This window comes from Mustela lutreola, chromosome 3 (genome assembly GCF_030435805.1).
Source record: "Mustela lutreola isolate mMusLut2 chromosome 3, mMusLut2.pri, whole genome shotgun sequence".
Lineage (NCBI taxonomy): Eukaryota > Metazoa > Chordata > Mammalia > Carnivora > Mustelidae > Mustela > Mustela lutreola.
In genome coordinates this window covers 112,819,017-113,295,648 of record NC_081292.1, presented here as the reverse complement: position 1 = coordinate 113,295,648, position 476,632 = coordinate 112,819,017, and the positions used below count along the sequence as shown (strand labels likewise).

Sequence of the window (476,632 nt, the reverse complement as noted above, 5' to 3'; positions counted from 1 at the left end):
AGGGTGAAGAGAGGCAAAGCTTATGAAGCTATATCCACAGAGGGATTCTCTCCAGGGAATGAGGGGACAGGGTTGGCGACGTGCGGGATCCAGGACGGGGGCGCAGAGGCTCCCGCACCACCGGCTGCAAGGCTTGGCTCCAAGGAAGGCGAACTTAGCACCCTGGCGTCCCGGGAGAACTGGAGGTGGGTCGCTTGACTGAGAGGGGGGGAATGGGGCGGGAGCTTAAAAGCGGGGTCCGGGACAGCCTGAGGCTTAGTCCTGGGCTGTGAAGGCGCGGTACAGGGGAGGACACGGGAGTATGTATTAATAAGCCGTGACTTTAAGGCGAGCAGGATGAAGATGCCCGAGCTTTTGGAGAAAAGGGATAGAAGAGAGCAATTCCCTTCTTCACCCCGACTTGCTTTCCGGTGGGAACTCGCGACAGTTGTCCCCGGGGACCAACCTGTCCTAAGCTAGGTTACCCTTCGCGGTGTCACTACACCCTCCAGCTGTGCGCTCAGGCAGCGGAAGGAAGGCTGCCTCGGGCGGGCGAACGCACGGGTCGGGGCAGGGTCTTCACCACACCCCGCCCACCCTGCAGCAGCTGAAGCCAAGCCCGGACATGAATGAGGGGCCTCTCCGAGGGAAAAATAAAAAGGGCGCAGCTGCATCGGCTATCCCAGGGAGCCTGCAGGTGTGCAACTTTGCCAGGCGCACGGGAGCACGTCCCCCTCCAGCCAGCCGCCCCCGGCACCCGGCTCCCACTGCCAGCGTCGCTGCAACCCCAACGGAGTGGACAGCCCCGGGGGGCGCAGGGCCCAGTCGAGCACGCAGTCTTTCGACCCCGCCTCGCAGGTCCCGCAGTCAGCGCCCGGCCAGTCCCCGCGGCACCTGCTGCGCCCTCCTCACGTTTTCCCAATCCCCAGCCTCCCAACCTTGAGAAACTACACTCTCCCTCTCCCGCTGGCGTCCCAGTCCTGGGGACGTGCGGAGGCGGGAGAGGAGGGCGATAGGAAGGGGGTGGGGACATGAAAAGACGGTCCCAGCCTTCCTCGCCCGCCACCCCCACCGCAACTCGGCAGCCGTCACGTGGTGCCTGGAGTGGGAGGTGGGGAGAAGAGACGAGACTTTTTTGGGTGCTCCGGCTCGCCAGTAGTTCCTCCAGTCTCAACCGCCAACTCCGGAGACGCCGCGCTCTGCCCCGGAGCGCCAGCGGGAGGAGCGGCGACCCGCAGCCGGGAGCCCCGGCCCGGGCAATGCTGGCGCCGCCGGCGGCACCTGCGGCTCCTCTTGGCGGCGGCGGTGGCCTCGGAGGCAGGAGCGCGGGCCCCAGCAGCCTCGGCAGCCACAGCCGCTGCGGCCCCGACAGCCTCCGCCGCGGTCGCCGCCTCTGATGCGCCTGCCCTCTCCCGGCTACGCGGCGCCGGGAGGATGTGGGTGCTCGGCATCGCAGCAACTTTTTGCGGATTGTTCTTGTTTCAAGGTAAGAAAACGAAAAGGCCAGCAGCCCCGCCAGGCGCTCACACCCCATCTACCTGCCCGCCCCTTCGCCCCCCGGGCACCCACCTCCGGGCCCGAGCTGCGCAGGGGTTGCCCAGCAGGAGTTTGGCGGCGGCGGCGGCTGGCGCTGGTGCCGGTGTCCAGAGACGCTAGATGGGAAAGTCTCCAGGTCCCGCGCTGCAGGAGGAGAGGCGGTAGAGGCGGATTTGCGGGAATCGAGCTGCAGATGCTCGGGCTGGATGGTCGGGAGAGGAAGCAGATCTGGGAAGGAGGAAGGGTCTGAGTGGTGCCAGGGATTTGCCGAGGGAGAAGGGGCGATGAAGCCCTCTGACCCGGCCAAGTTACCAGGCGCCTCCCGCAACCCGCGGGAGTGGCGCCGCCGACAGGTGAGCTGCGCGCTGGGCAGCCTGTGGCCGGGGCGCTCCGGAGCTGGGTTGCTGCGCTTAGAGCGCAACCGACGTGGAGATGGGAAGAAGCGCGGGGTCCGGCGCTTGTCTGTCGGAGCAGGGGGAGACTGGAGCTCCTAGATCGGAGCAGAGCAGACAGGGGCGATGAGGGGTGCGAAAACGTCTCACTCCTCCCAGTTAAGCCAAGCTCCCGAACGAGAGCCGCAGAGCTGGGACTCCAACCGGGGACCCTAGCCAAACGGTTGCCCTGAGAGCCAGAAAGACATGGTGGTTGTGTCGCGGGTCGGGGTGCGCGCGCGCGCGCGCGCGCGCGCGCACACACACACACACACACACACACACACACACGACAGACACAGACACACACGCCCCTTGTACACGCTGTGGTCCCCCCCCCCCCAGCTGCTGCGGGGACTGTCCCGAAGAAAGGCCGGGAACTCGCGGCGCAGCCCCACTTGGCGTCCAGCACTGCCTCCGGGGTTCCTGGGTGGTCGCGTAGCCACACCGAGGGAGCCTCGGAGCCACAGCACAGGAACGCTGACGACAAAAATTAAACCTGAAAAGGCGTCTGCGAATACAGTCGCAAATGGTGCCAAAATAGTAATTAAGTAATTTGTAACCAATTAACAATTACGCAAATCCTTTGCTGTAGATTGGAGCTGAAGCATGTCTCTGGAGCTACTTCACTCTCGGCTTGTGTACCCGTCCTTTCAGCTTCTGGGGGTGGGGGAGCCCAGGTGTGGGGTAGGACGGGCTCTTTGTTTCGGGAACATTGGTCCAGGGGTCGCAGCCAGAATTCAGCTGTATCCTGCGGGACCCTCGGTATCCGCGCCGCCCCCTGCCGGCGTCAGCCCCAGCCGCCTTACGTGGAGACCAAGCGCCCCAGGGATCGGGCTGGCTGGGGCAGAGGAGGATCGCGGTTTCCGGTATAGTCTAGGGGGCGGGGTGGGGGGGTGGGGGGTGCTGGTTGTGAACCCACTGCGTCTGTCCCCACAGGCTTTGCGCTGCAAATCCAGTGTTATCAGTGTGAAGAATTCCAGCTGAACAACGACTGCTCCTCCCCCGAGTTCATCGTGAATTGCACGGTGAATGTTCAAGACATGTGTCAGAAAGAAGTGATGGAGCAAAGCGCGGGTAAGAAGCCGGTAGCCTCCACCCCTCGCCAGCCTCGGCCAGGCGAAAGGAGTTGGGGGATGGGGGGCCACTGCATTACAGGAAAAGGGACTGACTTTGATTTAATGCACATACACTGGTTATCACAAATTTACTTTTACAGAGCCGGCAACATGAAGAGTTCCAAGTTACTTTAATCTCATTAGAGTTAATTACCAGGGTTTCTCCCCAAGGGACTCAGGAGGGGAAGTGCATTTAAATTAGTGTCTCTCCTCTTTTTATTTACTCCCCTCACCTCCCTCTGCTAAAAGCTGATCAGGAGGTGGAAAATATATGGATAACCATCTCTGCTTGGGCAACTAGACAGTAGCCTGTGAGCAATGTCAGCCTGAAATATGAAGCTAGTTGAAGTTCCCAGAGGTCAGAGCTTGAAAAATGTGTTTTGTCATAGAGCCACACCATATTTCTTAGAAGAACACTACAGGATCTTTATTTAATTTTAGAGCTACTGCATCAAATTCCAGGCACAAATTGCTAAGATTGTTCAAAGGAATATAGTTTCCAGCCCCACAAGTTTAGCTGCTTGCTGGCTGACGAGTGGTGCTGGGCTTCGTGGTGCAGAGAAGAGGGTCTTGGGAGAGCGGACCTCACTTAACTCCTGCTGGCCAGGGTCTTCCTGACCTCGACTTCCCCCAGCCCCTTCTAGTAGTGTTACAAGAAATCAGAGTACATCTGAAACTTGGGGGAAATGGGTGGAACTGGAACTTCGTTCCAAGGTCAAACCCATCAACAGAGACCTTGCCATTTTCAAGATAATAAAAATAGGGGAAATAGCGTCATGTGCTGACTAATGCAAATTGAACCAAAGGGCTGCTCGCCTTTACCTTGCTGAACTACGGAGCCCACAGAGCATTTGGTTGAAGGAATTAAATCTGTGGTTTTCTTAATCCACTAGCAAAAGAATGTCAGGGCTCCAGCTTTCAAGGCAGCACCTTGGAAAAGTAGTTGCTTCTCCGAGAAGGGCCTGGAAATGCCCTGTTGCCAAGTACAGGGATGCTGGAGGAGCAGAGAGCGAGTTCGTCACTGTGCCATGATGCGCTGTGCGTTCGTGGTTTTATTTTTTTTTTATTTTTTTTTTTAAAGATTTTATTTATTTATTTGACAGAGAGAAATTACAAGTACACTGAGAGGCAGGCAGAGAGAGAGAGAGAGAAGGAAGCAGGCTCCCTGCTAAGCAGAGAGCCCGATGCGGGACTCGATCCCAGGACCCTGAGATCATGACCTGAGCCGAAGGCAGTGGCTTAACCCACTGAGCCACCCAGGCGCCCGCGTTCGTGGTTTTAAAAGCTGTTCTTTATAGGTCATTAGGTGTGGTTTCTTTCCACCAAAATTGCCCTTTCGGGAAGTCTGAAACCCACCTGCTCTCAGGAATAACTTGACCCAAGAAGAGCAGCACGCATTGATTGTTTTGTCGTTTGTCCTGCGATTCGGGCTATGACAAAAGCAAAACAAAATTTAGTGATGATTCTGTAGCTAGGGTTGATAGCTGGTGATTTTTTGCTTGGGTTTCATGCCTGAGCATTTAACCTGAGCAAAATGTGCCCTCCTACTAGAGGAACTGCGGGGCTTTCAGCCAGAATTACTCTCAACACTTTCATGGTTTGTTTTGGTTTGTTTTTTTTTGTTTTTGTTTTTGTTTTTTTGTTTTTTTTCAAGGATTTCTTTCTTAAGATTTCTTAAAGGCAGTAGTTGAGAGCCAGGAAAAAATAGGGCTAAGCCCTGGACACATTAGGAAATTCCTTGGGCTCCTCTAGGCCACTGCTTATCCGGATATCATGTTTATCAGCTGGGATATTGTTGATCCAAAGAAAAAAGATAGGAACCAAACTACAGCCAAATGAGGCGTCCTTTTCTCTGAGAGCTATTTCTTCCTCTCTAGAAGTACATGTGCGATAATACCACACACTCCATTTTCAAAGTGCCATTTTTCCTCTTGCTTTATTCTCTCCTCCAGATAGCTTTGCGTAAAGAAAAAAAAAAAAGGCAGAGCAGATACTGTAATGCCGACCTTATCTATGGGAACCCTTAGCACCCTATCTTTATGTGCTAGAAGTCTAAAGTTGCTCTTCAATGATCAAGGTGGGCACCTTCTCTCCAAACTAAGCTTCTCCAGCCATGTGTCAGAGTCCAGAGGGTGGACCAAGAGTGAAATACTGAAGCAACACCAATAGTGAAGTCTGAAAAATGGAAAGAGTTGAGGAACTCCAAGGAAAATCCTGTTAGAAGGGGAGGGATGCACATTCTAAGACTGAATTCAGTAGAAGTCAGTCAAATGCTAGTTCCTCCATCAAAAGAGCAATGTGGAGGGAGGGGGGAGTGATACTTCCAAGGCTCTCCCATTTTCATCTCCATGCAGTGGTGAGACTAGTCAATGTAAGTGACACTTAACCTTGCTGCGGCGCTGGCGGGGATGCAGAGCCAAACTAGGATCCGACTGTGTGGGGACCACAGGTGGTGCAGTCATCGCATTCCTGCGCAGCAGGTCCTTTCCTGGGTGCTCTGTGGAGAGCAGGTCAGGAAATCCCGTCGTCCTCTTTTCAGCCCCTGGTCCCCCAGGCCCCAACCCACCAGCATTTAATTCTGCAGGTTCATTTTGCCACTCTGGGGAAAGAAAGTCACGCCTGTTACATGCGACTCTTAAAAACCAAAGTCAGAATTATGCTCATTGGATTCTGAGAACCGAGAATGGTTCTGAGAACCCTAGTGCATTAGAGCTGAAAGGGCCCCGTAACTCAGAGTTAAGGGTGCAGATCAGAATCGTCCTGGAAGTTTTGTTGAGATCCACTTGCCTCCCCTCACCCTTGAAGAAGCAAGCCAGTTCCCTAAGACTGTCAAATACCCAGGCGTGGGTCCCTTTAAAGTTCCTCAAGTGACTCTAGGATGCCCTAAGTCTGGACCAACTTTTTTGGGTTCTAGAGGATGGAAACCAGGGCCCCAAAATTTACACACCTGGTCCACCAGCTAACTATTATCAAAAGGCACCCGCTTTCCTGAGCCAGCACCTTATATAGGAAAACCTGCCACCAAAGTTGGCCTGAGAAGAGAATTCAGGCAAAGTGCTAAAGGTTTAGATGGTGTTCATGTCCATATGTTCCTACAGGCTTAGTGAATGGGTTAACTGGACAGGCAATGCATATTAAATGAATATGAGAACGAACCAGTAGGATTTTTAAAGCCTCGCACTATATGGACTGGCATTTTTCATAGGTCTAGGAAAAGCACGGTTTCAACAGATGAAGAGATTTTAATGAACCAACCAAATTTGACATTAAGCAGTGATGAAAGGCATTCTCTTTCCCAAAAAAAATACCAGCGATGCAATACATTCGGGCCTTTAGTTAGTCCTTTCTGGATTAAGTGTGCAAACTCAGCTCTTATGAATTTTGAGGCAGGTACATTTGATTTTCAGTCGGGAAGTACATTTAACATTAACCTTTACCTATCCCCCAGGGTGGCATTCCTATTAGGTGCAGAGATTATTTCCCACTGCTCTTTTTCCCTCTGGTCATTTCTAGAGTAATAAGGCACCGGGGCTGTGGAAAAGGAAAGCCTTCTTTCATTGTCCTTACTAATTGATATTTAAATGTTTGCATAAGGAATGACTTGTTCTCCCAAGTTCTGCTCTTAATGAGTTAGCGTCTGCTTACCAGCATCCGTGATAATGACATTCCTTTTACTCTTGCTTATCACCGCACTCCGAAAAAATATTTCAAATATTGATTCTCATTTCAGAATAGAAGCTCCCCCCGTATGAATTTTTAAACCAGGATATAAAGAATGTGAATTTGCATTTGTTTGACAGTGCAATCTTGTAATTAGAGTTTTTCCTCTTGACTAGATACAGTGAAAGGGGCATAATTTAATTTTTATAGACTAGCCAATTTCTGCCCTTAGTAAAATATAGCTCTGTCAGTGAGCAAAATGTTACAGGTTCTCCTAAACCTTATTTAAAAGTTAAATGCAGTATACTGAGAGAAAGTTCATGGTCTGAATCAGTAACCTAATCGATCTCTTCACCCATCCTTTGCAACATGCATTAATCTATTTGTCTGTTTTGCGATACAAGAGTTACTGATTTATATGCCATGTTGCATCTACATTATGGCTGTATAAGTAATGGCTGTGTTCCTTTTGGATTAGTTAGTTGCCCATGAAGTTGGGCAAGGATGGTTCCATGCCTCGGATGGGTTACTTTTATGCTTTCTTTCCTCATGAGCTAAATAAAGGCTAACAAGTGAGGATCCGATGCCCCCAGAACAGTCAGTCATCTGCTGTGAGGCTGTATGGCTAGCTTCCCATTTCCACCATCTTTTCTTGTGTCTTTGCACTGCTTAATTTCCCCATAATTTAAAATAATAGGCTCGAGTTTGTCCTTGGGGTAGACTTGGCAGGAAGAAGGGTTCATGCTGCTAATCAATAATATTATATCACAGTTCCTTTATACGTGGAATTATTTACTTAAAGTACACATACGCATCACACACAATGGCATATCCACATATGTGATTTCTTTCTTTACATTTTCCCTATATAGATTTGCATCCACACCTGTATAATTTGTATCAGAAAAATAGAAGTACTAAGTCTTCCTCCTTTGCAGACATTCAGATCATAAATTACCTAATCTATCTTATAATGTAGGCACAAAGACCTTTTCTAACCTTTTTTTCCCCCAGAACAATCTTGCTAAGAGCATCAGTAGTGTGTGATGATCTCCCAACGTCGCCTGTCGACCCCATATCTTTTCTTCTCCTACCTCTTCTCTCCTGTGATCTAGGACCTGGGTCCCACCTGCAGCCCTTTCTTTTTCACCCTCCAATCCATTTGGAATCAGTCACGTGCTACGGACTGTCCACTAAGAATGAAGTGAAGAAACAAGTCCAGAGCCAACCCTAACTTAATCTTGTGAAGGAAATTCCAACAGGTTGTAAATCTTTAACATAAAAAAAAGATTCAGATGCCAAGAAAGTTCTCCTCAAATGTTAACACGGCCCTGCTCTAAAGGTTTCTGTGTCAAACTCGATCAAGCCATGAATTACACAGGAGAAGCTTCTGTGCAGTGCATGTCAATACACTGCCTCCTTTCCAGCAGGCCACTAAAAGAACACCTCTCTCTTCAGGGTGAGACATTTTGCCAGTCAGTTTGTTCAGTTAGTCCTCAAGAAGCATCCATCTTTTTCAGGTGGCAGGCAGAGCTGGCTGCTGAGGAAGTATTCAGAGAGTAACTATCAAGTGTAACATTAGTCCCTTGGACTGTGCAGTAAGTGAAGCATTTGTTTACGTTAACTCTCCAGCTGAACAAGCGGCCAAGGGGGACCTCCCGTCTCCATAGATAAAATGCTTGAAGATGGATCCAACTCCCCGTAACACTAATTCCTCCTGCTACAATTTCATGAAAGCTTCCATCATTGATGGTTTTCCTAATAAGTTTAAACACAGAGGCTTCAAAGCTGGGGGGGTTTTCCCAAGTGAAAGGTGGAGCGGAGCATGAAAATAAAACACACCATTTCCTTTGAACTTTGGAAAGGAAATCTGCTTCCCTTGTATATTCCCGAAACAAAAAAGATCTGGCTCCGCAGCCTGCCTCCTCCCTTTCTCCCTCGTTCACCACCCTTGCTTTCTTCTTTCCTTCCTGCCCGCCTCCTGCTCCTTTTCTCTATCTCCTTGTCCTCTGTCCCTCCCTCTCATCCTCCCCCGCCCCCCAACTTCTTTTTTTTTCTTTCAAGCTTTTAGAATGATTGAATGACTCAGGTTCTAATGCCCAATTCTGGCCAAGGTTTATCAGCACACCATGCAGAAGGAGTCAAGCCCCCACCTCCTGTTTTTAGTACTGGAGAGGGAAGGACACTCGGCTCCACTGGAAGAGAGAACATCCCTGTTCCCAGGTCCCCATGCTTGGTAACTTTAAAGACGTTACTTAGTGTCCCATTCCCACGGGCTAAGCTTCCTCCCCTGCAAAATGTAGAAACAAGCTACCTGTTTTCTTGTGAGACGCAAGACGGGGGAAAATGCTGTCCATATAACCACCTTTAAAAGTCAATCCTAAAAGGAGAAACCTGCCAGAATGCCCATCAGAACTTGCCTCATCTATAATCTGTATCTGCCTCTGAAGACCAGCCTAGGTATGTTAGTCCAGGTTACTCTGCACACAACTTCCTCTGTCCTCAGGTTGAGAGAGTTCCTGAATGTAACCTTGAATTCCTTATAGTAGGATTCTCATAATTAGCCTAAAATGTTCACAGTGAGATACCATCCTAATTTGATAGTTGGTAAATCTGAGTTGTGGAGAGGTTGAGCAATTTGCTTAAGACCACAGAGCCAATGAGACTGAAATTCAAGTCCTTTCTCTTCCCTAGAATTCTTCCCATCATTATAATGGCCTTTTTTTTTTTTTTTTGCATTCTGTAATAAAAATTTTGAGATATAATCTAGGTTCCATAAAATTCACCCTTTTAAAATATACAGTGGTTTTTAGGATATTCAGAGTCATAAGTATTGTCTAATTCCAGATATTTAGTTCCAGAACATTTTCATCACCCCCAAAAGAAACCCCATGCTTGTGGCAACCATGAATCTGGCCACCACTAATCTACTTTCTATCTCTACGGATTTGCCTATTCTGGACATTTCATATAAATGGAACCATGCAGTATATGGGCTTTTGTGACCGGCTTCTTTTGCTTAGGGCAGTATTTTTTGTTTTAATTCATCCTTTTCACATCTCATTTTGAGATGTTTTCCCTCCTGCTTATACAGGGACAAAAGGGAAAACTCGGGTCTGGGAAATGCCTGAATTACAGAGGGGATGTGAATGGGGGTGGGGTGAGATGTGCTTGTGAACTTAAAACTCCATGGACTGATTGGCCGATTTGCTGAGCTGAATAAAAACCTATACCAAGAGCAAGTCAGTCCATCGAGCGGTCGGGCGAAGGAATGCCTGTTCATTAAGCATCGATGTGCCAAGCACTGGGCTTTCCATCCACTGCCATCTACTAAAGACTTAATCTGCATCTGCACGAAGGGATCTTGAATCGGTTGATGTTAACCACAAGAGTCCTCAGGCACTTGATGGGCTATTTCTGCTGCCCAAAGCTCTTACTGGGATCTCCCCTGCCCGTCCCAACACCTGGCATCACTGACTGGCCAGGAGTCTCAGGAATCCTGCGCCTTAGAGGCTAGAAGAGGTCTTAATTTATAATTTTACAGATGAGAAGAAAATTTTCTTTCCTGAGGCCTTAAATGTCTTGAGCGGTCCATTTCTCTTTCTTCCCTTGAGAAGGCTTGAGGATAGAGCCGGTGGAGACTTATTCTGGGGACGCATTTTGATGAAGGAGATGGGATTCTGGTATGATTAGGTCATCCACAACCAATACTCAGGGAACAGGGGTAAGTCTGGCCTTTTTCCCTGACTACCAAATCACTCGTTAACAGCCTTCCTGGAGGCAGAAATACGTACTCCTTTAAAAGTGGGAAATTTCTTTTTTCTGTTATTCCCTCAAAAACTAAGCCGCATTCTTCCCTACCCACAGTTTCCATTGTAGTAGAAGTGAGGGCATTTTAGGGGAGAGGAGACTTGCGCATTCTACGAAAGACTTTGTCTATAATTTAGGAGCTTAAACCAAATCTGTGATGAATGGGCCTGCAAGTAAGCCAAAAAATGACTGCAGATGCCATGAATTCTTGGGTTGTGGCCACATTGTGATTCAGGAGCTGTTTTCACAGGCCAGAGCCCCAGGGCATGTTCTCTTATTAATACTTTGCTCCCAATATTCCGATCACCTCCAATGGTACAAAGCAAAGCAGGAGATGAACTGAATTGAGTGCTTCAGATAAGGTGAAATCATCGAGAGCTTCTAATAAATTGCTTTTTTAAAGGAATGCATTTAAATAGAACAAAGCAGCACTGGTTCACCACGCTGATCTCCAGCTTTATGACTTTGCAAACCATGAGCGGGATCCAGATGCAAAAGTGATGAAGTGTTGTATTATTTTAAGGAAGTTGTGATACTTGGTCCAGTGCATTTCATTTCTCACCGGACACGGACAATAGCTTTTTATGTTTTTCTATTTCTTGGACTTGTTGGCGGGAGTGGAGGCACGACCGGAGACAGTGCCAGAGGCGAGCGGCGCCAGGCGAGCGGCTCTGGGCCCGGCTGTGGTCCGTGCGTGCCGCGCTGGGCATCAATATGAATGTGCAAGCAGTTTCCAGTGCCCTCCACTGAGGATCCTTCAGAAAGCATGTACAGGAGCAGGTGTATTAAGTGATGCCGGGCAGTGGGTTTTATGCACTGTTTTATTGCTTATGCAAAAATCTAGCAAACCACTTGGGTCTCCGGGAACTTCAGAGAATCTGTTCAGAAATAACAAGAGGCTGGGCAGGTTGACTACTTTTCCACCCAGTGAAGACATCCAGAGTGGGAGTGCAAAGAAACGGGGCTTCAAAGCCGAGTCAGGTTCTTGGGAGAATTTCCAGGCCTTCCAAGGGAAAGGCAGCGGGTGGGCGGAGCTGCACCTGGAGAGTGAAGAGTTAGCTAACTTTCTCTGAAAGGTCAACCTGTTTTCCACTCAGCCTGTCACTTGCTGTTGGAAGGGAGGGAAGAATAAAGCAAGGCAGAAGCAGATGTTTTATGTAAGTGGATTAAGATCTAGAGAGACTGAACCAAGCTGTGTAAAAACTGGCTCTGTGGAGACAGGCTGGCTAGGGCTTTCCGGCTTCCCTGTGGAGAAGCATTGGAGACTTGACCTTCCTGGGGTAGGTGGAGACAGGAGATGACACAAGGATGTTTTGGCAATTTTGTCTTCGTTCAGGGTTCTCCAGCCAGCAGTGTGCCTGGTGCCAGAAACCTTCTGGGTTTTAGAGTTATCTTTTCCTAATCCAACTGAACTATAGCTTTATGCAGTAGAGCTCATTCATGGTTTCCTTTTCTGGATACAGGCTCCAGAAGAGATGCTGTGCTCATCCCCCTCGCTTACTTCCCCCCCCTCCCTCCTCTTCCTCCTCCTCCTCCTCCTCCTCCTCCTGTCTCCGCTCCCCCAACACACACACACACACACACACACACACACACACGTACTTAGACTCACTCACGGGTTTGCAGATACCCAAGACATATTTGCTGAATAGATATACTTGAAGAAAACAAGTTTCAAGTAAAACCAGATAGGTTGATTGGCATTTAAACATTTTTAGACCAGAAATGAGGGAGCTTAAATCTCCAGTGTAAGAAGAAAAGTAGACCAAGTTAGGCTTAATATATGGTTCGCTTTTCAGATAAGCTAGAGAAAGCTGACTGGTGCCTGTTTGTCACCGTTGTCATTTAAGGGACAACTCTGAAGTATAATACATCCCAGTTTTTCTAGTTTTTTTTTTTTTTTAAAGATTTTATTTATTTATTTGACAGAGAGAAATCACAAGTAGATGGGAGAGGCAGGCAGAGAGAGAGAGAGAGGGAAGCAGGCTCCCTGCTGAGCAGAGAGCCCGATGCGGGACTCGATCCCAAGACCCTGAGATCATGACCCGAGCCGAAGGCAGCGGCTTAACCCACTGAGCCACCCAGGCGCCCCCCAGTTTTTCTAGTTTGTCAGCTTGCTTTCAAGGCCCACTTAGCTGTGCCCTGCATAGGAGTGTTTTCTGGAAACACACACACACACCTCCCTCCAGCTAGCTTGGTAGTCAAGCCAGCAGGGGACAAGTCAGCCCTTGGCCAATCCCATCAGCTGGAGGTTTATGTTATTTGGAACTCTGGTGCACCACAGAGATCTGTCTCGGTTGTGAACTTCCTAAGGGAGAAAGTACTCTCCTCCCCCACATTTAGTCACATGCTTTTACTCCCCTAGCAGACCTCTGTCCCCCACCCATGGGCCTCTCCCACATAGGTGATGCCAGCTTGAAATGTAAGTGGGTATGCTCCCCCAGAGAGAAGCCATCCAGACTTAGAGCCAGGGGACATACTTCTAAACCAGTTAGTTTGGAAAAACACTGTGCCAGAGAGGGAAGCGGGGACATGGAAAAAGGACCATGTTTTTGCTTTCTTGCTGTCTGTCGCAGGCAGTGTTTCACTGAGCTCTGAGAGCCACTTAATTGTTTGTACTGTTGCCCCATTTATTGAACATCATTAATACCAGTGTGAAACCCGAGTGTCCTTCTCCAAGAAGCTCTGGCTGGAACAGCTTCCAGGCCTCGAAAAGCACTGTGTTCCCCCCACCCTCCATCCCTTGTTAGTCTATGGTGCACAGCTCCAGAAGGGAATAAACCAGCCATTTCTGCTGGTAGATTTGCATGTCCTCTTGCTTGCTCTCCAGACTTCACCTTCTGGATCCCTTAACAATGCATTTGGTGGCAAGTGACAGGGACTGAAGCCATATAGACATTTGTTGTTTACCTAAGAAGACAGCCCAGTCGAGGTGGTCCGAGCTCAGCAATGCCATCAAAAGCCAGCTTCTCTCTATCTGCCTTCTCACTTTTTAAGCATGCTGGCTTTCTGTTCTAAGACTTCTTGCCCCTTGGTCACAAGGTGGCTGCTGTGTCCAAGTTAAAGGGAAAATAGAACATCAGGAGATTTGATCTCCAGCATTTCCTTTTAATAAGAAAAAGATAACTCTCCCAAAGGTCTCCAAGAGAATTCTTCTTGCTCTCCATGGTCAGTCAGAACCTGGTCTTGTGGCCACTCCTTGCTGTAAGGAGGACAGTGTCTACCAAATCACCTTTTGAGAAATCCATGTACAACATCAGAAAGTTCAAGCACAGTGCTTCTAGGAGCCCCTGGAGACAGAACAGGGATAATCCCCTGTCCTCAGCGTCACCTTCTCTTCAGTGAGCACTGAAATGCATTGTCAAAGGACCTTCATCCTAAATCACTGTACGTCTTAGAAAGGAAAAGGAGCAGATACACGAGGGAGTGAGGTCTTGAAGTTGAATTCAGGATGTCTGTGACATTTCAGAATGTGGGTTCACTGAAGGCTGAGATGTGAATACAACTCCATTTTAGTGTGAGGTTATTTTCCACAGAACAGAATGCCTTGTTCTGGCAATACATACAAGGGCGGTTTGGGTTAAAGACTTAGATGATCTGGGCTCATCCCATCTGGAGCCATTATGCCACCAGCGACTCTGTTTTTCCTTCCTGGGGTGAATTTTTGTGCGAGAAACTGGCGATTCAAGTTGGAGCCCCTCTATGTTAATCTTACCCTTTCAGACAATAATCGGAAGGACTTTAAGGTTAAAAATGCAGGAGCACGATTTCATAAATTATTGAAGGGCACTGTTAATACTGAGATAATAAGTCATGAATATCTATTCCCTCAATCCCCCATGGCAAACGGGGGAACAAAGACACCAGCTGAGGAAAAGCAAGTGACTGTGCAGAAACCTTCCTGGCTCAGAAAGTTATAAATGAGCAGGCAAATCCAAATCTAACATGGAACTCAAGTAAAACTAACAATCGGCCCCATAAATTACAGGGTGCTTGCTTGCTTGCTATAATTAAGTTGGCATCCATGCTTAACAGCCTTGAAAATTAAACTCAACAAAAAATTTTTTTGAAAAGGATAATCAAAGGCTTCTGAATAATGAAGTTAACACATCCCTGTTCTAAGGTAAAAGAACGTTCTTGCAGCATCTTGTTTCATGTCTGTTTTGTGGTGGTGCTCGTGGTTTCAAGAGACACGTTGATTTTTTACCTTTGGGGTCCCCGCAGCTCCTTCCATAAACTGTCAGTATCCGTCCTACCAGCACGGTGACATCCGTCTGCTTGTGCAGTGTAGAACTTGGCAATTGCCTTGTTTTTGTTTTTTGGGTTTTTTTTGTTTTGTTTTGTTTTTTTGGCCCTTTGAAATGAGTTGTTTAGCATGCTTGTTTGGTTTCTGTGGCCATCTGTAGCTCAAATGGAAGGGCTTCTTTGGCTTTTAAAATATTCACATCCATGGCACAAGGGAAAGTACTTAAGAGCCAGACCACAAAGTGGTCCAGAAAAGAACTACATTCTGGGTTTCCTCCTTTCTTTATGCCTGAGAAACGGTGCCCATCATGGCAGTAACAAGGCACAAATATAGATAAGCCTCTTCTTCCTGAGACGCTCCCGTTAGAATGCAGACACTTGTCAAAATTCCTTACAGGGTGTTCTTTAAGAGAAAAAAATATATACTTGGAAACAGATCGAAGATCTTTTTTTCTCCCAGTTTCTTTCAAAGCTCAGTGAAAATGCATATAGTTCATTCCAATTACCCGTTTCCAAGCATTTTTCTTTGAGGAGTTGTTCCTAGTTCTGCATAGAATATTTATTGTGATGTAATCACAATTCTGTTATGCAGTAACTGTTGGTTATTTTTCGAGTAGAGGAAGATTAGTCTCACTCCCAGACGGGCACTCCTACAAGTAGCAGTTTGTCGTAGAGGTTGACTTTAAAACTAAATTGTATCATTTATTCTTCTCCTACCCACTTAAGCCCCCATGTTGCATCACCACTTCCTCATATCAGGGAGATGAGTGCTGTGAAGTGTGTAAACCTGGTGATTCACAGACCTGTACCCCTGGGGATAAAAATATATGTTTATAAAAAATAAAAAAATTAAAACTAAATTTTACAACGTGGGGTGAAAGCAATGGACTATTAAAGGCTCTATTTAGAAACTCCCATCTTTGTACCAGCGAAGAGAGCAGATGCAAAGGAAAAGATAAATGCATGATGGTCCGTAAAGACGAGGGAGCTTTATGCCTCCAGTGAATTGCTGTTGGGGCAGAGGGTAAATGAGAAAAGTAGGAAAATTGCTTGTTTTAAAAATAGACTTAGAGCCAGTAGGTCAACAGAAGTAGAGCCCCGTACTCTTTGGGACGACTCACATTCACCTGTGTATCAGTGTGTGTGTGTTTGGAGGTGGACTGGAGTATTGTCCTCTAGATCCTCATTTTGTCCCAGTCCAGCTCAACTCATCCAACAAAAGCTATGTTAAATGGTTATTGTTTATGATGGTCAAAGTCCAGACACTATGTGGAATAGAGATGCATTGGAAAATGCCTCCAACTCAGGAGAGATTCATGGCTGTAGAGTTCAGTTCTAGGACACCACGCAGACTGGGGCCCATGGAACCTGGTGGAGTCTAGAGTGCGCCCACTGGTTAGCAGCCTTTCTTCTTACCCAGGTTCTGAGCAAATTGAGAACTAAAACAAAGAACAGGGCAAAAATACACCATAGGAACTGAGAAAGATGAGATGAAGGGGATGTCTTTGGGGTGAGTGTCAAATGGGCTTCCAAATGAGCTGGTCTGCCCAGTCTGTAAGGGCCACAGAGGGGAAGATTCTTGTCCTGAGGAGCACGGCAGAACACCTATTTGCTTCGACCTACTCACTCCCAAGAAGGAAAGAAAGCAGATGGACAGGGTATGTCTGCTTTATTCTTCCCACGTTTACCCATCGAGTATGTCAGTCCCTTTAAAATGAGGGAATACAGGTCGAGAGAGGCCAGGAGTTAACTCTGACTTCTCTTTGTATGGAAGGAAACAGATTGGCAAAAACATTTCCCTAGTACGCTTTCTTCAAGCCACTCCTGCCCAAAAAAAGGAAAAAAAAAAAAAAAAGTCATTTCTGGATTCTCCAAGGTCTTTGAGGCAAGAGTGGGGTTGTTTGGCGCTGCATCTGTCACATACATGTTGGTCATCAGCATGGGCTATAGCCAGGTGTGTTTCACTGAAACATGTGTTTGGATAGTACATAAAAAAAAAAAAAAAAAAAAAAAAAAAAAAAAAAAAAAGATACAGACTTGTCCCTCAGTCATACTAACGTCTTTTATTAAAACTTCTTATTTTGAAATAGAGACTTATAGAAAAGCTGCAAAATGGTGCAGACTTTCTGTATACCCTTCCCATGGCTTTCGCTCATGTTAGTAACTTGCATAACTGTAATACAGTGACCAAAACTAAGACATGAACATTCGTGTAATACTCTAAACAATGGTTTGTATGTGGATTTCACCATTTTTTTATTTTTTTTATTTTCTGTTCCAGGGTCCTGTCTGGAATCACACATTGCCTTTTATTATCATACCTCATTAGCCCCTACTCATCCTCACAGTTCCTCACACTTTCTCTCTCTTTTGGGATACTGACACTTTTAAAGAGGGCTGGTCAGCTTTTTGCACACTCTCCCTCAGTTTGGGCTGGTCACATGTGTTCTCATGGTCAGGTGGTCATTACAAGAATATTCAGAAGTGATTTGCTATCACTTTTCAGTGAATTATATCAAGAGATGCATGATGTCAGCATGTCTTACTACTAGTGATGTTAACGTTGATCCCTTAATTAAGATGGTGCCCACTGGGCTTCTCCACAGTACATTGACTTTTTTTTCCTTTGTAATTAATAGATTACTTGAAGATAATTCTCTGAAATAATACCAATATCCTGTTTCTCCTCAAACCATGTTCGATAATTCCAGCACCTATCAGTGTATCTCTCCCACACCAATCATCACTGTGGTGTTCTGATCTTAAGTTCTTTTTCTCTCATTCCTTTTGCATTTATTACTTGGAATCCTTCTGGTAATTACCTTCTGGTAAGGTAGAGCTGTCCCTTTGCCCCCAAATATTTATTTCTTCATTTACTTTGTTGTATATAGGTGACCTGATGGATATTTATTTCATTCTATGTGTTCTAATCTGGTACCGTTTATTTTGTCATGCAGATTGTTCTACCTGTCTCCTGGGAGGTTGACCTCTATGTCCTTTGAACATGCCCCATCCTTTTTTGAACACTTCCGCTATTTGGCACCACAAGTTAAGGCACTCCAACTCATCTTGGGTTTTCCCCTCCCTCAGCCCTGTTTATCACTCCTGTGTAGTAGTTGCATTTTTTAAATTAAAAACAAACACCTCAAGTCAAGGACATTGATGTCTCTTAGGCACACATCATGGATCGGCACAGGCCTAGATGCTGTGTAGACATCGTCTTCTTGAACTTCACATTTAGTCCATTGGATGGGTATACCTTTCTCCCTCTTCAAAAGTATAAACAGGCTTCGAAACGCAGTGTGTGACCATCAGTGGTAATTGTAGTCTGGGTCTGTTGGACTCCAGGGTCAATGCTTTTTCCACTGTGTAGAGAATTATTCAGAAGCAAAAGGGAAGATGAATATTACTGACTTCAGCTTTCTCCACGTGGTCTGCAAATGAGAAGCTTGAGACTTCATCAAGTTTTAATCATCTTCATCAACTTAATGGAAGAAACCAGTGGTAGCCCTTTATCTTGCACTAAGGCTAGTATTTCTTTTTCTTGTTTTTTTAAAGATGTTATTTATTTATTAGAACAAAAGAGAGAGAGAGAGAGAGCGCACGAGCGGGTGAAGATGCAGAGGGAAGGAGGAGAAGCAGACGCACCTCTAAACAGAGCGCCCCACACGGGGCTCGATCCCAGGACCCTGGGATCATGACCTGAGCCAAAAGCAGATATTTAACCAACGAAGCCACCCAGGCACCCCCAAGGCTAGTATTTCTTTATATCTAATGCTGTGAGTAATTGTTCTCTGGTAATTTTCATTGGTAAAATGACTCACAATTCGAGTTCATTATTGAAACTTCCTTTCCTTGCTTAATGATGAAATACAGTTTCCCATTGGGGAAAAAGAATAAAAAATAAAATAAATATAATTTCCCATTGGGTTTACCAGCAACTGTGATTTCCCGTTCATTTTTTAGCCCAAGTGATCCTTTTGGACAGGTCAAGAAATTACACATCAAAAAACAAAATGGCAACAGCAATAAAAACTGTGACCAGGAGTCCCTCATACTACTGAATGCCTTCTGGATAAGTAGCGTTGCCACTTTAACTGCCAAATGATCTCTTCGGCAATATAAATTCACTGGAAAATGGTGTGTTCTGAAAGAAACAAAATCATTAATTTTTTTTTCTTTCCAAGTATGATGTTTTTAAGAAGACTTAGAAAATCATTAAATTCCTGAAAGTACATCTAGGAAAGCATAATTAAGCTCAGAGGGGAAACAAGTTACCGCATCAATATTTATACTACGCCTTATGAGGCGCTATTGCTTCTTCCAAGAAGAAAATGAGGGGGAACAACGGAGCCCAAGTGATATACCATGGCTAAATTAAGGGGATCACAGAACCCAAGACCGGCTACAATGGACTAGGCTTCTCACACAGCTGAAGCAGTTTCTGGCTCTATCACAGACACTGCAGAAAACACCCAGGAACTGGCGACAGAGCAAGTTAGAGGGAGCTGGCTTCTAGAGACAGTTGCACAGGCATACAGTGTCCAGGCGGTGTTTGCTCTGCTTTATCTGCTTTTAAATATAACAGATCTGTAAGGCACTTAAATGCCAATTTCTTTTCTTAAGATTTCTTTTTTTTAAGATTTTATTTATTTGTTTGACAGAGATCACAAGTAAGCAGAGAGGCAGGCAGAGAGAGAGAGGAGGAAGTAGGCTCCCTGCTGAGCAGAGAGCCCGATGCAGGGCTTGATCCCAGGACTCCGAGATCATGACCTGAGCCAAAGGCAGAGGCTTAACCCACTGAGCCACCCAGGTGCCCCCTAAATGCCATTTCTAATCAATGTGCCTCCTGCCATCTTGGAGACAGCATTCTTGTCATAGCTCTAACTGTGCCCTCTCTCCCTCTTTCTTGCCTTCAGGCTGTGCCTGTCTTCTGTTAGAAGGTAGCTCCTAATCACCACTTCCACCGCAGGCTTTATATATGCTCTGAGGAACAGACTTTCTACAGAGACCGTTTGGTGAAACAACATTTTTAAAATATGGGCGTGAGAGTCTACAAGTAGTCTAATACTAGCAAAGGCTTTTGGTAGAGGAGCCTTGGCACACCCAGGCCGAGAGAGAACCTTTCTGGCATGCTTCAGAAAGCCAGTGTTCGAAACTGTGGGTAGCATCTCGGTTATAACTGGAGAGGAAAGGCTGGATGGGAAGGGTAGGTTTCATGACGTGAAGGTGATGGGATTTTGATAGGATAGAACAGAGGTGAGCAGACTGTGACCACTGGGCCAGATCTGTCCTAGTACCCATGTTATGAACTGAACTGTGCCCAACCCCGCCAAATTTATATATTGAAACCCTGACCCTCAAAGTGATTATAGTTGGAGGTGGGGCCTTTGAGAACAATTGGGGTTAGACTAGGACTGAGAGTAAGACTTCCAATGGATTGGCCTCCTCATGGGAAAAGGAGAGGTACCAGAGTCCTCTCTACACATGCGGGAAGGTCCCCTAGTAGGACACAGCTGTCTATAAGCCAAGAAGGTGATCTTCCCAGAAGCTTAATTTGCCATACCTTCATCGTAGCCTTCCAGCCTCCAAAGCTGTGAGGAGATCTCTGTTGTGTGGGCCATGCAATCAGGAGTGTTGCATTGTGACAGCCTAAATGGACTAACCTGGCCTATTTCTGTAAAGGAAATTTTGTGGGTAGGAACACAACCACACCCATATGTCATGTATTGTCTCTGACAGCCTCTGGAATCAGATACCAAAATCGAGTAGCTGTGATGGAGGCTCAAAGATCAAACTGTGTACTATCTAGCCTGTCACAGGAGATGTAAGCCAACTCCTACGTAGAAATTTACCATATACCCTGTAGGTTTTGAACAGAAAAACCCACTCCAGTGGACTAGGATAAGGCCAAAGCGAGGAAGCCCCTCTAGAGTGCAGTGCTCAAATGAGGACTGGCCTGATGCCCTCCAGGAGTCTTGTTCTCCTAGGATGGTCGTGCATGTCTGAGCTAAGTGGTTGACATTGAACTTTCCCACCATCAGTAGTTGAAGTCCTTGGAGGGCAGGCATACGGGGAAGACCTGTCTTCTAACGAGGCTGATAGGACAGATCAGTCATGACAGGGAGATAGAAACGGATGAAAGGTGGTCAAGGAGAAGTGTGGAAAGTGGTGAAGAAGTTGGCTCTGCTCTCCCTCATCCGTGGCTGTGGATTATCCGGGGTGTCACAGCCTTTGCTGTGCAGGGTAGAGTGGGAACCAGGTTAGAAAGCTGAATGGAGTCTTTGCAGGTAGTGCAAGCCCTCACCCTAAATAAACTGTGCATTTAGAGCCTAAATGTGCCCTCTCCAAGCCCAAAGTGGTGGTTTGGAAGTTGAGACCACCTGTGTCAAAATCCTCTACACACTGACCTGTGAGAACCACTGTTTGAGCAGTTTCCACCTCCTGGAGGTAGAGGATTTTGACTATTCCCCTCGGGGGAGTGCGTGCATGTTAACAACAGGCCCTTTAGTGAAGAGTGCAGGAAAGACCCTTGATGGAGAGGTGGGGCCAAAGGGGTAGTAGCCACACCAGTGATTCGGTGCATGGAAATGGCCTTGTACCTATGGGGCACCCGGCAGGTCAGCCTAGAGACTTCTGGGTCAGAATGCCAGCCTGAGAGCCATGTTGTAATATCCAGGGTTGTTGTGTTCCACAGCCCAGACCACTTCTGGGCTGTGGTCAAGCCAGGTTGTTCCAGGTGCCTTCTATTCTGTCTGCTCAAGCTGTGGCGATCCAGCTGCGTTCGGGGCAGGAGAAGGAGCTGGACTCACGCAAAGAGAAAACACTATCTTTCTTCTTCCCCTCGTGTAATCAATAATTCAACCCTGTAAAGCAAGCCCGATGCCTGATGGAGTGCTTGCTGCAGAGAAGACGACAGGGGCCATCCAGCATCCACACCAACTTCTAACACTTTCTTTCTTTCTCTCTCCCTCCTGCCCCAGCTCCTGGTCTGCCTTTGTTTTTTCTGCATCTAAATGCAAACTGAGCGTGTTGGCTAAAATGTGACCCCTATACAGTCCAAGAGGAATGGAGACAGACTGGGAAAAGCTGTGGAGGGAAGGGAGGGAAGGAGCCGGTCATTTTAAATGTCGGAGCAGATCAGTAGTGACTGAAGTCACCGTCCCCTCTGAGTGCTGTACCAGGGCGTGCGTAAATTCGTTAAGTGGCCACTTCTGTGAATTAAGGGTATGAGTTAGAAAATGCCCCATGGACAGATAACAACAGTCAAAATAATAGCAACAGCAAACTTAGAGAGCACCTACATTGTGCCGGGCCCTCTTTCCAAGTGCCCTAACTTGGAAAGATTGTTTCTAGTGTCTGTTGAACAGGGAGGACCCGTGATGACACTGAAATGTTTTCATGCTATTGGACACATTTCAGTCCCACTCTACATTTAATTCCAGTGTGCAGGGCATAGATGATTGCATTCCTTTTTCCGTGTTTTCACGTTCTGTGTCTTCAGCATGACTCTCGCAAGCACAGTTCCCTTCAAAGTCTAATTTCACTGGTCCCAGGGAGTAGGTACAGTTCTACACTGGCCTGAATTCCCCTGGAAGTAACCTCAGTATTTTTATCTTACCTGCCCTTCATTCCTCTGCATGCCTATCACTCACATCCTAAATCAGGTGGATTAATATGAATGACTTCCTCTGGGAAAACAATTTGTGATATTTTTAAAGCCGACATAGCCACCCATCTAAATCCAAGAGTCCCCCAAGAGGCCACTCCTCCCCTACTCTAAAGACTTAAAGAGGATTAAAGTGTTAAATGCTGGGCATCGTGATTAATTTGGTGATAGTGGGTGGCGTGTTCCGCAAGAACACCCGTGGTCCACGGCGGAGAGCCGTGAGAAACGACTGGGCATCAGCAGCACAGGTCTCCTGCAGGGTATGGAATGGCTGGGAGCTGGCCCAAGCTGGGGTTAGCCCAGCCTTGTGTGATGGACAGCACTTCCTCACCCTGCTGAGCCTGCCAGCCCTGGGTCTGAATCCCCATCCCAGCCCTGCCTGTTTGAATCAAGGCCTGCAGGTTCCTGTAACCTCTGTTTCCCAGGCCCCAGCAGCCTAGGAATAAACTTTTGGTGGCTGCTAGTCAGAAGAACACCCGCTACCATGGGACCTCCAGGCCCCCTTTAAGTGATTCTTTCTTCTTCTGTGTTCTTCCTTCCCACTCTTCATTTTCTTATTCATTCATTCAGTATTTTTTGAGCCTTTCTGTGCCAGACACTGCTCTAATTGCTGGAGCTATGGTCTATTAATAAAGATATAACAGTAAAAATATGTCAGGTGTTGGGAGTGATTAAAAGAAAAGTCGTGTAGGGAAGGGGCATCCCTCACCTATTTGGGGAAGTTTCCAGAAGGTGTCTCCCTGCTGCTCTTAGACACGGGCTTCTCTGGCACGGGGTGGCTGCAGAGGGCTTTAGGGCAGCCACAAAGGTAGAGGGAAAGCGCACCCTGCCCTCTGTGCTGCCAAAGCCACACAGGGCCGTGGCCCCATTGGCTGCACCTGCCTGAATTTCCAGGGAAGCCCCAAGGCCGGGAAGGCTGTCTGGAGGCTGCGGTGAGGTGGACCTTCACCTGCCCCCCCCACCCCCCTGCCAGGTGCCACGTGCTGCTGTGTGCTTCAAGTCTCAGGTTAGCCAAGCAGCTTATGCAGTTTATACTTTCCATGTCTATTAATTTGTCCTGACAGATGCAATCCACAAAACTATTCCCACTGTACGATATTCAAATATTGCAAATAAATCACTCATGCTTCCTGACTGGGGCCCATTCCTAAAGGGACAACCACTGCTCAGTGGTGGCCTTCTGGACCTCTCTCTCCTGCTCTTAAACATAAATTCACACACTCAGTTTTGTATGCACACACCTACAGACACAGTGCAAGAGCACATATTGTATTGCTTTGTGGCTTTTTTCTTAAACAAAGGGTCTATGTATAAAATTTGGAAATTCATTTTCATACTTAGAACCACATCAGCATATGGAGTGAGTCAATCAGTATATTGAGCCAGCTGAATACAGAGCTCTGCACGTCTGTTTCTTTCTTTCTTTTTTAAAAGATTTTATTTATTTGTCAGCACAAGCAGGGGGAGCAGCAGGCAGATGGAGAAGCAGGCCCCCCGCTGAGCAGGTTGCCCATGGGACTGGACCCCAGAACCCTGGAACCATGACCTGAGCCAAAGGCAGATGCTTAACCAACTGAGCCACCCAGGGATCCCGTGAATGTGCCTTTTAACTGCTGTTTCACTTCCCATAGTATAAGTACACCCTTCTCCTATTAAGGGTGAGAGAGTGTGTTTTGTTTAGAAGGGTAGACGCAGGGGCCTGGATGACTCAGTTGGTTAAGCGACTACCTTCAGCTCAGATCACGATTCTGGAGTCCTGGGATCAAGTCCCACATCGGGCTCCCTGTTCAGCTGGTAGCCTGCTTCTCCCTTTCCTCCCTGCTCCTGCCCTCTCTCACTATCTCTGTTTCTCTCTCTCCAATAAATAAATAAATCTTAAAAAAAAAAAAAAAAAAAGTAGACGCTGAGAAGTGGAACTGGGAACTGTTGGATTTGTACATTTCAAATTAGTAAAGATCCTTCCACTTGGTCCTTCTGCCAATTTCTACTCCTCCAGCAGCCACAAGAGGGCAGGTTCCAGTTTGCTTGCCACCTCTCCTCTCATGAGCCCAGATCCAAGCTCCTGGGGACTGGGTTCAAGGGAAAATGAAAAGAAGGATAGACATGAGTAACCCTGTCCAGTGACCCCAAGATTGGGGTTCCCCGCCAAGTCTTCAGAATGTTTTTCTTGAGGGTGTGTTTATTCTCAGGAGCCCTCTGGTGGATGCAGCCAGGAAGGGACGTGTGCCAGACTCTGAAAGAGAAGGCATCTACTAAAATGACTCTTTGGGGACATTGTTTACTTTAGGTTTAAAAAAATATATATATATATGCTTCGTTTGCAATGTTTTGATTTCAAATGATAAAAACCAGCTTTACGGGGCATTTTTTCATCCCTGTCCTATGGCCACCCAGTACCCCTCCCCAGAGACAGCAGTATTAGTATAGGTGCTGCCAAAGCAAACACCAGAGACAATCAGTGTTGTCTCTTTCTTGTGTTCTTCCAGAAAAATTTCATGAGTATGTATGCAAAATATATATATGTATGTGTAATTTTTGTCATTTGTGTCCCCTGGTAAGCCATGTTACACAGTGCGTAAGAGCTGAGATCTAAAGGCAGGCTTCCTGAGTTCTAATCCCAGCTCTACCTTCTAATGCCCTGCATGGCCCCCAAGCCAATTATTTAACCTTTCCTGTCTCAGTTTCCCCATCTGCAAAGTGAGGATTATTGCTAGAGTTATAACAAAGATTAAATGACGTATTATCTGTAGAGCCCTTAAAACTCTATCTGGAACATCATAAGAACCATGGACTCATTTGTTAGTTTAAAAAAAAAAAAAGAATGAAAGAAAAGAAAAAAAGGAACTGTCTGCCTATGCTGTGTTTCCTTTCTTGATATTTGCATATATTTTGAAATGATCATCACAATGCCTAGTTAACATCCGTCATCATACTGTTACAATGATTTCCTTGTGATGAAGAATTTTAAAATCTACTCCCTTAGCAACTTTCAAATATGCAATATAGTATTATTATAGTCCCCATGCTGTACATTACAGCCCCAGGACTTAATTAGTTTATAAGTGGAAGTTTGCAGCTTTTGACTCCCTTCACTCAGTCTACCCACACCCCACCTCTGGCAACCACCAATCTGTTCTCTGTATCTGTGAGCTTGGCTTGTTGCTGTTTTAAAATTCCACATATAAATAAGATCATATGTTATCTGTCTTTTTCTGACTTATTTCATTTAGCATCATCACCTCAAGGTCCATCTATGTTGTTACAAATGGCAAGATTTCATTCTTTTTATGGGGGAATAGCATTCTAGTGTATGTGCCACACCTTCCTTAGTCACGCATCAGTAGACACTTGGGTTCTTCTCATGTCTTGTCTGTTGTAAGTAGTACTGCAGTAAACAAGGAGATGCATATATCTTTTCAAATTAATGCTTTCATTATCTTTGGTTAAATACCCAGATGTAGAATTGCTGGATTATATGGTAGTTCTATTTTTAATTTTTTGAGGACCCTCCATGCTGTTTTCCATGGTGGCGGCACCGGTTTGCATTCCCACCCACAGTGCACAAGGGTTCCCTTTTCTCCACATCCTCACCAACAACTGTTATCTCTTGTCTTTTTAGTAGTAACTGTCCTAACAGGTATGAGGGGGTACCTCATTGTGGTTTTGCTTTGCATTTCCCTGATGATGATCAGTGATATTGAACATCTTTCCATGTACCTGTTGGCCATCTGTGTATCTTTGGGAGACTATTGAGGTCATCTGCCCTTTTTTAATAGAATTGGTTTTGTTTTTTGTTTTTTTGTTTTGCCTTCAAGTTATATGAGTTCTTTATATATTTTGGATATTAATCCCTTATCATATATATGATTTGTCAGTATTTTCTCCCATTCTTTAGGTTTCCTTGTCATGTTGCTGATGGTTTCCCTTGCTATACAGAAGTTTCTAGTTTGATGTGATCCCACCTGTCTGGTTTCGCATTAACTCTGTTTGCTTTGGGAGTCAGAGCTAAAAAAAATCCTTACCAAGAGTGATGTCAAGGAGCTTACTGACTGTGTTTTCTTCTAGGAATTTTGTTGTTTGAGTGTAACATTTAGGTCTTTCGATACATTTGAGTTAGTATTTCTGGATGATATAAAATAGTATTCCAGTTTTACTCTTTTGCCTGTGGCTGTCCAGTTCTCTCAACACCATTTACTGAAGAGACTATCCTTTCCATGGTCATTTTTGGTTCCTTTGTCAGAAATTAATTGACCATATAGATACATCGGTTTATTTCTGGGCTGTCTACTCTGTTCTGTTGATCTGTGTGTCTGGGATTTTTAAAGATTTTATGTATTTGGCAGAGACAGAGATCAAAAGTAGACAGAGAGACAGGCAGAGAGAGAGGGGGAAGCAGGCTCCCTGCTGAGCAGAAAGCCCGATTCAGGGTTCCATCCCAGGACCCCAGGATCATAACCTGAGCCAAAGGCAGAGGCTTAACCCACTGAGCCACCCAGGTGCCCCGTGTGTCTGTTTTTATGCCAATATCATACAGTTTTGATTCCTACATTCCTTTGTAATATAATTTGAATTTGGAAGTCTTTTGCTTCTAGCTTTGTTCTTTCTCCAGATTCTTTTGGCCTTTTCAGACTCTTCTGTGACTCCATACAGATTTTAGGGTTGTTTGTTCTATTGCTGTGATCAATGCCACAAGAATTTTGATAGGGATTACATTGAATCCGTACATTGCTTTAAATTGTATGGACATCGACTATATTTTTCTAATCTATGAGCATGAAATATCTATCCATTTGTTCAATTTCTTTCAGTATCTTAAAGTTTTCAGAGCACAGATCTTCTACCTTTTTGTTAAACTTATTCCTAGCTATCTGTATTTGTAAATGGGATTGATTTCTTAATTTCTCTTTCTGCTAGTTTCTTATTAGTATACAGAAATGCAACCGATTTTTGTATAATGATTTTGTATCCTGCAGCTTTTCTGAACTCATTTATTAGTCCCAATAGATTTTTGGTACAGTCTTTGGGTTTGCTGTATATAATATCATGTCATCAGGAAATAGAGATGGGTTTTTTCCCAATTTAGTTGCCTTTTATTTCTTTTTCTTGCCTGATTACTCTGGTTAGAGTTTTCAAAACTGTGTTGCATTTGATCTTAGCTGACAAGCCAAGAAGCAATTCAATGCTTAAATAAAATTTATATAAAAATTTAAATAAAATGGTGAGAGTGGGCATCTTTTTCTTTTCCTGATTCTAGAGGAAAACCTTTTAGCTCTTCACCATTGAGTATGGTGTGAGCTGTGAGCTTGTTGTATATAGCTTTTGTTATGTTGGGGTATGTTCCCTCTATACCCACTTTATTGAGAGATTCTATCATAAATGGATATTGAATCTTGCAAAAGATTTTTCTGCATCTATTAAGATGATCGTATGATTTTTATCCTTCATTTCATTCCTGTGGTGTATCACATTGATTGATTTGTGGATGTTGATCTATCCTTGCATCCCTGGATGCTCTTCTACTTGATCCTTTTAATGTAATGTATTGAATTTGGTTTGCCAATATTTTGTTGATGATTACCTTTTCATTATTGAGATATGATTGACATTAACCTTATATTAGTTTCAGGTGTACAGCCCGATTCGTTATGTGTACGTATTACAAAATGTCAGCACAGTAAGTCTAATTAACATCCATCACCACATATACTTACGATTATTTGTGTGATGAGAACTTTTAATATTTACTCTTTTATCATGTTTTTGTTTCATTTTTTTAAAACAAAATCCCTTGATGCTTATTCCCCCTTGTTTTACAGCTGCAAAGCATTCCATTGTGTGGATGGGTCACTGGGTGTTTACCAGTCCCCCTGGTGGTAGGTAGTGTGATTGTCCATTTTTTGCTGCTGCAAACCACTCTGAGATTATGGACCTTGTATATAATCATTTTGCATGGGTGTGAATACATATGTAACTTAAATTCATAAAAGTGAAATTGCTGGGTTGAACTTCATAGTACTGATCGATGCTGCAACATCACCTTCGTAGAATTTATACCTATTTTTACCCTCTTCCGTTTTTTTTAAAGATTTTATTTACTTATTTCAAAGAGAGAGACACAGAGGGAACACAAACAGGGAAAGTGGGGGAGAGAGAAGCAGACTCCCCGCTGAGCAGGGATCCTGATGTGGAGCTCGATCCCCAGACCCCAGGATCAGGACCTGAGCCAAAGGCAGATGCTCCAAGTGCCCCCCTGTTCACACTCTTAACTGACAATGTGGGGAAGGACCTGTTTCCCACATACAGTGGGAATTCCAAATACAGTATTCTAACAAATACAGTGCTAATTAACTCTTGATCCTTGCCCAGGTGATAAATAATAATGGTATTTCAATACAGCTAATTAATTTGTATTTCTTTGTATGGAACCAGAGTGAATCTCTTTTCATTGTTTCAAAATTCATTTTACTTCCTTTCCTATAAACTGTTGATTTACTTCTCACATTGGTCTTATGGGTTATTATTTATTCCTTACTGATTCCTGGGACCTTTTTACAAATTCAGGAAATTTGCTCTTTCCGATTTGAGTTACAATTATTTCCCTGATACTTCACTTGTCTTTTTATGTAGTAATTTTATTAGAAAGATTTTTTTTTTTCCAAAGCAAGAGTTTTATTTTCCCTGTTCTGTATTGATAGCACTCTTTTGGATACAAGCATTCTATTTATAGACAGAAATAAAAATAATGACAAAGAAACAACTTACATAACTGTATATTTTAAGAGACAAATGAAATGTCTTATGGACTTCCTAGAATGTGAAATAGCACTTTAAATCATGTTCTTTGTAAAATGGTGTAATGGTAAATGTGCCTGTGAGAACAAATTTTCCTGTAGTTTACCTCTGTTGCTATCAGTTTATCTTTGTTATACATACCTTCGTTGTAGATTTATTGATGACAGAAATCTGTTATCTTTGTTATCATGGATTTCAGATTATTTCAAGGGCTTTGCTCACTGATGCTATTTTCTTCTTTTAATCTTTTTAATGATTTGTTTTTTATTTTTTGTATTTTTAAAATTTTTAAGTTTTTATTTAAATTTTAGTTAGCATATAGTGTAATACTAGTTTGGGGTGTATAATATAGTGATTTAGCACTTTCATAAAACACCCAGTGCTCATCACACTCATCATTTAACCCACTCGCACACCTACCTCCACTCAAACCACCAGTTTGTCCTCTATAGCTAAAAGTCTATTTCTTGGTTTGCCTTCCTCTCTTTTTTCCCATTTCCTCATTTGTTTTGTTCCTTAACTTCCACATGTGTGAAATCATATGGCATTTGTCTTTAATCTGACTTATTTCATTTAGCATAATACTCTCTAGCTCCAACCACGTCATTGCAAATGGCAAGATTTCATCTTCTTTTTTATGGCTGAGTAATATTCTATTTTGAATATATGTGTGTGTCTCTGTGTGTTTGTATATATGCATGTATGTAAACATGTGTATCTGAACACACACACACCACATCTGTTTTATCCATTCATTAGTCGGACGTTTATGCTGTTTCCATAATTTTAGCTATTATTGATAATGTTGCTATAAATATCAGGATTCATGTATCACTTTGATTTTTGTCACTTTTGATTTTTGTCATGTATTTTTGTATCCTTTGGGTAAATACCCGTTGTACAGTTGCTGGATCAAAAGGTAGCTCTGTTTTCAACTTTTTGAGGAACCTGCATACTGTTTTCAGAGTGGCTGCATCAGTTTCCATTCCCATCAACAGTATAAGTGGGTTCCCCTTCCTCTACATCCTCACCAGCACAGGATATTTATGGCATTGTTAGTTTCAGCCATTCTGACAGGTGGGAGGTTATATCTCATTGTGACTTTGATTTGCATTTCTTGATGATTAGTGATGTGTCTATCAGCCATCTGGATGTCTTCTTTGGAAAAATGTCTGTTCGTGTCTTCTGCCCACTTTTTAATTGGATTATTTGGCTTTTGGGTGTTGATTTTTATAAGTTCTTTATATATTTTAAATACTAATCCTTTATCAGATATTTCATTTGCAAGTATCTTCTCCCATTCTATAGGTTGCCTTTGAGTTTTGTTGATTATTTCCTTCACTGTGCAGGTTTTTTGTTTATTTGTTTGTTTGTTTAAGATTTTATTTATTTGCAAGAAAGAGAAAGGACATGAGAGGGGGGAGGGACAAGCAGACTCCCCACTGAGTAGGGAGCCCAACCCAAGGCTCAATCCCAGGACCTTGTGTTCCTGACCTGAGTTGCAGTCAGATGCTTAACCAACTGAGCCACCCAGGCACCCCACTGGGCAAAAGCTTTTGATTTTGATGAAGTCCCCATAGTTTATTTTTGTTTTTGTTTTCCTTGGCTTTAGAGACATATAGAAAGAAGGTGTTTTGGCAAAAGTCAAGGAGGTTACTGCCTGTGTTTTCTTCTAGAATTTTTATGGATTCTGGTCTCACATTTAGGTCTTTCATCCATTTTGAATTCATTTTTGTATATGGTATAAAAAAGTGGTCCAGTTCCATTCTTTTGCATGTGGCTGTCCAGTTTTCCCACCACCATTTACTGAAGAGACTATCTTTTTCCCACTGGATGTTCCTTCCTGCTTTATCAAAGATTAATTGACGATATAGTTGTGGGTTCATTTCTGGGTTTTCTCTTCTGTTCCATTGATCTTTATGTCTATTTTTGTGCCAGTACTATACTGTTTTGAGCACTATGGTTTTGTAATACAACTTGAAGTCTGGAATTGTGATGCTTCCAGTTTTGCTTTTCTTTTTCAAGGTTACTTTGGCTATCTGGGGGTCTTTTGTGGCTCCATATGAATTTTTTTTGGCTCCATATGCATTTAAAAGTGCTTGTTCTAACTCTGTAAATTCTTTAAAATGTTAGTATAGTCTAATTTATTCGTCTTCTCTTTAATGGCTTCTGAGTGTGCATCATAGAAGAGCCTTCACTATTTTTTTTTTTTTTTTAGATTTTATTTATTTATCAGAGAGAGAGGAGGGGAGAGAGCGAACACAGGCAGACAGAATGGCAGGCAGAGGCAGAGGGATAAGAAGGCTCCCTGCTGAGCAAGGAGCCTGATGTGGGACTCGATCCCAGGACGCTGGGATCATGACCTGAGCCGAAGGCAGCTGCTTAACCAACTGAGCCACCCAGGCGTTCCGCCTTCACTATTCTTAAATGATAAATCTCCCAGGTCCCACAGTGTTTTTAGTACTTTCATGATTTTTTTTTCAACATTTAAATCTTAGATCCATTTGAAATTTATCCAGATAGGCTGTGAGGGATGGAACTGGTAAATAGTTCTGAGCTATGATCTGGTCCTTCATACTTAGCAACCTACCTATTGCCTTTCATCCCGAGTCTTATTCTATGTGTGTCCACTCCTTGCTTCTTCAGAATTTCCCCTGTGGTTTTCTTAACCAGTTCTTCCATCACATACCACCGTGACTTTCTCATGTCTAAACTCAGGGACATTTTCTTAAAACCTTATGGGTGCCTGTGTGGTGTTCAGTCACATGCTCCTTGTAGGGCAATTCTCATCATTCTCTACAAACACTTCCTGTTTGTCCCTGGCCCCCCTCTCCATTCCCATTCTCCCTGCTGCAGAGTCTAGAATGGAGCTGGAAGCCTCTTTCTCTGAGGCTCTGAGGTTTATTTTCACTTCTTTGCAGATTAGAAACCATAAACTTTCTGTCCCAGCCTCAACCTCAGCCTTATCCCCTGGCTCTCAAAGGCAGTTTTACCAGGACATTTCTACCACTTTGATTTCAAACATATGAGAAAAAATGCTCTTCTGTTTTCTTAGAGTCCTTTTTAATCCTGACTTTGCTGGTTCCCACTAGTAAAACACCTGCATTCTTCTCTACCTCCGCCAACAGTTGAATGTTAGAGCATTTTTTCTTTGTTCTTTTTGAATATCTCCAAACCCCGGGGCCTTAATACCACAACACCAGCTGGTTGCCCATCACTACTTTTGATATCTGTTAGGTCCAAATGTCCTTTCATCTGATTAGACATCTTTTTGATCACCTCTGATCTCTTCCACAGTATCTGTAGCTCTGGTCTCCAGGACTTAGACTTCCCCTTGGGAGGTTCACAGTGGTGGACGAACAGGACAGCTGCTTAGAGCCTCATGGCTCATGCAGGGACCATTCTGGTGGGCTCATTACTCCTGGACCTCCCCATGGTGCCCTGGCCCCGAGTAGCCAATCAGTGGACACGTCTCTGTCGCATCAGACCCGTTCTCTCCCCCCCCCCCCCCAACCCCTTAGTACAGTGAATATCCTTTTTGTAGGGATGGAGTTTATAACTTTTACCTTCATAGAGTCTTTTTTGTGGTGTCTATTCTTGAACCCTTTCTTAAGGGCTAAGGACTTCCACCTGACCACAGATCTGCCCCCCCAACTACACACACACACACACACACACACACACACACACACACAAACACTCACACACCCCTTACAAAGATAGATTGTTTCTGATTAAATATACCTGTTGACCATCTATATGTCTTTGGAAAAATGTCCATTCAGATCCTTTGTGTATTTTTTAGTTGTAATGATTGTTTTTTGTTAATGAGTTGTAATAGTTCTTTACATATTTTGGATAGTAACCCACTACCAGATACATGATTCACAAAATTTTCCCCATTCAGTAAGTTGCTTTTACATTTTGCTGATGGTTTCTTTTGTTTTGCAGAAGCTTTTCAATTTAAGTTCCTTACACTTATTAATTATTGTTATTGGAGCTTTTGCTTTTAGTATCAAATACCAAAAATCATCATGAAGACCAGTATCAAGTTGCCTATTCCTCATGTTTTTTTCTAGGAGTTTTATGATTTCAGGTCTTACATTCAAGTCTTTAATCCATTTTGGGTTAATGTTTGTCTTTGGTGTTAGGCACTCATCCAGTTTTCCCAGCACCGTTTATTGAAGAGACTGTTTTCCCCCCTGTTGTATATTTTGGGCTCTTTTTTGGCTTGTAATCCATTCACAGTGGTCTCATGATCCTTTGTGTTTCTGTGGTATTATAATAGCCCCTCTTCCATTTCTTGTTTTATTTATTTGAATCCTCTCATTTTTCTTAGTCTTTCTAGCTACAAGCTTGCCAATTTTATCTTTTCAAAAAACCAACTCCTAGTTTGGTTATTCTTTCTTATTATTTTTCTGTCTTCTACATCATTTACTTCTGCTTTGACCATTATTTCCTTCCTTCTGCTAACTTTGAACTCCGTTCTTTTTCTGGTTCCTTGAGGTGTAAAGCTAGGTAGTTTGAGACTTTTATTTCTTGAGGTAGGTACTTATCACTATGAACTTCCTTCTTAGAATTGCTTTAGCTGCATTCCTAAGTTTTGTTATGATGCATTTCCATTATCATTTGTCTTAAGGTATTTTTTAATTTATCTTGATTTCTTTGTTGACCCACTGGTGGTTTAGTAGCTTGTTGTTTAATCTCCACGTATCTGTGAAGTTCCAGTTTTATTCTTCTAAATAATCTCTAATTTCATACCACTGAAAAGATGCTTGATATATTTTCACTTTTCTCAAATTTGTTAAGACTTGTTTCGTGACTAAACATATGATCCATTCTAAAGAATGTTCCATGTGCACTTGAGAAGACTGTATATTCCGTTGCTTTCCCCTGCTCACATTATTACAGTATTTCTGATGATGTTCTCTGTGCTGTTCTTTTTCATTTCTGTGACTTATTTTACAACTGGAAGTTTGTGACTCTTAGCCCTCTTCATCTGTTTTGCCTATCTCCCACCCACTGCTTCTCTAGCAGCCACAAGTTTGTTCTCTGTGTTTAAGCATGTTTGGTTTCATTTTGCTTTTATTGTTTAGAGGAAGAGAGAGAGTGAGAGTGTGAGTGGGGGGTAGAGAGGCAGAAAGAGAGGGAGAAGCTTAAACACACTCTGTGACCAACATAGAGCCCAAAGCAGGGCTTGATCTTATGACACTGAGATCATGACCTGCACTAAAACCGAGTCAGGCACTTAACCGACTGAGCCATGCAGGCACCCTTGTTTTGTGTTTTAGATTTCACAATATAAGTGAGTTCATTTAGTATATTTCACATAGCATAATACTCTCCAGGTCCATCCATGTTGTCAAAATGACAATATTTCATTCTTTTTTATTGCTGAGTAATATTCCATTGTACATTTTTATCATATATGGACAGTTAGGTTCTTTCCATACCTTAGCTATTGTACATAATGTTTCAATAAACATAAGGTTGCTTATATCTTTTTTTTTTTAAAGATTTTGTTTATTTATTTAACAGAGAGAGAGATCACAAGTAGGCAGAGAGGCAGGTAGAGAGAGAAGGGGAAGCAGGCTCACTGCCGAGCAGAGAGCCTGATGCAGGGCTCAATCCCAGCACCCTGAGATCGTGACCTGAGCCAAAGGTAGAGGTTTAACCCATTCAGCCACCCAGGTGCCCCTATCTTTTTAACTTAGTGTTTTGTTTTATTGGGATAAATACTCAGTAGTAGAATTACAGGATCATATTAGTATTCCTATTTTTTTTTAATTTTTTGAGGGAACTTCATACGTTTTCCACAATAGTTATACCAATTTACATTCCTACTGATAGTACATGAAGGTTAAATCCCTGCCAAAATTCACTATTTCTTGCATTTTTGATACCAGCCACTCTGACTGGTGTGAGGTCATATCTCACCATGGTTTTGATTCACATTGCTCTGATGATGAGTGATGTTGAATCTTTTCTCACGTGTCTGTTGGCCATCTGTATGTCTTCTTTGAAACAATGTCTCTTCAGGTTCTCTGTCCATTTTTAATTGACTATTATTATTTTTTGGTGTTCAGTTGTGTAAGTTCATTTTATATTTTGGGTATTAACACTTACCAGATATATAACTTGAAAATATCTTCTATTCAGTGGGCTGTCTTTTTTGTTTTATTCATGTTTTTCTTTGCCATGCAAAAACTTCTTTAATTTTGTTATAGTCCCAGTAGTTTACTTTTGCTTTCGTTTTCCCTGCCTGAGGAGATACAACCATATGTGTGTTGTTAAGACTAATGCCCAAGAGAATATTGCCTCTATTTTCTTTGAGGAGTTTTATGGTTTCAGGTCTTATATTTTGGTCTTTAATCCATTTTGAGTTTACTTTTGTGTATGGTATACGAAGTGGTAAAGTTTTATTCTTTTCTATTTCTTGTCCAATTTTACCTATACCATTTATTGAAAAGACTGTCATTTCTGGGGTGCCTGAGTGACTCAGTCATTAAGAGTCTGCCTTCAGCTCAGGTCATGATCCCAAGGTCATGGGATCGAGCCCCACATCAGGCCCCCTGCTCATCCGGAAGCCTGCTTCTCCCTCTCCCATGCCCCCTGCTTGTATTCCCTGTCTCACTGTCTCTGTCAAATAAATAAAATCTTAAAAAAAAAAAAAAAAGGCTGACATTTTCCAATTGACTGTTCTTACCTCCTTTGTCATGGCTTATTTGACAAGGGTGGGTTTATTTCTGGGTTCCCTATCCTATTCTTTGTATCTATATTTTTATGCCAGTACCATACCATTTTGATTATTATAGTTTTGTAGTATATCTTGAAATCTGGGATTGAATGTGATACCTCCAGTTTTGTTCTACTTTCTGAAGATTGCTTTGGCTGTTCAAGAGCTTTTGTGGTTCCATACAAATGTTAGGATATCTGTTCTAATTCTATGAAAAATGCTATTGGTATTTTGATGCGGACAGCACTAAATCTGTAGATTGCTTTGGGTAGTATGGGCATTTTAACAATAGCCTTCCAATCCACGATCATGGAGTATCTTTCCATTTGTTTGTATCATCACTTTCTTTCATCAGTGCGTTTTAGTTTTCAGAGTATAGCCTTTCACCTCCTTCATTCAATTTATTCCTAGGAATTTTTTATTTTTGTGCAGTTGTAAATGGGACTGCACAAAAATAGTTTCTCTTTCTGCTACTTTGTTAGTAGTGTACAAAAATGCCACCGATTAACTTTGAACCTTGCAGCTTTATGGAATTCATCTATTCATTAAGGCTTTCTATATGAGGAGTCATGTATCCTGTAAATAGTCAGTTTCACTTCTTATCAATTCAGATTCCTTTTCTTTCTTTCTTGATTGCTATCACCAGGCCATCCATTATTATGTTTAATAAAAATGGCGAGAGTGGACATCCTTGTTGGTTTCCTGATCTTAGAAGAAAAGCTTTCAGTATTTCACTACTGAGTGTGATGTTAGGTGTGGGTTTTTCACATATGGCTTTTATTATGTTGAGGTATGTTCTCCCTAAACTCACTTTGCTGAGAGTTTTTTTTAAGTCATGAACATTGTTGTATTTTGTCAAATGCTTTTTCTGATACCCACTGAGATGGCCATATGGTTTTTATCCTTCCTCTTGTTAGTGCGATATATTGATTTGTGAGTATGGAACCAACCTTGCATTTCTGGAATAAATCCAAATTGATTATGGTGAAGGACTTAATGTATTTTTTAGTTTGCTTTGCTAATGTTTATGTTCCTGGGGGATATTGGCCTTGTAGTTGTCTTGCTGCTGCTGTTGTTTTGTTTGTTTGTTTTTTGGTAGTGTTTTTTCTGGTTTTGGCCTCATGGTAATGTGGGCCTCAAAGAATGAACTTAAAAGCCCCCCCCCTTCTATTTTTTGGGAATAGTTTAAGAAGAAGAATAGATATATATATATTTTTTAATTCTTGGTAGAATTCACCTGTGCCGCCATCTGGTCTTGAACTTCAAAAAGGTCCTGGACCTTTTTGATTACTGATTCACTTTTATTACTAGCATCTTGTCTGTTCAAATTTTCTATTTCTTCCAGATTCAGTTTTGGAAGGCTGTATTTTTCTAGGAATTTATCTAGGTTGTTTAATTTATTGGCATATAACTTTTCATAGTTTCTCTTACAATCTGTGATAGCATTTGCTTTTCATTTCTGATTTTGAGTGCTCTTTTTCTCTTGAGGAGTCTGACTAAACGTTTATCAATTTGGTTTATCTTTTCAAAGAATGAACTCTTGATTTTATTGACCTTTTCTACTTTTTTTGTCTGTATTTAGTATTTTTCGGACCTAATCTTTATTATTTCCTTTCTTCTAACTGGGCTTTGTTCTTCTCTTTCTAGTTCCTTTAGGTATAAAGTTAGATTAAGATTTTTCTTGTTTCTTGAGTTATTCCTATATGAATGTAAACTTCCCTCTTAGAACTGCTTTTACTGTGTCTCAAAGATTTTTGTGTTTTCACTTTAATTTGTCTCCATGTATTTTTTAATTTCCTCTTTGATTTGTGATCCATTTGTTGTTGAGTAGAATATGTTTGCTTTTGTTTTTGTTTTTCATTTTTTTCCCCCTGGTAATTGATTTCTAGTTTCATGTTGCTATGGTTGGGAAAGGTAACATATCAAGTATAGCCTAGTAACAATACTTACCTGGGATTACTTCAGTTTTCTTAAATTTATTGAGATCTGGTTTGTGGCCTAACATATCTGTCTTGGAGAGTTTCTGTGTGTACTTGAAAAGAATGTATAGTCTGTTGTTTGGGTGTGGAATGTTAGTTCCATCTGGCTTAACATGTCACCAAAAGCCACTGTTTCTTTGTTGATTTTCTGTCTAGATGAGCCATTGATTTGAGGGGGGTGTTAAAATTCCCTAGTCTTACTGCATTACTGTCAATTTCTTCCTTTGAGTCTCTTCATATTTGCTTTATGTATTTAGGTTCTCCTATGATGGATGCATATTTATAATTGGTGTATCTTCTTGTTTAATTAAGCCTTTTATCATTATATAATGCCCTCCTTCTTCTTTCACTCTGTTCTTTGTTTTAAAATCTATTTTGTTTGATAAAAATTGCTACGCTGGCTTCTCCCCACCCCTTCCATCTGCTTAGAGTACCTTTATCCATCCCTTCACCTGTGTCTTTAGGTCTGAAGTTCGTATCCTGTAGGCAGCAGATAGATGGGTGTTGGTTTTTATCCATCTGGTCACCTTCTTTTGATGATAGCATTTAGTCCATTTACATTTAAAGCAATTATTGATAGGTATGTATTTATTGCCATTTTAATTGTTTTCCAGTTCTAGTAGTTCTACTCTGTTTCTTCTTCTCTGCTCTCTTTTGTGGTTTAATGGTTTTCTTTAGTGTTATGCTTGGTTTTATTTTTTGTGTATCTTTTATAGTTTTTCGGTTTGTGGTTACCATTGGCTTCATATGTAACATCCTACGTGCATAGCAGTCTATATTAAGTTGATGTTCACTTAAGTTCAAACACACTGTAAAAGCCTCACATCTTTATTCCCCTTTGATATTTCACATACATGCTATATCTTACATATTTTTATCTTGTGTATTCTTTGACTAATTTTTATAGATGTAAATAAATTTAACAACTTTTGTATTTTAGTCTCTATATGGGCTTTATAAGTGATTAACCCAGTATCTTTACTATATGCTTGCTTTCACTCATGTAATTTTTTCCTTTCATAATTTTCCTCTAGTTATGATTTGTATACATTTAAAGGATTCCTTTCAGCATTTCCTTCTAGACCAGTGTTGTGCCAATGAACACTTTTAACTTTTATTTGGGAAACTCTTTCTCCTTCTACTCTGAATGATAGCTTTACTGGACAGAGTAGATTCTTGGTTCTGAGTTTGCTTGTTTTTTTCCTTTTAGCACTTTGAATACATCATGAAACTCCCTTGCACCCTGCAATGTTTCTGTTAAAAAATCAGCTGATGGGGCACCTGGGTGGCTCAGTGGGTTAAGCCTCTGCCTTTGGCTCAGGTCATGATCTCGGAGTCTAGGGATCCAGCCCCACATAGAGCTCTCTGCCTGCTTCTCTGCCTACTTGTGATCTCTCTCTCTCTCTCTCTCTCTCTGTCAAATACATAAATAAAATCTTAAAAGAAAGAAAGAAAGAAAGAAAAATTAGCTGATAGCTTTGTTGTGGTTTCCCTTGCATATAACTTTTCTTTCTTCTTGCTGCTTTTAAGATTCTCTTTTTGTCACCACTTTCTGCCCTTTTAATTACTACGTATCTTGGTGTGCACCTTTGATTCACCATCTTAGGGGCCCTCTGTGCCTCCTAGATCTGGATGTCTGTTGTCTTCCCCAGATTAGCCAAGTTTTCAGTTATTCCTTCAAATATGTATTTGCCCCTTCTCTCTCCTTCTCCTGGGATTCCTATAATACAAATCTTTTAATGCTTCATGATGTTGCAGAGTTTCCTTAACTTGTTCTCATTTTTCATTCCCTTTTTCTTTTTGCTGTGAGCTTGGTGCTTTCCATTACCCTCTCTTCCAGGTTGATGATACCTTCTTTTGCATCCTCTAATCTGCTGTTAGTTCCTTCCAGTGTATCTTTTCAGTTGTTGGATTCTTTAGCTCTGACTGGTGCTTTTTAGATCTCTCATCTCTTGTTGAAGTTCTGAGTTGATCCATTCTCTCCAGCGTATCTCAGCTTTACTTTTTTTTTTTTTTTTTTTTTTTTTAAAGATTTTATTTATTTATTTGACAGACAGAGATCACAAGTAGGGAGAGAGGCACGTAGAGAGAGAGGGAAGCAGGCTCCCTGCTGAGCAGAGAGCCCGATGTGGGACTCGATCCCAGGACCCTGAGATCATGACCTGAGCCGAAGGCAGCGGCTTAATCCACTGAGCCACCCAGGCGCCCCTCAGCTTTACTTTTTTATTGTGATTCTATCTTGTTCTTTCATTTAAGACATATTCTTCTGTCTCATCCTCTCTAGTACTCTGTGTGTGTTTCTGTCTATTAGGTGGCCTTGTATAGAAGAGGTCCTATGATGCTCTATAGTGCATCAACAGAACCAGGCCCTCCCATTGTGGCTGAACCACATTTGCTCTGGACATGGTGGGGTAGAGTTGGCCTCAGCCAAGCTGGCTGCAGTAAGCCACTTTGTTGCTATGGGCACTCCGGGCAGGGTTTGTTTCACCTGCTGTTGAGAAACCCAGCTTTAGCCACTGTGAGCTTGCTGGTAGATTGGGGCCAGGCGGCAGCCCTCATCCTAACTGTCTGCAATTAGTCTCTGCCCTACCCTCCCTGTACCAAAGGGCAGGGCTTGCTTCTTCCAGTTAAGACTCCTAGAAGCAGGCTCATCTCCTCCCTTTTTCAGAGCTGGAGTCCTTTGGATACTAGCAAAGTAGATACTAGCAAAGTACTAGAACTGGCTCCAGCAAGTGATGGCTGTCTAGGCTGGGGGAGGATGAGAAAAATGGTACCCAGCAGTTTGTACCCAGAGAAATCTCCTGAAGATCCCTGCCCCTCCGGCACACATTCTAAGATTAGTCAATACATGTCCATTACACATACCCCAGGTGCTTTGCAAAGTACTGTTTCTATGCTGTGTCTCAGGCCAATTTATTTGACATGCTGTCTCTTTAACCGTGGGGACTTGAGTCCCCACGTTGTGTCTCATATTTGTTCTAGGGGTTCACTTCTCAACTGCATCTCTAACCCTCCTAGCCTCATCTGTGTGGTGGTTTCTCTGTGGAGTTGTAGAATATCTGGTCTTCCAATTTTCAAGTCATTTTCAGTTAGTGGCCTAGATATGGTTATTGCCTGGGCATGGCTGTGGAACGAGGTGAGCTCAGGATCCTCCTCCTGTGCCATCTTCTCTCTCTGCCCTGTGGCTTTTTGATGGGCTTAACATATACAGAACATTCTACCTCAAGTTCAGTGTTACCGAAGGTGTAAGTTTCCTTGTTGATTTTCTGTCTGGATGGTCTGTTAACATAAATGGGGTATTAAGGTTCCCCAGGTATTGCATTTCTATTTCTCCCTTAGGTCTATTAATATTTGTTTTATAGATTTAGGTGCTTCTATGTTGGTGCATAAATATTTACAAATGTTCTATCTTGCTGGATTGACCCCTTTGTGTAATGCCCTACTTTGTCTCTTATTACAGTCCTTTAGAGCCAGTTTTGTTCAAGTGAGCTCTCCCAGCTTTCTTTTGGTTTCCATTTGCATGTAGTTTCTGCAGTTAATTTGTAGGCACTGTAGAGATGGGTCTTGTTTTGATGGTGGTGGTGGTATTTTAGTCCAGCCACTCGACATCTTTTTTTTTTTTTTAAGATTTTATTTATTTATTTGATAGACAGAGATCACAAGTAGGCAGAGAGGCAGGCAGAGGTGGGGAGAAGCAGGCTCCCTGCCAAGCAGAGAGCCTGATTCGGGGCTTGATCCCAGAGCTCTGGGATCATGACCTGAGCCGAAGGCAGAAGCTTTAACCCACTGAGCCACCCAGGCACCCCTGTGGTATTTCTAGGGGGCATCTTCACCTTATCTCATTGTTTTTTTGTTTTTTTTTACAGTGAAAAATACATTAAGTATTCTTAATTTTTAAAGTTCACTTCAAGAAAGTTTATTGACATTGAACTAGCAAATGACAGCAAAAGCTCCTAAAATGGCAATGGATAGAAAAATGTAGGGACTCTGAGAATAAAATGGGCAATGCCCAGCAGCAGGTTTCCTGCAAATCAGACAGTGACTCACTCACTCACACACACACACACACACACATACCCCACCACCACCACCACCGCCGCCCCCCTCCCCCCCCCCCCGGTCTGAGATATCTTACCTGATAAATCTTACCAGAGCAGCTACAGTCTATTGTGTTTTAAAGTATTTATTTACCTCCCACTTGGAAGTTTTAGGTTGCTCAATTCTTTACTATTTCTCCATAACCCAAAACCACGATTCAGAAGGGGGAGGAAGGTGCAAACAGAAGCACTGCCTGCAAACACCCATCTCCACAGGGAGTCCGAAGGTGAGGTGGGCTGGAGCCCTCAGCTGTGCAGGGAAGCACACAAGCCAGAGCCACTCATGTCCAGGTCCAGCTTCAGTAGGAGATATTGTTGTCCTCTCACCACCCACCCCCCGAAGAAAAATATTTTTGTGGTTTACTGGCTGGCAACTTTAGTATATATACTAGTCAGGATGTGACAGAATGGAGCCAGAATTTAGGTTCAAATCCCAGCTCCTCTATTTCTCAGGAGTGTGACCTTGGGTAAGTTCCTAAATTTCTCTTGCCCTTCAGGCTCCCCATCTGTGAAATGGGGATCTCTCTTGTAGGGTTGAACCAGTACACAGTAGTCCACTGTAAACTGCATGGCCTACAGGTAAGCACGCAAATGAAGTTAGCTATTATTTGATTTGAATAAGGTTCCAGCTTAAAGAACTTGAGTATTCAAGATAACCTTCTCTGAGGACTGTGCTGTCAGTTGGACAGGTTTTAAGTGCTCCTTCACATAACTACATAGTATGTTACTAAAAGGAGGTGGTGTGATGCTACATAGGCAGATGGTCATATATTCTGAGGGCAAAGTTGTTTCCTAGAATAAGGCTCTTCTGGGTACATTGTCAACATTGGGCCACGCCCTCTCTACAATCTAGGGAACCTTGAAACCTCAGAAAAACCAGGGCCCCTTCAGTAGAGATCTTATTCTCATGGGGGTTAGTTCTTTGGAGAATTTTGATTTGATTACATCCATAGGTGATACAGTATCATTCTCCATGGCATGAGATAGCTACAGCAATTTTAAGAAAAGGTAAATAATTTTTGTACCATTTTTAAAAGCGAACTTTGGTTTAATAGCTCTTTGTTCCAAACAGCTAGTGGAGATACTGCAATTTGTCAAAAGTAAAGGAACTATATGGGGAAGAAGTCCTCTTCCTTATAGGTCGTGGTGGGGGAGGGGTGGGTGCTCAAGGAAACAACCCAAACCACCTTCGTCACCCCTCCAGGTGCATGGGCTGTGGGAGGAGGAAGGATGAGCTCCCCTTTGGGCACCGGCATTAACCCAAGTCCTTGGGTCTGTGTTGCAGGCGTCATGTACCGGAAGTCGTGTGCGTCTTCAGCGGCCTGCCTCATCGCCTCCGCCGGGTACCAGTCCTTCTGCTCCCCTGGGAAACTGAACTCAGTGTGCATCAGCTGCTGCAACACCCCTCTTTGCAACGGGCCCCGGCCCAAGAAACGGAGCAGTTCCGCCTTGGCCCTCCGGCCCGGGCTCCCCACCACCGTCCTGCTCCTCCACTTGGCCCTCCTCTTGGCTCACTGCTGAAGCTGAAGGAGATGCTCGCCCCTCCTGCTTTGTTCTTCGGGCCCTCCGCTCCCTCTGCTCCCCAAGCTTCTCCTGGGTGTCCTGTTATTCTGGGTGGGGAGGGGAGTGTGTGCTCTTTCGTTCAGTTCCTTCGTCACTGAAAGAGCGCAGTGTAAAACATTTTTTGTAAGCTCTGAATAAATTCAGTCTGAATTTTCAGCGTGTATTTAAAGAAAGGGAAGGCGTAAGCAAAAGTCTGCCCTGTCTCTCCCGAGTCAAGGTCCAGCTGGCAGAATCCGCCCTTAGAAGGCACTTAGGTGGGCATCCATTTTCCCCCAAGGCCCCTAGCTCCCACTGCTGTCCCTCCTAAGGGCACAGTTCGTCACCGCTGTGTCAGGATAATGTTGCTTTCGTTGGGGGAGTTAGAAGGCCGGTTAGCCTTCAAGGCTTCCATACCTGACATTCACACTTCATGCTCCTGCAAACCATTCCCCGTGGCAGGAGTGGGGGGTTTCGTTGCCGAGTTGGGCTCTAGTGACTCGAGACTCAATTGCTGGGGCTCAGACTGGGGCTTGGCCTCGCTCTGGAAAGTGCTCAAGAAAACCTTGTTGGTTCTTGCAGAGGAGTTGGACCACGAAGCCCTGAAGATCAGGGGGCGGCGTGCTGAGCGGGTGCTGGCGGCGGTGCAGGCGCCGTGGGCGCGCAGGTGCTTGCTGTGGTTGGCGTGGGGCAGCGTCAGGTGGCAGCGCAGCACCTGGCCGAACACCCTGCGGAACTGCTGCGAGGACACGTTGTACAGGAGCGGGTTGATGATGGAGCTCAGGTAGAAGAAGGTGTCGGAGAAGGGGAGGAGGATCATGTACGCCCGGAAGTAGGTCTTGGTCCAGTCGTGCTTGGGTTTGGCCGCTGCCATAATCCTCCGCACCTGGTTAGGCATCCAGCAGACCGCCAAGGTCACGACAATCAGCCCTGAGCAGGCGAGAGGCAAGACAGAAACAGCATGAGAACAATAATGCAAGAAACAAAATAGTGAGCTCCCCAGATCTGCGCTTACGTAGGTCAGGAAATGGTACCGATTTTTCAGTGTTGTGCTTGACAGCTTCTCTTGCTGCTAGCAAAAAGGAATTTCACAGTGTTTCAAGCCCGGGGGGCGTGGACTGTGTTAGACAGTTAAATGCTTTAGACAATTGTTTGTACCTGTTGACAGCTCTTAATTTAAAAAAAAAAAAAAAAGTTTTCATTGTTGGGTATCCAGAAAGCATATTATGTAGTCTAGCAATCCAGTTCTGTCTTTTTCAGGAAATAGATGTATACACTCTGCAAAATCAGGTGAAACAATATTTGTACTTTGAAGAATGTCCACATAAAGACCCAGTGATATTTTCAAGACAAATGGAAATGGTGTCCCTTGTCACAAAGAAGCATGTTTAGTCACACTGATTGTGCATTCAATTTCAAGGGACACAAAATCGGGAAGAGCCTGTCCCTGAGAATGTTTCTTGGACATGTATTTACTAGGGGTGTACACCTGTAATTCTAATTCTCGTTCCTGCAACAGTACTTCTGTTCCTTTTTAAATATATTTCGTTGTGTCATCTCTTCCATCCTCGTGGGGGAAAAAGACAATTATCCTCAAGTAATGGAAAATACAAAACATCTTTCAAGTTTAGCCAATAGCATGCTCATGGCCTTTGTGGCTCTGAGCTACATCAGCCTCCAAAAGGATCAGGCCCTCAAGGGACACCGCTCTGACCTGTAAGCAGATCACAGGATGATTGTAGGGACCTATTTGCATGCCCCTTTATTTACATCTCAACTCAACACACTCATCTCTGTTTCTATGACCTCTAACAGAGAAAAGGAACATTTATCTACAGTGACCAAAAAAACAAAAACAACCACCACCAAAAAACACATCCCCAAAAAGGAAGACCAGTAATCTACAGAGCATTTGCTCTCTTCACTCCAGAGCCCAGGCACCAGAATGTAAGTTCCTGTGTGGAGAGCTGGTATCTTAAAGCTGTGTACAGAATTTTTAGAAATGCCCCCTCCCTCTCCTAAATCTGCTTATCATAGTAAGGAAGATCCATTCACATTTTGAACCTTTGTATATTCTAGGAAACCACAGGGAAGCGATGGTTGGCAATAATCTCTGACTGCCCCTGATCCATGGAAAACATTTTGTTCACAAATGCTCCCAGAAAACCAGCCCTGTTCATGCCTCCAGGGTTGGCCCTCTCACACGCACTCCCCTTGGCATGCCTTCCTTACCTGGTGGCTGAGTGGCCCTGGGTATGTTCTCTACCCTGGTAATAACCCAGTTCCCTCAACAAATCCTCCACAAAATCCTGTCTGCAAAAAAGGCCCAGGAAGCTCCACTCCCCCTGATAATTTCCAAGGGTTTCTCTTGTCAAACCTCAGCCCAAGCTTAAAACACAAACCAGTTTGCTTATTTCATTGAGTTTGCTTCCCTGAGAATACTCAGTGAATCAAAAAAGCCAAAAAAATAAAAAAAGAAAGAAAGAAAAATCACCCAAGGAGTATCATCTGAATCACCTAGTTAAAGCTGGTGGATGGGAAGAATCATTTCTCTGTGTTTAAACAACAACAAAAATACTTGCATAGGCAATTGGGAGCCTTTTTTCCACTGCTTCAAAAAGCATGGACATGGACACATTCTAGCCGCGTGTGCTGTTCCAAGTGGGTCCGTAAGTGATTTCTCCTTGTTTATATTGGAAGCAGTTCTGACTGAAAGGTTCATCTCATTAACTGAAAGAGCTAGGAAGCTTCTCATACCTAGGGAAGCTACATGTCTTCATTGAGGCTTAAGTTCTTTTCTATTCTTTGCCACTGCAGACAAGTACAGCCAGCTTCATCTGAAGACTTAGTTCCCAGAACATGGACATCGAGCACAGGGTTTCGGATGTGTGTTCTGCTCCACTGTGGGAGGCGCCACTTCAGGCAGCAAGAATCTAGAAGGCGAAGAGAACCTACTTGTCCTTACTTGAACACAGCATGGCTTTTCAAGCCCCTCGAAGGAAAACAGAAAAAGGGCCAGGTTTGGGGACAAGTTACAAAGTTGTTCTGGCCTTGGCCTGGTTCTCCTGAGCAACGGGTTACATCAACTTTCTTGTTACCTTCACCCTCTTTGGTGGCATCAGTTGGTCTTGACTGACCTTCTCATGAAAAGAAGCAGGGCAGTCAAAGGCAAGACCAGGTATCTTGGGGATGAGGCAAGGGGCACGAGCAGTCAAAGTGCTGTGTCCTGATTGGCAGTTTTAGCCAGGAGAAAATTTTTGCTCTGAAATCCAAGTGAGCTAAAGTCAGTAAGTGTGAGGTGCCTTATTCTGAACAAGTTGCCAAAAATAGGGAACCAGACCCAAGCTTCTGCAGGGATAAGGTGAAACCTTGGCTGTCTGGTATACAGCAGAAGGCAGGATGGCCAAAGGAACTTGGAGAACAAGAGAGACAAGGAGCGGAGTTAGAAAGCCACAGGGATTAAGTAAAGATGAGCCATTAGAGGGGCGCCTGGGTGGCTCCTACAGCATCTGCCTGCAGCTCAGGTCATAATGTCAGGGTCCTGGGATCGAGCCCCATATTGGGCTCCCCGTTCAGAGAGGAGTGTTCTTCTCCCTCTCCCTCTGCTCCTACCCCTGCTCATAGCACTCGCTCTCTCTGAATCTTAAACAAAAATGATAAGGCATCAGAAAAATCTTGACGTATAACCAAGAATAACGAAGCATTGATTGTTCACGATGTCAGGTTCTGAGCTGAGTGCTCTGTGCTGCTTTGCTCTGCATTTGTCACTTCTGACAAAAACCTGGTGAGATCAAAGCTCTTACTATGTACATTTTATAGAAGAGGAAGTTGAGTCTCAGGTGAGTTGCCCACATCCTACAACTAGGACATGTGCTTGCCAGACTCTCAGACTCTCCCTTATACATTTATTTTTTCTGAAAGACTCCAGATTACGATTGTTTCTCATTTTCTTCTGCTTAAAAAATACAGGAAACATGTGAACATGAGCCATAATTCCACCCTGTGAAATGGATATAAAGTAGCACTGATCACTAGAAATATAGGTGGTGGTAGGTGGCTTTTAAATTAAGATTTTGAATAGTCACATCCAAAAAGTAGAAAAAGGGGGTGTCAATTTTAACATTTCCTAACCAAATCTACGGTAAATATTATTTCACATGCAATGTCAACATGCAATCAACCTAAAATTGAGAGTTTTAACATTATATTTTTTTTTCATACTTTGAGACCCAACGTGGCTTTTGTTCTTACACTGTTCCGTTGGTTACTAGCCGTACCTGGCTAGTGTCTGTGGCACAGGGTCAAGTACCCGTCCCCACAGAAGGACTCCTTAGTGTCTCCTCCCATTTTCCTACCTGCCCCTTCCCAGCCACATACCCAGGGAGTCCTGTCCAACCAAGGAATCCTAAGATTCCTAATACTCTTCCTAAGATTCGGATGTGATTATCGTATGGTTTCATTCATATGTGGAATATAAGGAATAGTGCGGAAAACCACAGAGGAAGGGAGGGAAAACTGAGCAGAAAGAAATCAGAGAGGGAGACAAACCATGAGAGACTCAGGACTCCAGGAAACAAATCGAGGGTTACGGCGGCGGTGGGGGGGCTGGGGTAGTCTAGTGATGGGCATTAAGGAGGGCATGTGACATGATGAGCACTGGGTGTTAGACACAACGAATGAATCACTGAACATCAAAAACTAATGATGTACTCTATGTTGGCTAACTGAACATAATGAAAAAAATAAAATTAATTTAAAAAAAAAAAAGATTCTGAGGCAGCTGAGTGGACCCAAATCCCATATCCCAGCCTTGGGTAGAGCAGGTCCAGCCAATCTTTACATATGAAAAGCCTTCCATAGGAGGGGACTGTCAGTTAGTGATGGCCTAAATAATTCTCAAAGCACAAAATGGTATTTTGTATTTCTCATTCTAAACCCTGCCTCAGCATTTGTGGAATAGCAGATTGTGCCAGATACTTGGTTGGGCTGTTGGAATATTCTTCTCCCACTGCAAGCAGAGGTGGGCAGAAGTGGTGGTGTCTTTGCTCCTATGCTTTGGAAGATAGTTTTGTTCTAGGAAAATGGAGCATTAGGCATATAAGCACTCACCATTGTCGGATCTGAAGTGTGCCTCTGTGGGCCATGGAATAGAGGTCAGCCTCTGGGGACAAGTTGGGGGGAACCAAACCAGCCCCCTTGTAAAATCTGTCATTTCACAATGACAAGTAATTGCTCACTTTTACATTTGAAAAAAGAAAAATGGTACATTATTTTAGATGGCAGTGAGAATAAATACCATGTCCAAAGGTAACTTTTTATTGGGATATTTGCAACTGGTCCAGCTCTCATCAAAGCTTGAAAATCTTATTCGGGCCTTAATAGAGTATATTAAAGACTTGACTAAATTTATGTTTGGCTGCCATCAGTTTGGACTCACATTTGGAAAAATCTATAATGCTTTGGTCTGTATGGTGCAATGTGTAGCCCGCAGATAAGTAACTTTTACTAGGAACTTGAACGAAGATCAGTGAACTGAACCTAGTCATGTTAAGAAAGTAAACTGTTTTAACTGCATTATTGATAGATTTGTATTATATTCCAGACAGCCTTGTGCTCTGGGTTAAGAAATACCTTTATAGCTTAGCTGTTTTTCCACATAAAGTACTTCCATTTTCCCTCCCTGATCACTACAACTAAAATGACAGGTGCCATTAGACGATGACACAGATTTATTCTCAGTGGAGTAATGTTGTTTAAAAACAGAAGTAATACCGATGTCCAACAGCATCTCACACGAAAGCCTGACATTTCAACAGCGTCTGAGTCAGCCTGCCTGGTTTTATCTGTGGGAGACGTGACACTGTGCCACCTGGGATGGGGTGACGTTCGTGCTGCTGACTCTGGGCTCTCTTTTCTCCTCTCTCGACTTTTAAGTGAAGGTAGCTCTTCATGTGCTCCCCAGAATTCATCTCAGAGTCCTCAGAGGATAGCCAAGTGGGTCTCCCTCTAGAGACCAGGCACAGAACCCCTTTGTTTTACAAATGATGGAACTGAGGCTACGTGATTCACTCAAGACCCCCAAGGGCCGGGTGACAGCTCTCCCTCTGCCTTGACTTACTGCTCAGAACATGGGATTGTACCTGAGATTGACAAGGGAGTCTCTCATTCTAGTTAAGTGTAGTTTCCTATGCTCCAGTTTTAGACTCAAATGCTGACCATCCACAGCCTGGAATGCCATGCAAGGTGAGGCGGATGAGTCTCAGATCTCAGTTAAAGGCAGCACATCTGTTCTGCACACTGTCTGAATTCAGTTTTAGCACCAGGCTCCTCAAGAAATAAGCACATAATAAGGCTCTCGGGCACATGCTTTCCCCACAAAGAAGGTCCAATGCAGCCACGGGGAGCTGGAGCGTGTTTGGAAAACAAGACATGAATCCAGATCCTAACCTGGTGACCCAGCTGAAAAGGGCTCCATCTATCTGTCAGGCTGCCCACTTTACATAACTACCTGCTAGAAAAGAATACTTTGTCTGTGCTAAGCCGGAAAGATCTGGAAATTCCCTCTCTCTCCAGCAAATGTAGTTTGCGGGATTTAAAGGAATCCCAAAGATTTGCTTTTCTACCTGGTGTTGGGAATCCCATTTTATGGAATTCACTGAAGCCTCAGAGTACAGGGGGATGTTGAGAATGCTTTAGGTTTTCTGCGCTTAGCATAGCTTTTCTCTCTCCTTTCTGCCCCGAGAGTCAAGTTCTCTCTAACCTAACCGCAGTGAGTAGGTGTTAGATATCTCCCCGATCACTTCCCCCAACCAATTTATGTTCTCTGGACTCTCTGCACCCATCTCCTGATTAGCTGAGGTCTATGCCAGACTCTGGCCTAGGCATTAGTGATAAAAAGCTGAGGAGGTCAAGGCAGCCACAGCTGGGTGACTGCTAGCAAAGGGCCATGAGAGCCATCTGGCTACAGTTTCATGGTGGCCCAGTCTGGTTGACCCTCCCACTGGGGGTGAATGCCCAGAAAATCAAAGGAGAGCGCGGATTAGCCTGGACAAGGGCACCCAGGCAAAGACACAGCATGAAGAGAGGTTGGGGAGTCCAATAGCAGCACATTCTGAGAGCTGCCAGCCAGGGCCAGAACCAGAACAACGAAGGGGTGGGTGGAGAAAGTGAGAAAGGAGGCCCATTAGAGAACACTCCATAAGGTTTTGTGGACAATAAATTAACCAGCGTAAAGTATGGTAAGGAAAGGCTGCTTGTCAAGTGACATTTAAATAGCAATTGTCAGAGGAAAGTAAGCATATGGTTAGTTGAATGAAAAGCCAGGAAAAGACAAATACATCCAACAAAAGGTTTTAGTGCTTTCCCAATTTATATCTCTGCATTTGACAGACTGCTCCTGCCAGCTAGTTGAGACCTTGATCTCGCTGACTTTGTCCTAGCCAAGGAGCCCAAACCAGCATGAACCCTGCTCTGGTCTCTAATCTCTGAGACAGTAGTTCTCTAAACAGGAACAGTGGCATCAGCCCCTCCGGGGAACATCTTAGCAATACCCATCTTCCATCCCAACCCGACCTGCTGAGTCAGAGACGCTGGAAGCAGAGCCCAGCAGTCTGGAAGCACCAAGCCCACCTGTTGGATCTGATGCTAACCCACATCTGAGAATGAGTCTAAGACAAGCACGAGCCGAGAGGAAGCCTGCCTCATCAGGCATTTGTGGCCCTGTCACGGTCACACTGGTCACATTTTGAAGTGCCATCTTCCCCGAAGGCCTGCGGACTGAGTGGACAGTAACTGAGAACCCTTCCCTCATTTCTGTGCACACCCTTGCCGGGGTCCTGTCTCCTCCCTTTCTTCTCTCTCTCTGGCCTTTCTCCTTTCTCCCCTCCGTCTCTTCCCAAGGTCACCATAGCCAGGCTGCAGCCAGCTCTTGCTCAGGCTGTCCCCCCACACACCTTTTCCCTTTGCAAGACCTTCTTGGCTGCCTTGGAGGAGGTGACTGCATCAGGAGCAGGCAAACCCCTCAGCCTAATGGGTGGCTTCCTGGAAGTGGTGCGTGGTGAGCACCCAAGGTTTGCCCAAGGAAAGCAGAAAGGCGTCGGAAGCAATGCAGATGGGATGTGAGGGACCCAGGTGTTGGCCAAGCACTGGACACCCCCCACCCACGAGATCCCACTCTGCGTCCCGTGTTCTCTCACCCTGCCGGGGCACGCCTGGATTCCTTAAGGTCACTTTCCCAGGGACCTGCGGGCAGAGTGACTTCGGTATAAATCCATCTGCCTTCTTGCCCTCTTTCCTATTGAGAAATGTTGTTAAGGAGAAGACAGAAGAGCGGGGAGAATTTGTTTTCAGAGAAGGGCACAGGCCACAATTTTAAAATGATCTAAAGGCCACACATGGCCGCTTCTGTCCACAAAGACGGATGGTTTGATGTTCCCGTCTTTGCCCCACTATGTGATGGAGCCTAGGAAAGGACTCAGCCCTGCGTGTGGCTCCATCCACCAGGTTGAGGCCAGAGACCCAGATTCCAAAATGGTCTGTGATTTGCTAAGCATCACATCCATCTCCTCTGCTCTACAAGCTTCAGGATAAGACGACCAACTATAAATCGCTACAAGTGCAAATATGTATTTCTAAAACAAGCCCTCCTGTCTGGGAGCTATAGGACAGTCACGTGTGCTCAAAGCAAGCAGCATTTAGGGTCAGCGTTACGCTTTAGTGCCTCTGTTCCTTTACGAATGCACGCTCCACGATCATCTGCAATCTACTGTATACATACTTTTCTATGTGGATCTCAACTGTATGCAGCGGTGTAGCTTTCTTTGCAAAAGTCGGTCCTGAGTCTGCGGACAGTTAGGTCTGATGTGTGGTGCAGCCACAAAAGCCCGAGGCTGCTCCTCAACAAGATGTGCTTCCTTGGGGCACCTGGGTGGCTCAGTGCGTTAAAGCCTCTGCCTTCAGCTCAGCTAGGGTCATGATCTCAGGGTCCTGGGATTGAGCCCCACATCAGGCTTTCTGCTCAGCAGGGAGCCTGCTTCCCTCTCTTTCTCTGCCTGCCTCTCTGCCTACTTGTGATCTCTTTATCAAATAAAAAATTAAAAAAAAAAAAAAAGAAAGAAAGAAACGCTTCCTTTTTTGAAACACCCAGCACGGAGTGGGTGTTGGTAACGAGGGCCACGAATGAGGGCGGAAGCTGCCGACTGTGGGATGGCCAGGCCCCCCTCCAGGGGACCAACTCATCCCACCCCCCCCCCCACCACATACAAACCCTCATCAGCTTTTATGGCTGAAAGCAGTTTGAATGGAATTTAGGTACTTGCAAATGGTAGATAATCAAAGCCTCAGGACATCAGCTCTGAAAAAAACAAAACAAAACAAAAAACAGAAGAGTGGAGTCTACTGGTAAACCAGGAGAATCCTGAGGGAAGTGGGGTGAAGAGCCTAAATTCACACAGCCCAGGAGTCCAAACACAGGGAATCCCAGTCTGGTGGTGTCTGTACTGGCCGTGAGCTCCCCTCGAAATCCAGGGAAACCACACTATCCTCGAGTAAAGCCACACTCCGCCGGTGCTCAGCAGAGGCATCAGAGCATTCTGGGAACGTGGAGACAAGTGGATGTGTCTGCAGATCTCCCCCTGCCTCGCTAGTTCCATGGTCCTTGCTTATGCCCCCTCTGTGCAGCAAGACAGAGACCCTGAGAGAACCGATGCTGAGTGCCTATGACTGAGGCAGGCCAGGCCCAGGTGGGGTGAACACCCCTCAGTCTGTCCTCCCGAGACTCCCAAGACTCTGCACATGCCCAGACCCAGACCACATCTTTCTCCCTTCTGCTCTTCCTTCCCTTCGGTCCCTTCATCCCACCCCTCTCCTCCTGACTGTCCAGACTTTGTTCAGCTCTTATTCAATAAGTTTCTGCTGTCACTGCCTCCAGGAAGCCTTCCTGACTCCACAAGGCTGTACTTCAAGTTTCCTACTACAAGATCACTAGCACCTTTTACTCCTGTCCCTGTCATCCTAACACCACAGCATCAACTAGACCATAAACTCCATGGGAACAAGATGTCCCATATTCACTCCTGTATCCTCGGCACAGGACAGAAAACCATTATGTACTGATTGCTCTGTCAACATTTGTGGGAGGTGCAGAGGGTACTGGAGGTTCCAGGTGAGGGCTGAGCAAGAGGGCATTTAAAACTTGAATTCATCTAGGGCATCTGGGTGGCTCAGTGAGTTAAGTGTCTGCCTTCAGCCCAGGTCATGATCTCAGATCGAGCTCCACGGTGGGTTCTCTGCTTAGCAGGAAGCCTGCTTCCCCTCTCCTCTGCGGGCTGCCCCCCCCTGATTGTGTGTGCTCATGCTCTCTGTCAAATAAATTTTAAAATTTTCAAACTTGAATGCATCTAATATATACAGAGTCAATCTGAAGCTAGCTTCCCATCCAGAGGGTGTCATACTAACCCTCCTGACACGGAGGCTAGCACCTGCATGACTGCCATCCCCCATCTTGAGGGGAACGGAAGGAGACAGTGGGACCTTCCAGAAAGAATTGGCCACTCATTCAAGCAAGACAAAAACCCCTGAGCCCAACAAAGAGGTCTAGACAGGGGTTGAAAGGTCTTGATTCTGTCGAGTGCCTTCGGGGGACGACAGTTCTAGCATCCCACCCCACTGTGCGACTGGCCAATCCCTGGATTGTCTACACAAAAAACGTGTTTCTTATCCAGTTTCTCCGCAAGATGGCCTGATGGGTATAAGCAGCATACAGTGAGGGTCAGCAGGTAAAACAGTATATGTAAGAACCACATTTACCAGAGACAAGTTGGAGGACAGTCATTTGTCTCCCAATAATGTGATAAATCATGGCCCCCGTGAAGATGCCACAATTCTTTATTAGAGAAGCTGCAGGCCAAGACTCAAAGCATAAGGGTTGAGGTCAGCAGCCGAATTGATGATTTAGAGATGAAGAGGAAACATCTAGAAGAAAATTTGGTGATGGGGGTGGTGGGGGGCGGGGAAAGACTATTTCGAGGTTATCTTACAGGTGGCCCCAGCAGAATGCAGTCCTGCAATTAGAATCCTCAGTTTCCATCGGGGCATAGCTTGGTCATAGAGGCTGAGGATGTGGTAAGAAAACACGAGGAAGGCTGGTTTACCCACCCTCCTGCTCTGTGCTTATCACAGATGTTCCAGTGGTATATTTCCTGGCCCCTCTGGCTTTGCCTCCATCTGGCAACTCCACCCACCAAGGGACGTTCAGCTTTACTCATCCAAGCTTATCTATAAAACGGACCAAACAAGAGCTGCTGGGAAGATGAAACGTGGTAATAAAATGCTCAATAGCGTGCCTGCTGCCAGCCAAGGGCCCTTCGTAGGGATGACCATTAGTACCTTCATCATCACCTCTACCCCACCCCCTCTTTGCTGCTACATCTCCATCACCTCTTCTACCGTCATCACCATCACCCATACCCCATCACCCTCTCTGTCACCAGTTCCACCATCACACCGTCTCCATCACCTCCTCTACCACCTCCTCCTCCATCATGATATTATCATTCCCAACATCAGCCTCTCCATCACCTCCTCTACCGTCATCACCATCACCCTCACCCCATCACCCTCTCTGTCACCACTTCCACCACCATCATCATCGTCCATCACCTCCTCTATCACCACACATTCTCACTGCCACCAACAAACTCCCAGAGGTCAGAGATCCAGGGGAAGGCCGACTAGAACCACCAGGTATCAGACACTTCTACTCCTCACCTCACAAACAAAGCCCAGAACAATTCCATGACTTTAGCAGGGTTATCCTGCTCACAATTAGCAGAGAAATGACCAGGACTTTGGTCCCCTCATTTCCAGGTCAGAGTTCTTTCACTGCCCAGGTTTAGAACTTCTGCCACTCCGCTCAAAGGCTCTAAACTCTTTATCCCTCCCCCAATACATGCATACAGGTACTTGGGGTTTCCGGAAGAGAGGCAAGGAGGAGAGCCTGTAATAAAATAAACAACTGATGGAAGGCAAGATGGCAAGAAGAAAGACAAATTCCGAATCCCAGGAAGACAGGAGCCCTGAGCCCCTCCCCAGCTCACCGCCCCCATACGATTCCTCTCCAGGAAGAATGACAAGGGGCAAGGAGTCTCCAAGACTGTCTGATCACCTGGTCACAGGCTAGGAATCTTCACTTCCTTCCGCCATCCCCTACTCCACTCTCCAGCACACATTCCCCCCCACACCCAATGCCCCATGGCCACGTGACAGGCTGCACTCCAGTACAGCGGAGGGAGGGAGCACTGGGATTTGTTGTCAGACGGACCTGGGTTGAAACTCCAGCCCTGAAATGGCTAAAATAATAGTATCCGCTTCATGGAGTGACTGTAAGAAAAGCTCAGGGACATATGCACACGTGGAGGACTGAGCACAGCAGCAGGGCTTGAATGGCCGCTCATACTACTTACTACGGGATCCCATCAGCTGCTCCAGCATGGGGATAATACCAGCTCCAGGTAATATAATGCCTGTGTATTTCATGCACTCTTCTGAACACCTCACCTAGACTTGCTTATTTACACCTTACAATAAGCACCACAAGACGGCCATGACTTGACTTTGCAGCTATTATAAAGATAAGCAAGCTGAGGTATGGACAGGTTAGATTTCAGACTCACACAGCTGGCCGGGACAGGCCAGAAGTTAGACCCAGGCATCCTGGTCCAGGGCTGGTGCTCTGGACCACATGGCCCCTGCTGGCTACCCTCAGCTTCGAAGCCCCTGGAGTGGGGTGTGGGGGGAATCAAAGATCAAATGCTTTCCAAGTCTCAGACTCAAATGAAGCTCTTTCAATTCAAATGGCCGCAAGTTCAGAAATAGATTTGTTTCTATAGGTGTCTCAGAAAAGTAAACACCTACCCCAGCCCATCTCCCTGGTAAGGCAGAGTATCATCTTTAAAGGGCCTTTTTACCTTTAAGGTGAGCACAATAAAGTTTCCTGTTATGAAGAGAAAAGCTGGGTGGAATTCAAAGAAACCAACTAGCTTTGAATAGGAGTCTGGCAGGCTAGACTAGGGAAGGTCAGCTTTTGATTGCATTTATGTTTTGGAAATCAAGCACTTCTACCACATCCCCACTCATATCCACACTGAGAGTTCTCGAGAAAGATGCTTTCCTATAAAAATTCATTTATATTCAGAGTTAAAGACTATTCTCACCCATCATAGCCTGGCTCTTCCTCTCCTCATACATGTAATCTAAAATTTGGTTTCAAAGTAAATTAGAAAATAAGTTCAGCTCTCCATTATCTGCTCTTATCGTGTAAGGTAGCAATGAAATTCTGGTAACAATCTACAGCAAAATGCCAGGACAGGAGGCAAAAAAAAAAAAAAAAAAAAGGAATCAGCTGATAGATACCAAAAGAGGTTCAGGAAGGAGCCAGGTTCATACCACGTTTTATTTAGAGCTAAGAGTTCTCAACTGAAATCAGTAAAGCTCTTGGGGAAGTTGAGGAGATGGTATCAGGCCTCTAAGATAGGGTTTTGTATCAAAAATGATCAGATAAGGATGCCTTCCTGTTAATGATTTGAAAATGAAATTACTGTTGCATGACAGGATAAGAACAAATCCCCTCTGGTAGATTTTTTTGTTTCTTTTCATAGGGCCAGAAAAACTTCGAGGAAATAGCCTTGCAGATTTGCAAGCATGAAGCGTGAGCTCTCTCATACGATGTAGCAGTATCTGCCAAAGATGCACATTATTATACACCCTAAGTTCACAGCAGCCCAACAATAACAACATCCTGCTTTCATGTTTAAAGCTAGTCCTCATCTGTTATCTCACTTGTCTCCTCCCCCTGACCACCAAATGGCAGAGCACCACCAGGCCCTGTCCCCAGCTCTCTTCTACCTTTCTAGCCTCTTACTCCCTCTCCCTGGGCATCTCCTCTGTGCCTCTGCTCTGAAATGCCATCTCTAGGGATATGCAATCACAAGCAAATGTTGTCAGCATTGGGAGACATCCAAAGCCAGATCCCTCCAGCCAAATGCCTACTCAACACCATGGCTTGGAGATCTCACCTACACCTATAATGGGACACGTCCAAACTGACTTACGGCCATCCATCCATCCAAACCTGCCCTCCCTCCACTGCTCCCAACCTCAATCAACTCTAGTACCACTCACTGAGTTTGTCCAGCTGGAAGCATGCAAGTCACCCTGTTCCACTTCCTCCTCCTCATTCCCATACTCAATAAATTCCTAAGTCTGTCAGTTATAACTCCAAAATCTGTCCCCTTCTCCCCATTCCACTGTAAGACCCTGAACAGGGGCTGCCATTTTCTCATGCCTGGACTAGCTCCCCAATGGGTCTCATTCAAAATAACTCCTGTCCAAAATACTCTCCACACAAGCCACTCTTGCCAATCAGACTGTGATCCTCTGGCATGCCCTGAAGGCTTATTAAAAAGCTAGAAATTGGGGCGCCTGGGTGGCTCAGTGGGTTAAAGCCTCTGCCTTCTGCTTGGGTCATGATCCCGGGGTCCTGGGATCGAGCCCCACATCGGGCTCTCTTCTCAGCAGGGAGCCTGCTTCCCCTTCTCTTTCTTTGCCTGCCTCTGCCTACTTCTGATCTCTGTCAAATAAATAAATAAAATCTTTTTTTTAACGGTTTTCTTTTTTAAGATTTTATTTATTTATTTGAGAGAGAGACAGTGAGAGAGAGCATGAGTGAGGAGAAGGTTAGAGGGAGAAGCAGACTCCCCATGGAGCTGGGAGCCTGATGCGGGACTCGATGCCGGGACTCCAGGATCATGACCTGAGCTAAAGGCAATTGTCCAACCAACTGAGCCACCCAGGCACCCCAACAAATAAAATCTTAAAAAAAAAAAGCCATGGGAGGCCTGGGTGGCTCAGTTGGTTAAGTAGCTGCCTTCAGCTCAGGTCATGATCCCGGCGTCCTGGGATCGAGTCCCACATCGGGCTCCTTGCTTGGCAAGGAGCCTTCTTCTTCCTCTGCCTCTGCCTGCCATTCTGTCTGCCTGTGCTCGCTCTCTCCCCCGCCCTCTCTCTCTGATAAATAAATAAAATCTTTAAAAAAAAAAAAAAAAAGCCAGAAATTTGGGGCCCAGCACACACCTGCTGATCAGAATCTGCATCCTAATGAAACACCAAGGTGACATGTGGCCTGTGCTCTAGGGTGCAAGCTTCCTAGCATCACTTAACATCCCAGTCTCTCCCCCACTTTCCAAATGCTGCCTGACCTCTGAGCCTTTTTACCACTCCCCTGCTGAGCCCCAGACCCTTCCAAATTTCCAAGACATATCAGGTCTTTGCTTAAGATGGACTCCAGAAAATTCCCACCTGCCCAAGTAATACCTCCTCCGGGAAGGGCTCCCTGTTCATTCAAAGAAAAGGAATCACTACCAACCTTGAACTTGCTTCCTTGTCAGTGTGGCCACACTATTTTAATGATAAAATTCCATGCCTGGCCTACTGTGATCGCCTGGAGAGCAAAGGCCACACACATCCCCACTATCGACTCGTGCCTAACATAGCACAGTAAGCCCTTAATCCATGTTTATTGAAAGTAGGGAAGAATTTAATACCATTAAAATAGGTGCCAAGGTCCTATCCTGAATTTCTGACTAAACTGGGACCCTACTGCACTGATTTCACACACACACACACACACACACACACACACACACACACACACACACTTTATTGCTTAGGGTCATAGTACTTAGAAAAATTATTCTGGAGTTACATGAGAAAAATCAGATGTCATTTTTCCCAACCCCACAAGACTTACTTAGAATAGACTGGCTTCAGTTTGCTCTAGAACCTGGAGAGACCAGGTAGAAAGGCAGTGAGACAGCCCCATTCTTCCCCAGAAAGACCAGCTCCTGGTGCTGGGTGGGTGCAGAACAAGACTCATTCCTTTCTCTTGCCAGTACCCTGCTCAGGGCCATGTTAGATTGTGGGGGTCTCTCAGGCTTTAAGGGGAAATGGGTCTTTGGGCATTCTGAGCTGAGTCTGGGAGAGGAGGAAGAAAGATGCAGGAGAGCACACCCAGACCCTCAAGCCCACCAGCCCAGCCCGGAAAGGCAGGCTGGAATGCAGGAGGTCCCCGAGGCTCTGGGTGTCAGCTCTGGAACTCCTCTAAGAACAAATAAGTGCTTCCCAGGGCAATGCCCTACTTGAAAGTGTCCACTGGCAGGAGCAAGGTCCAGATGTGTGTGGCGGGGAGAGCACATGCCACGAGATACACCTGAGGTGGGGAAAAATGCACCAGGGGAAGACTGGTGAGTGTGGGACACCGGCATAGCCTGGTGCATGCTGGGACTGAGCATGGTCAGAAGCCCAAAGTGTAACTCCAAAGCCTCCTGAGGATGTGTCAGCCTAGGCCAGAGCCAGCACAGTCAGGCCTTCCTCTTCAACCTCGTCAAGACCGGTCACACTGGGCTTTGTAGCACCTTACAGATTTGTCCGACCCCACCCAACTAAAGATGAGGACAGGGAGGTCCAGAGCAAGCAACAGACTCAACCCAGGTCACTGGGCTGGCCAGCTATTGGGAAAGGAACGGGCCCTAAGCCAGACTCTTGCTCCTTTCTCACAGCTGGGAACTCTGGTATTTAGGACCTTTGCATCTCTAGGCACTAAAGCCCCCATCACCTGGGCTTCTGACCAATGGGCTATAGATCTGAGATTCCAATGATCCCCACTTTGGGTTTAATTAATTTGTGAGGGCAGCTCACCAAAATCAGAGAAACATCTCACTTACTGATTTACCAGCTGTCTATAAAGAGATGTAACTCCGGAATGGCCAAATGGAAGAGATGCAGAGGGCAAGGTGTGGCAAAAGGACATGGAGCCTCCATGCTTTCTCTGGGGCACCGCTCTCCCTGCATTTCCACATGCTCACCAGCTAGGAGGTCCTCTGAACCCCACCCAGTTGGGGTTTTATGCAGGCTTCATTACATAGGCATGAATGATGAAATTATTGACCACTGGTGATTGATTCTATCTGAAGAACCCCCTTCCCCCTTCCCAGGAGTGACGGTGGGACTGCAAGTTCCAACCCTCTAATCACAAAGTTGGTTCTGCTGGCAGCCAGCCCTCATCCAGAAGAGGCCCCAAAAGTCACCACATAAACAGGACCCAAGATACCTCGATTGCTCTCCTCTCTTGATAAATTCCAAAGGCCACCTATATTTCTTGCAAATCATAGTATCACAGATGGTAAAGTAGATATTAGTTTTTGTGTCTGCCTAGAATTAATCTTCCCTCCTTCCAGTAAGAGAACCCTGATAGTCCTTTGGGAGAACAACCATTCCTGACTCCATCCCTGAAGTTCAGGTCGGGAGCAGACTCTACTCTTCATCTCCAAAGGTAGAAAGATAAGGAAGGAGTGGACAATCAGCATTACAGTAGCTGGTTCGATGATGAGCTGGGGACCCAGATCAGACCCTCCAGAGACTGCCTTAGGACATCTGCTGGAACCCCTAGGCAAGAAATACTCTGCCAGAGTTGCTAAGCCTGGAACACTGCAAGCCTGGAAGCATGTGCCATGGCTGCCCCAACATGGGAGAGTCTTACCAGAAATGGATGTCAATGCAAAGCAAAGTAAAGATACAGCAAGAGAGAGAGAGAGGCATTGGTTTCTGACATTATGAGAGCCTGGATTCTGTCAGGCCTGAAGTAAGAATCTACCCAAGGACTTTGCAGTTACATAAGTTCATCAAAATTTTATACACACACTTTTTGCTTAAGCCACTTTAAATATGGTCATCTCTTATTTCCAACCATAGCAATCCCAATTACATGAATGCCTCTAATTTAGTGAACTATGGAGGGATTCTTCAGCCTCCTAAGGAAACATCACTCAGTGTCTCAGGTAATAACCAAAGCCCTTCCCTCCTATAAACAAACATTTTCTTTTGCCCATTTGAAGGAAAAGGGGAAGTGAAAGACAGCTCTGGCTGCTCTCCACCACTCATACCACTGGGACTTTATCTACTTGCAGCTTGATTTCTCTCTTTTCTCTTTATTGACTAAAGCAACCTAATCCTTTCCTTTCAAAGGTAATCTATACTTATTTACTTGCTTCCTGTTGTAAAAACTTTGTGTTGAATATCGCCTTTTCTTCCCTCATGCAATGTATTTTTAGATACAGACTTGGGAGTTGCAAGTTTTCTCATAGCTCATTCCAGTACAGCTGTATTTGGTCCCCAAGAAAAGAGAGGGTGAATGGTAAACCTGACAAAGGCTGAGTCTCTGACTTCTGGGTCTGTGCCCTCCCTTCACCCCTTAATATTTCAACAGATGTCAACTCCTTGCAATGACCTTGCACAAAAAGGTATTTATGGGCTGATTTAAATATCGAGACTTAATCAAAATGCCCTTGAAGAAAGAGCACTGCAACCTTGTGTTCTAGTCCCAGCGCTGTAACTAACCAGCCATATGACCTTGGGAATGTCATTTAATCACTCAAGATTTGTTTCTTCATTAATAAAATCAGAGGCTGGACTAAAAGGATCATAAAATGTCACAAGTTTAATGACCCTAAAGCAGACTGTGGAGAGAGAGAAAGCTGAGTGCTGAATCAGCATCACATAGGAATAAAAACTCATTCCAATACTGGATTCTGAAGGCAAGCACCTTCAGGAAGATGCAGGAGAAGAGAGAATCGAGAGCCCTGAACAACCATGTATTACAAACATGACTTTTTTTTTTTTTTTCCTTATGTGAAGCCCTTGGTGCCTTTCTATATGCCTTTTAAAATCTTTCTAAAACTCAAACACATTGGGTTGATCATTGGAGTCTGCTCAATTTGTCTAGCATGATCCTGACTTAAAATACTTGTTGTATCTAGTTATCATTAGCTCCCTGCTTTAACTCTCACAATTGTCCCCAGATCAGTAGGGGACACAGAAAGAATGTATAAAGCATTCCTATAAAATAAGAAAAAAGCAGATCCGTAGGATAAGAAAAAGGGCAAAAGACTTGTATAGGCACTTCACCAATAGAAACATCCAAATGGCCAATAAACAAATGCAAAGGGATTCCACATTATGAATCATCAGAGAAATGCCAATTAAACTGACAGTGTGATATTACCACACAGTCAACAGAATGGCTAAATTGAAACAACACAGAATTAAAAAAACACACACACACACAAAAAACACGTATAGGCAAGGCTATGGAGCAACTGTAATACTCCTACACAGCTGGTAGGACTAGAACTTGAAACGACCATGGAAAGCTACTTCACAGTGTCTCCTAAGGTTGCATGTATGCATTCCCTCTGACCTAGGGACTCCACCCGTAGATATACAGCAAGAGAAATGCAGGATATACCAACACCTGAAGACATGTACAAGAATGTTCACAGCGATTTGTCCACGATGGCCCCCAACTGGAAACCACACAACAGACAGCACTGAGGAGCAGCAGAACACAAACACCCCCTATGATATGGATGACTCTAACAATTCTGAGTGAAAAAGACAGACACAAAAGATTACATAATATAGGATTTTGTATAAGTACAAAGTACAAAAATGGGAAAAGCTAACCTATGGTATTAGAAGTCAGGATAATGGTTACCCATGGAGGAATAAGGCAAGGGGACAAGGGGAGGTTTAGGGTATTGGTAATGCTTTATTTCTAAATCTAGTTATGTCAATATGTTTAAGCTTATAATATGTTAATATAATATATAGTAATATATTATTATATTAATTATATTGTAGTATATATTCTATTTATATATAAAATATATTTAGATTATAACCATAATATATTAATATTATATAAATTATATATTATAATTATAGTGATTAATATAGCACTATATTAAACTTATAATATATGTACCTTTTGGTACACATGTTATACTTTGATGGAAAACTCAAAACTTTTTTTTAAGTACATCAGAATGAGCAATAAATGTCACAGATACTGTTATAGGCTGAACTGTGTCCCCCTCACAAATTCCCATATTGAAGTCCTACCCGCTCCACTACCACCCCCACCCCCGGTACCTCAGAATAGGACTGCATTTGGAGACAGAATCTTTAAAGAAGTAATTAAGTTAAAATGGGGCCATCACAGTGGGCCCTCATCCCCTATGACCAGGTATCCTCATAGGACACAGACAACACAGAGGGACAACCATGTGAGGACACAGTGAGATGGTGGCTGTCTGCAAGCCAAGGAGAGAGGCTTCTGGAGAAACCAACCCTGGTGACCTCTAGCCATGATCCTGGACTTCTAACCTCTAGTAATAAGGAAAATAAATTTCTATTGTTTAAGCCACCCTAGGCTGTGGTAGTTTGTTACGGCCACCAGAGCTAACTGGGACAGTCACCCTGGTTATTTGTGGCCTTCTCTTATACACAGGATACTGAGATACAAGCACTTCTGCAGGAGATAAAAAAGCCCACTTCCATGGGCTCCACAGGTGGAAGGGAAGTGCTAGATAATGCTAGATCCAGGGCTAACTCTGGTTCCCCCACTCTGATGTCCAGGCCAGCGTTTAGGCACTAAATCATTTTGCGTTCCTGTCTTTGGAGGAGAGGTTGGTCAGGAGGTAGGGAAGGAAGGGCTTAGTGTCTTTCCTATGCTTTAACTTCGTCCTTGCCTTCTACAGCTGCACCTACATAAGCTTTTGATCCTCATGCCCCACCCTAATCTCCCTTCTCCCACGATCCCCTCTTCACTCTTCCCTCAGCCCCCTTCGTGATTTCCTGGAACGTCTGAAATCTAGAGTCCAGGGTTCTGGGCTCTTCAGGCACATCACTGAAACTCTGAAATTCTTCATCTGACCAAAGGGCACCTACTGTCCTCTGAGTGGCTGGGCCAATCTCTCCAAAAACTCTTCCCAACCAGGAGCACCCCCCTTTCCCCACGAAGGACAAGGGGGTCAATGAGCATGAACAGAAGTGGGTAGAGTGGCCCTTCGGATGTAAATCCCTTTCACCTCCAGCCTGAGCTCTGTGATGGTGCTTCTCCAACACTGGCACCACAGAAGGGGCTGGAAACAGACAAGCAGTTTAGGATGAGTGACCTAGAAGGCCAGGATGGATGGATTTGTCCAAGACCCAGCTTAGGGGCTTTATAAGCTCAATCATCACAATAACCTTGGAAACTGGACCTCATTCAACCCACTTGATAGACAACAGCGACTTGTCCAAAAACACCAGCTAGAGAGGCTGGGACCAGGGTTTACTCCTGCCTCCACCATACTCACCCAATCTCCTGTACCCCAACTACCCTGATCCCTGATTGGCACCTCAAAATGGCAAGTTGGCAAGGATTAGTATAGATGAGCCATGTGCCTCGGACTACAGGTGGTAAAAGATCTTACAAGCACTGCTTGTCCCACAAAGATCTGGCAGCGGGGATGACAAAACAGCTCCTTTAGATGTATCAATTGGAAAACAAAGCAGTACTTATCACAGATCAGGACATGATGCTCACCAGCTCCCCCATCCTGCTCAGACCTTGGGCCCTGGCAGCTCTGGATACTGGCACAGGGAGCTGTAAGCTCTAAGTCACGGACATCTGCGGCAAGCCAATGACACTCTTCTCTCCCTGTTAATGTGCTCTTTGAGAGACACTTCGGTAATGAGCTAAGGGAATTCACCTGAGCTCAGGGACTAGCTTTCAGCTGGCCAGCTCTGGACATGAAGCAGGAACTTGGAAATCTTCCAGTGACAGCTCGGAGAGGGGCTCTCAGGGCTGGAGCTGAGGCCAGGTAACAGCTATGGCCAAAGGAAAACCACTGAAGCAGAAGAGATGCATAGTAGGCTTTTCCAGATTTCTCAGGAGAGTGGACATGTCAAAAATGAGAAGGCTGTGGTTTGATGGGTTAAATAGGGCCCACTGGTGACAGAGAAAGAGGCCACAATGGGAAGATGACAAGTGTCTTGACACAAGCAAAGAATGCAAAATTGTCTCCAAGAGACCCTGGAGGGTGGGCGGGGGAGGCTTGCTACAGAAGCAGGTGTCCCCCTTCTAGATCTTTTATTTCTGATGTAGAGTAACTGATCCTGTCCTGGGGGAAGAGGAGGGGGAAAAGTGGTGAGGCTCGGTGCTATGGGGCGTTGTTTGCAGTGAGCCTGGGGACAGCAGCATGGTCTCTAAGCTCCCTGGTCCCAGAAAACTCATGCAGAAAGGGGTATGGGGACAGAGGGAGGAGATGTTTGAATGAGCTGTTGGAGGCCCTCCCCCCATTCCCCCCTACCCAGGGTGTCCCCTGAATGACTGTGTCAGAGGCTAAATGGTGTTGAGAATCCCCAGCACAGGATATCCTGGGAAAACCACCCTGGCAAACAGCTCACTCATCTGAGGCCCCAGGCTGGCATCTTGGGACCAAGTGTATGGGGAGCAGGGGGACTCCCATGTCGGGTGGACCTGTGTTGGGAGGGGCTGGGTACAGCATGGGGCTTATGCCCTGCATCTTGAGCAATGTTCAGCTTAGCTGGACAGCTGGCTCCCTGGGCACCAAGTGCTCAAGCATTTCGAAGGACCCAGAACAAAGTTGTGGCTGACTCAGGAGAGTAGGCCCCCAGACTCTGATATCCTCTCCAAGCTAACAGCTGTACTTAAATGGCAGACTCTGGGATGAGCAGAGTTTGTCCCTGCCCTAAAAGGATGTGTGAACTCAAGCAGACAGAAGGACACAGTCAGCAGTTGAAAGGGCAAAGCTCCATCAAACCTGAACAAAGGCTGAGATGACGGGGTGTGTTCCCATCATGCATCCATCCAAGACATATCAGTGCCAGGCACTGCTCTCCCTGCCCCTGCCCCTGCCCCGCCCCACCCAAGGCCATGAGACTGAACCTATGTAGAGGTCAGGGAGGGAAAAGGGCATGGTGTGATGACAAGGAAGTCCTAGTGGGGAGAGGGGTTTGCCCCTTCCCTCCCCGACCACGAGGAAAAACATAGGATGCATGGGGGTTTCTCAGGAGCTCCTCGTCTCACATGGGCAAGGGATAGAGACTGAAGGCTGCTGGGGTCTGCAGCAAGAAGTCGTGGAGTACCCAGGACTCCTAAAGCAATGGATGTCTGGGGCCCACAACGAGCTCTTCTCCCTCTGGCCTGCTTCCTTGTCCTCTTTGTACCTCAGCTGTAAAACAGGGCTACTCTTGTTTCCCATAAGGGTTGGATTCTTTGAGGCTGAGGGCAAGGAAGTTAGTTCCCCTTCCTGCTGGACCTGTGTCATTGCCATGGCCTGGAGACCTGTTCTACTTCACTCCAGTCGAGAGCATAAGAAGTGACAGGGACATTACTCACACCTGTCAGAACTTCCCCTGACTTCCCTGGTCATCCTGCCCTGGGCCCAAGTTGCTGCCCACACTGTTGGCTGGCCAAGGACACAGGTGTCCCAATGCCACTATAAAGGAGACCTGGGAGCCTTACACACAAGATGGTCCCTGTGTGCCCAGCAGTGACCCCCCATGCCAGGCCACGTTGACCTCAAGTCCAGAAGAAACTGTGCTGGGCAGCGGGACCTGCATCAGGAACCCGGCACCCTGGAAAAGCGCTTGGTAGCCCCAGCAGCCTGCACCTCCTAGGACAGAAGCCACAGACTGGCCTGAGCGGCTGGGAGCCCACACCCCAGGCCAGCCCTTCGAAGTTGCGGTCGCCGCCTGTAGGGGGCGCTCCAGCCAGCGGACAGAGGCTGCGCCTGCCGTGTTCCTGGGACAGACAACTGTCTACAAGACCCCCAGACTCCCACAGAGCACCACAGGTCTGGGCAGGTGTCTGCCCCAAACCAAAGACACACGCAAAGGCAGGGCGCCCTTCCCACCTTCTGAAGACCCCTGGTTCCATGGGGACCTCGGCAGCCATGGGCCATCAGGTTGACATTAAGTGAAACTGGCCACTGAAGGCACTGCAAGTTTGGGAGGGGTGATGCTGAAGATAAAGCTAGAGGAGCACTGGAGTGGGGTATGGTGGGAGATGAAGAGGAAAGCCCAGTCTGTGCCCTGACGCCCCATGGCCCACTCAGTATGCTTCTCAGGTAGGGAGGGGGTTCTGTGTGCCCCCTGCTCCAGGATGGTCCCTGCTGCTCCCAGACGCCCCAGCCTGGGTGCCCCAACCCCGGCCAGCCCCCATTGTCCAGCGGCCTTGATTCCCCTGGTTCCTTGGCACCCACACAAGCAGATGCTGTGTACTTAACACTTCTTTACTCTCCATCCCCATTTAGTCATAATAGAAGCTGTGTTCTCAATCTATTGTCACATTTATGATCCAGAAAGCCCTCATTTCCTGCAATAATCTTAAGTGACAATTCAAGGCTAAATGTACTTTAATGCTTCTAAAGCAACATCTCGAAATTACAATACAACCCCTGAAATTACTAGTCTGAATGAAAGAGGGGATGAACAACCCGAAAACGAAATGAAAATCCAGCAAATTGATCTGAGGCTGAAATGATGAGGTTCACTGAGTTCCAGCGATGTCAGTGTGAGAATGCTGGGGTGACCTCTGCCAGGTGGCCAGATGGCCTGGCTGGTGGAGCAGACATTTAACTTAAGGAAGGTGGAAAAAGAAGGCAATCATGTGCTATTATTAATCAGGGAGGAGACAGCCAGAATCTTCTAACATGGCTTTTCTCAGGGTGGGGAAAAGGAGGGGCACATCTAGGGGGTGGGGAGGACCCCCTAAACCACGGAGCAGAGTTTTAAAGAACCACAGCAGTGGAGTAAAGAGAAGGGAGGCAGCGCTGAGCCAGAGAGAGCCTACTTCCGATGTCTATAGGTGGTTCTCCATGAATTCCATTCATTTCAGTCAATGCTTACTCTACACCTTGTTTCCAGCATGACTCCTACGTAACAGAGGAGGATCCTGAGGCTCAGAGAGGTTAAAAGATTTGTGCAAGTCCACAGAGAAAGCTGTGTGGCCTGTCTTTGAACTCTGATCAGAGTTCAAAGCTTATGCTCTTCTTTTACCATAAAGAAAATATGACTCTTAAAGAAGTATTTAAGTATAAAGAGACTTTCATTAAAAATAGTAAAAACCCAGAAAACAAATTAAAAGGTAAACTGGGGGAAATATTCCTTATACAAATGGCAAACAAATGCCTCATTTGCCCAATATAAAAAGAGCTCTTAGAAATCAATAGGGACAGAGGAATAGTCCAAAAGAAAAATAGGCAAAGGCTGTGACTAAGTAATATCAACAGCAATAAACATATCAAAATAATTAACTTTACCAATATATGAAAGAAATGTAAATCAAAGCAGCAATTGAGTCTCATTTGCACCTTTCACAAAGGTTTTAAAGATTGGTAACATCTTTAATATTGTTTAGCTTCAGGTAGTAAAGTTGGGAGGGGACATGTCCATTCACTGTTTAAAAGAGAAAATCTGCTTAGGCCCCTCAGAAGCAAGTTTGTAGCATCCTTCAAAATCCAAAGGCATTTACTAGTTTCCCCATTAATTCATCTCTAAGACTCCAAGCCATAAAAATACTCAAATGTGCAAGTGTCTTAGTATGAGGAAGTTCACTGCCAGAAAATATTACAACCCAGGGGCCCCTCAGTGGCTCAATGGGTTAAAGCCTCTGCCTTCGGCTCAGGTCATGATCCCAGGGTCCTGGGATCACGCCCTGCATAAAGTCTTCTGCTCAGCGGGGAGCCTGCTTCCCCCTACCCCTCTGCCTGCCTCTCTGCCTACTTGTGATCTCTGTCAAATAAACAAATAAAATCCTTAAAAAAAAAAATTACAACCCAAATATCCAGCAATAGAGGATCCTTAATAATTATGGTCCATCTACATATAGTTGTCAAACCAATTCTGTATGCATGAAAATGGACCAAGACCACATCACACTGTTAAGTAGAAAAAAATGAATCCATGAAGCATATGCATTACTTGCACTATTGGAAAAAATCAGAGAAATCTGTCTACAAGTAGATGTATGTCTGTGCATTTGTGTTTGTATAAGGAAACTTCCGGAAGAAGGGGCATCAGTTCCCACAGCAGACACCGTAGAATCCAAAGAGGAAAAAGGAGTTTCAATTTCCACTTTATATACTTTAGTGCGCTTTGATTCTTTAAAACCACTTTATTGAAACAAACAGAACATTCTCTGGGAAGGTGGTGAAAAACCACCCAAAGTTTATGCATAGTACCGCCGGGACACAGCAGAGAAACACTGAAGCAAGCCCTATTGCTTCAAGGAGCTCATGGGGCATCAGAAGCAGACATATATTCAGAGACAAACCACTCTATGACAGGAGAGCCCACAAAACAAGAAGAAGACCCAGGATAAGAGAGAACCACTGCATTCCATAGAAGGTAAGGGGAAAAGTGAAAAGTTGAAGAGAGTTTCTTAGACAGGTGATGCTCACAGGGCCTTGCAGAAGTAGGATTTTGCTGGTTGAAAAGGAAGAAAAAGGTATCCAGAGCGGAGGACACAAGCAAGGCACTGAGAGAATGTCAAGTGACATTTCATTGAGCAAAGCCAATGGGACTGCTCATTCTTTGTTCTAGGCCTGGGCTAAGAATATTCGAGTTTAGCCAGCCCTAATGAGGACAGGCCTGCTCCCAGGCAGAAGGGAGGTACAGACAGGTGGGCTGAGCAAAGAGGAGTCACCCCCTTACCAAAGGAATCCATGGAGGCTCTGCTGGGCTCACCATCACCTGCTATGGCCCACGCTTAAAGCCTGCTGGGAACATCTGAAGTTGCAGAGTGGGGCTACTCCCACATTCCCTTTGCATTACTCCAGAATCTCCTCTCTGCACTCCTTCTTGGGCCCCTTGCCTCCCCCAATACTCAAATCCTTGCCACCGAAAAACTCAGTGGCTCTACCTCGTGTGGTCAGAGATTCCATCTTAAGCATGAATGCTAGGGTGTCCAACAAACTTGGGCCAAATTCTGACTCCTCTTCTTCTTACTTGGGCAAAGAACTACCTTTTCTAGCTCACTTTCTCATCCAGAAAACTGGGTACCACCACCAACCTCACAGGGTTGTGGGGGGAAACATAAATAATCATCCAGAGAGGGCATGCCCAGAACCCAACATATACCAAACTCAACAAATAGCTCTCATCTGCAGCGGGGAAGCAGAGCAGAAAAGGACTCAGGAAATTTCCCAGGGTTCAGGAAAAAGGTCACAGGGAAGGTTTTCTGCATTCTTGTCAGCCTCACCACAATTACTTAATCTGTATTGAAGGAACACCTGCTTAAAACATTTGGGTCCAAACCAGGGCTAGAAATGTGGTGAGGGAAGAATGGTGCCTAGGGTTAAAAATGTAAGGAGGTGAGCTCACTCTCAGGGCAGTTCAAGCGCAGAGTCAGCACTTGGGAGTGAGTATTCCCTTAAATTTTCCTTCCTAGGTGCCTTGCTTGACTTACCCTAGTCCTGATCCACGTCAAAACAGTGGTTTCTGAATGAACTTCTAAAAAAGCCGGGCTTGAGTTAAATAAATAGTGAGACTGCTTCAGGGAGAAGCAAGCAATGGCTGGCCCTGCCTGGATAGACATGCTTATGTAAGGGTGAGAGGGGAGGTGGGTGAGTATGGTTATAATTAGTGGCTTAGCAAGCCTGGAGCAAGAGTTATGTATCTCTAAGGCCCCAATCTCCGGCTAATTGGCCCCATCCCCTTCTCCACAATTCTCTAGTCAGCTTGTATTAAAGCATCCCAGGCCTTCCTCTCTCCAAAGCAGCACAGGCTGCTGTCAGGAGCTATCCTGCTGCTTGGCTCATCTCGGAGGGGGTGGAACTGAGTTTTTAGATGAGAAGGCAATGTGCAATGATGTCTTCTAGAAAGGCATGCAAGTTGAAAGTAACACCAAAGAAGGGGCAGGGCTCCAGGTGAGACTGAAGGAAGGAAAGTCTCCTGCCCCGTAGGAGATGAAGTATTCTGGAGAAGCACCCTGCAGAGCTTCATTCTGTTTTTCAAAAGGGTTCAGTGGAGGTCTCCAGGTTGGGAGCTCATGGTTCAGTTACCGCAGTTCTTGATGACAGATCAGGAAAAAGAGGTTTTTCCCAAGCTCTTTCCAGGTCCCTGCAGATACAATTAAATCCATGGCATCTGAAGACCTAAGAAATCATCTCTCAGGGGAAAAAAAAAAGAATTCACCTCTCAGATTTTTAAACAGCAAAGCAACAAGACTAGGGTCAAGAGAGGGGCAGACAAGGAGAACCAGGAAGGGAAGAGATGCGTGGGTCCAGGGAAAGGTCCCAAAATAGAAAGCAAACTTTAATTCTGAGGAGCAAAGAATGCCAAAGGTTTCTTAAAATTAAAACAAGTAGTATTGATTCCTGGAATATGAAAATTATCTACCCTGAGTGTTCTGGAGTTCCTGTTGTTTAATATGAGGATTTACGGGACCCATGGGTGGCTCAGTGGATTAAGCGTCTGTCTTTGACTTGGGTCATGATCCAGGGTCCTGGGACTGAGGTCTTCATCAGGCTCCCTGCTCTTCAGGACCTGCTTCTCCCTCTCCCTCTGCCTGCCACTCCACCTGCTTTTGCGCGCTCTCACTCTCAAATAGTGTCAAATAAATCAATCTTTTTAAAAAATGAAGATTTAAGAAAGCCACCCGGAACACTACAATTCTGGATGGGTGGAGAGAAATGTGAGAAGAATTAACACCAAGAGGGGCTTCTGGGCAAAGGAAAATTCACACTGAACTAATCAGCTCAGGCTTTAGGTTCCTAATTCTGCAATACAAGTAACCATAAATTGCTACCTAAGTCATCTGTCTGGACTTCAGTTTCATATAGCAAGGGCCGCTCCTCCACCAATTCATTCATTTACTCACTCACTTCCTCACACCTCGGTTAGGTGTCTAAAAAGAGGTAGACACTGTGTGAAACACTGAGGACACAAGCATAAAAGATTTTTGTCCTAAGGACATCATAGTCTGATGGAGAAGAAGAATAACTCAACAATTTCCATAGATCCTGATACTGATGAGGGCCAGGCTTCAACATCCAGGAGCAGGAGGAAGACAAGGATTAGGATAAGGACAAGGGTGATGATAAGCTAATATATATGCAATGCTTATGATATGCCACACAGTGTGCTAAGTGATGGTGATATAGCAATCAACAGTGTAGAGTCTCTGCCCTTGAAGGGCGTATAGTTCAGCAGAGGAGACAAACTCACAAACAGGCAAATTCAGCCTAGTCTCCTAAGGGCTGTGTTCTATCACCTCAGGAGATGAGCAATTCCCACTCCCTACATCCAGTCTCATAAGGACCAATGAAGTCTTCTTGGAGAAGGAAGAATTTGAGCTGAGACCTGAAGGGTACATAAGTTTCACCTAAGAAAATAAAAATAGGGAGGGTTTTCTGGGTGGATGTAACAGCATTTAGTTAATCTTGTACAAGAGAGAACTTAAAAGTTTTATAGACATGTTTGTTACTCTTGCACAAGTATCTATGTGGAGCATGACAAAGCAAGAACAGGTAGCCAAAGCAACAAGAAATAAAAATAATTGAAGAGGAAGAAATAAAATTCTCATTATTCACAGACTATATGACCATATACAGAAAATCCAAAAGCTTCTATGGAGTAACTGTTCAGATTAATAAATTAATTTCATAAAGTCCCTGCATACAAAGTTGATTTTAAAATGGTACAATTGCATTTCAAAAAAATTAGATATGCAGAAATTTTTTTTTTTAATATTGGTAAGACCTCTACACTGAAAACTTTAAAATATTAAGATAAAGGTAAATATTAAGATAAGACAAATAAAAGAAATTAAAGAAGGCCTGGAAAAAATGTGTGTACTCCATGTTCATGGATTGGGAAACAATGTTCTAAAGATATAAATTCTTTCCAAATCAATTTGAGATCATTCAAAATCCCATCAGGTATTTTGTAGCTATTTACCAGCTGATTCTAAAATATATATAGAAACGCAAGAAGCTAAGAATAGCCAATGTAATCTTGAAGATGAGGAAGATAAAGGACTTATACTACCAGATATGAAGTGTTAATACTTAAAACTGCTTCATATTAGTACATGCATAGAGAAGCGAACCAAGAGAATAGAAAAAAAAATCCAGAAATACACTTACACATATATGGTCACCTGATTCATGACAAAATAACATTTCAGAGCAATAGATAAAGAATGGACTTTTTTAAATACATGAGGCTTGATCTATTAGATCTCCAAATAGCAAAGGCAAATCTTGCGCTTACCCTGAAACCATACACAAAAATCAATTCTGGGACAATTGCTGATCCAAGTGAAAGATGGTTTTAGAAGGAAGCATAGAATTACATCAAGCCCTGGAGCAAACAAAGATTTCTTTGCACAAACTGAATGAAAGAGCATCTGATTAAAACCATGGGGTCTGATAATTAAAAATGTACCTCTTGTGTCAGCCAGTAACAAACCAACCAAGACTCATTGGGAGTCAGATGAGCAGGAACAAGGGAGGAAAGAGACGCATGGGTCTAGGAGACGTTCCTGAGATGAAGAGAAAACTCTTTCATTTCTATTAAGGAAAGAGCTCAGGAATGTGAAAAAGATGTTTAAGTCTGGTCTCTTAAAGCAAAAAAAAAAAAAAAGTGATCTGGCCTGAGCTACTGCAGTTTATCATGGTGACTTGGGGAGGTCAATGCAGAACATTACAACACTGGATAGATACAAAGAGGCACTCGAGCAACCATGAGCAGGACGAGCTGCTGGGCAAAGGAAATGCACACTGAACTCATGTATCTGCTTGCCTTTAGGCTGATAATTCTGCAACATAAGAGTGCATGTAGATGAAAAGTCCCATTTTGGTCATAAGGACATTCAATTGATTCAGCATCATAAAAGCTAATGCCTCGAATTAAACACTTCACTAATTGCCCCTGAGGGAAGGAAACAGAAGATGTTGACCACATGTAGATACCCACAAAAGTAAATGACTTTAAAACAAAAGTCAAATTCAACAACTGATACTGTATAATTTGGGTCCCACGTGCTGAGGGCACAAGGAGAGCGTTCTGAGGATAGAGTGACATTGTCAGATCAGATTTCTTAGAGGAAGGGTGCTCTCAGCCATGTCTTGGAAAAAGTTCCTGTTTTGCAAATCATTATATTAGGTCTTCGAGCAGCCTTCAGAGCAGCTTCCCAGAAGAAAAATTAGTCCTAACAAACCAAAAGAGATGAATGGAGAAACTTCACGGATAAAAGCTGAGACATGCAAATGACTTCATCTTTCCCCATTGTTCTGAGGCTATTAATTTATCACCTAAATTTGATCCTACTCTGCTACTTGAAATAAGAACTGAATTAAGTGATAGACCACTTATAGAAGACAGCAAAGGGGAAAGAGTGAGTTACTCTCAACTTGCCAACTTGGCCATCCATCTTCACCACCTGGCATGGGGTGGGAAATCTTTGACGGCCAAGTAAAAGAGGACTAATAAATCTAGAAGCCAGTCCTTCTATGGCTCTTCAGGTTGCCAGAAGAGAAAAATCGCAGGATGCAGCCACCAGTGAAGCAAGCTGGAAGTGACAGATTTTCCTGCACCATGTTCTCCCATAAGGAATTAAGAAGAGACACTTGGCCCTGACTTAGGACACAATAAGTTGGTGCTTCAAAATCTTGCAGACTGTACTCTGATGAAGTAAATGGGATGGCAGAAAACTTCTAACTGGCCCTCAAGGAGCTACAGTTCTCAGCCTCCCTAGAGGTCAGACAGGGCCAGGTGATCTAGCCAATGAAATGAAACCAGAGATCATTGCACCCGCTCCATCCTGCCCCTGGAAGATTCCCTCACTTTGTATTCCACACTCTTTCCCCTTCTGTCATCCTCATTCAGTCGAGCTCAATGACTTTGGGAGCCATGTGTTGACTATGGCAGACTCCCAAGCAAGAAGGATCATCACTTGGGGAGCCTGCTAACAGTCAGGAACAACCGCTTTGGGTTTTCCATGAGGGAGAAATAAACTTCAATCCAGCCATGATACATTTTGGAGTTGTTTGTTATAGCAGTTAATGTTTTCTTAATTGATACAGAATGTTCCTGCATGATGTCTATGTCTAGAACATTTGGGTGATTTGAAAGCTTTGGTATGGAAGCCAAGTCCATTCTGGATCGCTAGCATGGAACCAAAGAAAAGAATAAACCACAAGGAGCACAGAAGCCTTTAGAGTCTCTGGACCTGAAGGGGGGATGCAAGGAGGGGAGGTTTGTGACCAAAAGAGTGAGCTTCTCCTGTTCATTCAACAGTCCAGTGAATGAGGGAGAGAGGTAACCAGGTCGTTAACCAGGTCGTTAACATGTGCACTCAGAGTCACAGTAGATTCAACTCATAGTCTTGCAAAATCAGGAAAGGCTTTCCAAGCAAGACATGTTTGAAATTAGTCTTGAAGAAAGAAAAGCAGAAACCAGGCAGAGATGAGAGAGGAACAGGGGAAGGGATGAGCTGTAATACAAGGAAACAGAACCCAACAGAGTTGTTTTGAAGACTTCTCTGGCAGAGTGAGGACAGAGGGTGCATTAGCAGAGAGTAGCAGCAGGGCCCCAGCGAGGAGGGGGCTGCGGAGATTCTGACCAGGGATGTGGGGTACAAGTAAAATCACTCAAAGGAGCCCAGAGCCATCTCACAGCCAATGCCTCAGGAGCGCCTCCTGCTGGACGGAGACTGCCAGAGGCAGGCTGGGCCACCCTGACAAACCATCTAAAATAGTGATTAAGGGGTACCTGGGTGGCTCAGTGGGTTAAAGCCTCTGCCTTCAGCTCAGGTCATGGTCTCAGGGTCCAGGGATCGAGCCCCACATCGGGCTCTCTGCTCAGCAGGGAGCCTGCTTCCCTTACTCTCAGCCTGCCTCTTCTTCCTATTTGTGATCTCTGTCTGTCAAATAAATAAAATAAAATCTTTAAAAAAAATAAAATAGTGATTAAGAATACTGACTTAGCTGTTAAACTAGACCCAAGTTCCAAATCCAGTTGCATCCCTTGGTGTCTACCCATAGGACTTTATACAAATGACTTCACCTCTCAAAGCTCTTTTCCCGTCTCTAACAACCAGGCGACAACCGTCGTTCTCTAAGCTTTCCATGAACTAACATCCATGAACCCATAGCACAGCGCTTGGGACATAGCAAGTGCTCAGAGAAGAGCGGCTCTTTGTATCCTGACCAGAGAAAGTGCTTGGCCTGACAAACGTGGAGGGATGCAGCGAACAATGAGGAAAAAGGAACCAATCCCGCCCCCTGCACCCCCATTCTGATCATCTGGGAAGAAGAGTACAGCACATCTGACCGTACGGATCCTGTAACTTGATTACCTCAAATCCATTATCTGCTGCTCTGTGCCTTCTCACAGGCAAATTTCAAATAAGGTCTCCCAGCCACCTTTGTATCATGTGGCACACTGAAAGAAAAAAAAATAAAATCCTCTCTCTGTTCCCCAGACAGAACCCCCTACTCTGGCTCATTTGTCTCTCCACCTGTTTATTTGTTGTGAAGGCCTCTGGTCCCTTGATGCTGTCGGGCCTCCTGAAATACTGCTGAGAGATCAATCATGAAAACCCAGGTCTGCACCATGGTGCTCAGGAATGAGCTACCCCATTCGGGGAAAACACCACCTCAGGTGCCCATCGTTTCCACCCACTCCCCTCTGACACCACCCCAGCTTCACAGCTGGGGGGCCTAATGACTGCCTGAAGGAGAGCTGACTCCGAAGGCTTCCGCGCCCTAGCAGGGGTCTCGGGGGCAGCCTAGTGGCTCTGAAGTGGATAAATGTGCTGCCCGTGGTCCCGCTGCCCAGAAGTGGGGCGGGTTTTCCGGCTGGCAGCGTTCAGAGGAGCGATGGTCATTTGGACCTGCTTAGCAGTGGCCCGCGAGCTTGACTGGCAGCCGGAGACAGGACCGCTGGGCAGGCTGGCGTGTGAACTGTAAGCAGCCCTTTGACACATGACAGGGTCTTCTAGAGCAGCCTCAAAAAGGTAACAGGGGGACTGAGCCATACCCAGAGGAGATCCTGACAGCAAGGTGCTGATAAAATTGGGCCTAGAAATGGTAGAAACCTGGAGATCCGGTGTCCAGAAGGCAAGCACAGGGACTCCCTTGGTGCCAGGCAAGACATGTGTGGCTCACACAGTAAATTTGTGCAACTATTTAACGGGTCTCACTGGAGCCCCCCACACACGCCAACTCTGCTGCCCATTTGCAGAGATTGATCTCAAGGAAGGGTTTCGTTGTGGTCCTTGTTAGTTTTATTTTCAGCAGATGATTATACTTAAACACAATGGCCTCCTTGTCAGCAAGTGACTTTTACTTCTTTTTAAGGGATGGGCATTATTTTTCTCTTTAAATTGCTGATCTTCCAGTGGGGGTAAAAGGGAAAGATTTAATTGTATGGAACTGTATATCATATTTCTTCTCTCTGGAGATTTCATTAAAGGCCTGAAACCAGAGAATTGCTCTGCCACCTCTTGCCTTCTCTTCCAGCTATTTCTGGGTTTTAATAATTATTCATTAATTGCACACTATGATAAGATCCTCACTGTTTTGAAACATTCTCCCTCTGGCCTCCATACTATTAAAGACCCTGATTGCCTGCCAAGAGCGTAAAATTAAAAATCAAAGCAGTACCTCTGAAAGGTTTAATACATGCCATATTGAAAGAGTTTTTGCAGCTTACAGCCATTTTATTCCATCAGCAGCTCGAGGGAAAGTGCAACTCCATGTTGAAATTGTTCTCCTTTGAAACATAAGTCAACAGGACCAGCATTGGGGGAATTTTTCTCACAGCTGTTATCTCCTTCGGATGAGCGGCTTGTTTCCCCAGATAAAATTTGCCTCTTGCTGATGTCAAACCTCAAGGATAACTTTAGACTGCAGGAGAGAACCTCCCTCAGGGTTCTCTAAATTATAGACAAGGATCATTTTAAAAGGGCAAATTCCACTCGGATTGGCCCCGGAGGCAATTAGAAATGGAATTGCAGACATTTTCCTGCAAAGCCTAAAGCCACCCTGCCCACTCCTCTCTCACTCTGACTCTGTGTTTCTTACTCCTTCAGGGCTGAGCAAAAGATTGACTTTCTGGTCAACCCAATAAATTTTACACAAGAGTTCATTCAACATAGGATGAATGAATGAAGAATGAATGAATGAATATGGAAACAGCAAAGGACAGGAAAAGGACAAGCCAGAATTTCTAAACAAAACAAAACAACATCTTGCAAATTTTGCAATTACTGTCACCTACTAAAATCTACAGCCCAGAGCAAACTAATACTTGAGATATGAAATAAGACCCAAATCACTTTTGCTTGCATACACCCTCTGCTTCTTTTTCACGCTCATCATGGAAGCTCTCATCTGTATTGCCCCCAGCCTTTCAATAACTGGATAAAGATAAGGAGCTGGTAGAGAAAATTACACAGGCAGATCAGAACAAGATCCCACTGAATTCTTTGTCCCTGATGGTGGCAAACCACTGCCTTGGGAAGGGAGTGGTGGCACCTTCTGTTCATTGGCCCCACCCCTGTATTCACCACACGAAAGGACATTTGGAGATTTCAGAAGGAAAGCTGGGCTCCAAGATCCCAAGAATGACTTCATGGCTCAACAGGATTATTTTGGCTGATCAAAGAGGACAGACAGGAGGACAGAGGGAATAGTCTAGATTGTAAGAAGTTGGGCATCCCCCAAATACTTTTTATTAAAATTTAAACTGTTCCAACTTCCCATTGCTTCCTCTACCAATAGAAAACACTCAAACGTCTACCACTTGAGACCTCTAAGATTAACACCACAGAAACTCTCTACTGGCCAAAACAGTCTTCTACTCCAAAGAACTTATTGAACTCCGAACAAGCATGGTCTAGACTCAAGAATTTGCTCATAGGTCTTCTACTGTAAATATCTTCCCTTCTTGCCTCAGCCACTCCATTTTGCCCTTCCTCCAAATGGGACTCAAGTCTTCTCTCCTCTAAGAGGCTTTCCCGGTCAAAACCAGGGTATATCCTAGCTGCCAACAGTCTGTTTCTTCCAGAAAAGGCAATGTATCCAATTCTTAGGAGTTCCAGGCACTCAGCACATTGAACAGCATGCAGCTGGGCTTCAAGAGTAGCTGCCAACCAACAGTCCACTGTGAACTTTGTCATCGGGTCTTCGTTATGGAAATCTTGAGTGGTAGCCACACCTGCTGGCTCATGTAGGATGTCAGACACTTGTGAACTTGGGAGAGCAAATGGGTGATGCGCCCTTTGGGACTCAACTTAGGTTCTATACATAAAACTAAAAAGGTTCTGTTGCAGCTTCCTTTTGCTGCATGACCACTCCAAAATTTGGTGATTTAAAATGAAAACCATGTTAACATATCCCACAATTCTCTGAATGGACTGGGATTGGCCAGGTGGTTCTTCTGTTTCACATGATAGAAGATGGGGCTACACTCATCTGGGAGCTAGAACAAGCTAGAATATTCCATACAGCTATCTCTCGCATCTTAGGGGAAGGGCTGAAAGACTGAGTTCAGCTAGGGCCGCGGAGTGGTAGGATGCTCTCTATATCCATGTAGTTCCATGACCTCCCTCTCTCAAGAAAGCCTATCCACACAGACTCTCCCAGTGGTCTCTTCTGTAGGGGAGCCAGATGTTTTATGTGATTTCTTAGGGCTCCCTCAAAGCATACAAACTGTCAGGCTATCTTCAGGCAAAGTCCTAAATGACAAGCTGTCATTTCCACTACATTTACAGTTGGAGAAAGCGTGTGACCAACCCAGCCCTTATTTGTGAGGAAGGGACCCCTCAAGGGTATGGCAACAGTAACTGGAAATGCCTATGACTTCTACTGATGACAGACTGGCAGATACTGGTACTATGACTGTGGTGTGTTACCTAGATTGTAAGTGAGGGAACACAAGTAAGGGCTATGGCTCCATTAGAAATTGATGAAATTAAAGAGATGATATTCTTCTATTCTATCCAAGATCATGAATCACCAAAATTCTGTCTCATGAGCCATTCTGGCTCTGAGGACCCCAGAAGAAGGACCCAGAAATTAAAAGTTGAGGGTGTTTTTAGTTAAGCATAGAGTATTTGCATAGCCAAGCACCAAGGAACCTCAGAGATCACCTGGCCAGGCCAGTCTGGGGTCACAAAGTCATGTGCCTTGTGATACCAAACTCCAGGGCACTAGGATGAGTTTCTGCCTGAGGATAAATGCCTGGCCCCTTGAGAGAGAGGGTGCCCTGGTCACCCGAGGGAGGCCCTTTGCTGGGCTCCTGCATTTTAAAAGAACAAAGGCCCACCCAGTGAGCAGAAGGTACTTGTCCAAGATCATAAGATGAGAGTCTAGAGGCCCCCAGCCTTGGGTTATCTTGGCCATGGCTCTGGAACAAGTCCCGGGTTCTCACCTCTGCCAGCTGCCTTTTTCACTTTGACATCGGTCATATCATCTCCTACGCACCAGCTCCATTAACAGACACACTCAGAAGATAAAGAAGCACTTACCGCTAACGAGGACAGCTAGGAAGCCTTGCTGCCACCTTCTCCCACCCCCACTCCCCAGACCCTCCCTACACTCAACCTATGAGTCTTCCCTGAAGAGCTTTCCTCAAGGCCTACAACCAGTATCTTTAGTTCAAACTCTCAACACCTTCTACGAAAACCTTGTAAACCTGCAAAGGGGGCTCCCAGCAGCCTTTGTTCTCACCTTCCTACCCTGGCAACCACCTCTGATGCTACTACCCAGGCCTCTGTCTCCACCAAATTATAACCTTTGTCTCATTTGCCCATCTGCACAGACCTCTCCCATCCAACCTAACTCCTGTCCCCACCATAGTATACTGTACTGTGCACTTCCCACCTCCTTATTGGAACTGACCCACGGCTCTCTCCTGAGCAGATATGACTTTATATAGACACTCAAAAAGGCAATGTCTCAGGATGAGGAATGCATTGCAAAGGATGAAATTTCCAAAATGGTGCCAGGCAGGTCTCAGGAAATACAAGTAAGTGCCTTCCTACTTAACATGCACAGAGAACTCGTTTAGCATACATGTCTTAAGTTACCTTTATTAAACACTTACTCCTGGCTGGGCACTGAACTAAGCCCTTCCTGTGTTTTAGTTCAGTTGACCATCTCCATGGGTCTAAGATCGATACTATTTTCAGGCTCATTTTATAAGGGAGGAAGTAGAGGGAAGGAGGGGTTCAGTAATTCACCTATGTCCAAGGGGCTATTCGCCCCTTGTCTGTGCAACCAGAATGCTTATTCTCCACTGTCATGTTGTAATTTTGATTTTGCAGTTCCTTGGCCAGGTGGTGGGGGTAGCCAGGAGGGGAAGCAGCAGTTGCAGAGGAGACCTGCTCTGGGGCTTGTCCCTCCTAATGTAATCCCCACGCCACCCAGGCTCCCAGCTCCTCAGGGGTGAGGCTTTGCATTCCCAGGGCGGGGAGGCCATCGCCAGGCCAGCCTGCCAGAGCTCAGATGACAAGCTTGCTAAATGAAAGTGACAGCCAAACCCATGGATGTGTTTATAAAAAGACAACTCAGCATCTCAATTTAACTCCAAGAAAATTCAATTTCACCTGGGGAGCAATCTCCCTTTGGCCTCTGCTACCCTGTTCTGATGTCTCTCTTATTTAAATGTGTGCTGCTGGAACCTTCCACAGCTCAGCAGGCTGAATACTCCTCAGAGATTCATAATGGGGAGCAAGGCACTGGATTCATTAAATCCCACTGCCGAAGAGCACCAGCCCTTACCCAGAAGACACATTTTTGAAACCATACAGAATGGAGTGGAAGACTGGCCTCCAGGTTTCCAGTAGGCCTCCATCTTCCTTTGTATGCCAAGAACTTCCTGGGCCAGTCCGAAGTGAAGGACCAGAGACAGAGTTTCTTGAACCTTTCTAGAGAGCAGAGATGCTCCAGGGACTTCCAATGACATGTTCATTTGGTCTGTGCCAAGAACAACTGAGCCACTGCCCAGACCAAAGGGTCATGCCAGTGTCCCACCAACATACTCATTCCTACACCTCTGTCTTTGATCACAACACTCTTCCTTGCCTGGGAGGTCCCCCTGCCTCCTCTTACCCCACCCTTACATACCTCCTCTTCACTTACCCCATTCTGATGCCTTCTTCTCCCTGAAGCCATGTCTCCCTAACCCTATCCATCAAGAACACTCAGGACTTTGAGAATATTTACAAGCTAACAGCAGAGTGGTGAGGGCACAAGGCCTGGCTTCAGACTGCCTGGAATCAGATCCCAGTTCCACCACTTACAAATCATGTGACCTTGGGAACGTTTCTTTCCTAAGTCCTCATTTTACCATACCTCAACTTCTCTGAAAGTAAAATGAGTCCAACAGTACCCACATCATATGCTTTAAAGATTAAGTGAATAACATGTAAAGTGCTTACTGTAATACCCAATACATGGTAAACACTCAGTAAATATTATCTAATTTCCTCTCTTGCCCTCTGTCCCATACCCAGCCACATAATCACCAGCTTCAGCTACATTAAGCTCCTCGCTTTGCAAACACCATTCATTTCTACAGGTCCGGTCTTCTTCTAATTCTCTTTGCCTGAAGTTCTCTACTGCTGCTTTTCTGCCTCGCAAACTTCTAGAAATCCTGTGAAGTCCAATGCACAAGGTCCTATTCTGAGAGGCCTTCCTTAAGCAGTCCAAACAGACTTGGTTCCTTCTTTATGTGTTCACAAAGCTTTGTCCATAACCTTATACGTAAGAGGCACTTACCCTTCTGCTTCATGGTTAGTTCTTCAGAAGTCTCTATCTGCCATCAAACTGAAGATCTCAAGAGATGAGTTACTTCATCTTTATGTCTGCAGCACCAAGCCTGGAGCTGTATGCTGGGTTTAATTGGATCCCTCTGTGTGTAAGTCGTGTTCGCTCCCCAGGACTGTTGGCTCAGCTTTTTAAAGGCAATGCTCGGGCGCCTGGGTGGCTCAGTGGGTTAAGCCGCTGCCTTCAGCTCAGGTCATGATCTCAGGGTCCTGGGATCGAGTCCCGCATCGGGCTCTCTGCTCAGCAGGGAGCCTGCTTCCCTCTCTCTCTCTGCCTGCCTCTCTGTCTACTTGTGATCTCTCTCTGTCAAATAAATAAATAAAATCTTTAAAAAAAAAAAAAAAAAAGCCAGTGCTCATTTAGGTCTTTATAGCTCAGAACTCAAAAGGTTTTTGTTGGTAATAGTGAATGCCCTCAACAACCATAGCCACTGATAGGCAGTTCTTAGAGTTATCGTAGTTGAAATGACGCTTCCTTTTTTGTTTGTTTGTTTGTTTATTCAAAATCATTCTGGAAAGAGTTAATGATCTACTTATCATGTGCCCAGATATGGGCTGCCTGCCATGGAAGGGAGAAGGAATGAGTGCACCCAATATTAAGGGTACTTGCCTGGTCAAGGAATGTATAGAACTCACAGCCAGTGAGCTCAAGGTCAGAGCCTTGACCCAACTATTCTCACTTGTGATAGGTTATTTCACATATACAAGGAATAGCTTGAGACCAGACTAAAGGCAAAATCATACAGGCTATGAAATTCACACAGTAGGCAAAGGAAGGATACAAACTCAATATGTATTGGTTAGGAAAGAGGCTCTAGAAGGTGGAGAGTCCTCGACTGAATTCTGAAGTTTATTCAAACTGACACACTCACCACAAACACACACACTTACACACATGGCCATGCTCACAAGTGTGCCAATCTCTGCATGAGTCTCTCCTTTCCCACACCCAATGCTTTTCCATCATTGTAATGCATCTTCAAACAGCAGGCCTAAATACCAGTGTTTTCCTGGTCCTGAACATGAATCAGTGGCCTTCACTGCTTGGAAGGTTGTAGGCATAAAAGGAATTGGTTGTAAAGAATGCCAGCATTCCCAGCTTTTGATGAATAGCTCTCTATATTAGTGGATTTCAATAACCCAGTTCACACACATGCAAATGCACACCCTTTGTAACTACCTTTGCATAGGACTTCTGCTTAGCCAAGAGAGTAGGAGTCTCCAAAATGTAGACAGGTATGAACAGTGCCTTGTTTGGGGAGACTCAGCAGTGAAACCGGGAGCCAGTAGTGGACAGACAACATTCCTGGACAGACATGCCCAGTATCAAGAAGGATCCTTTTACCCATACTTTGTGCAGGGATAGATATATAGTGTTATTAAGAGCAAACTTAAGGGCGCCTGGGTGGCTCAGTGATTAAGCCTCTGCCTTCAGCTCAGGTCATGATCCCAAGGTCCTGCGATCGAGCCCTGCATCAGGCTCTCTGCTCAGTGGGGAACCTGCTTCCTTCTCTCTCTACCTGCCTCTTGCCTACTTGTGATCTCTGTCTGTCAAATAAATAAATAAAATCTTTAAAAAAAAAAAAAAAAGAGTAAACTTAAATATCACCTCCTTGGGGAATTTGCCCAGCTTGGCAAGGGGAGCTGTAACTAGATTCTGACATAACCCCATCCCTTGACTGGGTCCGTTCGTAGGGCCCAACCTGCACAATCATACACGATGGCCCTACAATCCTGAACCCACTAAAAATCCAGAGGACAGGCAACTCGCCAATTCCCCCACGACAATACTTTGCTTTCATGTTTAATCCCATTATAGAGCAGTCTCTAGGTTTCATCCCTTAGAAGTAATTAGTTCATTTATTTCTGAGTACCGATCAGAGGTAGAAGGGACCTCAGGGACCACCTAAAATAGCTCCCTCATTTTCTCCAGATGTGGACACTGAGACCTCCAAGGCTGAAGTGATTTGCCAACAACCTCCCTAGTTTAGCCTGTGATGCTGTGACTGGAAGGCAAACCGTCCAGAAACAGCTTTCATCCCAACAGAGAGAAAGTCTCTTCCCAGCCACAGAGAGCACCTCCAGGTTTCATCCACTACCTCACCGAAAACTGTAGCAGAGGTACACTGGGGAGAGGAAAGAATGGAAAAACAGCTTAGCCATTCTTTTTCCTGAAAAAAATAAGTAGATGTCAAAACAAATGTTTCACCATGTTCTTCTAATAATGGGTCAGCAGAAACATCTTGACATATAGAGGAAACACAGACCTTTTCCTCTACTTTTTAAAAAACTTTTTTAAAAAAATATTTTACTTATTTACGTGACTCAGAGAGATAAGAGCACAAGCAGGGGCAGCAGCAGGCAGAGGGAGAGGGAAAAGTAGCCTTCCCACTGAGCAGGGAGCCTGATACGGGACTTGATCCCAGGATCCTGGGATCATGACCCAAGCTGAACGCAGCTGCTTAAGCCACTGAGCCACCCAGGATCTCCTAAAAATGTATTATTTCTAAGGTCCCATGGAGGAAAAAACCCATAAGGTCTTTTGAAAGCCTATTAAAAACAGTCTTCTCAAGACTATCCTACCCCTCTCGGTGGGAGCCTCTTCCTCTGCTCCTGTTACAACTTAGATCCTTAAGAGTTCTCCATGAAAATGGGGAACTCATTGTCTTCCAATAAACCATCTCATGTAGACTTGTACATGGTGTACACATTACCCCTAAGCTTTCCTGCCTCCTTATTAACCAACTTTAATGGTTTTCCATCTTAGACACACATCTTTTTCTAGCTCTCTCCATGCTCTTTCCCTTGCTCTCTCCATGCCCACATGTTCTCCATGTACCCAACCTGTGTCAACCACGTCCTAGTGCTGAGTGCCAGGACTTGCTAGATGTCTGGGTCCCCAAACAAGCAAGGTGCTGCTTTTTGAAATCACAGGTCCTAGAGTTCCTAGCCTGGAGGGACCTCTGAGCCTGCCTGTCCAGTGGCCCAACATCACCCATGGAGCATCCCCTCCCCTTCTCCACCCCACCAAAAGGCAACTTGAGACTTCCTGGAGTTTTACATCCTTCCCAGGCTCCCCAGTGAATTCTGATGTCAACTGACATTTTCTATCTAGCCCACCCCCCCCCCTCTTTACAGAGGAGTCCGATGCTTCCATAGTCCCTCTTCTATGAGCAGCAAACCTGAACTCTAGAGCCCTTTGTCCTGGACCCCACATGTGCTTTCCACCTTACCAGTGTCCTCATCCCGGATTCACAGTAGAACTGGGGGTTTTTTAAAAACCACCACCACCACCACCAATTTCTTTGAAAGAAGACACCCACCCCAGACAATGAAATCAGAAATATGGGGAACAGATCCTGGGCATCATATTTAAAAAAAAAAAAAAAAAAAAAAAAAAAGTAGCAGGAAGGAAAAACAAAAACACCTTGCTAATTTTCCAGTTCAGCTAGAGTTGAGAACCATTAGGCTTCGCCATGCAATCCTCACACAGAACTAGCTCAATGAATACATCGAAATAAATGCCTCAAGTCATATAAGCCTAAAAAGACCTGTATCTATCAACCAGTACTTCCTAAATATTCACTGAAGATAAGGTCAAATTCAGCAAGGAAAGTAAATTCTCAGCCCCACAAGGGACTGCCAGCAACTCCTCCTGCTGCCTTTGAACCGGAGGCCAGCTGGTGGCAAAGCAGGCTACCCAGCCCTCGGAAAGCCTGCCCTGCGCCTGCGCCGTCTGCTGCCCCAGCTTCCTGCTGCGCAGTCTCAGGCACTAACTGCTGGGGGCGCATGCGCTGAGCTCAGCGGGACTGTGCTGGTTCAGCACCCTCACCATAGAACAACCAAGTCAAAGGAGCTAGAGCTGTTCACTGTGCCCTCTTCTGAGCTCTGAGTTGGGGGACATACAGCCTAGTTGGTCCATAGTATTTGAATCCCCGTATTCCATCCCTGGTAGCCTGGTCGAGCAAGTTCCATAATCATTTTCTTAGTACATTTTGACTACCAGATACTTTTCAACTGATTTATATAAATTGTCAACGAACACACATCCAGTGGGGGGAAACTACACACCGAGCGTGTGTCCCCTTAGAGCATTTAGCAAGATCCACACACTCAGCCTGGTAAAATCCCCACAGTATCAGTCCACTACACAGTGTTTTCAAGATATTTTCTGGATCTGCTGCTTCCTTCTCTGCCTGACAAAGGGCTAGTGATTTTTTTTTTTTAAAGATTTTATTTATTTATTTGACAGAGAGAAATCACAAGTAGATGGAGAGGCAGGCAGAGAGAGAGGGAAGCAGGCTCCCTGCTGAGCAGAGATCCCGATGTGGGACTCGATCCCAGGACCCCGAGATCATGACCTGAGCCAAAGGCAGCAGCTTAACCCACTGAGCCACCCAGGCGCCCAGGGCTAGTGATTTGAGTGCACTAAGCAAATGCTTGGTTTTCTTCTGGAGTGTCATCTAAATAAAACAAATGCCTTTATTCTGTTACTGGAAGAGCCTACTAGTAAGGACATGCTCCCTGAATCCCACAGGGTAGCTGACACTCCAGAAGGGCATTGATCTCCCATCCAAGTACTAACCAGGCCCGGTCCTGCTTAGCTTCTGAGATCAGACAAGATCAGGAGTGTTCAGGGTGGTCTGTCTGTAAACCAGAAGGGCATTTATCTCATTTGATGCAGTCTGACCCTAACCCAAGCCAATTTTCCACTCAAGTGTCTAAGATGAGGTTCCAGTCCATATTTATACCTTCACGGTCTCTGTGCATTTAGGCCAACATTAAATAAGGCCAAGAATACAGAATTCCTCGAGCCCCACCCTGAGCCCCTCTGCTACTCCAGTACTGACCAAAGCCCAGTCTCGTCTCTCCCTCATTTCTGACCTGAGCTCTTTAGGACCTTGAAAGAAGGGCAAAGACCACAGGATGCAACACTGGAAACTAGCACCAGAGGAAATGCCTTTCACCAAATGCAAGACTGAAGCTGACCAAGTAAACCAACCACCTGGAGACATCCTTAATAATCCACAGCAGCATAAAACTGGCTTTGCACGACAAACGTGTTCCAACCAAAAACACAGCAATGCTTCTCGGCCTGGGCTACGCATGGGAGTCAACTGGGGAGCTTTTCAAGTATACTGATGCCTGACTTTCACTCTCATAAACTCTGATTTAATTGGTCTAGAGTTCAGCCTGGTCATTATGATTTCTTTTTTTCTTAACAAAGCTTCTCCAGTGATTGTAATGTTCCAAGCTAAGGTTAAGAAGCATTGAGGCAAAGGGACACTGAAAACACAGAGGTAGAGACCACAAGGAAGGTAAAAAGGAGAAAAGTAGAGAGATAGGGGGTGGGGGTGGAGATTCAGACTTGGATTAAAGGAAAAGAAGGGGGACAGAGAAAGAAGAAGTGATACCCAGGGCAGGAAGGAGAGGACAGGGGAAAGGGGCCAGACTGATAGAGACCACACAGATGGCTGAGGAAGGCAAGAGAAAGAGAAAACAAACAGGCCCAGAATAAAACCGGATGGCAAGAAGCACACTAAGGGTATTGGAGAGCCTACTGTGTGCCGGTCCCACTTAGCCAGGGGCCTTGCCAGAAGGGGGACAGAGCGATAGAGAGAGGGCCAAGAGAAAGAATGAATAAGGAGACAAGGGCAACAAAGCGAAGAGAGTAAGGAAGGGAATTTTCACATCAAGAATGAAGAAAATTGAGCAAACATGTGTGACCTGTCCCCCCAAAACCCAGTCAGTAGTAGTACTTTGTGACCCATTTCAATAAACTCTCAGTGAGGGCAACAACCCCAGGGTTTTCATTAAGCACAACATGGTCTTTTTCCTTCCCGCATGCAGTCAGTTTCTAGCATCCTGAAGATGTTCTTCCTTGCGCTGTGTTGGGAGCAGGCCCGCTGGGAGGAAGCAGGGCTCCCAGGACCTGGAAGGAATTGCTTCTTCACAGGGGGTGGGCCATTTGGCTGCTCTGCAAAGCCCCAAGTTCACGGAGACCCCTGAAAATGAACTCTCAACAGCAGCTCCGTTTTTTGCCTTTTCAGAAAACAATCAAAAAGAAGAGGCTGCCAAGGGAGCCCAAGAGCACAGTTATAATTAAAGTTTCCTCGGCATTTTCATTAGAAACCTGTTTTAGTGGTTTATACCTCCTCAGTAAAACCAGAGCTGCTGGGTGGCTTCTCATGGCCCAGAGTCTCAGCAGGAGCAGAAATTTGCTTTGATCACAACAAAAAAATTGCACATTGTGATAAGTGGGCCATAATGAGGGGTAAATGCTTCTGATACTAGACTGGCTTCCCACTTGCCTCTCACATCAAGGAGTGTTTTCTAAAAATGAAAGGAGCCACCATTTGTACCCAGTGAGATGCTCTTCGAGCAAATTCTGGTAGGAGTGCTGTTCATCCACATGTACACATCTTCACCTGTGGTCAGTCACCTGGCGATCCAGACCGGGACCTGCCGGCTGCCACTCTGAAGATACAGAGAAGGAACTCACTGCCCACTTAAAAAACAAAAAACAAAAAACAAAAAAACAAAAACAAAAACAAAAAACAACACAAATTTAGGCTCTTAGGAATTTGAGCTTGGGGCACTAACTACACGAGCTCTGTGCCACAGGTGTTACTGCCCATCTGGCAAGTCCTGACTCTGTTTGGACCAAAAAGAAAGTCAGCTCACCACAGACCTACTACAACGACCACCACTCACACTGCCTTCACTGTGTGCCATGAGCTATTCCCAGTTTCCTGGGTACTTTACAAGTACTAACTTGTGGAATCCTCAAATCAATCCTATAAGGTAAGTCTTGTTATTAGATTCATTTTACAGATGAGGAAATCAGAGCCCAGAGTGGTGAAAGTCATTCCCTGAAAGAGTTAGCAATGGTAAATTTGGGATCAAACCCAGCCAGACACTGACTCTTGCCATTCTAGCTTGCATTTAAAAGTTTCCCTCTGGAGTGCCTGGGTGGCTCACTGGGTTAAGCCTCTCTGCCTTAGGCTGGGGTCATGATCTCAGGGTCCTGGGATCCAGCCCTGCATCAGGCTCTCTGCTCAGCAGGGAGCCTGCTTCCTCCTTCCCACAACTCCCCCCCTCTGCCTACTTGTGATCTCTCTCTCTGTCACATAAAATAAATAAAATCACGAGAGACTATGGACTCTGAAAAACAATCTGAGGGTTTGAAGTGGCGGGGGGTGGTGGTGGGAGGTTGGGGTACCAGGTGGTGGATATTATAGAGGGCACGGATTGCATGGAGCACTGGATGTGGTGAAAAAATAATGAATACTGTTTTTCTGAAAATAAATAAATTGAAAAAAATTTTTAAAAATAAATAAATAAAATCTTTTTAAATTTTTAAAAAAATAAAAGTCTCCCTCCTTATCTGCCTTCTTTCCCTCCCTTTGTGTGTTTGTATATGTGTCCGTATAAAATATTTTGAACCTGGAGCCCAAAGTGTTTGGTCTGGTTTGGATGGGAGGCATGGGAGAAATTTAAATTAAGTTTCAATTCACTACCACTAAATATTTACTGGGCATTTACTATGTGCCACTTATATGCCTAGAGAGATAGAAGAGACATACTAGATGGGATCCAGCAAAGTCAGGTATATTTTGCTCTAGGATCTCTTAACATCCCTACCATAAAAACATGACCACCTACTTGGGAGGCAAGCACACAGGTGCAGGCACACTTACCCAGATATACATATAACCAGCAGCAAAGCACAAGATCGTTTTGGCTAAAAGAAACCTGGGAGATCATCAAATTCAATGTTCCTGTTTTCTAAGTTGTGTCCAACAGCCCTATGGGCTCATGGGCTGCAGTGACATGAGAAGTTCACCTGATCCACTGCCTCTCATCAGAGGCAGTTTGAAGGCAGCATGTGGTGTGAAATATTTGCTGGTCATATGGCAGGAAATGGCAGAAGTCATTCCCTGATGGCTAAACCAGTATGAGTCTCCCATGCTAGCTGCAATCTGCCTTTCCTGTGAGAAAACCCAGAGGTTACCCAAAAAGATGAGACTGGGGAGTTTTGGGACACTCAGACAAATCTCGAATCAAGGGGACCTAGATGAAGAGTTTGAGAGATAAGATGGGAGGGATGACTTTATAGGCCACGGGTCTTGGCTGGAGAACAGAAATGAATTGCCCAAAGAGCCAGAAAAAGAGTGTCCATCCTCCAATGCTACAAGACTGTAGGATTCAGTCTCAAGAATAGCTCTACTGTAGATCCATATGCTTCCTTTGATTCACATTCTCCAACCACCTCAGTTAAAGGCAACCCCCTACTCCTCCTTGTTCAGGTCAAAAATCTTAGACATTATCTTGAATTAAAATATCCCCAACCCCTGGGACTTAACCTATAAAGCTTAGGAATTTCTGGAGCAAAAGCATTATCTTTGTGATTAACTCAGAATGGGCTGATCACAACAGAAAGACTAAGCATGTGATTGGAAGGTTAGGACTTTGAGTTATGTGAGATCAGCCTGACCTCCAGGAGGAGAGGGGGGAAGCCAGGAGTGGATCCTGTGGGCAGTGATTTCATCAACCCTGTGTAATGAAATCCCAATGTACACTCTGGACACTGAGCTTAGGTAATCTTCCCCGGTCAGCAGTACTCTTAAGTCCTGGCATATGTGGATGTTCAGGGGGAATGTATCCTGATGGTGAAAGCTCTACATTTAGAACCCATGCAGTCTTTACCCCATGCAGTTATTTTAAATTCTAATGTGTTACCTTTTGCTATTATAAAACCAGAATCCTAAGTATGGAGTTTCTGGTTAGTTCTAGGAGTCTTTTCAGTGAATTATTGAACCCAAGAGTGGTCACGGGAACCCACAAATTTCTAGCCAGCTAAACGAGAGTAAGGGGATCCCTGAGGACCCCTGAATTTTCAGCTAGTATCTGAAGCAAGACCAGTCTTGCGGAGGACTGTGCGCTCCATCTGTGAAATCTGGCTTCATTCCAGGTACCATCATACCTCTATCTCTCTTAAAGCTCCCACTCTCTCTGCCAAGAATTCCCATTGGTTCCAATTTCAAAGTGTCTCCAGAATCTGGTCACTTGCCACAGTCTCCACTGCTTCCACACTGGCCTAAACCACAGGTCTCCCATTATGGATTACTGCAGTAGCTTTCCAAATCATCTTCCTTGCTTCTACTCTAGCCCCTGCATCTTAGCTCTTCTCAACACAGCATCCAGAGTGAGCCTGTTAAAACCTGAGTCAGGTCAGGTCACTCCTCAGCTCATTCTCTCCAATGGCTCAACATCCAACCCCAAGAAAAATGCCAAGTCTCTACCATGTTCCCCCAGTAGCTGGTCCCCTCACCACTACCTCATTTCCTGTACCCCTTCTTCCCTGACTCTGCTCAAGCACATTAGTCACTGAACATCCCAGGAGCACTCCCATTCTAGGGCTTTTGCAGCCTTGTGCCCTCTACCTGGAATGTTCTTTCCCTAGATACCCATGTGGTTCACTCATTCTCTCACCTCCTTTGGGTCTCTACTCAAATGACTTTCTCAACACACTCTTGATGACTGACCACGCTATTTCAAAGACAATGACCATGTTTTGGTTTTCTCTTTAGCACTAATCACCTTTTGGTATGCCATATACCTAATATTTGTAGTATTTTAAAATTTCATCAATTTAAATTGATCAATTGAATCAATTAATTTAAAATCAATTTAATCAATCAATCAATCAATCAATTTAAACTCATTAATTTAAATAAAGCCTCCATTAGGCCATAAACTAAAATGAAAAATTTGTCTATTTTATGCTCAGTCTCTAGCATACCCACTGGCATTTAGTGAACCCTCGACAAATATAAATATATATTTCACAATGAATCCCTGTTCAGCAAGAAAATTTAGGTTCTCATCACTTGGGTGAAAAGGCAAAAACCGGTACAGCCACATTAAAAGACAGTTTGGCTGTAAACCAATCACACACTGGCATACACCTACCATACCACCCAGCACTCCCATGCCTATTTACCCATGAGCTAAAAAGCTATATTCAGGGGCGCCTGGGTGGCTCAGTGGGTTAAGCCTCTGCCTTCGGCTCAGGTCATGATCCCGGAGTCCTGGGATCAAGCCCTACATCGGGCTCTCTGCTCAGCAGGGAGCCTGCTTCCTCCTCTCTCTCTCTGCCTGCCTCTCTGCCTACTTGTGATCTCTGTCTGTCAAATAAATAAAATGTTTAAAAAAAAAAAAGCTATATTCACACAAAAACTTGTATGAGAATATTTATGGCAGTCTTATTCATAAATGCCCCCAAACTGGAACCAACCAAGGTGTCCTTCAACAGGTGAATGAGTGAGTACAATTTAGCTTTTTCTGCAGCATGCTTATCTATCAGGAATATGTTGATCTGTAGATATAAACACTGGCATCTAAACAGATGTGTATTTTTAGTCTACATTTCTATTTTAAACAATCATATTGGTCTTTGAGGTGTTTTGCCTTTTTTTTTTTTTTTTTTTTTTTAACACCAATCTCCCCAGGTGATTGGTGTGAGTCCACCCCTAAGAGATGAACTCACTCTCTCACCATGCTGGCAGCAAGGGTGGGGCCAATGCCTGGAATTCGGTGAGGTCGTCAAATCAAGTTTCACTTTGCTACAATCTCTGGACTCCTGGGGAGTTCCTAACTCAGTGTCTGCCCTTGCGGTATCCATGGAACACCCAGTCCCCAAGGCTCTGAATCCAAGATGGGTAGACACCAATGGGCCAGCTGCCCCGAGTCCTGCTGCACTCCTAATTCTGCCCATGTAGGAAGAGGTGCTATGTGCTTGTCAAACGTCACACCGCTAACCAGTTGTGGTCTGGACTAGAACCCAGGGCTGGTCCTCTGAGGGCCAGACCATCAGTCAATGCTGTTATGCGTATCCATCTATGTAAGTAGGTATATCTTCAATCTTACTAATTCTGTTGTCTCCTCTGCCTAAATCTTTCCTTTTCATTCCTATTCCTTAGATTTCTCTTCTTGATCTGATAAGCAATAAATTTGCTAAATAGGTATCGCTAGCAATGAAAACAAAGGTCAGTGTGTGCTTTGTTAAAGCATTACCTTCTTGTGTTTTGCATTTGACCTTCTATTCCTCCACAGCTTCAAATTTTGGCTTGAACTCAGTACCATGTAAAGAATAAGTGAGAAACACAGTTTGTAAGTTAGCTCTACTGTATGAAAAAAAAATGGGAATAGCTTAATTTTTACAAAGACATACTTCTGCTTCATATGAATTTTCACAAGAGTTGGCACACACATAAGGATTACAGAGAAATGACAGGACATCAGCCCTTTGCCCTATGTATTAAATTACAAGGCCTTTGCCACCTTCTTTTCCTTAATAAAACAAAGGCCCAAAGCCATCATTGAGATAAAACTGCCCCTTTTCCTACAGAAGCAGGGAGGAAAGGAAGAACTCCTTCAAGTTGAATGTAACTTTAATCTTTATGAGTCTGACACTTAAAGCAACAGGGCACCTATTATTTGGGCAATCATTGATGTCTTTATCTGAAAAATGGTAAAACCAGTGGAGTTCTTAGTAATACTCTTCAATTAAAAAAAAAAAACACACACACACACACACACACAGAGAAAAGAAGAAGGCCAGGACCCACAAACTAGTTCCATCAGTAACAGAGCCCACTTCTCCTAGTGACTTCTACGTGTGCAGTTCAAATGCTCTTTGATGTGATACAGTACGCAGGAGATCTCTGCTCTGGATGAGAGATCCAGGCTGAAACTCAAAGGGGAGCATGGTGCCTATTAGTTCAAATAAATTAGCTTGGAAGGATATGAAAATCTTATCAGATAAGCAGAATTAATTGAAATTACAACTCTGCCTAGAAGATATGCACACAGAAAAAAAGACCAGATACTATGTGACAATTAAAATCTCATTATGCATCTTGTCCCCAGTGATCCATGGGAGATTCGAGAGCTGGAAGAGGAAGGCTGAGCCTCTTGGCTCTGCACCTGATGTGGTGGAAACCTGGTTGCCAGGTAACCCATTAGTAACCAAGGAGGCAGAAGGGGTGGGGAGAACACTTACTAGAAAGGCATCTCTTGGCTTTTGTTGCACATGCAGCCTGTGATTCCCTACTCAGACGTACCTAATACAACACAGTCACTGAAAAGCGGAAAAGCAGTCTGTCCATTTTTCTTTGGCTTACACAACCCATCATGACCAGTGTGATGGGCTTTTTAAAAAATTGATCAACTTAACCCATCAACAACCATCAGTTGTTTGGCATCGAACAAACAGACCTTACAGTTAGAGGGGCTCTAAGGTGAGGTGGGAGAAAGAGCATAGCAGATTTGCCCTTGACTCTCTTCTGCTTGGTTCCTCCATCTTCTTACCTGCGGCTGATTGTATTTTCCAAAGTCACCAACACTATCTCCCATACTACATGCTCTTCTGCAATGTGTCCTCCTCATGAGGTGGAGTCCAGTCCTACCTGTGACTACCTATATTTTCCAAAGGTCACTAGCACAGTATCTCTCATGCCAACATGCTTTTCTGCAATGTGTCCCCATCAAGAGGTAGAGTCCAATTCTACTCTCCACGGGCACACGTTGGGACTACTTCTACCAATGATGCATGGTGACACCCTGTGTGACCTCCAAGGCCATACATAAAACATGGAGTTTCACGGGCACCTTGATGGCTCAGTTGGCTAAGCATCTGCTTTGCCTCAGGTTATGATCCCAGGGTCCTGGGTTTGAGCCCTACATCAGGCTCTCTGCTCAGCAGGGAGCTTGCTTCTCCTTTTCCCTCTGCCTGCCTCTCTGCCTATTTGTACCTTATCAAATAAAAAATACCTTACAACAAAACACAACACAACAGAACAAAACATGAAGTTTCTGCCTTGTTCACTGGAATATTTGAGCTTGAAGCCCTGAACCTCAATGTAAGAAGACTTAAGTCTGAATCCCTAGAGGCCACTATGCTATGAAGAAGCCAAGTGACAAGTCATCATCTCACCGGTTCCAGCAAACTGGTCTCACAGAAGTGAGTGTAGCAGCCTCCAGATAATTCTGGCCCCCAACCATCTAGTCAGTCCCCAACCTCTATGTTTTCCTACCGAGCTCCCAGACATTCTGACTGGGCCCTGTCCTGATCCAGAGAAACCATGAGCACAATATATTTGTTGCTGGTTTAAGTCACTAAATTTTGAGGTAGTTTATCTCACAGCAATAGCAAACCAAAATAAGATCCTTAACCACAATGATAATGTGGTATAGTAAGAAATACATATTTTGTCCTATGGTTCCTCACACAGAGCTTCTAAAGCCCTCAGAATTTCCTGAGTGAGAAGGATGAGAAGAATGTTCTGTCATTCACAAAGCTCCTTTCAGCCATAGCTATGTTTATGCTCTTGGAGGATGAGGATGGTTGCCAGAGGAACCAACCAGGTGACCAAAAGGTTGCAACTTTGAGCCCCCTCCCTACCTCCAGCCTCTGGAAAGGTTAGACGGCCTGGCAATTCAGTTATCACCAATGGTCAGTGAGTTAATCAATAATGCGTATGCGATATAATCTCCATAAAAACCTTCAGCAAAGGGGACCAAAGAGCTTCTCAGTTGCTAAACACATCCACATGCCACGAGGGTGACACACAGTGTGTGGAGTGACACACACTCCACAGGGACAGAAGCTCATTGGCTCTGAACTCTTCCACACCTTGCCCTAGGACAACTTCATCTGGCTGTCCATTTTTATCTTTTATAACATCCTTTATAATAAGCTAGTAAAGGTAAATAAAGTGTTTCCCAGAGTTCTGTGAACTGTTAGCACAAATGATCAAAACTAAGGATGGGGTCAGGGAACCCCTGATTTGTAGCCAGAAGTGTGGGTAATGTGGGAACCCATTACTTGTGACTGGCCTCTGCAGTAGCGGGCAGGCTTTTGGAACTTGACCCTTGAACCTGCGGGGTTGGTCCTAACTCTGGTTAGTGTCAGAATTGAATCCTAAACTGTAGGACAACTCGTTATGTCCACCGAGAAATGGAGAATTGCTTGGTGTGGGGAACCCACACGTTTCATGTCAGAAGCATTAGGAATAGAGAAAAAGTCTTTCTTTAGCCACTCTTCTCTCCCACCAGAGGACAGAGTTTAGAACACTTGCTGATGAGGGAGAAGGAGTAGGTGGGAGCCTCCCTGATAACAGGGAGCCAGACCAGTCCCCAAAGACCTGTGATCCCAAGACTGCCAGCCACTCTGAGCCTTAATGAACTCCACCATTATTCCCCTCACAGTCAGCACTGCCTCTTCCCTCCTCCCCTACTGCCCAGCTTCCCAGCCACCCAGTCCACTGTCATAGCTCACCCTTGCAGTCTCCAGTCAGATGCAGAGACCCACACTGTACGAGCTGCTCACAGTGAAAGCTCTGAGCAGTAAGCATCAAACTCACGAACCTTAAGAAAGCTGGTTTTCGTTCACTACTTTTGTCACAACTCATTATGTACATCATAAATTACCCTCTAGGGGCGCCTGGGTGGCTCAGTCAGTTAAGTGTCTGCCTTCGGCTCAGATCATGATCCCAAAGCCCTGGGGTCCAGTTCCAAGTCTGGCTCCCTGCTCAGCAAAGAGCTTGCTTCTCCCTCTCTCTCTGCCTGCGGCTCCCCTTGCTGGTGTGTTCTCTCTCTCTCCCTCTCTCTCAATAAATAAAATCTTTAAAAAAATAAAAAATAAACTGCCTTCTCTTTTCCATCATAGTCAGGGGAAAATAACTTACTTTAATATTTGTTCAGGACAAACCTAAACCAGGCAGCAAACGTGTTCTCAGTTTTCTTCCTAAGTATTTTATCATGGCTCAAGGCCAAATGACACAAGATAAATGTATACTTGGATGAAGGACCTTACCCTAACACTGGCCCCAGTGATGAGAGAAAGCTATTGTATAATAGTATCCTCGTTCTTGGGCTAGTATGCGGAGAGTTAGCTGAAAGTAACTGAAGAAACAGCCAAAGAGCCACGAATCTCCTCATGTGCTATAGAATCTTGCTTTCTATGCTTTTGTCTGGAAACACTAAAAAACAAAAACAAAAAACAAAACAACAACAAAAAACCACACACACACACACACACACACACACACACACAAGAAAGAAAGAAAAGATAAAAGAAAAACAACCTAGTACAACTTCATTGACACACTACCAACAGGCACAGCGCTGATGACATGGCACAGTGACCAACCTGGATTAGAATCACCTTAGACCACTTTTATCCCTCCTGAACCAAAGCTTTGAAATGCAGTCCCCACTGGAAGGCTGGAAAAATCGTTTTCACCGTGGGAACAGATCTTCCATCTTTTTATGCTGCCAACCGGAAAACCAGATGCAATGTACAAAACGTGCTCTTACGCCAACTGGAGAGCTTCCCCAATTTTTAAATTCCACTCTCCACTGCAGCCAGTTCATTAAGTCAGAGAATTTTCCTGCCCCCCCCCCCCCCAGCAGTAACTGGAAGTCTAAAGAACCAAACTGGTTTCCTAAAGAAACCAGAAATTTTGCCGGAAGTCATTTTAAGCCCGGTGGAAGAACCAACTGGAGAGTCCCATACAGTGAGCACAGATCGACAATTTCAGCCAGCACCCTGTGAATCCCAAGACCCAGGATTCTGTGCTCTGTGCAGTAATGTCCCTAGAATATTTCTAATTATAAGCTCGAAGGCTATCACCTGTGGTGTAAATATGGAACATGATGCTTGTCAGGCCACTTCCAGCAGTTTTGCTACAGAAACAACCTGACTGTTGTCTCTCCAAGAAGGCTGTAGTTGAAGTTGCTTAATAGTGTGATGCCACATAGGATCTCCGGGGAACCTCCAAAGGGAGCCTCAACCCCGTAAATTCTCAGGGTTGCCATCAAACACATCTGACAGCAGATGGCACAACATGACCCTTCTAAGGAGGAGAGGACAGGACAGAAGCAACTCTCCTGTAAGCCAGCATGCTCTTCCTAACGCAGATGTTGGCCTCTGCCTCCACACCAGAGGGTTCTGCAGTGGGGTCAATGAGTAATGCAGGCAGCCCGGTCTGTGTGCAAGGGGGTGGGGGCGGGGGGGGTATCAGAATCCCCATCACACTGCTCTGGGTCATAAATACTGCCTAGGAGTATGGCAAGTGGACGGCTTTATTTTGTTGTTGTTGCATCCTTTTTTAAAAAGTATTGGCGAGGACAGCACAAATATTTTACTTTGGAATACCAAACGCTACACATCCCTGTGATTAACACATGCATTTGCTGAAGCAGAAGTGGACTTGCCCTCCCAGCAGGCTCTGATTTCCTGCCAGAGGCAGCAGCCTTGAATCAGAGAGCACTAATGGGTGTGTTAATGAAGTTTCACCCTGGAATTGGTCGCTGAGACCAGCATTCAAAAACCTGTGTAGGAGCCCTATTGTTGGGACTTGGTTCCTCTGTCTTTCACCCACTCTTCCACCCCAAAATCAAAGCAACTAAGGGTCAACCCAAGAGACCCTGCCTTGTGGGGCGCAGGAGTGCAGAGGGGCAGCGGCTGGCTCATGTCCGGCAATGCGTTTCCAGATCCAGAAGGTCGGGTTCTAGTTAATTGGAAAGCATCCTGTTGGCCCGGCCTCCTGGACCCCCCTTTCGAAGAGCACAGGATCAGTCCTACCTGTCCTGGCATTCTGCTCCAGCCCCGGTCACGCGCCCCTGCACCAGGGCCCCAGACACCGCATCCCACACTGGGTTCCAGTCCAGGAGAGCAGGGGTCCTCCCATGAACAAGTGCAACAACCAAGGGTGGGGGATGGTGCTGCAGGACGCAGCTGCCGCTGGGTCCTCAAGACCTGGACTGCGGATCCGAGCAGAGAAAGCTGCCTTGGGGCAAGTTTGGAAATGGGTGCAAGGGCAACCCCTTTCAATCACCCCAAAGCATGGAGGGAAATAAATCCCTGCGCTTTGATTAATGTGGCCAGCGGGTTCTGCCTCAGCCACACAGGGGCTGCCTGGAGCAGGGCCAGGGCCCCTGGGAGCCAGCAGGCACTCTCTCCAACGGTCCAGGAAAAAGGCAGGGGGGTGGTCATTAGAGGAAGGCCCAGGAACTAGGAACCCGCAAGCCCAGGGGTTATGTGGTTTCTGAGGGCCCAGGAGAACACAGAAGTACCTGGGGGAAGTAATAGGGGAGGCATTAACCCAAATCAGTACAACATCTCTCACGGGTGGAAAGACTTATTACTATTTACACAGGAGCTCCTGGTATAGTAAGAAGAATGCTAAGATACCAAAGCAGTGCCAAAATATTGGTGCATTTTTGTGTGGACTCCTCTCAGGGGTCTATGAATGGCCTTTCTGGCCCACTACTCTGCCCTGATTGGAGGGGAGGCGGGGGACAACAGAATAACCTGCCCAGGTCATGGGCATCTCCTCTGCCACATTCAGATTATTGACAAGGCTTTTGAGATCTGTGGAAATCAGTCACCTGGGAATTCTCTCTGCAATTATTCCACATCCATAAACATGATTCCACAGATTATCCAAATGAATGCTGCCAGATTAAGAGGATTATTCAAGTTTGGGAGAGCAAGCACTGTTTGGTAATCCTGTAAAAGGTAGCCCATTTCCTACCAAATTGCCTCTGAAAACCTCATTTGATGGAGCCCGTCTGCTTTTCAAAACAGGGTGTTCTTTCTTAGAAGACTATGCAAGTGGGTAAAATCCCCCAATCCTTTTATCTTCCCTTTTGAAATGAAACAGTATTTTCCTTCAGAAAGAACTAGACACTTAGCCAGACCTTCCCGCCCCCAGAAAGACAACCTGACCTGGCTTTCTGAGAAGGGGGCCTAGAATCCCAGGCCCGCCACCCAGGGAACCTCTCTCAGCCTTTCTGGCAACGGAGTAAAAACCCCAAGTATCCAAGTATCATCTCCACCACCTCTTGCTTCAACATCTCCCTGTTCCTATAGAATATTAAGTTGCTCAAATGCGGGGTGACCTGCCGCTGGCTGTTCTTCCCTGGTTTGTCTATTAATTAGCTGAACGCTTTCTGACAGTCTGTTTGCCTTAGTGAGTAATGCTCAGGCCTTTCGGGGATGCCTCCACCTAACATTTAAAAAATAAATGGTCTGATCACAGTTCTCCAGTCGCAAGGCCTCTGTTATTAGCCACCACCCCCCCCTTCCCCTTCCGTACAGAGGTCATGTGCCTTTTGGCCAGTCCTTCTACTTTCAAGTACAGCTTTTCTTTTAAAAGCCACCCAACTCTTTCTCCCTCCCAATAAGGAAAAGCTTGACTCTCCGTGACAATTTTAAACCTTCTCACAAATTCTTCGCGACTCCCTCCCTGAAAATGAGTGGTGTATGTCTCTTCCGGCCGTGACCTGCTTGTAACTATGTGAATGCAACAGAACTGGCCTGTGAAGCTGGGTCAGAAAGGAGGGCCACGTAATTTCGACCTGTTTCTCCTGGATACCTGCCCAGAGCCGGGGACTGCTCTGTAAGGAGGCTGAGGAAGCCTGGAGTACACGCAGAGCCCATGAGAGGGCCCTGGCTAACAGCCTCAGCGGAGGTCCTGCTCCACGTATGAGGGAAGACACCTCCAGGTGAGTCCAGCCCCTGGGGGTCAGATCACTTCCTGCCAAGAATATGTCCTGCCTGAGGCCTGCGACAAGAAAGAGCAAAGTTATCCCTGTCTTAATTCTCAGTACATGTAATTCATTAGAATAAAATTGACCTGTACTAATTAGGCACCAGGTTTTTATTTTGTTTTTTAAGATTTTTTTTTTTGAGAGAGAGAGAGAACAGTGGGGAGGGGGAGAGGGATAGAGAGAATCCCAAACCAGCTCCCCGCTGAGCACAGAGCGCAACACAGGGCTTGATCCTAGGACCATGAGATCACGACCTCAGCCAAAAAAAAAATCAAGAGTCAGATGCTTAACCAACTGAGCCACCCAGGTGCCCCTAGGCACTTAAGTTTTGGAGGGCTTTGCTTTGTAACAATAACAAGTGGAATGTCCCCCAAACCTTCTCTCCCCCTTTAAGTTCAGTTCCTATGAATTCACAGGGCACCACAGAACATTAACATTAATGGACAGATTCTTAGGATAGTCCTTTCAAGACAGATGAAATGTGCCCAACTTCGGGAGGCCGGCCACCATTCTTTATAAACGGGACGTGTGTATACTAGGGGAGAGAATCTCAGGCTAAAAGAAGGCATTGCTAGCAAAAAGTCCAATAGCTTGGGAACCTGTGACCCATGCTAAGAGACACATTTTACATTGTTATGCAGTAGACAGACACAGTGTAGCTGGAACACACTTCAGGAAAGCCCATGTACTACTTGTGAACAGTTCTGATCCTCTGTTCGCCTTTTCCCAACGGTTGTTGTAAACCACTAAATCATCTTCACAACTCACTGATGGGTGCCAACCCCTAGTTGGGAAAGTTCTGCTTTGAGTAGTGAGTCCCAAAGAGGTGGGACAACCTGGCACAGCTCGGAGGGGCCCATGTCTGCCAGCTATGGGGTCCCAGGCCTCACAGATCCTCAGCCAACTTGACCTTGCTGCCGCAAATAATGCCTCCGGCTCTGTGAGGATCTAAGGGCAGGACTCGACCAGGCACAGGGTCCGTACTGTTCTTTCCCAGCTCTACCACATCTGGAGAAGAGAGCCAGCGAACACGCATCTGGCCCCCAGGAGCAGCTCTCAGACCAGGTTTCATGCAGAACTGAAATAAAGCCTCCCTGAGAGGTGAGTTATAAATCATGTAACAATTATATTGTGACACTTCTTCCTCACAGAATCCTGAATTGAAATAATGTAGCTCATGAGGATCTTTAAGAATCAAGTCTCCCTCACTCAGGCAGGGATCTGGTTCTATTCTGTATCTAAAGCACAGCCTCCTCCCGCACAGCCCCTCCCTCCAAGGGAGGCAATGGCATGCAGGGAGGCAGACCTCCTCTTCACTCATCAGCTGTAGCTTTGACTCACACCCTGTCATGGCCACCTGCCATGGTGTGCAATAGGCCCCAGAGGACAGCTGGCTGGCCCTGTCCCCCGAATACCTGTCACTTAATCACCTGCTCAGATGGTTGCCAGGTGACCCCAGCAGCTGCAGACCAAGACAATCAGTATTTGTCTCCTAGCCACTGGACCTTCCACCTTAGCTGATTTGAATCCACTTGTGGGTTTTGTTTTGTTTCTGTTGTTTTGTTTTTTAGACATTTGCAGTCTGCATCTGCAGACTGACCACAGTCAGTTAAGAACTCAGTAAAACTAGAGTTCACACACACATTCTTATCTGGATAACTAGTTGAAAGGAAAGGAAAGAAGGAAAGGAAGAAAGAAAAGAAAAAGAAAGGGAGAAAAGAAAAAGGAAAGAAAGGAAAAGGAAAGAAAAAGAAAAGGAACGTAGAAAAGAAAGAAAAGAAGGAAAGAGAACTACTCACTCCTATGGGAAGATGGGCCCTGGGAGCATCATACTTCATTAGCCACTTAATAAAAGCTTCTCAATGGTGATAATTCCTTCCCTGAAGAGAGTGACTATGAAAACCACTTTAATTTCTTTAAATATTTTTGCTTCTTCCAATGAGTTCTGGAGACCAACTATTTTGCTTATAAACCTCAGGGCTTTACCCCTTCCTGATCTAAACTGCATTTTCCCATGAATATTCAGAGTCAAGCCCTGGGATCTGTGGGGTCCGTGTCTGCCTGAAATCTCTGATTCTAGTTTCTTGATCTTCGATATGGAGGACACTAGAATGACACAGAAGAAGGAGCATGAGAAAAGATAATGAGATCACTAGCCAAAGGACATGTTTTTGTCCCCAAAGTATTATTTTAAAACCTCTATAAGGCCTTCCAAAGCCATCACATAGGTTCTGGAACCCCTGCACCCCTATTTGGTGTTTTTCTAGATTTAACCAAGGTCCTTCTTCCCCTTAAAAAAAAAAAAGAAAAAGAAAAAAAGAAAAGAAAAGAAAGTCACTGCTTTCCAATAACCCTGTGAAGACCCCCAACTGAGCATTGTGTCAAGTGGAAACAAATACCTAATGGAGGATTTGAAGGTTTCCTGCCAACTGGCTGCTCTTACTCTAGTCTCCTGGTCTCCTGTTAAATCAAAATGATTTAACAAAATGAAACCCATAGAGAGAAAGTCACTGCAAAACTAAGATACTCCGTCTTCATAAAACCTGCTCTGCTCCAAAGGTTTCCCCGACCACTGCCACATTTTTTTTGTTCCTCTAATTCAAACACAATTTTTTTTTTCCATCTTTAGACTTCTTCAAATATGTCAGTTATACAGTTCCTGTGTGATCAGAAGGAATAATTACAGAGCAGGATTTGGATAGCACACACTGTATTTGGTTCTAATACCTGACTTGGGACATGGCCAAACTTCCCTAAGACTAAGGGGTACCCAGTGAAATATGCAGATGTAGTTTCTGTATCACAGCCAATAGTGATTGAGTCTACAACGAAACATACCCCGCTTTCTAAGGATGTGGCTTCTGACCCATGATCAGTTACATGGATTGGCGAAATTGACAGACTACTTTCTAGCCATCTATACCTTCCAGCTCAAGTTTCCCATGATGGGCAAAATGATGCTCTGCCAAGTGAAAGGAAACCGGTCCTACAATTGGCAAACCTTTCAGGACTGTAAGTAAAGCCAATTCCAAACTCATTAATGTGGTCCCTTTTTCCAACCGAGGCAACACAAATATTAATGAAGTGCTAGGCACTAGTTTACTTGCTGGATTTTTTTTTTTTTAAGATTTTATTTATTTGAGAGAGTGAGCATTAGTAAGGGGAAGAGGCGGGGGGGGGGCACAGATTTCCCACTGAGTGGGGAGTCTTTCAAGGGGCTCAATCCCAGGACCCTGAGATCATAACCTTCACCAAAGGCAGACAGACGCTTACCCTAGAGCAAACCAGGCACCCCTTGGGGGATTCTTAACACAATCCTAAAAGGCTTCCATTCCCATTTCACCAAGAAGGAAACTATTAGAGACTTTACCTGTGGAACCAGGACTCAAAGCCCAAGATTTGCCTCCCTAGCCCCTATTTTTAATCATTTTGCTAAAACAGCCTTTTGTAACACAATTTCCAAAAGCTCTGGATTAACAGCAATAGGTAGGTTAACTTTTTCTAACCTAAGAGAAATGAAGACAACATTTCAGCAGCAGACTGAAACTTCAAGTATTTTACAACCAATTATCCCAATATCACATAACCCTTAGGTCTTGTCAGAGAGGCTTCAACTGCTTCATTCTCCTCTTGGAACTTGGAATGTTAACATTTAAGAACAACAAATATAATGTGCTCCATGCTGGAGAAGACTTTATTTTAGGATAAATCAGAGGACACAAATTACATACTTTCTTAACAGATTCGAAAAAGATGTTTGCTCAGAAATCCAACAATGACAGCTCAATTTTTCATCAACTCACTCCAGTAGCCTATCTCTTAATTGAAATGTCGACCGAAAACCAGGCACTAAGAGCAAAATATGTGAAGCAAAACCTGGGAAAACTGGAAGGAGAAATCTACAAATTCTGAATCCCCCCCACCAACAACAGAGCTAAAGAGAAAATCATCTTGGAAAAAGAACTCAGCACCACCATCCCTATCAGCAGAACCAAATCGAAATTTATACACTACTCCACCCAAATACAGCAGAATCTGACCAAAAAAAAAAAAAAAAAAAATTCCAAGTTCCTACAAAACATATACCAAAAATAACCCATATCCTGGCTCAAAAGAAAAACCCCCAAACCTCAACAAATTTAAAAGAACTGCAATTCTATAGAGTTGGCTGGCTGTAATGAAATCAAACTAGAAATCAGTAACAGACAAATAACAGAAAATTCTCCATGCACTTGGACACTTAACAACATACTTCTAGAAATCCATGGACTAAAAAAAATGTCTCAGGAGGAATAAAAAAATTCATTGATTTGAACTGACTGAAAATGAAAATGCCACCTATCTGTGAGACACAGATAAGATAGTGCTGAGAGACTATTTTAAAGCACCATACATTAGGAAAGAGGAAAAGCCTCTAATTAATAATCTAAGCTTCTACCTCAAGAATTCAAAAAAAAAAAAAGAGCAAAATAAACCTGAAGCAAGCAGAAGGAAATAAAGTGCATAAATTCATGAAACTGAAAACATAATAGAGAAAATAAATTAAAGGGCTAGCTCTGTGAAAACAATAACATTTAAGAACCTCTACCAAGAGGAAGAAAAAAAAAAGACACAAATTATCAATATAAGTAATGAAACAGGAAATATAAAGAAATATTAAGAGAATACTATAAAATTCTACACGCTACATTTAATAACTTAGATGAATAGATTAATTCCTCACGAAACCCTACCACAACTCAGATGGCACGAACCTGGGACTTTTTTTTTTTTTTTTAAAGATTTTATTTATTTATTTGACAGAGAGAAATTACAAGTACACTGAGAGGCAGGCAGAGAGAGAGAGAAGGAAGCAGGCTCCCTGCTGAGCAGAGAGCCCGATGCGGGACTCGATCCCAGGACCCTGAGATCATGACCTGAGCCGAAGGCAGCGGCTTAACCCACTGAGCCACCCAGGCGCCCCGAACCTGGGACTTTTAAGGAAATTGAAATTAAAAAAAAAAAATCACCACAAAAGAAATCCACAAGTCCAGCTGGTTTCACTGAAGAATTTTACCAAATGTTTAAAGGATGCAGAGCAAAGAGGAAGGGACACTTTGCAGTTCATTTTGTTCATTTTGTCAGGCTAGTATCATCCTGATATCAAAATCAAAGATAGAACAAGAATAATAGAAAAAACTAAAGAACAATATGTTATGTATATAGATGAAAAGATCATTTTAAAAATATTAGAAAATAGAATTCAGGAATATATTCATTCAAAGTATGCACTATAACCAGTAAGATTTATTCCAGAGGTGCAAGCCTTATTCATTATTTGAAAAATCAATGTAGTCCCCTGTATCAACCAGCTAAAGAAGAAAATTCACATATCATTTGATGCAGATGAAACATTTTACAATATCCAGTATCCATTCATGATAAAAACTTTGAAAAATAGATAGAGGGGATTTTAACTTGGAAAACAGAATCTACCAAAAAACCTACAGCTGACATTATACTTAAGGTAGGGAAAAAAAAAAAAAAAAAAACAAGGCAAGGATGTCTGTTCTCACCACTCTTACTCAACATAGTGCTGGAAATTCTAGCCAGAATCACACAAATTAGAAATAAAGAAAAACTGAAAAAAATTTTAAAAAGAAAGAAAAACTGTTCATATTTGCAGATGACATGATTGCTTATATAGGAAATCCTAACTATCTAATCTCTCCCCTGCCAAATCTGCAACTAACAAGAGAATTCAGGAAGCTCACAGGATATGAGAGTAACACACAACTATCAATTATACTTCTACACACTAATAACAAAAACCAACATTTAGAAGACAATACCACTTAAAATCATTGGAAGAAATTACTTATATATAAATATAAAAAAACATGTCTAAGACTTACATGCTGCCAACTACACCATGTGCAGATGAAAGACATCAAAGATCTAAACAGAGAGACATAGTGTGTTCATGGATTAGAAGACTCAACATAGTACAGAGACTGGTTCTCTTCAAGCTGACAGATTTCTTACAGTTCTTTCCAGAATCTCCACAAAGGTTTTCCTTTGATACAGACAAGATTATTCTAATATGTATATGGAGAGGCATAAGAACGAGAATACATCTACCAGATTTCAAAGCTTATAGTGCTACAATGATCAAGAGTGTGTAGTATTGGCAGAGGTATTAGTCACACAGATCAATGGAACAAAATTGAGGGACAAAATAGACCCATTCAAATATGCCTGACTGATTTTTGGCAAAGGTGCAAAACCAATTCAAGGGAGAAAGACAGGCTTTTCAACAAACGGTGCTGGAGCATTTGGTTATAATAGGCCAAATTCTGTCCTAAACTTCACACTGTATATAAAATTGGATCATAGGGGACACCTGGCTGGCTCAGTAGAGCATGCCACTCTTAATTTTAGGGTTGTGAGATCAAGGCTCATGTTGGATATGTAGCCCACTTTTTTACAATTTTATTTATTTATTTATTTATTTGTCAGAAAGAGCGAGTGAGCGCACAAGCAGGGGAAGAAGCAGGCAGAGGGAGAAGCAGGCTCCCCACTGAGCAAGAAGGCCAGTGCAGGGCTTGATCCCAAGACCCTAGGATCATAACCTGAGCTGAAGACCAAATGAGCCACCCAGGTTTCCCTCCATATGGATCCTATTTTAAAAAATAAAATAAAATAAAATAAAATAGGATCATAGACTTAAACGTAAAATGTAAAATGGCATAGCTTTAAGGAAAAAAAATTCAAGATTTAGAGCCAGGCTTATTCTTGACCCCAAAAGCACAGTCCATAAAAGGAAAAAATGATAAATGGCACTTCGTCAAAAGTTTTAAAATTTTGCTGTCAAAGACCCTGTTACCAAAGTGAAAAAGCAAGCCCCAGACTGGGAGAAATTATTTTCAAACTACATATCCAAAAAAGGAATAGTACGTAGAATATATAAAGAACTCCTAAAACTCAGCAGTAAAAAAATAAAAAAAAAAATTAGAAAAATGTCTGAAAGACATGAAGAGGAGATACAGATGGCAAATCAACACATGAAAGAGGTCCAATATTATCAACCAGTGGAGAAATGCAAATTAAAGCCATATTGAGATATTAGTGTATAACTATCAGTATGTCCAAAACAAAATATAGCAACAACAGCAAATGCCAGTGGGGATATAGGAAACTGAATTGTTATGCATTGCTGGTTAGAATGTAAAAGAGTAGAACCACTCTGGAAAACAATTTCAGTTTTTAAAAAGTAGATCGGCAACTACAATACAACACAGTGATTGTACTCTTGGGCATTTATCTCAGAGAAACAAAAACCTATGTCTATACAAAAACCTCTATGTAAACATTTTTAGCAGCTTTCAAAAATCTTTAGCAGCTTTATTCAAAATAGCCAAAAATTGGAAATAACTCATATGTCTTTCAATCAGTAAATGGTTACCCAAACATGGCACGTCCATACCCTGAAATACTGTTCAGGAATAAAGAGGAACTTGCTACTGATACACAACAATCTGGATAAATCTCCAAAGAACCATGAGTGAAAACGCCAATCCCATAAGGTCACATACTGAAGGATTCCATTCATGCAACAACTCTTAAAATGACAACACTCCAGAAATGGAGAACAGATTAGAGATTGCCAGAGATGAAGGAGAGCAAGAGTGGGACAGAAGTGGGCGTGGCTATCAACACAGGGGATTCTTGAGGCAGCAGAAAGGCTCTGCCTTAACTGTATTAGTATCAATATCCTAGTTGTGGTATTTTATTATAGTTGTACAAGATGTTACCATTCAAAGAGACTAGGTAAAGAGTACAAGGAATCTCTCCGTATTACCTCTTACAACTGCATGGGTATCTATCTACATTTAACTTAAGAGTGCCTGTGTGGCTCAGTGGGTTAGAGCCTTTGTCTTCAGCTCAGATCACGATCCTGGGATCAAGCCCCGAGTTGGGCTCCCTGCTCAACGGGGAGCCTGCTTCCCCCCTCTCTCTATCTCTCTGCCTGCCTCTCTGCCTACTTGTGATCTCTGTCTGTCAAATAAATAAATAAAATCTTAAAAAATAATAAAAAATAAAAATAAAAATAAAATAAAACCACACAGGAAGAAAACAGATAAGTGTCTAAAGGATCACAGGGTTGAACAAAAATTTCAAGCATAAAACATCAAGAGACCCAATTATAAATAAAAAGATACCAATAGGATCATACAACCCTTAAAAATGGTTATAGGTCAAATACCTACCCTAAGTCATTCAGCAGAATCCAGTGTTGCCATACAAAGAACAAGGAAGTGCTTTATGTAATGACAGAAAATGAACTCCAAAACTCTACGGGAAAAGCAAATGTAGCACAGGTCAAATTCTACATTATCATGTGTAGAAAAAGGAAAAAGGAATATAGAAACTTGTGAATGTATAATACATAAAAGTACGTACACATGAAATTGGTAACAACTGATTTCAGGAAGGGAACTAAGTGACAGCTAGGCAAGTCTAGGGAGACCACACTTCACTGACTACTCATTCGCACCATGTGAATGTATTATTCTTCCAAAAATATTAAGTATCAGAAAAATACACCATTTTTTACATCAAAAATTTGCATCATCAAAAATCAAACACATCAAAAATTTTATCATTTACACAAGTTTTAAATATAAAGAACAAAATGTTAGTAAGAAATGTAATAAAAGACAGCATAAGATCCTTCTCTTAAATATGTTCAATTGATACTAATATATAACTATCTTGTTAACATCACAAAAAAATATGCCAAGAACAGAAAGAGGATTTTCAGATGTCAGAATCCAAACGACTAATAAACATGCAAAACAATACCCTGATTAGTAATCAAAGATATGTGTCAAAAGAGAAGTTATTTTATCTATCCAATGGTCCAAAGATTTATTGAGAGACTTTGGAAATAACATTCAGTGCTGGCAGAAACCAGTCCACACAGCTCTACACTTCTGTAGGAGCGGAAGCTGAAAGAGCTTGTCATCAGACATCAGAAATACTCAAAATCACCAAAGAGACAGAAATGTTGAATTGCAATACAGCACATTCTTATCCTAGAATGTTATATAGCCATTTATGATGACTTTGAAAAATGGCGCTGGTTCACAATATCCGTGATGTAATAAACACATCAGCATGTAAACCTGAATATATAAAATTATGCCAATTAAGATCTTATGGCTCTCTGGCCCTTGATTTCTTGATTGCAGAAAAGCAATAAATACTTAAAATCATTAAAACCTTGTATTTAATTGACTTTTGCTGGGGCTCCAAAGAGGTCAAATTGAGGTTCAAGAGGCTTTTCTTACCATTTGTTTTTTCTCTCAGCCCTTGAAAGCTCCCTTGCTAAAGGTCGTTCTTTTCTTCCCCTCTTCCCTGTATCAGTGGTAGCTGACATTCGCATTCAATTAGTTTCAGAGAATCTCCTTAACGCAGCTCAGATTCTTGGATGTGGAATCCTCTGAGCCCATTGAGCTTGTCAATCAATCCATCAGATGGGAGGGACCCAGGGGGATGGATCTTGAAGTTCAAAGGAAGAGCAAAAACCAATTTATCATCCACGCATTGCTCCCACTTTGGTTCCCATGTCTGCCTCAATGGAAAGTGGCAAGTGGTTCTGATTACCTTTCTGTCACTCTGCCTACCAGCAGGGTCCCAACAGCCAACCTTGCTAAAAGCTTGGCACTCTGTCCTTGTACAAATGTTCTGCTTGAAAATGCCTGGGCCACTCTCATTTCTGCTCTCTCCACCTCACACAGAAACCTTCCTGATTGCATTTCTTTTTTGGGAATCCAAAGTGTCGCTCTACAAAATGAGAAACAACCAGTGAACTGGGTAATCACGACAGCTTCCCTGGTCAAGGTGGAGAAAAAGGAAGGAGGAGGAAATGAAAGCTTATAAGGATTTTCCAAAAAATCTTTGAAAATAATCGTTTTCACATTTTCCAATATCCTCTATCTCTGTGCTTTACCCAGACTGGGCTTCCAATCTGGAAACCTCAGGCCTGCCTTTGAGCAGTTCTGAGGGAGGGTAAGAGGTAAGAGTTGGTGAGGCAGCCTTACATCTGAGCAGTAAGGGAGCCATAACTAGACATTATAGCTGCTGGCCATCAGGAGAGAGGACCACATTGTCACTTCTCTACTTGACACCACTTTGGGCCTGACCAGCACTCTTTCTTCTGGAAACAAACCCGCATCTCCCATTTACATTCCTACCTCATCGTGAGTCTACCTCCACTGGCCTGTGACCCAGTCCTGGTCAATGGTGGATTCTCATTTCCTTGGCCAACATGATTCAGGGTTGGGTCGATGATCCAAGGCAGACAAATGACAAACAATTCAACGATTTCTCTCTTAGGACTGTGGGGAAGACAACTGTTTAGGGCAGGATGTCTAGCTGGCAGAGTGGAAGCCTGTTGCTACTGCTGGTCATTCTTCCTACCATTTGGGAAAAGGGCTCAAGAGACCTATGCCTAAGAGAGCCCAACAACTTCCTAGAGACATCTGGGATCACCTGCATCTCAGACATACATAAACACCTATAGTTTTTCAAGATTCAATAAATACACTCCCCTTTTCAAAATCTGGCTGATGATGAGGTTTTCATCTCTTCCAACCCAAAGAGTTCTGACTAATAGAATCTCTCAGGAGAAACAGCTCATCTACAGACACCATACATAATGGTGGATCTGGATAGTTAGGCTCAGGAGTCAGAAGAAAAGGAAGAAGACATCAAGCAGCCAGTGGGGACCGTCCATGATACTTCCAGTCCCTCACGGGCTTGTCCTAGAGTCCTACAGAGAAGGGACTTTTAATCGCCAGGGGGTTAAAAGAGAGAGCGATGCTGAATGGGTAGCTAGCATGGCTTGGGAAGCTGGAGGAAGGGCGGAAAGGTTAGTATGAGCTTGGCCTGGCTTGGAAAACCTGAGAAGGTCACCAAAGCAGCCTTCAGCTGCCACCATGGAAGGCAGGTCAGGAGAGGAAGATAGCCCAGGGCAGCTGAACAGGTTGAAGCAGCCCACATCAGCACCCCAGGAGCATTCGTGGCTGGAGTTCTGGCCAGGGAAAGGCCACGGATGTACAACCTATTTAATCCCTTCACTGGGAGGGACCCGCCACACACTCACTGTTTATGACTCCAAGATACCTGCCCGCCACCCCTCACTTCTCGACTTGTCCCGCCCTGAGTCACAGGAGCCTAGCCCATTCCTCAAGACTCAGCTGGAATCCTTCATGCCCACTAGGAATTTGTAGGTTATTCCGAGACCTGTGGATCTTCTTACCCAGTTCTTGCTAGCCTTTAGCACCTATGCCATGATTTAGCACTTAATTATACTGTCTCACATCAAACACTCTGCTTTTTATGGGGTTAGTTTAATCTTCTCTAAAGTTGTGTGAGGACTAGGCCTCTGCTCCCACTGCTTAGGTGCTACCCAGACCCCCCACCTCCTCCCAGATGCTACACTGAGTCGGCCTCAGCAACCCCTACCACCTACTGATTCAGACCCCACTCCCTACTTCCCAGCCAGCATTTACAATCACTCCCAAGGACAAGGGTCATGAAATTTCAATTAAAACACCCAACTGTTTAACTGCCCATTTGGTCCACGTGCTTATCTTTATAGAGTAGTTTTCCTTCCCATGCAAAGAACATTCTAGAACCCTGGGATAGATTTCTCCAACTCCTAGTCTTCTGGGTTCACAAATTGCAGGGAAGGACTTGGTTCCAGAATTTAAAACATTTCTTACTTGATCCAATCTTCACTGCTGAGTGGTATTAATTTAACCATCCTGAAATTAAATACCAAATCAAGGTGTGACTCTCCTATAAGAAGACCAACATTCCAAAGGCACCTCTCCTGTTCCCCTCATAGCATAGACTCAAGCTGGCCACCCCAGATGCCAGTTCTGAAGATAGTTCAAATTTGGCCACAAGGAAGACTGTCTTCGTTTAAGGATTTCTTGATCAGAAAATAAACCAGGGACCCAGTGAACAGAACAGAGAAAATGTTAGAACTGTATGTGGACCAATGGAAGTGTATGGAAGTGGGAACATGAAAGATCCAATTAAGACTATTTGGGCAAAATTCACTCATTCATCCAGTAAAAGTTTTCGAGCTCCCACTGAGGAAAGCACACAGTATTCACAGAGTCAAAGACCAGCCAGGGTACTTCCTGTACATGTTCACCATTATTATTATTAGCCCCTGGGGAGACAATAGCCCATCTTCAAGAAGGTTCAAGTCCACTGAAAGAATTAAGGAATTTAGCAGAAGTCAAACCCAGCCTAAGCGGTGGCTCTGGATTCTAAAGAGGCTGATGGTCCAGAGCCAAAGACATTCCCCTATGCTGCACTGCCGCTGGAAAATTCTGGATTTGAAGAGATCCCTGTGTCCTTGGGGAGACAGTTCCAAAAATCTTGAGAGGAGCTAGCACACTCCAGAGCAATGGAGAGAAGGGGAAGAGGAGACAGTGAGTCTGGACAAGTCTTTTGATGAAAAAAGGAGAGGTCCAGCTCCAGTGGGAAAGGGAACACTATGCAGGGAGAGCGTCTGCTGTTCTTTTTTGGTTTGGTTTTGTTTTTTAAAGATAGGAGAAACCCGAACATATTTAAAATTGGATGAAAATGCGTACGTAGCGAGAAAGAAATAGCAAGTTTTGGAGAGAAAGGATGGTTGATCAAGTATTACAGAAAGATCCCCAGAAAGGTGAAAGGAGAAAATGTTAGAACTGTATGTGGACCAGAGGTAGAGACATTAGCAAGAATTTAAGAATAAAACGACCATGAAGAAAACACACAAATGAACAAGGTAGTGTTGCTGGAGGAGGGGAGAACATACCCAGGGAGAAACCACACTGGAGCAGAGATCAAGTCCAAATGGAGAACATTAAGTAGACTGCAGGGGAGGGGGGTGTAGGGGTATTTTTAGATTCACAAGAAGCAAGGTGCTCATGGAAGTACCAGAAATAGGTTTCCTGGAAAGGATAGAAGCCCAAGGAGGCAGAAGTGATAGAAGGGAGATGGAATAGGAAAGTCAGAGCCTGCAAGAATTCTGGAGGCAAAGAGAGGCTATCCCAGAGCCAAGCTGAGCTGGGGCAAAGCCCAGAGAAGGGAAAAGAACACACACACCCACCAGAGACATGGAGGAAGAAAGAAAAGGCTGGGTGGGGAGGGCACATGGGCAGTGAGACTTCTGGAGAGTCTCAGGGAAGCCCTTACAAGCAGCTGGAGACAAGGGTTCGATACCCACCCCCCCAGTCCTGATTCCAGGCGTGAGTGGGCGTGGAGAGCCAGCCCTGAGCAAGAGTGGCTGCCCATTGTGGCCAGCATTCTGAAGCTAGGCGACACCCAATTCTAGACGACCCAACTTGGACAGGCTACCCCGCCTCCGCTCTCCATCACAGCTCCTGTCCACAATGGGGTGCAGCATCAGGGAAGGTGGGACCCCACACCACTGCCTTCGCATCACCAGCAGCAGGTGGTTATGTGCTCCACGCATCAGTCAAGCCCATGCGCAGCTGTGCTGGAAACAGCTCTCAGGGACACCTGACCCGGCATCTGGGCTGGCTAGCAAATCATGTGCACATTATGTTGACAGATTCCAGGCAGAGAGGCCTACAGGAAAAACTTATTCAGGCTTTCTGAACTGTTAAAGCTGTAGGCAAACCTATGAAAAGCAACCAGTTCTCTTCTCATTCTTTTCTAGGACTCTACCTCTTGCTCAAGGCAGCATAGAGTTAATAGGTCGAAACTAGCTGACACTCCACCTAACAGGAAAGACCTACAAAGTGCCAGGTACGGCGCTCCATCTGTCAAATGAACGAGAGCAACAGCCCTTTGAGGCTGCGGTTAACCCCTCTACAGCTGGTAGAACTGAGGCACTGACTCAATTCGCACCACCAGTAACCAGAATTCAAGCCCGAATCAGCCAAACTCTATCAGGACTTCCACTGGGTGCCTGGCGGGGGGTGGGGGAGGGGCTCACTCCTTAAGGGTATGCCTTCGGCTTGGGTCATGATCCCAGGGTCCTGGGGTCAAGCCCCACATCAGGCTCCTTGCTCGGTGGGGAGCCTGCTTTCCCTCTCCCACTCCCCCTGCTTATGCTCCCTCTCTTGCCGTCTTTCTCTCCATCAAATAAATAAAGAAATAAACTCTTTAAAAAAAAAAAAATCCACTGCCTTCATTCAGGGCATAAAGCACTCAGCAGCAGACATCTCTGCCCACCCTTCCCCAGAAAGCGTGCCCAGCAAAGCCGCTGGTTGCTGGAGGCCCCTCTGTGGTGGGTGGGCAGTTTCATCAGAGTTAGAGGACCTCACACTCAGCAGAGGTGCTGGGCATGTCTAGCAGCGCATGCTCACAAACGCCTCTCTGAAAACCTTGAACCTGGGATCATGACCTGCTTCTGGCCAGGCCTGCTGGGAGGCTTGGAAGGACAGGTGGCCTGGCGAAGCAGGAAGCCTGGAAGATGGGGGCTTCCCAATTTCCTAAGGTTCTTCTTACCACTGCACTCTGCAATTCTCAGCATAAAAATGTATGCCCTCTGCCAGGGATACTCACAGTCAAAGGACAGCAGTGGTGGCTCCAGGGAGGAAGCATCTCCTCCTTCCCCAACAACTCCTAAAACTACGCAGGAAGAAAAAGGACTATCCCTTCCACAGGCTGAGGCAAGTTTACTCTAAATCTTCCCTCCTCACTGCATCCTTGTGTTTCATTGGCCAAAATGGCGTCACTGCCCAATCCCGAAATGACCACTTGTGTGAGGAACTGAAGTACCACAGCTGGCATAAACCGGTGATTCTCAAGCCTGCCTGCCTAATGTTAATCACCCAGGAACTCTAAGTACCTATGGAGACCAATTAAATCAGGGTTTCTGGGAGTGGGGCCCAAGTACCATGGCTTCAAGAACTCCTCAGGTGTTCTTAATATGCAACCATTATGGGAAACCATTGTTTGGATGAAGCAAGTTTTACCACTTACTGCTGGGCTGGAGGCTGGAGGCAATTCTGGGTTCTAAGGGCCAGAAAATGATGGATGTAGATGGGCACTGGGTAGGTCATCGACGATGGCCGTCACAGCCAGTCCCATCAGTGGGACTCAGGAGATAGGATACACAGGATAGGAAAGCATTTATGGAAAGAAAAAAGGATTGGAGGGGAAGCTGACAGAAAGAAAAACCATAGCTATGACCAAGGAGTGTCTACCAGGGAGGGCAGCATTGTGGGGTGGGGGGTGCTCAGCATTTATCCCGAGCTCCTTCACCATCTCACACTTCACACAGCTTCCCACTCCTCCCTGGCTCATCCTCAGCAGGACACTAGTTTTTCCTCCTGCATCTGTGGTACTCCAGCAACACTGCACAAAAGTTGATGGGCCATGGGGGAGGGAGGGGACAGCAAAAGCCACGGGACAGCAGTCCTAGGTGAACACTCACGGGAGGATGAAAGGCCACTGAAAAGAAACACTCCGGGTTGAGATTTTTCTGTGGCAAATCTTGCCTCTGGTATCCTAGGAAACTGTCCAACCACCTGTGCTCATAAAGAATCTAATGGGATAAATGCCTCTGTTGGTTTATACAGACAGTCCTTAGAAAGAGTGAGACTTGAGAGATTCTCTGTGAGCGTCCTTCTGCCTGTCTTTTCTTAGTCTCTTATTCACAAATATCAGTGAAATCACCTGGGAAGCCCTAAAAAAATCCCGTTGCCCCTGCCAATCCCCACACTAGTCAATCAGCATCTCTAGGGGGCAGTCATAAGCATCAGTAGTTGTTAAAGCTCCCCAGGTAATCCTAGTATCTAGCCAAAGATGAAAACCCCTATCCTGCATTCAACATCCAAGGAAACCAATGAGTATCTTCACTTAAAAAAAAAAAAAAAAAAAGGTTTGCTATTGTGAACATTGCTGCTATGAACATTGGGGTGCATGTGCCCCTTTTTTTCCACTATATCTGTCTCTTTGGGGTAAATACCCAGTACTGCAATTGCAGGGTTGTAGGGTAACTCTATTCTTAACATCTTGAGGAACTTCCATATCGTTTCCCAGAGTGGCTGTACCAACTTGGATTCCCACAAACTGTGTAAGAGGGCTCCCCTTTCTCCACATCCTTGCCAAAATTTGTTATTTACTATTTTGTTAATTTTTGCCATTCTAATTGGTATAAGGTGGTATCTCATTATGCTTTTGATTTATATTTCCTGATGGCTAGTGATGTTGAACATTTTTCATGTGTCCAGTAGCCATTTGTATGTATTTTTTAGAGAAGTATCTGTTCATGACTTCTGCCCATTTGTTGGCTAGGTTATTAGTATTTTGAGTGTTGAGTTTGAGAAGTTCTTTATGGATCTTGAATACCTTTATCTGCAATGTCATTTGCAAATATCTTCTCCCATTCCAGGGGTTGCCTCTTAGTTTTGTTGACTCTTTGCTTTGCTGTGCAGAAGCTTTTTGTCTTGATGAAATCCTGAAAGTTCATTTTTGCTTTTGTTTCATTTGTCTTTGGAAACGTGTCATGAAAGAAGTTACTTTGGCTGATGTTGAAGAGGTAACTACATATTTTCTCTCTAGGATTTTGATGGATTCCTGCCTCATATTGAGGTCTTTCAGCCATTTTGAGTTTATTTTTGGGTATGGTAAAAGGGAATGGACCAGTTGCATTCTTCTATATGTAGCTGTCCAATTTTCCCAGCACCCCTTATTGAATAGACAGTCCTTTTTCCATTAGCCAAACTAGAAGGAGCTTTAAACAGATGAATGGATAAAGAAGATGTGGTCCATATACACAGTGGAATATTACACAGTCATCAGAAAGGATGAACACCAACCATTTGCATCGACATGGATGGAACTGGAGGGGATCATGTTAAGTAAAGTAAGTCAAACAGAGAAAGACAATTATCATTTGATTTCAGTCATATGTGGAACATAAACAATAGCACAGAGGACCATAGGGGAAGGGGAAGAAATCAGAGAGGGGGATGAACCATGAGAGACCAAACAATCTTGGAGTTTCAGAGAAGAGGAGGTGGAGGGGAGGGAGTAACAGGGTGATGGTTATTGAAGAGGGCACCTACTATGATGAGCCCTGGGTGTTATACTTAACTACTGACTCACTGAACACAGCGGCAAGGACTAATTATGTGCTATACAGTGGCTAACCGAACGTAACAACAAAAAAAATTTTTAAAGTTTTATATGAGAATTCTCATCACTGACTCAATGTAGTTGTTGGGAGAGGATAGTCCCAGAGTGCTAAATTTCTAAGATTAGATGGAGAGTGTTACCATCTGACCCTTTTTTGGACAACAGAGGATGCCATTCTTCAAGATAGTGGGGATATCTACCATATCAACACAAAGCACAAAGAAGAGATGAGGTGGAAAGGGGCAGTCCGTAGCCTCTCTACCCAAGACAGGGCACTGACTCAGGTTTAACATAACTATAAGGAGAATTATTTTGAACACAGGATGGAAGGAGAAGGGAGGAAAATGCCATTAGCAATGACCCAGAAATTTACAATAATTGAGTCCATTAGTAGTATCTGTTTATTATTTGTAATGCCACTCTGCATGTTTCCAGGGAGGGATGGCTACCTGTCAAGGTAATGGAGGTCACTCTGACAGCCGGGGCACTCGGAGATGTTCAGTCAGTGGGACAAGCAGCTGAGCCCATGGTGTCAATGAACTTAATCCATAAACTAACTCTGCTACTCTCCCTCCAGCATAGATAATAACCTATTTTTCTGGAGGGAACTCCCACCTCGATCACTTGAGGTCAGCCAGGAGGATAAGTATGTCCTGGCAGGTTGGGTTTCTCATGTTCTCATGACAATGGATTCTTTTTATCCAGGTAAATGGGCTCTGTTAGGAACCGTGGGAGGATGAGCTGTAGTCGGGAGTTCTTGCCAGAGAACTTGCACAAATCTGATGTGGATGGCTGCCTCCCACAGCAGTCACAAGAGTAAGAGATGCTACTGCACACCCTGCATCCCCAGGCATTGACGTATGTGTTAAAACCCCTTAGGTGATTCCAGTGTTTGAGAACCAGTAAGCTAGAGATAAGATCTTCCAACCCCCAGGCGAGCCATTAGGATCCTTCAGGAACTTTTAAAGTTATCAATGCTCGTGTCCCACTCCCAGAGATACTTATCTAATTGGCCTGGGGGTAAGACCTGCATGTTGGGGTTCTTCAAAGTCCCCCAGTTAGGATATTAATATACAACGAGTGTTAAAAAGCACTAAGCTGGAGAGTGACAGCTGATCCCAGCCTGAGGGTGGTCCCCCTCACCATAACCTTGGCAGGGATCAGAATTTGCCAGGGAAGTCAGGAAGTAGGTCCAGACCCTGTCCGTCCTTGGGAAGCCTGGGCCTCTGCCTGCTTTATTTCTCGTGCTTTTTTTCTCAGACCCATTCTCAGAAGGCAGAGGAGGCATTGTCCAGGAGGATCTCTTTTGTGAGGCATGTGGCCCTGAGCATTTTCACATGCCCTGCACTTCTGTACGCCAGGCCAGATGCTAATTTCAAGTGCTCAAGAGAAGCATCCGTTGGAAAGGGCACTGCGGCAGACACTGTGGCAGACAGATCTTCCGTACAATGAAGAATCCGTTTGCAAATATCATCACCCCCCTCCACATTTGGTCTGTTTTCAAACTGTGTTCTCGACCAGTGAAATTTCATTGCATTTGTGTTTGTATTCCTATTTAAAAGGAGCTCCGTCCTAACCTCACCTCCGGAATCAGAGTGAACATTGCTCTCAATGTAGCAGGACCTATTCCATAACAGGGGTGTCTGAGGGGAGGACCACTTTCTCTGCGCCAGCAGACGTACCTGCCCTAGGCCTGTTTGGACAATGCTGCCGCTTTAAGGGGGAGTGTTTTCACTTGGATTCAGTTCACATTTGTGTAAGGATAAGAAACGTCCTTAGAGCCTGAGCTTTGGATTTAAGTCACTCCTGCAACAACTCAGTGAGCTTTCAACTCTTTCTCTTTTGGCTACATGAGCCTGTTAGGAGATTAGAGATGTGGAAAGAGATGGATGGATAAATTCGCTGGACACAAACTGAGTACTTTCTGTGTATATAAGAGATAGTCCCTACCATCAGGTGTCTATGCTAATGGTAGAAATAGAAAAATGTGCTCTAGCAGAAGGCTAGCTGCTAAAAAGCTCAGAGAAGGAACAATTAAACTAATCTGAGGGGGGCCCAGAAGGCTTTTTTCCTAAGTGATGACACCTAAACAGGATATTAAAGTACGAAGAGAGTTGGCCAGGCATTCCAGACAGAGGACTGAGTCTGTGCACGTGCACAGAGCCTTGAGAAAGCCCGGGGAGGTGGGTCACAATGGCCAGAGTAAGGTGCCTTTGATGGACCCACAGGAGGTAGGCCTGGGGAATTAGGGAGGGACAATCATGAAAGGTCTCCTATAACAAGCAAAAAAAGGCTTGTATAACACACTGAAGAATTTTTCCAAAGGCAACAGAAAGTCATTGATGGATTTTTGAACAGGGAACCAAACATAATCCAATTTGAGTTTTAAGAAGAACACTTCAGTACCAGTGTGGAGGACGGATTCGAGGGAGAAGACACCAAGCCAAGACTCAACCTTGGCTACACATGGGAATCATTGGGGCCCCACCTCTGAACATTCTAAAGTAATTGGTTTAGGGTGTGACTCGGCATGATGATTGTTAAACATTCTCCAAGTGATTCAGCATGGCTGGGGTCAGAAGCCATGGGTATTTGCAGAAAGCTCACGTAGAGACCAAGCCAGTAATCTGGGTAATGGATTAAAGCTATTTCCTGTGCAGAGACAGCAGTTGAAGGGGAGCAGAGAACAAGACCATTGCTGCTGGCAGATGAGATAAAGGGAGGAGTCAAGCATAACTCCCAACTTTGGGGTTTGTGACAAAGGGAGAGTAGGTGGGGGTATGTGCAAGGCACATTCACATATGTGACCAACAGAGAGAGAGGTCAGGACCCAAAAGCTAGATTCCTGTGAACAGCAGAGACGGAGTGTTGGGTGTGAGTGATGTGCCCAAGGGAGAGTGTTTGAGGTTGAAAGAAAACAAAGCTGACACCAGAAATCTGGGAAAGGTTAACTGTTAAAGACTGGGCACAGAAAGAGGAACCAGGAAGTGAGTCTGAAAAGCACCAAAAAGAAATCAGGATCTTTCATTTAAAACACAACAACCACAAACAAAAACAGTAAATTTAACCAATGAGGAGAGGAAATGTTTGTATACTGAAAACTACAAGACATTCATGAAAGAACTGAAGAACACACAAACAGGGGTGCCTGCGTGGCTCAGCTGGTGAAGGGACTGTGTTCGGCTCAGGTCATGATCTTGGGGTCCTGGGATGGAGCCCTTCATTTAGCTCCCTGCTCAGCTTCTCCCTCTTCCTCTGCTGGTCCCCCTGTTAGGGCTCTCCCTCTCTCTCCTCGATCTCTCTCCCTCTGTGTCAAAAACATAAAATCTTTAAAAAAAAAAAAAAAAAGACACAAATAAATGGAAAGATATTCCGTGTTCATGGACTAGAAGAATTCATATTGTTAAAAAGTCCATACTGCCTAAAGCTGTCTCCGGATTCAGTGCACCCACTATCAAAATTCCAGGGGCATTTTTCATAGAAATAGAATAATCCTAAGATGTGTATAGAACCATAAAAGACCCCAAATAGGCAAAGCAATCTTAAAAAGAAGTTAGAGACATTATGCCCCCTGATTTCAAAGTATACAAGAAAGCTATCATAATCAAAACAGGATGGTACTGACATAAAAACGGTCATATAGATCAATGGAACAGAGCCCAGAAACAGATCCATGCATAGATGATCAATTGATTTATGACAAAGATGGTAAGAATATACAAAGAAAGCAAGAAGGATAGTCTCTTTAATAAATGATATTGGGAAAACAGGACAGTTACCTTCACAAAGGTGAAAGTGGACCACTTTCTTACACCATAAATAAACTTACACAAAAATAAACTCAAAATGGATTACCGACTTGAATTTGAGACCTGAATCCATAAGACTCCTAGAAAAAAAATATGTGGTAAGCTTCTTGACATAGGTCCTAGCAATGATTTTTTCCAGTCTGACATCAAAAGCAACAAAAGCAAAAATGAACAAGTGGGACTACATCAAATGACAAAGCTTCTGCCCAGCGAAGGAAACCATCAGCCAAATGAAAAGGTAACCTACTGAATGGGAGAAAACATTTACAACCATATATATGATAAGGGGATAATATTCAAAATATATAAAGAACACACATAATTCAATAGCAAAAATAAACAAACTCACAATCCAATTTTAAAGGGGCAGAGGACATGAACAGATATTTTTCCAAAGAAAATATAGAGATGGCCAACAGGTACAGGAAAGGTGCCCAACATCACCGAATATCAGGGAAATGCAAATCAAAACCACACCTGTCAGAATGGTTGTTAGTAAAAAGACAAGAAATAACAAATGTTGGCAAGCTATACGGGAAATGGGAGCCCTTGTGCACTGTTAGTGGGAATGTATAGTGGTAAGCCACTACGACAAACAGTGTGGAGTTTCCTCAGAAAAATTAAAAACAGAAGTACCATATGATCCAACAATTCCACTTGTGGGTACTTTTTGGAAGAAAACAAAAACACTAATTTGAAAAGATATATGCACATTATTATTTCTACTGCAGCATTACTGACAATAACCAAGACATGGAAACAACCTAAGCGTCCACTGACGGATGAATGGAGAACTGTGGCATGTATATCCAATGGAATACTATTCTGTCATGGAAAAGAAAGGAATCTTGCCATTTGCGAAACATGGATGAACCTCGAAGACGTTATGCTTAGTGAATTAAGTCAGAGGAAGACAAATATCCTATTATCTCTCTTATGTGTGGAATCTAAGAAGAAAACTAAGCTCATAGATACAGAGGACAGATTCAGACTGGTGGCTGCCAGAGGCAGGAGGTGTGAGGTGAGAGATGGGTGAACTGATTTTGTTTTCCATTGAAATATTTTTTTAAAAAAAGCAAACAAAAAACCCAAGAGACAGGATCTAGAGAGGCATGGGAGACAAGGCACCAGTAACCAACACTGGAAAGATAACGGAAAAATAGGTCCCACTGGAAGGGCACAGTACACTTTGGACAAGTCATGTCAGGGAAGCGAAGAAGGCAGAAATCAGATGACAGTAGTTTGCTGAGAACAGATGAGGAGAAGCAAGTGCAGACTTGCTCTGAAGAAATCGGGCTGTGGGAGGAGGCTGAGAGCTCGGACGGCTGCTAGAGGGGGATCAGGATCAAGGCCATTTTCTCAGTTGGGGCAGGAGCAAGAAAGGAGAGCCCTGAGCACATCTATAGCAGAAGAAAGAGTTGGGAGAGAAGGGGGGGGGCACACATGAAAAAAGAGATGATGGATGAACGGAGGCTCACAGGAAGCCAGAGGAAGAGGAGACACCTTCTAGAATGCAGCAGGGCCTTCAGCCTTAGGCAGAGGGCAGGACAGGAATAAAGGGGAGGAAGAAAAATAGGAAAGACACAGGTGTTTCTGTGTAGGGAGAATGGCATACCTTAAGAAAACTCCATCTGATGATCTCTCTTTTCTCTATCAGTTAAAAGGCAGACTCTTTAATGAGGCCATGATCATAGGTGGTGGCCGGAGATTAGAGGAAAATGGTAAAAATCCAGCATCGCAGCTCTTGGGAGTGAGAATGGGCACTGGCTGAGGGTCGCACTAGAGGCCCTGGAAGGATGGGTATGGCCTAGATACTATCATCACTATGAAGGTGGGGATAGCTAAAACATGCCAGGGGGAGCAGTCAGCCCAAGGTGACAGGTCATTGCCCTCATCATTCACCCCTTCCTCCATCCAGCCCCATTTTCACTCCTACACACCAGCCTCCACTACTGCCCTACCAACCTGAGCATCAGCCAGGGACTTATTAGAATTACACTATCTCAGGTATCACCCCAGACCTCCTATAACAAGATCCCCAGGAATGTACATTACACTTGGGAACCACTTCTCCTTCGATAGCTCTTCTTGCCTTCCAAGTACGCCATGAAATGTGTGTGCCACTGTTCAGTCTGCTTGGAACACTGGTCCCTTATTCATTCTAGCCAATTCCACTCCTCCTTTAAGACTCTGTCTATGTCAATCTTGCTTTCTCTCTGACTCTTCCCAAGATCCTGCGGGAAGAACTACTTGCTACCTAAAATGTGTTTCCACAGACTTCATCTAAGTGACACCATGTTGCTTTCATTTATCCTGAGCACCCAACAGGTGGCCTAGTATAAAGCCAGTGCTCTGTAAAGTGCCCATATGTTCTCAGAATGAAACCCAGATCCCCGACTCCCACTCCTGCATCCTAACCCATACAATGTGACCATTTTGTGCACATAGAGAGTCATGTCATGCCTATTAAAAAAATAATAAGCAGATAATATTATAAATTAAGCCCCACGTTTCTCACCATGCATTTGCCTGATAGTACCCAAAAACTAGGGAAAGCATTGAGTTTTTCATTTTCTATAGAAATTCAAAAAGCCATATCTCACTCTTTCAGATTTCTTTGCATGCCACGAAAAGCTCAGGCCTCAGGTCCCAAATTTCTACATGGTGATAAAGAAATGCAGTATTTCAAAACATCAGAAGTTTACCATTACTTAATTTTCCAAGCATGAAAACACCCTCTCTTTGTTTCTGGATAGGAAACCTGTTTTCTAATATAGCAAGAAAGATGAGCTAAGTAAAAACATGTATAGTCTTTCAATTGACCTTGTAAGACCTTGGTATGAAAATCAGGCCCGTTGTCTTTTTTTCTATCCCTTCTGAGGCTGGCACAGAGTTGGTGTTTAATGTGTTTCTGATCAAGTAGAGAGCAACTATTTCCCCACTTTTCCATTCAGAGCTACATTGGACCAAGAGGCATATATTAATGGTGGGGCCATATGCCAAGCGCCCTACTAAGTGTGTCTTTTCCTGCTTCCTGATCTGCCCTGATCTTTCAGACATGTGCTTTCCAGACCTGGGATTTGTGGCTCATCACTCCTGCTTTAACGCCTGCCATACCATTAAAATAACCTGGAAACCCAGTAGCCTCGGAAAGCAGAAAGCAGAGACATCCATTCTACAGAATCTCAAGCCTATCATCTTATTAATCAGGTTAGGCCCTGAAGAAATGGCTTCTTTCCTCCCCACCTAAACATCTCCAGAGATGCTAAGACTCAAGATGTTTCCCTCCCCCACCCCTTCTCACCCCCAGCTCATTAGCCCTGCCAGTCACTGTGTAGAAGAGGACCTTTATCCTTGTGTCACTAATGTTGCCTTAATTACAAAACAAATAAACAAACAAAACCTTAGAAATTCACAGCAAAAACAAGCATGTACCATCAAAAAATGAGAATCTGTCAGGCGAGTCAGTCCTGGCTGACTCTGGAACTGGCTGTATCCAGAACACCTGTGTGGTGGGATTCCTTCAAATAATGATGGGGGTGGGGGGCTTAACATGAGTCGGCTCCCCACAAGACTCCATTCCAGTACTTTCCACACATTATTTCATTCCATCTTCACAAAAGACCTGCAAAGTGGTTATTATCAGTCTCATTCTAGAGACCAGGTAACTGAGGCTCAGAGAGGCTAAGAAAATTACCCAGAGTAGGAGAGCTCCTAAGGCTATTAAGGATGAGTTCCCATAGGGGTCATGTTCCGCCTTACTTTGAGAGCTATGCTTTTTTTTTTTTTATTGCACTAAATTGTCATGAGTCCCATTTTCTAAGACTATGTGTTTTACATGACAAAAAAAAAAAAAAAAAAAAAAAGAAGTATTATGGAATACTATGTAAGGACTTCCTCCCAAAAAATCTTGTTCCTCTTATTTCTCATGGTAATTGAAGTTCCCAAATTATTCACTCTTTGGTATTAAGGCGCCCAAAGCTCTCTGGTAGGATGACAATGTTTTCTGTAATAAGGAGAATTCCAAACTAGAACTCATTAAATATTTATAAGGGTTTATTTTACCCAAGGCCCCATGGTAGATACTATGGGGAACACACACACACACATACACAAAACCCCTGTACCCACAAGAAGCTTACAAGTTAAATAGCCACTTCAGACTTAAAGAACAGTGAACAGTTCACGGTGTTCCCCTACAAGGTGAATTGCCACGTGAAATTTCTACACAATTTCTATAGGCTTTCAGACATCCCTTCATGGGTATCCAGGCCGCTCAGAATATGAACTCACTAAAGTAGCTCCTGTCACCCACCCTGAGGAAATGAGCCTTGAGAGAGGGGAGTTTTCAAAGGGAGGGAAAGCCAGAGAGGGTTTTCCTGAGGCGTCTCTAGGCGGCTGAGCCTGATTAGAACAGAAGGCCTGGAGCAGTCATTAGAATGGACTGTGCCAGGTCGGGGTGGCTCGAGCTAGGGGGAATGTAAGGAATCCCATTTGGCATTTACCTATGCCATGTCGAGTTGTCTGCATGGTTATATCCTGTCGCTGGAGCTGCCTCAGAAAGTCTCACTATGTATGGTCAGGAAGAAAATAGTCTCATGCTTAACAGCCTCAGTGGGCAGAGGGCTTGCTATTAGAATCACCTGCCCATGCCCAGGTCAGCAGGGCTACAGCTTTTCGGGATCACACATGATAAGGAAAGAACTTGTTCAGAACTAGTGATGCGTTGCAGCTGGGGTATATCCGAGACAGAGTGTCAGCAGTGAAACACTGGGGACTCCGTTCATCACTAGCCATGGTGGGAACATCTACACTTTAGAAATTGGCACCAGTTACAAGCCAAGCTTTTTCTTTCTTTTCTTTTCCTTTCTTTCCTTTTCTTTTTTTTTTTTTCTTTCTTTTTTCTGTTTGTTTGTTTTTGAGAATTTGCTTGCACACCATTGCTTAGAGCTGTCCATATCCTGTCCTTTCCCATTGACTCTGTATCATTCAGCACACCTCAAGTTTAAGATAATATGCATCATGAGTTTAACCATATTTAGTTGGTATTTAGTTGGTTTTATTGGTATTTAGTTCTAAGAGACCAAGGAGGTGTGTGCTTTGAAGCAGGTATTCTTAAAGAGCCACCAGCATCTCTATACTGATTAGAGCCACGTGCGGCCCTGGATAAGGAGGAGCACTACAGTCACCTGTGAACTTGTGAGACCACAGACTCCCCCTCAGCCTAGAGCTACTCAGCTGGGAGCTTTAGGGGTGGAATCCAGCCATCTGTGCTTTTCTAAGCCCTCCGTGTGGCTGCAATGCACACTCAAGTTTGAGACACTGAACTAGAGGACTCTGTCCCAAAAAAGCAAAACGAACTTTTGGCTTTTACCATTTATATATTGTGTGCACATTGTACACAATCATTCCACATACTTTGGAAATTATCATGTCCTCTCTAAGCACTATTGTCTGCTGTAACATCTGTGCTCTACTCAGCCTTGGAGAGAGCCTCCAGGGCACCTGCTGGTATTCATGTCCCTTCCCATACTGCATCACCCGTGGTCTGAATGACCGAGAGGCTGGTCAGAAATGCTGACGTGACACTTCTGACACTAGATCATGGAAGGCATGTAGCTTGCATCTTGGTGTCTTGGGCTACTCACTCTGGGGGGACCCAGCTGGCATCCTACGAGGATAGTCAAGTAGACTTATGGAGAAGCCCATGAGAATAGAACGGAGATGCCACTAGCCGGCACCAACTCACCAGCCATGGGAGTGAGCCCTCTTGGAAGTGGGTTGTCCAGCCTCAGCCAAGCCTTCAGATGCCACAGTCCCAGCTGGTATAGGACTGCAATCTCCTGAGAGACCGGGGGCCAGAATCACCCAACCAAGCCCCTACTGAATTTTTAACCCTTAGAAAACCCTTAGGGAAAAAAGTGAGAATGAAGTCACTAAGTTTTGGGTAATTGCTACCCAGCAATAGATAACCAGCAGCAGATAACACATGCCATATTGAAAGCACTTGAAGGCAGCTACACGTGAGGGGTTTGGATGGTATGAAGTTTCATGAAACAAGGTCTTTTCCAAAAAAGAAGCTTACTGCTTATGTGGAAGAGAAGATACATACGCACTAAATGTAAAAATTTTTGAAGTGTTATTTATTAAGAGATCACAAGTCTAGGGGAAAAATGACACCGCAAATTCCTTGAAAAATAAGTTATGCCACCAAGTCAAGTTTTCCAGAACCCCACACCCCTGAAGAGCACTTTAATCCACCCCCTTTCTAAATGTACTATATCCTTCCTGAGCTCTTTAAGCAGAAGGAATAGAAAATCACTGCTGTTGATGAAGTAAGGTGATTGTGGTGAAAACCAGTTATAGAGGGCATGCAGATGTCATCTCAGCTGTCAGGGCAGATGACTGAGGACAGGGCTGCATGACAGTGGCTGTCTGCTGTACACCTAGGAGGTTGATGGACAAGACCAAATGCTGGTTTCTGGAGCATTCATCAACTCCTTCATTCACTCTTCACACAAACTCGTGGTCGTCCCATTTTCCTGGTGAGAAAGCTGCAGCCTGGAGTGGAGAAGTGAGGTCACCCAGCTAGTAAGTGGGGGAGCTGTGAATAGTCTGACTCAGAGTCCAAGCCACTGGTGATCTTACACGGGGCCTTCAAGAAGCTCTCACTGGCTTCAGAAAAGTCTTTGGTGTTGGCTTGCATAACATAATACTTGAAGGTAATACATGTTCATGGCACAAAATCCAAAAGGCATGAAAGTCAGCATCCCCAGCAGCCACCAGGTCTCTTCCCTTGAGACCACCACTGCTACTAGTTTCTCATGCGTCCACCTAGAGGTGTTCTCTCAGGCTTAACCATTGGCCTTTCTTTCTTTCTTTTTAAAAAGATTTTATTTATTTATTTGAGAGAGAGCGAGAGAGAATGCGCGCATAGCAAGGGTAAGGGTAGAGGGAGAGGGACAAGCAGACTCTCTGCCAAGCAGGGAGCCAGATGTGGGGCTCCATCCCAGGACCCCAGATCATGACCTGAGCCAAAATCAGATGCTTAACTGACCGAGCCAGCCCGGTGCCCCTCCCCGCTTTTTTGGATCATGAGTTTTTATCCGCAGGGCTGAATGAGGGAAGCAGAGCAGAAGCAGCCTCATCTCCGGACGTTTCCTCACACTCCAGAATGTTATGCTCCTTTCTGTGGCCATGAGCAGTACCACAGTACCAGCATCCTATGTGCCAGTGTACCACCAGCCGCGAGGACCCCAGGCTCCTTATGTTACCCATGGCTAATTCTCCTCTACCCCCAGTATTGCTTTCCGCCATGCAGAGTAAAGGACTCACCTTCCCTGGGGGTTTCAGAGTGAGTTTATGCCAACACCTGCCAGGTCTTCTTTACTGGAAAGTGATGCAGGAAGAAAAGCCAGGTGGCCTGGGTTCAGGTTCTAGGTCTGTGAACTTGAGCTGAATCAGTCCAGTCCTCTAGACCTCACACTGAACCTACCCTAGAGGGATAACGGAGGCAGAGAGGACACTTGTGCCTGTCCCCACATCCCTGCGTGCCCTGTGCTCCTCAGAGACACACACCCCATGCAGGACCACGAGGGTCTTCTCACTTGTTCGTCTCAAGGATGAAGCATCCTGGACTGGACTGTTTTACTCCCCACTTCTCCCTCTTTTGCAGAGCACTTGGCAAGTGGTAAATACGCCTTAAAGACTTTTTGAAAATCTTTCTACATACATTCAAGCATTCTTTCTAAGGGCATGACTCCCTTATTTTATATTTTTTTACATTTTTTAATGTTTCAAGTTTTTATTTAAATTTTACTTAGTTAACATACAGTGTAGTATTGGTTTCAGGAGTAGGACTGAGTGATTTGTCACTTACATATACAACACCCAGTGTTCATCACAACAAGTGCCCTCCTTAATGCCCAGCACCCACTCAGCCTGTCCCCCACCCACCTTCCTCCACTGACCCTCAGTTTGTTCTCTGTCATTAAGAGTCTCTTACGGTTTGCTTCTCTCTCTCCTTTTTTTCTTTTCCTCCTTCCCATATAATCATCTGTTTTCTTTCTTAAATTACACACATGAGTGAGATCAGATGGTATTTGTCTTTCTCTGACTGATTTATTTCACTGAGCAGAATACATTCTAGCTCCACTGGAGTGATTGCAAATAGCGAGGTTCATTCTTTTTGATGGCTGCATAATATTTCATTGTGTATATATACCACATCTTCTTTATCCATTTAACAGCTGATGATATGTGGGTTCTCTCCATAGTTTAGCTATTGTTGATAATGCTGCTGTGAACATTGGGGTGCATATACCCCTTCAAATCAGTATTTTTGTATCCTTTGGGTAAATACCTAGCAGTGCAATAAATGGGTTACAGGGTAATTCTATTTTTAACTTTTGAGGAACGTTCATACTGCTTTCTAGAGTGGCTATACCAGTTTACATTCCCACTAACAGTGCTAAAGAGTTCCCCCTTCTCTCCATCCTCGCCAACACCTGTTATTTCTTGTGTTGTTAATTTTAGCCATTCTGACACGTATGAGATGGTATCTCATTGTGGTTTTAACTTGCATTTCCCCGATGATGACTGATGTTGAGTATCTTTTCATGTGTCTGTTATCCAGATGTCTTCTTTGGAAAAGAGAATGACTCCCTTATTTTAAATTATAAGTTACCTTGCTCTGTTCCTTACAACAAGTAAGGTATTACAAACCTTACTTATTTATTATGCTTATTGTCTGGTTCCCTCTAAGCTAACACACCAAGTTAAAGTTAAACTTGGTCAAAGATCAGTCTCCACAGTGCTCTGAAGGGATTTTTAAAATGAGATTGAGGGCACCTGGGTGGCTCAGTGGGTTAAGCCGCTGCCTTCGGCTCAGGTCATGATCTCAAGGTCCTGGGATCGAGTCCCGCATCGGGCTCTCTGCTCAGCAGGGAGCCTGCTTCCCTCTCTCTCTCTCTCTCTGCCTGCCTCTTCATCTACTTGTGATTTCTCTCTGTCAAACAAATAAATAAAATCTTTAAAAAAAAAAAAAAAAAAGAAGAAGATAAAATGAGATTGACATTTAAATCAGTAAACTCTGAGTAAAACAGATACCCCTCTGCCATGTGGGTGGGCCTCATGCAATAAGTTGAAGACTTTAAGAGCAAATAGTCAGAAGTCCTTCAGTCTGAGAGGGAATTCTGCCTCCAGATGGCCTTTGGCCTACACTACACTAACTCAGAACTGTCAGGTCACCAGCCTGCCAGCCTACCCTGCAGATATCAGACTTGTCAAACCCCACAATCATGTGGGCCAATTCCTTAAAATAAACTGGGGGGGGGGTGCATGCAGGCACATGCACATGTTTATACACTCTGGTTCTGTTTCTCTGGAGAGCCATAGCTAATTCAGTCCCCAAGACCTGTACCCCACATATAAACTCCACAAGGGCTAAACTTTGCTTTTTCTTTTAAAACTTTATTTCATCATGGGAGGAATACTTACCTTGAGATCTCCCTCCTGTTGCTGACTAGGGTATGACGTTGCACAGCAAGTCTCTAGAATTTAGTTGTCTTGCTTCACTGAAACTTTATGCCCATTGATTAGAACCTCCCCGTCTCCCCTTACTCCAGCCCCCTGTAACCATCATTCTACTTTTAGATTCAATGAATTCGATCATTTTAGATGGCTCATATAATTAGAAGCAAGTGTATTCATCTTTCTGTGACTGTCTCTTTTCATTTAGCATAACATCCTCATGGTTCATCCAAGATACATAGATATTACAGAATGTCTCTCTTTTTAAGGGCAGAACAGTATTCCACTGTATATATACCACAATTTCTCTATCCACTCATCTTCCCAGAATCTTTTTTTTTTACTATTTGTTCACTGATTTATCCCTTATAGGTGCCTACAAGAGAGCCTGGCACATACATTCAGATATCTGTTGAATGAGTTCTGAAAACTGTCACTTGTCATTGATATGCAACGGATAGGCTATTTGACCTAACGGAACTCTAGCCACATTAAAAAATTGGGTCTTTTATATTATGAGATATAAAGACCTGTCTGGCATTTACTCTTAGTGAACTTGTCATAAAATATCTCTTTTAGCCTAGGTTTAAGAGTTGAACTACAGTGCAGGCAAAAAATATTCCCAAGACGTATTGTTTGCTTAAGCACTATAAATGTCTGGCAATGGAATTGCTTTGTTATCCCCAGATAAGCCTTTGTTACTGGAATAATCTTCCACTAAAGGCATAAGGAGATTACAGAATCAGACACTTAAAAAAAAAAAAAAAACTTCACTGTCCATCTTTGCTTGTACTCTGAAAATATATCGTATACATATGAAGGACCTTGACATTTTTAAGGTGATATGGGATACCCATAGCTATTTCCTCTTCTTCCTTGGCAATATAAAAATATTCTGGATGGAAGTACAACTTGGTATAATGGAAGCTGGGTGTGTGTCCAGCTTCAGGGAATGGATCAAGACTGGTTTAAGCCAATCAAGGGCATCCTGTTCCCCATTTTCCCAATTTCTTTGCTTCATGACCCAATTCTGGCCATGAGATCCTAGCAGAAGACTTGGGCATTTATGGGAAAGTGTTTTCTCTCCTAGTAACAAGGGAGCTGCACCTGACTCCATCCCTTCCTCTTTCTTTCTGCATCAAACCTAGACATGATGGCTGGACCTGCAGCCATCACCTTGTGACCATGAGGGAAAAGCCAAGAAAATAGGCATTAGTCCTGACATCATTAAGCTGCTGAACCAAATCCAAAGTCTCCTACATCTATACTTCTTGTCATGTCAGAAAAATGAATACATATTCATTCAAGCAATTGTGGTCAAGTTATCTGTTTCAGGAAACCCAAAGCATTCCTAAATAACACTGATGACAGTATTTTACAACCACCAAGCTTATTGCAACAGAAAATGCAGTCAGTGCTCTTTCTCCACTTAAGCCAGGGAAAATGCCACAGCAGAAACTGCTACAAAGCCACCTTTGTAAAATTAACCTTGGCAATATCTAGGATGTGTTGGCAAAATTCACTAAAATAATCCAGCTTAATCAGCAATATAAAAATATTCTGGATGGAAGTACAACTTGGTATAATGGAACAATCACTGATATATACATCAAGAACCATATATTCAAGCTCTAGCTGCTACTAATATTGCTATCCCAGGCAAGTCACCGTTCTTCTCTGGGCCTCATTTCTCATTTCTACAGTCAAGGAGTTAAACTGGGTAACTCTGGGATCCCCTACTGGTTTGACATTTTATGTAAATTCTATATAAACTACAAACTGAAATAAAAACTCCTAAAATTTTTTCCGTGGCTTCCAGATTTGCTTTCCAGACTCTAGAGCTGACATTCTCATACCCTGTGTGAGTTTGCAAGGACAGACCCACTCGCATTTGCTCATAAATGTGACCTATCTTTTCAAAGTGTATTGGGACAAGGACAAGCCCTAGTGGCAGCTTCATACTCTGCAAACTACAGATGCAATGCAGAGTCCAAACATGTTTTCTGGAAGGAAGGTATCTCCCAGAGTAAGTGCTGTTGCTCAGTCTCCAAAGACTTAGGTCCGCCATCTTCCAGAATTGCCAAGCCACGAAGGACTGATTCAACATTTCCCTGTAGTCACCCTGTCCATGTAAGCTAGTTATCCATTTCCTCCCTTTCAAATTAGCACAATCACTTTGTGCTTTTGTCCTTGATCTTTCACTAAAGGAAGATTAAATGACAGTAGAACGCTCCCAATACTTCACTATGTTATGCTGCTTGCATATTCATTATTGTCCATGCTACACGGTCTTGTTATTCTATGATTTAACTTGTTTTGTGCTGTGTGGTGAATTCTAAACTAGACAACTGGGCTGAATAATGTGGTGAGCTTTCAGGAGGATACCCTCCTGTCTTGCTTTTCTCTCCCTGACCAGTGCCACACACCTGCACGAAGTCTGTCAAAGCCACCGTGCACAGCTGCAGGCATCAGGCCAGGCATACTGCGGTGCTGGGCAATCAGAGATCCAAGAGCACTGGCTGACCTCAGTTGCCTATGGTCAAGTAGAAGACACAGATATTACAGGGTAGCACAGAAGTATGGAGATGGCATCATGAGCCCAGAGAGGGCTCCTTACCTGAATTGGGGGAAGGGGGGGGGAGAAAGGAGGTGAGGGCAGCCCTCCTCCCCCCATTATTCGGAGATCTTGAATAGTGCCGGCTGGCATGTTCCAGTGCGTTCACAAAGGGATGGCTGCTAATGTTTCCTCTCCACTCTCCAGCCCCGCCCACCATCTCTCTTCTCTGTGTTCTTTCCATTTTCCCATCTGCTCTCATTTCCCTTGCTTGTGTGGGGAGAGCTAGCGCTCTGTAGACGCCACCACCCAACCATCTGCCCTTCTCCTGCCAGGCCATCTGACCCTATATTTGGGACCCACCTTGGTTCTCCTCCCAGGTCCTCTTTGAGGGGGGCTAGTGTTTGTGTTTAAAAATTAGACTGTTTCTAGTAAAACATCCTGTGGGTGTTTCTAGAGAACAATCTAGTAGTTTCTGGAACTGCAGGAACCAAACAACAGAGGCTTTGCACTGCATGGGCACATTCCAAATGAGCAGAGTGGAGGCGAGTGCTTGCGACTTCTAGCAGGTCTGTAAAGGTCTGTAGTCAGGAAAGGACAAGTCCAAGGCTGTGGCCAGAAGGTGTGGGGCTGGTGAGAGCCCACCCAGGAACTTATACCTTGTTCTCAACACTGGCAGCCCCCACACCTCTGGAAGGACAAGGAAAGCAGGGGGCCACATAGAAGAACCTTCCTGATCATCCCTGATGATTAAAAGAATAAACCCCAGAGAGGAGGGAGAAAAAAGAAGAAGAGAAGCCAAGAGCCACATGGGTAATGTCAGTCTTTCAGGATGTGAAGGGTTATTGTAAAGAGGCTCTTCTTCTCTTCATTGCTGACAGTATAAGAGAGAGGAACCCTGGTATCTCAGGAAGACTTCCCTGACAGCAAATGCTGTTACTTGTGGCTTACTGGGCAGGTAACATATTCCTTTTTTTTTTTTTTTTTGGAAGGCTTTCCAAGGAACATCTATTGTCCATCACCACTCAGATGGTATACAGTGGTCCAGCTTAGAGGAAAGGCTGGTAAATAGATGTCCAGGTTCCTTCAAGACTTCTGATACTCTGTTTCTACTAAGAAATCAGTTATGTAATCCCCAGGTTCCACCATAAAACCAAGGCTACGTTAAATAAACATGTTATTGTAAAAACCCAACCATTCTCCTGATAATAATGTCTACCTCACCTCCCTGTTATACTCAGAAACCAGAATCCTAATTTATTAAAAACAGATTAGATATAAATCAGGCAAGATAACTCCCTTTGGTTGTTTTATAAAAGACACTCTCTCTTAGGAAGTAAACTGACCATCTCACTTCATTTTTTAAGCTACAAAAAGCATTTCTTATTATAAACATTTTGAAACATAATGAAAAATAGAATAGCACAACACACTTCCATTATATTCATCAGCTTGACATAAAACAAATATGTGGAGGGGCACCTGATTGGCTCATTTAGAAAAGCATGTGTCTTTTGATCTCGGGGTAGTGAGTTCAAGCCCTACATTGGGTGTAAACATTACTTACATAAATAAATACCAAAAAAATAAAAATAAATATGTCAAAACAAAGTTAGCAGTAAGTCCAAATGTTCCCAGCTGTCTAGTTCACAACTGGCTTGCTCAAATCAGGATCCAGACAAGGACCCATGTTACTTACACTCAGTCTCATTTAGTTGTTATGTCTCTCATAACATAAAGCCTTATGCCTTTGCTACAGTGACATCTGTAGAATTATCTACATTCTAAATTTGTCAGCTTGCTTCTCTGCGGTGTCATTTGATTTGTTCCTCTGTTTCCTGTCTCCTTATTAAATGGAATTCAGCTTTGCAGCTTGATTAAATCTAGGCTCAATTTTATTTTGCCAAGAATACTTCCTAGATGGGGCCAACTGGTCTGTGTTTCAAGAGGCAGTTGATTTGCGGTTCTTCTCTCAGGGACCCTATCAGGAATGAGTGGGCTCAGAAGGTGCCAGCTGGACTTCTCCCCATGTGATGTTCCCCTCAAGTTTAACTAATGGATTCATCCACTGATGATGATTGCCTGAATCAATGATCTCACCAGAAACTACAACATGGGGATTTTCCTAATGCTATCATTGCTTCCACATTTACTGCCACCGTCCCTCTTTACTCATATATTTTAGCTTCAAAGCAGAAGAAATAATATGAAAATACGCACATATAGGGGCACCCGGGTGGCACGGTCGGTCAAATATCCAACTCTTGGTTTCAGCTCAGGTCATGATCTCAGGGTCGTGAGACTGAGCCCAATGTGTCAGGCTCTGTGTTTAGAGCGAAGTCTGCTAAAGACTCTCTCTCCATTTCTCTCTGCCTCTCCCCCTAGTGTGTGCTCACTCTCAAATAAATAAATAAATAAATTTTTTTAAAAAATGCACACATAGAAGTGATTCCTAATTCAGCAATCAAGGAGAATCTCTGAGCTGAAACCACAAGTCTTCATTTGGGAAGACACTGATAGGTAGACATGGAGACCAAAAGAGTCTGAGATCGGGAAACAGGGTGAGGGCTCTTGTCTCCACACTCTGGGTGATCCGAATGCTGGCTATAAGTAAGCCCAGAGAAACATCTGGCCTTCTGGGAAGAAAAAAATAAAGCCAAGAATGGAGAAAAGAGGGAAAGAAAGAAGAACATCCAGGATGTGAAAAGTATCTTAGTGAAGTTTGGAGACACCAGGGCGTCACCCAGGAGGATGGTAATGGAATGCAAATCCACGTGTTTCTGATAGAACCACTGGGGGACAGGCCCAGCTGAGATTCCGGTAAATGGAAGACTGACTGATGTCACTGATTTTACTCCCTGGAGGCAGTGATTGGCCACTGTTGGCATGGAAACCAGCACAACCCCCAACTGCCATCTGAGTCCATGGGGAAGGGCCAGGGGGCTCCAAGTGCTTGGAAAGCAAAGCCCCTATGGCCTCTATTATGGCCATCCCTCCCTCCCCGACTGTTCCTGAACACTGCCTTCTTTGTTTCTCCTTGCAGGGAAACACGACCATCCCCATTTATTCTCCGGCCCCCCACACCAGCCCCCCTGGCGAAAAAATTAACACCATGTATGCTTACACAATCACCGCCCTCTTAGCAGCTGTGCTTGGAGGACAGGAGGACTATGGAGAGAAGTTGCTCCTGCTGCCACTACGTGCCACTACGTCCTGCTTCCATGGAATTCTTACCACACTACCACTCTTTTTTTTTTTTTTTAATCATACTATACTTTAATTCTCAGAGAAGATTCCTATTTTCGAAAGGAGATTAGATTGTTTGATCTTAAATCTTTAAGAGTTTTAAGCTGTAGTTCAGATCTATAGCTCAACAATAATAAAAGGAAAAATTCAAACTATGTCTTGGCCATTTCCTGGATCCACTTGCCAATAATCGAGATGTTTTCTCCTAAATAGAAGAACAAAAAAAATTTTTTTTAAGATTTTATTTATTTATTTGACAGACAAAGATCACAAGTAGGTAGAGAGGCAGGCAGAGAGAGAGGAAGGGAAGCAGGTTCCCTGCCGAGCAGAGAACCCGATGCGGGACTCGATCCCAGGACCCTGAGATCATGACCTGAGCTGAAGGCAGAGGCTTTAACCCACTGAGCCACCCAGGTGCCCCTAGAAGAACAAAATTAAGGTCTGCTTCTGGCCATTGTCGAAAACATGCCATCACTCAAGAATTTTATTTTGAAAAGTCATTTAGAGGAATAATACCCTAGAGTTGAATGAACTGACTACAAAAGAGTCCAAATTAGTATCTCCCTTTTGAAAATCACACTACCACTCTTGAGTCAGGAAGAAAGAAAAGCAGGAGAGGGGCAACCTCTAAAGGAAGAAAGCAAGCTACGCAGGGTCCTCTCTGTTCAACTGGGGTGTTTAAAAGTCAAGGACAAAAGATAGAGAGAGACATGCAGGTCAGGATGAATTTTTTAAATACGTCAAGTTCTTATAAGAATCCTATGCAGACAAAAGCCCAAGAGGTATGAAAGCTTATGAGAAGTTAAGACAATGAGAAAAGATTTTTAAATATTTGGCGCAAATAGAGCAAAGGGGCAGACTGACTGCTGAAAAGCAACATTAATAGGTAACACAAAACAAAGTGTTAGAATTCCAACCAGGCTATTCTGTTCCCTGACACTGAGAAGAATCTACAAATTGGACAGGGTAGAGCCAGGGTCCTAGAAAACAACCCAAGTCCTCACCAAGCCAGGAGGTAGTAAGAAATTGTCAAGCTACGGCAGTGTGATAGGTGTCAGATTAGCAAAATTACATTTGGAGTATGGAGGAATATTCAAGAAATACTTCAGAAAATCTGTTAGTGGTTCCCATGGAGTCCTGGAGAAGCCAGGAGAGAGTAAGTAGTTGAGCAGATGCTCCAGTTCCAGAAAGAAGGAAAAGCCGATTCCAGAATGTGTAGGCAGTTCATCCTGACCTAAGCTCTCCTTAAAAATGCAACATGGATTATTAAACAGGTTGTTTGTGAAAATCACAATAAGACACACTCATCTCCTGGCATTCATGTAAGTTAACTAAAAAGAAGTCGTGTTCTGGGCCATTTGTTACATGGGATTCTTAGGGCAAGTACATTAGAATGTCATTCTGAAGTCCTTAATTAAGGAAATCATCCACAGTCAAAGAGAGATGATGTGGGGATTTGGTCTTGCTGCCTTTCAGTTATGTTAAATAGTAGAACAGACCCTTAAGAGGAAACCTACTTCCACGTAAGGAGGAGCACAGCTTGGTAAACACACAGCCTTAATCAACAGAGCAACCCCACAGAACGCCCACCATGTATAGGCTCCAGGTATGACATGTTCTGGGCACCAAATATGAAAAAGAGCAGCTCAATCATTAAGCGTCTGCCTTCGGATCAGGTCATGATCCCAGCATCCTGGGATCGAGCACTGTGTCGGGCTCCTGGCTCAATGGGAAGCCTGCTTCTCCCTCTCCTTCTGCCCCTGCTTGTGTTCCCTCTCTTGCTCTCTGTCTCTGTCAAATAAATAAATAAAATCTTTTTTAAAAAGAAAAGAAAAGACCTTTCCCAGAAGCAAAGATTTCACTGTCTGATAGTCCCACAGGTAGACACTGAAGCCATCTGAGTGTCCAGATCTGTGTGAGGTCATCAAGGCTCCACTAAAAGGGAGAGCCCTCATCCCTGCCTGTAAGAGTTCCTAGCCTCGCTTGGACTCTGAAGGTACATTTAACATGAATATTTAGGAGAAAAGAAGAGGAGGTACATGTACGACAGTGATTCACAGGGAGACTACCCTAGACTGGAGAGTTAGAGAAGGCTTCCTCAAGAAATATGTATTGTGGATGCCTGGGTGGCTCAGGTGCTTAAGTGGCTGACTCTTGATTTCGGCTCAGGTCATGATCCCAGGGCCTGGGATCCAGCCCCCTCCCCTCTCATCTGGTTTCCCACTCAAGAGGGAGTCTGCTTGAGGATTTCTCTTCTTCTCCAGCTGCCCCTCCCCCTGTGCATGCACACATTCTCTCTCTCTCTCTCTCTCTCTCTCTCACACACATAAATAAATAAAATTTTTTTTTTAAAAGTGTATCACTGAGAAATGAAAATGTACAGGCAGGTGGGGACTTGGATAAAAATCTCATTCAAGCACAGGATTTAGACCACATAATGATAGGAGCAGTAGTGACAACAATAATGAAAAGAGGAAAAAGTCACTGCTGTGTCTTATAGACTTGCTGTATGTTCTGCTGAACACTGTACGCCTCCATTTGATCCTCACAGCAAATCTATAGAGAAGATCTTGCTTTCCTTACTTTGCAGTGGAGGAAACTGAGACTCAGCAAGGTTGAATAATACATGCAAGGTCACAGAACTGGTAAATTGAGCTGACATATGGCAAGATAGTGTAAGAAATGAGAAAAATTACATTTGCTGGCTTAGCAGAGTTAAATTCCTTTCACTTGACTGTTTTCTAAATGGTGCACTTACAAATACATATTTATTCACTAAGTCTATCCATTAAACGTCTAATACAGAGCACTACTCTGAGCTCAGAGAAGATGGTCTAACTCTGAAGGCAGATGGACCTTTAGCTAAATTTATAGCCAATTAGTGCTGGGAGCCAATAGCATTTCCTCCTATGGAATGCTGGGTTAGTTTTCCATCAAAATATTATTTAATGGCAAGACCCCAAGTGGAATGTTCCAGAAGACCTTTAGCAATTGTGTACTGTATGTTATTTAAACTAAAAACAATGCTGTGAAAAATTGCACTTCAGCACAAGCTGCAGAGAACACACCAAATGGAATTGGCCGGCTGAAAAGGAGACATGATGATTGAAATATTTTCCAGACTATTACATCCTTGAAGGGTTTAAACAGTGAGGAGGAAGACAGGGAAGGGGAGGAGGATGATTTAGGGTGTTTCATTTAAGAACAACAGGATTAAATTAACCTTGGGGGGGGGGATAATGGTAAAGGAGGGTGGGGAGAAATAATATGCAAGATGTGAGAAGCTTCCCAAAGGAAAAGTGTGCTGGGCTGCAGAATTTTCCAGCCCCACAAAGCAGGCAAAGCCATCTATCATTAAAGTCATTTACAAGCAAACTTGACAAATTGCTCAGAAAATATATTATGGGCCACGTATCCTAGTCTTTGGAACGGACAAACTAATAGGTCTTTTCTATCCCTAAATCGGGGAAAACTGACTGTTCTTTGAGATTTGTTCTCTTGCATCTCATTGCTCTCATTTCTGTAACGTTTAAATGGATATCAACAAATAACTTACCCAACTTGGTGTGTGGGTGTCATATCAATTAGAGTGCTAATAAAATTTCAACCCGGGAAAGGAGATGGATGGCATGACAATTCTGAAATGTCTATTAACTGAACTATCATATTAATAAAGCCGACTTCTTAATCCTAGTTTACTTATAATTTTCAGTCAGGCTGCAGAAACTCTAAATTACACAAAGCAGCCAAAAGATTAAAAGAAAACTTCTAGAATTAAAACCCAGCAGACCTAAACATTCATTGACTTCCCAGGATATTGAGAAAAATCAAAGATGTGCTTGTCAAGGCGGGAGGGGGAAGGGTGGGCGTGACAGGCCCAGCTTTGCCTGTCCTGGAGATGTTCTCTGAGAGGTCTCGGGCCCACTGCATTGCTCGTTCACAGATAACAATCTTGGAGCTCCGATCCACATAACCGGGACTAACGTTTGTGCATTGCTGCCCCCTGCTGGACGTATGGAACCCATCGGGTCCAGGGCACCAAGAAAAGCCCTTTGCAAGTTCCAATTCCCTTTCAATTCCCTTCCCTTCCATCCCCCACCTGAAAGAGCACCACCCTCCCCAAAGGATTCTGTTAGGAGACAATTCCATCTGAGCTAAAGGGCAAACATCCCTTATAATGTAATTAGCGGAATTCCTCAGACTGTAACCTTGGTGACCCTCCATCAGCGTGGCTTGCCAGAGGCGGAAAAAAATGAAACACATGGCCTTGCTGCTCCAAGGACCACTTCATGAAACTATTCCATTGAGTTAATATTCACTCAAGCATGAACGGTTTTACTTCTCAGAAGTCCAGCAACAGCCAAAATGTCAGCGAGTCCCTCCCTCCCACCAATCCCTTGGTATTTGTAAATGATGTCTCTCCCTTCCCAATGAGGCTGCTGCATCTCCAATGCGTCTAAGGAGGGAGGCTCTGCCCAGCTCTAGAACCCCCTGACCTGTCAACCAATCCCCACTGTGCCAATGTCCACTGAGGCCTGGTGAGACTGGACCAGACTGGAGGGAAGGAGGAAGAGTAATTTTGGTTGGGATGATCATGACTTTGCCATGCTGAGTGGTAAGAATATGCGGCTGGAGAAAATGCACTGCTCTAACACAGTTTACCACTCAACAGCCCGTCCTCTGCGTCTTGTCCACACCAACTGTCCTGGGCCAAGTCTTATCAAAACCACCGCCAGCGGTTCCTCACAACGTATTTGCCTGAGTTTCTCTCCCCCCCCCCTTGATATGCCCATTAATCAACCCCACCACAGCATGCTATCCCTGCTCCTGGCCTGCAGGGAACGGCCAAGGGGAGCTCTTTCTATAAACCAGCGGTTCTCAAAACTTCACTGGGACTGGTCACAAATGCAATTCCCTGGACCCCAGCCCAGGTCCACTGAATCAGAAACTCGGGGGTGGGGCCCAGCAATCGGGTTGCGGGAGCCGCTGGAGATTCCGACGGACCCTCCGGTTTCAGAACCATTGCTATAAACGTCTAACAATTTTCTCCACACACCAGCTCCCAACAGAAAAGACTCTTGGCTGTGTCTCATTAATGCAGATTGGGGGAGAAAAACGTAAGGAGTATGAAAAGCTGTTCTGCATGCTGATCCAATTACTGATGCTGATGGCCTATTCATGTCTAGGGGAGGGCTGGATGCATGTGAAACTTCCTGGGACACCTGCCCCAATCCTTCAGCTGCTGGCTGGGAAAACCCCCTCCCACTCTACCACATGAGCCTTCTGCACTGGGTGACCATAGTTATCACAGTCCCTTGTCACACTGAGTGCGGTCCTAGGCCAGGTTATCTGCATCCCCCCAGAGCTTGTTAGGATTCTAGCCCCGCCCAGACCTGCTGATCTGACCTTGCATTTAGCAAGGTTTCCACTGGACTCAGACACACACTGAAGGTGGAGAACTGGCATAGCTGGGTGCCATATGCACACTCGCATACACGCGCGTGCACACGCATGATGGATGTAAGGCAGTTTTAGGGCAGTCTGAGCTTTATTCAATGCTGTGTCTCTGGTATCTATGATTGGACCAGATAGACCCAGTTTCAGCATGAAGACGGGTCTGGTGAATGAATGGTCACCGTGAGTGAAGGACTTTTTTTTTTTTTTGAAGGACGGCATTATGAAGCCTGGGATGACTGGATCCAAGAATAAACTCCAATCATGTGTTTTCAAGCCCCACGGTGCCAGCAGAATCCAAGGGAGTTTATGGATGGGGACACTTCAATCACATCACACGGCTGGTCACAAATGACCTGCTCTGCAGAGGCTGTAAAGAGCTGCCTCGCATGCATTGCCTGGGTGATTTCCCAAACTCTCTGGGAGAGAACGGGAAGGACTGCCAGCATAAAGTGATGGACCTGGAATCATTTAGAGGGATCCAAAGTTAGAAGGTCAGGCAATGTTGGTCAGAGAGGTGAGGCCTTACCAAGTCACAGATGAAAAGTGAAATGGACACCAGCCTAGCCCCCAACCCAGACTTCTAGGGCTGCCAGAGCAGAGGCTAGAACCCAGCCTTCAGACTGGGCTATGTTTTAAATACTGTCACTGTCTCAAAAACCAGCACAAATCCCTTTTTCCCACTGTCTACCCACCCCCACAGCATCCCTGGATTAATATTTATTTGGCTGCTAAGACCTAACCTAAGACCAAGTAACAAGGACTTAAAACAGAAGGTTTTCTATTAATCTGATGAAAAAGTCTAAGAAGTCAGGTGACCCAGGGGTCACCTGTTCCACCCCGCTGGGAGCCCAGCCAATGAAAGGTAGAATGGTATGGAAGAAGGCAAGCAATTTCCTCTTGAGGATGGGGCCCTTCACTGCGCACATCACTTCTGCCCACATCCTCTTGGCTAGGACACAGTCACTCGCCTCATCGAGTGGGGAAGGCTGGGAAATGCAAACTCTACCTGAGGGGCCTATGACCAACTCAATCAAAGGGGATCGTATTAATAAGAGAAGGAGGAAAAACAGATGTTGAGGGACACTGTCTACCCACAGCCCATACTTCTCTATTAGATGAGGCCAGCTGGGAGCTTGGTGTTTGATGCTTTAATGGAGAAAGAAGGTTGAACAGGAGACAGAGACAGTGGAACAGGGTTGAAGAGGGGACATCAGACAACCCTGCATATATAATTCATTACTCCTTTGTTTTCTCTGTGCCCAAAAGCCTTATACACACATAACCCTCAGAATATGCAGATTTATGTATCTTCTCCACACTTGGGGTTCAGTTTTCCTATCTGGGTGGAAAGACAGCTGAGCTGGAAGAATGTAGGCTCCTGCAGCTATGAAGTTCCTTCTGCATCTCCCATACGGGCCCTGTCCAAGCTAAGCTAAGCATCAGTGACCTCTCTGACTGAAGGGTTTCAATTCTAGCCTCCTTCTCCTTGGACTCTGAAGGTCTAGCATTCCCATCAACTTTTGCCAGAGGGGCTATCTCTCAGTCTAGCTGCAGGGTCTCAGAAGTATAACTTGCAAGAGTAATAAATGCATCAGTTTATTCCTTCAGGATGTCAGAGGAAGAACTGGACTCCACCGAAGCATTTGGTGCTCAACAAGGGGAAGATAAGCTGACCCAATGAATCAAGGTCATTTCAAAAGCATCTCAGAACAACTTCACAGAGTCTTATGACAGCTATTAGTCAAGGACATTTCCCAGGCAGCCATCCTGTCCTCCATACCCCAATACACATACCCTGCTAAAAATGCAACCAGCCCTGTCCACTCCTGCATAAGGCCACATAACCTCAGACCATTCATGAAGAACTCCAGAAGTGGCACAGATGCTTCTGGAATCCCATGCCTATCCCTGTTTTTCACATTTCCCCTCTCATTCCACCCTCATTTCTTCCTCCCCCTTCCAGGTCTATTATGAGAACTCTACTTGATCTTGAATTCTTCATAGAAGGTTGATAATACTCTAACTGGAGGGGCTTAGAAACCAACTATTCCAATCTTCTTCTCTTGCAGGAAGGGAAAATGAGGCTCAAAAAGGTTAAAGAATTTGCCAAAGTCACATGATTTGGGATTAGAACCTGTAGGGGTCTAAGGCAAGATGCCCCAAGATATGCCACTTTGGCATGCAGATTATGTCAAGCTGAAAACAATCAAGGCCCAAAAGACTCAGGAAGAACCTTGACCTTCTCTCTAACTGCCTAGGAAAATTTAGGTAGAGGGCCAGCTCCAGGAAGCGAGCTATCACTACAGATAACTACATTATAATGTAAACTAGGGATAGTAGACAGGGAGGAATTTATCAAAGTTGGTTTATTAAAATTCTTTTCTGTGACCCACTGTTTCTATATGGTCCAGAAATATTTGTTTACCAAACATTTACTTTTTTTTTTTTTTCATTTTCTTGTGAATTGGCTTTCTTCCCTTTGAAGTTCCAGACACCTACCTCCTTCTTCTTAATGCAGGATGACACATACACCTTCTTCTGCCTAACTGTCTTTGGTATCTCATGTTTGTCTGGATTTCCCATATTTACATAATTTAATTTAATTTTCTCCAGTGAATCTGTCTTATGTCAACTTAATTCTTAGAACAGCTAGAAGAATCTTGAATTATAGAGGAAAATTTTTCCTCCCCAACAGAGCCAAGGCTGTTTATGTGCTTCTGACACAGTGGACTTTTCTACCACGCTCCTCTGTCATTTCTTTGTGCCTCCATTTATTCTTCTATCAAATAGTAATAGTAGCGGTGACAGTAAACCTTTATTATTTCCTTTGTTCCAGGCATTATTCTTAGCATTTTGCACATATTACCTCACTGAATTTTCCAATCTTCCCTATTAAGAAAGATATTCCTATTATCTCCATTTTGCCTTTGAGAGCACCAAAGCCCAGACTGGAAAAATAAACTTGTTAAACTGCCTCTTTCTCCTTCACAAATGGTGTGACAACTGACGAGCTAAAAAATCTAAGCCCTCTGCCTACCCTCCACACCAAATCACCTGGCCTGCCCCTGCCCACTTTCCTTCTGGGCTTTCCTACACTCCTGCTTTTTTCCTGCCCCCTGAGTTTTCTGCCCACAGAACTGGCCTGTCACATCATTTTCCTTAGCTTTTCAGTGATGAGAATGTTGTCAATGATGAAGGAACGGGTTAGTGGTGTGGATAATAGAAAACCACAGAATATCGAAAATATGCTTCTTTTAGGGATAGGATTTTAATGTTCCAGAGGGTCCATTATCCCAAACTGAGCAGCGGGGCTGCCAGGGCAGAACTGTCACCCTTAGAGATGCCACCAAGCAGATAATCCATGGTGAGGTCTGGGAGTTGCCTGCCAGTGTGGGAGCATCATCAGTCAGCCTGATCCCCTGGTTTTAAAGCAATTCTTTTCCTTTCAAAGGAGGCTCATCTGGAGGAAAGAATTCCATCCCAACTCAATTTCTATTTCACACCACACTCTGGAGTGAAAGGATATGGGAGCCCCAGTCACCGGTCAGCCAGGAAACTGGCGGCTCTCAGCTGGCATTTCACAGCAGTTGGCGGCGAGATTGCCTTTAATAGCACACTTGCTGTGATGGGCAGCAGCGGAGATAAAATTACAACCCACTCCCCACACATAAGCCCAGGTGGCCAGATGAGGATTATTTTAACACTCTAGAATAAAAGTGCTCCTTGGTGGTTTCTCTCCTGCCTGTCAGTCTAGCCAAATCTCTGAAACATGCTGCTCTAGCCTCCAGCCCACAAACACCTACAATCCTGAGGCCCACATGGCACATGGTGGCGGGGGTGGGGTGGGGTGGTGGCTCCCTTGAAGAAGCCAGGTGATGATACTGTGCCGAGAAGAGGAGATGCTGAGGAACTGGCAGGACTGGCCGGCACCAGGTCCCACAGTACCTCCTTGGTGCCCCGGTGAGATGGGGCCAGCTGGGTCTTCTCCTTCCTGACTGCTTCCCTCTGACAGGAATGTCTCCTCCTTTCCTTATTTCTCCAGGGCTTTGGGGCTCATGCTGCCTTCCAGTTCTCACAATTGACTCTCCAGGGAGCCTTTGCTATCAGCTTTAGCAGGCCTTAATCCTGAATCGTAACTTTAGTATTTCATAGTGTTAACTTTTATATTCTGATTTCTATATTCTGCATGTGTTAGAGGTGTTTTCAGCACCTTGTGGATGGGGAATGAGAAGTGGGGGAGGGTGGCAGCATGTAGGTGACAAGGAGGCATGTGGAATTTCTTGATCCTGCTAACACCAACAACCTTCTTTTCTGACCATAGATATGTAAGGAACAACAATATCGGTTGGGCTTCTTTGCATCACAAGTTGCCTCCATCATAATTCTTTGGACTTGAATCACAGATTGCTGACATGGGCATCTGATCAGCAAAGCCCCCTTTGCTGACTGTATTTTCCAAAAACAGTAGTATATTACCCATCTCATGTACTCTGGCCATGCAATCCTGCTGTGCCCATCAGAAGGTAGGCTCTATTTTCCTCCCCAGCCCCTCCTCAAAGGGCTCACAGGGCCAGGTTCAGGGTCAGGCCCTGTGAGCACTCTGACAAACAGAACAGGGTGGGAGTACATGCTCCAGCCACCCCCACCCCGCTAAGTTCATGTCGTTCAGAGAGAAACCAAGTGCCAAGTGCCCCCCAAATTCTTTGAATTTATTCTGTGGATATCTTGTGAAGGGACCATTTTGACTGGAAGCATGAACCAGTCAAAGCTGTCCATTGGGACAGCGATTCTGAGAGCATCCTATAGCACCAGATTTAAGCAGTGTAGACGGGGACACTAGCGACAACATCTGGCTAAAAGCTTCATCCAGTGGAAATGAAAAACAACAAAGTCAGGGTGTAGCTTGCCTTGACCCCTGGCATATGGAAGTCAGAGACAGCTGGATAGGAGGAGGGGCCCCCACTCTGCAGAGCACTGTGTCTTGCAAGACTAGAAGGTGGCTACTGGTGTTCTGAGCTTTGCCATGAGGAAATTAACGGAGACAGCCAGGCAGGTAATCCATGATTAACATGCCTGGGCAAAGCCTCATTCCAGGTGGGATGGATGGGTGAAGAAAGTGCAGTCTGAGGTGGATAATTATCAGGAATACCAGCACATTCTCAGTGTTCCCCTTCACGGTGCTCTGGGAGACCTGTCTGAGCCCAAATACCAGCACAGCAACTGCCACCATTACAAAGATGACCGTGTTCTCTACAGCGGTGGCTGTCACACTTGGGCACACATCAGAATCATGGGGAGGACTGTTTAAAATACAGATCACTGGGCTCCACCTCCACAGTTTCTGATACAGAGTTCTCCAGTGGGGCCCAACAATCTGAGTTTTGAGAAAGTCCCCAGGTGATACTGATACTTCCTGCTGGGGACCACCGTTCAAGAACCACTGCTCTAAGAACTCTAAGCATGTTCTGAATCCCTCCCATGTAATGGATCTCCAACATGAACTTCATCTGAGCTTCACAGAGCTCCTGGAAAGCAGGCCCCCATTCACAGAGGAGAAAATTGCAAATCAGATGTGCTACATAAATTGCCTGAGGTCACACAAGTAGTGGGCAGCAGGGATCCCCTTTTTTTCTACATTACTTGTTGCCAGAAGCCAGCCTTCAGTGAGGGCTGCTAGAATTTTCATAGGTCCAAGTTGAATTGCATGAAATAAAAACAGTGCAAGGTTTTCATTACATTAACCATCTGAACTCAGTTTAATGAATTGTTCCTTTTTCTCTAAGAGAAGCTCACTCATATTTTAGGGCATTAAAATGCTTTTATTAAATTATGGTGGCAAGAGATCTTTTTCTTTTCCCCTTTCTAATGTTACTTGGCAAAATAAATAGGTAAAGACCTAATTTCAGTCCCTTCACTTTTTAAAAAAATTCTGGTCTGTGAAATTCCTAGCAACAGCCCTCTGCCTCGCTGCCTCCCAGCACCTAAGTTTCATAGAGTGGCTAGGCGTGACTTGTCACCTGCATAGATGGCGGCAGAGGCACACACACTCTAGGCCAGTCCTCTCCCCATTAGCCCTACCACAAGTTCTTTAGAGGGCCCTGTCCCATATGGATGTGATCCTCCTTTTCCCAGGGCTGCTGGTAGCCACAGATAGGCCTAGGAGAAGTGTGATGGGCGTCATCTAGAAGGCACTCTTTCAGGCACTAAGGAAGGTCCGTTATCAGTTCAGCTTCCTGGATCAGCACTAATTTCTATTCTCAGATAGCTGTTGAGTCAAGGTGTCCCCTTGGGTCTCAGTATCCGCCATAGAGGCCCCTGAATCAGAGGAAAGCACTGCTTCCCAGCCCTAAGGCCATATACGTAAGTGGTGGCTTCAACTAACAACAGAAGACCGTTGCAGGGCAATGTGGAGGCAGGTGGGCTCTGGGGTCAGGGAGCTAAGGCCAAATCCTGCTCTTCTCTCTAGCAGCCATGTAATCTTAGGCCAGCTAGCTACTCAACGGCTCTCTCTGGTTCAGCTCCCTCATCCATTAAATCAAAGGCAATAGTACCTGCTTGATAGGGTAATTGTAAAAATTAAATGCATTAATATATTTAAAGCAACTAAGAACAGTACTTGTCATACAGAATACATTTGGATGTTGGTTTTTATTATTATTCAGTTCTTCACACTCATTTATTGATGCCTAACAAATCTTCGGGGGGCTCTAGGGAGACAGAGATGGCTAGGATATAGTCCCTCCCCACCAAAACCTCCACTGGACAAATAAATGAGTGATCTCATTATAAAGGAAGAACTACATTTGCGGAAGCACAGAATAACATGGAGCCAGGAGGCTGGGCACGGCGAGGGACTTCAGAGAGGTAGAGACCGTTTGCATCACAGTACAGAGCTGACCGACAGGCTAAGGAGGACCTCTAATAATATAAGGACTCAAACCTCTAGCATGTAGGGCTCCAGGAAATGTTCTAGAAGTATCAAAATGCCACTCTACATTTTGAGCCACATTTACACAAGTGACTATTACCTCTGCACAAAGGGAAGGAGAGAAGGGGCCATCGATATTCTCAGCTCAAATTATAAAATGACTGAATAATCTGAGTAACTGGTCAGTGTTCATAACTATTTGAGGGGGAAGAATGCTTTGTTCCATAAAGGACATCTTCAGAAGAGGAAATCTCTCATATGAATAAAGACACAACACGTTAAAAATGTAAATTAAGAATTAAAGAGCAAAACAATGGATTTCTGCCAATTTTTTTAAAAACAGCTGTACAAACTGCTAATCAGTATCCAGTGTGTCACGCTTGGCTAATTCGTTCAGTAAGAAAAACAACAACAAAAAAAGAAAAAGGTCCCGGAGATGGATATGAAGCAATCAGTCTGGAGAGATTAACTGTGTGAAAAACATCAGAAGGGCCCCGACCCTTTGGGAGGAGCTTCCAAATATCCCACTGGGAAATCAAGTGAAGGATTTATATTCTGGATCTGGAGAAATGGAGTTCGGGAGACCACCCTCCCCCTCCTCTACAGTGTGAGAGGCAAAATAAGCAGGACCCAACAGAGCATATACTCTAGGGGTGGACACAGCTAACTGGTAAATAAATACACAAGGTTATTTTAGAGAGTACTAAATGCTATAGGGGAGATAAAATGACCTCACAGGAAGGTGCTGGAAAATCAGTGTTAAGGCAAGTTGCCCACCTAATATTAATTCTTTCTTTCTTGATTAACGGAATCCCAATTTGGAGGGAGCAGAGCAACATTAACTGGGCTCCTTTATAGCTAGCTAGCAATGCCCATGGAATTATGTACATGTGACAGAAACTAGACAATCAGGTGCCACCAGAGGTCACCGGGAGGCCACCCAGAAAAGAGACTTGGCAGCTTTTCTCTTTGCCCTTTGAACTTAATCTTCCCCTCCTTGTTCTGCTTCCAAGAGGAAGCCATCCTATAAGCTTGAGAACAAAGCTCACTGTGCTCAGAAGAGCAGAGGACAGACACTGATAATACTAGCGTCCCTGCACCAGCCCTGAATGGCCCATTTCCAGGCTTCAAGTCACATGAGAGAAATGAAACCCGTGCCTCACAGAACCGGCCCAACCCATCAGCAGACACCCGCAGAGCACCTGCATCAGGCGCTGAACCTGGGACAAGGAACTCCAAATACGAGCAAGGCGAAGTGGTATTCAGAGGACGCACAATGCGCGAACAGCCATTAGTATCAATGTGTGTATAGTTTGCTAAGACTATTATAGCCTTGAATATCGCACAGGCATGTAACCTCCTTGGAGTGGAGTGGGGGAGGCTTAGACATGGCTTTCCAGAGGAGGTGGAACCTGGAGGATTATAAAGGAAGTGGACGGGGCGCCTGGGTGGCTCAGTGGGTTAAGCCGCTGCCTTCGGCTCAGGTCATGATCTCAGGGTCCTGGGATCGAGGCCCGCATCGGTCTCTCTGCTCAGCGGGGAGCCTGCTTCCCTCTCTCTCTCTCTCTGTCTGCCTCTCTGTCTACTTGTGATCTCTCTCTGTCAAATAAATAATAAAATAAAATCTAAAAAAAAAATAAAAATAAAAATAAAGGAAGTGGACGAAGACGCTCGGTGAGGAAGAAGCCTGAGGAGGGCAATGGGAGACGCATGCGGTTATAGCAACTCGGAGCTGCAGAGATGTAGAGCGTAACTTAAATGTCAGAGGAAAGCAAGCAGGGAGGGAGAGAGAGAGGAAGACAAGTTAGCAGGAGCCAGATCTCAGGGCAGCCTATGATCACTGTCAAGAAATTCATAGTCTCTGACCCAAGGGCAACGGGGAGCCTCTGGAATATGCTTAGTAGTGAAGGATGGGCTCTCATTTGCAATTTAAATATTTATCTATTTACTTGAGAAAGCAAGAGTGCACACTTGAGCATGGCAGGGAGGATCAGAGGCAGGAGAGAGAAACTCGTGCAGACTCCACACTGAGCACAGAGCCCGATGTGGGACTCAATCTCACGACTCTGAGATCATAACATGAGCCGAAACCAAGAGCTGGACGCTTAGGCGACTGGGCCACCCGGGTGCCCTGCATTTGCCCTTTAGAAAGATCTCTCTGGAGGCCGTAGGGAGGGTGAATTGGAGGAGGATATCAGGTAAACAGAGAGACTGGTCAGGAATGTAGCACCGACGCCGCTGAAAGGAAGGAGGGTAGGAAGAACTGTGGTGAAACCGTGCCAGGTGCAAGCCTGTCCGGGAAGCATCAGAGGGCCTCCTGCTCGGGTGAACAGCAGCCTCATTGGAGGCGGTAAACATCCACTGGAGCAGCGGTCCAGGTGGCTTCTCTCCCTCCCCTGCCTCCCCCCGCAGCCTATTTCATCAGAGCGTGAGGGTCTCCAAGTGATGGAAATGCCAGGTTTGCAGTAATCAAGTTCAGTGACAAATGGTGTCCTTGCATTACGCCTCAGAATGCCTATTAAACTTTTATAATATTAAACAATTAAAATACTCTCCTAGATTTAAGCCTGTGCTTTTCTTCAGGAACACGGCCAGGGAAATAAAATACTCGGCAGCTCCGTAGTCCCCAAACATATATCTGCCCATATGCTTCATGCTCTGTTTGATATCAAAGCAAAAGCACCAGAGTCAGCCTTCAAAAACATAATACGCATTTTTCATGGCAACAAATAATAATAATATTTTTTAAACCTTCTTTTTCATGACACCACAATTGGTGAAGCCAAGCTCTGATAATGAGGAAACAGGATGTTTATGAGGATCTATTCTGCCTTTATTAGTGTAGAAGGTAGATGGTGACAGGAGCTATAAGCCAATTCATAGAGACTGTAAATTTGCCAATGACTTGCGAGACTCACAGTAAAAATGAAAATACAGTATCTTCTCCGACTTGTATATTTTGTGTGTGCTTTATTGCCATCGAACACCCAAAGCACTACCCCCCTCCAGCAAACCCTAATGACCTTGTTACAAGTGAAGAAATGTAGTCACACCTCCCTGTCCAGCCACACGTGCAGCCACACGTGTCTCTCTCTCTCACTTGAACTGAGGCCAGGCTGAACTGAGAAATACTGCAAATGTGAAGTATGCATCATCTACTTGAAGACCTGGTACCAAAAAAAAATAATAATATGAAGTAGCTCGTGACTAGTTCTATATTTTTCTACATTAAAATAATATTTTGGATCTGCTGGATTACATAAAATATATCAAAATTAACTTCACCTGTTCTTCTAAACTTTTTCAAATGGCTACCAGGAAACTTGAAGTTACACACGTGGCCTGAATTCTATTTACATTGGACAACAGCCTAGACCACAGAATTCACTCAACAGGCAGCCGTGAAGGGGGAGTTGGCAAGAGCAGCCCATCCCTGTGGACCTCTAACAACTCATTAGATGTTGGTCCATGAGGGGACAGAGCTGTCATGAAGCCCAGGGACAGAGCAGGTGACACAGTCCCAGAGCCCGTCACCCCCAGACCTCAAGCCAACATTATTTCCCAGCGCACTGAGGTATATCAAGTCGAAGGAAATAAAATTCAATAACAATTTTTATAGTGAGCTGATTTTGCTGTTGCTCATTAGTAGCTGAGAGCTAAATTAATTTGAGCTTGATTGTCCCTTAATTGGAGAGGGACATAAATTCAGCTGAATGTGCTATTATGGACGACACCTTGATCCCGCACAATTGCGTGCTTCTGCATTCACAATCTCTGCACAAGAGGGGAGACCAGCTCTCAATAATTACAATAAAAATTATGACTATTGACCAAGAACACTGTAATAGATGGAAATGTGCTAGGTCATAACATATTTTTTCAGTGAAGACATTGATCAAATCTTCACTGAGTTAATATGTTAAAGCCTGATTATAATGACTCAGGAAATTACCCATTGTCACTAAGGAATATAAGCCACTTATTATGCCAATATATTTATGTCATAATAAGTTACCACTCCTCCCAAAAACATAGCAAAAAACAAAAACAAAAAGCTCCTAAGGACATATCAATGAGAATTTCTGCACACCCACACCTGCATCTGACTTTATCTAAAGCTGCACCCATAAAAGATGTCGGAAAGATAGTTGTTCAAAGAAAAGATCGAGACGTGAAGGAATGAGAGACAGAAAATGTATTGAAATGGAGACTAGTTTCTGATTTGGCATCTTTGCAGAAAATGTGACAAGTGATATCCACAGGTTTACCAATTTTTTCAACAGTGAAAAACGTTTACTTGTAAAATCAAATGTCTCTGAAGGTTACAAACTGCCCACGAGTTTGAAGATCAATAATATAGTTCACCCCAACTGAGAAATGAAAAGATGGATCGGTAACTAAGCATCGCCCTCAAGCCAGGCCATGTGCTCTTTCCTCTCTCCTAAGTGAAAGGAAACAATTCCGATGAGGTAGATTTGGCTACAATAAGAAGGATCACATTCTATCAGGAAATCAATCTTGCCATGATCCAGGGGCCCCTCTAGTCACCCACTACGCTCGGTATTGGATAAAGACAATTCAACTTGAATGGGCTCCCACCTTGAGGGCCTTAAAGACATTTTTTGAAGGAGTAATACACTTTCCAAGTGCACACATTTTAAAAGGCACAAAATGTATGTGTGATGAAAAGTTTCCTTTCCTGTCTCTTCTCCTTCCCCCACCAGGCTCCCTATACTCTGTAAAGGAATTATTTTTATTAGGCCTTATGTAGCTTTTCAGAGTTTCTTTTGCTTAAATGACTCATGTAAACATACAGGTCTTATTTTTCTGTCCCACCTAACATTTCTTTTTTTCACAAAAGTAGTTGAGTACATACGCACATGTGTGCATGCACACGCATGCACACAAACACACACACACAGACACTAGAGTGACTTTGTTTTTTACACTAAGCATCTGGAAATTTCTCCGTATCAGTAGAGAATGTCCACATTTTTTTTTTTTTTAAACAACCGCATCATGGGGCTCCTGGGTGGCTCAGTGGGTTAAGGCCTCTGCCTTTGGCTCAGGTCATGATCTCAGGGTCCTGGGATCCAGCCCCGCATCGGACTCCCTGCTCAGCGGGGAGCCTGCTTCCCGCCTCCCCTGCCTGCCTTTCTGTCTGTCAAATAAATAAATTAAATCTTTAAAAAAAGATTAAAAAATAAACAACTGCATCCTATGGCATTATGCAGTTAATTAACCAGGCCCCCAAGATGGGCACTTGGATTCCTTTACATCTTTTGCGATTATAAAAATGTAGGGCCTTCCAAACTAGCCCTGACACCATCCACATGAAACCATTTGCCTTTCCTGCCTCTTGCCTTCACTACTGGTCACTCACCCATTCACTCTGTGAACACTCACTGTGTGTCCACCTGTGCCAGGTGCTGCACTAAGATGCCCCAGTAGAGGGTGAAGGTTATGTCACATTGGCCCATCACCACCCAATGACGATAGGAGGACAGACTTACACGTGGGACACAGAGCAAATCACCCACAATCCACACTGGATTTCTTCTAGGAAGCCTTTGTAGATACTGACAGGAGAACACCCAGCTTGGAGGTTATCAGAGTAGTGATCAGCTAAAAAATTTGGAGAACTTCTGACCTACTTTTCTGTGGACAAGCCTCCAGCATCGACCTTCTGTGTCCTGTGCTTGTGGTGGGAGAATATTCAGAATAGGAACTATCAGTCATCTATACTGACCCACATCCCCCGAAACACTCTCTTATCATTTTCAGGTAGTTTCCTGCCCCATATTGGACACCCAGGGCCTCCTCCTGAGGCCAACCAGCAGCCTGAGGTACTACCTTATATTCTCAACCATTCTAGGTATCCTCCTGATACCAAAGTCTGAGCAGAGCCCACTGCTCAGTCCTCAGAAATGAGCCATCTGCTGATAAGTGGAGTTAGCCAGAAAATGGGCCACCTGCCTTGGGGGCTGTCACCTCCACTCACATGTCTCTAAGGAGGCCTGCAAAGAATAGCCAATGGCAAGGACACTGAGAATTTCACTCCCCTCGAAAGCGTGGTGAGTAAGAAGGGGACAGCAGTAAGCCTCTCAGGGCTGGCCTAGTCCCAGGAAGTGGAAACAAAGGTACACATGAGACAGATGAGGGAGGACCACCGGGAGGAGTCAACTCTTGCTCAATATTTGACATCTCCCTAGTGTATACTATGTGCCAAGCACTGTGTTAGCTGCTGGGGATATAGCAGTGACAGTCCTAACCATTGGGAGGTTACATTCTAGTTGGAAAGATGGTCACTCAGTAAGTAAATAAGAGTTCTGCTAAGTGGCAGCTGACCAAGCGGCTCTCATCCACGTATACACTGAGAGGTGCTAGCTGCCACCAACAAGTGAGTGAATGATCTCGGAGGGAGACCCTACCATGCTACTTGAGGAAAAATTAATCACCACCCACGCCCTGCCTAGAACACTGGTCTGGATGCTCAATCCACAAGCTTGTCGGAAGAGTTCCAGACCCTTCCTTCAGCGTTTCATGCTCTGACTCATGAATCCTGCCTGTAGCAATATATAAACTTAACCAACTGCCTTCAGAATCTTAGAAGCCATTTTGTTATTTTTGTTTAGAATATCATACAGAACTGATGTTAAGTCTAAAGTATCTCATTCAGATCAATAGTGTTCAGGAATGCATTGCAATTTTACTTTTAATCATATTTAATAATATTCATAATATATAGTCAGATTTCTACATATTTGCATTTTTCCAAGTGATGCACAAAGTTTAATTTACTCTGGATTAATTATGTAAGAAAAACGTGATTTGTTGACAATAAATGCCAAAGTGTTGTAATATATCAGGGTTGATTTGGGGACTGATTATATATTAAAATTCATTGCCACATTTGAACGAAACCCAATTCACGATGTGACGTAGAGAATTCTTGCAATGTGCACTTCACAAGTAAACTCATTAATTTTTATAATTCTTGTATTTTCCTTTTAGATAATGAGATAAAGGAGGCTTATTTTTTTAGAGTTTCTTTTTAAGCACATCTACCAGAAACATATTTTGCATAAAGATACGCTTTATTCTGAATAAATGACAAGCCAAGTTGGATATAATCAGTGCTCCACTTTCTCCTCTTGACAATGGTTATTGGGGTTAGAGAGCCACCCGGATGCACCCAGTGTGCATGACATTCCAAAGAATGCCACGTGCAGTCAGATAAGGACTGTCTTGAGGCACATCTGAAGCATTGTCATCATGTTCATGCTCCTCATTCGTTCCACGTATTTCATCATCAATGTGCCTTATCCATTTTACCAGCTCTACTGTGGTAGTAAACTAAGAACAAAAAGAATTTAATTCTGCAGAGCAGCCTAAATCACCATCGCGGCTAATTTGCAAGGAGTGAAAATTCCAGTCATCTGTCAAGGTTGCTTGATCGTGTGTACTAGGACTGTGTGTATGAACTTCATGACCAACTGACTTGACCGTGAGCCCATTCATTTGATCCACATCACAGATGCAACAAAGTCTCTGAGTCACAGTTGGGAGATACACAGATTTTTAAAATACTAAGGTTACTGGTTGGGAAGACTGAGGTTACTGAGGTTACTGGTTGGGAAATACTTCTCTGGGTGACCCTCCTTGCACCCATGGCCAACAACCTCCTGAGAGCCTCTCCCTGGGCTGTGTGTGTGACATTTTCCATCCAGGTGGTTCAGGACCTGGGCAGGTGTCTTCAGACAGGTGAGCCAAACCGAGGCTGGGATAAACTGTAGGGGCCAGTGGGGACAGAATCAGAGAGGGAACCGAGGATGATGAACGAATGGCGGCCTGTCACCTGCTGCGTCACCTACACCTCGCCAGCATCTCCTCACCTTCCATCTCGTTAAGACCTCCTATCATCTGGTCTGTGAGGTGGGGGATCCCTATGCCCCAAATGAAAAACCTGAGGGTCAGAGCAGTGAAGAGATTCGCGCAAGGTCACAACTCTCCAAAACTTTGTTTTCAAAGAATTAGGAGGAATACAAACATAGTTACAATATAATGTAAGTAAAATTCTTCAAATAGGACTAGAAGCATGTCTCCATTTCTGCATGTAATTGATTCCCAAGTTCAGACAATGAGTAATCAGAAAGGAGGAGATACGTGTGAGCGTGTGTGGATGTGAGCACACAAGGATGAACACATATGGAAGGGTGTGTGCAGGTATGAATACAAGTGTGCATCAGTGTGTGCACACGTACATGGGTGTGTGTGTGAGTATGTACGTGTGCATGCATTAGTGTGTAAGCAAGCATGGGTATGCATGTTCACACATGTGTGGTTGTGTGAGCCTATGTGTACATGTGTGAGTGTGTGGTATTTGGGGTTAGGTTGGCATTGGTTTTAAATGGGGAAATACCAAATTTATCAAATGGTTCTCTTTGAGGTATAGAATAGGCAGCATTTAAGGATTTTTTTTTCTGCTCTGCATACCTTTCTATTTTCTCTGAAAATATGTGAACATATACGGTTTAACATACATGAACATATATCAACATTAGTTTACATATTATTTTAAAAATAAGAAAGGTTTTTGTTTTTGTTTTGTTTTGTTTTTGCATATCCAGGCAATACATATTAAGCTGCTCATTCCCCACTCCCCATCATAGCATGGGTGAGAGTCTGCCTGCCTCTGGGCTGTCAGGCAGAAGCCTAAAGGTGAGAGGGGATAAATCATACTGGGGAGAAGATAGGGTGATCAGGGAAGATTCTGGGAATGTTCCCTCTGGTTTCTCATCTTCTGACACTCCCCAGCAGTTTCTGATTCCTGCCTCCTTCCTGCACTGTCCAGTCACTCTGGATTTCTAGGAAGCCCTCCCTTTCTATCTGCCTTCCTGAATACACAAACTCTCTTTACACCTTAAAGAACTGCAGAATCAACAACAAATTAAGCCAACCCCACACAGGAGAAGGGAAATAATTAAGATTAGAGCAGAGATCAATAAGTTAGAAACCAGAGATACAGTAGAACACGACAATGAAACTAGAAGCTGGTTCTTTGAAAGAATTAATAAGATCAATAAACCACTGGCCAGACTAATTCAAAAGTAAAGAGAGAGGATCCAAATTAATAAAATTATGAATGAAAGGGGAGAGAACACGACTAACACCAAGGAAATAGAAATAATTACCAGAAATTACTATCAACAGTCATATGCCAATATATCTAGCAACCTAGACAAAGTGGATGCATTCCTGGAAGCCTATAAACTACCAGGACTGAAACAGGAAGAAATTGACAACCTGAATAGATCGATATCTAGTAACAAGATTGAAGCAGTGATCAAAACCCTCCCAAAACACAAGAGCCCAGGACCTGATGGATTCCTGGGGAATTCTACCAAACATTCAAGGAAGAAATAATACCTATTCTCCTGAAGCTGTTTCAGAAAATATAAACAGAAGGAAAACTTCCAGACTCTTTCTATGAAGCCAGCATTAATTTGATCCCCAAACCAGGCAAAGACACCACCAAAAAGGAGCATTTCAGACCATATCCCTGATGAATATGGATGCCAAGATTCTCAACAAGATCCTAGCTAATAGGATTCAACAGTACATTAAAAAGATGATCCACCATGTCCAGGTGGGATTTATCCATGGGGTGCAAGGGTGGTTTAACATTCACAAATCAATTAATGTGATAGAACAAATCAATCAATAAGAGAAGAGAGAAGAACCACATGGTCCTCTCAATTGATGCATCTTCTCATTAGAAAACTTGATAGGACCCAGGAGTACCTGGGTGGCTCAGTTGGTTGGGTGTCTGCCTTCAGCTTGGGTCATGATCCTGGGGTCTTGGGGTTGAGTACCATATCAGACTCCCTGTTCCTCAGAGAAGCCTGCTTCTTCTGTCTCCCTCTTTCATTCTGCCTGCTTGTGTTCTCTCTCTCTGTCAAATAAATAAGTAAAATCTTAGAGGAAAAAAAAAAGAAAGAAGGAAGGAAGGATAGGAGGACAGAAGGAAAGAAGGAAGGAAGGACGGGAGGGAGGAAAGAAAGAAGAAAATTTTATAGGACCCAGGGGCCCCTGGGTGGTGCAGTCAGTTAAGCATCCTACTTTGGGTTTTGGCTCAGGCTTCGATCTCAGCGTCATGATCTTAGGGTCCCACCTTGGGGCTCCAGCTCAGGATGGAGTCTGCTTAAGATTTGTTCTCTTCCTCTCCCTCTGCCCCTCCACCTACTCATGCTCTGGCACTCTCTCCCTCTCTCTCTCTTTCTCTCAAATAAATAAATCTTGAGAAGAGAAGAGAAGAGAAGAGAAGAGAAGAGAAGAGAAGAGAAGAGAAGAGAAGAGAAGAGAAGAGACAAAAAGAAAACTTTATAAGACTTTGAGAAGTCAGCCTTCAGTTCTCAGAAGGTAACCCTCCTATTCACCCACCTGGCCAGGGTTCAGGTGAGACCTTAGAAACAGAAGAGTCTACGTTCAGCCAGGGAGGCACCCTGCAGAGGCTTGATGCAGGGCCCAGGGATCAAACGGCGCTGAGACCCTTCAATAGTGTGGGACTGCCTCTGCCACAGACTGTATTGTATAACAAAGAACTTAGGTGCCCTTTGTCTCTGGCCCTGGGGAGACAATACCTAAACACTTGGAATTCCCCTAAGTAACAGGAGTGTACTTGTTATTCAAGGTGGGTACCTCAGACCACACATGAGGGACCTCATAAACTCAGACCACATGAGTTTATGCTAATGAGGTGGCTCTGGGAGGGCCCCTGGATAGTTTCAGGAGGGGGACTGGCTGTGCCAAAGACCAAGCATGTGGTTGGAGGGTTGGGGCTTAGAGCCAAGTGATATGACCTTACCCCTAACCCTCACTGGGAAGAAGTAAGGGGGTGGGGCAGAGATTGAATTCAATCATGTGTCCTATGATTCAACCAACTCTCTGCATAAGGGAACCTTAATAAGAACTCTGAACCCCAAGCTCAGTGGAGACTCCCAGTTATTATGCCAAGAGGGTGACCCATTCTGAGTATACAGAAGGTGTGTTTTTGCCGCCCTCCCAGACCTCACCCTATGTGCAACTCTTTTGTCTGGTACTGATTTGTATCCTTTATCATAAAACTATAAGTATAGTATAGGGATTTCCTGAGTTCTAAGAATTATTCTTGTGAATTATCAAACCTGAGGGAGTCCGTGGAACACCAGAATTTATAGCTAATTAGTCAGAGATATGAGTGACCCGGGAGCCTGCAAGGTGTGTCTACAGTAAGAGCAGACTTGCTGGGACTGTGTCTTTAACCTGTGAAACTTGACCTCACTCCTGATAGATAATGTCAGGATTATACTGCAGACTGCTGGGGTTCAAACCTTGACCCTGGCACTTTCTAGCTGTGCCATTTATGGGGCAAGTTTTTATCTTTTCCAATGCTCAGCCCCTACATCAAAATCACTTCAGGGAGAAAACATGTAAAATGCTCAGAGGAGCCCTAATAATCCTTAAGCACTCATAAAAGTTACCCATCCTTACTGAGACCTACATCTTGCCAAGCTCCGTGACTGAGACTTCTGTCCTTATCTTCCCTTATCTTTAAACTCCCAGATGCTAAAGACCTCACAGTCTCTCTCTCTCTCTCTCATTGCCATTTTAATTAAACATTTTTATTAAACTTTTTATTTTGAGATAATTGGGGATTCACATACAAATTTTAAGAAAAAAATACAGAGGTGCTGTGTATCTTTTACCTAGTTCACCCGATGGTAACATCTTGTAAAACTCTAACACAGTATTCCAACCTGGATATTAATACTGAGACATACTCAAGACACAGGAAAATTCCATCAGGTCAAGGTTCAGTCTTGTTGACCTTTTTGAAGGCATCTACTACCCTCTCGCCACTGCCTCCTGAACCCCTGGCAACCACTAATCTCTCCCGTTCTATAATTCTGTCATTCCAAGAATGTGCTATAAATAGAATCATACAGGATGGAACATTCTGGGATTGGATTCTCTCACTGGAGCTGCATTCGTTCAGATTATTGTGTATACCACTAGTGTCTTCTCTTTTTGTTTTTTAAGTGTACAAGTCAATGGTTTTCAGTATATTCACAGCATCGTGCCACCACCAACACAATAAATTTTACAAGTTCCGTCACCCCAAGTACAAACCTACCCTCTTTAGCCATCACCCCCTGTGATATAAGAGAAAATATATTTGGTCTTGGGTCCTAGGCCCTGGATCCTAGCAAAAAGCTCCCAACACCCTTGGAATTTTCTGAGTGATAGGAGTGTTTTTCGCCTTAAGAAGACCTTTTCATCACACCTGAGTTTATATTAATGAGGTGTTTTTTGGAATGCCCTTAAGTACCCCAAGGGTGGGGGCTAGTTGCCAGGGAACCAACCATGATTAATGCGTTGGAATTCTCAAGGTCCAACCCAATATAGAATATTCTGGGCTGCCCCACTCCTTTTTAAATTTGCTGAGCACTGCATATAATAATTCTAGTTATTAATTTGTATCTCATATCTACATATAAATAAAATCATGTCCTTTCTTACATATCTACTGATTAGCATATAACAGAGAAAAAGATGGACAATATCTCAGCAAATCTGGTGAGGTATGTTGAGGTGATGTCACCATAAATCCAGGCTAAGCAATATACAAAAAGTTCACTTGTGGGAACCTGTGAAGTACTTCAATTGTTTTTTTTTTTCTTTTATACCAAAAAAACATTATTTTAAACAGTTTAAAAAAATGAGGTCAATAATTAAATATGTATTTTTTATTGTGCTAGAATTTTATGGGTGTGACAGAGAGTTACCAAATGTCTATTAATCCTTTTAAGTGATGGCTTTAATTCTAGTTAGTATGGAAACACAGGGAAAATATGCCACACAAAATGCTATTATAACATCTAATTGAAAAGGATGAGAGTCCTAAAGTCATCTGAGGGGAAAGGAAACTTGTGTAAGGGCCTGTCAGGAAAGGCAGGCTCTTCTAAGAGTGAGTAGGGGACCTGTGCAGGAAGAGCATAGTGAAAGCCAGTAGAGATAGATGGTCTCTCTTGAGGACTGCAAGCCCAAGGAGCATTCAGTATCCAAAAAATAGGCCATCACCAGAGTTTCTGGAACCAGAACCCAAACTAGAATCAATTGACACCAGCTGGAAGTGGCTTGCTCTTTCTTTCTTTTTTTTTTTTTAAGATTTTATTTATTTGACACAGAGAAAGAGATCACAAGTAGGCGGGGGGGGGGGGAGGAGGCTCCCCACTGAGCAGAGAGCCTAACACGGGGCTCGATCCCAGGACCCCGAGACCATGACCTGAGCTTAAGGCAGAGGCCCAACCCACTGAACCACCCAGGCACCCTCATGGCTTGCTCTTTCTTAGTTATTGGAAACCAAAGTTCCACTGAGGGACGTTTTGTTGCCAATCAAGAGGCACATGAAATGCATATTTAGATGCTGAGCAAAAGGACATGAATGATGGTTTTAGACTCTTCATAGCTAAAGACTCGTGCACCAAGTTAATGTTAAAAATTGGACACAATTGTCACCTGTAATTGAAGACTGAGCCTCAGTGATGCGGCTCTAGTAATGGCAGGTGGGAGTCTATTTCAGGGACCCAGGATGCAGATCCATTTCCAGCTAACAGCTACGCAATTCAACAGGGCACGGACTAGAGAAACCTTTATTAACATATGCCCCCGGAGTCTGCTGGGCACTTCAAACCACTCACTTCTGTTTCCGACATTTGCAGAGATGATCTGTTTCTGAAGAACCATTAGTAAGTCATTAGGGCACACACTCCAAATGCGGGGGCTAAGGTATGTTTGAGCTATTTCTTACTGGGACAGCTCCAGAGTGAGGAACAACAGGAATTTATTAATGTGCATTCCAGACATAGCATACTAACTAGAGTGTAAGAAAGAGCTCGGTTTCAAAGTGGGAAATAATTATGACTCTTCCTTAGTTATGAAAATTACCTCAAAGTCCTCAAGGAGTCCAACATTCATCTTTTCACCATTTGCACAGATCACAGATCCCACAAAGGATCCTCTGCTCCCTAGCAGGGCTGGTTTATGAAGATCTATGTGTGAAAGTGGTGGGAGTACACAGAATTCTCCACTAGTTCCCGGAACCTTTTCTTCTGGCCTCCCCCATCAAACCAGAACTCACTCTTCTTCTCACCTTCAGCCTACAAAGAACGGACAACCGAGGTGAGTGAAGAGGGAGGGAAAGACCTCAGAGAAAGGAGAGGAGCATGACACATGAGGACCCCCCCCAGAAAATGGAGAAACACTTCCAGCTGCTCATGGATGTCCCTTTTAGGAGCCACAGGCTGGCTATTTGAAACTCATACGCAAATGAGATGTCAACTCTGTGAGGACGGCACATTAAGAAATGTCTATCAATACACACTCTCTGCCTCCAGCCTCATGGACATGAGGTTGCCTGCCTCTGGACCCCCTCAGCAGCCATCACTGGCTCGGAAGAGCAGCTCCAAAAGCAACATATGAATAAGGATGCCATCAAATCATTGTTCCTGTTGGAACAGCGAATTTCCACCACGGCTACGCAGACATGAAAATAAGACTCAGAAACCAAATGGATATTTTTAAAAAATCAGTGAAAGTCGGCTCCTCTTCCACACCCTCAGAGCCCTGGGGATTACTCACCGAGCCCCTTAATCCTATTCATCAAGGCTGCTAATGGCTCCTGGCAAGGGGCGTGCGGGCCATATTGCCGTGATTCCGGGAGGCCAGCCGCCCAACGCAGCACAAGCAGCCCAGCCACACCGGGCAAAGTGGAGCTGACAAGAACTCACATCGAATTTGCATATATTTGCACAGCATGTCAGAAGTACTTCTAATCTGGAACAGACGCGGAGCCAGGGACAAGCAGAGAGAAAGCAAAAAGGGTTTGGTGGAGGGCTTGACCGAGCTTGGGGAAGGCCTGAAATCTCTGTCCTAGATGATATCTACATTTCTGTTGTGATGGTCTTGTTGGCGATCCCTGTTACAATGACCACCAGATTGTTTTTCAGGCTTCTGCCTTCGGGTTCAGGTAACGGGCGGTTTTGGCCCGCGTGCTTCCGGCAGCAGCAAAGGGAATTCTGATGAACACATTTTCCTGCTGGAGGCTAACATGTGTCTTCATCGGTCTGGGTAAATGAGTAATTATAGGGTCCATATAGGAAATTTACGATGCTGGATTCAGATATTAACCTGTCCAGCAGGAAAGACTGGTAAATACCCTGAGCCAGGCCTTACCCTTGTTTTCTGAAATGAAGGGGCATAAACCAAAATGTTTCGGTGAGGGAAAAAGGCAAGGTAAACAGCATCAGGCCTCCACACACCATCTGCACTTTCATAGAGCACTAATGGGGAATAATTATATCACTCCTGTGGCCCAGGAGCCGCAAGTGTCTGGCAGCGAGACTGGTTTCGTGGGCCTTCCCAGCGGCTGCTGTCTGGCAGGGGTGAAAATTGCAAGTCCGATGCCGAAATGGCTCATTAAAAGAACCTAGAAAAAAGAGGGTTGCTTTTTGAATCTTAAAGATGGTAATGAGTAACTCAGCCGGCTGTGCAGAGAAAGCCTTCCCTTGTCTCCTAAATTAATTCTCAGTGACTAGGGACCCAAAAGGAGCAGAGTCTTTAAAGGTAAAAGGGACAAAGGGAGGGAAGGGGAGGGAAGGAGAGTAGCGGGGTGGGGAGGCATGGTGGAAGCGGGAGGAGAGAGGGAAAGCTCGTTCTGTAGCTAGATGCTGATAAAACTTCTCCAAGACCGCTTCTCCGGAGGAACACTCACCAGCTGCTCCTGGCACGAAATTTAAAACCATCAAGAAGTTCCATTTATTGCTGACTGATGAGTCGGCAAGGAAGGTGCCGACTGAAGTAGAGTTTCAAGCCAGCCTGCCCTCTCTACCGACACCGAGGTCAGCAAACAAAGCAGATCAGAATGGGCAGGAAGGGGCATGCTTATCCAAAAACCTTGGCCAGGAAAGGCAGGTCAAGCAGCCAAACAAGGGAGAAGAGGTCGTGTCATGTTCTGACCTTGGCAGGGACCCCCCACACAGGACATCCAAATGGAGGTCCACAAGTTGACCCCTAGAGGTCACAGTCTTATTTCCAGCTGGTGCCTCCTTCCCAACATGGGTTGATCCAGATGCCCAGCCACCTGGCACAGTGACTGATGCCATTCTCAATTCTTTCACAATGAACATAAGGTTCATGTACGTTGTTTAGATCCCATTTCTTCTTCAAGGCTGAAGACTTCTCCCAAGTCTCCCATGAAGCCTTCTAGAACATGCTAATCCATGAAGATGACCTCTCCTTTCTGATACCCCCATATATCTACTCACTGGAACCATTTCTGGTGACATACTCTTACATGGCCTTGTTGTATTATTATTCTCTTCCTAGTGTCTCTGCTTTGTATCCAACAAGACTGAAATCCCTTGGAAAACCAACAGAGCTGTGGATCGCATCCCTTCTCATTACCTGTGATCTCAGCCTCTTCCCCATTTCCCTTCAGTCTCAAAAATGAATTCCTCACAGCTTCTTCTGGTGATCATGCTATCTTTCCCATCAACGATGTATAAACTCACTTTGTTTCAGAAAGTATTTGAAGAAACTTGGAAAAATGCATTCAGGGTAAGAAAATAAATATTAGGAAATGAGGGAACCAGGGAAATGAAAAATAAAGTGAGGAAAAACAAAGCCGAAGCTAGGGAGGGGTTGAACATATTCACACCACAACATAGGCCTGAATGTTCTATCATCTGCTAAAATAGGATGCAAATTTGACTCGGTTCCTCCAAGAGAGGAGCATAATCAGAGGAAAACATGAAACGAGGCACAGCATCCATGTGATGGAAACAATCCCACTGCTCAGGCAAAATCATGCCTGGAATAAAGGCCTGAGCAATATTTCTATCCCGGATCCCACAATGGGATCCCTGAGTTAGAGCGAGTAATAGGAATGAAAGCCAACATAATGCCAGGCATTACTTAGTGAGAGGGAAACAGAAGGGAACAGACGGGAAAGATGTCTGCTTTTTCCTTTTACTAGAAAAAAGAGACAATATACATGTTCCTGCCATATTGGTTCAACAGCGATTGGGAGAGGGGTGGGTCTACCCGAGAGGGAGACACAAAGCCATCAGTTCAGGTAAAGATTTGGACCGCTTCTATAATGACCCCTGGTTTGGCCAGAAAATCCAAACCCTGCTTCAGGGAAAGTGACTCTGCGAGGGCCTGTATCTTGCCCCCTTCCTCTTTATGACCAAGATTCTTGAAAGAGTTGCCTACCCATGCTCTCTCCGCCCCTCTCCTCCCAGCTGCTCCTCAGCCCCTTGGAGTCTGCTTACTCTGTCCAGAGAAACCAGACTCGAGGGAGCCGATGAAGCCATGTCACCCCTGGCACTGTGTTTGTAACTGGTGATCACGCTCTACTTGGAATTACCTCCTTGGGCTTCTGTGACTCCTGTTTGTTCCTAGTTCTCTTTCCTGCCTCTTCAGGGGCTCTCTTAACTTCTGATTTATAGGCTTGTCTTTTTTAATTTGTTTCTGAAATATCAACCTGCGTCTAAGTGTAGTCTTCTCACTCTGCATCCCCTCTGGTGAATTCAGCGTAGGCAGGGGCTCTGCAAATGCCTCCCATGTCTGTATCTAGCTAGAGCCTCTACTGTTCTGCTCTAACTCAGACCTATCAGGTCAAGGCACTTCCCACCTAACACGTTCAAATGTCACCCTTTCAAACTGGTTCCTTTCCCAAACTCCCTACACTCATGTGGCTCACATCTACTCAATGGCCTAAATCAGAAACGTGACGTGTCCTTAACTCCTCCTCACTCTTCCCCATATACGATTCTACTGATTCTACGATCTCCATACAGTTCCTGCTCATTACTTTTTCTCCATGCCACTAATGAAAATGACCTGAGTGCCTAGCTGACACTAGGCACGATTTTTAAGAGGTCCACACTTTACACATAATGTTCACGTAAGACACACTCGAATGATGGAGCGAACAGGGTTAGCCTCCACCTTGCACAGGGGAGGGGGACTGAGGCATGGAGAAGTTGTCCGACTCCCGCCCCTTCCCACATGGTGGTCCCACAGGGTCATCTTTCCAGAAACTCACATCTGAGCCTACTACCCGCTGTTTAAAGCCCTCGCCTGGCTTCCTCTGTCTTCCAAAACAAATTACAAGCTCTTGGTGGATTCATGCCACCAGCCCGCCCCACCTCCCCGACCAACCACATCCACACCCACACACCCATTCTGCACCAGAACTGTGCTAAAATCTCTGGGCAATACAAAATGGGGCTCTTACTGTCAAGATTATGGTGAAAAGGCAGGCAAGCAACATGTACAAATGAAAAGTTAAAGGTAAGAACTAAGCCCAGGATTACAATTTCAAAGAGGTCACAAGGCAGTGGTGAGGGGGACACACTCTCCAGCCAGACATTTAATACACACAGAATTGTCTCTCCAAAAAAAGAGATTTTTTTCCATCTCAAGCCGGGCACTTGTGAATGATTTGTTCAATTCTGGGTTAGTTTGAAAGATACTTTAATATTCCCATATTGTTCCAGTTCAGTACTTTTAGAAAATGAATAGGCTTGGTTCTGGTTCAGACTGGCTTACTAGGTGTTGCTGTTTTGAAAAATCCTTGGTCGAATGCTCAGCTCAGTGGGGAAAAAAAGATTAATTTGGGGCTCAGCTTGGTTCAAGGTTCGCAAATGATAGCAGTTCCTTTGGCCGTGGTTCACACTTGAGCTGGCACCCAGTTATGGATTCGGCTCGAGGGCCTGTTTTTCCTGGTTGTGCCCTGCCCCCAGGCCCCAACTTCACAAGTGCCTCATCTCTCTCCCCCCGGGGGGGGGGGGGGGGGATATGTTTGGGAACTCTCCAGCTCAGCAGCGCCTCCTGCAGTTGCTGCCCTCTCTCCTAACCCCCCATCTCCCCCGTCAGGGTAGAGTCTCCACACTGAGGAAGGCTGCCCACCACCTTGGGACCAGCCCTCCCCACCTCTTGCAGGGCACTGCTCCTGTCACCTTGCTTCCGGGGCTTTCCCTGAACATCCTGAAAAGAGCCCCCTTCACTCCCCAGACCCTCCTCTCTCTCCCGATTTTTTCCTCTCTGCAGCCTTCACCAGGCCCCCAGGCGCTACTGGCTCGTGCTCTGGCTCCCCCACTAGGCTGTCAGCTGGGCGAGGTCAGGATGTTTGTCTATTTTTTTCACTATGATCCCCCCTCCCCGCCGCACTCTCTAGACTAGTGCCTGGAATATTGTAGAAGCCCATTAAATATATGATAAATATGACTAAGTCCCCTTGGTCTAAATACAGAGTTTATGATGAGAGATTTCTGAGGAGAAGCAGGATTTGGCCTGAACACTGCACTTCTTTACATGATGAAGAATATCTCGGTCTTAGTAGGTTTTTCTTTGGAATATCCTCTTCCCCTCCTTCCTTTCCAGCTTCTGGCTGTCTCCAAGGCCAGGGTGAAGCAGAGTCTTCGGGCTGTACCTCCCAGCCTTCAATCTCTCTCTCTCTCTCTCTCACTCTCTCTCTCCTTTCTTAGAAAGAGCAGGAGTTCTTTCAGCTCTTCTCAGCGGAAAGGAAGGTCTTTGCCCAACCCTACCCTCCCTCAAAGAGCTGGGCTTCAGCAGAACTGTGTGGCTTGCTGACTAGGCAGGAGGGGAAGCAAGAGAGAGTCCAAACAGGCAGCTACAAGCCAGGTGCCCAGAGGGCTCCCTGCTGAGACACACAGCTCCCCTCAGACTCTCACGGAGATCTCACCAGAGCTAACCAGCTCCCAGCTCCTGGGTAGGTGTCCCAAGAAACTGGGGTCTGAGCCTCTTCTACCCTCTGAAGTGGCTTTTCAGCTTCCAGTTACAGATTAGGTTTACAATGTGTTAAAAATGGACAAAATACATAGCACTCCTCTAGCACAGCAAAATTTCTTACGTTGTAGCACACATATACCAGAAGAGGATAGGAAAAGAATTAGAACAAAGATTGGATCCACCCAGTAATAACACTCTTATTCATTGACTTTTGATCAAATAAAGATGTCCCACTCCCTCCTTCCTGTCCACCAACCCCTTTTTCCCCAGGCCACCCTCTCACACACGGGACTGTTCCCTCATCCAGGACATGCAAGTGACTTCCATAAGCCAAAGTGTAGTCCACAGAGCTCTGCAGAATGTTCACTGGAAGTTCCTCTGGTATAATTAAGACTATAATGACACAATCAATGAAGTCCAGAAGAGGAGAGTAATTTGCCTATTTACCATTCAGTTTCCCTCCTGGCCAATATGGACAGCAAATAGGACCTAGAAATGGGCTGATTTTTAGAAAGTTATGTACATTTTTTCCCTAGATACTTTAATTACATTTGTCTCTGATATTACATTGGTCCTGGGGTACATCTAGGCATGGGTGTTTTAATTTGATCTTCTCATGATATAATAGGTTTCCCAAATCTGTTCAATTTCATCAGTTTTGGAAAAATCTTAGCCATTATCTCTTTCAATATTGTCTCTTTCCAGTATTGTCTTTTCTCCTTCTGCTATTCCAGCTCTATCCTTCATGATTGCTAATTCTCATGTTCCCATCTCCTTGCCTCTCTGGACTGCATTAATAAATAATTTCTTTAAATGTATTCCAGATGACTAATCTTCTTTTCAGCTACATCTAATCAGTTATTAAATCTGTTAAATAGAATTCTTAAATAAATTTTAACTATTATGATTTTCACCTTGAAATTTTGTATTTGGTTCTTTGTCAAATCAGCATGATTATTTAAAATCTCATGTTCCTTTCTCATTTTTTAAGTCACTTGGTTTATCATCTTAACCTTATTATCTTACAATTTGTGTCTCTAGTGCCAATGTCTGAAACCACTATGGATATGCTTCAGCTATCTTGGATATTTAGGCTCTCACTCTTGGTGCTTTGATTCCATATGTGGTTTTGTAAGTTTCTTCTCATAGTATTAGCTCATTTTCCCCCCAGAATGTTATCTGTGAGAATTCCTTGAAGCCTGGGTTATAGGTGAGTTCCTCCAAAGAAGATTTGTTTCTGGGACACCTGGATGGCTCAACTGATTAAATGTCTACCTTCCACTCAGGTCATGATCTCAGGGTCCACGTCCAGGGATTGAGTCCCTGGTCAGCAATCCAGCTCCCTGCTCAGCAGGGAGTCTGTTTCTTCTTCTGCTCTCCCCAACCCCGCACCCCGCTCATGCTCTCTATCTCGCTCTCTCTCTGTCTGAATTAAATAAATAAAATCTTAAAAAAACAGTAACAATAAAAGATTTGTTTCCTTCTGCCAGGTAGGTGCCTGAGGTACAACCAACATGGACTTCAATGGAATATTACCCAGCCAACAGAAAACATGAATACCCAACTTTTACATCAACATGGACAGGACTGGAGGATATTATGCTGAATGAGAGAAGTCAAGCAGAGAAAGTCAATTATTATATGGTTTCACATATTTTGGAGCATAAGAAATAACATGGAAGACATTAGGAGAAGGAAAGGAAAAGTGAATTGGGAGAAATCAGAGGGGGAGATGAACCATGAGAGACTATGGACTCTGAGAAACAAACTGGGGGTTTTAGAGGGGAGGGGGGGGGATGGATTAGCCCCTTGATGGGTATTAAGGAAGGCACGTATTGCATGGAGCACTGGGTGTTATATGTAAACAATGAATCCTGGAACACTACATCAAAAACTAATGATGTACTGTATGGTGACTAACATAACACATTAAAACAAAAACAAAAACCCCTCAATTTTCTACCTGAGGTTTTTCAAACCACCTATACAGTGTGAATTCGGGCTACAAGCCTATGTGAGGACATTCAGGTATACCAACACTTGTGGGAGAATATATCCCTTCTGTTCAGAATCAAGAGTTGAGACAAGGTTTCATACTGTCCTCTGGGGTTCATTCATCCTTACTCTGAGGTTATGGCTGTTTGGGGTCCTGACTTAATGTACATTAGAATAGTCAGTCTCCAGTTGGACTTTCCACTTTGGACAGACCAAGTGGACTTCCCATTTGGGGGTTTGGGGGAGGTCTCCCAAGCCTATACAAACCAATGGTCAAGTTCATCTAATCTGTGGTCTAATACCTGCTTTCCTTCAGTCTGTGGCCTCTACATGTCTTTGCTTTTTGCCAGCTCACCAGTGCATTTTGAAATATTTTCAATGCTTTAGCAAGCAGTATTTACTTCTTCTAAGCAGGGAGTTTGTTGTCAAGGTTTCTAATCAGCTAAGCAGCTGGATAAGGAAGGCATAATATTCCTTACCATGCAGCCCTAGGGATATATTAATATCCTGCAATCGGCCATAGCCATGTTCACTGAATATTGGCCTCTGGAGCTAGCCACAAGCCTGTAGCTAGTGCAACACACCAGTGATCATGAGTGAAGGTGAAACTGCACTAAAAGTACACTTTTAGCTTTACAGAGTTGCCTAAGGGACTGAAGATGGGTCATTAATCCAAACAGGATCCAGGGCCTGCATTATGTAGTCAATTCCTTGGGGTTACGTGTATGAGGCTGAGTGGAGCCTTTCTCTACAAGGTCAAGAGAAACTCCCACATCTGATCCCCCCACTAACAAGAGGGCAACATAATAAGATATACCATTGGGATTCCCAGGACAGCATATTTCCAGCCATCTCCAATGTGAAAATTTTATAGTAACCTCTGTCCAAAGGACTCAGGAAGGTTGTTATTCCTGCTCCAAGACGCAGCTCTCTAAACACCAAAAGGCTTTCCTGGGCTTGTGCCATAAGCCTTGGAAGAGAATGCAGAGCTAGAATTCTTAGTGGTAAATTTGGATGCAGTTTAGAGCCTTTGTGATCTCCAGGGCAGCGGGGTGTGGAGGGACAGGTGGTGACTAAAGGAGTCAAACAATGCCCACGGTGGCTGAGGGTTAGGTATCTTTTTGAGAGACGTGTACTATGCAGTACTCTGCTCTGGTGTAACACCAAAAAACTGGCATCAGTCATATAACCATGAGACAAGAAGTGTGAATTGCAGCCTGAGCAACAGACATGGACTTCTTTAAAAAACGTGGAAGGACTATAGCAGCTCTCCAGCATCATGTGGATGTGAAACCAACATAAAGCGCTGCCCAGACTCCTGATATTGGTACCATGCACCCACCAGTGAGATGGATGGAGCAAAAGGGATGGAACACAGGTGAGGGCTACAATCCATGGGAGTCTACCGATGGATGAGAGCTGACCTTGTACCTTGGCTGTTCCAATTATCCCACACACATCTAGCTCTAAAGGTCCAGTCCTGGTCAGTAACAACAGTTGACATATCCTATATATTACTCATAAGGCTACTACTGCTCTGACCACTTTTAATCTTTATAAACAACATCATATGCTAATATTATTATTTCCTTTATTTTATAAAGAAATGGAGTCATGAAAAGCATAAGAAAATTACTCAAGGTGATGCAGTTCATATATGACAAAGTTCCTATTCAAACTCGGGCAATCTGTTTCCTGCATCCTTGTTTTCAATTGCAACACTACAACACCATACACGATGTAAGAATATTCTTGCAGAACTAAATGCTGTACGTAAAACAACTCTGTAGATTAGTTGCAATAGTCACTAAGCACTTACGCTGCAAGTATTTCTTTTTAGAGGACATGTGGATGGGTTTCAATTCTGTTAAAGCAAGATATAGCACGGTGGGAGAAATTGGCATTGCTATAATTAGACTTCATCTGATTTGCAAATTACTATTAATAGGGAATCTCTGCAGATGATATCTGAAGCCTTGAAAATACCGGTTCACTGGCACCCAAGGTGTTAACAGCTGAGTATCAAAATATTGGTGCTTCCAAAGAAATCAACAGACGGTGTTGTCTCCAAAGATTGCCACAATTCCTCATCCTTAGGGAGTCTCCCATCCGGACATGGAGCCTATCTTCCCTCCCCTTGAATCTGACCTGGTCTTTGACTTGGCTTGACTAACATAATGTGCTAAAAGTGATGCTGTCCCAGTTCCAGGCATAAGCCTGAAGAAGGACTGGCAATTTCTACTTCTGTGCTCTTGGAAGCTGGCCATCCTCTAAGAAACCCAGCGATACTGAGACCACCATGCTATGTGAAAGGCCAAGCCAGTCACATGAATGAGACATATGGAGGAGGCCTGAGACACCAGACAAATGAGTGAAACCTTCTTGGGCCTTCACCTTAGCCCAGCTGCTAGCTAACTGCAGCTAAGTGGCACCACGATGGGGGAGAGACATTGCCAGCCAAACCCTGCCCAAGTTGTAGAATCATGAGAAATAACAAATCACGGTTGTTTAAAGGTATTAATTTTTAAGGGGATTTATTACACAGCAATAGATAACCAAGATACATAGATTAATGTGATAATATATAATACAATTTGTCAAATCTGCTGTAAGGATGCTGTACATGAATAATAGGAGAAAGTTGACAGCTCAAATAAAAGTAGGAGAATAAAAATTGATATGCTCTTGGTTGAGATCTAGACAGGTAACTTAGCAAACTAATCATTACATAAAAAGCATAGAAATACATGAACACCATGCATAAAAGATCCTGCCCAATTCTGGGACTAAGCGCTGCCATCACTGGAGCCAGCTGCATGCCCTCAATAGCCACTGTGTAACTGTGCATCCCCAGGCCTGGGTTCCAATCTCTCTCTCACCCAAGGAAAACCAGTGACTTCTTAAGAAAGGACTGATCCATCATTCTGAATCTTGGCGAAGGAAAGACATGATAGGGACATCTTGTTAAGTTTTGGGACACCAATCAAAGATACTTCGGGGGTAAAGACCTGTAAATATTGGGACAATTCAGCGAACAAAATATCCATGAATCCATAAGGCTAAGAGGGAGAAGAGGACATAGGTCAAATAGTAAGGTCTGGGCTTAATCAGTTCATTGTGAGGATGCAAACAGAGACATATATGAACAGGAGAAGGGTCTGAGTACTGATTCCCACTTGTGACAGTGGCCAAGATCAATGTAGATCCATCAAATAAGGAAAATCAACAATACCGAGAGAAGGATCTACAAGTCATTGTCCAGTCTATAGAGATGTTCAGCTTCCTTTTGCTGTGTCAGTTAGAGGGTTTTAAATGAGACAGTCTCCCTTGGCCCAGATTCTATAATTACAGATTTAATGTGGAGAAGTACTTCTGACAAGGTCATGAGGAGGGCCCGGGAGGGCAGCCGTGGCTGGGACGTTGCTCTGAGTGTCATATTCTTATCTAGGCTTGAGCAGCAGCGTGAAGGCCATTTGACTAGGAACTATCCAAAGATAACCTGACTTTCATTTTAGAGTTTCCCTTCAACTCTCCCATTTCAGGGTCCCATTTCAACCATTTTCTATACATCATAACTCAGTGGATCCTTTTTAATACAATATCTAACTTGATAATGACTATAAATGGAGGATAATTTTCCATAGGAGATAGTCCATCAAAATGCAATGAAATAAGTCAAAGTTATATTACTCTGCAGCTACCCATTTCTATTGCCTAATTGATGCTCTGCTTCAAAATCTTCAACCTATTGCTAAGTGTGAGTCTAGCAAACACTTGGTTATGATTGTCAAGGACATATCTGATTTTTTTTTTCTAGATTTTATTTTTTATTTTTTTGATGCAGAGAGAGAGAGAGAGGGCACAAGCAGGAGTAGTGGGGCAGGAGAAGCAGGCTCCCCACTGTGTCGGAGTCCCAATACAGAGTTTGATCTCGGGATCCTGGGATCACGACCTTTAACTGACTAAGCCATGCAAAGGGTCCCTGGTTTTTTTTTTTTTTTTTTTTTTTTTTAACTTAAATGACATCTGGTTTGTCTATGCTACATTCTTTTCTTTTGTTTTGTTTTTTTAAGATTTTATTTACTTATTTGACAGACAGAGATCACAAGTAGGCAGAGAAGCAGGCAGAGAGAGAGGAGGAAGCAGGCTCCCTGCTGAGCAGAGAGCCCGATGCGCAGCTCGATCCCAGAACCCTGGGATCATGACCTGAGCCGAAGGCAGATGCTTTAACCCACTGAGCCACCCAGGCACCCCAATTTTCTAATATTCTTATTCTTAAAGGAACAGAGAATCTTAATTTGTCCTCTAACAGGTGAAAAACTCAACTTTAATGAAGACAACCAATGACCTCAGCACTTTCTCTCCCCATGATCTTGCTTGCCTCTTTGTGGCACAAGTGAAGAATTAACAAGAGAGCTGTTCTATATGAGCAATCCATGCGGAAATTCAGGTAGCTGTTCAAGTGAGGTGGGTTTCCTTAGTTTGCCCAGAGAGAACTGTGGGCAGCAACTTTTTAGCACAGGGAGTTTGGACAGTGGCTCCCTATATCAACCTCTCTCCTTGTCGACCTTTAATATCTGATGCCAAAAAAGGGAGAAATCCAGAAGATAAGGTGATCAGAGAACCAAGGAAGCATGGTCAAACAGAAAGAAACTGGGTGTTGGAAATGGACGCAGTGGGTTCAGACTCCAGTTCCGAAGCTTAAATGCATATGCTCATTCAACATCTCTATACCTCCATTCTCTCTTCAGAAACATAACATTTATTTGTACACTGGCTTTAAAAAGTAAATACTTTGTTGCTGGTATTCAGCCCTCCTTAAACAGAGCTGCCATTATTATAATAATGATGACTGACATCATCATTATCACCAAGTAGCTGCAGCATTACAACTGTGCCACTGTCCAATTACCTCCAACATATTCTAAACTATCTTCTTGCACCATCCACTCCCTAACACCAGCTACTGTACAATACCTATGCTTATTTTCCTACTAGTTAAAGATCAAAATGACTTTGAACTAAGTCAACACAAGTACATATTTAGAATACATATATATTTAGCAGGCTGATTAGTACTGGCCAAAGTTACAGGCTTCTTATAACATTTCTAAAGGGCAATTTCTTGATATGAATCAAATGCCTTTAAAAGCATATGCCATTTACCATAGACATTCTATTTTTAAGAGGTTTATGCTAAGGACATATTAATAGACATGCACAAAAATTAAATTACATCAGTTTCCAACATTTTTCTTAATGATTAGGGTAGCCATATTCTTTGCTTCCCTAACTGGGACACTTCTGAGATAAAAAGGAAATGCTACTAATCAATAAGCTATGGTATAACAGGTGTAAACCAAAGAGTGCAACATACAGGCAATCTAAATGTCCAAAAAGGAGAATTTGTAAAATAAAAACTATGTAACCTTGGAAATCAATCAGAGGTCTTGGAGATGAAAGCTACACATCTACAAAGCAAAAAAACAACCTGCAGAAGCTTCTCATAACAAGTAGAACAAAGCACACTTAGGATCTAGCTTCCTATATATATTTTATTTCACCTCATATTATTTTTAATTTTTTTCTCTTTTCATTTTTTAAATTTGTATTTTCTATTTTTTATACTTATTTCTTTTTTCTCTTTTCTCTTTCTTTTTCTTCCTCTCCAAAATGACAAAATAGAGGAATTCATCCCAAAAGAATAAACAGGAAAAAATGACAGCCAGAGATTTAATCAATACAGATGTAAGTAAAATGTTTGAACTAGAATTTAAAACAACAATGATAAGGACACCAGCTGAGCTTGAAAAAAGCATAGAAGACTCGTAAGAATCCCTTACTAAAGAGATAAAAGAACTAAAATCTTGTCAAGCCAAAATTAAAAATGCTATAACTGAGATGCCATAAAGAGGAGACCATAAAAATGAGAATGAATGAAGCAGAAGAGTGAATCAGTGATATAGAAGATAAAATTATGTAAAATAATGAAGTTGAAAAGAAGGGGGAAAGACAACTACTGGATCATGAAGGTAGACTTAGGGAACTGAGCAATTCCGTAAACAAAATAATACCTACATTATCGAAATCTCTAGAAGAAGAGTAGGAAAAGGAGGTAGAAGGTTTATTTGAACAAATTATAGCCCCAAACTTCCCTAATCTGGGGAAGGAAAGAAGCATTCATGTTCAAGAGGTACAGAGAATTTCCCTCATAATCAATAAAAATAGATCAACACCATGATATATTATAGTCAAACTTTCAAATTATGAAGATAATTAGAAAATTCTGGAAGCAGCTCAGGACACGAGGTCCTTAACCTTCAAGGGTAGACACATAAAGGTTGCAGCAGACCTGTCCACAGAGACCTGAAAGGACTGCATGTCAGAAAAGGCTGACATAATATATTCACCATGCTAAAAGGGGAAAATATGCAGCCAAGAATACTTTATCCAGTAAGGTTGTCATTCAGAATAGAAAGAGAGATAAAGAGTTTCCAAGACAAACAGAAACTAAAGGAATTCAGGGACACTAAACTAGTCCTGCAAGAAATATTAAAGGAGACCCTCTGAGTGGAAAGAGAACCCAAAAGTAACAAAGACCAGCAAGGAACAGACAATCTACAAGAACAGTGACTTTATGGATAATACAATGGCACTAAATTCATCTTTCAATAACTATTCTGAATGTAAATGGACTAAATGTTCTAGTCAAAAAACACAGTATCAGAATGGATAAAAAAAAAAAAAAGACCCACTGATATGGTGCATATAAGAGATTAATTTTAGATCCAAAGACACCTCCAGATTAAAAGTAAGGGGTTGGAGAACAATTTATCATGCTAATGAACATTAAAGTAAAGTTGAAGTAGCAATCCATATATCAGACAAACTAGATTTTAAACCAAAGAATGTAGTAAAAGAGATGAAAAAGGACACTATATCATAATAAAAGGGTCTATCCAACAAGAAGATCTAACAATTGTAAATACTAATGCCCCTAACTTGGGAGCAACCAAATATATAAATCAATTAGTAATTAACTTAAAGAAACTCACTGATAATAATAGTAATAGTAGAGGACTTTAACACCGCACTCACAGCAACAGACAGATCATCTAAGCAGAAGATCAACAAGGAAAGAAGAGCTTTGAATGACACACAGGATCAGGTGGACTTCATAGATATATGCAGAGCATTTCATTCTAAAGCAACAGAATACACATTCTTTTCAAGTACACATACTGCATCAAAAATCAGGACTCAACTGGTACAAAAAGATTGAGATCATACCATTTTCAGACTACAATACTATGAAACTTGAAGTCAAACACAAGAAAAAATTTAGAAAGACCACAAATACATGGGGGTTAAAGAACATACACCAAAGGATGAATGAGTCAACCAGGAAATTAAAAGAAGGATTAAAAATTGCATGGAAGCAAGTGACAATGGAAATGCAAGAGTTTAGAAACTCTTGGGATGCAGCAAAGGCAGTCCTAAGAAGGAAGTATATAGCAATACAGGCCTTCCTCAAGAAGTAAAAAAAAAAAAAAAAAAAACTGCAAATACACAACCTAACCTTACACTCAAAGGAGCTAGAAAAAGAACAGCAAGTAAAGTCTAAATCTAGTAGATGAAGAGAAATAATAAGGATTAAAGCAGAAATCAAAGATATAGAAGTTAAGAAAAAAAAAAAAACAGTAGAACAGGCTAATGAAACTAGGAGCTGTTTCTTTGAAAGAATTAATAAGGTCAATAGACTCTTAGCCAGACCTATCAAGAAAGAGAAAGTACCTAAGTGAATAAAATCATGAATGAAAGAGGAGTGATCACAACCAAGACTAAGAAAATACAAAAAACTGTAAGAGAATATATGAGAAATTATATCAACAAGTTAGGCAATCAGGAAGAAATGGATGCATTCCTAGAAACCTATAAACTAGTAAAACTGAAACAAAGAGAACTAGAAACCTGAACAGACCCATAACCAGCAAAGAAATTGACTCAGTAATCAAAAATCTCCCAAAAACCCAGAGTTCAGGGCTAAATGCCTCTCAGCAGAATTCTACCATTTAAGAAGAATTAATACTTATTCTTCTGAAATTGTTCCCAAAAAATTAAAATGGCAGGAAAACTTCCAAAACCATTCTATGAGGCCAGCATTACCTTGATCCCAAAACCAGACAAAGATCCCAACAAAAACAAGAATTAGAGACCAATATCCCTGATGAACACAGAGGCCAAAATTCACAAGATACTAGCCAATAGGATCCTACAGTACATTGAAAGGATTATTCACCATGACCAAGTGGGATTTATTCCTGGGAGGCAGGGGTGGTTCAACATCTGCAAATCAATCAACATGATATACCACATTAATAAAAGAGAAGGTAAGAACTATATGATCCTCTCAATAGATGCAGAAAATGCATTTGACAAAATACAGCATCCTTTTTTTTTTTATAAAAACTCTCCACAATGTAGGGATTGAGGGAACATACCTCAACATCATAAATGTCATTTATGAAAGACCCACAGCAAATACCATCCTCAAAAAACTAAGAGTTTTTCCCCTTAGGTCAAGAACATAAGGACGTCCACTCTCACCACTGTTGTTCAACATGGTAATGGAAGTTCTAGCCTCAGCAATCAGACCACGAAAAGAAATAAAAGGCATCCAAATCAGCAAAGAAGTCCAGTTTTCACTCTTCACAGACAACATGATAGTTTTTGTAGAAACCCCAAAAGACACCACCAAAAAATTGTTAGAACTGATATAGGAATTCAGCAAATTTGCAGGATATAAAGTCAACACACACAAGTTTTTTTCATTTCTGTATACACTAATAATGAAGCAGCAAAAAGAGAAATCAAGGAATCGATCCCGTTTACAATTGCACCAAAAGCCATAAGAAACTTATGAATCAACCTAGACAAAGAGGCAAAACATATGGACTCTGAGAACTATAGAACACTTATGAAAGAAACTGAAGAAGACACAAAGAAATGGAAAAACATTCCATGCTTATGGACTAGAAGGAAAAAAAAATGTTGTTAAAATGTTTATGCTACCCAAAGCGATATACACATTTAATGAAATCCCTATCAAAATACCACCAGCATTATACACAGTGCTGAAAAAAACGATTCTAAAGTTTGTATGGAACCAGCAAAGACCTCGAACAGCCAAAGTAATGTTGAAAAAGAAAATCAAAACTGGAGGCATTGCAATTCCAGACTTCAAGCTGTATAACAAAACTGTAATCATGAAGACAATATGGTACAGGCAGAAAAACAGATACACAGATCAATGGAATAGAATAGAGAACCCAGAAATAGCCCCTCAACTCTATAGCCCCTCAAATAATCTTCGACAAAGGAGGAAAAAATATATAATGGAAAGAAAGACAGTCTCTTCAACAAGAAGTGTTGGGAATATGGGACAGCCACATGCAGAAGAATGAAACTGGACCATCTCCTTACACCACACACAAAAATAGATTCAAAATGGATAAAAAACCTAAATGTGAGACAGGAATCCATCAAAATCCTTGAGGAACACAGAGGCAGCAACCTCTTTGACCTCAGCTACAGCAACTTCTTACTAAACGCATCTCCAGAAGCAAGGGGAAACTAAAGCAAAAATGAGCTATTGGGACTTCATCAGGATAAAAAGCTTTTGGACAGCAAAGGAAACAGTCAACAAAACCAAAAGACAACCAACAGAATGGGAGAAGATATTTGCAAATGACAGTATCAGATAAAGGGCTAGTATCCAATATCTTAAAAAAACGTATTAAACTCAACACCCAAAAAAACAAAAAATCCAGCCAATGGGCAGAAGACATGAATAGACAATTCTCCAAAGAAGACATCCAGATCACTAACACACACATGAAAATATGCTCAACATCACTTGGAACCAGGGAAATACTAATCAAAACCACAAGGAGATACCACCTCACACCTGTCAGAATGGCTAAAATTAACAACACAGGAAACAAGAAGTGTTAGTGAGGACGTGGAGAAAGGGGAATCCTCTTACACTGTTGGTGGGAATGCAAACTGGGGCAGCCACTTTGGAAAACCATAGGGATGTTCCTCAAAAAGTTAAAAAATAGAAGTATCCAATAACCCAATAATTGCACTACTAGGTATTTATCCAAATACAAAATATTTATCCAAATACAAAAATACTGATTTGAAGGGGCAAGTGCACCCCAGTGTTTATAGCAGCAATGTCCACAATAGCCAAAATATGGAAGGAGCCCACATGTCCATCGACAGATGAATGGATAAATAAGAAATGGTATATATATATATACATATATATATATATTTGGTTATATATGTATATATATACATATATATATAGATGGCTGAGTAGTATTCCATTATATATATATATATATAATATATAATATATATTGGAATATATAATATATGTATAATATATTCCAATATATATTATATATTATATATATATATATATATAATGGAATACTACTCAGTCATCAAAAAGAATGAAATCTTGCCTTTTGCAATGATGTGAATGTAACTAGAGGGTATTATGCTAAGCAAAATAAGTCAGGGAAAGACAAATTCCATATGATTTCACTCATGTGCAATTTAAGAAACAAAATCAATGAACATAGGGGAAAGAAAAATAAAATACAATAAAAACAGAGAGGGAAACAAACCATAAGAGACTCTTAACTATAGGAAACAAACTAAGGGTTGCTGGAGGGAGCTGGGCAGGAAGTATGGGATAACTGGGTGATGGGCATTAAGGAGGGCACGTGACATCATGAGCACTGGGTGTTATATGCAATTGATGAATCACTAAATTCTCCCCTGGAAACTCATAATACACTATATGTTAACTAAATTGAATGTAAATAAGAAAATTTTTTAAACTAAGTAAACTTTACAAAATACATTAAAAAAGAAAACTCAAATCATATGGGAAGATGTGCCTGATATATTAACAGAAATAATCAGATTGTAAACTAATATGCACAATATGGTCACACTCAAAATACACATACACTCACATGCATAGACACACCTCCATAATACCATGACATATGACATGAGGCTAACAGGAGACATTGCTGGGTGGTGGCAATTTCAGTCATTTGTATTCATCTACATTTTCTAAAAATTCTATAGCAGACATTTGCAATTAACAAAATAAAAGTTATTTTCAAATCCTTACAGTCAGATATGGTTATTAAAACCCTTGTCTTAGCATATAATCTGTTCCCCAAAGCCTGAGGCAAATTTTCTAAGAATTCTAATATCCCAGAGCTGAAATATTTATGTTAACGCATTAAACAAAGCTCAGCCTCACTTCAGCATTTGTAACCTGTGTCCACAAATATCAGGAATAAAAATTCTTATTGACATAGGCGACACAATGATGCCCATCGAAGTGCATTCCATTGTAATCCTAGTTTCTGGCCTCTGAAAACATCCCAAGTGTTTCCTTCACCTCCCGGTCTCACAAGCATTAAGAAGATAATTTGCAGGACTCTCAAGGTGACTGTCTCTGCAGAACAATCCACATGGGCTGAACCAGGCTTTCTCAGGCTCTCCTTTCCCATTCTCAACATAGTCCTCATGGCTGCGAACACACAGATTTGGAATTACACATCTGCTCCCACCACCGCTCCGGGAATCTGGAGGTGATGACCTCCTAACACACAACATGAAACCTCTGTACACTTCTGGTCACTGGAAAATGCTTTCAGCAAATAAATAAATAAATAAATAAATAAATAAATAAATAAATAAAGTTCACACTTCTGAGGCAGCTTCCAGCTTAGATGAATGAGACACCACAGAAAAAAATAAGTTAAGGAAGCGTACTGTGTCCATTCTATCAGCCTGGAAATAAAGTTTCGAATGAAAGAGATGGGGAGAAAAACTTCTTCAGGGAAAAAAATAAAGAGCCTTTTTCAGTAAAGGAGGTCTCGCAGTTTTTACAACTCCTACAGAGCATTTGACCTCGCATGGATGGATCGAGTGAAAGAATTTATCGGAGATCCAGATTCTGCTATAAGCAACCCACTCTTAACCTGAAGAGTGAGAAATAAACCACAGAGCAAGGCCAACTATGAAGCTGAAGGTCAAACACATGGAAAAATGAGAGAAAATGTAAAATGAAAAAGAGTTTCAACAGCTCTTAAAATGCAGTGTAATCAGACCAGCTTCCGCACAGCCAACCACAGGCTGCAGTCGGAATTCATCCCTAAGCAAATTCCTTATCTCCCCCACATAAGTCACTATTTCTGAAAGACTCCATCATGCTCTCATTAGCTCAGGTTGGGAACCTCCAAGGCACTTCTGACTCCTGCGCTCTCATTCCAGCATCCAGGAGGAGCCAACTCTCACTAACTCTACTTTGATAACTCCACTCCCCTCTGCTATTCTGCCTTAGTTACTTCTCAGTAAGGTAACTAGGGAAAGACAATGACTGACTTCCCATTTCCTCTCCCTTCCAAATCTGACTCACTCCTCACTGCTGCATCTGTATTCTCTCTTTACTGGGGTAAAGATTACACAATATAATATTCACCACCTTCACCATTCGTAAGTGTACAGTTCAGTAGTGTTATGTATGTTCACATTATTGTGAAATATATTTCCACAATTTTTTCATCTTGCAAGTCTGAAACACTACCCATTAAACAACAACCCCCTTCTATCCTCCCCTACAACCCCGGCTACCCCCATTCTGTTTCTATGAATGTGATTACTTTAGATATGTCCTACAAGTGGAATCAGACAGTGTTTGTCTTTTTGTGACTGACTTATTTTGCTTAGTATAATGTCTTCAAGGTTCATCCATACAAACATGTGATAGGATTTCCTTCCCTTTTAAGGCTGAAAAATATTCCGTTGTATGTTTATAACAGTTTGCTTACCCATTCATCCATCAGTGGACAATCTGCGTTGCTTCTATTTAGCGACTATTGTGAATCATGATGCCATGAACATGGGTCTGCATGTATCTGTTCGGGGCCGGCTTTCAATTCTTTTGGCTATGTACCCAGAAGTGGGATCGCTGGACTGTATGATGATTCTGTTTTTAATTTCCTGAGGAAGCTCCATAGTGTCTTCCTTTGTGACTGCACTATTTTACATTCCCACTAACAGTACAAGGATTCCAAAAATCTCCTTGCCAGCATCCTTGCCAACACTTGTTCTTTTTGGTTTTTCTGACAATAGCCACCCTAATGGGTGTAAGGTGGTATCTACTGTGGTTTTAAGCTGCATTTCTTGGACAATGAATGCTATCAAGCATTACTTCTATATTTTTGTTCCCTCTCTCTGGTCAAACGCCTTCTCTTCATACAGGCTGCCTAATGAATGAGGTACAAATCCATTCAAGGCCTTGCATAATCGCAGCACATCTGTCTTACTTCATAATACCTCATTCCACAAATCTTCCACATCAGCCCCACAAAATGCCTCATCATAGTCCAAACAGGTCCCCTGTTTTCTTTCCCTCCTGCAAATATTTACAGCTCAGATCGCATCTCCCCTAAGAGGAGTCCTGCGTTTGCTCCATGAAAACACTACATTCTTTCAGTGCTCAGTGCTCAGTCTTACCCTACGTGTCACGTTCACCTCTTCCACACCCATTTATTCCTGGGTCTCCTCTCACTTACTGAACAGAAAGTTCATGAAGGCCCTAGACAGGAACCTGTTCAATCATCTGTCTCCCAAGTGCCTGGAACACTGTAGGCCCTCAGTAAATAGTTACTAAATAAATAAAGGACTAGAAAGAAAGAAAGAAAGAAAGAACTCAACATTTTAATGCGCAATGGGCTGGCTGAACCCATCAAAACAGCTACAATTTCAGATCAACAGTGGTGTTCCCTCTTTGCATGTTGGGACATGGGCATCCTAATTCTCCTGCCCACATTATTTAGCTTCCGATGTAAAAACAGACAAACAAGGGCGCCTGGGTGGCTCAGTGGGTTAAGCCTCTGCCTTCAGCTCAGGTCATGATCTCAGGGTCCTGGGATCAGAGAACCCAGCGTCAGGCTCTCTGCTCAGCAGGGAGCCTGCTTCCCTTCCTCTCTCTCTGCCTTCCTCTCTGCCTACTTGTGATCTCTGTCTGTCAAATAAATAAATAAAATCTTAAAAAAAATAATACAATAAAACAGACAAACAAACAAACAAAAACCCAACTTTTTTAATGCCAAGCAGACCCCACCTCTAGTAATTGGACAGCCGGCTATTTCATTTACCCTCCTAGTGGCTGACATTTCAACACTCCTTCCTCCTTTCCAAATATTAACCACATGCAGCTGGTCATCTGGGTTCCGAAACGTGTGATGGAGCATATTTCAAATAACATTCTGGAAAAATATTCAATTGCCTCATTTTCATTTTACTCACTAAATAGGAGCTTCCCTCTCAAGTTCAATTAAACTCACTTGAAATCAGAATTTGCAAGAATGTGTTTCATTTAGATTTACTGGAAGATGTCAGGCACTAGTTAATTGGCCTTCAAGCAGCACAGCCACAAGGTCCCACTCAATTGAGCTCTCCATCTTTGCCACATAGCTGTTCTTGTTAGATAGCATGGATTGGGTAGCTCATCTAGTATTGGGGGCCAACCAATGGTGATACAAAACTCTGACAAATTAATTAGATGTAGATTTTAAATTACTTATGTGCACTCTACAGAGAGCTTCAGCCTGGGTCTAGCAACAGTCTATGTTCTGTGGCCTGAAAATTCTCATTTGAATGAATGGAGAATTTTGCCAGATAATTCAACCGAACATTTACTAAGAACTGTGCCAGGCACTGTTCCAGACACTTCATTTATTCATCAAGCCTCTACGAAATTCCTTCTCTTTGCCAGGCATTTTGCCAGGCACTGGAGATTCCAAGTCACATAAGAGATGATTCCTCCCCTCAAGGTATCCAGGAAATGTTTCAGACTTGTGCTTGTTGGCTGTGGAAGCATAGTCTTTGTATTCCATAGTTTATAGTTTTTAAGATGCATTATAAAGCTGAGCCCCAATTAATCCAGATTTCCTAGAATAGTCTGATTTCAAGTAGTTGGCCCTATATCCAATTAACAAATGAGATCACAATGCCTCATTATTAATATGGTTAGTGCAAAAGGGATCATTTATTCTATCTGCCTCCCATTCTTTGCAGGCTGTGGTCGTAATGCTAAATTTGTAAACACGTTAGGATTAACTCTTCATTTGGTAAAAATCATGGTACCTAAAGTTCCTAAAAAGAAAAATCATGGTTCCTAAGAGCAAAAACTTTGAGTTGCTATTTATTAAGTATTTATTAAAGAAGAAAGGTAAAAGGAGAATGGCAATTCAAATTTATTAATTACCTACACAGTATTACACTTGGTATTTTCTTTTATGTCAGCAGTTTATAAAGGGCCAGAGGGTAAATATTTTAAGATTTATGGGCCATATGATTCCTGTCCCCACTACTTAATTCTGTCATCGTACTATAAAAACAGCCAAAGATGAATAACAAATTGGTATGGCTATATTCCAGTAAAATTTTATTACAAAAAGATATGGAGAGCCAGATTTTGCCCTTGGGCCCTGTTTGCCTCTTCTTATACTCTCTCCATCTCTGTCCCTTGCTTCTGCTAAATGCTTTTTCTGAGAAGCCCTCATCTAGGTACCTTCAACCCACGTTCCCAAGCCCTGTTCAAGTCTTCCCTCTTCCTCTTCTGATTTAAATTTGAGAAATCTTTGGATGGTAACTAGCTTTTTTACAGTACTTATACTTTTCCAGATTTTTTTTCTTTCCTACAACAATCTTTCAAAAGAAGCAATGTAGGTATTCTTATTCCTACTAAATGAAGAACCAGAGCAGTATGTCTTAAAAATCAGAGGCAGATGAACAGGAGGAGAAGGGACCACAGAGGCTGTGGTTCTTCATGCCAATCCCAGAATCAGATGTGGGGCATTGAATCTCACTTGCTCTGTCGCTGCCCAAGGGGCAGGCAACAGCAACAGGGAAGAATAGGATAGAGAGTGCCCCATGGAAAGGAATCAGCAGGTTCAACCTCCCTTCCTGCCCACAAATAACTGTTCTAGTACAGCCTGTCCTACACAATGGGAAAAATGACTGCTTCACATTTGTCAGTGTTTGTTTGTGATATTGTGGCCAACATGGTAAAGCAGCATCTGCTTGCCCTCCATTCCTACCTCACTTCCCTTCACTCTACATTCTCAGTGCCCTAAGGATTATATTCCTCATTAAAACATGAAGGTATAAACCTGATCTCAGGTTTTTCTTCCAGGGACACTGAGCTAGAAAACTTCAGAATGGGGGACCCTCAGTCTAAGACTTTGGAGCTGGAATGTCCACTGCTGGGAGACAACTCTCCATGAGTCTCTGTTACAGAAAATATGGCCCTGCCGGGCCAAACATCAAGGATTTTGTCTTCTGCTGGTATAGTTGCTGGCTTCCAACTGAATCCAGTCGTATTCGTCAGTTTCTCACACCCACCTGTCTGAAAAAAGAAGGACCCCATCACTGGTGACAACAGGATGGTAGTAATAATCCCTGGCATACAGTGACATCACAATCAGTAAAGCTTTCACCTGCAGTTAGTTGATTGAGATAAGGTTCGGGTAAAGTGTCACCCTGAAAGGTCAAATGGCTGTACCACTTGACAGATGGGGATAACAATAACTGAAAAGATGGGAGTGTGAAATAGTTATGTTGAAGGCTCTTATGGCTTTGCAAAAAAGAAAATTAAATAATTAAATTTGGTATCTAATTGCCAACTTAAGGCCTGTTTTAAAAGTGTTAAGATTCTACACCATTTTAAAAGAGACTGCAAGTGCAGGGAAGAATGTACTGAAACCCGGGCCCAGGCTATGAACTCTACACGAGGCAGATTTACAAAGCAGAGTAAATGCGCAGTCTCAGTGTATCCCTTATGTTGACATCAGGGACCCCGTGGATGAGAGTGGGACGGTGAAACCTGGGATGAGGAAATCTTTGTGTTTGAGCCTGAGAATCTTGGCCCCTCTGGGCCAGTAGAAGAAGCCTCTAGCCACTGCCAGAGGGAAAAAGCTCCCTCTCCTCCTTCTCCTACCAGCCTTCCCAGAGCCTTTTGCATTGCCAGACCATGATGCATGGCAAAATGGCATTTATTCTTCTCTAGATCTGTCCCCCTACTACCACTCATGACCTCTAGGTCAATAACCAATGCCAGGACTTACCACAGTATAAGAAGGGATTCCCTACCCTAGGAAATAACAACAGACTCTACATACATGTACAGAAGTGAATCTTGAGCTTGACAGACCATAGACAGGACAGAGTATAAGGAAGATAAGGGATGGTGATTAACACGAGGGCATGCGTCTCAAACTGGGGATTCAATGAGATAACAAGGATATGGGGAGCCATTCCTAACACCATGCTGGGATGACTCCTAGAAACACAGGCATCCTGGTGGCCTATAGAAGGAGAGGTGAAGACACTGGACCTTCCTTGGCATAGCTCTGAAGAGGGGTCAGAAGGCTCAGAGAATGTTAGAATGGATTTGCTACATAAAACCTGAGACTCCACCATGTGATTAAGTTCTTTGGGAGAGCTCAAAAAGCATTTCCTTCAATCAGGCAGTAGGAAATGTACCAACGAAAAAGCCCAAGAGTCGTTGAGATGTTTTATGGTGGTGCCACCTGTAGGCAGGAGTTGCCATGAATATGCTGCCATGGAAACAAGATCTCTGATATAAAGGCAATTTTAGGATCCCAGAATGGCAAAGGCCAGAAAGCAGAACTTTAAAAGGAGAGGCAATTTTGATGTAATTACCATAATGTGCAGCAAGTCCAGATTAACATTTAGTTGCCTTGACCAACAGCGATCTATGGTGATAGGTAGTAGATCATGGTGTTCCAAGGGGCAAGCTAGACAGCTTGACTAGGGTATTGTTTTATTTAATTTTTTAAAAAATACACACACACACACACACACAGAGAGAGAGAGAGAGAGAGAGAGAAGATCTGGTGAACAGCAGAAGGCTGACATCAACCACAATGAAGGCTTAGAAACAGTCCTCTGGTTTATTTTCCAGATTTAAGTCAGTCCACAGACCCAAAGCTCCATACCCAAAGTGTATATTAGCCAAGCCTTAGGATCCCTTTGCTGTATAGTCTATTACTTCCTAGAGCAGGGCCTGGTCAGCCTTACTGACACTGTAGTAGGTCCTGGCAATGGCTGTTGGTTTGGCAGACATGTGGGGTAATGGAGGCAGATGGAAAAGGAAGCTAGCTCTCCCTGGGGAAGAACTCTACAATATCAGCATAAGTGTATGCAGAGAATATACCTTTCCTTCCTCCCTGAAAGAGCCTTGTGACCATGTGCCTAGGTAACTTAGCCTTTGAGAAAGGGGAACACCCAGAAATTTCAAGAACTGTTAACTATAGGTCTGAGCTGACACTAATACTGAAGGACCCAAACAATCCACCATAGTCTTTCGGTTTGAGTGAGGACTTGCTGAAGCCATGTTTTATACTTATAAGTACAGTTTCAGCCTGAGTCACAGTGGAGCTGATGAGTCCAGTGACTCACACTGTGGTTCCCGTTACTGAATGTGTAATTGAGTTAGATATACTTAGTAGCTAGCAGGACCCTCACATTTGCTCGCTGACTTGTGGAATAGGAGCCATTGTGGTAATAAGGGCCAAATGTATCTACCAGAATTGCCTCTTTTTCTACCAAGACAATAAACTGGAAGCCATATTACATTCCTGAAAGAATGGAAGAGATTAATGCCACAACCAACGACTTGAAAGAGGCAAGGACAGGGGTCCACATCATATCTCCTAATATACCTGACTGGCCTCTGCAGGATCCAGATGTATCATGTTAGATGACCAGAGGCTACAGTAAAATTAACCAAGCAGTAGCCCCAATACCAACTGGCGGGTTAGATGTAATAGCATCTCTAAAACTGGTCAATATGGACTCTGGTACTTTGTACATTGCTACTGAGTTGATGAATGCCTTTTTCCTTTCAATACCCGATAGAGACAAAATCACAAGTAATTTGGACCTCTGGTACCTCTTCGCCATAATAGCTTTAGGGCTTATTAATCCTTTTGTCATAATCTAGTCTTCAGGGAACTTGACATTCTATAGAACAACACATTGGTCCATTATTTTGATGACTGTCACACTAATTGCACTGGGGAGCAGGAAATAGCAATATCTTACTTTTTTAAGAGGATACTGTAACACATGTTGGAAGATGAAACATAAACCCCATAAATACTTGGGGACTGCCAAATCAATGATATTTCAAGAGCTTTCAGTGGCTTGGGGCATTCCTGGAGATGGCTCTAAAGTAAAGCAGAAATTGGTACCCCTTGTACAACTACTACTACAAAAGCAGCACAGTACTTGTTGGAATTTTTTGCATTTTAATGCAGCACTTAGCACACTGGGACAAACTCAGGTTTATTTATCTGGCAACTTAGAAGGCTGCCAGAGGAAGAGAAGCCCCCATAGCAGATTTATTTTTATTTTTATTTTTTAAAGATTTTATTTATTTATTTGACAGAGAGAAATCACAAGTAGATGGAGAGGCAGGCAGAGAGAGAGAGAGAGAAGCAGGCTCCCTGCTGAGCAGAGAGCCGGATGCGGGACTCGATCCCAGGACCCTGAGATCATGACCTGAGCCGAAGGCAGCGGCTTAACCCACTGAGCCACCCAGGCGCCCCCCCCCCCCATAGCAGATTTAGACTGTGGTACAAGTTGCCCTGCCACCTGAACCATATGTCAGAGCAAACTGGAAGTGCAGAAGGGATCCACAGTAGATTAGGATGCTGGGCTGTCCAATATAATATCAGCAGTGCAGACCTCTAGAGTTCTTAAGCAAGACCATGTCCTCTGCAGCAAGGAACTACTTTTGGTTTTTTTGTTGTTGTTGATGTTTATTTGTTTTAAAGATTTTATTTATTTACTTGAGAAAGAGACAGAGAATCAGCAGTGGGGAGGGGCAGAGGGAGACAGAGAGGCAGACTCCCCACTGAGCAGGGAGCCTGACAGGAAGCTTGATCCCAGGACCCTGGGATAATGACCTGAGCTGAAGGCAGATGCCTAACCGACTGAGCCATCCAAGTGTCCCAAAGAACTACTTTGTTTTTAAAATAGTTTCTTATGTGTTACTGGGTCCTAGCTGAAACTAACATTGACCTCGGAACACCCAGTAACTATTTGACCTGAGCTGTCCATCATGAGCTAAGCATTGTTTTATCCACAGTGTTATAAGGCCAAAATGAAATAGTAATAGTAAAGCTTAGCTCATGACATTGCCAAGAAATAAGTCCCCTTCCCTTCCTCTTCCGCCCTGATGGACTATTCCAGGGGTTCTGTATGGCCTGTTCTGAGATGTCTCATGTGAGCAAGGAAGTAGCTATATTCTTCCTATGATGGTGTGGCTAGTTTGGTAACAGATGTTCTTATTTCTAATTGCCTCCTTCCCTACCTCATTTCCTTTATCCCCTACACTCTGACTCTCCTGGGATTGCAGCCTTCAAGAAAGCATTATGCATATGGAAAAACAGCTTAGATGAGAGAGCTACACGGGTCCTTATCTGTCAGGAGGCGGTGGGTAGGAACGGGATTCCAAGCCAGGATTAGTGCCCTAAGAATCAGGCATGGATTAGGTCCTACATAAGCTTATGAGTTTGGACACAGACTCAAGACGTATCATAGGCAAGCAGGTCCATCTTGGCAGCCCAAGAATCTGGAGGAGAGAAATCCTGCTGCCTCGGTAAGAGGCACACAAAGAAAGTCAGATGTGGAGGAGCAAGAAGGTCATGGGTCACCTTTCATTTAAGACCCAGGCCAAATGCTGACACGTCCTCTAGGGAGCCGTTCCTTGCCCTCTCTGGCTCCTTCTCTTGGGCCAGAAGCGATGTCAGATCTCTATGATTCCTTCACGTAGCTAGACCCCTACACTTGCCTCATACTGAATTGTTTATTTTCATATCTGCCTCATATCACTCCACTGCTCAACCACTATAATGGTTCCCAACTGTAGCCAGAATAGAAGCCAAAGTCATTACAGAGGCTAACAGAGCATGTTATAATCTGTCCCTCTCTGTACTAAGCCCGCCTCTGAACTCTCCTCCTCACCCACTCTATTCCAGTCACATTTTCTGTTCCTCCAATGCCCAGGCACATGCTTGCTTGAGGATTCTGTGCTCATGCCCTCCATGGTACCCTCTGCCTGGAGAAGTCTTCCACCGGACATCTAACTCTATTGTTTCCATGTCACCTTCTCAGGGAAGCTACCCTAACTACACAACTTAATGTGGACACTTACCTACCTTCATCCCCTCCTTCCACGGCATTAACCTCCACTGCAAACAAGATGGCAGCCCCACACCTCGCCTCTGTAGAAAGGCTCTCTGACTCTGAAGATGTTATAGGGCACAAAGGTATTAAAATCTAGTCCCTTGGCCTCAGGAACAAATACATCCTTAGACGCAGCCATATCTTAGTGTTCTAAAAAGCCACGGTGTCTCATGTGGTTACAGCACACCTTCAGCACATACCCCACCCCAATCACTTTTCAGTACTTAAAGACCTCGGAGTCTCTGAATTTGACAGACTTTTGTCATCTGCTCTGACAGGGACAACTTTGCCATAACACTGTTCACCTGTTGGTCATTCCCTCACGCACAAGAACTTTGGGAGCAGAAGCCACCTATGGAGAGGAAGATTGGAAAAGGAAAGTTGGGTCAACTGACTCTCCCACAGTCAGCATGTAAGTGATGCTCGTCTCTAGTGGTACCCACAAGAGGCTCCCATTAACAATGATGGGTCCTCTGGTTGTTTCGAAGGCAGAACCCACTCCTGGATTTAGCCTCCCCCGGTGGAAGGGAGAGCAGCTGAGCTCACTGTCTGGGGTACAGAAAACATTCCCCTTGGTTCTGCAGTTCTCCCTCCTCCACCTCTCCTGCCTAACCAGAGAGTCATTTACATATACACGCTCACTGACTTATTAAAGCCAAAAGAAGCTGAGGCCTCAGTCTCTCCGCCTGTTTCCTAAATGTGTTATTTGTGATTCAATTTCACATGGCCTGCAGAAGCAATAAAGGGCAAAGGGAATTACCCTGTAATGTATTCCAAAAGCGCTCCCTGCACACCCACACTCCCAAGGATAACAATTTGCCAATATAACCTTTAATTAAATGAACAGAAATCATGCAGACCCCATGGTGTAGGAAGTCACTAAATAGAAGGAAATTATGTATGAGTTGCCCCCAGCCACTCATTTTAGCTTGAATAGGATCTGTCAGTAGGGTCTGTAAAGTGCAGTAAAATAAAAATGGGAGACTAGCCTTTCCCTGGCATCTGCAGGAGCTGTCTGCCTGACGAACGGAGTGGGCCTCTGGCCACATGCATGAGGGTGAGGGAATGGAACCTTCTAAAAGAGGTACACTGGGAGAATTGAGCGGCTCCCAGGAAGCTGACAGCCACAGTCCCAGATATGTCCTCTAAGGCCTCTGGATCAATTAAACAACTTCTCAGCGAGACAGACTCTTGCCCTCATTGTCAAATCTCAAGGGCAGCATTCTCTTCATGGGGAAAAGCATCGGATTTTTGCAATCCTAAATGACTGCCTAAGTGACAGTGTCATTTTCACTGGGGGAGGGGTGGAGAGGCAAGCACAAGGTCTGCCTATCTTGTCACTCTCACCTGTCCCCAGGTCTGCCTATCTTGTCCCCTCCCTTGTCCCCTCCCTTCCAGGTCCATTGTCGCTGCCCTGCTTTCAGCCTTCATGACTACCTGTGCAGGTGACTGCCAGAGAGAACCCTAACCCGTGCTCCCCACTGTGGGTCACCTCCTACCTGCAGGTTAGAAGCCTTCCACTCCACACACATGCCAGAACAACCAGGTTAAAGTCTGTGTCCCTTTTCTGCTCAAAATTCTGCCAGCAGCTTCCTTGCCTTGAGCACGGGGTCTAAACTCTCAGCCTCATGTTCCCAACACCATTTGTCACTCTAACCTAACTGCCTTGAACCCCTTTCATATCTTTGACCCCAGCCAAACCTGGACTAAACCCCCCTCCCGCCAGCTCTGTGTCCCCCTGTTCACAACATGTCCAATGAGTCCTGCCCTCACCCTGCATTTCCTGACTTGTAAATTTCACAGTTTGCATATGGATTAGTCCCAATCCCACCACCTCCAAGAAGCCTTCCCATTCTGGGGTCAATTTCATCCTTCTTTGTTATAGCTTTCCTCATACTCTATCCTACAATACAGTGATTTTCTTTGCCTTGTCGGGAAGGTACTCTCTTTTGAGGTCAAACTCTATTCACTGTTTCATCTGAGTTATATACACATACAGAAACCACAAGTACTTGATGTCAATGTGTGTTTGGCAGAATTCAATTTTGAAAAGTGTTTATTTTGTGGAGCTTGCACAAGGGCTGGCTTTATTTAGCTGAGAAAAGAATCCCGCTTCAAGCATTAGGCAGTGTTAGGGGCAGGACTTCTAAGAAGAGTGTACCAGGAGTTTTGAGAAGTGGAAAGCAGACAAGATACTTGAGAGAGGGTGAGAAAGGGGTGGCATTTAACAACTAGATTTCATCAGCTCAGGGCTACCCGGTCAATCATCTAAACTCTCCTGGGAAATTCTCTGAGGCTTAAGAGAAATGGAAGTAGATTCACTCTAAAAGGATATGAAGAGGTAATCGATGTAGACACTGCCTGATCCTTGGGTCCCGGTTTCATGCCAGCCTGCGGTCATTGTCTGGGCCACTGTGTTCCCTGCTTTCACGGACTTTAGGACCAAACAACTTGGTGCTAAATTATACATTGCCTTTGTTATGCATCAAAGTTTCCTAGGCAGCACCCCTCTCTCACTAACCTGACTGCAGAGAGATTACATCTGAGGCTTCTGAACATTCCCCACTGGCCAATGGGTGGCTAGGTGTGAGCTGTGCTTAAAACCCACCTACGGACTCTCTCGATCCTCATGGGTTTCCCATAGATACTGAGATGCTATTGTGGTTCCATTTGGCTCCCGAAGAGGCTGGAAGAAGTTTCTCTTAATCACTGCTCTTGCCTAACATTTGCCCAACTCCTACAACTCCCACTAGGGTTTCACTGTCACTTAGTAAACATATATATGTGCTGTTTTTTAACAGGTACTTTTCAAGACCTCAAAAATGACAAAACATGCAGATACGGGGCAGCTGTGTCACGCAGGACAAGTGACTTTATGCTCCAGCGTAGGAGGAACAACTCCTACATACCCAATAATGCAAGTCAGGGTGGGCTTAGCTCCAGTAGGTTGTTCAGAAAGCGAGGGCCATCTGAGTACAAATACCATTCTCTACTCTCTGGGAGTTTCCCACGAAAAAACAGCCCTGAAATCCTCCACCAGTCTCTCTCCATCTAAAGTTGAACAAACTTGAAGAGAATACCAGGGAAGACTCAACTAATTTGCACACAGTAGGAGTTCTCATTCAGCTCACTCTGCCTCTGTGTCTGAGTTTCTTGGAAAGGACCAGACCTGTCAGGGTGGGGGTTATGCTGCCCTCTTTGTACTTACCCTACAGGGGAGGGTCAGCCCAGAAGCCTGGCACCCCAGAGGTTTTCTTAGCAGACCACAGAACTCAGTTGACCCTGGCCCCGTGAACCATCCTCAGAGCAGCAAAGCTTGCCGGGACCCTCCCTGACCTTTCCTGCAAAGAGCATTTCATTACTAGCTGGAAGAGAAACAAAAACTAAATCACAAGGAAAATAAAGGTGGAAAAAAGGGCAGGCCTATAAAAGAAATGGGCTTTTTTTGCCCTCTTTTTAAATATCCTCGTAGTGACTCTGCTAAGAAAAAATGATTCTGGATGAAACAACTCAATTCAAATTATAATTACTAAAAAATTGAGAAAATATTTGAAGTACTCTCCCTGTGTCAGTGACAAATAGTTCTTCACTCACTCAGTTAAGCAATGGACCCTTCCAGGCCCCTATTGATGTTAATGAACTATGACTGCCCAGACAGACCCAAGGTGAAGAACACATTAAACTCGCATGACCCAGGAAAGGCTCAGCCCTGGAGACGACATGTGAGCCAGGGCAAGGAGATAGGTTTTAAAGTTCAAATTTCAAATCCTCTTCTTCTCATTATAAAGTAAATACTTATTCATTACAGAAAATTTGGCCGATATTATACATAAACACAATGAAAACTTCTACTTAGATTTCCATCACCTGCAAGGGAACACATTTAAGAACTATTTATCTAATGCTAGGCACCAATTTAGATGCATCATACCCACTACCTCATTCTTCTTGCACTCCTGCTCTGAGTTTATGACATTAAGGATCAGAGAGATCAGTCAACCTATTAGAGGTCACACAGCTATTAAGTGGCAGGGTAAAAGAATGAATCCATCTCAGTTTCAATCCATGTCCTACAGTCCTTTTATATAACCTTCTCATTCTTTTTTTTTTTTTTAAGATTTTATTTATTCATGTGACAGAGAGAGAGAAAGATCACAAGTAGGCAGAGAGGCAGGCAGAGAGAGGGGGAAAGCAGGCTCCTCACTAAGCAGAGAGCCTGATGTGGGGCTCTATCCCAGGATCCTGAGATCACGACCTGAGCCCACAGCAGAGTCTTATCCCACTGAGCCACCCAGGCGCCCCAACCTTCTCATTCTTAACCTTAAGTAGTGACCCTTCAGAAGCTGTGACTACTCCAGCATGTTGGATAGACTCTACCTTGCACCTGCTAAGGGAGGCCCATATGCCTCTTCCTTGGCTATCGTGCTCTTTGTCACCAGAGACTCCCCAGGAAGCAGCAGCGGTGGCAACAAAGGACTGGTGAGAGCCCGCAGTGCGACTGCTCTCACAGCCCACTTCACTGGCAAAACTGCTGGTGCCACAGGCTAGACCTGGGGTATGGGGACGCAGGCCAAAGAGTTCCACGGCTGACCTTCACTCTATCGTAGTTCCATATCCCAGCAGCCGCTGGGTTCCCGCCACCAGGTTTAAAGGTTGGGGACAAAGAGACAGGTGGATTACTGGAGACAGGTCCAGTACTTACAGATTTGTTCCAGGTGACTATCTAGTTCTGGACAGAACAAGCGGGATTCTTTTATGTTTGCTTTATGTCTCAATCGATTTCTTCTCAATTAGGGGAAGATGCCATACAGAGAGAAGCAACATATTCCAAATTACCCCCTACTTATTGCCAACTAAATAAATTACACTCACAAATCCAAACATATCCTGCAAAGAAGCCAATCAAGTCATCATTTTAAAACACTAGCTATAGGCAGGCCTGCTGGGGCCTCCTGGATCCCAGAAAATGTGACATCACTTCCCATCCAGGCATAGAAGCCCTCAAGGTGACTTTCTGGTATTGCCCCATGAAACCTGGCTTCTAGCTTCTTAGAAGAGAAAATGTATAAAGAATAACTCATGTGCCAGAATCCCCAGGACCACCCTTGTGTTGAGAGATTTGCTAGGAGGACTCACAACATATAGTTGTACTTGTGGCTATGATTCATTACAGTGATATAGGAAGGCCGCCGCCCAATCCTAAGGGGAAAATACACAGATGGAGTCTGGGGGAATTCATGGGCAGGCTTCTTTCTGCTCCCTCCCTCCCAAGAGGGGTCACACAACACCACTCTTCCTCCAGCAACGAAATGCAACAGCATGTGTGCCATGCTTCTGCCCAGAGAAGCTAACACCAAACCTAGTACCAAGATTTTTACCGGGCTAGACATAGGGGTATCCTCTGCCTAATAGATCAAAATTCCCAACTCCCTCAAGGAAAGCAGGTGTTTAGCATAAACCGTCTAGTTTGTATGGATAGTTTAGACACAGTAAACCATCTTCATCAGTTAGAGAACATTTGGAATCCTTCTGAAATCCAGGTCCCCAGATGCCAGGCAAGGACTAATGTGTAAGCAGCCTTTCCTAAGGATATCAGCAGCAGACTGGCTCTGCTAACTTACTCTGCACAACCGAACACCAAAAGCCTTGTCTATACATATACTGTCTCAACCAAGAAGAGGAAAATTAACCCAAGGGATGGTTTGGCACTTGGCATGTCACTCCTCATAGATATACCCACATAGCCCTTGTCTTTCAGCTCTTATGTCAGCTTCGATAATAAGATGTGTGACTTTTTTTATTAAACATCTATCTCACCAGCTAGAAACTCAGCAGGCCTTATCAGTTCCTTTGAGCAATAAAGGGACACTATATGCATTCCAGAACCTAAGACTCAATAGCCCTTACATTTTCTGCCTTCACCCTCTTAGAATGCTGCCCTGAAACTACATTTAGAGAGTTGGCTGGGTCTCCTAGGGAGGGGTCTTAAGGGAGGGGAACAAAGGGGCCCCAGACAGCAGGTGCTACCTGCTCCTAGATGCGTGGGCCTATTCAGGATCTTCAAGCCCTACTGATCCTGCTGTTGATTGAAGAAGCCCCAGCAAAACCAGCAGAGGAATTAACTAGCAACCCACAGGTTTGTGAGGAAGAAGAAATCATTGTTGTTTCAAGCTAAGTACATTTTGGAGGGGTTTGTTATGCAGTGATCAATAAGTGATAGGTAACAAGGGAGGCTTGTTTATCTTCCGCCTTTCTCTGCACTCCTATAAAGCTCCTGTTTTTATAATAGAGTTGAATTTGCCCAAATAGGTCCTTCTCTTCTCTTCTTACCTCTTTGGCCCTCTCTTCCTCTGTCCCTTTTCCTGATTCTAGACCAAAATTGATGCATAAGCTGGGTTAACAAGACAAAACCCTCCTGGGGGTGCCTGGGTGGCTCAGCTGGTTAAGTATCTGCCTTTGGCTCAGGTCATGATCTTGGGGCCCTGGGATCCAGCCTTGTGTCTGGCCTCCTGCTTAGCAGGGAGTCTGCTTCTCCCTCTCCCTCTGCCTTTCCCTCTGCTCATGCTCTCTCTCTCTCTCTCTCTCCCTCTGTGTGTGTGTGTGTGTGTGTGTGTGTCCTGCACTCTCTTTCTTTCCCAAATAAATAAATAAAATATTTTTTAAAAAAGACAAAGCCCTCCTGGATAGTGTGAGAGGAGTTCGGGGGAAGGATGTCAGGGAGAACAAAGGAAACTGAGATACTCTTTGAAAGATGAGATCAGTAAATCTTGTCCCTGTCAGCAAACAAGAGAAGGAGCAGAGGATCTATGGCCCCTGTGGGGACCTCGGACCTCTCCCATAATAAAAACGAATGCCCCCAACAAAAGAGAAGCCCTCCTTCTCCCAGCTGCCTTGCACAAGGGGATGGAATGAATGAGATGCACGAAATGGTCCTCTATTCCTTCATCTTCCTTCAGAGCACATATTGCCAGCCATAATTATCGATGTTTATTTTCTTTTTCTTTTTTTTTTTTTTAATAAACATGTATTTTTATCCCCAGGGGTACAGGTCTGTGAATCAGCACTCACCAAAGCACAAAACCTCCTCAATGTCCATAACCCCACCCCCCCTTATCCCAACCCCCCTCCCCCCAGCAACCCTCAGTTTGTTTTGTGAGATTAAGAGTCACTTATGGTTTGTCTCCCTCCCAATCCCATCTTGTTTCATTTCTTCTTCTCCTACCCACTTAAGCCCCCATGTTGCATCACCACTTCCTCATATCAGGGAGATCATATGATAGTTGTCTTTCTCTGCTTGACTTATTTCACTAAGCATGATACCGTCTAGTTCCATCCATGTTGTCGCAAATGGCAAGATTTCATTTCTTTTGATGGCTGTATAGTATTCCATTGTGTATATATACCACATCTTCTTGATCCAGTCATCTGTTGATGGACATCTAGGTTCTTTCCATAGTTTGGCTATTGTGGACATTGCTGCTATAAACATTCGGGTGCATGTGCCCCTTTGGATCACCTATGTTTATTTTCTTGCCTATTTTCTGCCCACAGCCACTCCCGCACTTGTCTGGCTGGCCCTTCCATAAACCCCATCACCTACAACACTGGGAACACAGCAGAGGCTCTTCAATATGCCTGGACTGAATGGATGAACAAGTGGATGAATTTACAAATGACAAAATGGACAGAGAACATTTTTTGGAAATGAGTCTATGCCGACTTTGGCCTTGGAGAAAGAAAGTAGAAAGAAAAGCTGAAAAAAGCAGAATAGTATTTTTATTATAAACAATAAAACAAAACTTACAAACTGAACCCTAGCGAAGATAATAATAATAGTATTTACACAGCACACATGGGGCACTGGTCTAAAAGCTTTACATATATTAACTTTTACTCCTCACAACAACCCTGTGAGGTAAGTAGTGTCGTGACATGCATCTCCTTTCACAAAGGAGGAAACCAAGGCCCAGAGAGGGGAAGCGATTTGCCAAAGGCCACCCAGCTTGCACACGGCAATCCTGAACACAAGCCCGGGCTGTCTGTCTTGGAGTCTACACTATTCACACCACATTGTACAGCCTCTTAGAGGTAAGTCGGCAAAACCCGAGGACATATAAAAAAGTATATATGAGGGAAGAGTTGGAGAAAATGGCAGGGTCAGCAAAGAAGAGAAGCAGTTTTTGTCCCTGGGGTGGAAGATCTCAACTTAAGGCTCCACGCTGGGTGCTTTTTTTAACCAAACCATCCACCTCAGTGATTAGACCACCTATAGGTCCTGTTTATTGCTGACTAGTAGGGTGCAGTTTTGTGCCAGTCCCAAAAATGATCCAAACAAGCAAACTGCATCCTCCCCCAAAGACCTGGGGACATCACCCCTTCTGCTAATACGAAGTCGGCCTTCCCCAGCCCTGGCTGTTCCCTCTGTTCCTGACTGCAACCCCTGCGGGGTCCCGAGTGGTGGAGAGTGTCCTCCTTGAGTGTCCTCGAGCTGGGAGGACACGTGCCTGAGAACTGCTGATCTCATCCATCTAGTGTCAGGTAGTGTATGTGTGGCCATCCCCCAAATCCTAGGTGGGGCATCCCTCTCCCACCACGGGGCTTGATGGGAGGTGATTCCAACAGTCATGTTGGAAGGAGGATGAGTACCATAGATCTACAATGGTCTTAGTGCACCTTGGCCCCAGCCAGCCTAAATACAGTTTGTGCCAGCAGGCAGCTCATTAATGTAGGAAGGGTACAACAAAAAGTCTAGAGCTCCCACAAACTTGTACAAGGCTCCCAGCACCATAGCTCCAAACGTCTCAGTCCCTCGGCACACCAAGATGACAGCCACCAGGTTGATGGCTGCCAGTAGAGCCCGGGTACGAGGCACTTAACAGACATTTATTGAATTAATACAATAAAATGCTTTAATACTGTGTTTAGTAACTGCTTTGTGATTAAGCTCTTTGCAAATATCCTATGGCCATTAAAGTGGTTATGGGGGAAATTACTTACAACAAAAAGCTATGTGAAAACAGCAAGAAATGAAATTGTACGTACAACATAGTTTCCACTAGATTTTTTGAAAAGCTAAATGTGTGACGAAAATGACCAGAAGGCCATAGACCAAAATAATTATAGCAGTTGTGTTAGCAGGCTGAAATGATTTTAAATGTTTCTTGTTCTTGCTATTTCCCAAAATTTCCCAAATGTGGTATGTCACTTTCAAAATAGAAAATGTAGTCAATAATATTTTAAACCAAGCTCCTCTTAGGCTGGAATTGTTTTAACAACTTTTTACGTTGCATTACCTCTAGTTTGATGCTAGGTTTTTAGTAAGTACTTGGGAAATACCTACCCATTGTAACACAGAGAAAGAGAAAAAAACACTGTGATATTGTGGGAAAGACTGGGAAGTAGGAGTCCGGGGTTAAGGGCTATCAACTGAGTTGTCAGATGCTCTTCTATAAGTACAAGCAAGACACCTCATTAATCAGCACCTCATTTTCTTCATCTGTAGAATGAGAATAATATCCAAGAGGGTCCTCCATGATTATTCTAGGGCAAGAGTCATCAAAGAAGCCAGATGGTTTCAGAATTTTCTTGGCAGGGTCAGCACCCACTCTGTTTCTCATACCTCCCAGCTCCCCATCCCAAAACTCAGTACAGGCCAAATGTCTTAGATGCTCCATCTCTCCCCCAAGTTTGTTTCTCTGCCAGATATGCACAGGCTGTGCCAATGAGTTCCAAGATGCCCCTGGCAGCATGTTATTGGCTTTGCTGACCCACACGCTCAAAGCCTTAACCCAGAACAAGCCCCTGTCCAGAGCTGTGTGTGCTCCATAGCTATGCATCTCTTTTCCTTCTGGGGTTACAGCAGTAGTTGCCTTACTGACTTTAAATGCAATTTAAAGCACTCGTATTTCAGGAGCAGTAAAGTTAAAGGGAAAAAAGACAAAGAAAGAGAAACTGTTGGCAGAGTTTTCAAATCTGTTGTGTTTTAGGGATGCCTTCCCAGAAACTGGAAATTAACCTTTTCCTCCTCTTTTTTTTTTCTTTCTGGAGACACAATGGTTTATTCTATTGAGTCTCCAACTGGCTGAGGTCAAAGAGGCTGCTCTGGTTTGAATTACCATTTTAGCTTCTCTAGCCCTTTATCATATTTGAAAATCTCAGTTTGAGCATAGGTTCATTGATCGGTGTCAAATGCACATTTTCCATTCTGCTCTACTGGCTCCTTTTTTCCTAAAATAGTGTCTTCTCCCTCCACTCAACCCAGCCTAGACACTAAGACTGACTTCGGCACGCACTGACCTTCAGATGCTTCAGTTCGTCCATCAGAAAAACTGTCCATCTGTGGTTTGTGGATTATTATATGAAGGGCAAGAGCAGCAAAGCAGGTTGGGAGGAATGCACAGGTAAAATGTTACCTTGAATAAATGACATTCTTCTCTGTGCCTGCTACCCACAGCTAAAGCATAGGCATTAGACTGAATCAGCTATCGTTACGAGTCTGGGAGTGGGCGTGGACGTGGGAGCACATATCCCTAGGAGGTTTTATCAGGATCACATGGAGAATTTTTGTTTATTTTGAAATTATCTACCCTCCAAACCCAGGTTTGCCTCTACTTAAGGGGAGTTAAGAGCCCCTTTGTGAATCCTTGGCCTTGTGAACTCCTTTTACTTTTAGGTGTGACACTGGAATATGACTAACATTTATAGGATTTAGTCTATAAGGAACATCATCATCACATGATGACAAACTACCTAGGTAGTTAAAAGGAGTGCTGACTTATATAATCCTTAAGACAACTAAAAGCTGAAGTTATTTCTAATGACATTGACCAAAGCCACTGAAATTCAAGAAAGGTGTTTACCCACAGTTTATTATCAGAAGCAGTGATGTGTCCTAAAATCTTCATGACAGTGTTTGTATCATACATCATACACATCATGTACATCATACATGCCAAGTACACAGATACTTAATTCAGTAAGAAGGAAGGAAGAAAATATAGACTCAGAATTAATGAGGCACAATAAAAGTATCTCAAATATCAATGCAAACCATAAGAGTAAGGGAATAATCCATAAGCATGAATGTTGCACTTACCACACTGAATGCCTTGTGCAAGTACTAGAAAAGACAAAACAGCACTCATGACCCAGACCATACCCCCGAATGCCCTATTATGTAGTTAAAGAAGCACACCTACAATAAAAAAATGGTGAAGTGTAAGGCAGCATTTGCTACACCCAGTATGGACAATAAGCAGAATGGGGAAGCAGAAGGAGATGGTCAGGGTAAAGCTTTCTGGGGACAAAGAATCTGGCCTCACTTGGAAACCTGATGAGGGCCAGAATTGGAGAAGAAAACAGCTGCTTCTTGGGAGAACCAGAAGTGTGGAAAATCAGACTTTATGATAGAAAAGAAAGAGATTGCTCAGAAGAGGCTGAGGTACTCCACTGATTGTAGTAGTCCACAGCATTCATTCTTCCCTTTCAACAGTAACCCCAAAATAAGACACAAACACAAATTCCACCTTTGATGAAACCAGAAGACAAGGAACTATGAGCACCCATGAAGAAGGGAGACCAGAAGCAGCTATGGGATGTACTTGGGCTGCTATTTTACAAGGACAATGGACTCTAAGGTGAAGAACACACCAAGAAGTAAAGAATCAAAATCTCTTGTTCTGAACAGTACAATGGAAATACATTGCAAAATTCCGTCAGTTTGAGCCTCTCCAGACCCAGTTTTGTTCTAGGAGGCAGATGAGAGTGGGATGAATAAAGAGCCACACAGACATGTCATGTGTACAGAAAACAGTCTTTCCACATGACAGGAGAGGACAGAGATTCAGCAGTGTGAATGGCTCTACAATTGTTGGCTTCATTGGATGGGCAGAGGTGATGGCAAAAGAACTCAAAGGAAACACTGGAGTGAAGGAAAACCCCTTCTTGAATACTGATCTCTTCCTTATACAAACCTCCTGTGAATTATACATAGCTGGTCTGGAACAACAAAAATAAATCACCTGGGTAAAAACTATGTCATCGAAAAGAAACTTGTATAGGTTTTATTTAAATTATTGCATGAAAAGTAAGGAAAGTAACAGGAAAAATAATGGCAAAGGGTATTTGCCAGAAAAATATTGCCATGGCACGGAAACAAAAATCATGGCTAAATATTTTGCCATGAATTTTTAAAAAGTTAATGAAGTAATAAAAAACACATTTATAAAATAGAGCAGAGACTAAGAGCTCATGGAAGAATGTGGTAACACACAGAATTTGAAGCATAAACTAGCTGAAATCAGGAAAGGAAATTTTTTTTTAAATGACAGAAATAAAGGCAAAATTGAAAGCAGCACAAGGAAAACAAGACAACCCTAATAACACAAAGAACTAGAAAGGAAAGGATAATAATAGAAAAATGAGTGAAAATTTGAAGTAAAAAATATGAAGAACTTAAAGAGGTTAAAGAGAAAATGATAGAAAAGGAATATTGGCAGAATACATTAAAGAATATTTATAATAAGATTCCATAAATCTTCTCAGATATAAAAGACTTGGCTATATTGAAAGTCACAGATTATCCAAAAAAAAAAAAAAAAGACAAAATGATCTAGTACATTTATAAGACTTCAAAGAAAGAATCTTTGGAAAGCAGGCACCCCTCACTGATGATGGTGGTAAAAACAGACTGGCCTCAGACTCCAACACTGCATCATTATTCTCAGAAGACAGCAGGCTGATAGCTTTGTAGTTTATCCTCAAGAAAAAAAAAATGTGACAGGAGTTTTATACCCAGAAAAACTATCATACATTATAATGATAACACACCAACATTCTGGAACATGCAAGAACATAAGGCATTTTGTTCCCATGAGCCCATCCTGAAGAAACTAAGAGAACTTTCCAACCATCCAAGAGATGAATGGAAAATTAGAGCTAAAGCCCAGAGAGAAACACTGAATCTATTTTAATGTAGGAATAGGACAAAAACAAGTTGGGATTTATGATTAAATAATGGGTTATAAATGTCATAAACTCTGACAGAATAGATGTGATCTAACTAACAGAAGAGGAAGGGGGAAGAACCTACTGTATTCATTATCTTCTAGAGCTGGGAAGTAAAGATATAAAAAGCCCATAAACACGATTATTTAACAGCAGAAAGGTAAATCCTTTCTGGAAAGGAAAAGGAAAGAGAAGAAGAAGGTACTAGAAGAGGGTCAATCTGACAGATTTCCTCCTCATTTTCTCTCAAGCTAATGTCATATACTAACCCTTCATCTTGCTGCCAGCTGTCCCAGACACTTAAACACTTACCTGCCCACTCACTCATTCAATAGTCATTAAGTACCCAGTACGTGCCAGTGCTAGGAATTAGGCAATGAGCAAAATGGACAAGATTCCTGCCCTTGTGGAGCTTATAGACATTTAATAGGGACAGACATATTATAAACAAGTATCTATGCAATTTAACATCAAGTTGTGGTGAGCACTACGAAGTAAAATAAAGCAGAGTATAGACAGAGAATAATGAGGGACTAATGGTAAGAAGCTCTTAGAGTTCAGAGAGAAAGGACAGGTGAGATTTCCAAGATGATGAGCCATCAAGGGCAAATGTCTAGGGGCAGGTAAAGACCTAGTGAATGCCTGAGCCAATCAGGACCAGAAACTCAGTAGCTCTGTTTTCTTCCCCACAATTAAGCAGCGTTTTGCTCACCTCTGTACATGTGAGTCCTCCACTGCCCCACACACATATATGCATATGCCCACACACGCTCACCCCTCCATAGTGGAAATCTGCTCTCAGTTTGCCTCCCCTGCTTCCCACAGCTTCCTGGCCCCCTCATCTCTGTCTTCATCATCTCTGCTCAAGCTCTCTGGGGCAGCTCACAGACTCACCAGCCCTCTTCCCTGGGCCTCTCTACCTGTGCATACAGGAAAAGCTACAACCTGGGCTGAAAAATCAGACAAGCACATGTGGCAAACAGGGGCAGTTTGCTAAGGAAAACTTGGGCAATTTTCACCAAATTGGTTCCAGAATATTTTATAAGCAAACTAAAAACTGAACCCTGCAGTCTGCTGGAGCTGTTTGAGCCTGGGAACTGGAGATGCCAATTAAAAGGAAATGGTTGGCTATTATTGATCGTATGTGAGCTCAGCTGGCTGGCAGAGGAGAGGGAAGAAGTTCAAAGGCAATACTGAAAGCTCTCTTGTCCCCTCTCCAGGGGCATTCACTGTGGTGTCTATTCCTTAGGTACCTACTAGCACCTAGCAGCCTGGCTGGAGCTTCAGACAGTGTAAGTGAAAGCTGGGAGGAAAGAACCAACAATTACGGAGATGCTGCCAGGTGCCTGGCTCTGTGCCAGGTATTTAATGCCTGTCTTCCCACTGAAATTTAACAAATCCCAGGCATAAGTATTAACAATAATGCAGGTAAGAAAATGGGAAGTTCGGAAGATCAATGTCAAAAAAAGTACAAATCTTGCAGCCAACCTCCTATAATAAAATGTCTATTACAAAATGGGTGCCAGCACCAAAAAGAATAAAATACTTAGGAATAAACTTAACCATGGAGGTGAAAGACCTGCATTCTAAAAACTATAAATCATGAAAGAAATTGAAGATGACACAAGCAAATGGAAATATAGTCCATGCTCACGGATCAGGAGAACCAATATTGTTAAAATGTCCAATACCACCCAAAGCAACCCACAGACTTAATGCAATTCCTATCAAAATACCAACAGTATGTTTCACAGAGCTAGAATAAATAGTACTAAAATTTTTATGGATCCACAAAGGACCCTGAATAGCCAAAAACAATCTTGGGAAGAACAAAGCTGGAGATATCACAATCCCAGATTTCAAGATTTATTACTAAGGTATAGTAACCAAAACAGAATAGTACCAGAAAACAAAAAACAAACAAACAAACAAACAAAAAAACGGGGACATTCATCAATGAAACAGAATAGAGAGCCCAGAAATAAAACCACGCTTATATGGTTAACTAATTTATGACAGAGGAGGCAAGAATATAGTGGGGAAAAGATAGTCTCTTGAAGAAATGGTGCTGAAAAAACTGAACAGTTACATGCAAAAGAATGAAACTAGACCATTTTCTTATACCATATGTAAAAGTAAACTCTAAATGGTTTAAAGACCTATATGTAAGACCTGGAGCCATAAAACTCCTAGAAGAAAATACATGTGATAATTTCTTTGACATTGACCATAGAAACATTTTTCTATATATGTCTTTTCAGGCAAAGGAAACAAAAGCAAAAGCAAACTATTAGGGGTACATCAAAATAAAAAGCTTTTATAAAGCAAAAGAAACAATCAACAAATCAAGGCAACATACTAAATGCAAGGAGATATTTGCAAATGGTATATCCAATAAGGGGTTAATACCAAAAATATATAAAGAACCTATACAACTCAACTGCAAAAAAAGAAAGAAAGAAGAAAAAAAGAAATAACCCAATTAAAAAAATGAGCAGAGGACATGAACTGATATTTTTCCAAAGATATACAGATGGCCAATAGACCTATGAAGAGATGCTTGGCCTCACTAATGATCAGGAAAAGGCATACCCAAACCACAGTGCGATACCACCTTATATATGTCAGAATGTCTAGAATCAAAAACATAAGAAATAACAAGCATTGGCAAGGATTTGTGGAAAAAAAAAAAAAGAAACCCTTGTGCACTATCAGTGGGAATGCTAACTGGTACAGACCCTATGGAAAACAATATGGAGTTTCCTCAAAAAATTAAAAATGGAAATACCATACAATCCAGTAATTATAGTACTGGGTATTTGCCCAAAGAATATGAAAACACTATTTCAAAAAGATATCTGCAACATTAATTACAATAAGCAAGATACGGAAGCAATCTAAGTGCCCACCAATAGATGAGATAAAGAAAATGCGGTATACATACACAATGGAGTATCACTCAACCATAAAAAAGAATGAAATCTTGCCATTTGCAACAACATGGATGGACCTAGAGATTATAATGCTAAGGGAAATAAGTCAAAAAAGACAAACACCATATGATTTCACTCAGATGTGCAATTTAAGAAGTAAAACAATTGAACAAAGAAAAGAAGGAACAGATAACAATGACAAAAAAACCCAGCCTCTTAAATACAGACAACTGGTTACGGTAGCCAGAAGGAGATGGGGGCTGGGGAGAATGAAGTAAGTGAAAAGGATTAAGACTACACTTACCATGATGAGCAGGGAGCAATGTAGAGAAATGTTGAATCATTATATTGTACACCTCAAGCTAATATAGCACCACTTGCTAATTATGCTCCCAATTTTAGAAAACAATTTTCTCGGTGGGAAAAAAAAAAAAAAAAAAAAAGTGGGTACCAGCAGAGGGAGGGAAGTCCACTCCACTTACTTTGGAATTCTGTGAAGCACGACCAGGGGAAGATGACGGCAGAAAACACACCGAAGGCGGCCATCTGCTTTGCGTGAGCTCTACTCTGGGCTGATCAGCGGTGGGTGTCTCTGAAGGCGGAGTTGCAACATAGGGACTAAAGAGCTCCATCCAGACTCCCATCAGCTTTGATTCTGGTACCATCTTAGCAAACCTCAGCTGCTGGGGCCTGGGTCATGACCAAAGGATGTTGACAATGGCAATGGGAGTCCTGATGGCTTCGTACCACAAGCCATGAGCAGCAAAGGTGACAGACCAAATCCTGCCCTGGATCCTCCCTGCCAGGTCCTTCTTTCTTTGTCAACTAGCTGAATCAGCCCAGCTGCTTCTGCCCTAAAGATTATGAAGAGCCTCTAGAAAATTGTAGTAAAGGGGTGCTGAGTGCTTTAGGGAAAGAAGACAAGTTGGGGAACCTGGGGCAGGGGGAGGTGGAACCACATTGGGCTTTTAAGAAAGGAGAGAAAATAATTCCAAAGTTCCTCTATATTTTAGGCAGAAGGCACACAGAAAGGGATAATAAGTGCCAATCATCAAGGCCTGCTGAAAAACACTTAAAAAAATAAAAGGATCAGCGCTTCATTAAAAATATACTTGCTCTCCATGCAACTGAGGAACAAAGATGATGAGGACTGAAATAGAATGTTTTTGAAAAATAAAAATAACAAAAAAGGGCTGGTGAGAAGCCCTCCAACCCCAGATAACCACATGGATGTTCAAACAGCTCCATTAAGGAAGGCAGCAGAGGGACACCGGTTTTGTTGGGGACGAAGGACGTTTGCAGAGACCTCGCGTGTACCGATGACCGCTCTGGCTACAGTCACTGCCCACCTGCTATTACGCAGAAATTCGATCGCTTATTTTGACTATTTACTGCTCCACTTGAACTGCAAGAAGAGGCTTTAATACCATCTGTGGCGGTTTTTGAAAAGCTGTCATTTGCCAACAGCCTGTGGGGGTTTGCAGGAAGCTGTCTGGGAGAGGTCAAGTTGTTTCTGTTTGGGTTTGTTTTTCCCTGAAATTTGCATCAGCCCATAGAACAAGGGGCTGACCTCCCATTTCACCATGAGGTCACCAAAGAGGTGTCCAGGGCTGTGCCATCTGGGCAGAAAGGATGAAGAATCGATTTCAGATTCCTTGGGTGAGATTTTGCCACGTGATTAAAGAAAGGAAGGATTCCCTCGCGGTAGGGGCTGCGCTGGTGGCCGTAGGCATGAAACGGAAGAAGCACTGCAGTTTTCTGACTTCATGAAATACAACATAAAGTATCCTGAGGTCACTAGATGTTTCCATCCGGTGAGTTTCTGCATGAGCAGGCATCCCCGAGAAGGATAAACGTCACGAGAAAGATGTGACACGGGAAAAGGGAAACAGAGGCTCCGGTGTCACTGCACATCAGCAGGCCTGCCGCCAACTATGAGTTAGGACAGAAAGTCACAGTGCCACATGCGTGGGACAAGCCCCCAGGGGTCGGCACCCAGCAATCTGTCCACAAGTCTCATGTCATCCATGGAGCACATTTCCGTGGACAGAAGGCCTTCACTGCCGTTGCGTGTGTCTCAGCAAAACCCCAGATCCCAAACAAAACTCTAGAGAGAGCCTTTCCTGCCTTTTTGTCTCCCTGCCATCAATTAGCTCCTGCTTGGCTGAGACCTGGAGCTGCCCACCCTGCACACCGCTTACAGTCTACCCTGGCAAGGCTGGGCCATTCCATTGTCATCATTATGACTTTGCTATTCCAGGGGACTCTTGATTGTTCAGGGACACAATGATTGTTCATTATAGGAACTTCCAGAAGGACTCACCCACTTTTCCACAGAAAGCATGCATCAACAGTTTATATCCTAAAATTCTACAGATCCCTTGCTTCTAGAATCCCTGCCTTGCTGTTTCCACCAATCCTGAACAGTTACATCGGGACCCAACCCATCCCAAGTAAGTCTTCCCACTGAAAGATCTAGATCTGCTTCGAGCCCAACTTCCAACCCTCACCAAATTTCAGCCAGGCCTTCCCACGGTAAAACGTCCCCCCAGCCGTGGAGGCATTCTCCCTCACCGCACAAATAAGAAACAGCTTTGTCTCATTAACCGACTGCATTGTGTTGGTGGTATTTGGATTGCTGGCCCTCAACAAAAGGAATCAAAGGATGAGCAGCTTCATCAAAAAGCCAAGCCACACTCTTTTTACTCTTACCTTCTAGAGATTTTTCTCCTGAATTCTTCCTACTGACCCCGATTGTGCAAAAATATTGTGCAACACCTGCCCTGTGTTGGGCTTCGGCTCTGAAAGAGTCTGCCAGCCTCAGGCGGCTTGCTGTCCAGCTGGGACATACAGCCAGTCAATTATTAGAATACCAACCTTCGGAGAAATTTGCGAGCCTGGACCGTGGTTGTACCAGCAGCAGAGATCTCCAACAGCAAGAGGTGTGGAGCAGGCGTCCTCAAATGACAGACAGGAAGGAAGCACTGAGACATTAAAAGCACATGTTCTCAGCAGCCGAGCCCTACTGAAAATGTGAGCCAGCCCTTCTGTATTCCACCAGTAGATTGGGTTTCTACTCCCGAAAATGCTCTTAACTCCTTAATATTGTTCAAACTTATCTTTGTCTTCTAACAGCTACAAGGCCCTAGCAGGTCCAATTCTGTCTTTAAATTATCACTGTCTTTGGGGGCGCCTGGGTGGCTCAGTGGGTTAAAGCCTCTGCCTTTGGCTCAGGTCATGATCCCAGGCTCCTGGGATCGAGTCCCGCATCAGGCTCTCTGCTTGGCAGTGAGACTGCTTCCTCTTCTCTCTGCCTGCCTCTCTGCCTACTTGTGATCTCTGTCTGTCAAATAAATAAATAAAATCTTAAAAAAAAAAAATAAGTAAGGGAGACTTTGTCTAACTGTCCTATTGTTCTTTGTTAACACCATGGCTAGCCTGCTGTCTGATACAGCATAGGTTATAGTAGGCATTTGGTAAACATTTATTAAATGTATTAAATGAAAGTGGTTCTGAAAAAATAAATAGTATCTCCTGGGGACACTGTTGTGTTATGGTTGTTCAGCATCAAATGTACCTGTTCTTTCCTTTGTAAGCTCAGGTCATGATCTCAGGGTCCTGGGATCAGAGAACCCAGTGTCAGGCTCTCTGCTCAGCAGGGAGCCTGCTTCCTCCTTTCTCTGCCTGCGTCTCTGCCTACTTGTGATCTCTGTGTGTCCAATAAATAAATAAAATCTTTTAAAAAAATAAATTATCACTGTCTTTGTACGGGCACAATCTACTCTGTCCAGGACTTAGGAGGTGCTAGTAAACATTTCACGAATGACCGGAAGGGTAAGGACTGAGGGATGGAGACCAGGAGAGGGGTTGCTGTGACAGGCCAGCTACTCAGATCCGGCCGCCGAACAATTTATAATCTGGGCTGCAAAATTCCATACCTCCTCGACCAGGCCATGCAGTACTTCCTGTTTAAGGCATTCTTGTCTGCCCAACATTGTTCATATACCCTGTGGGACCAGGATCGTGTCATCTCTCCCCTTGCAAGTGTAACCAAGGCTCAGGCCTACTCCATGTTGCTTTGACTCTTGGTGCCGTTATACACACTATGCCAGTTTTTATATCTGTCTGTCCTACTAAACTCAAAGAACAGAGAAAGTAGAGGCCATTTCTTAATGAGCATGTGCCTCTGAAGCCCAGCATATTTCTGGCACAAAGAGGATGCTCAGCAGTAGATGAAAATGATAGGTGGAAGGCAGCATGTCAGTCCTGCACTGGGCACTGGGTATAGATTCCCGATAAATGTATGTATGTACTGCTCTGGTCTACAGGTCTCCTACACCACTTAAGACAATCTTGAAAACGTGATTTAAAAATCTGTTATAATCCACTAACGGATCATTCCCTATTATTTCAAGACTTGCCCACATGTTTCTCTAATGAGTCATATTTCTGCACACCATTCCTTTCCTTAAAACAGCCCCTCTTACAAAAAAAAAAAAAAAAGTGGGGGGGCCTTGCCTTGCCTGCCCTCCCCTACACTTTACTACACATGCATGAATGTTCCTGGAAGAAGCTATATCACACAATTTTGAGGCTTCTCCTGACCACTGACCATCACCTCTCATCAGTAGAGGAGGCCTGTCCTTGACCTGTACCTGGTACAAATACCAGCAGTGGCTACTTTTTAACCCAGAAGTTTCTAGAAGGCAGAGAGTCATAGCACAGACCTCATTTCCTCATAAAGGTGAGTGTTGCATTGGAGAGTTACATATCAAGGTTGTTCTCTGAGAATGAATTAGTAAAAAATAAATCACAGGTATGACCAACAATTTGTCACAGAAGCAAAGACACAACAGTAAATCTCTGTATTCAGTTTAAAAGCCTCATAAAACAAAGAAAGAAAAGACTTAGAAAACAGATTTAAATGTCCTATACACATCACTTCTGTAGAGGCTTCATACATCAAGTTTAAGTCTATATATCATAAAATTTGACACAAAGTAAATATGTGAACTCTGATATGTGTACCCATTAGATAACCTTCTGATTACCAAATCATCTTCCTCACCATGTTGAAATCAGAAGAGTTTTAAGGAGTGATCAGGATGCCACAGGGCTAAAAAACTCAAAGCTCTTTAAGGGATATCAACTAGTCCCTTTTGCTCTCAAATTTCCATCTAACAAAAAGACATTTAAAATCATCCTGACATATTATGCAGATTCTAAAAATGGAAATTGTGGGGACCATGGGAACCAGGAAAAACATGAGAACACATAAAACAAAAAAGTAAAATATAAATCATATATACAGTTTGATTAAAATAATGCAAACGTGTGTGTGTGTGTGTCTATATGTATGTGTGTGTTAATATGTTGCAATGAAAATGGTGTGTCAGGACAATGAATCAGGCATGATTTTTTTTTTTTTAAAGATTTTATTTATTTATTTGACAGAGAGATTACAAGTAGGCAGAGAGGCAGGCAGAGAGAGAGAGGAGGAAGCAGGCTTGCTGCTGAGCAGAGAGCCCGATGCGGGACTCGATCCCAGGACCCTGAGATCATGACCTGAGCCAAGGCAGCAGCTTAACCCACTGAGCCACCCAGGCGCCCTCAGGCATGATTTTGAAAGGAAAGTTCTATCATTTAAAAAAATTGTAATGATGCCACCTAATTTTTAAAAAGGGACCAAGGGGTGGAAATGCTTAGGTCCTTAAGTGGACCTGAGATCGTAACCCAACAGCTGAGCGCAAGTCATCTGGTTCTCAGTAAGTGTGATACGTAACCCGAAGGTTTTGTTCTTCGTTAATAAGGCCTGACTCAACATTTGTTCACTGGGCCCTTCCTGATGTTCTCCGTTGTTTCTAATCCAGAAGGCCCCCTGGATTTAGTTTACTCCAAACTAAATTACAATGAAGGAGAAAGAAACTAGGGATGGGAACGCCATCCTCCCCTCCTCCACAGCGCTCCCGGCTGATAGCTCTGGGTGTTTCATCAAGGCACAGCTTCAAAACAAACGCCAGGCTAACAAGTTTTCAGAAGCGGCTGCCAACGGCCCTCTCTCTCCATTCCACAAGTAGAAATCATCCAGACTCCAGCAAACGGATGGCACCGGCAGCCTCACCGATCACAGTGTTAGACGAGCATCTCATAACCTCATTGGCTAGAAGGAACAGAATTCGGCTATTCGCATTGAGATGAGAGAATAATCGAATAGTGGAGTGATTCTGACTTGGAGTCAGTATTAGAGTACAAATGGAAGCCCACATAAATATTTAGGTTACAAGCCACACTGCCAAATTATTCAATAAAAACGTGTCCTCTCTTCCTTCCTTGACCAATAGACCTTCATAAAGTATTTTAAATGTGTTTAAGGTTGTTCTTATAGGACTAAAAGTTGCAAAATGTCGAAAGCAAACAAATCTGCTGATCATTACCCATGTCTGTGCATTGTTAATACAGCAGCATTGCTGAATGTGTGATACAAACGCGTAAATAAGTCATAAATTACTATACATTTGTATCATACAACTCATCTTCCCTCATTTCAAAAAAAATGCTAATTATGTTAAAATTATGAGTTTTACCCAAACAACAGGTGTGGGCAAGGATGCAGAGAAAGGGGAACCCTGTTGTGCTGTTGGTGGGAATGCAAGCTGGTGCAGCCACTCTGGAAAACAGTATGGAGGTTCCTCAAGAAGTTAAAAAATAGAACTACCCTAGGATCCAGCAATCACACTGCTAGGTATTTACACAAAGAATACAAAAACACTAATCAAAGGGATAAAGGCCCCTGATGTTTATGGCAGCGTGATCTACAATAGCCAAGATATGAAAGCAGCATGTATCATTCGATAAATGAATGGATAAAGAAGAGGCAGTGTACAGATATACAATGGAATATTACTCAGCTATAAAAAAGAATGCATTCTTGCCATTTGCAACAAGATGGATGGAGCTAAATAGTATAATGCTAAGTGAGATAAGCCAACCAGAGAAAGATACATACCATATACCATATGACTTCACTCGTGTGGAATTTAGGAAGCACAACAAATGAGCAAAGGGGAAAAAAGAGAAAAATTGGCAAACCAAGAAATGGACTCTTAACTACAGAGAACAAACTGCTGGTTACTAGAAGAGAAGAGGTGGGGGGATGGGTGAAATAGATGATGGGGATTAAGGACGGCTCATGCTGTGATGAGCACCAGGTGATGTGTGGAAATATTAATCACTATATTATATACCTGAAACTAATGTAACACGGCATGTTAACTACGGTAGAATTAAAATTAAAACTTTTTTTTAAAAAATCAAGTGTTTGGGGGTGCCTGGCTGGCTCAGTGGGTTAAAGTCTCTGCCTTCGGCTCAGGTCATGGTCTCAGGATCCTGGGATCGAGCCCCACATCGGGCTCTCCGCTCAGCAGGGAGCCTGCCTACTTGTGATCTCTGTCTATCAAATAAATAAATAAAATCTTAAAAAAATAAATCAAGTGTTTGGATACTATGTGTATTTTATCAACAATAGTGACCTAAATGATTTTTAAAGTGCATTCAGTGTCCTCAATTTGGATATTTTTTCATCAAAAATTAAAATTATATATTTATAATATATAATATATAATTACATATATTATATATATAATATTTGAATATTTTTTCAAAAATTGAAATAAAATTCTAATTTTCTATGAAAATTTAAAGGCAAAATGTTAATTATATTGAATGTAAAGCAACATTTTAAATCAAGGTTATTTAAATAAAGCTGGTTTTAACTTATTTTTTAATCTAACTTAGGTCAAATTAAATATATTAAAAATAAGACATCCTTATTATCAAAGACAGGACTTTAAAGCCAAGAAATCTGTAAAAACAAACCCTGCTAATTTTTATTAATCCACTACCTCAGCCCAAATTCTGTTTAGAATTCCTTGCTAACTAAAGCTCCCAAACACCTGCTTTCCTTCTCTTGTAAATTTGCCACAAATTTACTGTCTCTTTGTCTAGAATAGTTACAAATTGCCTACCCTGGTCATTTCTTTAGGTCCAATTTCACTATCATGGCCTCTGAGTGCATGTAATAAGTTTGGGGGGCGTCTGCGTGGCTCAGTGGGTTAAGCCTCTGCCTTCGGCTCAGGTCATGATCTCAGGGTCCTGGGATCGAGCCCCGCATTGGGCTCTCTGCTCAGCAGGGAGCCTGCTTCCCCCTCTCTCTCTGCCTGCCTCTCTGCCTACTTGTGATCTCTCTCTCTCTCAAATAAATATAAAAAGAAAAAAAAAGTTTGGGTTTTTTTTCTCCTGTTTACCTTTCACATGTGAATTTAATTCTTAATCTTGGAAACTCTTGCTGGAAATTCTTGCTGGAAAATCACAGCTAGAAAATCTTGAAGGTAGAGGAGGATTTCTCCCTTGCCTACAGTTCTTTAGTGACCATATGCGACTGTGGGAGATCCAGGAGTGCCTCTGGCACCACAAATTGGAACAAAAAGAGAGGCAAAAAAATAATAATAATAAAGAAAAGAAAAGGAAAGAAAAGAAAAGAAAAAAAGAAACAGGTGGTCAGCACTACCAGAAAGAGAGAAGCAAGAAAGTGGATGGTCAGCACTAGTAGAAAACCACTATTCATTATGCAAGAATCCATTGCAACTCTTCTATCTCGAAGAGGAGAAATTTGACGAGACAGTTGTGTTTTCCTCTTACTTAAGCACTTCTGCCACCCAAATCTCCCCTGCATGCCAAAGCAGCGCTGGACGCTTGCAGTGCTCTAACCCAAAACCTTCCTTCCTGGCAGGCAATCAGACTTTCTCACCTGGTTTGAAGAACACAGAGCAAGAGCTGGGGGGAAGCATCTCTCTTCAACCTGAGCCTTCCTTGATACTCATGGTCAAGAGAGCACATGTTTAAAAAATTAAAAAAAAAAAAAAAAAAGAGAGAGAGGAGCACATGTTTAATCTTTTTTTTTTTTTTTTAAGATTTTATTTATTTATTTGTCAGAGAGAGAAAGAGAGAGAGCTTGAGCACAAGCAGGGGAAGCAGCAGGCACAGGCGGAAGCAGACTCCCCCCAGCGAGAAGCCCTATACAGATCCCAAGAGAGCAATTGTTTAAAGTGGTGGGTCAAAGGGGTGACTGGGTGGCTCATTTCGTTAAGCGTCTGCCTTTGGCTCAGGTCACGATCCTGGGGTTCTGGATCGAACCCCACATAGGGCTTCCTACTCAGTGGGGAGTCTGCTTCTCCTTCTCCCTCTCTCTTCCTTCCCACTCTTGCTTGCTCTCTTTCTCAAATAAATAAAATCTTAAAACAAATAAATAAGGTGACAGGTCATGAACCAGATTCCGAGTGGCAGAGCGTCTGTGTTTACTCTGTGTGTGTGTGTGTGTGTGTGTGGGTGGGTGGGTGGTATGTAGGCCCTTCTAAAGCTCAGGCCCAGCGCTGGAGCTCCTCAGACCCACACATAAGGACAAAACTGCAGACTCTCCATGCCTCTGAGGCATGGAGTGAGTCAGACGACTCCTGGGAATCAGCACTGGTCTCGACGGGCTCCTGTCACCAAGGGCCTCCAAGAGTGTCAGCCATCAGCACAGTGAGAGCAATTTTAATGGTTCACAACTGGTATTTTTCTCTTTGTTTCTTGTGCCCAACTATTTTGCCTGCTTTTCAAATGAACAATCATAACATCTGTTCCTACCTAAAAGGAAAAGTGACCGGACTTACCAAAAGAGGGTAATTTGGGTTCCAATGTGGGACCTTTCTGACTTTAAGAGCAATTGTGACCACACAGGTCTTTTGCCTTTCCACTGACTTTAGAACCTGGTCTCCAATTAAGTGAGAAATCCACCACAATGGAGAAACACCCCGGTTGTAGGTGTGATGGAAACGGAAGCAAAATAACCCCAAGAAGCAGGTACAAATCCATTCATGAGCTTGAGTCAGAACACAGGATAGATGACCCCTTCTGCCTGAACAGTCTCTTTCCAGGGCCAGACCCTGAAGAATCTGAGTCTCACATCATTAAGACACAATAAAACTTTCAGAGCTTTACTGACACCTCTCCGTAAGTCCTAGTCACATATAAATTCAAATTAATCAAGTTGATTTCCTTCCAACACCTAGTGCAATGGATAGACTGAAGAAAGGGAAGCTTGGAGTTTATGAAGAAGAGGAAGAAAATGAAGTAAGTAATTTAGGTGTATTAATGCCTTCCATGTATCAGAGCCCTCCTGGGGCTCCTACCTAGACCCTCAGGGTACAGCACCAACCCCAGCATTTCATCGCATTGCTTTCTGAAGTATTGATAATCTCCCCAGCTTGAAGTACATTCCAAGTCTATTCTTCCTGTATTCTCAGTTCCCCCCAAAGGACATTCAATAAATATCTGCTATCTGAAAAAAAAAAAAATGCATTCATGCATGAAAACAAGTGGCTACTGGAAAATGAGTCTAGTTGCTAAACCAAGAGTTTATAAACAAACTTGTGGAATGCCAAATATCTGTCATCGGGGCACTGTCTGCCCTGACCACCATACCACATGGGATCTTGCTTCCGACTCACATATACGCACTTCTCATTCCCTGTACTAGAAGCTTCTAGGGAGTACAAGGTGCTGTGGGAGTGAGGAGGCAGGATTACCCTCACTTTGAGGCCTAGAGCAGAGGCTAGCAGGAAACAGGAACATCATACTCATTTTTGGAAAGAATCAAGAAATGAAGGATAGTAATAGTCACTCAAGGGAGGCTCCTTACAAGCTGACGGTGAGCCCGCCTGGGCTTTTAACTGAAACAGTAATGGCCGCTTGCTACGGCCTTGACTCACATGGACAAAAGACAGAGGACAGGGTGTCCTTCAGGAGAAGCGAGGGCAGGCCAGACAGATCGTTACTCGTGAGCGCTCCCATGCTCTCAGGGTACGAGCTAGGACCAGGAAAGAGACACTTTCGTATCTCTCTCCTATTTTTAATGACAAACTTACGACTATTTTTTTTTAATCCCCATGACCGAAAAAGTTTCATACCTGAATATGCTCTAAAGTACTTAAGCTATGTTCGCCATCAATCCCTCCCTCCCCATTGACCCTGACATCAGTAGTCATTAAGCTTTGTTAACTGGGTGATCTCTTTCTCGTGCGCATCACGTCATTAATCCAAGCACCAGCTTGGCATTTACTTACCCACTTCTGGAACTCACATTAATGTCAAGGGCATCTCCAGTTGCTATTCCCCTTCCCTCTATCAATCTATCACCCAACTCACCGCACCCCTCCCCTGAGAAGCTGTGCAGGCCTCTCAGGTCACACCCTCAGGGAGAACCGGAGCCCAGCAAGCCCTGCTCTCCACTCAGCAACTCCTTCGCCCTCTAGCCAAGAAGCACAGCTCAGCCTATTATGGGGCAGATGGAAGGAGATTACAGAACTTACTTTAAAAAAAAAAAAGATTTTCTTTGAGAGCGTGCGAGGCCGGGTGGGGGGGCAGAGGGAGAAGGAGAGAAGCAGACTCCCCACTGAGCACAGAGCCCAAAGGGCCCTTGGGGTCTCCATGAGGGAGGGAGATCCCGATCCTGAGATCCTGACCTGAGTCGAAATTAAGAGTTGGACGTTTAAATGACTCAGCCACACAGGCGACCCGCTTTACAGAACTTTGTCACAACAATACGCACTGTGAATAGCCACTGCCTGGAAACGGTTGCTGGCCATTCACCCAACATTTCTTCCAGGGGTGGCAGCAGCAGGAGAAGAGGACTCTGTCCTTTGGAGAAGGCTGGGGCTTGTGACTTGCCATCAGCATTGTGGGCCATGGAGCTGCTTCCCTCCAAGAGGGGCTGCTTCCCTCCAAGAGGGGCTGAGCCTTGGGGACTTGGCTGCTGGGGTAGGAGGGACTTAAGCAGGTGTCATGTCTGTGAGTGAGGGACAGGCGGGGCTAGGCAGCGAGAAACAGGTAGGGGGCCATGGGATCAGGCTCCCAAAATTAAAAAGGTAGGAGATAAAAGGAAACCAGAAATAAGGGAACAAACCAGGCCAGCCCATCCTTGGTGTCAGAGGTGAGGTCTTATAACAGCTACTTGTGACCAACCAAGAATTACTAAACCCTAAAAAGGAAGTAAGACATTGAAGGTGTTATCACTAGTCCTTACGCAAGGGTCTATCCATAGAGATGTTAAACGGATTTAAGTTCCCTGCTTAGCTTTCTATAAAAGTCCATCCCTGGGGCACCTGGGTGGCTCAGTGGATTAAGCCTCTGCCTAGATCTCAGGGTCCTGGGATGAGCCCCACACTGGGCTCTCTGCTCAGCAGGGAGCCTGCTTCCCCCTCTCTCTCTGCCTGCCTTTCTACCTACTTGTGATCTCTGTCAAATAAATAAATTAAAATCTTAAAAAAAAAAAAAAAGTCCATCCCTAAAAGGCCTCATTGGCAACCCTGTGGGGACCCATCTCACTCCTGAGAGCTTTTTTTCTGTACCCTTGCTTAATAAACTTCTATCACTTTACTCGCTGTCCGTTGTCTGTAGGATTCATGCTTCCACTCCATGAGACAAGAATGTCGCTCTCTGGGTCATCTGGGTGCGGCCCACACACCCTGACCCTGTATCCCCCACTCCCAGTTCCTTTCTAGACAAATATGTGAAACAGCCTGATGCCTCTGGGTGCCGCCGCAATCTGGGGGCAGCTCGTGCTGGCTGGGGCTACTCAAATTCTTTAACAAACCAACAGAAAAGCACTGGGTCAAACAAACGTGCTCGAGGACTCAGAAAAATGGATGAATATTCTGTGTTCCCAAGGATTTTTAAAAAATGAATAAATAAATCACTTCTCTCTTCAGAGCCATCTATCCTGCAGTGGAAGGAAACCACTTCAGGAATGACCCCCCGAAGGAACGTTGGAGGCAAATTAAAGTGTTTCTCCCCAAACCATCCCTTTTCTGGAAGGCATTCAATCAGGAGGTTTCTTCAACTCTCTGCGCTAAGTGGTTGCGTTTCTCCATACGGAAAAGATAAGGACCATCTCAGACCCATCCAAAGGCGTCTAATCTTCCTGTAACAAAAGTCCCACCATTGTCAAGATCAGCCTGGCTGGACCCCTGGCCCCAGATGACTCTATATTCTCAACAGAGCTGTCAAAGTCACCCGTCCTCCTTCAAGGCCATTTGCTAAAAGCCTCTTGGCATATTGTCTCGGCGCATCTGAAAGGCTATTTCTACCCACAATATTTGTTTTTGAGCCGCACGTTAGCTTGTCATCCAGGTACTGTTGCTAAAACACCACGCATACACCCACCAAGTCTCCACTCACCTTTGGTTTTCTTCTGATTTTTTAAATAAATCAGGGACCCGACGACATTCTGATTCTCTAGGCTGAACTGCTTGTTTAAGACCAAATTTCACATCGCCTGCTTATTACAAATGGCCAGGTGGAGCGTGAAGAGAAATCATGTTTGCAGTTTGGCCTCTCGGGTTATTTATGCTGGAAAGCTGCAAAGCTGCGTCACGGGGGAATATTCGTATGAATGTTATTATAAATGGCATCACGGCTGCAGCCCAGCATTTTGGCATTTGGCACTAATCACTGATGTGCCACACGTCGTCAAAAGGACTAAATATAAACACGCTCAGTGCTACGTATTCTTGTCCCTCGAGAGGAAAACAAGGGAATTCCTGACAGCACTGCAGCCAGAAAATGAGCAATTACTGCCCATTTCCCCCTTCTCTCCAGGACCCTCAGGATGTGGCAGAAGGAGTAAAGGGTGACTCAGAACTAAGGCCTTCAACAGAAAACAATGATCATGCACTATGGGGCCTAAGGCACAAGTTGGCCAACTTTTTCTTTAAAGGGCCAGGGAGTAAATATTTGAGGCCTTCATAGGACCACACAGTCAGTCACATATTCTTTTTTTTTTTTTTTCCTACAATTCCTTAAAATTGTAAAAAAAAAAAAAAAAAATCAGGCCTACATTATAGGTATCACAAACTGTAAGAAACAGGCTTTGTCCATGTGTTTGCTGGCCCCTGGTCTAAGCAAATGAAGTGGTTGTGCACCAATGACCTGAGGCGCACAGGGTGGGTAAAACTCAGGAAAGCGGCTCAGGATCCTCTTATTTGAGTTCGGAGTTGTGACGTGAATATACATAAGCATGAATCAGACACGACTAGTGAGAACTTGATTATCTCTGTCCACCCCTTGAGGGCAGCCATGATCCTTACGGCCAGGGACTGAAAATGCCCCTTCAGATTCAACTCAAATGCTGCTTCCTCCAGGAAGTCTTCACTGATTGTTAGAGCACACCCATCTTCCCCTCACCCCTGCCACTCCCTAGTACACCAGGTACTCCGTGTGTGGCAATATTGCTTATAACAAAGGCTGCTCACCTCCTCCTAACCAAAACGTTAGCCAAACACTTCCACTGTCATTCTCTCACCCAAGCTTCAACTGTAGCCAGAGAGAGAGGCTCTGAGAGGGCGAGTGTGGTGTCCAAAGTCTCATTACTAGAAGGAGGCAAACAGGACTTGAATCCGAGGTTATCTGACTCCTTTCAGCTCTCAGCTGCCTTTGGTTCTCTCTTCACCTGCTTGGCTGCTTTCCTGAGGGGCTTGCAATCTCCTTCAAGTCAGGAGCCAGGCCTTAGATGCTTCTCTGGAGCCCTCTCAGACAGAGCCCCATAACATAATGGCTGCTTGGTAAAGGCCTGTGTTTCACTTGGAGGTGGAAGCCCAGGCATGCAGGCTGAGGGGACACTAGAGACCCTTACAGTGCAGGGCAGGAGAGGATCGTGAGGTAGCCACCACTCACGCCCACCCACAGGCCCCGGGGACACTCCTTCAGACACAAGGACTGGTCAGTCCGGGAGGCAACACCGTGGGGGCAGACCCAGGGCCACACCTCACTTTCTGGCCTCCCCCAAGCCTCCATGTCCTCCACCATGCACACCCCACCTCTCTCTTCCCAAGCTTGTTCCCATGAGCATCCACGAGGCGTATGGTACAATGCAAAGCTTTTTGAACTGTAGGTCAAGTCTTAGCAGGGATTGTAAAACCAATGTAGTGGCTCAGGTGACATTTTCATTCATGAAATGAATAGGAAACACCAAACTGCATTTCACATTCTCAGGTAACAGTGGGTGAATACTGCTTAGTGAAACTTCTGTTTACTGTGTGTGCAAGCATACACGTGTGCGTTTGTGTACTGTTTGCAATAGTAAAGGCCCAGCCACAGGGCACCTGGGTGGCTCAGTCTTTAAATGTCTGCCTTCGGCTCAGGTTGTGATCCCAGGGTCCTGGAATGAGCCCAGCCTCCGGCTCTCTGCTCAGCAGAGAGCCTGCTTCTCCCTCTCCCTCTGCTGCTTTCCATGCTTGCGCGCTCGCTCTCTTTCCCTCTCTCCCTCTCTCCCTCTCTGTCAAATAAACAAACAAAACCTAAAAAAAATTAAAAATTTTTTTAAAAAAGCCAAATAGTGACACCACAGGATCTGGATCTGGCCAGCCCTGGGTCAAACACCCCTCTTCTACTTAATTGCATGTGTGACCTTAGGCAGGTTCCTTAAACTCCCTGGATTTCAATGTGCTTATCTGTAGAGAAAATAACTATAGTGGGTTTTTGTGAGAATTCAAAGAATGGATATGCAAAAGCATCTTAGAATACCAGGCACAAAGCAAGTACTGAAAAGAGCACAGAGTTAGCTAATGGGGTCAGCACTCACAATCCTCCCACTTCCCACTGCTGCCAAGAGGAGGGGTACTGTTACCCATTTGTCTGACAGAAACAGAGGCTGGGAGAGATGGGCAAAGCGAAGAGCCAAACCAGAACTCCGTTTCCACCTCTTCTCTACCCACAAGGCAGCATTATCCCCTATCCCAGAAATTTCTTCCAGCCCAGGGGACTCTTTACTAAGTTGAATATAATTGCAAATATTACCTGCTACCAACATTCCACCGCTCTGTGATGAGGACTGACAAGACACTGTCTGGAAAGTACTCAGAGCGCCGTGCAGACAAGTACAATATAAATCCAAAATGTCATTTTAACGTTCTCATTATTATTATTAAAATGGGCAAAATGGAGAGAACACGATTTCAGCGCTGTGAGTTTTCATGGGTGTCGGGAATGTGGATTCTGGAAACAGTTGGTTACCACAGTGCCGGCATCTCAGATCAAGCAGCGCGGCGTAAGTAATTTCTCAGGCATCAACTTTGTTTATTTCACATTGAAAGTCATCTTTCCCTCCCCGGGGCACAGTTTTTGTGTGTGTGTCTTTGGAAATAAAGCTCAGCTTGATGACACTCTTCCAAAATTTCATTTTGATATATTGATTGTCCCGGCCAACAACACCCTGGCCTTACAGGTGCGTGAAGAAAACATCAGCGTGTTCGTTTCTCAACAGCTCCCACCCGGAATGGGCTATGTGCGGGGCCTGGAGCTGCTCCTGCTTTTCCAGCAACTTCCCACTGAGGAAAGGTCAAAAGCAAACAATTTCAGGAGGGTAGGGACCCCAGGGAGCTTCTGAGCCGGAACTGGTCCAGCTGGGATGACCACACAGCTAGGGCTACCCGAGAATGTTCCAGGGGCTCTTCAAAGCCATCAAGAATCACCTTTCCTGAGAAGTGAAGGCCAGGGCGGGGGTGAGGGGGTGGTGATCGGAGGTGGAAACGAACCACGAGAGACTGTGGACTCTGAGAAACAAACTGAGGGTTTTAGAGGGGAGGGGGGTTGGGGGTGGGTTGGCCCAGTGATGGGTATTAAGGACGGCATGGGTTGCATGGAGCACTGAGTGTTATACGCAAACAATGAATCATGGAACACTACACCAAAAACTAATGATGTACTGTACGGTGTCTAACATAACACGATATTGATTAATTAATTAATTAATTAGATTTAAAAGAAGAATCGCCTTTCCTGGGCTGCCACTGATACTCTGTGAAAAGAAACCACAAACATATTTACGCTGCACCAGACAATGCTGTATGATGGAGTGAAATGCAAACACCCACGCATCTTTATAGCAGAGAGGAGACTTCACAGATTTTCTATTCCATGAAGTGCTGGAGACTAGAACCCAGATTCCCCCTTTTGTGTTATACCTATGGCGACTTTTCAGACAAACTCAAGTTCACCACTGCCCCCCACCCCCTGCCACTGCCCAGGCTACCTCGAAGATATAAGCTGAGATGCATGGAGGTTGATACACCCCTGGGCTTGCAAGAACTAAACCAAGTTCTCTCCAGTCCCTGACCAGAACTCTTACTGCAACATGACAAGGTCACTATAGGAAACTAGATTTTATGGAGGACCTACTGCATGCCAGCCTCCGCTGACTGAAGCCTCCACTGACTTCCCACTGAAGCTCACATCAGCCCTTAAGGTTGACAGCTGTCCAACTTAGAGATGATGAAATTGAAGTTCTGAGCCACTTTGCCCAAGGTCACACATACTTCGAAGAGATGGGAAGGAGATCAGAATGTATGCCTTTTGTCATGTTCCATGACATTTCTTCGTAGCTTGGGAGTCAAGCTCATGGACCACATTCAATTTGTACTTTCCACATTCATGTGCCACCTTAGAGTGGACCCAGAAAGGTCCTTCCAGAATACCGGGTCCTCATCCCTAGAATCCGTAAATGTTACCTGATAAAGAAAAAGGATCTCAGCACATGCGATTAAGCTAAGGATATTGATCCAGAGAGATAATCCTGAATGAACAGTATGGGCCATAATTCCACAGATGGACCCCTAGGAGAGGGAGACACAGAGATCGACACACAGAGGAGAAGATGACGTGAAGACGGCGCAGGGAGAGATTGGAAGATGCTGGCCCTGGAGACTGGAGTAATGTGGCCACAGCCAAGGAGACCAGCAGCCACCAACCATTGGGGGAGTCAAGGGCAGGGAGTTCTTCCTCTGAGCCCCCAGAGGTTTTGGGTCCTGCTGCCATCTTGATTTCGGCCTGGTAAACCAGACTTCAGACTTCCAGCCTCCAGAACTGGGAGAGCACACATTTCTGCGTCCTAAGCCACGTGTATGGTACTTTGTGACAGGAGTCAATGGAAAGGAATACAGCACTCTTGCCATCATCACACTACTCAAGACCAAGTATTTGTGCACGTACAGTCCTGTCCACTGATGGTGAAGGCCACGCAGGTCCCACTCCCACCACCTGCTCTCTGCCCACAGCTCACACCAGGCTCCCCAGAGAAGGAATGAGGTGCTGGCAACTCCCGCCCAGGAACCAGCACCAGGAGGAGAAACGGAAAGACCATGCTTTGGAGAGACCTTACTTCTCACCATGCTAGGAGAGCAAACAGTGACTGCACCAGGAATGGCATCTAGCTGATGTAAAAAAAATCAAAGATTGATCCGGGTTCCAACATGAAACTAAAACATTTGCTCCACAAAACTCTTCACAAGTGACTTTTTTCCTTCTTAAATAACATTTTTTATTTCCTTAAGGCAATGCATGAGCTCATTTACTCCCTAGTTTGCATGGTAAATACACTTGACCTCAAAGGTGGGCTTCTATGCCAGAAACAAGGAGTCCTGGCTGAAGGCTAGCATCATGGGAACACCTAAGTGGAAAATGCCCGAGGAAGCAAAGGGCACGTGTGACTTGGAGGCACAGCCGAAGACCTTTGTGTTCCAGGCTGAGGTCCAGATAGAAACTGGTTTTGTGGTGATGTCAAACTACAGTCTAATAACTGGTCAGTGGCCCAGGTGAATGGGTCAGGTTCCCAGGGCGGAAACCCGCCTCCTGGATTTGGCATTAACCAGCCTCCCAACAGCCGCGGTTTGGAAGGGACAGACTCTGCTACTGGTCCCTGGTCCCCGTCCCTCCAGCTGGCTCGCACACTAAAATGATCTGACCCCTGGGAAACATCAGCAAGGGGCAGGAGGAGGTAAAAGAGACAACCCACAAGAACAGAGTATGGAAAAACTTAACAATGTTGGCACCAGTCTCCCAAGTTTCATAAGGCCCTGCAGGGGGTCTGTAGTCTGTGTTCCAGAGCTTGGTCACTGGCTCTCCTGTGGGAACCACACCTCTTATCACATGGACTCTTGCTGGCACTGTCCCATTTCGCAGCCTCCTGAGGGAGCATAGCACAACTCGGGCCAGCCTGGGAAGAGTCACCCCCGAGAATCTGACCTTGGTTACAGCGACAACAATGGAGGATGCCTGAAGCTAATCTCACCTTGATTAAGCTTGAGCCCAAGCAGGCTGTCCCCAAAGTTCTTCCCCTAGAAGATCCCTGAACAGCCTGGTTCTTTAGCCTTCCTCTGTCTCTGTGAGCTACTCCTTACACTTCCAGAAATTATCCTTTACTTCTGAATAAGTTAGGATCAAGTTTTGTGGCTTGTAGTCAAAGAACCTTGGGACAACCACCAAAAAGATCTCCAGGCCCAGCCTGCTTTTCCAGGCCCTTACCTCCCCGGCTCTCAGCCCTGGCCCCACACTGGCATCACCTACAGAGCTGATATAATATAGACGCCCAGAGCCCCATCCCCAAAGACTTTGATGTAAAGGAGAGGCACAGTTTAACACTTCACACATGGTTCTGTGTATCAGGGTTGAGACTTCACACATGGTTCTGTGTATCAGGGTTGACAACTACCACCTCCCATGGAGCTGAACAGCCAAGCCTGTCCATTTGCCATCATTAGGACCTATGGCACCAGCATCCCGTCCACTCCCATGCTCCTCACCTTGCCTCCCCTGCCTGCAACATACACCAGGGCTGCATTAGTCTTCCTGCACTCCTTCTTACCACTCCTCTTCTCTAAAGCCTTTCGTGATTCCCTATTGCCTCGAATAGGTACTGTGAATCCTTTATCCAGCACTTGACTTCCCTTTTATAAGACTCCACCTAGTTTCCAACCCAGATTCACTATTCACTGCTCCCCGTTATGCCCCCAACTCTAATTCCAATTGTTCTATTACCTGTTGTCTAGACATACAGAGTCTTTAGTGCAAACAACAAAGCCCATTCCAGTTTCAACGGGAAAAGAAGCTAACAGGGTTTCTTGTGGAGTTTTGTTTGTTTGTTTGTTTGTTTTTGTTTTTACATAAGCCCTAGGAGGGCCAGAGAATTGCATATGCAACCAAGAATCACATCAGACTATCCCACCAAACTGCCCATGGAGACCCTACCCACAGAGGCACTGCCAACACCTGGCCTAGGATGTTATCCTTATTTCTTCCGTCTTTGCTCTAAAAGTGACTCTGCTCTCTCTCAATGACACTTCGTCACATACTGGCCCTGCTCCCAAGGAGACTCCAGGCAGGTGCTGCATCTTTCCATCACTCTCTTCCAAATGAGCATCTCATGCAAGTGCAGGTGATTGATGCTGCCCAGGCCCCATGTAGCACATTAGCTGCAAGGGATGCTGGGAAAGCAAGCTTCTGACCACTACCTTTGGGAAGCTGGACTTAAAGAGAGGGAAATCCTCCAAACACAAGAAGGATATTTAAATGCTGCCAAGTAGACTAAAAGCAAGACAAACATACAATAGACTTGGAATTGTGGGGGGTTTTTTCTTGTCCATCCCTCACTGTCTGCAGAAAAGCTTCCCAGCTAAAAGGCATGCTCTCTTAAGAGACTGTCTTCCTGTTTAGGCAAAGAATATGGACTTTGGAATCAGATCCCAGCTGAAATCTCAATGGGTAAAGACCTAGAGCAATCTTGAGAAGTGGATATAATTCTACCCTCATGATGGTGCTGTGATACACAGGCCGGCCCCTAGGCTGGCTAGTCCCAGTCTAGGTGCAACTTTGGCAGCACAGTGCTTGAATCTTCATACCACATGAGAAAAGGAAGGGCCTCCCTCCCCCATCATTTGACTAAAATTGAATATTCACCACTATGCAAATGAAGGCTAGGGTCCAGATTTTTTTAAAAAATAATGTGGGGGTACATGTGTGGCTCAGTCAGTTAAGCTTCCGACTGTCGATCTCAGCTCAGGTCTTAATCTCGGGGTTGTGAGTTCAAAGCCCACACTGGGCTCCACACTGGGCATGAAGCCTACTTAAAAATAAACAACCAAACAAACAAATAAACTAATGTGAAGTTCCTTGAAGGCCAAGTATCCTGGGCAAATTCCTATGTGTAACAACTACACAGCAAGCTATTCATAGTTCTGATTTCAAATGGTGAGTTAGCATTCCTAGCTCATCCTTTTATGCTCCTTTTGAGTTAAAGAATGCCCTCTGAGTAGATAAAAGTATGAGAACATACTTTTAACATATGTACCAATCACAGGGTTCTGCTTACAATACAGATCATAATTCAGTCGGTATAGGGTACAGCTCAAAATTCGTCATTTTACAATTTCCCAGTTGATGCTGATGTTGCAAATCCATACACCACACCGCGACTACCATAATTGTAGACATCTCTGGGGTGAGTGAAGTCCACTTAATTATTCCATGGAAAATTCTGGAGCCCAGAACCAGCTTACTTCAAAAACAGCCACTACTCCCACCCTTCATCAGGAGTATTTTTAGGTTTCCTTCTATAAAATTCCTTGATGCCCCAACTCTAGAAATACCAAGCTCCTTGAAGGGGGAAATCAGTGTCTTGATCTCTGCAGTCCAAATGAAACCTTGCACATTTTAGGCATTCATAAATACTTGAGGAATAAACCATCAAAACAAAACTCAAAGGCCTGCTGGAGCAACAGCCAAAAGTCAGTCCAGGAAGGCCTCCCAGAGGAAGTGAGCCTTCCAAGAGATTTAGTAGTGAGAAAACCCCAAGGCCAAGAAGAAAAACAGATTGCTCCCACGGAAGTTTTTTTTATCCTCTGGAAAACAACCCTCAACCACCAAGGCCTCCCATTTGCCTCCCCTGTAGGGACAAACTTGAACTCAAAAAACAGTGACAACCCATCAGCTCTCCTTTAAATAAACAAAATATGCAGCTGTCATTTCAACACGGTATTTAATCTTTCAGAATTGCTGCATATAAAAAGCAAACCCATGAATTTCCCAAAAAGCTTTGTTTCTGCTGAGTTTATCATGTCAAAGACCAAATGACTTCAGCTCTACCCAAACATCCCGTGTGCGGTGTTTCATTTCTAAGGTAATTTGGATTTCTTTCCCCTTCACTAGAGAAAGAAGATGGCTCTTTACAAGTTCAATGAACCTCATTGCTCCCAACTGGGCCTGACTCCCATTTCTGCATGCCTTTGGGTTCATAGCCAGTTAGACATTTAACAAGTACAATAGCAATCTGACACCACCGCCCTGCCTCCTGATCCCCATCTGTCAGATGCTGGTAACACCACTGCTCTCCAAGTACCCAGCCACCCTTGAGATGCATAAAGCCACTTAAGGAGACATCTACAAAGCCCCCAGCTGCCAGAATGGCTCTTACAGGAAGTGCAAAGAGGAAATTTTGTCAAGTTTTTCGGTTGGCAGAAACCCTCATGTCAGAAAATGGTAAAGTTTGTTAGTCCAAGACATCTCTCTTGTCAGACTGGCTTTCAGCATCGGGTTTGGCTCCCTCCCCCGCTTTTTCTACTTGGAGCTGGTGAGAGAGGCTCCAGGAAGCAGCAAAGCAGCCCAGACATTCCTTGCTTCACCAAACATTGATTCAGCACCTACTAAGTGCCAGGCTGTGAGGAAAAAGAGCTACCGAAAGGATGATAATTAGAAGATCAATCCACTACAGTCTTCCCCTTTGACCACTGAGATTTCCAAGATTCCCAAAAATCCAGCTGGTGGGACTCAAACCCATACATTCTGAATTTGCAAATAAGAATCTAAAAATTTAATGAAAACTCTTTTTTTAAGACTTTTTTTTATTTATTGGAGAGAGAGCATGCAGAGTGAAAGAGAGAGAGAAAGCAAACACAAGCGGGGCGTGGGGAAGGGGCAGAGGGAGAAGCAGGCTTCCAACCAAGCAAGGAACCCAATGGGGCACTTGGTCCTAGGACCCCAGGATCATGACCTGAGCCGAAGGCAGGCACTTAAACGACTAAGACAACCAGGCACCTGTGTAATGAAAATTCTGCAGTGCCCTGGACCTTGGTAAACATCCTATTCATGCAACACTTCATAGAGGGTCAGTAAATGGAAGTAAATCAAAGAATGGCCGGGCCAAGAGTGCAGTGTTTGGAAGGTGAGCCTTATCAGAGATACAGTTCTAGAGACTGGGCCTGGGTTCAAAGAAATAACTGAGGCAGGACATATGTTTACCCTGGAGCCCCCTTATCAGAGCTCAGGGAATGTATTCATTTTTAACTGTTACATCATAACTTAATGCAAACCTGGTTGCTTAACACAAATCTATTTATTAGCTCACAGTTCTGTAGCAGAGAACTCTAGACACAGCACGGCTGGGATCTCTGTTCAGGCTCTCAAGTTATTGGCCAGGCTGAGTTCTCTTCTGGACGTTCTTGGGGGAAATCTGTCTGAGCTCATTTGGGTCCCCACTATCTTACTGGCTCTCGGCTCTTCTGGGGTACCTACATTTCCTAGCAGGGATCCCCTTACACTCTGAAACCATGTGGAGAAATTCTTGCTCATCAAACCTCTCTATCAAACCCCTCTGAATCTCTGACTTTCCCTGTCTCTGACCTCTAGACCCAGACTTAAAGGGTCATGTGACTTGATTAAGCCTACAAGGAAAATCTCCCTATTTTAAAGTCAACGGATTTGGGACTGGATTACTCCTGCAAAATCCCTTCATGGTAACCCCTCGATTGAGTCAGGGGAGCAGGTGCATGTACACCAGAGCCCAGGAACTTCCAGAGCCATCTGTGATTTCAGCCTACCACAGGGGAGGAGAGGAAAAAGGCAGATAAAATCACAGTGACTTCCCGAGGGTCAAAGTTTATGTGTTTTCCCTCCTTTCTGGGAGCAGCCGCCGGTGTCAGGGGATTTCAATCCCTGAACCTACAAAGTGCACAGCCACTGTGTCCTCACTCCCTAAGTAAGGAAGTTTGAAAAAAAAATGAGTGTGCCCTGTCCTTGGTCTCAGGGAGCTCCAAGAATAGTCGGGAAAACACATCTCCGCCCTGATTTGAGAGATGTCTGAGATGGCTCGTCCTTTGTAGGGAGTCCAGTGTGGGGGCCTTCAAGGAAGAAGTAGGGACTTGAAATTGTGAAGAAGGCCACTGCACCACAGAGACGGTTAGAGATACCCCGTCCTAGCTCGGCAACCTGGCGCTGCCTCCTGACTTGAGCCAAAGCAGTACTGGGCAGCTGGAGTGTCTGTGCTGGGAAAACCCGAGGCTGAGCGGAGGGAGAGTCAGTCTCCGGCTGTGGAGGCCTACAACACCAGCAAGACTGGAACAAACCAAGAGCCAGAGCTCTGGCTGATGGCAGGAAGAATTAACTGGCAACAGCTCTTCTACCAGGATTGCGGCCCAAGGAAGGGTTTTCTCTTTTTCAATCTGGGAGCATGTCTCGTCTCCAACCTCAATGCAAGAAATGCCGTCTCTGCGAGGGCAGCACCTTCAATTTGACTGTACTGCTCTGCTCCTTAACACTCTCCACAGGCTTCCAAGGAGAAATTTCAAGCCCCTTAGCTTTGGTCTTCCCTGGAATTGGCTGTGTGGTGGGGGAGCTAGGCCACCAGGCTGAGCTGGACATCCATTCAAGGAAGACATACACAGTTTAGAGGCCCATTTTCACCCCTTCCTAAAGCCTGGCTTTCATGACAGTTGGCTAGTTGGAGAGGTCAAGCAATCCAGCTTCTGGCCTGAAAACAGATCAACCATGCACCTCCGTACTAGGCAAGTCCTGCGTCTTGTCCTCCTCCTCCCCCACCCCCGCTCCAGGGCAAGAAGCCTCGTGACTCAGACAGGAAGGAGATGTTTACAAGTACATACAATTTAAGGAGAAGAGAAAACACGTGTTGAAGGTCTTTTTAAATATGACCCTCGGGATGCCTGGGTGGCTCAGTTGGTTGGACGACTGCCTTCGGCTCAGGCCATGATCCCGGAGTCCCGGGATCGAGTCCCACATCGGGCTCCCAGCTCCACGGGGAGTCTGCTTCTCTCTCTGACCTTCTCCTCGTTCATGCTCTCTCTCACTGTCTCTCTCTCAAGTAAATAGATAAAATCTTTTAAATAAATAAATAAATAAATAAATATGACCCTCACGGCATCCCACTTCCCTTGACCCTGAGTCCCCCGCCCCCTTAACAAGTAGCAAAGGGGCCTCCTAGGAACTCACTGTGAGCGCAGTCTCCCTGCATTAAGTCTTGTTAAACAGAGCTTAACAAGGACTGTTAAACATCACCCTAATCACTTTCATTTCACGTTTACTTCTGGCAGGTACATATGATGAAAGTTGGTGCCGGCCGGCCAATTCACACAGACTACATCTTTGTTCAGGGGACAGAAAATCCAGAGTGTCCTCCAGGGTGGCCTGACTCCCTGGGAAACTGGGAGGAATCAGATTCTTTTGAGGTATGAGACGAGTCTAGAGGAGCACATGCCCGAGGCAAAACAGAGTATCACTTCCCAACGCAAGCTGAGATCCTTCCATTTATTTGTTCTGCCCCACAAACAGCCGTTGCACACCCACTGTGCGTGGGGACTGTCCTGCGACGGAGGTATAGTGTTGAGCAACATTAGGGAGAGCTCCTGCCCTCAAAGAATTCGAAGAAAAACATCAATCAAATAATCTCACAGCTCAACTCGTAAAAGAAAAATCAGGAAAAAGGAAAGTATAGAGGACAAGAAATAAAAATAAAATCGTGACTGTGAGTCTTGTTTCAAGGGAAGTTTAATCACGTCTGGGAGGAGGAGCCAGGCTTCCTGGGGAGGGGTGGGCGATCTGACGATGTTAACTCGATGAAGGGGCCAGATGCGGGGGCAGGTAGAGTACTGAATGAGACAGAAAAGTATTTCAGCCTCGAGAGAGAATGTGCACCAAGGTCGGTGGTAGGAGGGAGCCTGACCATGAGTCGTTGAAGGGGGCCAGTGGGGTGGAGCAATTAAGGGGTGTCATGGACTGAATCATGTCTCCCCAAAATACATACGTTGAAGCCCTAACACCCGCTGGGACAGTGTATGGAAATGGCACCTTCAGCGAAGTAATAAAGTTAAATGGGGTCGTAAGGGTGGGGCCCTAATGTAACAGGACTAGTGTCTTTATAAGAAGAGATACCTGAGGTGTATCTGTCTGTCTGTTTGTCCTTCCCCCATGCATGCACACAGAGGAAAAGCCAAGTGAGGACTCCGTAAGGAGACAACTACTTGCAAACCAGAAACCAACTCTACCAGCACCTTGATCTCAGATTTCTAAGCTTCTAGAAAGCTTAAAGCTCAAGCAGATAGTAACTGTGGTGTTTTGTCACGACAGCCATGCCCACTAAGATAAGGGGAGGACTGCCCTCCATCACGTTGGAGAAGCAGCTGACCACGAGGGGTCTGACGTCCAGGATGTTGATCCTTGACCTAAGAGCCATGGGAAGCCATTCAGAGGTTCAGATTTGATGGGGCTGGGGTTGAGGGTGTCAGTTGAATCCCAGTGGCTCTGGCATGAAGAAGGACAGCTTGGACAAGGGCAGGAGCCCATGCAGCTAGCTATTCCTCCACTGAGGACACATTAATTCGAGATCCCTCACCTGGAGAGCACACTTGTTGGTAATAAACAAAGTAGGAAAGGCATTCCAGAAGCTCATGCTCTTCAAAGGTGCTGGCAAAGAATGGTGCTCTGCAGAGAGAGGGCCCAGGTATGGCTGAACATTTATCTGTTTACAAGACCTAACAGCAGCAGTGATGACCAGTCTTCCCTCCAGGGCAAAGAAGGCAAGGACTAGAGGTGGAGAGTTGATCGGGTTGTCCCAGGGTTTCAGAACAGCAGCAGAGGTGGGCCCAAGGAAAAGGCAGTGAGAGATGATAGCATCATTCAAGTGGATGGGGATCTTGATCAGGGTACTGGACAGGGGACCTTGTCTAGTGGGGCAGGATGGGGATGCATGACTCCTAATTCAATATTCCTCCTCTGTGCTGTCTCCACTCACAAATGGCTTTTATTCTGAGTGGTTTTAGCATTAATAAGCTGAATACTTTGCTTGACTGAGGCTTCTGCTGCCTTATTACACTTTGGCAGCCCCCATGAGGCATGCAACTAAGACAGATGAACAGGAAAGCTAATGAATGTGGACTGGGATTCCAATATCGCCTTCCACAGGAACTATGCATCTCTCCAGCAGAGAAATGAAATCTTTGAGACAGCCTGATTATAAAAATAAAGCAGCATTATTATATTTGTCTGCCAGGCTGCTCACAGGACACTTGCAATTTATGACAGAGATCACAAATAGAAAAATACACATGAAATACTATTTATTACAACCACATCTACTCCAATAAATTCTTTTCCAGAGTAGAGGCGGTAACCTGAACACTTGAGGCAAAACTTTTTCCTGCAACATCCAAACATTTGAGCCAAAATAATATCTTACATTTAAAAAGTCACTAAGTTCATTTTGATGGTATTTCCCCATGAGACTGCACCAGCAATAGGTCTTTATCACAAAGAAATAGCCTTTGATAAGAAATTTAATGACATAAACATGCTTGTAAGACCAGTTTTAAACTAATCAAGAGAAAGCAAGTTCAGTTGACCCCTAAAGAGGTTAAGAACGCCAACCCTTATGCTCTCAGAAAGCTGCATTCAACTTTCTTTTTTTAAAGCATATTTATTTATTTATTTATTTATATTATGTGATATTAGTCACCATACAGTAGTATATCATTAGTTTTTGATGTAGTGTTCCATGATTCATTGTTTTGCATATAACACCCAGTGCTCCATTCAATACATGCCCTCCTTAATACCCACCACCAGGCTCACCTATCCCCTCACCCTCCTCCCTTCTAAAACCCTCAGTTTGATTCCAGGAGTCCGTAGTCTTTCATGGTTCGTCTCCCCTCGATTTCCACCCCTTCATTTTTCCCTTCCTTCTCCCTCTCCTTGCTATTCCTTATGTTCTACATATAAGTGAAACCACAGATAATTGTGTTTCTCTGCGTGACTTATTTCACTTAGCATAATCTACAGTTCCATCCATGTTGATGCAAAAGTTGGGTATTCATCCTTTCTGATGGCTGCGTAATATTCCATTGTATATATGGACCACATCTTCTTTATCCATTCATCTGTTGAAGGGCATTCAACTTTTGAGTCTCCCCAAACTAAACTAATAGCCTAGTTTTATCCAGAAGGCTTACCAAAAACAACCAGATGATTAACCCACATTTTATATATTATATGCATCATATACTGTATTCTTACAATAAAGTAAGCTAGAGAAAAGGAAACACCATTCAGAAAATCATAAGAGAAAATACACTTATGGTATTGTACCGTATTTACCGAAAAAAAAAAAAAAAAAAAAACCCACACACACATTGTAGCGGACCCACACAGTTCACATCCTGTTGTTCAAGGGTCAACTGTATTTAAAATTCGTTTGGCACCTTAGAACCATCTTAAGGCCTCCATGTTCATGTAATCAGTTGATATATACTAGGGTATAGGGATTGATTTTTCAATTACTTCTATTTTGCAGGAATGGTCTGCACACAAGGGGCAGAATTTCATGAAGTTGAGACAGGGGAGCTAGAGGAACACGAATCACATGGCAAGTCACTAACAAAGGAAGGTCTGGCCAAATTAGACCAGTTAATCCTGAAAGAATGGAAAATTGACAAGAATGATGCCAGGAGAGGCCCTTCAGTGAGGATGATTTGAATAGCAAAGAATTTGGAGAAGCCCTTGGGAGAAAGTCCTCTTTACTATCTTGCTGAGAAAATCAAACACAAAGACAATCACGTAATTTTGTCAGAAAAATTATGCCCTCAAAAAAGCCGCACTTGTATCATTCTGGAAAAATTATTATGAGAATTAACATATAATTATAAGCTATGTTTCATAAAACAGAAGACAAATTTCTTTTCAGGAATTGCCCTTTCGTTTTTCATGATGAAGTCCCAATCAGACCTCTTTCCACATCAAATTTGGGACTCAGTTCTAAGGAGCTAACTTTAACAGTTCCTTTGAGGTAATAACTGTCCTCGGATAAAGAGGACCTACAGTCACCAACGCAGCTGCTCCTCCTCGGCCCCTCCTTTCTGACTTGCAAACACAGGAGACATGAAACCCAGAGGATGCAATTCTCAGCTCATTTTCTCTTCTTCTCCTTGGGCATCCCACACATACCTAAATACACATCAACCTTCTTTTTAGAGCGGTCCATTATAGCAGCAACTCTTCATCATTTTTCCACCCAGATACACATGATGGATGATATCCATATTCAAGACATTCTCCCACGAGTAACCCAAGTTGACATTGCAATTCCTGCCCCTACACTCAATTCCCCTTTCCTGGACTCAGGAGAGCAAATCAGAATGCAAAGGTGTGTCATTATTATAGAGTTCTAAACCTTGTATGATGTTTCTGTAATTTTGTAATTTCATGATTATCTATAGAACTTTTTTTTTCTAGGAGGTAAGTAAAACCAAGTCCCAACCACCTTAAGCTCTTGAAAGTTACCAGTTAAAACGACACGTCTTTCAAACTTCTCTGTTGTTCCACTTCGAGTGGGTGACATTGGACAGTAAGCCAGGTGTGCAACAGATGCAAACCTGGTGAGTTCGAGGACCCAGAGGGGACACACGGTGTGAATAACGCCAAGTGAGGTCAAAAAGATAAAACGGATGGTCTGGGAAAACCTTTGGAAAATAAGGTTTCTATTGCATATTCTGAGTATCCAAGGAATAAAGAGCCAAACGCAGGGGTTCTTCTTCTCCAGACTAACAAACTCTCCTTGGCATCATGCAAGTATCACCGCGGCCATATTTGCTGTAACCATCCAAAAGGAAATATGCCTCCCACTGGTTTCTCACTGAGCTGACAAGAGGCAAGAGACTCACATTTCTCAGACTGTGCTCTTCTACATTGCTATCGTTTTTCCTGCAAACTGCTTGAGAACCGGGAGGCGCCCCCACCTCTCTTTCTCTCCCTGACTTCCCAATTTGTTTTCATGATCTGCCCAGCCCAGCACCTCGACCAGACTGAGGCACAATAGCAAAAGTGCAGAAAGGAAAATTAATATTTTCTACATAGACTCCCTCATCTTGGATAGATTTATGAATTTTGTTTCTGTTGTGCAGAAGTTAGCATTTTTAACAATGAGGGGGAAAAATCCTTAATTGTTTTTTTTTATTGCCTCAAGAGCTCGAAAGACATCTTGTGCTATGTCGTCATTTACATTTCACATTAAAAGCAAAATATGTTTGAAAGGAGCAAATATTTGTTTTAATTTGATACATCTGTTAACTGAAATGCTAAAAAGACAGCTAAATCACTATACTAAATTCAGCGATTTGTAAACAACTTATATATTCCGTTGTTCTGGGTTAAAAATGCCCCAAAGCCCAAGTTTTATGAAACCCACCAAGTAAATTGCATTGTATTAATCTGATGGAAGCAGGCCATGATTTCTTCCTCTTCACTCCATTAATTTATTTCCTAACTTGAGTTAATCAGTGAGGTTCCTATTTTTAAAAGCTCTTTGAAATTCATTGGGAGAGGGGGACATTTGCAAGAACTGCTTTGAAAATCTACTGCAGAGGAAATTTACAAACGGTAAATTCCCTCAAGACATTATCGCACATTGAGCACCTGATTGCCAGTCAACAATCTTTATGCCTGGGAAAGCAGTGGGCGATTAATACACAGTTGTTATAAGAAAGAAGGAGAGAACTAGAAGGAAAGAATGAGAGCAGCAGGGAGAACAGACTCATTCCAGGCAATTGCTAACTGGATGAGATGATCCCTAAGGTCCTATTCATTTCTAGGTAAAAGTCTGTGGCATTCCAATTTGATGCTACAAAATGAAGACTGGCTGCAACTTGGAATAATACCCACAGGGGGCGGTGGGGGGAATAAAAAAAATACCCACTCTTCAGAGAAATAATAATAATAATAAGCCTACAGAGATTGGTCCAACAGAGAACAAAGACAAATCAATTATTTTTCCTTGGTCAAATGAAACCTTAATTCCTAAATTAGAGTGAGAGAGAGTACACTGTACTCAAAAGGGGGGGGCAGGGGGTGAGAGGATGGATTAATGCACACTAAGGTATAAATTACTGCTAAAAGTTTAAGATACGCTGAAGGGCATATGGGGAAGAGAGAACTAGCTTTTCCATGAATGTTCAAGCCAATCTACTAGCTACTCCTTCCTGGACTCCTCTGGGCGGCAGGAGGCAGGTGAGAGAGAGTGAGTTGGGTTGGGTGCCCTGCCCAAGTCCCCGGACAGATGTCAACACCTGCTACAGACTCCTTAAAGCCAACTTCCAGAAAAGCTGGCCCTAGGAGGCAGCAGCACCGCCAATCTAATCACCTTCCTTGTCAAAGTCCTGTTTTGTTTCATTTTCTGTTCAACATGAGCCTGTGCGAGCCACCCAGAGCCTCTCCTCTCCTGGCCCTGAGGAGGAAGGTCAGAATGTGGGAGCTGTACTTATTTGAACTAGATCTTCTCTTCTCTAAGCTTCAAATTCCTCCCCTCTGAAATGGAAATATAAACTACCTACTACAGCCCCTGATGCCAAGTAGGCATCCAGAAATTGCAAACCCTCTCCTCTCATTTCACACAGACACAGGAAGTCTAAGTCAGCTGTAGGGACATAACAGAACCCAAGGGCAGGCTCTTTCCATCCCTCTTCAAGCGCCTTCGAATTTCTCTCTCCTGTCAACCCCCTGGCCCTGAAACCTGTTACTCAAGTTTCCCACACCAAAACAAACAGCACCATGATTTATTCCTTTTCCTGATGCCACACTGGAAAGGGCCCTGTGGACCGTAAGCTCCTTCCTCCCTGACATGCGTAAGGACCCGACTTGAAATGTTTGCACCACAACAAAAGTTTGGAAAACAAACAGTTTTCTCATCAAGGCATTGAGTATTTTGGATGATCAATCAAGTCCCAGAAATCTGGGACACCAGATTTTCTGGATCAGACAAACAGGCCGGCAGTCCCTGCCATGTTTCTCGGTTCTGATAAGGAACAAAACCACCACAGCAGAAACTCAAGCTCTATCCTGGGGAGTGTGTCTGAGAGCTCCAGTTTCTGAGGACTTGGGTAGGTCACTGGAGGGGGTGAGGGGGAAGAGACTGTAGCTGCCGCCTGGAGAGGGTGTGTTCCTGACGCTTGCTTCTCCCAAGGAGGAGAAAAACGGGAACAAAATCAAATTGCCTGGGGAAGGTTCTCCAGGGTAAAGAGGGCTGGAGAAGAACTCTCCCTTTTATCTCCACAGAACTTCCCAGAGGACTTTCACCTCTCCCCGTTACCTATTTTGTCCCTCAGTATGTTCAACTCCATTTGACTCAAGATATTTTGTGAGTCACAGAGCTGCTGTTCTGGAATGCGCGCAGATGCTGACTCCTAGCCTAGTGCTCTTTTCACTGCATCCCAAGTTCCCAAAACATACAAAAGAAACACTCAGAGGTTCCGATCTATGCCTCCTCAGTCTCAGCAAAGGGAAATGTACACATTTAAGGCCACACCTGTGGTTCTGAAGAGCACAGGCAGTGGCGGGTGGGGGGAGAGGGAAGCCAGCGCCCAGGTCGCCCTCCACCCAGGACTCACTCAGGAAGATGATGGTCTGCCTCCTGGCTGTCCTGCTCTCCTCGCTCTCCGACTTCTTCAGCTGAGGCTGCTGTCCCTTCCTGGTGCCTCCAGCCTGGCCGCTCCTCATGAGCACCTGCATCATGTTCCAGCACATGAAGGCCACGGAGACCAGGACCAAGAGATAGATGATGAAGGCGCTGAAGATGCTGGACTGGAAGACGGTCCAGCGGCTGGAAAGGTTGGTACAGATGGACATGTTGGAGGTCTCCGGGCGCTGGTGGTGGTAAGTCTGGGAGCGATTGCAGGGCAGACCCCGGTGATTGGGCACGTTCGCTAGGGGGTACTCAATTCCCATGGCAAAAAGCAAAGGTAACGCCACCAGGGCGGAGGTGACCCAGACAAAGCCAATCAGCAGCTTCACCTGGCAGGGCCCCGACACAGCTTTGTACCTGAAGGGGTGGCAGATGGCCACATAGCGCTCAAAGCTGAGCGTCAGCACGTGGAGCAGGGTGGCGTAGCTGCAGGCCTCGAAGAGGAAAGTGTGAATCTTACAGGACAGGGCATAGCTGGGCGTGGTCAGGGGGTTCCAGATGATGCTGTAGAACTCCATGGGCATGCCAATGAGGAAGACCAAAATGTCCGAGCAAGCCAGGCTCACCATGTGATCCGTCACCTCCTTCTGCAAGTAGCCTTTCTTCTGCAGCACCTGCGTGACCCGAATGGTGACACTGTTCCCCACAATGCCCACCACGAAGATGGCCAGGTACACCAAGACGAGGGTGATTTTGATCCACGTGGCCACCTCGAACTCAGGGACGTGGGTGTGATCTATGACATGGGAGCACTCACTGCTGGGGCCCTGGGGCGAAGCCATGAGGATGAAAACCGGGCCACCAAGTCCGAAGACCTCTTCGACTTCCCTTCCTCCTCCTCCCAGCAGAGCCCGGAGTTCTGGGCTGCAACTCACCAACGAGGGCCCAGAGCGTTCTCTTAATCACCTGGAAAAAGTAACTTAGTATTTCTGGTGCTTTCAGGGAAACTTCCTGGAGTAGCCCAACCTAGCAGGGGCTTGGGAGGCGCCTGGGGGTGGAGTTTGGGCAGTGTGTGCGCGTGTGTGTGTGTGAGTGTATGAGCGAGGCGGGGAGAGAGCGGAGGAAGGAGGGTCCAAGCTCCCGGCGCGGGGTGTGGCTCCTGCAGACCCCGCCCCACCCCGTAGCGTCCGCCCTTCTCCTCCCCGGCCACGCGCGGGCCCTGCCGGGCAGCCCTCCGCCACCGTCCCCACAGCCTGCAGCTCGAGGGCCCCAACCCGCTCTCCTGAAGCGCCCACTCGGGAGCTGCTAGCGGCCCAGCGGTCCGAGATTAATCATTAACCTCCGCTCGCTGTGGTCGGCGGCCCCCGCGCTGACCCAGCCCAGCCGCGGGGTTTGACTCAGCGCGCCGGCACGGTCCCGAAACCGAATCTTGGCTCGGGAGCACCCGGCAACGGGTCGGCCCGCCGCCCACGCCGCCACAGCAGCTCCAGCTGTGACCGCCAGCCCCCGCGCGCATTCCGGGGACTCGCGGCCCGGCGGAAGCTGGAGTTGCATGCGCTCCAAGGCCGAGGCTGGCGAAGACGAACATGCCCTCCCCTGCCCGGCTGTCCCCTCAAATACTGTGCCATGTCAGCTCAGGGGCGGCTAGATCTGCGTGCCTGTCTCCGCGGCCAGCCGGTTGGCCCCGCCGCCCTGGGGAAGCCAGCAATTGCTCGCCTCCTCGGTGCCCTGCCTTCCGGCAATCGGGGTGTTCCCAGTGCACCGCTGGGCCGTGCGCTCCCTCACGAAGTCAGCCCCAGGCAAGCTAATTGCAGCCCCATAAAAACCCTGCCTTTCTCCAAAGCCTCTAGTTCTACCGACCGCTCTGGCAGGCCTTGCTCGGAGGCACGGGAGGAGCGCCGGCTCTTTCCTTCGGGTTGCGCTCTTTGGCGCAGGCCCTTCTCTCCGCAGAGGACAAGGGGAGTCTTTAACTGGGGACAAGTATATGCATAAGATGTCACACTTCTCCAGGTTGTCGCTGATAGGAGGCGCGTCCTTTCGCAGGAAGCTATGGCCAGGACATCAAGGCCATCCCAAGGGGGACATAGCATAAAAATGGCATTAAGGATCAGACCATTTTCCCTCTCTTCAGAGAGAGGAAAACCTCTCATGGGCTTATTTCAGCTTCTAATTCCAAAATCACAGATAATGGAGATGGGGCAGTAGAAGGCTGTCCTATGCACTGTGGAGTGGTCAGCTCCTACAAGGACCCCCACTGCCCTCCCAACAGTGATGGCCAAAAATGCCTCCAAGCATCCCAAATGCCCTTTAGGGGAACAAAAACACCCCAGTTGGAAAACCACCATCCTGAAGGAAGAAAATGGGTCCCCTTTATGTGTCCACCCTAAGGGTCTAGCTGAGGCTCTGTGCTAAAAACCATCCTTAAAATATCACAGCAACCACCCTGTGATGTGATTGTTTTAAAGATGAAGAAACTGGGTGTCCAGAGGATAAGGGCTTCCCCAAGACCATAAAAGAGTCAGCAAGGAGCCTGAAAATGAGCTCAGACCTATCAAACCGTAAGCCCACACTCTTAACAGGGAAGGCATTTGGGGATCACCATAGGCACTATAGAAGTGAATCCTGAATGATTTGCATAGAGACACAGGGATTGTATTTTCTGAATTCAAACCTGGACACCTGGTCTGAGAACCTCAGGGAATATTTGATTTTGACACTGTTTAGGAAAAAAAAGAAGGGGGATTCTATGGCCAATGATCTTTACAATGAATATCATACCTGGTTATAGTTATTTAGTCTATTTGAGCTCTCTGCGTTAAATTACAAACTCCAAAGCCAAGATCTCTCTCTTCCCCTTCTCTGGCACCTCTCCACAGCTACATCAATACAATGTTTTGTTTTGTCAAACCACCCTTTTCACGTGTGCTATTTGACCTACTTGCTGGCTGGGAAATTCATAACTCATTTCCTTATAGTAATAAGGAACTGGACTGGGCTTAGCTACATGATCGTCATGGCCTTAAAGTTGTCCCACAAAACACACGGGGTATGTGTGGACTCTTGAGGCTTTCTTAACTGCCCATCAGAATCCTCAATGGAGTTCTTTGCAAAAGGTGCTGGCTGTTTGCTATCGCAGAGAGCATGAGAAGCTCTAGAAAGAACCTTCTCCCCAGCAGCAGCAGCAGCATATATACTCAACTTCAGCTCTGCCCACTTCCTTCTCCTCGACAGAAAACAAGCTGGGAAGCTCACAAGTATCCACCCCAGACAGATCCTCTGACCCCCTCCTTTGGCTGTTATTCCCTCAACCCCTATCGCATGCCAGGCATTTTCACATAATTCATTTCTTTCAATCCTCATGAGGCTAGAAGGAGGATATCATTATCCTGTTTGCAGACGAAGTGACTGCGGTTCAGGGGACCCAAGTGACCTGCCAGAAAGGGTCAGAGGTAGGATTCGAACTCAGTCTGCCTGGCCCCAAAGCCCTTTCCACTCTGAAATGCTCTCTGTGTGTGCAGCACAAGGCTGTGCCAGGCTAGGCAGGGGCATGTTAGGGAAAGGAATTTTTGTTCTTCTCTCCCCAGCTGCAGCACGCCAATCATCCCCCAACATATTTGATAATTGCAATTTGTTCTGTTCAGACAAGATTTCCATTATTTGTCCAATTTCTTTCATCAAAGTTTTTGCTCCCAAAGTGTGAACAAAGATTACAAATGCATGGCCAAACTGTGAGAATTGAGCTAATTAAATTTTGTTCCTTACAATGCCGATAGAAACACGCATTTTGAACCAAAGTCCAGGAGAATTAAATTTTCATTTCACCTTTGCTTTTCCTAAGACCGGTTAAAAACTGTTTGATGTGCTCTCACTTGTTGATAACAGACTGGTGTAACACCTGGCCTGGGTCTGTGTAATCTAGATGTATTTTATTAGCGTTTGTAGAGAGGGGAAAAAAAAAAAAAAGGAATGGAAAGTGAGACAAAAGAATACTTTAGGTACCCTTTGATATCATCTCTCCTCAGATCCCTCTGGGGTCTTCAGAAATTTATCCTCACATTTCACACATTCTAGGTGACCTTTCATGTAGGCTAGTGGCCTTCACATGGTTTTTTTGGCACTGAATCTCATTTTTAAAATTAAATATTACACTGGCACCCAAAGTAAACACACACACACACACACACACGCATACATATATATTGTATTTTTATAAATTTAAATTATTTCAGATGCTCAAATTTTTAACGTTTACTCAATCAACAATTTATATTCTAAAAAGTAACTCTTTGTTTACAAAGGTTAATGGTATAATCACAGTGACTATTCTAAGCTACAAAGAAAACTTCAATAATTTTCAAAAAGTATAGCATAGATAACTTTATTTATATGCAGTGTCACTAAGAAGTAATAACAGAACCAGAAAACTGAAAGTGAAAACTCTAAAATCTCAAAATTTTTTTTAAAAAAAGATCTCTGTGGGGCACCTGGGTGGCTCAGTGGGTTGAGCCACTGTCTTCGGCTCAGGTCATGATCTCAGGGTCCTGGGATCGAGCCCCGCATCGGGCTCTCTGCTCAGCAGGGAGCCTGCTTTCTCCTCTCTCTCTCTGTCTGCCTCTCTGCCTACTTGTGATCTCTGTCTGTCAAATACATAAATAAAATCTTAAAAAAAAAAATCTCTGAAACAATTGTTGGTCAGAGAGAAAACCCAAACCAAAATTGCAAAATTAATATTTAAAGAATATTAAACACAAAAATACTGCGTTTCAGTAAGCCAAACAAAGCTCAAAGTCACACAGAGCTAGAAAGTTGCAACCACTGACTGAAGACGCTTCACTGACCCAAGCCTACAAAGGACAGTCCTTCCAAATAGAACTAAATCAGCCACAGAACTTAAAAAATACTGACTTTGGCTCTCTAATATGGTAACCACTAACCACATACCACTAATTATACCTGAAATACAGCTAGTTCTAACTGAGATGTGTTGTAAACATAAAATATGCGCCACATCCTAAAGACTTTATTTGAGAAAAGGAATATAAATTTGTTTTTATATGTTGATTTCCTGTTGAAGTGATACAATGACTATAGGGGATTAAATAAAACATATTAAAAATAATTTCATATCTTTTTTTTTTACTTTTTTCATGCAGCTATCAGGATATTTTAAATTATATTTGGCTTGCATCTGTGGCTGGCATAATATCTCTATGGAACCGTGATACTATAAACAGATAATGAAACAAAAGAGACAGTCCAAGAAAAAAAAATAAGTACTTATAGGAATTTTGTTTATGATAATGGTGGCGTTTAAAATCAATAAGGAAAGACAGATTGTTCAATAACTCTTGTTAAGATAACAGGTTAGCCATCTTGAAACAAAAAAGAAAGTTGGATAACTGCTTCCACACTTTATTATAACAGAAATTCCAGGTGGATCAAAGATTAAAGTCTTTGGATTGTAATCATTAAGGAAATCATTAAATGATAGAATAAAGCACTAGAGAATTTTAAAAACCAAATTGGTTTTTAATCTTATGACACAAATCCCAGAATCTATAAAGAAAAAGGTTGATAAACTTTATTTCATTAAAAATGAAGTTCTGGGGGCACCTGGGTGACTCAGTGGGTTAAGCCTCTGCCTTCGGCTCAGGTCATGATCTCAGGGTCCTGGGATCGAGCCCCTGCATCAGGCTCTCTGCTCAGCGGGGAGCCTGCTTCTCCCCCCCCCCCCCCGCCGCTTGCCTCTGCCTACTTGTGATCTCTGTCTGTCAAATAAATAAATAAAATCTTTAATAAATAAATATATAAATAAAAATAAAGTTCTGTAAGACAAGAAACACTGTAGCCAAAGGTAAATGACAGATTTTAACAGATTTTTCTTTAAAAACGTGGTAAGAGCCAAGAAGCCCTTTAACAGATGAATGGATAAAGAAGATATGGTCCATATATACAATCAAATACTATGCCTTCATCAGAAAGGATGAATACCCAACATTTGTATCAACATGGATGGGACTGGAGGAGATTATGCTGAGTGAAATAAGTCAAGCAGCAAGATAACTATATGATAACTATATAGTTTCACTTACTTGCGGAGCATAAGGAATAACACGGAGAACATTGGGAAAAGGAGAGGAGAAGGGTGTTGGGGGAAATCAGAGGGGGAGATAAATCATGAGAGACTGTGGACTCTGAGAAATAAACTGAGTGTTTAAGAGGGGTGAGGGGGTGGGAGTGGGTGTTTGGGTGAGCCTGGTGGTGGGCATTAAGGAGGGCACGTATTACATGGAGCACTCGTGTGATGCATAAACAATGAATCTTGGAACACTGAAAAAGTCAAGTTAAAAAAACAATAAAAAAGTATAATAAAAACTTGGTAAGCTGATTCTAAAATTTTAAATGTTAAGAAGCAAGAATGAGAAAGATATTCTTACTAGGTGAGAGGATTTGCTCTACCAGATATCAAGACTTATTATAAAGCTATAGTTTATAAGACAGTATGGTGGGCACCTGGGTGGCTCAGTTGGTTAAGCATCAGCCTTTGGCCCAGGTCAGGACACCGGAGTCCTGGGATAGAGCCCCTCGTTGGGCCCCTTGTTCAGCAGGGAGTCTGATTTTCACTCTGCCCTTCACCCCACTTGTGCTCTCTCTCTCTCTCAAATAAATAAATTAATAAAATCTGTATATATATATATATATATATATATATATATATATATATATAAAGGCAGTATGGTTTTGATGTAGTGATAGACAAAGAAAAGAATGATATGGAAGATGTAGCATAGAAATAAGTCTATGCGTAAATGGACAGGATTTGCAAACTTCAAACTAAGGCAGTGCAGAAAAGATGGTCTTTTCCATTGATGTAGTAGCTGAGGACTCTCTGAGGACTGAAGGTGAGGGAATCCCCTAACTTGTAACATTTGTCCATACCCATGGTGCCAATACTTCCAGCATGGCTTATTTCAGGTTACCCAAACATTAAAAATCTTCTCATAAAACCCCTGAAATTTTAACAATCAACTCTCATGAGTTCCAGGACAGCACTCAATAAATGCTATTTGGGACAACTGAGTATCCATTTGGATAAAATTCATTAAGAAAGAAGACAGGAAACCCAAATTAAAAAATGAGCCAAGGAGATAAACAGGCACTTCACAAAGAGGAATCCAGATGGACAATAAACAATGAATAGCTATCCAACCACTTTAGTAGTCAGGGAAATGCAAACTAAAACCACAATTAAATATAACTGCACACCTACCAGATTGACTAACATTCAAAGATCACCAGTACCATCTGTCCATGAAGCTGTGAAGTAATGGTGACTTGTACATTGCACATGTGAGAGTCAGTTGGTGCAACCACTTAGGAAATAAGTTTGGCAGGGCCTACTAAAGTTACCTATGTATGTATCTTGTGATCCAGGAATTCCATTCCTAGGTACATATCCTATAACTCATGTCACAAAAATGCATATACAAGTATATGTATACCAACATTACCCATCTAAAAATACACCTAAATGTCTATCCACAGAAAAATAGATAGCAAAATGCAGCATATTTATATAAAGACCTATTACATAGGCATGAAAATAGATATGTCATTGCTTCAAAAATAATGTGGTTGAATCTAACAACTATAATGATGCATAAAAGAAGAAAAGAAGAATAAATATGTCCTTTTATGTAACATTTTGACATAGATGAAAGAATAATTTTGAGGGATATTATATATTATATGGGGATTCATATAATAAAGCAACTAATTAAGTAAAAGTGTCATTTCAGTGATGAGATAGAGGTCACTTCTCATGAGATGGGGAGGTGCATGACCTGGAAAGGGCATATAGAATGGAGCCGAGAACTTCTGAGGGTTGACAGTATTATCTATTTCATTTTTTTTTTTTTAAGATTTATTCATTTATTTCAGACAGAGAGGGCACGCAAGGGGAAGGGGCAGAGCGAGAAGGAAAGAGAGAATCTTCAAGCAGACTCCACACTGAGCCTGAAGCCCGACTCAAGACGTGACCCCATGACCCTGAGATCATGACCTGCCTGTAACCCAAGAATCAGACACTCAACCAACTGTGCCACCCAGATGCCCCAATCTCTATTTCTTAACATGGGTAGTAATTACACAATTGTAACTGCATCATGTTTTGCTTCATGATTTTTATTAGGCAGTTATTTATGTTTTACATACATTAGGTGTGCCATATTCCATAACATTATAAAACGAATTTTTTAAAAACAGAAGCACACCCACATAGCCAGTTGGGTAAGTTCAGTCAACCTTGCTTTTCATCCAGTAGGTGACAGTGCTGCAACCAGAACACTCTCGAGTAAAATCAACAGTAACAAGTTCCATGATTAAACACCTACTGTGGGGGCGCCTGGGTGGCTCAGTGGGTTAAGCCGCTGCCTTCGACTCAGGTCATGATCTCAGGGTCCTGGGATCGAGTCCCGCATCGGGCTCTCTGCTCAGCAGGGAGCCTGCTTCCTTCTCTCTCTCTCTCTCTCTCTCTCTGCCTGCCTCTCAGTGTACTTGTGATTTCTCTCTGTCAAATAAATAAATAAAATCTTTAAAAAAAAAAAAATAAAATAAAAAATAAACACCTACTGTGACCAGACGCTATGTTTGTTCAAGGCCCAAAATAGTCCTGCAGGTTCACTGTCATTATTCCTATGTGCATGTCTGTAAATCACCCATCAAGTAACTCCTCTCCAGCCTACCCAGACTTGGCCTAGGTCTACAGCCTGAATTTCTTGTATTCCTCATAGTCTTCAATAGTGTGTGTAGGAGCAATAACAAGTTGGACCCTGAGAAGCCATTATCATGTAACCTGAAGACTTCCTCCTTTTTTCGCCCCTGAATGCCATGTGTCAAACAGGATCCAGCTTCCTGGACCACAAGAACAAGGCTGAGCGAGGCTCTATGAAACACGTATATCCTTATGCAGGCTTCCAGTCTCACACATTCAAGGGTTGAGGTCCTGCCCATAGAACTGATGGAATGCTATGCCACCTCCATACACAGGCTCCTCACCAAGAAGCTCCAGATTTCTGGGAAATTATGTTCTCTCTTTGAAAAACATTTTATGTGTTAGGTTTAGTGAGATCACTGGCATACTGATGCTGTCTTTGGCCATCGATCTTGTTCATGTCCTCCCTAAGGGCTACGTGTTCCCAGCCCCTTGGAGATGAATATACATACATTAGAAATGCCTACCAAGGCCACAATTCAGGGAGCCTTGTTTTGGCCCTCTGCAAATTTGTTAAAGATAACATCGTCTCTCCCCTTCCTGAGGCACAGATGGCACCACAAAAGCTAACTGAGGGGAAGCTGTCAATTTGGAGCATGCGAGCCCTTTGATCTTAGCACAGTGCCCTTCTGTGTGTCCCTTCACTCTCTAAAATCCGTGGACTAAGGTCCAGACTTTGTGGAGAATAGTGTCCTAGCTGCCCGGATTGTTGCCCACCCAATCCTCCCTGTCAGTTAAGTTACCCTGAATAAAATAAAACTGTGTAAACAGCAGAGTCAGCTGCTTCGTTTTCTCGTCTCCGAGTGCCTTCTCCGTATAGGGGGTCCTTTTTAATGTAACCTCCCTCACCTTCTAACAGGTTCCCTGTCTTTTCCCATCTGGAGAAAGTGATTAAGAAAAGAAAAATTGTCCCACTGGTTTGGGTAAGCTAGTGAGTTATGATTTTCATTTAGCACATGTCTTTTTTCTTCCTTTAACTTTGGGCTCAATAGAATGAGCTCCTTATCTGTAAGGGAGTCTCCCTGTTACCTGTTAGTCTCTTCATGCCTGGGAGTGGGGAGAGAGTGGTCACTCAGTCCAGCGCCATCCAGGGGGAGACAAGTACCTGTGTCGTCATCTCCGTTGCCCCCTTCCTATGTCTTTGCGTAATGGCTACAGGCCAGCGCAGACTAGAGAATGCCTACCACCTGGGCTGCTGCTCCGAATTGCATTCCCTGCACATTGTATGCTCGGAGCACAGGGAAACAGCACTGCCTCAGCTTTCTGGGCTTCTCCCATATCCAAACCATGGGGCATCTGGGTGGTTCAGTCAGTTAAGCATCTGCCTTCGGCTCAGTTCATGATCCCAGGGTCCTGGGATAGAGTCCTGCATCAAGCTCTCTGCTCAGCAGGAAGCCTGTTTCTTCTCCCTCTGCATGCTGCTCCCCCTGCTTGTTCACTCTCTCTCTCTCTCTCTCTGTCACATAAGTAAATAAAATCTTAAAAAAAAAAAAAAAACCCTTATGAAGAAACAAATACCTCCAGGCCTCGATGTTTTTATTTTAAAATACTCCAAGCAAAGAACAAACTATCTTTTCTTGGGTGGGACTATTTTTCCAGCCCACTTAGGCAGAAACCTCGCAGGTTCCCAGGCCCAGTGATTGTTCAGGGATATCGTGATTTTCAACCTTGATGAAAATTTCAGTGATGTCTTTGATAAAGTAGCCTATGAGCCAACAGCTCTTGCTATGTAAACCGATGCAAATCGGATCAGGACTGTCATCCTATTCAACTCTGGGCTCTTTTAAGGTTACTATATATAGCACGGTGATTAAAACAACAGACTCGGAAGCTAGAACCCTTGGGTTTGCATCTGGGCCCCTCTATGCAGTTTTTTATGCCTTAGTTTCTTCACCTGTAAAATGCAAATAACAATAGCATTTATCTCCTGAGTTTGCTGTGAGGATTGAAGATATTTACATAAAGAGTGCCTGGCATATGAACCCCTATTTGTACCGGCTCTTGTCAAAGGAACAATATGGAGCAGTGGATAAAGGCCTCCCTGCCTGGGTTTGCATCTGTTACTCCCTAGCTGTGTAACTTTGGGTACTTGTCTTACCTCTAAGCCTCAGGTACCTCATCTGCCAACCTGAGGATAAATAACAGTACCCACCCGAAAGGGCTGATTGCAGGACCAAGTGGCACAATAAAAGTAAAGCCCTTAGCAGTCCCGGCGGCGCGCTCGGCCGCGGAGGAGGCTGCCCGGCCGGGGCAGCGGAGGCGCTGCGCTCCGCGAGGGGAGGCCGAGTGTGCCAAGCTGGCGCCCGGCGGGGCCATGGTGGCCGGCTCCCGAGGCCTCCTGGCGCTCCTGTTTGTGGTCTCCGCCCCGCGCCGGCTGCAGGCGGGCGAGCTGGGTGATGGCTGTGGGCACATAGTGACCTATCAGGACAGTGGCACCATGACGTCCAAGAATTACCCAGGGACTTACCCCAATCACACGGTGTGTGAAAAGACCATCAGAGTACCAAAAGGGAAGAAACTGATCCTGAGGCTAGGAGATGTGGATATTGAATCCCAGACCTGTGCTTCTGACTACCTTCTCTTCACCACCAATTCTGATCAATATGGACCATATTGTGGAAGTTTGCCTGTCCCCAAAGAACTCCTATTGAACACGAACGAAGTCACTGTTCGCTTTGAGAGTGGATCCCACATTTCGGGGCGGGGATTTTTGCTGACCTATGCCAGCAGTGACCATCCAGATTTGATAACGTGTTTGGAACGCGCTAACCATTACTTGAACACAGAATACAGCAAATTCTGCCCAGCTGGTTGTCGAGACATTGCAGGAGACATTTCTGGGAATCTGGTGGATGGATACAGAGATCCAAGGACATGCCCGTTCACATCACAGAGTAACAACATCACGTCTGGGACCAGGAAAGCCAGCAGCCCTGCACTTCTGTATTAGTCCGTCCTTCCTCGCACCCCCAGTTTCTTCTACAGAACAAGACTCTCCATTGTATATGTTGTTCCCAGAGAAAAAATACATTCTTAAGAAGTCGTTTGTCTAAAGTATATATCCTGTCTCCACATCATTTCTTACTATTTACAGATCTTAATCCTGGAAATTTGGTATCCGGTTTTTGAATATTAACATTGCTACTTAAACTAGTTGAGTTTCTAGCATAAGAGAATTGGCTTGAGTTATTAGAAATGTGAAAATCTGTGTAGTGATGGAACTTTTCTAAGAATTATTGACGTGTCTTCATGCATCAAAGAAAACATACATATTCCAGAAGATGGATAATTTCATCTCCAGTAGGCGGGAAACAGACCTGGCTTTAATTTTTGCTTTTAATAGATCCTGATTCTGGAAGTAGCGTACTTTGCTATTTTGCTCTGTTTTCTTTATCATGTATTGTCTTTATTTGCAAGACTGACATAGGATATGCATTTGGCCTATAAATTGTTTGAATCTTAAAATGATTTCTCATACCTCAATTTGAGCTATACTAGAGGCTATTTCTAAATGACTTCAGAAAATTAAGGGAAATAAACAGTTGAAGTGTACTTTTCTCTCAGCAAAAAAAAAAAAAAAAGAAAAAAAGAAAAAAAAGTAAAGCCCTTAGAGCAATGCCAAGTGCACGGAAAATGCCAGACAGGAGTTAACTATCATTAATGTCATGTCCACAGTCCACTAGAGGTTGCTGTTCACACTGTGGCTCCCAGGGCCCAGCAAGGACCTGAGGCACGTTCTAAGCACACCAGGTTTCACTCTGGTGGGAGCTAGGATTATCTGACTGCTAAGTACATCTTCCTGAATTCCACTCCAATGAAATCAACAGATAACAAGTTCAGCAGATCCTTTCTGGAAAGCACGGTAGAGAATATAAGGCAGGAAGACAGTCACTTCTTTAATCGAGCCAGGGGCATGTAAATTGTTTGCTCAGTGGGTTAAGCCGCTGCCTTCGGCTCAGGTTGTGATCTCAGGGTCCTGGGATCGAGTCCTGCATCGGGCTCTCTGCTCAGCAGGGAGCCTGCTTCCTCCTCTCTCTCTCTCTGCCTGCCTCTCTGCCTCTCTCCTAAGATGGCAAATGCCAGCTTCTGGGTGGTAGCAGTAAGGGCTACAGGTACTCAAATGTGGCATCTGTCCTCACAGGAGAGACAAGACTCCTCGTCTGAGAATCGGGATGTCCGTATGGCAGGTGGGGAATCCTTGTAACAGCCAGTGATTTCACCCAGCAGAACTCCCTGTTTTTTTTTTTTTTTTTTTTTTTTTTTTTTTTTTTTTTTTTTTTTGTGTCTGACTTCTTTTATTTTTTTTATTTTTTTTTATTTTTTATTTTTTATAAACATATATTTTTTATATACATATATTTTTATCCCCAGGTCTGTGAATCACCAGGTTTACACACTTCACAGCACTCACCAAATCACATACCCTCCCCAATGTCCATAATCCCACCCCCTTCTCCCCAACCCCCTCCCCCCGGCAACCCTCAGTTTGTTTTGTGAGATTAAGAGTCACTTATGGTTTGTCTCCCTCCCAATCCCATCTTGTTTCATTTATTCTTCTACCCACTTAAGCCTCCATGTTGCATCACCACTTCCTCATATCAGGGAGATCATATGATAGTTGTCTTTCTCTGCTTGACTTATTTCGCTAAGCATGATACGCTCTAGTTCCATCCATGTTGTTGCAAATGGCAAGATTTCATTTCTTTTGATGGCTGCATAGTATTCCATTGTGTATATATACCACATCTTCTTGATCCATTCATCTGTTGATGGACATCTAGGTTCTTTCCATAGTTTGGCTATTGTGGACATTGCTGCTATAAACATTCGGGTGCATGTGTCCCTTTGGATCACTACATTTGTATCTTTAGGGTAAATACCCAATAGTGCAATTGCTGGGTCATAGGGCAGTTCTATTTTCAACATTTTGAGGAACCTCCATGCTGTTTTCCAGAGTGGCTGCACCAGCTTGCATTCCCACCAACAGTGTAGGAGGGTTCCCCTTTCTCCGCATCCTCGCCAGCATCTGTCATTTCCTGACTTGTTGATTTTAGCCATTCTGACTGGTGTGAGGTGATATCTCATTGTGGTTTTGATTTGTATTTCCCTGATGCCAAGTGATATGGAGCACTTTTTCATGTGTCTGTTGGCCATCTGGATGTCTTCTTTGCAGAAATGTCTGTTCATGTCTTCTGCCCATTTCTTGATTGGATTATTTGTTCTTTGGGTGTTGAGTTTGCTAAGTTCTTTATAGATTCTGGACACTAGTCCTTTATCTGATATGTCGTTTGCAAATATCTTCTCCCATTCTGTCAGTTGTCTTTTGATTTTGTTAACTGTTTCCTTTGCTGTGCAAAAGCTTTTGATCTTGATGAAATCCCAGTAGTTCATTTTTTCCCTTGCTTCCCTTGCCTTTTGCGTTGTTCCTAGGAAGATGTTGCTGCGGCAGAGGTCGAAGAGGTTGCTGCCCGTGTTCTCCTCAAGGATTTTGATGGATTCCTTTCGTACATTGAGGTCCTTCATCCATTTTGAGTCTATTTTTGTGTGTGGTGTAAGGAAATGGTCCAATTTCATTTTTCTGCATGTGGCTGTCCAATTTTCCCAGCACCATTTATTGAAAAGGCTGTCTTTTTTCCATTGGACATTCTTTCCTGCTTTGTCGAAGATTAGTTGACCATAGAGTTGAGGGTCTATTTCTGGGCTCTCTATTCTGTTCCATTGATCTATGTGTCTGTTTTTGTGCCAGTACCATGCTGTCTTGATGATGACAGCTTTGTAATAGAGCTTGAAGTCCGGAATTGTGATGCCACCAACGTTGGCTTTCTTTTTCAATATCCCTTTGGCTATTCGAGGTCTTTTCTGGTTCCATATAAATTTTAGAATTATTTGTTCCATTTCTTTGAAAAAGATGGATGGTACTTTGATAGGAATTGCATTAAATGTGTAGATTGCTTTAGGTAGCATAGACATTTTCACAATATTTATTCTTCCAATCCAGGAGCATGGAACATTTTTCCATTTCTTTGTGTCTTCCTCAATTTCTTTCATGAGTACTTTATAGTTTTCTGAGTATAGATTCTGTGTCTCTTTGGTTAGGTTTATTCCTAGGTATCTTATGGTTTTGGATGCAATTGTAAATGGGATTGACTCCTTAATATCTCTTTCTTCTGTCTTGCTGTTGGTGTAGAGAAATGCAACTGATTTCTGTGCATTGATTTTATATCCTGACACTTTACTGAATTCCTGTATAAGTTCTAGCAGTTTTGGAGTGGAGTCTTTTGGGTTTTCCACATATAGTATCATATCATCTGCGAAGAGTGATAATTTGACTTCTTCTTTGCCGATTTGGATGCCTTTAATTTCCTTTTGTTGTCTGATTGCTGAGGCTAGGACCTCTAGTACGATGTTGAATAGCAGTGGTGATAATGGACATCCCTGCCGTGTTCCTGACCTTAGCGGAAAAGCTTTCAGTTTTTCTCCATTGAGAATGATATTTGCGGTGGGTTTTTCATAGATGGCTTTGATGATATTGAGGTATGTGCCCTCTATCCCTACACTTTGAAGAGTTTTGATCAGGAAGGGATGTTGTACTTTGTCAAATGCTTTTTCAGCATCTATTGAGAGTATCATATGGTTCTTGTTCTTACTTTTATTGATGTGTTGTATCACATTGACTGATTTGCGGATGTTGAACCAACCTTGCAGCCCTGGAATAAATCCCACTTGGTCGTGGTGAATAATCTTTTTAATGTACTGTTGAATCCGATTGGCTAGTATTTTGTTGAGTATTTTCGCATCTGTGTTCATCAAGGATATCGGTCTATAGCTCTCTTTTTTGGTGGGATCCTTGTCTGGTTTTGGGATCAAGGTGATGCTGGCCTCATAAAATGAGTTTGGAAGTTTTCCTTCCATTTCTATTTTTTGGAACAGTTTCAGGAGAATAGGAATTAGTTCTTCTTTAAATGTTTGGTAGAATTCCCCCGGGAAGCCGTCTGGCCCTGGGCTTTTGTTTGTTTGGAGATTTTTAATGACTGTTTCAATCTCCTTACTGGTTATGGGTCTGTTCAGGCTTTCTATTTCTTCATGGTTCAGTTGTGGTAGTTTATATGTTTCTAGGAATGCATCCATTTCTTCCAGATTGTCAAATTTATTGCCGTAGAGTTGCTCATAGTATGTTCTTATAATAGTTTGTATTTCCTTGGTGTTAGTTGTGATCTCTCCTCTTTCATTCATTATTTTATTTATTTGGGTCCTTTCTCTTTTCTTTTTGATAAGTCGGGCCAGGGGTTTATCAATTTTATTAATTCTTTCAAAGAACCAGCTCCTAGTTTCGTTGATTTGTTCTATTGTTTTTTTGGTTTCTATTTCATTGATTTCTGCTCTGATCTTTATGATTTCTCTTCTCCTGCTGGGCTTAGGGTTTCTTTCTTGTTCCTTCTCCAGCTCCTTTAGGTGTAGGGTTAGGTTGTGTACCTGAGACCTTTCTTGTTTCTTGAGAAAGGCTTGTACCGCTATATATTTTCCTCTCAGGACTGCCTTTGTTGTGTCCCACAGATTTTGAACCGTTGTATTTTCATTATCATTTGTTTCCATGATTTTTTTCAATTCTTCTTTAATTTCCCGGTTGACCCATTCATTCTTTAGAAGGATACTGTTTAGTCTCCATGTATTTGGGTTCTTTCCAAACTTCCTTTTGTGGTTGAGTTCTAGCTTTAGAGCATTGTGGTCTGAAAATATGCAGGGAATGATCCCAATCTTTTGATACCGGTTGAGTCCTGATTTAGGACCGAGGATGTGATCTATTCTGGAGAATGTACCATGTGCACTAGAGAAGAATGTGTATTCTGTTGCTTTGGGATGAAATATTCTGAATATATCTGTGATGTCCATCTGGTCCAGTGTGTCATTTAAGGCCTTTATTTCCTTGCTGATCTTTTGCTTGGATGACCTGTCCATTTCAGTGAGGGGAATATTAAAGTCCCCTACTATTATTGTATTGTTGTTTATGTGTTTCTTTGATTTTGTTATTAATTGGTTTATATAGTTGGCTGCTCCCACGTTGGGGGCATAGATATTTAAAATTGTTAAATCTTCTTGTTGGACAGACCCTTTGAGTATGATATAGTGTCCTTCCTCATCTCTTATTACAGTCTTTGGCTTAAAATCTAATTGATCTGATATAAGGATTGCCACTCCTGCTTTCTTCTGATGTCCATTAGCATGGTAAATTCTTTTCCACCCCCTCACTTTAAATCTGGAGGTGTCTTCGGGCTTAAAATGTGTTTCTTGGAGGCAACATATAGATGGGTTTTGTTTTTTTATCCATTCTGATACCCTGTGTCTTTTGACAGGGGCATTTAGCCCATTCACATTCAGGGTAACTATTGAGAGATATGAATTTAGTGCCATTGTATTGCCTGTAAGGTGACTGTTACTGTATATGGTCTCTGTTCCTTTCTGATCTACCACTTGTAGGCTCTCTCTTTGCTTAGAGGACCCCTTTCAATATTTCCTGTAGAGCTGGTTTGGTATTTGCAAATTCTTTCAGTTGTTGTTTGTCCTGGAAGCTTTTAATCTCTCCTTCTATTTTCAATGATAGCCTAGCTGGATATAGTATTCTTGGCTGCATGTTTTTCTCGTTTAGTGCTCTGAAAATATCATGCCAGCTCTTTCTGGCCTGCCAGGTCTCTGTGGATAAGTCAGCTGCCAATCTAATATTTTTACCATTGTATGTTACAGACTTCTTTTCCCGGGCTGCTTTCAGGATTTTCTCTTTGTCATTGAGACTTGTAAATTTTACTATTATGTGACGGGGTGTGGGCCTATTCTTATTTATTTTGAGGGGCATTCTCTGAACCTCCTGAATTTTGATGCTTGTTCCCTTTGCCATATTGGGGAAATTCTCCCCAATAATTCTCTCCAGTATACCTTCTGCTCCCCTCTCACTTTCTTCTTCTTCTGGAATCCCAATTATTCTAATGTTGTTTCGTCTTATGGTGTCACTTATTTCTCGAATTCTCCCCTCGTGGTCCAGTAGCTGTTTGTCCCTCTTTTGATCAGCTTCTTTATTCTCTGTCATTTGGTCTTCTATATCACTAATTCTTTCTTCTGCCTCATTTATCCTAGCAGTGAGAGCCTCCATTTTTGATTGCACCTCATTAATAGCTTTTTTGATTTCAACTTGGTTAGATTTTAGTTCTTTTATTTCTCCAGAAAGGGCTTTTATATCTCTCGAGAGGGTTTCTCTAATATCTTCCATGCCTTTTTCGAGCCCGGCTAGAACCTTGAGAATTGTCATTCTGAACTCTAGATCTGACATATTACCGATGTCTGTATTGATTAGGTCCCTAGCCTTCGGTACTGCCTCTTGTTCTTTTTTTTGTGGTGAATTTTTACGTCTTGTCATTTTGTCCAGATAAGAGTAAATGAAGGGGCAAGTAAAATACTAAAAGGGTGGCAACAACCCCAGGAAAATATGCTTTAGCCAAATTAGAAGAGATCCAAAATCGTGAGTGGGGAGAAAGGGGATAAAAAGAGGTTCAAAAAGGAAGAAAGAAAAAAGAAAAAAAAAAAAAAAAAAAAAAGAAAAGAATTTTTTTTTAAAAAAGAAAACACCTAAGAAAAATGTAAAAAAATATATATATATATTAGATAAACTAGTAAAAAATCGTTAAAAAAGAAAAAGGTAACAGTTAAAAAAAAAAAAAAATTTTACCCGAAGGCGAGAAAAAAAAAAAAATGAAAAAGAAAAAATTAAATTAACTGCAAGACTAAAAAAAATCACAGGAAAAAAGCCATGAGTTCCGTGCTTGGCTTTCTCCTCCTCTGGAATTCTGCTGCTCTCCTTGGTATTGAAACCGCACTCCTTGGTAGGTGAGCTTGGTCTCGGCTGGATTTCTTGTTGATCTTCTGGGGGAGGGGCCTGTTGTAGTGATTTTCAAGTGTCTTTGCCCCAGGCGGAATTACACCGCCCTTACCCGGGGCCGGGGTGAGTAATCCGCTCGGGTTTGCTTTCAGGAGCTTTTGTTCCCTGAGCGCTTTCCGTAGAGTTCCAGAGGACGGGAATACAAATGGCGGCCTCCTGGTCTCCGGCCCGGAGGAGCCGAGAGCCCAGGGCCCCACTCCTCAGTGCGCCCTCAGAGAACAGCGCCCAGTTACTCCCGTCTGCCTGACCTCCGGCCGCGCTCCGAGCTCACCGAGCCTGCGACCGGTTCAAGGTAACACGGAGCTGCGAGCTTACTGTCGGCTCTGTCTCTGTAGCCGGCTTTCCCGTTCCAATACCCGCAAGCTCTGCGACACTCAGACACCCCCGATCCTTCTGTGACCCTGCGGGACCTGAGGCCACGCTGACCCCGCGTGGGCTTCGCTCCGGTTTAGCCTCTGGAGCGATGTCCCTCCGCGGAACAGACTTTTAAAAGTCCTGATTTTGTGCGCGGTTGCTCCGCCGCTTGCCGGGAGCCGGCCCCTCCCCCCGGGGTCTATCTTCCCGTCGCTTTGGATTCACTTCTCCGCCGGTCCTACCTTTCAGAAAGTGGTTGTTTTTCTGTTTCCAGAATTGCTGTTCTTCTTCTCTTCGATCTGCCGATGGATTTTCAGGTGTTTGCAATCTTTAGATAAGCTATCTAGCTGATCTCCGGCTAGCTGAAGCAGTCTCAGCTTGCTACTTCTCCGCCATCTTGACTCCTCCTCTCAGAACTCCCTGTTTTGAAACAGACCATACAACACACAGAATTTACTAGACAACAGGGACCCTGAATGATCCAGGGTCATCTTCACTAAATATGAACTTCGTGTGGTCTGCGGCGCGGTGGCAATCCAGTGGCAGCAATAGATCAGCAGACACACAGCCTTAGAAGGCTTTTTCTAGGTGCAAAGTGAAATGGCCACTCTGAGAGGGATTCCAAGTGTGACCCCAGTCACGTTGCCCTCCGTGTGCGCTGGTAGAGTTGATCGGCCTACTTCACCGGCTTCAGAACAGGCAGCGCCATCATGGCCACGATCCCCTAAGTGTAGGCTCTATTGCAAAACCATTCAGTGCATTAAAAAACCAACAAAAACATGAAAAACACACCAATTTCCTGAACTGATGCCAGCCACAGATTCCTCAAAAATGTACACAGCCCTTGTCCTCCGAGTGACTCTGCGTAATGCTGGCCACCCCCGTGCTCCCAGCTGTCAGACCCTCATCGTCTCTGCCATTAGTGCTTGCAGCTCATGAGGAAAGTGGTGGTTGGATTCAAATGTACAGAAAGGAACAGCTGCAGGAGGCAAGGCCAGCTTAAGGCAGCTGCCTCAAGCATTTTAGCTAAACTAACCTGTCTGCTGGTTGATGTCTACCTTCCTCCCTCAGCTTACATTATGAATGAAATGTGCATTTGTGGCCAGCCCTGTTATTCTTGGGATGTTGTTTGTTCTGAGTTCCCAGCTTGCGAACACAACCCATCTCAAGCTGGGACCAAAAGGAAAGACTTTATTATTTAATATCTTCCCGTTCTTACAAGTATCTTCCCTCCACTGGGGAAGTCTGCTATTTGACAAATATGAGGAAGAATAAACCCTCTCATGATTCCTTCCAACAACTGTCATACAGCAATAAACAAAATTCCCACTGTTGCAAAAGGGAAAGAAAAAATGAATGGAGGACATAGGACTTTAATCCAAAACTCAAGTAGCAGCTCTTCCCCATCTCTATTTCAGGAAAAAACAATCAAAAAGAATTATATCCTCATCTCTTACCCTTCAAGCAGACTACACAGAGACCCTTCAGAAGGAGAGACCAGGGCTCTGAATGGAAGCAACTAGTGGCTTGGGATTCGTGACTATGAACGTTGCATTTGGTCTGGATCCAGCATTCCCTGGCAGATGGAATCAACACTAGGTATTATATGTTCTGCAGGAACTGACACTGTAGGGTTGGCCTCGTCTTTGAGCAGGTGGGCAATAAGCCCAGAGTCAATCCGGTTGTGCTCTGACAGTTTGGTACTCTGTGTTGTCCCTGGTATAGTCTATCATGGGCCACCTCCTTACCACCAGCTCAAGTGTCCTAGAACATGTGGGTTTATATCAGCTAGAGATAGGCGAGAAGTGTGTCCTCTCTGGTCTGATTTGCCATTGTGGTTTGCTTATGCAGATAGGGACTTGTGTTTCATAATACTGAGGAGCCATCAAATCCTAGAGGATAATCAGCAACCAGCAAATGCATGACTCCCAAAAGAGGAAAAGAACAAACTCTTTAGTATGACATTCAAGATCTGTTCTAGCCTGCCCTCACCCAACTTTCTAACCTTACAGGTACCATATGTGATAGCTTTTATTTTCCAAAGGTAGCCACCAGCCAGTCCAACATATGTGTATATGTGTGTGTGTGTGTGTATACATACACACATCCACACACCACTATAATTATGGTGTGACTACCACTTTACCCCCTGAGAGGTGGGTCTAGGCTTCCTTTCCTTGTATCAGAGTAGGGGCTTATGATCGCTTTGATCAATAAAGTAGGGCAGAGTGATGCTATGTGACATCCAAGGCTTGGTCAGCAAGAGGACATAGCTTCCTCCTGACTCATTCTCTTTAAAATACACATCTTGGGGAGCCCTGAGCTACCATGAAGAAATGCAGCTGCTCCAAGGCTGTCACACCAGAAAGACCTCCCAGAGAGACCTCACAGAATTAGAGATGTCCAAGGAGCCCGAGCTACTTCACTCCCCCAAATGTTTGAGTCATCTTAGCCCAACCATCAGTTGAGTGATTGATCCTCCAAATGATTATTAGTCCCCAGCCTTCAAGCTACTCTCGTTGATGCAAAGTACAACAGAGATAAGCTGACCCTGCTAAACCTTATTTGAACTTGTATTCATGATTAAAAAAAAAATATATATATATATGTGTGTGTGTGTGTGTGTGTGTGTGTGTGTGTGTGTGTTTTAAGGCATTAAGTTTGGAGTGGTTTGTTATGCAGTCATTGAAACTGGGATACACCATATCCCAACACTACTCTAGCAAGAACGGATGGCTAACTGAACCCAAAATCTAGTAAGTACTTAACAGTGAACTCTGCTCATCGTCCACAGTGGCTGTAACAGATAGAGCTGGGGAAGGAAATGGAGAAGAATCATCTCTATCTATTTCAGGCTTGTTTAGTCTACAAGGATTTCCCAGAGATACTAAAAGGTATGGTTGTTATTAAAGGCTAAAGGAGAAGGAGCTGGAAAGGAATTAACATTATAGATGATGCTAGGTGTTCATGTGCTAGTTCATATACCCATTTCTCTTTCCAACTTTCTAAGTTCTATAGTATTGTTCCCTTGCAGAGCCCATGAATGGCTGATGTAGGGCTAGACATTAATTAGCTGAATTTTCCTGACTGGTCCAGCTTTCTTTTCTGTGAGGCCATTACAACAAAGTACTTTAACTTCTACCTCCAAGAGGACTTCAGTTTTTATCTTACAGATTCTGGGAGGTTTTGTTTGAGGATCCTGATCACTACGATTGTCTGTGAAATGATTTTGGGCAAACAAAGCAAGGAACTCGTGGGGAGAGCCCACATGGGCTGTGTGAAATTAGTTTCTCCTCATCATCAGAAGTGACACCCTACTGCTCGATGATGAGGGATTTTGCGGCCATTAGAAGGGTCAACTGTCAAAGAAAACTGCCTTTCTGTAAGGAGCCTCAGCTCAGCATGTACACACCTCTCTCTCCAGTGCTTCATCTTCCCTCTTACCTTATTCTACCTTACTTTTCAACTGTTCCCTAGTAGAAAAGTTCCCTAATTGGAAATTTTCTTCAAAAGGCCATTGATAACTAAGATAGGAAACTCTTGGCATTGTCATGAATGTGTCAACAGAGGTTTCCTGGGATGGGAGTGGGGGGAAACCACAGGCTTGGAGCAAGACTACTGCGAATTTGATATGCAGCTCCACCATCTTATCCTGGGTTCATAACCACGTCATCCTCAACATCATCATATAGAGAATAGAAGTACTACCTACTTCAAAGAAATGATGCAAGAATTCATTAAGGTATACGATACGTAAGAACAGACACAAACCCATAACACTTACTAATTAATAGTTCTTTTGTTTCCTAAAAAGTGAGAATGACTTCCTAAGAAGTTGGTGGGGACTCAGGTCACGTTTAGAGAAACTTGAAACCTGACAGACATGGTACCTGCCACACCCCACATCCACTTATAACTGAAGTGTTTAGAGAAAGTAGTTGTAGTGATTCTCTATGCATGGATGAGTGGCCATTGAATAAACTGGACACCAGGCTCATTCCTTAGCCTGACCAAAGATCCATGAGGCCCTGCCCATTGGAGGAATAAGAATGAGCCAAGCTGATGAGATTAGATCCTTCAGAATCTGAACTCGATCTCTGAAGGAGGGAGTGAGCCCAGACAGGGGAAAAGTAGGAATGTCAAGTAACAGAGACCAAGTGAGCCATAAGAGAAAGATGAATCCACTTTGGAAAACAAGAAACCATGGATGCAGCTACCCTTTTTCTTGCCTATAGTAGCATTGTTTCCTAGAACTAAGCCCCTTTACCTCAGTTGGCTTGAAAAAGTCTGTTTCTTGAAACTAAGAAATCTTTCACATATATTCTAATTTTTTAGATTTTTTATTTACTTATTTATTTGAGAGAGAGAGAGAGAGAAGAGCAAGGAGAGAAACAGAGGGAGAGGGAGAAACTGATTCCTGCTCAGCAAAGAGCCCAACACAGGCCTCTATCCCAGGAAACTAGGATCAAGACCTGAGCTGAAGGCAGATGCTTAATTGACTGAGCTACCCAGGTGCCCCAAAGGTTTTATTTATTTCACTTGAGAGAGAACATAGAGGGAGAGAGAACACAGAGGGAGAGGGAGAAGCAGAATCCCTGCTGAGCAGGGAGCCCAACACGAGGGTCAACCTCAGGACCCTGAGACCATATATATTGTATAACATACCTTAATGGAGGGGAATAAAATTTGTTCTTCTCTTTGAGAGAAATGGGTGTTCATTTTAGGCTAAGCCCTCACTATCTGCAGAGGCTCATGAGTCAAAAGACCTAGAGACCGCCTAGACTACCACTCATAGAGAAACACACATCAACAGAGCAAGAATACAATTCACTTGCTACAAAAGCATTGGGAAGTAGATGTTTATCAGGTTTTGTTCTGATTCAGCACATGAACCTCCTTTCTAGTCCTTGGATTCCTCCACAGCGTGAATCTTGGTGGAGGGTAGGTAACAGCCAGTAATAACGGAAAGATCACCTTTCTTCCCAGGCCCTGGCACTGACCGTGTGGGCACATGGCCTCAGCTCAGACAGCTGAGATCTCATGGGAGGATTCTGAATCTCGAGTGAATGGCAGGTACATAGAAAGATACCATTGCATCAGAGGTCCCGTGGCAGCCGTATACAACGGGAGGGATAATTGGATTGAATGCTGCAGGAGAGGGTACAGTGGGAGCTGGGCTCAGAATTTGTAGGTGTACACTGGGCAGGTGGGTTGAGGATCAGCAAGGTGTATAATAACACAATTTCCCATCAGTATTCTTTCTGCTGTCCTCCCTCCCTTGACTTTTCTCCCATGAGCTACCAGCCATCCTTCCCATAAATTCCTTTAATGCCTACGTTATCCATGGTTGGTTTCTATTGTTTGCAGCCAAGATCTTGAGACTGATGCTTATTGAAAGGAAAATAAACTCTCTTGGTGGGTATTACAGAAGGCATGAGGAAAGGTGAGATGTTAACTGGGTTGTGTGCTCTTAAATTTCAGACCTAACAGATGAAAATGATGGACTGGCTGATTACTGGGGCCTTGCCTGACAAGCAGAGGGTCTCAAACAGAGAAACATTACAGGGAAGTCAACCCCAATCCTGCTACAGTGGATGCCATGATGCGTGAACCGGGTCTCCTTCAGAACCAGGGGCCTCATGTCCCCAGCTTCCAAGAATGTGGACCGCAGATAGATGGATCACACCTACATCTCTCTGGGATTCACCTCGGCCAAAGGCAAAGACATGGCAAGGCCTCCTCCCCAAGGACAGTTTGCATCCAGTGATGGGTCCTGGTCTCATTTGGGAAAACCTCTAAAGGATTCCCCCAGCTTCAGAGCCCTGTGTGGGTTCAGCTGAGTTTTGGATGCCATGGCACCATAATTTAGCTGCTTCCTCTGCCTAGCTGGGCTTCCTTCTTCCTTCCACAGGTCTTACGTCTCATACAAATATCCATTGAAGTGAGTTTTCCCAGAAACCCAAAATAAAACCTCTACCTATCCCACTTCAGAAACCGCTTCCCCTCCTCTTTGATAAGCAGAACCATAACTCTTGCCCAGCATCCACACCAGTGATATTCTGAGACACGGCCTCCCTTTCAGACAGGTTATTTGGCTAGCTTCCTCACTGCCTGAGATTATATCTGACACCATAGCTCTTCAGTACTAGTCCCAATAAAAGAATATTCTGGATAACAAAAGCCTAACCCATCAAAGAACTGGACTAATTTTGCTTCAAACCTTTAGAATACAGCTCTAACACCTATCACACACATGTCACATGTCTATGCTGGGAAATCATATGCATTTGTATTGTAACTTTTTTGTTCACCTGGGGCAATTGTGCTACTATATACATAACAAAAGTAGCCACCGTATGTGAAATCCTACTACCTAGAGCAAGAATATTCATAGATGCCTCAAACATTTTATTTCTAATAGTTTTAATGATTCTGCATGATGTTATTTTTACCAGTGCTGGTAAGCCAACTCTCAAAAAAAAAAAAAAAAAAAAAAAAAAAAAAAAAAAAAGACCCTGATTTGTACCTTTTGCCAATTTCTATAGTATAAATATTCCCACCATGGCTTATTTCTTATTTCAAGCCACAGCATGATGTCACAGAAACTAACACTGTGATATTGAACATACAGGAGGGAAGAGATGCCAACAACTGGCTGGTATGTGCCAGCTCCAACATCCCTTCGTTATGTCCCTTTAGCAGATGATGGGTTAGAGGTTCAAAGACTCTCCCTAGGGTGCTTTCACTGGCATAACATAAAACTCTGACTGCATTGTCTTTAAAATTAAGGAAAAATTAATATCTCACATAAAAAGAAATCTGGAGGCATCTCACTTCCAAGTATGGTTAACGTCCCTCTCCATATTCATCTCTGAAACCTGGCATCTTTCCTTCTTTCTCTGCTGCCGTCTCAGAATGCTGGCTCAGCACCACTACTGACCATGAATGGCTGTCTCGCTTCCATACACCTAGCACAGACATGACCATGTCCAGTAAGTGAAAGAAACAGACTAGTTTCCACTTATGAGTCTTTTTTATGTCTCTCTCTCTCTCTTTTTTTTTTTTATCAGAAAAAACAATCAGCACAAATTTCAGCACAGGTTTTAATACCTGTGTATTTCACCAAGCTCAGAACATATGTACTGGCTCACATGCAGAAAAGATAGAATTTTCTTTCCTTACACAAGAAGGAAAGATTTCATCTTTTGTACCCTTATCTTCACCAATGTCCACTGAGCTACATGTTCCTAGGTCACATGAACAGAGAGACAGAAATGAGGGGCGCAAGACCTGCCCCTTGTCCTGTTTCTAATCACTGACCAGTCATGTGACTTCTCTCTCATCTTTGGAGCAAAAGATTAGATCAGCTAAGGTATAAAGTTTTACAAGTTTACGTTCCTGTGATCAAACCCAACCTAGGAGCTTATAAAAAGATAAGCCCACATCAAGGAAAACGAAATACCGAAGGCAGTATACCAAGCCCACTGCCAGAATTGTATCAAATCTCCCCTTTCTTTCTCTTCCTTCCTGCACTGACCCTCTCCCACTTCTGTGAAACTCCTCAAAAATTTAAAAAATTTAAAAAATTAAATGCAAGTATATTAAAACATTGAAACAAACTTTTCTAGAAGTGCTCGTAAGCCATTATTAAGGGGAAAACTGTGCTTTTGGAGGCAATGTGAAAGCTGGTGGACGAAGCCTCAGGGTCACCATTGACACTTTTCACTCCTCTGCCTTTGTTTATCTGCCGGTCATAATTGTTAATAAGGAAGCTCCAGAGCATTCATTTGCTTACTCTGCTGCTAATGATGGAAATAAATGGTTCCAATTTAATGTGGAAGGATTGCAGGGCGCCACCGGGCAAGTTTGCCATTCTTGGTGCAGAGTCCCGCAAAACTCTCTGAGCAACCTGTCTTGTCAGCAAATTCTGCCTTGTCCCATTTTTCAGGGTGGCCTGCCTGCTCATCCATCCCTGGCAGCTGAAAGACAACACTGACAACTGGAGGTAAAAAGTCACCCAGGGAGACAAGACCTTCTGGGATTGAGGCAGTGTGTGACCGTGGAAAGAACAGAGCATTGTCACCTACTGGCTTTGGGCTTAGGAAACAATTACCTGGTACTCCTACAAAGTATTGTTAATACTCTCAGCCGCCAGTAGAAGTTATAATGTACCCATTTCACAGGTGGGCAGCTCAAGGACACTCAATGCTTGCCTAAGTGCCCCCTACTGACCCAGGATTTGATCCAGAGCTGCTTTGCATGCAATAAAACCTCTAAGCTTAATCCTGGAATGGGACCTTGAGAGGAAAGGTGAGCTAGAGAGGGAGTCATCGGTCCAGAGTCAGCTGATGGATCCAAGAATGAGTGAGCTATCTCAGGATGAAAATCCAGAGAGAAAATCAAGAGCTCAGCGAATAAAGATGGGAATTACCCATCAGAGGAAGAAGGATCCAGACAACCCAGAAGAACCAGAAGAGAGGTGAGAAGGGCAAGAGGGGAGTTACAGTCACCCTACTTCTGAATTTTTTCAAGTGGGATTTGAAAAATAACAGAATGATTGGTGCACCATTCATCAAGCAGTTCTGGCTAACTGTTTATTTTGTACACTCACAAAATGAACTGCCTCCAGGGCTAGGGTGAATGACCATCATCAAATGCTGTGGCTACCAACAGGGAGAGGTAGGACTACAGAGAACGTATACGTGTTAGAAGGGGGCTGCCAGCACTGAGGACCAGCTGACTGTGACCATTTTTTTTTTTTCCAGAAGGAGCTGGAATTCTCAATTTTTCATGTTCTGCCAAGAAAATAGTTCAGGAGCTTGGTGGAAACCTATAGGCACAAGTTTGATGACTCAGTGCTAATGGGTGAGAATCTCTCTACCTTCCAAAACTACAAGCACCAGCCCTAAGATTTCCGAGGTTCTGGGGAGCCCTAGAACCCAAAACTCAATGCTAATTTTTCATGTGTACTTTTTAAATTATGGGGGAAATTCATGTATCATTTCTGTGACGTGATCTGATTAGGCAAAGCAGAATTTGTGGTAGAAGTAATTAGTGTTCAATCATGACTGTACGAGAGAAAAATGGCACTAATGAGGAGTGCATGTTATGATGAAGGTCAAGGGTAACATTCTAATTGCAGGTTGAAGCCAAAGGCTGGAAACAGGGCACTTTGAATGACTTTATGAACAAGGATGTGATAGAAGGATAAAACGTGAGTAACAGTCAACAAGAAGTACAACCGAGGCAGCAAAGGCCTTTCATTTTCCCTCTCAGCTTTCTCCCTTAATGGGTACATGTTGGGGTTGAATAGCATCTTACTACTCTTTTGAACCACCCAAAACATTTTTTAAAAGACAAAGGAAAAAGAATAATCTATGTAACGAGAGTCACTACTTAATAAAGCATAAGAGAACTGGCTATCTTGAAGGCTAAGGGAACTTTCATTTGATATCACGTATATTTATGGGATACCATTGACTCCCACCAGGCAATAGGTACAAACAAAAGAAATGTAAGATTAATATTCTGGATTGCTCTGTGTGTGTGTGCATGCGTGTGTGTGCATATGTCTTTGTGTGCTTATAGCACATTTCTCAAAGCCACACTTACAAGGTTCCTGTGGGGTAAGTTAGGTCCTTTGCACTGTGTTAGCTGCATTGTTCGTTGACAAAGACTAACAGCTCCATACCCAGTAGTGGAATGGATGATGTATGTTAGGTTCCTCTTTGTCTATGCTTTCTGCTTACCTGCCTCCATGGTTAGGATCCCTGGGACAGCTGAATCCCACTGAGGTCTCAGTCTTCTAATTCCATACTCTAGGATTTGACATCAAGACACTCTTGTTGTTAGTCTAAGTCTCAACACTTACATTTGGTTAGTTCTGAAACCTTGTTCCCTGAGTCCTACCTTGTATTCTTCCCCTCTGCCTCCCTGGATCTGGAATCCTGTCTTACCTTTGGAAGCAACACACTTATCCTCCCCACCAACCCCCAAACTGGAATCCGTTATATGGACAAGACTGATGACAGACTTTTCTAATATTTTATGTCTGCCTGGACTTTCCAATATTGCCTCCCTTGGCATCCAATGCCATCCTTGGCATTGTCTGCCTGTCTGGATGCCTGCCTCCTTCTGGCGCATCCTTCCCACGACTCTCCAATCCTCACTGCAGGAACGTACTACTGCATTGCCTTTGACATTCACCTGCAGGACTGTTGTGCATCCCAGTTGGACACCAGCCTTTGCAGTAGGGCTGTCTCCCTCACTCCCACCTAAACTAATGACAAGTTCAGGTTCTGTGTCTGCCCCTTTCCAGTTACTATGGGCCAATGCAGTTAAGCAGACCATAACTGGTTCTGATTCAAGATAGTACCACAGGGAACTGATACTATGAGATCAAATCTGTTTGTCTCCTTTTATTCTTCATTTGTACTTTCAATATTGAAATGCTTGATGTAGAATATAAAATTTCCTGTTAGACAGAGAAAATAATAACAATTATGGTACTTTATGGCATGTTATATTGATTTTGATTGATATATTTTGCAAGACTTGCAAAGGAAAGAACAGGTACATTTGATGCTGACAAGGATAACACAACAGGAGATACTATTTATTTTTTCAGAACCACTTTCATTTAATTCATTTAATAAATGTTTACCAAATGCCTACTATAGACCTACGCTGTATCAGACAGCAGGTTAGCCATGGTGTTAACAAAGAACAATAGGACAGTAAGATGAAGTCTCCCTTATTTTTTTTTTAAGATTTTATTTATTTATTTGACAGACAGAGATCACAAGTAGGCAGAGAGGCAGGCAGAGAGAGAGGAAGCAGGCTCCCCGCCGAGCAGAGAGCCTGATGTGGGGCTTGATCCCAGGACCCTGGGGATCAGGACCTGAGCCGAAGCCAGAGGCTTTAACTCACTGAGCCACCCAGGTGTCCCACGAAGTTTCCCTTATTGAAGCGTTTATACTCAGCCACCATTTAGTACAGTGAAAAAAATAATTTTTCATATGATAATTTTACACGGCACCTGTATGGGTCAGGATAGGCATTGTTATGTCACAGTAACAAACAACTCTGACCCTTTTGTAGCTTACAATACACAGGTTTATTTCCTATTCATGCTTCATCCCCAACACCAAGCAGCTGAAGCTCTTCCCTCATGTCCTCTTTATGTCATGACCAAGGCTGGTGGAGCAGCCTCTGTCTGGAACATTGCTTGTCTCACAACAGAGGGAAGAAAGTATAGATGAGAATATAGAGCCCATATGCTGATTCTTGCAGATTCTACCCAGAAATAACGCATGCCATTTTTATTATTATTTCATTGGCCAGAGGAAATCTTGTGACTAAGCTTGGCATCTTCAAGGAAAGGAAACACGGTCTTCTCTATGAAGGTGCTGCAAATAATTACGAAGAATAATGCCCACAGCATCACAATGTAGAAAGTAAAAAAACAGATGGAAGCAACATCTCTCTTCCTGAGGAACCTCTGCACTATCTTAAGCTTCTATGGAACTCTGTTGAGAAACCATTAATCAATGATTAAATCTGAAATGCACAAAAACTCTATGAAAGAAGTAGGGAAATTGTAATTATCCCCACCTGAAAGGCAATGCAAGTCTCTGAGGCCCAGGATATTTACATAACTTCCTAGAAGACAGACCAGGATGGAGGGCTTATGCCTCCTACTCCATAGATATTCCTATGAGACCTTGCTAGAATGTGTGGCTCTGTACATATAAAGCCATTTGTCATGATAGCCATGGCATCTCTCAAACCGAAGAAAACTGTCTCTGTATCCACTCACTTTGGGCACAATTGCACTTTGTCCTAGGTGGCCAGCTGCAGACAAAGGCCACACCATGCAAAATCTCTGCAGAAATCCTGGCTTGTCTTGACCTTTGGAGTATGCTTACAACACATTTTGAAAAGCAGCAGACAGATCGAGCCAGCTCCACCATCAAACAATTCAGGAAATGAGGCTTAAGGAAAGTCTTAAGGGGAGAATAATTCAGCCTTAAGAGATGGTAACGGTAGTTGGGTAACGGTAGTTGGGTAACAGTAGTTTTCCTTATCTGAGATTCCATTCCTGTTTATTCTTTGGAACAGAAGCCAGGTGTCCTGCAGCAGAGGGTTACTGAGTACCAACTACGGATCAGGAGAGGTAATGTGAGCCAAGAACAGAGATGACTAAGACGGTCTCTGCCCCCAGAGATTTCAGAGGAACAGGAAAGATGACCTTAGTGATGACAATGAATGCCATCACTGTCTAGACTGTTCCGACAGGATGAAGCCTCTGGGAGTGGGAAAGAGAAGAGAAAAGGGAGCACCACTGAATTGAGAGGCCAGCATTTAAGGAGTGAGTGAGCCCCACATTTACTGGCACCACCTTTACATACAAATGATCACCCATGTGTAGGAAAGAGCTTGGACACGAGTCAAGGATCAGATTGGACTTCCAGTCTTGTCATTTATTTTCCCTACAACCTTTGGCAAATGTCTAAGCCCATTATCCTCAGTTCCTTGTCTGTAAACAGGAAATAAGGAAAACCTGCTGTAGCTACTTCACAAGGGCCAAATGCATTGTGAATGAGAAATTGCTCTGTTCAATGTGAACTTGGCCTATCTTCATTGTCATTCCTGAACACAGCCTCAGCACACGTAAGTCATCTGGGTTTGACTGGAACTACCCAGTCTGAGTAGTGACAATCCCACATCTTAAGAACCTCCTCAGTCCCAGATAAACCTGGACAATTGGTTTTTCTATCACATATTTTGAAAGGAAGGGTTGTGAGGTCCCTGCTGACCATAACACTGTTTAAAAGTTTTCTAAGGTGTATTATTCAGGGCATTTCAGTACTTTCACAAGACGGTACAAGCATCACCACAATCTAATTCCAGAACATTTCCATCATCCCAAAGAGAACTCATTAGCAGTCGGTACCAAATCCACCCTCCCTCAGCTCCTGCCATCCACAAATCTAATTTCTATCTCTAGATTTATCTATTCTGGACGGTTCATATAAATGCCACCAAACCATACGCGGTCTTTGCGCCACCTTCTTTCATCTAGCATAATGATACCAGGTTCATCTATGTTGTAGAATGATTCAGTATCATCTTCATTTTTGTGGATGAATAATACTCCATTGTATGGATAGATCACATTTCATTTATCCACTCATCAGCTTGTGGACATTTAGGTTGCTTCCACGTTTTAAGCTACTATGAATAGTGCTCCTAGAAATATTTCATGTACAAGTTCTTGGGAGACCCTATGTTTCCATCCCCTTAGGTGATCATCTAGGAATGAAATTGCAGACTCGTGTGGTAACTGTGTGTTTAACTTTTTGAGGAACCACCAAATTTTTCCAAATCAGCTGCAACATGTCACATCCCACCAGCCATGAAGGAGCATTCCAATTTCACCACATTCTCCCTGACATTTGTTATTTGTCTTTTTTATTGTCGTCATTCTAGTAAGTGAAAAATAGTAACACATTGTGGTTATGTGATATGCATTTCCCTAATGGTTAATGATGCTGAGCATTGTCCATGTTCTTATTTGGCTATTAGACTTAAATTTAAAAATAAATGTTCATGTCACTGTACTGAACCTCCTTATTGAGAACAGGGCACTCTGGCAAGCTACTCACTCTTTTTTTTTTTTTTTTTTTTTTAAAGATTTTATTTATTTATTTGACAGAGAGAAATCACAAGTAGGCAGAGAGGCAGGCAGAGAGAGAGAGGAGGAAGCAGGCTCCCTGCCGAGAGAGAGAGCCCGATGCGGGACTCGATCCAGGACCCTGAGATCATGACCTGAGCCGAAGGCAGCGGCTTAACCACTGAGCCACCCAGGCGCCCCCAAGCTACTCACTCTTATATAGAGAATGGCTTCTGTCTGTCTGTGCTCAAGACAAGGCTCAAATGCCTGTCCATGGCTACAGAATAGAATCCATAAAATAAAATTCTTTCATGGTATCCAAAGCCCTTTAGTATCAATCTCTGACTTATTTTTAAATCCTCAACCTCTTTTTTCCCTACATGATGTCTCCATTCCAACAGAGTGGATCTATTTATTGTCCCCTGAAATACATCATTATGGATCAGTAACCAATGGGAGTCTCGTTCATAAACTCAACAGTGTGAGAAATGTCACATCTTCTCACTTTCTATCAATCAACATATTCTATTCCTAGCTATTTTCTTGCAAAACTGATGAGAAATTCTACTTCAGTTGTTCTGAGAATCCTGGAAAAACTTCAAGGCTTCAGGAACTTACACATTGTCAAAACACCGAGGTGGGACGCCTGAGTGGCTCAGTTGGTTAAGCAGCTGCCTTCGGCTCAGGTCATGATCCCAGCGTCCTGGGATCGAGTCCCACATCGGGCTCCTTGCTCAGCAGGGAGCCTGCTTATCCCTCTGCCTCTGCCTGCCATTCTGTCTGCCTGTGCTCACTCTCTCTCCCCCTGATAAATAAATAAAATCTTAAAAAAAAAAAAAAACACCGATTTGAGGAGATGACTACAATGATGAAGATGACCACAAAGATAGCTACTGTTCTGTTTCACATGGCCTCTTCTGTTCTGGTGTTTCTTCTAGGCATTCCAGAGGCACTGCAGTCTGCCTGTGCTTTGCCTAGGCTGCAAGCCCTGTGTCTAGAAGCTGTCCTCCCTATGAGAACCACTCCCTCCACCAATGCACAGAGTTCTGTCACAGGACTAGTACTCATTAAACCTACAAACTCCCTATTTCTCTAAGGAGAACTTCTCTTTACACACATCCCTTACCTGCACTTGGGAAACCCCACAGGAAGGTTTCACATATGGGGCTGGACAGTACCTGGAGCGACTCCTGGGCATTTCCATTTCTTCCCCAGCAGCTGCTAACCTCCAAGGGCTTCTTGGCTGCCCCTTTGAGGTAAACTGGCCTGAAACACCATGTAAGCAACTACTGTGTGCCTTCTGTTCACATTTCCTCCTGGTACTAGAGGTCCTCAGACACACTTCAGTGCCTGTCACCCTCGATCACTAACCTCCTATGAAACAAGCCCAGGACACGTGTGCTCATCATGACTTGCAGAGACTACAATGCTATGACTTCCTGTTTCCTTTTATTTGACATTCCTCTCTTTAGGATTCAGCATGAATGAATCTAATGTTGAGGTATCAGAAAACAATCCGAGATTCACATATCATGCTCTACTCAAAATTACTTTTCCTGGTTACCATGTGAGCCAGCAGTTCCACTCCTAAGTATATACCAAGAGAAATGAAAACATACATGCACACAGAAATTTGTACATGGATGTTTATAGTAGCTTAGTCATAATAACAAAAAAGTAGAAAACTCAAATTGATGATCCAATCAACTGATGAATGAATAAGCAAACCATGCTCTACTCATACAATGAAATATTATTCAGCCATAAAAAGGAGTGAAGGGCTGATACAGAGTAAAACATGGATGAGCCTTGAAAATATTATGATAAATGAAAGATATAGGACACAAAATGTCACATATTGACTGATTGCATTTATATGAGATGTCCAGAATAGGCAGATCCATAGAAACAGAAGGTAAAGGAGTATTTGCCAGGGCTAGAGGAACTGATGGCCAAAGGGTACAAGGTTTCTTTTGGGGGTGATGAAAAACTTTCTAAATTTCACTGTGGTGATTGTTACAGAACTCCGTGAATATACTAAAAACCAGTGAACTGTAGTTTTAAATGAGTGACTTGTAGGGGTGCCTGGGTGGCTCAGTGAGTTAAGAATCCAGCTCTTGACTTCAATTCAGCTCATGACCTCAAGGTCCTGGGATTGAGCCCCAAGTTAAGGACGCATGCTCTGCAGAGTCTGATTGAGATTCTTTCTCTCTCTCTCTCTTTCCCTGCCTCTACTCCCAGAACTCCTGTTCTCTCTCTAAGATAAATAAGTATATCTTTTTAAAAAAATAAATGGGTGAATTCTAAAGTATATGAATTATATTTCAATAAAACTGTTAGGAAAAACTATCTCCCTCTCCGTCCTTCGTAACCCATTGTCCTCAGGCCCAGTTTGAATGCTTGCCTTCTGTCTCCCTCAGGATAGGTTCCTTCCCATTAGGCCGCTCCATTCTTTGTGAAAATGAAGCCCCACTAGACATTCCAAACACACCCATGCATTTCTCAATTTTCATCAGGTACACCATTTAGACTGCCCTCTGGGATTCTAGCTACAAGTGTTGTTACCATACAGTCTTTGAACTTTTACCCTAGTTTAAAAAGAAATTAACATCTCAGAACCTTAAATTCTGCTTCTTCCTTAGCTCTGAATTCACTGAGAAGTGGGAATATTTTCCAAGGACACCTTCCCCAAGCATCACCAACTTCAATCCACTTCCTTACCTGTGTCTTACTTAAGATAGAAGCATAACCGGGAGCCTGGGTGGCTCAGTGGGTAAAGCCGCTGCCTTCAGCTCAGGTCATGATCTCAGGATCCTGGGATCGAGTCCCGCATCGGGCTCTCTGCTCAGCAGGGAGCCTGCTTCCTCCTCTCTCTCTCTGCCTGCCTCTCTGCCTACTTGTGATCTCTCTCTCTGTCAAATAAATGAATAAAATCTTTAAAAAAAAAAAAAAAGATGGAAGCATAACCACAGATGTCAAATGCAGGTCTTCTCACATGCCTTTGTGTGAAGACACCAGGAGCTGGTTCTATACTGTAGCCATCTAGGTGCAATTTATTTTTTATGATCCTTCATATCTTTATACTACATTAATAACACCGAGCATGAATCACTTGATAATGGAGAAAGTTTGATATTATTGCACAGGAAATATAGATGTGCTCCCCAGTAGAGACTCCATTTCAGTGGAAAAGATGTCCTTTTGATCACCTCTGTTGAATGAAACATGCTGATCTTACAAAGGATGCTGAAGAAAATGGTAGCTGAGGGAACATACATACATGCTAAGTACTCAGGCCAGAGAATGTGAGAGGAGCCTCATCAGAAGCCAATTTCATGAATGACCAAAACATTCAGCCAGCACTCTTACAAAGAAATTAGAAGGCAGCAAAATGGAGTGAATCAAAACCTTTTGTAGAATCACTTGAATGATTTAGTTATCAAAGTCAGTGCAAGGAGATGGTGCATAGGCCAGGATAAGCCACAAGGCTGCTCCCTCTCCAGCCTTCTCAGGCAACATCATGTCCTGCCAACATCACCCTGCCTCTCCCCCAGGCACACAGACTATAGGCGCACCAAGTCAACTCTACCAGAAACTGAAGGAGCCAAATGGGCTAAGGTCACCCACAGACTTGAGCTGGAGCAGTCCCACAGTTTCTTTGAGGGAGAGCTGCCTTCCATTCTCTGAAAGCTTTTGAGGAGAGGGGGTTGGGAGAAAGCCTGGAATAATGAGTGTGGAATAATGAAGTTCCCAAACAGAAAGGAGATTTTATCTTTATCAGGAGAAATCCCAGCTAGAGGTTTAGAGACCTGTGGATAAACACTACGTGACTTCAGGGGTACTCTACAGGTTCTGAGGAACCCAGAATCTGGGGGAAGAACAGTGATCCACAAAGACCCGTAGTTAGAACCACTTTGGAGCCTGGCCAATATCTTCCTGAAGGTCAATGCTAGGCCATGGGTCAGAACCAAATGGGTCAGCTGAAGGCATGGCATACTGGAAAATAAAAGGTCAGAGCTGTTAGATATTCCTCCCAACAGTGCCTGGGTCTCCACTGGTGGATTTGGGGAGCCCGGAGCTCCTCCTTGAGCTACTGAAGGCAATACAGACGGTGGTAAGAAGCAAATAGGGCTGACTTCCAGTGTGAGTTTCTAGTCTGATCCTTAACAAATTAATAATACACTGCAACAGTCTCCCATGACAGCAGGGTCATTGACCCCATAGCTCTCAGTCCCAGGTTCTGAGAGCTGGGTTAAAGATATGACATTCCCTTGCCTTCTGCCTGACTTTATGTGACCTGTCCTCTGTAGCATCTCTTCCCCATCAGACTTCAATTTCAGCAGGGCGAATTCATCATTTAATGCCCTTCTTATGCCTTATTGATGAGGGCATCATGGGAATAGAGCATAAGGGCATTTGTGAACTTCTCAGAGGGAACACATCAGATTTCCAGAGTTTCTGGGCTTTAGAAACATATTCACAAAAGTTCTGGCAGGGGGTATAGCTCCGTGGTAGAGCATTTGACTGTACTAAAGGACTAGCAATCTGTAGTAAGTCAGCAAAGACCAACTGAATAAACTAGACTCGGGAAGAAAGAACTAGCTAGTTGAATAAAAGACAAGCAGGGCACAGAAGACTTGCAAAACCAAAAGGATAGCACAAGTCCAGACAAGTGGGAACATGGCTGTGAAACGCTCGTGTAAGAGCACTGGGGTCGGACCTCTGCTTTTCCCTCTTTGTACCTTCTGCTGATGCAGGAACTGGTGGCAGCTCAGCCAGCCTCCCTGTGAGGAACAAAACAACTGGAGAAGCCAAACAACCTTCTGGCAGACAATGCCACCGACAGTTGACTGGAAGCTCCAAGCCCAGATTTATGGAGCCGTGAGGTCACAGATGTCTTTAGGAATGGCCACACCCACCAACCCATGTGGCCACAGGAGATTCAAAAGGCTACCCAGGAGGTGAGGCCTCTGTGCTAAAAATTCTTCCCAGCCCTAATATTTACCCTCCAATTTCCTCAGAAGCCCACTTTCTAGTATTCCAACACAAATCAGATGAACAGCAATGACCAAGACTCTCCTTGATGGAATTTTAGTTGGGCTCCTTTGGGCCCTCTTCTCAAGTAGGCCTTGACCTTGCCTTTCATGTCCTCCTTTGGCAAGCCTAGTTTTTGCAAGAATCCTGCTAAGTCAACTCCCAACCCTTGGTATCTGATCACCTGAGTTCCCCATCTCCACTCTTGACAGCACTAACTCCTTGGTCTCTCATTAGCAAGAATACTGCTGGGCCGGTTTAAGAAGAATCCCCCCATCCTTGATGTCTCCACTTAGTGTGGGGACCCCAATGTTGGGTCCCCCAATAATGGGTCCATGGTCCAAGGAGCGAGACTGATACAAAGCGAAGTTCAAGCAAAGCTTTATTTCGTGCCAAGCATCAAGAATCAAACCAACCATCAAACAGACCGGTCGGGGCTGCCCCTTACAGAGAGAGCGACCCTTCCCTGCCTCACAGACTAACTTGTATAGAGCAAAGGCCATGTGGTTGGGCTTGGCCACACACAGGTGGCGAATAAGATTATAACACACAGAGAAAGCTGAAAGTCATGCTAAGTCACACACGGGTGGCCAACTGAAGTACAATTCACCCCATAGTAGCTATTTGAACTAGCCTATCACCTTGGTCAGAATTGACGCCCAAAAGGTGCCCACACTCCTTGGTAGCTAGGGAGACAGTATGCATGCTCTACTGATTGGATGTCTCCACCTGACCCAACTCATCCCTGCATTTGGGCCGTTATCTCCACCTGACCTGACCCACCCTTGTATTGGGCTTTGTTACCTGGGACTGGTTTCCCAGACTTGCTTTTAAGTAAGTTTCGGGGGGGGGGGGTCACTTTAAGTTTTACTACATAAACAATAAAATGGCTGTTCAACCAAGGTGGGGCCGCTCTGGCTAAATAGGCCCTTACATTAGCAATTTTTCCACCCATGCTACCTTTGGTCTTATCCTTGGCTGTAAATCCCCAGCTACTTTTGCTGTATCCAGAGTTGAGCTCAGTCTCTCTCCCCTCTTACAACAGCACTGACTCCTGTTACGGTAGTTCTGCATAAAGTCTTCCTTACCATTTTAACAAGTGTCTGATAAGTAGTCTTTTCTGAAAGTGCTCTTTTTTCAAAAAAAGATAGCAAGCAGCCTCATCGCTTCTTCCTCTTCAATTTAAATAGTCTAATGACCACCACACTTCACACAGACCTTCTTCCCTACCCTCTTGGTAAAATCTGTCTCTTCTGCCAGAGGATCTGATGGTTTTGCTGATTAATGTGAATGGTACTAAATATCCTGAATGTTTCTTTTGGAAGTTAAGTGGAAAAACAAATTATGCATATGTATCTAAAATTACTTTCATTGGAATGCATTGGAATGGTTATCGAGTCTTTCTTTAATTAATTTGGTACAGAAGTTTATTGTGAGGAGCTTCTGGGACAATGCCGCTGCTCTGATAAGAGAGTGGAACCGCTGCCATTCAAGTGTTTGAATGCCTGAGTTTTACAGTTGGAGGACCCCCTCCCCTGCTGCTGTTACCTGGCAACTCACAAATGGGTAGGATTGCAGACAGAAGTTAAAAGGCCCAGTGATGGCTGGCTTGGTGTGTTCCTCAATTGTAAATGAGACTATTATGGAGATAAGTTGAATATGAATGGTGGTGAGCTTTGTGAGCTGACAAAAGGTGTCAGAAATGTCAGGAAAGTAAATGGATAAATAAAATGATAGCGACTCAGAGGGCAAGTTTCACCCTTAAACGGGGGTCTGGGGGTGACACGGGACACTCATACTTGGAATCTGAAAATCCATATTCCTTTTAAAAGTGAAGTTTTTTTTTTTCACTTCCTGGCAGGGAAGAGATTAATCACTTTGACAACGCTAATCCCACTTTGGTGAACTCTGCCAGCCCTTCCCAGAGCACTGCACATAGACGTAGCTCTCAGCCACGGAAGTGAGGTGGGTGGGTGTGTTTACACCAAAATTTCAGCCCAGGGGCTAGCGCTTTAAAAACAGTTTGCAGTTCTCAAAATTTTCCTCAAAATATGCTTTCTGTTGTGATGAATTTTCCAAAATTCCTCCCAGGAAGCTATTTTAACTTTTACCTAATTTGCTTTTGTAGGGGACAGAAAACTTTCCCTCTACCCTCTTAAGTCATGGTATGAGAGTGTGGGAATTGAACTAAAACTGGAGAGAGTAACGGGAGAGAGGGCATATGAATTTATTAATTTTACATGCATAGGGGCATTCCAGAAGGAAGAGAATACCCAAATGAGAGGTAAAATTTAAGTTAATATACTGATGGGATTTAGGACATACTACCCCAAAATATGGCATCTTGACATATGAATATTTTTAAGTTGAAGGAATTTGAGAAACAGCACATACAGAAGACTTACTGACCTCCTGAAGTCAAAACACCCTCACGTGGGAGGTGCTCCTCTCTATGGAGAAAAGGAACACCCTCATCTCCAAGATACCCAAGAAGAATCTGAATAAACAGGCTTCGCTATTTCCCCCAGTTTACTACACTTAGCACATACCTTTTTTCTCCTAGCACCAAAAGCTTTTCCATGACTGTCCACTCTTCATCAAACCTAGGAATCCCCAGGTTTAACCATTTCTTTGAGTCCTTGTTTCCTTATCAAGTGTCCCAGGTCGCACAAAACTATATTAAATAAATCGGTGTGCTTTTTTTCTTGTTAATCTGTCTTTCATTATAGGGCCTCCAGCTAAGAATTTAGAAGGGCAGAGAAAAAAGGTTTTTTTCCTTCCTTACAAAACCATCTTAAAGGGGAATGGGAGGGGCGTGGGGTACTTCTGAGGGAACAAATGACTTGAGAAAGGGCACAGAAGGCAACATAAATGACTTTTTTAAGGGTAAAGGGACCCTTAGGAGATTAGGCAGGAGACTTGATAGTTTTGTGACAATGTCGGTCTGGATGTGGTGGCCACTCTCTCTGAGAAGAGGAGGTTGGAGTTGCTTCCTGGGAGGGAATTTATGACAGCTGTGTTCTTTGGAGAGGCTCTGCTTCTAGGCAGATAAGGGATTTCAGGAACTCAGATGCCTTTAGCTCAAAACAATTCTTTTGCCAAAGTGGCACGCTTTAGGCATGGTGTATCTGAAAGACCCGCGGATCCCCTTACCCAAGAATCCAACACTGCCACTGGATGCAATCAGCAAGAGGTTCTTTATTGTTACGCAGGCGCCTGCGGGTGGTCAGCAGCTCCTGCTAGCTGAGCACACCCGGCTGGGGTGGTGCCGGGTTTTTATAGACAGGTACAAACAAGTTTTGGGTGGGGCGCAATTGATTGGTTGACGGTTAGAACTTTTGAAAAAGGCATACTGTGGAGTTTGCTGATTGGCTTTGGGGACCTGCGCGAGCAAAAAGAGAGGCGGGAAGGGGGAACAAGCTGATTGGTTCTGAGGGCCCGCGCGCGGGAGGAGAGAGGCAGGGAGGGGGAACAAGAAGGGGGAAGGTAGGAATGCCATCATGGCGTCTTCTATTATTTCTATAAGCCAAGCAGTTACAGAAGGGCAAAAGAGCAATTAATAACCTAATTTACGCCTAAAAGCCAGCGGTTCACAGAAAAGCAAACAAGCGGTTAGTTATCCTATCTATCTTCTAGGGGAGGGGTCTTTCATATCCTGATCCCCTTCACTCTAAAAAGACTTTTTCTTATTTACAAAGTTAATATTTTCTTCATTTTATATATTACTTCTGATTTTTTTAACATCAAATTACTAAAATATCTTCAAATGAATTTTGATTCTAATCCTCTGAGTTGAATTAGCTGGAAAGGGAGGATTTTCCTATGTCAGATCGGTGAGAAACTGCAGAAAATATCCAGTGCAGAAGTTTTCCAAAGTTTTGCCTAGGATCAGTCTCCCAGTGAAGATTGATGTGGACAGTCATTATGCAAACCTGATAAACTCCTCTGGGCAAAGCTGGGGTCTGGGGTGGGAGCTTGGAAAAGGAACCCAGAGCCCTAACCCCTGTTCCCCCACTTTCCTTCTCTATCAGAGATTAGATTGCACTAGAGAATAGGTTGCAAACCCTTGATCTAGTTCAGAGATTAGTAAGCTTTTCTGTGAAGGGTAGATAGGAAATATTTTAAGTTCTTCAAGTCAAGAGGCAAAACTTGATATATGGTATGAAGATATGATGTAGACACTTACATAACCATTTAAAATATAATCATTAGAGCAGTGCCTGGGTGGCTCCGTCAGTTAAGCGTTGACTCCTGACCTCAGTTCAGGTCTTGATCTCAGGGTTGTTAAGTTCAAGTCCCAAACCAGGCTCCACCCGGGGCGTGGAGCCTACTTAAAAAGATAGTAAAAGAAAATAAAACAACTTACAAATGGAAAAATTATTCTTAACTCAGGTGATAAAAAAAAAAATTAGGTGGAATGGAAAATTGCATATTGTATGATTCCACTTATGGGAATAAGTAGAACAGTCAAAATCATTGAGAAAGTAGAATGGTAGGTGTCAGGGGCTGGGGGCCTGGAGGTGATGGAAAGTTAGTGTTTAATGAGGACAAAGTTTCAATTCTTTAAGATGGAAAAGAGTCCTGGAGATGGATGGTGGTGATGGTTTTACAACAATAATGAATTTCATGAATCCTACTCCACTGTTCACCTAAAAATGGTTAAGATGGTAACTTTTGGCTCTGTGTGTTTCACCACAATTTTAAAAGGGTTGGTACTCCAGGAAGAGAAGCCCCCAGGATGGAGTTATGCCTGTGGTGACACTTAGCTGCTGCCACCATTGTGTGAGCAGCAGAGATCAGACACCAAGACAGTAAAGCTGAAGACGGAACTACAGAGTACAGAAGACGTCCTCCAGCAGCCAACTTGACAAACTGAACAGCCTCTAGTTGTTTAAACTTGTTGAGTAAGATTTCTTGTTATTTGTAAGTGAAAGCCTCCCAGCTGATACAGCAGTCAGGACATGCTCGCTGTTATTTATTTTATATTAGCTATTCTTCTGCTGCTCCCTCCCCCCAGGGCTTCCCATTCCTGGATGCTTACCTGACCTTTGGACAACTAGCTTCCAAATCTGTGTGCTTTCTGACCTCATCTGAAAGCATGACCTTTCACCTGTGGCCTGTCGCATGTAGAATAAGGTGGTAGCTGTTGCATTCTCTCCCCCTTCTGGAAACGCTATCCTCACTTCTTTGTTAGGTAGCACCATCCACATAGGGGTCTCCTGGACATAGTTGTGGGCACATGACTAAGGTAGTCACTCAACATCCTCCCAAGGACTTTGACTGAAACTACCAGTGAGGAGGCTCTGTCTCCTGGGGTCTCCAACAGCGCACATCACACAAGCCAGGAGCTGCTAGCGGACCCTGCCCACCAGGCTCTGTCAGTGTGGGTGGAGCCACTCTGGACATGGCCACACTCGCTTCTCCTACAGCTCCCAGGTGCCCCATCCGAATGCTGTCCACGTGCTTCATGGAGATGTCAACTCCATGCCTTTGGGCACCAATGAACAGAACTAGGATTAATTTTCCCTCGAAGCTGAGAGCTGAGCAGAGAAGTTCCCTAGGGAGTTACCAGTCTCAAGTCAAGAATACCTGTGAGCTCAGGAAGAAATTTCACACTCAACTGCGATTTTTTCATCAATTTCATTCTAATCAGCATAGACTTTTGCCAACCCCATTTCTTCTGTCCTCGGAGAAATAGGAGAGGATAGACAAGGAAATCCCAAATTTGAAATAAAATGGAATATTTCTACTTTTCACTAAGTTTCCTCCCCAATACCATCCTCAGCCCTGCTCCTCTGAGGAGAGATGTATTAGAGGACAAGCCTATGAAGGATAAAGGAGGGAGGGAAAAGGTGTGGCTGGGAATGACTTTAGGGTAAGATGCCGCTCTGACACCAGGGAGCAGAGAGAGGAGAGAAAGGATGGGGGACAGGAAGAAGCATTATCCTGCAGTGCAGTTCCAAGAAAGCCTCAGCCAGGCTGGTGCAGAGCCCCACGCAAAGACTGGCCATCAGAACATTCCTACACCTGTCTGGACCCAACTCGCTCTAGGCTTCCATCATGTTCCATATTGGCTGGGGGCAGAGAAGGAAGGGCATGGCCTCAGCACAAACCCAAAAGTGTAGCAGCTGATGACTATCCACCCGCTACCCCCTACAGCAGGATCTCTTGGAAGGAGGTCTGAATGGCACAACTCCATGGCCACTGCAGCTGCCCCCCCCCCCAATACTGCTGCCTCCTCCGAATCCCAGAAACACCTGCTGCCACTCCATCGTTGATCTTTACCAGTCATTACCTGCCCTACTCCTCACTATCTTCATTTATTAACCATTTAGCAAATACCCATCAGCAAGGAGGTGCAGGGAATCCACAAAGATAAATTCATTCAACTGTTATCAAGCACCCACCTACCATATGGGGATACAATGATAAATTAGGTCTATGGCTCAAGAGATTCAAAATATAGGCTAGGGGTTCTCAGCATTGACTGCACATTAGAATGAGCTCCGGAGTTTTGAACAGGGGCCAGCCAACTGTGGCCTGCGTGCCAAATTCAGCCCACCACCTGTTTTTCTATGGCCCACAAGCTAAGAATGGTTTCTACATTTTTAAATGTTTTCACAAAAATTGAAAGAAAAATACTTTATACCATGTGAAATTATATGAAATTCAAATTTCAGTGTCTATAAATAAAGTTTTATTGGAAGACAACCATATTCATTCATTTGTCTATGGCTGCTTTCAAGCTATAATGGCAGAGCTGAGTGGTTGCAGCAGAAAGCATGTGGCCCCCAAGCCTGGAATATGTACTCTCTGCTCCTTCACAGAAGAAGACCAGCAAGCCTTGAGCTAAGGCATTACAAATGTCCACAGGATTTTGCTGCTGGAGCATTACGGGGCTTCCACGTTCCTAACACACCCAGGTGCCTGATGAATACTGAATCCTACTGACCAAAGAAGAGAGGAAAGGACAGATCTCATGTTGGCCATCCTCTTTGTTACCGTATGTTAAGGGAAGTCCAGTCTTTTACCTAATTGAGAGGGAAAAAAATGTTCTGAACTGTCTCTAGAGTGTTTATACTACTTACTTTCCCAAAGAAATGCATTCTTCCTTGTTCCTAGATCAGGTCTTTCAATACTGCCTCTGCACTAACTTTACTCCCTCTGCCAATTCCCTCAGACATATCTCCCTTTTCCATCTTTGCTCCTCCTCCGATTCTACCTGAAACATACATTCTGAACAAAACCTTTAACAATATGCCATGTTGACATAGCTCTAAAACCACAATCACTGAGCACCTGGCTGGCTCATTCTGCAGTGCGTGCAACTCTTGATCTGGGGGTCATGAGTTTGAGTCCCAGTTTGGTGGTAGAATTTACTTAAAATTTTTTTAAAATTAAAAATAAAATAAAATCACAATCACTTATCATCTAAACAGAATAAAACGAAGGGTCTTGTTCTGTTTAAATCAGATATAGATCCAGTCTTCAAGTATATTGTGTATTGGGAAGAGAGGAAAGGTATGTAAATAATGAACAAACATGTCACAGAGGCTTAAAATCTACCATATGTGAACCTAACACTGCACATAGTGCAGATGAATGGGAGCAGGCTCTCCATTCTGCCCCATTGCTGTTTTCTGCATTCTAAAAAGGGACTTCCAGGTCAAGCCCAGTATTGTCTCCAATGCTAACAGCCTTAAACTACTCCTTTCACACCATAATTGCCTGCCTTGGTGTCCTTTGTTTTCCTCAGTAAATGATTTGGAGCTCTCTCCCCCGCCATCTGCATTTTCCCTTTGTGGCAGTATGCATAGCCCTCTTGATAGACAACTGCTTTGTGTCTTGTTTCAGCGATAATCTTTAAAAAATTTCCTTTGCCAATTTATAATAAGAAAACTTCTCTTTAATAGCAATAATCAGCCCCTAAAGTAAAAAATCTCTATAGAGTTAGAAGTTCATTTTTATGATAGTATTTCTCAAACCAGGATGTAAACAATTTTTTTTTTAAGATTTTATTTATTTATTTGACAGAGAGAGATCACAGTAGACAGAGAGGCAGGGAGAGAGAGAGAGAGAGGGAAGCAGGCTGAGCAGAGAGACGGATGCGGTACTCGATCCCAGGACCCTGAGATCATGACCCAAGCCGAAGGCAGCGGCCCAACCCACTGAGCCACCCAGGTGCCCCTCAAACCAGGATGTAAAGGTGATTTTTCTTTTTCTTGAAACTGTGTTTAAATACAAACAACATAAAGTTTACCACCTTAACCATTTTTAAGTGTATCGTCCAATAGAGTTAAGTATATTCACATTGTTGTGCAACCAACTTCCAGAACTCTTTATCTTGTGAAACTGAAACTGAAAGACCCGTGGATCCCCTTACCCAAGAATTCAACACTGCCACAGGATGCAAACAGCAAGAGGTTCTTTATTGTAGCACAGGTGCCTGCGGGTGGTCAGCAGCTCCTGCTAGCTGAGCACACCTGGCTGGGGTGGTGCAGGATTTTTATAGACAGGTACAAACAAGTCCCGGATGGGATGGGGCCGATTGGCTGACAATTTGAACATTTGAAAAAAGGCATACTTGGTGTTAGCGGATTGGCTTTGGAAGACCCCCTCGCGCGCGAAGAGAAAGGCGGGAAGAGGAAACAAAGAGGGGAAGTTTGACTTTATTACTCAGCAGAAAGACATCCTGCCTATGTGACTATGCAGCCCCCTTGCCTGCGTGACCTTGCCTCAGCTATTAGGAGAAGGTATCTTGTTCAAACAGGAGACAAGTGTCATGCCCTAAAAGCCAAGTGGTTACAGAAAGGCAAAAGAGCAGTTACATTGAATTCAACCCTAGGGGAAGGGTCTTTTCATTGCAAGGGGAGGAGGGGTACTCTTACACAACAAAAGAGCAGTTAATTAGTTAACGATGGGGGGGGGGGTGTCTTTCAAAACCAAAACTCTTATTAAATAATTCCCCATTGCCCTCTCCCTCCAATCCCTGGCAACCTACATCACTTTCTCTTTCTGTGAATTCAACTACTCTTGGTACCTCATATAAGTGGTATCATTTGTCTTTTTGTGACTGGTACACTTAACTTAGAATAATGTCCTCAAGGTTCAACCACACTGCAGCATGTATTAGAACTTTCCTTCCTTTTCAAGGCTGACTAATATTCTACTGCATAGATAGACCATAGTTTTTCATCCATTCCTTTGTCAATGGGTACTTGGGTTGCTCCTGCCTTTTGGCTATTGGGAATAATGCTCCTAAGAACATGGGGGTATCTCTTAGAGATCTTCCTTTCAGTTCTTTCGGGTATCTACCCAGAAGTGGAATTGCTGAATGTTTTGGTGAATCTATGTTTAACTTTAGGCCAGACGAGGAAAGTTGCTTTGCATGTCTCAGGAATTCCTAGAACATCCCAGCAGTGGCTGAGAAGCAAACAAGCACACCATTCTTTCTTTAGGCTTCTAGAAACCATCCTGCTAGTGGGCCCTATTTGCCATCCATGTCCCCAAACCAGACAGGTTCAGGGCAGCCCTATCTTGGCAAGCAACCACAAAGTTGACAATACAGATGTTTCATGGTATTTAGATTATGTTTACATTAATGAAAGGAAAATCTCCTTCTGGAAATATTTTCAAAAACACTTAAGAGAACAAAATCTTGATGGACTTTGTTGAGGAAAAAAAAATGAAATGGAAAATTCACAGGCTTTTTAATGCTTTGGTTCTCAAAGAGCAATCTCTGGGTCATAGCATGAGCAAGATCTGGGAATTTGCTAGAGATGCAAATCTTTGTTACAAGAAACCCTGCAGATAATTTGATGTCCATTTGAATGCATCTGAGAGCCATGAGAAAAATTTTTTGAGGTTCCTTCCATTCCTTCCATAAATACACCTTTGGTTTGTTTTAACACAGTCCGGTTCTGAATCAATAGACAAACATACATTACATTGCACAGAAGGAAGTGTTAAACCTGGGGAGAGCAAAGGAGTCCCGCAAATGTTCCCCTTTGTAACTCTTTCAGTTAATTCCAGTATCACCTTTGAACAAAACAGGAATCGCTGTAGGAATGTCAACAGCCAGGGACAACATTTCTGAATGTCTATCCTTCTGTTCAAGTCTTCAAAGGCAGGACTAACCGTCCTTTACATTTTAGGGGAAACATTCCCTCCCCCTGATGGCAGGAACATTAAAAAAATCTCAAAGTACATGAGCAAGAAAAAGCACATATTCTTCCAGTAAGCTGTGGAAGAAACAGAACTGGAGCAAGAGAGGTGAGGAAAGGCTATGAGGACAGGGAGGGAATTGTGGAATGTTGAAGTTGAGGAAATTTCTTTTCTTAACTCCTTCTCTTCCATTCAGCATTATCCCCCAGCCCCTCAGCAGAGGGCATTTGGGAAGGGAACGGTAACCTACGGGAGCCTAAGGATTCACAAGCTAAAAACAAAGGCGAGGTCCAGCTTAGGATTTTAGAATCACTGAGGATTCCCCAAAGCAAGATGGTAGCTCTGACAGGTAGCAGTGTCCTTCAGGCTTTCCCCTCATCTTTCAGAGCCTCACCATGGAGATGTGGTCCTTGAAGTTCTTTCCAGATGGAACAACCCAAAGGCTCTCCCATTCCCATTCTGCTCACTGCCTTCCTAGGAGCAATGCCAAGGTTTGGCTATGGAGACTGAAAAGTAAGTCTTATCCCTTTTCTACTAATGTATGGAAAACAGAGGTAAAGGTAGATCACTGTTCTGGCAGGTTGGTACCCACCTTATGGATGTGTGACTTGCCACACAAATGAGTGAAAAGTTAATAGGAAGAAGGAAAACAATGCATTTGAAAGGCATTTCTGAAGAATAGCCCAAGCTGAAGTATAAAAGGGCACATCTAATTGACCCCCAGAGTCTAGTCAGTTTCCCTCACTCCATGCCACCCATCTGAATACAGAGCTTGCATCAATCAGCCAAGGTCAGTCAGTGCCATACATTCCTTCAGCTGGGCAGAACAAGGTTGGTTCCGTCAAGGGTCTCACCTTCAGTTGGAGGTAAGGTGTCCCAAACTGTCCCACTTTTGGACGGTGGTTGGGGCCCCTGCCATGAGCCCCACGAACAGGGTGTCCTGGGACGAGAAGATGCACTCCTGCCCCTTCTTACTCAGAGCTGAACAGCACCCATGTTCACAGACTGTTGCCTCCTCTGCTCAGAGGTCACTAAGCTCTCCATCTCTCAAAGCTTCTCTGAGCTTTTAACTATGCACATATGGGCAGAAATTGACAATTTCTACCTTCATGGTCTTGATGCTCAGTTCCCTCCCCGTATGAGGGTGGCTGTGACCTTCTCTGTGCCTCTACTCCCTCATGCCTCCAACTTCCTGTCAAAATGGCTGTCTCCCACTAGGAAATGGGCAGAGCTCCCTAAAGTGTTCCCATATCTTTCATGCCTTGGCAGAAGGGATCAAATATAAGGTGTTGCCTTCTAAAGAAAGGCTGGGGGACGCCTGTGTGGCTCAGTTGGTTGAGCAGCTGCCTTTGGCTCAGGTCATGATCCCAGCATCCTGGGATCGAGTCCCACATTGGGCTCCTTGCTCCGCAGGGAGCCTGCTTCTTCCTCTGACTCTGCCTGCCACTCTGTCTGCCTGTGCTCTCTCTCTCTCTCTCTGAAAAATAAATAAATAAAATCTTAAAAAAAAATAAGAAATTAAAAAAAAAATAAAGAAAGGCTGGGCTTGAGTTCAAGGGCGTGGCCATATCCTGCCCTCACAAAGACTTTGGTGCTATTGTGCCCGTCCCCACAAGCCTTCCTTGCCCAGTGGTGGGATCCTGGTTCCTCTGGCTTCTTCCAGTTCCCGGCACATCTCAGCACCTAAAACGGACCTCCACAGGGACCCTCTCTGCCCTGTCTTTATGGATGCCAAGACACTCTGACTCAGAGTGTGAGCCAAATTTTTTTTAAAAGGAAGACAGATATTAAAAGGAAGGAAGAATGAAACTAGAGATTTTTTTTTCATCCTTTGCTGCCACTGAACTGCCTAAAAATAAAGAGGATCAAATTTCTAGACCTCCTGCCTATGAGCACAACATGCTTTCTGCCTGAAAACTCTGCCTCCGGAGTGTTATTGAGAAAAGGAGGAGAGAAAAAAGGTACCAAAACCCAGGCTGTTTACTTTGTGATTGTCCCTGGAGAAGGGAGCAATCTCCAGATGGCTCTGGGCAGGCAGTGAAGTTTATGGGGATGGAAGGTGCTGCTGGGGAGGCTCTGCGATTGCCCCAAGCAGATTCTCACCTGAGCTGGTGACAAGAGCCACTCAGCATCCTATCGCACTGTCATCAATCATGAACTTGGAAAAACTTTCCGTGCTAGAGTTTATTATCAACTCTTAATGAAAATATATGGGTTTCACAAAATAGTCTGAAAAGCGCACAGTGTCTGAATGTGAGATGGCAGGATTGTTTGATTAGGTGCTAGGGCAAAAGTGATTGCCTGATTATAGCTGGGAGCAGTGAGGAACCCCACCACAGAGCGCCATCAGCACACAGGAGATAATGACGCCCTTTCACCCCCAGCAGGGGTGGGAGCAGCCTGCTCGATGAGGTACCAGGAGCGCTGGCTCTCACAAAAAAATTATAAAAATAAGTAGGCTTTTATGTGCAATACTTACTTGCCTGGCCTCTCCAAGAAGGGCTCGACCATCCCAATTTCATACAATCCTCACAACCAGCCTGAACGGTGGGAAGCATTATCCTCATTTTACAAATGAGGAAACTGAGGCTCAGGGTCATTAAGGAACTTGACAGAATCTCACTAGGATTCAAACCCAGGTATGTCTGGCACTAAAAGCTTGGGTTCCTAACAAGGAGTGGACGCTTTTCCTATAAAGGGTCAGAAATGGTTGGTTTTGTGTCTTTACAATTCTTTAAAAGAGTTAGGCTTTGTTCTCTGACGGTACCAAACCAGGTCACCAGCTGGATTTGGCTCCCAGGCTCTGGTTCGCTGATCTCCGCTCTTAATCATCATACCATGTTTCCATCTAGCCTGTGAACTTGGGCAGGCTCTGCTCCCTTTGTCACACAGGTGCATCTAGGGAATGGCTCAAAAAGCAAGCACAAAATGGGAAACTGGGAAATGGGAGAGTAGCCTTAAGTCCATTTCTCAGCACCCCTGTAATCTTAATATTTAACTACAGTTACTACTCCAATGGTTTCTTTGTCGTTTTCCTTTAGGAAAATTCTTCCCAAATCCAAGACTGTGATCATCAAATAGCAAGCGGCTTCCAGTCCTTTCTGAAACACTTTCCGGGTGTAATTAAATAAACATAAACAAATAGTGTAAAACAATGCCTAGCCATTCATTGCAATCAGATGTGAAAAGAGTGACATCATTTACTAACTTAAACCTACAACTTCTCACCTTTAATGACTTTAATGGATAAGACTAATTTTAAACACAGGAAGCACAGGATAAAGAAATACACTAATTTATTGAATATTTACTATGTGCATCTTAATTAGCTCTCCTTCCAACTTTCAAGTGTGGTATAAGCTCTACCAATCTATACTATTGGTTGAGTTTTTAGTCTTAAGGATGATTTCTCCTCGTCTTAGCATTTACGTTCTCAGCAGATGAATTGGGATGGAGAGAGGAAGAAAGAGAGAGAGGAGTACTTCTCCTTCAGTCATCAAACTCTCTTTCTTCAGCCTGAAGAGCCAGTTTAAGACAATAGATGATCAGAGAAACACTAGTTGTCTTAGGTCCAACAAATCACTAGCAAGAGGGATGGTAACTCCAGCCCCCTCTTCTGGAACTGAGGTTGTTTGGGGACCGGTTAGGTTTGCTCTGGTAAGGAACAATCCAGATGTCTTCATGCTTCATGTCCCCTATGGTCGCCTGAGGACCTTGCTCAACATCATGCACATTGTGGGACCCAGACTGTAGGAGCAACCACCATTTAGGGCACTGCTGGTCACTACAATAGAGGAAAAGCAAGTTCTAGAAGGTCTAGCACCGGCAATTCAATTCTTCAGCCCAGAAGTAACACACATCGCCTCCCTGCATGACATATCAGCCAGGACTAAGCATATTCCTGCACTCAAAGACAAGGGAACCATGTGCCCAGAAGGAGAGAGACTCAGAATATTTGGAAACAGCACCAGTAATTACCATGGGAGTCTTTCAGAGCTGCTCACAAATGGTGGAAGGGACATTAGCGTTGAGAAAACCCCAGCATATAGTGGATTACCAGTTATGGAGAAAGAAATAGAAGCTCAGAGAGAAAAGCAAGTATCCCAGAAGACAACAAAGAGACAAACAAACAAACAAACAAAACAGCCTAGTAGGTCTGACATTTGAATAATAGGAGTTCCTAGAATGAAAGAAAAAAGAAAATGGAGAGCAGGAAATTATCTAAAAAATAATTCCAGAAAATTTCTAAGAACTGAAAATCATGTATTTCTATATTGAAGGGCCTTACCAAATGCCCAGCATAAAGACTGAAATGGTACCACAATAAGGTACCAGCACCATAAAATTCCAGAACACCAGAGACAGAGAGATCCTGTAAGCCACACTAGTGGTAAATAAAGAAATCATGTCAGTATAACGCAGAAGTCACTTTCAGAGTCAGTATTCCCCAGTAAGCACAAGCATTTGCAGTTAAGTAGTAGCAGTGACCACAACATATGCGACACAACCTCCATGCACAATCTGCGGAGGAAGGCCATTCTGTATGCCGTGCCTGTTCACTCTGTGTTTTTCCCTGGGCTTGGTTTGAGAACAGGCTTATTATGAGGGCCACCCCCTCGTCTCTACACACTATCCATTATTGCTGTACTTAGCAACCTCCACCTTTTCTCACTCCCCTGACTATCAGGCATGCTCGTTTTTGATGTGTTAGGTAGAGCTCTACATTTGTTATAATATATCATTATTTATTGGGCAATTAAACTGTCTTTTAAACTCTGCTGGTAGCTTTATTAGGATTCTTATTGTCTTTTTAGTGCTCTGGTTGCAAAGTAGCTTAGGTTTTTGAGTGCTCTTCCCTTGACTTTATTTTTTTCCATGAGCCCTATTCTTTTTAGGGTATGATTTTGCAGAATACGAGGGTTTTCAGGAAAATTTTATTGTGTTATAACAGAAATTCTATGCCTGCTATTGTACACACATGATTTAAATTCTAAGCATTCTTTTAGAAGTTATAAAAATACAGTGCAGTAGACAGAATTCTGAGATGACACCCAAGATTCCTCTATCCTGACATAACAAACCCTGTATAATCTCTTCCCCTTGAGTGTGGAGGGGACCCACCACTATGGTGAATGTCACTCCTGTAATAAATGGCAAAGGCATAGAGATTTTTGCAGGTATAATTAAGAACATCAGCCATTGACTTTGAGGTAATCAAAAAGGAAATTACCCTTCGTGGGCCTGCCCTAAACAGGTGAGCCTCTGAAATAGAATGCAGAGGTCAGAGACCAGATGCTGCAGCCACCATGCATTCCACGGCTAAAGGAGGTAAAGTCCACCACAGGAACCTGGAAAAGAACACTGAACCTCACATGAGCCCCTGAATCCAGCTGCTGAATCCCAGCCCTGTGATACCCTGAGCAAAGGACCCAGCTAAGCCATGGCTGGACTTGTGATCCAGGGAAAACAAGTAATAAATCTATGTTCTTTATATCTGTTATGTTAGTGGTGATTTGTTACACAGCAAGAGAAAACTAACACACAAGCTATTTGATTCCTACTACTCATTTATTATGTTAGTTTGGAATAGAATTCCCCAAAGAAGATCTGGAACCCAGAACCTATAAAAGAGAATTTTAAATAGTTGGATTTCATAATATTTTAAAACTACTCTATGATAAAAGTCACCGTGAATAGTGTTAAATGCTAATGTCATGCCAGAGGAAGATATTTTGAACACATGTGACAAACACAGAGGGTGTGGACTCAGCTGTGAAGAGAGAGACCTATGGTCTTGGTTATGACACAATAAGCCCCTCTGTGTACAGCCCTGTGGTAGGCACGAGGAAGGCTGGGTTGGACATGGACGATGCAGGATATACTGGAATCTTTTCTAACTGTCCTGACTGAGAAGCTGGGTCAGAGATGGGCTCCCAGTATCTCAGATTCAAAACTGGAACTCCAAATGTGTTTTCCCATAGAAATAATAATTCAGCAGCCTATTAAATCTGTAGCGTAGCAGACACTCTAACTGAACTGCTAGTAGGCATGGAGGATATCCAGTCCCCCTTTGGCCTGTAACCCCTATCAGAGGTGGTGAGGGGTGGAACTTTCTGCTAAAGTGACAGGAACAAATTCCCTGCAATAGAAGGCTGACATGGGAGCTATGCAGTCATTAGACTTTTCTGGACCACCTAAAATTCAGGAATATTTAAATTTACTGGAAGGTACATGATAAGGACCCTCAGTTAGCTAGAGATTTGACATAATTTCTATTCAGAGGGAGGGATAATTCTAACAGAGAACACAATCTAGTATCTAGGCTTGATTGTTTAAAACATGCCTCTTCCAAGACGAGTCCTGGGGACAGTACGTGCTCTCCCCAGTTTTCCTTCCTAGTCTCAACAGCAGTCTCAACTCTGAGTTTTAATGCTTGCGACAGTCACCCCAGAAATCTGGACAAATTTAATGAGCAAAAAATTAACTTCTGCTTCACGGATGGACTGTATTTATGAAGGCAGGACACCAGACACAAACATTCTGGAAAGAGTTGTTTTTAACCCTGACGACTGGAACAAATTGAGCGCAATTAAGTGATCTTGGGGAAATACACCTGACCGTCGGAGGGTGAGATTTAGGAGTGAATAGGCACATCCCCAGAGAGTCTCCCATGTGATGTCCCGGGGTGGAGGGCGGGGGGTGAGGGGGAGCAAAATCCTGGCTGCACAGGAACCTGCTGGGTGGCATTTCTGAAAATTGGACCATTAAACACGTTGAACAAAAAGGAAAAAGTAATTACCCAGATAATTGAGGCTTGTTCCAAACCTCTCACATGAAATAACCAGATAATTACAAAAGATTTATCTTGTGTTCTGGGAGTATTTGGGGTGTGTGTTGGAATCATTTGTATGAATTTTCTCATTGTCCACTTCCGTCTTCTGGTGTGGAACTCTTCCAAGACTAAGAAGATAGCACCATGGAATTCCAAGACAGTGCGTTGGCAGTGGAGGCTGGCATCACAGATGCAGGCCCCAGCGTCAGGAGGCACAACATGGGCCACTGGGACATCCAGCGACTCCTTCATTTAAAGACCATGCAGATCAGACACAGCTCTTTCTGGCCCTGTCAGTGGCAGGGCTGATTTTTAGAGCCCAATCAAGAAATTAATAGGAATCTGTAGGATGCCTCAAGTCCAACACTTGGCAGCACGCAGGGCAATAATTATGCTCAATTACAGCCTAGTGTGTGGCTTCTGGAACCATAAAAATCTCACATCAAACTAATCTCCAAGGAATAGAAGACTCTATTTTGGCCTTTCTTTTTGCATTGCTGAATATTAATTCCCAATCTAATCTCCAGAGGGCTTCTTCCACCATTTCGGATGTGTCACCAGCTGCCATGAAATCCCTGAGCCAGAGAATTCAGCAATGGAATCCACATCTCCCTGAAACCTCAAGATCCATCCTGATTCAGGAATGAACAAAGGATTCTGATGGTCCTTGTGATAGAAATGCACATCCCTGGAGGTAATAGGATGAGAAAATAAAACAGAAGCAAAGCTCAGAGGTGACAACACAGAAGATGGCTTGCATGTGGGGGTGGGTTCATTTTTAATTTTCAGGTTTCCGCTAAGCCTTCTTGTGAGCACACACCTACCAGCTGTTTTGTAAAAGAATAGAGGAAGTCAAGCCAAACAAAGCAAGAGAGGAGGAGGGACAGCTATGTGGGGAGATGCAGTGGTCCCTGTGCTCTCTACCCAGAACATGCCCTGCAGGTTGGCCGCAGCCTTCTCCCTGCCTGAGACTCTGGCTTCAGAGGAGGAACTGCAAAGGCTGAGGCCTGAGATGCGATTTAAGAACTCACTCATGTTCTGTGATATTAAGAATGTCTCAAAAACATGAGCTTCTTGGTTACCATTGCTCAAAAATTATTTATATGGTTAAAAACAAGACAATAGGCCCCAAATGGAGTCATTCATGCTAAGCCCAGCATCACCAAACTGAGACTTAACTTCATTATAGTGTTGGTTCTCCCAGAAATGGAATTGTAAACCAACCAATCAGCAATCGCCTGATCAGCAGTAGTTTAATAATCTGCCCTATAGACCCCTGCCATCCCCAAAAGGAAAGTGGCCTTGCAATAACCAGTTTGCTTTTTTGCCTGGTGTAATTCCTGGTTCTTGCTGCCTTCTACCTATAACAGACTTTTATTTTGCATAGGTCCTCAGAGTTCTTCTCTTCATGCTAGACTGGACGCTAGGAAGCAGAATTCAGCGAGATGTAGGTGAGACTGATCTGGAGGAGAGAAATTGGGAGAGTAAGCGCTCTGGCCAAAAACTGAGATAAAGTAAATCACCGATACAGCCAGCAATATACAATGAAATAACTATAAACGTCTACAATATTAAAAGAGCAAAATTATCGTTCTAGCCTTATAAAATGGCCATAAAGGAACCTAATATATTGATTATCCAAAGGGCCCCAATGTTCTCTAAAATGTTACATAGACCATAATAACTCTATTGTAAATCTGATATAAAATTAACATGTCAGCATTAAGCATTAAACATTTGATCTGTTTTGTACAATTAAGAATCAGTCGGAGGATCATTTTAGATGTTCTGAGATGAGAAAAGAAAAAAGTCAACTTGGAATGACTGAAATACCTTTCTTTTCTTCCATATACCATGCAGTAGCACACGGAGACCAAAAATCAGACCAAAGGCTAAGCGAGATCTTTGAAAAACACACCCTGCAGTTCCACTGCTCACCACTAGGTGACACAGACCGTTCTCTAAACTTGATTTGAGTCTGAAAATAATTCTAGGCTAAAAGACCAACAATACTCATAGTAATTGTTTGTAAAGTGGTATGTATCTACAATCCATTGCCTGCTCTGAATGGGCCAGAGATTGTCTCTCTGTGAGGGGCCTCCAGAAGCCTTTTTTTAAAATAATTTTTTTATTATCTTATGTTAGTCACCACACAGTACATCATCAGTTTTTGATGTACTATTCCATGATTCATTGTTTGCGTAGGAGCCCTTTTGTCTAAAGCTAAAAGTCATGCAGCTGGGAGAGGCTGGCTAGAGCAGCTGGCAATGCAGATCGTCCATCTGAAAGGGCCAAGGGGATGGCTGTTGGGGACTGGGGGGAGTGGGGGGTTGTAGCTTGAACTTCTGGATGCTCTTGAAAACATGTATCACTGAAGGGAATCTGTGATTTCTGAGGGCTCCGTCATGCATCAGGAAAGGCTGGTCATATGGATAATTTCAACCCCATATGAAATCGAAGCTGATGCCATTGGTTTGAATTTTCTGTTCACCTCTCTTCCATGTTCCCTAGAAAGTCATTCCCTCCTTGCTGTCATATAGCTGCAGGCTTTTCTGGCATGCCGGGTTCCCAGCTTCTTCCATGCTGAGATCCTTTTCTCACCTTCCCATCTAAATGTAGTTGCCTTAGGTCCCCTTCTGCTAGGGCTAATTCCCTCCTAAGAAAGGAGGGTCAGCTAAGGCGTTAATTGTTGGTAAGGGCTCATTGGGATGTCCTCTGCAAATCTCATTTGCATTTTAATAGAGGTCTTTTAGGCCTTGGTAGAGAAGTTAATAATGGGGGTTTCCTGAGAGACCAGAGAGGAAGATAAATTAGAGCACCCTGACATTTACATCAGGGTGTTGTTCCTCTCTAGTCCTGTTAATGTCCTGCTCCCAAGCCCTTGCAGAACTCAATTGTCTCCTGTAGCTCCAAGCACCTCCCCCAAAATTGTGTGTCGCCCTCCCTGCAGGACCCATCCTTCTTAAGAGTCCAGTGAAGCTTCCCTATCCTAACTGTGTGGGCCCTTCCTAAGAGCTATGAAGCCTAGTGCTTCCTCTTGCAATCCCTGCTCCATCCTTGGAGTGATGGGACACTGAGAATGAGGCTACAGGGAAAGGCAGGGAGGAAAAGGTTGGCATCTTAGATTCAGTGCAAATTCACACTGGGCAGAGAAATGACAGATTCCTCATGACCCCCTCTCTATCTGCAGTATGCCTGGGAGCTCTGCAGTCTCCACCCACCCCCTACCCCCTCCAACTCCCCCAACCCTCCAGGGTCAGCCAGATGTGAGCACAATGTTAACATCCAAGTCTCTCTGGCTGTAACCAGCCCCTTGCATGGTCAAGAACTTCCAAGTCTTGCAGGGCTTTTCTCCCCTACTCCACACATTCCTGGAAATCCCCAGGGTATGTCTGACATGTAAGCAAGCCTGTGTCCCCAAAGAGGCATCACTCCACAGTTCTGTCCCTCTCCACAGGGAGGCTACAACCACACTGGCCTTGACCCCTAGCCCAGTGGAGAGTGCAGATCTGCCACTAGTCTTAGAAGAGTTCAACAGGGTCTGTTGGGAAGGAAACCTCACTCTAACAATTGTATCCTTTCTAATTTACCTAAAAAAAGATGTACAGGGGCGCTTGGGTGGCTCAGTGGGTTAAAGCCTTTGCCTTCGGCTCAGGTCATGATCTCAGCGTCCTGGGATCGAGCCCCGCGTTGGGCTCTCTGTTCAGCAGGGAGCCTACTTCCTCCTCTCTCTCTGCCTGCCTCTCTGCCTGCTTGTGATCTCTGTCTGTCAAATAAATAAATAAAATCTTAAAAAAAAAAGAAAAAAAAAAGATGTACAGCACCCCAAATATTGTGGGATTCTAGGATTCTGCCTGATTGGACTATGAGGCCACAAACAGCTTTCTCCCCATAGCAGTTTTCAGGGTGTGTATCAGGCTATCCTTGGAATCTTATTCTCTTACTATTATTATCAGGCCCTGCTAAAAAAAATATATATATATGGCTTCCCATGTTGGATTCCTTTTGCCCAGGACCCACCCACTCTCCCTATCTTGGATTCCATCCGACATCCCTCCAGACATCATGGAGGTTGATCTGCAAACTGTTCTCTACACAACATTCCTGAAAATGATGGCTTCATTCCTAGAAAGGGATGTCAGAATTCTACAATAACTTTTCCTGGAGGTCTTGGCCCAGTCCAAATGTTACCAGGAAGTACCTCCAGAGCTCAGATGCATATCCTCAGGCAAGCACTGGAGTGGTTATCAGTGATGCTTTGTGGAGCTCTTTCTTACAAAGAGGTGAGACCATCTCAAGCCATGCTCCTGTAACAGCAGGGAGAGAGCGTTTCATCCATGGCTGGAGGAGCACACTAGATGCTACAAGGGAGCAAAGGAGAAAGAGACAGCTATGGAGAGGGTGCCTCAGAGGGCTGGTGTGTGAGTTCATTTATGGCCTCAAATTAAATGCTCTTGTTGATATGGCTGAATGTCTGAGGTCTTCAGAGGCATTTCTTGAGTGTGGAGGATCATAGGTTCGTGCAACTCAAATGTCCAACACTACCCAGAGGCAGACTTAACATTGTCTGCTTAAATAATGAGGATGGTGACTCTTACAGAGAATGCTAGACACAGGTACCTCTAACACATGATTCTGAGTGGCCCATGCTGACAAGCTTGTCATAGTCTTCAACTCTTGACCCTGCGGGAACAAAGACTCTCTCCTTGACCAAACTCTAGTTGGGCACCTCTGGTCCCTCTTTATGACTAGACCTCATCCTTGGGCCCAAGACTAACCCAGTCTTAGCAAAAAATCATGTGAAACGACTCCTTATCCTTGATATCTGATTGCCCTTAGTATTTGACCAAGTTCCTCATCACCCACTTCTGATGTCTGTCCCTGGCCTCTTTAGCAAGAATCCTCCTACACTTGATGTCTCTTTTTGGTGATTTTCTAGCTGTTGACCCTTTCACTCTGGTTGTTGCTTATAAATCCTGACTCATCCTTGTTGTATTCAGAGTTGAGCTCTATCTCTCTCCCCATTGCAACAGAGTTGACCCCTATTGCAATAACCTTGCACACTACCATTTCAACCAGTGTCCGAAAAATTTCTCTTTAACGGCTGAGACCCCTGTCCAAGTTGTGCTGGTCAAGGCAAGAAGCACTCTTGCTTTGGCCCTAGGGCAGTGAAGACAAGAGTCACATCAGATAAGATATCCAGGGGTGGGTTCTAGGATTCAAAGCCTGAAAAAGACATAAGAAACTGGGACCAGGGAAGAAGCTGTCCCCTCTTCCTCATGGATGGTCCTCAACCTTCATCCATGCTGCTACCCTCACAAAAATCCTCAATATGACATCCCCAAAGTTATAAGGAGCTGTGTCTGGGAACTCAGTGTGGAAAGGAAAGGAACCAGAGCTGGGTGGCGGAGACCCTGCAGTGGACAGAGGGAGATATGCTGGTTAACACTCAAGGATGGGGCTTCCCAATCCATCCCTTGGTCAGTGGAGCCTGCCATCACTTAGGTGACAACCCTGCGGACAGAGTTCTGAGCCATAGCAGAGTACAAAAGACTCATGCAAAGACCACATCCTGTTAACGTCCCAGAACAAAATTAAGGTGATGGAAATTTTGCAGGTATGGTGAAAAACATTTAGGGAGAAAGAAAAATAGAATTTCACTGCACACTCTTGGAGGCTGTTTTCCTCAGGACTTTAGGTTGCAAGTGACAGTAACCCAGACTATATTAAGTAGACAGAAGTAACTAATTAACTCATGGAACTGAGATGCATGGGAGTAGAGCCCACTTCAGGCAAAATGAGATCCAAGGGCTCCCATTGGGTTGTCTGGAAATTCTTGCTCCGAGCCTACTTTCCTCTCTGTCAGCCTCATTCTCAAGCAGGCACCCTCTCCCACTGTGAGAGCAAAGACCATCAGCTGCTCTGGGCTTAGAGTCCACAGTTTAAAAATCCTAGGACAAAGAACTAACCCCTTATTAAATATTTTCAGCCGAAGCTCAGGCACTGACTCTCCCTGGGGCAGCTTGTCATGTGTCTGCCACTGGGCCCGTCACTGTGCCCAGAAGGACTGTGACAGGCCAGGCCTGAATGAGACCCTTACTTCTGAAGTCCAGGGAGGTCAGGAGCAAGGGAGGAGAACTGTACGTCGAGTAGGAGGTTTCAGATCTCCAAAGGGAAATAGATAGGTGTCACCCAGATAAAGACTGCCGGACAGGCAAAACCAGTACCTACTCAGTGACCGGTGAAGCCTCCCCGCCCAAGGAAATGCATTACAGTTCAATGCTAGAACCCTCAAGATGGTCTGAGGCTGGCTGGAGTCTTTATGATGTCTTATTATGTGAGCTCAGTCAATGGTTTCATTCCTGTAGGCTTCAGCTTTCTCGGTGTACAAGGGGGATTCAACTTAGGCTATGGGTATATTGAACAAGACTACATGTTAACTAAATGTTAGCTGTGAAGAGTCCTTCTTTCCAGCCTCCCCAACCATTCTAGCTTAGATTCAATGAGGGTCAAGATCCTGGCTTTTTTTTTTTTTTTTTTCATGGCCATTTCTCTATTGCTTGTATACAGTAGGCACCCAGCCAAGATTTGTGGATTAAACGAATGATGACAGAATTAATAAATTTCTGGTAAATTTCAACTCTTAAGTTCAGCTCCCAAGACTTAGCAAACAGAATTAGTCATTTCCTCCTCTATACCTCTTGGCAGTTTTTATTTACTTCACTTACAGCCCTTATCAGCTCATGTGTGTGATTCAACTCTGGCCTAGTGGCTGGTGCCTAGCACAGTGCATGTTGCTGAGTGAATAAGATCACCTTGTCCAATCTCCTGACCTTATAGATGTTGTCACAGAGACCCAGAGAAGCTAAACAGTTTTCCTAAAGCCACACAGCTTACCAGGAGCCATGACTTCTAGTTCAATACTCTTCCTTCTACTTCAGACCACCTGGACATTGTCTGGTTGTTCTGGGCTGCCATAAGCAACAGACACTGCTAGGGATAAAGACACTGCTAGGGACTTCTCAGTCCTCCAAAAGGGAAGAGGGATCTTCGGTATGAAAAGCAACTAGTACAGAAAGCAACATCAATTCCCAAAGGAGAGTTCAAGGATGATTCATGTGCTCTATCTCACACATAAGAGAGTTTTCAGTCTTGGACAGTTTCCTTTTGCAACCTCTACTTCTTCCCAATAGCTAGGACTGGGTTCAGCCATTCCTTCCCAGCTCCCACAACACATGCACCAAACCACTGATGGAGGAGGTCACCAGGCCTTCTTTGGGCAGGAGAATGAAAGCAAAAGCCCACAGCAATGCCTTGTTTGTCTCGTCTCCACACGACTCCTTTCCATCCTCCATCTGAAGGAAGAGGTCCCAGTAGGTGCCCAGCCAGCCAGCCTCTCCCTTTTCCTAACTACTCCCAAATCCAATCTTCCAAAGCCCAGGTGCTCTGCTCAGTTAATTTCTATTACAAACAGGATCTACCATTGCCACGTTCAAGACAGTTTATGCTGGTCTTGTTGGAGACTGAAAAGGTATTTCTTGTATTCATTCCATTTGTTCAACAAACATTTTAGTGGTTACTATGTGCCGGGCATTGAACATGCCAAAACAAAGAAATGAAGGCTAAAGAATGTATCTGCTGGCTAAGGCATCTAAGTAGCCCATTAAAAACATTTCTTCAGGGGCGCCTGGGTGGCTCAGTGAGTTAAAGCCTCTGCCTTCAGCTCAGGTCATGATCCTGGGGTCCTGGGATTGAGCCCCGCATCGGGCTCTCTGCTCAGCGGCGAGCCTGCTTCCCCTTCTCTCTCTGCCTGCCTCTCTGCCTACTTGTGATTTCTCTCTCTGTCAAATAAATAAATGAAATCTTAAAAAAAAAAAAAATCCCTAAAACAGAGAAGCTTTCTCATTCACCACCACCCTGCCCCCCACAATATTTAATTCAAAGTAAATGCTTTGAAGAGTATATCATTAATAGATTAATTAAGAGGAAATGTTCTTTCAAGGTAAACTTGATCTTTGGCTGTTGAAGGTATTTTTTCTTCAAAATTAAGAAAATGAAAATAGGAGGTAGGTTCCAACTAATTCTGCTAATAGCTAATATTGCTAGAGAGAAGGTTGAGGTGATGTGTTCACTGTTTCCTTAACACCAGGAGAAAATCTGCTTCTAAATTTAAACTATGCTGTTTTGATGTGAGAAAACATATAAGACTCCATCAAACATTTCCTTTGAAGGAGTTCAGAAGAACCTAGTGCAATTTTCTCTAGGACTCAGGTGTACAGCAAATAGATCCCAATGAATGAACTTGGCTGTGCATAAACCATTTGCTTCCACTTTCATTTATAATGAATTCATTCATTTTACAAAGTTAATGACCCTAACTTGTTAGTGTTAGTTGAGCTTCTGGAATGTTCCCCAGTAGCTTCATGCTCCTTCCTTACAAGGCATAAGAAAGTTATCTTTTGTAGTATAAAAAAGGACATGTGGGGTGCCTGGGTGGCTCAGTGGGTTAAGCCGCTGCCTTCAGCTCAGGTCATGATCTCAGGGTCCTGGGATCGAGTCCCACATAGGGCTCTCTGCTCAGCGGGGAGCCTGCTTCCTCCTCTCTCTCTGCCTGCCTCTCTGCCTACTTGTGATCTCTCTCTGTCAAATAAATAAATAAAACCTTAAAAAAAAAAAAAAAGATTCTGCTTTCGGCTCAGGTCATGATCTCAGGGTCCTGGGATTGAGCCCCACATTGGGCTCTCTGCTTGGTGGGGAGCCTGCTTCCCCCCCTCTCTCTGCCTGCCTCTCTGCCTACTTGTGATCTCTGTTTGTCAAATAAATAATAAAATCTTTTAAAAAAAATTAAAAAGGACATGTGCTTTTGTATTTATCCAAATATCTAACTTTTGAGTGAGGAGACTGAGGCCCAGAGGGCTTTGTTCAGAAGCACACAGCATATTAGCACTAGAGCCAAGACTAACTCCAAATTGAGAGTTATACTTAAAGGAGCCCATTAAATAACTGTATTCTCTGAAATTTACATAAGAGTTTTCTGATTGTTAAGGATCTATTATGTACTAGATACTTTACATACTTATTTTTTCTTTTAATCCTTATATAAAATCTCCAAGACATGGGTCAATAACAGATGCTGCTATAGCATTTACATAAAACCATACATAGCACTTGTGGTGTACTTGGTACTTCCTATATGTTGTCTCCAAGTTTTGCAAAAATCCTGCAAGATATCATCATTCCTGTTTCACAGGTAAGACACTTGGCTCTCTGAGAGTTGAAGAAACTTGTTGAGTTCACAGTACTAGGAAATGATGAGGCTGGACCCACATCTCAAAGCCTGTGCATTTCCCCCTGCAATGCTGCCCACGCAGACAGCCAGGATGTTCTTCCAACCTAAATAAACAAGATCAGAGACACTCCCCCTCAGCAGGCCTGTTGTTTCCCATCAAACACCCCACCCATTGGATAGCTGCTTCCAAGGACAGGTCAGCTAGGAAAAGCCAGCTGGGGCTTCCAGGTGGGGCCACACTTTAGTACACTGGTGCCACAGGAGGTGACCTCAGGGTCTCTCTGGGCCTTTGTTTATCAGAGTAAAAAACCTGACCCTGTCATTTCATTTAGGGCTGGCCTGTGTCCTTAAAAATAAAGTCACATTAGCCATATCACAAAATAATCATCACATAAGAATGACGATGATGATACTGATAACATCACTTACTGAATATATGTTATATAGGGTGTGCTTGGCATTCACTGTCTTTAATTATTACAGAGATAACCTTCTCACCTAGGAGACAAAACCTGTTTTCCATTTAAGATACATCATCAGGGGTAACTGGGTGGCTCAGTCATTAAGCATCCGCCTTTGGCTCAGGTCACGATCCCAGGGTCCTGGAACCGAGCCCTGCATGGGGCTTCTTGTTCAGCAGGGAGTCTGCTTCTCCCTCTCCCTCTGCCTGCCATTCTCCCTGTCTGTGCTGTCTCTCCAACTACTCACTACCAACTACTCACTAACTTTATGTGTGTGTTGAGGAAATAAATAAAATCTTTAATATGTGTGTGTATATGTATACATACACATAATATAGGCGTGTCTATGTATATACATGTCTTTTTAAAAAATAAATATATAAATATTTATTTATTTTAAAAGAGACACACCCTGATGTTGAATTATGGTGTTTAAGTGTAACCTAAAGAAAGTGAGCAGAGAATTGTGATGGGAAAAGTAAGGGTCTTACTTCAATCTGCAGTGATTTACTGAATATCCCCTAGTGAAGGATCATTGTTAAGAGGTGATTTTTCTTAAGAGTTATGCGTGTTCGACAGTTTAGTCTAAAATTAGAACTGGTGATACAATAATCAGTACTCAAGTCTAGACTAAGGCTGTTTTCCCCCACTTTGGTGCTCCTATTAATAGTGATGTCAAACATTTATGCTGTGATGTCTAAGGCAATAATCTGGTAAGACCTTGAGAAATCTTGTCTGTGTCATCATGTAATAACTTCTTTACAAGTCTTGTCATAATATATGTTACTTCTGGGAAGGCTTAAGCTGTTAGTTGGCCTCTTTTATTGCACCTTGATTTTGACAATTTTTTGTCCTGGTATTTTGGGAACATAACCGTGTGTTTGGCCAAGGGAGCCATATCTCATCGTACTATGTAGTGGCAGCAACATCTTGTTAACTATATCAGCCACCAAAACCAACCTCATTCTGAAGAGCAGAGATAGGAACCTATTTGCCAAGTGCCTCCAAAGCCACCCACTCTTTTGCAGCCTTTGGCCTCTTTTGGCTGGCTCTGAAAGGCAAGATCATGACAAAAGGAATGAACCACGGCACTTCATACAGAAGCCATTGGTTCTAAAAAATGGCAAAACAAGGAAGAGTGAAAGTGCCAGTGTAAGTCCATCCTCCTATGCCCTCTAGAGAAAAAAATATTTCCAAGTACTGGCTCTGGGTCCAAGGTAACACTTGATATATGCATGGAGACATTCAATATGCTGACTAAAGAATGGGGGAGGCCCAATGTAGTCTGAGTGTCAGGTCTAGATTCCATTTCATTCCTCTTACTAGAGCAAATAACTATGCCTCAGTTAGCTGAGAGAGAGATGTTGGATTCATAATAAGGGCCTTGCATTGTTGTCAGTTGTATACCAAAACAGTAGAAAAGCTAACACCAAATTGTTGGACTGAGATTAGACACAGGAAAAGATGTAGACAGAATGTAAAAGCCAAGTACAAAGAGTCATAAATGGGTCAAATTCAGACATGACACAACTCCAGATACAGTCTAAACTTTAGTAATTTCTGGGAAGTGTTCTGCAGATTAGTGTCATCTATCACATGCAGATTCTCATTTCTTATCATGATATATTGGGTTGACTAAGTTTATTTTGAAGACCTACATGTCATTTCCTTCCACAGCTGCACCACATACATACACAGATACTCAGCCAACATTAATATCACTTATTATATATATGAGGGGTGCCTGGGTAGCTCAGTGGATTAAAGCCTCCCCTCAGGGGGAGCCTGCTTCCCCTCCTTTCTGTCTGCCTACCTCTCTGCCTACCTGTGATCTATTTCTCTGTCAAATAAATAAATAAATCCTTAAAAAAAATAAATTATATACGAACCAAATAAGACAGGTTCAATCAGCCAAAAGATTTTTTGGAAAATCGTCCATTCATTTTGGGGAAAAAATAAAGTTAGATTCTTATCTCAAGCTATGATTAAAATTAAAATTCCAGGAGGATTATAGATTTAAACATTAAAAAATTATAAACATATTAAAGATGATAATTCTAGCTATGGTGGTCTGAAAAGGTTGGAAGATCCTCTCCCCAAAAGACAAGTAACAGTAAAATTTTTATTTGTGAAAACCTATTCAAACTTTCTATAATGACAGCAGGAGTCTGGGGCTTCTTTCCTGGGGAGTTCTGATCCCCCATCACCGTTCATTTTGCAATCTTAGTTAAGTTTTACTTCTAGAGCAGGTCTAGCTCAGAATATCAGCAGCCTTGCTGCCAGGGGCAGATTTAATTTGGAGCAGAGAGCAAGAACTCTCACTGGTAGTGCTGTTAATTAAAATAAAAAAGCTAGAGGATGCCTGGATGGCTCAGTTGGTTAAGCATCTGGCTCTTGATTTTAGCTCCGATCATGATCTTGGGGTCCTGGGATCAAGCCCCACATCAGGCTCCCCACTCAGCAGGGGGTCTGCTTGAAGATTCTTTCCTTCTCCCCCTCCCTCTTCCCTTGTTCTCGCTGTCTGTCTGTCTGTCTCTCTCTCAAATAAATAAATCAATCTTTAAAAATAAAATAAAATAGCAAAGCTGTTACAAAAAGTATGGGAGACGCTTGTAGCTCTATTAGCCTGAGGTTGTGATCTCATTTAGGACAAAGGAAAGGCCAGCCAGGAATTTATGGGGAGATCTTATAAATGAGAAAGCTACTAAAGGGCTAGATTAACTCTCCCCACATTCTTGGATGATTGGGAAACCATCCACATGTGTAAGGAAAGGAGGACCTGGTATAAGAGGAAAGCCAGGGCGTACATGAGAACAGGCTGAACTTTGAATGTACTCCCCAACCTAGAAACATGTTCCTTGGCAGAGCGGAAGGAACTTTTCCAAACTCAAGTTATTTGAGCACAACTTTTGCCTAAATCATTTGTTGATCATTTACCTATATAAACATAGAAGTAACCCCCACAGGAAGTTAAGCTAAAAATTTTTTTGAAGCATATAAAAACATCAGTAGCCATATACTACAAAGGAGAGAGATTGTACAGTTTAAGTACAAGAAAATTACAAAAAGAAAGAAAAGAGAAGAGGGTGGAGAATCAGAACCTAGAGTTTCAACAATGTATTATCAATATACTACCTAAAATGTCAGTGTTGAACAAAAATTATGAAAAACATAAAGTAATAGAAAAGTGTGGCCATATTTAAGAATAAAAGCAGTCAATAGACATTAATTCTGACTGTGCCCAGATGTTGGAAGTAGCAGACAAAGACAGCAAGGCAGCTACTATAAGTAAGCATAAGAATTAAAAGAACGTATGCTAAAAGAATTGAAGGAAAATATAGACTCTGAATATAAAAATATAAACTATAAAAAAAGACAAAGAAGAAGTAGATAACAAAAAAAAAAAATGAAAACAGGCTTGAGAAAAGATGTGAGATTTCAGAAGAAAAAAATCCATAAATTTGAAGATAGAGTAGTAGAAATTATCCTCTCTGAGAAACACAGAGAAAAAAAAATTGAAGGAAAATGACAGACCCCACAGAGACTCCTGGAACAACATGAAGAATACTAGCATACATGTAACAGGAGTCCTGAAAGAGAAGAGAGGATAGAACAGGAAAACAAAAAAATGAAGTAGTAATTCCTGAAAACTTCCCAAATGGCTGAAAAGCATTCATATGCAGGTTCAAGGAACCCAACAAACCTAAGTAGGATAAACACAAACAGAGTCATACATCATAGTCAAATTGTTGAAAGCCAAAGACAATGAGAAAAATCTCAAATGGAGTAAGAGAAAAATGACTGTCATGTACGGGAGAACATACGTATCCACTGACTTTCCATCAGGAAAAAAAAAAAAAGAGGCTAGAAGGAGTAGAATAACATACTCAAAGAGCTGAAGAAAGAGTGTTAGCCAATAGACTTAACATAAGTATCTTTCAAAAGTAAAGGCAAAATGAAGTCATTCAATGATAAACAAAAACGGAGAAAATGTATAGTAATCAGAACTGTCCCAAGAGAAATAATAAGGGAAGATTTTCAGGCTAAAAGGAAATAATGCCAGTTAGTAACTTGAATTCACACACACACACACACACACACACACACACAGAGCTTGAAATAATAATTATGTGGATAAACAAAAGATTCCATAAGTAGATATTATTCTCTATTCTTTTCTTTTTAAAAATCAATTAAATTATACATAATTATATATATAATATATAATTATTAATATATTATTAAATTAATATATTTTAATTTTAAAGTAATTATAATTATATTGCTGTACTGTTAAATTTATGACATATATTGATACAATATATATGGCAATAATAGCACAGAAGAGGGAAGAAAAATAGAACAAATTTGCTATATTTTACCAGAATCATCATTATTAAATGAAGCAGGTTGTGATAAGTTTAGATGCCTATTGTAATTTAGACCACCATTTAGGAAATTATTTTTGTAAATAGCTAATGAAACAACATAGAAATTGAAATGGCAAACTAAAAATATTTGTTTAACACAAAAGAAGGCAGCAAAAGAACAACAGAGGAACAAAACAGATATGAGACATACAGAAAACAAACAGTAAAATGGCAAATGTAAAGCCAACCATATCAATTAAATTGAATGTGAATATATTAAACACTTCAGTCAAAAGGCAATTTTCATCAGCCTGGTAAAAAAACAAGTTCCGACTAAATACTGTCTTCAATAAAAATGCTTCAGATTTAGATTGATAGTAAAAGAATGGGAGAAATATATATATATACCATCAAACAGTTATCATAAAGAGCTAGAGTACCTATGTTAATATCAGAAAAAATAGAATTTAAAACAAAAATATTGTTAGAGATTAAGGAAGAACACTGTGTAATGATAAAAGGATCAAAACATTAGGAACCTATAAAAATTATAAATACATAGGCACGTATAACAGAGTGACAAATACATCAAGCAAATATTGACAATTGAAATAGATAGTTTAGTAGTTATAGTTGGAAATTTCAAGTCCCTTCTCTCAGCAATTAAATTAGAAATAAAATTAATAAGGATATAGAAGACTCGAACAACCATAAACCAACTGTAACTAACGTATATAGAACACTCCTTCTAACTATTGCAAATTACACAACAGCTTCAAGCCCACATGGAACATTTTCCAGGATATGTTAAATCATAACACAAATCTCAATAAACTTAAAAGGACTAAAACTTCATATGAAATACATTCTGCAACCATGATATTACTAAATTGAATATCAAAAACAGAAAGAAATCTGGGAAACCTTCAAAATTTTTGGAAAACATATTTCTAAATAAGCCATGGGTCAAAGAAGAAATCACAACGTTAATTAGGTAACATTTCAAACTGAGTGAAAACAAAACCAAACACACCAAAATGTATGAATGAGTACAACTAAGGCAATGTTCAGAAGAAAACTTAGAATATTAGGTGCTTAAATTAGAAGGAAGATCTGTAATCAATAATCTAAACTTGCACCCCAAGAAGGTAGAAAAAGAAGAGTAAATCATACCCAAAGTAAGGACCAAGAAAGAAACAATAAAGATTAGAATAGAAATCAATAAAATAAAAGCAACAAAGAAAAAAAAAACAACAAAATCAAAAGTTAATTCTTTGAAAAAATGAATAAGATTGACAAAACTTGGGCACCTGGGTGGCTCAGTGGGTTAAAGCCTCTGCCTTCGGCTCAGGTCGTGATCCCAGGGTCCTGGGATCAAGCCCCGCATCGGGCTCTCTGCTCAGCAGGGAGCCTGCTTCCTCCTCTCTCTCTGCCTGCCTCTCTGCCTACTTGTGATCTCTGTCAAATAAATAAAAATTAAAAAAAAAAAAAAAAGATTGACAAAACTTTTACTAGACTGCCAAAGGGAAGATAAAGTATAAATTACTAAAATCAGGAAATAAAAAGGGATATTACTCATGATCCTACAGAAATTGGAGAGATTATAAGAGAACATTACGAACAACTTAATGGTAGCAAATTATACAAATTAGAAGAAATGGATAAATTTCTACAAAGATAAAAATTACCAAAGCTGACTAAATAAGAAATTAAAAATCTGAGAAAAAAAAAATGAGAAACTGAATTAGTAATTTAAAATCTTCCCACAAAGGAAAGCACAGCCCCGGATGACTTTACTGATGAGTTTTATCATATATTTAAGAACGAAATGTAACCAATCAGATACAAACTCTTTCCAAAAATAGGTGTTTTAGTTTGCCCTCATGTAATACTCCAAACTGAATGACTTAAACAATAGAAATGTATTGTCTCATTACTCTGGAGGCTAAAAGTTTGATATCAAGATGGCAGGTTCAGTTCTTTCTGAGGCCTAGCAGGGAGGGGACAGTGCCAGGACTCTCCTTGGCTTGTAGAGGGCCATTTTCTCCCTATGCCTTCACGTAGTCTTCCCTCTGGGTCAGTGTCCAATTTTCCTGTTCTTATAAGGACACCAATTACATTAGATTAGGACCCACACTAATGATATAATTTTAATTTGATTACCTGTGTAAAGATCCTATCTCCAAATAAGGTCACATGAGTTTGGGGGAGGGACAGAATTCAATCCATGATAGTAGGTGAGGAGCAAGCACTTCCCAACACATCCTATGAGGCCCAAATTATCACCCAGATACCAAAGCAGGAGAAAGGCATCAGAAGTAGAGAAAACTATAGACCATATCCTTTATGAAAATTGATGGAAATTTTTTTCACAAAAAATAGTATTAGCAAACTGAATACATAAATACATGTGTATTTTTAATTATACAACATAATCAAATGCAAATTACCTCAGTAAAGTCTGATTGGTTTAGCATCTTAAAATAAATTAATTTTATATACTAAATAGAATAAGGAACAAAAATCACATTATCATTGGGATGCCTGGGTGGTTCAGTTGGCTAGGCATCTGCCTTCAGCTCAGGTCATGATCTGTGAGTCCTGAGATCAAGCCCTGTGTTGGGCTCCCTGCTGAGTGGAGAGCGTGCTTCTCCCTCTGCCTCTGTCTCTCACCCCCCGCTACTCATGCTTGCTCACTCTCTCAAATAAATAAATAAATAAAATCTTTTCTAAAAAAAATCACAAGATCATTTCAACAGATATAAGAAAAACATTGGACAAAATCTTTTTTAAAACTTATTTTACTAAACTCTATCAGTTAACATATAGTGTATCATTAGTTTCAGATGTAGAGTTCAGTCATTCATCCATTGTCCATAACACCCAGTGCTCACTACATCACATGCCCTCCTTAATGTCCATCACCCAGTTACTCCGTCCCTCTACCCCCCCCCCCCAGCAAACCTGTTTTGTTTCTTATATTTAAGAATCTCTTATGGTTTGTCTCCCTCTCTGATTTTATCTTATTTTACTTTTCCCTTGCTTCCCCTATAATCCTGTTTTGTTTCTTAAATTCTATGTATCAGTGAAACTATATGATAATTGTCTTTGTCTGACTGACTTATTTTGCTGAGCATAATACCCTCCAGTTCCATCCATGTCAATGTAAATGGTAAGGATTTCATCCTTTCTGATGGCTGAGTAATATTCCACTGTGAATATACACACCACATCTTTTTCATCCATTCATCTGTCAATGGATATCTGGGCTCTTTCTAAAGTTTGGCTATTGTGGACATTGCTGCTATAAACACTGGGGTGCAGATGCCCCTTCCCATCACACTACATTTTTATCTTGTAAATACGTACCAGTGAAATTGTTAGGTTGTAAGATAGCTCTGTTTTCAGCTTTTTGAGGAGCCTCCATACTGTTTTCCAGAGTGGCTGCACCAGGTTGCCTTCCCACCAACAGTGTAAGAGGATTCCCCTTTCTCTGCATCCTCGTCAACATTTGTTGTTTCCTGACTCGTTAATTTTAGCCATTCTGCGTTTAAGCTTGGCCTCTCTTGAACAAATAAATAAATCCTTAAAAAAAAAAAAAGGTTGAACATATACTTAACAAATGGTGTATCAATTCTCCTTCTAAGTATCTACTGAAAAGAAATGAAGGCATATGTCTGCACAAAGACTTCCTTGCGAACCTTTTGTGTAACATTATTCATTTATTGTGGAACTGGAAGTAATCCAAATTTCCCTCCACTGGTGAGTAGAGAACTAAATGTGATGTATCTGTTTATCTGCATATATATAATGAAATTATGTTTTACACTAAAAAGAAACAATCTACTGGTACGACATGAATAAACCTCAAAATCATTATGTGAAACAAAAGAAGCCAGGCAGAAAAGATGACATATCGCCTGGTTCCAGTTATATGAACTTGCTAGAGAACACAAACGTATAAAAATAAAAAGCAGATTAGCGGTTGCCTGAGTCTGAGGGTGAGAGCAAAAAATAACAACAAATGGATACAAGGGAACTTCTTGAGTTGATGGAATGTCTTAAAACTGGATGGTTGCACAACTGCACATTTGCAAAAATAATTGAACAGTCACTTACCTTGGGTAAATTTTTTGCTTATAAATTATATCTAAACAAACTTTTAATTAATTAAAAAGGAAAAAAGTACTAGAATAGGGATAGAAAATTAATATATGTTTATTAAGTCTTGTAGAAGCAAGTGATGTGGGGATGAACACAGAAAAAAATTTTTTTGAGATTTTATTTATTTATTTGACAAAGAGATCACAAGGAGACAGAGCGACAGGCAGAGGGAGAAGCAGGCTCCCCACTGAGCACAGAGCCCAATTCGGGGTTTGATCCCAGGACCCTGAGATCATGACCTAAGCAGATGCTTAATAGACTAAACTATCCATGCGCCCCAAGAAAAAATATTTTAAAGGAATAATTGACAATTTGGTAAAGCTTGGAAGGGGAGGGTGAAGGAAAGGAAGGAATTAAAAGTAGCACAAGTTTTCATATCAGGGTTGGTCGCCTAAGCTGCTCTAAGATATAAAATGTTACTATTAAGATTGGTTGAGTTTGATAGGCAATCGAAAATGCAATCTTGGAGCTTGGAGAGATGTCCATTTGAAGGATGCAGATTTGGAAATCATCTATGGAATTGAAATCATGGGCTTAAATGAGGTCATAAGTGAGAAAGCAGGATAAGACAGAACCTTGCAGAATGCCCACACCTAAAGAGCCTGAGGAAGAAGTTCAACTAGAGATAGCTATGGAATTTAAAAGGGAAAAAAATCTGTGCCTTCATGAGACTCACTCAGTCATGGCAGACTCACACAGAGAGGAGGCACCAGGAAACACATATGCCAAAGCTGTAGTATTTTCTAGATAATAAAGACAAAAAATGTGATAGCTTTTGCTCTTTTGCCTAACTTCTTAAAATAGATTAATTTAGAAGAAACATTTTCGTTTTGGTTTGGTTGTGTTGTTATTATGTATTATCTTATAGATAATACATTAATTAATATGATTTTTTTAAATGAAGACAATATATATATATATATATATATATATATATATATATATATATATATAAACAGATAGAGCACCACCTCTCCACTTCTCAATAGTTAACAACTTATAACAGTTCCCTGCTTTTTTTAAGGAAGAAATTTTGAAGGAAACATGGGAATTGAGTAAAATTATGAAAAAGGGAATGAAAATAAAGAGAGGTGAAGGAAGAAGTCCAGGGGACCGGGAAGGGGAGACAGAGATAGAAGAAGGACTTGGAGAAGACAAAAAGGTGGAGATGGGGGATTCTATGTGAGACTTAGTTGCCATTCCCCAGGTCTCCATCCCAGGAGGATTCCCTGGCCCACAGCCCTGCGTCCACCCTGCTTCCCCGTGCAGAGCCTGACCTTGTTTACTGGGACAGTGACATTGGCCTCTTCCTATATCTGTGCCCTCAAGAGTGGGCAGCCCCATCTCTCCCTGTCACCTCCCTCCCCGTGGGGATGGCAACAAGAAGGCCTGGGTAAGAGCTGCTAAGGTTTTAAAGAGGTACAAGTTTTCAACATAGTCACCAGAAACTCAGCTACTAAACATAACGCATACTTCTAACTGGATCTACCTGCTATTCTAACTGGATCTACCTGCTATAAAGGTCATTATTGGGACAACTGAAGACACCTGAATTTGGATAGTGGCAGTTGTTGGTGTCCCAGTTTCAATGGTAGTATGATGGCTATATAGGAGAACCCCCTGTTTTGCAGAACTACTGAAATATTTGGCATGACAGAGAATCATGTGGGCAACTTACTCCCAAATGGTTTGCAGGGGGAGCGAAAGTTCTTTACTATACTTGCAACTTTTCTCTAATTTGAAGTTCTTTCAAAATCGTTAAGAGAGCCTCGGTGATTGGGTAGGTTGGTTTAATATCATGTTTTTGGATTTGGGGTTAGTAAACCCAACAGAATGGAACAGGAAAGGGAGGGAGGAACACATTCCCCAGTCCTGGTTCTTGCAGAACTAGGGGTTACGTAAGACTAGAAGTAACCCTGTTTGCCTTGCAAAATGTAAACAAAGGCATTACACTCACGCAGGGTAATAATGTGCTTTCCTCATCCCAGCTAACAGCAGGACTCCGGTAATCAGACCAAATACGCCTAGTCAATGGCGCTGGGAAGGTTGGCTCCCATAAAGAAAGGCAATTTAAGTAATTAGCCAGTCTGTATGGCAGGATCATCTCACAGCCTCAGCAGGGTGTGAGGGAGCAGAGGCTGTTATGCAATAAAAGCGATCCTTCATTTTTATGCTCCCATCTTCCAACTCAAACTTCCAGAGCATGCCCAGAGAGGACACTTTTCCTCAGCAACTCTCAGTGGCCCAGATAGGAAAAGGCTGATGGCTGAGCCCAACTATACCTGCTGACAAGCTTTTGTTTCATTTGAGGTTTATTTGTTTTTAGATGAAAATAGCATCATTGTTTTTCCAGATTATAAAAGGAATCTGTGCTTGTTGTTAAAATAAATTTCAACAAAAACAAATAAAGACAGTTATAAAATTGAAAGTTAAAATTATCTATAACCTTCCCAACCAGAGGAAGCTAGGGTTCATGACTTAATTTACTAGCCTTTTCGGTTTATATAATCATAAGTAAAAATATGATTATACTAAAGAAGCCACATTATAACCACTATGATCTTTATTTTCCTTTTACTCAAACAAGTCCTCTTTATATGTTAATAAATATAAATTTATGACATCTTACTACAGAGAGACTTTTGCTCAGATAACCCAATAGAAAATTATGCCAACAACCTCAGCAGCCTTTTGAGGGCAATGCCCAGTAAATATTAAAAGAACGCTCAGTGGGCCCCTGGGTGGCTCAGTTGGTTAAGGTCCGACTCTTGATTTTGGCTCAGGTCATGATCTCAAGATTGTGAGATCCAGCCCACGTCAGGCTCTGGGCTCAGCATAGAGTCCGCTTGAGATTCTCCCTCTCCCGCTCCCTCTGCCCTTCCCTCTGCTTGTGGTCTCCATCTAAATAAATACAGTTAAAAAAAAGAATAAAAGGAATGCTCAGCTTTATTACTCGTGAGGAAAGTTTGTATTAAATCCATGTCTTCCCACCAGAATAGCTAAAATGAATGAGAGAAAAGCACATGGTGGCAACAAAACTCTCATAGATGGCTTGCGGGCTGCAAATTGGTACACCTACTTTGGAAGACTGTTTGGCACTGTCAGAACTAATAGTATGTATACTTAGAGGTCCGTAGTTCTATTCCTAGCTAGAAGTACGTATTCGCACACACAGAAACGTAGGGACAAGAATGTACATAGCCTCTTCAGTCATGATCAGCTTATACTGGAAACAACCAAATGTCCATGTATAGTGTAGAAGAATAAACAAATGTGGTGTCTCTATAATGGACTACTGTATACTGATGGGAACCAAAGGACCACACTACACACAACAACATGGAGGACATGCACTCCCAAAGACGATGTTGAGAAAAAGAAGCCAGCCACTGCAGAGCAGACATGGTCCAACCCCATTATAGACAAGAGCCCTCCAGAGCAGGCTGGCTAATTAGATAGCACCCTTCTCAGGGAATAGGACTGCCAGCAGTACCTGGAGACTCTGGGGTATGGCAAAGTTCTCTTTCTTGATTTGGGTGCTGGATATTTACGTGTATTCACTGACTGAAAATTTATCAAGCTGTGCCCTTAGGATATGTGTATTTTTCTGTATTTATATGTCAGTATGTAAAAATACTATATGCAGTAATAATACTAATAAAATTAAACTAATCAACTCTCTAAAGCCTAGAATCAATTGGGTTATATTAAGGCATTTTTTTGCCCTCACAAACTGTAGCAGTTTCCTGACGTTTATGGCAAAACGACATTCAAACTGCATACTACGTTACTGGCATTTCCATTTTTAACCTTCTTCAGCTTTCTGACCCCTATCCATCTGTCCCCTCTCAGTATGCATTGCTATGTTGAGTAACAAAGACTATCCCAATCCTTGGCCGCTGTGATGACCCCCGAAGGACTAGAACAGTGGCTCTTACCAGGGATTATATCAGAATCACCTGAAACTCCCATACATCTCAGCAACGAGCTAGGTTGGTTTTGGTTGCATGTCATAGAGCTGCTGTGGATCACTGCCTAGATTCTGAAGCAGAGTGGAAGCACTCCTTTTCCTAGCTGCAGGAAGTATTGCCTGGTAAGGACTCAAGGGAGTGCGGCCTCGGGAATTATTGTCTGTAGAATGAAGCTGCCTGCTCAAGGTTAGGTTCCTTCCTGGGGCAGCCTACGTCCAAGGATCAGTCCATATGAGATCTGAAGGCTGGCTCCCGCATCAGTGGGAGACCACGCTGAAGCTCATCCCACTTTCAGGGTGTCTCAGGATTTGGTCGAAGCCTTTGTTGAGACTGTATCACAGTTCAAATTCTTCCTCTGTTCAGTCTTGAGTCCCCGATCGCCTCCCAAGTATTGTAGAATAAGATCTGAGAATAATCTCCCATAAGCTTCTGGAAGGCAAAGCTCCATTTCAAAATTTGTTTCCCCAGGGGCCTGACCTGAGAACTTTGGTTACAAGAAAGAACTCAAAATACATGCTGCATCATTGTAAGCCAATGCTGTCCAGTAGGTTTTAGGGAGAAGGTGAATCTCTAAGTCCACACAAGAACTGATGGTTTTGGAGAAGCCAACTTAGAGTTTTCCAGGTAAGGAGCCACCAGGAAAGTCTAAGGTTAAAAGTATAGATGGGCAAAGTAAGTGGGGGAAACTATTGCAGAGGTTGGCCTAACCAGAGCAGAATGGCTTTACTGGGAAGTACAGGTATAAGATTTCATAGACCAGTTAGGGTTGGTGGTAAAAAACAAAAACAAAAACAAAAAAACAAAGCCTTGGCTTGAAATTGGTTCTAATTAAACAGGGACCCTGTGGTGATTTTTGGACAAGTGATTGACAAAGGTGATGCTGCTGTTGGATAAACCTAACAGCAAGGGACAAGACTGATCACAGGTGACACTGGCAACAAAGACCAGTGAGGCAAATGGGGCCACAATCCTAGGGAAAGGCATGACATGTCCAGGCTGTAAATAGCTCACAGGGTGGACATAAGATGACATCTTCTCTATCACCAGGCCGTCATGAGAAAGAGGAAGCAGCCTTGCTCAGTGGGGCAACACCAAGATATTAAGGAATCAAATATCAGCGGAATGCAAGGAAGCCCATTAAACCGGAGAGCTAGCCAACAAAGAACTAGACTTCTCTTTGGCAGAGGCGCGCACACACCCCTGGAGACTTTTGAAAAAAAGAGGCTGACGGTTTTCTTACTGAAGATAAGAGGAAGCCGGCAATGAGTAGAAGGTTAGACTAGAGCCCCTTTAATCCGCTTTTAAGCCTTCTGCAAAATTGAGAAGGAAAGCTTAACTCTGCCAAGAGAGAACTAGCTCCACTTTAGTGGCTTTTGGAGATACGTGGGCGAAGAAATGTTTCTAAGTTTCCAAACTCAGAGGATGGAATGCAGCTGGTAAAACAGTCTCTAGCGTCTAAGTTTAATGGTTGGGCTTTTTAAGAGCAATAAAGCGGAAAATCTGATTCTGCTTCCAGTTGAAGTAGGAACAATGCATGTGGTGTCTTGCTCCAACCACGAGACAGGAGCAACACAGGAGGGCTGCTTGCCTCACTTCATCTAAGCCTCGCTCTCAGTTTTCAAAATAGCGCCTCTCACTGTCACCTGGCTCACCGTGGCTCTTTTCCTTCACAGCTCCTTACTGTTTGAGGAGAAAAGGGAGTCGCAGCAGGGCCAGGCTTCCACATCCCCTACTAGTTTCTCGGCTCTCACTGCCTCGATGCGGGGGGTGAGGGGGGCAGTGGAGAGCCTGCGTGTTTCTGCAATGCCAAGGTCAGCTCCTGGGGCTTAGTCAGATGGCTCTCCTTTCCCCTTCTGGTTACAACTGGACAGATGCATCCTGGATCTTTTAAAGAATTCATTATTTTGTTGAGAGCTTTTCTGGTGACTCCATTTCACTCTGAAGTTTTGTTTTGGTTTGGTCTGAAGATGTATCTTTGTCCAGAGTTTAAAAAAAGGACTCTGGCAATTAATATTTGTAATATATTTATTTTTATTGTATCTCTAAAGTCAGCTTTTTTTTTTTCTTGCTACTACAGTTCTCTTTCTCAAATTTGATTTTTTTATACTTATACTGATCATTTCTCTCCCCATCACACCTACTTCCATACTTTTCTGAGGCTTGAGCTACTTCGTGGTTTCCCTCTTATGGAGTCTGTATTTTGGGTATTTGATAGAAGGCATTTGACTCACCTCCTTCCTCACACTGTGAGCCTCCATCTTTTGAACATATGACTTTTGTTCCCAGAATGCCAGTCCTGTTTGTAAGTTTTCATCAGAGCTGCGTGTGAGCACAGGTCTGCTGGCATGGCGTGCCCCGAAAGGGTTCAAGGCACATGGTGACCACTGTGTGTTTTTAGATTTCCTGCCTCAAGTTCACATATCTGAGACCAATTTTGCTCTTGTTGCCAGGCTAACCACAGGAGTTAGAAAGGGGAAATATATTTTCATTGGAGAATGTTATGTGGAAGAAGAGAACATTCTTTCAGCAAAAACAAACTACGACCACAACTATTTTTCAAAGGACTGAGAGAAAATTCCAAGGGATGCTTTTGCAACATTTAAAGGCAAGAGCAAGCTCTACAAAATTGCCATTACAGCCAGCTTGGGTGGAACATCAGTGGCGAGGTCTTTCCCTGTGGCTCCAGGCTAAAGGACAGACAGGAATGTGCTAGGGAGGGTTATTCTCTTCAAGGACACCTGCGGCCCATAATTTAGTGTCAAGATCCTTCCTGGTAAAAGAATGAAACCATATATTTGTACTGGTTTCTATTCTTTCAGTGAGAAAGGCTCTAGAACAGGCTTTCCTTTAAACTTCTTAATGTATCAACCTTCCCATGTGATGTAGGCTCGTTACCCTGTAAATGAGGTCAGGGCCATTAGTTCAGCATCCTGGGGACCCATTCTCTGCTCTGTTCCACGTCCACAGACCACAGCTCTAACCTCAGTCAGCAATAGTATGCCGTATTTAGGATGTGAGGAGTCACGAGAAAAACCATGTTTAAGGAAATATTTGTGTTTCAGTGTTTCAACTGGGAAAAAACATGTGCAATACCGAAGAGAATGTGACGCTTACCCCAGACCTCACTTTTTTTCTTCAGAAGTTCTTTTAAAACTTTAAGGCTATTTTTGCAATTATTTGTTAATACACGTTCATCTTTGGGGGTGCCTGACTGTCTCAGCAGGTTGAACATCAGACTCTTGATTTTGGCTTGGGTCATGATCTTGGGTTGTAGGATCAAGCTGAGCTTGGAGCCAGCATGGGATTCTCTCTCTCCCTCTCCCTTCCTTTCCTGCCCCGCCACCCCCATTTGCCTGTACAAGTGCACATATGCCCTCTCCCTCTCTAAAAAAAAAAAAATGCATTTCCCTCTTTTAAGAACAGTGAGTCAAATGTAGACAGGAGCAACTCCACCTCACTTGCCTTATATGCCCACAGTCAACCCTTCCTGCAGCAATCTACAATTCTTGATTTCTTAAGAATATTCAGGAATCTTTGCAAAACTTCTTTACATGTATGTAAGAAATATGCATATAGATACTTAATCGTCTCGTTTTTTTACACCTGAAAAATTCTAGGTTCTGATCTTTTTTTTTTTTCATTGAACAATGATTTGAGAAGAGACTTCTAAAAGAATACATAGTTTCATTCTTTTTCATGGGCTCATAGTATTTCATTTGTTCCACAATTTATTGAACAGCCTGTATTGGTAGACATTTGGGTTTTTTTCAATGCTTTGCATTGAAAAAAAAATGGTTAATGAATAACCAGAAACATCCTTAGCCTGTTTCTGTAGAAGCAGAATTGGGAGGGATTTACATTTGTAATGGCAGTAACCAAATTACTTCTCATAGGGATTGCTTACTTCTTTAATATGTAGCATGTAATTTTATTTTAGTTATTTATTTTTTAAAGTTTTTATTTATTTAGTTAAGAGAGAGAGAGCACGTGTGCAAGTAGGGAGGAGGAGCTAAGGGAGAGGAAATATTCAGGAATCTTTGCAAAACTTCTTTACACGTATGTAAGAGATATCTCTCAAGGAGATTCCATGCTGAGGGCAGAGCCTAAGTGGGGCTCTATCTTACCTCCCTGAAACCATGACCTAAGCCTAAATCAAGAGTTTACGTTTAACCAACTGAGCCACCCAGGTGCCCAAACATATAACATGCAATTTTAAAAACTACATACCTTGACGTCATAACACATAAAAATTAATTTGAGGGGCAGGTGGCTGGCTTAGTCCAGACAGCATGCAACTCTTGATCTAGGGGTCATGAGTCCAAGCCTCATGTTGAGTGTAGAGATTACATGCACATGGATATATATCATTAATCAATCAATCAATTTGAGGAACCAAATAAACCCCAAATTTCTTTTAAAAGATTAACTGGGAATGGAACAAAGATTTAAATGTAAGATTGAAACTATGAAACCCTTAGAACGTATGGATAAATCCTCATGATTTCAAATTTGGCAGTGAATTTTTAGATATGATACCAAACACAAGCAAGTAATTTCCAGAATAAATACCTAATTGTTACAATTCAGCAACAAAGAGACAAATAACCCAATTAAAACTTGAGTAATGAGGGGCACCTTGGTGGTTCAGTGGATTAAAGCCTCTGCCTTCAGCTCAGGTCATGATCCCAGGGTCCTGGGATTGAGCCCTGCATCATCGGGCTCTCTGCTCAGCAGGGAGCCTGCTTCCTCCTCTCTCTCTGCCTGCCTCTCTGCCTACTTGTGATCTCCGTTTGTCAAATAAATAAATAAAATCTTTAAAACAAGCAAGCAAACAAACAAACAAACACTTGAGTAAAGAACTTGTAAGGACATTTCTCCAGAAAAGATATACAAATGGCCAACAAGCAAAAGAAAAGATGCTTAACATTAAGTCACCAGGGAAATGCAAATCAAAGCCGCCATAATGCACATTAATGTGAATGTACTTAATGACAGTGAACTATCTAATTAGAATGGCTACAATGATAAATTTTATGTTATGCATATTTTACTACAATAAAAAAATACTGAAGCATAGACACTAAGAACAAAAACAAAAACAGAAAGCCACAATGAAATACAATTTCAACCTGCTAAGGTGGCTATAACAGAAAAATAAAAAATTAAAAACAGAACAGAGCAAGTGTTGGTGAAAAACTGGAACACTTGTACATTTATGGTCAAAATGTAAAATGGTATAGCCACTGTAGGAAACAGTTACGCAGGTCTCAAAATATTAAACATAGAGGTACCATTTGACGCAACACTTCTCTTAAATGAAAATATATGTCCACACCAAAACATATTCACAAATATTCATAGCACCATCGTTTATAAGGGACAACAGATAGAACAACACAAATGTCCATCAACTGGTTGATGGATAAACAAAATGTAGCATATCTATACATGAAATATTATTTGACAAAGAAAGGAAAGAAGTACAGACACACACTATAATGTGGATGAACCTTGGAAACATCATATTAAGTGAAAGAAGTCAGTCATAACCTACCACATACAATATGGTTCCATTTCTGTGAAGTATCTTGAATAGGCAAATACAGAGACAGGAAGTAGATTAGTGGTTGCCTCAGGCTGTGTAGGTTGGGAGCATGGAGGCAACAGCAAAGGGATGAATGAAGAATGGGAACAATGAGGGAGTCCTCAGACTGCTGAGGGGACTGTTGCTCGACTCTGTGAATGCAAACCGGTGAAGTGGGTACCCTCCTAGGTGCGTTGTGTGGTATATGAATTCTATCTCAAGCTGTCACAAAGCAGAGGTAATCTAATGACTAAGGAATGAACACCCAGTAGGGATGGGGATATCAGTGGTCAAGCTCATGATTACCCTCACTTGAGAACCAATTGACTCTTGACATTTAGCCCAGTCCAGCATGTCCAGGACAGTCTCTAAAAATGCTCCCACTTGGGACACCTGGGAGGCTCAGTGGGTTAAGCCTCTGCCTTCGGCTCGGGTCATGATCTCAGGGTCCTGGGATTGAGCCTCGCATCCAGCGCTCTGCTCAGCGGAGAGCCTGCGTCTCCCCCAACCCCCCACCTACTCTGACTACTTGTGATCTCTCTCTTTCTCTTTCTCGCTGTCAAATAAATAAATAAAATCTTACCAAAAAAAAAAAAAAAAAAAAAAGCCCCCACTTGAAGCAACTGGGGATCTGAGAGCATTTCAAACCGCTGAAAATGTGCCAACCACCACATTCACCCGATGCGTCAACATGTAACCCTTGGCTTTTCTGCATATCGAAGTGAACTATAACATGAAAGAAATCTGGCATTCTTGAGGCAAACTTCCACAGAGCAAGCTGCCCAAAGTTGATTTGAAACAGTACTTTTAGACATGAGCCAACAAGTCATGGAATTAGTGGGTCAAGGGAGCAGGTGGGCAAGGAAATGCTTGGGAGGCCGCTTATCACTCATCTGTGGAAAAGCACACTTATTTATTCTATTGCTAACTCTTTTGATTGACCTCATAAAAAGAGCACCTACAAAAATCAGTAAGTAAAAGACCAGTCACCCATTAGGAAAAGAACATGACAATACAGTTCCCAGGGGAAAAAAAAATAAATAAGATTTAAATGTGAGAAAGGACCTGTCCTCTCCCAAGAGAAAAATGTAAACTAAAATAAGTATCCCCAAATTCCATATTTTTGTCGGAGTGGCAAATACTAAAAATTTTACTTATGTGGTGGGCTTTCAGAGGAGTTAAGAAATTAGGAACTGGCACAGTGTCTCTGGGAGACAATCGGACAGTATCTAACACAGCGTACACGGCCCGTGTCCTGTGACCCGGCGGTTGCCCCTCTAGGACTCATGCTCCATTCCATTTGTTCCTCAGTCTTTTCTGCTTTCCTAATCTCTTAGGCTCACTTCAGCAATTGAAGTCAATAAATGGGTAATAATTCCCTTAAACTTTGGAATTAATTCCTTTCTGACTAGAGGAATTGGCAGTTCAGAAAAAAACCGAGATGCCTTAATAACTGAAGAGAAACCTTAGAAGTTCCTTCTATGAAGGTTCACAGCTATAAATGTAATAAAGGTAGCTTCCCCAATACTGCACTGTGGATCGGGTTGATAATCGCTTTCAGGGAGAGCTGGCAGCGCCAATTATCAGCATGTGTGCTACCATAGCGCCCCCTGCTGACCTAGCGCAAAAACAAATTTCTGTGGTCGGATTTAGTCAACTTTTTTTTCTTTTTGTTTTTTCAAAAGCTGTTCTAAATGCACTACATTTCCTGCCAGTTGGGCAAGTCTTCAAAAAAAAAAAAAATTAAATATAGAGTTACCTGATTATTACCTCTTCTCTGCTCAAGCAAAGAGATTGACTGCTTTCACTGTTCTCTCCTGGCTGCTTGTCCCTTCCTTTCTTTCTTCAGCAATTCTAGTTCTGCCTGTTTTCCTCTTTCAGTCTATCTGTTGGCTTCTTCACTGGCCACCTGTGTGCCCACAATGCACCTGAGCCTGGCACCCACAAACAACCTGCCATTCCCTCACTGATTGTACTGGCTTTCTCCCCACTCATTCCTTCTTCCAGGGTTTCTTTAAAATGAGGTCTGTGGGGGCTCCTGGGTGGCTCAGTGGGTTAAGCCTCTGCCTTCAGCTCAGGTCATGATCTCAGGGTCCTGGGATCGAGCCCCACATCGGGCTCTCTGCTCAGCGGGGAGCCTGCTTCCTCCTCCTCTCTCTGCCTGCCTCTCTGCCTACTTGTGATCTCTGTCAAATAAATAAATAATATCTAAAAAGAAAATTGTTAAAATGAGGTCTGTGAACCATCTTCGCATTATTCACCAGGCTGCTTGCCTAAAATGTGGATTCCTGCCCACCCCCCAAATCAGACTTCCTGGAATCCTAGAATCTACTTTAACTAAAACAAGAGAATCTGCAATCTACTTTAAAACTAGAGAATTGGAATTCTTATGTGTACATGTGCGCGTGCGCGCACACACACACACACACACTCACACACACACACAAATTATAAAAACCTCCCTGATTGTTTTGCTCTGATCCAGAAACTTGCCATACCCCTTAACCTTCAAAGTCCATCTCAAATGCCACTTCTAGTGTAAAGCCTTTCCTCATTCCTCCATGGGGCTAGAAATAACCCTTCCTTTCAACTCTCCATAATGGTAACCATTGTAACCTGTTGATTTTCATTGTTTTTTTTTCTACTTTTCTTATATCCCCCCAAAAGATCAAAATTCCTTGAGATGAGAGACTATTTTATTCATCAATGTATTCACTGAAGGTTTGTAAACAGTAGCTATCCACACAAGTACTTGTTGAATTAAATTAGCATTCTCAATTAGAAAATGGCTGTTTAATATATCTGTGATGGTTTTAAAGGTAGACTTAAAAAAAAGCACACACCATATTCATTGAGGAAGCAAAATGAACATGCAACTTGAATTATTTCTATTAGCAAAGGTTCCTGCTGGATGAAATACAGTTCACAGTTTAGTGTGTGTGTGTGTGTGTGTGTGTGTGTGTGTGTGTGTGTGTGGTGTAATCATCTGGAAAATAACCAGGTCTTGACCTTCATCCCTTTCTATCCCTTGCTAAGCCCAACAGGTCTCGAAGCAACAATTCCAAAGAAAAACAACGGATCACAAAATTAAATTTCTCCTGTTGCATTCCATATACTAAGGATGATTTTTACATTTGTGGCCCAAGTTAGCTAATGTATATTCTTATATTAAGGAAAATGTACTTGCCTATGATTAAAATTCAACAAAATAGAATTCCAATTTCAGAACAAATGCACTTACCAAATCCCAGTAGCAAAGTGCTGCTGCTGCAAATCCTCAGAGTAAACAGGGTCCTTATTCTTGATAACAAGCACCAGCCCCCCTTCTCGCCTCTCTCCAGCTCCTAACCTAACACCCTCTGAAACATTTTAGCAGTAATTGCAAATCTTCTTTAGGTTTTTCTGAACCTAATTTTATTTATTTATTTATTTATTTATTTATTTATTTAAGATTATTTATTTATTTATTTGACATAGAGAGAGAGATCACAAGTAGGCAGAGAGGCAGGCAGGGTGGTGGGGAGCAGGCTCCCCACTGAGCAGAGAGCCCGACTCAGGGCTCCATCCCAGGACCCTGAGATCATGACCTAAGCCAAAGGCAGAGGTTTTAACCCACTGACCCACACAGGCGTCCTTGAACCTGATTTTAAAAGGATAGGAGACATTATTTTTTAACTGCTTATCAATCTCATTCTTTGTGGTGTTTTAATGTAAGCTGAAGGTAAAAATACTTTGTATTTATTAGGGACACAAAGTTGCTTGCCAGAGCACCTCAACTCGGCTGTCTATGTTGGGAAAACATGTCATCCATTCAGTGTCCTCATTATCTCGGGAGGGGAAACATTTCTTTCACCAAAAACTCAAAGTCAGCAAAAAACCAGAAGGATTCCTGACCTTTTGTCAGCCATTTGCTGTCTTAATATTAGCATTTTCCAAACCATATTCTGTGGCATGGAAGGTTCTCCACATATATGGATAGAGATTTAATTTAAAAGGCAAGAATTTATGGGAGGGTGGTGGGAATCAGCGATTAGCTAAGTTTGAAAAAAACCTGGAAGTTGAACTTCGTCCCCTCATACAGGATATTAAATAGTTCACATGGTCCTGCAGTGAAGCAGGAATGTGTGCACGTTTCCCTGATTTATTCAAACACAGAATCAGCCTTTAAAAATTTGGTGGGGGGGACATCTCAAGTTAAATCTTGTGCGTTGCTAATAATATTCAGCAGGACTTGAAGTGAGAAATAGTTTCATGCAGGTATGCTCAAAGAATCCATCTAAAATAAATGCCAAGAAAAAAATGGTTGGAGTTGAAAATTCAGAATCACACAAGTACATTCAAGACGAGTGGCTTCTCAACAAAAGTAGGCTTAGCGATTCTGAATTAAGAGCACCTACAAGAAAAGGTGGCAGAGTTCTCACCTTATTTTGGTGGCTGAAGGGCTTCCCTGCACTCTCCCTTGAACTTCAGGGACTGCTTCCGACTGGGTTCAGTGTGGAGGCCAGCCTCTTCTTTTTCTCTCCCTCAGATTTATAGAATTTCATAATTGTTTCTTAAAGCACCTGAGCCCATTCTCCACACTGTTCACTGAGTACGTTCCTTGTCAGGCTCTTTACCTGTGTCTAATTTGTCACTCCCTACATAGGCCTACCTATTTTCATTATTTGGGGGTACACACCAGACATGTTTTCTGGACCAGGAAGTGATTACTGCTCCTGCATTGAAACAATTTTCAAATGCATCTACCAAAGTCACTTTAAGGACTTGTCACTTTGATTACATCTCAGGTCATTCTGGAATAATGCAAGGCACTTTTGAGATAGTGCTGTAGTGGGTCATTTGATGAAATCATGTGGATCCCTGCTATTTTCTGTTTGAAGGTACAGTATTAAGGTACCTGTTAGGACTTTTTCCTTTTCCTATATGAAAGCAGTATCCATTGTGTAATTTGGATTCTCTTAGCTCTTGGGGTGATTTGTGTCTATGTGGCTAGATTTGATTCTAGTTGTTTCTCCTCAATATAAATTTAACACCAAGCATTTGTGGTGTCCAGAAGATTCACATGGGCAGACTGCACTGCCCAAAAGAAGAGATATTTGCCACTTTAGAAGACATCACCAAGGCGACTAGAAAGGAGACTCCTCATTTTCCCTCCTCCTATCATGCCCCAAATATACAGCTACACAAAGATCAATTCTCTCTGAAAAGAGATCCATAAACTAATTAATTGAGTGGCCCCCGCACACTTGGTGACTGAGAAAATCCCTACATCTAAATGAGTAGGAGGGGCACCTAGGTGGCTCAGGGGGTTAAGCCTCTGCCATCAGCTCAGGTCATGATCTCAAGGTCCTGAATTGAGCCCTGCATCATGCTCTCTGCTCAGCAGGGAGCCTGCTTCCCCCTCTCTCTCTGCCTGTTGCTCTGCCTACTTCTGATCTCTCTCTGTCAAACAAATAAGATCTTTAAAAAAAAAAAAAAGAAAGAAAATGAGCAGGAAAGGCTGATACACACTCTTGCCATAAACCCCTGGTATGCCGCTTACAATCAGACCTGTTAGAAAGGTTATTTTCGGGGCACCTGGGTGGCTCAGTGGGTTAAGCCGCTGCCTTCGGCTCAGGTCATGATCTCAGGGTCCTGGGGTCGAGTCCCGCATCGGGCTCTCTGCTCAGCAGGGAGCCTGCTTCCCCTCTCTCTCTCTCTGTCTGCCTCTCCGTCTACTTGTGATTTCTCTCTATCAAATAAATAAAATCTTTAAAAAAAAAAAAAAAAAGGTTATTCTCAAAAAGACTAAACAAAAGCTGGTACGTGCAGAAGAGAACCCTTGTAACACTGTTGGTTGGAATGTAAACTCACACAGACACTACAGAAAACAGTAAGGAGGTTCCTCAAGAAATTAAAAATAGAACTACCATATGACCCAGTAATCCTGCTTCTGGGTATACATGGTAAGGAAAAAAATCTGCCTCCAAGAGGTATCTGTACTCCCATGTCCACTAGAGCTTTATTTATAATAGATAAGGTGTGGAAACTTCATAAATATCAACATATGAATCGATAAAGAAGTTGTGATATCTGTGTGTATATACACATACACACACACATATGATGGAATATTATTCAGACTTTTTACAAAAGGAAATTCTATCATTTGTGACAACACAGATGAAGCTGTAGGACACTATGCTAAGTGCAATAAGCCAGACAGAACACAAATATCTCATGGTATCATTTTTATGTGGAATCTTTAAAAAAGAAAAAAAAAAGTCAAACTTACAGAAACAGAGAGTAGAGTGGTAATTTCCAAGGGCTGAGGGACCGGGAAAACAAGGAAGGGTTAAAGGGTATAAGCTTTCAGTTATAAAAAGAATAAGCGTTAATGATCTAATGTATGGCATAGTGACTGTAGTTAGAATTTCATTGTATAATTGAAATTTGGTGAGAATAAATCTTAAGCATTCTCCCCCCCCCCAAAAAAAAAAGTATGTGAGGTGTTAGATGTGTTAATTCACTTGATGGTGGAAATCCTTTGACCATGTACATATATATCAAGTCATTATGTTCTACACTTTAAATATATTAACATTTATTTTGTCAATTATACTGGAAAAATAAAAAATAATTTTCTTGTTAACTTTGTTTCCTGAAAATAACAACTGGTGTATGGCCTTCTTTAGGAGGGAAAACTCAGGCCAATACAGCAAGCTGGATAATCTGATTCTTCACTTACATCCATGAAGTACCCTCGAAACCCACTCCAGGAGGAAAATGGATTCAAGGTAGGATTCAACATCCTGAGCCAAAGACCCAAGATTGTTGGCCAATACAAATTCCATTATACAAGCACACAAATCTAATATAAAGAACACCAAATCAGGAGTCAGAAAATATAAAATTTGTCGGCAGCTTGGTTGTCAGGATACGTAAAGTGTATTAGGGTGGTCACATAATTATCTAATTTGTGACACTTGAGTGATAGGAGACACTGTTAATGACTATACCAGGACAGCAGCTGCAAACTAGGACTGTCCTTAGCAAATTGGGACACATGGTCATCCAAATTCTGCCCCTAGATACTCTCTAGAGACACTTTCAGTTGTAAAACAATGATCCCATGTTAGCAAACTAGTTTTTAAATTTTTATCTCAAAAGGTTAGAGTTGGCAGATAATTAAGTAACATTTCAAAATTAGGTTGATTTAAAACAGAAGTTTTAAAAACTAAAAACAAGGTTTAGAACACCATCTCCCTAAGATTCCATTTATCAGTCTTTCATGAGTCTTCTGATAAATTATTGTTCTTCTTTCCCAACACTTTCATGAATACACTGTTTTGAGTGCTTTAGCTTTTCTCCTCAAGCACCAAAAAAAAAAAAAAAAAAGTATTCTATTTTTGTATTTGGTTTTTAAAGATTTGTATTTATTTATTTACTTGACACAGAGAGAGAGAAGGATTACAAGTAGGCAGAGAGGCAGAGAGAGAGGGGGAAAGCAGGCTCCCGCCAAGCAGAGCCCCCAACGTGGGGCTTGATCCCAGGACTCTGAGATCCTGACCTGAGCCGAAGGCAGAGGCTTAACCGTTGAGCCACCCAGGTGCCCCTGCATTTGATTTTTTAAAAACAATCCTATGGCTCACCTCTCCCTTTAGCCCAGTCTGAGGGAAGGAGGAAAAGGAAAGGGTGGGAGGTGGAAAGTGGAAGAAGAGGGACGGGAATGAGAAATGCAAGTCCAGGGCAGGCATCTTCCCTCAATTTCTTTTTGCGGAGTGGGCTTCAGATGCACAAAACCAACAGTAGCTCCTGGGTATTTCCTGCACTATGCCGTCTTTACACACACACACTATGATACTATTGCTTGAAGACAGGCGTTTTACATAAAATCTGGCCTCCAAATGCAAGCTAGCCACTCAGTGCTTATACCAATCCTCTCCAACTCTGAGGAGTGGACACCTGAAGGCTCTGTTTTCCAACTTCTTTGGTTGCTGGCTTCCAGTCAGGTCCTGCCAATGGCAGTGAATGGCAGAAAGCAAAGAAAAAACAGAGAATTTTTTTTTTTCCTTCTTTGCCTCCAGCTGCATCACCTACAAGGCTCCTGTTCTTTGCTGTGATTCAGCTTCCTCTGGGTGATCCTGGCCTTGGGCTTTGCCCCACACTTCCTCCCTTTGCCCCATCAGTCTAGGGACAGCACTGGAATGCTGCTCTTGCTGAGTTGAGTTGCCTCAGTCTTCGCTCGTCCTCACAGCTCTTTTAATACCTGAGCTATCAATTCTGTTTTACGTTGTTTAAAATACTCAAGGGTAGTTTTTGTTTTATTGGTGGAACCCTGACTGCTATTACAGTCAATAAAATAGTAAGCTGTTCCAACTGTGGAGGAAGAACTCACTCTGGAAGGGCTTTATGAATGGAATGTAGATCTCCTACATGGAACCTTCCCCAGGGTAATATCATTATTCAAAAATTTCACCTTTGATGTTGGATTTAGACCTGACCATGCATAAGATGCAACTTACTCTACTTAATGTGTAGAGCTGAACCATGTTTTTCCACAGTAAGATCTACTTTATCAAACAACTGAGATACATGTAGAGATTTAGGTATGAAAGAATGAGTAGAAACGTTCTAATAAAAGGAAGCTTTAGAAATCAAGTATTTGTTTGTATAAAGACAGATCCCAATGCTTTATGTATTTTTATTGAAATAGAAAAGGCATACTGTAAGTGGAGTACACAAATGATTTTACACAAAAAATGCATTGAAAGAAATCACATATATTTTCCATTAGGCTATTCGGAGTTTGTAATCTCTCCCAAATAATACAGTATAAAAATAAAAGCAATGTTGCAAATGGCCTTCAAAGGCAGGATAATTTGGGCCCCAAATTATATCATAATTAGTAATGTAAGTAGTAATTTGAGTTGATTTTATAATTATGTTTAAATTTCAAATACTCCAGGATCTTAAAATATTCATTTTATTAAATAGAGGGATAAAATCATCAAGTTTATAATAACAAATTTCAGGTAAAAATTCTGCATTAAATTATCCACACCAAGAAAAATACATTTAAGAAAGTGTTTCCGGGGTGCCTGGGTGGCTCAGTGGGTTAAGCCACTGCCTTTGGCTCAGGTCATGATCTCACTCCTGAGATGGAGTCCTGCATCGGGCTCTCTGCTCAGCAGGGAGCCTGCTTCCTCCTCTCTCTCTGCCTGCCTCTCTGCCTACTTGTGATCTCTCTCTGTCAAATAAATAAATTAAAAATCTTAAAAAAAAAAAAAAAAAGAAAAAAAGAAAGTGTTTCCTTAGTCTATTATAAACATTTCATCTTTCTAAAGTTCTCTTTCATTATATTTGGCCTTCTGGTTCTGGTGAGTGAAGGTTTTCTAGAAAATTACTGCTATACCAACTACTATTTTCTCCTGGGACTGTCCACACATAGCTCCTGATTGCTCAATACAGACCTATCATATAAAACTAAAATGCTGTAACTTGATCAGAATGATGCACTCTTGCCTTACATAAAAATACAATTCACAGTATGCCGACACTCAGTAACTCCAGCTTTAATTTACTAGCCTAAGGGGATTAAGAAGATACTATAAAATTTTAGTACGGGAAATATCATAGATGTAAAACAAACCTGCTTAAGAACTTACCAGAATGACTGTAAAGAAATGAAAACTAAATAAATATACATACCTGGCCCCACACAAGTATCTGAATATTAAGACTCATTTAGTGTTTACCAGTTGAACTTTACTCTGCACTATCTTGATGGACTTTTGCCATTATCACATACTTCATGTTATACTAAGAAAAGGAATTAGCATATTTTCTTGTTTAAAAGACTTTTATTTATTTGAAAGAGAGAGTACAAGCTGGGGGCAGGTGGTAGAGGGAGAAGCAGACTCTCTGCTGAGCAGGGAGCCAGATGGGGGATTCCCAGGACCCTGAGATCATGACTGGAGCTGAAGACAGAGGCTTTTCCAGACTGAGCCAAAGAGGTGCCCAGCATCTTCAGTGTCCATACTGCATTCTTCCTGTCCTCTTAAGCTCCACTTTCAAGAACAGGAATTTCACATGCAGTTGCAATATTCACTGTGTTGGGAAAGCCTTCCCAACCCTTGCCCCTGGGGTTCATCCTGCAGATACCTAGCAGTCCACAGTTTAAGACCATCCTGGATGGATGCAAATGCTGTATTCAAGTTCCACCTGTCTCCAAACCCCAACCAATTACACAAGCTTTTTATTATATGGGCTCTTCTCTGTATTTATGGTATAGCAGATTAAGATGGCAGAGGAAAGGCAAAAGGATCCTAGTTGTGATTATTTTCTTTAACAAGATGGAAATAAAAGATGAGAAAATCTAATAGTATTTTAGTCAGGTACTATTAAGTGTCCCAGTTTTTAAGATTATAGATTCACAATAGTGAATACAATAGTGACTACTTTTAAATAAAATACTGAATAATTATGTGCTATAAAAATCATATGCTCACAATTTCAGCTTGGATTTGTTTCGCAGCTTATTTAATGCTGTCTAAAAATCAAGCAGGTAATGAAAACTACGTATTTTGAACATGCATTATAGGAGGCAATGTAGTGAGACTCTAATAAGGCCAGTCACTTAGAAAAGTTAGCGCATTTATCTGATATACTCAGGCTCCATAAAATGGTCACGGATGCAGGCTGTGCTGGAATTTAACTTCTGCAATGCTGCTTTATAAATCGGACTGAAAGCTTTTTGGAGTCCAGATGCTAAGCCCTAACAAAAGCAAAATGGAACTATGGTCTATGTAGAATCACTGTTATTACTATTCTATTAAGCACCACACATATACATGGTGTTTGGCATTCTCTCCTGAACTAGAAAACTTATAGAATCACAGGATTTGAGAGCTGGGAGAAAAATTAGAAGGCACTGAGAGAACTCTTCACTTTCTGCTTGAGAATAGTGATGGGGTACTCATCAAGGAAGTCAGAATTTATAAAGCACCCAGGCACAAGGGGCTGGGCACTATTGATTTCACTATTTTATTTCACATTAAATAATTCTCCTCAATCAGTTTTGTTAAAGGGTAAAAGGGGGAATCCCAGCATCAAAGTCAGTGCTGCCTCCTCAGGATAAGTATTCATAAAGTGTGGCCATGGGACCACCATCAGGGGCATTCCTAAGGAACTTGTTAGAAATGCAAATTCCCAGGCCTCCCTCTAGACCTACTAACTGGAGGGTCAGGGGGACAGCAAGCCCTGCCAGACCTACTAACTGGGGGTTGGGGGGAGGACAGCAAGCCCTGCAGGCGATGCTGACACATGCGTCTTTAGCAGACACTGCTCTTCAGCAGCGGCTAAAGTTAATTTGGAGAATATTAAAGCATAATCTTTACTAAGCTACTACAAATGGATTATTATACTTTATACCAGAATAATTAAGACAAAGATAGCCTTCAACAGAATTTTGTTATGATGTTACATGGTTTAACTGACACTGAATTTTTTCCCAAGAAAAGCAAATACTGGTAATAAAGATTAAATATTGGTAATAAGATTCTAAAGAACGGTTTTCACCTTGTATCAAAAGATTTTTGAAACAGAAATCTGTCTGCCTTTCAAGGACCCACCAAAATTAATAAATACTCCTGCCTGCCCGACTGACTTTATTACTTGCTATAATTAAAACTAGGTATAGAAAAACCAAGTAGAGAAATACTGAAGGCTTAGTATGTAAGGATCTAAGTTATAGTTAATAAAAGAAACTATGAAGAATAAAATCATATATAAAATTAAAAACTAAAAATTTCATGAAGTGCCTTGTTAAAGTTTCAATTTTAAAAAGTTTCACTTTAGAACTTCCAAGTTGGAAATTTTTCTTTTCCAACTTTGAAGTATCATGAAGGAAATGTTGTCTTTATCTGAGTACTTCTCCACACTGCAAATTCCCAACTCAAAAACAAATTCCCATTCATCTTACCAAAAACTCAAAATGTTCTCAATTAGATATTTTTAGCATTTCAACATATACCCCTAACCAGAGAGTACTAATTACTTTCCTTGGGAGGAGTCAAGATGGCGGAGAAGTAGCAGGCTGAGACTACTTCAGCTAGCCGGAGATCAGCTAGATAGCTTATCTAAAGATTGCAAACACCTGAAAATCCATCGGCAGATCGAAGAGAAGAACAGCAATTCTGGAAACAGAAAAACAACCACTTTCTGAAAGGTAGGACCGGCGGAGAAGTGAATCCAAAGCGACGGGAAGATAGACCCCGGGGGGAGGGGCTGGCTCCCGGCAAGCGGCGGAGCAACCGCGCACAAAATCAGGACTTTTAAAAGTCTGTTCCGCTGAGGGACATCGCTCCAGAGGCTAAACCGGGGCGAAGCCCACGCGGGGTCAGCGTGGCCTCAGGTCCCGCAGGGTCACAGAAGGATCGGGGGTGTCTGAGTGTCGCAGATCTTGCGGGTATTGGAACGGGAAAGCCGGCTACAGAGACAGAGCCGACAGTAAGCTCGCAGCTCCGTGTTACCTTGAACCGGTCGCAGGCTCGGTGAGCTCGGAGCGCGGCCGGAGGTCAGGCAGACGGGAGTAACTGGGCGCTGTTCTCTGAGGGCGCACTGAGGAGTGGGGCCCTGGGCTCTCGGCTCCTCCGGGCCGGAGACCAGGAGGCCGCCATTTGTATTCCCGTCCTCTGGAACTCTAAGGAAAGCGCTCAGTGAACAAAAGCTCCTGAAAGCAAACCCGAGCGGATTACTCACCCCGGCCCCGGGTAAGGGCGGTGTAATTCCGCCTGGGGCAAAGACACTTGAGAATCACTACAACAGGCCCCTCCCCCAGAAGATCAACAAGAAATCCAGCCGAGACCAAGTTCACCTACCAAGGAGTGCGGTTTCAATACCAAGGAGAGCAGCAAAATTCCAGAGGAGGAGAAAGCCAAGCACGGAACTCATGGCTTTTTCCCTGTGATTTTTTTTAGTCTTGCAGTTAATTTAATTTTTTCTTTTTCATTTTTTTTTTTTCTCGCCTTCGGGTAAAATTTTTTTTTTAACTGTTACCTTTTTCTTTTTTAACGATTTTTTACTAGTTTATCTAATATATATATATATATATTTTTTTTTTACATTTTTCTTAGGTGTTTTCTTTTTTTAAAAATATTCTTTTCTTTTCTTTTTTTTTTTCTTTTTCCTTTCTTCCTTTTTGAACCTCTTTTTATCCCCTTTCTCCCCCCCTCACGATTTGGGATCTCTTCTAATTTGGTTAAAGCATATTTTCATGGGGTTGTTGCCACCCTTTTAGTATTTTACTTGCTCCTTCATATACTCTTATCTGGACAAAATGACAAGAAGGAAATATTCAACACAAAAAAAAAAGAACAAGAGGCAGTACCGAAGGCTAGGGACCTAATCAATACAGACATTGGTAATATGTCAGATCTAGAGTTCAGAATGACAATTCTCAAGGTTCTACCCGGGCTTGAAAAAGACATGGAAGATATTAGAGAAACCCTCTCGAGAGATATAAAAGCCCTTTCTGGAGAAATAAAAGAACTAAAATTTAACCAAGTTGAAATCAAAAAAGCTATTAATGAGGTGCAATCAAAAATGGAGGCTCTCACTGCTAGGATAAATGAGGCAGAAGAAAGAATTAGTGATATAGAAGACCAAACGACAGAGAATAAAGAAGCTGAGCAAAAGAGGGACAAACAGCTACTGGACCACGAGGGGAGAATTCGAGAGATAAGTGACACCATAAGACGAAACAACATTAGAATAATTGGGATTCCAGAAGAAGAAGAAAGAGAGAGGGGAGCAGAAGGTATACTGGAGAGAATTATTGGGGAGAATTTCCCCAATATGGCAAAGGGAACGAGCATCAAAATTCAGGAGGTTCAGAGAACGCCCCTCAAAATCAATAAGAATAGGCCCACACCCCGTCACCTAATAGTAAAATTTACAAGTCTCAGTGACACAGAGAAAATCCTGAAAGCAGCCCGGGAAAAGAAGTCTGTAACATACAATGGTAAAAATATTAGATCGGCAGCTGACTTATCCACAGAGACCTGGCAGGCCAGAAAGAGCTGGCATGATATTTTCAGAGCACTAAACGAGAAAAACATGCAGCCAAGAATACTATATCCAGCTAGGCTATCATTGAAAATAGAAGGAGAGATTAAAAGCTTCCAGGACAAACAAAAACTGAAAGAATTTGCAAACACCAAACCAGCTCTACAGGAAATATTGAAAGGGATCCTCTAAGCAAAGAAAGAGCCTACAAGTGGTAGATCAGAAAGGAACAGAGACCATATACAGTAACAGTCACCTTACAGGCAATACAATGGCACTAAATTCATATCTCTCAATAGTTACCCTGAATGTTAATGGGCTAAATGCCCCTGTCAAAAGACACAGGGTATCAGAATGGATAAAAAAACAAAACCCATCTATGTGTTGCCTTCAAGAAACTCATTTTAAGCCCAAAGACACCTCCAGATTTAAAGTGAGGGGGTGGAAAAGAATTTACCATGCTAATGGACATCAGAAGAAAGCAGGAGTGGCAATCCTTATATCAGATCAATTAGATTTTAAGCCAAAGACTATAATAAGAGATGAGGAAGGACACTATATCATACTCAAAGGGTCTGTCCAACAAGAAGATTTAACAATTTTAAATATCTATGCCCCCAACGTGGGAGCAGCCAACTATATAAACCAATTAATAACAAAATCAAAGAAACACATAAACAATAATACAATAATAGTAGGGGACTTTAACACTCCCCTCACTGAAATGGACAGATCATCCAAGCAAAAGATCAGCAAGGAAATAAAGGCCTTAGACGACACACTGGACCAGATGGACATCACAGATATATTCAGAACATTTCATCCCAAAGCAACAGAATACACATTCTTCTCTAGTGCACATGGAACATTCTCCAGAATAGATCACATCCTCGGTCCTAAATCAGGACTCAACTGGTATCAAAAGATTGGGATCATTCCCTGCATATTTTCAGACCACAATGCTCTAAAGCTAGAACTCAACCACAAGAGGAAGTTTGGAAAGAACCCAAATACATGGAGACTAAACAGCATCCTTCTAAAGAATGAATGGGTCAACCGGGAAATTAAAGAAGAATTGAAAAAAATCATGGAAACAAATGATAATGAAAATACAATGGTTCAAAATCTGTGGGACACAACAAAGGCAGTCCTGAGAGGAAAATATATAGCGGTTCAAGCCTTTCTCAAGAAACAAGAAAGGTCTCAGGTACACAACCTAACCCTACACCTAAAGGAGCTGGAGAAAGAACAAGAAAGAAACCCTAAACCCAGGAGGAGAAGAGAAATCATAAAGATCAGAGCAGAAATCAATGAAATAGAAACCAAAAAAACAATAGAACAAATCAACGAAACTAGGAGCTGGTTCTTTGGAAGAATTAATAAAATTGATAAACCCCTGGCCAGACTTATCAAAAAGAAAAGAGAAAGGACCCAAATAAATAAAATCATGAATGAAAAAGGAGAGATCACAACTAACACCAAGGAAATACAAACTATTATAAGAACATACTATGAGCAACTCTATGCCAACAAATTTGACAATCTGGAAGAAATGGATGCATCCCCAGAAACATATAAACTACCACAACTGAACCAGGAAGAAATAGAAAGGCTGAACAGACCCATAACCAGTAAGGAGATTGAAACAGTCATTAAAAATCTCCAAACAAACAAAAGCCCAGGGCCAGATGGCTTCCCGGGGGAATTCTACCAAACTTTTAAAGAAGAACTAATTCCTACTCTCCGGAAACTGTTCCAAAAAATAGAAATGGAAGGAAAACTTCCAAACTCATTTTATGAGGCCAGCATCACCTTGATCCCAAAACCTGACAAGGATCCCACTAATTACTTTCCTTAATTTTTCCTTAACTCTACATCCATGATTTCCTTGTTTGACACTTTAGTAGTTAATGTATATTACACATGAGAAATTTTATAGGAAAGCATTGTTTTAAATGCAATGACATGGAGCACCTGGGTGGCACAACTGGTTAAGAGACTGAGGGTGCATTGTGATCTCAGATCTTCAGATTAAGCCCCACCTCAGTCTGCTTGAGACTCTCCTTCTCCCTCTGCCCACCGCCCCTCCAACCTCCCTGTCGTTGGGCTCTCTCTCAAATAAACAGATCTTTAAAAATACATAAATAAAATACAATGACATTAATATGATGCTTAGTTTTAAAAATATATAAATCACAATTTTTCTAGATAACCAAAAATCAGGATGAAAATAAGGTGATCTAAAGAGTTCAAGTTAATCAACATTTCCATCATCACGCAATCTTTATGCCTGGAGGCAAAACAGTAAAGCTTCATGTAAATGTAACAGTAAATTCCCAAGTCGTTATTTGCTTCTAATCTGTAATGAACTCCTCGTCTATCCTGCTTATTAAAGGCTCTTAAGATTTAAAGGAAAATTTCCTGTGTACATACAGTACTTTAAATACAAAACAAAAGTTTTGTAGAGACAGATAAGGCTGGTACTACTTAAAAAAGGAAATGGGGGGCAGTCTAAAAATTGCAAGTCTATGAAAAGATGTACCTCAATTTGTCTAAATGAAATTTTGGTACACAACATACATACTAGAACAGAAACCTAACTTCAAATTCTGTATACTGAAAATCTTCTGTTAGCCATGTCACCATTTAAAAAAAAAATCACACAAACTTAGCTACAAAAATTAAATCTGCAGATATCTCAAATACTATTTATGTATTTCTGTGAATTCTTCCTAAAATATTATCTAGTAATAGAGAATATTTCAAAAGAAAAGGAGGGAGACATGAAGAGAGCAATTTTAGAATTGCTTAAAATAAAAATAATGTTTCAGGGCTCCTGGGTGGCTCAGTGGGTTAAGCCGCTGCCTTCGGCTCAGGTCATGATCTCAGGGTCCTGGGATCGAGTCCCGCATCGGGCTCTCTGCTCAGCAGGGAGCCTGCTTCCTCCTCTCTCTCTCTCTCTCTGCCTGCCTCTCTGCCTACTTGGGATCTCTGTCAAATAAATAAATAAAATCTTAAAAAAAAAATAATGTTTCATTTATTTGCTAGTATTATTCTGGAGAAAATATCTTCTAATTAAGTCCTACTTTATCCTTCTTTAAAGATATTTTGTTTCTTCAACCAGCACACTGAGGATTAGTGCTACATACCTTAGTATCCTGACTTATGAAAATCTTTGGCTTTCAGAGAAGTCATACCTTGCAACCCCAAACTGGCTCTGCATGATTGACTGTGATGGGGATATTAGCATTCTTCCTGAAACGAGGCTGAATACCTTTGAGAACATTCACATTTAACCTTGTGAGCTTACTTCTACAAAAACAGTAAACTTTATTTATCAGCTACTAGGGAAAAATCAGTTTAATGTAAGTAATTAATTACACCAGGCAGATAGAAGCCCATATGTTAATTTCTTTTTTTTATTTAAAGGAGTACGTACAGGTGCACTGCATATACCTAAGGGCTTTTCTGAACTCCAAAAAGCATTCATCTAAGCACCTATAAGGCTATTTCATTTCTCAGTTTTGTTTCAGTAGAATCTGATGTTCATCAAACATCAAGTCTGACAAAACAGCAAACTCCCTTCAATTAAGGTCATAATTTGAAGCATTATTCAACAGTGGAATTTAAATTACACATATAGAAAGAAAAGTAGAAGACTGCAAAAAAGTATCAGAAATCACTATTTGGTCTTTAGATTCAGAAAATATGACTGTAGGCCAACACTTCCTTGAACAGAGGAAGGATATGAGCAGTCACCAGAATGTAACCCTCCCTCCCAACATTTCCAAAGGTTGGCAATATGCTTGCTGTGATCTGAGTGCCCTGACACCTACATTTCTGGGGAAACCACAGAATGGAAGTAATCCACAACTTCATTTCTTGAGAAGATGAACCCTTAATTACAAAGGTGCAAAAAGGAAGTCCTCAATTGCTTACTCTTATGGCTGCAGTATTCAAATTATATATATAAAAAAAATTATTCAGACAAATAAAACCTGGGAGAAAAGATAATAGGTAGGGAAGCAAAGCAGCAATAATTAATACTTGCAGTTAACCGATTTAATGATGCTTTCTTCTACAGAGGTTGTTCTTAAACACACACATACACACAAACACAAAGACAAACCAACAAAAAGTCCCAGCAGCCTGGTGGAGGAAGTCCTCTGCATGATCCATCCAGCATGTTAACCAAGCTGAATGAGTCCTGAGTGACAACACCGGGTCTGTATGACACGTGAACACAGAGCACATGACCAACCAAAAGTCTCTAAGTTCAACCTCATCTCCTACCATTTTTGCAGAATAATTTAAAAGTTGAATTCTGCCTTTACTGTTTCAGCTATCTTAGCTTGTAACTTGCTGAAGGTATTGATGAGCTGTCGAACAGCACAAACAGGAAGTAAAGGTATCTAGATAATAAACCACAACTGAAATTAGTCTTTGAGGAATTGAAATGTTACTTAAGTTCTTTAAAAAAAAAAAAAATTCATTAGAATTGCACTTTTTACATGCCTTTTCCCACTCAAGGTAACAAAATCAGTATTAATTTCAGCTTAATAAGAATTACTGCTTGCACCAAATAGGAGAAGAGCTGTTTGTTTTTTAAACAGAGTATCATAAACAATCTTTTAACACGAAAGTTCTCAGGACAAGCAAAAAGATGGCTAAATTCCATTTTCAACTCATGGTAACACCAAAGCAACTTTAAGATTGTGAATAAGATGAACTGAAGCTAAATACTGTAGAGGGAATTTTAAAAGTCAGAACTGTTAAGAAACTTTGAAGAGAAATGAACTATTCTCACACGACTTGAAAAGGAAATGGGTCTAGATGAATCCTGAGACATGTTCATCCACTGATGTTCCACAGTGAACAGGGGCAGTTGCACAAGAAGTACACCATAAAACCTAAGTTTAATAAGAGTTGTAATTAAGAGTACTTTATATTGAAGCTTAGTAGAGGAAAAATTCAAATGAAATTTTTAAAGTAGAACCTTTTTTTGCCTTCTTTGGTATTTTAGTCATTAATTATTTATTTAGGAAAAGTAGAGGCATCCAGGTCTGGAGTAATTGGGCACATTTATATATGAAAAATAATCAGAAACCAATTAATAGATCTGTCATACACAAATACATATATATAAACATTTTATTTTAATAATACTCTTTATCACTTCAATTTAAATCATTCCATTATGAAAATGTCTTAATTGAAGACAGAATATTTCTTCAAAACTCTAAATTAAGCAGAGCTTTAACCATTAAATTTACAGTAATAGAGCCTTTAGAAATACTTAACTCTTCATTTTACAATAATATTTCCCCTTTAAAAATTTGTCATAGTTTGTCACAGATTTAAAATACAAGGCACCTAATGCTAGGAAAGGATAATACAGTTTATGTAGTGTGATCTTTAAAGTCCCACTAAATTAACATGGACACACTTGCATAAAATTAAGCATTTTTTCTGTGTTGTTAATTTGCAATATTCTACTAAACTCAAAAATATAATCCGTACCTATTATAGGCAGCTTACTTCATCACTTTATCTGTTAAGAAATACTGATCTATATACTTAAATGATTTCTTGAAAACATTTTCATAATATAGGCCAGCATTTAACAAATAATATGTGAAAATAAAGTGTCCAGAACATTAGAATTCTATTCCTTGATTAGTCAAATTATTTCATCAGCTGAATTCCTTGAGATGTGTAAGGCAGGTTGGTCCTTTAGAGGGACTGTGGATTGGAACTTCCTATAACTGTAGTGATATGTACACAGCTACATAGCAAAGTACTTCATTATGAAATGAAGAAAACCGATATGAGGAAAATATATTTTAGAGTTCCAAACAACTGAAACTGTTATTTTTCAGACTAGGCACTGAAACATTTTCTACAAAAACTTGCCAGAGATTGTCTCTTTGCTGCATAATGTTCCATTATCAAGCTAAAAATAAAAACAAACATAAAATCGTCATTAGTTTATAACCGTCACAGCTTTAATTTTCTAGTTACTGCAAAAAGCAAATTATCTTAACATTGAAATATATATCAAACACAGTTTATGTACTTAATAACTGGATACTGGAACTGGAGGTGAGTACTAAGAACTCACAGAAGGAAGTTCCATACTACTGTTGAAGGCTGACAGCCAACACTGCTTAGTAAGACAGCATAGTAACAGTTTTATTCATGGCATACCCCATCATTACCCCATGGAGACAAGACTCCTGCCACACCTGTCCTTTAAACACTACTGCAGTCCATCTTCACAATCTCCCCTTTATCCAACTCTCACTTCCAAAAATACTGAATCCTTGCCTGGGTGGGGGTGGGCATGAGTGTGAACGTGGGAATAATGAACAGCATACTAGGGAGAGCGTGCATAAATTACAGTACTAAAACGCTTTAAAGAATAACTGTATGGATTTTTTTTTTTAGCTTGAAGATGGCAAGTAAACATATTTAGTTCCACTCTGTCCCCAAAAGCTCAGGAGACGAACAATAAAGGGATTTTTTTTTTTTAAGGAATAAATCACATGAACAAAGAGCAGAGCAGAGACAAGAAAACAACAGCCAGCCAGATCTCTCTAAAAAGAGGGGTGAAGGAACACCAAAGAACAAGAAAATTAGCTTGGTTTTTAGAAAAAGCTACACATTCAGTTACCCTGCCTAACTTTTCACAGCTTGTCAAGTGCCTCTTCTCCAACCCAGGAGAAGATGTGAGGTTTATTTTCTATAAGGAGTAAATAGAGGGTCTCTGGACTGGGGAAATGCCAGGCACAATCCAACATGACTCAGTTACCCGAATAACACTTATATAATCATAACATTGTAAACACTGCTTATAAATCTATCCAGAATTATACAATAACTACACTGAGATCAGGAGGTGAGAAGGCAGGTAAATTGGGTGGAGACAAAGGAGGGGGAAACTTGAAAGTAATCTATCCTCATCTACCAAAGTGGGAAAATAGACTGATGATGCCTAAAATGGAGAAATCAAGAAATAAAAGTATAAGCAGGATACTTAGAGAGACTGTGTGTGGCATGGGTGGGAAAGCAGGAAGCAGGGATCAAAACAAGAGACTACGAGTTTAAAGTGATTCCTCAGAGTAGGACAAGAGCGAAAGCAGAACAGGCAGTACAGAGTGGGTGGCAGCTGCTTTGTACAAGAAATCTTGTAGAATTCTAACTCTGTGAACTATGTGCATGTATAACCATCATAACAATAAAAGCTAGAATAAAAAACTGGTTGACCAAAGAAACCCAGAACCAAGACAATTAGCCCTAGGTCAGAGGTAAATTTACCATGAAGACAATAACAATTAAGCTTCAAAGTCTAATTTGAGTGCAGGGAGTTGACAGTAGCTGTTCAGTGTTCTAGGTGAGCCAGGGAAGCTCAGTGCAATCAGGAAACATTTCAATATAAAAGGGACCTGAAGCTCTCAAATTTCAATAATTTACTGTGATCTCTCACTCTAAATGAATATATAATCACTTTTATACATGCCAAAAATGTATGTTGGATGTATTTCAGGCATTCATTCAGTGAAAGATAAAAATACATAAAAATACATAAAATATCATGTACTCATTTTTCATGTCATAAATATAAGGAAAGATAGTATTTCTTAAAATTTTTTAGGAATGGAGAAATGTTCTTGAAACAGTAAGTGAAAAATCCTAGTCAATCAGGATATACACTATGCTAGTTAGGGAAAACACACACACATGTATAGAGAAAAGACTGGATATACACCAAAATAATACCTTTTTTTTTTACTTTTATACTACAGGAAAAATATCTTTCTAAAGTGTACTGTTACATAAAAAGATATTCTTAGTATGAATAAAAGTAATAGTTAAACGTTGGATCACTTCATTTGCATAGTTTCAACTTACCAAGTATTTAATACTTGCAATAATCTAATGAGAGAGGGACTACTGTAACCCCATTCCACAAATAAGAAAACTGAGGCACAGACAGGTTAATAACCTTGCATAAGATCACACAGCTAAGTACATGGAGAAGCTAGAATTGGAACCCGGGCAGTGTGACTCTAGAGCTCGTCTTTTACCTTCTAGACTATGCTTCCCTGAAAAAGCTAATTACGGAAAACCAATTCTGTATTTGAGCATTATAGGAATAAAGAAGCTTATACAAACCTGGACTACAGACAACAGCTAACTAGCTCCATCCTCCTGAGAAACACCATGCATAGGAATGAGACTCTCGCACTGTTCACTGTCTTCAGGAACCCTTAAAAAAAATTATGGTAATAGTTAAGGAAAGCTTTAAAACTGAAAAGAGCTCTTAAAAATGATCTATTCCATTGTTTGATGCTGTGAGATCAGAACTAAAATTAGGGCAAGATTTCTCAACAACTTGCCACAAGTTCTGATTATAGTAGGATGCAAAAATAAAAATCTTTTAAAAAAGAAAAAACTGAAAAAATCTGAGGCAGTGTTATCATGTTTTATTATAAATCTTATTCACACCAGTGAACATTTTTTCTACGTTTAAATTCATTACACCAAAACAATAAGCACTTAGGTTTTACCTGTAAATCAAAACATTTTTTAAAAGTAGTTGTGAAGAAACTATCTTACCACCCAAAGTATCTCAACAACTTATTTTACCTGACATAATACATATATAAACAATAATCTTTCAATAATTCTTCATACTAGGCCAGCATATGATTTCCAGTTTATTTAGCAAGGAATATCTTTTTGAAAACTTATATTAGAACCAAACCTACCTCTGAATTCGATGTTTTCTGCATATAAAGGCAAAAATTCTTCTGATTCCCACCATCACAGGATCCCAATTATTATAATGGCATAAGAGAGTCACAATAAAAAATGAGAAAAATACAGGGATAGCGCCTGCAAAAAATAACCAAGAAAACTGCACCTAAAAATAAAAACAAAAAAAAAAAACCCAAAATTATCATTAAGATAATTTTCTCCTTTAATATAAGTTTTCCATTTATGAAAATTTGCAGGAATAATTTAAAACACCAAGAATACTAAGCACTGACAGTATGTTATTAAGTATGAGGATTCAGAAATCAACGTATGATTCTTGCTTAAATTACCAACAAAATTATGTCCTGTTTGGGAAAGGGTCTAAAGGAAAGCCAGAAGGCACACTTTTCATTTATTAAGTGTAATACATCCGGGAGCGGAATTACAAAACGTTAAACTTTGTCTTCTACATCATGATGCCCTTTTTCTTTTTTTTTAACTGATTACTGCTGACTTTCAAGTAGATCCTCCCCTTCAGTGTCTAAAGTCACCTTCAAAAACTCACATTTTTAAAAACTATGTTACAGTATGCTGGGATATGTTGTGCTATGTGACAATGTCTTAAAGATGGCACCAAAAACAGATAAACACTTAAGTGCAACTTTTGCAAACCTTTTATTAACAATTTGCAAAAAATTCTAATCCTGACTCTTAAAACTAGTTTGTTTCTGTAGTAACAAATGAAAAATTTCAAAAGGAAATCATGGCTAAGTAAAATAAAGATGACAAATAGGAATACTTTTACTAAAATGTGAGCCAGAAAAGACAAGCAGCAAGCAGAGCTGATGAAAAGCCCCTCAGATATCATCAAAGCTAAGCCCCCAGTACATCATCTTATCAGGGTTCTCAAGAAAATTAAAAATAATGAGATGCCATAAAGTGAAGAAACGCCATCTAGATACAACAAAGATCAAAAAAATTGTCAAAGAAGGCTGCACTGACTGAGACTTACTGCAACCCACTGGTGTGATCTCCTTCAAATAATGATGAAAATAGTAACTCCTGTCTTTAAAATAGATCAGAAAAACTGTGTTTGCCCTCTTTAAGTGTTAAAAAAAAAAAAAAAAAAAAAGTGAGGTTTAGGATCACAGGCAAGACTCCCTCTGGTGGATACTACTTCATTTCATAGGACCATTAGTCAGAGTAATGGGGTTTTATGAGAATATTTTTTATGAGGGACTCACAATGCATAACACAAGAATAATCACTGACAACTTTTACATTGCATGTCCTGCTTGACTGATACACACATGGGCTTTCAGTCTAAGACCCGGAAAAGAGCATTCAGTAAGAGAAACTAAAAAGCCTTCATGCTGTTATCAAATTACTGTTATAACATATTCCAGGAATATTTGCAAGAATATACATAATCAAGAAAAACCATGATACACTTATATGACCCCAGACCAGAAAAAGTATGAAAACTGAAGACTAATGAGTTAAAAATGTAGACAGAATTGATAAGAGTGGCTTCATAAATATTCAGCCTATTTTATAACTGAGTAAAAGCAAACTTTGTAAGGTAGGTAAAACCCTAGTTGACTTTTAAAGACCAAGTTCCCTTGTAACAACGCAAGTTATTTATGTCGCCACATAATAAAAAACTTATAATTTGATTCCCAACAAGCTATGAAGACAATTTTTCACATGAAGACATTTATTATAACAAAATATTGTCTACATTACAAAAAATATCTAAAAACCTGAATATATGTGAATACAAATCTGAATACAATCAGAGATGCTTCCTATTACACAAAATACCAATTATATTAAATAGGTAATGATTTATTTTAGGCATGATAAAAGATATTGATAACTGCTAATTTCAGAAACTATATATAAATACAGTTGGCTATGAAAATCAAAAACCCCGTGAAAGTAGATTTTCCTGTTTTTTATTTATTTATTTATTTTTCCTCCTGGTTTACATAAGAGAGAGACAGAGAGCATGAGCAGGGGAGGAGCAGAGGGAGAGGTAGCTAAGCAGGGTCCCTGAGACCAGGCTGAATCTCAGGACCTGGATCATGACCTGAACCTAAGGAAGCTAAAATGTAAACGGACTGAGCCATCCAGAAGTCCCTCCTGTTTCTACAGCTCTGGGGCACACCCTGCCACTTTTTCTAGAAGGTATCCTCTTACCCTCAATTCCCATGCACCAAAAGGCCCACCCCCTACTCATTTAACTGGCTAATTCTAGGTGTGAAGACAATCAAGAAAGGACTGGTTATGTTTTTCTAATTATGCAAACAATTATTTGTTTATTTATTTTCATTTTCCCTTTTCTTCTGTTTTGTCCTATCTTGAAGTATTTGATTAAACAAATTACATAATCATTTAATAAAATTAGGTCCCCTGTGACAGATCTTTTTTAATCCTAAAATTAACCTTCAATTTTTATTTTTCAAATCTGCAAAAGCTGATGTTTTCAAAATATAGTACAGAAAAATTCATTTACATAGTAGTCTACCAAAATCCTCTAATAACAATACTTCCCCAGTTTCACTAGAGCAAGTTTGGTTGATATTCAAGATCCTGAGATGTGGAAGGATCTCGCTATTATTCAAATCTGTAAAGAACCTAATGATGTGTAACTTTAGTGTTATGTACATTTTATAATATTCACATTCTTTTAAAATTCATGGTACATAAGATAATTCTCAGCTAAGGAGAAGCTGTTTTTAACCATGACAAATAAATAAGAATTCACTGAGTCATGAAACAAAGTAAATATCAGCACAGAATTGTTTAGAATATATATCACTTGGAGTATTTTGCATTTATCCTATGAACTGCACAAAGATCTAAAGAAAAATCACTTTAAAAATCTGATTCTAACTTCAATATATTATAAGCCTTTGGGCTTTTAAGTATTTCCTCTTCAAATTTTATTAAACCAAAGCGCGCGTGCACACACACACACACACCATTTTATTACTTAATACTTGGGAGTTCAGGGGAGCCTGGGGGGGTCAGTCAGTTAAGCATCCGACTCTTGATTTTGGCTCAGATCATGATATCAGGGGTGTGTTACTGAGCCCTGTGTTGAGATCAAGCCCTGTGTTAGGCTCCAGTTGGGCATGGAACCTTCTTAAGATTCTCTCTCTCTCTGCCTCTTCCTGCTCATACTCTTTCTCTCTTAAAAAAACAAAACAATGGGCGCCTGGGTGGCTCAGTGGGTTAAGGCTTCTGCCTTTGGCTCAGGTCATGATCCCAGGGTCCTGGGACTGAGCCCTGCATCGGGCTCCCTGCTCGGTGAGGAGCCTGCTTCCCCCTCTCTCTCTCTGCCTGCCTCTCTGCCTATTTGTGATCTCTGTCAAATAAATAAATAAAATCTTAAAAAAAAAACAAAAACAAAAAATCAGGGGCACTTGGGTGGCTCAGTGGGTTAAAGCCTCTCCCTTCGGCTCCGGTCATGATCTCAGCATCCTGGGATCGAGCCCCACATCGGGCTCTCTGCTTACTGGGGAGCCTGCTTCCCCCTCTCTGCCTGCCTCTCTGCCTACTTGTGATCTCTCTATCAAATAAATAAGATCTTTAAAAAACAACAACAACAACAAAACAAAAAACAAAAAAACAAAGTTTGTAAACTTTGAACTGAGTGATAAATGACTACACTACATCTTTTAGTACTATATATACTATGCCTCTTTTCTCCTTGTTACTCCTAGAAGCAGTAAAGAAATTCCTTGCTTCATGCTGTGGGGAGAGATTCTCTTTTCTGTGATGTTACCATTGCCAATGTTTGCCATAAAAATCCCTGCATCCATACCAGGACATCACAGAAGAGGAACAGAGCACCTGCCCTCCTGAGTCCTGAACAGAAATGAGCATTTGCTGAGAAACATAATTCTATGTTGCTCATATCTATAATGTTACTGCAGTATTAAGGAATCTTTGGAATTTATCTTAGGAATCAAAACACTACTACTTATATAATAAAATATATCCCATCCCCTATTCTATACCACTGACTTACCAACAAAATGTGGAATAACCAGCTCCCAAACTGGACCAGAACTATATTTAAGATATTGTCCTTAACTTAGAAATTAAGAAAAAATAAAAGTTAAAAATGTATGAGATTATCCATTTCTTTGGTACTTTTTATATCTCTATATAGTAAAGCACCTTAGAGAGGCAGAGCAGGCACCAACTATTAATCATGGTTGTATGGCTTATAATTTAATCATATGTCCTAACTTTCACTACTCCATTTAAAAAATCCATCTAAAATGGGGGTACCTGGGTGACTCAGTTGGTTAAGTGTCAGATTTTTTATTTCAGCTCAGGTCACAATGTCAGTGTCATGAGCTCGAGTCCCAAAGGGGCTCCCTGCTCTCAGCAGGGAGTCTGCTTGAGATTCTCTCTCCTCTGCCTCTCTTTCCCACTCATGCTCTCTTGTGCACGTTCTCTCAAAAAAAATTCATCTAAAATATTTAATGAACAGTTTGCCTTACCTTTTGCATACACATGTCAGCTATTATGGACAGAGGTATTGTAAGGCTTAGTGCAAGTGTGCCTATCAATGATGAGGTAAGAAAGCAGCCCCTAAAAAGGAAAAAAAGAAAATAAACATTTCCATATGAAAAAAGTAAAACCACCAAAGAAAATATAGGCATGAAATATCAGGAATAAAGACAAAAGCTTAGGGCAGATTGAGAAGCCATAAAGCAACTAGGATGATTTTTTAAAGTTTACCTTCAAATATTAAAAAATCCAAATATATAAGAATAAAATTTTCAAGTATTTCATACTATTTTCAAAATTTGCTTACACATACTATTCAACATTGGATGTACAGCTTCTATTTCACTAACATTTTTTATACAACTGTCAAAAGAACTCTTATAGTTTTGTAATACCTAGCTAACAAAGAAAATAGCTTAATTAAACTTCAGGATATTACTTCACAACACAGACTTTTAAGAAAGTAGATAGCCCAACTTACGAGTCTGTCAGCAAAGCAAAAATATCTCACTCTCATGAAAATTAAAATAGTCTTCAGATTTGTGTTGCTCTTTTGGTTTGGGTTAGCAATGAAAAGAGCTGATAATTTTTAAAGTATACTTCCTTCCTGTTTTCCTTTTTTGTGGTAATTGTTCTAACCAAAATATAAGTTCTTCATTTTCTTTTCACCTTGAATTTTCAATGTTGGTATCAAATTTTGAATTACCACTCTGGAAAGTTTTATTTAGTTGAAGGGAAAAAATGAAAGGAAGCATTATACCGAATAGGTAAGCCATTTATACAGACTAATAATGTGGATGTATAAAAAGAAAATAGGGGTGCCTGGCTGAGAGCATTCCTGCTCTCAGGGTCATGAGTTTGAGCCCCACATTGCAGGCAGAGGTTACTTACGGAAAGAAAGAAAGAAAGATAGATAGATAGATAGATTAATTAATTATAAGCCAAGATAAAACCATAATGTATATAATTAAGAGACTCACAGAAATTCTAAACTACTAAATTCTAGCTCAGTATATGACAAAATTAATACTGTCCTGCAAAAAAAGAGCCTATCTCTTGATAAAGTGTCACTCAACATTTCAACAGAGGCTATACCATCAGTTCTTATCACTGCAGTAAAGAGAACTCAAGCACTAGTAGTTCCTACCACACATGAGCTGCTCTGTGAAAAGACAGTTCAAGAGGTCAAAAAAATTTTTAATGTGGCATATGTTTTTAGAGATTTATAACACAAAGTACAATCATGAAGAATCTGAAACAAAGTATTAACAAGAAAACTGTTTGACTTACACCAGCTTTTCCCAATTTAGCTGATGGTTGAATCCTTTTGTCATCTATTATCATTTCAGGGACTTACTTTAGGAAATGCTGAGACAAAGAACTAGGTACTATCATTCAACATCTATATAAATGGTACAAGATTTGGGCTTAACAATGCACCTCAGTTTGTTTGTTTGTTTTAAATAAAAAAATCAGTGACAATTCTGTATCTTTAAATTTACAAAAAAAAAAGCTCACAACCACACTTTGAAATCTGTAGTTTACTACTCAGCACTTGGATTATGTAAGATGAAGTTTACTGTTCTTTTTATAGTTAAACATACAATAATAACCCTGATCCCCCCCCCCCCCGCCAAAAAAAGGGAATCATCCTACATGCAGATTATGAGTTGATTTAAATGTATATTTTCTTATGATTTAAAAAGATGTAAGGGGCACCTGGGTGGCTCAGTGGGTTACAGCCTCTGCCTTCAGCTCAGGTCATGATCCCAGGGTTCTGGGATCGAGCCCCACATCGGGCTCTCTGCTCAGCGGGGAGCCTGCTTCCTCCTCTCTCTCTCTGCCTGCCTCTCTGCCTACCTGTGATCTCTGTCTGTCAAATAAATAAATAAAATCTTTAAGAAAAAAAAAAAGATGTAAAATATATAGAGATAAGCTTCTTAAACTTGTTCGGTTGCCAAGAACACCCAGAATTTAAGGGATGTGTTTGTTTCATTACTGATTGGTTTGCTGCTACTGAGCCGTTACCATTAGTACTCTTAATCACTGGAGTGTCAAAGTATATATGAAAAATAAACTTTCTTGAGATCCTGAAAAATCCATTCTAGGTAAGGATAAACATAGCTTTTATCATAATATAAGACTATGAATGTCCAATTTATCATTCAACAATACATACTCATATACACATTTGGGAAAATAAATAGTGTTCCCTCCATGGGGATTGATAATGCAATTCTCTATCAAAATCTAAAATCCATATGACTGACTTAGTCTTTTCCAGTTACAGGCATTTAACCTGCAGCTTACTTAAGTATACATGCAAAGATAAACAGGAGGATATTCAATGCTACTTTATTTACAAAGCAAAGCACTGGGAACTTAAAATGTCTACCAATAAGGAACAGGTAAAACACATTATATTCTACCTGGTATGTAACATAATGGATTGGAACATAATATACTAGAATACTACGTAGGCTTTAAAAAATGAATTGAACCTAACTGCTGATATAAGGAACAGGTAAAACACATTATATTCTAGCTGGTATGTAACATAATGGATTGGAACATAATATACTAGAACACTACATAGGTTTTAAAAAATGAATTGAACCTAACTGCTGATATGTAAAGATTTACAAAACAATCAGGGAAAAAAAGCAAGTACAAAACAATATCCACAGCAAGTCCTCATTTGTGTGTTAAAAGTAAGACAGATTGGGGGTGGATCAGGAGACTGATACACACTTCTACATGGGTAAAAAATTTTGTAGAAGGTTTAGAAGTTAATAATGGTTGCCTCTGGGAAAAAGGAATGGAGATTTAAAGTGAAAGAGAGAAAACATTTCCTTTTCATTGTATATCCTTTTGTAAACTTTTGTACGTATTATTCTTTTCATTCTAAAAAAGTTAAATTTAAAAAATTCTAAAACATGTTATTTATTTAAATGTAAAGTTTTCTAAAGGAGCAAAAAAAAGCTCACATAGAGAGACTACATGTCACAACTCCTACTTGATCATCCCCTAAAGCCTATATTAAATTCTGCTAATCATAATAAAACTCTCTACTGTATGTTTAATTAAAACTGGAGCTCTCAATAAAGAATGAGCATTTTAATATTTGTAGTTACATAATCTGTTTATTATGAGTCTTAATGTAATAATGTAATAGGCATCATACTTAACCCTTCTCTAGTCTAACGTCCAAAGAAAAATTTAATAATTGCTTTCAAATCTATTACTTTGCCTTGAAATTATCTAATTTAAACTAAAATTCCTAGAAAACATGAACCTGTATTAAAATACAGTGAGTACATAATTAAACTGTAGTAAAAAATGATGGAATATCAACAATCCCTCATGATTCAACAGAGTTCAATCAAAAAACTACCAATAAGTAGTTCTATCTGTTCAGAATCAAGAGTAGAGAGAGGCAAGAGAAACCAGAGAACAAAAGAAATACCAAAATTGATAGAAAAGAAGCAATAGGATGAGAGAGTATACAATATATATTAATACAGAAGATAAAATATGTAAATCTCTTGGCTTAAAAAAACATAGCACATAAAATACACATAATGAAAGATGGAAGATTGAATGAATAAATGGATTCTGATATCAAAGTGTTTTAGATCAGTAAAGAAAACTTAAGGACATAAATTAACTATAAAATAAAGTCTATCTTTAAGTGCTACGTGAAAGGGAGTAAGCGTGGAAGAATATCAAGAAAACCGAAATTTCGCTAATTGAGGAGAGGGAAAAGTACAGGTAGAGCATTAAGGAAGTCTTCATGGAAAAGGCTATTTTGTCTCAGTCTTTTGCAAGGGATAACTAGTCAGTGGTCTTAATTTGTGTATCGTAAAATCCATTTAGGAGCTTAAGAGTACAATTTGTGGTGTTTTTTCGGTTCCTATTAGATAGTAACATGACTAACTTTAAAGCTCTGTATTTGAAAGATTTCTTAAATTCCATACATGATATTGTCTTCAAACTATTTTAGGGTCATTACCACACATCAATATATTTGATACAACATTTCAAAACATGTTAACATCTCAAATTAATCAGGGTTACATATCTATCTCACTTATATGAAAAGTGCTAAGAATAAAACAAAAAAAGTCTATGAACAACCATTCCAAAGTCTCTTAAGTTCCCTAGATTCTCACTCAGAACTCATGTTATTCATATTCAGAATATAAACCTCCATTAGATAATGACACCTTTCATCTATATAACATTCTACTTTTAAAACACTTCTATAAATTTAGATCATTTATATGCATTCATTCATTCAAATATGTATTCAACAAATATTTATTGAGCTCCTTCTACGTATAAGGTATTACTCTATACAGTCAGTGTACAGAAGTTAAAAAACAAAGTTCCTGCTCTAGTGGAGTTAATTTATTAAAGTGTGAAGTGTGTAGGGGGAGAAGGTGTACAGAAGAAGCCATCAGAAGACAAAAGAAAACAAATGCTTAAACTATCCAAAAGTCCATGAGCTGGTATCTAATAAATCATAGGGTATAAATAGTACATACCACAACCACAGGAACTCTGAGAGAACTGTTCCAATAAGGCCGTTAATGATAATGCACATTAATACTACTTTATTGGGGAACTCAAAGTCCTCAAATCCAGTATAATGAAGTAAAAAGAAACCTGGCCATAAGAGCAGCAGATTAAACAGACCTACAAAACCTAAATATGTATAAAAGAGACAACAGTTAGTAACTGAGATTCATTTAAGTTTTTCAAACTTATAATGCTGTAATTAGAAAACATTAGATTTTGCACAAAGAGCTCCAACAGGTTTCCTTAACTGGAACTTCTCTTTCTCTCAGTCAGACATATGGGCAGCTCAACATCGGAAAAAACTGTACTAGCAACTGTGGTCACTGAGTCTTCAAGATTCCACTATTCACGCTGCACAGAGCAACTACTACAGAATAAACCACTAATTCAAAAAGAAAGGTTGTTAACCTTAGCTACTAATAAGTTAGTGACTTCAAACTTAATGAAATAACTGATATATCTGTGTGTATGGATATGCAGCCCAAATTAATTATGGGGAAGTAGACAGTCTGCTCTCTGATTTAACACATATTTATGTTTAAAGCACCTGTGCTATTGCTGGGAATAACGGAGAAGTTTCCAAACCAGATATATTCTTGGTCCTTGCTTTCCAGGGAGCTCATAAGCTAACTGGTGAGATAACATATATACACAAACAGCTCCTCAACTTATGAACTACATGCAGACTATCTGTAAAGGAAGGCTGTAACATTTAGTGCAAAAGTGTGTGCTCTGCAGTCGGACTGCCCTGAGTTCCAATCCCAGCTCCACCATTCACCAGTACTGTAAACCTTATACAAGATGCAAAACCTCTCTTAAGCCTCAGTTTTCCAACCCATAACCATAAAATCACATTTAATTTGGTTACTGGGAAAATTAGATGAAACACTTATACAATATAACACAGTACCTGGCATAAAAAGTTAGTAAAGGTAAACTATTACTACTAAAGAAATGTAAGTTTAATGTTACTACATGTGAATACAAAGACTATAAAGGAAAAATTTACAATTCTATAGTAATTTTTATTGCACTTCCTCTACAGTTGAACATCATAGATCCATTAGGTAACTATAGAGCTTACTTAAAAGAAACTTAAATCACAGTAAATATGTATTTTGTATTTGTTCCTAAATAATAAACTAGAATTTAGGATGCCTAGTTAAATCTAAACAGGACTGGAGTGTCCATTCTCTATTTGCTGCTAAGGACTTAGAACCACCCACCATCTCTGAAGAACTGTCTTGGAGAGCAAACAAGCTTGTCTTTCCCATGAAGTTCCCACCCTGATCAGCCCACCCCCTCTACAGCCCACAACTAACTCATGAAGGATGCACAAGGCCATGCTCATGGCTGAAATCCTAATGGCTCAAGCCCAGAAGGTCTCTGAGGAGTACCTTCTTCTTCACCCTCCTGAAGTGTTATCTGCTCCTTCACCCTCCCCTCTTCCTGTTGCCCCGACATGCCCCAAACTGGGCCAAACCTCAGTTATACATGAGCCCACATGGCTCTTTCTGATTCTCTATCCTGCTTTTCTTACTTCCTTGTCAGTTTTCCCTGCAGAGTGCCCCTCAATAAATCACCCACAAGAAATTCCTGTGATTAACATAATAAATAAATAAATGTAAATGGGGGGGGGGGAGAAATCATATCCTGCTTCTAAGATACCCAATTTAAGATAACTAGCGATAAAAATAAAAACAAATCAAATGACACATACAAAAGGGACCAAGCTTACACAACATTAAAAAGCTGTAATTAAAACACCAAAATTTGGCATTACCAAAAACCAAATCTAGTTTGGGGTCCCTGAGCTAAATTAAGTCCACAGAATCCCACATAAATTAACAACCTTTAGACCTAAAGACAAAGGTCCCAATTGCTTCCACCTATTCTCCAGATTCTTCAGAATCTGGCCTGCGTATCCTCCTATTCTTCCCTAAAGTGAGTCTCCAGTCCAATCACATAGATCTACACATTGTTCCCTGTTATGCTCTGCTCTATCCCCATGCCTAAAGAACCCTGCACAACCCAATCCTAATGTCTTTTCTGTCCTGCCTATTGTAAGGTCCAGGTCAAAATAATACTGTGTTACATTATATATGAAGAAGACCAATCAAGTTACATGACTGTGTGTACTGTAGTAACAATAAATTGAACAATTTTTCCTGAAGATTGTCAGTCTTAAAAAAAAACAACTCAAAAAATATTAGCATTTTGTTCCATTCCAAGTAGAATTTTCTATGACTCTAAAATAAGGCATCACTAAAGTTACCTTCATACTTAAGGTATATTAATTGAATTCCATATTTAAACTTGAATGATCACTTGGTCTGGTAGCTTTCCAAATGTTTTGTTTCTGTTAATCATCAGGTGAAGATATTCAAACACTTTTTAGCAGAAAAATATTTTCTACAAATTAAATTATAATGCAAAAGCCCCCAAAACAGAACTGTTTTAGCTGAAGCAGCAAAAGAGTCTAAGAACCAGAACCATGCGTGCAACTCTACTTCCTCTCACCCTTCACAGGATCCTCTGCAAATCAGTTTGAAAGCTACTTATCCAGTCCAATTTCCTCATTTTGCAGATGAGTATGAAATAAATGAAATTAGAACAGCCATATTCCTGGTCTCCTGATTCCCTATTAGCTGTACTTCGAACTTTCATCACCAGGCTTTTTTATCTAGTGATACTCAGGTATCTTTAGGAAGACATCTACAGATATCTAACAGAGAGCACAAGTTTTTTACTGAGCTAATACAAGGCAAGGGAAGAGCTTATAAATCATATTAGGTATTTTATTTACCGAAATTAAGAACTGATGCTAGAAACTACAATTGGGTAATTTGAAAATCTTTATCATAAAAGAATCTATATCTTAAAGTGCAGTGGTAAGCCTTTAAATGGCCCTTGACTTTAAATGAACAGTACATAGACTAGAATGGTATTATATATATATATAATTGGGAGCAGTTTCTCCAATCTAAAGCTTCTAACAATTCAAAAATAGCAAAAGGTGTAATACAGCAAGTATATTCTTACATGCCTAAAACAGTGTAATTCTATCATAGCAATGAAGAAAATATCTGATTCAAAGGCTAAAGACATGAAAGCAAAAAAGGCATTAGGAGGAATTTCTTTCTTTACCTCACACTGAGGAAACGAGCATTCCATCACAGGTGCAAACTAATGCAGGGCAAGGTATGAGAGAAACACTGAGACTGGACTTCATAATCTTTAAAATCTGATGGTTTTAAAGAATTATATGGAGAAGAAGAGAAAGGCTTCTTTATTCCCTCCAAAAACAAAACCCTAAGTTAATCATTCAAAGAAAGTAGCCTTACAGGTAGACATATTCTTACCAAAGAACATTGGAATATCCAACTTGTCTTCTCTGTCTACTTTTCTCTTAATCATAACAATATAGACAGCATAGAGCATAGCTCCAACAAGAGACCAAATGGAACCTGTAAAAATCAACATAATGAATTAATGCATTTGTTCATTAACTCATTCAACACACACTTATTTAAAACCTATGTGTCAGATGTGATTTCAAGAAGTACACAAATATGAAAAAATAAAAGTAATCCCACCTCCCTCATGCCCTTCAAGAGTAGAGGAAGAAGTTTAACGAGTGAACAAATGCATGCAAAAACATCCAATGATCTAGCCAAACATGCATGATATAATATTAAAACTCATATAAGCAACACTTTGTTTCTAAATTCTGAAACGCAACTTCATATTTTCCCCTACATAAACAATTTCACCTGACACTGTCTGGCATAACAATGTTTCCTTCCATCTCTAAGCCACTGCTTATACAGTCCTCCCCACTGTGACCTATCATCTTTATTACATATTCCACTACCATCTTCAAAGCCCAGTTAAAATTCCCACTTCTGCCACAAAGCATCTCCCTCTCCTCCATGAACTTCCATCCTCCTTATCTTCTATTTTAGACCACTTAATACTTACATGGTTAGTATAGAATTATTTATTCTCTAGTGGTTTCATTTTATAAATCTAATGATTAAAATCAAGAACTCCTTGAAAACTGCAAACACATTACTTATACTTTCTATTGTTCTAAAATATCTAACATAATAGAAGGTAGTATAGGCATAATAAATATTGGTTCTCTTAATAATTAACTCATTCTCAAAAACATTTTGGTAAGTCCTTAAAAATAGCTAAATTAATGTGCCGTCTGGCAAGTGACCACATTTAATACTTTAATTATCCAAAAGTCCAATGTTTTATTAAATCTATTTTTAAAAATTATTCTAAAGCATTTTTAAAAAGCAAAAAGAAAGCCTATCAATAAAAATCTCACACATATACAACAAATACGTGTATTGTTTTACATATACAAAGTAGCTCTGGCCGAGAAAGAGGTGATACAGTTCAAGGCATGGCTCACTGGGCAGTGACCAGAGATGATTTAGAAAGCACCGTTCCATTCAGTGAACTTCAAATGTCTAAACAAAGTATCCAGAGGGAAACCATTAAGATGGGTTCTGATTATCTTTGCTTTTGCTTAACCTAAACAATGGATCAAAACTGAGTGTTCACCTTAGAAGTAAATGTTTTAGACAAGAAACATGAGTGAATCACAAAATTAGTGAGTATAAGTGTAACAGAAACAGAGTATTTGCATAGTCTCAATGTATCTCCCCACAAGATGCTTATTACTTACAAAGAAAAAAATGTGTAACTTTACACTGGAGCAACCTAGCATACACTACCTTAAAATTAACTAGTCACTAGTACCGGGACAACACCATGTGCCTTCTGATATGGTATGTGGATCAGGACAATTCTAATATTACTTCCATGGCATTCTTACCAAAAATACACAACATAAATTTAACCATAAAGACGTATCACACAAACCAAAGTGAGGAACATTCCACAAAACAACTAGACAGTATCCTTCAAAAGTGTTAAGGTTATAAAAGACCACCACCACCACCACCAAAAAAGACTGAGGGGCAGTTCCAGACTAAAGGAAACTAAGGAGACATGAAAACTAAATGCAACAAGTGATACTGTACCAGACATTAGTGGGAAAAATGCTGAGAGTTAAAAAGGATATACATACAGACCAGATAATTTAATTATAATCAATGTTGGAGTGCTTGGATAGCTCAGTTGGTTAAACAGCAGAGTATTTGCATAGGGATAATAATATCAGTTTGGGTTCAGGTCAGGATCTTACGGTTGTGAAACTGAGCCCACATCAGAGTCAGCATTGGGCATGGAGCCTCAGATTCCCTTCCTTCCTCTCCCTCTGTCCCTCCCCAGGCCCTGTCTCTCTATAATCTTAAAAATATATATATATATATATTTATATATATACACACACACACATACATATATATATATATGATAGTCAATGTTAATTCCTGACTTTTATAACTATACTTCAGTTATGTACATAGTTAGCAGAGAATGTGAGTGAAGGCTATATGAAAATTCTGTAAACTATTTTTGAAATTTTTTACATTATTTCCAAAGGAAAAGTTAAAAAAAGACCATGTTAGCACCTGACCTCTGTATGTGTGTGTCTGCACACACATGCACATAAAGACATAATGACATGCACAAAATTTTCTTGTATACTCTTAACAAAAAGAATGCAGAGTCACATACTTACCTATTGTATCTCTTCCAGCAGATTTTTCAGACCCCGACAAGTTTACCAGCACAACACCTCCAATGCTATGGGAATAATAGGATTACTGATGAGCAAAACAATAAGCTCCTTAAAAAGGGATAATAATAAAGATAAAAACTATTTACAAGTGATCTAGACTACTCTCAAAACTGGGCAAAACTACAACTGCCAAAGAATTTAGTGATTTAATTAATATTCGAACAATATGAGCAGGACAGAATAAGTGCTATACTTGTATTCATTTAATTCTCACAAAATGTAGAAATTACTTTATAATAAAGGTATTATTGCTACTACCATTACCATTTTACACTTCAGAAAACAAATGCACAAATATACAAAGTAACCTGACCAAAATCACATAGCTGGGACTGAAACTCAGCCAGTCTGCTTCTAGGTAAGTACTTTGACTTCCTATGCTACCTGCTCTTTTCAGTTAACCAACTTGTCTACCCTCTTCCAAACTTTTTTTTGAAGATATACATATAGTATATCCATGCACATCTTGCAATAGCACTAAATCTTGCCTACTGATAAAACCTAAATTAGCAATAAAATTCTCCTTAAATGTTTAAATGATTAATTAATTAATGGATGATAAAAGGCTGAATTAAAGATGTAGAGAAATCTGAGATCATTCATTCACTCAGTTGTTATTTACTGAAAAAAATTTTCAAGTTATTATTTACTGAGCTAATCACTGTGTTACAGGAGCAAACAGAACAGATGTAGTTCCTGTTCTCAGGGAGCTTATAACTATTGTCTATTTCTATGGCTCTTGTAATTGTACATATTTTTAAAGCAGATAAAATAGTGTTAACTTTTTTAAAAGCCATTCTAATTCTTTAACTACTGATGCAAAAAAACTAAGTGACACAGGAAAGGAATATTAAAAACATTTTTTTTTTTTGCCTTATGGAATTATATCATCCTAAATCAAATCTAGTGCTTACATTAAGTATTCGTGTCTCTCAATTAAATATTTTAATTTTCTGTTAAACAATCATTGTTTAAATTCAACTATTATTTATTGAGCACCCACAACATCCTAGAAACTAGAGGTTTCAATTCCATTTAGATAATAATAATCACAATGACTAACTATATTGAGCACCTACTATACATCAGACCCTGTTGCTAGCACTTTTAAAGGTTTAACTCATTTAACACTCGTAAGAATCCTCTGAGACAACTCACTAGTATTCCCAACTTACAGGTGAGGAAACTGTGACACAGTGAGGCAAGAAACTTGCCCCAAACCACAAAACTAGTAATAATGGAGACAGGACTGAATTCCAGAGAGCTTAGATGGGGAACACCCGCTTTTTTGTCTCTAGACTGATAATGTGAGACTTTTTAGCTTATCAGATTTCCTTCAAAATTGTTGCTATGTCAAATTCTTTTTATAACCTCAGAAACTGAATCTCATTGCACAAGACTACTTCAAAACAAAGTATAATCAATGTTCAATATAGTATTAAGAACATGTAATAAATATATTAAATATTCTAAGTAATAATTTTTCTAGACCACAGGTCAAGCAAACTTCCTCAAAGGAAAAAACAGTAAATATTTTCGGTTTGCAGACCATATAGTCTGTTGCAACGGAACTATCATTATGGTGCTTAAGGAGCCATAAATAATACGCCAACAAATGAGAACGGATATTCCAATAAAACTTTAAGAAAATAGGAATCAAGCTAGCCTTACACTGCTGACCCCAGTTCTAGATCTACTTTAATGAACTCTGTCAAAATTTACAAAGTCAACATTTTAAAACTATTTCCTTCTTTTTTAAAACTTTATATTAATACAGTAAAAAGAAAAGTTAAAAATTGGCATGAATTTTTAATAAAGTTGAATAAAACCTCATTTACTTCCCCAATATAAATCTATCACATTTCCCTAATACACAAATACGTTTGGCTAAAACAATTAGTCAATCATGCAATATGATATACTTCTATTGGTCATAAAATCTAAATAATAAATTAGTTATAGTAAATTAGTCAACCAGTCTAACCTTGGAAACTACCATGATTATATCAATAAAGGAGAAACACATCAAAATAAGAGTACCTCAGTCCCCATTATAATAATTTTTTACATACATTCCCTCTGAACTTAAAAACAAATCTGGAAAGTAGATACTATCAACATTTTCTCACATAAGGAACCCTCTTGGAGAATTTAAGGGAACTGACAGAAACAAAGAACAAAGCTCTGATTCAAACCCCGCTCTGACAGCTAGGAAACATTACTTTCTCTATTAAATCATTCTACTACCTTCTCTGATTCCTGATTTTTTTCCTCAGTAAAACAACAGCTTTACCAAACTGACACATCTTTTTTGAGTACTGCTGGTAAGCAAAGCCCTAGGCTAAACTGTTGGTGGCAAAAATAAGTATAAAACAAGGCAGTGGCCTTTAAAGGTTTATAATCCACAGAAAAGTAAGACAAACACAAAGTTACATAAAAATAAAAGACTTAAATACAGTTATTGACGATACTGATGATATACAGTAATGCAAAGTTGCCAAATGATTTATATAGAAAATAACTGAAAGATCACTTGAGGCTGAGCCAATCAAGAAAGACTGCATATTTGACTTTCAGAAGTAGAAGTAAAACCCAAAACAAAAACAAAAAGGTAACTTGTTTTAGGAAAAGGAAAAAGGAACTTGGAGATAATGAGGATCAAGCTGCCACATTAAGTTAAATGTAAGCACCAGTACAATACATAGTATTATACCATCTGTCCTCCCATGAATGGGAGCGCTTTGGGATCCCTCCCTCCAGTTACTCTCCCCAGGAACACCTAGAAAACTAGTCAAAGATGTGACACAAGCTGAGTAGCATGCTGTCCATATAAAACCTTCTTTTATTTTTATCTTTCTCTGCCTATACAGTACACTATAATACAAACTATCCTATGTCACTATCAGAAATTTTTTAAACATTACATTTTTAAGCAGAATTAACTAGCTATTACACTATATTCTTACCTTAAAATTACAGCTAATAGTTTAGAAAGAGTAAATCTATCTCCACTGTTACTTGGAAACATTGCAGCAAGAATTAAGGTAAAAAGTCCTACAAGGAAAAAAGATACATCAGTTTAAATACTGTCAAAAATAGCCTTTAAACTAAACCATGCTTATTTTAACCACGCTTATTTTAACAATATAGCCCCGTTTACTTTAAACTAGTAAAAGAGTGAAATTGGGCACTCAGAGTAACATTATGACCTCATCATAGTCAAGCATATGTGCTCAGGTTAGTTTTATAGCTTCAAAAATACTTTTCCTCTCCCAGATTTGGAAGGTAATTCAATTTTTTAAAATAAAACACCTTTCATAAGGTAAATTATGGCTCTGAAATAAGCAATTACATTTAGTCAAAAGGTCTAGAAAAAGATCTTCAGAAAGAATGTGAAAGGAATGACTATAATATAAAGAACTAGCCTATAAAACTTTAATATGTTTTTATATTAAAAAAAAGTAAAATAACCAAAGGAATATAAATAGCACAAAGCTGCAGCATAAAACCACCGATATTATATAGTTACAATACACTAATGTACATCAGAATGAATGTAATAATTTATAAGATAAAAATGTGTATATGTGTGTGTATATATATATTAAAAAGAGAGTGTATATATAATATATATATAGCCGAATATAGATAGATAGATATAACAGAAATAGATTTTAATTTATAATGTAGATTTTAAAGACAAGTTTCTTACCAGAAGTTGAGGACAAAATATTAACTATAGCAACTTGTGTGTCTGAAAGTGCTTCTTGATATGACAAATTTGCCAGAAACCACTAAAAAAAAAAAGAAAACAAAGTGAAACCTAATGAATGACATGCTTATATCTGTCATAATTTATAGGTCCCTCTTTTACCCCCCTAAATATTTTATCATAAGAGCTTCTAGAAGTCGTCTTCTATTGAAAAGTCACTGACTTAAAAAGAGGGCATTTATAATTAGATTTAAGATATTTGCTATTCAATGTCCCTTAAGAAATTAACAACAGTTTGTTAAAATTAGCATTCAGTTTTTTAAAAAATAAGGGTAAAACTGAATCAACTCAACTTTAAAATTTGCTTTATCAGATAAAGGACTAGTGTCCAGAATCTATAAAGAACTTAGCAAACTCAACACCCAAAGAACAAATAATCCAATCAAGAAATGGGCAGAGGACATGAACAGACATTTCTGCAAAGAAGACATCCAGATGGCGAACAGACACATGAAAAAGTGCTCCATATCACTCAGCATCAAGGAAATACAAATCAAAACCACAATGAGATATCACCTCACACCAGTCAGAATGGCTAAAATCAACAAGTCAGGAAATGACAGATGCTGGCGAGGATGCGGAGAAAGGGGAACTCTCCTCCACTGTTGGTGGGAATGCAAGCTGGTGCAGCCACTCTGGAAAACAGCATGGAGGTTCCTCAAAATGTTGAAAATAGAACTGCCCTATGACCCAGCAATTGCACTATTGGGTATTTACCCTAAAGATACAAATGTAGTGATCCAAAGGGGTACATGCACCCGAATGTTTATAGCAGCAATGTCCACAATAGCCAAACTATGGAAAGAACCTAGATGTCCATCAACAGATGAATGGATCAAGAAGATGTGGTATATATACACAATGGAATACTATGCAGCCATCAAAAGAAATGAAATCTTGCCATTTGCAACAACATGGATGGAACTAGAGCGTATCATGCTTAGCGAAATAAGTCAAGCAGAGAAAGACAACTATCATATGATCTCCCTGATATGAGGAAGTGGTGATACAACATGGAGGCTTAAGTGGGTAGAAGAAGAATAAATGAAACAAGATGGGATTGGGAGGGAGACAAACCATAAGTGACTCTTAATCTCACAAAACAAACTGAGGGTTGCTGGGGGGAGGGGGTTAGGGAGAAGGGGGTGGGATTATGGACATTGGGGAGGGTATGTGATTTGGTGAATGCTGTGAAGTGTGTAAACCTGGTGATTCACAGACCTGTACCCCTGGGGATAAAAATATATGTTTATAAAAATAAAAAATTAAAAAAAAAAAATTTGCTTTATCCAAGAATTTCTAGCATTCTACTAAAGCTTATTTAAACAAAATTTAAATTTGGAGAAGTTCTCAAATATTAAAATATGTACAGACACTTCAACGAAGCAACAAAGAAATATGATCTTAGAGCATTACTAAAAGGTAGCAGATAGCTGATTTTAATAGATTCCATTTAGTCTACACAGTACTCAAGGCAAAAGCCAGAGTAAAACTATAGCAAAGTCATTTTGATGGCACCTGTAATCTTCCGACTTCCCAGATAACTTCACTGGACTTTCTAAATAAGAAAATGAGGTAGCAGTTGCTAAGATGAGCAATATCAAACATATATGAAGTGCTAGAAAAAAGGTAGAAGATTCTGCTTTTAATTATCTTTGGGAGATCTATCTACAAGAACAGACAATAGATACAAGGTGATAATTAGCTTTCTTGACTCACTTTCCTTACCACTTTAACACATAAATACTGTGTTCATTTTCAAAACAATCTCACTGGTCTCAGCTAATGCACGATAAAGAAATAAAGACAGATCATTCAGGTAGCAGTCATTCAAAAATCATAAGAAAACATCATTATTTAGAAACTCTTCCTAGAAAGATCTTCCTATCCTACACTTCTCCCCATTCTCTGGTTCTCAAACCCAAGGCACTCTCATGACAAAATTAGACCCATCCCAATTACCTTCCAATAAAAATTAACCTTACAATGTTTCCCTTCACTATTCCACAGTTGAGGAAACCACTTAGTAATAAATAATACATCACAAATAATTTATATATTTATTTCATGAGTGGTAAGTTATTTTAAAATTATCATTAAAAATATTCTAGGTAAACATTTTATGACCTAAATTATATTCTACAGAGAAAAATTAAAACATCATAAGCCCTCATGAGATAAAATATATTCAAGGAGGACTGGCAAATACAGGAAGTATTAACTCCTGCCCTGCACTGCACAATAAACTAGCCACTAGCTACATGTAGCTACTAAAGAACTGAAATGTGGCTAGACTGAATTGAAATGTTTAGTGACTAAAATTGAAATAATAACTGAAACTGAAATGAAATGGAAACTGAAGTAGAAAGGAAATGTTTAGAATATTTAGTACTAAAAAAATAAAAACTATCTCATCAATAATTTTTATATTGATAACATACTGAAGTATTTTACATACAGTGGGTTAAAAAAAACATAGTATTAAAATTAACTTCACTTGTTTCTCTTGATTTCTCTTTTAAACATTTTAAAAATTTAATTAATGTTTTTCTAATTGTAGAAAATTTAAAAAATACCTATGACCCCTGCATTTGAGGCTTGTATTTCTGTTGAACAGCACTGTTCTAAACCTTATCAAAGCTTATCACTCTTAAGTTGGGTTTCCAAAAAGCTATATACCTGGACCATATTACTCTGACTTTCTACAGAAGTGCCTTTAATAAAGACTAACATCATTTCCTACTCTTGTAACTTACTAAAGTTTTTTTTTTTTTTTTAAAGACTACTGAAGGTGGAACCATCCAAGTGCACACCAAAAATGAATAAACAAAATGTGGAATATCCATATAGTGATATGGTATTCACCCTTTGAAAGAGAAGAAAGTTCTGACACATGCTACAAGGATGAAGACTTTATGCTGAGATAAGTCAGTCATAAAATGAAAAACAGTGGGGTGCGGGGGTGGCCCAGTCAGTTAAGCAGAGAGCCTGCTTCTCCCTCTGCCTGCTCTGACAAATAAATAAATAAAATCTAAAAAAAAAAAGAAAAGAAAAAACAATGTATGAGCCCATGCACACGAGGTACTCAAGAGTAATCAAATTCATAGAGAAAGAAAGTAGAATGGTGATTGTCAGAGGCTGGGAGAGGTAAGAAAGGGGAGTTATTTAATGGATATAGAATTTCAATTTTGCAGGATGAAAAAATGTTCTCTTGATAGGTGGTTGTGATCTTACCTAATGCTACTGAACTATACATTTAAAAATGGTTAAAATTAAAAAAAAGTTAAAATGGCAAATTTTATATCATGTATATTTTACCACAATTTTTAAAAAGGCTTTTTATATGCACATATGTATCTGTAAATCAGCATGCTATATGGAATAGTACCTATGTATTTATGTAACATTCTCAGAGTTGTGAGTTGGAAAAAAGTTTGCTTTATCCAATGAAGGGAAGTATTTTCTTTTAAATAGGCAATAAGTTGTGTAATTCAGGAGGTTTTTCTTTTTGCCTTTCCTTTTACCGATTTGCCTAGAGATGAATTGTGTGCTCATTCAAAGTAGCTTTCTTCCTCTTAATCGGAGTTCCTGATATAATCATCCCATTCCACACCCAGGTTCTTTCAACCACACACACACACTACTCATTTAATCTCTTATCTTTCCCCCTTTGTCTTTAACTTTTACTATATAGATGCTTTTATTATTCTTCACCTCAAGTGTCATTCAAAAATTAGGTAACACTGTGAAGTGTGTAAACCTGGCGATTCACAGACCTGTACCCCAGGGGATAAAAATATATTATATGTTTATAAAAAAAGAAAAAAGAAAAAATTTAAAAGAAAAAAAAATTAGGTAACAAATGGTAAGTCTTAGTCTTGCCTCACATTCACTTAGAACAAGCAAACAAAAAAAATAATTAACAGCATAATCCAAATCCATGAGCCTTTAAATTAATTTTAGTATATATATCATTCTAACTCACAATGATTTTTTACTTGTACTGGTGAATATATTAATCAAGGTATCACTCAACTAGATGTTACTCAGGAAGAGGATGGAGAAAAATGGGCTCAGCAATGAGGCAAAACTGAGAAGTAAAAAAAATCTTATAATCAGGTTAATGATATTGACATAAGCACTGCATTATCTAGTGTTTAAATAAGAGCTCAGTACAAATTTAAATCTTAAAGGATCATACTAAACAACCTTGGATTAGACTGCTTCCAATGACATATATAGAAAAGAGCCCTGAAATCCATTATCAAATTCTAAATTTCAGTTTTCACAAACTCAGACAAGTCTAATCCCAGCTTATTCCAAAATATTTCCTGTATGATTATTCTATGTGAATTCTTCAGCACATTTTCAGTTTATCAATACAACAGGAAAGGTATTAACAATATAAGGAATTCTGTAGAAATGTTTACTATGAGTACTTGCTAAAATATTTGACCACCTTTATACAAATTTAATCACAATTAAATTATTAATTAAACTGACCACAAATTACAAATTAGTTAATTATAATTAAAGTAATTAATTATATTAATTATAAATCCTGTCATTTATACAATTATAAAACCACTTATTTGACAAAATCAATGCATACAGTAAACTCTTACTTGGATATTTACTAGCCTTTGTATATATCATAGTGTAAAACAACTATTAGTTATCCTGACCATGAAGCAATGCCAAATTCTGAATATATATAAGTAGTTGTTGTGTTAAGAGTATTGGTTGGCTTCTTTGAGGTAAGCAAATGATAAGCAAACAATGACTTTGATACACAAAGTCCACAGTATTTTTTAAAGTCACAATTAAGCAACCTAACAGTGTTACATTTCAATAGCATACTGCTGGCACATATATTGTCTTAAAATTCAAGTTCTAAACATATAAAAAAGAGAAGACCTACCACAAAGCAAAAAAAAAAGCTAATTTTTGCTACTTGAGTTGCAGTAAGCTTTCCCACAGTTTTGAATAAGGATTCTTGTTCTTTCACAGTAGGATGTGACATGCGAGACAACTTAGCTTCCAATGCATGGCTTGATGGAAGCTGTCGAATCTCCATGATATTACTGAACCTTACACGAGACTTTTTGGGAGCTTAAAAAGAAAAGTATAGTACAAAATCATTAACATCTCCCCTCACGTCCAATGAAAGTCACAAGTTTTAATTTACTGATAAATGCATATTCTTTAATCGACATATGATCAGACTTGCACAGCAAAGAAAACCAGAGTTATATTATTACCTGAGGCAGTTCTACTCAAAGAGTTAACAGGAAGAACATTTTCATCTATCAAAAGGTTTTAAAATGAGACCAATATTCAAACAAGGGTTCTGCAACTGTATACATAAACAACTGCCTAGATCAGAATTATAGTATGGTTATTATTTTAGCATTTATGGTAAAACTTTATTTGGACTTTTCTTCATAGAAAGCCAACTTATGAGAATTATGTTCCTGGTCAAGCATGCAGAACATTCCTCTAGAGGTCTATTCTTTGCAAGAGAGTATTATGCATGAATACTGCACTTATGCTGGAGCTGGTATTCTTTACTCAATTCACAGAACCAACAAAACCCATACAATTTGCTATTAGGAGTCTCAAATGGCATGGTTGAAGAGGATCTTACTCATTTAAATATATATATTTTATGTATTTATATGTATATATATGTATGATGAAACCACAGAGATTTCTAGTATTTGGAAATTATTTCTGGTTTAAATAAAAACTTCCAGTCAAACTCTGGAAGATTAGAGGCCAAGCCAATACCACATGGAAAAGAAGAAATGCCAGTTGATCCGAGTCCACCCCACAAAATCACTAAGTCTAGGGATGGCTTACATGAAACTAAAATCTCCTCCCATTTCTAAGTTATAAAATTCTAAGTTTTGCTTACTTTCTTCAGTATCAATGTTTGTGTTCTCAGGTTTTTCACTTGGAATATCATGAAATTTCACAGGAACATAAAGAGGTTCACTCTAGAATGTAACAAAAACAGAAATAAATATAAACAGCAAGTAAAATGGCGGATACATTGGCTAAAATTTAAGTTGATGGAATGTAGACATAAATACCACTCAAAACACAGCTGTTCACCACCATATTCTGCTGTTCACCACAGCAGAATATTCTTAAAACGTTTTGGAAGAGCACTGGCACATTATATTTAACATTTAAATGTCATAAAAGCAGATCTCCTTCTCAAGCTAACAGATTAGCTCTAATTCCTTTTCATTTATTCTTTTAACAAATACATGGTGAGGTTCTACTACGTCAGAAACTGTTCTAGATCCTGGGGATATAAGACTGAAAAAAGACAAAGTCTCTGTCCTCAATGATCATACAGTTTAAAGGGGAAGGTAGACAATGAAGAGATAAACAAGATCTAATATGTATGTGTATTTGCCAAATGTTTTATCTTATTCAACTAAAGATTCAACTAAAAATTAAGATTCCTGAAAACCATTAGAGGATTAACAGACAAGAAAAAACAGCTACCACTTATCAGTTCTTACAATGTACCAGTTACGAAGTCCAGAGCAGTTAAACATGTCTTTCTCATTAGTCCTCATAACAACCTCATAAAATGGCATTTTTTAAAAACTTTCCTAGAAACAGAGATATAAAATGATCAAGTGGTAGACAACAGCATTGCCAGGTTTATCTAACCATGCTCTAAAGGTCTATGTTTTTAAGTGTTTCTGAATTCCTCTACTGTTTTTACATATGTTCTTTAAATGATCTATATTTAAGGCATGATTGTCCAACTAAGCTGTTTCTTAAATTAACAGAAAATGTTTTCTATTTAATTCTCTTTTAGTTCTTGGTATAGAACTCTGCCAATAAAAACTATGCAGTAAGTGAAGAGGCAATAGGATCTGAAAATTGACAGTCTCTTTGTTACACTGAACTTTTCATTATAGCATTTGGCCCAGAAAGATGTGACATACCCATATTACTGATAACAGCAAAAATTAGTATTAGAGTAGGTAGAAGAATAGTCTATCACCTCAACTCTGCCTTCTACCCTGATAGAAACAACTGATATTAATTTTTCTGATTCTTAAGATACCAGAGAAATGGAATGATATTTTCTCTAAGCTTCAGAATACCTTTAAAATACCTGGTAACCTACCTTGCATGCAACTATAGTTCTAAAAGCCAGACAAGCAAAAAATTGCACTGACAATAAGGCCACAAAGCTAATGGTTTAATAAACTGATGTTAAACTTTAGAGTAACTTTAAAATTTTTCTCAGATAGAATGCCACATTTGGAACAATACATCTTAAAAGAGAAGCCTTAAGTATGGTCTAAAAAAAAAAAAAAGATTTCTAAATACTTTCTCTCAAACTGGATTATAAATGCTTAAAATAAGTAAATATGTTAATTACTTTACTTACACACTACTTATTATCTGTCTCTTCTGCCCTCCCTGAACACACACACACTCTCAAATACTAGGACATAAGCTGCATATTTCTAGAGCCTAGAACAAGTGTGTAACACTTAGAACGCCAGGAAGGTGCAGTTGGTTGAATATCCAACTCTTGCTTTAGGCTCAGGTCATGATCTCAGGGTCATGAGCCAGAGCCCTGCTGGAGATTCTTTGTCCCTCTCCCTTGGCTCCTCCTCCTCGTGCTCTCCCTCTTCCTCTAAAATAAATAAATAAATCTAAAAAAAAAATGCTCTTAAAATTTTGTGGAAAAAATCTATGGAACAAATGAACAACTGGCTTATATATTCTCAGTGTCAAACAAATGTATTTGCTTCTAAGTGATGATAACAATGAACACAAAGTGATGAACCTAGTAAGAAACAAAGGACAAAGGACTATCCCTTAGGATTTTCACTCCTTAATCAATGCCCCCTTCCCCTCTCTCCTACAGGGCTGAATTGCTTACTTCTGGGTCCCAAGAAACAAAGTACCATATTACAATTCTTATGGCGGGCACCCAATATTAGGATATATCTACATCCTAATATAGTGGTGTTATAAAGCTATTTCAGTCCTTCCTATCGTGGCTCAACTCCACCCATTCCAATCCTGATGAGAAAAAAAGCACTTACCAAAGAACTATTCATAGTTGTATCTGTTGTGCAAGCAGCAAAGTAACCCTCAGCATCTGCAAACTACAGATAACAGGACATAAAATTCAATTAAATTCATGGTATAAAGTAAGGCTGTTGTCAGTCACACTCAATGGAACAGAATAAAAAATCCATAGTATTATACGGATATACTTATTATTAATCATAATAGCAGCTAAGGCCAAGTATTCAATTACGCAAAGTAGGTATTATCATCTTCTTTTTACTGATGAAGAAATAGGCTGAGAGATCTCATCTAAGTAACAGAGCCAGGATTAAAACCAAAGTCAATCTAAATACAAAATTTATGACCTCTGCATAATACCATTTATTGTAGCATTTCAGATAAGAAGGTAAAGGATGGGAGGGTTTGTGAAAGAGAAATAACTTCTTAGTGTTATCATGATAATAGTAATAACATCAAGAACTCCCTAAAAGATTAATGGACTGGATTGCACTTGGAGAACCCTACGCTAGTGCTACTGCTATACAAGCATGTTTTTATTTACCCACAGCTACCCTATTATTATCCTTGTTTAAAGTCTGAAAAGGTTAAATAACTTGCTCAAGGTCATAAAATCAACAAATGAAAGAACAAAACTCAAACACCAGAGCCCATGCTCTTAAAAGAATTCCTGTGTCAATAAAGAGTCACTGTAGAAAAATAAACAAGATATAGACAACTCCAAAAAGAATTCTACTGTGAAATAAATATATTAAAAAAACAATAAGGAGTCAATGTAGAAAAATGAACAAAATATAGGTAACTCCAAAAAGAATTCTACGGTACAACAAATATATTAAAAAACAATAAGGAGTCAATGTAGAAAAATGGACAAGATATAGACAACTCCAAAAAGAATTCTACTGTGCAATAAATATATTAAAAAACACCAAAAGCATGCAGAGTAAACAAAATATCATTATTCACCTATCAAACTGGTAAACATAGGGATTGTGATAAGGATTTGATCTCATGTACTGCTAACAGAGATATGAATTACAGACTATAATTTAGCAATAGGAAGCAAAAGCCTGAAAAATGGCATTACTGTTTATCCAGCAATTAAACTTTGGGGATTTCTCTTAAGTAAATAACTACAGATGTGTATAAAGATATTCCTATTTACTTGCATCAAATTAAAAGTGGAAATAATCAAACTATCAAGGAACAGTTAAATAAAATAGAAAACATAGTAGCAGATGTTTATTTATTAGCCTGGAGAGGTATTAATGATATACTGTTAAGTAGAAAGTAAAATCAAGTTAGACAATGATATAGCCTAACTTGACTTCTACTATAATTTTAAATATATGCATGTAAACACATAGCTACAGAAGTATCATATATATATACAGTGGTTGCAGAAAGGTGAGATTATGGACAGACTATTCTTATTCTTCATGTTACCATAAATTTCTCTTCAACAATGAACATGTATCACTACTACAATCTAAAAAAAAACTTAATATTAAAAAATGTTCTGGGAATACTAAATTACACAGAAAGTTGTTCATGATATACCACTAAGAACAGAAAGCCAACTGTAAAACAGGACATAATAGTATAGTTACACTTTTGTAAAAAATAAAATAAAAATACACACATGAAAAAGAATAACAGGATATAGGTCAAAATACTCTGGAGTTATTCCTTGAGAATGGTAGAATTACTATTTTCTTCTTTTTGTTCCTCTGTATTTTCTAAATGTTCAGTAATGTACATGCATTTCTATAATATGTATGTATTGCTTTTGCAAAGTAAAAAACAAAAGTTTTCATTAGAAAAGACGAGAAATACTACTAGTTAATGCACAGAAAAGTACACATAAAAGAAAATAATTAATAGAGAAAGAAAGTATTTGGGAGGAATGGGGAATAGTAGTTATTACTTAATGGGTACAGAGTTTCTGTTTGGGATCATGAAAAAGTTCTGGAGATGGACAGTGGTAATGGCTGCATAGCAAAATGAATGTAGTTAATGCCAATAAACATTTAAAATGTTCACTATCTGCCACTATACATTTAAAAATAGTTAAAGTTGTAAATTTTATATCATATATACTTTACTACAGTAAAAAATGAGGGGCAAGAAAAAAAGGGCTAAAATGGTAATGTATATCCTATCAAAATTCTTTTTAAAAAGGGGAAAGAATTGAAAAAGAAAATAATTTAAGAGTCAGTTCTATAGTCTTCACTCTCAAAAATTTAGTTTCTACTTCTAGAAGATATATCACTATATACACTGCCATTTCTGTAAACAGTGTCAATCAGCATGTTATGTTACATCAAGGAAAGAATATAATTTTGTTAGCCAAACATCTGAAAGATGGCTTGAAATAGCCTATATTCATTTTAATAAACAAAACCTTGCTTTACTTTACTTCTAACCAGCAACTTTACAACTATTTAGATGCTACTCATCTAGTATGCAAATCACCAAAGACTCCAGACAGTCATCATCTTCTTCACTTTTATCTTTTATCTCCACATTAATGACTTGGGCTAGTTCAATATTTTTAACAATCCAAAGGATATTGGGATAAGGGAAAGAAAATGATTATATATCTTCGATTTCTCACAAGATATTATGATACCAAGTTGATTAAAAGAATAAATTTAAAACTTTGGACAAAAGTACGTTTTTCTTATATCATGCTATCCTCAATTAACTGAACCACTCCGAATCTGACTGTCCTTCAAGAAACTAGTAACTTTAAACTTTGTAAAACTAAATCCCCTCTCCCACAAATACTTAAAATTTAACTTACAAAAGCAGCATGCTTTCCTCGAAATCCTCTTGTACACTGTTGTCTCCATGGCTTCCAAATAATAAAGCCCAAAAGGTATAAAACAAACATAGATGTTTTTGCAAAGGTGCTGAAGAATGGCTTGTTGTACTGAGTAAAAACATACTGGAGAGGAAAAGTGTACATAAACTATGAGATGACCTTAAATCTTATTACTTATCTCCAACAAAATAAGGCTATTACATGATTTTTGACTCTAGAAGTTCATGTGGAAGGGAAGATCAGAAGAGATTACAAAAATACTTTATACTCATTTCTAAATATTATATTTGCTTGTATACAAAGGATAATATTCCCAAACAAAGCAGCATCAACTTCCAAAAAAAATTTTGTTCCACCTTCATTAAAATCCTACTATGCACGAGTACTTGTGCTAGGAGCTAAGGAAAAATAAGACAGCCTTTCCTTTCATATATATATGAAAAGTACACAGCATAATATGCTAAGTACCACAACAGGGGTGTACCGGTACCATGGGATTACCAAAGGGAGACAGACCATTTTGAGGATTGTGGAAGATTCCTAAGAGAAGCTATTTTTGAGCTGCATGTGTAGGGCTGAATAATAGCCCAGAGGAAACAGCATAAAGAAAGGCAATGAAGCAGAATGGCATATGAATAAAACTGCATGAAGGTTAACGTTACTAGGAAGTTATATAAAACCTATAATCTTCATTTAGCTTAGAATTCATGATTTTTTTGTTTCATTAAAAAAAAAAAAATTTCCTAGTTACGTACACTGAAAGGCCTAAAAAAATAACCCAAAAGAAATGAGCACCTATAGAATCCAGAGGTGTTCTGTATCATCTTGGAATAAAAGAAACCATGGGTTCTTAAAGAAATGATCAAATCTAAATATGGGGAAGAAAATTATCAGATGAACCTGGGGCATCTTGCACCAGAAAGGACGTTAAAGATTAATAGGGTCATACTGAAAGGACAATTTGAAGAGGCTCCACTGGTCAAAGATAGTAAAGTTTAAGTACCAAAAGGAGTAACTACAATTGTCTGAAACATATGAAATACACAAAAATCCATGAATGTATGATGATACTCTACAAGATCCAGTACCATCAAGGTATTTTTTTTTTAATGACCAAGGTATTTTTTTCCTAAAAACTGAACCTGAATCAAACCAGGAATTTACACTTAACTACCATTTTACAGGAAATAAGGGAAAAGGAGGAGCAAGTTAAGTGATACCCCAAAGAAATAAGCCAAATTTGAAATGCGTTCTATGCAGTGAATCTGTGTGTCCCCCCAAAATTAATATGTTAAAATTCTAACTCCCAATGCGATGATATTAGGAGGTGGGGCCTTTGGGAAGTTATTAGGTCTAGTGCAGAGCCCTCATGAAAGGAATTAGTGCCTTATAAAGATACCACAGAGAGCTTTCCTGACCTTCTGGCCTTTTGAGAACATATTTACAAAGACGGCCACCCAAGAACCAGGAAGTGGATCCTCAGCAGATACCTAATCTGCCAGTGCCTTAATCTTGAACTCTCCAGCCCCCAGAACTCTAAGAAATAAATGTTTGTTGTCCTGAGCCAACCAGGCTAATGGCAGTCTTACTGTGGCACCCCAAACGGACTAATACAGTGATATATCCTATAGGAAAAATGATCCAGTTTTTCCAACAAATCATTAGCATGGTTTAAAAAAAAAGGTGGGGTTGGGGGAATATAGTTAAGGAATGAAAGCAACATAAATTTGAATATGGACCAAGTAACAGATGATCTTAAAAATTATAATTAATTTTATTAGAATATAATTTTGTTAATAAAATGGTGATTCTATTTTTAAAAATTAGGACCTTTTCAGTTTGAATTGAGTATGAAAGAATTTACAGGTGAACTGACAAGGGCTAGAATAGACTTTAAAATACTTCAGGAAAACATGTCTGGAGAAGGGTTAATAAGAGAAGATGGGCAAAATTTAATAGTTGTTAGGTATATGAAAATCCATTATACCATTCTTTCTACTTCGTATATGTTAGAAAATTTCTTTAATGAAAAGGTTGATCTATTCTTCTTCTACCCACTTAAGCCTCCATGTTGCATCACCACTTCCTCATATCAGGGAGATCATATGATAGTTGTCTTTCTCTGCTTGACTTATTTCGCTAAGCATGATACGCTCTAGTTCCATCTATGTTGTTGCAAATGGCAAGATTTCATTTCTTTTGATGGCTGCATAGTATTCCATTGTGTATATATACCACATCTTCTTGATCCATTCATCTGTTGATGGACATCTAGGTTCTTTCCATAGTTTGGCTATTGTGGACATTGCTGCTATAAACATTCGGGTGCATGTGCCCCTTTGGATCACTACATTTGTATCTTTAGGGTAAATACCCAATAGTGCAATTGCTGGGTCATAGGGCAGTTCTATTTTCAACATTTTGAGGAACCTCCATGCTGTTTTCCAGAGTGGCTGCACCAGCTTGCATTCCCACCAACAGTGTAGGAGGGTTCCCCTTTCTCCGCATCCTCGCCAGCATCTGTCATTTCCTGACTTGTTGATTTTAGCCATTCTGACTGGTGTGAGGTGATATCTCATTGTGGTTTTGATTTGTATTTCCCTGATGCCGAGTGATATGGAGCACTTTTTCATGTGTCTGTTCGCCATCTGGATGTCTTCTTTGCAGAAATGTCTGTTCATGTCCTCTGCCCATTTCTTGATTGGATTATTTGTTCTTTGGGTGTTGAGTTTGCTCAGTTCTTTATAGATTCTGGACACTAGTCCTTTATCTGATATGTCATTTGCAAATATCTTCTCCCATTCTGTCAGTTGTCTTTTGATTTTGTTAACTGTTTCCTTTGCTGTGCAAAAGCTTTTGATCTTGATGAAATCCCAGTAGTTCATTTTTTCCCTTGCTTCCCTTGCCTTTTGCGTTGTTCCTAGGAAGATGTTGCTGCGGCAGAGGTCGAAGAGGTTGCTGCCCATGTTCTCCTCAAGGATTTTGATGGATTCCTTTCGTACATTGAGGTCCTTCATCCATTTTGAGTCTATTTTTGTGTGTGGTGTAAGGAAATGGTCCAATTTCATTTTTCTGCATGTGGCTGTCCAATTTTCCCAGCACCATTTATTGAAAAGGCTGTCTTTTTTCCATTGGACATTCTTTCCTGCTTTGTCGAAGATTAGTTGACCATAGAGTTGAGGGTCTATTTCTGGGCTTTCTATTCTGTTCCATTGATCTATGTGTCTGTTTTTGTGCCAGTACCATGCTGTCTTGATGATGACAGCTTTGTAATAGAGCTTGAAGTCCGGAATTGTGATGCCACCAACGTTGGCTTTCTTTTTCAATATCCCTTTGGCTATTCGAGGTCTTTTCTGGTTCCATATAAATTTTAGCATTATTTGTTCCATTTCTTTGAAAAAGATGGATGGTACTTTGATAGGAATTGCATTAAATGTGTAGATTGCTTTAGGTAGCATAGACATTTTCACAATATTTATTCTTCCAATCCAGGAGCATGGAACATTTTTCCATTTCTTTGTGTCTTCCTCAATTTCTTTCATGAGTACTTTATAGTTTTCTGAGTATAGATTCTGTGTCTCTTTGGTTAGGTTTATTCCTAGGTATCTTATGGTTTTGGATGCAATTGTAAATGGGATTGACTCCTTAATATCTCTTTCTTCTGTCTTGCTGTTGGTGTAGAGAAATGCAACTGATTTCTGTGCATTGATTTTATATCCTGACACTTTACTGAATTCCTGTATAAGTTCTAGCAGTTTTGGAGTGGAGTCTTTTGGGTTTTCCACATATAGTATCATATCATCTGCGAAGAGTGATAATTTGACTTCTTCTTTGCCGATTTGGATGCCTTTAATTTCCTTTTGTTGTCTGATTGCTGAGGCTAGGACCTCTAGTACGATGTTGAATAGCAGTGGTGATAATGGACATCCCTGCCGTGTTCCTGACCTTAGCGGAAAAGCTTTCAGTTTTTCTCCATTGAGAATGAAACAAGATGGGATTGGGAGGGAGACAAACCATAAGTGACTCTTAATCTCACAAAACAAACTGAGGGTTGCCGGGGGGAGGGGGTTTGGGAGAAGGGGGTGGGATTATGGACATTGGGGAGGGTATGTGATTTGGTGAGTGCTATGAAGTGTGTAAACCTGGTGATTCACAGACCTGTACCCCTGGGGATAAAAATATATGTTTATAAAAAATAAAAAATTTAAAAAAAAAAAAAAAAAGAAAAGGTTGATCTACTTGTTGAAATACACAATGTTATCTCAAAAGTTTGATGCGCATATTTGGCTGAAGAATTAGACATATTACATATACTCTTGGGTAACAAAACTATAAAATATCCTCTTACTAAGAGATACAGATTGCTAAATTTTAATTTGACCAGATCCTCTCTGTCCTAAATTTTATTACCTGACAAATAAAAAACAAGCTATTCATTTAAAATTAAAATAAAGTTTTATAGATAAGCTTATTTCCCCTTCAACATTACAGAGATTTTTTTGTGGTTAAACTACAGAATGTTCATCTAAAGAAAAAAAAAGGTTACAGAAAATTGAAAAATAATAAATGGCTTGTTGTATTCCAGAGCCTACTTCCAAACTGGTGAAAAAAGCATTTACTCATTGGCTATAATGACATAGCTAAGTCAACTATTTACTTAACTATGATGTGAGATGACCAGCAGTAGCAAACTGCTTCTTTTGACATTTAAATTCATTTTATAAATACTATTTCCTTTTGTATATTAGCCTTAAGACTACAACATGTAAGTTGAAAAGCAGTAACTTCTGAAAAAAAATTTTCACATCTTTTTATAGAGATCATTAGCCAAATAGAATAAAAAATCTACATATATAATTAGAAAGAAAAACGACTTTGTGCACTCAAAGTAACACATTACTATCAAGAGGACACTGATAAAAGTAAAATTTAACTGAATGCAATCACCGTATACCTTGTATTTCACAATGTTTGAATCAGCAGATGTATAAATGTGTATGCACCCATGCAAATGCATTATAGTGACCTGTACATGGAATCTCTGATCACTTTCACCCACCTGTTCAAAAGCATTCTTTCTTTCCACTAAATGGTGACAAAAGGCTGTACATCCTAGATACTTGTTCCACTAGAAAATATTACTTATAAACAAAGAAATTGAATTTAGAAAGAAAATAAGATAATCGAATTTTTAAAATAATCCTCATTTTTTAAAATAACCCTCCCTAAAAGACTTAAGAAAACTGAAACAAAAACAGTATCTTTTGTTTCAACTAGAACTGACATCAATTCACTTATCAAAGAACATAATTCAACCACATTCAAATTATTGCTTTAAGTCAGCATGAGAGATAGAAATGATTATCAAGATACCCCAGATGAGCAGCAGTATTACTATAATGCAATATCATTCCTAGACAAAAATTACCTACCGAAGTAAGTTCGGAAGATGCGACCCATATCACATCAACAAGTAGGAGAATAACAATCCCAAGAGCCATTCGCCGGCGCTGAGTGAAACCACTGCTCTGGGAATTCACCCGGTTCATGATAAATACACACACCATTTGCAGTCTGTTTTTTAGAAAATACAAATCACAATAGAGAAGATTTTTTAAATGTAAAAATGAGAAAATTAGTATAAGAGAAACATTTGACATTTGTTAGCCAATGTTGTTGGAAAGTCACACAGCAGATTAAAAGTGGGGCTTACCTTACTTTAAAGGCCTTTCTAAGATCTTCAAGGGCAATGCCTGAAAACCTGGCAGATCTGAGCCTATAAGGAGGTGAAGAACTCAGCGCACCTAAAAACAGCCATAAAATGAGGCTTATGCAAACATCAACCACTCAAAAAAAGGTTCATCACATCTTTTTTCTCTTAAAATTCAAAATGAACAAATGAAAGAAAAACACCAAATGCATTAAATATAACTGACACTCTTCTCTAGCTTCCTTATTCTCTGTATGTTTCAAATTATACTCCGAAAAGTACGTGGTCCAAGAAAAAAAAAAAAGCAATCTTTAATAAACGGCAATAGGTAAGAGTAGTCAGCTACTGGTTTTAAAAAAAAAAAAAAAAGGCAAAGCTCCTTCGAGTTTCGAGTTTCGTAAATCAAGAAACTCCATTCGCCTCTCGCTAGACAGGAATCCACCCCAAGACACACTGTCTAGACTGGCGCCCGTTTCTGTTTTTCCTGTCTTCGATCTCTTGGAGGGGAGTTTGACTGATTGACAGGAAGCGATTTGTTGTGAGTCTTGGGGGCGCGTTTCCAATCGTCTCACGTGGTAGAGTGAGGGAATACTTCACGCTTCCCCACCCACCCTTGCCTGTCACTGCATCTAGTCTCTTTAGATCGAAAGAGCAACTCCCCGGAGACCAGTGAGAAAACAGCTGTTAAATGGAATCCTTCTCTTCTTTTGATGGGGGAGAAAAAGAAGTTAAGCCGGTGACACTCCCCCAGGGAGTGAGAAAAAGCACGGAGGCGGCGCTCGAGCAGCTCCCACTAGTGTCGGGAGTCCAGACCAGGTTCACACGCCCCGGTCAGCCTTCCCCTCACGCGCCCCTTGGAGACCAATGCCACTTCGGCCAGGGAGCTTCCACTGACTCCAGAGCGGGGGGTGGGACCATTCATGGGCGCTAGGTCCCAGCTGGGGTTCCGGGGAATTTCGGGCCCTCCCCTGCCTGCTTACCTGGCCTTCCTGCCCCGCGATGGTGTCGTGGCGGCACCATGAGCGGCCTCGGCCCGGACCCGCCGCCGCCCAGCGCCACGGCCGCGGCCTCGGACTCACAGAACTGTCGCGGTGCCTGACATTGCGCTGGAGGGAGGTCCAGCCCCTGAAGCCGCGGTGTCCCTCGGGGCGAGGCTGCGGACGCCGCGCGGCCCCACTCGACCCGGGAGGGCGGGGAGCCGGCGAGTGGAAGGGACCGTGCAGGCAGCGATGGCCGCGGAGGCCCGGAGCTGGACCCCGGCCCCGCCCCCAGCCGGCCAGCCAGCCCCGCGGCCCCGCCCCCTAGCCCGACGTCGGCCGCGCGGGTTACGTCACGGCGGCGCGACGGCGGACTGCGCGTGTGCGCGTCTCCAGGGTGACTCGGCGGCGTGGAGTGGAGTGCTGTCAGGCAGTGGGCGCGGAGCTCCAAGGCAAGGCAATGACACTGGGAGCAGCGGAGATGGAAGTAAAGCAGGGCGTGGTGGAAGAAGAGGGAAGCGGGAGTGGGTGGCTGGGGCGGAATGAAGGACGAGGGAGGTGGCCGGGCCTGTAAAGGGCCCCGCCCTAGGAAGAAAGCTGACAACTCCATTTCCTACAAAGTTCGGCCAGGAAGCTCTCCATATCCCTTTCTCGAGGAGAGGAACGAAAACCAAAGTGGCATGGGAGATTTTTATTTTCTGGAACCTTTTGTTTGTAAACTAGATCCCAGCTCTCGGAGTTAGTTGTGTCCCTTGGGGAAAGCTGCTGCACCTCCCCGGCCCTCGGGTTCCTCATAGACGGAACTGATAGTACCTGCCTCATCTGTCTGTTATATACACTCCTATGTATATACACCTATATAAATATATGCCAGGATTACATTAGTTTACAAATGTGAAGGGCTTAGATCAATTCATGGCACATAGAGAGAACGCAAATGAAAATAGTACGCTGTATAGATATTTTCCTATCTTTTGAATATCCATATCCCATAAGAAGAAATGCTTGGCCAAAGTCCTCACTGATACTCAGAAGACAAAAACAAGACTAAAGGGTTCTGTTATTTAACTGGAGTTATCCACCACCATCGCATTTTTCACTTCTTCAGACGGCACAAAGAAATTTTACTACTTTCATAGTGGCAATATAGTGCATTTCTTAATTCTCTTAAATCTTCTCTTGTTTGACTAAAATTAAATACATATTCAAGTAATGAGAAAATACCAATGCACATTTTTCGTATCGATTCAGTCAGTTTCTAATAAATGATCAGCATCAAGCACCTCTAATGAATCATTCAGAAGCCTATCATTCAGAATTAGAAAAGTCTTAACCATGTACTTGAAATTACTACTCTGGGGAAATTTGGTTGCATACATTTGCCAGCACCCTTTTTATTCTTTTTTTTTTTTTTTTTTAACATTCTTTAGAGTGTTAAGCTCATTGTATACTACATTTATGATCTATAGACTGAAAAAATAATAGCAGTATAAATACCTCTCAAGATCAAAGGGTCAGGAAAACTATGTTCGAATGCTTAATCTGACCACTATTTGTTATGTAATCTTGAGAATTATTCTACTCTCAATTTTGCCTCAGTTCTCCATTTCTAATTATAGAGATATTGTTAGCTTTTTCTTAAATAATGTAAATGATAGTACTTTATAAATGTATGTAAATGCAAGTTACCATTATTACCACCTACTGCCAGAGCATCTGCTAAAGGACAAATGCTGTGATATTCTTGTGACAATGAAGATAAGGTAATTTTAGACCAGCTTTCTTCAAGTAGTCTCCAACCCTAGGTTAATCTTCCATTAACATTTTTTCCCACTACCCTCAGAAGGAAATTCTACTGTACTGCTGTGTGACAGCAGACTCTGGTGTGGTTTCTGTGCTGTGACACCATCCTCATCTCAGGCATTCCTTTATTTGGACCCCAAGTACATATCTTGCTTAAGGATAAGTCCTCTGTAACTTTAAAGTCTTGCACCAGATGCCAGCTGTCTGCATTTTCAAATATAAGTTCCACAAAAGCAAGGATTTTTGTCAATATCATTCTCCACTATATCCTCACCATCTAGAATAGTACCTAGCATGGAGCTGGCAGTCAATATTTGTTGAATGAGCTTGAACTTCCCACTGTCTCTTGACCTTTATACCTAATTCCTTTCCCAAGTCTCCATTTCTGTTAGTTGGCACCACCTTTATTCTGGTATCACAGGCTTAAAAGGTTGATCTTTTATTTGTACTAATTCCCTTTTCAGTCTTCAAAGTTGATTACTCCTCACTGAGCTCTCTCAATAGTAGACCCTTAAGATTCATCAGCTATTGAGTCTGACACAAAAACAAAACAAAACAAAACACCTGAAATATAGAGAATATAATTTCTTCTGTAAAGAATATATGCCACATTTGAATATGAAAGCAAAAACAAAACAAAACACCTGAAATATAGAGAATATAATTTCTTCTGTAAAGAATATATGCCACATTTGAATATGAAAGCAAAATTGTCTGTGTACAAAACAGTCACTACCTAACTCTCCTGTATACCAGCCTCAAAATTCAATCTCTAGTAAAATTATAAATAATTATATCATCAATGTCTGGGGCCTCTAGTTAAGAATTGAAATCACCTATAAATTCCAAAAAGGGAAATAATGAAGAATACCCAAATGAGAACAAGCAAAGGATATTTTTATTTATTCAGAACTTGCCAGAGCAAGTGGTCAGCCACTCTCACTTGAATTGGGCCAAGACCCAGAAGCAGTCACGGAGGGTAAAGCTTTACAGTAGGAAACTGCTTCGGGTACATGCTGATAGGTTTTTGGCACAAGAAAGGCTAGTGCAGGCGCCTGGGTGGCTCAGTGGGTTAAGCCTCTGGCTTCGGCTCAGGTCATGATCTCAGGGTCCTGGGATCAAGTCCCACATCGGGCCCTCTGCTCAGCAAAGAGCCTGCTACCCCCGCCCCCACGCCACCTGCGTCTCTCCCTACTTGTGATCTCAATCTGTCAAATAAATAAATAAAATCTTTAAAAAAAAAAAAAAAAAGCTAATGAGAAGCAAGACATTCTATGTGATTGTTTAGGAGTGAGTGAATGCCTTTCTCTAGTTGGCCCTAGATTGGAATGGGCAAAAATATTGTAAGTCCTGACCATTTCGGCCAATTGCCACAGAGACTGTGGTTGCCTTTCTGGACAGACTGCTGCAGAGGTTGTGGGCCAGAGTTCTATTTTTATATATGCTCTGGTCATTGTCCTTTTGTATTTTCAGTCTCTCACAAAAGTCTATTACGTATCCTATTCTCTGCAGTACCTACTGGAATGCTGGGCACATAGTTTAATAAATATTTGATTTTATTTGCTTCCAAGGTATAGTTTAATAGATTGAGGTTTACAATTTTAAAAATTGTATATAAAAGACTGCTTTTGAATGTGTCCCTTCCTGCATTTTATGGGGTAAATCATATGCTACAGGGAGTCATAAACTTGAGAGGTTCTGAGATAGCTCAGGTCTGAAGGTTTATTGAACACAACAAAGTCTTAGATTTTAAAGCATTTCAAGGTGGGTTAGAGGAGCAAGATATCAACAGAAATTTGAGTAAAAGTTTTAAAGACCCATAGAATAGGCATGCCAAGACAATGCTTGACTGATACTCATTTATTGCCACGTCCTTGAAGGCATGGGCTTGAGCTCTGGAGGCATGATGGCCTCAAGCAGATCTAGATAGAGAAGGCTTTAGGAACAGGTAGAATCTGAACTTGCACCTATTCTGAACTTCCATCTTTTGATGAGGGAGTAGGGAGAGGAATGATTTCTAAGAGAGTAAAAGAATGTGAGTGTAGGGGAAGAAAATTATTTTTCCTTTTACCCTCCTAGATTCTCCTGCTGGGACCCTGTAAAATTAGACTGACAAAAGACAGATTGACAAAAGCAGTTTATTAACATGGATAGCACACATCACTCAGGAAAAACTCAGTGAAGCGAAACTCAAAGGAGTGCCTAGAACTTGGGCTAATATAGCATCTTAACAAAACAACCATTTTAAAGAGAAATAACAAAACAACAGAAAAAAGTTTTAAACTTTCAAAAGCACTAGAAAATTGGAAAGTAAACATGTGAGGGAATAAATGTTTGTGCAGGTCCACCTTCACAGTGACCTGAAGATATTCTTCATGGCCGTGAAACTGCCCTGGGCAGGGGGATTTCTGGCAGTCCTCATTTTTCATAAGTTTCAGCTTTTAGTCAGATAAAGGAGACCTCAGGAAGGCTTCTTTCTGTATCTATTAACTCTCATTTGCTCAAAATAGTCCATATGCCAAAGTAGCATATTTGGGGGTGGCATATTCTGGTCCCCTACATGAGCATCTGGAAAAGGTATGTCCAGAAGCAAGTTATAAAACTGATTGAGCATATATGTAAAGAAGCAATGGGAAAGGAGACAGATCAGGTGAGTTCTGGAGTTGTACCATGCTCTGGAAACCAGGCCAGAGACTTTGGACTTTTATTTTGTTTAAGACGGAACCTAAGAATTACAAATAAGGAACACTTTTAGTAGATCAGAAATTATTGTCCATTCTGCATTTACTAGTATGGTCATTCAATGGAGACACTGCATAAGGTGAGGAGCCTGCCTTCAAGGAATTCATATTATAGGCAAAATTGATTATGTAATTACAGCAGGCATTTGCTAGGCTAGAAGATACTGAATCTAAATGTACTTCTCTATTATCCCATTAGGAATGTGTACTGTTGTGGCCACCAAACTGATGCTCATTTTGAAAAGGGCCATACTTGAATATTACTTCCTTTAATATCTTTCCATAATTGACAAGGTATTAGACAAGAAACTCAAGACGATCTAACTAATCCTGAGGAATTTAAAATGGCACTGTTCATGCCCATCCTGTACCTTCAACCAGCTGGCCAGGCCCAGGCCAGCTGAGTGACCCATGCCAAGAGGCTAGAGCATGGTAATGAGGAGCTCATGAGAACTCACTTCCCAACATGATCTTGACCTCCTCAGCTTCTAACTTGTTCTTTTATCTCCCATCTTTGGCTTATATTCTGTTCCTGATACTTAATATCTGATACCACTCATCCAGGACAGCCTTGGCTTCTTCTCTTATCATTTGCACCAACACCTGGGCTCCCATCTGCTGTTTAGACATTAAGTAAACCACCCAACCTGAGCATCGTAGTCCCTGGAACCCTTCCTCTGCCCATGTGGCCCATGTACAGCCTAGGTTGCCTCAACTCCCCATGGAGAATATTTGAAAGAAAAAACAGACTGAGGCTAAGACACATGTAACAGATGTGACTATTCTTGTTTTCTCTTGCATTGAGCAGAGGCCCCCAAACACAGAATAAACAATAGGTAGCAAAAGAGAGTCAAGTTTGAAGGTGAGGTCTCAGACTATCGGTCTATGGGGGACTGATAAAGAGGGTGTCCTATTCCAGTTTACCATCAGCACACCACTTGTAGCCAGGCTGTATATGTAGACTAAGAATCTATGAGAGGATTCAAAAGATGGGAAAATAATTGCTTGAAGAGAGTTGTCACGTGATCTCAACAACCCCATCAGCATCTCCACGGGAATTGGGAGGTATGCTTCTCTCCTCTTCTAGCACACCAAGGGAAGAGGGGAGGGCAAGCACTTCAAGGGATCATTTAAAGGTCCTCGCACATGTTCACTGAAGTTTAAGGAACACAAAACACACGGACTGGTGTCAGAGTGACAGGAGGCACTGGAGCCTGCAGAAGTCTTGCTGCTCTGACTGCAAGATAATGGGGAAATGGGAACAGCCTATATTTTGAGGTGGAGCAAAAGAAGGTGAGTTTCTCCTGGGCCAGGATGACTATTTACTAGGGCTGCTTATAGGGATAAGGTATCCCTAACAGAGAACTGCTCAGGGGAAGATCACGAGTGGTAGGGTGGATGAGACGGGACCATGCCAAAGTAACTATAGGAAACACGTTTCCCAACAGAGGCATTCCATGAGGATGCAGACCTGCATTTGGAATATACTACAGCAGTGATGTTCTGGTAAAGGTTTAACAAATAGATCTTCAGGAAAAGGGTCGAGATTTATAGCATTTCTGACTTCCATGTGTGATTCCAGGGCTCCAGACTCCCAGCACACCGAACAGGCTAACCATATGACATCTATGTGATGTTAGGGAAGGACGCACTGTAGAACATCATTATAAAGTACTTCTACCAAACAGATGCAGTAGACATAAGTAAATTCAAGACAAGAACATAGATGATAGTAAAATGTAGTTAATTAACTAAGAGATGATGAGTATTTATCTTATTTTAAAACATTTATTTAATTACAAGTTAATATATAATTTAATTTTTAATGACAGCTAGGCTTAACATTGAACAATTAACTCTTGCAAGTTGGCACAGGCAGACTCTAGTGTACTACTATACCATTCCCAGAAGTAACAAATGTCATGATGTCCTATTACAGCCAAACCAATCAAGTAAAACCTTTTCTCTTCCTTACTGAGCTTCCTTCCTCTACCCCACCCCCTATCTGCAGAGGCATCCTAGGGCCAGCCTAGGGAGTGAGGGAGAGGAAGTAGAACAAGATGGAAAATAAAGAAACCAGCCACACTTCCCTCCTGATGACAGGCTTTCAGGCTTGAAATATATCCCTGAGTTGGCAGCAGAGTGAAACTTAAATTGAATGTTAGCTCAAATTATATGATTATTAGACAAAAGTGGTCTTTTTAATATCAAAGTATCCAGAAAAGCTAAGCAACATGCCTATTATTTCATCGTGGACAGCAAAGAACAAAGCAAGAAAGCATGTTTATTAGGGGAAAAGGCAAGAAAGAATAATGTTATTTTCTGTTTGTATCCTGCAAAGTCCAGCTCTTTCAATAAACATAGTAATTATATATTATTGTGTAACAAAACTTAATAGATTTAAAATTTACTTCACAATTTCTCTGGGTCAGCAATTTGGGAGTGGCTTAGCTCAGTGGTTCTGGCTCAAGGTTTCTTGGTAAGGTTGCAGTCCAGAAGATGGTGGCTGGGCTGCCATCACCTGACAGCTGTAATGGGGCCGGTGGCTATGTTTCTAAGAAAGCTAATTCACATGGCTGAGAGTAGGAGGCCCCAGTTCCTTGCTACTTAGTAGTAGGCCTCACTTTCTCCCTTGGTGAACCTCTCCTCAGGCTACTTAAGTGTCCTCCTGACATGGTGGCTTGCTGGCTTCCCCCAGAACAAGCAGTACGAGGGAGAGCAAGGAAGAAATCACAACATCTTCTATGACCTAGTCTTGGAAGCCACATCATCATTTTACCATTGTCTACTCATTAGAAAAAAATCACCAAGTCTAGCTCATATACCAGAGAGGTGGGAAAGTGGAGTGGATAGAATGTATGGGACTTAGGCTCCATCTTTTATAAAACTGTCAAATTTGTGACCATGACCAGAAGACCTATCTGAATAAACAGCCACGTGTGTTTGATATAGTCAAGTTATCTCAGAACATTATGTTCCTATTAATGAAGACTTAACTGTGAATCTTTTTCTCTCTATGTAACAGGAGCTCTAGCTTGAGTCTAAGAGGCATTCAGGATTATCTGGGAATCAGTGACAGGTACATGAAGACTGAGGCTTTCCTGGGAAATGGTTCATCCTAAGAAACAAATAATCAGGGAACATGAGTGTGGCCCAGTAAGAAAGACTTGGTCTGCAGAAAAGAGGAGCAATATTAAGTAAAACCTTGTATTTGTCTCATTTCTAGCATCTCAGCCTCACTAAAGACTACTGGAGAGAAGTAACAAAGAAAGGGCTTCTACCTTTCAAAATTCTGTAAGAAATTGAGAAACAAGCAGCATTCGAAAAGGATATACCTCAAAAGAGAAAATGAGAGCCACACAAACTTGATGCCATCAAGGTCATGGAAGTGGGTACAGAGCAGCACAACAATGATGTCGACAGGTGGAAGCCCTCTGCAGTACGCCACATGTAATGGTTTCCCCGAGGAAGAGAAAGCTTGGGTATGGGTACACACATGTTCTTGGTAGCACTACTCACAGTGGCCCAAAGGGAAAGCAACCTTAATCCCTTCAGGCTGCTATAGCGAAATACTACAAACTGAGTGGCTTTTAAATAACAGAAATTCATTTCTCATAGCTCTGGAGGCTGCCAAGTTCAAAATGAAGGCACTGACGTTGCTGTAATTTGGTGAGGGCCCTTTTCCTAGTTCACAGCCAGCACCTTCTCTCTGTGCCCTCATGTGCTAGGGAAGGGCAGGGGATCTCTCTGGAGCCTCTTTTGTAAGGCGTGATTCCCGTTCATGGTGGTTTGTTTCATCCTCATGAATTAAGCATCATCAAAAGACCCCAAATACTAATACCAGCGCATTGGGTATTAGTGTTTCAACATATGAATGGGGGAAGGGACACAAGCATTCATTCTATAGCACAACCCAAATGTCCACAAATGAATGAATGGATAAACAAATTGAGGTCCATATACATAATGGAATGTTCAACCATACAAAGGAATAATGCATGGATGTACCTTCGCAACATTGCTCTACGGTAAAAGTAGCCAAACACAAGAAGTCACATATTGTATGATTCCATTTATATAAAAATATCCAAAATAGGTAAATCCATATAGAGACAGAGCATATAACGATGGTTGTCAGAGGCTTGGAGGAGGAAGAATAGGGAGCAACTGCTTAATGGGTGTAGGGTTTCCTTTGGGGATGATGAAAATATTTTGGAAATAGATGTGAATGGTGGTTGCAAAACATGGTGGAGGTAGTGAATGTTCAATTTAAAACAGTTCATTTTATAAGGAATGACTCTCACTTCTAAGTAATTTTTAAAAAAGAGAAAAACCTCATGCATGTGCATGTGTTTAGAGAATCTCAAACTACAGATACCACTAGAGGGGTACAGGAAAACTTTCAGGGCATGAGACGCAGCATTATGTGTGTATGCAGATCAGCAGGTAAAACCAGGGGTCTAGCTGCTACTATGTACTTGTACCCATTTGAAAGCTTGGGTGAATTCCGGTTATAAGCCGAAAGCCCGAAGAATGGTGTCCTTCTGCAAGCTGTCCATGCTCGGTAGTTCATGTCACAGAAGCTCAGTCTGCCCAGGCTCCATTTGGCTTTTAAGAGCAATCTGTCAGGTGGAGGAAGGCTTATGTTTTGGAAACATGAAAGAGTCCCTCTTTACTTTGGCTTAAGTAATTCATAAAAATATTCAACCTATGAATATTAGAAACTCCAAAAAAGGGAGACTTCCATGCTTAGTGACCTAAAATGACTGAGTCCATTCCTTAACAGCAGCTCTTTTCCATCAGCCATGTTGTCCACCACTTTCATTTCCCTGGCTAATTTGCAAGAGTGTTTGGGGGGGGGGGTGTCACAGAATACAACCATCTCACTTCTCTAAGTTACTCCTTAGAGTAGATTTTCTAGGTAATAGAGAGTGTTTTCTAGGTAGCAATTCTGTTGAAGGAGAATTGCTTTTGTGGCCAAAGTTACATTTCTGAGAAACCTTAAGCTATCTCTGGGACTTTCGCTTTGGCCAGGCATTCACAGACCTGGTTTTGCTCCTGGAGTTCACAAAAGGACACATTAGTAAGTGAAGTTTATCCACAATGTTATAATTTTAAATATTTAAATGTGCCTTTTCATGCATAGAACATTCTCTTTTTAAAAAGAGTTTATTTATTTGAAAAAGAGAGCATGAGCAGGGTGGGGTAGGGCTTAGGGCAGGGTGTTGGGGGTAGGTACAGAGGAAGAGAGAGAAGCAGACTCTCAGCTGAGCACATAGCCTACTTGAGGCTCCATCTCAGGACCCAGAGATCAAGACCTGAGCGGAAGGCAGATGCTTAACCAACTGAGCTATGTAGGTGCCCCATGTATAGGACATTCTTTTTTTTTTTTTTTTTTTTTAACTTTTTATTTATTTGACAGATCACAATTTGGCAGATAGGGAGAGAGAGGGGGAACCAGGCTCCCTGCTAAGCAAAGAACCCAACTGGAGGCTCGATCCCAGGACCCTGAGATCATGACCTGAGCTGAGCCAAAGGCAGAGGCCCAACCCACTGAGGCACCCAGGTTCCCCATGTATAGGACATTCTTTGAAAGTATTGCAATACAGGTTCGTACAACTGTTGTATGTATCTATTTTTACTTATACTAAATATTGTATATCATAGATTTATGACATTGTAATTTCTAGTAACTCTGAAGAACAAGATCTAGAACTCTAACTTAAAACATAGTATAATTTGGGGCACCTGGATGGCTCAGTCCCTTAAGCATCTGCCTTAGGTTCCCTGCTCATCAGGGAATCTGCTTTCCCTCTCTCTCTTCCCCTCCCCCCGCTTGTGCTCTTTCTCAAATAAATAAAAATTTTTTAAAAATTATATAATTTTGCAAAGATGCTTTTCCTATCACAGACCCTCATAGGAAAATTGAGCAAAAGTATTTATTGATGGTCTCTTGTATGACCATTGCTAGACAATATGGGGGATATATCCATCAACTCCACAAATATTTATTGAGTGTGCTCAATATTAAGTGTCTACTATTAAGTGTTCCGTGCTCTCTTCAAGATAGTGGACCATCTAAGAATGACCTAAACCCCAAGGCACCTAGAGATATAGCAATAAACAAAACAAACAAGGCCCTTATATTCTGAAGCGTATTTTCTAAAGGGGAGAAGTAGACAATAAATAAGCAAACAAATACCTAAAAACGTTCATATGGAAAGTGATAAATATTCTGAAGGAAGTAAACATGGAGATGTGTTAGTAAGTAGGATAGGCTGGTTTCCAACAGATGTATAAAGGAAGGGCTTCTCTAAAGCAGGTGGCTTTGGTTCCAAAGACAGACCAACCCAGTGAAGGAGAACTGTGGGCCGTGGGGAAAGTAACCCCATGGAGGAAAAACAGGTGGGTTTAAGAAAGAAGACCAGGTGTTCCTAAGCCTTGGTGGACAAGAAAAGGTATGAGATGGGAATGGAGAGGCAGATGGCAGCCAATGTGCAGGGTCCTGAGGCTCGTGGTAAAGTTAAGATTCCCTTTTTAGGGCAGTGGTAAGCGATTGATCAGTTTTAAGCAAGGAAGTGACAATATTTTGGGTGATGGTAAAAAAGAAATTGCTTTGGTTTTTCAAAAACCAAGGGGTGACTAGGGGTGGATCAAGAGCAAACGGAGAGATCAGAAGGTCACTGTGGGAGTCCTGAGAGATGATGGTGTCTATGGCTTGATGAAAAGGCATTAAAATGTAGCTAAATGAACAGCCTCGAGATAGATTTTGAAAATAGAACTTGTCGATGAATTGGATGTGGGCTTGACATGAAGCATATTAAGTGTTTTCCCAACAGCACTGATGATCTGCTTATCTTTAGTGGCTCAAAGAGTACCTGGAACATGCACCTATTTCTTGAGTGAATAAAACTGGTTGAGCGTGCAGAAAAAGAGGAACTGAACAAGAACCATGGAACAGTTGTATCAAATCCGATTCTGTGATATCTATGATAGCCACCAGAAAATATCAAAGATAAAACTAGTGGTCAACTATCCAGGCATGAAATGAGATAAATAGGGGCGCCTTTGTGGCTCAGGCAGTTATGCATCTGCCTTCAGCTCAGGTCATGATCCTAGGGTCCTGGGGTTGAGTCCTGGCCAGCTCCCTGCTCAGTGGGAACTCTGCCTCTCCTTCCTTCATCCCTCCCCCTGCTCATGCATGCATGCTCTTTCTCTCAAAAATGAATAAAATCGGAAGGAAGGAAGAAGGAAGGAAGGGAGGGAGGGAGGGATATGTGGCAAAACAGACAGGTGCTCCAAGCTGCGAACCAGAGGAGTCAAGAACCAACTAATGATAGAGGGTACTAACCAGAAAACTGTGTCGCAGGAGGCAGGGGAGTATAAATTCTGTTGTAAATACCCTGAATTTGGCTCCTAAAAGATGCATTTAAATCTTAAGTCTCCTGTTTTTTTTTTTTTGTTTTTGTTTTTAAGTAGCAAACGATTGTGTATATGGTTCTTGTTAGGTTAGATTTTAAAAGCTGAACTTTGCAAAACCTAAAATACCTAGAGCACTGCTTCACCTTCCAAAATCCTCTGTGTTGTGCTTTCAAGGGTTTTGAACTGCAGTGCAATAAAGAGTATAAGTTAGGTGCTTTGAAATTCAGGAAGGTGTGGGAGGTGAGCAAACTAGGCAGCCAAAGCTGTGGGAAAATCCTCATCTTAGAATGACCTTCATTCACTTCAGCTTCTCCCCCTGCCAGGAGTAAGCATCATTAAGCAGCTGTTATCACTGAAATGGTATGATTTTTGAGATCACGAAGTATGAGATAGGACGCAGGAAATTTAGGAAAACAGGAAAAATGTCGTTAGAACCCACTAGATTTAGCATTAGTGTCTTAGCAAAGGTCAGGATCTTTTTTTCCCAATGGACTTTATTTTTTTTAAAGCAGTTTTAGGTTCACAGCAAAACTGAGTGGGAGGTAGAGGGTTCTCATATAAGCCCTTCCCCTACCCTCTACCAGCATTCTGAATCAGATTAAGGTAGTATTTTAAATGTGGTGATTTTACATATACAAGCCATTTCTGCTTGACGCTCCCATCTGACAAAAATAAACAAAAGGTTCTTTTCACAACCTGCATCCGCTTCAGCTAAAAGGGAGTTTCTGATGGTCTAGGTAACTGACCTTTCAGTTTTCTTCATAGACCAAGTTGATCACCTCCCCCGGCCAAGGGCATGAAAACCTACCCCTCCGTATTCCACACAGGAATTTTCAGTGGGAGATATCAGCTGCCTTCATCCCACCACCTTCCCTGCCAGACTTAAATTGTCAATGGTCTTTTTTTTAAATAAATGAGATGAATAAATCTGAAACTACAGATGGTCCCCCACTTAACATGGTTGGGTTTTTTGATACATCATTTTAAAATTTTTCTTATGTTGAGGCAAAAGTAATAGGCATTCAGTTGAAACTATACTTCGAATTTTGAATTTGGATCTTTTCCCAGGCTAGTGATAGGCGGTAGGCTCCTCTCATGTGATGCCAGGCATTAGGCTTCAGCCCCCCGCCAGCCATGCAATCACAAGGGCAAATAACCAGTATCCTCAAAACCAGTCTGTACCCATACAGCCATTCTGGTTTTCACTTTCAGTCAGTCAATTCCGTAAGATAGTGAGCACTTCATTATAAAACAAGCTTTGTGGGCGCCTGAGTGGCTCAGTGGGTTAAGCTGCTGCCTTCAGCTCAGGTCATGATCTCAGGGTCCTGGGATCGAGTCCCACATCGGGCTCTCTGCTCAGCAGGGAGCCTGCTTCCTCCTCTATCTCTCTCTGCCTGCCTCTCTGCCTACTTGTGATCTCTCTCTGTCAAATAAATAAATAAAATCTTTAAAAAAAATAAATAAAACAAGCTTTGTGCTAGATAATATTGTTCACTATGGGCTAAGGCAAGCGTTCTGAGCACATGTAAGGTAAGCAAGCGTAAGCGACGATGTTTGGCGGGCTTGGCATTTCGCTTGCATTTTCGTCTTACTATAGTCTCAATGTATGATGGATTTACCAGGCTATTACTCCATTATAAGTTCAGGAAGATCTGAAATTACATACTGAGCTCTATTTGCCTGTCTGTATTCTACAATGGGTCAACCAGGGCTTTGAATTTTAATTCAAATGTACTTTCATCATAGCAATTACATGGAGCCAACCCAACCCTTCCTTGTCCAATCCCTGAGCAGATCTGCAGTGGGGACAACTGAGTACAAACACAATCGGGACACTGAGCAAATGAACACAAATCTAGTGCTTTAATTCATTAACTTGCTCTTTATCACGTACTTATTCTGTGCCAGATACAGTGCATGCCACACAATAATAAGTGAATCAGAAATGGCCCCTATCCCTGAGGAGTTCAGTCTAATGTTGTCGTTCTCAATTTTTTTTTTTTTAAATCCCTTCAAAGGATATTTGGCAAATCTCTGGGGATTTTTTTCAGTTGTCCAATGGGGAGGTGCTACTGGTATCTAGTGGGTCCAGGCAAATAATGTTGCTAAACACCTTTAATACTTGGGATACTCCCTTAAACAAGAATGTCAGTAGTACCACCAAGAGTCCTATCCCAATATGTCAATAGTGCTGAGGTTGAGCTATCTTGGTGTAATGAATGGAATTATGTTACTCACAGATTTACTGGAGAGTAAGCTCAATTTTCCATGGAGGTGTCCCCCTACTGAGACTCCTTACTTAGAATGAAGTGTTTTGAAGTTAATATAGACATCCAAGACCTGAAACAAACAGAAATAGGTCCAGCCAACATCAGAATAATGCACAGGACGAGCAGTTTGCTTTGCTCACTGTGATGTTTTCAGATTCTATTGCAATGATGCTCAACCTAAGGACCAAGGCAGAATTACTCAAGGTGTCTGTAAAGACTTTGGTGATGGGTTACACTCCAACTTCACATCCAGGAGAAAAATGCCCAGCCCAACTCACAGAAGTGGAGGCTAACCTTGATCCTACACTCCCTCTCTTTTACCTTCTTCCGTCCCTTCTTTCTTCCTTCTTCTTCTCTAAATTCCTTCAACTCTTGCATATACCTTATTTCACACTTGACTATGCATAGCTTTGAAGCTATGGTCTTGTCATTTCATGAATAGAAATATTGTCTTCTCAAGAAATGACATAATAGGAAATTTCTTCTCTCCTTTTTTTTTTTTGTCCTCCCCTGGCCTAATATAATGGTAACCATTTAACAGATGCCTAGTGACTTAAATAAGGGAAGGAAAGAAAGATATCTTAACATAAAGGCTCTGACTGTAGAGATAGGAAAAGAGGGAGGACATTAAATATGTTATAAGATGACACCTAAATACAGTACAATAAATCAGAAGAAAAAAATGCTAGAATGGCTATTCCCGGGACACCCAGTACAATTTGGCTATAGAGTGGACCATACATTAGATAATAACGGTATTAAAGTTAAATTTGCTGAATTTGGTCATTGTTCTATGGTTATAGAAGAGACTATCAGGAAATACATCAGGAAAAGGTAAAGGGTTATGATATCTGGAATTTACTCCTAAATGGTTCCACAGCACAAAAAGTAAGAATAATAATAAATGCATGTGTGTGCATTTATATGAACGTATACCTATAAAGAAATGAAGATTAAGAAGAAATTGGCAGAATGCCAACAATTAGAAACTGGAGGGGAAGAGTGTATGAGAGTTCGTTGTACAATTCTTGGCTGTGTTCTGTAAGTTGAAAGTCTTCAAAATAAAGAATTTGGAAATTAAGCATACGCTTGGCCGTTGCTTGAAAGCATCCAGCAAAGAAGAGTGAAAGACAATTTCCTCAAATGGAAATTACACCTTTGCCATCTGCTATAAGCATGATTTCCTTATGAGGCTACAGCAAGGTTAGTGTGTGAGATGGGAGTTCAGCCAATCCAGGAAGTGTTGTGCTTTTCTTATTAGGCAACATATGCCAAAACTACATTTGGATGAAAGCCTGTAAAACCTGGATGGAGAGATTCTCTAGCTCCCTGTTCCAGCTGAAGGGGCAGCATCCAATTGCTTATTCCTATACAGTCAAGAAAAAATTTACATTCTCATTCCCCCTTGAACTTCTCAAGTGGTAGATCAATGGTCAAGGTAAAAGTCAGAGGCCTTAGAGGGAAATGTCTCATTCTTTTTCTTCCATCCCTTATGTCAAGCCCTGAAAATGTTCTGAGCTTCAGTTCGGCGCTAGTTCTTGTAGACTATTGGCTGACTGGTTGACACTCCTAAATACTCTGTGTGTTTTCAAAAGTTTCTATATCCCAATGCCTGAAATTCTATGATGATCTAGAACGATTCCCAGCTATCGCATACACTTATCATCTCATCATAGTGAAGAAGGAAAATACTTATCCCCATCACCCTGATTTGGAGCATCATTGATTGATTCACTGGATCATTCAACAAATATTTAATAAGTGCCAAACCTCCTCCTCTCCCAGTCTTTCACCATCTCAGTAAATGGGCATATCATTCACCCTGGGGTTGGGGAGTGTTAGCCTTTATTCACCTCTTTTCTCACACCCAAGTACATCAACAAGTTCTGCCAGCTCTACTTTCAAAATACGTCTAGGCACTTATCACAGCCTCCACTCCCACACCCTAGTCCAAACCACCATCACCTCTCACTCACCTTGACTATGAAAAGTACTTCCTGTAGATAGGCTTTTGCACTATATAGGCCTATAAAGTCCTATAGATAGGCCTTTGCACCCTAACAGCCTTTTCTCTAAGCTGCATTTAGAATGATCTTCTAAAAATGTAAATCAAATCATATCATTCCCATTCTCAAAGTCATCTACAGTTCTCTTTGCATTGAATAATCCAATATTCTTATGGAACCTACAAGGCCCTAAATACAGGTGCCCCTACCCACCTCTACTGCCATTTATCCTCTAGCTCAGAAGGTTTCAGCCACACCACCTTCTAGCGGTCAGTCGCTCCATTATCCTTAGCCCTTCCTGCCTTAGGGCCTTTGCATCCACATTTCCTTTCCTTGGAACTCTATTCCTGAAAAATTCTAAGTCAACTCCTCAGAAACATTTTCCCTAATCCACTGTCCTACCATCACTGCATACCTACACACCTCCATCACTTTCCATTATCCTACCTCACCATATCCTTTTCTTTGTAGCACTTAGCACAGCTGAAAATGCCATATGATTTATTATTTTCTTTGTTTTCCATCAGATGACCAACCCCATGAGTCAAGGAAATTCTTCTGTCTTGTTCACCACAGCATCCCCAGCCTCTGGATCACTGTCTAAAACATGAAAAGAGCTAAATTATTATTAACTAATGGAATGAATGCATGTCAAATGCTCTTTGACAAAGTTTCCTAAAGAAGCCCCCCGCTCCCACAGCAGCTAGCCCACAGTTAAGGTTGTTGGAGTCACTGGCGTTGTCTTCAGCTTTTCAGAACCCTTGCTGTTACTGCTCCCTGTTCCTCCTAGGAGCTCTTAAAAACCAGGATTATGAGAGGATAAAGGAAGAGATTAACAGTTCGGAGGAGATCAACTCACTTTTCAAGTGTGACAGAACACATGGGTGTAGTATAGGTGTGAACATGTGGGATCATCTGAGATGACAGGAAAGGCAAGTATGACAAAAAAACACCTCCTCTACTGGACGAGGACATAGCCTGAAATTCTACTACTAAGAATTATATTATTAAGTCATCTACATTAAGATGTTGATTCTTCTCCGATTATTCAGACCATTAATAGGTTTTCAATGAATGATACTCTTCTCCATCCTCAATGTCTCTACATGACTTGCAGCATTAACTATGTATGTATTCAATAAATATTTGTTAAATAAATGGACCGACTCTGCTCTTTGAATTTACTACCTCATTTTCCTTGCCATTCACTTAAGTCTCTATTCTGCATACTCTATTGCCACTTCAAACTCTGATAGATCTTTTCTTACTTTAATCATACACCTGGATTTTTTCTAGAAATAAATATGCTAGCTACTAGTTAACAGCGAACATCTTGGCAGTTGAGATGAAAGGCACAAATACTTTCCTGACATCTGAGCTTTTCTGCCTGGCATTCAAACTTGTCAGGAGACTGATCCTGGCCCCTGTCTTCCAAATGTATTTGCCCAACTTCCCAGCCTGAGCCTTCTCCTGCAAGGTCACCAGCACCCCCACTGTCTTCCAGGCCATTTTTACTCTCATCTTTATAAACTGTGTCCATGTCCACCCCCACTCTACTTCAACCCATGGAAATGACACTCATCTTTCAGGGTTTGGATCAAGGAAAAACTCCTCCATAAATCCATCTCAGGGTTTGTATTAAGGAATGAGCCCTCCATAAATCCATCTCAGACCATGCTAAGCTGATTAATTTCTCTGTCCTCTGAAATCCTACAGCAATAAGTATTAGTGTCACTTGTTTGAACATGTAATTGCATATTATCCTGGATCGTAATCTAATTCTTCCTGCATTTATCTTGTCCCTCCAGCTTGACTGTGTAAGCAGGGAATATATTTTGTATTTCTCATGTATTTCTTCTGCATTGTACACAGAGCCCAGCTGGTTGCTTTTACACAATGCTAGAGCTCAGTTAGTACTTGTTGAATTGTACTAACTAATGAATTAAATATATTTGACTACAGGAAGATGTACCTGTGCCATCTAAAAGGTTTGGGTAAAGCCAAACATAGCAAGATGTTACCTTCTGTGCCCTGGTTTCAGTTCTGAAGAGAGGATAAAGCTGACGTAAGATACAGTGGTGATCTTCCTCCCTCATTCTCTCTGAAGTCAACGCTCACCAAGTATGGCTTGGCTTTTTGGCTTTCCTTCTGAAATACAGTGAAAACAATCTCACCACCATATGTAAAAATTTGAATTTTTAAAGCATATTTTATACCCAATTTTTCCTGGTCATAAAATTACTTAATCTTTCAACTAAAAATAAACTGCCTTCAAATATATTAAAAATGAAGTTAACCCTCCTTCACTTGATCTATCTATTATAAAATCAAGTGTTGAATGCCTGGCTTCAAGTCTGAGGCAACCTGTCATACCAGAAGCAATGAAGCCACCAAAGATTACTTGGTCATATCAAAAATTTTCAAGTGCAATGTCACAAAGCTCCCACCATCAAAAAAAGGGGGGGGGTTGGGGGATAATTTGAGCAAAATCAGAATAGTAATTTCAATAGATTTTTAAATACCAAGTATGGGGCTCCTGGGTGGCTCAGTTGGTTAAGTAACTGCCTTCAGCTCAGGTCATAATCCTGGAGTTTCAGGATTGAGTCTCACATCAGACTCCTTGCTCAGCAGGGCGTCTGCTTCTCCCTCTGACCCTCCCCCCTCTCATGCTCTCTCTATCCCTCATTCTCGCTCTCTCAAATAAATAAATAAAATCTTTAAAGTAATAATAAATAAGTAAATGCCAAATATGTTTGAAATGTATACATTAATCTTTTTAAAATCCTATAAAATCCATTTGTTACCTTTGGAACATGCTAAATGTCAACATTTTGAGAAACTAATAAGTTTCTTTTTATAGAGATACTCTAATTAATAACAAAAAATAATAATAGACTATCACTTCGATAGATTGGGTTTTACCCAATTCTTCACTCTTTCCAGTAGCCACACCCTTTTTTATGTAACTTTGCAATGCCCCCTATTGAGTCACAGGTGTTACCACAGTCTATTAGGACAACAGCCAAACTGAAAGCAACAGTTCATTCAGCCTTACTCACTTACTGCAACAATGCAGATAAAAGGCAAAAGAGAAAAGCACCAACTACCCCCCGACCTTGTCCCCATGTTTCCCGTGGAAAAACACAGGTCTAGGGTCAGGTGGGTGCTCTGCAGATGGGGAGAATCAGCTCATGTCGAAGAAGCCCTGAACAAAAGGCTCCTGTCTTTTGTGGACTCGGAGACTCCACATGTGGTCAACCCACATTCAAGGAGGAGGGACAGATGAAAGGGCCCGGAGTACAAAAGTCCTGGGTTCAAGTGGGGAAAAATGCCTTGGCCAAGGTCCTGATGAGGGTCTTGGAGGCTATACCTGGAAGGGCCTCACTTGAGGTTTTCAGTAAAGTGAGATCTGAATGGAGGCATGTGGGCTAGGAATGCAGCCCTGTATGAGAGCACAGCAGGTTGCGGGAAGGGACCTGAGTCCCTCTCTGTACCTTCCAGTGACTCTAATGTGCTTTGTACCCTGTCTGGCGTGGCAGGGCAGATTCTCCCCGAGGTCTGTGGAGCAAAGCCTTGCAATTGCCTATGGTCTGACCTGAAAGGTCACACATGGGTTGTGGCCTGTGGCCTACCTCTTCACTTCCCATTGCAGCCAGAACCATCTTGCCACCTGCTGACTTTGGATCTGGCTGTAGGTCGGTTTGCTTCTGCAAACAAGAGGAGGTGAAATTGATGGGAAATAAGCTAAATACATACTTCCTTATTATATGCCCTGAGACTCTTTGATCTTTTCTCGCGTCATAGTAACCGAAACAATCTCCATTTCACAACCCCGAATTCATGAATGGATCTGGGCAACGGTTGTCAGTGGCTGCTAGCATCAGAAAACAAGAGATAGCCTAATACAATGTGCCTCCTGATGGAAGGGCACACCATCACCTCTGAACCAGCCTGGCCACAAATCAACCTGAAATTTATCAAGCCTCTTTATGTACAGCACCAGTGAAAGGAGAATGTATGAAATAATACGAAACCCCACATTGTGGGAAACTGAGGACAAATAATCCAGTTTCTTAAACAAATAATTTGAAAGGGGAATAAAAGGAAGAGGAAACCAACAGATTGAAAGGGATTTAGAGATATAAAAATCAGTTGCCAGGCATGGACTTTATTTAGATCTTGGTTAAAACAAAATGTTTTTTAAAAAATGAGATAATAAAGATGATTTGTGATTTGAAAACTGGATATTTAGCATCTTAAGAAATTATTGTTAATTATGGTTGCCCTTGATAATGGTTGTGTGATTGTTCCACTGTACCTACTGCAATGTCATAAATAACCCCAAACTTAGTGGCTTAAAACAACAAACATTTTATTAAATCCTACCACTCTGAGGGCTAGAAATTTGAACAAGTTTCAGCCCTGGGAACCTTCTGTTCCATGTGGTACCATCTGAAGTCACTCAGTGGCATTTGGTTAGCAGATGGGAAAGTTCAGAGGCTCTAAGATGATTTGACTGATTAATTGATTGATTTAGAGATGATTTTATTTATGGGAGGCTAGACTCAACTGAGACTTCAGACCAGCAGTTTCAAGGTTGTCAGATTTGACATGGCTGCTCAGAGTTCTCAGGGAATGTGTCCCAAAAGATCCAGATGGAAGCTTCAAGGCTTATGACCTAACCTTGGAAATACTGGAAAGATACTCCTGCCCCATCCTGCTGGTCAAGCAAGTTACTGTGGTCAAGTTAATATGGTCCCCACATTCAAGGGGAAGGGAATTAGGTTCCATCTCTCAGTGGAAGGTGTGGTCAAAAATATGAAACCATCTAGTAATCTACCACAGGATAAGAGTATAGATGAAACAGGATAAGCCATGAACTCATCATCAGTCAAACTGGATGATAAGTGTGTGTGGGTTTCCTATAGTATTCCATTATTTCTATTTTCTATTATTCTGTTTGAAATTATCTATAAAAAATTATAAAATAGAGTTTAGTTTTCTTTTACCTGGAAGCTATGTGATATGAAAGAAAAGACCCCAATAAATACCTCTGGCAGTATGTGTTTGGTATACTTTCACTGATTTTAAACACTGAGAGAGCCTAATTAAATTTCTAATATGGATAGGAATTTAAAAGAGAAACTTTCGTTTCTTCAGATTACTGGTGAGCAATAGTATATATAGTATGAATTTACAGATGTGTTATGTTTGAAATATTATCAATAATTTTTGTGGTCTGTAATGTGCTTTTAATACCTTGTACTGCGAAAGCTTCAATTGGGTATGTCTATGTAGCTTTCAAAATTTATGTTTAAATAGTGACAGGGGTAAAACCCAGGGAAACAATCATCTATTTTTCAGTTAAAATTAACATGCTTTGGGGTGCTTGGGTGGCTCAGTGGGCTAAGCCTCTGCCTTCAGCTCTGGTCATGATCTCAGGGTCCTGGGACTGAGCCCTGCATTGGGCTCTCTGCTCAGCAGGGACCTGCTTCCTCCTCTCTCTCTGGCTGCCTCTCTGCCTACTTGTAATCTCTCTGTCAAATAAATAAAATCTTTTAAAAAAATTAACATGCTTTAATCACCACATTTTTCCTTTAGACCTAATATGATCACTGATTTTTTTCCCTCCTGTCACAAAGTCTCTTATGCAAGCATAATTTAAGTGAACTAAATGAAAACAAGAATTATAAGATATCTGAATGTATAAAATGTACAAAGTCTTTTCAGTTTGCCTAAACTCCATGTAACCATTTATTGCCATACTCATTAGGTCTATTATTAAACAGTCTGTGACTCTTACTCTTGTTGATCTTTCCTTATGCAGAAAAACATGGAGGATAGGCCACTAACAATTGCATTACTAACTATATAGCCAAATGTCCATAATCACTAGGTTGATTTTGTGCCTTATGGAAGATCTGGAATCCACACAGTACCTGTACCATAGTATTTGATGCCAAGGCTTATTGCTACACTGAAAGCAGTGTAAGGGGGTTCCAAAGTAGCAGGGAGGGGGATTCCAGCTTTATTTGACAAATATGCAGTGATTCAGAGAAAGAACAATGTGAAGGGAAGGCAGGTGATTTTGACATTGGTACCATGTTCGTATGCACCAACTTCCCTCCCATCCCAACACCACTACAGCCCTTCATGGAAAAGTCCCCTTCCCATAATGTTCCCACACGATGCTAAAGCAGAAAAACTAGAAAATAAATTAGAACTCATAGTCATGTAGCCCTGGGGAAGACATTTATTATTTCTGTGACTCAGTTTCATATTTATATGATAGAGGTCTCACCACACAGGACTGTTAGGACCATCAACTTATATAACATTCTCTGAAACAACTTTGAAAGCTTATAGTTCTCAATAAGCATTTACTACAAGTAGTATTCTACATACATAAAAATATTTTAATTAGAGGAAATCTAGAACAGTTTTATTCAAAGGACTCATTTTCAATCTTTTCAGCATTCTCCACAATTTTTCTTTAGAAAATCAGATGCCATGATTTCTAAAAATAGGAAAAATATTTTTAATTACATGAACATAGAAGTGACCACTGGTCACCTACTCAATAGGCACTCTCTCTTGTTCCGTTCCATTAGAGTCAAGATATTGTTCACTGTACCCAGCTAAAAGACAGTATTTCCTGTCCCATGTTACAGCTAGTTATAATCTTATAACTATGTCCAAGATTGTGACAGCTTATTTAGAGATTGGAAGTTAAACACCAAAACAATCAGATAAAAGAGTAGAATCACCACGTTTTCCTCTCATCTCTCTCTTCCCCCTGTCTCTCTGCAAGGCTTATTTTCTGCATAGATAATAGACATTTCCAAGGTGTGCTCAGCAAAGTCATCAAATACAGAGAAAACTCAAGGGCTCAGTCACATTAATGTGTTAATGGCTTAGAGTGTCTTAAGATATTTAACAGCTGATTTTAACATAATCCCCCAATCAAAAGTGAGGCCAAGAACTTTATCTTAGCCGGAACCAATAAACATTAACAGTGAAGGAAATAAGTAAAACATATTGGTTATGTTATTAAATGAGTATCAATGCACAAAATGAGGTATCTAAGATACCCTATTTCTTTAAATCAACTTATCACTATGAGCCTCTCTTCTACCAAACCGGTGAGAAATTCAACTTGATTTCAACTTTGGGCACCTATAGCCCAAGGAGAGTTACGCAAATATCCTGGTGCTGACCAAGAGCCATTCTAGTTACTGTTGATTCACCCACCTCAAAAACCAACTCATGTCCTGTGTCTCTCTTGCTTCAATCTTTTCCACCGAAGAACCACAAAACCACTCCCAAGCTCCCCCAGTACCACTGGGAGCAAGGCCAGGGTGCCTATAGCCCAGGACTATAATTGGATTTCAGTGCCTCTGAGGACTTTTTCTCCAGCCTTGGATCTTCGGAAGGCAAAATATCCTCCTCTTCTCCTCAAAGAAACCTAGCAGAGGTCCTTCAGAGCTCTTCAGCCATAGAGGTTAGATTCCTATCAACCCTCCAGGATCCCTTGGCCTTCGGCTATTTCTGTTCTCAGACCAGTCATAAGCCCTGAGACAGAGAACTGCAAATCCTGATGAAAATAACGGGTGCAGGGAGAGAAAATGTTACAAGAACAAATGGAGTTCAGTAATTCAATAAATTATCCTGCCACCTTCTAGTGGCTTTCCCTGTTACCCAGTGAATAGCTGAAAGTTTCTACTTTGGCCTACAGAGCCCGACATGACTTGACTTCCAGCTGCTCCTCCGTCCCCGTCTCTTCCTCTGCACCCCTCATAATCCCACTGTAATCACACTGTGCTTTCTCATGTCCCTTGAACTTGCCAACCTCTCTCCTTACCAGAGCCTTGTGGTAGCCAGCCTCAAGGACTATCTCCAATATCTCCCTTCTCATGGTATTCACACTCTCACATAATAATTCTCCTAACTCCTACCACAGAGTTAGTCTATGAAACAGTTGGAGTTTGCAGAGATGGTGATCTGTGATTACGTCATGCAAGACATGTAGCTTCCACCTTGCCCCAGCTTGGACTGTTTGCTCTGGGAGAAGCCAGCCAACCAGTCACCATGTCATGTGGACGCTTAAATAGCTCTTGGAGAGGTCAATGTGGCGAGACACCAAGGCCTCCTGCCACCAACCGGCACCCTTTGAGTGAATCATTTTGGAATTGGATCCTCCCACCCCTGCCAAACCTTCTGAGACTATAGTCTTATCTAACACCATCTTGAGCATAACCTCTTAAGAGACTCTGGGCCAGAATGACTCACTCAAGTCATTTTCAAATTTGGCCCACAGGAATGTGAAATAATAAATATTTATTGTTTTTTTAAGCCAGTTAATTTTGGGATAACTTTTTTGCAGCATGGATGGATAATACAGGGCTCAACATGACTTTTGCTGGGACACTGTACCTCAAAATGTTCCCATTATCTCCTGCACTCCTCTGAATATCTGCTCTAATTTCTCCTTGCAATAAGGCCTTTGACCACCTGTGTAAAAATAGCATCATCTCCCCACCATATCATGCTCAGACCCCAGTTCCCTGCTTTATTTTCCTTAAATGACATTTTACATATGAGTGTGTTTGTTTACTAGCTGTATCCCCATGCTCAAATGTAGACTTCTTGGGATCAGGGATTTGTTTTGTTTACTGCTGTTTCCTCCAAAGCTGAGAATAGTGTCTGTTCCATAGTAGGGATTCAGTAAATATTTGCTGAGGGAAGGAAAGAAATTAAAAGTCAGCAAAGGATCATCACAGAATCGTCGGATATGAAACTCAACTTGTGCCTTGAAGAAAATCAGAACAGATAATCATTAGGGTGTTCTGTGCCAGCCCTGGTCTACGCAAAGACAGGTTGCAAAACTACAGCATACAGGATGACAAGGAGGGACTGAAAAGATAGAGAAGGTTTTATTTATGAGGAAGAGCCTTAAGTGCCAAGCCAGGGAGTTCCAGGGCATCTTTCAGAATCACAGTATGAAATATGATTCTAAAAAAATCATAAAATCAGTTAAAAAAATCAGAGAGTTCGATATAAAGCCAAGATTGGCACAATATTATTGCGTTCTTATCACACATTTATCCTCAGTATATAATTACTTCTTAATAATCATTGAAAGTCTTCAAGCATAGAAAATATGAAAGGTTATCCTAGCCCATGTAACACTCAAGACAAATCCGTATAAAAGTTTGTGCTTTCCTGCCCCCATGCTAAGCAGTTACGGCCCAAACTTTGTAAAAGAATTGAGTCTAATACCTATCCGAGCGGGACAAAGAGTTAAAAGACAACAGACAAGGATCTAAGTAGAGGTGGCTATTATCTGGAATGTACGTGGAGTGGGCCACTTATGGGTATCAAGAGCCTCTTTTGTTTGAAGTGCCAGAAACACAACCTTTTTTTTTTTTTTTTTTTTTTTTTTTTTTTTGAGGGGGAAAGAATCAGAGTGGTCACCCAAGGCAAGAAGATGAGAAGATTTTTTTTTTTTTTTGCCTCATCTATCCCTTAAAATTAAATATTTTAGTACAGCCTATCTCACCTCATTTCCATTTGTCGTTCTTTATCTTCCTTATTCTGACCACCATCAATTTATATTTACTGAGCTTGTGGTCCCTTGTCTGCTCAGCATATTTGTTGAAGGTTTGAAGGCAAAGATTTGACTCTCGCTCCACTGTAAATATTATAATTTTGGTTCTACATTTTCTGACGGTGCTCAACTCTTGTCTTTATCTCTTGTTTGGGCAGTAACCCTACTGAATGTTTTCTTATCAGAGCCTCCTTTGATTTCAAGGAAGTAAATCTTTCATTATCTCTTTCATATCTTCTATGAAACACTGCTGTTGCTCAAAAAAAATGGTAAGTGTTAACAAAACATTCAATGACCAACATGGTCTTTTTTTTTTTTTTTTTAAGATTTTATTTATTTATTTGACAGAGATCACAAGTAGGTGAGAGGCAGGCAGAGAGAGAGAGAAGAAAAAGTAGGCTCCATGCGGAGCAGACAGCCCGATGTGGGGCTCGATCCCAGCACCCTGGGATCACGACCTGAGCCGAAGGCAGAGGCTTTAGCCCACTGAGCCACCCAGGTGCCCCCAACATGGTCTTTAATGCATATATATTACTACTTGCCACAAAATAACTCAAAATCATACTTTGCACTTATATAACTTATTCTCTTTGATAAACTGAAGGGTTTGAAGGGAGGCTAAGCTGTCTTTTCTCTGTTTACCACAGTTCAACTCAGGTGGACAAACATTGATAATCAGTGAAGCAAGAAAATTGTTAGGGAAAGAATCAATGTTTTGTCTATTGAAACTGTATTTCATTCTTCCTGAATCTTCCTATGTTACCTTCCTATATACCATTCTCTATACAGAGGCTAATATCTAGGGACAGAAGGTATGGTGTTGAAAGTTCTATGAAAATTTTACTGGCTCTCCTAAAAGGACATTTCTGAGATTATTTAATGATCATCTTGGCAGACTCCTTAACTTTCATTTAATGTGAAAAAAGAAAAAATATAAAGCCATTCTTACATCTACAAGTTAACCTTAAATATATCATTGTTAAGCCGTGGGTTGTCTTCTACAAGAGGACAAAAGGAAACACATCAATGAAATCTAAGACAGCCTGCAGAGTGATTCAATGAACCTGCAGATTTACCTGCCTGAGTATTATTCTAAGCACAGCAGCAGATAGATGAACTGAATGTAGTCAAATGAAAAGTTGTGCTCTGTGTATGATTAATATTTGACGAGGCATTTAATGTCTTTTCATTATCATATAAGTGTATTGTATTGAAAAATTAATAGTATAATACTGAATAAGAACTTAAAATTGATATTAAAAAAAACCTATCATGTATTTGCAAATATGTAGGTAGAAAAACTAGAGAAGTTAAATTGCCCTCATTAAAACTTAAAAATCTCAACTCAATGTATACATGGACCTGTCAATTGTTAATGACTCGTGATTGGCCTCTTGTGTCAGTATAGTAAACATTAGTTTTTTATTCCATGAAACTGCTGTATTGTTCTACCTAGGTTTATGTTTTTTGGCCCCTGTGACAGCAATCCCATAGTCTCTTGCAGTTAGGTTAACCATGTGTCTAAGTTCTAGTTAATGGACTCTGAGGTTATACCTCCATCATGCTTTATCTTTTTCCTATATCCCCGCTTGTTGATACAATGATGACGTGGCACTAGATAATTCCTAGTCACGAGATGGTGGAGCCTGAATCCCTGAATCAAGCCACAGAGAAAAGTCATCCCCACGAGGAGCCCCTCATTGGACAACCACATGAGCAAAATGGAAACTTCTTTGATGTTAAGCATTGTAATTTTAGATTTTATTAATTATAACAGCTAGTTACTCCAATATAGTCACCTAAGCTAAATAGCATTCTACCTTATTAGAAGAAACACACATACCAATATATACAAACACAAATATCACATATCCATACTCTTTTTTTATATTGCTAATGAGACTGTAAAATTTCACAACTGTTCTGGAATGCAATTTGAAAGTATTTATCAAGACCCTTAATTATGTGCAACCTATTTGTTCTTAATTATGTGATTACCTTTGACCTATTTCTAGGAAGTTATCCTGAGTAAACAATCACAACTTGATGTATACAAAGATTTAGCTCCAGTGATGTTCAGAGTAGCATTTTCTTTATATTAGCAAAAAACTGTAGGCAACAAAAACATTCATACTAGTGCATGATTTAAATAAATTGAGGTACTTTAGACAATGAATATTTGAGGTAATAAAAATAGTGCTAATAACACAAGTGAAAATAGCAAGTGGCAATATAACATGTAAAACTTGGTCTCAATTTTTTTAGATTTTTTCAATTATTTAAAAAAAATGTATCTGTGTATATGTGTGTGTGTGTGTGTGTGTGTGTATGTGTATCAGAATAAAATATTCCCAAAGGTACTGAAAGGAAATATACTAAAATATCACTAGTATTTATATCTAGGTAGTAGGATATGGTAATTTTTAAATTTTCTTTTACTTTTATATTTTCTAAATTTTTTTAAATGAACATATGCATTATTGTCTAAAGGAATACACACACACACACACACACACACACACACATATATATGTATATGTACTTATTTATTTTAATTAACCCCCAGAGTACTCATGCAGTGATTCTGGCCTAATGTCCGTCCACACATGCTATGGCCATCTTTTTTTTTTTTTTTAAGAGTTATTTATTTATTTATTTATTTGACAGACAGAGATCACAAGTAAGCAGAGAGGCAGGCAGAGAGAGGGTGGGAAGCAGGCTCCCTGCTGAGCAGAGATCCTGATATGGGGCTCCATCCCAGGACCCTGGGATCATGACCTGAGTCGAACGCAGAGGCTTTAACCCACTGAGCCACCCAGTGTGCCCCTGCTATGGCGATCTTAAATGCCTATTTCACAACACTGCAAAACCATGCCTATGTCCTAAAGACCAAAGGTCATCATGGCAGATGTATATTTTGTGTTTTTAATATCCCCCTATGATCTGCTTCTTTGTCCCTCTGTTCTCTATATTTTCTCTTTTAACCACCAAAATTCTAAGATTGTTCTGGTTCATTAAGATTTGAGCTCTTTGAATTCTAGCTTCTTCCAAATTGAATATGTCTTGAGAAATTCACCACACCTCTTGGGACTTTGTCTTTTCCCTTATTCAGCAAAAGACTTGGATCCCAGGGCCCTCTTCTACTTCAGCATATGGTGATTCTGTGCGAATAAATTACCATACTAGACTGATCTTAAAAATTCACTTAAAGGGGGTGCCTGGGTGGGTGGCTCAGTGGGTAAAGCCTCTGCCTTCAGCTCAGGTCATGATCCCAGCCCTGCATTGGGCTCTCTGCTCAACGGGAAGCCTGCTTCCTCCGCTCTCTCTGCCTGCTTCTCTGTCTGTCAAATAAATAAATAAAATCTTTAAAAAAAAAACTCACTTAGGGTTCTTCTTCTCATACCTCTGTTTATTGACCTAAAATACACCTGGTTCCCAGGCAAGGACTCCAAGAAAGAGTCATATTTGTGCCTGGGGACTTTTTCCTTTTTTTTCTTTGTCTCTTCCTTCCTCCCTCCCTCCTTTCTTTCCTTTCTCCTTATCTTTCTTTTTATATTTACTAATAATGTCTTTATTAATGTTATTTCTAGTTTTATTCTCCTTTTGTCTTCCTGACTCTCTACTAATGAGAAAGATGACAACTATCCAAATGTATTGATTACACTCCCATAACTGAACTTCATTAGGAGGATCTGTCAAGAACAAATCTGGAAAAAAAGAGTTTTCTTTTGATAAACTCCAGGGAAGTGAATCATTCAGAATGTCTGATTGGTGAAACCAATATGACCAGGGACCCATTTGGAACAGCCACTCACATTGCCGTTGAAGGGGCCTCAGTTAACATGCCTTTGAGGCAACCAGAATCCCCCTAGCCCACATCTGCATGATTGGGACTGGAGACTGGGATGCTGAGCCCTCCTGCCCTGAGGAGCTGTCCTTTGAACTTCTCCCTTCTGGTGGGGTTCAGTATCAATGAAGTTCTTGTCTAGTCTCCTCTGATTTTTATTCTTTGGCCATCACCTTTTAAAAATCATTCTAGAATTCACAGGTAAATGTAGTCTGTATGACCCCACTGGGAAGAGACTGGTGGGATTTAGGGCTTTGGGATCCTGGTAACAGTGCATTCCTTTTATTTCCTCATATTCAAATAACTCGTGTCTCTGGGTGTAATTTCATTCTGGAGAGGTCCTCTGAGCTTTTTTGGTAACACCGTCCCTTTTGCTAAGAAAAAAGAAAAAAAAAAACACTGAAAGGAAGCACTTCAGGATGCAATCAGGGTAGATAATGAAGGAAGCAAGCAACGAGAAGATAAGGAAATTCTCAGGAGCCTAGAAACTGTTTTTATCCACCTGAGAAGTAATTCCATCACGTATATATCAAGGTCACACAAAAATCTATATGCTCAGTCCAACTACTGTTCATCAAGCACCTACCAGATGTTAAAAACTTTACACACATTTCTTCACTTAAGAAAGTTTAATGAACAATAGATATAATCCCCATTTAATAAAAAAGAAGATGAGAGGTTGAAATTTCACCAAAGGTAATGAGGTCTATGCTTAGGTTTCCTAAAATGTATCATAATACAATGTATCATATTCGAGGAGTGCATGAGATAAGGTCTGTAAAGAGGTGTGCACATGGCAAACACCTCATAATTGTTAGCAGCTTTTTAAATTATTTTTCAATGGTCACAAGTAAGTGGCTAACTCTGAAGTCGGTTTTCTTTTCTTTTCTTCTTTTTTTCCCTTCTTTCTGGGATTTGAATAAAGTGGTATAGAACAGAAAGAAAAAAAAAAACAGATGAAAAGACTGGAGCAACATCAGGAGGAACAGCAATATGGCTCAGGAATAATCCTTAATCCCACAGAAAATGCTGTCTTTGAGACAGTGACCTGACCAACAGCCAAGCAGTTACCTGGTTCTGATGACTGTGATCTTAATGAGAACAGCTACTATAATCTTCATGGTATAGCAGGTGGTATCTACACTCACTTAATTATCTGACCTTTCAGAAGACTTTCAGCCACATTTTGAAACACAGGAAACAATACAGATGTTCAACATAATACAGATATTCAGTACACATTTCTGTATGAGAATGATAGTTCTTCCCATGAAAAATTCTATTTACTCCTTCCTTAACATAACTCTTACCAGAAGGCACAATATACATAGGTTTCATTTTGAAACATACTTGCAAAATAATTTGGTACAGTAGAAGTGATTTGTGGTTGCCTCTTTCCTCAAAAACAGAACTGCTGTTTACAAGGATTTCCAAGAATTTGGGAGCACAAAGCTCCTTTGAGGCATAGAAAACAATCATTTTTTTACTTGATGTGAAAGGTAGAACAGAAATAATCATTAACCTATCCCCAAAGGCGTATCTGGAGCAGCTCATTCTTCACATTATCCAAGCCAAGCTATATTATAAACAGTTTTGATTTTCTTTATATTATGATATATTTACATCTTAGAAAAACTTTCTGTTTGGGGAGACACTGCCCTCCCCCAGGCTAGTCAATTCTTAGAGATAGCGAAGGGCCCAAATGGGACTCTGTGTTTGATGGGCAAACTAACCAACGCAGAATCATACCTTCTCTAGCAGGGCCAGGTGCCAGGCAAGTAGGGATCACACCTACAGTTTAGAGGCCACCAAAATGATGCAAATTAGCCAGACTTACGTGTTTACCCTACCTTGTCTTGCCTTTCCCATAGAATCCCCAAGAAAGACCATGGCCTAAACCTTTCCCTTACTCCTAACTTTTACCTCCTGACAACTCTGGTGGGTTTCCCACGTGGCCTTCTGTGGCATGCTGTATCTCATATCTCTAGGACTTGTGAGTAAAATAAAACTTGGGTTTTTTTCCTGAACCTCTCTTCTTTTTCCACTGTGGCCACACCTGACTGACCACCTTATAAAAGAATACAAACATCACTTTCCTGAAAATAAATGAATAAAATGGCACCCTTGGCCCTCAATATAGAGGTCACATTCCTTAAAATGGCAAGCAAAGCTCTTTAACATTTTACCTTTGTTTACCCAATAACCTAATTTCTTGTCCATCCAAGCAGTCACTCTCCCAGTAACGTCCAACAAATTTCAAAGTCCTAAATATAAATGTTCAATTTGTGTTGGCTGTCAACACTTGGCCAAATGTTGAAGGCATATGCCAACACAAATACAGAACTCTTTAGCAAATACTAGCAAATACTAACTGTTAGCTGTCACTTAAGCTAACTGAGCAGACTTCAGTGACCATATAGAACAAAGAAGACAGACTTTACAGAATTAGATCAGAAGTCACTAAACAAACAAACAATAAGCCCCAACAAATAGTAACAGCAACAAAACCAAAGGAGATGGGAGAGGTAAGAAGACAATCTGATTTCCAGAGTTCCCATATTAAAATGTCCAGTTTCAGTCCTAAAGTTACAAGATATTAAAAAGTAACAAGAAAGAGAAGGAAATAGGGGCGCCTGGGTGGCTCAGTGGGTTAAGCCGCTGCCTTCGGCTCAGGTCATGATCTCAGGGTCCTGGGATCGAGTCCCACATCGGGCTCTCTGCTTGGCAGGGAGCCTGCTTCCTCCTCTCTCTCTCTCTGCCTGCCTCTGTGCCTCTATGCCTACTTGTGATCTCTGTCAAATAAATAAATAAAATCTTAAAAAAAAAAAAAAAAAAGAAAGAGAAGGAAATAAAAGTAACTAGAAAGTATAGCCCATACACACACAACAAAAGAAATCAATGGGAATAGTCCCTGGGTAAGCCCCAAAGTAGACTTACTAGACAAAAGATTTTAATTCAGCTATTTTACATAGGTTCAAAGAACTAAGGGAATGAGGCTTAAGGAAATAATGTCTTATTGAATAGAGAATATCAATAAAAAGATAAAAATTATGAAAGTGGATCAAGTAGGAACTATGGAATTCAAAAGCATAGTGACTGAGGGTGAGATCTATAGTATGATGACTATAGTTAATAATACTGTATTGTATATTTGGAAATGACTAAGAGGGAAGCTCTTAAAAGTTCTCATCATAAGAAAAAAATTCTGTAATTATGTATAGCGATGAACATTAACTAAACACATTGTGATCATTTCATAAAATATACAAATATCAAATCATTATGTTAAACAGCATTATGTTGAATCAGCTCAACAGATTTGAGTAGGCAGAATAAGGAATCAGAGAACCTGAATACAGAGCGATTGAGATGATCCAGTCTTCAAAAGATAAAAAGAATGAAGAAAAATGAAGAGAACCTCAGAGAGCTTTGGGACATCATCCAGGATTCCAACATAAGCATAATGGGGAGTCCAGAAGAAGAGGAGAGAGAGAAAGAGGCAGAAAGAATATTTGAAGAAATAATGACTGGAAACATCCCAAATTTAGTAAAAAGCTTTAAATATCCAAGAAGGTCAGTGGACTCCAGGTATGATGAACTAAAAGAGATGCATACCAAGACACATCATCAAATTGAAAAGACAAAGACAAAGAGAAAATACTGAAAGCAGAAAGAAGTGACTCATTTCATACAAGGAATTTTAAAAAATATTAAAAACTGATTTCTCATCATAAACCACAGAGTCTATAATTAGTGGAATGATACATTCAAAGTGTTGAGAGAAGAAGATTATCAACCAAGAATACCATCTCCATGAAAACTATCCTTCAAAAACGAAGAAGAAATTAGAACATTCCCAGGTATACAGAAAGTGCAAGAATCTGTTATTAGCAAAACTGTCCTATAAGAAATACTACAGGGAGACCTCCAGGCTGAAATAAAAGGACACCAGACAGTAGATCAAGTCCACATGAAAAATAAAGAACATAGATAAGGTAACTATATAGGTAAAGAGTAAGAACAGTATAAATATATTTTTTGTTGATAATTCCTTTTTTCTCCTATCTGATTTTAAAGACAAGAGCATAGAGCAATAATTATATATCTGTGTTGATGGGCATACAATGTACAAAGATGTAATTTAGATGACAATAACTGGAGAGGTGGAAGGGAATGGAGTTTTACTAGAAAGCATTTTGTATAACATTGTAATTAAGTTGGTATTAATCTAAACTTGATTGCTTAAATTAAGATGTTAATTGTAATCCACAGGGCAACCACTAAGAAAGTAACTAAAAATACATTATAAAAATTAATGAGAGAATTCAAATGGTACACTGGAAAAAAAAAAGAAAGTAGCAATGGAGAAATACAGGAATAAGAAATGCATAAAATATAAAAAGTAAATTGCAAAATAACAGACTAAATTCTACCTTATCAGAAATTACATACATGTAAGTGATTTAAACTATCTAATTTAAAAGCAAAGATCAGCTGAATAAAATCAATCCATATAATTTGACTGTATGCTATCTGTAAGAGACACACTTTACATTTAAGAAGTCAAATAGGTTTGTAAGTAAAAGCATGGAAATAGATATATCACGTAAATAGTAACCACAAGAGAGCTGAAGTGGCTATACTAATGGCAAACAAAATAGACCTTAAGATAAAAATTGTTACAGAAAAAAGCACATTTTATAATGAAAAAAGAGTCAATCAATAAGAAGTTATAACAATTATGACCATATGTGAACCTAGAAACACAAACTCAACATATATAAAGCAAAAATAACAGAATCAAAGGAAGAAAGACAATTCAAAAGTAGCCGCATGTTCAATATCTCAGTATCTACAATGGGTAAAATGACAGATCAGCAAAGAAATGAACAACACTAGACTTAACCAAGGAAACTTAACAGGCATCTACAGAACACTTCACACAACAACAGCAAAACATTTATTCTTTTTAAGTGCACATAGAACATTCTCCAGGATAGGCCATATGTATATGCCATCAAATAAGTCTCCAAAGATTTAAGAAGATTGAAGCTATATAAAATATATTTTCTGACTGAATGGAGTAAAATTAGAAATTAATAACACAAGAAAACTTAGAAAATTCACAGATACACAAATACTAAAAAGCTAAAATAACCAATGATCCAAAAAAGAAAAAAAAAAAAAAAACTGATGAAGGAAATTAGGAAACACTTTGATATGAATGACAATGAAAACAGAACACACTGAAACAAATGGGTGTAGCAGAAGCAATGCTTAGAATGAAATGTATGTAAATGCTATAAATGCTTTTAAATGCTATATATTATAAATGCTATATAAAAGCTATAAATGCTGGGGCGCCTGGGTGGCTCAGTGGGTAAGCCGTTGCCTTCGGCTCAGGTCATGGTCTCAGGTCCTGAGATCGAGTCCTGCATCGGGCTGCTCAGCAGGGTGCCTGCTTCCCTCTCTCTCTCTCTCTCTCTCCCTGCCTCTCTGCCTGCTTGTGATCTCTCTCTGTCAAATAAATAAATAAAATGTTTTTTTAAAAAAAGCTATAAATGCTTATATTAAAAAAGGAGGAAGATCTCAAATAAAACTTAACCATCCACCTTCAGAAACTGGGGCTGGGGGGGCGGGAATCAAACTAAAGCAAAAGCAAGTAGAAGTTAAGAAACAATAAAATTACAGTAGAAAAAAATGAAATAAAAAATAGAAAAACAATAGAGAAAATCAGAAACAACAAAGAAAGTTGGTTATTTGAAAAAAATCAAGAAAATGGGTAAACCTTTATCTAGATAGACCAAGAAAGAAAGATGGAAGACTTACTAAAATTCCTAGAAAAACAAACAACTGAAATGAATTCAAGAAGAAATAGAATATTGAAATAGACCTATAACAAGTAAAAAAGAAATTGAGTAAATAATTAAAAAAAAAACTTAAGGGCAATTAAATTTGATATATATATATTACATATATATAATATATAATAAAAATTTTAAGGGCAATTAAACAAAGGGCACCTGGGTGGCTCAGTTTGTTAAAGCATCCAACTCTGGATTTTGGCTCAGTTCATGATTTCAGGGTCTTGGGTTTGAGCTCCTCATCCGGCTCTGCACTCAGCAAGGAGTATGCTTGAGATTTTCTCCCTCTCCTTCTGCTCTCTCTTCTTCTCTCAAATAAAGAAATAAAATCTTTAAAAAATGTATCTACCAACAAAGAAAAGCCCAGACAACTTTACTGATGGACCGTACTAAACCTTTAAAGAAGACTTAATGCCAATTCTTCACCAACTCTTTCAAAGAAAAAAGAGAAAGAACCACTGACCAATTCATTCTGTGGAGCTAGTATTTCCTGATTCCAAAACCAAACAAAGAAATCACCAGGAAAAATAAAAACCCAAACAAAAAACTACAGACAGATATTTTTTAAAAATGTAAACACAAAAATCCTCAACAAATTGTGACCAAACTGAATCCAGCAACATATGAAAAGGACTGTACCCCATGACCAGGAGAATTAATCAGTGTAACAAACCTTGGTAAGTAAAAGATGAAAATTATATGATTATCTCAATCAAAGCAGAAAAATTATTCGACAAAATCCAAAATCTTTCAAGATAAAAAAAAACCTCAACAAACTAGTAATAGGGAGCACATGCTAAACTTGAAAAAGGCATTTATGTAAAAACCATGGCAAATATGTTTTTAGTGGTGAAAGACTGAAAATTATCCCCCCTAGTCAGGAACAAGAAGAAAAGGATGTCCACTCTTGTCACTGGTATTCAGTTTTGTACTGGATATTCTACCTAGGCAAGATAATGAAACAAAAAAAACATTCAGAATGGAAAGAAAGAAGTAAAATCATCTGTTTGCAGATGATTTTGTTGATAGGAGATTCAAAGGAAGCCACAGAAAAACTATTAAAGATAACAAACAAGTTCAGCAAGGTTTCAGAATATGGGATCAATGTATAAAAATTAATTGTATGTCTAAACATCAGAAATGAACAAGAAATGAATAAAATAATCTCACTTTAAATAGCATCAAAAAAGAAGGAAGTGCTTAAAAATAAATTTAACAAAGGAAGTGCGCAACTTACGTACTGAATGCTATGAAACATTGCTGAAAGAAAATAAAGATCTAAATAAATGGAAAATAATACCATGTTCATTGATTGGAAGACTTCACATGGTCAAAAGGCCGACACCTCCCAAATTCATGTATAAATTTCACATAATCTTTATCAAAGTTTCCATGGTTTTTTTCTTGGTAAAAATTGAAAAGTTGACCCTAAATTCTTAAGGAAATTCAAGGAACACCAAGTAGCCAAAACAATCTTTTTTTTAAATATATATTTTTATTAACATATAATGTATTATTAGCCCCAGGGGTATAGGCCTGTGAATTGCCAGGTTTACACACTTCACAGCACTCACCATAGCACATACCGTCCTTAATGTCCATAACCCAACCACCCTTTCCCTACCCCCCTCCCCTCGGCAACCCTCAGTTTTGTTTTGTGAGATTAAGAGTCTCTTATGGTTTGTCTCCCTCCCGATCCCATCTTGGTTCATTTATTCCTTTCCTACCCCCCAACCACCCCACACTGCCTCTCAAATTCCTCATATCAGGGAGATCATATGATAATTGTCTTTCTCCGATTGATTTATTTCGCTCACATAATACCTTCTAATTCCATCCACGTTGTCACAAATGGCAAGATTTCATTTCTTTTGATGGCTGCATAGTATTCACCTTCTTTTGATGGCTGCATAGTATTCACCTTCTTTATCCATTCATCTATTGATGGGCATCTAGGTTCTTTCCATAGTTTAGCTATTGTGGACATTGCTGCTATAAAAATTTGGGTGCATGTGCCCCTTCAGATCACTACATCTTTAGGGTGAATACCCAGTAGTGCAATTGCTGGGTCATAGGGTAGCTCTATTTTCAACTTTTTGAGGAACCCCCATGCTGTTTTCCAGAGTGGTTGCACCAGCTTGCATTCCCACCAACAGTGTAGGAGGGTTCCCCTTTCTCCGCATCCTTGCCAGCATCTGTCATTTCCTGACTTGTTAATTTTAGCCATTCTGACTAGTATGAGGTGGTATCTCATTGTGGTTTTGACTTGTATTTCCCTGATCCCGCATGATGTGGAGCACTTTTTCATGTGTCTGTTGGCCATTAGGATGTCTTTTTTGAAGAAATGTCTGTTCATATCCTCTGCCTATTTCTTGATTGGATTATTTGTTCTTTGGGTGTTGAGTTTGATAAGTTCTTTATAGATTTTGGATACTAGCCCTTTATCTGATATGTTGTTTGCAAATATCTTCTCCCATTCTGCCAGTTGTCTTTTGGCTTTGTTGACTGTTTCCTTTTCTGTGCAAAAGCTTTTGATCTTGATGAAGTCCCAATAGTTCATTTTTGCCCTTGCTCCCCTTGCCTTTTGTGATGTTTCTAGGAAGAAATTTCTGTGGCTGAGGTCAAAGAGGTTTCTGGCTGTGTTCTCCTCAAGGATTTTGATGGATTCCTGTCTCACATTGAGGTCTTTCATCCATTTTGAGTCTATTTTTGCATGTGGTGTAAGGAAATGATCCAGTTTAATTTTTTTGTATGTGGCTGTCCAATTTTCCCAACACCATTTGTTGAATAGACTGTCTTTTTTTCTCTCCCCACTGGACATTCTTTCCTGCTTTGTCGAAGATTAGTTGACCATAGAGTTGAGGGTCTATTTCTGGGCTCTCTATTCTGTTCCATTGATCTATGTGTCTGTTTTTGTGCCAGTACCATGCTGTCTTGATGATGACAGCTTTGTAATAGAGCTTGAAGTCCGGAATTGTGATGCCACCAACTTTGGCTTTTTTTTTTTTTTTCAACATTCCTCTGGCTATTCGAGGTCTTTTCTGGTTCTATATAAATTTTAGGATTATTTGTTCAATTTCTTTGAAAAAATTGATGGTATTTTGATAGGGATTGCATTAAAAGTGAAGATTGCTTTAGGTATCATAGACATTTTCACAATATTTTTTCTTCCAATCCATGAGCATGGAACATTTTTCTATTTCTTTGTGTCTTCCTCAATTTCTTTCTTGAGTACTTTATAGTTTTCTGAATACAGATTCTTTGCTTCTTTGGTTAGGTTTATTCCTAGGTATCTTATGGTTTTGGTTGCAATTGTAAATGGGATTGACTCCTTAATTTCTCTTTCTTCTGTCTTGTTGGTGTATGGAAATGCAACTGATTTCTGTGCATTGATTTTATATCCTGACTCTTTACTGAATTCCTGTACAAGTTCTAGCAAAAATGGAGTGGAGTCTTTTAGGTTTTCCACATAAAGTATCATATCATCTGCAAAGAGTGAGAGTCGGACTTCTTCTTTGCCAATTTGGATGCCTTTAATTTCTTTTTGTTGTCTGATTGCTGAGGCCAGGACTTGTAGTACTATGTTGAATAGCAGTGGTGATAATGGACATCCCTGCCATGTTCCTGACCCTAGAAGAAAAGCTCTCAGTTTTTCTCCCTTGAGAATGATATTCATGGTGAGCTTTTCATAGATGGCTTTGGTGATACTGATATCTGTGCCCTCTATCCCTACACTTTTGAAGAGTTTTGTTCAGGAAATGATGCTGCACTTTGTCAAATGCTTTTTCACCATCTATTGAGAGTATCATATGGTTCTTATTCTTTCTTTTATTAATGTATTGTATCACACTGATCAATTTGTGGATATTGAACCAACCTTGGAGGCCTGGAATAAATCCCACCTGGTCGTGGTGAATCATCCTTTTAATGTACTGTTGGATCCTAGTGGCTAGTATTTTGGTGAGAATTTTTGCATCTGTGTTCATCAAAAATATTGGTCTGTAATTCTCCTTTTTGATGGGGTTTTGTCTGGTTTGGGGTTCAAGGTAATGCTAGCCTCATAACATGAGTTTGGAAGTTTTCCTTCCCTTTCTATTTTTTGGAACAGTTTCAGGAGAATAGGAATTAATTCTTCTTTAAATGTTTGGTAGAATTGCCCTGGGAAGCCGTCTGGCCCTGGGCTCTTGTTTGTTGGGAGATTTTTGATGTCTAGTCCATTGATTTTTGACAAGGATGCAAAGACAATTTAATGAGGGAAAATTCACCTTTCATCAAATGGTAATAGACAAGTACATATCCATATATAAAAGAACAAAGATGAATGCCTATCAAACATTACATACAAAATTTTACTCAAAATGATTTGAAGACCTAAATGTTAAGATGCAAAACTACTAAACTCTTAAAGGAAAACAAGCTTAAACCTCATGACCTTTGATTAGGCACAAGTCTTAGGTTTGACACCTGAAGTACAAGAAAACCAAAGAAAACACAGATAACTTGGACTTCATCAAACATAGAAAACTTTTGCATTCAAAGTCTAATTTATGTATTTTCCTCTTGTTTCTTGTGATTTAAGTGCTCTTTTCTGAGAAACCACTGGGTCTTAAAGATTCATGTTTTCTTCCAAGATTTTAATAATTCCAATTCTTACATCTTTGATCCATTTTGAGTTAACTTTTATATATAGTGTAGGTAATTATCCAGCTTTATTCCTTTGAGTGTGAATATCCCTTGGTCCCAGCACCCAGGATGTCATTCATTATGTTTGGCTTTCTGTTGATTATTTAGTCAGCTGTATGATCTCTGTTGGTCAAGGGCCAAAATTTTTCTTTGAATCCCTTGAAAGTATATAGAGCAGTGTTTTTTCCAATTTAAAAGTTCACAACACTGAAATAATATTTAAAAAATACCAGGTGGCTCAACTGTAGTTAGGGTTGACATTGTTTGGAAGAAACTTAGTTTCAGTTTTAAATCTGTGGGTGTGTCTGTATGTGTGCCCATGCATGCTGCAGGTGTATACACAGGTACTGGGTTGAAATAGAAAGTGTATTTCTTACCTTCTACGGTTCACAAATGTACAGGTAAGTTTGTAAAACATTGGCCTGAAAACACAGTATCTCCTTCAAAATGGGTATTAAGTGAAAAATAAATAAATAAAAGAACCATCAAAGGCTGCTTTCTTTTTGCCTTTAGACGTTCTGCCTTTCTTAGGAATGTACTTGTTGGACAAGAGTAGCTGGAGTGACGGATATCAAGAGTCCCAGTTACCTCCTCATCTAAGTTGAGAGCAGAGTAAACACTCTTGTGCCTCTCTAGCAGCAGGATTCAACTTGTCCTTTGCTTTTGGCATTTTCAGGTGATCATGAAGATAAGAAAATGCTATATTCCAATGGGGACATTGTCTCTCCTCTGGCTCCTTGACAAGTGTAGAGAGGTAGACTGAATCACAGGCTCGGCTTCTTTGATTTGTAAGGTGAATCTAGCCAACACTTTCCCACTGGACCTGGCCTTCTAACAAAAAGGAACTTCCACTAAGATGAGCAGCTTTTAAATTAGCAAAGGAACAATCTGAAATCATTTAGTAAATACATAGTTATACTCATAAATATAGAAGGCTTAGGAAAAATGTATTTTAAAAAAGATATTGGATTCTATTTAACAGGTGATATTTGATACAATATAAATTTTAAAATTCAGTAGTTACTAAGTCTATAGTGTAAGTCACACACCTTAATATGTTAAGATATATGCTAATGTACAATTTATGGCATGAAATACAGACTGTTTAAGTGTACCATATCTTTGTATTACATCAACCAAACCTATAAAAGCCTTCATTCAGAACTAATATTTAGAAAGTAAAGTAAAGCAAAGCAAAGCATAGCTCACTGTCCAAAGGGTTTCATTTTTAGATTTTTAGAATGGTTCATGGACTTACCCAAGGTTTTAAAGCTCATCATTTAAAAAGCTAAGCTGAAAGTAGAACCCAGCCTGCCTGATTCCTCATCCCGAGCTTTTTATATGTTGCTGTTCTCTACATATTTCCTTAGTTTTATGGAGCTTCTTTAATGAGATCTCAGTTACTGAACCATAACTCATTCACTGAAAATGAAATTCATCCCTGCAATGTGTCAGGCAGTCTTCTCAACAAAGTCCCTGTCTTCGTGAGATTCACTTTTAGTGGAGTGACAGAAAAGAATTAATAATGAAGGTTCTGCAGAAATTATTACAGTAATGAAGTATGGCTTTAGTTCTTTGGTTAATAGGAATTTACGAAAGTGATTACACTTTTCTAAATAGAAAATATAAAATTGCCTGGAGTCTGAAGTCCTGATTCTGGCTCAACTCACATTCCTTTACTCCAGATGTTTAACTATACCTCAAAATTAGAAAACACTGAAAAAATTTAGTTTCTTCCCTGTCCTGAGGTTACACTGTTTCCCTGAATTGAAAGATTTCAGGGAGAAAATTGCATCATAGGCCATGGAATGCCTCAGACATGCTGGAGCCAAACTGTCTCTGTTCAAGATGGTATAGTTAACCCTTTTTTTTTTTTTTTTTTTTTTTAGATTTTATTTATTTATCTGAGAGAGAGCACATGCAGGGGGGAGAGGCAGAGGGAGAGAGAGAAGCAGACTCCTTGCTGAACAGAGAGCCCAATGCGGGGCTCAATTTCAAGACGCCAGGATAATGACCTGAGCAAAAGGCAGATGCTTAACTGACTGTGCCACCCAGGTGTCCCATTTTTTTAAATCCTAAAAAGAATAGTTGTTTCAGGGGGGGAAATGCTACTTATTACCATTTTATAATCAACAATATCAACTGCTCCTAGGAAGCAGGAAAATAGCAATTACAGACACTGTTGTTTAGAAACAGTAACAGAGAGCTCCTTTTAGAAAAAAAAAACCAAAACCAAAAACTGAGCAATTTCAACAGATGTGAGAAAAGTCACACATGAAAAGAAACAAGCAAAAATAAGTAAGCAAACAAACTAGATGAAAGAGCTTCTTCAGTCTTGAACAATTCCAGAGGTAAAGTGGTACTCTATTTGTCCCATCACCACCTCTGTGGAATGGGGCTACCTTACAAAAAGGCAGGAGAGTGACCTAGGAACAAAGAAGCAGATCCAGACTTAAAGTTGTAAGATCACAGGAACAAAGACCTACCTACATTTCCACAGGGCTGAACTAACAGAGGCAAGTGTGGTAAATGTTTTATACTAAATTGGTTAGCAAATATCTTGGAACAGACTGAGGAAGAAATCTTCATTCCAGCTGTAAATCCAAAGATACTCCCTTGGATACTAGTTACTTAAATTTGCCAAGCATGGGATTTTTTCATTTACAAAAATGGACATGATATTAATAATAACTGTCTGTCTCATAGATAATGGAATAAAAACACGTGGCACAGGATTAAGCAACCAATAACTTTTATCATTAGCAATCACATCATCAACAATAATAAAACAGATTCACAGTAGGGAGTTGGATCACCCAAGCCACTGGAGAGCCACGCTAGGAATAGCTCCTGAAAACTTCACATAACTCAAAACATTCATAAGACATCCAGCCATCTCCCTTAAGAATAAACGTAACGTCCAAAAAAAAAAGAAGAAGAAATGAAAGAATGAAAGTCTCAGTAAACATAAACCCATGACATTATAATGCATTCCTTACATCAAAGTTACTCTTTAATGAACAATAAACAATTTTTAGTGTGGGGTACTCATATTATTTCAACATACATGTATAAAAGTAATGAAGTAACTGAACTTCAGAGTAAAATTACTTCAGTAATGTTTTATGGCTCACTGTTTCAAATTTGCTTATTGAAATTAGTGTGAAATTTAACTACACTGTTTATCCAAAGGCCACTTAATATCAGAGAGATGCTATTATAAGAAATGAGGCATAGGGGAATGTGTTATGTGATTTTAAGAGATATACTCTAAATAGAAAGGCAAAGAGTAGAAACTGTAAACCCTGAAACATCTTGAATTTAAATGATTGGAATTTCTTTTACAAGTGTGAAGTCTATAAGAAGACACATTCTATCTGCAAAGAAATCTACAAAGGATTGTGAAATGATGACAAACAACCCCCACCACCATCACTCCCAAGACACTACTGTGATGAAAAACACAAAGTGAGTGTGGGGGAGGGGAGTGGATCCTACCAACTACTTGAGCAAAAGCCAAATTTCCATTTGAGATTTATGATTGCTCCTGCAAGATTTGGATTCCTGTGCTCACATTTCTACCTCATGAATCAGATGGAGCCCTACATGGGGACCTGGGTTCCAGATTCCACGCTTAAAGCCAGGTCTTCGATCATCACATACTTGTCCAAAAATCACATGGAGTGGTAAAGCTTTATTGCCACAATTCTGATGTGAAAAACTGGGAAAGAGAGAGTTTTAGTTTTGTTTTTTGATTTTTATTAGGAAGAGGGATTTCTTTTAGCTTATGATACAGGCTTAAATCTTCAGTTTTTCCTATCTCAGTTTACAAAGTAGGATGTAAATGTATAATTCACATGGTAGTGAATTATATTCATGGGTAAGATCCTAAAAACCTCATGTAATTCAAAACTTGAATTCTAGATAGATTATTCCCCAGGAGAAACCAATATAATGTAAGGATTAGCATTCTCAGAATTTAGAAGCTTATAATATGCAGTGTATCTTAGAGCAACTTTTTAGACACTTAAAAAAATACTTTGAAAAATGTATGGAAAAGGTTTACAAGGATAATGTATAGACTTTCTGCATACCTCTCACACAGTTTCCCCTATCGTTAAATGTTACCGTGGTACGTTTGCCTAAACTAAGAAACCAACATGAACACTATTAACTAAATTCAAGACTTTATTCATGTTTCACTAGTTTTTCCATTAATGCTCCCTTTTTTTATTCCAAAATCCAATCCAATTTTAAGTACTTTTAAAAGTTATGGAAGAATTCATATTACAGTTGGCCCTTGATCAACATGGGTTTAAACTACATGGGTCCACTTACATGCAGACTTTTTCTTGACGGAGAGAGAGAGAGTGGGGCCGGGGCCAAGGGGACCAGGTACAAAAGGAGTGAGGGAGAATCCCAAGCAAGCTCCACCCCCAGCCAGAGCCTGACAGGGGACATGATCCCATGACCCTGAGATCATGACCCAAGTCAAAATCCAGAGTCCAATGCTCAACCAAATGAGCCACCCAAGGGCCCCTATATGCAGATTTTTAGAAATAAATACAGTACAGTATTATATACGTATTTTCTCTTTCTTCTGACTTTCTTAATAACATTTTCTTTTCCCTAGCTTACTTCATTGTAATAATACAGTATATAATACTTAAAACATACAAAATCTATGTCAGTTGACTATGTTATTAGTAAAGCTTCTGATCAACAGTATGCTATTAGTAAGTTTTGGAGGACTCAAAATTTCTCAGGGGATTTTTCAAATACAGGACCAACTGTATTTGAAATTTGTGTGAACTAGTAAGATTTTGGCAGTGCCTGGGTGCCTCAGCCAGTTAAGCATCTGCCTTTGGCTCAGGTCATGATCCCAGGGTCCCAGGATCCATGGCACAGGGTTCCCTGCCCACCAGGAAGCCTGTTTCTCCCTTTCCCTCTGTCCCCCATCCCCACTCATGTTCTCTCCCTCTCTCTCAAATAAATAAATAAAATCTTAAAAAAAAAACTAATAACATCTTTTTGTCATGCTCTTTCAAATTTGTAAGATTAAAATTGGTATGAAATACAACTGTAGTTTACCCAAAACTTTCCACGAGGCTTAATAAAAGGATGGCAGAAGACTTAACCTACTGCAGTAGCCCAAGCCAGTAGGTTCACTCTGGAATGGCGAGGGGAAGGGAGGAAGTGTGTTGTACTGGGTTTCAGTGGAAATTTTCATTTGAAGAAAATCACTAGTAAGAAAATCCAGAAAACAATATTTGAGTAAAATCAAGAATACTGAAAACAAGTGAACAAGCCAAAAACTAGATATGATGATGTTACAAGAAATGCTCAGAAAATTGCCTAATCAGGCACTATTTTTTTTTTATAAAAATAGATTAAACTTCTACTACAAAGAGCCTCCAAACAAACTGTGTAACCACATACACTGCAAAATATTCCCCATTTGCTGTTACTATTATTAAAATAAAAAGAGCCCTTAAAAATTAAAAGAAAAATGGGCAGTCAGTTTATAGCCAATAAGCATTTGAAAAATACTCAAACTCGGTTTCAAAGAATGCAAATTAAGCAGCAATGTACTTTTTCCCTAACTTATAAACTTGGTACTAATCCTGTAGAGTGTAGGCTAATGTGTAAAGAGCATGCATTGCTAAAGGGACTAAAACTTGAAAAAACTTTTTAATGGCAACTTGGTGATATATGGGTTCAGTTACCTACTGCTGATTACTAAGCCCTTCCAAAATATAGTGGCTTAAATCCACACGAGTGTATTGTTTCTAAAATTTCTCTGAGTTGACTATGTGGTCTCACTCATTACATAATGTTGTCCAGGGCGACTCACACAGCTGCACTCAGCTGGAATACTCTAGGCTTCCTTTCTTCTCCATGTGCTCCCCATCATTCAGGACATGAGCCCAAGGATCCTTCATGTCAGCTGGATGCCAAGAAAGCAAAAATGGAAGCCGACAGACCTTTCAACGCCTACCCAGTTCTTGTAGCCCTCATTTACCAGAGCCCACCTGCACAGGCTCCTAAGAGCCGATGATGCCTATCTCTTTCCAGCTCCATGTTCAGTGATCTCCCATCGGTAGGCTGAAATCAGTCAGGATGGTAGCATTTACACCACAGAAATTGGCAAATGCTATAAATCAGGGCTTTTAGAAAAAGTTTTCAGAGCTGATTTTCCAGAACACTATTTCCTGAAAGTCACATAGCTTCACATCACCACATTCTTTAGGAAAATTATTTTATTCAGGTAAATCACAAGGCCATCCCAGATTCCCTGTGGGAGGGAAAACAGACTCCATCCCTTAACCAAAGAATGAGCAAAGAATCTGTGGTTATATGTAATCCACCACAAATTGATCAAAAATTACTTATATCCTTTCCACGTGCAAAAACAAAACAAAACAACTCACCACCTTCCAAGATCCCTCAAAACCTCATCCCACAAATGCATTGAACTCAAAGTTCAATATTTCATAATCTGTATCATGTCCAGATATGGTGCAGCAACTCTGGATCTTGAGAACCGTGTTTTCTGCCCCTCCATAACCCCCACTCATTCTCCCCCTCCCCCAGGCATGAAATGGTAAGAAAGGGACAGGAAACCTACAATGGATACTCCCTTTCAATAACAGGGAGATAGTAGCTCTGAAATCTACCCAGACACATGTTGTTAGATTCTATTCTCCCAGGACTGGGGGCCAGCTGGGGCTAGAACATCCAAAATGACATCTCATCCTCCTAGACTTTTCTGGGTAACCTCTCTTCATTTAGGAGTTGGTCCAAAGATCTTTACAGCATGTAACTGACTTCCAAAGAGCAAAGGTAGAAATTTGCAGGTTTTAAAGGCTGGGCCTGACACTGGAATAGCATCATCATACCAACCTAGTTTGGTATCATCATATTTACCTAGTGATGCCAGATTTTGGGAAAAAAAAAAAAAAACACACACACACACTAAAAAAAAAAAAAAGAATGCCCAGTTAAATTCGCGTATCAGATAAATAATAATTTTAGTATGAGTATATCCCTATCTTTTCTCTCTGTAGTTGACATTCTAATTTTACTGGGCATCTTTAATTTTTTTCTGGTGATCCTACTTTTACCACATTCTGAAGGCTGAAGCAAGTCATTCAAAGATAAGGGAAGGAGACATCACCGTTTAATGAATAAGTGGCTTGCTCATAAAGAGAAGGAAGAAGTTAATGACAACCATTTTGCAGACTACCACACTATAACAAAAAACTTGAAAACATGTATCAGTATAACCAATAATTCTATTTCTAGGGATTGTTCTGAGAATGTGATTAAAGACATGCCAGGTGTTTAGCAATACAAATGTTGATTATAGAATTACTTGTATATGGTGAAAAACAGGAAGTAACATAGATGTACAAAGACAAAAAATAAATATATTTATTGAGCTCCTAATATGTGCAAGACACTTGTTGAACCCTTAAAACATACTAAACAACATAGAAAATCTCTTAGAGACTAAGAGTCTCTTGGATACTAAAGGGGTAATATTCACATTCAATAGATAATAATACATTTAAATAATTGACTGTAAGTGTGCTAATTACTAAAAAGAGAACTACTGGGCACTATGGAATCACCAGGAATGAATTCTATTGGAGGCTGGTTTAGGAGAAAGGATAGGAAATAATGGGAAAGGTTGAGGGAAGAAAATATTAGGAAGAGTGAATAGCAGAAATATTCTAAATGTATATATTTAGGTGATCATAATAAAGAATTAGGGATGAGATGCTCATTAAACATTCAAGTGGAGATGCCAAATTTTGTTTAGATAGGGATCCTGGGAAGGGTCAAATCTGAATACATATATTTTTTGTTTTTAAGATTTTTATTTATTTGACAGAGAGAGAGTACAAGCAGGGGGAGCAGCAGAGGGAGAGGGAGACTCCCCGCTGAGCAGGGAGCCCAATGTGGGGCTCGATCCCAGGACCCTGAGATCATGACCTGAGCTGAAGGTAGATGCTTCCAGGCATCCTGAATGTATATATTTGGGAGTCACCAGTCTACAATCAATAGGAGGTTAAATAAAAAGAAAATCAGGGAAGTGGTTTATCATCAAAGCCCAAAAAAGAGAATTTCAAGAAGAAAGTGGCCACTTGGGAGAACTGACACTAAGACACTAAGTAGGATGAAGGCAAAAAGTGACCATTGCTTTTTGGTGACATGGAGGTAACTGATGCCATTTCACATGTATAGGGGAGGACAAAGATCAAATCGAAATGGACTGAGGAAAGGTGATGGAATGGGGAAACCATCCATTTGAGAAGTTTTGCCATGAGGGAGCAAGAGAACAGGGCAGCAACTAGACGGGAAAGGGCGGGGTGGGGGGGTGGTTAGGGGTTGTTGGCTGATGGGGAAAAACCCCAAGAGAGGGAAATCAATAATGCAGGACAAACGCATCTATTTGAAGGAGAAAAGTCCTAGGGAAGGTGAAAGAGGATGAAAAGCAGAAGTGGGAAGGGTTCCCAGAGTTCCAGAGCTCAAGGCAAGGGCTGACTTTAGCAAGAAGCAGGGATATTTCTCCTATAGTAGCAGGTGTATGAAGAGTGGGCCCTGATTCAAGACGCTGCAGGGATACAGTGGGAGGAAGAGGAGAAAGTGCCTGTTTGCTCCTATTTCAGATGAAGCGTTGAATCAAGGTCATCTGTAAGAAGGAAAGGGAGGGAGGGCGAGATTAAAAACATATTCTCCAAGTGTACTTTACATTTCATGTTGGTCACACTTTTCCAAGTTTTATTGTACAGACTCTCATCCAATAAACTTTACAGTTTCTTGACATCTCACATAAGAAAAAGAGCAAAGCGGGAGCCATTATAAATCAAGAACAATAACCCACCAATCAAGACAAATTTATTGGATACTTTTATTTAAAAGCCTTAGAAGAATTTAATAATCATGTATTAAAATTCCTCTGTGTCAATTTAGCAATCAAGAGAATTAGTAAGTCATAGAAGAAGTGCACATCAAAGTATTGTTCAGAGTCATGCCTATTAGTCAGAGTTAACAGAGGCCCAACGATGTCTGCTTTTGTGACTTTACCAATGCACTAAATTGCTTATTTCCATATTAGCGAACAGATTAAAGGAGTGATTGGATGCTGCATTTATCATCTGCATGACAAAAGCAGGTTGTCCATGAGCAGACACTTGTGAGATAAAGTCAATGAGATAAAATGCAATACACTGCTGTAAATCACATCAACGACTTAAATTGACAATAGAAGTTGACACTCCTGGGAGTATTTTTTCAGAAGCTATTAGAAAAAAAAATGAAATTTGAGCAGAGCTTTTGGGTCATCAGTGCTCTATATTTAGAATCTTCAAATAATCATAGATTCTAGCACTTTGTCAGCAAGAGAGAAATAAAACGGGGTTACCTCCCTTTTCACTGCTTTTTTTCTTTTTCATTGAACACAGCAGAAGTTTCTGTGATGGGACTAATCCTATTCTGAGGCTTAAAAATAGGTCTTACACTTTTCAGATGAGATTAGTGGTATATTATGATAATTAAAACATAAAAGTAATATTGTTCACAATGCAATACAAGTTTTGAAAAGAGCAAATATTTATTGAGCACTATGTACAAAGCACTGTTCTTTGTCCCTGGGATATGCATTATCTTACATAATCTTCAAAACTCCTAAAACATCTTTATGCGGCAGGTTCTATCACTGTTTACATTTTACAAAAGAGAAAACTATGGTTGGTCAGATGCATTTATAATAAAGACTTGCAGATGTTGTATACTTGTTTTGTGCCAAGTGTATCACTGTGTTTAGGGGATTTTGTGTCTCAAAAATTAATGAAATCCCCAGCTCACAACCTCCTGGAGGAGATAGATGGGCAAGCAGATGACTAGACTGTCAATGTGGCATGTTTTGTGAGAAGATGAATAATTGAGTGTCCTTGGAGCTGGAGCTTGAAGGATGAGCGGCAGTTGGGAGGAGGAAACAGGTGCAAGTGGTACAACTGGGTGGAGGTTCTGGATGCACAGGAAACGGAGTTCAGCATAGCTGATGGAGGAAGTACAAGTTAGGGAACAGCAGGACATAAAATTGGAGAATAGGTGGGAGAAGATTGGGAGGGTCTTGTATGAAGCGGAAGAGCTTGGAATGGATTCTGTAAGCACCACGGAGCATCAGAGACACAGGCGCCGGATCAGCACCTGATCCTGAGACAGGATCAGCTTTGGGTTTCAGGAAGATAAGCCTGGCACCAGTCTGTGATGCTCACTGAATGTGAGAGACGGGGAGCCTGGAGAAAACTGGACGAAGTTAATGTCCAGGTACAAAAGGACGAGGGCCAGAAATAAAATGGAGAAACCACATGTATTGTGTGTTTCTGAGCAAATATACTGAACTTTGAAATTTAGTTACCTAAAATTGGAAATTGTCACAATATAGCAGTACTTATGGATTGATGCTGGCAATTACCAGACTGTGTCACTGGAAGGTTTATCAAACTGAACAACTACATCATGACTCCTTCGTAGATAGTAAGCATTAGATGCCACCCCATTGAAAGGCGAATTCTGATTTCAGGTATGTTAAAATGTGTGTTTAGAATGGATGCAATGGGAACACTGTGTTAAAAATACATCCTATAGGGGCGCCTGGGTGACTCAGTGGGTTAAAGCCTTTGCCTTCAGCCCAGGTCATGATCCCAGCGTCCTGGGATCGAGCCCACATAGGGCTTTCTGCTCAGCAGGGAGCCTGTTCCTCCTCTCTCTCTGCCTGCCTCTCTGCCTGCGTGAGATCTCTGTCTGCCATATAAATAAATAAAATCTTCAAAAAAAAAATACATCCTATATCCAACCACATCTCCCTTCTTCTAGTCCCCCATTCTGGTCCAAGCCAACATCAATCATCTCTTTACCAGATGATGACAGTAACCTCCTAACAGGTCCTTCTGCTTCTTCTCTTAACATCTCCTCTTCTCTCCTAAAGCCCTTTCTTCTCAACAGGGTAGCTAGGGGCAAATCATGTCATTCCTCTGTTCAAGATCCCCAGTGGGGGTGCCTGGCTAGCTCAGTTGGTAGAGCACGTGGTCTCCAGTGCGACTCTTGGTCTCTGGGTCATGAGTTTGAGCCCCCCACTCCCCAAAAATCCCCAGTGCTTCTCCTCTCACTCAGAGAAAAAATCCAATCCCCAATCAGAGGCTACAAGGCCCATTAGGACTGGTCCCTCCTTAGCTCTCACCCCCATCACCCAACCTCCTGCTCCTCTTGCTTTGCTTCCTCCAGTCCAGACAAATGGGCCTCCTCCAACATCACACAAGGGTTTCTGAGTTGGGCAGTTGGTACCTGCTGCTTCCTCTGCAAGACCTCCTCTTCTCCTGGGTGTCTGCAAGGCTCATTCTGAAGTCTTTCACAACATGCCACCTTTTTACAAGGCCTCCTTTGCCTTCCCTTGTCTAAAATAGCTCTCACCCCCCACCCCCAAACTCTCGGTAGTCCCAATCTGCCCCCCTGCTTTATTTATTAAGTTAGCCCTTACCACTATGTAGTATAGCAACTGTGTTACAGGCTTATCCCCATAGCTGTCTAGAATGTGATTGAAGAGTCCATTCCTGGTTCAAAACCTACCGGTGATTTTTCAGGCCTGACCAGAGGCGATTTCAAAGGCTCTAACCCGGCAGGCTCCCAGGGAAAAGCTGCTGTTCCTGCAGCAGGCTTGGTTCACAGCCAGTGCTTTGGGGTTTCTGAAGGGAGGTGCAGGCAGGGCCCCAGGGCCCCTGGCCAGACATGTTCCTTCACAGATCTGCACATCTAGCCCAGGGCCTTCATTCTTATCTTTCTCTATATGATGCCTTGGGCACAGAGTTTCATGGGGCTTCTGCTGAATCTTCCTTATGGGGCCTGGGAGAGGAGAGAGTAAATTTTGAAGACATTTTCCCCCACTCTGACTCAGTAGCCAGTATTGTTTCACTCCTAGCCCTCCCCAACCTTGTCATCTTCTCTCCATCCCCCCAAGCCCCTGCTTCAATCCCAGAATCCATGAATCCATGAACCTATCAAAGACGCTCACTGGTGTGCCATTTAGTGAGAGAAACGAAAGAGGAGGGAGTCTGCACTTTCCCCGGCTTTAGATTCCTGCTTACTCCATCACAGTAAGGGATTTACAGGCTTAAATCTGATTTTGGGCTTGTTGCTTTAAACAGCTACTCTAACCCCTTTTTTTCTCTACCAGCTCAGCAAGCTTTCTGAATTGGAAGGTTATTAATTATTGATTTAATGTCTTTAATAGTTATAGGCCTATTCAGGTGATTGGCCATTTTGTTTGTTATTTGTTTGTTTGTTTTCCTGCTCTATCTCCAACAACTAGAAAAATACTTGGCACCCATTAGGTGCTCAGTAGATTTTTTTAAATAAATTAATAAGAATCTTAAATTCTTGGAACAGAATAGATTCTATTATAATAGTTTAAGGTTTCAGAGTAACTTTGGTATTTTTATTGCCTGCAGCTTTATTTCCTCTTTAAACCACAGAATTATAGCTAACAAAGTTAATATTAAGTAAATTAAAAAAAAAGAATAGATAATATTTTGTCTGGGGCAGAACACAGGAAGAAACACTACCAACTGACATTCAAAAAGACATCCTACATCTTAGATCCTTGTGTTTTATTTGTTTTTAGTTTTCCATATGAAGGTCCTATGTCAATGGAAACAAAATTCTACTGTCTGGTATGTATGTCACTTTTCCATAAGAGTTTTAAAATATCAGAGTTTTAAAATATCAACAATAGCAAACGAGGGAAGAATTCTAGGAAAACTAGAGACATTTGGAATGCTGGAAGCTTTCAACCAATTGTTATTGTTGTTCCAGTTAAAGAGGTTTGTTTTCATGGTACTCTTGTACTCTGTATTTAAGAGAGAGGAAACAAATATAGATAAACTGCAAAGCCAGCCATCTCTTACAAGAGGTTGCTGAGCTGTCCCAAGGCTCAGGCTGTCTTGGTCTAGAAGAATTCAACTTCAGGGGATATTCTCAAAGGACCCTTATCTACTAACCTCCAGGCTACTACAAACTGAGGGACTTCAGGACTTATATGCAAAGTATGCCTTTGTATACTGTTGATATATCAATCCAGACATTCCCTGCTTCTTCCTACCCTACTTTGTTCTGAGCAAGAACAGAGTGGTAAGAGAGCACCTGACAAGACCTCTCTTAGTATACATTGTGGGTCAATGACAGAATCATCAATGACCAAATTACCCTTCATCCTCTGTTTCCCTTGAAATGTGTCCCAATAATTTTATGCCACCTCAAAGCATCCTAAAGTTTGCCCCCAGTAAGGTATATTCACCAATCAGTATTCCAGGACTTTTCCTTCCCCATTGCACATTATAAATTTTTGGCTTAGGATGCTATAATGCTTTCTACTAAGCTGAAAAACTAAATCACAAGAACGAATGGGCAAGAATGGTTTGAAATATTGCCTCACCCAAGTAATAAGTTGTCTCTATCCCTACCAGGTCCAAATGCAACCAACTGAGGTTGCAGTTATGAACAATAGGTATCTCCTGCTTTCTAATACTTAGCACATGGTGGACATCCCCAGTCCTTTCTTGCTGACTTACCATTGGAGGAAAGATTGCATTACATGCTTGGATTGACCAGTGAGTGAAGGGTCAAGGGCCAGGTTCACTGATATCCTATTAGTTCTACGAGAATTCTAAATGTCACCTATCAGAGAAAGTGAGTGGAGGTGCTTGGAAGGACTTTTGATCTCTTTATCATTCCACTATATATCACCTTGGCCAGAGGTAAATTCTATGATACTTATACTATTGTCAGAAGATTAATTTATCTCAGAAATGAAGAGATGCTCAGGGGACCTAAATCTATCCATCCTGTACCTAGAAACTTAGTTCACTTTATGTGTTACATTCTTTTTGTTTTTTGTTTGATTTGATTTAGCTAAAAAGAGGATGGCTTGAATAGACATTTCTCTAAAGCAGATATAAAAATGGCCAAAAGTATGTAAAAGGATGTTCAAAATCATTAGCCATCTAGAAAATGCAAATTAAAACTATAATGAAGTACCACTTTATACCCTAGGATTCCTAAAATAAAAGATAAGAAAATAACCATTCTCGGTGAGGGTGTCAAGAAATTCCAACCCTCATACACTGCTTGATAAGAATGTAATATGATGCAGCCACTTAGGAAAATAGTCTGCAAGTTCTTCAAAAGGTTAACCATAGAGTTATTATATGAACCTGCAATTCTACTCATAAGTATGTAACCAAAGAATTGAAAACATATGTTCACACAAAAACTTTTACATGAGTTCACAGCACCATTATTCATAACAGCCAAAAAAGCAAAAATAAATGAAATACCTATCAATGGACGAAAGGAGAAAGATGCATAAAATGAAATACTATTGAGCTATAAAAAGGAATGAAATACTAAGATGTGAATAAAACTTGAAAACTTATGTTAAGTGGAAGAAGCCAGACTCAAAAAGGCCACCTATTGTATGGCTCCATTTGTATGAAATGTCCAGAATAGGCAAATCCACAGAAAGAGAAAACAGATTAGTGGTCTCCAGGGGCTGGGTTGGGGGAGGAGTGGGGAGTGACTGCTAATAGGTGAAGAGTTTCTTTTGGGGGTGATGGAAATTTTCTAATCTTAAATTGTGATGATGGTTGCAAAACTTTGTGAATATATTAAAACTATGGATCTGTATTTCTTAAATGAATGGATTATGTCTAAATAAAACTATTTAAAAATAAAACGGAAGGCAGCTTATTTAAATATTACATGGATGTAATATTATTATTATTATTTACTTCATAAACCTATTAAAAACCTTAAAGAGGAAAAGGCAACCCACCTCGTGTGTAGGGCTAGACTATTAACACGAGGAATGAACCTCTTAGTAGTGTGTCAGCAGTTAGGAAAAGAAAGCGGCTTTTGAGAGAAGACCCCGACCCTCTTGGGGCCATAAACAGATACGGTGTCCCTGGGGCATTTTAAGGCAAATGTGGAGACAGTTAGCTGCATTTGTATATCCATATTTCCATTATGGTAGTCAGACCTCTAAATTATCCAAATTAGGGATTGCAATCTTTCAGAATTTGGGGCTACCTATGGTAATCAGCGTGTCCTGGTTTATCTAGAACTTTATAGGTTTTGGCACTGAAATCCCCGCATCAACCCCAATCAGTGCCAGGCAAGTTAGGACTACGAGCTAGAGCAAATGGCCCATGGAAAGCTGCTATCTGTATTTATTCGTGTAATAAATAGGCCACAGTAAGAAGAAATTATTACAATTTCTTTTCCTACAAAAAATGGACTCCCTTCCCCCCCCCCCACCCCACCCTGGAGTCCTGGGGCTCTTTGCTGCCCTTTCCCACCTTGGGAAAATGACCAGAGTACAGAAACAATCCAAGACAGTAAATCATAATTCAAGTTTAAAAGCACCAGAAACCACTGGTAGAATTCTGTCTCACATATAAGAGTCATACTAGAAACCCACAGGGAAATTTATGGTATAAATAGAATGCTTGCCAACAAGCAAAACCAAAAAATCACACATTCTAACCTGAAATTAAAACTATTGATAAAAGGTGTTCATTAATGAGGGCCTTTCAAACTGCTAAATGTTTTCCTGGCTAAAAATTCTCTAGAAGCTAATCATAGCTCTCTGAAGCATCCTTTTAACAGAATTTATGAACACTGTCTGAACTGAAATCTGACCTACAGAATGAAACAATAGAATATTAAATAATTATCATCAAAATTAAACTACTTATATTCTCCAGGGAAGAAATAACATTCATTCATAATTAGTAATCAACATTTAAGAAAACACATAGTTCCTTTTGCAATGAGAAACATTAACGTTTTGAGTTTGTGAAACCTCGGAAGAAAAAAACCCCAGCCATCTGAAAATTTGTACAAAACAAACTGTCTGTGGGATTTTATTTAGAACCCTACATATTAAACAAAACACTGTGAAGGATATGAGGAAATAGCAGAAAAATTTTATGCAAAAGAAAGAGTAAGTTTCAAGACCAAAACCAAGGATGTTGGCCTACCCGGACAGTCTCTTAGCTTCTGTGTAGTTCATCCAAGTGATGTCCTAGGATCAGCTGAAACAGGCTGTTTTACAAAAATAAACTAATATAAAAAACTTTGCTCCACTATTCATGCACAGAAGATAATTACAATGAAAGATGTAATGCCAGAGTCTTCTTTTCACATGATGACCTCGTGGTTTCTTACTTGTTACACTTAAAAAAGGCATCTGACCAAAAATGACTCAATTTGTTAAATGGTTTATAAATTTGTTAAAAGGAGGAGAAATTCTTTCTTTCTTTCTTTCTTTCTTTCTTTCTTTCTTTCTTTCTTTCCTTCCTTCCTTCCTTCTTTTTTTTTCTTTCCTTCCTATTTATCTATCTACTATCTTGACTTTATATAAGACTGTGTGTGTGTGTGTGTGTGTGTGTGTGTGTGTGTGTGTGTGTGTTTTACAACTTGGCAGAGGTCAACGTCATTCCCATTGTTTTGGAAGCCAAACACATGTTTGTTACTCAATTGATAAATACCACATGACAATCATAGGATTTGTTGGTTGTTTTTTCCAAGGTGTCACTCCACCATTGTTTCTTCTCCCCGACCTTAAAACTGCTCAGCTTCAGTGTCACCCACTTCCTCAGCAAGACAGTCCTTTGTCATGAACTAAGGTAAATTCTATACTACTGCTATCATGAAACCTACAATAATATTCCAGATGTAAACAAAGAGTTTTACACACCATTCACTTGGTAAATGGGGAAAGCAGCCACTGAGGAAGGAAAATGCAGTAAAGCATGATCTTCTATTATCAGCTACTATAATCCTTGAGGCTGATATGCCTGTAATCAGTTCTAGAGCCCTTTGTCTAAATTAAGTCAAAATAATAGGACTGTCTTTCACATTCCTCTATCCAGGTTGTCCCGTAGGACTTTTTCTCTTTCAGATCGGGTCTTGGAGCTCAGATGAACCTCTTGTTACCCAGATATGGTTTTATTTGACTTAGCATCTCACAATCCCAGGAAGTACGGGACCCTCCTTTCCCTGAAGATGGATGATCTTGCACTCTCTATGTCCCAGGACAGATGCCACATGGCATGAATTTTAAAGCTAATTTGAGTTAAAAGAAGACCCTATAAATCCCTTTCGCTTTTGCTCTTGGCTTCATCGGATCAACAGCCCATTCCTTCAACTGTGAGTTTTTCCATTCTGGGGAAAGAAGTTCCTCTCCTCAGGACAGACAAGTGGGGGAATGCTTTTCCTGGAGGGTTTGCCTTATCTCTAGAATGAGAGAAAGGAATCAAACACTCTCGGTTTGGCCCCTGTGCTTTAGTGTTCTCTTTCTCTGCCCTACCTCTTGTCAAGAATTTCTCATTCTTTTTCTCCATGAGATGAATTTTTACATCAGGATCTGACCTTCAAATGGGCAGACTTGAAGTTTGGGATGGGTAGAGTCAATTCAGAGAGAAAGTTACTAAAGAACCCAATTGAGGCTGATATCTATATCTGTTCTCCAAACTGGCCCTTTAGAGTCCTAAGATGGGTATTTTGTTCTCCAATTGTCTGATTCTTGTGTCCATTTCTCAACTGCTTTTGAACTCAGAGGGTTGACAGGAAATTATCACTTCTGTAGAAACAAAGAACCCCCAAATCCCAATGGCAAAACAACAAAGATTTATTTTTTGCTCTTGTTATACGTTCCCTGGGTCTCTCATCATTGGCTTTGCCTACACAGCCCAGTGTTTACAGTTTTTAAAGACTGGTTCAAATTTTAGTCCCTCTGAATAGGACTTTATTAGCAAACAGATCTAGAAAAAAATATTCACATTTGAATCCTAGGATGTAATTACAAAGACTGTGCCAAAGCGGTATTTTCAAACATAACTTTCTACTAGGGAACCATATTTATCATAAACAACAAAAAGAAATACCATCTACAGCTGAATAGGCCTTTTTATATCCCTTGAACTGCTGAGAATTATTTTCGGGAATACTTAATTCAGAGCTTTTCTTTCAGGGTGTTGGCATTTTCCCTTTTTGGATATGAGTTATACTAAACCGACCTCTATTATTTCTGGATTACATGTCAGCAATGGAAAATGAATTGAGTGCTTTGAGGAGAAGAAAAAAAAATCATTACCAGAAAGATGAATAGACCGATTGTACTGGGTTACTAAAAGTAGTGGCTCTGGAAAGATCATTGGTTTGATTTTTCCAGGAAACATATCTTCTTGGATACTCTTCAGAGTTATGATAAATTCCTCCAACAGCAGGCGGGAGGTAGGTCTATTGATCTCACACTTTCTCCTGGTCCACTGACTTCAAAGACAGGTCTTTCTTTACTATGTGGTATTCAAATATAGAAACTGCTTTGGGCTCTCAGATTTCAGCTACTTGGAAAAGAGTCAACAGTCAGTCAAATTTACATATTTATTGCTTTTGTTATAGGAAGGAGAGACCTCTTTTGCAGATATGTATTATGTGCCAATGATAGAGCAATGATCAAAACTGACATAGCCCCTCACCTAATAGAGTTCTCAGTCTTGGGGAAAGGGTGTGAGTCTCCTTAGGTAAATACCCTACAGTTTTGTGTGAGAAATACCATGACAGAAACACACGGGGTAGTATGGGAATCTCACAGTGGGAAGATCAGGGAAGACTTCCTGGAAGAAAGGACTTGTAATTGTGACCTCAGTGGCAGTTGGTCTTAACCAGAGGAAGACAGAACAAGCAAAGGCATTGATGTTGGACAGAACATGACATATTTGAAGGACTGAGAGTAGAAAGTAATTGCACAGATAAGGGAAGGAGACATAAAGCAGCAAACAAATGCAAGATCATGGACAGTCTTGCAAAATGTGTTAGAAAGTGTGACCTCTATCTCCATGGACAGTGTAGCTAAATCTTTTTTTTAGCAGGAAAGCGATTGGATTTGTTTCTGGAGGCCACTCCGATTGTTATGTTGAATATAGATGAGGAGAGACAAAATCTAGAGATAAAAGATGGAAAGACCAGGGCAGAGGTTATAGAGATATCTGGATAAGAGATTATGGTCACTTGAGATTATGTATTGGCTCTGGAATGCACAGATGGGCAGATGTGAGAAAATGTTAAAAGGTAGAATTGACAGGATTTAGTGACAGATGTGACATTGGCGGGACAGGAAAGAGGGGTATTTAGTGTGATATTGAGATTGCTTAGTCTCTGGCTTGGACACTAGGTTGATGGTGGGATCATTTACTAAAACAAGAAACCCTGGAGGTAGAGCAGGCTTAGAGCTTAAGCCCTTGAATTCAGTTTGGGGTATTCATTTGAGGTGTACAGAGGATACTGTCGGTGACCTACTTGTGTCCCCTTAGTCTACCATGAAGTTGTCTGCAGAAAGTTCCTGCATCCTTCTGCCTGAGGTCATTCTTTGGCCACTTGAGTGAGCTTGGCTGCAGGACATATGCAGTCAGCCGTGAAATTCCAGAGAGTTAATGTGCCAGGAGTGACCATCAACAGTGAGGGATGGGAACAGATGAATGAGTGGCTCAGCTTTCTTGTCCCTCTATGCATCAAGTCTGTGGTGTCTCCCATCCAGTGTCTCAGAGGGTCCCCAAGGAGACTGAGCACCAGTGGCCAACAGTGATAGCCTGCTCATTAACACACTGCCTGTTGGCTCTTCTCCCTTCTCTGTTTTACTTCCCACTCCCTTAGAATGTCTCCTGGGGTCACCTCCTTCCAAAATAAACTACTTGAGTCCAAATCAGAGTGTCAGAGCCTAAGAAAAAGGTGCTGTGAAACCACCATGTGCAGTTTCCAGAGAGTAAAATGGATGTGAAAGTCTAGAGCTCAGGAACAAATGTTGTATGGGAGGCATACATTTGGGCATCATCTGTATATGCTTTCTCATTGAGGTTTTGGATGTAGATGATTTTCAAAAGAGTATGTAGAATAAAAGGAGTATCTATCATAACAAATATCATTTCGAGAACAGCCAGAGAAACCGCTGGCCTCAATAAGACTGGAAAGGAACTGCCAGAGGGATGGGAGGAGAAGCAGCAGAATGTGGGACTATAGAAGTCCAGTGTGGATGGGACTATCTCAGGACAACGGAGTTTTCAGGGGCCTACAAGAGCACCAAAAAAAAAAAAAAAAAAAAAAAAAAAAAAAATTATCACTGGACTTAGCTACTGGGAAATAACTGGTGACCTGGGGGATACAATTTCAGTAGAACATAGAGGAAAAGTCAGGCATCAAAAATTAAGTCATGAACGAGAAATGAGAAAGTCTCAGCAGAGAACGCAGAAACTATTTCAAGAAGTTAAGCTATGAAAGATAAGAGAACAGTGGAGCAGTAGATCGAGATAGGTACAGAGAAGGGGAAGGGTTTTTTTTTCTGTACAGCATCTTCAAATTCCTCCCTGATCTCACCTTCTTCCACCTTCCTCCACTTGAAGGAATTTTTGCAATTACACTGGGCTCACCCAGAGAATCCAGGACCGTCTTCATATTCTAAGGTCAACTCATCAGCAACTTTAATTCTGTCTGCAAGCTTAATGTCTCTTTGCAGTGTATCCTAATATATTCATGGGTCCTGGGGACTTAAGGATTCTTTTTACATTCATAGCTCCATCTTAATCTTGTGGTGTCATTGTGTTGTGTCAAATTCTTCTAGGAATTGCAATTTTTGTGATATTCTTGTACATAATACATTGTTGCATGATAATATACATTTGGCCTGAAAGCCATGATGATGATTTTTATTTTTATTCATAATTCATGTACGAAACACAAAACTTAAACTTTCAAGCCAAATAGTAAATATATTACAGGGCAGAAAATAAATATTCATAGGACTTTCCCCCTGTCTTCCTAAAATCAACAAAAGAGCAGCTGAAAGATTGAGGAAGCAATAAATACTAGACACCCAATGGAGCAGTGGCTGTTTAAAGGCTCCCTGAACATACAGTTGATCTTTACTAATGGTTCTTCTCCAGACCAAACCCAGCTCCTGAAGTTGGTATTTATGGCACTACCCCATACATTTTTAATGAGCCCTATTCCATTCTGATCTGGGATGGAAGGGAGAGAAAAGTCTGGGAAGCAGAAATACGGTGTCATGAATGGGCACAAGGACCCTGGAGTATGAAAATGATGACCTCACCTACCCACCCAAGTAGCCACTAGTGTAAGGTGGCCAACTCCCATGGAAGCCACAGCCAGGTTGCAAGGCTGATCTGTGTGGGAAGAGGTGTTCCCTGAAGGCTGCTGATGGACCCAGCTGCTTCCAGACTGGAGTATACTTCTTAGATTTCTAAGAAGTCAACTAACATCTCTGTGATGATTAGTTTACTGGATTGACAGGCTGATCAGCAAAGGCCGTAAGGGAATGGGACACTGGCCAGGTAGGGAGGCAGGGGGAGTTGCCCTGGGAAACTTGTAGGTCACCCTACATAGAGTAAAGGAACTGAGCATAAAAAGGGATTTAAACACTTTCCAAGAACCTCCAACCCCTCATGTTCACACACATGAAAATGACTTAGCATATGAAAATGGTCACACCCTCTGAATATACATGAAGCATCAGACTTGGCTCTAGGTGCATTACATATATTTTTCCATTTAACAGTTCAAAGAGTCCTTGTTAGCACCTGCAACTAACAGAGAGGAACCTAAGGCCACGGAAGTTCGGTTACTAACTTAAAGTTCCACGGCTGATACATTTTAGAGTTAGGATTCAGGTTCAAGACTTCTGAATCCAGAGCCCTCCCTTCAATAGAGAAGTTCTTTCTACAGCCTTCTCCTCAGGATAATTTCTTCTCTCATGGAGGGATAATTCAAAGCATCAGCCCTTCCTGCTTGATACAAGTGGCTTTTTCTAGGGTGATTGGGATGAAGCCTTACATCAATGTGTGAAATAAGCAGGCCATTAAAGAATACCAGCAGGGGAAATAAAAGAAGGATAGGCAGGTATTTTTCTCTATCTACATCTCCAAGAAGATAAAAAGGCTTAGGTGAGGAATGGAGAGAATGTATAATAGTTCCTATCAACACATACTTACTTAGTCTGGTCACCGGGAACAAAGATGGCCCTTGGTATTCACACTTTGTCTTAAGAAGGCTTGTTTGACTTGATTTTTCTTGCAGCAAAGCTGCTCTGGGGAAAGGAACTTTGCCAGAGTTGCTTTACTAGATCTGACACTCTCTGAGAATCCCTACCTCTTTGCTGTTGTAGTGTCATCCTCATATCAGCATCTAGGGTGTGCTGTGAGTGAATTGTAGAAGGGTGTTACTGGGTGTGTTGTAACCATCCACCAGTGTCTGCTTGGCTGGGTCATTCCCAGGGGAGGACAATTACTGCGTGCAGCCCCTGTGCCTCTGTAAACATAGGGCTGGGATGACTCCCTGACTCTTTCTGAGAGTCATGGAGAGGGTCCGTTTACGATGTGGAAAAAGGACAGGACAATTAGGACCACAAAATGATCACCAGCAAAAAAACCTCGTTGACTTTTGGTATAGAAAGAAAACTTAGATTCAAAATCCAAAATGAACTCTACTTTGAGACTACACTCTTGCAAGAGTCCCCACACTTTAGAGTGTTTTTGTTTTCCAGCATTTTAAAGCTCTATTTAAGAAATAATTATATAATAAAACATTTTATTTTTTCTTTTGAGATAGAGTTCTATGAACTTTATTTAACACATGCATAGATTTGTCCGATTACCACCATTATCCAAATAAAGAACAACTCATCGTCCCCTATAACTCCACCCTATTGTCCCTTTACACTTATTCATGCCTCGCCCTTGAAAACCACTGATCTGTTCTTCTTCCCTACAGTGGTATTTTTGAGAATGTCATATAAATGGAATCTTACAGCGTGTACCTCATGAGACTGGCTTCTTTCAATTAGCAGCATGTCTTTATGACTCATTCAAATTTTTGTATGCAACAATACTTCCTTTTTTTTTTTTTTAATTGCTGAGTAGTATTCCATGGTATGGATGTGTCACCATCACTGACTTCTTGAAAATATATTTATTTTTTAATTGAGGTTTAATTCACATACCAATAAAATTAGCCACTTTTAAGTTTTGCAAAAAAGAGGAAATGGGCCCTATGATAATCCTCACCCCATACAAAGATACCATTTAAGCTGGAAACAGATTTTTGAACATGCCATGTTTGTCTGACTTTCTCTGGTTTCCTGCCCCATTGTTCCTGTGCCTTGGGGGGGGGGGGAGAACACTATTTCTATATTTGGAGTATTGTTCAGCACAAGATCCTTCTCCATCTGCTTGCACTCATGTTATTAACAAATGTTCACTCCTTTCAACTGATTTCAGATTGGCTCTCCAACACTCCAAATTGTCCTTTCTCTTTGATTTTTTGGATGGGTAATGCCTGAATATTGCACAAAACACTAAAAACAGAAAATGGCATACCAACATCAATAAGTCTACCTAATTCTCTGTCTCTGAACAATTGCAGAGCTTTTCTATGCATTTATAAATATATGCATGTATAAATATATTTAAAAATCTGTATATAAACACATATAGAAATAAACAAATATATGTATTATTTACAGAGAATTATTATACACAGAGAATATAAACAAAAGCACATAAAATCAATGCACATACATGCATAAACACATATTTTTCCCACATGCCGGGGGCAGATTCTGCCCAATTTTCTAAACTTTATTCTCTCAATTGCCCTTCCTTTGAACTTCTTTCCAAAAAGTACATTTAGAACAGTCTATTATGTTCATTTTACTCTGTGGTATGAATATATCATAATTCATGTAAGGATTCCATTACTGATAGGCATGTATGCTCTTTCCAAATGCTCCACTTGTAATGAATACCTACAATCATTTTATTTTAATCATTTCACACATGTGGAACCATATATGTAGGATAATTATTTAGAAATAGAATTTCTGGGTCAAAGGGTACATGCATTTCTGCATTTGAAGAGTATTGCCAAATTATCCTTCAGAGAAGTCATATTAATTTATATACTATTGGCAATGGATCACAGTGTTTTTACATTACCTGTACTTATTAACTAATTATTTTAACTAATTTCAGACTAATGTATATTTGATTATCAATATCAGAAAATTAACATTAGCAGTACTTGATCTTTGTTTTCATGACATTAACACTTTTGAGGATCTGAGCCACATATTTTGAAGAATATCCTTCAGAATGTTGTTGGGATTATCTTTCCTTTAAAACAAGAAATAATTGCAAATAATTTCAGGCAAATAACAAGAAAAACTTTCCAGGCATAAAAAAAAATAAGCAAAATAACATTTAAAAACATAGTAAGAATACCTACCATTTTTTTTTCTTTTTGACTACTCACCATATTTTGAACAATTACTACATGCCACATACTGAGTTAGGCACTTTGCCTAGTGATGATACCTAATATTTACTGGATGCCAAATTTGTGTCAGGCAAAGTCACTAATTGCCTTATATGCATTATCTCATCTATTCCTGAAAATAATCCTTCCCAAAATAACATAATCCTCCCTGGATTGTATTAGTCTTCATACCACATAGTCATAAAATATAATTTGTAATTTTTTTAAGGGGCCCATGAGGACCAAAGAGCCTTAGCACTCTGAAAGTCATAAAGTGGTCCTTGCTGTAATCATTCCCACTTAACAGATGAAAATGAGGCTCAATAAAATTCTGAAATGAAACTTGCCACACAACAAGGAAGTGGCCAAGGTAATTTTTGGATATAAATCTGTGCAATTCCACCAATGATCCTTTTAACTGCCACATCGTAAACTATATAACATTGCATGGCAAGAAGCTCCTGCAAAGTTAGGAAAACAAGTTTGTTATACATTAACCAATTAAAAAATATTTCAAGGAAATATTAAATGCCTAAATGCAGGGGTAGATCCAGAGTATGTGGGACCCAGGGTTTTTACAACTTGGAGAATTTTCTTTGAGAGAAAAATACAAAAAATACAAAAAAATACAAAATACAAAATCTTCATTAAAATCAGTTGCACAGGGGCGCCTGGGTGGCTCAGTGGTTTGGGCTGCTGCCTTCGGCTCGGGTCATGATCTCAGGGTCCTGGGATCGAGCCCCACATCGGGCTCCCTGCTCCGCAGGAAGCCTGCTTCCCTCTCTCTCTCTCTTTCTGCCGGCCTCTCTGCCTACTTGTGATCTCTGTCCTTCAAATAAATATATAAAATCTTTAAAAAAAAAAAAAAATCAGTTGCACAGTCTTGGAAGGGGTTGTCCAAGGAGGAGGCCTTCAAATACAAGCTTTAATTAGCTTCATGGTAAATCACCTCACCCAAATGCCCTTGGGCCTAAAGAAGTCCGGAGAAGGAAGGAATCTGTGTAAGGCAGGTATATCAGCAAAGGTCTGAAGGTGGCAATGGGTCTTTGAGGGATGGTTCCCATCTGGCCACCCTGTGTGAAATGCCTGGGGGGCAAGTATGAGCATCATCTGTTCAGGGCAGGGTGGAGAAGTCCACCTGACTGAAACCCACTGCTATAGGTTTCAGCACTTTCAGGCAAAGAGATCTAACTGAAGGGTTAATCTGGCTGTGTTTTAATGACCACCTGATAAATTATGGTTGGTAAGGAGGAGGCAAGGGTAAAAAAAGAGAAAGAAAAGGAAAGAGTCACATCAATCAATCAAGTCAATATGAAGAATAAAGGTGAACAAGAGTCAGCAATGATTTTTATAATCCGAACTTGGGTAGTTGAAGGAATAGTTAGTTGTAGGATTCTCAGAAATTTAGAGCTTGGTTAGTTTGGGCTCTAGAAAAGTTAAATGCTATAACAATAACAACAACAACAATAACAATTGCAAACAACAGGGTGATATCTTCCACCAGAAGAAGCTGAGCCCTTGGGACTGGAAGGCATCCTGAGCACAGCTTGACCTGGCACTGCTGGCATTATTAACTTTTGCAGTGTTTTCCTTACACCAGCTCCCCGTCTGATCAGCACATTCTTTCTCAATTATGTTAATAGCTGAAGAACCTTGCAGCCAGGTCTCCTTCTTCCTGCTGACTAGGAAGCAGTTTGCCTTTAACACGGCTGTTGTTAAACACTGCTAGGGGATTCCTTGTCATTTAACTCTGGGAGTTTCAGTCTGTCTCACCGCCTCTGGAAGTGACTGGTCAAGAAGACTAATCACAACCAAAGTAGAAAGAGAATGGATTTCGAGGGAAATTACAGTTATAAAAAATGAAAATGATACGGAATTAGCGAGAGGGTGGAGTCTTCCAGTGATTCCGAAAATATTTACCGCATACCTATTACATGTCAGGCTCTGCGCTTGGACCATAGGTCATGACTATGGAAGAGATGCGGGCCTTGCCTCCAAAGATGTTTGACTTTTTAAGAATGGGTGTTTCAAGTGAGCGGGTAGGGCAGAGGATTAAGAACAGCAGATTCTGGGGTCGCGGGAGCAGGATGATGAAGTTAGCTTTAGCCATGTTAAATTTGGTATTCTCAAAATATAAAGGGGAAATGACCTGTATACAACTATAAACACAGGAATGGAGTTCAGGAGAGGAGCTAGGGCTAAGGGATATAAATTCTAGAGTATACCAACCGGCATAAAGTTAGTGCTTGCGGCAGGCATGGGGCACGAGAGTGTTGTTGCCAGGTATGTCTATCAGATTTGTTTGGTTAATTGTATTATCTACACAATAAAGAGACATCTCTATCCATAGGACTATTTCGACTGCATGGAATCGATTTTTGAAAGAAGTTTGTTAAAAATCTCTTGTGATTGCAGATTTGTCAGATTCACTCTTTGGCTATATGGACAATAGTCTATAAGTAACACGAATAGAACTAGTTGGAAGGCTGGTTCTGGTGAGAAAAGGTGGTAACCTGGCCTAAGATAGTAATAAGGTAGAGAGAAAGGAAAAGAGATAAATTAATACTGATCCCTCAGTTTCTGGCTTGGGTAACTAGACAGATGGAAGTACCATTCACATACATGGATACACATGTATCCATAAATGCAGGCCATTGGCCAGCGTTTTTCTTTTAGCAAATTACAGAACTCTCTGGACTCAGTTATCATATTTATAAAATTGGGTATTTCGCTTCTCCTGGGTGGCTCAGTCGGTGAAGCAAGCCTCTGCCTTTAGCTCTGGTCATGATCTCAGGGTCCTGGAATCCAGCCCTGCATTGGGCTCCCTGCTTGCCGAGGAGCGGGCTTCTCCCTCTCCCTCTGCAGGTCCCCCTACTTGTGTGCTCTATTGCCCTCTCTCCCAAATAAATAAAATCTTTTTTTAAAAATTGGTTATAATAATAATAGATTGTATTTCATCAGGCTATTATGATGGTAAAAAGAGCATATGCAAAGTACTTAGCATAGTATCAATAAAAGCTTATTATTATCACCAGCAGAGTTATGGTTAAAAAAGGAAAAGTTTAGGTTTGAAGTGGGAAATCAAGATTTCCTATTAAGTCTCAAGTCCTTTGTTTGAGTTGTTACATAAGTTATCTTGCAATAGAGAGGGTCAGAGTGTTCTTGGCAAATACTGCTCAGGAATGAAAGAGGATGGAAGTAAAAGGGGGAAAAAAAAAAACCTCTGGAAGGTCAAAGGAAGCTTTCCAGAGGTGGCAAAATCGAGGGAAGATTTTCTTTCTTTTTTTTTTTTTTTAAAGATTTTATTTATTTGACAGACAGAGATCACAAGTAGGTGGAGAGGCAGGCAGAGAGAGGAGGAAGCAGGCTTTTTGCTGAGCAGAGAGCCTGATGCAGGGCTAGATCCCAGGATCCTGGGATCATGACCTGAGCCGAAGGCAGAGGCTTTAACCCACTGAGCCACCCAGGCACCCCAAGGGAAGATTTTCTTAAAGTGGGGAGAGTGGATCATGGTTTCAGCTAGGGAATAAGGAAGCATTTCCAAGGGAGAAGGAGTAACTGTCTACATGTACCTTCTTGTTTATTTTTATTGTACAGTGTTACAGTATGTTGTTGTCTGACTTAGCTCTGGGTAAGGAAGCCAGCCATCCCCCAAAGGCTGCTGAAGAGCAGACGTCTGGAAAAAATGACTACAATTAACAGAGCAACATTTACTTACGGAATGACATTAACTTACCTTGTGTGTGATTTATCATATGATTAGTAAGCAGATTACTCTAGTGACAGGTTGCGAGGAAGGCTGTGTTAACCTTTTGATGAAGCAGGATAAAGTGATTAACCTGACAAAGATTCATGAGCACATATGTTTCCAGCTTTGAGCTAATGTGTGGAATGAAACCTAAAATTATAACTTCCATAGTACACACTGTCTTGGCAGATTTTAGTGTGAGATTATGCATGACTACACCTCTCGTACAAGTTTGCACAAGCTTAGGAATTTTTTTTATTAAGGTGATTATGCAATATGCATTTTAGCAGGGGCATACAAATGCATGAAAAGAATATTCCCAGGCATATTAATCTTGATTTATAATTATGTGTCCCCCTTCACTGGGTTAGTGAATTACCTTTTCTCTTCTGTTTTGTTAAGGAGGAGAGCATTGCTTTAAGCTTATTGTAATTGGAGCCATCTTTCATAAACCAGTGTTTGATATACAACAAATAAATTATAAGTTAGATTCAATTATGAAGCCGTTAACATACTTCACATGACTAGAAAATGAAAAGCAAGTTCTATAGGAAGATAGGAGATTTAACTTGCATCTCGACTTGCTCCCCTACCTAAGACCCCACTAACACAACCAGTGAAGGGATATTTTAAGACTTACATTCCATGCATGGAGAGAACTGGAGAAGAGATCATTTTGGAAGCCGGAAGCAGATGAATACAGAGTGATAGAATAAACAGCTGAGAAACTGAATCTAGTCACTCAACAAAGAAAACTAACAACTAACCTGATTGACAGAATATCCAAAGACCTAGAAACTAATGGCAGCAGGTCCTTGTGGATATGAGAGCAAAAGTATGGCCTTAATAAGGAAGATGGTTACAAAGTGTGCTTTACAAGGGATTGGATCCCTAGACGTCAATGATCTGTGCAGCATCCCAGAAACCGCCCCTTGCTCACTGGAAAAGAGTGATGGTTTGTTTTCAGAAAGAAGGAAAGTAGGTGGTTCGAGTGGAAGAATACCCGTGGATACAGTTGAGGGTGAGAGCTGGAATAACAATAGGGGATGAAGGGAATGTATGCAGATTAGCTTGAGAGGCAGAACAGGTCACATCTGTCTTTCTCTGCTCTGAGTCCAACACATGAAAAGCTAGACTTTCACCCTTCTGGCAGGACATTGAAAAAGCCTTCTCCAGGAAATACAGCTAGCCCATGAGGAGAGATATGACATGGGAAAGATACTGACATTGGAAGTTTCCTCATTCAGGAAACCCACCCTGATGCTCCTGCAGTAAACCTCACACCCAACCAGGCCCCCTCTCATATATTCAAGCTTCCAGCCAGTGTCACAGAATCTGTCTTCAATATCATCAGGTACAAAAACTGTGAGAGGTCCAAGAAAAGCCTTTAACTAAGGAGCGTGAAAACAAAATAGAGATAGAAAAGGGTTTTTGAAAAAAAAAAATCAAATAAATGTCAAAAACCTCACAAAGAGAAGCTACCATAACTCTGAAACAAGAACGGATTTCTACCCCAATATAAACAAATAGGTAAATAAATAGAATGTTCCAAAAACATAAGGAAAAAAAAAAGAAAGAAAGAAAGAAACAGAAAATAGGAGATAAAACTAGGACAATTAGGAATTTGATGAAGGAATATTGGCATTTTTTAAAAAGGCCAGAAAGAGAGAATGGAGAGGAGATAGTTAATGATCTGAGTTTCCAGACTGAAACATTCACCAAGAAGAGAGCAGTCTAGTGTCAAATACTGAAGGCGAGGAGAAGATCCTGCACTATTATAAAGAGGAAAGAAAATGTCTAGATCATATACATAAGATTGGGAATTAGTGAGAATAAAAATGTTTCTAAAAACTTAGGTAAAGGCTATTGTTCTGTAGTCATGGTAACAAGTAGCCATTAAAACTGTTTATAACACATTTAATTGATCAAAGTCCCCTCTCTCTAGTAAACATGCCTTTGTCAGTCAAAGAATCAGATGAATCCTTCATTTTGACCTTTGACCACTCAGGAATGGATTTGTTCCAACAAACACACCCAAGGAAGTGTGAGAATCCCTACAAATGATAGCAACCCACTGAAGCCTTCCAAGTCCACCAGTCCCTGAACTCCATGCTTCCCCCAAACCCTAGACAAGCTGGGCAGTCTGCCCTGCTTAGAGAGACTGTGCTTCCTACAGTAGCTCTTCCTTCCTATAGCAAGCAGTAACCTCAGCTGTGTCTTTTTATTTCAGATATTGAGTCTCATCAGCCTTTGACATAGTTTGAATTTTAACTTCTGAATAGGAGCACTGAAAGCTACAAAGAGGGGCGCCTGTGTGGCTCAGTCAGTTTGGTTCGGTTCAGGACATGGTCTTGTAGTCATGGGATCGAGCCCTACATTGGGCTCTGGGCTCATCGCAGAGTCTGCTTCAAATTCTCTCTCCCTCTGTCGCTTCCCAATTCATGTCCTCTTTCTCTCAAATAAATAAATAAATAATCTTTAAAAAAAAAAAAAGAAGAAGAAGAAGAAGAAGAAGAGAGCTACAAAGCAATGAATAATGGTTTTGAAAATTCTGAGGAAAATAATTAACAACCTAGAATGGTATACCCAATCTATCATTTAAATACAAGAATTTTTAAAAGGGCATGCAAGATCTTTTTTAAACATATTTTATTAAATTCAGTTAGTTAACATATAGTGTATCATTAGTTGCAGATGTAGAGTTCAGTTATTCATTCATTGCCCATAACACCCAGTGCTCACTATATCATGTGCCCTCCTTAATGTCTATCACCCAGTAACTCCATCTCCCTAACCCCCCTCCATCAACCCTCAGTTTGTTTCCTATAGTTAAGAATCTCTTAATAGTTTGTCTCCCTCTCAGATTTCGTCTTATTTTACTTTTCCCTCCCTTCCCCTATAAGCCTGTTTTGTTTCTTAAATTCTACATATGAGTAAAACCGTCTGATAATTGTCTTTTTCTGACTGACTTATTTGGCTCAGCATAATGCCCTCCAGTTCCATCCATGTCAATATAAATGGTAAGATTTCATCCTTTTTGATGACTGAGTCATATTCCATTACATGTACACACACATCTTTATCCATTCATCTGTTGTAGATATCTGGGCTCTTTCCATAGTTTGGCTCTTATGGACATTGCTGCCATAAATGTTGGGGTGCAGGTGGCCCTTCGTATTACTACATTTGTATCCTTTGGGGTAAATACCTATAGTATTTAGTAGTAGTGCAACTGCTGCGTTGTAGGGTAGCTTTGTTTTCAACTTTTTGAGGAATCTCCATATTGTTTTCCAGAGTGGCTGCACCAGCTTGCATTCCCACCAACAGTGTAGGAGGGTTTCCCTTTCTCTGCAACCTCACCAACATTTGTCATTTGACTTGTTAATTTTAGCCATTCTGACTAGTGGGAGTTGGTATTTCATTGTGTTTTTTATTTGTATTTCCCTGATTCCGTGTGGTGTTGAGCATTTTTCCGTGTGTCTGTTGGCCATTTGTATGTCCTCTTTGGAGAAATGTCTGTTCATGTCTTCTGCCCATTTCTTGACTGGATTTTTTTGTTTTTTGGGTGTTGAGTTTGGTAAGTTCTTTCTAGATCTTGGATATTAGCTCTTTTTCTGATAAGACATTTGCAAATACTTTCTCCTGTTCTGTTGGGTGTCTTTTGGTATTGATGACTATTTCCTTTGCTGTGCAAAAGTTATTTATCTTGAGGAGGTTCCAATAGTTCATTTTTGCTTTTAATTCCCTTGTCTCTGGAGACATGTCTAGCAAGAAGTGCACCTCCAAGGCTGAAGAGGTTGCTGCCTGTGTTCTCCTCCAGGATTTTGATGGACTCCCCTCACATTAGGTCTTTCAACCATTTTGAATTTATTTTCATGTATAGTGTAAGAAAATGGTCCAGTTTCATTCTTCCACATGTGGCTTTCCAATTTTCCCAACACCATTTATTGAAGAGACTATCTTTTCTCCATTTGGACATTCTTTCCTGTTTTGTCAAAGATTAGTTGACCATAGAGTTGGGGTTCATTTCTGGGTTCTCTTTTTTGTTGCATTGATCTACATGTCTGTTTTTTTGTGCTGGTACCATACTGTCTTGATGATTTTAACTTTGTAATAGAGCTTGAAGTCTGAAATTGTGATGCCACCAGCTTTGGTTTTCTTTTTCAATATTTCTGTGGCAATTCGAGGTCTTTTCTGGTTCCATACAAATTTTAGGATTATTTGTTCCAGCTCTGTGAAAAATGTCAATGGTATTTTGACTGGGATTGCATTGAAAGTGTAGATTGCTCTGGATAGCAAAGACATTTTAACAATATTTGTTTTTCCAATCCATGAGCATGAAATGTTTTTCCATTTCTTTGTGTCTTCCTCAACGTCTTTCATAAGGGTTCTGTAGTTCTCAGTATACAGGTATTTTACCTCTTTGGTTAGGTCTATTCCTAGGTTTCTTATGACTTTTGGTACAATTGTAAATGGAATCAATTTGTTAATTCCTCTTTCTTCTGTCTTGTTTTAGTGTATAGAATGCAACTAACTTCTGTGCATTGATTTTATATCCTACCACGTTGCTGAATTCTTGTAGGAAATCTATCAATTTTTTACTGGAGTCTTGGTCTTCAACATAACATATCATGTCATCTACAAAGAATGAAAGTTTGACTTCTTCGTTGTCAATTTGGATGCCTTTTATTTCTTTTTGATCTCTGATTGCTGAAGGTAGGACTTCTAGCAATATGTTTAACGACAGTAGTGAGTGTGTACATTGCTGTTGTGTCCCTGACCTTAGGGGAAAAGTTCTCAGTTTTTCCCCATTGAGAACGGTATTTGCTGTGGGCTTTTTGTAGCTGGCTTTTATGATATTGTGGTATGTCCTCTCTATCCCTATACTGTAGAGAGTTTTAATGAAGAAAGGATGCTGTATTTTGTTAAATGCTTTTTCTGCATCATTTGAGAGGATCATATGGTTCTTGTCTTTTCTTTTATTAATGAAATATATCACGTTGATTGATTTGCAAATATTGAACACCCTTTCAGCCCAGGAATAAGTCCCACTTGATCATGGTGAATAATCCTTTCAACGTACTGTTGGATCCTATTGGCTAGTATCTTGGTGAGAATTTTAGCATCAGTGTTTATCAGAGATATTAGTCTGTAATTGGTCTGTAATTGTTAGCAATTTTGGTAGGTTGTTTGTCAAGTTTTGATATCAAGGTAATGCTGGCCTCATAGAACAAGTTTGGAAGTTTTCCTTCCCTTTCTATTTTTTGAAACAGCTTTAGAAGAATAGGTATTAATTCTTTAAATATTTGGTAGAATTCTGCTTGGAAGCCATCAGGCTCTGGACTCTTGTTTGTTGGAAGGATTTTGATTACTGCTTCAGTTGCCTTGCTGTAAGTTATGGATCTGTTCAGGTTTTCTGTTTCTTCCTGTTTGAGTTTTGGTAGTTTATATGTTTCTAGGAATGCATCCATTTCTTCCAGATTGCCTAATTTGTTGGCATATAATGGCTCATAATATGTTCTTATAATTGTATTTCTTTGGTGTTGGTTGTGATCGCTCCTCTTTCATTCATTATTTTATTCATTTGGGTCCTTTCTCTTTTCTTTGTGATAAGTCTAGCTAGGAGTTTATCAACCATATTAATTCTTTCAAAAAACAGCTCCTAGTCTCATTCCAACTGTTCTTTTGGTTTCTATTCCACTGATTTTTGCTCTAATCTTTATTATTTCTAAACTTTATTTATTTCTCTTCTCCCACAGAGTTTAGGCTTTATTTTCTGTTATTTTCCCTGACCCTTTAGGTGTAAGGTTAATTTGTGTATTTGAGACTTTTCTTGTTTCTTCACAAAGGTCAGTATTGCTATACCATTCCCTTAAGACTGCCTTTGTTGCATCCCAAAGGTTCTGAATTGTTGTGTTTTCATTTTCATTTGCTTCCATGAATTTTAAAAAGTTCTTCTTTAATTTTCTGGTTGACTGGTTCATTCTTTAGTAGGATGTTCTTTAGCCCCCAAGTATTTGAGTTCATCCTAAATTTTCTCTTGGAATTGAGTTCAAGTTTCAAACCACTGTGGTCTAAGAATATAAAGAGGATAATCCCAATTTTTTGGTACTGTTAAGACCTGATTTGTGACGTAATATATGATCTATTCTGGAGAATGTTCCATGTGCACTTGAGAAGAATGTGTATTCTGTTGCTCTGAATATATCTGTGAGGTCCATCTGGCCCAGTGTATCATTCAAAGTCCTTGTTTTTTGGTTGATCTTCTGCTTGGATGATCTGTCTATTGCAGTGCGGGGGAAGTTAAAGTCTCCTACTATTATTGTATTATTGCTAATGTGATTTTTTAAATTTTGCTATTAATTGGTTTATATAACTGCTCCCAAGTTAGAGGCATAAATATTTAGAATTGTTAGATCTTCTTGTTGGATAGACCCTTTAAGTATGATATAGTGTCCCTCTTCATCTCTCATCACAGTCTTTGGTTTAAAATCTAATTTGTCTATAAGGATTGCTACTCTAGCTGTTCTTTGATGTCTATTAGCATGATAAATGGTTTTACACCCCCTCACTTTCACCTGGAGATGTTTTTGGGTCTAAAATGAGTCTAGAGGGCGCCTGGGTGGTTCAGTGGTTAAAGCCTCTGCCTTCGGCTCAGGTCATGATCCCAGGGTCCTGGGATCGAGCCTCACATTGGGCTCTCTGCTCGGCAGGGAGCCTGCCTCTTCCTCTCTCTCTCTCTCTCTCTCTGCCTGCCTCTCTGCCTACTTGTGATCTGTCTGTCAAATAAATAAAAATCTTAAAAAAAAAATAAAAAAAATAAATAAAAAATAAAATGAGTCTCGGGACGCCTGCAAGGTCCTGGGATTGAGTCTTGCATCAGGCTCTCTGACCTCTCTGCCTACTTGTGGTCTCTGTCAAATGAATAAGTAAAAATCTTTTTAAAAAATTAATTTAAAATTTTTTAAAAAAAATAAAATAAAACGAGTCTCTTGGGGCACTTGGGTGGCTCAGTAGGTTAAAACCTCTGCCTTCGGCTCAGGTAATGAGCTCAGTATCCTGGGATCGAGCCCTGCATCGGGGGGTCTCTGCTCAGCAGGGAGCCTGATTCCCTCTCTCTCTCTCTGCCTGCCTCTCTGCCTACTTGCGATCTGTCAAATAAATAAATAAATAAAATCTTTTAAAAAATAAAAATAAAATAAAATGAGTCTCTTGTAGACCACATATCAATGGGTCTTGCTTTTTTATCCAATCTGATACCCTGTATCTTTTGTTTGGAGCATTTAAATCATTATATTCAGAATAACTATTGAAAGATATGACTTTAATGCCACTGTACTACCTCACTGTTTCTGTAGACTGTTTCTGTTCCTTTCTTGTCTATGTTACTTTTGGGTTCTCTCTTTGCTTAAACAATCTCCTTTAATATTTCTTGTAGCATTGGTTTAGTGATCACAAATTCTTTTAGTTTCTGTTTGTCCTGGAAGCTCTTTATCTCTCCTTCCATTCTGAATGACGGCCTTGCTGAATATAGTACTTTTGGCTGCATATTTTTCTCATTTAGCCCCTTGAATATATCATGCCAGTCCTTTCAGGCTTGCCAGGTCTCTGTGGATAGGTCTGCTGCCAGCCTTATGTCTCCACAGTTGTAGGTTAAAGTTCTCTTATCTCAAGCTACTTTTAGAATTTTCTCTTTATCTCTAAAATTTGCAAACTTCACTGTTATATATCAGAGTGTTGATCTATTTTATTGAATTTGAGGGGGTTTCTCTGTGTCTCCTGGGCTTGAATGCTTGTTTCCTTTTCCAGATTAGGGAGGTTCTCAGCTATAGTTTGTTCAAATACACCTTCTGTTTCTCTCTTTCTCTCTCTCTTTCCCCATCTTCCAGGACTCCTATTACTCTAGTATTATTGCCCTGTAATGGTATCACTGATTTCTCAAAGCCTCCCCTAATGATCCAGTAGTTGTTTTTCTCTTTTTCTCAGCTTCCTTACTTTCCATTATTTTGTCTTCTATATCACTCTCTCTTCTTCCTCATTTGCCCTAGCAGTTAGAGCCTCCATTTTTTACTGCATCTCAGTAATACATTTTTATTTTCAGTCTGACTAGATTTTAATCATTTTTATTACTGCACTAACGGATTCTCTAGTGTCTTTTATGTTTTTTTCTATCCCAGCTACTATCTTTATAGTTGTTGTTTTGAATTCTAGTTCCAACATTTTACTTATATCTATATTGATTATATCTATGGCAGAGTGTATTTCCTCTGGTTATTTCTTTTGTTATGAATTTCTCCTTCTAGTCATTTTGTCCAGAAAAGAAAGGAGGAAAGAAAGAGAAAGAAAAAAAGGGGGGATGGGGAGGCAGCAAAACCAGCAATAATAATATCATCATCAACAACAAAAACTTCAGCAAGTGTTTCTGTTATATACTGTGTATACTTTGTTGTTGTGCTTTGGCTGCTCTTTCCCACTGTTTCTTTCTTCTACAGAGTTCCTCCTTGCTTGTAATGGGAAGTGTTTGTTCTTTTAAGTAGGTATGCTTTTATTTATTTGTGAAGTTAAGCTAGAAGCTGATGTTTTAGAGCTTTCTTTAACCAGTAGACTTGGTATATGCTGGGGTTTGTGTTAGTCTTTGAGGGAGAGGCCTGCTGTGCTGGCTCAAACACTAACTTGAAGGGCATGCAAGATCTTAAACAGTTTACTTCTCATATACCCATTCTGTGGAAGTCATTGGAAGAAGCCAACTAAGAGGAAGATAGGGGTTACTGGAAATAGGAAATCCAATTTGGGGCGGGGGAGCAAAAGACAATGATGAAGATGGTGAAGAGTGCAGGATATTAGTTATACCCCCAAGCAAACCAGTCCACACTGCAGATTGTACCAGTTATCTAGTATTTCATAACCAATCAACCCAACATGCAGTGACTTAAAACAACCATCTTTAACTCACATTTTACTGGAAAGTTCATCTTACTGATCATAGCTAGGCTGACTTATGCATTTGTGGTTAGTTGGCAGTTCAGCTAGAATTGATAGGTTCCAGATGGCTGCACACTGCACACTGACTGGGTAGTGGCTAGGGCCATGAACGTGAATGGCCTATGTTTCTTTCCTTATCCAGCAGGTGAATATTGCTCTTCACATGGCAGTAGGGTTCTAAGAGCCCAAAGCACAAGGACTTTTCAAACCTCTACTATGTCACATTTGCTAACATTTCATTTGCCCAAACAAATCTCATTGACCCAAATAAATCTCAAAGTGGAAATTGTACTCAAAGTTATACAGCAAGGGAGCAGGGATATATAAGAAAGGGAATCTTTGTTGACCAATTTTTTTTTAGCAATCTACCACTGAGCTTATCAAAAGATTCCAGGAGAAAATTCTTTAAGAAGACAAAATTGGCCAAATATTCTCAATGTGTCTGAACATGTGAGAGAATATTAAGAAAATTGTTAAAGAGTTTGATGTTCAACTTAAGAGAAAGAAAACTAAGCAAAAGGGGAAAAATAGGTTTTAGTAACTCTGAGGATAACAGAACATTGTTCAGCAAATAAAAATAACCATAGTTTGTAACAAACTTATTGGTAATTAGTGTTTACTTAGTCATATGACAGTCAGCACTGAATATTGAACTAACCAAAATTATATTTTGACCATATTAGGAGAAAAAAATGGGGTATAGAAAGTGGGTACATATAGTAGGGCAGGAAAGATAAAAGAGTGGAGTTCTACTCCCTGGGTCCTCTTCCTGAAGGAAAATCAAGACATTATATTTAAAACTAGAAAGTCCAGGGGTGCCTGGGTGGCTCAGTGGGTTAAGCCACTGCCTTCGGCTGGGGTTATGATCTCAGGGTCCTGGGATCGAGTCCCGCATCGGGCTCTCTGCTCAGCCGGGAGCCTGCTTCTTCCTCTGACCCCTGCCTTCTCGTGCTCTTTCTCTCATTTTTTTTCTCTCTCTCTCTCTCAAATAAATAAATATAATTCTTTTTTAAAATGGAGTGGTAGATACAAATATATATTTTTGTGTGCCTAGAATAACTCATCAGCAAGCTCTGTTGAGTCTACCTTTAAAATAAATCCCAATTCCAGCCATATCTCTCCCTGCATTACTCTCATCCTTCAGAAAGCCATCATCTCATGCCTCTGCTAGGTTAGCAGCTTCTCATTGCTTGACTGGCCTCCCTGCTCCCTTCCTTAAGTCATGTCTCCATAGAGCAGCCCAAGGAATCCAGTTAAAAGAAAAATTAAATCACATCATCCCCGTGTTTAAAACTTTTGTTTTTTCAATCAACCAAATAAAACCAGACTCCTCACCAGAACTCTACAGCCTGACACGATCTGGTTCTGACCTCATGTGTTTCTCATTTTATTTCATTCTTATACCAGGGTCTTTGTAACTCATAGCCCCTCTGCCCTAGAGTGCTTTTCTCAGACACAGTGAGGCTGACCTCTCAATCGGATCTGTGTTCAAATGTCATCTCCCTAGAGAGACCTTTCCTAGTTCCTCTCTCTGCACCCTCCCTCCTTATATACCACTTACCCATCATTGTCTATCACCCCACCCTCATTTATTTTTCTTCATAGCACTTAGCATCACTTGACTTTTAATTATATATTTAATATTTAGTTGTTTATTAGCTGTCTCCCCCAACAGAACGTAATTAGTGTCCCACGAGGAACACTACAATCTAAAGTCCCATGATGGAAGCCATATTTGTCTGTTTTGTTTATTGCATTTATCCCCAAGCACCTAAAACAGGGTCTAGCACATAGGAGCTATTAATATATTTCTTTTGAATAAATTAATAAACAAAAATACACACATACAGACACAAACACACATACACACACACACACAAAAAAAACCCTCCAACTATTTATAGTGGTTGCTTGGGGGAAGGAAATTGGGAACTTGGGTGTTAGGCATGAGAAAGCAAGAGAAACTTACTTTTCACTTCTCTATGTCCCATGACCTTCAAACTCCTCCATCTGCCGGAGTCCTGGCAGTGGTCTCCATGTTACCACATGCCACAGCACACTAGGGTAAAAACGGGAAAGGTGAGAACATTTATTTAGATTTACTTTTTTCCTAAAAGAAAGAAGACATTATTCACATTGAATTCATAGATTTTTGAGTATATGTAAATAATTTATAAATTACATTCTGAATTGCATGTTCAATTCTTTTCTTAAACTGACAAGGATATAAAATCAATAGCGTTTTGGTCTATAAATTTGGTCACAAACTGGCATGTTTGATTTATCTCACACTGTTTTAAAATTGTTTGAATCAACACTTAAGTCCAAAAATTTCACCTAAGATTCCAGATATCTGGGGTTTTTTGAGACACCAGGGTTGCTGTAGATACCAGTCCTGTAATTCCTAGAGCCATGTGAGCACAGCCCTATTCAGAAGGTATGTAGTTCTGTGCACCATGGTTTTCCCCAATGGCTTTCTGTGTTCAGCTCACCTCACTTCCTGCAGGCATTTCAGTTTATGACCCTTTTCTGACTGTTTCCTCAACCTTAGCCAAATAATTTGTACCTCATAGCTCAAAGGATTGAGTTCAGAACTGTCCCTATCTCTGCACTGCATACTCATTCAGTCCTGTTGAGCAAGAGTAATAGGGGACAGAGCAAATGTTGAGACAACCATGATTAACTGGAGAGTGTGAATCATAGTCCCTCAGTTGTACCTTGGCTGAGAGCAGCCACGATTTGCAATGCTGTGCCTTGATATCCTAATTATATGCAGTCCTTCTTTGTTATATTTGTATCTATAACCTCATAGAAACTTCTCGTAAGGAGTGCTTTGTGTATAGCATTTCTGAGCTCCTTAGAGTATTGAGTATTGAGAACATTTAATAGAGACTTGGTTACATGAATAACATAAAAAAGCATGGATACACCTGAAACTAATATCCTATTGTATGTTAATTATATCTCAATTTAAAAAAAAATGCTTACTGCTCACTTATAATTTATGTCACCATTGTTTGCATAAATATAAGGAGATAGTAAAAGACATGCATAGACTCAGGCACACACACGAATATTCATTTAGTAAAAGCAAGAAGAATATCTTGGTCATTTTTCTTTCCCTGTCTGCCTAGGGAAATGGCTTCACTATAAAACAGGTGCACTCTAATAACTGGATGAGTGGATGAATAAATGAGTGAATAAAGACCACAATGTCTACCTAGATAATAATTGTTAAGTACAATTTATCAAGCATTATCTACGGACTGGCCACTGAGCTAAGTCTGTAATGTCATTTTCTCATTTAATACTCTGAATAATTATATATGGGAAGTGTTTTTTTTTTCTTTTATTATTACAAACAAGGAAATAAGACTTAATAAAGTGAAATAAGTAATCCACAGCCACACAACTACTAAATGGCAGACCCAGGATTCAAACCCAGGACTTCCCAAAGCTAGCAGTCCTTACTAAGAAAAACCAAAAACCAACCAACCAAACAAAAAAACCTTGTGGATGAGAAGATGTTGAAATTTCTCCAATATTCACATCCAGTGACATAGTTGTCACAAAAAAATAAGCTATAAAATCAGCATATTCTGCAAGAACAGAACAGAAGTTAAGACTGTCTTTAGCCAAATTAATAGAGTGGAAAAACGAGGGCATTCAGAATAAAACCCAGGATGAATTTAAGTAAATGACCAAGAGAAGTTACAACATCCACATTTTAAAAACTTGACCGGAAGTTAGAGATGACCTTGAAAATAATAGACAGTTGGAAATTACCCGTTATAAAAAGGGGAAGTTGCCCCTTGGGCACAACTTCTATTTATTGTAGATAAAAAGTAGTAACCAGACAAATTAAAAAAAAAATTACAAGATTAAAACTCCAGTTTCATTCATCCAACAGGAGCACTTCCTCCATGACTAAGGGACTGTTGGGCAGAAGAGATAAACAGGTTGATAGCTTAGGCTCCACTCCCAAGGAATTCATCATCCCCTAGAAGAGCTGAGAGGTTTACACTAGAAAAAGAGACCACTAGGTGAAGTGAAGGGAGAAGAAGTCTTCTTCTCCCTCTCTCTGCCTGCCACTTCCCCTGCTTGTGGTCTCTCTCTCTCTCTCAAATAAATAAATAAAATCTTAAAAAGAGAGAGAGACCACTCTCAGCCCAGGCCTCATAAACAGCACACACCACTAAGAGAGAGATGCTGTAACTGGAGTACTTCTCAAGATAAAAGATTTAAATAAATTAATCAGAATTGTTCTGAACATGATAAGGGGCTCAGATGGCAGAGGGTGAGGCAACTGTTGAATAAAAAGAAATATACATATTTCTCCAGTAGAAGAGTTTGAGGCAATCTGTTTAATGAAAAGGAAAATATGTTAATTAGATGGAAAGCTGAAGGTCTGGTGTGTGTGTGTCCGTGTGTGTGTCTGTGTGTGTGTGCGCACATGCGGGACTGTGAGTAAAAGATCCAAGAAGAACCCCTAAGCTGGCTGACAGACCATTTATGGGGTGATGTGAGGGAGACTTTTAGTTTACTTTTACAATCTTTCTATTTCTTTCCTTATGTGAACAAATAACACATAAATTTGTCTTCCTTTCTGTAAGGACCTATTTAGAAACTGTCCCTGCTCCCCTCCCCCCACGGGATTTACTTGGAGACAAGTCCCGGAAACCAACTTCATGTTACAAAGCCCAGATACAAAGGTGGGTCAGGCCAGGTGGAGACATCGATCATTGGGGGGGAATGCATACTGTTTCCCTGGTTACCAAGGAGTATGGGCCCTGCCCTTTGGGACCTTTTTGGGCGTCAATCCCAATCAAGGTGTAATAGGCTGGTTCAAATGTCTGCTAGAGTAAATTGTAACTCAATTGATCACCTAGCATCACTGTGGAGTTTCCTGTGTGTGTGACAATCTCATTGGTCACCCGTGCATGGCCAGGCCTGACAGCATGGCCTTTGCCCTTAAAAGCTAGTCTGTGAAACAGAGAAGGGTCGCCCTCTCTTGTAAGAGGTGTGTCCCTGAACGTTCAGTTAGATTCTTGATGCTTGGCACGAAATAAAGCTTTGCTTGACCTTTGCTTTATATCAGTCTCGCTCCTTTAATCACGGACCCATTATTGGGGCATAACACTTTCCACAATTAAAAAAGTTATAGGTCAAAATAAATTTCCCTCTGGCCACATCTCAACTATACCACATCCAAATCTCCACGTCTCCTCAAATGATTTTTTTCTGAACTGTGAAGTGAGGCACATGTCATATTTGAGCACGAGTCCAAAAAAAAGAGGGTATGGGGTTGCTTGCTGTAATAACACTAACTCCCCTTTAGTAGGCAGGGGCTGTGCTACTGTCTACATATCGAAAAGCTCATTCAGCAAATGTTTTTTTTGTGTGTGCCAAGAGCTAGGAATACAACAGTGACTTCAAAGAGTTCAGAACCACCACCAAGCTTGGTCTATTTTTCTCCACATACTGATAAGAAAAGACTCAGAGAGATGCAGCAACTCCCCCAAGGTTACCCAGAGAGAAGTGGCAGTGCTGGGATTCAAACCTGGTCTGTGTGTCTTCAAAGACTGGCATTCCTTCCTCCTCTACGCCCCAGTTCTTTTCAAACCATTCCTTTTAAAAGCAGAAGTCTTTAACTCCCCATGTCCTCCATGCTATTTGTTACGCTCCACAAATAAGTGAACCCATATGATACTTGACTCTCTCTGCTTGATTTATTTCACTCAGCGTAATCTCCTCCAGTCCCATCCATGTTGCTACAAAAGTTGGGTATTCATCTTTTCTGATGGAGGCATGGGGAGTTAGAGAGGAGAAAGGAGTTGGGGTAAATTGGAAGGGGAGGTGAACCATGAGAGACTGTGGACTCTGAAAAACAATCTGAGGGTTTTGAAGGGGCGGGGGGGGGGGGGGGTGGGAGGTTGGGGAACCAGGTGGTGGGTATTATAGAGGGCACGGATTACATGGAGCACTGGGTGTGGTGAAAAAATAATGAATACTGTTGTGCTGAAAATAAATTAATTAATTAAAAAAATAAAAATAAATAAAAAAATAAAATACAGATAATATTTTATAATTGTGATTTCTATAAAGATAAAAAAATAAAATAAAATAAAAGCAGGGGCGCCTGGGTGGCTCAGTGGTTAAAGCCTCTGCCTTTGGCTCAGGTCATGATCCCAGGGTCCTGGGATCAAGCCCCGAATCGGGCTCTCTGCTCAGCCGGGTGCCTGCTTCCTCCTCTCTCTCTCTCTGCCTGCCTCTCTGCCTACTTGTGATTTCTGTCTGTCAAATAAATAAATAAAATCTTTAAAAAAAAATAAAAAATAAAAGCAGAAGTCTTTTTCTATGCAAATAAAATTACCACCTCACAGCTCAACGTAGAAGAAAAAAAGTTAAAGTACAAGCACTTTGGTTTTCTTTCATTCAGTGGCCCACTGGTAAAAATAAGTGTGCTCTCAGTAAGAGGACCCGATGGAATTGTTAAGGACTAATAACTCACAGGACCAAGCCTCCTGCTGTGAAAGAGCTTCAGAGACAACTAGCAAACATTAATGTTGATGGCGATCATCAGGGCTAGCAAATTACAAACCTGAAGATGGTTGAGAATGGTGGCTCCCTGTCTCTCACCTACCACATGGCACCCTCCATTGTTGGTCCTAAACTCACTGGGACTCTGAGATCTTGTTAAAAGTTCCCCTTGGTGACTGATGATCAGCTGGATTTGAGGAACAATTCTGGCACAACTCTGTTCTGTGCAGTGATTGTTCTGTACCACCCAATCTTCCACCTGTGGTCCCAATCTGGAAATATTTGACTAGGCCTGCTTAATACACTTAAAAACATTACAAATGATTTTGTATGACCAGATTTAAAAAAGAAAGGACACAAGGGGCAAGGGTTCTGTAGGGAAAGAAGCTACATGTGTGGAGGCCGGGAAAATTAAGGCCATCCCACCTCAAGTTTAGCTGATGTGGGAAACAGAGGGAGAAGAAAATCATTAAAACTCCTCACCTATTGACAAGCCCTTAAAACACAGAGTGGCTTTCGCCTGGGGACTTAACTGCCCTCACCTTGAGATTTTGCTAAGGACAATCCTAGCCTGACCTACCCCTTACCCCGACAAGTCCGACCAGAATCCTGTAAGTCTACTTTAACAATTCCTTTAGGAAACTTTATCTCTAAACCTCCAAGATAGTGTCGAGAATCATTCCCAAGTATATGACCCACTGATACGCATCTAAAGGGTCTCACAAGAAGACTTTTATTATTGGTAATGAATAACCTTTTCCTCAGACAACAGCTAACCCCTCAAGGTCCTAGAGACCTCGCTTCCAAAATTCCTTAGAGACTTACATCATCCATAACCCCCTTTGTCCTCACCTACCGCCGAGTCCACCCCTACTCTGCCTTTAAAAACTCTGACTATAATCTGGCTGGGGGTCTAAGTCCCTACTCCACTGTGTTAGGTATACTTGAGCCCAAGATTAAGCTTGTCAAATAAACCCTCGTGTGATTGCATTGGTGCTTGGCTCCTTGGTGGTCTCTCGGACGCAAAAACTCGAGCATAACACATGTTTCTTGGGGCAGGGGGCCATGGTTAGTGATGCATATGTGGCCCGATGGGAGAAGACCTCAAGTCCTCTGGTCTTTGGGAACCATTGGGAAAAACTGGAAGGATGCATCAAGGCCTGGTGGGAGGGAAAGTGAGGCACCAGTAGAACAAGACTCCATGAGAGACCAGAGGGTCTCTGCAAGGCCACACCCATTGAGCCCTCTAGAAAAATGAAATCTTATACATGGGTCATTGTTCCAACTATGCACTGTCAGTGAAGGGATTCTTGACCACCTGAGCATTAAGACAGTGTTTCTTTCTCAAACCCACACTGGGTGCTGTTTCCTTAGCAATGCTTTCTCCCTGCTTCTCCAACAAAAGCCTGACTTGCAACTTGGGCATGTATTTTGTTCCATACTCACCTTGCCGATCAAACAGACCCCCATCACCCACCCTATGACCACAGTCTTATTAGGTCTTATCAAGGACCTTGCCCTGAACTGACCCCATCCAAACCTTACCAGTAATCTCAGTTGTTTTTGACCCCTATAGAATCAGCCTCAACCATGTTCCTTATCTGCCTTGTTCATACCTGATGGGGTTCTGACTAACTTGGGCCAACAGGGCCCTTTTTCAAGGAAAACATATTTTTAATTGACTGAAAACAAGTAATTAATGACAAGTGTTGAGGTGGTTTGAATTTAGAAGAATCTAAAGTAGGAGAACATTGACTATAATTGTCAAAATTACTGAGAACAAAAGACATGCAAAGTACTGGCCCTGATATGGTGATTCAGAGAGTGAGAGGTATCATTTACCCTATTAGAGAAATTAAACAGAAGGAATTATCAACACAAATCATACATAATAAGTTAATATGGCAAAACAAGAGATGTTACAATAGAGCTCACTACTGATTACCAGATATATGGTAGGGATAATAACTCCCACACATGTTCTAGAAGGACCGTGTCACTGTGGGCTTTTGGGATCAGAAGACATCATGGAGGAGGAGAAAAATGTCAGTTTGTATTTTAAAGAATAGTTAGCATTAAGGGCTGAATTATGGCCACCCTCCATCAAATGCATATGTTGAAGTGCTAACCCTCCAATACCTCAGAATATCATAGTATTTGAAGACAGGTTCTTTAAAAGGATAATTTTCAGGGGTGCATGGGTGACTCAATGGGTTAAGCCTCTGCCTTCGGCTCCTGTCATGATCTCAGGGTCCTGGGATCAAGCCCTCCCTGTTCAGCAGGGAGCCTGCTTCCCTCGCCCCCTCTGCCTGCCTCTCTTCCTACTTGTGATCTTTGTCTATCAAATAAATAAATAAAATCTTTTTAAAAAGTAATTTTCAAATGAGGTCATTAGGATGGGCCATAAGCCAATATAACTGTTGTCCTATAATTGTTATCCTATTAGGAAAAAAAGGAAATTAAGACAGACACAGAGGGAAGCCCATGTGAAGACATGGGGAGAAAGAGGTCATCTGCAAGACAAGGAGAGGTCTTAGAAGAAACCAGTCTTATTAGTGGACTTCCAACCTCCAGAAATATGAGAAAATAAATTTCTGTTGTTCAACTCACCTAGTCATGGTACTTTATTACAGAAGCCCTAGAAAATTAATGCAGGCAATGTCTGGTATCACTTGTCCTTTGAATGGCAGGGAATTAACTGATTCCATTAGAGAAATAGGAAACAAAGGGGCAATAGAAGCATGTGGATAAAAACAAGATGATTTTCAGGAAATGGTGGAGATAAAATTAAATGAATAAACAAAAGTGGACAGTGATTGCCAACATGAACATTGTTGAGGAAATAATAGCAAGATTATGTACAGAGATAAGCAGAGATACCTTTGCTTTGAGTCAATGGAGGAGAAAACTTCATGAACTCAGTGACAGAGGCAGGAAGAAGTGGGAGGAAAGGGGTCCCAGGGAAATCCATAGAGGTAAAGCCCAAAGGAGATGAGAAGCACCATGGAGGGAGCCTGAACTATTGAAGACAGAGGGATAGAAGAAGGAGAAATAGTAACATGAGTCCTGAAACTAAAGGAAGTAAAAAATTAAGAATCCAAGGAAGTAAAAGGAGTTCAAAGTAAGCCTAGAGGAGCTAAAAATAAACCATACACATATGGGCCAAGCATTATATAAACCAGAAACAGGTCATTGAGATAGCATTAGATCCCTCAAATTTAGAGTTACTGTCTATGGAGGTCAGAGAGGAAAGAAGCAGAGAATAATTTTATTTTTTAAAGATTTATTTGTTTATTTTAGAGAGAGAGAGACGGAGAGAATGTGAGTACATGGAGGGCAGAGGCAGAGAATCCCAAGTAGACTCCATGCTGAGCACAGAGCCCAATGTGGGGTTTGATCCCTGGACCCTGAGATCATGACCTGAACTGAAATCAAGAGTCAGACATTTAACCGACGAGCCACCCAGGCATACCCAGGGAATAATTTTAATATAGGAAACAAAATAATATAGGAAGAAAAACAGAGTTTGTGCACGTACTTTTTAATCCTTGACTGGATCCTCTGAGCCAAAAACTTCCCCATTTTACACCAAGTTGGAAACCAGCCTAAATAATAAAATAATGGTGAAGGAAAATTACTTACTTCCTTCAGATGGAAGGAAGAAGACTGATAGATTCCTTTTTGGCTATGTTGAAAAGATTAGATATAACGTCCTCAAAGTATAGCTATGCGCTGACGAGTCTCTTGGGGGAACCACAAAGCCTGTGACTCCTACTAGAAGGGTAGGCATGTTCCATGCTACATGACCATGTAACCCCCACCTAATCTCTCAAGCCCCTGTTCTCCCACCTCAGTGTTAGCCCCCAAACAATTTTTGGATGTGTTTAAGGTCTATGAGATGGTTTGGCATAGAATATCTGTGCAGGGCACCTGAGAGGCTCAGTTGGTTAAACGACCGCCTTCGTGTCAGATCATGATCCTGGAGTTCTGCAATCAAATCCCGCATCGGGGTCCCAGCTCCATGGGGAGTCTGCTTCTCCCTCTGACCTTCTCCGTTCTCATACTCTCACTCTCTAAAATAAATAAATAAATAAAATCTTTAAAAAAATCTGTGCAAGAGGGATATCATCAGGTCAAGCAGACTCTACCTCTCAGAAATGTGACATGGAACTGACAAATTGCGAATAAGTTGAAGCTTTGCATTATTAGAGAAGGTGAGCAAGCCCTTATGAACAAGCAGAACCTCTGGTAAGCTGAAATCAAAAGGTATTCACAGGGAGTTGAGAAATTGATGAGAAGGAATAGAAATGGAGCGGCGCAGGTGGAGGGCTACCGAGTCACAGTGGTTATGGGATCCCTGAGCTCCCCAAGATGACTCAGGTCAGTGACTCTTCCAGGGATGTCGCTAGTGGCCTGGATGGCTGCCAATATCCATAGGGCCTAACCTCCCCTGAGTCCCCGGGAGGTTCTTAGAGCCCTTCATTCCATGAATATCCTCAAGATACCCCTGCTTCTATCACCCAAATGAACCACTGTTTTTTGTAGCGTAAGGATATTGACGACGATCTCAATAAAAATATTGGCTAACATTTACTTAACACATGTCATGTGAAAAGCACTGGTTGTTAAACTTCATGTATTCAGCTTATTTGATTTTCTCAACAAACTATGGAGCACTATTATTATTTTCACCAATTTATAGATGGAGAAATCTAACTTAGAGAGCTTACCTCACTTGCCCAAGGTCACACAGTGATTCTGAGGCAAAGCTGATTCTAAATCCAGATCTCTACAACTTCAGGACCCAAATATATAACTATATTTAACTATTGTCAAGTGACTTTCTTTAGTGTCATTTTGGAACTACAGAGTGGGAGTCAACTAATCCAAGTGATAAAATTTAAAATGTAGGGATCAAAACTAATAGGGAGAATGCTCATCATGAATGTCATGAGCTATAAAATAAAATAGTCATGGATTCTTGCTGAAATTTCATAAAAGAGAAGTTCTGGAAAGTTCCCCAAAAGCAATAAATGGTTAAGGAGAATTAATTACTAACTTCAGATGCATAATACATGCTAGATGTATTATTTTATTTTAATATATGTTTAAGGAAAATATTTATTTTTTTCTAGTTTAATTATGACCTGATTTCCCTAAACTGGTTTTCCTCACAAAGCCTTAAGCTCCTTAACAATGAATTCTCTACAAAGAGTTTTTTAGAAAAGAAATTAGGATATAGAAGAGATATTACTTTGCATTAAAAAAAAAAAGGAAATGAAACTGTAGAGTCTGAAAATTTTATATGCAAGAAAAAGAGGCTATGAAATATAAAGTGCTAAACTAACTTCTTTAATAATGCTGAAATAATAACTAAGATGTATTTTGCAAAAATTGGGAAACGTAGCAGAGGTATAAGGAGGCTATATCTATTTGAGAACAAATAATAATATTGAATATGCATTAACCGCATGAGGGCATAGGATTTTTTGTTTGTTTGTTTGTTTGTTTGTTTCCCTGCTGGCTTCTCAGACACTACCACAACTTGTAGTATATGGTTAGTGCTCAGGAAACCTGTGTTAAATAAATGGATAAATGACTCAAGCTCCAGACACAGAATGCTCTCTGAACTCTCTCTCTAAATGATACATGCATTTGAGCAAGTCATTTAGCGTCTTTGGGTGCAATACTTATTTGTTTACTTAGTTATTTACTTATTCATGTGATTTTGGGGGGCTTCTTTATTATTTTAAAAGATATTGTAAGAAGATAAGATTTTTTTTCTACTGAATTTCAAAATTAACAGCATGCTACTGGTTTAAGAATAGGCAGGAAATCAATGGAATGGGCTAGAAAATTTAGAGACAGACCTGTGTGTATGTATCTCAATTTGGTCTCTCTAAGCCTTTAGAATTCCACAAAGGGGGCCTACAAATTCAGTATATAAAGTTAAATGAATTGGTTTGGGATATCTGATTATTGTTCAGGACAGAGATTATGTTCATTTCCTCTCATATCATATGCTTAATTCCAGATAGCTTAAGGACCTACATTTCTTTAATAAAAAAATTATAAAACTACTAAAAACAAAATTCACAGAAATGTTTTCATAACCTTAAGGTAGTAAAATCATTTTTTGGAGTAACATTAAACATGTAACTATGAAGAAAACCAGGTAAAATGAGAACAATTATATATTTTATAATTTATATTTAAAAGCACTTTAAACAAAATTGGGAAGCAAATGGCAATCTAGGAAATCACAGTTATAACACGAAAATAAAGAATCCTTATCCATGATAGAGATCAAATGCTATAAATCAATGGGAATTATAAATAATGTATAATACGGTAGGAGAACAGGAAAAGGGAATAAGGAGGACATTCAGAGAAGAAATTATATAAATGGGTAACATACATCAGAAAATCTACTGACAGTAAATATATACATGGCCAATAAACATGAAAATTCAGTAATCATTAGCATAAGTTGGTATAACCTTTGGAGGCTGTCTTGACAATATGTTTCAATAAAATTGACCTAGCTAAACATGAAGGTGTAAGGCAAGAGAGTGTTGGTTTTGAAGTGAGGCAGTACCGGGTCTGACACTTACCTCTGCAATTTACCAGCTGTATGACCTTGAGCATGTTGCTTAAGTGATCTGAGTCACAGAGCCTGCATTGAAATCGAGAGGGTGGGGGTACCTGGGTGGCCTAGTCGGTTAAGCCTCTGTTTTTGGCTCAGGTCATGATCCCAGGGTCCAGGGATCAAGAGTCCCACATGGGGCTCTTTGCTCAGCAGGAAGCCTGCTGCTCCGCTTGCTTGTTCTCTCTCTCTCTCTGAGAAATAAATAAATAAAATCTTAAAAAAAAAATAAAATAAAGAAAAAGAAAAGGAGAGGGTAACAGTGCTTCCTCAGCTTGAGGGAATATTGAGAAAATGCAGGTACAGAACCTGGCAGTTGGAAGGGGCTCAGTAAATACATTTCTCCTCCTCTTATTCTCCTTGTTCTTCTCCCCCTCGCCCTCCACCCCCGCCCCTTCTCCAGATTGCCTGCCAGCGTTGATTGGACTGAGGAATGATTCAAGGCAGGAAAGTTTACGCCTCCTACCCAGAGTCACCGTTTGGTTAAAGCATCTGTATGTCTTTCAGGGAGAGCACTCAAGAAAAGCAGCAAAGCAAAGTGGTATAGTGAGTGAAGAAAACAGAGCAGACAAAGCAAATTGCAAGTAAAGATTTGGCAGCATTGAGGTGACAGAAAGAAAAAGAAATAGTCAAACAAGAATAAGAGTAACACCAAATCCCAAGCTATAAAGAAAATAGGTTAAAATTCAAATAAATACGCACATAAGAAGTCATTGGAAAATAAAATGTGTCATGGAATTGGGAGGAAAAGTTAGATACATTGGAGATGATACTACACACTGATGTTAATGATATTACTTTAAAATACATCCAGAATTACAAAGGTGATATCACATTACTAAAGCTTAAGAGAAGTGAAAGAAAAAATACTCCCTGAATATTACATGACGATCATTTTAGTTTTTTCCCTGATAGTATTTTTTCATAGGCATTTTTTTCGAGATACATTTCACGTACCATAAAATTAACTCCTATAACATGTGCAGCTCAGTCCTTTAAGTATATTTGCAAAGACGTGCAGCCATCATCACTCTCTAAGTCTAAAATATTTTTGTCACCCCACCCTCCTCCAAAGCTCATTAGCGGTTACTCTCTTATCCCCATGTCTCCCTCTCAAATCTCCACTTTCTACCTCTCCCTGTTTGTCATGTTTTAAGCAATTTGAATTGGAGGAGACTTCCTTGGTTCACTTAATAGTCTATCAGAAACAAGCTTTCCTTAAGTGGATAAATAGTTTAAAAATTTTATATAAAGAAACCATTGCTAAAATGTTTGCAGAGGGTACAAATTAAAAGAAAGAAAAGAAACAGAGAAAAACGGAGGATCATCCTGGGATACCAATTAATGGGTGAAGATGTAAATAATTTATCAGCAAGCAGGCAACATAGCTTAAGAAGTAAATACTAACTTGATCAGATGATTGAAGGGAGGGACATTTTCTTGGGTTCCATGATCTTACCATTGTGCTATCTTTTAAATCAAAGCAGTATATACGCACATTTGCAAAAAAATCAATGGTGTTGTAGCACTTACTGCAAAAGGTCAGAAGGCTTTGTTGCTACATCTCACCCCTACTCCACCCCTTAGCTTTCCACTCAAACCCTAGACTCACACTTGAGAAGCAACCAAGTTTAACTTTGTAACAACATTCTTAATTTCTCTGCACGATTACTTCCCTATCTCTCAGTAATACAGTCAAATAGCCACTTCTTCATTTATCAGACAGACTTTATCTGTGGGCTTCCTTCCCATTCTGATAGATGAGTACTTAGTTTACTTATACCCTCCCCCCTCCCCCACAGTATGACCGCCTCCTATTCTTAATTCCCCTAGTGTAATTATAGGTATTGCACTTACTTTACTTCCTCTTTATGCCTTTCTCAACATCTGTACCTTTGTTTCCTGTTCCATTATCTATGACCTACATCTCTCAATTCTCTGTTTTCTAAAACATATCAATAAAGAAGTTTAAATGGCCAGCACCATGGAATAAAAACTCTTAACAATGACGTTTTTT

At 41.8% G+C, this 476,632-nt stretch overlaps 4 protein-coding genes across 6 annotated transcripts; 2 read left to right on the top strand and 2 right to left on the bottom strand.

Annotated features, from left to right (window-relative positions):
- Positions 1 to 1,330: 1,330 nt before the first annotated feature.
- Positions 1,331 to 43,771, top strand: LYPD1 (LY6/PLAUR domain containing 1). Its single transcript, XM_059166697.1, has 3 exons — positions 1,331 to 1,465; positions 2,886 to 3,023; positions 43,338 to 43,771. The coding sequence occupies exons 1-3, from the start codon at positions 1,414 to 1,416 to the stop codon at positions 43,571 to 43,573; spliced, it is 426 nt and encodes a 141-aa protein (XP_059022680.1). The 5' UTR covers positions 1,331 to 1,413; the 3' UTR covers positions 43,574 to 43,771.
- GPR39 (G protein-coupled receptor 39) lies at positions 42,123 to 243,407 on the bottom strand. Of its 2 annotated transcripts, XM_059166696.1 has the most exons (3): positions 242,830 to 243,406; positions 242,399 to 242,610; positions 42,123 to 44,521 (listed from the first exon to the last, which is right to left on the bottom strand). In XM_059166696.1, the coding sequence occupies exons 1-3, from the start codon at positions 243,252 to 243,254 to the stop codon at positions 44,016 to 44,018; spliced, it is 1,143 nt and encodes a 380-aa protein (XP_059022679.1). In that variant the 5' UTR covers positions 243,255 to 243,406; the 3' UTR covers positions 42,123 to 44,015. The 2 variants fall into 2 exon arrangements, with proteins under 2 accessions (XP_059022679.1, XP_059022678.1); XM_059166695.1 differs by having other exon boundaries at positions 242,399 to 243,407.
- Positions 243,408 to 252,333: 8,926 nt separating this feature from the next.
- LOC131827906 (discoidin, CUB and LCCL domain-containing protein 1-like) lies at positions 252,334 to 254,752 on the top strand. Its single transcript, XM_059168866.1, has 2 exons — positions 252,334 to 252,493; positions 253,297 to 254,752. Exons 1-2 carry the CDS (start codon positions 252,334 to 252,336, stop codon positions 254,133 to 254,135), a joined length of 999 nt encoding a protein of 332 aa, XP_059024849.1. The 3' UTR covers positions 254,136 to 254,752.
- An 89,435-nt stretch (positions 254,753 to 344,187) lies between these two features.
- SLC35F5 (solute carrier family 35 member F5) lies at positions 344,188 to 384,279 on the bottom strand. Of its 2 annotated transcripts, XM_059166684.1 has the most exons (16): positions 384,013 to 384,279; positions 383,036 to 383,126; positions 382,755 to 382,896; positions 377,302 to 377,445; positions 374,510 to 374,572; positions 372,337 to 372,418; positions 371,341 to 371,531; positions 366,360 to 366,441; positions 365,614 to 365,701; positions 362,588 to 362,652; positions 360,288 to 360,392; positions 356,892 to 357,051; positions 352,335 to 352,425; positions 347,826 to 347,980; positions 347,230 to 347,323; positions 344,188 to 345,007 (listed from the first exon to the last, which is right to left on the bottom strand). In XM_059166684.1, exons 1-15 carry the CDS (start codon positions 384,050 to 384,052, stop codon positions 347,248 to 347,250), a joined length of 1,575 nt encoding a protein of 524 aa, XP_059022667.1. In that variant the 5' UTR covers positions 384,053 to 384,279; the 3' UTR covers positions 344,188 to 345,007; positions 347,230 to 347,247. The 2 variants fall into 2 exon arrangements, with proteins under 2 accessions (XP_059022667.1, XP_059022668.1); XM_059166685.1 differs by lacking the exon at positions 383,036 to 383,126.
- Between the last annotated feature and the right edge of the window lie 92,353 nt (positions 384,280 to 476,632).

What these genes read in the sequence shown, in the direction of transcription:
- GPR39 (XM_059166695.1), bottom strand. Translation starts at nt 243,254, where the DNA reads ATGGCTTCGCCCCAGGGCCCCAGCAGTGAGTGCTCCCATGTCATAGAT. An exon ending in GCAGACCATCATCTTCCTGA is followed by an intron (nt 44,522 to 242,398) that starts GTGAGTCCTGGG and finishes TCGCCTGCTCAG; the next exon opens with GGCTGATTGTCGTGACCTTG.
- LOC131827906 (XM_059168866.1), top strand. Translation starts at nt 252,334, where the DNA reads ATGGCTACAGGCCAGCGCAGACTAGAGAATGCCTACCACCTGGGCTGC. An exon ending in TGGGGCATCTGGGTGGTTCA is followed by an intron (nt 252,494 to 253,296) that starts GTCAGTTAAGCA and finishes TCTAAGCCTCAG; the next exon opens with GTACCTCATCTGCCAACCTG.
- SLC35F5 (XM_059166684.1), bottom strand. Translation starts at nt 384,052, where the DNA reads ATGGTGCCGCCACGACACCATCGCGGGGCAGGAAGGCCAG. An exon ending in CAACTATGAATAGTTCTTTG is followed by an intron (nt 372,419 to 374,509) that starts GTAAGTGCTTTT and finishes GTTACATTCTAG; the next exon opens with AGTGAACCTCTTTATGTTCC. An exon ending in GCTTTTTTTTTTGCTTTGTG is followed by an intron (nt 366,442 to 371,340) that starts GTAGGTCTTCTC and finishes TTTTTTTTTTAG; the next exon opens with TGGTTTCTGGCAAATTTGTC.
- LYPD1 (XM_059166697.1), top strand. Translation starts at nt 1,414, where the DNA reads ATGTGGGTGCTCGGCATCGCAGCAACTTTTTGCGGATTGTTCTTGTTT. An exon ending in CGGATTGTTCTTGTTTCAAG is followed by an intron (nt 1,466 to 2,885) that starts GTAAGAAAACGA and finishes CTGTCCCCACAG; the next exon opens with GCTTTGCGCTGCAAATCCAG. An exon ending in AGTGATGGAGCAAAGCGCGG is followed by an intron (nt 3,024 to 43,337) that starts GTAAGAAGCCGG and finishes TCTGTGTTGCAG; the next exon opens with GCGTCATGTACCGGAAGTCG.